The sequence below is a fragment of the Achroia grisella genome, unplaced genomic scaffold (genome assembly GCF_030625045.1).
Source record: "Achroia grisella isolate CSIRO2021 unplaced genomic scaffold, CSIRO_AGI_Agris_v1 utg1096, whole genome shotgun sequence".
NCBI classification, from domain to species: domain Eukaryota; kingdom Metazoa; phylum Arthropoda; class Insecta; order Lepidoptera; family Pyralidae; genus Achroia; species Achroia grisella.
Genome location: NW_026712575.1, coordinates 211262 through 787977, shown reverse-complemented (window position 1 = coordinate 787977; position 576716 = coordinate 211262). Strand labels below are relative to the sequence as shown.

Genomic DNA, 576716 nt, shown 5'->3' with positions numbered 1-576716 from the left:
CATAATTTTTTCAAACACTTTACTCAATACTGGTAAGATAGATATAGGCCTATAATTACCTACCACAGTTTTTTCTCCTGACTTAAAGAGTGGAGTTATTTTGCTATGTTTCATTAAATTGGGAAAAACACCATCAGAAATACATTTATTGAAAATAATTACTAAATATGGAGCAATAACATCTATAGCGGTGTTAATAACTTTAACAGACATGCCCCAATGGTCTTCAGTATTTTTTAAATTTAATTGTTTAAATGTTTTAGTAATTGTAGCAATGTCAATAAATGTAAATTTAAATGTAACCGGACAAGAAACAATATTGTCAATAAGGAATGATTTAGCTGTACTAGGAGAAGAGTCCAAAGAGGAAGTAATATCAGTTGGAATATTAGCGAAAAAATTTTCAAAAATATTGACTATTTCTTTTGTGGACGTTACTAGTTTATCATTATAATTTAACGTAAAATCGTTATATGGACTTTTAACTTTGCCAGTTTCTTTGTTAATAATATTCCACACTGTCCTTATCTTATCCTTGGACTCTTTAATTTTTTTATTTAGATAATTAGACTTTGCTACATTACATACCTTTTTAAAAGTTTTTGAGTATCTTTTTACATAATTTACGAATGTACTATCGAAACGGTATTTTTTTGAGCATATAAATCAAATATTATATTTCTACTTTTAAGAATTCCCTTTGTAGCCCATTCTGAAAATTTTGTTTTGTTAATAATACTGATAGTTTTTTTGTTAAAAGCCGTATTATATTCGTTAGAAACAATATTGAAGAAATCTGTATAAAGTTTGTTAGGTTCATTAGATGGAAGATAAAAATCTAATTTACTACGAACTGATATTTTAAATTTATTTATCTTATAACTAGTCAAGTCTCTTTTTAATAAATTAATTTTAATTTTGTTTAAGTGATTTGGAAAAATAACTATTTGACCACAGTGATCAGATTGTTTATTATTATTTTATCTAAATACTCACTGTTGCTAAATATATAAGCAAGTTTGATTGGGTTCGTGGAAGACATTACTCAAGTCAAAGGATTGAAATAAACTCATTAATTTAGTTTTTGTGGTATTATGTGATAAAATGTCAACATTGAAATCACCACACACTATAATTTTTTTGTTAATATTAAATACTCTTTTTAAAATATCCTCCATTACCTCTTCAAATAAATTATAATCACTATTTGGAGGTCTATATACACATATAACTGTGTAATTGTCTAGTTCCACACAGGAAATTTCAATACAACATTCAACAGAAAGATTGCCAATATCACTATGACTTTTATATTATTTTTCATATCATAGAACCTTCTCTATTTACTATTTTTCTATTAAAGCAGCTGACAATATTATAATTGTTTAAGCTGAACAGCATATTGGAGCTGTTCAGTTAAACATAGAACATCTATATTATTTTTTTCTAAGAACAATTGAATAATTAATTCACAGCCGAGAAAACTTTGTATGTTCTGGTGAACAATTTTCAATTCTGATATTTCCCTTTGTCTTTTTCAGCAGTTTAAATCTGCAGTCATATTTAAATTTTTGTAAATAAAAGGATTCTTACTAGAATCAATATTTATGTCAATATTTTCAGTAAGTTTAGTATTAACATTAGTACAAGTGCTACTAATTGGATTAATGCAACCCATTATATTACTTATAATGGGGTCATTTATATTATAAGCTAGTAAACTAGCTATATTTGTTATTTGTTTTTTAGGCAGATAAAATCTATCTCCAGTCATACAAAAGTTTGTAACAAATTTGTTACTATCAAAAAATAAAAAGTCATTATGACGACATGTCATATTATAAATTAAATTATTAATATAATATATGAACTTATTTTGTTCAAGTCAGAGAACGACAGTAAGGAAATGAACATAATATTATTTGACCTATGCCCAGCTCAGCAATATTAAGCAAAGAGTTTACAAGTTTAATTACATGACTTTTTTACACTAGACCGCATTATGAAGTATTTTCACATTACCAGATTCCTATACAAATCTAAGTCGGATAAATACTTGATATATTTATCCTACTTAGATTTATATAGGAACAACCTATTAACGTACAACTTCTAGACATAATAACTTTTACTCCCTATAGAGGTTGTTACCATGGTTACATTTAAAATAATTACGACGGTAATAAATATAAAGTATTTCTAATTAAAGCGAACTAAGTCATCTATACCATCATATACAATATTCTTTACATCACCTATTCACATACATTACGTGTTCCAAATTACAAACATTTCGGAAGATTAAGGTGACGTTTCTTTGATGTTGGCTCCTGCCAAACGCTAAAAACTCGTTCCTATCAAAAACGTGACGGTCCCCAACGGAAATTTTAACAGATTACCTCACGTACTGTCGCGAGGAACCCACATTAGTCCTACCATTGGTCTACGATTTGGAAGAATTCTTATTATTGTTGAAGTGAGTACGGTTCAAACGATTCACTTGACTATCGAAGAGTGTAATATTATTTTACAAGTTTTGATGTACGGAATTATGGGTTTTGTTAAATGCGGGATGCATTATCGTTTAAGTATATTGGCATAACGTTCAAATATAAATAAGTTACGTATTTTCTTGAGGTATCTTATAGGTATACGATAAATATAATTTTCTTCATTATAGGACCTTGTATGTTTAATATTTTTGTATAGCTGGCCAAAAATGAATATGTATTCTGATGAAAGTAATAATTTTTAATATATTTCTTTAATAATAAGTATATAATTTTATGTAAAATATGTATGTTGATTGTATGATAAATTAATTTATAATTTTTAGAATTCTCGAGTGATAACTGAGTGAGTTTAAATGGTACTGCTTAACATTTGTATAGCCAAAACATGCAATCCGTCATGTTATTGTGCAAAGGAACGGGGTATTTACGTGAAATATATCTAAACATAAGACTTTACTTTACCTTATGGCTCTTTGTTTATGAGAAAACGTAGGTATGCATGTATGTCCTCTACCCATTATGGTTAATATTACAGTATACACAATACAACGTATATTGTGTTATACTGTAATATTAATTATATCAAAACTTGACAATAACCTGTAATTAATTTATGTATTTATATAAACTAAAACTATTATGCGTAGTTTAATATTTTTAAATCTAAGATTAAGCAATGGGCAGAAAATTATTCCACAGGATATCAAATAGCAATTATGATTTTAGTGTACTACCGGCATGAAATAAAGCATTGTCAGGTAATAAAATCATTAAACTTAGCGTAAAATTTTATTAAGTAAAACTGGGCTTTATTAATTTATAACGGTAGCCATTACCCGCGACTAATTGTGTGATTTTTTGTTTTAGATAAAATTATAGTCTATGTCCACTTCTTGTAGACTGTGTGGTACAATCTACCTTTATGTGAAATATTAACATACGTTTACCACAGAGGTTCATTAAAAAATAGTGCGTTTAGACGTTTAGACAAAAAAGATAACGAATAGACGTTTATAGACAGAGAGATACGCGCAGCACACTTTACAATAATACTAAAGCAGTCATAATTCCCATTTATCACCCCTAATATTATATATATAATAGAACATTCTAGTATTTATCATTATAATTTTTCTTTTCATATATGGCACGATATGTATGCATAAATATTAGGGAATATTCAGTTGAATAGTTCAGCTTTGAAAGTAGAGCAAACAAACAAACTCAAAGAATAAGGAAAAACGGAGGTTCGGGATAAAGATATTCCGTAAACCGAAAACATGTAAATCTTGAATAACACACACATAGTTTTACCAAGATAATGTTTTTTCGCTATGTTTTTAAAACAGAATTCTTCATCGTCACCATTTTTCAGGTATAAATGTAGTATAATATTATGATATAGGTACTTGCGTATGCACATAGTTTATCTAAGATTTCAGTTATAACGTTTACTCCGCTTATCATAATCTATGGTCTCTCTCTACTCTCTATTAACTATCTTGAGCCATTTGCAATCAGTGCTTGTATTATTTCTAAAATTGTTCTATGCTGCTTTACTGCCGATAGTCGCGGTTTCGATCCTCGCATGGCACAAACATTTATATTTATGAGTATGATTGTTTGTATTAGTATGTAATATTATGTTATCTGTGGTATTAGTCTGGGTGTTTTCTATGTACATTATATATGTATTTACAAAAAAAAATCTAAGTATTTATATGAGTTATCTAATACCCATAACACAAGCTCTGCTTACCGTGGGACTACATGGCGCTCTGTTAATTATCCAAGGTTAGTTATTATTACTATTATTATCATTTAAAGCGCACTTTCGCACGGGTGTACATATTACTCTTCCTCTTACTCAATCTATTTCTAAAAACTGTATTGAAATCCGTTGAATTGGCTATATTTTATATTATTATATAAAGATAAAGATGGGCAAATAAAATAATCTTTTATCACTTTTGATTTCCCATTTTCATCACTTATGGAACATAACAAGTACCTGCCGCCTACAAACAAAATATAACAACAAGAACCTTATTATTTGTATATTTATTTACATATTTCTGGTACAAACGTACAATCAGTGATTCAATAAGTACTAAAATACAGCCGACTCGATTCAAACATATCAATTTTCCTCGTACCACGCACGCTCCGAAATCATTGCCATGGCGACGCCTGCGCTGTCTCTCGTCAGTTCATTAACTTTTTCACAGTTCTCACGTTTGTTTTAAGTTATAAGCGATAAATAATATTGGTACATATTCCATAAAATATTAATAATAATATGATATTGTAAAATATTCGTGATTTGGGATGCTTATTGCTGTGTTCGTTATATAAACGAGAAGTTCATATTTGTAGCACTATCTTTTAAAGTAAAATATATCATAGATTTTATAAAATTCTCCATATACCCTTGTATTTAAGATATGAAAGTATATATAAGTCTTAGTTAATGGTTACTATGTTGTCAGGAACATAATTAATAACCTTTTGAAGGCAAAAGGTTATTAATTATGTTACACTTAAACTTATATTGTTAACGAATTCAAATATCATCTTTTTCACTTTCAGAATTCAATTTTATCTAATGAAGTGCTAATTGCTCTGAGTTTAAGAGCTTAAGAGACAAAATTTTACATAATTTGTTAGTCTGGCGAAAAGGCAGATTTGATTATTTAATCATACAATAGTCTGTGGACGAAATCGAACAGAATAACGGCTCCAGAACGATTTGATAAGAAGAGTACTCTTAGTTAGTAAAGTCATAGTATATTTTGAACAATGTTTCATGATAGATATGTTTAAGAAACAAACTTACACTTATTATATGAGTAAAAATTGCAATGAAATGACAATAGAGCTCCTCGCATTCTTATAAAGAAACAGAACATGAATTCCTCAAGACTATAGAAAACTTTAATAAGCCTTAGTACTTATAATACATAAGTACTACAGTTATACGACCGTATACTACTGTCTTTGTCTTATTTTCCTTATTATTCAATATTAAACTTTTGTTTCTCTCATAAAAACATAAGATGCAAATATTTGTTGTCGCAAATGTAATCACATAATAAAATCATAGTTCCGCCGCTAGTCACCCTCGTCGCTTATGACTAGATCCCTCTCATCGCGGGCCGTAAAAAATCTTAGCAATAAATCTTTATTGCCGTGTTGTTTGGCCCGCATTATTTGTGCTGTCGCGCAATTTTCGTTTCCTTTGATGACTTCATATTTCTCGCGGGCCGCACCGAGTAATTGTCGCTATGTAGCATTTTATATTTGCCGCTATAACTTTATTATATTTGTCTTTATTTCGCTACGAAATACCGTGTCATTTATTATTTGCGAAGAAAAGAAATGAGATTTTTTTTAGTTCCATAGAAGTAGCACTATTTTTTATTTTCATTTTTTAACCTAAAACACTGGAATTTTCTTGAGATTTGTTCTTGGGACTTTCTTCAAATAATTTGTTTTAGAGATTGCAAAACTGTAGATTTGTGTTTAATAAATTGCAGAATTCAGTTATCTCCTGGTGTTGAAATCTGTATCTCAATCTATTGTAGATATAGCTGTAATAATAACAGCTATTTAGTAAAACTAGTATCCCTTCTTTAATATCGTGAATCAAATAAGATCCAGTTATTAGAAGTTACATGTTTGAGATGTTATATTTACAACCCCCGAAAAACAATGCGACGTATTTTAGAAAACATGAAATAAATACAGAACCACGAGTATACGTTAGTTAAAAAAATAAACAAGCAATGAAACCATATCCAACAGGTCAGTGACACGCCAGTAATTAGAAAAGTTCAACCCGACGCCTGCTCCTGTTTGTAAAAATGCCATCTCGCCGGGTACTCAATAAGGGAAAATTTTAATTGGATACACAATACTGTAACAAGTTAACCCGTGTTACGTAGGACGAGTTGAATAAACGGATTCCGTGTCTACCGTTAACGAGATATGTGTAAACCTCGTTTAAATTATATACAAAAATAAATCATTTAATTTCATGTTTTTCGTCCCTCCGATGTCTGTTGCGATACAAATAAATTATTATTATTTATATTCTGATGTAATTATATACTTTAGCCTAAAAATATTTTTTTTTTATTTCAGAGAATAGAATGGTGCTCATGTCTACTCTGACTGAATGTATACCACATTGACGGTGACCATTGATGTTTGATAGAATGATACATGAAGTCTGGCCAGGTAGTCTAGTAGTGACGAATAAACAAGAAATTAAGCACGATGACTACAAGGGTGAACCACGTGGAAATCGACTGTTACAAATAGATGTTACAAATAGCAATGGGGCCATTAATTCTCATAACTAACTATTCTTCAACATTTCTATATTGTCTATGTATAGATCTATACAGTAGTTACTGAATAATATTTTGTATTTGTATTATAAACACAGAGAGAGAGAGAGAGCGGATGATAAATTCTTTCACTCTTTGAAAAATATATTATTCCAGCGATAAGTATAGTATTCTCACAAAGTTATGAGTATGAGCAATTCTACTATCACTGGTAGATAACTAATATAATGAAACTGGCGCACATAGCGCTATCAGGTCCTTAGTTTAACTTTTGCTTAGTTTAACTAAGCAGAAGTTTGTATATTACGGGTACACAACAACTAAGTGACATTTTTTTTCTCATAAACGTAATAGAACTTCGTCCAGACAGACCGGGCAGACAATATAAACTATTCATGAATACAAATTATTGTATTGAGCGGGTATCGAACTCATGCCTATTGGAAAGCAATATTTGGACTCCCAGTGACGAGACTACCGAGATTGTCAAATGAATTTGCTAATTTATTTACAGTATTTATTTTTCTGTTGTATAAATTATGTAATACAATGTATAAAAACATTTAATTAAAATATATGTGGGTTTGAAACTGAAAAACGAAGGAGTCATTTTCTATCTACGCTATAATATTACAATTTATATACATCTCACATCAGCATTCTAACAACACCATAGGCAAGATTGCCAAATAGCCTACAACTTGCTATTTAATGCCAAAACAGATAGTTGTTGCCAAAATCGGTGCCAAATATTCATGTGTTTCACGCCTAATGAGTGTCGGTGATTTGGCCGTCTTCATGAAAGTACGAATATGTATGTATATATTGGAAACTGCTTCTATCGACATCGTTATGATTGTTAATTCATAAGTGTTAATGTTTATCTTTTAAATCGTTCTCATAGAACTCTAGTAATGATCATCATCATCATCATCTTATTTATATGTGTAGTTTGTTTATATTATAGTATATAGTATATATAAATATACGTCATTATAAGTATGTGTGTACTTTTACAATATATTTGTATGTATAATATTATATTAGCATTAGATTTTTAGTACTTTATATAAGGACTAGCTACTTGCCCCGGCTTCGTCCGGGTATACCATGTATTATACATATAAACTTTCCTCTTGAATCACTCTGTGTATTAAAAAAACCGCTTCAAAATACGTTACGTAGTTTTAAAGATTTAAAACTTTGTGTTACACAATATATGTAATAGTGATGGCTGGTAGATAATGCGTTTATTGTGGGCCAATTCAACAAAAATATAACAAAGTAGTACTTAATTGGTATATCAATAATTGTTTCTTGTCTAAAATATCATAAATTTATACGCATATGTATATAGACTGTTAATTAAATATACACGCATGTTCGTAATTTTTTTAATGAGTAATGGGGGCTGTCTGAAATCCAGCACTGTATAGGTGCACCTCATTGAGGTTGTACTTATATCAGTAACAGCTGAGACAGCTCCTATTGCAACTTTGTTTCTTATTTTGAATTATTTTTGCGCTTTATTTTTCTATTTCTTATTTTGTGTATTATTTGTAATTTGTTGTGTTATGTTAGCAATAAATGTCTATCTATTATATAAATATATATCTATACATATGTATATATGCAATAAATATGAAATAACAAAAAAACACTGGGATTTATATTATTAGATGTGGTACTATTTGTTTGGAAACCCATTGTTTATAGAGGTGAGAATTGTTTATTTCCTTGATGGAAATAAACAATGGGTTTCCAAACCGTTTACTATTCCAGTGACAAAAAAGGTAAAATAAGGAAGACTTGATAAGTTTGTCATTTAACAATGGGTTTCCAAACCATGTATCAAAAAACTATTTCTTTCTATAACCTTCAAAGACTTAATGATAACAAGTTGGTTAAAATTTATGTTAAAATATAAAACCTCAAAATAAAACAACTTGTTCGATCACAAACCGTGTTAGCTCTAAACCATTCAATTTATTTCTGAATTCCGCTATACCTCATAATGTATAAATATGTATAGTCGTGTCTAAGAACTCACAAAGAAATTTCATATAAATCGTTCGCGTCGAATTCTTTCCTAGTTCTCTCTATAGATATAGTAGTAGTATACATCTAAAACACGGATAAATTGGATAGGTAACAAGTTGGAAGTGCTGAGCCAGTAATGAACGGCGTACCTCACATTCCTGGCTGCGAAGACATTGTACCCAGTCACCGTTTATTGGATTTCGCTCCTCTGAACTGTTGGCACTCACTCTTGATAGCATATTGATTTTTTTAATTACTTTTTGTTTTATTGTAAATTTTTATTGGTTAATAATGATACTTGATATGATGGTTACACTTGGTAAGTCCCATTTTACAAAACAACGTAATCTGCGAGTCTATTTCCGTTTCTCAATATTATTTTGTATTGGTCTAAATATTCTGTAATGTAATGTAATATTACTTAGAACAAAACCTATATGTACGTACTAAGATATTAAAATGACAGATAAACTAAAAGTATTGAGGCTTACGTGATAATTTGTCTAGATTATTTAATCACATTCATGTAAGGACAAATACTATGTATTATTCACTGTAAATCGCGTGGATTTCACTCGCACGAAATTTATAGCCTAGCCTATTATCCGATGTATCAATCTGAAGATATGTTACTGCAAAGTTTCATCAAAATTCGTTCAACGTGTTCAACGTTCGTTTTTACGTGAAAAAGTAGCAAACATCCATACATCTAACCATCCATACTCACAAAGTTTGGCGTTTATAATATTAATAAGATGATACATTTTATTATGTAGTTAACATTTTTTTATGATACATCCATATGGTACTAAGAAACTTCCCCTCCGTCCGACGCATATCGATATCCAAAATCGAATTAACCCCAGTTGCTTTAGAAAGCAACCCTATCCTCAAGGCACTCATTATTCTGCCACCAAAAAGTGGAACCGATTAGATAGCTGTCAAGAGACCGAGCATCAGCAATTTGCTTTACTGTACGCACAAAAGTTGATTAAACTCGATTATTTTCTATCGATTAAGTTCTCAAACATTTAAACTAATAAAACGTAATTGTGATTCAAACTATTAAATGAATCTATTAGTAGCAATGACCGGGATTCAGAGACGAATTAAACTAGCCATTTGTTTTGCAGTTTCTGACCTTAACATTGTAGCGGTCTTTTCCGTATACTTACATCACTATAGAAATTGTAAGATTATTACAAATGTATATTAAATAAATTAAATAATTTTTTACCAACATATTATGCCGACCCCAAATTAAATGGGACAAGCAAGAAGCAGATGATGATAATGATGACTTCCATCAAGGTAGATTTTGTAAAAAGCCGTCTGCATAGGTGCTTTTGTCCGTCTATTTCTTTTAAAATTTATATTAATTTAATAATAATTACAAATATTCATAAAGAAATAAATTAAAATATACCTTCTTTCTTCATAATTGCAAAACAAATTAACCACTACTTACTTTCAACTAATAAAAAAAAAACCGTATCTAAACTAGACGAAAAATAATGCTATTTCTGAATGCCACTAAAGAGTTTCTACTAGCGTTCACAGTACGTTAACATGGCTGCTTAACAAGAAATGATGAGGTGTGATGATTATGAAAAATTATGATAAACAAAAGAGTGCTGTGTTATGAGAAACGCCCGCTATGCAGCGTCTGAAAACACTTTTAATCACAGTTTAATCTTGTAAATTGCGGGGTCGCTTAGTTTATTCCACTTATGACTTTTTGCTGCTGCTTTTCATACTCTTTTTCATGCGTCACGCGTATGTTGCTGACAGTATAGTGTTTACCCATAAAATCTACGTAAATTTTACGTTATTCATTGCTAGAACGGATCATTATGCAATTTTAACAATTAAACATATTTATCCCAACGAAGTTTTTTTTTTATTACAATTAAAAAATACTTATAATTTGACAAGTTACAGAAAATAACTTAATAATAATAATATTGATTATAACTATGAAGACAATGTAAAATGATTAAGGAGTAAATGTATTACGCAGTGCCACCTGCATGAGACGCAGTCTATATTACTCGCTGAAAATATACATTTCTATAACTAAGAGAAAACAATCGGTTAAATATTTTTTTGAGGTTATCAATTACAAACACATATTAAATCAAATATATTCTCTTTAATTTATTAGTACAGAATAAATAATTCAAATATATTGTTTGTTTTCACTTTGTCATATCCAAGTTACTGAATATGCGTAGTAATAAAAAATGACATCATGAAAGCCCCGACTACATATCTAATTTGTAAGAAAAAATAACAAAAGGAAACTTGAACAAAACTAAAGCCATGTAGATAAGGATATATAAAAATCCACTTTGTCGAAGTCTTTACAGTTTATGTGCTCCGACAAATACATTTTAGTTAAAAGGGGAACAAATCAAGAGTCTAAAGTGGATTTAAGCTGCAACTACATTCCAATCCCTGGGGTATCGGGTCGAGTGCCATAGTACTCAAGAAGGAACGAATGATATATTTGTTTGTATGGAAATATACTGGTAAATGTAGTATGCATAGTTTTACATTACTCGAGGTGAGTGTTCGGAGAGTTAGTTTTGTTTTAATTGTCGCAAAGTTGTATTTTCGTATTAAAAACCTATCTATCGAAGAATATCCCATCATCATCATTTTAGCCTGGAAGACGTCCACTGCTAAACAAAGGTCTCCCCCAAAAATCTCCACGACGATCGACGTCGATGACGGCGACTTTTCTTTATGTTATTTTAATTTTTATAAACAGTTTCAATCTCTCTTTGTAGTTTATTGTAGAATACTCAATTAGTATAACAACTTATATATTTGTATTTATGTAGTTGGTCAGGTAGTCGCTTTCACTGTCTCTTCGCTTAGACCTTTAAACTACCAAATGAATTTTAACGCAATTTCTAGTAATAAGTAAAAAAAGATAAATTGATTCAAAAGGAAGGTTTATATCCGTAATACATATACACTCGTACGCAGCCAGGGCAGGTAGGTAGTTTAATATAAAATTGAAATTACATTTTCGCCAAAATTAGAACATTATATAATGTAGACACCATTATTAACTCGTCACCGCGCTTCTTATGGTAATAAATTCAAATTACTTTCCTTGGAAGGCAAAAAAATCAGTCTCTATCCAAGATATTACCGCTGTAATCCGGTTCGTTACATCGCGGATAATTTGGTACAGACTGAACTAAACCCGGAGCCTCAGCCGAAGCCAAATTGCTCTAATACGCTTTGTTTTCGTGAGTTTCAGTTTTGATGGAATTACTTTTTAAACCTTTTCTTAATGTAAATTTAACCGGTTGTAATTTCAAATAAGAGATGTAGTTAGTTTCTTATATTATTATATTTTATATAAAAATATCGTATTATTAATAAATGGATTTTTCTGATTAAGAAAAAAAAAATACTGTTCTTTTTATATCAAACGCCTTATTGCTTATACCAAAATGTACCTTATCAATCTATCTAATTGTATCTTGTTTATTTAAATTTATTAATTAATTAAATTATTCTCATGTTAAAAATTGTTATGCCTATATCATCCATTAATTAGAAAAATGTCATTTTTCAAAATTAAAAGCTAGACTTGCCTTTCTTTCTTTCACATAAGTCAATTAAATTAACCACGCCGTCTTAATCATTATCCAAATACTTTTAAAATTAATACTTCTGATTAAATTTATAACTTTTAAGGAAAAAATAATATAAATAAATTTAAAAAAAAACTTTAAATGCTTGTCTTATTAAAAATGTACATTTTGAATACTGCCATTTTTCTATTTAACCGACTACATATATGATATTATATATCACTTTTGAAAGAAAGTCACTGCCTTATTTCAGAAATAAGGTTGTTAGTATAAAATTTAATAATATTTAACAAACAAATGTATACATTATATTATATTATTAATATAATACAAAAACCATACCGATAACTGGTTTTAACTTCACCACGAATTTTCAAAATGACTATAGTGCATCCGCCGCAGTATTTTGTATCTCAATTTGCATGAGACTAGTATAAATGTTATTACAGATAAGGAACTTGTTAACAATTGTTACATTACGTGACTTACTTAGTGCCCATTTTAGATAAAAAAAAATGTTGTGTTATTGTGTGGTGGCACAGTAGTTATTTTTGTATTTGAATAAATTGAAGAAAAATTTATTGTAATTTGAAAAAAAGTATAAACAATGGAGGTTTCATTGGTCAAATTATTTCAAATTCATAAGCTGAATAGTTTATTTGCTTGAACGCGTTAATTTCAGGAACTACTGATTCGAATTGAAAACTTTGGATACTCCATTTTTCGTAGATAATTTTAAGCTATATGAAATATCACTAATAGGAGCGGAGTGTTGTTGAAAAAAAATTACGAAAAACGGAAATTGTGCTTATCAATTAATTTATTCAAATAAGACTTCTTTACTATTTAGGTAATTTTTTTTATCACCATCCATATCGTCCAGTCTAGCTATTTGAGTTGAGTAGGAATACAAGAAACTCTACAACGGTATAGTTCATTTTATTTACTGAAAATATCTTAACAAATATTCATAGAAAATATTTGTATAGTAAAGATTATAGTAAATACATTGGTTCTTTGACCTTTTACTATTAAAGGTTAGATGAAATGCAAAATATTGTACGTTTTGTTTCGTACACAAATCGAAACAACTCAGAGTCGATTTAACTTTGAATTTGTATTGTTTGGTCTCCCCACGCCGGTCTATTGACGCGTCGACAACGCACAATGCATTCGAAATTTGCATACAGATACAATCGTCTATTCTGTATACTAGGTAACTTTGCTGTTATGCAATATTGTTATATGAATTGCCAACTTTATATTAGTTGTATGTATAGTTAGTTGGAAATCCTACGATAATTCTTGTTGATTCACACATATACATATATATATACATACTTTTATATACACCATATTTGAGATTTGAAATTACTATTAATAATTTATCTTCTTTATTATTTAATCCATTCACTGGTTATTTTAGTAACTATACTTCAATAAGTGACTATTACCGATTTAACCTTGGATACTTCATTCAACGCCATCTAGTACCAAGCTAAGCTGATATTGTAAAAAAATCGACGTTCAAAGCCTCTGAAATGGCCTACATGAATAAATGATTTTTGAATTTGAATTTGATTGTGTTAAGATACTGCACAACTGATAGAAATACTACGTCATGAATATTTTTTTAATCATACATAATATATGTATTTAAAAAAATGTGTTAAATACTATATACAAATATAATGAAAACACATAAATGTCTGTCGTAAATAATATTATAGGCTGTAGGAGCTAAACATAAATTTTTTTAAAAGAAAATAATTATTAGAAAAGGAAGGAGAAATATGATTTCACCCAGGAAGAAAGTCTTCCATACTCCAAATACCCCAAAGTAAACAAAGTAACACCAAACTTACTCACCTTTTGCTCAAGAACATCTCAATGTGTAGGACAGTTTACTGATCACACACTCTAGAGTGTATATTTTAATATAAATAATTATATTAATTAAATAAATATTGTTCGTGTTTAAATATAGTTAAAATACGAAGCGTCATTCTTCCAGTTCTTATTTTCAATAGTTTTTTCTTCTAAATTTGAAATTTAAATGGCCACATGTTTTTATTGGTGGCCAGTATTTTCAGACGCACTTCGGTCTAGTAAGAAAGCTGGTGATACAACCTGCTTATACAAAGAAAGTATTCGGAATACGGAAAAAGGATGATTGCCAGTTATTTAAAATTAAACAGCGCCAAAGAGGTAAAATATGCGACTGTAGCCAGGCTTACTACTTTATATCTACATTTTAATTAGTTTCATATAATTTTCAAAAGTATGACGCCATTTTACAGTGATGTTAACATTTAAATAGAGTCGACTACGTCATATGCAGTGAGTATATTCAGTGCATATCGTGAACATCGTGGTACACGCACAAAGGGTCCGTCTGAGTTAGACGTCATAAATTGGACAGACGTCGGAGTTTTCAGCGAAGTATCAAAGTACAAGTGAAAGCGATTTTTTTAAATATCTACATGAGTAAGATTTTATTAAATAGCACTCTGTTTCTTTCGTTAATACTGCCCTTTCATGTAGTATAGATAATATAACATTTTCATTATTTAGGGTTCCATGACTTTGATGAATTCTTCCAAAAAAGAGTTTCTTATACGTGTATATCTTTATTGTACAGACAACGATCAGTTACATTTCTATGTAGACTATTATTTATTTATATAACTTCATTGCACAAAATACCTTTACCTTGTAAAAGTACATATGGCGGAATTAACGCCTTACGGTATTTTCTACCAGTCAACCACAGGTTGTGCAGAGAAAAATTATAGGCGTGCTAATATAATCAATAAAAAAAATAATATGTCATAAAAAGTATATACTAAAAGTAAGTACATGTAAATACATACATAAATACATATAATATATATAAAGCTACAAATATATGTGAATAAAATATTTAATACATATATATAAATAAAAAAAAACCATATAACATACCTAATAGTCTGACAATGAAATACTGAAAACAACAAATAGAACTATTGTTCTTATTATTCATTGATATAATTTCAATCAAAAATATTTAGTACCTACACGTTATAATAATAGCAAATAATAAAAGTAATCGTAAAAAGTTTATGATTTGTACTACACTTTTCATAAAGTAGTTCTAAAGAGCTTGGAGAGAAGGTGAATAATATAATTTAATAGTTCCTAAAAAGACGAGCACTTGTAGTTTCCGTCTCCTGGTGATTATGACTATTCGCTTTTATTTTCTGTGTTTATTTTACTACTAGCTCTACCATATTTTCGCTGGCGTCGACATTCTAGTGTGCAGACAAAATTAATATTTTTGTTCATGGTAGATGTAACAATATCAAAAAATGATGATTTTTCATTTCTCGTAGTACAGAATAATATCATTACTAATTAAATTACATCCGCATTATGCTACTTTTAAATTGTAGATATATCTAGTCTGGTACTCTGTTTTGTTGGTTTCAATTATTAATTACAGATAAAAATTTTAAAAGGTAAAATTCACATGGCGACCCAAACTTCCATAAGTGTAGACCGAATGTTTTTCTTATGAGCAGAGACGCCTTTCGGAAAAAAGAATTATAATTGTTCTTGGCACGAATATTATCTGTGGTTATCATAGTTTATTGTACATTATCTATACTGAGGATAGACAAACAAGCAAACACAATTTCGGATGCATCGTCATTACCATATCCGCAGTCCTATTATATATACGGAAAACCACTTTCGCGTGGCGACTTAACGCCAATCACGGCTTTGTGACACCCAATACAGGCTGCCGGGTGGATTAATTGAATAAATTTGCATTTCATCCCGCTAACATTTCCATTTGTTTCGAATTATACGAGCTACCGTACATGTGTGTGCATTGACCTATTATTTAAACGTAATAGAGCAGACACCGCACTTGGAATGTCAAATGTCAATTGTAGCACTTTTCACTTTTGTATTTGTAGCACTGTCACTTTGCTAGCCTCTCTACGCACTTTAATTTTTATCCTGCTAATATTTACGTTTGTTTAAACTAACCTTACCTTGATACGTCAATTGTGGCACTTTTCATTGTCAGTTGCTACGCGTTTAGATTTTACCCTGTTAATATTTATATTTATTTATAACTATCTTTATCTCGCGATAAGGTTAAAGAAATATAAACTACTAGTTACACGCCCTGGGTTTAGCACAAATGTACATGTATTATGCATATAAACTTTCTTCTTGAAGCACTCTATTTACTGCTAAAATCTGCATTGAAATCCGTTGCCTGTACTGTTGACTTCATTTTGTACTATGTAAAAAAATTACCAGCTACCTGTAGCTTTCTATACATGAAATATTTTTTACATCAATTATTCTTGCATTTCAATAAAATTATGGAAAATTTCACTGTCATCATTTTCTTAACAAAATAACAATTTATTTTTATGACCAGGCGATCGCAAAAATTGATAATTCAAGCAATGTATGCATAATGCAAATAGAGTAGAATGTCTTTTTACATATATGTTTTACCTACCTACTTATCTTTGCATAGAGCGCATGCTATTTATATGCCGGATCTCCTCTATTCTCTGGCGCATAATACCTCAATATATGCGGTGCGAGACGGAAATTGATTTGTGATTATTCGACAGGACAAGCATGAAGGTGGAATTCCTTGGTTCAATGGCCTTTAGTAATTTTATGAACTTTTTATATGGGAATGAAAAGTATATTTTAAAAATTATAAATGTGGATTCAATTACAAAAGTGTCGAGGTTCGAACTCCTTGTGGTGCGAGATTGACTGTAAATCGTATTTGTACTAGTACCCTCTATGTTGGCTGTCATTCGTTAGTGAAACTTCATTATTGCATAGTATAAAACAAAGTCGCTGTCGCTGCCTGTCCCTATGTATGCTTAAATCTTTAAAACTACTCAACGGATTTTGAACGGAGTTTTTTTAATAGACAGAGTGATTCAAGAGGAAGGATTATATATACAATACATGTACACCCGTGCGACGCCGGGGCGAGTAGCTACTATTAGATAATTAGAAAAAATCTGTTGATATATTGTAATGGATCATCAATTTTCATGTTTAAATTGTTACACTTCGGTTATAATTTACTTAATGCGCATCAGCTATATATAAATCCAAATATAGAACTATATCAAGTTGTTTGACGACTCATTTGAGCTTAAGAATGGGGACGTGATTATGAATTAATTAATATAAGTTAGGACAGTTACTGTATTCAGGGCACGGACTCTGCCGACTAGTTTATTTTAGGAAGTTGTAACACGGATTTATTGTAACTTTACTAACTATCGCCGTGTCTTCATCCGCTTGTATTGGTATATGGATTGATAAAAAAAAACTTTTTAACCTATATTAGAAATAGAAATAATCTTTATTCAAATAAACTTAATATTAGCAAATTATTATTTTTTTATTTTATCACTCATTTGGACCTCAGAGACGTCACAAGAAGAACAAGTAAACTTCCGTACTGTTCATTGTCTATAGAAAGAAAGGAAACCGTTTTATTTTAACAAGATAATGATATAACACGAAGAGTAATATGTAGCTGTTATCCATAGTGATTTTGCATACATTCACGCTGTGACATTCTAGAATGCAGTAAAAATAAAAATAATATTCGCAAAGGGAATACTAAGAATACCCCAGATCTTAATTTACTGAAAAAAAATATAATTAAAAGTAATAGAAATGAAAATGAACAAATAATTAAATAGAAAATTATAACAATAACAACTACGTCTCATTATTATAAGTTTACTTCTAATGCTTCTAAATAGGTATGTCAAATTTTAAGAAGATAATTTGAGCTTTAGAAGACAAGAAATAATTTCACTTCTCTGTTTATATAAGATTACAAATGAGTAATAAATTAGTTTTTTACTCGTTACATTTCCATTTTATACGTTGTATTATTTTTAGATATTTTTTCTCACTAATATCTAAATATGTGTATGTACCTTATAAAATACAGTATTGTTCAAATAAATCGTGGTGAATCCATTCTTTTGAACAATAAACAAAGAATAAAATATTTGATTGAAGAATTTAAACAGAATCTCGAAAATATCAAGTGACACAAGTGTCATCGCTCTAGGAAAGCATATTTTTTCCAATGTAACTGATACCGTTGCTTGCCTCGCATTTCTGTCTCTTCATAAATCCACCCTCCTTTTTAATATTTTGTCACTCCCGCGGCAATTTATCTCTCGTTTTATTTACTAGTACTCTTAATGAGCTCTTTTGTCACCTTTTTAATGTTTTATTCCTTGGTGAAATGTTATATTATACACTTGCAATTTTATTTTTTACACTTTCTTATTATTATTGTGACGTCTATACCAAGTGTTTCTTACAATTTGTTTAATTTAAAGTCGTCTTGTGTTATAATGCGACGTAAATGCAATCTTATTAAAAAAATTACATCTATACTTTGTTACTTATATTATTTCTCCATATGTCTGTTAGTTACCACTTGACTCCTGGTTAGTCTGATCTGGTGTCGTGTCTAAACGAAATATGATGTTAGACATAATATATAACAAAGAAAGACCATAGTAAACTTAGGCGTAGCTGTGGTTAACAGATCGTAAGTAAATTACAATCACATATATTTTCCTTCCACCGAAAACTAGATTATAAAGCATGCTTCTTAATGTCAGAAAAATGTGACAGACAGAGGTACTAAAATAGACGAATTAGTATAATAATAATCATCTCAGGACAATTCACACAGCGCCATCTAGACCCAAGTTAAGCTAGATAAAGTATGTGTTTTGGGTTCTAAATAATTGATACAATTACATACATATTTTTTTCGTAAATACATATAAATAATACATATAAAACACCCAGACCGACACAAAAAATCATATTCAAGAATTTTTGTGCCGAGAGAGAATCGAACCCGTGACCGTTTGAAGTAAGGCGGTATGTTAACCGCTAAGCCCGCGAGGCCTTCAATATATAATAATAAAAATATGTAAAAACTATACGTTTTAGTTTTTTAATTAGAAATATAATATAATAAACAATAATCATTAGCTGAATCTAACAGGTGTGAGTAACACGAGCGTAAAATAATTTTAATTAAGGGCTCAGCTTTGGACATGTTGTAATACAAATGAATGATCTTTCTAATTACTTCATTGTGCCCGTATTTATATTGCGTCGTAGCCGCCTCTAACATTAATGTGATCAACTTGATTAACTTATGACCTTTTTTCCCGTTTCTATGTAATAATATAAATTAGAATTAGAATTAAATAGAAATATTCTAGGTTTTTGTTATTATTAATTGGATTTTTTTGTCACGTGATGAATTAATATTATCGATTTTTTTGTACGGATCATCAAGGATAATGTAGGATTCTAGTGGGAGCAGATTTTTTTAATAGGTCCAGTAGTTTCGGAACCTATTCTATGAAAATGTCTGTATATAAAATATATGTATATATATACCTTATGATCATTATGGAAACTTCGATAATGTGACACAACTGTGCTTATGCTCGGAAATTATTGACAATAAAGCAAAGTGATATATTACAGTTTTATAGATAACATTAATGTATGTGTGCTAAAATTTATATATTGCAATTTTTGTTGAATAATTTTGAAAAATTAAAAACTTTGGTTAAAAGCCACTATTTAGAACGATAAATGTATATTTTTTTAGGGTGCACTGAAAAAAAAACATTTCACACAATTTGAATTTCTCCTGTAATAATAAGTTTATGGCAATGTTATATAAATAGTAATAAGTCTTATAATAATGGGTAATATAAATTGATATACCAAACAATTTTGTTATTGACCAGATTCAAACTCGTATATGTCAAAAATTCTAAATATACTTTGTATAACACTAAGCCAAAACACTCTAATTCATAAAATAATAAGTAATAATATAATTTGATTGATACGTATATAGAAATGTAAGAGATATATTGATATTATTTATGTCTAGACAGAATAATTTTAGTACATTTGATCCCAGTGGGAAACAACTGCGGACCACTGTCTGACTTATTGACATTTCTAATGGATATAATCCTCAATTTGAGAGAGTTTCTCAGAATAATAACTGACCAAGAATCGCCAGTAGATGTACACGATAGGGTACCGTACTTACTCCATAGAGTTCTGCAGTAATGATAATATTCTTCAACTGGTTTTAGATGATAGAAATACTTTAGGTATTATATCTTTATTGCACCAAATATATCACAGGATTCAATAATACAATCAATAGAGTAATTGGGTATGAAAGGTATCGTTTCTTTATTGAAATTCAATGCATGTTTACTTCCATAGTGTAATTAAACACTGTTTTAAAATGAGTGTATTGCCTAGTGGGTTTCTACCTGAATTATACCCAAAAGGTCATGAGATCAAATCTAGTTGACACCAAGGAATAAAAAAAAACTTTGTGCGTCATTTATATTTCTAACAGACTCATTCATTCATTGGAATGAATGAAATACCAAGAACAAAGTTAAAATAATCACGAGATACAATGCCGGCGATATACTATTATTATTATTATTATATGCTTATCACCTATAACCCCGCCGGTAACTTTAGCCTTGGATTCAAATATACCCAATAAAATATGAAGGTTTACCATGACGTCGACAAATGAAGATACCTCTGACTATTCCATCAGGGATATAACATAACAGTGGTAACGGTATGTTTTGTTTTAAACTTATTTCGTGGATGTTTGCAATTATATAGTTATAATGTCTGCGAATAATTAATTATAATACGAAACGAATCTAAAATATTATTAATCATATAATACCTACTAGCTTTAGCCCGCGGCTTCGCTCCAGTTAATTTATTTCCTTTTAGGGGTGGAATTTAACAAAATCCTTTCATAGAGGATGCTTACGTCATAGTAGCTTTATGCATGCAAAGTCTCAGCCCGATCGGTTTAAAATTGAGAAGGTTTCATACAAATTTTCACCCCCTATTTTATCCCCTTGGGGGTAGAATGAATCAAAGTCCTTTCTTGGCGGATGCCTACGTCATAACATCTATCTGCATGCCAAATTTCAGCCCGATCCGTCCAATGGTTTGAGCTGTGCGTTGATAGATCACTGTGTCGGTCAGTCACCTTTGAGTTATACCTATATATTTAGATGTATATTATATATATAATTAAATATAATATAGATAAAATATTTTTATAATATGCATTGTTATATGACGAATATTCTGTTCTACCTTAAATTAATATATATTTATATATTTTATTTATATTGTCTAAATTATTCAGATTAAATGATAGATTACACAAAATTACCATAACAGAATACATTTTTAAGTAAAAACACAGTCAATCAATATCTCCCCTTCTTTCAATTAGTATCAAATGCACCTTTAATGCCCAGCCTCCGGGAAAAATCTCCGGGGTTACCTTAAACGATTTAGGGGAATCCACAACTAAATGAAATCCCTGGCCTAATAGAGGGGGATACAACGACAGACTAAATGGCGTTTTAATATATCAAACGGGATCTGAATAGTAATTATTACCATGCTATATAGTAGAATATTTGAGTTATACTTTTTATATTTAAATATATCTTGCTATCATATTATGCCAGCATATATTGTATGTATATAATTAATTACATTTTATTTAATATAAAATATTAATAATAATAAAATTATTATTAATATTTTATCCAATCAAATCCAATCCATTATTATATTTATAAATTAATTAAGAAAATATTAAAAATATAGTGTATTGAAAAATAATGTACTTTTAGGTCTAGGACTTCGAGATGGAGTCTATGTTATATGCTACAAAATGTCAATTTTAGTTCATATATTTCAGGTAATTAGGAGGACAAAATATAATTTCTTATTATCTATGATTTAGTTAAAAAATATGATTGTGTATGGACTTTCATCCCATCAGGTTCTTGACCATACAAGCACGCCTTGTTAAGAAATATCAATAATAAAGAGTTTCAGTAAAAAATGACAATTTTGGTTCATATATTTCAGGTAATTAGGAGGACAAAATATGATTTCTTATTGTCTATGATTCATTTTAAAAAATATAATTATGTATGGACTTTTATCCTATCAGGTCCTTGACCATACAAGCACGCCTTGTTAAGACATCAATTGTAAAGAGTTTCAGTAAATTTAGAAAATTATTTTATAAAGCCACCCACTACATTTGTTCATAATAATTTATGAACAATATAGATTAACGATATAATTGTTTTATTTTTTACAATCGGGTTAATATCTGAAACGAGTACATCGCAGTCTCGTCCAATTTGGCTAAACGTAATCGGATTACGGACGTGTCACCGGCCAGTGCTGAAGCCGGATTAATTATGTAAATTGATGTTGTTTCCAGTGACGACACTTGTTTTTTTTATATTTTCTTCTAAAAAGGCAAATGCACGATATTTAATTAATTTAGTGAAATACAATATTTAATCTATAGGTAGACTGTAAAACGTCATCTGCGTAGATTATCTTAGGCACATCTATTTCCGAAGCGTGTGCAAATATCTACACGCTTCAGAAGAATCACGAAGATCTATCCCGGCTTCGAACTTACACTTACGGATTACAAATATTTTAATTTTTATACTTTTCTGTATCATAATATGGATGTTATATACATATAAACCTACCTCTCGATCAATGTATCTATTGCTGAAAACTGCACAAATTCCGTTGCAATATTTAAAATATCTAAGCGTATAAACAAAGGAAACGACGTTGTTTGACACTATGTAAATATTGTGTTCATTAGGCCCTAGGTAACAATAATCTTACTAATATTATAAACTCGAAAGATTGTGAGTATGGATGGATGGATGTTTTTACTCTTTCATGAAAAATTTTAAATATAGCAATATAGAAAATCAGAACAACACATAGGCTATAATTTAAAAAGATGTTATGTATCTTATGAATTGTTTGAAATATAAATGTCAATAATTATTATGCAGACAAAGTTGCGCCAGTCAGCTAGTATTCTATACTAATATTATAAAGAGGTTATATTTTAAATTGTTATATAAAAAGATGTATAAATTCTTTTTCTATTGGAATATTACATTAACAGTAATATGGTCTGTATTTCACCCGGGCAGCGCTGCAGAATATAGCAACTTATAATATAAATAAAGGGCCTTATCACTAAAAAAGATCTTTCCTAGTTAACATAATAGCACAGCGTGGCACTGGAAGTAGGGAGTGGGCAAACCGGATAACAGAAAGTAGCATATTAGTCAGCAATAACAATAATTAAAATGACATAACTATTTAAAAAAATATTATTTATGTGTATATTACTAGAAGCAAAAAAATGCAGAAAGTTATTTTCTTTTATAACAAAAAATAAACTCCCATGACTTAAACCTTTGATATATATATAAATATATATGTATTATATATACTAACTTCCCGACTTGGCTTCGCACAGGTGCACATGTATTAAATATATATAAACCTACCTCTTGGATCACTCTTACGATTGCTAAAAACTGCATTAAAATCCGTTTCGTAGTATTGCTTAAATTAAAATTTCAAACTAATAATTTTCCAATTTCGACCACTACGCAACCACTAAATTATGTAATTACACAAAACTGATGAAAACATTCATATTTTTTTTTATATTAAAATAGTTTGTTATTTCATTTAAAATTTTCAAATTTGGAATGTTGATATTACCGGTCAGTATTTACACTGACCGGTAAGATCAACATACCAAATTTGAAAAGAAAGATTTATTTTGTGTACAGACTGTGCAAGACTTATTTTGTGTTTTGTGTGTGTGTTTTTACACACTACATTTATTCGAATTATGAACTTCATGTTTCTAAAATTTAGTTAAAAAGTTGATTTGAAAATCGAACGACGTCTACAACATTTAATTTCATTTCATTCACGTATTGGATTTTATTTGATGTGATAGTCCGTCTTAGCGTCCTCTGACCCTACAGTATTTGTTAGCCCACGCACAATAGAAAATGATTGACTTTGATCCAAATCTCTCGAGACAAGAGCGTTGCCCCCGAGCAAGGTTTGCTGTCTATGTATTCTAAATCTGAATATTTGGATCGCTTTGTAACAACTTGTTATTACTCTATCTATATCTATATCTATACAATTCGCGCACAATATTATTTGTACCTATTTTATTATAACTATTCTATCTTTAGCAACCTATAAGAGTTATTAGTCAATATTTGCAAGTCAAATCCTGTTTTATTCGACCTCTTAATGAAGGTAAGATGATTATCAAGGGTTAAGTGAGAAGAGAGGGGAGTATTATTAGTAATAGCGATTATTACATTCTATTAGTTGCCTATTGCTAACAACAATGTTTATGAATTAATCCGTAGTAACACAGGAGTAACGTGATGACATGACACCCGTGGTAATATAGAGACGGTAACCGTTTACCATCAGATACGCCATCCGGCCCGCACACATGATTACCATCTATAAAAAAAAGGACCGAGCCAGCTTGGTGTAAGTCCTTTTCAAATGTATACTAATATTATAAAGATGTAAAGTTTATAAGTTTAGATGTTCGGTGTAATCTCCCGTACCAATAATTAAACTGATTAAAAAAAAATGGTGTTGCGTAGTTCATTTATCGATGACGGCTATATTATAACATCAATAAGAGGAGTTACAATGAAAAATGTTACAAAACCAGGCAAAGTTGCGTGGCTCAGTCAGTCCATGTATATTTTGGTTGAACGCTGTTGTTCTAACAAAAATATTACGCAAAGCAAATTCAACCTTGAATTCCAGCCGGCCATAAGCCGATTACCACGCTCACCGTCATCCGGGCTTTCAATTTGGCAAGCAAATCTCTTCGCACCTCCCTACAATGAATACCTTTGTACAGCTCCAAATTAGACTCAGGATTGACACAGCCTAGTGGTAGCTTTACACTTTTTTCGGGTAAATTAGAAATCGTATGAGTGTTTTATTTTATTTTTCGTGAACGGAGGTAATCCTGCTTAATCCTGATTATATTAATTAAACGCCCACAACTTAGTACGCGTGTAGGCATTTCTGTAACATCTAATGATAGTGATGACATGATAACAATAAATTTAACATCTGTACAACGCCATTTAGTTGATGAAACTGTTGCACATAAGACAAATTTAATCCTTTTAACAACTTTCTTTAGCCTATATGGATCCATATTTGAATACATTTTTTTGCGATAATGGCGTAATTACCCTACTAACATAGAAACTGATAAACCAGCAGCTATCGCCTTGTGAGCTTTTTATGCTATTGTTAAATGTAAAAAAATGTTTTCAATTATTAACATATTTTTAATGGTACGTAACACAGACTGTCTTACAATGCATAAGACTTGCAACTCGCTCCGTCTTTTCAAGGGTGTTTATATTTTAGTTAGTTTTATTGAGGTTAGTATATTATTTCAATAAAATAAAGACTACACGTTGTAAATGTTATTCTCTATACGTAAAAGTAACATAAAATTAAAAAAAAATTATATATATTTTTATAAACTACAACCCAATCCCATTTACAACATATTATTATAACATATTAATATAACATATTACTATAATATATTAATATAACATGTTACTGATACATACTAGATAGGTATTTACAATCAATTTAGGTTATCTAACCAAACAATACTGGCTGATAATTAAACACACGTTTATTTAGGTACCGTTGCGAATTGAATATGTTACATTCAAACAATACAAAAGATAAATATAATGCTAAATTTGAGCGATGCAATATAGAATAACAGATACAGTGACAATGAAATATTTCTTTTCGATCAAAAATACTATTGCCTGTTAGACAGTGTTGAAGGAATAATTTATACCCTTGTAGTTTCGTTCTATAAAAATATTTATTCTGATAATAATAGATACTAATTTTAAATTTATTTGAAACTTTAGTAAGATACGAACTTATTTTAAATAAATTGAAAGTATTACTATCACTTATATAAAAGATTTCGTTTTTGCATCTGTAACTGCAAATAGTTATTTTTGCATGATACTGGCTTAGACCTGCTTAACTTTATCTGTATTTGCAATATTATATAGTAGCGTAATGTTCTTTAGCTTTCCTAGATAAATAAGCTATCCAACACTAAATTTAAAATTATATCAGTAGTACTGAAATTTACTTCGAACATTCAAACTCCCAAACTATATCTCTTTATAATATTAGTACAAAGAACCTAATTATATTATTTCATTTGGACTACCGTGCGAATGAAGTCGCTGGCAATACTATATAAGCCATACGGCCGGCTTATATTAAATAAAAAGGATGGCTTATAACAAAAACATAGATTTCAAACAAACGTTAACAGGCCACTTTAACTATTAAGTGTCATTACATGTTACTATTACAGGGAACACGCGATATTCCAACTTAAGTGCAACTTGCAGTATTAGCAAATAGAAATAAGCTTTTAAATGTGTTCGTTGGTACAATATCCTTTTAAAACAATTAGATTAAATTAGTAGTTGTATTTTCTATAATTTGAGGCTCCGTTATGTTTATTTGTTTAATTATTTATCCTTTAATGGTATTTAGACATGGAGACATACAAAGCAAACATTGGTTTCTAAGATTTATAAGTAATGCTACTATAGTATTTACTTTGATGTTACAAAAGCTATTTACTGATGGTAAACTAATAGTTAGAATAGTACTCGTAAATTAATAGTATTGTACATACACTGTATATACTTAGTTGAATCATTTATGTACAATATCATCTTGAAATTATCGTTACATTACTAAATTTATAAAACGTAGTGATTGCTTACTTAATATAAGAACAAAAAATATTTTATGGTAAAATTTTTCTTCTGTATCCAAACGCTTTCAAAATAGTTAAAAAATAAAATAGGGTACATTCCAAATTTGAACATCATCAAGAATCAACATTTAATGTTCTAATTTCAAATGTCATATTTTTTAATGAAATATTTAAACAACTTTAACCTATTTTTTCACGTACTTTTTTTGGCGGGATTTGTAGATTTACATAAAATATATTAAAATGGACACATTGTAAATAAATATTGTTATTTTTTATAATTCTATAAAAAATTGTATATATTGTAACGAATTTATTATATCATAATGTTTTTTGTTACCTTATGTTTTGAAAATATTCCATAGTCTATGTTTAACCTTGAAACGTAAGATTTTAATGGTAAAATATTTTTCAAATCAGTTCTGTAGTTTCATTGTAGTAATCTATTCGATACAAATAAACAAATAAATAATATTTCCTCTTTATAATATTAGTATAAATATAAGTATTTAAATACATGTTATGGAGTAAAATTTATAATATTAGCTTTAGTATAAATTTTACGTTCTTGTTTTGTTTTCAAACTCCGAACAAGCTACTGTGCGTATATTTGATAATTTAATTTCAATCTTACACTCTCTACTAAAAGACTATATTCATATAAAACGAAACGAAAATAAGGTTTGTAATTTCAAGCTGAAATACATGTTATGAGATCTCTAATTAACTGCCACACATTTGCCTCAACTAATTTAGTTCAAAATGTATAATGTAATTAACATAACTTTGAATAATAGTTCATTATATATACTGTGGAAATCAACGGCAATTAATGTCACGTGATGTTCATAATATTAATATAATATTATAAGTACTATAATAATAATATTATAATATCTTAAGAATAAAAAGTTTAGTTGTAGTTTTTAATTCATCAAATTTGTAATAAGATTAACAATTTTGACGAATTAAAAACAAATACATTAATAAATTATATTATTCTTTTCTCTTTCGAATAAAGAATCTCATTATAAAACTGATGTATAAAATTTTATTCTTTTTAATTAATTTTTTTTTTTAATTCCTTTGCTTTATTTTGGTTTTTTAATCTGGGCCTTTAAATTATTTCTGTGCTCACTTTATTTTTCAATTCAACTTCTTGAGATAAATGAATAACTATCTTTACAATTCTTCAGCGGCTAAATTACTAGGAAATATTAATAACTTAACTATAGATAAAATAACATAACTTATACTAGACTACTAAAAATACTAGTCAATGTTTTTTTTATAAATCAGTTTCTAGTTATGCAGTAAAACTCAGTGAATAATTATTTAAAGTTGAGATGGTTTATGAATTAAAACGCTTGTGTGAAGCGAGAGCGAGTTATGTGCTAGGGGTGTGACGCTGTGTGTAAAAGTTATTAATTAATCAATTAATTTTGTTTTCATGACAATCGATTAAATGTACATCTATACTCTTTGATTTTCTACTACCACAAAATTGGTGGTCCCTTAAATGATTTTTTTTTAATTCAAATTGTATAAAAGAACTTTTGAACTCCCTGGGTAAAAAAATAATGAATATCAATTAATCGACAGTTTACCATACAAGAACTCAATTACAACTTATTTTAAAAAACGAATGAAATATTACTAATACTATACAAGTTGAACTTGATTAGACAATTTTTTTTTCAATTATTAATCGACTTTTAGTTTTTTTACATGGCTACTGAGTGCAAAATATTTTCTTTAATTATTAGTAAACTTTTGCTATAATCGATTTTTTTGTCACATCCCTACTATGTGCAGCCGCACAAGAGCCACGCGCTGTCATGTTATTTGGCTAATTTCTAGGTAATGGTTCATTAAGGCCTTAATTTACGAGCGGAACAGCGCTCCGTTGTCCGCCACTTAATTTATTGAGTATATCGTTTCATAGTTTTGTGGGTCTATGCTTAGTTTTAGTTCAACAGTTTTATTTATGACAGTAAACACTTGACTGCACTAATAGCAATAAATATAATAAAAAAGTAAGCAACCGCTGTCTGTACATAGATATGTGTACATAGTTTGTTCATATACGAAAAAGATACAGGAGGAAAATTATGCACAATAACTTTTTTAATTCTTGTCTGTGCCTTCATGGATACTATTTGCTAATCTTAGAAATGGCGTAACAGATTTGGGAACAGATTTCATGAATGTGTTGTAGTAAATTCCACTTGAATTCCACAAAAGAAGTTAAAAACTATTAATATTCAAATTTCACAGAAATGAAGTATCGACCCTTTAGTTAGTCTTCAAAATTTATCGCATAATGAGCGGCACTTCTTACTGGTCAGTTCTGCGATATCGTCATCAACGTGACTATCAATAGTAGATATCAACTTCGTCTGCATCTTACTTGAAATTATTATTATATCTCGCTTACTTTACACAATATCTTTTTAAATATTATAGCCTGTGCGTTATCATGATGTATAAGCTATATTACTGTAAAGTTTCATCGAAATCCTTTCAGTAGCTTTTGTGTGAAAGAGCAACAAACATCCATCCATTGATCCGTACTCACAAACTTTCGCGTTTATGCTAGTAGTAAGGTAAGTTAATTTTGCATGTCTAGTATTTAGTATAGGACTTACTATCTGATCTAACAAAGATGAATATGACTAATAGGTATATCGATAGGTACATGAAGTAATCAATGTTACCCCTAGTCTATAAATTGATCTCATCGGGCGAGCCTTTATCGATTAAGCTACGAGCACGTATCGATGGTCCACTCGAGCTGTAGGGATGTTGAGGACTGTTAACACTAATATACGATTCGGCGAATCGCTACTCATTCATACATCCACTAGAAACAGAGTCTAGTAGATGCATCAATGCGTGATAGTCTCTTAATTTGTAGTGGGGTATCGTACTACGATACAGCTATTTAATTGCAGTTAATTACATTTTGGCATTGTGATCATTTTGTATGAAATTTATAAGCAAAAGTGTTACATATGAAAATAAGAGATTGTGCAGTCATTCGTACTGGTTACCTAGGCAATAATGAACAGCCTATAGCAAAAAGGTACAATAGGTATATATATATATATATGAATGCTTGAAAAAAATGCTGGAAATTTATTTGGCAGTGCAGACATCAAAGATATTTTGCAGACACTTAAGAGTAACCATAAACACACCATTAGGTGAGCCACAAGCTCAGTTGCTAAACCTTAAAATAGTTAATATATTTAAAAAAAATTACTAGTTACACATAATTCATTTTTTCATATCTTTATTCCGTTTACGCGCCCGACACATTTCTGTCTACCCAAAGCTTACCTGGAAGAAATTGATTATGTGATAAAACTGTCTTTTATATTTATATTAAAAAAAAACTTTTTAATTGTAGTATACTACTAGTGCAATTAATTAAAAAGTTAATGAATAAATTATTTATTCTAGTTATATATGAGTTCTATTAAAAAGTTACCTCTTAGTTTATATTTACACAAAATTTTGTAATGCTGAACATTTATTTAAAATAGTTTCTAGCTCGTTCTCCTTGTAATAAAATTAATATAAGTGCTTTTGAATAGTCATATTTTTTACTCTACTACTCATTCTGAAAGCAAATTTCAGAATGAGTAGTAGTAATAGTAGAGGTAGAACAAAAGGACTTGTATTCATTTTAACTCAATAAAAAATATTTCTATATCTATGTCTTAGTATCTGGTAATTACACTGATATAACTCACTTTTCACTTAATATTTATTCCACATAAGCTAGTTGTTTTAATTGAAACAAGAAACCAATAAAACAGCACCCGTTATAAGCAACTTTATATAAAGTCTGCAACGGTTATTATTGTTGACAACTTGAAAATTGATTTTAAAATCAATTTGTTTAATAACATACCGTAGTGCCAGCTCACAAGGATCAAAATCAATGGTTGTCAATAATACCTAATATTACTAAGCTTCTATGTTTACCGGTGCAGACAGTGAGAACATGACACTTGGTGATTAAAACTGCATAGGTCCTTCAAAGAAAATAGCTCTTTACAATCTATCATTACTGTAGAACTTTAGTTCTAATACTAGTATGAAATTACACGGAAATTCACATGACCATAATTTTATAGCTATTAGTACTTCCTTATATTCGTGTACTTTTGTCTTTAATCTAGAGAAGAGATAAAAGAATACTAAAGTATCTATTGTTTTATCAACATTTATAAATCGGTGCATTCAAGTTTATTTATTACGAGTAGTTTTTTCTCTTATACCTACTAAAAATTATTAACTTCTTATGGATGTTGAAAAACATACTGACTATACAACAAACAAATTGCAACATATTTTGACCTATTAAGTTATTTTAATATTACGTTTCATATATTTTTACTGTAAACTATTTTAAAAACAGAATCTTAATTTCGTTGTATTATTTTATAGTATTGAAGTTCTATTAAAATTTTGTGAAAAATAGATTCAGTATTTTTTTTTTATAAAAATGATATATTATATTCGTTTGTTTAAAAAAGAAGTATATTATAATATTTTTTATGTCGGAATTTATACATATTAATTCTATTGAAATACGATGTTTATTTATGTTATGCTTAGTTTGAGACTAAACGACTTTCATAGGTCCAGGATCATTAAGGTCTAAAATATCTCATTTTCATCTATCATAACTTTGCATAAACGTTTTCAATGTAGAGAACAGCTCACGTACATTTTTCAGTTACGATACCGTCCATCGGAGGGCGCATGAACACGCCCCCCAGTCATGTTGTCTGATGATCATGAATATTCAGTCCACCTGCCCCGGAGCGATTTTACCAACTCTAAGGGGGAAGGGGAAAGGGGGAGGGCGACAAAATCGCAAATTATTGTAGCTTGTGTGCACACAAAATCTACTAGTCTTGAAGTGGTGGTAAGGCTAGTGAATGGCACAGTGAGAGGTCTCAGATGGTATTTTTAGTTAAAATTTGAAGAATACGAAATATAGTAGCCATAGTCTGTTACACAAAAAAATATATTAACAAAAAAAACTAAATAAAATAGATATATATTCTATATTATAAAATACTAAGATTATACAAAAAAAAACAAATATGATTAACAAAAAAAGCAATAGTTGTTGTATTTGATTTTTTCCTGAAATTACTACCTAAATAAGATCATAGTATGAATATTACAAAAAAAAAACAACAGAATGTTTATTTTTTAAGAAGACACCTTCAACAAGTTGCAATGAAATATACTATTTATAACATAATATTCATACATTGAATTCATTCATTAAATTAATATTTAAGTTGTTAAAACAGGAAAAAATAATCTGGTTAACAGTTAAAATTATTGTTAAATTTATTAATAACGTGTGTAAATATGAATTATTTAATTATAATATGTAATATAATCTTATCTGTGATTATAACAACGAATTTTTCAAATTGATTATATAATTGTTTATACAAAAAAAGTATTATGACACTTAAAATTACAATAATCTAGCGATTTAGTGATTTCAATTTTGTGCCAAATTATAATAATAAATAGAACAAATTATTTCTTTTATACGAAAATACTATTTATTTTATATTTTTTTTAATTTGTAAAACATAGACAAAAACCGATACAAACAATCATACTCATGAATATGAATGTTTGCACCGTGCGAGGAATCCAACCCGCAACCATCGGAATTAAAACGGGTTGCTAAACCTAGCGGTCTAACAGACCACCGAGGCCGTCACAATGATAATAACATACTTGTTACATAGTTTATTTAAACGAAAGTGTTCGCCAGTGTTTAACAACTGCAAACTATACGTTGGTTCATAATAACTAGGTGTCACGTAGTCAAGTTTCCAGGTAATAGAATATTCATTTAATATCGTTTAAAAACTCCGACTTCGACTTTTGAATAATTATGGTTATAAAAAGAGATCTATAAAAGAATCATAGATTTTTTTAAATATCATAAACCTAATGTCTCTTAGTGTGTTAACCATAGGTTTATACCTACTACTATCATACCGATAAGAGTAGTACAGTATACAGTATAGTGATGTCTGTTGAAAGCATCGGAAGAGGAAGTACTTGTCTGACACTGCTTTATAAAATTACTCGAATGGAACCATCCGTGTTTGTTTTATCAAAATTAGCAGTCGTGTCTTTTCTGTATTAAATTATTTTATTGAATTAATTTACCCTATAAAAAACAAATTAAAATTTATATATTTATTTATTTATTTACACAACTATTATTACAGATCTAATAAAAATTAAAAAAAAACCTCGAAAGAAACTAAAATCTCGCTATGTACTTTCAAAACTACACTCTGCATTACAGTTAGTCTGCTTCTTATCATATTCAATCGTATTGATAATCGATACGTACAAAATATAGTCGCTTGGATACCATAAACTTTATATGAATATTACAATATTACATGAACGGTCTAAGTTTCATTTACAATCAACTATTTTAACATTCTAAGAAAATAATATAACGGCTACAAAATAACGAAACTAAACGCATTACAATAAGCTACATTTCTCTCCATTATTACAGCAAAAACAAATAATATAAGCAAAAATACCTTCGCATGGAGATTTAAAAAAATATCGCCCATTACACTGCCGTATAATATTAAAATAACACTTGGCTGCTATTCAAACGCGAACAAAACGCAGCAAAGTACAGCGTGGAACTGCAAGCCAGGAAATATGAGAAGCACTTTACGATTATTGCTTCCTTTGCGCTGCGACTTTGGTTAGTAGCTTTGTTTACTCTTCTTACAAGAGCAATACTAAGCTGGTTTGATATGGGATACGTTGTGGTAGATGTCCCGTGAGGAATGGCACACAGCAGTTAGATGTGATTTATTCCGGAAATATTCATGAATGTATGTATATTTCTTTGTTTCTTTCACTCCGTTGAAGCAAGCTAAGGTCCGAAGTCATGCTCCCTAGTCTGTAGTGCATGTACTACATAATCCTCTTTGTTTCTATTCCGGTATAATATGTTTTTATTATATTATATGCATAAATAATTGTTAATATTCCAAATTTGAAATATTAAATTATCAAATGAGTTTTGACTACGACGATAAAAAGGCTTGATAATGTCCTATTTGTACCGAATTGGTAAACGTATTTATTACTTATAGACTCGTCGAGTTATGTGCCTGGATTATAGGTTAATTAGTTCGATCAGACTTATTTCTTCCTCAATTCATAGTAAAGCGGTCTATTAGTTACAGTGATGACCTAAAACATATTGCAAGAAGCTATAGAAGAGACTACGAAGAAGCTACGTTCAGCTATGTTCGTTCGTATGTCGTCCTACTACCTCACTAAAGTATCTACTCTCATTACTAGTAGTAAAAAGCAATACGCAATGTTTTGTTTCTCTATTCCTCTCTATAAATCCTGAAGATGTCAAAGGCTAATGCTGATAATATAGTATAATCTTACTCCATTGCGAGATCGTAGATTTGTAACAACACAGTACACAGCCTTTAACACCCCCTACTTTGCATCAGGGGATTAAACAGCAATAGTTCCTGGATTTTATACTATACATAGATATATATATACACTTATGAATACAAATGTTTATTTCATACAGGGATCAAATTGTAAATATTTATCAAAAATTTAGTTTCTTTATTATTATAATAATACTTGAAGTAAAAACTTTGTACCCCTTTTAAAGGAAATTGCGCGGATGGATGAGTATCAAATTTCACACATTACACATACACGCATAGAAGTCTTTGACAATAGAACCTTAGTAATGTACAAACTAATAATTTAAATCAATTGTGGTGGTGGAATTTCGTCCAATGAGCGACCACTAGTTTCAATGAATGAGTAGATTTTTGGGAATGGATATAAAAATTTACAATAATAAAATACCAAATAATATACTGAAATTACCCTTAAATAAATTCAAAATATTAAGTCATATTTACTGAACAAATCCTAATACTCACTAAACGATTACTTGAATGACGAGCGTGCAAGGCAATAGGTATTCATGCACGGGATTTTCATTTAATGTTAGACATAAACACCTGCATAAATATACAGTGTAATTAAATGTGTCTTTAAAAAAAGAAATTTAAAATAAGAAAAGAAAAAAAAGAAATTCAATTGAGTTTCTTGCCTTCTTCTCAATTTATTCTGTATTCTAAACTCGACGATTGGGAGAAAAATATAATATAAAAATTTGACTCTCATATGCGGCTAAAATATCCTACGTGATAAATGATTTTTGAATTTTATATTTTATAAAGGCACAAGTAACGCTAACTCAAAATATAATATAACAACATATTAATACTCTTTCAGTTTATGATGCCCTAAGTTACTAAAGTACGTAGCATCATCATACTTACACTACTATCGCCAAATTAGGTTCCAAACGAGTTTACCTCGGTAATCATGAGTTAAGGGTGCTTTACAAGTCAATCTTAAACTGACTTTGCATAGATTACCGAAACTTTTAGAAAAATATTTCGAAATAGTATGTCTGAGATTGTGATGAGCTCTTTCAACCAAACAAACCAAAATATTCTTAAACAAACATTTGTTTATGTGTGTATATAGATATATACACTTATGAACAACTTGTACGGGGATAAAATCGTATATAATGGTTGTATATTTGCTGGTTCTCATTAAATGAAATGTAAGAATATATTTTGACTTATACAATGTTTTTTAAGTATTTATATATAAAAAAGATTTTGAACAATGTAATTTCGCAAATTTGGCTTCTATACTTAAAGAGATGAATGAGTGAGAGATACTTTATGCACAATGGACCCCATCTTAAAATATAAGTAGTATGACCCACTGTGTGCTGGTACTCTTTCAGTTTATGATGCCCTAACTTGCTGACTATGTAACATCATTATACTTACACCACTATCATCAAATTAGGTTCCAAACGAGTGTGCCCTCGGTAATCACGAGCGAAGTGTGCCTTACAAACAAGTCAATCTTAAACTGGGTTTGCATAGATTAGCGAAACACTCGCTTTTAGAACACATTTGCTTATGGTATAAGTGTTAAGCGTAATTATTATAATAAAATTCTCTAAAGTAGTTTCTTAAATAAAATTTACATGATTAAGGCCTAAGATTATTTATTAAAATAATTTATTCTATATCACCACAAACATGCTGCCTTCATGAATGAGGACTGCTAGCCGAAGATGGTGGCGCGTCGCTACCGTAGCTTTTGTCAGTACCATGACCATAAATATAATTTTATATTGGTATTTTAAATCACATATATGTTAGTCTATAAGGTATTTATAATAAGAGCCATATAGTAACCCTAAATAAATAAAGAAAAAAATAGTTTTGTGCAAGTCGCCTTATTAGCAGTATATATAATATGTTTCACATTGCTATTGCATATAAATATAGGTATATATTATTTTATACTGACTGACCCGACAGATATTGTTCTATCTTAGTTAATTTATTCCACTTTTCTGTGCAGTGTTCGCAATTCTTCGTTGTATAAAAACCTTCTTACTATTAAACATCATTAAAAAAGATGAGTGAAATCACTTAAGTCGTTCTCAAGTTATGGCGTGTCCAAGAGAAGTATTGTATATATATAAAGATTGTGCCATTGTAACTTGGCCACTTAAGTTCTAAACATATTTCAATCTGCCATTATAAAGAAGAAGAAGTTTTAACACTAACATCCTATAACTTGTCCAGTATACATCGCTCTTGTAGTCGTTATGCGACGAGTGGCAATCTGCATAATACGTAGACACACCGCTATAAAAATGGTAATGCAACTCAACACAGGCTTTGCTTTCAGTGCAGGGTAATAGGTCGCACGTACGTAGCTTCAGGCTGCATTACACGAGTAGATTACGAAAATCCTGCTTGAGGGATGTACTATCGAATAATTACATTTGCACTTGCGGTAAAAATGCGTTTGCAGTTACTCTCAACAAGGTATGCAAAACAGCGTGAATTTGTGCGAAAGATTGTCGAATATTTAAAAGTTTGTTGCGATCTTGTGTTGAGACAGCTTTCCGAATGAGCGGTAGATTAGAAAAAAAAGTGCTGACTATTCAAAAGTGCTTTAATCTAAGTTTATTTGAATAAATGATTTTCTATTCTATTCTAATAATATATCATCGTCATTTCATCGGCTGAACTTCAGCTGTTTTTGCTTCAAATTTAAATATATAATAATAAAATATATATTTCCTTCATCACAATTTAATAGTTTTATTATTTGTAAAGATTAGCTACAAACCGTGACTTCATACAGATATACATAACGGTGTAACGATGAACGCATCGTTCTGTTTATATTTTGTTACATTTTATTTATCATTTATTATATTTGCACCGCCAACATTTATTCTCTGCATCACCTATGGTTGACTGGTAGAAAATGCCACATGGTGTTAAGTCCGCCAAATGTACTTTACTATATTATGTATATTGTGTGCATTAAAGTTAAATAAATAAATAAAAAAATATACAATGTATTTGAAGAATGTCGTATAAGTACATGTAAATATACAATAAGTACGTATACATACATAACAAAGGTTTATTATAGAAAATTCTCGAAATTATAGGAAAAATCGTATCAATATGAGTTTTGTGGTTCAGAAGAAGTAAGCAAAGATAATACGTTTATTTCGCCCATGTCACGTTGGATTCAAAATTGTGAAAGCCATTTGTGTGTGGATATCAAAATACATTCACTACGACTCCGACGATGGACAACACCTCTGACTACTCCAGTTGTCATTATCATAAAAGTATATATTTATTCTATTTTGATTTATTTATCCATACTTAAAAATTACTTACTAATACTTATAATAAACATACACTTATAAATACTTAAAAATTGCAATTTAGCTTAATGCCAAATGGCATATTTGTATATTTCTACTCACTACATGGAGAAACTATAATATATAGATTAGGATTCCCATATCACTTTCTATAGCCGATATCAAAATGACGTGTTACACATTTATTGTACATATATAACCCACTAATAAAGGCCTAGGGGTGTTCATAAATTCTCTTAAGGCAATAAATAATGGAAAATTGCCCACCCTTGTCACGCAGTATCAAATTGCTGTAGCGCTCATGTCAGCACGGGTTGCTCGAGTATTTGCCAACATTATTGTGTATATCTGTGGATTATGTTAACAAAATGCTGGACGGCGGGATGTTGGGTACTTTAGACAATTTAATGAAATATTACGCTATTTACAACTTAAGAACGCATTTCTCATGATCTTATAATAAAAATGTTGTATCTTGCTAATCAAATATATTAGAAATTATCTGTACCCATGGATAACCTGCATGAAATTTATAACCTACATTAGTCTAATGTATAAGCTGTAATGTAATGTAATGTTTTATCAAAATCCGTTGAGTAATTTTTGCGTGAAAAGGTAACAAACACCCATCCAAACTCACAAACTTTCGTAAATTTACAAGTAATTCAAACATTTACATTATATTATTGAATACTGAGAGCTTTTTAATCTTATATAACGTAGAGTGTTTATGCCTAAGAATATTCTACTAAGAGTTGTTTCATAATATACTAGCTACCCACCCCGGCTTCGTACGGGTGTACATGTATTATACATATAAACCTTTCTATTAAATCACTCTATCTATTAAAAAAAACCGCTTCAAAATCCGTTGCGTAGTTAAAATTTAATTTTGTTTTATACTATGTAATGATTTTTGGCGATTAAAGCGGCAATACTAAGTTATTATTTATTGATTAATATATTTCGGATATCCATCCATATTGTATTAGTAAACAATTTCTAAACTATGTTAGTAAATTACAATATATATCCTTATTATTTCAATTCATATATATTTATCCACATCCACATGCAATAAGTCTGCAGCAGCGCAATATTACCATTTTTTTCTTTAATAGACATTACATCACACATTTAAATATAGAACACCATAATTTCAGTAATAACTCACATTCAGAAATAATCAATCATCAGCAAAAGTTAAAAGTCGACCAAGTTTTAAGATATCAGCAGGTCTGTGCACCGTCCATTAATCACAACGGCCGAGTTTGTTTTTGCATTTCACTTCGGACTTAATGAATCGGAAGAGGCTGTATATACAACTAAGTATTTAGTTTAACAGGGACTGAATAATTGTATTCAATGAATCTGGGTAGCGTCTGTAATGAAAATCCATTTACTGTCTACTAGTAGTAAAAATTAAATATTCCTTAATTGAAATCCTTACTCATATTATGAATGCAAAAGTAACTCTGTCTGTCTATCCGGCTTTCACGCCAAAACTACTGAACCGATTTAAATTAAATTTGGTACACAGATAGTCTAGATAATGAATGAAAGAATGTTTCAAAACAATTTAGAAACAAAAGTAGCCTATGTCCTTTCTCATTATCTAGACTATCTTACAAAAATTGTAAGATAGTCTTATCTCTTATCAGTCTTACTTACATAAATTGCGAAAACCATATTTTTTTTATTGATTGAGTTGTATGCAAGTTCGTCATTTTTTAAGCTCGAACGATGAAACTTTTTATATGACATTTGTTTAGTTAGTTTTAGTCAAGGTCACTATTTTGGACGAAGTCGCGGGCATAGTAAGTACGTTACATAGACTATTAGTATGAAGAATAGATTCATTGTTAGTTTTAAGAATGCTATAGCCACTAGCTAACAATGCACCATGCTATGTCAATCTCCACCCACAATCTAGCACAGTAATACGAGAAGATATATTAATGAATTCGCCGTATTGGGCTAACTGATCTGATTTTGTAATATAATAAAAAAGAAAAAAATATTCAAAGCTACATACAGAGCTATAGATATATATTTCTGAATTGTAGTTTAAAGAATGAAATATATATCAGACAAACTACTTGACGTAGCGGGATGGATTATTAGTAATAAATAATATCATATCGGGTCATCCTCCACATAGTATACGCGACTATTACTTCAATATCATTGATCAATAAAAAGTTAATGCTTATAACTATCAGTAATATTTTATCACAATAATCACCTACAAATGGGTAATAAAATTTATCATTTATATATACAGACTGTAATATTTTAATCTGTATTAAAGTTCGCAACTTCGCCACATTTTCGTCGTTTTTCCAACATATTTCTCCAGCTCCACTCCTACTGGTCATGCGTGATGTTATATATGCATATAGCCTATAGCCATTCTCTATGAATAGAGTATCCAAAATTAGAGATTACCCCGAACATCCAAACTCACAAACTTTACCTTTTTATATTATTAGTATAAACATATATTTTGAATAAAATATGTCCTTAACTTTAAGGCTATTCCGAACTGACAATAGTTTAGACTTAAGTGTCTGTAATAAATCTACATGAATAAAGATATTGTTTTGATTTGATTTCAATGTGAACTAAACGTTACGATCTACTACGCAAGGTTCAAAATAAATCTTTCCAAAAGTAATGTCGTCGCTTAGCACTGTCATTTGAATTCCATCTGGATACCCCGCAAAATACTTCCGATTACTACAATTTGTGTGAAAGCGATGGGCTTTATTTATATTCATTTATTTACCTTTAAATATTGGATATTTGTCGAAATTAAATTGGCCAATTAGGAATGGAGCTAATTTATTTGGTTACATTAAGGTTAATTCGAGCATCGAAAATTAAATTACTCGAGGTCATTGTTTAGATCTTTTATTAGAAATTTATTATATTACACAATTATTTATTTCGTAGAATCCAAATTATTTTCATTTAAATGATTTCATGTTATTATGAATATTCCTCGGTAATTTACATAAATATTACGAGAATAATATCAATTCTACGAAATAAATAATTGTGTAAATAATGGAAATTATTGAGAAAAAAGGAAAGTAGGTACAGTGTAGTAAATGTATAAAATGTTTATATGTAAAGTATAACAGCCCGGATTCGTAAGGAACTTTTATAAAAAAAATCTAAAACTATAAAGTTAAAAAATGAAGCCTAGTTTTATCGGCGTTACTATTGCATATTTTAACATAAAAAGTAATTATTGTGTCATAACTGTAATAGTTAGATATGACAGATTTTAGACTTTTTAGTAGATATTGGTGTCCTCCATAAAACTAAACATCCCTTGCTCTATTGTATAATTTCCGCACCGTACGTAATATAATATTTTTTGTACTATTTCATTCGTTGGATTATATTATCGAAGTTTTTATACGGATCGCTTTTTTGAAAACATTCTATCGTCTATATTCATCAGGAATAATGTAGGATTTCAATGAACAGAACAATATCAGAATTTTTAAAATAGGTCTAGTACTTCTTAAGGTCTTAGGTTTTCATAAGAGTAGTATCTATAATAAAACATTTATTTTGTACCACGATACACAAGATTGTTATTACATTAATTATTCACTTACACAATTTAAATGTTTACAAAATGTAGGTAAAGCTATTTACTAATTGCTTTATTAATAACTAGCTTTTACCCGCAGCTTTGCTCGCGTTAATTTATCCCCTTAAGGGTGGAATTTATCAAAATTCTTTCTTAGGGGATGCCTACATCATAATAGCTTTATGCATGCAAAGTCTCAGCCCGATTGGTTTAAAATTTACAAAGTTTCATACAAACTTTCATCCGCTATTTTATCCCCTTGAGGGTAGAATTAATCAAAATCCTTTCTTAGCAGATGCCTACGTCATAACATCTACCTGCATGCCAAATTTCAGCCCGATCCGTCCAGTGGTTTGGGCTATGCGTTGATAGATCACTATGTCAGTCAGTCAGTCACCTTTGATATGTATATTTAGATATATAGGTATATTTAATAATAAATTCAATTAAACTTGATACAGTATCTTGTCACAGATTACGGTACAAACATTATATTGTCTTATATAAAAACTAGCTACATACTCGCCCCGGCTTCGAACGGTATTCCCGTTTGAAACCGGGGTGAGTATTGTATGTATTATATATATATAGCCATTCTCTTGAATCACTCTACCTAATAAAAAAACCGCTTCAAAATCCGTTCGGTAATTTAAAAGATTCAAGCATACATAGGAACAGACAGCGACAGCGACTTTGTTTTATACTATGTAATGCAATACAGACTAATATTAGTGACCTTTTTATTCTGAAGTTGGCAAAACGAACGGGATGCAGGAAGGAGTCTGATTATAGAGTGAAGTGGCAATATAAGTCGAGACAAAGCGTTCCCATGGTTACCTTTATTAGATCAGAATGAAAACTTTTATGAAAAGGCAGCTACACAACTTGAATAACATTTGCTGAGGATGTAACAGTATGCAAATTTTGTAAAGCACGCAAAATGTATATTTATGTATTAATATATATAAATATATTTAATAGTAATGTCATTTTAACAATAGAGATTAAAACTTAAATTATTTAACTTAATTAAAAAAAAATGTTTACAGTATTAATAAACTAAGCACATAATGTGTGTGTAAAGTATATTTATAATGACGTGAATGGTTTGCCTCTTACTATAACAACTGGGATAAAAGTGATAAAGTGATAAATATATACATAAATGTTTAAATGTTGTATTGAAAAATCAGTACTAACGCATAAGCAATTGAATAAATAGAGTTGTTCGTAAGTATATAAATAAATACATATTTATGATAACGTAATGTTTATTTCTACTATATATAATAAATTAAAATTGTATGTGATTATACATATAAACACAATTTCTGCCCTATATATTAGGCAAATAAACTATGTACGTAGGCACCAATAAATTTAATATTGACTTCTTTGAACAGTGGTGTGCTCGATTACTTAACAGTGATATTATACAATACTACTAATACAAACCAAAGCAGTTTTTCACAACACAACCTCAAGTTTCCGTGGTGTAGCGGTTATCACATCTGCCTAACACGCAGAAGGCCCCCGGTTCGATCCCGGGCGGAAACATATATTTTTATTTGTTAATCAGTTACTTCAAAATAGCATAAATTTTATGTTGTATTTATTCCGACAAGCACTGAATATTTATATAATAATATTTACGAATGCACTAGTCAATAAAAAATAAATTTGATATTTATTTATTTCTTTATGAAATTGAATAAATTACCCCAATAAATATTGTGTAATAAGCGGAATATTAAAATTAATAAAAAGAATTAAAACCTGATATAAAGGGCAAGAAGATTGTTTAATTACTTACCATATTGCTAGCAACGTACCATACCTGTTTGATCTCCACACGGTTCACTCAGGCAATTACTGTGATAATTTCCTAGTGAATTTGCGACTATGAGCTAACTGACCTGACCTCATGTTAATCTTATCATCCTCCACTCGTGCTCAGAGAAACCGTAAGCTCAGGTAACTGCACCATACTAACAACCATAAAAAAATCTGAAAGTGATGGAAACTTTATAAATATGCACTTAAATTCTGGTGGTTAAGTCACATAGGTATTCTATCTGTTTTTTTTTGTTTGGTATAAACATGACTCACCCTATACAAACAATATATTAATTATTTATTACTGTCATTCAAACTATTTGACTGATGACCCTTGTAGATGTAGATCGTTATTTCATTGAGACGGATAGCAAATTACTTCCGTAGCTACTTTGCGAGTATTATTTATATTTAATTTCGACATGTTCCAATTTCTGATTTAATATTATACAATCACAGTATCACGATTTTTTTGTTATTAATGACAAACAAGTTGATGACCCGCTAATGGTAAGGTAAGTGTTTACCATAGCCTATATACATGAACAGCACTACAGACATCATGCTCTCGTGTGATGCCAGTGATACTATTCACGCGTTGCCATTTCAAAGGACTAGGATGTAATGCCTCTTATCCTGTATTTATCTCCCCTTAAAATAAACACAGTTTACAAAGCAATCTGCTTGGCGGCTGAAATAGATAAAGAGATGTACCCACGTAGATGACTTTCTACAAAGTTTAGACTGCTTACTGCCAGTCTTATCGCATGAAGTGAGGCACAGAGCGCCGGTGTTAGTTGTATGTATTCGGTCTTTTCATGTTCATTCTGTTTATGTACCTATTTACTTGTAATAAAATAAAGTTTTTTTTATGTTCAGTGCAATGTATCTCTAATTATATCGTGGATTACTATAATTGGCTAAGATTAGTAAAATTGTAATTGTAAATTAGTAATATAAGCTATTGTTATCCCGAAATAAAAAAAAAGTCTACTTCGATGTGCACTCTTCATTTCAAGTTGTAATGTTTATTTTAGTTATGTGCAGTAATCGATTGCACCACCATTAAAAAGTAATACAGTTATTTACAATTGTTCAAACTACTACACGAACAAGGTTATCAAACTATGATTATCCGTTATCTAGTATCGTAAACAGTTTAGCACATCGCCATACTTCCGATGATCGTAGGTATCGCTTGAAAGATTAATTATGTTAGTTTGGGTGTTTTATATGACAATAATATATTTCCAAAATAAATATATTCATATTTCTATCAGTTGCCTAGTACTCTTAGTACAAGCTTTACTTAGTTTTGTACTGAACGGCGCTGTGTTATTTGAGATTTATTCTCGATTATTATTGTCATTAATGTATATTTCTGTGAAGACCGTACCTTATCAGACAAGTTTTCCTATCATTATACAATGTTTCAGAACGACGCCTGTCGAACTGTACACACACGGGTAAGGACAACAATTTGCCGTCACAGAGACGCACTAACGAAGGCAGCGTAGTGTAAACATGTTAGTGCGCGCAAACAAGCCGTCCGCCTCTTTCAGGCGTGAGCCACTGTGCTCAACGGCTCACCCTTCGCTTCATTATCTTTACGTATTTGGATGCCGTATATGAACTATTTGATGAGTGTTTTTCACAAGTATGTTCTTTTTTATCAATACATAATTATCTAGCGGTTACAACACTACTGAATTTTCTAAACTGCGGAATAAGATTAGATGAGCACTCAACTAAGGGAATACTTTGCAGAAACTCATTTGTGTTAATTTAGAGATTGTGTTGTACCACAGATAATATAATATTACATAGTTGTATTAATTACATAAAACAAAGAGATCAGTTTATATGTGCATATTTATCGTATTTAAATACAAGAACAATAATATTTAAGTGTGTTAAAATATAAAATGCATACATTTTTTGTTAAATTTAATATAATAATACTATAACTTTTATATCTTTTAAATTTCACCTATAAAATTAAGGATTCTATCAAACCATCCACTTCTCCACAATATTTCTGCACAAATATTTCACTATTGGAAGTAAAATGATATGCTTCTCAAGATTTTATAAGTTTTCGAGTCGATACAGTTTTATTACCGCAATATGAGAATTCAGTGCTTGCTGCCCGATGAATACTAAAGAAACCTTGGATGGTACGAAATGTATTTTACTATGAAACTATGAAGTCGTATTTGAAAGTGTTATTTACTACATTTACTAGCAACACACTGTATGGTATCCGTACAGTTTATGTGACGTACGATAAGATTTTGCATGTCTTATATATAAATATAAATCTTGCGGTAATATATACAAATTAATATATTATATACAAATATAATGTAATTTAAAATAGCTGCTGTGCCATACAATATATAAAATGTTGGCTTCCCTATATTTAAATATTCTTATTTTATTACTAGCTGTACCTGCGACATCGTCCGCGTAAAATAGTACTAAATAACTTGACCAAATAACGAAAATATTTAATGACCTAACCCAATAAAATCCAAGTGATAAAATTTCATCGTTTTAGCAAAATGACGATACAGAAATCCATACAATTCAATCAACAGCCTAAAAAATAAGTTTGATGCTTTGAAAATGACGACACTTCCATTTAATTTTTCATCTCTCTTTCAACCCCTTAGAACTAAAAGTAATTTTTAAGCTTCTAGCTTTAAAAAGGGTAATACATCCATATAAGCTTACAACTACCCTTTCGGGAGGTTCCCTTTTTCACATTAAAAAGAAACTTATGTCCTTTCTCAGAGTCCAGACTAACTGAATTTCATTTAAATCAGTTCAGTAGTTTTGGCGTGTAAGTAATATTAACAAACAGAAAGACAGAAAATGAACTGATAATGCAGATCTGTGTTACTTCAGTAATGAACACTTTTACTGTGAAACTAAATAGAAAACCATTTAAGTAGATCTCAATGGGGAAGTCGAGCCAATCAATCCAGGCATTCGACCAAACTGTCTGTACATACAACCGACCAGATATTTAGACACCTAACAACCCTAACTGTGTTCGACTAGTGGTTACGGTAGAAGAAAGTAAGAGATCATGGTATACTGGTGGTCGGTCAATCACATTGTAATTGGGTGCAGAAGCAAGATACCCGTGAAATGACAACTGCCCTCTGACAAGGGTTCAATATGCATCGGAGCTTTTGACGCTCTTTATTGTTACATGTAAGTAGGTATATAATTGTTGTACTTTTATTATATGTGTGCATAGGTAAAACGAAAACTATAGAAAAGACAGAATTTGAAGTACATAAAAGAACTATAAATTCAAATATAAATTTAAAATAAAAAATATATTTCCGATTAGCCAGTTACAACAATAATCAATTCCATAATATATTTATTTATAGATATAATATATATTACTATTACACCTTAAGAACAGCCATATTAATACTTATTAAAAAAATAAGAATACATAAAATAATGGAATAAATAATAAATATTTTAAGAATGTACGGTAGAAAATAATCTCATGGTAGATTTATTAAAAAGTTAAAATATTCTAGAATTCTGATCATATCCAAAAAGAATATGATGTGAAAGGTAAAAAAGTAATCTTATTAGTATTTAGATTTTAATTAGTATTGTTCATTTACTTTTTATAAAATTGAATAATTACCTATAAATAAACAGTGATAATTGTACAATATTGTAAATGTTATTGCTGACACATGAATTTGTCATAATCGTGATCGGGTGCTGCGTACAAAGACAAATCTGCTCTGATAAGTATGACTAATTTATTTTGTTAATTGACCAACTATATATTTAGTCATTTAATTGTAATGAATTCATGCAAATTAGTTTATACTTATGTACGGTATTACTTTAGCTTATATGATTATTACTTTACTTTATACACACAAATTTTGACTTAAAAATGTGAAGTTATACAAGATTTTGTTTAAAAGAAAAACTGGCAATTTTCTTGCGTATTCTTATAGTTTTGAAACTGCAGTCTGAATTAATAGTACATTAAAAATGTGTGACAATTCTAAGGTATTAATTATAATTTAAATTTATTTCATGAAAATTATTTCTATTCTATTCTTTCACTGTTTTTTATTTCTCTAAATATAATAAACGTAATATAGCTATTAAGTGAGTCACAACACCTACAAATTAAAATTACAGATAAAAAATATTGCTCGCTAGTTAGCAATATCGATTTCTATAATTAAAACAGTAAATATTTTTAATTCAATTTCCAGTCTGCGCTCTCAGTTAATTCTCAATAGTACGGATAAGTTCACGCCTATTAGCAACATCCTGTGAACACAGATGCACGCTGCGTCGCCTCTCGTACTCTACCTTTGCACCGCTTTTCAAACCACGCAAAAATTTCAAGTAGACCGTATCACAATGTAATAACGTCTATTATTTGATAAACAATTGTTGTGGACATGCATAATAATCTTGGTATATTCCTATTACTGTCTATATACATACTAAGACCGCAGAGGTATATATACTAATATGTATCACTACCACAGTGGCTAAGTGGTCGTAAATGAAATGCAGAACTTTAGTCCAATATGACAATATTGGTCTCTATATTAACATTGTGACTATATTTATTTATTTAAATAAGACAACGTAATAATATGTAGATATATAACAATGTTGGGTCATATTATATATATCTTAAGGACTAAAATATATAAGTATAGAAAATATTACATTATAATATGATAATATTGTCATTGTGGTCACCACACTCACTATGGAAATCTGCCACATTAGCGCCGGTACACCATTTCCTTCGTCCAGTAGTCTTTCTTCATGGAGATAGACAGCATGTTGGCGAGATCCCAGGACACAAATGCTTTGAAATTCGCGTTGTGACTTGATTCCAGATGCGTAATCCTTAAATTCAGTTTAGTTTTGATCTGGATGTAGTCGACGATGTCATGTTCCTTGGTGGCCTAGTTTGGGAGGTTGGAGGAGGAGAGGGGCAGGTAAATTGCTCATATGTATTGAATTGCTTTGGAAATAACATAAAACTTATGTCCACGTATAAAATATTCTAGTAATTTAGAGCGTGGTGACTAAGGGTCATGAGTTTAAATCTTCATTATTCGTTAAAATTTTCTAACTTCTCCACAAAACATTGACACGATTTACAACTTCAAGATTGAATTATGCTTCTGACTGACTGTACAGTATAGAAACACGTCTCGCGGTCGTCAGATTTTGTACCATATCAGTTATATAAAAAAAACAGTATATTTTTTAAGGAAAAATTTATAAAAAGAAACATATCCTAATTTTTCCTGTGCTTCTATATTTACTGCCGCCCGTATCTTCATTATAATTTTAATTAATTGTTCGCTCCATTTCGCGTTACTCAACGGAGCATGCCTTACCTATATAAAATTGTTGACTTTCCGTCCGGGGTAAATCAACATCACCGCTTTCCAGGTACCAAAACTGGGTCGTCGGGTATGATACGCAAGTTGAGTAGCCCTCGGGGAAAGGTCAAATAGGAAAAGCATCTTTATATTGAAAACTTGTACCCTGTACAAAAGTAGATTGAAAAAAAATATTTGAAAATACATATTATCAGCTTTGGTAATATAGGTAATGTTGTTTTATCTTTAAACTAGAGGTTTAGCTCACCGCCTTACATTCAATTACATCGACATTTGTATGCATGACTGTGATTGTTTGTTCATTTGCTTATTCATTATTATACTATTTAAAATGTGTCCCAATGGCGAGCAATAATCGCATTGTTTGGATCTGGGTTTTTGCTATTTATGTAACTGAATATTTCCATGATTAGTATTATTTCCTTTCAGCTTGTTATACTCTTATATAATAATGTATAATGTAATGGTAGTGCATCGAATTGCGCTATCGGTTTTCGCTGGCGGAATGACAAAATGAGTGGAGGATGACAAAATGAGGATAAGCTCAGGTCAGTTCGCCCATCGTGGTATACTGACCAGGAATTTATCACGATGATTTCTAGAGCGAACTTAGAGGTCAACCTGATATTGAAAATTTTTAGCAATGGGGTCAATAATCCACTTTAGTGACAATCCCCTTCCTTTATAACCCTTGTTGTACATATATATAGTACCTATATCTAACTGTAGCTTTTCAATTTGGCCGTTATGACTTCGAAGTCACTCAACTCACGGGACATATAGCCCGAGGACCTCCAAACGCACTTTTCTCGCGAGAAACTTCTCACAAACGCAACTGAAACAGCTATAAAAATTGAACGTGTCTCGGTTATGTTCATTTTCCTACGCATAAATTACAGAAACGTTTCTTTTTAACTTCATCCCCTTTTTATTAAGTTACCCGACAAAGGTACGTTTGCAGACCTTTTATTAAAACGTTGTAAATGAAAAAGAGATTTGATATCAGTCAAGTGGAAAAGGTACGGGGCTAAATGAATTAGTTAAATTGGTATAAACAGCCCTCAAACGGGCGATTTCTTGTATATCTTTCCTATATTTTGTTGTTTGGGTCCGCAGTTGGACCGTGAAATCTTTCTTTTGTATGTACCTACCTAGCTGTAATAAATTTTGCAATTCATTTTTAATAAATATAATTAGGTGTTTTTATATTTTTTTTTATTTCATTAGAAAATAAATATTTAGAGAACGCCCAGTGGTTTTATATCCAGTTTTAGTCCAAAAGGTAGCAAGATCAAATTTGGCTGGCACCAAATAACTTTGTATGGGTGATTATCCGGTGTTATAATCACCGATAAAAAACCAAATTACATACACGTCCTCTGCCATGTTGTATTCAAAACCAAATGAAATATGAGCATGTAAAGAGCTACGTTCTTCTTTTTGTCAACAGTTGACAATGCTTGTGACTACCAAATTTAGAGTAGTAGTTGTGAAGATATAAAACATATATTGTATTGTGAGAAGTTTTTTTTATGCGATTGCAGAGCGAGAGCAGATGGCATTCCAAACCGGCGGAAGGACTTTTCGATTCAAACTTCGGCTCAGGCCGTCGTAATTTCGATCGTTTGAATTGGACGGATTTTGAAGAGTATAATCTCTAGAGACATTATCAACTGTCACTGTTATGGTGGACATGACAATTGACATGCCTCCATATCGCTGCGAATATTTGAGTCGTTTGTTTCACGGGTGAGCCTCTCTCACTGTCTATAGAATTAATTTCTGTATTATGCGTTTGTTGTATAATAAATTCTGGTCAAGTCAGACTTGCTGACGTACTCGCTAGATAGTTTTATAATAATAATAACCCTGTACTGGAATACAGCACCATCTAGTACCAAAATAAGCAAAGCTTGTTTTATTGTTACTAGTGAACTGAAACGAACACTTAAATACATTATTTCTAAATACATGCGTAATATACATAGAAATCATCCAGACTAATAGATAAAAAAACAATACACTAAACCGCTAGACTTAAAGAACGCGTTTTTGTTTTTTATTGTATAATCTGGGGATGATATAAAAAACTCAAGTTGAAGCTAGTAAATAAAATACTGCATTTCTTAGTGTAATATACGTGTGTAAATTTATAACATATCTATGTATAAAATATCTACGTAGGCATATCTTCAGTATTCATACGTATAAATTATCAGCTAACTGCACTCAGACAGAGCATAATGAAGTTATCCCCCTGTCCTGTCTGTTTAGCAAACAATTAGGTATTAATGTAGCCCCGAAGGGTGCTACCAACCCGTAATTCACCCTTAACGCCTAGGTGCAAATAGTACTACCCGCTGTAGCACATACTACGTAACATTCCTTTTATAATATAACATAAGAGTTTTAACTGCGTTTACTATATATATAAAATTTTTATGTATATAAAGTACATGCTCAGTAAAAGGAAATATATATAAAGTTATTACAAAGAGAGAGAGAGAGAGAGATCGGGTTTTTTTTTAAGCTAAGAACAATTATATGGATGGATAAGAAATTCTTTCACTATTTCAAAGGTAAATTATTTTAGAGCACTATTGACTATATACTATATTAAATAATACAAGTACACACTTACGAAGTTACAAGCACCGCGCGAGGCAGGGGCGCGCCACTAGTCCTAAATAAATGTATTGACTTGTTATATATGTATCAATTACTAAATATTCAAATGCTCTATATCTAAATAAATAAAGAAATTATATTTTTGCATATGTTTCATATGTTATTGAATAATATTTTTTTGTTGGTTACCGAGTAGAGTGAATAATAATCTTAATACCTGAATGATATGGAAAATAAACTAAAAAATATTTGTATCAGTAATTAAAGATAATAGACATATTGTCTAAATATTGTCTACATATTGTTAATTGATTGTATACAATTAACATTGTATTATTTGTCAAGGTTATTATTTCTTTATTATATTTTAAATATAAAAGGAGGTATGTCGCCAACATGTGTCTTTATGTATTTGTGTCTTTTAATTGTAGGTATACAAATACAGTGGGTATTATATTACATCTATATATTTAAAATCTACGTTTCAAACAATTAAGTTTCGAATAATTGCTACAAAATATACACGACAACACAGATAAAATGTACACACAATTAATTAAGAAAATGGATACAATAAAGCAATTGTTTTGTGTCTGTCCTCGATCTTCGCCATGCCGTAAAAGTTTCGTCCTGACAAGCCATCCGTCATACCGAAGAAGTAATTTGTTGCTGGATTTATTATTGGATAGATAATTATGTTATAAACAAGTTGTGTTTGGATGCTTTATTCACTAGCTGATCATATCTTGACCTTATTTTTCTATTTTCATAAGCTGTCATTCCGGAGGACTATGATGTCATGTGATGGAAACATGACAGTAAAATTTCCAGTTAGACCATATTATATAATTTCACTACCATATCTCACCCTGTAACAGAATAGCATACACAGCATTTGTTCAAAGTCTACTGTAGTAACTTAAAAAAAAAATTACTGAAAAGCAATTAGCTTATCTATAAATACGCTTTACTTGCTGTAAATAATGTTACGGATATGATAAATAAAACTAAATTTAAACAGATATCTGAACTGTAGGTGTTAGTACATGTAGTCGGTCATTTAATGAAACTGTTATATTTCTCAATATAAATTATAAATTTCTAAATATACCACTATTGATTACATTCAAATATAATTTTATGTACAGAATACAATAATAATTATAATAATAAAATGAAATCACCACTAGTGAAATTTAATGCCGATTTTAAAATGGAAACATCACTTCATTTAAAAACATTAGTGGGGAGCGGTGTGTTTGTTTTCGCCCCGAGGAAGCGCCTCTCAATATCGTTGTTCAAACATAGCGTAATAGAAAATAGCTTACTACCGGTCGGAAGTGAAGACACAAATACGGTTCTCGGCTGGTACCAATGTGAGCTCTATTGAAATTCGCTTCAAAAATAATCGAGCTAAAGAATTTTTCGCGTACCAGGCACGATACCTTTAGTCGCATTTACAAAGAAAACGTATAAAGCAAGACTTAACTTTAATTTGCCATTACAGTCGCATAAAAAAATACTTATAATATTATGAATAAGAAATAGAAATAATCTTTATTCAAATAAATACAATACACTTTTGAATAGTTTTTTTTATTATTATAGCATACAGTGGAAACGCAGACTCATCACAAGAAGATCTATGCAGGATATTGTGTTTTGCTCTTTTAAATAAATCTTGTTCAGCATTATATATTTAAGTTACTGAAAACCGCGAGCTCACTAGAAGAAAACTATATAAAAAATTATCTTCGCCAAGTAGATAAAGATATTCTTTATAATATAAGTGGTGTATGAAATAAATAAACAGTAACAAATAGAAGGCATTCAATAATCAACATAGAAACATAGAAACCATTATTACTCCAATCAGATAATATTGTCAGCACTATGATTTTAAAGTTTTTTCTACAAAAACATTATTATCATTTACAAACTCTTCAATTTTATAATAAATTATTTTACAATGAAATTGTTCGACAAAAATATTATTACACATTTACAAACTCTTCTATTTTGTAATAAGTTATTTTACAAAGAAAATGTTTTAAACGACATTTTAATTTTCGAATTTCGTTTTTTTTTTCAGTGAGTTTTAGAACAGACTGTCAGTTCGTTGTATAACCTTATGCTAAGTATTAATTGAAGCAGTAACTTATCTGTCACCGAACACAGTAAATAACTCTCGAATAGCTCTTTAACTGAGTTTGTACAGTTGATTCAATGATGGCTGAGTCTAAGCGCAAGTGAGTGGTGTTTGCACGCAAATAGTACTGAATACTGTGTCGTCACAGACTTATGGTTTCATTTCTATTACGGCAGGTATATTTGTTACATTTGAAAACTATAATAATAATATGAAGCGTAAAAAACAGCAAATCCTAAGAAAATGAGACAACAGTAATATAAAATAATAATAATAATAAGATATCTTATGACATTTTACAGTTAGTGAAATAGAAGTCGGTTAGTATATCCCATTGATCCTACGACGGATTTTTACTACCCGACTTTGACATCAAAAATCTCGCGGTAGTTCTAATTTATTCGATGTCAAAAAACTTATAACAATATCTCTTTACACTACGGTATAAAACACAAAGGTATAATAAATAAAAATTAGTTCAATAATAAGTAACTTAGAACCAATTAGATTAATGTTTTTGTTAAAAGCAATATTAAGTAATTTTGTTACATATCTTTTATTGTTCATTAAGAGTTCAATTAGATCATTAACAGTCAAAATAATACGAGGTTTCATGATAATATTATAATAGTTAGAATCGTTCCGAATGCGTATGCCTTACTGTGAATGTTAACCTCAATAATAAGTTTACGCAGAACATCGTTTCTCCATTCGTTTCCCCGAGAACTAGCTAACTAAGTTTTTGGTCGTCACTCTGGCTGTTTGCACAAAGTATGTCCCCATACACACATGAAGCTTTAAATTACTTTTATACTACATTTAAAGAGAATAGTGGATATAGTATTCAAGTTATAAAAATATAAATATTAAATTGAGGTTTTTATTGATATAATTGGAGTGACAAGCTGACAACACCTTACGATGGTAAGTGGTAACCATCGCCTAAATACTCATGTATTACAGATCTACTCATATATTATTAGGTGATGACCACTTAGAATAATACTTAACTATAAAATGTACTAGTTTAGTTCCTTGTCAGTTCTTGCCAGTTCTTCTTTTCTGAAGTAAGTAGCCGAACTAGAAGGTAGATAACAATAGTGATGAACAATGTAATATGCTGAATACAAGAGGCCGAAAGGTGTGTGCGCTACGATCTGGTGATTACACGAGCTGTTCTGTAAATAAAATTATTTTATGATTTCACTAATACTTCTATTAACTTTATTGGCTACAGAATTTAATTAAAAATAAGAACGATTATTTATTAATAATTTTGAGTTTGAGTTTCGAGTTTAGTAGTACTATTACATTATAAAAAAAATGGATTTCTTACTCTTTCTCCATATAAACTTCAATTATGCAAAATTTTATACTCCGGGTAAGGATTGTAAAAATTACTTTTAAATAAAATTTTAAACTTCGAACATTTTTGAACCAAACCTACTGAATTAATACTCGTATTTTTTTCATATAAAAGTTTAAATATGCTCTATTCTATTCAAACACATTTGAAAAAGAACGCGAATAAAAATACATATACCTTCCTATACAAGTTCAGTCGTTCTTTTTTTAAATTAAATTCTGTAGCCAATAAAGTTAATAGAAGTATTAGTGAAATCATAAAATAATTTTATTTACAGAACAGCTCGCGTATTCACCAGACCGTAGCGTCGTTGTCGGTTGACTTATTCCAACCACCGCGCACCGTTCAGGTTCACTTGCAAATCGATGTTCCCGGTAAACGCACTTTGTGCATTTACTCATGTAACTGCTTATATTTTTCGTTTTACATTCAAATATGGAACACTTAATTATTATTCTATGTTATCCTATATATAAAATTCTCGCGCCACAATGTTAGTTACCATACTCCTCAAACGACAACTCTCAACGAAATTTTGTGTGCATATCGAGTAGGTCGAAGAATCGGCTAATATCCGTTAATCATAAGGATCACCCTCATTAATAAGGGACCTTACACCTTACTATTTTTATTTTTTAGACTAATTTATTATTTTATATATTATTCTGATTTGGCATTGAAAAAACCAACCTTAAAATTTTCCCTTTTATGATCAACCCCTGTTTTCATAGCAATATTAGTACTTCAATTTATATGTCAAAACAATGTTTACTGGTTCAGATAGTATAGTACTAAAATCCAGTGTAACTAAACATATATGAATAAGTTCCTCTATCTACAATACAATAATGTTGAGCATAAACGCTCTGCACAGAGCTGCTAAACCATAATAAATACAACCAAATATTCTAAGTTACAGAGAAACTGAATACCTCATGTCTCCAACGCCGGAAGTAAAGATTTGTATTTGATCAAAAAAAATGTGATATTCAAATTTTGAATTCCTATTGGTGGATTCGAATTACAAACGTAATTTGATCTGTAATAACCGTATGAGTGCGATTAATTTGCATTTCAAATACTTTATGCTGTCATTATAAATTAAATTTCTTTAAATTGAACTCTATTTTAACTGTATCAAGAGATGTTTTCTATAGACAAGCTGATCATAAACTGCAGGATCATGTTGGTGTACGTAGAATGCAATTATTTGGACACAATCAACGCGGAATGATCATAACAATCGCGAGCGTTATTGGCATCGGAACGGGATCCAGTTTATCGACTTTCTGAACTGTATGATGGACACATGGAACAGCCTTATTATATACTAGTTGTGCCCGCGGTTTCACGAAATTTATAGCTTTTCTGATGTATAAGCTATATTACTGTAAAATTTCATCATTCAATTCATCTAATGTATTATATTTTGTAGTAGCTTTTACTCTAAATTTAGTCATAAAATCGTAACAAACAGATAGATAAAGAGACGTAGTTTATTAGTACATACAAGTTGTTACACCTTATTTATTTATTGGCAAATATTTTATCACTGAAATCTAGCTCCCTGCAGCAATAAATTTCTCTCAATTTGGGGCTGACGTCCGTACAGAGCCAAGTTGTAACATAAACTTATTGACAACGGCCATGACTTGTTTTCTTTGCCATCATTCACTTCTTTGTATTAATGGCAAAAGAAGTCCTGTTTACAATGCCTCAAAGTTTCTTAGAAATGTGCGTTTAAGTCATAAGTTGGAAGCGTTGCAACTTGATCGGCAACATGTTTTATTAAAAAAAAAATAGGTATCTTTTGTCATATTTTTAAATAACACCAAGATATTTTCTCTCTATAATTAACTTTATTATTTTCATAATATATTTGTATATATATATTACATCATTTTAGTTTTTTTATATTCTTCCATCTATCCAACATATATATATATGTTGGATAGATTGAAGGAAGTAAGTTGTAAGTATGTTTATTACTCTAACACGCAAAAACTACTGAATGGATGTTGATAAAACTTTACAGTAATACAGCTTATACATAAATATAACACGTTTTCGGACATGAAATCGCGTGAACTCATAATATTATATATTCTCTTAAATAAAAGGATTTGGGGTCAAAATAATATATAATTGTCTTTTAAGTACTTCATTATAGCTGATATAATTGTAAATGCACGTTAATCACTTGTTTTTGCTATTCCAGAGAGTCAAAGTTATTGTCGCAATCTATAAATGTAATAGTTGTAAGTTACAATATTACAAACTATTCTATCCATCCAGATTACAGTGCGACAATTTAGTTTTCTAAAACATATTTTAACTCACCATCAATCGCCAGGCAGAACATACATTTACGCTATCTCTCCAAAATTAAGTCAATTTTCCCCTCCTCCGTACCTACAAAAGACGGCATTCACAAACCACGTCTGGGTACTTCGTAAGACCAATATTTTCTTCGTAAAGAGGGGATGGTACGACGATAAATTCTATCCCTATTGATAGTTAGTAGCGCATTAGTTCTTCCTTTGTACTTCGGGAGCCATTGAGTTGAAAAAGTGGCTTATGGCGGTGTACGGACGCTTTATAGCTGTTCTTTATTCAAAGATGAGCCTGTATTGAAAATCTTGTTATGTAAAATATAACTGAAGAAATATAAATAAAATCTTGTACATTACTTTTTTAATATTATAGATTTTTTTTATTAAACACAAAGAAACGTTGTTTATTAGTGACAGAGTATGTACATTCTACATACTCTGTCACTAATAAACAACGGTCGGGATCAGAATATGCTTTAGGAATCGACTCCGTTGCGCAATGCCACAGATAACATAATACTACATAGTAATACACAAGCAATAAAAAACTACTCCTGAATATACATAATTATTAATATATTTTCTTTTTGTATGAAAATTTTGGTGTTTTCTCGGCATGAATTATTTATATGACTTTTAATTATTTTATTCGAATCAAAACTAAAACTTTTTTATAATAATAATATTATCAGTACGATCATTTTTCCCGTGCAAATTATAACAAAAACTCCCTTATGTATTATTCTAATATACCATCTATGTATGCAGTCAAATTCATACAGATCACATGTGGTTGAATCACAAATATCCAGAACTGTACAAACTTACAAAATTATAACAATTATTGGAAAATTATAAATTACAATAGAAATTCATCACGTACCAAACATTTCTCACTATCGATACGAGCTGTTAAATAAAAGCAATAAATAGTATAAAATAAATCTAGAATGCTTTTGCAACACGGTCCATAAATTGGCAACATTTCATTCCTTAGGAGTTTCGCATTTTCTTAGCACTTGTAGGTAATATCCATTACATATATTTCATGTTTGTAATAAATAAATATGAACCACCCATGAATAAACCACAAAGCGAAATCTAATTCCCAATAAATAAGAAGTTGTAGGTACTGTAGATACATATTTAAATTAATCTTTTTATTATTAACTATAATATAATACATATATAATATTTATGATTTCTTGATACAAGTATATAGTACCCACACTAATACTGTAAATTCAAAAGTCTAGTAGTTATTTTTTTATGTTTTAAATTTAGTTACATCTCTATTCTAAATGAGATCATAACAGAATAAATAACAGTACCTATCTACAACTATTTCTACCACAAACACGACGATATCACACAAACAGTTCCAAACAGATCACTAAAAAAACTCGTTGCTTAACAAACGTGATATATTCTATGCAAATATTCTATAAAAGTTCCGAGAACATATAAAACATCCAACAAATTGGCGGCATCATAAAAAGGGCCTGCTCCTCGTTACCCGAAATGGACCGACGAAATCGAGGCCGAAAGTCGGCCTCCATGTTCAGATATGTTCGTGTCCTAGAATATATGTATTTTATTGTTCGCACTCATGTGAAAAAGAGAAAATCTGTTGTTGATATCTTGTTGATACCTACTTGCGTAACTGTAGATATATATAATATATGATTTACAAAAGAAAATCAATCAAATGAAACCTTATCGAATATTTTTGCGTTTTGATCATTTTCGTAAATTCATATTTCTTTTTTTATATAATTGGAATAACAAACAGCCTGACGGTAAGTGGTAACCTTTACATATATACATGAACAGCACTAAAACATTATGTTATCATGTAACAACTGTGATACACTAATGCATTTCCATTCCTAAGAATACTTCAACTTCTTGATAATCGTTTACATTTAAAATTTTTCCGTATTTCTACTATTTTTCTTCTATTTTCTATTGACCTATGTTTATGTTTATGCATATATATAAAAATAAAACTACAACACAAATTCACCATGAAATTTTAACTAGAAAATAATCACAAGTGCTCTTTTTTCTTACACTTATTACTTGATTACCTATAATGTATTGACGTGTGACTGTAACTGACCTGACCTCATACTCATCCTATCACCCTTATACCTTTAGCGTAGGTAGATGATTGACGATTAGAATAGTACTATTTGATATGTTTTTGTATTATTAGATTTTATTTAATATAGATTGATGGTATAGTTCTTTTCACAGTAACGCTATATGATTTCATACATATTCCACTCAATTTTTCACTGTAAGCAGCTAAGTACAAGCATAGACTAGGCAGCACTTTACTCCGCGCCAGCCAATATGCTCCCTCCTGTCGTCACATCAAAGCAATGTACGTTTTTAATTGCCGCCCTTGCGCCTCTCGCCCTTCAGACGAGGAAAGGGTAATTTTCTAGTGCCTATTATGAATAGTAGCAAACTGCTTGAGCTATTTATTAACTTACTAGCGATTACTCGCGACTTCATCTGCATAAATTTTTATTTTCTATTTCATAAGAATTTTTACGTGAAAATAGATTGAATTATAACAACAAACATAGGCTCTATTTTATGTTAGAAAAACCCATAAAGTAGTAGTATAATCAAAATTAATTTAATTCTTTTAATTTAAGCCACTATACAAGAGAGGAGGTGCGGCAATGTGGTTTCGGGTAATCTTTTCAGTGCCTTATTTTAGTATATTTAAGCCTTATTTTATTCTCAAGTACACTTTTAGTTTTCATTTTATTGGTTAGAAGAAATATTTTTATTTAATATGGGTACTGTATATGAACTACTGATTGTGTGAAGTTTGTTATTTATAATATTAGTACAACTTTTAATGTATGAACGAGTTTCATGAATTGGGTATATCAAGTTGTAATAATAAAGATCTGTTAATTCAAAATTTCCAGAGCTCAATATAGTTTATAAAAGTATCGAATAGAGACTTGTATATTTCATTTACGTATAAAGTACGACGAGTAAGTATGAACAAACAGGAACGACTGCAGGAAAACTGCTTAAATTGCATCGAAATCGACGCACACACATAGATCTTTGTATTATGGAAGAGATATAAATATTTTCTTAAAGTTCCTACACTATTATAGCTTAATATGTAAACAACTCATAGGTAATATTCCAACTGTAGCCTAATAGAGATGAGAATACAGTATCTATCGTAATTATACTGCTTACCCTAACAATATTCTACGGTTATTCTGTGGTACTATTTTGAAACAAATTGTATGAATTTACAACGAGATGGAGTACAAAATATTTTAAAAATTAACCAAAAACAAATACATTAAATCAATAAAAAAACATAACACCCACTACCATATATTTGACACACAAACGCTACACTAATTCTACTCTGTTTTTGTTGTTAAAATATATACACATATACATTTTAGTTATTGCTAATTCAAAGAGCTTTTAGTGTTTTTTTTTTATTTTTCGAACATTAGGCGACCACTCATTGATACAAATAATATTTAAGTATGTCTATTCCGAAAAATATAATTCTTTGAACTCCACATCAGGGTTGCCAGACTTAAAATAAAGGCTGCCACAAAGAAGTAAGAAAAACTCTTATGTTGGCTAAATTTGGCTTTCTAACCTAGCATTGCACCATTGTATTGTGACGAATTTCCGTAGTTTTTTTTAATAGATGATAATGGAACTGTTCTTGCATCATTCAGTACAGATGGGTATCTGTGCTAACGGTTTATATATATGACGTGCATCAGTGGAGGATGATAAGGAAAGCATGAGGACTGGTCAGTTAGGCCATCGTGAAAAATTCACCAAGAACTAATTACGATGGTTTCCAGGAAGAACCGCTTGGAGGTCGATACTTTGAAATTCGAATGAAATTTTGAATTAACGTAGTTCAAGATTTCATTCGAATTTGTACGAGGATGATAATGTCCCCGTCAAAAATTTGTTCCTACCTGTACCAGGATCGTAGGGGTAGCATCCCTGTACACATACGCATGGTTCAACATGAGCGCCAGATGCAAATTATTTGCTTTCACAAAGCGCTCCCGACTAAAATGAACGAATATTCGGAAAATGTGTGAATGTTGCAAATGAACAATTTTGTTCAGTTTTTTTTTCACATAAAATTCGCATTTTATGCTCGAAACTTTGTTTGATTAGATGCTTGTTCGGTTGCATACAAAAATCAATTATTTGAAAAGCGAATACGTTAAATCATAAATTAGTATTTGTGAATGATTTTTACAATAAATTTTATTTTATTATAGAAATTCATTTTGTACAGCAGCCTTTGCTGGAAATTTAAATACGTATGAAAGAAAACCTACGTACCATTATTATTAAACATATGCACAAATAGTATTTAATTTATGATTCAAATTTCTCGCCATCTAGTTCTTTACCTAACTTAGGTAGAAATTAATTTATAACAAAAACAGTTTTCTTACATATTTATAATCGTCTTTCCTTCACATTTGTCTTCTTTTTAAGAGTTGTCAAAATCCTTATTAACGAAGACATTGTGTAACAATAAAAATATGGAGTCGATTACTTTAAGGAGCTGTTTATAAATGTATACAAATAGCTAAAACAAAACTCAAAAATAAACAATAAGTTATTTATAAACATCAATCCGAGACCCCTATACCTCAACGTTGAACATTAAAAAAAAATTGATAGATCAAAGTCCCCTATCCCCAAAAGCTGCAGGCTTCGTTTATGAATGAACCTTTTGATATAGCTTAAGCATTTTAACACAAAATTGGCAAACACTTTTTTTAAGAAATAAACAACATCTTTTGATGCTGCGTAAATACAATGTTATGACTGGAAAATCGTGTATCGACTTTTAAAAGTAAAAGGCTGGTGAAAATTGAATTGTTTCCCCCGCATACAGCGCCCAACCGCTTGTATAAAGCGATGCGGTTTGCGGCCTGTCGTATAAAGGTACGAGGTAATATGCTACAATACAGTTTACCGCGGTCTGAACTGAAATAAGTTCTAATGTTCAAGTTATTGTTTTATGAATACCTTTTAATATTTATAGCTTTTAATTTGCTCATGGATCTTTGTTAACAATATAGACTTTAATTATCTTATGATATTTTTTCTTCTAGTATATTGACTTTCATAGTATTTAAACTGAAAAGTGTTCTAAAGACTTCTTAACTATAATTATTTTAGGCTAATAGTATAAAAATATTAGCCTTTACTATATGTAATATATACTTGTTACGAATTTCATTCATACGAGCAAATAAATCTGTCGACCCGCTTTTATAGTAGTTTTATACGTACGTACGTACGTTTTTTATACGTAAATACTACTATATTATACACAATCGTAAAAAAATATTATACATTTGAATACTATCTTGTTTATTAATAGAAATACCTAATACGTCTTCAATAAAGATTCGCATGGGTTTCTCTTTTATACCAACTTAACGCTCAATGCTTCAATTATATGAACGAATGTTAAACAAAAATTTCTACTTGGTCGACATCAAAAGAATACTTAAACGTTTTCACGGATATTTTGACAAATTTAACGTCAACGTAACCTTAAGTCGCGGCGAATGAGAAAATATTTGTACACGAGTAATTTTTTTCCTCCGTGCCATCAAAGAGATGTTTTGTATGTGCAAATCATATCAAAAGTAATTTACGAGCACTCAAATTCATCTCGAAACTGTTACTTCGCATCTGAGGTATGTCAACGAGGGAAGTCAATTGGTTGGTCAAATATTTGGTCCTGAAAATTATTTCAACAAGGTATTTAGGTTGGTAGATACTATGTATATATATATACAGCTGTGAGATTATTATTCTTATAATGTGTACTATTAGCAAAAAAAATACAGTTTAACAAAAAATTCCCGTAAAAGTTACTTCTAATATTTTTTTTAATCGGTTAATATACTTAATAAAACAAAGAAGTTTGCGATTGCTGATCTTCTAAATGCTGGGACGCATCGCTGAATTAAGTTGCATGCACCTAAAGTCCTCCCTACTAATCGCTACTCTGCCATTTTCCGCGCATGGTACGGGAGAAGATAGAAATTAAAAATTCAACCGGGAAAATGGCTTAAAAGTATCATCTCCGTGGTATCCACTAATAAACAAGTTTAAACAAAGTTCGATAGCATCACTTAATAAGTGTACGGATACCGTGAGTGTTGTGTATTGCAATTTTCTACTTCATTTGGTAAATTTGACTAGTTTTATGAATACTTTTACTAGTTTTTAACATTGTATACTTTTATTACTAAATTACTAACAAAAATTGGTGACAAACAGGCATACGGCCTATCTGATGGTAAATTTTTACCGTAACCTAAACACGTCTGTAACACCAGGGTTTTCACATACGCGTTGCCGATTCTTAACACATGTGAGCTCTCAGATTGTTTACTGTTTCAATTGTATAAATAACAAAAACAATTACCAAATCCATAAAGGTTTGTCTTTATAATAAATACAATAAAACCAACAAAAAATGCAATACGAAACTTGTCTTAATGCAAGCAAAAAAATAGTCTTTCGCTATTTTACAAAATGATATTGCTTAAACAGTACGCTAGAAAACTTATAAGTGAAAAAAACAAATAAAAGCGTGAACACTACTAAAAAAAAGTATCAGAGCTAAAATTCCATTAGCTTTAATACCGAAATTCTCTGAGCTGACACCAAGCAATGTCCTTTTAAAACGCTTCGTTCTATTAAACACCAACATGAAGATAAGTATCAAAGCAGCGAGATGGCGATATTGCCAGCGGTTTTCATAAAGAAATTTTAATGTAATAAGCTTTCTTTGTGAGCAGGTATTCCAAAGGCTTTTAGTTTATTATCCTAGGTTATGAAACTACCGGCAGAGCGGAGCTTAAAGTGTTGTAGTGATCGGTCTAAGTTGTAAACTTATTATTTGCTAACTAACACCTTATTTCATATCCGTATTTTTTTTTAATCGATTGGTAAATTTTATAGGAAGTTTAGCAAAATATATTTGTGAAAACCGCACATGAATCTGTTTTAGGGATTAGCGCACACAAACGTGCAGACAAGAATTCTAACAATAATTGTTTAGAGCTCTATTACTTTGGTAAATTGCCTAATAACAGTTTTTCTAATTTATTTCAAAATTATAAATAAAGCAATAAGTTACATTTCATTATATGTACAGACCGCCTATTAGCACCTATTTTCTTCGCCCGTCAGTCTTATCTAAGTTTTCTACTATTTTTTACTATATTTTACTGTATCTGAGTTTCTACTATTTTTTACTTATTAAGAAAAGGAAAATTCCAATACGAACATATTTTTATTTCACCAAATTTAATAATTATTTATTGATTTATTCCAGTATTAATTCTATATAAAATCCCGATATGTAGTGACTTTTGTCTATCTTTTGATACTATATTTCAGTTAATAATATAAATTGCTATGTTCTGAATACTGACCACTCGCAATATGTTATGCCTTGTACCATAGAGAAAATCCGCGGATTTATATTTTTCTTGTAAAATGGTAAAGTGTGTGAAATTAATAATGGCGATATAATAATATTTATAGCAAGTTTATTGATTTTTAACTGAATAGGTATAAAGCTTATTAAAAATACTTAAAGGGTATTAGGATGATGTAATTTCTTACCTAAAACCTAGGTTTTAGGTACTAGTATCAACACGTAAATAATATATTTTTATGTACACTAATATTATAATGAGGTGAACTTTGTGAATTTTTTGTGAGGTTGTAGGGGATGTGTGTATCACTGGATCGTGGAACCGACTTTGAAAATTCAAATTTTAGTGTTACATAGCCAATTTATTGAGGAATGGTATAATATCATGCCATTGCCAATAGGAGCCGGGTTACAATAAATAATATTACAAAAACGGAAAATGTGAAGCAGACGAAGTGGCGCGTAATCTAGTAGAAAATAATGAGATGGTGCATCCGCCTGCGCTAACAATATAGGTACGCTGGTTAACCATCAGTAAAGGATGACAGGATGAGCAAGAAGTCAGGTCAGTTAGCCCATCGTCGTTAACGATTTAATTAACGGCCTCGGCGCTCTAGCGGTGCTTAGCATACCGCTTTACTTCCGGTGGTCGCTGGTTCGATTCATCGTATGGTGCAAACATTTGTATTCATGAATATGATTGTTTGTATCGGTCTGGCTATTTTCTGTGTATATTATGTACGCTTTTACAAAAAAAAAAATCTTTTTATCAGTTATCTAGTACCCATCACACAATCTCTGCTTACCGTGGGACTAGATGGCGCTGTGTTATTTGTCCAGGGTTATTTATTATGTCATGAAGCGGCGTGTAAATAGCCACTACATATGGTAACTTGACTGGACGTACTTATGGAAATCATCATGCTTAAGCATTACTGAATTGGCCAATAGGCTGACCTGACTTCATACTCATACATTATTTAAAATTCCATTTAAAAAAATCCACTATTATTTTTTTAATACGAATTTCTTATCCATTTCAATGTTGGTTTCTGGTAAATTAGAGAATTATTAGCAGTAATGGCGGTACTATACAATAAAAGCAGTACTTGAATAAAACAAAGGAATACCATTTTAATTGTATAAAAACAACTCAATAAAAATTATTTTATAAAGGTAGTTTATCAATAAATTCAACTCAAGAGTATTAACAATTCTGTTACATTTTAAATATTGTTGTTTAGCGCCATCTATACGTAAGATACTGTACTAACACTTCAACACTAATAGAGAACTTGTTCCTTAGACAATTTGCCACAAAGCATATCTCGATGCATATAGTTCGAGAATATTCTAATAGATGGCAGCAAAAGTCACTGTTTAAAAAAACTTTTCATTCAAGTGATATTAATTTGTTAGCATAAAATAAACATTAAAAATATTAAACAAACTTGAAGAGACGATCCGGTTTGAACAAATACGGAAATATATTTTTTATTTGTTGATTAATGACTTGTTAGTTGTATGTAGACAGATTCATATACCTAACTATTTTAATTTAAAAATCTTTAAAAAAAAACTAAAGAAAACTACAATTTTTGGTGGTAACAACTATGAACAACAACAGAGTATTTCTGCCATCATAGAAACAATTGTAGTAATCAAATAAATTTATATATTATTAATCTGCTTAATAAACAATAATAAATAAATTTATAACTCTATGTTTAGTAAATAGATTTTACGTTCACGTTATTTTATTTTTAAGTTCCATTTACTAAGCATAAAGTTCGTGCAAGTGGGAGCAATAAGTTTACAAAGTTTAAAACAGTATTGAAGACAACGTTTTTTCGCAATAGGAAGATAACGGTACGGCAGTACATAAAATTGGAAAAGACATTCTAATGAGTAGAATACTAGGTACTAATTAGAATGTCTTTTCCAATTTTATGAAGAACGACAGAATGGGAAGAAAAGTATTTCTTCCCATTCTGGCGTTCTTTTTTTTATAGGTATAATGAAGGAATTAACCGTTTATAACCAAATCTGATCAATTGCAAGTAAGAAAGTAAATGTGTTATAAGTATCTTCGATAATTATCAACCAATGAAGTGGTAAGTATTTTACAATGATTATAATTGAATATAATTTACACAACTCTATGTAAAATTAACCCAATGTCTGTTGAAATCGAAAACAATTGAATGTTTATCATCGGCCAGACAAAAGTTAGCGTTATTGTTAGCGGATCTATGAAAATTGTGAAGAACTCGTAACTTACGTATAAAAACCTAACACTATATTCAATTTTAACGTAAACAGAAAGTAATTATTATTTCTTGGCTGGCAATGGAAATAAAAAAAATAAAGTAATTAACATTCAAATTTCGAACACAAAATAATTCTAAACTTGAAAGATATCTTTTGGGCTTAACTACGGAATTATATATACTTATTTGACTAAGCTTGCGTCAGTTGTAAAAAGACTTTCTGATCTGTCGACCACAGATCAAAATGGTTTTTTTTTAATCTTTGTAATCTATTTTTTTTTCAGTAAAAGCAATTATGCGTATTTCGAATGATTTGTCCGCATATGCATTTTATTAAGTTTATTATTTTTACATATATTTCATTTTTATTTTATTCTCATAGGGGGCAACTCCTATAATTTGACTATTGTTTTTCTGTAGTTTGATAATTATTATTTAATAATTTTTAAATTATGTTCTAATAAAAAAAAATATTTGAAAATACATAAATGCTCTTAAAAATACTGTAAAGATACGCGCGCCATCTACAGTTAATGAAGTTTACTATACTGTTTAACATAAAAGACATCTTGATACAAAGGTTTTATAAAGAAGTATGGTTCAATATATACTGGTCACATAGGTAACTATTGGACATGGATTTCAAGTACATACATGGTTTTAATATTCATTGATCGTGATCAATCGTATACATGAATTAGAGACAGTAGTGTCCGCTTGTCTGTCGTCACCCTTCACATGAAGAATCCGGTTTGAACTAGTTCAGTTAAGCTGCAGTAATATAAAAAGTTAGATAATAGACTTTAATGTTTTGTTTGCATATCATTTTTCACCACTAAATTGCTCATAGTATGAAATCTTAAAATTGCAGCAAAATTAGTGCTTCCTCCCGCGTACACTTAGATTATGGAATGAACTACCTGCAGAGGTTTTCACACGACACTACAGACGGGGTTTTTTCAAGAAGGGAATATTATGGTTTCTTAAGGTAGGCAATGCGCACATAACACCCCTGGGGTTTCAGGCCACAGGCTACGGTAACCGTTTACCATCAGATGAGCCGTATGCCTGTTTGCCACCATAGTAGTATAAAAAAATGAAATGAGATTAAAAGAAAGGTGGTAGGCTGCTGGGCAATGAAATTTCCCCAGCACCGTTCCATTACCGTACAACAAGACGTAGAGAACAGCTCCACCCTGACTCTGTTGACATCCCTGCTGCTCGAACCAACGAATTTGCATCATCGTTCCTCATGCGAGCAGCTAAGGACTGGAACTCTCTCCCAGCGTCTGTCTTTCCTGCCTCTTACAACATTGAATCTTTTAAGTCAAGAATGAATAGGCACTATATCAGCTTGTGTATAACAGTTCAGACCGCATCATCACTTAACATCTTGTGAGGTTGCGTTACAACGCACTCAGATTTAAGAAATAACAAAAAACAGGATAAGACGCGTCCTAGTCCTCTGAAGTGACAACGCATGAGTGATACTCACGGTGTTCCACGATAATATAAAGTTCGTAGTGCTGGTCATGTATATAGGCGACGGTTACCACTTACCATCAAGTGGACTGTCAGTTTGTTTGCCATGCTTTGGTTGATTGTAACGGTCAATTTGTTAATCCTTGTTTTCTTTTATTCATAACTAGCTGTGCCCGCGATTTCACCCATGTTAAATTTCATTAAAAAATATAACCTATGTGTTATTCTGATGCATAAGCTATATTACTGTAAAGTTTCATCAAAATCCGTTCAGTAGTTTTTGCGTGAATGAGTAACAAACATTCATACTCAAAAACTTTCGCTTTTATAATATTATTAAGATTTAAGAGCACCGCTTTCATATCGTTTATCACGTGTTAATTATATTGTAGGTACCGTTAATTATTATAAGATATTTTATTTTAAAAAAGCTTAGTTGCTTGTTAAAGTTATCCTAAACTGGAATATACGAATATAGTTTTCCACTTTTCCAGTTATGTATTGTATCTCAAGATATCAAACACGTAGCGGATGATAGTTCATCCATATATTATTGTGAGAAATGCAAAAGTGTGTCTGCCTTTTTGTTTCCATACACGACGAAAGAGCTGAACGAATATTAATGACATTTGACAGGAAGATAAATTGTATCAGGAGGTCGGAAACGCAGACAAACTCGCAGTTAACATTTAGTGTTCTCATTTATAATATAAAAGAATATATTTTATTATAAGATTTTCTTGAAACGTTTTTCCTTTCTGCACAAATCGTGAGAAATGTTAAAATTGAACGAAACCATTGTGCCATTTATGTAAGGTCACAATAATATGGATAGATAATGATCACAACAAAAGTTACACTAAAACAACTCGTCAATGACACATTGCGAAACCTGAGGCGGAGATAAAAATTGTATTAAGTACTACGAACACAATCATTTTTCCACGTGATTTTGCGACATCACCTCTACTTAACGACGGCATTTTCTGTTCAAAGTTACTGTGTACATTTCGGAACTATCATGATTTTCTGACACGGGTCATTCGCACACTCCTTAGGAGGGTGTAGGTTGGGGCCTCAGGGCGAAACCCTATTGCCCCGGCATCATTTTCTGTGCGAAACTACTGTGTATATTTACAAGTCGAAACTGTCATGATTTTTGTTCATGATGACAAGCTTAAGATGGAGGGCGGATTACTTAAAAACTAACTAGAGTTAGGGGCATACTAGATAATAATAATTACAATAATATTTAACTTAAGAAGTACAGCCATATTTAGGGAGTAATTTTTTTTTATTTGCAAATATTGTGAAAAAACCGTGGGAGTCCAGAATGAAAGCAAAGAGATAACAGATACCTAATTGATTTTTCTCCACTCAATAACACGTAAATCTTTTTTATGGCATACGAGTCTAAGGAGTCAAAGTCAAAGTTGATGGTACACCTGATGGTAAATGATTACCGCTGCCCATCAGCACCCATAAATCCAGCTTGAAATAGCCGCACATTAAGTTATGTTCTCCATGTAGTAACGGTTCTTTATCTATTTAATATAATTCTTCTTCGTTCAATTATTTAAAAGCGATATAGAAATAAACATATCTGTAAAGTTTCTACACATGAGATAAAATATTAGCAGGATTTACATCAATCGCGCAGTACGAAGTATTTCTAGAAATTTCTACGCATTTGTCTATTTTCGCGCCAATAGCACTAAATCAAATAAGTTTACCTACTATATGAGATTGTGTTGTGAGTGACTCATGGCTACGTGTTTGTTATGGTTAATTTTTATGTCTAATTGCCTTCAACGAATTAGAGCAGTGATAGAGCCGAGAGGTGACCTTGACCGTCAAGGAACGACCGAGACGATTACGTTTCATTACAATGGCCCCTGACTTCATCGAGTGGGTGATGAATTTTACCCGACTACAGAGAAAAGTGACTAACATAAAGTGATGTATGAAAAAAATAAAACCTACGATTTTTATAGAATTGATTGATGGTAAGTAATCATAGCTGAAGACAATGTGAATAGCATTACACTATCACGTTATCATGTGATGCTCGAAGGAATAAGAATCCTGTAATATCAGCCTTATCTTCAAGCTTCTGGGTACCCGATGATGGTGAATTCATTTCGATCTCCATTGTAATATATTTATTTAATTTTTGTTAATAAACGTTATGATAATATATAATACATGCTAATGCACATAGAACATAGATTATTATATTTTTTATAAAATAACCGTTTAATTGATGTCATTTTAAGAAAAAATAGTATCATTTTTGATCTCAATAGGAATAGTTTTAGTTTATAATATCTGTACTATTTATTAATCTATTATTTTTACAATATAATATTCCTATAAGTACTAATTAATAAATAATCTCAAAACAATTCACTCAGCGCCAACTTGACCAAAGTTAAGCTAGCTAAAACTTGTGTTATGGGTAGTAGATAACTGATATAAATACATAGATGTTTTCGTAAATATATACATATTATACAAAGAAAACACCCAGACCGATACAAACAATCATACTCATGAATACAAATGTTTGTGCCGTGCGAGGAATCGAACCCGTGATCATCGGTAGTAAGGCGCTGTGCTAAACCACCGAGGCTGTCAGAAAAACTTAGGTTATGTATTTATAAAAGAAAGTAATACATAATTTGAATTTCTAATTTAAACGGACCAATACTTGGCTAATTTTAAAAATATAGAGCCAAAATGTGATTGGTTACTAAAGTTCCGGTTTTCACGCAATTGACCTAAATGTTATAAACTGACATTTGAAGTTTCTAGAGCCTTCTGCAAATTATCTAAAAAGGTTAGAGTTTTTAAACTTTCAGTTTAGCAAAGTAAGATCGGAGAATCTGTTGCAATTAACTAATTAATTTTGTAATGTTTTCTCAGAACTCAGAATTGAGGATAAAAAATGTTATATATACTAGCTGTTACAAGCGACTTCAGACAGGAACATTTTATCTACTATTTTACTCCTTTCTACTTAATTTTTTAAACGAATAATAGCCTAGATCTATCCCGTGATTTCCAATGTTTTTCATTAAGATCCAATCAACTATTCATTCATGAAAATATTATAATATAACAGATTGACATACATATTTCAAATTTATAATATTAGTATTGATTAAAACAGTAATATAAATTACATATTATCTATAAAATTTGATTTGTTTAATTAAATACTTAAAACTTGTAAACTTTGCCGAACTAGATTTTTTTTCAATCTGCATCTGTGAGTGACAACCAAAAAAGATTCTGCCAACCTTAATCACAAACCTACTTTTTTCCCTCTCCAAGAAATTATTACCGAGCCAAATATATTTGACCTTAGCGTGACTTTAACATCTAAGTACCTACATAACACGTATGACATTGCCAAAAAAACTCTAAGTAAAAACACACAAGCATTCTTTGTGTATGTCTAGCCAACGACCTTCGAAGTGATATACGACTTTTTAGCCATAAAAAATGCCGTCCGGTGAATTTACCTAACTTTTTGTTGGCGATTCTAAGAACGACGGACCTAAACCTTAGGTAATGCATTCCAGATTGGAATTATAGCTTCGATATAAAAGTTTAGATGCCATAATTTGGGTAGATAAAGATCCCGAACGACTGGTCTACGTGTTTTGCGCAGCTTTTAGTTTTTAAAATGCGTCTAATTATTTAAATATCTTTCTAAGAACTGACCTATGAAAGCAAAGTTTAAATTGAGATGGATGATGTAATCACTTCATTGAATTAAAAAGGTAAAAGTCGAAGTATTAACAGTACAAGGCCGCAATTTACCCTATTTGTATAAGTTTGTAAATATTTGTGTCTAAGTTACATGAGGCCATTTTTACGCCTGTCGTCCAGTGTCAGCGAAATCTGTAGAATGTTCGAGAGTCAAAATATAACTAGAAAAGATTATGCGTGTGGATAAAAGAAAAAGTCAAAGAAAGCATGGTATGAATATAGAATATAAGTTAGTCGGGAAAGTAGTAGTTCAAAGGGCGTGATATAATACCGAATATACAGTACTTAAATGCTCAACATTAGCAAAGCATAGATATTTTTAATTCCAATGATATGTATGCTGTTCCTGGTTAACAACAAGTGATATCTATTCCTCTCTAATGGAAGTCTTTATATTGTTATGCAGTTTTTATAGAGACAGCTTCTTAATAAAGAACTAATTATTTTCATAGTATCTACGAACAACCTTATCCTTATAAATTAAGGCGACATAATCTAAGCAAATATCTTTTTAGAATTAAATATGTAGTCTATGTCTTGAAAAATTTATAAAATTTAACTAAATCATAACAAAAGTACATCATTATTAGTTTGGCTTGTTTCAACATAAACAAAAACTATTATAGGACTATCTAATTTAAGTAAAAAACATTATTATGAGTACTTACATTTCGTTTACATTCACTATTTAGTCTTGATCTTGCACTGGAAAACAGTGTTTACATTATAAGACGTGTAAAAGCAATATTTGTTTGTTGTTATAATAAAATAAGTAGTTTCGTTTGATGGACGGTCAGCACGTACACACAATCCTTGAGATTAGTTTTTTAGTATTTATTTAATTTGATTTTAAAGAAATCATATGTAGTATTTGAACAGTGATACTTGCTAAATGATTGATATATTGTGGAAGGAATTGAAAGAAGATTTACATCCATACTGTGAAGATTCGTTACCTGTATTTCCGCACTGTCTGTCTATCTGTTTATATATGTTCTCGTAGCTATAGCCCTGTAGTTTTCTACACATATCAATCACAAACACAACACACAAATTTCAGTAGTAGTTTGAATTTCAACAGCCTTCAAAACATGTTTTGATATAACATTTTCGAGTAACAAATACTAATTAGGTATATACTCATGATAATTATAAGTATTTTTATAACCACCACAACTGACGTAAGAATGAGTTTGGTGTTATGCTCGGAACTTGATTATAAGAGTGACACTAAACAAATAAATATTAAGGAGAATTTAATTATTGAATTAAATTTAAATTAGTTTAGTTTTACAAAATATATATTTCTAGCAAAGTTGTCTATCTGGTTATCGCTTTTCTATTTATATCAGCCGTTAAGCAGATTGATTTGTAAGCTGTATAAGAATGAGATATGGTATATCAATTATTGTACAGGCTAAAGAGGTATAACATCTTAATCTTCTGGAATGACAACGTATAAGGTACAAGTTGACAACACACGGATTGTTGTTTATAGGCGCCTATTAACACTTACTATCATTGGGCAAAAAAAAAATGTGATAATAAAATCAATAGAAAGACAAATAATATTTTAAAAAAATTATCATTGGGCAGGTGGAGTTACACTTCAAGTCCGAAACGAGCATGTAAGGGCTGCCCCTCCGGAGTGATACCTATTACTATGTAATATTATGTTATCTGTGCTATTACTATGTAATATTATATTCTCTGTGCATTTACCGAAAACCTTAAAGATCTAGGTGGTATGGACATATTCTGCGTAAACTTGAAAACCAAGGTGTGAAAAATGTTGTGCCTTTCCATGGCTAAAATAAAAAGAGGACGAGGCAGAATGCCAACTACATGGATGACTAATGTTCATAGAGACATGAAGGAGCCGGATCAATCAAATGCCAATACTTACCAGCGAAATGTATGGCGCCTCAAGATTAGAAAAGCCGAGCCCGCCTAATACTTACTATCAGATTTGCTGTCAGCTTGTGTTTGTGCCATTCAAAATGAAAACGTTTTTATTTATCACTTCTACAGTTATTCTTTCCAACTTATAAGTGTAGGTAATAATAATCTACACTTTAAATACGCATAAGTTACAGTGTATTTTCACCAAATCTGTTACAATTTTTTTTTATTATTTTTGCAATCAGTAGTCTTTCACCTTCCGATGATGACCAGATCAAATACCGTGCATTGTAAACATTTCATTATTTTTTATGTATACCATCCTTTTTGTTTGTGTTAGTGTAGGTGTTTTCTGAGTATTTTTATAGATATACTTTATTGTACAGATTAATAATATAATTTAGAAATATAGTGAGCAAAGTTGGATTTAGCCCTAGAAGAAATCTCTTTAAAAAACCCAAAAAAATAGCATAGCCATCTATTGAGTGTGTAATAACTGGTAAAAAAATGACGAAAATTACTAAATAAAATACGAATTACAAATTGTACAGTCTAAAATAAAAGTAACATATATAAATAATTATATACATATACAGCTACATCAAGCAAATTAAAGACAAAATGGGAGTCGTGTCGTATCAACATTTAAAGAGTATCATGGAAGATCGTGGAAAGTGGCATGTGCTCCAACGACACAAATTATGAATGAATACATAACATATACATATATAAACATACTTCTTATATAATATATAAATGTTCTATCTATAATATATATATTATAATATAATTTAATAAAAATCAGTTAATTGGTACCCATATAGTTTCATCATTTTATAATTGTGGCACTAGATGGCGCTGTGTGATACATGAGCCATTTATTTGTAGTACAATAACAAAGATTCTTAGATACACAACACGTGTAGGGACTTTCCGTTTATACAGCGATAATAAACAATAATTTATAAAGTAAATATTAAACAAACAGATAGGTACCAAGAAGAAATTACGCGTAGGAAACAAGCTGTGAAAACTTTACAAAGCTACTATTCTCGAGCATGACATCATGACTTCGATGATAAGGAAAATTAAATTTGGACACAGACTATGTCTGTTTGTGTGAAAAAGGAAAAAACTCATAATTTAATGCACTTGATTGAGTGAGCTCGCATAGAGCATTAAGAATGGTCAATATTTTCTTAGGAGTCATAAAACGTAAAATCAATATATTATGTGCATTATCATAATAATATTATATATTACCTTGTAATTATAATGACAATCCATATACCATTTAAAATTAACAATATTATCCTCTAAAAATGTAACATAATAATAATTAAGATTTATAATTAACACAGCGCCTTCTAGTCCCACGGTAAGCAGAGTTTGTGTTATGGGTAGATACTAGACAACTGATATAAATATTATACTTAGTTTTTTTTTGTAAATACATTCATAAAAAAAATTAAAAAATAAGCAGATCGATACAAACAATCATCATACTTTTGAATACAAATGTTTGCACCGTACCAGGAATCGAATTCGCGACCACCGACGCCGTGTATTATTATGAATACGTGTATATTGAAGTTATTATGACACTCCATATTTCAAAATTGAATATTATAAAGGCGTAAGTTTGTAAGGAAAGATATTTTTACTCTATCGTGCAATACCTACTGGACGGATCTGAATGCAATTCTGTACATAGATAGATGATTACCTAGATACACGCGCAGACTTGATATATTTAGTACATACCGAATACTTTAGTATAAATAATAATAAATACTCATAAACGAAAAGTGTGTTTGTTTGTTAGTTTCAATAGTAGTAATAGTCATGAAATATACATAACATTTGTAATTCCGAAGGATAGAAGTTATATTTTATCTTGGTGAACATCATATATTAGACGATGCCGCGATGTCGAGCAGAAGGTACTTCTGGAATTTTTCCTAATTTTTTATGTAAATTATGATTAATTTCGTTTATGACTTTTATGCTTTTCATGAGATTTATACTATGATATAGGTAACTATTTAACACTTTGCAAGCAACATATTATATAGATTACTCGGTTACTTATATATCTATTTAATTATTACTACTACATTCAAACTCAATTTTAATAATTAAGTTTTCATCTCTCTATGTGTGCAATTTTTATTTAATTTTATAATTTTTGTAGAATATAAGAGCATTATATTTTTTTATAATTGAGTAATTTGACTTCGAATAAAACCAATTTCATTGTCCTTTATTATTAAACTTTAATAGTATCGGAATATGAGGATTACTCTTAGTGCCTAAAATAGAGAGATCGAATTAAATATATTAATCGGTAATAAACATTTTTGTAGTATAGAAATTGAATTAAATATGGAATCTTTATTATTTATATTATAGCCTGGATTATTGTTACGGTTCCATAAATGAAAATTCATAATTCTATATTTTACTCCACTTTGTACAGCATTATTAAGTATTTAAGATAATTATAATTTTATTAATTATCACAATAATTAATGTGCATTCATACAGTCGGCTATTGAAAGCTCGCTAAGGGCCGTTCCATGTCGTGACTGATTAACCCATAAATCCGACAATGCCTGCTTTAATACGATACCATTAACTAGTGGGTATTATCCTTGCCTCCTACAACACTAAACAACTGTAGGGCTGTCTAAACAAGTAACTGGATTGCTGAAAACATTTTTCGGTACTCCAAAGTTTGTTAAATAGTATAACTCTAAATTCATATTATATAAGGCAATGAGTTTTAATTTTTGCAGAATAATTGACAAGTAGTTATGCATTAATGTTTTTTTTAATAAGTATCGGGTATAATATACAATCGGTTGATGGAAAGAGGCAATAGTCACAGTCACAATGCTCGTATATAAAAGTACCTCAGAAGTGGTAATTCGTAATAATAACTAAGATGTCATGTCCATATTTTCACTGCTATAATGTACCCTTCAAAGCGAAGCAGCGTCACCTGTTTTAGCCGCCAACAAATCGTCTTTACATAAAGAATGAAGTAAAATATTATACAGATACCAATGTAGAAACTTTTTAAAAAACATATAGGTGATGAAGATGAAGAAAGATTGTTGCAAAGGGCGGATCATTATAAGAGGGACATCTGAGATCATTAAAAGGTCTATACTGCGGCGATCTCAGTATTAGAAAGACCATATAAACGTTAATGAAAGATTGGTTGATTGAACTGTGCAGACTGACAAATTTATCTACGGTCAACCCTGGGGTCTCGAAGAGGTGTGAAAATGACAAGTTGCCGAGCGACGTAATCACACACAAGTTCACAATTAATCTGGTACCTCATAACAAGGATCATCATACATATTCAGCTAATGTTTTCTGTCAATCACATCCATTGTTCATTTGACGCAAATTGCTCTGTGTAGGCTCTACAAGGCATAAAATTAAGACGATTATTGTATGTAGTTAAATCCACTAGCAAGGCTATGTGTGGTCGCGTCACGTTATTTAGTTCATGGGAGACCTTTACATTCGACTTTGCTGTCAGAATGTGAAGAAGTAATTTTATTATCATTAGTATAATATTCCGTATCAATATTAGTTGTACATCCTAGTCATCTCAACACTCGAAATCAAAATGTTAAGACGCTGAAAAGCTACCGTTTAGGGCACAATAAGTACTCTAGCGATATCAGACTAAACTAATTTTGTAATCTAAATAGAGAATTACATAATCAATGATAATTGACAATACAAGTTGTGTTATACACAAAAAAAAACAGTATAACTGGAAACGTTAATTATAGGTACTAGATAAGTTCAAGACTTCAAATTTATTAATAGATCATCATGAACATGCTATTATAGTAAGCCGATAGTAACTAAACTATATTCATCCTAATTGCGAAATATGAAAGATAATAAAGTACTGTAAATAAGTATTTATATATATACAAATTTCCCAATTAATATGTATATTATTATTAATTTCAATTATCAAAAAGCTTTTGAGGTTAATATCTGTTTTTAGAAGAATTATTTCGTCAAGGTTTCGCTTCTTCTAAAGTTTTTTATTTGGTTTGCTTTTGCATTGTAGGTTCATTTTTACCGCAGAATAGTTAAAATCATAGAGGCGATCTAATACATTTATGGCGCACATTAATATAAACCTACTACATGCAGATACAGTGTTATGATAGTAAAGTGTAGATGATGTGAAAACCTCTCAGCTACAAGGCCCCACGTTCGTTACTACTGACCACTGAATTGAAATTCATAGAGCTCTTGTAGGTCGAGCAATATAATAGTATTAGTTTCCTTTTATTATACACATGTGTTTATATTTCTGTAACGCATTTATGTAAGCTGTGTTTTGATTAAAATGTGAAACAAGGCAGTGTAATCAGGGGTATATCAGGGGTGCTATAAACTGCGCTAACGCTGCGGTTTACGCTGGCGGGACACCAGTGGAGGGTGACAAGATGAACATGAGGTCGGGTTAGTTAGCCCATCGTGACAAATTCGCCAGGAATTTATAACAATAGTTTCCAGCGGGACCGCGTGGAGGTCAACCTGACATTGTTAGCAATGGTCCATATCACTAACAATCCCCTTCCCCCATCTTCGTTATTCTAGGATGCAACACATGATGTAGGTTACCTATTAGTGTGCCTATCACAAGCGTTAAAAGATGAAATGGCCATGGTATTGTTCATGTACGTGTTAACACTGCCTGTTCACCAGTTCATAAAAGAAATTAAATATGGATAATTAATGACTAATTTTCGACATATTTTCCTAGTAAATACGCTATATAGAGTAAAAAATATTTGTATGTTCTGTATTGCCATAAATATATACGTAAATTTGTATGAAATGTTTATTAAATTCTTTTCTTATTTCGACGTAACTGCAATATTACCCATGTTTTAGGTGATTTTATTTACTCATGATTAAAATTTTAAATCACATATTTTTAGAGTAAAATGCCAAGAAATTTCTAAAAAGGAACAATTTACATATCCAGTAATTATAGTGTCTTATCCTCGGGTTTTAACCGATAAATAGTATTACACAGCTAGCTATGTTTTCTTGCTTCTGGCTGAAATACAAATATAGGGCATACAACTACTTATACAGATGACTTTGTACAAAGTCTACCTCGGTCATATGTACAAAGTTTTAATATTTCTATTTAATTATCTCCTCTAATACGGATCTCAGTGTTGCTAACCTTCCACGAGGCATTCGTGATTAGAGCCGCCAATCAACGCTATCGAACATAACACGAGATTTATATAGTTTGTGTTTATTATATTTTATAGGCTTTTTATGGTTTTCTTGTGTCTGATGGTATAGTCTTGGTGGTTCCTTATATGACAACTATTGAGGAATCCTAGAACAACTTCGATGACACACTTGTGATGACATATCACATACTTAATTGATTGGATTAACTCATAAACCATCCATTTTTTTTATCTAAATATAATTTAAAAAAATTAGGTTATTCTATTATTGTATTAGGTCTATTATATTTTCAATATGTATATTCGATTTTTGTTATAGTGGTATATGTTTACCGTTTTTTTTCTAATAGGATTGCTAGACATTATCTTCCGTAATTTTGTTTATTATATATTTAACATCGCGTTTCCACAAAAATATACATATGTTGCGCAGCATATTTAGCTACACACCATTTGGTGTAAATATTTGTTATGATATTTTCACACACACAAAAAATACACTTCATTATAGGTATATTTATATACCTATATATTTCTCAAGATGGCTCATATGTGTGGAAGCTATTAATATTTTTAAAAAAATCTGGATATATATAATAGTATAAAATTATTTAAGTTGTGTAAAACACGCACTGTTATTTGTTACAAGAACAATTAAATTCAAAATTTTATTGAATAACCTCATACCATATAAGCCCTTTAAATGGAGAATTAGTTGAGTTTCAAATGTCTAAAGTGATAGTAGGACCGTCGTGATCATGTGAGCTTTCAGACAAAAAATAATCACAAGAAAATTAGTCCATTTCATTTAATTTGTCATTATTTTATTCTTAACAATTTTCATTATAATTTACTACCTAAATATCAGAAATATTAAAAAAAAAATATTAATATATACTTATTTTTAGAAAAGAAAATGTCAGTTTATAGGGATAGTAACTAATTCAAATATGACCTTTTACACTCATTTTAAAAAAACAGTAATCACAGAAAAGTAGGTTAAACGAAGGAATTTTATTATATAGAAACGCAAGAAGTTACGATAGAATCCTATAATTGCTTTAGAAAATATAATGAAAGGAAACCATACAATTTCCTCATACTTGTTGACGCACAATCATTGATCAGTATTATTTGTAATAATTATTGAGTAAAATTGCTACTTTATAGTAATTTATGGAGTAATATTAAAATAATTTATTGGTTTTGATATTACCCGTTCGATCTGTAATTAATTTCTTGGTAGAAATTGATCAGATCGTAATAGTTTTCCTTAGCTATGTTGACAATAATTTACATTTTTTTATATCTATTTATTATTTATGTAATGTTGTAATCGTGTATAATGAAATAGTCACATTCATGATTAATACATACTTGGTATTCAAATTAAATAAAGTAATAAATACAATTTCAATTTTTAATTGGCTTTAAAAATAAAATACAGCATGATATATGCGACTGTTATTCTGTCTTTATCACGTGGATATTTTCGGTAATCAGTAACCGATTATAATATTAAAATGCTTTTATTTAAGAATTATTCTATACAAATAATTTTAAAATATTACAATCGTTTTTTTATAAATATAATAATTTTCGAACACTAACTGTTATCCAATAATGCGACAACTCAGACACTTTTTTGACATCCGTTTAGCCATTTAGTCGTAAATTAGTATTTATAGTATAAGTATGTATTAGTTTTTACTATTATACAAATATTATATATTTGTATAATGAATAATAATTAATTAATATTACAAAATTAAAATAAAAAATAAACAACTATATATACGCTATTTTCCAAAACAGGATTCGAATCCAATTACCGTCTACAATCATCAGTTACACGCATAACTGGCTGTTTATTCGATTTTTAATAAAATTCATACCACTCACAACAACATAAAAGTATTTTGCATTCTATAAATAACAGCTATAAAAAAATAAAACCCTGTACACACCATAAATGTTGCCACATTCATTACACAAGTATTCTGCCCATTGTATTCCCGATAATTGTCTAATCGCAGCCACTTTTCTAGTGTTAGCACTTTCAATGGCACGGAAGCTAGGCAGTGTTATTGTTACCTATTTGCATATCATTAATGCAATTCTTTGTTACCGTGATAGAAATCAAGCCCCAAGGTCGGCGTAATAACATTAATTATACCGGCATTACGTATGTCTAATAGCGGCAAGACAGATGATTATATTCATACGATTATGTTTTTGTATTGAATAATGACTTAATTTTTCATGATAAATGTTTTTTATTGTAAAATTAGGAAGTAGGTAACCGAAAAATAATGTGGTGATATTAAATAATTCTCGTCGTTGTTAGCCTATTTTTCATATAGCTGTCGTAGTAAGCAAGTAAGTGACGTCTTGTCATGCCTTCAGGTCTTATATTTTCACTGCCCATATCTCACGGTTCAACCGTAATACATCTCACAAATCTATCTCTTAACACAGAAGAATTTATACTATTAGCATACGCAGTCTACTAAGATTTAGTAGATGCTGAATATATACCGAATTTCTAGAATATTCTAGGGTTGCAGTAGTTGTATAACTTACTACTGCTAATACTACTACGTAGTAACTGATGACCCTCATATAAATAGAACCTCATATAAAAGGAATCGGAAGGGTAACAGACCATTGTCTCTTAAACAAACATAATAAGAGTTACGAAGAAGAAACAGCCCACCTGATCCTGAAATGATCCCACCTTATCACTCCGAAGATATGAGATTTTAATTCTGAAACCCAAATGCTAACTATTTTTATTTGTAACAACAAAATACAATAATTTTGCAATAGAATAGAATAGAATAGAATAGAAATCATTTATTCAAATAAACTTAATTTAAGCACTTTTGAATAGTCATAACAATTTGTTTTTTATCTACTTTCAATACCTATTTGAGTAAAACTGTAAAATAGCCCATACATCATTGCACCTGTATGTTACAATACATACTTATACAGTACCTTCTCCCAAGTAATATGCCACTGTATATGTATTTTTGCTTCTGCGTTTTTTATTATAACTAACAAAGGCCAAATTCTTATGAAACTAGCAAACAGAAGTTCGTACCATTGATATAAACAACAATAATTTAATATTTAAATATGTCAACACTCAATATATTAAGACATATATCATTATTATATTTGAATACACTTGTCTATATAAAAAACGTATCTCACTGTACATTCTCATTAATATTCATTTATACTCAAGAAATCACGGCTGTTGAATAATTTATTGACAGTTCAACTAATTTGCACGTTTGTAGGTATAATTATTTAATTAAAATATCTCGGTGAATAGATTTCAAAAATTCCTTCGTACTAACTAACTTTACAACTTGTTACAAATATGTACCTTTGTTATAAGAAAATAATATCATAAAAAACTTTATCAAGGTAGAAACAAAAGAGGTATGCATGAACGCAGCATTTGGAGTTCAATAATCTCTGCCTACCCTAATTGGAGTCAGGCGTGATTATATGTATTAATTAATATTATAAGTGTTAATTAATATTATAAAGTTTGTTTTTCACAAGTTTTAAGTTTATTACGATATTAGCGTCCTGGCTCCGGTGTCGCATGAGTATTTCGATTAATTTACACAAAAACTTGCTCAAGTATTACTAATGATAACGGGTGAAAATCTGTTCAGTAGTTTTTGAGAATATCGTGAACATACAGATGTCTGTATGTTATGCGTATGTACGCGACAGGGGACTTTCGTTTATAATATGTATAACAATAATGTAAGTATGTAATATTATATTATCTGTGATGTAAGTAATTGTAATATATTAAAGTAATAACAATGTAATATATTATTCGTTTGACAATACATTTTTTTTTATTTGACAAAACAAAATGTTTTTAAATATGGCTTCAAATGTATAACCTAAAGAAAGCTGAGAAAAATATTCCCGAAATATTGGAATAATAAATTTCGTATATTTTTAATACATCACCTACTGATGATTAATCTATACTAATATTACAAATAGGTGAAGTTTTTAAGGCTGTAGGAGTCTTTTCTGGATCTACTGAACTAATTTTGAAATTTGTTTTAGTGTTGGAGAGCATATTTGTCGAGGAAGTCTTATTATATTATACTTCTTACTATATAACATCACGTTACGACCAACAGAAGCGGAGCCGCAAGTGTTGCAAAAAGAGAGAAAATGTACATTAATTGAAGGAGCACAGGTTAGCTAGTTCACTTTTAAAATAATAGGCAGCGATGTATAGATGCTATATTTATAATTGTTATTTCATTATCATCAGTAGATAGTATACAAATAAACGCGGATTATGTTATAAATAATATTTTGATTTTGACATCATCATACCAGTATTAGCTTACTTCTTGTTAACAATAACAAGGAAATAAGTAGAAACCAACTGTAATCCCAATATAATACTAATTAGAAAACTGCATCTTAAACTTCCTACACTAATAATTACACACCGGCAAAATAATTTCAAAGCAAAAGGCCATACCAACCATTCATCATTCTCTAATAATAAAAGCCAACATATCAAGACCTGAGATAGAATGTGAATTCTCATTTTTTTTAAAGCGTTTCACATGGAGTGCGCAGGGAGGGGAAGACCAAGTTATATCGGATATTTAGTAAATGCTTCCCATATTCGCATGCCGACTAAATATCGATTTGATAATTATAATCAGCATTAATCTTTTCCTTCTAATGGACCATTAAAACGAACTATTATTGTTCTTTCCGGAAAAGGAAAAAGACTACAAGAAGATGACCTTCTGGTTGACGAAGATACATACTCATGGAAATTCTTGGCATTTCCGTCTACGCGTGAGCTTCCGATCAGCAAAAACCATTAATAAATTACGTCATATGTTGAGGGGAAGGAATGGAGTTAACAAAGTGTGAAATTGTGTAGGTGAAAGACAATAAATTTCCTGTGGCCACATTTAAAAAATATCTAAGTATATAACTACGAAATTTGAATTATTAACAAAAACCTTTAAAATATCTTAAACTTTAAATGTTTTTTTGACGAGTTTATAGTGGGTTAATAATAATAATAATAATAATAACATTACACTTGAGAGATTCATCACGGCCGGCTATAGTTATCCATCGCCGTCGAAATCGCGGTAGACTATAATTGGATCCAGTGACTCCGGGATATAGGTTTGACCTATGGATATCTTGGGGATTATAGTGAGTAAGAGTCTCACAGCACCGTTTTGCCTGCCCCGGGAAAGGCGGGTCGCCATGAGTATTATCTCCAAGTAAAAAAAGGAGATCTCTGGTACATACATTTGACTTATTCAATATGTTAAACAAACTACCAAACGCTTGACATATACGCGCATATGCGTAAAGTTATATAGATTTAGTATTTGAAAATAGAATATAAATCTTTAACATTTATGTTCATATGCAAACTAAAAATATAAATGAATTATGGTCGAATTTCAATCACGGGGCTACTATTATACACTACTATTATATGTCTAATCCTTGAGGAGTAGCACAGCCCAGTTCCAACCGTTACCAAATATTTGTGTGTCAATTTGACCAACGGTGCGATAACCTATATTAAAATCCTTATCCTATCAAAAATTCCTATCAAAGAAAATAAATTATGTTTTCACACAGGCACTGAGCGGAAATTGCAGCTACGCAAATACGCCTATGTTATTATTATGAGAATGAATGCTGGGCTTTTTAATCCGACTGAATTCTACGGTTATCTGGAGCTATGCATTCCACATATAAGATCGATAAAGGGTTATTATTAAAATTATCCGCAGAAAGCAAAGAGAGGAGATGCAAACCAATTAAAAGTAAGTAGTGCCATCGCATCCGCTCGAAACATTAATGATCGCTTGCGTGACAAAATCTAGTTTTTATTCCAGGTTTATAGAAATGGCATAAGTTATGAGATACTGGCAGATGAACGTGACTCTGTCCGCTTAGTATAAATCCTTTTTTTTTATATTATTTGCTCTAGTGTTTGACTTTTGGTTTCCCATAGAAACTTTCATCACCTATTCCACCCCTTCCCTATTCATTTTTGAGATAAAAGATAGTCAATGTTTGAAAAGTCCTTATGTTAAATTTCATTAATGTTCATTCAGCTGTTCAGGCGTGAAAAACTAAGTTTTTGGTAACTGCTTTGGTAACATAATCCTTGTATTCCAGAAATTATTGTATATTTTAAAAAAAGTATTTAATTATTTGCATATTTAGCGGCTATGTTGGGGCCGCTATTATTTGTGTTTGTAATGTTCTCTGTAGCAACAGCAGGAAAGAAAGAGGTGAATAGAAACCAGTCGTGACTATTTACATATATATAATATAAAAGTATTTACAATGGTTATATGTTGTACAAAAAAGTGATCCAATACTCTCGAATGACAAACTTGTTATTTCCTGCCCCATCGTAACTATTTTTTTTTATTAAGTATTTTACGGCCCTGGAATTCTACTTTCAGCCAAACAATTATATTCTACAAATATAAATCAACTATTAATTACATCTATAGCGTTTACTATAACTATGCAACGGTGTTGCCGCACGATGATAGTAGATTCGCCACACATATTTTACTGGTTTCCAATAACTGTATTTTTGACAAATTTAATTAACAATCATAATAACTACGTATTAACAATCTTTATAATAAGTTATATACATACTATTAGAAATAAAATTAAATATATTTTATATACCTCACCTATCTTTTGTGACTTATACCATACCTTATTTTAGTTTCCGCTGCTCGTCCCTGAGAGATACCGTTATCCAAGTGGTCGAACAGCTCAGCTTAGCCGTACTGTTCTTATAATTGCAGTTAATTCTGCGGTATTGCTTGAACAAGCTTCTTGGAGTTACTGTCCATACGAATAAATATACTGCATCAGTATTTACAAATTAAAATTGAGTAGGATTATTGGAATTATTTACAAATAAATACTACACTAGAAATTACTAAAGTGATATTTCATTCATATTTTTCTTTTATTTTAAATAACGTCGATGTATACTTTGTATAAAGTCATCTGTATGGGTTCCTCCGTCACGACTATGTTAGCTTTTGTAGTTGTTTCTTTAGCTTATATAGTAAGCTATTTGCTTAGTAGTCGTCCGAGATGATAATACAAGCATCCCATGTTGACGTAATATCCTTGTTGCTGTTGATATATATAAGTCACTATCACTACTTACTGTAAGGTAAACCATCAGCTTGTTTGTCATTCTAATTAAAACACCTCCGATTATCCTAGTTTATATGTAGCAAAAGATTCATAACATGTATGTATATGTACATATGTATTTTCACTACTATTAAATAAAAATACATATTATGCAGATAGCAAAATGATTTATTAAGAAAAATATTTTTTTTGTAATATGACATGTCATCCACCAATGCCTTTTACTATCGCACTGCCCACCTTCGACAGGGAATTCATCCCTACACGCTGGAATCAAAATATTCTCGGACAGTGCGGTTTCAGAAGAACTTCTTCTCATGTACACTTAAGTTTTGAAATTAATTACGTACCGAGGTTATCATAAGAGATTAGCATGGGTGTTTTCAAAAAGGGTATATAAGGTTTCTTAAAGGTAGGTAACGCGCACGTGACCCCCGTCCGTGACCCCGTCTCTAGGCTGCGGTTACTTTTTACCATCAGATGGAATGTATGTTTGTTTGTCACTACCGTTGTATAAAAAAATGTACTTGACATGACTTATGAATTGACATAAAATAGTCGCACTCGAATCTGTCGAATGGACTTTATACACTCGCTCGCCACTCGCAGGACACAGGTGTTCAAAGCCGTGGGAAGGCTGCCTTGTTTTTCAACTACGATTGATTCTTCTTTTTTAATTCTTCTTTCTTTTATTCTTGTCATGTAACTAACACTTTCATCTGGACTTTAAGAAGACTATGTGACTGTTTCTTACGTTAATTTATTCTCCATTAAACATATTTATAACATTGTATTAATAAGTCACTTGTCTTAACATGTTTGAAGTAGTTTTAATAAAGAGTAATGGATAACAGATTATAAGTGATGCCTATATAAAGTATGACAAGCAATTATTTATATAAATAACTGCGGCAATCACAATAATTTAATTTGTATTGAATTTAATTAATTATTTATTAATTATCTTATAAAATAAATGATATAATATCTAATTGGTATTATACAAAGAAATATAATAGGAGTAGTGTTATAGTATAAATACATAAATGCTCTTATAAACCTATGTTTTTATGGCTCTGAGTTCCTCTGTTAATTGTATATAATATTTCTCTTGTTCTGTATAAATTATATTTCACAATATAACGCCTTGTTCGTTAACGTTATTAAAATCACTTCCATTATAATAAACATGCAAGAAAAAACTGAATAAGACATGGTAATCACAAAACTGAGGTAATATTAATAAAATAAATAGGACATTTAACAGACAATGTAAATGATTGTATTATATTGTATGATATATATTATATTATGTTTATATGATATTAACATTTAATGAGAAAATAAAAAAATACTTACAATATGCTTTTGTTTACAATATACAGTAAAAAAAATCTGAAATTAATTATTTAAATATTAATCTGTATAAATTACAATAAGACGGTCTTATTGTTGAAAGCAATTTTTTAAACACAACGTCAGCGCTATAATGGTCACATATGGGTAATATACAAATAAACTACTTTATAAGAACTAATTCTCAGAATATTTTGTTGAATTTGATGATAGTAAATAAGTAGGTATAATAAATTATTCTAGTTTTGAACTTAGAGCCTGAATATTAATCTCACTAATGTTATTAACGCGAAAGTTTGTGAGTATGTATTGACAGATGGATAGATGTTTATTATTCTTTCACGCAAAAATACCTGAACGGATTTTGTTGACACTTTATAGTAATATAAGCTATATTAAGCTATATTACTATAAAGTGTCATCAAAATCCATTCACTCACTTTGTAATAATAGCTTATACATCAGAATATATATATAATATGTGCAAATGCTACAAATTTCATGCGGATGAAACTTCGTGGACAGTTAGTTATAGTATATAAATTTAAATTCAAGTTATTTAATAAAAGTAATATTACTATTTTAAGTTTAGAACAATGAAAGCGAAATCGAAAATTAATGCTTCCACTAATTACATTTAAAATACGTTTTCATTTTACAGCGCAACGTCTAAATAGAACGCGTCAATCTAAAAACGCCCCTAACTACATGTGTCCAAACGAAACACCTTTTACTTTTGCAATAACCGATTGTAATTACAAATTGATTGACACAAGCTTTGTCTTAATAAGCTCACTTGATGGTAAATTACCTCACATTGAGATTAAACGTCGGTCCTGTTGGGTCTCGTCGTATATTTACTGAATTTATCTGATTACGACAGACCGCAATGAGCAATTAAAAAGCAAAATGGCGCCTTCTCTTGAGATACTAATAGTCTTTACGCTTCATTAACGTTATTGATGGACAATTAAAATGAAACCGCAGTTAATAATAAATAGATGCATTTATTGGTACTTTTTATATAGATTGTCATCCGGCGATTTGCATGCATTTGTACCGTTATATTCTACGATGTAGTAATCGTTAGAGTTGGTACTTTATATAAGTAATCCGTCTTGAAACAATTCTATTGAATTGAATGTAATCTGAGGTATGTACTTCGTGAATGACTTCTGAAGTATATAGTTTCTTAACGACGTAAAAGTCAGCCCAGTGATTGTAATTTTTTTATACCTATAATAACTACGGTTATTAGATGTTACATGCATTGCCGTACCTGATGCCATTTAAGAGAAGTACTTTATTATGACCCTATATATAGGTTAGACAGCTATACCTCATCCTTTACACAGCTTACAAGCAAGTTGGTTAGCAATAAAATTCGGGAGACTGAGGTTACCACTGTAATAACTTAGCTTTAACTCGCTTTCTGCTATTTATTACAGTTTGATCTGTTCTCATACCTTCTGCTTTAACTCTTTCCATTCTTTGTTCTTCCTGTTACCATGTATGATAGACCAATTTTTTGTCCCTTTTACTGGAAAATTCTAATCTGTACATTTCAGATAATATAAAAGTAGTATAATATTTAGGTATATGTCATGTTCGTATTACACTAGCTGTTATATATGTATTTTGTAAAGAAAATTGAGCCGGGTGACCGACAGACAGGTGAGGTTATGCGTTTATCCACTAGCCATCAAGTCCGTCTAAAAGTTTCATTTTATGCCACATCCACGCGAATTACGTCTATCACGAGACGTGCAGCCTTATCCCAAAACCAGATTACCAAGATCTTTCTTAGACCCGTTAATTACGAGCCATCTGAACCCGCTCCACACCACCTGGCTTTGTTTTTTACTTGAGTTTTCATGGGAAATGCTCGCACCACCTGTGTATGCCCGTCAATTAATATTGTATAATTAAAACAGTTTCATACTAGTTTGTGGTAGCTTGAATGAGCCTATCTTTACTTTTTCGTATTTCAATGCGTTTTCTTTTCTTACAATTTTACAAACTACTGATATAATCTACACCAATAACAAAACAAACATACTGCGTAGATATAATGTGTGATAGCTCAGACGGTATAGTCAAAAGTATTGTCCGTTATCAACATAATGGTAAACACAACAATTGGTATGCCCACAGGATATATGAATAGAAAGTGGTGGAGGGAAAGGAGATTATTAGTTATATGGACTAGTCGACTATTGCTAATAATGTTCCATGTCATGTTGACCTCCCAACCTAGAAATGATTGTGATAAATTCCACGTTTAAATTTGCCACGATGAGCTAACTGACCTGACCTCATTCTCATCTTATCACTGTGTCTCGTTATCGCAAACGGGAGCACTATTCCATTATCATCCTATAAAAAAAACCATCCGTATCTCGCATTACTGAACTTGGTTTGATGTCAGTGTTTACTTCACCGAGATTTCAGTTAGAAAAGTAAATAATAATAATAATAATAATAATAATCATTTATTCAGCATAAAAAAGCGTAAGCGTACAGAATAGCCACGATAAAAAAGAATACTTAAAAACTGATTCATTCTCTATACACTAGAACATTTCTATATACTAGATTTTTGATTGTCTTTTTGTAACGAATAAAATTGAAAAGTACTAAATTCATTTAAAAATTTCTATCACTATTTCTTTTGTTTACTATACAATAACTAACATAAATATGTTAATAAGCTTTTGTGAATAAGGGTGTGAAATGACATGTCGTTATTGCTGCATACTGCAGAATAAATAACGCGAATGTAATATTGAATACCCATAATAAACATACAAAAGTTGGCAATATTCTATTAACGCAATGCGAATATAACAGTGTATCTGAAACCTAGGATTATTAATTCATGTATTAACGGTTTATACAAGATATGAAAGGATCGCAATTGTCTTATAGATGAAACTAATTATAAATAGGATAAGATGAAGTACGGAATATGGTCATTTAGAATTAAAGTAGAACTGCTCCTATATCTGTGTTTATGGAACTCACACAAATATGTATATTTTATATACATGTTTTATATAAAAAAGTTTATGTACTCCCATGGATTCTACAATACTCGATTCAAGGCGTAATTAGGCTACAGTATCAATATGCTTAAATACTATTTAGTTATCACCTATTACCATTACCCTTACATTCTTTAATTATCTTCTACTTTCAAATTTTTGCATTTCCTACCACATATATCACGGAGTGTTCTAAGAAATTGTTCGAATTAATACTAGTTGCTGAATTTGACTACCATTACCAGCCAGAATCTAAAATACCATCCCGATCATCTGGATACATGGCGGTCCTCCACCGTGCATTTTTACAAATACCTTTTGTCACGCCCAACCGCATAGTGGAATCTTCCAGCAATGGTATTTCGGAACCGATACGATATTGAAATCTCCAGAAAAAGAGCTATTCCTTATTACAAGGCCGGCAAAGCATTCCTGGTACTACGGGTGTTCATAGGCGGAGGTAATCACATACCGAGAGTTGAGCCGCAAGCTCTTTTGTCCCCTATGTTATAAAAAAACATATAATAAGCGTATAATAAAAAGTATATTACATTATATTTCTACGCAATTATTTATCAAACTCACTATAGCTACACATGTGCGCATAAAAACAGTTAAATGTTTAAAGTTACCATATAAGGGTGGTAATACAATATATAAAAATAAAGAAGTGTTCTAACTAGACACATAGTAGTTGCGATAAGTCAGAAAAGGTGCAACTGATGGTTATAGCTTAGGTATACCTCATTTTTCAAGTAAGAAGCAAGTATAGTTATTTTTAACTGACCGGAACTGCAGATGTGATCATATCCGGTGTCGCCGATGATTCGATTGACAGCCTCTTTTGATAGGTAAGAGTTGGAGTATAGCATTCGAGCAGAGCGATTAGCGACATAAATATATTATCTTTTAATAAATAAAGTTAACAATAAATTAATTATAATAAAATTAATATAGTATTCTAGTGATTATTAAGTTTATAAATATTTGTTTCAGGACATTCATCATTATCTGCTTATGCACATGAAAAGTCGTTCTTGTTGACTTCAGAGGTAGTGAGTTTGAGTCCAACTGACACAAAATAACTTTGTAAATCAATATACTCAACGCTATGGCATATGAAGTTCAGAGAAGGAATTCTATGTAGAATATAATAGAATAGAATATAAGTAATATTTAGAAGTTGAAACTGACTAATAAAGTAACGTGGTAAAAAATCCCTCTAATGACGGTACTTGAACAAACAACAACTGGTACCTATCGACATTGACATTGCTGTACTTCAGTTAGATCGTTACCACAGCTCGTACAACCTAGATGAAACGTCGTGAAAGGTAAATACATAACCTTATTCACCATAAAATTATTCACGCTAAGACCCGTTTATCTGTTAATAATTAATATCCATTTGTCATAAACGCTATCGCCTATCACTGTGGTCACAATCTGCAAGACCATGTATATACTAGCTAGCATCTAAGAGCAAATAAACCCCAGAATACAACTGTAATTATAAAGACTATAGCGGTTTTCCAGTGTGGCAGGCTACACCTGTCAGATATTGTAATGTTTTATGGTATGGTATAGCTTTTCATCGACGGAACTAACGGTATTATAATAACTAACCACATCCTGCGTCGTCGGTCGCGTAAATTGGCATAAAATATGTGTTTAATAACTATTACAAGTAAAATAAGACAATATTGTAAACACTTTGAAGTAACATTTTTTATGTACTCAAAAATGATTTATTATATACTCGTGTACAGTTTAATTTTAAAAAGGCAGGATGGGCACTAGTTAATTTAATTAGTAGGATTTCGAATATTTAAGTAATGTTTCAACTAATTAGTCTCTGTTTTATTTCTCAAAGAGAAAACCGATTTTAGTAGTACTACTTGTTTTTTTTAAAGTTGTCAGCCTGTTCTATAGTTATTCTCAAAGAAAAGATACATTTTAATGCCTTGCTTTTTTAAAGAAGAAAAACGTTTACAGTATATGCTTCAGCAAATATAACTACTTACTAGTAGTTATATTTACTGAAGTATACATACCTAGTAAGGTATGTATACTTCAGAATAAATTGCGCCTGTATGGCGTATGTAAATAATGCCGTATTTTTTATTTATTATTGTTAAAAATATGACAACAAAATGAAATGAAAAAACTTTATCATTTCACTCATAAAAAGAAAATGACAATTATATTAATTAATATGTGTTCCAAATATAAAATCAACCTAATTATAATATAAAGGCAACAATAGGCGGCGAAATAGCGATTTCTTCCAGGCAACCTTAGAATGGAAAGGAGTATTCAGAAGAAGAAAGAAAGAAAAAATATTTATTCAGTGCTTTTCAATAATGTTAGTATTATTATTTAGTATGGTATTAATAGATAATAATATATCTCTCGTTGTTATTATAGATAGTAGATACACTACTATTTGTAATAAATTTATAAATAAAAAAATAGAGAATCTAAAAATAATTCTTTTCACCTTACACGGAGCAAAATATAAATGTATTTTAAGATATAATTTCATCATGTTAGTCTGTCTGTCATGGTTCTCAGTGTTAACAGTGTTTGTCCAATCTGCATGTAATTTAAATGGTAAATGCCTCAAATGGTAATATCTCAATTACTGTATTAAATAAAAACTAGTTAAGCTTGTATACGGCTGGATTCCGCAGACATTTATACTGTCACATTTTTTTTAATGTAACTGTAAATGACAGCCGATCTGATGGAAAATGGCAACCAGCAACCAACATAAACAGTATCACATACATCTCGTCATAAGAGTTTTTTTTATACAATAGGGGACAAACGAGTTGGCGACTCATCTGATGGTATCTGATTACCGCCGCCATAAGCACCCACAACACCAATTGCAAGTGCGTTGTCGGACTCTTAAGAAGGAATAAGCTATCTTCTCGGAGGTACGGTAACAGTTACCTATATACATGAGCAGCATCACATGTATCATGTCAACATAAGACTTTTTGCAATAGGGGGCAAACAAGTTCGCGACTTAGCTGATGGTAAGTATTTACCGCCGTCTATGAGGACTCGCAACACCAGATGAATTGCAAGTAAGTGGCTGGTCATTTAAGCTATTTTCTTGAAGATTTCAATATTGTATAGGTTCAGAAATACAATTGCTGGAAGGAGATTCCACAAACTGGTTGGCATGACAAAACGATTCTTGAAAAACGCACGGGGAGGTCCGCCATTTATTCAGATGCTTGTACTTCGTATTTGGAAAACTAATAGGTTTTAATCTTTTTTATTTGTGAACCAAATGGATTTCTTTTCGTAAATTAACGTACGTAAATTAATTGTATGAAGCGTTGGTTAATTTACGAAACTTACTACATTAAAAAAAGGTATTAAAAATTTTAGGAATTAATCTTAATATAAGTTAAATGTTTCAAGTCAAATGTGTCAGAGTTTATATTAAAAAATATATTTTTTGAGTTAATGCGCTATTGTATTAACCGAGTATTATTTCTGAAGCATTTTAAGAATTGCAACAGTCTACCTAGATGAATATTTGTACCGTGCTGGTTCAAATACTGACACATTTGTGTCTAAACTCAATATTAATATCAACCTAATTCAGTTAAGTGGTGTTCTCATGAAAGACAATAAACGATAACAATATTGAACGTATAATAAAAAAAAATGTAGCCCTCTAATAATCTAATATCAATTAAGTATTTACTACAGTACATATAATAGCCAGGCTACTTACTAATAAAATAATATTGTTGTATAATTATTATGAATAAATGAATTTATAATAACTACTTACTACTTGTTTTCTAACCACTTATCATGACGCATACGGCCACAAATATCATATATAAGTATAGGAGTACGGAGAATTCTTTATGTTAATTTTTACTGTAAACTGTATAAAAAACCTATATTTTATATTTGGAACATTCTAAATTGATTTAATTTAAGCAATTAATTCTATCGATTAAGGACAATTTGCATTCTTATTTAATCACAAGCTAAATATTTAAAAACATCTTTATTTTCTTTTTGTAGAAACTCATGTTCTTTAATTGTCTAAAGATGTCGAATAAAAATATTAACAAGTTAATACAATATTGTATTTTATAAATTTGTATCTAATAATACAAAAGTGATATTTGAATCAAACGTCAAAAAATAATTATTTCACGCATTGCAAAACCCATTCGCAGATGAGGTAAATTTTTTATGCTTTCAAATTAATTTGCCATGCAAGGATTCTTCATTCCTGGCTAAAGAGTCTCACTATCACAATGCGAAATGGTTTGACATTTAACATTCTTCTTTTTTTATGTTGCTGTAAATAAACGAAATCTATTAACTTCTGAAATTACCAAGATTGACATCTGTAATTTGAAAAATGATACATGACAGGACATTTACAGAAACAACATAGTTCTTCGTATTGGAAAATAAGGCATACCATAGAGTCATTACAATATCCGTGGCTTATTTTATAACTATAGCGTTTATTACCACTTTCTGTCCAGTAGACTTTTTCTTCCTAACCTAACCTAACCATATATATATCTCCATACCATTTGTATAAAAAAAAACTTACAGGTCGTTTTTTGGTAATTTTGTTATTATACATTTTTTTATTGATTATAATAAATGGTATTAACGGTATACACTGGCAGGGCATCTGTGGAGGATAAATGCAAATTGAAAAAACAAATTTAGTTACAAGACACTAAATACACCTATCTAATTTAAATATTATCTACAACTAATCGTTTTACTTAACCTTCAATCCTCATTAAATGGGTGGTCCCAAAACATCTGCTCTTTAAATATTATTTTGATAGCAAAAGATCAAAACATGTTGTATTTAAAAGGATTATAAGTTAATTCCTCGATTACCTTATTATGCGGCTTATCGGCAACATGTGCCAGGAGAAATGATCTTGAGCCTGTGAGAAATGCGGCCTTGGCGGGACGTCGAACTTACACTCAATGCTACAGACTCACTTTTTTCCATGCCAAAATAAAAAAGCCTGCCAAAGAACGGGATGCTCAATTAAAATGCGCGCACGTAAACAGTGGTTTTTGATGTTGCTCTCTTAAATAAGTATTAAGTGCAGTTGAATATGCTTGACTTTTTTGTGCGACATTTTAACAGTCCTACTTACTTTTAAGTTATCGAGTAAATCTGTAAGCTGATTGGATAAATCTTTTTATGTGATTAATATAAATAAATAATAATCCCTGGACAATGAACACAGCCATATAGTCCCACGGTAAGCAGAGCTTGTGTTATGGGTACTAGACAACTGATGTAAATATTTATTACTTACTTACTTTAATACTTAGATATTTACGAACTCGAACCGGCGGCCATCGGAAGTAAAACGGTGTACTAAACCGCTATACCACCGCCGTCAGACATAAATTAGCATACAAACAGACGACTTGTTTGTAACCGTCGCGACTCCAAAGACATCACATCATAAAGTGAAGCCTATATTACCCCTCATGCGTTTCCATTTCAGATAACTATCCCATATCCTGTAAGTTATCCATATTCATTCAACCGAGACATGTAAACAAGCTGCTTAGTTCCAGATATAAATAAGCAGACGACTATGTATGCTTCGGAAAACTATTTGAAGCTGTAAAAATATTATAAATCCAAAAGTGAATTTGTTTCCCACTTTTAACTTTATAATTATGAACTTTGCACGTCGCATTAGAAATGAGTCTTTCTATCAAGGTTTTAATCATAATCACATGCGAATTCATGGATGGTAGATGAATGGAATTGGAGAATTTCCATTCATCTTTCATCCATCATATTTAAGAACAGTGAGAGATGTTGTAGAAAACTTATCTGCTTCGTCTAACTTTTTATCCGTCTTAGCAACTTCTTCTATCATTTATACTAGCTTACCCTATTTATGCATCTAGATTTTGTCCACAAATATATTTATTAAATAACTTTATTGACCAAAAAAAATAATGTCGAACTTAATGCTAGTAGCATTATCTATCAGTTAACCTATCTTCTGGTCCAATACATTATTTTTTTCGAAAACTCCTACACCATAAACATGTTAGTACATTATCATAGTGTCATTATTTAAAATTCCCCACATTTTTCCTTACTTCGAATAAATTGTTATTGTGACAAAGTAAAAATTTTATGAATTTCTGTTCGAAAACATATTATTTAAATTAAATTGACACTGCACTAAATTATAATAGGATAATTACATGTGCATTTATGTGCATTCACGATAATGATAATTTAATTTCTAATCAAAAGATAATAAACAGATGTACATACACAGTTTTAATGGAAAGGTTATTCACGTAGCATATTACAAATGGGCACTATGTATCATAAAGTACGATAAAGAACTATATTAATTATGTTGCAGCGGCGGTCGGCATGAGTGCTTTGAAAATTAGCAGACTGTACTAATAAATGTATGTAACGTAATAAGTTCTTATACAAACCTACTTACTAGAGCGTTATTACAATTTTATTTGATATTTTTTAAAAGACAATGCTATCAACTTTATTTTCGAAGACAGATTTAGCAGACTCGTACGTACTAATAAAGACTAAATTCTTATACAAACGTACTTACTACAGTTTGCCATATTCTGTTGAGTTTAAAAATTGTTTAATAAAGGCATAAAAATCTTTTTATTGCATTTAATGTGTGAAAATTCTTTGAGTATATTAATATCAGTAATACTATAAATACGTAACTGTATTTGTTTGTTTGATTTTTTTGGACCATAAAGATTGAACAGATATTAATGAATTGAAGTGAAGATTTATTATTATTCTATCTTTTTCATTTATTATTATTTTTTATATGAACGAGGAGACTATATATATATGTAGGTAAGTATAAGCTATCTTTTACCTCAAATAAAATTGACAAAGTCGTAGTTAGGTTTATATACATATATAGTTATAAATAATATGTACATTAATATTTACTTTAGTAGGTATTTTTTATTCTTAGTTTAGCACGATATTATTATTATTAATATCTATAAAATTTGTTCAAATTAAATTCGTTTTATACTCGACCCTTAACTGCATACAAACATACTCTTGAATGCAAACGTTACATACATTTGCGTCTGGGCGAACGAAAATCGAACCCGTAAATTAATCAATGAAGGAATCGGAAGTACGCTAAACTGCTGGACCACCGAAACCATCTTATTGATAGAATGCTGTATTATACTAATTAATATTATAGTACCGTTATACTATAATATTAGTTAGTAGTTGTAGTAGTTGTACTATACTAACTATACTAGTTATAAGTGTAGTACCTTAGCTTTTACATGCAACATTATGTATGCAAATCAAAACCTAAATGTCACTTGTGTAACTACTTTGAAAGGGTGATGACCTAGAGACGTAAGTACACCACAGTACCTGTTCATTGTAATTAGCTAATAATTTACTTAAAAACAATGAAGTTATAATAAACTGGCGAGTACTGGTTTCTTTAAAAGATGACTTATGTACTTCGTGATACGGTCTATTTTCTTGTCAAATATGTACAGTCGTTTTGCCGTGACAAGATAAATAGGGAAAATTATTCAGATTTCTGAATACACTAACTTTTGGAATATTATACGCTTTACGACTCATCGATACACAGGGTGAGTAAATTGACAGTTATATATTATACATAGTTCTGATGTAGATATTGTAAAAAGTATTCTTAGTACAGTAAAATTACAGGATGAAAAGAACAATCATCTTAATCCTCCAGAATGACAACGCAAGAACACCATGGCGAGCATCACTTTTTTTATTTTATAACACAGGAGACAAACGAGCATGCGGCTCACCTGATGGTAAGTGATTACCGCCGCCCATGAGCACCCGCAACACCAGGGGAATTGCAAGTACGGAATTGTAAGTACATAATAACAGTGCTATCATGTATGTATACAGACGGTTATTACTTACCATCAGATAGGCCGTAGTTCTGTTTAAATTTCGAACTATAGCATGGAGTTTCATATTAAGATTTCCTAAGTGGCGGCAATGTGCATCTGACACCCTGGTGTTTCAGACGTCCAATCATTGTGGTATTCGTTTACCGTCAGACAACCGTTGCCACTATCGTAGCATAAGAAAAACTAAAACGGCTTGCACTTGACACCAAAATACCTTCCGATGGGCCGTATATAATGTTGGCCACCATCGTAGTATAAAAACCCTTGACATCAAAATCTGGAGAAATATTCGAGTAGTTTTAACGGTGGGTAAAATCTGCAGACATAGGTACTCTGTGAAAATAGTCCTTATGGAGCAGTGGATCGAGTCCTAGATCGCCTTGTACACACAAAGCGATCTAGGACTCGATCCACTGCTCCGCTATTCTCTCTGACTTTAATATTATATGTAGGTAGTTTGTGTAAACAAAACATAGATTGTATTGCCATTAGGAATGGAGTACATACAAGTGGATTTCCGAAATTTTACAAAATGTTATTGTAATCACAACATCGTATTAAAGGTTTTCGAACAATGTCCAATACAAGACAACTCACGTAATGAGCTGCGTATAGGGCATGTCTTAGAACAATAGAGCCAAGCCTATCCTTCTAGTAGATAGCGCACGTTAATTTTTAGGGTTGTCAACACTATCCATACTAATACGATAAATGACAGTGTGTCTCTACTTTAATACCTAATACCTCAACGTATCTTAACAAATATTAATACTAGAGGACGTCTACGAATCTTGGCTATTTTTTATCTTAAAAAAGTCAGCCTACATATCTGAAAACAGCCCGTAGGTACATATGATTCATAAGTTATGAAATATTTCTTATAAATAATTCCTTTTTTAATGAAATTCTCACAATTATCAATTGCAACTGTTTTGAAATATTGTAGTACTTTATCATAGTGTTATTATTGATTATTCCTAGCATTTTTCATATTAGCATAGAAAAAATGTATATTTTTATTTACAATATTTATTCATACTACTATACCACTAGTTTATAAATTTCTATTATTTATTTCTTATTTTAATAATATCCTTCTATCTGTTTCCTTTTCTCAGTAAAACGGCTGAACGAATCTTAAAAAATTTTAACATAAATATATAGTACATAACGGGTACAGACATATGCGTTTACCTCAAAGAAAGCAAACGAAGTAGATTGTAATAATTATAGATACTTTCTTATTCATGGTTTAAATATACAGATATAAATTTAAGAAAACAGTAAATTGTAATATATTAGAGTCTGTAGTTATAAAAAATGTAATATTAACTTAGGGTAAAACTGTTCTCTGTTCTGTTCCATTATATGCCATCGTCTTTTCTCTGTAATTAAACGCCTTAAAGTAAACACATATATTTTATTCCTCTACGCAATAGAACATTCTAGTATTTCTCAAAAATAACATTTTTACATCACTGCTGCATCAAATGTTTTTAGCAGCCCTGTAAATACCAAATCTAGGTTTAATGTCACCAAGCTATTATATTCAAAGTTTGAATGGCATAGAGCGTGCCCGCAGTGCTATTGAGATACCGTCAATCACGACAAATCACGAAATTGGGTACATTCATTAACTCAACTATTATATATTATTAATTAAACTTACAATCCTCAATTGTGGATTATTGTGGCCTTAGTGGATTATTATTGCAACTTAAGGATGACAATAGTTGTGATAGTTGTGAGATTAAAATTGGATACAATGATTAACTGAATTATTTATAACTTAAGAATATTGTCATCCTTAAGTACTATTAAATTGTACTTAAGTAACTTTAGCACTACTATTGAGATACCGTCAATCACGACAAATCGTAAAATTGGGTACATTCATTAACTCAACTGTTACATTACATTATTAATTAAACTTACAATCCTCAATTGTGGATTATTGTGGCCTTAGTGGATTATTATTACAACTTAAGGATGGCAATAGTATTTGTAATTAGTGTGGAAGACTGGCGATTAATTTAAAAAGAAGCATCAGAAAAAAAGTATATTATAATTATAATAGATAACAATTTATTATACCTGGCCCACTTGGCAGTAAGGGAGTAAAGGAAAAATGTTACAATACCGCAGTGTTGCCACAATATTAATGTTGGTTTCCCACAATTAGCAAAATTATTACAGATCAATAAATAGATTCACTTAGAACAACATTTACTTAAAAGAGTTATTATAGATATTATAGACTATTAAAGTCTGCGTTCCGAATAAGTGGTAGAATAAAAAAATATGATTATTAAAAAGTGTTTATATTAAGTTGATTTGAATAAAAATTATTTCTATTTCTATTAGGCAGTGAAATTGCAACATAAACAATTCGACAGTTTCTGTGGTGCAGCGTTTTAGTACACCGCTTTACTTCCGTTAATCCCGATTCGATCCTCGCACGGTACCAACATTAGAATTTTTGTTTACATCGATCTGGCTATTTTTTATGTATATTATGTATGCATATACAAAAAAAAATACCTTTGTATTTGTATCAGTTACAAGTTCTCCTTAGTTTGGAATTAGAATTGAGTGTGAATTGTCCTGAAATATTATATTATATTATATAACATCTTAGTCTTCGGGAATGGTTAGCGTGAGTGGTATCACGGGCGTCACATAATAACGTAATGTGGTTTGCTTGTTTCTAATTACATAAAAAAACAAGCTGTAGCTAATGACGTCACATAGACAGAGATTAATAAATGTTACATCTGACCTAATTCATAAACCGATATGTTGTAATAACACCGACCGCAATTCCACAGAATGGGGTCGAGCGCGCTCAACACTTGTGGTATTGAAATGTTTAAGTGTTGGGAATGTGACTGTTCATTGTCACTTGATGGTACACTTTTCTGTGACTTGTCACTACAGATTCTAGTCCTACTGATAGGTTCTAAACTATTTATAATAATAATAAATGCTACAAAGTGTAAACAACCAGCAAAGCCTGTCAAAACGAAGCAAAATGATAATAATAATATTAAAATAAAAATCATCGCAGGCAAAATAAGGGTTACGAAAGATTTGGAATGGCCCGTCCTCAGAACTAATTACCAGCTTCACTGTGAAAAAGAAACAGTAGTAATAATACCTTTATATTATCCAACAATTTTTACGACTGTAGAATAGATCGCAATTTTTTTTTTAAATATAAAATAATCATTTTTGTTGTAAATTTTCAGAATATGTAGTGAAAGTCATCAGAGGTGAAAAATGTAACCAAGCGGTATTAACATCAGTGTCCAAAAGAGCGCCCAATAATTACAAGTACCCGTACAAGCAAGAAGACGAAACTTGTTTGATGTTCCATGGAGAAGAACAGAGCTGGTCAAACAGAAACAGTATAGTTGTAGTCCTATTTCCCTGGCATTGAGTCTACTCAACGGTGTAGTTAGTCGCTTTCCAGATCTAGACATATTTACTTGTAATTTGCTGGAGTTTCGTAGGATGGTAGTAGATTATTTAGGTAGTATGTTAAATTAAGATTAGGCTTTTTTTTCTCTTTTGTTTCCTTGTGTAATTAGTGTATATGTATGTAATTAGTGTTTACAATTGTGTGTATTTGTATATTATCTTCCTAAGTATAGTAAGGCATATTGGGAGACTGTAAAGCTCACTTAGTATGACATAAATAAATAAAGAAATAATTTATCAGTTGAGTCTATATATACATATATATATAACATACCACGTAACAATATGCTTAAGGCGACAGTATCTTTTTAGCTTAATTATAATGTAGTATGTAACATATGACAAAGGTGACTTTGATATACATTTAAAACACGAAAATGTGAATTGAGGTTCGTAAATACTTCTCTTTTTTATCATAATTAACTATAATGCTAAATTGTTGAAGACATTTTAATGTATTATCAGAAAATATGAATAAAAGAAAATTTCATTTAATTAATTATAGCAGATCTATTTCAGATTGGTTCCGTTCATTTGTTTTTAACATCAACAATCAACTTTTACTTTAAACTTTGAGTTGTTGTAATATTAAATTTAAGTAATACTATGTAATATTATTTATTTAACTTTAATGCACACAATATAATATATAGTACAGTACATTTGGCGGACTTAACACCATGCGGCATTTTCTACCAGTCAACCATTGGTGGTGCAGAGAATAAATATTGGCGGTGCAAAATGATAAACGTAACAAAATATAAAAAATATAAAAATATATATAAATATATATATATATATATATATATATACTTAAGAAATATATATATACTTATTATCTTATCTGTGGTGTATCCCAAAATTGTATTTCTTTCTTGATTTTATTTTTTTGTTAAATTTGTAAACAATTTTTTCGGCGTCATTTTTTAATAGTAAATATTAATTCTTTTACATTTTCTTCAGAATAAAGATTTTTTTTATGAAACTGGAACCACATAGTACATGAAAAATGCCACTAACATCACGTCACTAGGTATAGTGATAAGGTATAATGGGTGTTTGACGTTACCACGTCATTACCCATACCCTTCATTTGTTGCCATTCTGGAGGACCAAGATGTAATGCACCTAAATACCCTGTAATTTCTCTGCCATATCTCACCCTCCAATAGCAACACAGCTTACAAAGGAGTTTCTTTACACCTGCTTGAAATAGGTAAGTCAGAGTTACGCAGATGACTTTTTACCGAGTCTACATCTGATAATAATAAATAGTAATATAAAGTCATACAAAGGAATCCTAAAATTATATAAGTTTATATTAAAACGGATTCAATTTAAGAACGGAACAACAAAGTATTGTAAAAAATACAGTGAGAAATGTTTCGCATTGGAAAAGAACGTTTGAAAGTCAGTCTGTATGTCCCAGGGCAAAGACCTAAGTTAATTAGAGATAGGGCACGCAAAGGTCGTCAAACACTGGTGCGTATTGTTTATTTTTGAAATGCATTTATTATTGTCCGAATTCACAATTATATGCGAACAGCTTTGATTGTACCTAACAACAAATTAACGACGTCCTTTATGGTTTAGCGGTTGACACTGCCGTGCATTCTAATGGTCGCAGGTTCGCTACATACGTTAACACCCAGACGAAGCCGAACTAGCCCATTATCTTATTAATATTATAAATATGTAAGTTTGTGAGTATGAATGGATGAATGTTTGTTACTCTTTAACAAAAAACTACTAAACGGATTTTGATGAAACTGTACTGTCATATAACTTATATATCAGAATAACATAGCTATAAATAGTTATTAAAAAATCGAGTGATATAAATTGATTTCTTTCTACCGATATTATCTACCTAGAAAAAAATATAATTGTATGTATGAGTATTAGTTTAATAACCGTAGTACCTACAAGCATTACTTACTTCGTGACTAGATGGCGCTGTGCGTAATGTATGGGGTCTTTTTTACTCTATTATTATCTTCTAGACTTTCAAGGTTGAATAATATTTTACTATTCCATCCATGATTTACAAAGCCATGAAAATAACAATGAGATTTCAATCATGATACGCAATTAGTAATCAAACATACAAAACTATCATTTGGCAATAATTATTACCAAAGACTTTATTATCTAAAATGTTATGTGTAATTAGAATGTAAAACAGGCTGTCTACCCACTAGACGGAAATTAGTAACCGTCGCTTATACACATCACTCCAGACATCACGTTATCATGTCGCCCATGATAAGTTCCACCATGATAGTTTCCGCCCACTTCGTATTCAAGCATAAGATTGCCATTCCGGAGGCTAAGATTTCATGTCTCTTATATTGTAATAACACAGCCACTCATATCTCTTTAACCGAAGCATATCTTACAAAGCATCCTTCTTGGCAGCTGAAATAGGTAAGACTGAGGGGGAATAGGACTAGTAGTAATAACCGCCTGATTCACCTTCAGGGTTCCCTCTAGAAACCATCGTGATAAATTACTGGTGAATTTGCCACGATGGGCTAATTAACCTGACCTCATGCTCATCTTATCATCCTCCACTGGTGCTACGCTAGCGTATACTAGCGCAGGTAGATGAACTATTCCATTATCATTCATTAAAAAAAAATATATGTGAGACTGATGTATCCATACAGACTACCAGTTACATAGTTTTTTTAATAAAAAGGAATTTTTAAGAGATATTATATTTTTAGACATATCATGGAAGTAACAGTCCGATTTCAATCAAAAACAAGAAGTGCGGTTTCAATTCTGAGATAAGCAAATTTAGGATATCACATAAAGAAGTGTTATTTCATAACAATAATTAACAAAGAGTTTATTATCTAAAGCCCTAAACGAGTGTAACACAAATATCCTTTCACTTCGTATTTGGACAAACATTTACGCCCAACTGTCTCCCATTTTATTTGTATAAGGGGAAGACACGCTGACCTATATCCTGTGCCATACAAAGGCCCTCTTGTCTGCACACGTGCACTTGTATACAACACATACACACACACTACGTTCGAATACACTAACGCAAGTCAATACACATGTAGACATTAGGTCTTCAAAGGTGTGTTGCAATATACTATACTCCGCGCGTTATAACATGGTACATGTGACACACACATATATAACAAAAAAGTAAGTTTTGTATTCTTTTTACGACAAAATTATTAATAATATAATATGTCATCATAACATTTTTTTTATTCTATGGGGGCAAAACATTCTGCGACACACCCGATGTTAAATGATGAGGCCGCCCTGAGGATCCGCGACAGTAGAGGAATAATTTAGAGCTACTGCAAATTCATCTTGAATCGTTCTAAATTGTATTTGCATATACGATATCACCACTACATAACCTTTCTGTTATCAGTTACTTGTATATGGTATGCTCAGCTCATTACTACATACTTTAACTACATCATTTTGGCCATAATCGTCAAAAACTATGACTCTATGTGGGTAGTTCTGTCGAAATATCATCTGTCATCCACACCAAGCTATAACGCGCGGCGTGTAATAGTTCAGATGAAAGAGGCACTTAGGAATAGAACATACAATAGTATAATAGTACAGTACTAGGTAACATTCAGGGACTTCTAACATTCTACACAACATAATATTAAACACATACACACACACTACACAACTTAACGATGAAAGCATTAGTAAAACGATATGTGAAATAACTATAAATTTCCAATAAGAATATTATTTGAATAACATTTTTTATGGGAAATGAATTAAGATATATTCACTATTAGCTATAGAGTACGGCGCTGCATGTGTTTATGTTAATTTTCACTAGCGATACGCCCCAGCTTCGTACAGGTGCATTACAATTTTTTTAATTTCTCATCGCTATACTATACTGTAATGTGTATGTTTCCTACATATAAACCTACCTCTTGAATCTATCTATTGCTGAAAACTGCATTAAAATCTGTTGCGTAATTTAAAAGGTATAAGCGAACAGACAGTGGTGGCGACTTTTTTTTTGTACTATGTAAAGATAAAGACATTAACCATTATTTTTATATTATAGATAGACAGAAACCGGCCTACATCAAAAAGTGGTATTTTTAAAGGGGTACTACATAATAATTTATCTCTGGACAACTCATGGTTGACTGGTAGAAAATGCCATTAGGTGTTAAGTGCGCCATATGTACTCTTTATTTATGAATGACGTGCATTAAAGTTATTTAAATAAATAAAAAATAAATAACATAGTGGCACTTGTTATATACTTATTAATTGCAGGGTCATTTTAACCATTATTGCCAATACATAATGTAGTATATAAATATATATGTATGTAATGTCACATACATACATACGTCTTACTTCTTACAAATATTATAAACGCGAAAGTTTGTGAGTATGGATGGATGGATGTTTGTTACTTTTTCACACAAAAACTACTGAACGGATTTTGATGAGCTTATACATCAGAATATCACCTAAGCTACAAATTACAAAGATATTATGTAAATTGGTCGAAATATAAGTGTGATGCAGACGAAGTTACGCGGCTCAGTTAGTCAATAATAAATTACTGTTAACAAGTTCGTTAGACTTCATCTAATGTCCTTTAATGTCTATTTCAGAATAACGTCAACCTTATAAATAACACTAAAGCTATTAATAATATATGCCGCGAAAAGTATGTGGACCATAATCATATATCTCTGTCAATAAGAACAAGAGGTTCGACATGTGATACATAGACTGGATGTAGCAAATATTAGCTGTTAATTACTAACTAGTGCCGCGCCTTGACGTCGTCCGGGTAGTCATAACTTTGCATATACTAACATAATATATAGCCTCTGAAATAATGTACCTATCATACAGTATGAGATTTATCTAATCGATTCATTGGTTCCAGAATTTCATTTTCTCATAACAACAACCGTTCCTTCATTTCCTCGTTATTCGATATTCGTTCGTTCAATTCCTTCTTAAAGGAAAAGAGATGATCTCTTTTTCTTTAAGAAGGAATTGTTATTAACGTTCTCTGTCTGTAATGTTTTTATAAACTTCTAAAAGGAAGAACATATAAAAAATATTATATTATGGTTTTGTCTCTACCTACTGTTACTATAAGAGTAAAATAAATACAGTGAAACAGTTACACTTTATGGAACCAGCTACAGAAAAAAAAAACATATAAAAAACAATAATTTGTACATATAAAAAACAAAAAATAAAATAATTTGTAATTATTATATTATTCTAAATTACCTTTAAGCTACTGGTAAAACAACAAAAAATAGATCTTTACGATTCAGTGGTACCTTTTAAATATCAATAGCTCTAATTTTATCCATCAATATATTTATATTGAAGCCTAATCATTAATTAATATCATATCTAGTTATAACAAAAATTAATATGTTTCTACGTAAGCACGTACTTGAAGAAATAACCATTATTATCTTTAAATATTTATTGAAAACCCAAGAACTATATAAGGAATTTCATAAAATATGTGATCCACCATACCATACCTATTTATAACGATTGCATAAATCTGCTACCCACACGTGTTGCACAATTCATTGTCCAAACTATTGTGTTTCCACAAAAGGTGCTTTTTGTAGGAATTTATAAAGAAAAAAAAACAATCTCAAACAGAAGAATGCTTTTACTTTCTTCGAAGATTTTTTGTTACTATCCCAAAGATTGGGGCAGTGTTGTGGTTCATTTTGGATTAAATATATTTTAACTCTGCAGAATAATTTATAAATATTTTAATGTCATATTATATCATAACCTACGATTCTGTGTACTAAACATTACTAATAAATATTATATTAGATACAATATTCATAATATAACATTATATAATAAAATTTACACCATCTTATTAATATTACAAACGCGAAAGTTTGACAGTATGGATGGATGTTTGTTACTCTTTCACGCAAAAACTACTAAACGGATTTTGATGAAACTTTACAGTAATATAGCTTATACATAAGAATAACATATATATATGGCTATAAATTTCACGCGAGTGAAACCGCGGTAACAGATAGTTATTTATAAATGTAAATATGATATAAATGTATGTAATAATGAATTCTATATATGGATTAGATATTAATTCCCTAAAATATTCTAATATTTTTAATTAGCACCTATTATACCCATTTACTTTAAAAATTATATTGATAATTTTAAAACTTTGAAATAAAATATATCAGAGTAGCATTATTTTTAACATTAATTAAATGGGTATATTTACTTATCCAATTATTTTAAAGTAAATTAGTAGGACTAATAAATAATTATATAATAATATTTTGTTTTTATTTTTCATATTTTATTACTTACAAATCTGGGCGGTAGAGAAAAATATTTATACGTGAAATTGGACGTTCATAAGCGGCTAAAATTTCTTACATGAATAAATGATTTTTGATTTGATTTGATTATCATTAACAATATAGATTATGTTAAATGTAACAGTGAGCCACAACGAGGAACTATTCCAATAGTAAATACGTATTGCATCGTTTCGTTACCTGCACGCATTCCCACACTCCGATCTCCTACCTATATATCGTTCTCGTTCTCTCACTAGTAAGGTAAATCATCTATCTCACTTTAACATACATGAATCCACTTTCGACGTCATCTTTCACTCTCACTATCAATAACAGACCAATCAAAAATAATAGATGCGACGTCTTTTAACAAACTCTCAATTTTTTTTAATAATCTACTGACGAACTCTAGATCAACCATGAGGATAATATTATATTATTGTGATAAATCTAAAAATGGATTAATTAAAAAACGGTATTATTTACATATAGCATCGTAGGAAATTTCTCAAACAAATTTGTTACTAAAAGTTTCATGTTTGATATCAGTTATAATTTGTAATCCTTTTATTAATAATTATTAAGTTTAATTTTTATAAATAATTAATTATTACTGATATTAATTTTAGGAAATACGAGTAAAAATTAATTAACATAAAAGGAATAATTAACATAAATATTTATATGTAAAGAAAATAATTTTATTCTTTTAAGTAAGTAAATGTTAATAACAGTTTCTAATAAATAATCCTGAACTTACTCAAAAAATAGTAATTTATATGTGTTATATAAAAGTAATTTCAGTTAATCTGCATTTCCTTCATATACTATAATACATGTGACGTAAAACCGTTCAAATGGATGCGCCCGCGCACTTTCTTCAGAACGAGACAGCAACATAAACAACTGTTGAACAGAACGAGACGACAATACAAAACAATGACGATACCTGTTTTATGATCAACAATGATAATTGTATTGCAACACTTTCTTTCAGTTTTTACCGACTCGTGTTCAATTCGTTGACTCCAATTAATCGGTGAAAGAGGGAGAGTGATACAGGGGTGGCAACCATACGAGGATCCTCATAGAAATACTAGATTTTTACTCTTCATTACGAGAACATTTTCATCTTAGGTCTAGTTTATATGAGAAATAGGCTTACGAAAATCGGCTCAAGGAGCCAAATTGAGCAAATATGCAAAATTTAATTAGATTACAATTCTTTATACATGGCTAAATGTTTTAAGGTTGGCAACCCTGGAGTGATGTCACTGCGCACGCGCACACTTTCGACGCCAATGACTGATGAGCGACAGTTTTTCTCCATTTAAACTGTTATGCTTCAAATGATCCGAGTGAAAATCATTTTGTTCTACTCCTTTGTTCTTAAGCATCTAAAATTAAGCTTTCTCTCAATTAGGACTGCGAAAGTAGAAATTAATCAGACGGTAAGTAACGTAGTTCGTGTTAATGTTTTTTCGGTAATATTATTCTTCATTTAAAAGTTTTTTTATGTCCTATTTGATAAGAGTAGCAAATGAGCTGGCAGCTAAGTTATATGTTAAGGGATATGTGGCAATCGTCATAATCATTTTATACATATGGACTACATTTTCTAGAGACATCACGTGACCACTGAACGGTACTACCCTTCATACGTTACCATTCGGGAGGACTAAATTATTATTTATGTATGATAATGGAATGGTCCACCCGCCTCCCCTAACGCTATACGACATGACGTCAGGTCAGTAATTTATTATTTTCTAAATCTATTATAAAGGTTTATTGAAGAGTGGTGTCTCAGGCGTCTATAGGCTACGGTACATTTACCATCAGATGGGCCGTATGCTTGTTTACCACCATCGTAGTATAGAAAACAAATTGTAAAGGTTTTTACTTGACCATGCTAATTTTGTCAAGTTATAAAATTTATATAAGTAGGTACAAATTACATGAATAACTAAGTGATTTTCAATGACGTAGACCTTGTTCTAGCAATTAGTATGTATGTAAACGTAACGTCCGAGTAGTTATGTATGTAAACAAGCATCTGTTTTAGAATGTAATATTGCGATATCGCAACTTTTTATTAAATATTCATTAATATATAATTTGTATTAAAAAATATTCCTACATGTAGGTCGAAATTATTATGACAATTTGTAAGCGAAATTTTGTCATGAAGTCGAGAATACGAAATTTAGAATAATTTCGTTTAACATGAAATAAAATTGAAATTGAAATATATAACAAATTAAAATTTTAAACACAAAAATCAGCTATAATGGAATTAAGAATAACTTTTTTGGAGTCGCAGTAAAATGTCTTCATAATGGGCTGATGATATTATGAGCATTATGTTAAAAAAACATCTCCCAAGATGGCTGTTAAGTCAGGGGAACAAGGCTCTAGTTAGTTTAGAAAAAATTAAACGACAAGTAAAAAAGAGTGTATCACCTATTTTTTATTTGTACCTCATGATCTGCGCAGTAGGCGCGTAAAAAAGGGAAATCAGAGTAATAGTAGACGCCTCAAAAAACTTTGCAACTTCTATATTGGTGTCTGTATGTGATGCAGGGAGTTTACCTAAGTTCCACAGAGGTCAGTTAAAAAAACCGAACGGAAAGCAATCTTAAATTTCTATTGCAATTTGAACAAAAACTCTCTAAGAAAATATCCCTTGAACTATAAAACTCAAAAAAAAATCTGTCGAACAATAACACAATACCTATTTATACGTAGACACGCGTAACTTGAAAAGTAAAAAAAAGCTTATCTCTATTATATTATTAAACTACGAACGTGTGCACACAAAAACCGCGGCTCGATCTTAAATTCTTAGGGGTAAAAAATTAGAGTGAGACGGAGAAATCATATTTTTTTGTTCGTCTTTCACATAACTTTCCCCGGACATAATAGTGCCAGGTAGGTGGGACAAAAAATGTACCTTGCCATGCCATGCCCAGATCCTGCGATAGTGACATTTGTAAAGGTCATGATTGCATACAAAAATTCTCTCTCATTTCACAGTGTGATGAATGTTTGTGTTTCGCAATTGAGTTTAATTTTTGTACTAGAAGCGCAGTGTATCTTAAATATCAAACTTTATAGACCACACACTTACTTCCTGACGTTGTGTTTTTCAAGACATTCATATAACATTTTAATCTATCTAGCCCTCGTAATATAATCTGAATTTCAAACTTCTTAAAAGTCCGTTCAGCCGTTTAGTATTAAATAGGTTATAAACAGACAACTATTACGGTACAGACAGAAACACTTTCGAATTTATATTATTGGTAAGGTTTACAAACTGTCACAAGAGTTTAAATATTTAACTATTTAAATAAGTGCACATAATACAAAATATAATATTAAATACAAAAGCAAAATATATAAAATATAATGTAGTCGGAGAACCATTTTATCTTATTTATATCAGTAGTATCAATCTTTATTGTTAACTGTTACAACGTCCTGTCATCAGATAGCGTACCAGCTTGTTGGACAATTCCGATAAAATTTAACTTCTAGTCATTACAATAGATTTATTGTAAGATAAGCAGTTCTTTGTCCTCATCATCGTACTTGGTTTATTCACCTTAATACTCTCAAATGGACATCCATACTGAGCCCAGGGAAAATCATCATAGTAAATCTAAATTATTTATCTTCGACGGCCTCGGTAGTCTAGCGGTTTGGCACACCGCCTTACTCCGGATTGTCACGGGTTCGATTCCTCGTACGATATAAATATTTGTATTCATGAGTATGATTGTTGTATGGGTCTAGGTGGATTCTAAGAACATTGTGTATGTATTTACAAAAAAACAATCTAAGTATTTATGTGGTACTAGACAAGCAACCTATAACATCTCTGCTTAGCTTGGGATTTGTCCAGAAAAATATTTGTCAAAAATTTATGATGGTATGACCAGAGTGAACGCGGGCTGGGTTACTATTTCATTACCATATCTTAAAATAAAACGGTAGACGTTAGTATTATTGTGGTACAATATATTAGTATTATAAAAAAAAGATAATTGAGAGATAATTCTGATAATTCTTTCAAACACATCTGTAGTGTTAACACAATTCTTAAATTGAATAGTGCGCCATCTATAAATTCCTTCGATATTTATAGACGGTGATACAACTATATGTTTATTTCCTAAAGTATATAGGAATGTTTATATTACTTTATTTACCCGAATCATACGCCGTTCAAACGCAAGTAGAATGTGTGAAGGCCGATGAATGTCCACGGTCGTATTGATAAAGGGACGCCATTTATATACATTAGTTAGTTGATGCTGATTTTAAAATGGTTAAATTTTATATTATAATACATGCAGAATATTTATACTTTTTGTTAACCTTTGATTGTAATTATCCTAAGCATCTAGACGATTAACACGCAAAAAATTACGGAGTTGTATTTCGTTAATGGGAAATAATTGTCGTACAGGGGAGTTGATTCCATTTTGGTGTTGTACTCATTATATCACATCAAATCAAATAGTTCTATCAAAATCTACGGAGTTTGCTCTTGAAAACCATCTTGATTAATTTATATTCTTCCATAATTGAAAGAATAACAATATTAAACAATAAAATTACAAGTAGGTACTTAAAGTGTTTAATTTGTTGCAGAACTCATCATTGTCATAAAAAGTCAAGGCTGTCTAAGTAATTCTACTCAATTAATAAAGTGAAACAGGTTGCATTATAATAATGTCCGTCAGTCTATGTGTCAAAAGATAAAGTTATGAAAATCAACGAGTGGAAAGGAAAGTCGCCTCGTTGTGTCGACAGTGTTGCGCAGGCTGACCACGTGAAAGGGGATATTGTGTTATCATGCGACCTAATTCCCCTGCCTAACAAAAAATGAAAGAAGTAATTCATGGTTAATTTTAGTATGTAAGTCTTCGATTATGTACGAATTTTCAAAAAATTTGGAGAATATTTATCTTAATCTTAGATAATTGTTTGTTGATATTTATTTCTATTTCTAACATAAAAATATCTGTAATATTGTAATAAAAATTCATGGCTCCTTTATGTGATCGAGTAATAATATGGTATATTGCAATGTAATTCGTTTCCATCTGCAGGAAGTTGTAAGAGCAGTAAGTAAGAACAAAGCTTAAAAAGCGACACAAGAAAAGGAAACTCAGTAAAACCAATACCAAGCGTGACTGTAATAGACTTACCTAATGAAAATACGCATGTAGCAGTGAAATGAGGATAGTTTATTATGTTGATGGTAATGATGACATTAAAAATTCAATCATACAGAATTGAAAGTTGCGTATACAGTTTGAATGTTATGACGAAAATAATTTCATTTTCTATATGTTCTTATGTTCTTTCTATTAATCAACTTGTCTGACCTTTTGTACGTGATGTAACATAATCTTTGAATGTTAGATAGACAATGTCGTGCCAAGAACTTTCACTGTAACCATACCTTAATAAGATATTAATATTACGTTTCGTTTTAACATCTTTTACATCCGTATGTTATACATTAAACATATATCAATAGCGTTCAACAATTTCAATAATCTACTTTTCCCACTGAGGACAAAATCATAAATCATTCTCTCATGCAAAATGCAGTATTTTAATATATAAACTGGCAAATCTGTTACAGCAAATTAGAGTGGCAGTGATGAATATTTTAGTAATCTGCATCTAAATGACGGGTATGGAACTGTGTGTGTAGGTACACTTGTAAAATCTTTCGAATATTTTTAATAAAAAAGAATATGTTATTACAAATAACAATATTATTGAATCTAAAGTAGGTAATAAAGATTTATTAAAGTAAAAACTGGGACCTAAAAGATGTGCGATGATTCACACGGTATTCGTAATCTTTATAATCAAAGTTGGAGCTCTGACCCAAATCCATGCAACCGTCGAGTACTTTCATTGTGAACGCTAAACTACTCTCACACTTACGCAAAACACTAACACCAATGCAGAAACTAGCAATATGGAACTCACAAACACTTTTGAAAGGACGGACACACAAGCGCAAGTCTTTATACAGTGTACTAAACGTAGGGCTACGAACACAAACAAAGACGTTGATAGAATGCATGAAAGATATTTGCATATTTTACAATTTGCTACATTTAGGCTAAGTAGCTTGATAAATTTCGTGTTTACTGTGTGGTTGGACTGCGTAAAATATACAAGTTACACAGGATAAACTTATGTTAATAAATAATGAAATTTTAGGTCATACACAGTGAATATTTGCATTCAAATGTTTACACGCTACTACTACATCGTGTTGTGGAAGCCGTCAATGTGTTAACAGTAACAGTATTGTACTTCGGCATTAGAGCGAAAAGAGATGCGTATAACGTATCATTTAGAAACAAGGCCATTAATATAGTATGTTCTAATTTTCTAATTAGATATAGAAATTAAGAAACTATTGATATGTGAATTAGAAACCGTGAAAAGTAATATATATTTATGTAATCTGTTAGAATTGTACTTTAAATCAAGATTTCTATTAAAAATGAAACAAAATATATCTACGAAAACCAATGTTTTATGATTTCTATATTTTTATTTAATAACTTTTGATTATTAATTTTAACTACATGTTCAAGAAAGTTTTAAGTAGGTACAAGACGTAAGTACCTATTAAAAATCGAGTATTTATATAAATACATAATGTTCATGATTAAACAAGTCACTGAATAAGTGAAAGTCCAAACAATGTAATTGTAGATAAATTGTATAAGATCAAATATCACAATGACGACACAAAACCATCAAAAGACGATTAAGCAAATAAGCATAACTACAGTCGGAACATTGTCGTAAGGGTTTGTGTAATCCCATTTAGAAATATTCTGCAAACAATCTCCGTACCAGTTATCATTAGATACCGTTTCTAAATAGTAAATAACTTCGCTATCTACTCACTAGCGAACGCTTTGCAAATGAAACGAATGTAATTGTTCATGCTGTGACAAACTCAACGGTTGTGAAGACACTAAACCATTTTCCAATATTAATTAGTCTTCATTGAATTCGTGACATAAACTAATCAGACACAATAATTAAGATGCTTTAGTCACTTAGAATCGACACCGGAAGCTGCTAAAGAAATTGATTACTTCCAGCGAGCATTTGAATCAGTGTCATACAAACAGCCATAATCTCGTCAAAGCATTACGCAAACCAACGCGCTGTACTGACGTAACCGAAACGGGCTCAGCGAAAGTTGCCGCGGTAATTTCACTCTCCTCCCTATCTTTCTCCATATTATCCGTCCCTTTCTATTGTGTTGCTGTATATTTATCAACAATTCGTTCGTCTCTTTTATACATACAACTTTCTAGTATATAATCGTCTCTTTCTATTGGTTCATCATAATTATTAGGAGTTCATGTTGTTTTTACGGTTTCGCACGGGCCGGAGGCGTTGCTACTACGTAATCTATTGTGTTCTCGCTCGATTAGATCAATTCTGACGGCGCTTCGGAAAATATTAAGTATAAGATATTTGTTTTACATCTAGTGCAACTACCTTGTAACACAAAGGTAATCTAAAATCTTAGTATTTATAGTGACAATATTACCATCCATTTTCAGTACAACGTCCCAGTAAAATTATAACATTTTCTGAAAATTGAGTAAATAAACATTACAGACTTTAATAATGTATTATGACAGATATAATACTTTAAGTGTATAATATATATGTAGTATAATATATACAATAGGTAAAATACATGTAAAATTCTACTGGAATCGCTGCGTATGTTGTGATTGCTGTTCATACTTTTCTCTGCCAGTAACCACTTTTCATCAAGTAGACCATCATTTTGTTTATTTTCCAATAATTTTAATAATTAGGATATCATTCCACTTTTATGGTTTTATTTGCCATAATTTTTCTTATCTAAAATGAACACGACAAACCAAAGTCGATTCTGTAGATTTCAAATAATAATGCGGCTTATATAGATTCATGTTAGTGGGTTCTGGTAATCGTTGAGCCTGTGTGCACAAGGTTACAGTGGAAAGTAAACGCGCTGGCATACCACCAGTAGTGAAGCTTTCGTCCGGCCTGCAAGGCTACCGTACCTTAAAATCTTGCCTATCTCGCCGTTTATGTACTCAATGAAACCGGTTTTTTACTGTTTTTCTCAATTTTAGCTGTTGGTTTTAATTGCGCTGTGCAATGTTTATAAAACAAACGTCTAATACGTGATGAATATATTGTATTGGATGGTAATTGCCTCTTATATTGGTACCTACATTGTTGTGGTTTTAAATGACGTTGGAGTGTTAATATTTGTCAATATTTGTTTATCACTAAGGTATTGTTTCAGTGTCCCTTCCTTTTCGTCTCCTGTTCCAATAGGAATATTTAACAATCCTTTAATTCGTCGAAGATAAAGTAATAAAAGAGTAGTAGAATAATAGTAATAAAAATCAAATAAAATAATAAAAAATAAAATGTGTATTTTTCCCAAAAGAGCTCACAGCGAACAAAAAAAGTAACACGAATAATATAATAGATATCAAAAATATAAAAAGAATGGTAGACAAGCTGCCAGCAACACATACTATGTAATTTTATTGCCATATCTCCCTTCATATAAAAATACAAAGCAAGCTGCTTGCCGGCTGACATATATTCTAAAATAAGATTGAAATTTGTATTTAATTTTAGATGACCCGGCGATCTTCATATCATCTGTAATTTATTTAAATCACTTCACATTAAATTATAATAATATTTTAAATTATTATTCAGCTGTAATATTCTTCGAACCATATTTTTATTTTATTTATACAGTTTATTGTACCAGATATAGAAAAATATGAATCATAAGTACAAAAAATAGTCTTATCGCTAAGAAATCTCTTACAGACAACCTTTAGGTAGACATTAAAGATATAAGAAAAGACTTGGTAGCACAAATAACAACACAACTAATATATAAATAATATAATATATTTCAGTTTGAATAAATAGATATATCGAATATTCGTACCTATATAAATATTATACAAACTAAACTTCTCTATTTAAATATATAGATTAATTAATATATAATAATTATAAACAAGAATATGAACCAATAGTTATTTACTTCATTAGTGGCTAATGTGATTTCAGAGAATTTGTCAAACCAGAAACATCTACATTACCTCGTGTATTATCAAACGACATTGAGTGTAATAATTATTAATAATACGCAACTTGTACGTGAGTTTAATATTAAATATGTAAACACGAATAATAATAACTATAATCCGCACTTACTTACACACTTAATTATATTCAGAGAGTAACAGGAAAATTCTATCTTGGAACATAATTATTACGTTTTACATTTACAAACTATTCCATCATGGACTAGAATAGAATATATTTATTGTTATAAGAGAGAATATTTTTACCTACCTAGTTCCTTCCTGTATTCCTGATTATAAAGTTGCCATATTAATAATAATAATCTCAGGACAATTCACACAGCGCGATATACTCTCAAGTTAAGGTAACTAATCATATTCGTAAATGTAAATGTTTGTGTCATGCGAGGAATCGAACCCGCGAGGTTCGGAAGTAAGGCAGTGTGTTAAACCGCTAGCCCACCGTGGCCGGCAATATTATACCAGTGACTTTATAGAAAGGTTCGGACAAACCCTATTGGTCCTCCAAAACCTACTACGAACCATCTGTTTTCTAATCCACTAAATAATAATTGTGCATATTGAACAAGCTTATTTTTAGATTATATATTGGAGAATTGATATATATATAGTATTGGAGAATTGTGTGATTAATACTAATAAAAGTGAGCAATATCGCTTTGCCAGTTTTATTTTACAACATTCTTAATAAAGTCGTATTTTTTCAACAAATTATTCACTAAAATTTCCTTGATAATTCTACGGAATTGTTCAATATTCTTATTACGTAATTTTATTTCTTCAATTATTTAGTAACAGCATAAAGCAGAGTTATCGAAAATGTTATAAATGCTTACATTACATAGTGAGAGTTAATAAAAACATAGTGGCTAGTAATCCACTAGGGAATACTATCTAGACTTAGTCATGATTTCAAATCTGGCCTACACTAAAAAACTTTGTGCGTCAATCGTACATTTGTATATCTGAAGAATTCTCTGGTGAAGCAAACACCGATAACACCCAGAAATTAAACCTAGAGACGGCCGCTTTGGATTCAAATATACTGAGCAATACGTGCGTGTATTTCACGCATAAGACCTAGGATAATTGTAACAGTATATTTATGTCAAGAGTATATGAGTAATTATAGAGAGAGAGAGAATTATAGAGTCATTAATTCTATACTCAATAACAGAATCTCTAGCTACATGTTCAGTGGTAAAGGCGATAACACTCTATGTCTTTCTCCATTGCAAAAGTTACGTTTTATTTATGTAAATTTTCATACCCATTGCTTGACATATAATTAAAATATTAAACCATTAGGGCGTGAATACATGCAAGAAACGCTTCCCGTCTCATAACTACTGAGACGCTCCCAACCCATATCCAATTATATCTTATATATAAAATTCTCGTGTCACAATGTGTTAGTTAGCATACTCAAAAACTGAAACAGCTTGACCGATTTTTATGAATTTTTTATGCATATTCTCTAGGTCTGAAAATCGGCTACTATCTATTTTTCATACCCCTAAGTGATAAGGATTGTCCACCCCTAACATTATTTTTTGGGCAAAATTATTTATTTATAGTCTTTTATTATGTGTCATTAAAAAATACATACAACCCTAAATTTTCACCCTTCTTCAATTTCAACCCCTATTTTTTATAGTGTTATTAATTTATATGGCAAAACAACGTTTGCCGGGACAGCTAGTATTTACTTTAAAAAAAACTAACCTATCGCCAATACTACGGATGGCAACCACACTATATTACGCGAAGTTTGTCAATTAAAAAAACTATGTCAATAGCATCAATAAATAAATAACTTCACTTCCCTTTACAGTTAGGCAATCAATTTGCCAATTTAGAATCTATAAAAAAACATAATTAACAAATAATATCTGACATTGAGACATAAATATAGTGTTCATTAATAAAACGTGTATATTACATAATACAGGAACTTAATATTAGATATCAATATTAATCAATATATGGGTACTATTTAAATTATATATTTTATAATCCTTGTACAGTCATCTTCATAATTATATACTTAAAAAATAATTTATTCAAATTCTAAACAGGAAATTTTGTTTGAATTTCACCGTGTTGATATTAATAATATAAATATCTATGTATAAAGAGGTATCCATAAATATTTATCTCATAATCTGTAATAAAATTCGTTGTTTGTAATAAAACATATAAGAAGCTATCAAAAATGTTTCCCGCTGTTCATGTCTATCAACTGTCTAACTTTAAATGTGCTAATGGTCAGCTCTGACTTCACTCAGATGCTAACAATAGTATATATTAACATAACATATATAATAAACATATATAATAGTAATGTAATATTATTGAATTTTGCGAATTAAAATTTCGATTGAGAAAATGCGCGGTACACCTCTTTTTACTTAATTTGTAATATTAATAAAGATATTTATTTTTATACTGATAGTAAAAGTAATGTTGTAAATATTATATTGCCTCGATTTGTCAGCTTGTCATTAAACATAAGCCTCCTCCAATAAACTCCATGTTTGTCTGTCCAACGCTTTCCTTCTCCATGTTGGTCCAGCCACTGCTCTTCTATCATTCTCATCATAATAAAGATATTGGTACTATTTAAAAATAACTAAAATATTCATATTTTTTTACATAACATTTTATTCCCTTACGTAAAAGAAAATGTTGTTTTATATGTTATTGTTAAACTGAATACGTACATAAATTAATATTAGCTTTCTCTGTACTATCTTTTTATAGCGTAATAACGATATAATTATAAAGATGCCTGTACTTTAATTCATAATATTAATTGTAATTAATGTACTTTAAAATTAAATTGACTCCGATATAAAAAACATTAACATCGAGCTTTGAGCGATTGCTTTTTTTATTTAACTAACTTTAAGAATATTAGAACTGTTATTAAAAACAAATGCGCTTAAATTTTTATAACAGATATATTTCCCTCAAAGCTGTTTGTTACTGGATTGTAATTTGTGAATCCTTGACTATTTTTTTGTATTGCCGTTGTACGAAATTTCTTCGTAAGGTACGAGATTTTTGATCTGTGGTACGATGTATAAAAACGTCCTAGTATTCGCAAATCAGAAGACTATATATATACCGATCAAGTTCTTCTATCTTGAGCTCTTTGAAATAAAAATGAATAAGAATAATAATATAAAAATAAATAATAATAAGTTTTTATGGCATCAATTGTCCATTTGTTAGTCATGCTTTTTCTAATTTAAAGTTAGTATTGTAACAATTACAATGGATACAAGTATAAGGTTTTGTAGAGCCAAATTAAGCCAATAATGAGAATGTGATCTCCTTTTGAAGAGTCTTTGATTAACGGATCGTTTAGAATTCATACCTGTGTGCCACGTAATTTGGGTACAATAGAGAATAAACCATGTTGAATAACAATCATCAAAATCGGTTGATTGCCACTGCATACTGAGATTAAAAATCTTCTCCTCTCGAAGTTGTTAGGAAACGTTATGATATACGTATATAGCATAATAAGTCACGAAGTCACCTTCAAAGGACATCAAATGAGTCACAGGCAGGTCGGACCGACCTTTGTTCTTATTTTAGTGTTTAAATAACTCCGCCGGAAGTAACTAATCAGAATTCTCGGGCACTCCTTTTAGTAATTTCGTTTCGGTGCAGTTTTTTTAATTATTTCTGTTCGTAACCATTGTTTTTTGTGAGAATAATCTTGTTTAAACTGCTACGTATTGCAGTATCACAGATGGTTGCACCTCGAATATCAGATATGTAAATTTTCTTCCGACGACAGAAGAACTGTTATTATTAGACCAAGGATTATGAGTGCATTCTACCAAATACTTCATGGATATGTCGGTTTAAAGAAAAGTACACCAGAAGTGCAATTACAAATATGCAGTAATAAGTGAAGCGTAAGTACCACCGCCTAAGCGAATAATTATGTTCACTCTACAGTATCATTTTAAACATAATAGAATCAAAATTAAATCAAAACATAGACTCATATTCAAGTGATCTAGTACTGCAAAGAAAATATAGTATTGTAAACAAATTTTAAATAAAGTCATAAAAAGATTACTAATTAATATTTTTAACAAATGACAAACAAAGTTATGAATTACGAAGCAGTCCCTAATTCATTAAAGAATGAATACGATCCCTTTGCTATTTGGATCTATGCATCATAGGCGTACTTCAGCGATCAATTTTCATTGCCTGAGAAGAAAACTAAAATAAAATTATAATGTTATAAGTTAAATAATAATGTTATATGTTATAAATAAAAAAATGTTATAAATTCTAAAATTCCAACTTGGAAAACTATTTAGATTACTAGCCTATACCAAGTATTTTAGATTCTACTATTTTTATATCTTCGCTAAAATCGGATTTCAATCAAGCTCTTAAAGAAACTTTACGTGTCGTGACAAAACTAAAAATAAGATTTTCTTTCAATATTTTTGAGGTTTTCTTTTGATCAATCCATACATTGTTAGACGGCTGTTTGATGACGTGTAGGTACATATCGACCTACATGCGCGCATCCGTACAAAGAGTCAAAGTTCGAGATGCAACCTTCGCTAGGAATCCAATCAACTATCTAATGAACCGGCACGAGGAGTAAATTGCGTTGCATTATTGTTAATAACACCGATTTGTCATTGGTACGTAAAATTATATATGTAATAATATATTCTCGGCGAACCCTTTTCAATTAATATACCATAATAGTAATTACCAGTATATTAGAAACACGATGCACCATAGAAAATTGACATAGATAATAACACATTTATATAATATAGATTTTTAAAATTATATTACTTTACTCGTAAATGAAAAATATTATTGTATTAGCATTAATTTATTCACAGAAAATTAATTATGTTAGCAGAATATTGAAAGCCTAACTAAGTGGAATGAGTGAATATCAAGTATCCTAAATGCACAAAAAGCTGGAGAAGAGAAGAAGAGAAAATAGAGAAATTTCTGTGGAAATTCGTTATAATTAGCTAATGTTAATTCAATAATTATTTTAATTGTTTAAAGAAAACAGTAAGTAACAAAGAACTCCAGTGAAGTCCTCAATACCTATTATTTAAATATAGGGCGTACTCTTTTTGTATTAGGTATGGACAAAACATATACATTCCGTTACAGTTCTTCCATCTATATAAAGTTTGCTATACATCTGTTAAATCGTGCTATCAGTGTTTGCATTTTATAGGAGCGTAAAAAAACTGAACTAATAATATAATGAGGAAAGATTTTTCCATAATTAATAGGTAATCTATATGTAGACACCTACAATACCGGGAAGGATTACTAGTCACTATAAATTCAGTTCTTCAGTCATGATCTATCACGCAGTGAAACTTAATACATACCTAATTCTGTCCATACCCTGCTTATCTCTTTATAGTTCCCCTACAGATAACCTCAGTTTACTTCATACAACATGTTACTTACTTAAAATAATATCAAAGAAAATTACCCATACAACACATTTATGTTCCTCTAGAGGTAATTTCGCAAAACCGTGGCCGGGCCTATGGTCCCATAGTGTTGCAAGCGGCATTATACTAGCGGCGACTTATGAAATACTGTCACATTGTTGGAATAAACTTTAATGCTGGTGTGAAAATGACCACACATTTTAACGTGGCTTTGAAAGTCGCATAAAGTAGAGTAAACAATTCATATAAACATTTTCTATATATTGGGTAGCAGTAACAAACGAGTTATGTTAGTTTTAAAAATAACGCTCATTCTGAAATATTTTCAATAGAGTTGACAAAAGGACATAATTCTTGACATAAGACTTTACTTTTTTATATGTACTTGGTTCTACGTAAACCGACCTTTATAATTTGTATTTATTTAAAATCTGATGATTATTGTGTGATAACATATAAAGATCAAAATCGGAGCAGCAAAGATATTCATGTAATTTATAATCTTCAATAGATCAATCAGCCTGTTACAAGGAATAATTATTGTTACTTAAAAGTGCAACTATAAATAATATAGTTAGGATTCTTGTGACTGACAAATAGAAAATATTATTATACATATATACATCCCTTTTTACGGGGGTAAATCATTCAGAAATACGGGCATTAGCCAAGCGTGGATGAGTTTAAAAGAGACATGAGGATGATGAATGTGATGACGAAAGAAATTTTCTTACAATACGGCATGTGTTAAGAATTACGGCTTTTTGTAACAGTTCTATTGTGGAGTTCTTAAGACTTTTTGGTGTAATTCCTGTGAATGACACAACTATTGGTACTATATGGATGATGTACGCTTTCCATTGTATTAATATAATTATAAGTATTTTAATACGTCAAAAAACATTATTTCATTTCTTATAGTTTCAAACTACAAACAAACCATTGTAAGTACATTGGTTTTACCTCTTTGGTCCAGCAACAGTTGATAATTAAAATGATAGTAATGTTTTTTCCTTATTTCACGGGGCAACAAAATCAATTAAAAAACCATTTGGTTCACGTAAATAGACTAATTAACTGTTACGCTTTCGACAATCGGTTAAAAATACAGACTCTTAATTACGTCCCTCGTTTCTTATTATTACGTTTTTATATAGTAACAAAAATCAACTTAATTTATCTGATTCATGCATAAAAAGCACCTTAAAATTTTACTACTTTTTACTAAAATATGCTGAAATTACTTAGTTTATAACAAACTAGCGATCAACCCTGGGTTTGCATGGATGTAATGTATGCTCAGAAAAATATGTTTTTTATGATATTACATTAAAAATTATGAAATTCGTGGCTTTACTGTACCATATCTATGTTTAAAATATTAATCTTCGTATTGAATCACTCTGTCACTGAAAATTGCATTAGAATCCATTGCGTAGTTTAAGTGTTCTGTACTATATGAAAGGAACTGTATTTTGTTTTATACGATATGAAAAGAAAAAACGACGAAATCCATGCTACTTATATGTATGCAAAAGTCTGACTTATCACAACTTTTTCAAACGTAACTGCTGGACGAATCCTATTTTTTTAACTGAAGACCAAAACGACAGACATAAAATATAATTTACTCTTATGTATGTATGTATTTAGTCTTATGTACTTTCACCACCTGTAACATAAATCAATCGACTGCATAACATTTAGTACAGAAAACAGGTAGTTAGTAGTTTTGACTCAGCAATGATGAGTCAGTCAGGAGTCACCTCTTTATTCGTCGTTGTTAGCTTTGATTATCCTTTTGATAAGAAAACTACTTTTGATCATAGAGATGTTTGTTTACATACTTTTTATAACAAGAAAAAGGAATAGATGGACTGTGCGAAAGATGATATGGCAAGAAAGGAAGTAAATAAAAAGAGATGAAGACGAGGATGGATGAATGGAAGAAATAGCAAACAAGCTGCGGGCCATCTGATAACAAATAGCAACACACTTACATACATAAACTTAACTACGGACATGATGTCACCATGTAATGCCTATAGTATCCCACATGCGTAGTCATGCCAGAGTACTAAGGCGCATGCATCTGTACCAAGTAATTTCACTGACATATTGGGCCCTTCAATCAAAATGCAGATAAAAAATCAGCTAGGCGCCTGAAATAAATAAGACAATGTTGGCCATCTATAGACAAGTTTGTACAAAGTCTCAGGACAATTCGCACAGCGCCATCTAGACCCAAGTTAAGCTAGCTAAAGCTTGTGTTATGGGTACTAGATATCAGATACATAGGATTTTTTTTTGTAAATGTATATATATTATACATAAAAAACACCCAGCCCGATACAAACAATCGTACTTATGAATACAATTGTTTGTGCCGTGCGAGAAATTGAACCCGTGACCATCGGTCGTAAAGCGGCTGCATTTCTGTTAATTTTATATTACTATTATTTAAACTATATTGTATGAATATTTTTTCCTCTACTTAATTAGTTATTTCATATTCAAGTATTTATTTCATATAGCATCACCTAATATAAAACCTTTACTCTTTCACGTAGAAATTCCTAGAAATCTGTAATAAATTCTTAAAGAAATGGTTTTAGTTACTCACTGTTTAGTTAGTTAGTCAGTTTGTTCATTAGTCGATTAGTCAGTTTTTTGGGATTTAGGTATTCTCAATTGAAGTCATATTGAGAGTACCAAAATTCTGATGAATATACGAAATATGTACTGACACAGGGTTAGTCATATATTAAACTGAAAGCCAGTGATATTATTCACAGTACTGAAAAACTTTTCCATGGAAGTAAAGTGGACAAATTAAATTATTATTGAATACTTTCATGTTAACTATGCGGTCTTGTCATCTTTATTTCTTATCGACAATGGTTCAGTTTCGTGAATCTATTGTCCGGTTTTTAGCTTAGTATACCTATTATTATAAATAATCGAGTCTTAACGCGAATTATATTATTGTAAATAATGGTATTTACTTCTCTCAAAGTTCTGACTAGGATGCACTAGCTGTGCTCACGAGCTGACTGGAGTACAGCGATGTCAATGTCGGAAAATGCTTTTCTTTTATGATGAATTCTTTGTATTGGTATAGGTATATAAAATGAAACAAACCTAATATAAATATAAAAATATAAAATGAAATACATTTAGTATGAAATGAAAAATATGATAGCTACCACATTTTAAATAAAGTCAGAGATAGAGATTTTGCAGGAGTAGCAAAAGATACGTTTAATACATAATCTTAACAAAAGTGTACGAAAATGTACTCGAATACGGCCCCGGTGGTCTAGCGGTTTAGCACACCGCTTTACTTCCGATGGCCGCGGTTTCGATTCCTCACACGGTACAAACATTTATATTCATAGGTATGATCGTTTAAATCGGTCTGGATGTTTGTTTTCTATATATATCATATGTATATATACAAAAAAAGTGTATATGTATGTCAGTTGACTAATACCTATAACACAAGCTCTACTTAGCCTAGGATTATATAGCGCTGTGTGAATTATCAAAATAAAGAAGGGAGGATAGGAGGATACTATAACAGAATACGCGAAACAAGTTCTTTTCCTGGTAAAAAAAAATCTATAACCAATTTTCTCAATATACAAAACATACACTATGGTCGTCGGCAGAAATCTTAAATTCGCATGACCCTGGGCACGTCTGTACCAGGAACTAGGAAGCCGTTGGCTCTCAAAATTCACGGCGCAGATTCTTGGGCTAGTAATTTTCGGTAAGCGACGTGATGATTCGGCTTCCTTGTAAAAGTTTGTAGCACACTAAGCGTAGTTTATAATTCTTATGTATTACATGCTCAATAGATGTTAACAGAGATATCTTTCGTTTTTTATATATATAAAAGAGAGCCTATGTCTATCCTAGTGAAATTGAACTCAGTTATTAAGTTGTGATAAGTTAATAAAAAAGTGACAGTGAAAATAGTATGAATTCACAAAAAAAATTTACGTCCTTTATGAATAGTATTTTCATAAAAATGTACATGATAGAATAGAATAGAATAGAATAGAAAATCATTTATTCAAATAAACTTACATTGAAGCACTTTTGAATAGTCATTACATTTTTTTTTAATCTACCGCTCGTTCGGAAAGCTGTCTCATCACAAGAAGAACGAGCAAGAAACTTGCGTGTGTCTTTTAAATAATTTTATTATTACTTTACATTTTTAAGTTTAAGTGTGTGAATACAAACCACCAATTAGCACTAATTCAATTAAATACTCAAAAAGAAAAAATATTGAATACATAACCAACTGGTTAAACAATTAATAAGAGGAAATCAGTCATAGTGATTAGAGCAGACCAGTCCCTACAAGCAGCATCCGTTCACGAGTATGACAGATGAGCCAGCCATCACTGCGCTCGACCATATTTTAGGGAGCCCTATGACCCTGCCCACAGCGCCGCCACAAGTCTGGACATTTTAGTGAGTATGACTACTCAAAACACTAGACCACGTCAAAGCTATAACAATTGCCATCTGATAGTTATAGTATTCACATTTTACATAAGAATGCATGCGGCAATTAATACAAAAACCGCTACGCTTTCATATTTCTAAAATCAATCAATTAAATCAAGAAAGCAATGATATTCTGACCACTTGTACTTACGACTTATTTTTTAAATTACTATTTTTCAAACTTGCATGATGTTATTCTATAAAAAAGGATTAAATTGCCTTATCATGACTGGCCATAAATATTGGGCGGGCGGATTGGTATAGCATTTTATTTCGAGTTTAATTTATAGATAGATAGAATATACTTTATTTGCAACGTACAGTAAAGAAGAAGCACAAACAATATAACAAAGGACACATGTATCGTTACAATAAGGCGGCCATTACATTAGTATTAGTACAATTATAACAATTATATTATTAGTAAATACTTATAGTTACACTCCACTTTGCTCCAATCGGAGATTCTTAATTGATGAAAAGAAATTAAGACATTTCAACACAACATTGAATGTTAATTATGTTTTAATTACTAATTATACATAAAGTATTATATCATTCATAAATAAAAATATCAATCTTTATAATAATATAATCAAAAATATTATTAAAGGAAACAGCTTACAAATCACCACTTGATAAATTAAATATTTAAATATCGTTAAACCAAAAGTAGATCGCAATGATATCGACGGATGCCGACATAACTTGTCATGTTGTAGACATATTACAAAATGGTGACTGTCAATATTTATGACATAAACATCTATAGTTTGACAAGATAACATATAGTGTTTTATAAATATACAACTAATTTAGATGATATTATTTTTAACTGAAATTCAAATTCGTCTCCTGTCTCACCTATTTCTGCGGCTAAGAAAAAGTTATCTTAACTATAATACTATTCTATATACCTTCTTTCTTACGCAAATATAATATATTATATTAATATCCATCGCTCCGTCTGTATACATTTGCGAAAACTCAAAAAATACTAAACCGATGTTCATGAGATTTTTATCTATCAACCAAGTAAGTCCTAATAGAGATTTAGCGATAAAGATACGTGCGATGCTGGGGCGGGTCCCTGCATTAGTCTAATTATTAGGCCTACAATAAGATTTACTAACTAACTATAACTAAACATTGTTTGAAAAATCTCTCAGTGTATCACAGAAGAAAATCCTCTTCAATCCGCAGTTATTTTACTTGCGCACACGCACAGCCTGCCGGCGACGGCGCAGACCGTTTGAATGACAAATTTCATTGGACCTTGACGCTGAATATTTTCCTCGTGCGTGATTCAAATACGAGATACTTTTTTTTATTTATCAGTAGTTAACTTATGGAATTTGAATGCCATCGCCTAGACTGCGTGGTTATGATTGAAACGTATATCTGACAAATCTTTTTTATCTTTTCGAGTATGTAGTATGTAGTCTAATGTCACTGCCGTTTTTATCTATATAAGGGATTTATAATCAACTCTACTCTACTAGTACAAATGTTATGAGAAGCCTAAATTATTGAAACGTTATTTTGAGACTAAATAATAGATGGACTAAACGAGTAATAAAGTGGATACCAATGAAACATAAACGAAAATAAGGATGATCTACAAGACGATGGAGGGATATATGCTTTAGAGGCGATTATTGGTGAGGATATCAATTAATATGGTTTTAACAAAATTTTAAAGGAATAGAATAAAAGGCTTTCTTATTTCTATTTCATACTAGCTGTGCGCGCGGTTTCACCCGCGTGAAATTCATAGCCTATTTCTTATTCTGATGTACAAGCTATATACAGTAAAGTTTCAAAATCCGTTCAGTAGTTTTTGCGTAAAAGAGCAACAAACATCCATACTTACAAACTTTCGTTTATAATAATAATAAGATAATTTATGAGGGAAGTTATGCAGGAAGCTTACGAAAGACAGGCAAATTATATATGTAAATATAAGTTTTATTTCTCGGAAATAACTCTGTATGAAAAATACATTTATGTCCTTGGAAAGATAACCTAATTCCCACCCAATATCTACTTGGTTGCGTCTACCAATGGTCTTTATGGTCATGTAGTACATAAAAAATATGAATATCTCAAGTCAAAAGCGGTCAAGTTGCTTATAATTATTATGAACATTATTAATAATATTTCTTACTTTACATATGGAAAACATACTAAAATGGAAACGAGTTGCATGTAGATTATTCAAGCTTTTAAAAGTCGCCTGCGTTTAACGAGTACTTCCGGTTTGAATGGCGAAATACCTAATAACCTGGACAATTCATATAGGGTCATATAGTCCCAACGTAAGCAGATCTTGTGTTATATATAATATTAGGTACTATATATATAATAATATATGTATATATTTATTTGCATTCAATATATATTATATAATGTTTATTATAACTTTGTGATTGTTTTTCGATATAATTGCTCCACAACACTTTCTTTATACCTAAAGGTTAGCTGGTGGAGAATGCCATACGGCATTAAGCTCGCTTTTGTACAAGTTATATTATGCATTAAAGAATAAATAAAATAAATCAATATAAGTACTAGATAACTGATATAGATACTTTTTTTTTGTAAATACATATAATACCTGTATACTTAAAAATACTCAGACCGATAAAAACAATCATTTAGGTATACAAATGTTCGCACCGCGCGAATCAAAAATTGATTAAAATTTTAAGCTTACATTATAAACTACAAAGCGATAGAATAGAATAGAAAATTATTTATTCAAATAAACTTACATTTAAACATTTTTGAATAGTCATACTTATTTTTTTAATCTACCGCTTATTCTGGAAGCTGTCACATCACAACATAGTTTTAAATATTTTAATTACAACTTTACATGTTTAAGTTGATATATGAACTATATCAACTAACACAAATTTATTAGAGTCAAAATATTAAATAAGAATACACTACAACAGTTGTTAATCAAGTTTATATTAACCGTTAATTATTTTAAATAATTACAAAGCAAATTATCAAAAAGTTGACCCACTTCGTTGACATTGACATTATGAATATTATTTATTCAACTGTAACAGATATTCGGAAACAAACTTACACAAAGATATTTCGTTATTCAATGTATTGATTCTTTCTGGCGAGGTCAAGAATAGTAGATTATATTACAAGAGACGAAAGAATTGTCGACATGAGAACAAAACAATATTTTCACTTAGTTTTAAAATTATTTAATTCAATAAAATATTCTACAGCAAACCACTTGTATCCGAATTCATACAATATACATAAGCTGATATAAAGTTTTGCTGATACCTACCACTTTTTCTCTCTGTATCACAAGATACTTTCTGTCACCGGTATGATGAAAAATTTTTAAGATAATTTCTTCTTTCTATATCAGAAAATACATTTTGTTAAATGTGAAATGTAAGAATAATATAGGTTCATTAAATTGTATGATTATCTAATTTTAAATAGTATAAATAACATCTAATTATTAAGAAACTTATTTTACTTCACATTACACGGATAGGAAACATAAAAATATGTACAAAATTTGAGGTCACATTGTGCTTATCAATTTTGTTATCTATAAAGTTTAAACCGGAAATAGGAAACAGTGAGACCGGGCAGGAGCATGCTGAACATTATTGTATAAATAATGATGTTTATGTATTACTTATGGTATACCTACAAAAAAATCTATGAATAAAATCCATACGTTTTTCTATTTACTTGACAAGAAATTAGCCAATAACGTAAATACAGAAAAGTAATTATATTTAACTTAACGCTAAAGTTTAATGTAATTACTTAATGAGAAAATTATAATAGTAAATTTATATATATATATATATCTTATATATAAAATTCTCGTGTCACAGCTTAATGAGAAAATTATAATAGTAAATTTATGTATATATATATGTTTTATATTAGATTTTTAATAATCTAACTAGGTAATAATAAATAACAGAAGAAACAAAATATGTTTGATCACACAATTAAAAAAGAATAAACTGAAATTACCATGTAATAAATTGTATATCGATTATTGTACGATCTCTAGTTAACACTTGGGTTCTTATAGCGAATTTAACTTTCTTACATAAATGTAGCGTATATAATCTTTATTGTATTATTTAACAATATTCTCTCAATGTTTGTTTGTTTATCAGTCAAAACATTTAAAGTGATAGAATCTTATAAAATTAGTTGCACAATGGCGGATTTACTGTATGAAGGATTTTTTACAATCAACCTGAATGACTGGAAGGAATAAATGTAAAATTAAGAAAAATTACTGGATCTTAGCATGTTTTATTTATTTTTATTGAGTTTCCGATATTTCAGCAGTGTTTCAACAGCCATGGTAAAGTTACACTTATTTCTCCTAATTGGACCTAGAAATAATGACGGCAAATTTAAAGCAGTTTATACATTAATGATAACATCAATAATGTCAATATACATCTTGTAATAACACAAAGCCGAGATTAATCATACCAACATCATCTAGTACCAAGGTAAGCAGAGCTTATGTCATGGGTACTAGACAACTTATAATATAAACACATAGATTTTTTAAAAATACTTACATAATATAGATTGATAACATCCAGACTGATACAAACAATTATACTCATGAATACAGCTGTAATAAACCTAAAGGGATAAGGCTAATGTACTTTTTGTATAGCACCCTATGATGTATAATAAACTATTTGTAAATATGTAAAAAAACAAAAAAGCAATCGCATTATATATAAATTGACCGCATTATACATATAATATATGAATATTGTCTTCATTTATTGTCTGATTGTGACTAATGTACACGTTGAACATGAGTATATTATGTAATATATTGTTATACAATATTGCAGATGTGATTATGTTATCAACTATGTGGTGCTCGAGAATTCGTACGCAGGTACATTAGTAAAATGACATCTTTTGACGATAATCACAATATTAAAATGAATAAAGCATCAAAGCATTAATATTTTATTAATAACTAAATTAATAAAATTGGAAGTGTAAAGTTCAAAATATTCACGATAGACATTACGATTATTTTCAAATTTTTTTTTAGGTTATACGTTGAACCATATCTAATAATATATTCTGTGAAAATTTCATTGTAGTTCCCCCACAGGTTTGTTTCGACTGCTACGTGAAATCTTAACAGCAAATAGACAATTTTTGCTTCATTACGTTTCTATGATTTTACTATATAAAGATAAAGAATAATTCAATATGTACCTAGTATGCATAAAAATGATTGTTACTGGAGCGGAATGAATTTATAATTATTAACAAAAAAACAGAAATAATTATATGTGTATTAATCTCAATAAGGCTCACAATATAGTCGAAAGGACATATAAAAAACATTTATAAAAAGTATAATGAGCAAGAATTTTTATACTTCGTAACATAAATTTTTTCACAAGTAGGGTGAAAGTTTATTCTTACTCTCCATTCTTGCTGATGTCTTGGGTAAGAATAGCGACAACCTTTTTTCTAACATGAGGAAAATCCTCATGGAGACCCGCCTGCTCCGAATGAGGTAGCCGGGCACTGCCGTACTCTTACCGGCAGTACAAGTAATCCCCAAGCTGTTCCTTCTCTTAACCTTCTGTCAGAATTACGGGAATAACAACAGCAACAACTGTCCCTGGCCCTGTTAGAGGGAGGGGATTTTGTCTCCTTGTCTGCCTTACATGTCTTCGACAGCTCGAATGAGCAGAAGGGCAGATTTCTCGCTCTCACTTCGCTTTTTCTTTCTGCCTCATCACGACCCTACAAAACAAGAATACCTCAAATCAGGACTCCCTCGTTGCTTACCTTCCCACTTTCAACTTTTGGCAGTCAAGAATAGCGACAACTTAAGCTAACCAGGCGTGTATAGGGTATGGGTATATTACTTAAAAATTATTTTGCATACAATATCAGCACGACATTGAAAATTTACACTTGTATAAATAATTTGTAATTAAGTGTTGATAATTTAAATTGTGTTTCATAAAAATTTCCACAAATTTCGTATATAATACATAATTACATAAAGCAGTCGACAGCTGCCATACTGCATCGATTATGCTCCTGACAACCGAATATTTAATAATTTTCTGTAGTCGTAATTCGTTTATGAAAATGTATCACAGAAACTAGATAACCCTAAGTAAACTATGCAATCTGAACTACACAGCAGGGTAATATAAATATGACATGTGTAAAAAATATTACAAAATTTTGCTAAGGAGTTAAAAATGTTAGAATTTCGGATTTATACGACGTTTCAATTCAACAGCAACAAGTATAATTTTAAAAGTTACGTTAGTTAGTTAGTTTAGTAGTTACGTTATTACCATAAAATACTTAAATTGTAGCCCACTACTGGCACTAGATCTCTCACATCGAGAAAATACATTCAATTCATTCATACGTTTATTATTACTACACTAATTATATAGGAATTTACTTCGTATATTTGATGTGTAGCTACCTACCTACCACTATTATTATGACTACCTCCTAATAATGTTAGAGAGCCTGTAACTCAAACACAGTCAGTAATAAACCAGTACTTGTGCATAACAGTTGTTTCTATTACTACCGTGTCACCTTATACATATCAGTGGCGACGAGGACGATCTTACCTGCAATAAAAATTAAAAATGTCTTTTATAGGAAATTTACCTATCTTTGACTATAAAAACTGTGAGTGGTCTATTTTTAAATAGATTGACTCAGTTTTTAAAAGTGAATAATGTAAAGGAGGACAATAAATCTGCAATACTGATTACGCATTTATCAGACAACTATACCGTCTCGTGCGTAACCTAGCTTACCCTGAAGAATTGGAGGAACTGAGTTTTGTACAACTGGTGGTGTTACTCGACAGCCATTTTAAACCGAAACAATGTTCATTTGCTGACAGAGCATTTTATTAATCGCTGGGGGACTAACGACTAAGAGGATTAAAGTTACTGCGACTTCGGTGTTGCCCTGGACACAAACCTTACGGACCGGTTCGTCCTAGGCCTGGGGTCTGGCCCCGAGCGTGACAAGTTGTTTGAACAAAATGTTTCCGAGTTGAAGTTAGCTCGTTTTAGCGGAAAAGGCAGAATGTGCTAGAGATGCGAAGTTCCTATCAGACTCGGTGGCTGTAAAAGAAGAAGCCATGTATAAACTATCGCACAGCTCAATATATAAATATGGCGGCGGGATGAATTCACGAATGGCGTGTGCATCACAAGCGGGCCGCGATCAACATAAGTATTTACGCGATTTACATTGTTTAGTGTGTGCCTTTAATTACCACCATCGTTTAAAAAACCACAGCGAAGATAAGTGCCGTTATAAAAACTACAAGTGCCAAAAGTGCGGTAAAAAAGGGCATTTAAAAAAAAAATGTGTAATAAAAAAAATAAAAGTGTTTATGTAAACCAAATCGAAAACGAAAATAATGATACGGATAGTGATACCGGATGTGGCGAGTGCCATAACTTTAATTTAAGGTATGTAATTAATAATAAGCCGATCCAGATAGATTTATTATTAAGTAATAAAATGGTGACTATGGAGTTAGACTCGGGGTCGGGGGTATCAGTAATATCAAAAAATATGTACAACGATAAGTTTTTGATGCATAATCTAATTCATAGTAATATTAAAATGTGTTTGTATAATGGACATAAAATTGCGCCATTAGGGCATTTCGTGAGTGAGGCTACATTTAATAATGAAATAAAACCGTTAAAAATATTTGTAGTAGATTCAAACGGCCCACCCCTGCTGGGACGTGATTTTATGTCCTCTTTTGGTCTGATGTTGACTACAAATATTAATAAGTTCAGTCAGGATGATAATGTAAACACATTGTTGGAACGATATCCTAATTTGTGGCGAAATGAAATGGGTAGTTTTAATAAGTTTAGGGTTCAATTACAATCGAAAGAAAACGCCGTGTCAAAATTTTTTAAAGCTCGTACCATACCCTTTGCCTTAAAAGATAAGGTGGAAGCGGAATTAAATAGACTTGTAAAATTAGGTATATTAGTTCCAGTAAATAATTCTAATTATGCATCGCCTATAGTACCGGTGTTGAAGAACGACGGTACAGTGAAAATTGCCGGTGATTACTCTATTACACTCAATAAAGATTTAATAATTGATAAATATCCTTTACCGAGGATTGAGGAGGTGTTTGCAAAACTAGGTGGGGGTGAACAATACTCCAAAATTGACTTAAAAAACGCATATAATCAATTTATCTTGTCCGACGACTCACAAGTATTAACAACCATAAATACACCGAAAGGGCTATTTAAATATACGCGTCTCGTCTACGGTCTCGCTAACGCACCTGCTGTATTCCAAAAATCAATGGAAATATTGCTGTCAGGCATAGATGGTATCAGTATATGGTTAGATGACATCTGTATAACAGCTCCCACCAGAGAAAAACATTTAGAAAGGTTAGAACAAGTGTTGAGAATATTAAACGACGCAGGGTTAAGGTTACAAAAGGACAAATGTGAATTTTTAAAAAAAAATATAACATATCTAGGTTACGTAATTGATAAAACTGGTTTACGTACAAGTCCTGAAAAAGTAAAAGTTATAATGAGCCCACTTCACGAGTTGTTAAGAGATGGCGCTAGGTGGGAGTGGGGCGAGCGGCAGTGGCGCGCCGTGCGCCGCGTACGCGCTGAACTTGCATCGGAACGGGTGCTGGCGCACTTTGATCCCGAGGCGCGGCTTGTACTTACCGTAGACGCCGGGCCCACCGGTCTCGGGGCGGTATTATCGCAACTCGACACTGAGGGTCGGGAGCGCCCTCTGGCTTTCGGTTCCCGTTCACTCTCAAAAAACGAACGGAATTATAGCCAAATACAGAAAGAGGCCACTGCGATTATATTCGGTGTAAAACATTTTCATCAATACTTATATGGTAGAAGTGACCCGTTCATTCTTAAGACGGACCATCGGCCGCTGGTTTCGATATTTAATAGTAAAATAGGTATTCCGACCACGACAGCGTTACGTCTACAAAGATACGCGATTATCCTATCGGCATATAATTACACCGTTCAGTACATTAGCAGTGAAAAAAATGTGGTGGCGGATTATTTTTCCAGGGCGCCGGTTTCAGATGTAGTATGCAAAAGCGACAAAGAATTCGACGCATACAGTGCCATAAATTTTTTAGACGCGACCTCGTCGGCGGTTCGTATAACGATGTGGAACAGGCAACTAAAAATGATAAAACATTACAAACGGTGATCAAATATATGAACGTCGGTTGGCCGCGAAAAATTAAATGTAAAAGTATTACTCCATATTTTCTATGTAGAACTGATTTACAATTTGAAAATGGTGTGCTATTGCGAGGCCATAAGGTGGTTATTCCCTTATTATTGCGTGAAAGAATGTTGCAGGAGTTACACAGTACACATTTAGGTATAGTGAAAATGAAATGTAATGCGCGCGGTAGAATGTGGTGGCCAGGTATAGACAGTGATATCGAACACTGGAGCGGCGCGTGCGAACAATGCATGATTGTGCGCCCCTCACCCCCTCGCGCCCCGCCCGCGCCCTGGCCGCGGCCGCCCGCGCCCTTGTCGCATTCACATTGACTACCTGTTTATAGGGCAACGGGTATACCTAGTAGTAATCGACGCATTTTCTAAATGGCTTGAGTGTATTCATATGAATGCCGGCGTCAGTACTCAAGCACTCATAATAAAATTAAAACAGATTTTCTCAGTTACGGTATACCTAACACATTAGTTTCGGATAATGATGTTAAAATAAACTGTAAAGAATTTAAAGATTTTTGTTCCAGTAATGGTATTGAATATATTACGTCACCAATTTATCACCCATGTAGTAACGGTCAAGTGGAAAACTCTGTTCGAACTTGCAAAAAAATGTTAAAAATTATTTTAAAAGAAAATTTAAACCACTGTTATCTAAAGGAAAAATTATTGGGTTATTTGTTCGAATACAGAAATACTATACATTGCTCTACAGGTCAATCACCCGAAAATTAATGTTTGGTAGAAATTTAAGATCAAGACTTGATTTAATACTTCCTAAAGTAAGAAAAACATCTTTTAATAATAATGACGTAGTTGAAACAAACTGCAGACATTTTAAAAAGACAGGGTACTGGTACGTTGGTATAGCGCTAGGAAGGAACATATAAAGTAGGCGTAGTCGAAGAAATTATTGGGAATAGGTTATTTAAATATATATTCACAAAATACTAAATGTATTAGACACTTGGACCAAATACTACAGTATAAAGGCAAAATAAATATGGATTGTAAAAAAAAGCCGGAGAATAGTACAGCTCGTTCCGTGTACGATACGGTGTTTTCATTTTCACCACCCCTCACTGTGTCACAAACACAACAGTTGGTTGATCCCAAACCTTCTGTAGTGATGAGGGGGGAAATTTTCAAATGAAGAAAATAGGGTTCTTTGTGATGATAGTGACTGTAGGGTTACGGAACGTGTGGATGAGGATTCGACGCAACAAGAATCCGCGGCTCAAATACCGCATGCCACATCTACTTTTCAACCGGTGTCTATGCAATCATACCCGGACGTTCCAAAAGGCCCCGAAAAAAGTAGACTATACTGTATATTTTAAGTAAGTTAGTTAAGTTGGTAAGACTAGTGTAAGAATATTATTGTAATGTAAGATGTACTAAATGAGCCGTACTTAATAAATGTAAATCTCGTCAACAGGTTTCAAAATTCATTGGAAAGATTCATTCATTCACTATTATTATGACGTAATAATGTTAGAGAGCCTGTAACTCAAACACAGTCAGTAATAAACCAGTACTTGTGCATAACAGTTGTTTCTATTACTACCGTGTCACCTTATACATATCAATATTCCATCTGATACACAGCGGGATTTGATACTTGTTCTTCTTGTTTACTCTTACTATATAATATAACATAAAATAATATAATATAATATAACACAAGAGTTAACAGTCTGTTTAAAAGTAAATCTAATCTCTGCAGTGCATAGAATGAGATGCAATATGTTAATATCAATTATTTCATTACCGCCACGATACTAAGATCAAAAGCCAGGGCCGGCCTCAGCATCAATAGGGCAGGTGGGTGGACAATTACAGAGTATGCAAACATCTGTGCCCACCTGAATACCTACCACGGCAGTAATTAATGATTGTTACTTCAAAAACAATGTACGAACACTTAGCGACTTGTCCTTTTAGGTGACTGTATGTTTAGGATAAAATTTAGAGACTTTTTAAAATTGTCTTAAAAAAATATTTGGTTAATTTTTTAAATGTATTTTCATAAGACAGCCACGGTGGTCTAGCGGTTTAGCACACTGCTTTATTTCCGATGCTCCCGAGTTCGATTCCTCGCACAGAACAAACATTTGTATTCATGAGTATGATTGTTTGTATCGGCCAGGGAGTTTATAGCGTCTATGTATATTATGAATGTATTAACAAAATAAATCTAAGTATTTATATAACAGTTATCTAGTACACATAATCCAAGTTCTGCTTACCATGGGACTTGATTGCCATCAGATGTTAATTATTCAGATTTAACATTATATACGTCTCTATTCAACTCCGGCTAATTTTGTTTTATATAACTTGAAAGTATGTATTAACCATCTCCTATAGACATTAATAGTACTATAGATATAATAAAATAAATGTGTAAATCTGCTACATCTCCAACGTTGCTATACAGGACTCCTTACATCCAGGCCGCTGTATGGCACGGCAATTCCTTATTTTTAAATATTAATATTTTTATATTGGTTGCTATGGTTTTGTTATGATTCCTTCTATTGCTCTTGCTTTCATACATAGTTTGTTACGACATATATTTTTATAATATATTGTTACTTTTACATATTGCGCCTTTAATTACCACCATCGTTGGCAGCACCGCCCCAGCGCCCTATACACACTTGCCATTCCTAAGGACTGAGGATTCATGTCTCCGTACCCTAAAATAATATCTATTTCTCGGAATATAAGAATCTTGTGGCCATGACTGTCAAATAGACAGTCATTAGACCACATGAACTAGCCTACTCGTGAAATAATGATCACCAGCAATTCACTAAGCAATTATAACCCTAATTTTGTGAGAGTACCTTTGCTTCTTCCTTTAATTTGTTTCATGTATAGTTATATTTTGCTATAGAAGAAGTTCATAACAGTCTTAAATTTTTCTTTTATGTATTAACTTATATTGACAACTTGGTTTTAATATTTGTAAAATGAAATTTATTGAATTATGTACAATTGAGTACACAAAGTTATGGTGTTGTGCAAATACCGATACTTCCGTATTTCATATTGACTTCAGCCATGCGATAATTAGTATCGAATAATATTAATTAATCTTTTTATTTAATTAATAGAAAACCCTATATTACATGTAACGGATAAAAAAAGTGCGTATGTAGTATAATTAGAAAATTAGATACCAACTGATACATAATACAAGTTAGTGCTAATTTAGAGTTTTACTTTTACTTTTTCAAATTCAAAAATTATTTTATCATGTAGGGCAGATTAGCCGCTTAAAAAAATGAAATTTATTTTGATCTGTATCATCATCATTTCAGCCCGGAAGACGTCCATTGCAGAACAAATTTCTCCACAAAAAATCTCTACGACAATCGGCTCTGCGTTTTTTATGTATATAAAAGTATTAATTATTTTATAAAACTATAAAAAATAAAGAAAAAGACTCTATACTATTTTCAACAACAACATCGTAGACCGTTTGAAAACACAATAATTATGACACTTTTTTACTGTTGCACTAACAGTAAAAAAAAGTATAATTATTTTCTTCTCTCCAGATGAGGTCCACTGCTCAATAAAGGCCTCCGCTAAAAATCTCCACGAAGATCGGTCCTGCGCTGCTCGCATCCTGCGATGTCGACGAGGTCGTCGTGCCACCCTGTCGTAGCACTTCCCACGCTGCATGTTCCAATCCGCGGTCACCACTCCAGAACTTTACTCAAAATTATTATTTTGTCTACACAATTATTTTGTCCCTACGAAAATATTGTCGCCCTACATAAAAACTAGCAGGATAACATTTTGTTGAGTATACGTGGGTTACGAAATGATTAATAGAGTATGGTTTATACTAGCTTAATTACTTATTTAGATACACATTCGAATACAGAACAATAATAGTTTATTTCAAGTATAGACGTCATAAGAACGCAAGTAAATTTTCCGTCTAACCGCATTTTGTACAAGATTGAATATGGAAGTGATAATATGGTCACGTACATATACAACATGAGACATGTCGGTTCGATGGTGTAAACATATTGTCCTATTTCTGATATCATTTTGGGGCATTACGTACATATGTGTGCATTTAATAATGGTCTCGGTTTTAATGTTTACTTATATGTATTTGACGGCCTCGCTGGTCTAGCGGTTTAGCACACCGCTTCACTTACGATAGTCGCGGGTTCTAATCCTCGCACGGTGCAAACATTTCCATCAGTTGTCTAGTACTTATAACAGAAGCTCTGCTTACTATGGGATGTTATTTGTCCAGGGTTATTACATCGTAAAGTAGGTGTTTTTATTTTCAAGTTTTATTGCTCATTTCGTTAGCATATCAGTTTTCTTAGCGTTAACTCTGTTAATAAGAACAGACGCAAATTACACACACAAAACTAAAAAATATAAATAATAGCAAAAATAAAAATACTGCATATCTATGTTATGGTAGGAAACGAAATTAAACTTTATCTAATAAAATTTAATGACTTTCAGGAAAAGATTAAGTTAATATTAATCTTGTTCTTGATCTTTCACAATAAATTTCATGTTGATTGTAAAACGTCATAAAATTACGATTATTTGTTCTTGAATGACATTCATTTTTATGTGCTGAAGGCACGCTCTTTATGTTCAGATATGCGTGCAACTATATAGAAAAAAATAACAATTGAATACTTTCAACTGTTAATGATTTATAAATTGTTGCCTTGATTAGATAATCCATATAAAAAACCTACATACAAAAAAATATGCAGATTAGCCTTAATATATTTTTTCAAGAAATAAATAAAAAGAAAATGTAATATAACTTTTGATAATTCCTCAGGAATAAAAATATATAATATATATTTTTACAAATACACACACAGTATACCTTCGAAACCAATACCAACAATCATATTCATTTGTGTTCATACGCGAGGATCGAACCCCTGACCATTTAGGTTGTCTGTCACTCTACTACACTTTTGTACAAACCTCGTGCCAGTTGGATTCTTATTTTAATACAATAAATGATATAATCCATCCAAAATACCTAGTGTTATCACCGAGGACAATGTAAATTTCGCAAACCAAGCTGTTCAAATATTTATAATTTTTGAAGCAGCGTTTTTTACTACTTATTGCCCGTGACTTTGATCAGGTTTTATTTCAATTCAGAATTAAAACCATAATTTAACTGATGTTAAATTTGTCTATAGTTAAACATTTTATAGATAAATAATATTAATCTGTTGACCATAGACATTAATAATAAACAAAAGACATAGTAGTGTGTGTAATGTTTGTTTTTTTTTATGTAATGTATTTTTTATGGATATATTAAAAAAAATATTAGAATTCTTCGCTCCTCTACATAAGCTAAAAATGTGCGAAATTTCATACACCTCCATCTGCGCAGTTTTTCGTAAAAAATACTTTATACGTATTCGCTTCACGTATTATTATTACTATTACTTATACTACAGAAAAGATATAAATCTTGTGAGTTTGTATGTGGAGGACGATAATACGAATTACTCTATTAGAAGAAATTATTCACCATTATGTTACTATAAAACATTATTCTAGATGATCTAAACCAGTAAGGACAGCTATATCAATAGGTTTCAAAGATTAAGTGGATTAAGTATAGATATACAAATAAAGTAAATACATATGTTATCTATTAAATAATTGTCAAATACAAAATCAAATGGATTTCAGGCTAAATAAATACATGTAATAATATTTGATATTGTTTTACCATATTTTTACAACAACACTATTTGGGTAAATATATTTGAATATGTATATTGATTTAAAGCAAAATTACAAATTTATTATATGATTTTCTTTTAGGAGAATGGCTGGTCTGATGCTGATGTAAAAAAATGCTGAATTTGATTAATGCTTCAAAAAACCTTGGTATAAATTCGAAATCAATAACCAATGAAATTGCAAGACTGTCTAAGAATGTTATATACATTCTTGCTGAAGAAATTTCTTGTTGAAGAAAATACAATTTTTATAATATGTAAATATATAGTAACTGCAGGTTTAAATGTTTGATCAGGTTGGATTCTGTCAATTTTATTGTTTCATCAATATAATATACATATATTATTATAATAAGTGTATTGTATAACGTAGTGTATTAATAGTAGACAATATTACTATTATTAATAGGGTTTACTGACTATAATATATATATTTAAGAGATACCTCCTGATTATAACCCCTCATAGGGTAGTCAAGGAAATTATCACTGTCGAAATAGTAGAATATTTTAATCCGATGTAACACGAATTATTTTAATAAGTAAAGTAAATAATGCGATGACTGCGAACAGGGATGAATGGAAGAGAAAAACATATTACGCCGACCCCAAATAAATGGGATAAGGAAGAAGCAGATGATGATGATGATGTAACATGAAATATTTTAAAGACCTATTTAGAAGTTAATTATTTCTCTAATACGCTATTTTTACATAGAATCAAAACAACAATATACCGACATGACTATTATGTACTGTAGTCAGTACAAGTAGTACATTTGGAAACAATATACCAAGCCTGCCACCATAATCATCATCTGCTTCTTCCTTACCTCATTCATTTAGGGTCAGCTTAATAAGTTTTTCTTTTCCTTTCATCCCCATTCGCAGTCATCGTTATGTACTCACTTTTTTGCCATATCATCTTTCACACAGTCCATCCATCTCTTTTTCGGCCTTTCTCTGCCCTTATAGACATCGACATTCATATGTAATACTTTCTTTAAAGCATTCTCTTCATTCCTACATACCTGCCACCATCTCTGAGGATATTTTTTGGTTTGATATGGGTTATTTCCTTCAACGAAAAGTCAGTCAGGAATATATATAATTGAGGCTACAAGGCCACGACGCTCTCGAAGTTGATAAGGATAATTTATTTTAATATTAATGATACATACACCATAAGTAACTGGCATAAAGGGAAAATATATGATGCGATGTGTGTGGTCTGAAAACATGAAATTGTTTATACAATACATAAACACAATGTGGGCAATCTAAGTACAATATCCTTGATACGAAAATATAATATTTATTTTTTAAATTAAAAAAGAGATATTTATTTTTATTTGCGTCGTAGTTATGCCTAACTATATTAATATCTTTATTGCTTGTATTGTATGTATATGTTTGTATTCCATAATAGTTCTTCCATAACTATATAAATACATATATTTAAACTTATGTCATTAGCAGTCAGGGAAAACTATAAGAACATTTTTTATACAATTGAAATAACAAATCGTATGTTGTATCTGTCGCCTATGAACATAAACACCACCATAGACATCACGTTATCATGTAACGCCCGTGATAGATTCGATTCGACAGCTTCGGTGGTCTAACGTTTTAACACACCGCCTTACTTCATATGGTCGCGGGTTCGTTTCCTCGCACGACACAAGCATTTGTATTCATGAGTACGATTATTTGTGTCAGTCTGGATATTTTCTATGTATAATATGTGTTTGTTTACAAATATATATATCTATCTATGTATTTGTATCTTTTATGTAGTGCCTATAACACAAGTTTTAGCTAGCTTAACTAGGGTCTAGATGGCGCTGTGTGAATTGTCCTGAAATTATTATTATTATAGATGGATAGATATTTACTACCTAATTTCATCCTACAATCAAAGCACGGCTTACAAAGCAAGCTGCATTGCAGCTGAAATAGGTGAGATTAAGGTATCCACGTTGAAGACTTTTTACCATCTTCCTCGCTGAAACACACACAGAATATTTATTTACAGTATGGTAAACACCACAATTTAAGTAAATAGTGTTGAATTAATATTTCAAAGATTCCATTTACTTTTTTTCATCGCACATACACTCTAAGCTAGTAAAAGCATCATTAAAATCTGAATTGATTAACTATAAGTTACACATAATTAAACCGTTGCATCGTTATGACAATTACAAAAATATATGCAAAACATCATATTTATCTAATGAATGTCAAATTTTATTATTCAACTTTTCAAGCGTAGGACAACTTCATTGTAGACGGTAGCTCATAATGTGCTAATCACCGTTTTAATGGCTAGAATAGTTTAAAATGATTGATAGAAGCTGATTATATGCAGATTTCGCTTTGATTTGCGACCGCCCGCTATTGTAATTGTTATATTGTTTATATTTGATACCTACGTGTGTACGGTGTAGTTACTAAGGTACTGACGCGTTCTTTTGACAGTGACGAGCATTGATGGAATGGAGGAATCGGTTTGTCAGTAATAGTGACTGGTATCCCTCTCGCTAGTAACCTTTAAGACCCATCTTCTACTCTCCTAGTTTTTTTAAGGATAAGGTTTATGCAGGCGTACCTCCCTCGCTATATAATACATGTGACGTTACTCCTAATAAAGCCGGAGAGTACTTCGTGGAAGCGCAAAGTAATCAAAGAAAATGCAGCCGACCTGACTTTATTGTATTCTTCTTACTTTATCATCTTTAACTGCTGCCCATCACCGTACTGTTGCCGCAGCAAGCAGAAGCATTTTTCTAATATTATATAATATATGCTATAAGCTTTTAATATAAGTTTTTTATGTTTGGTTAAATGTAATACTAAGAAATACATCTTCAGGTACAGTTTCAAGATTAACGTACATATGTTTGTACTATTTGAGAATAGAACCCGCGACCTTCGAGTAAGTAAGTAAGTAAGTAAGACTGTGTGCTAAACCGTTAGACCGAGGCCGTCACAATAATAATCTAGGCTATATTATATTTGTTTCATCCGACTAATATTGAGAAGGGGATTGTCAACATGATTAATCTCCTGATATCATGATAAATTCCATCTTATCACTTATCACGATGGGCTAACTGACCTAACCTCATGTTTATTTTATTATCCTCCACCGCTGGCGCGGCATGATGCCCCGCCACCGTAAACCGTTAGCGCCTAATTAATAATAAATTTTTGCTACCTCAACATTACAAATCCTTGATATTCTCGACTTACTAATCAGTTTTCGAGGATGGCTCGCACTTATCAATTATGCACGGTATTGCACAATTTATTTGCCACGATAATAATCAATAGAAAACCATAAGCCTAATATGCAAATGATGCTAAAACCTATTAATGTAATGTAATCATTGTATTATGGTGCAAGTCACTAGAGCTATGCGAGAAATTATCTATAATTTTATAAGTACAATATTCTTTCTTTAGTGGGACATTTATTTTCGTAACATTTAACGTACAATCGTTCAAGAAGGGAAACTTGTAAATTTATTCCCTTAAAATGTACAAGGTTAAGTTATAACCTATTTAACGTATCGCATAGGAAGGTTAATAAATTATCTTAATATTTCGATGAAGTCCCTCATGGAAAGATGTTCAATCACATTACAAGGTATTTGGGCAGTATACGAGTATGTTAGATCAATTAGCCCATCGCGACGAATTCAGCAAGGAATTAACGTCTACGGTTTCCAGGAGGGACTGGGGGAGGTAGAACTACTAAGCTAGCGATGAGATCATTAGTCCAAATAGTCCCCAATACTAACAAATCTCACACCACCCCTCCCGATCAAATAGTACTTAGAATAATTTAAGAAAAGGATTTTCTCTTATCACTTAATACCCAACTAAAACATGATGGCAACAACTCGTTGGGGACAAACTAGAGCCTTGGTGTAATTAATTAGATTCAGACCGCCGAGTCTCTGGTATGCATAGCCTGCGATTGCTTTAGGGATGATCGATATTAAGAAAACATCGATGTCGATAACCATCTATGAGCACCGAAATATAAATCTGTACATATAAATTAAATTGGAGTATCTGTTTGTAATATTAAAATAACCGTTTGTTACTACATACATACGAATATAAATACGGTACATACATCTCTGTCTGTCTGAATATAAATACGGTACATTTTGACGGGACTAGTTTTAATAAGGAGTTAGAAAAATAAAGGAAAGTTCCATGCGAACGAAATCGCGGGAACAGCTAGCAATAAATAATGTAGAATAAGGAACGCAGGTGACGAAAAACAAGGATGTGATGATTTTTAATTCATCTGGTTAAAATCCCATTCATATCAAAAATTTTGCGATTCGACTTTTTTTAAGTCGTCAAGTTTGGTATCCTATTTCGAATTACTCTTTTGTTCAATATCATTACTGATTAAGGATCAATGTTATCGAATACATCGATGTAAATATCGATATTTATGGACGAAACATCGATGTTTTCGATCATCTCTAGAGTAAGTATACTAAATATAGACCACTTCATGCGGAATCGCTTTTATTGTTACACTAACGTTTTCCTGCAGCTTTAAAATACACTAATGCAATTGCATTTCATACATATCGAATATTTTAACCATTTATATGCAGTTTTTTTGTATTATCTTTTAACCTTACCCCTTTTGTATCCAGGTGTTTGTTTCAACAAACAAACAACACAGTATTTCATTTATATTGCATACTAATATTATAAATACGACAGTGTCTCTATTTGTATGTCTATTTGTTGTCTGTACACGACTAAGCGGATTTAAAATAAATTTGATATGACGATAGCTTATATCATAGTAATAGACTATCGTTCATCTTAAGAAGAGATAATGTTGCGAGTAATATATAGCTTATAAAAAGTATTAGAATTGAGCATGGATATGAAACGTTTCATATGAAATTACCTAATTGCCATTGAAATCCGTAAAAAAACGCTTCGCGTGGTCAAACAGTAGCGGATGGCGATTAGAGGGTAATTATAGATTTCAATAAAAATAAGTTAGTACGATCAATCCCCGCCCAGTTCATCGATGTTACGACAGCCATAGCCGAGGTTCGAATCCCTAGTGATGCCCTCAGACTAAAGTCAGGCAGGCAGGAGTTGGTCTTCAGCCGCTCCATAAGTCCTTCCGCGGGTTTGAAGTGCCATCTGCACTCGCCGCCAACAGCATTAGAGTAGTCCGAAAAGAAATATAGTTACGCAATTTAGCTTATAAAAAGATTTTTATAGAATAACCCGTTATGTATATGTGGGGATTTCCCGTATTTATTACTGCATATTGTTTTTGTGATAATTTAATACAATTATATAATTACGTCATATTAGTAAGTTGTATGAGGAAGCATCGATTTATTTAGTGAGTTTAAATATATTTTTATATAAGAAAATACAGACAAATAAACACTATACCCGAGGCGAAGTAAATAGTGTAATTTTCTGTGAATTAATTATTTCAAGTCAGTCAATTGTAGCAAACATACAAATAAAAAATAATCATTAAGTACGCACAAACGTAATCAAAGACGGGGAAGGCAACCCTTGGTCTAGCGGTTTAGCACACTACTTTACTTCCGATAGTCGCGGGTTCAATACTCACACAGTCCAAATTATATTCATGACTATGATTCTTTGTATCCATCGAAGTGTTCTCTAAGTATATAAAAAAAAACATGTAAGTATTTGTATTAGTTTTCTGGTGCTCGTAACAAAAGCTTTGCTGATATCGTTGGGATCATATGACGCTGAGTGCATTGTCCAGGATTATTATTATTATTTTAGATGTCGACATCGTAATGAACGCAACACTATATGTCCGCAGTTTGCATGAACTCATTATCATTTTATAATTCTCTTCTGGTACTCCGCCAACGAATGTCATTAATGCAGTCGGGTACACATTTATTCCATTATCATCCATAGAATAAAAAATAAAAATTTTAAGGCTATAATCAACGAGGTGGACTTAGTAAAACTTCTTCTGTGGAGTACCTCAATCTCCTTCTACTTCAAACACCAAGTGCCACCATCACCACCATCATCATAGTCTAAAAAAAATCAAACAGCTTTCTTTGTAAACTGTGTTTCGATTGTAAGTAATAGGGACAGGATATGAGATGAGAATAAGAAATGAGATCTTAGTACCCCGGAACGTAAATGCATGAGAGGTATCATTGGCATTACGTTCGTTGTACTGTTCCTATTAATGACTATATAGGTATGATTACTTACCATCAGATAGGAAGTCAGCTTGTTTGCCATTTGCCATTGCCACTACATAAAAAACAGCGGAAAATTAGAAATTATTAAATAAATGACTGTTATTACACTTCCTAATTCATTTCGGATTCTGGTCACCCATCATTGATGTCTATACCTAAATTCTATGAATAATACAAGAAAAAAAATTACGTATGCTACACAGGGCCATGTGCCTAAATTTAGTCTAATAGTTAACGCATCCCAAGGTCTTCCTTTGTTTTAATATTATGATCTACACATTTGCAAGGGAATAGTAATTAAATGTTAACTCATTAGATACGGGTTTATATATACATACCTTATATATGTTAATCTTTACTATATTATGGATGAATATACACAATAATCTACGATAATTGTATTGAGGTTCAAATATATAAATAGTGTTAGGAATAAATTGGAAAATATGTTTTTAATTGTAGTAAATCTGATGTTATAGAAGCTTCTAAAACTGCCGAAGGAGATATATTAAATTAATTTAATTTGTTTTGTATTTTACAAAATTAAAGGGTTATTGACTTTTAATATCTTACAGTTTTAACAAAATGGAGGCTATAAAATCTATCAAATTCATACTACAAGTAACTTGCTGACAAAAATAGTTCACAATAGTTGCGCATAGAATACGAGAGAATTATTAAATCGGAAGGATTATACAAATAAAACCTAGTACTAGTACTTTCCGAATAAAGTAGAGTTTTAGACAATACAATAAAAATTTCGTCTAATTCAAATTGAAACTTCAAACTGCGGAAATAATACACACGGAACATAAGTGGAGCTACCTATTTCGGATACAAGATAGCGTTGATTGATACCTCACTAATCACGGAAGATATCTTAATATAAACCATAAGCTAACGTTATTAAAGTTGAAAATTTATTTCGCCACTGACAATAACATTGGGACTGCATAGATTTGACCTTGGGTGGTGGAGGAATCGCAGCATATTAATAACATATCAAGTATGCGATCACCGTGCAGAAGACTTAGACAGCAAGGTGGAAGAAAGGGCATGGAATGTCAGCGTGTCCCAAGGTCGTCCGTCTGACATAAGCCAGCCACTTTGTATATCACTACGTGCCAAGGAAATTAAACTAGCATATTGTTCTATGTAATTCAACTGTGTCGTACCTACCATTAATTGCAGCGTAAATACCATAGACGTAGACGGACGTAGACGCCGCAATTAACTATATCTCTTCGGAACCAATTATATTATTTAAGAAATTCAGCTTACCATATTTTTTTTTCATATAAAAGTTAAATTACATACTCTTTCCGCGGTTTCACTAGTAGGAAATTTATAGCCTACTAGCTGTACCCGCGAATTTGTCCGTGTTGAATTTAACTTAATTTTTTAAATTAAAAGATTTTTTTGTCCCGTCAAAATCGGTCCAGCCATTTCAGAGATTAGCCGTACAAACAGACAGATAAACAAAAATTGTAAAAATGTTATTTTGATGTATGTACCATTTATATTCATATGCATGTAGAAAAAACGGTTATTTCAATATTAAAAACAGACACTCCAATTTTATTTATATGTATATATGTGTTATTCTAACGTATAAGCTATATTACTGTAAAGTTTCATCAAAATCCGTTCAGTAGAATTTATGTGAATGAGTAAGAACATCCATCCATGAATCTATCCATCTATACACACAAATTGTCGCGTTTATAACATTAGTACGATATTAGAAAAGCTATTCAGTCATATAAATTACAAAAAAAAATTGAAAACTACTTAATAGTAACCGACAGATGATATTTTGTAACTTTGTTTTAGTGTCATGTTTTACATACATTTATAATATGACATATTAAATGTATATAAAACTTTGCAAGTAAGCGAATTTTTAAAGAATATTTCAAACCTACATAAAATGTACTTTAGATTGCCATCTCCCGCTACTGAATAGCGTAGTAAATATTAACTTCTATATTTTTTTTATATAGCCTTTGTTCAAATTAACATTTGTACGCGAAGTAAACAGACATAGGTGCAAATAAAAATTAAGATTCCATCAACATTGCACTGACTAAGAGATGGTAAAATTATAAAATACAATACTAAAATAAATCAAATCAAATCAAAATTCAGTCAAAACTCTAGATACTTTTAATAAAGTGTATTATATTAATAATATGATAGTTTAATAGGATATTGAATGCCTTATTCTTCAATTTAATTCTAATTCTATATACCACATAAATAAATAAAATTTTTCAGAATAAATTCCAGGCAAATTGAATACTGGCTTTTACGCTTACTTGAGATAAACAATAGATACATAAAATAGACGCAGTTGCGACATCTGTTCAATTTAATATCTGTGGTAAATACACTGATGACTTCTCTAAGAAGGTAAATAGCTATGTTTAGGTGTATATGCGAGGCCGGCGTATTTCTTCTGTGAAATGTCAAGGGTTTCGTTCGTTGTTATTAAGGTACAATCAACATTTGTAATCTCGCAGCTTTGGATCTATTGTAGGGTGGGGGGAATGTAGGAAACTATTAAGAAAAACACTTATATACTTGTTATATACAAAAAGTAGGTATTATCCGCGACTTCGTTACTGTTTTGAGACAAAAGATAATATACGTCCCTCTTTGTGATATAATTTATTTTAACAACAAATTTCTTTAAGAACCGTTCCGGAGTTAGTAAAAACAAATAAACAGACAGAGAGACAGGATTTTCAGCGACCCGGGGTTAATAGGCCTACTTCGCGTAAAAGACCATATTAGCTTGTGTCATTGTGTGCGTGCACAATTGTGGATTTATATGGATTTTTTATTTATTTATTGCTATAACTTATCCGAAATTTATGAGTACAACCAATATATAGTAAGTAGGTAACGTATTGTGCCGGGAAATGTATTTAAGAGAACATTTTTTTTAATAATAAAAATGGCTGACTAAATGCAATCTGACGGCTCACCTGATGGTAGACGATAAACGTCGCCTATATACATGAATAGCATCACGTTATCATAGGACACGTGATACCACTCATGCGTTGTCATTCCAAATAACTAAGGTGTCGTACCTCTTAGTCTGTAATCGCAGTCTAATCAAACCCAGCACCGAAAGACATAGGTATGAATGATGAAATAGGTAAAACTGATGTACCCGCTGCAGATGACTTTTAACAAAGTCTGAAACTCAAAAACATTTCTGTAATACTACATAATTTTCTTTCCTATACAGTTATGAAATTTAAAAATAGACAATCAGCAAACGACCAACGATTTACGTCATATAAGGAATAATATTATAATATTATACATGAAAACATGGACCACACAAGTGTAAGACTATCTGCTATTCTTTATGACAATTAAATTATTATTTATAAATCTTTTATTGTTTAATAATTTATTAATTTCCAACAAAATATAATAAATATTATTCAATATACTGAATCGAAATAATATTCAGTTGTTAACAATTTACAAGTACCAATATTTTACTATTGGAAATATATTAATTGTGAGTGCTGACGTAGACCTAGACCGACCATAAGTCCCTTCTACCATCAACTCTTATGTTCAATATCATGCGATATCAATATTTTAATTTATATAGTAAAACACTCATGCATAAACGAAATATCTCCTTTGAAAAGTATACACTCTATTCTGAGAAGTTAAAAACCATCGCTCCCAAGAATATTCTTCAATTCTTGTCCCTCACGGGTCTAGGTAGCGAACTTTGAAAAAGGGCAAGTGCGATAGATCTATGAAGATCGCAGTATTACAGGTCTTAATATATGACAATATTCCAAAACCTCCATTAAAAAAATATGGTAAAACAACGTTTTTCGGGTCAAATGTACATATATTTTAATACAATGTGAGTAATACACGAAAATGACCACCATTTTACTTGTTTATTTTTAGTAACTCGTTTATATCAAATTTTCCCTTTATGTATAATGTTTATAAATAGAATTTAAACTTTTCGTGGTAATCTGTGTAATGCGCTAAAAATGTGTGGTATCTGGATAATTAACAGATTTGATAATGTCCATCATACTGCGGCTAACAGATTATGATGGGATTTAACATTAATCATGTAATGACTAAAATGTCAGATCTAATTACACTACGCTTTCTTCGTGGTAATAAGATCGGTACATACACAAATTAAATATCATTGCGTACGTCATCTATTGGGTTAGATAGAAACAATTATGTCCGCCAATGTGTAATTTTAATCAAGTATAAAAATAAGTGGCCTTTTTCGCATATCGCAAGAGGCAATTCAAGAGGATCTCATCTGAAAACTGGTGATATGAATCAGAGACTTCGTCATACTTAATGATTAATTTAAATGTTTATCTACAATAAGAAATTACAAAGTACGGAGACTTAACACCTTTGTTTTCCGGAATGACAGAGACAATATATTGTCAATTTACATACCTATTTTGCTTTTTTTAAATTCATCATATTTATACATATAAATTCGCCTGGAACGGGTACTTTTTAATAGACCTTTTTACAGTACATCTGATCGACTTAAGTCCGTAACGTCCATATTATTACAGGGTCCCGAGACGATAGTTGGGTGTCTGTGTGACCGTTACAAGAAAAGTTTGTGTTGCTTATCCTCATGGATAAGCAACCACACAAACACAAATCTGCAATGTGATTTATCTATCTTTTTTGATATAGGTACTTCTATTATCCATCCTTTCTAAATATTCAAACCAGTTCTAGATCCAGTTCTCCTGCAAAGATCGTTTGCCATTCGAAAAATATATACCTACGTCAGATCAATGCATATTACGACCTTAAACTGTGAATTTTGTGTAAATTCACAAGCCATGGTCAAAGGCATCCTTTATTTGAACAAACAATGAACAACATAGACTGTAATATGTTAGGTCAACAATTCAGTAGAAGATTGATATGTAGCCTTGACTAAAAAGATGAACGTTTGTTCCCAAATAGAAAAAAAATACATTAAATATTCACAATGATCCAGCAATAAACATCAAAAATTTTACTGTATAATTTATGATTAGTTCAAGAATAAATGGTTGTCTATTGTATTGGTTTTGAACAAAAGAAAACTTTGATATTTGTGTAATCGAAAACATTAGACTCATAGCCTTCAGAATGTCTGCAGTAACATAAAAGAATATACAACGGACTGTGTTCTGAACAATTGTTTGACTTGATGCCCACGGCGACCTTTTACCATCGCCTCGCTCGCCATCAACAGGGAATTCATCGCAACACGCTGGTACTTAAGTGGTCGCCGACAGTACGATTTCAGAGATGCTTCCTCCTTTCCTCCCGCATACACCTAGATTATAGAATGAACTACGTGGCAAGGTTTCCTCGAAAGGCTACAGCATAAGGTTTTTCAAGAACAATATATTAAGGTTTCTTAGTCATAAGTAAATTATCGTTTTAATTTAAAAAATCTGAAGTTATAAGATATCATAAATTTTCAGAATTTTTAATTAGCGATTTTTTTCCCGCGCTATATTTTCTTACTTAAAACATATCTTAATTATTGTATTTGAAGTTAATGTCTTTGTATTTGAAACCTATAATATTACTTCATTTTTAACAACAGGTGTTTTTTGGGACTCTATCTAAAATATGACCAGTGAGTCATATTTTTAACTCAAAGCAATATTTGAAAAATATAAATTTACTTGCTGCTGAACTATCTGGCAGTTGCACGTACAAATGTACACTCAAAGAAAAAAGTATACAATATACATCAAACGCCATTTTCTTTATTTATTTGAGCACTCAATATACCGAGAGTAGATACGATTGATCGCAGCATTCCGACATTCATTCTACAATTACGAACCATTACGTCGCTCCATATCCGCAAGGTCGCCGTCGTGTGAAGTCGGTGTCTATTAGATGCGTGTACAGACGAGGAAAGAATTCCTAAGTAATCCAACTATATCCAACAACGCATTAAGACCACATGCAGTCGTGTTTTCTATAAATAAAGATTAAATAATAATTTAGATTAGCCGACAAAATAAAACTTATCTAAGTAAAAATATAAAAAAAGCATATATTTAATTAATACGTAAGTAGGTACATAGGTATAAATTATAGTAATATTAATTTTACTTAAGTGTTAAGTTCTAGATTAATTAAAACTTCTTAGACACCTTGATCGAAATCTTGATGGAAATCTCGGTGCATTCACATATTATTGAAATCCAGCTTATTCTAGTTGCTAAAATAGCCTGAAAGCATCATGGCGCAGTAGTTTATCACCCTAAAGTACGCTCAAGAAGTAGAGAATTCAAATAGTTGACAGTTTATACCAAAACAACTATTTAAATTTATATTTCTCATCTTCCTTAAAGAAACCTGATATCAAACAATATATATAAAAGTTATAATATATCAACAATGTATATAAGTTTCAAAATATAGCCTGCAAAATGTGGGCATGTTGTGTTTTCAATAACATCAACATTTGACAATACCTCTGACTACCCCATCCGGGATTGCAGCAATAATGGTATGTTATTGAAGCACTTATTTAACGACACATATGAAATGGGTGCCCCTTGGTAACAATTTGTGTAATAATAATAATAATACACATACACACACTCTGCACTTACTTGGTTTCGGACCGTAAGTGTGAAGAAAACCAGCAAAAGCTGAGAAAAAAAAATAATAGTAATCTTTATTTGTCTCAAACAAAAACTTTTCTAAACTAAGAATTACTCAGGATTATTTTATCATATATACCAATAGACGCAGACTTGCGTGTACACATATATATCGACACAACTTACATTTACTAAGTAACTTACTTAATAAGCCACACTAATCATTATAACCTAACAACGCCGTTGTAACAAATGTAGCGTATCCGAACGCAGCGCGACAATCACAACCACATTGTGGAATTACCTTCCAGCAATGATATTTCCAAACCGATACGGTATTGAAACCTTCAAGAAAAGAGCTTACTCCTTCATAAAACGCCGGCAACACACTTGCAATTCCCCTCGTGTAGCGGGTGCTCATAGGCGGCGGTAATCATTTATCATCAGGTGAGCCACAGTTTAGTTTTAGCCCTGTGCTATTTAAAAAAATTTGCCGGCTAGAGACAAACTATCCAGGCAGAATACGGATTGAATTTTGACCATCGTAATACAAAAAATAACTCTTGTAATTCTTTGTATTAACTATCTTTAGTTTAAGGCCGTAAATTGAGTCTGGAAACTGAATTGATTTTAAAAAGTTCATAATATACTACAGAGAACAGCAAAATAACAATAATTTATAATATTGTAACAATAGCCGATATTGAGCAATTGCATGATTAAAATTCCATTCCAAAGGGCAAGTATCCACTTCTGTCAAACTGACACCGTAATCATTTACAAATCAATTTAAAATGATATTGAATCCATTATCAAGTTTTAAAATATACATATTCGTTTTATTCCAAATCACATTACTAAGTAGCTACTTACTTCAAAAATAAATAAAACATATAGGTACTATACCTATAATAATTACCCTGGATAATTAACACACAGCCATCTAATCCCACAGTAAGCAGAGCTTGTGTTATGGGTCGTAGACAACTTATGTCAGTACTAAGATATATATTTTTTTGCAAATACATACACAACATGCATAGAAAACACAGACCAATACAAACAATCATACTTATGAATACAAATGTTTGTACCGAGCGAGGAATAGAATCCGCGACCATGGGAAGAAAATCGGTGTAATATATACTGCTAGACCGCCGAGATCATCCTATAGAGACTATAACTAACACAACAAAACTTCTATAAGGATATCAACCTTATTTAATTAATTCTAATTTAAATCATACATAATAAATATATATATTTATAATACAGATGCAGATTTAATGAATTTCCTATAACATAAACTTTTTTCCGCGACTGTTGCTGTACTATAGAGCCCCGAGTGCGTCCGGCGTGAGCCATACAACTGAGAGGAAGGTCGGGAGATTTACAGCCTTTTGTGTTACGTTAGATGCGCCTGCACACTTTATATTAAATACTCAACAGAATGGTATTGCGGGTTAATCATATTCTATAATCACTATATAGATAAAGTTTCTTTTTATATTAATGAATTTGGTATGTTGCTTTCACAGAACAAAGAAGTAGAAAGTGGACAGACATGAATTGCAGACGAAATCGCATGTAACACCTAGTTAAATTTCAACATAAATAAGTATAATTTGTATAATTATTATTTATCGCTCTATTACTTATTAGAATAATATTGTAGTTGTCAATAAGTAGGCTAACACACTAAGTATTTAGATTTACGAGTACATATATAATCAGGTACTATCCGTTTTCCGCGACTTTACTTGTTTTTTAAGATAGAATAGAGTAGAAATAATCTGTTTTCAAATAAACTTAATATGAGCACTTTTAAACAGTATTTTTTTATTGTACCACTCATTTGGAACGCAGTCTCATCACAAGAAGACTAAGCAAAAAGCTTGTGTTGCTCTTTTAAATAAATATTGTTGAGAATTACATTTTAAACAATTCTGCGTGAATGCAAAAAGCGAAATAGCAAAGTTGACATAAATAAATGAATAGTCGCTTAAATAATAAAATAATATAAGTCTTAATTATTTGAGCAGACCAGTCTCGACATGCAGCATCTTCTCTGATAGATCCCCCGATCCATCAAACGGGGATCGAGATTACGATGGCCTGAGCCGAGTTTTGTACTCCAAGCGATCTTCTTAGACTATAGTAGTATCCGTCAGGCATGAGTTGGCCTTCAGCCGCTCCATAAGTCCTTCCGCGGGGTTGGTGTGCCAACTTCACTCGTCCGTGTATTGTCCGGTGAACCTGTACAGGCCAGCTGCGACCAACAGCATTAGAGTAGTACGAAAAAACATGCAGGCACCACCCGTTCACGGGTATGACGGGTGAGCCAGCCATCATTACGCTCAACCAGATTTTAAGGAGCCCAATGATCCGTCTGTTCGTAAAAAGGCCCATGTCCATACTCGTAATATAGTCTTTATTAATTCAAGTTTTATGTATGTATATGTTTAGTGAGACATTATGGAGAAATAGAGAGACAGAGGAATACACCTCTGAATTTATAATATTATGTATTATATTACAAAACTAAGCATACATTGCATTTAAAAAAATATATACAATAAAAAAATATTGAATAAAAATTTCTTTGCTACCACCTTTTTTTTTATTATAACGCAGGAGACAAACGAGCATATGGCTCACCTGATGGTAAGTGATTACCGCCGCCCATGAGAACCCGCAACACCAGGGGAATTGCAAGTACGTTGTCGGCCTTTTAAGGAATAAGCTCTTTTCTTGAACGTTTCAATATCGTGTCGGTTCGGAAATACCATTGGTGGAAGGTGATTCCACAATGTGGTTGTCCGTTGTCAGTCTATACTATGATTTTATAACTCCTATATGCTGTAATTTCACTGTTTATATCTATCTATATTTTTACACAATTACATCCCTTTAAACTGAAACACGGCGTACAAAGCAAATTGATTGGCGGTTGATATAAGTAAAACTGAGATACTCTGGCAGAAGAATTTTATTCAGAAAATAATTATCTATTTTTATACTACGATGTTGGCAATTGTAAAATGAGAATGAATTGCGCTGATCGAATCCACGACTATAAGAAATGGTACGAGTATTCAGTGAATTTTAGTGTGCACTACATTACCAAGGTCTATTATATCTATGCAATTATATAATATAAAATACCTAATTATATATGTATCATCAAATAATATGGGTTCAATATAATAATGAGACACATCACATTATTATTTCGACAAAAAAAGACAATGCATGCCCCGACCTTGGTAGCTAAGTCAAATTCTTCTCTGTGTGGGCGACCGCAAAAACTATCCTATGACATTGCAACGCCTTAATCACACACAGTTCTACATTAAACGTGAGTGTAATTTACTTAGAACTTTGTTTTAATAAGCATTTGTTCGAATGTCGGCTGGACAATTGCTTCAGCCCACGCTTCTTAGATATGGTATGGTGCTACTGAAAGAGGAAATATCTACACTATGACCGAAAGATAACCAATTTCATGAATAATATATTGCGATCTGATATTATTAATGCGAATATGAGTATGACAACTAACGTGCATATCGATTATTTATCCAATTTAATTTAAAATGTAAGACTTTTCGGGCAGAACTTAGAGGTAATAAATTAAATAAACAGTGACCAATTACATCTTACTGGTTGAGTTTAAATACCTAATTTAACAATGAAAATGTAACGTGATAATATCTATATTATTCCTTCACAGAAAACATTGTGAACAAGAGGCAAGTACAATGTATAGTTATATTTTTTCGTGAAAGTCTGGACTATTAGGCACCAGACTCTCACTGTGCTAAAGGTCATAAAAGTGTATAAGATTAGCGGTAAAAACAACGGATTTACATTAACTTCTTAATGGAAATAAATAATAACTAGTATTAATAAGAAATTTTAATGTTAACCAATATGAACGTCTACATAACGATCACTATATGTATAGGAAACAAAATGGAATACAAAACAACTCATTTACGGACAAAGATATCGCATACAACAAATAAGGTTTTCATAATTCATACTTAGAAATAACATCTACTGTCATTCCTTATTGTATAAAAAAATATCAGTCATTACAATTAATTACGTTCGTTTAATAATTATTTTCTTCCATACATGTCATCCAAATTAATTTTTTAATAAATATCCTACCTTTTTTTAGAAACGTAGACTTTTGTAATAGTTTAAAGAAAAATATGAGCAAGACTTTCTCTTTAGTCGGCATATTGCCGTTTGTACTCCTAATTATAGTACAGACATAGCTGATTTTCTTTTATGCAATTATAATGGCAAACAACGGTCCATCTGATGGTAAGCGGTAATCGTCGTCTATAGACTTGAACAGTGCCACAGATATCAAGTTATCATAATACTACTCATATATTGCGTACGACTAAAAAGAAGTCATGCCTTTTATCTAGTAATTTTACTGCATATAACCGAAATACTTGCTTATAGAGTAAGCTGCATGGTGGCTGAAATAAGTGACACTGAGGTTTGTAATCAGTATAAAAGATCTAAAGTACGTTAGGGCACAGATAACATAATATTACATAGTTAGGATATGATTTACATCCGCTGTATCTATTTGACTGGTAACTTTTTGTTGTTGTTTCTAATTATTAGAAAAAAAATTGTATGAAAGGAATTGTTTTTTTTAATGTGATAAATAAAAATGCCAGTAATAAAATATATTTAAAAAAATTACAGGTTGTCATTCAATTATTCTGTTTATTAAATGTTTTAGCTTTTACCTGAGACCCATCTTCTGACCTACTATCATCTGCTCTGACTATCATCTGACTTACTATAATCTGATATGACTATCATCATCTGGCCTATCACCTGAGATCTATTAGTAGATCCTTACGAAGCAGGTAGCTGGTATTTTATAAATGTCAATTCCTCCTTTAATAAATCCGCTCACAGTGAAGCGTATCTGCAGCGTAGGCGAGGAAATTTCGGCAGGTAGACTTATGTTAATTTTGTATACAAGATCTTTTGTGTTGATACCATCACATTGTTAAGGTCTGATGCACTTACATTTTTAAACTCATTCCGGGTTTAAAGATCGACTATACATTTGCATTATTGTATCTATTATTACATTATACGATTTTACATATGTTTACAAATAATTTGATAATGTTTGTTGATAACTCGTTTACGTCGGACGTTTTTTATATTTTTTTAATCTAACCAATCTGTGGTATTACATAAATCAAACATATATGATGTTTGATTTATGTAAAACCACAGATTGGTTTGTTACATTCCTCTATAATTTAAATATATATATGAAATCCTCAGGTATTTATATATATAGCTGAGGATCTTGATTAATACAATAATTGCTTCCGCTATTAAACAAAAAATTAAATTAACTTAATTGTTACTTAATTAAAAGTAACTGAATATTTAAATATCTGACAATAGAAATAGATAAAATTCATAAATTCCTCATCGTAAATATCCTGTTTATAAACTTAATCTGTGGAATTCAGAATATATTAATTAATATTAACTAGTAGACAAGCAAATATATTACTTAACTCACATTATTACATATCAAAGCTCATATCACTAATATTATCGATTAACCGTGAAACTATGAGGAGTGCCTCAGGGCACAACTCTGAGCCCGTTATTTTAACACGCTTTTATTTTCAAACATAAATATAATTATGTTTATGTATATATTGACATGTAACAACATAAATCAACATAATAGTAACAATTGATACATACTAGCTATAAATATTGATGTAATACACCAACTTATCAATGTAATTTAAATGTCAAAATCTAAACTTGCCTGTCAAAATAGAAATAGGTGTAATATGATTTCCACCGTTGTTTTAGTATCAAGTTGCAAAAAAATTAATGACACTTGAAGACCTCTTACTACTATATTTGTGTCATCTCTATAAACTAACACAATTGAGCAAGATTCTTACATATTATTAATTGTTACATAATAATAATGATTATTATATTCAACTTGCTAAAACGTGTATTATGGGCACTAGATAAGTGAGTCAAGTACATTATTAGATAGATATATATTTGTTGTAAATACATACATATTATATATAGAAAACACCTTATACAAACAATCATTCTCATGAATACAAATGTTCGTACCATGCGACGTATCGAACCCATGACCATCGGAAGTAAGGCGGTATGCTAAACCACAAGACCACCGAGGCCGTTAACTTCTTTCTAGAATGTTTTGTGGCTATTACTTTAAAATAAAGAGTTATTAATAACTATTGATAGTTGGTAAAATATGTATATTGAAAGTAAGTTTTACGTTACCTATTGTTTTTAATTCATGTAATTTAATTCAAATTAACGTAAACACATTCCTAATAAAAAAAACTTGAACAATAACAAAAACAACGCTTATTTATCATTCTAAAAGTTAATTGAAGAAAACAAACCAAAATTTTCAAGACCATAATACCTAACAAAATGTACGAGAGCATTGTTTTGGTCACGTTTCTTGTGCGTGCTATGTTATCTTATTTTTCCTACAAAGAAAGCTATATTTTCCATTACTTGAGTGTACATTGCTACTTCATAACTTTTAAGAATTAAACTAACGTATACAGATGAAGGAATGTATACAGTTAATAAAAATTCTTGTTAAGTTTTTGCGGGCCCCTTTTAACCGTCTGGTTTTTTGTGAATGAAAATGATCGCGGTTCTTTATGTGGATAAAACAATCCTTGGTCTGACTTGTTATTAAATGTGAATCATTTAATAATAAGTCGATACACGACTATACAGGTACTTTATTGTATATTATCAACAATTTACAACTACCTCTAAGTGACGATGCTCTCAATTACCCCTAAATTACACCAGAGGTCGTAAGTTCAAATCTGGATACGGCACCAAAGTTTTTTTTCACCCTTTACCAAGTTGAATTCAATATATGTTCCGGACGACATAATGTCTACTACCCCATCAGGAACGCGACGACATATTTTTGTGTTCTTACAACTAATATAAATCAACAGAACAACAGAAATAATATAACTTATACATATAAACGGTGTGGAAATCTGAGAATATTATTATGTTGCATCATTCATATAAATAGCGCAGTGACATGAAAAATTCAGAAAATATCTATAACAGTTTAAAGAAAAATATCTTAAGAATAACTGAACTGAAGTTCTTAAGTTAGGCTAGGCTCATTAATATTTGTAATACAAGAGGTGATGACGTGATGGTAAATCTGTTAAGATGCATTGCAAATAATAGAGCTAACTGAGCTACTCCTTACGTTTTCCATTATTATCTTTGTCAAATAAACATTAATCATTCATACTACGTACTCTTGCGATGGAATAGTAGAAGAGAATAGGCTTCTTAATCCGGTACATCATAGTTACAAATTATTACGTTATCTGCCAAATCTAGAACATTGTGTAGCTAATCAACTGACCCATCAGCCCCGGATTATTACGTGATGGGGATGGTTTTTGGCGGCCTCGGTGGCACACTGCTTAACTTCCGATCGTCCAACTCGCATTTGTATTCATGTTATATTATTTTTGTTTTTATCGGTCTGGGTGTTTATATGTATATTATTTTTTTATTTACAAAATAAATCTAAGTATTCATATCAGTTGTCTAGTATCCATAACACAAGCTCTGCTTACCATGAAACTAGATGGCGTTATGTTAATTATCCAGGGTTACTATTATTTTTACTCATGGTATGTTTTACATACAATATTACTATTTGCATTAATTATATATACATGTGTTTTATACCTGTATATACAATTTTAGAACATCTATTTGTATTTAATATAATATGACTAAATGTAATATATATTATTCCAATACATATAGTATTGGAATGATAAAGTGGCACAAGTATGAGAACTATGTATGAGTAGGTAAACGGTCATGCGGTCAGTTAATCCGATCGACTGTAGTAAGGTTGCAGCTGGAGGGCAAACATTGATTTATGTAGCCAATGAGCTATAAAACTTACACAGCTATCCATTACAGATATCTCAAGAACATCTCGCCATTATTGTTAGAAGTATCTTACTGATACAGTAGAGAAGAGAGGTAGACTTTAAACGTTGTCCGCGTGGTTATTGGTTATTGACTTGTTGATTGTTTGAGCTTTTGTCAGGTGCTTGACCCTTTTTCAAAGTTCTCTACCTAGACCCGTCAGGGACAAGAATTGAAGAATATTCTTAGGAGCAATGGTTTTTATCTCCTTATGATAGAGGATGAACTTTCCAAAGGAAATATTACGTTTGTGCATGAGTGGGCTACAACCACATAGGATATGTAGTGACGTTTGCTTTTCAGTTTAGCATCTGCAGATTTTTGTTGTGCTGAGGCCTAGGTTTGCCATACGTTTGTTAAATTTGCAATGTCTTGTGAAAGCCCAGTTTGGTAGTTAGTAAATATGATTTAAAAAGGTGAAATAAAAGTAAAATTACTGGATACGGAGGTATAATATCTTCATCACCATCATTTCAGCCTGGAAGACGTTCACTGATGAACAAAGGCCTCCCCAAAAAATCTCCACGACGATAATATCTAAGTCCACTGGAATGGCAAGGCATAAGCGGTGCTACAGTATTACCTGATGACATGATGGTATTATTACTAATCACGATATCATAATATGGTAGAGCTATGTATATTAAAGAAATCCATAACTGAACATGAGTTAATTTTTTTTTCTACTAATAAATGCACGCAACATTACTCTGTGACAATATACTATCCTAATGCTATAAGAAATTTCATAACAATTCCATCGAATTAAAGAAATTCTAACAGAGCATATATCTTTCTTGTCTAAAAAAAATACATGCAATATTAATTACTCTGCAACAATATAGCAACATTAGAATAATGTTGAAAGAATTTTGAAAATCGGCCCAGTAGTTTTTATTTTACATTTTTACAAACAAATTTACTATCTGTCCTATTTATAACGTTGAAGTACATACAGTAGGCGTATATTCTTTGTGACCTCTGTACATAGGAAGTACTCCATGAAATAAATATATATTCATGCTTTTACCAAAATATACTATGTGATTGACGTTCAGCGTCACGTGCCACGTGTTTTTAGCATTTAAATTGAATAGGAAGGACAAATCAGTTGTGTTTTTTTACATAAAATAAAATAAAAAGTTTTTTTTTATCACTTTTTGCGCAGGTTACGAAGGAACAAGGTTAAAATTAGAAATTAAAAAATCTAGTAACCGCCGAGATATTGTTTATACCTACACGAAATTATTAAAATAACTATATAACACAGTATAATAGGATAATATAGTTTTATTCCAGTACTCAAACTGCATAGTAAATTGCTTAAAACTTAGACGAAACGACGAAACTTAGACGGCTCGGTGCTCTAACGGTCTAGCACACCGGTTTTCTTCCGATGGTCGCGGATTCGATTCCTCGCATGGTGCAAACATTTGTATTTGCAAATATGATTGATCTGAGTGTTAACTATGTATATTATGTATGTATTTACAAAAAAATATATATTTATATCAGTTACTTAATTAACACATAACACAAGCTCTGCTTACCGCGGGACTAGATGGCGCTGTGTTAATTGTCCAGGGTTATTTATTTATTATTTATTTAAAAAAATGATAACATAGTTAAATACGCATCCGCCAATCCGATACCCTCATCGTTTAATGCCTTTTAAATTTAATAAAAAATCATAATACATAAACGTATAACACCATAGGTTCTTGTAATTTATAAACACATAATTTTAAATTGACTACAATTCATAAATCCTAGAACCTCGTGTTTTATTCATACGTTCACGTTCCATTATGACTATATCCTCCGCAGTCATTTTCTACAACTAATAATTATTTACAACAGGCACTGTATATAATTAGACGTGACATTAAACATTTGCCCATGTTCTGTACCCGAGATTATCAGAATTGCCTGTACTCAGAGTAACATTATAATAAGTATTCGTTAATTAATCTATCAATGAATTGCACGAGTAATTATAGGTGTTAGATATACTCGTACGATGCTAGAAGACAAAGCAAATACCGTCGCCCATAGATAATGAGTCCGCTGTAAATTAATTTAATAAAACTACACACTGACATTCATAATTACAACGTCAACATTTCATTTATAATTTTCTTAATATTAATATATTAAGAAAATTTTAAATTATATATTTAAATTCTTAATTGGATTGTCAACTTATAATTAAGTCTTTAAATTATAATTACCGATCCGTCCCGACTTCGCAAGGACGTTAAAAATTTTTCAATTTCTCGGCTTGTTGTATACTATGTCTCACATGTATTACACATATGAACCTTCGTCTAGAGACACTCTATCAATTGCTGAAAACTGCATTATTATCAGTAGCGTAATTTAAAAAATATAAGCGAATGGACAGCGGCGGTGAAAGAAGATCGCAAATAGAATAACAATATATATATATACATACATATGTGAAATTAAAAATATATGTATATTAAATATAAGTTTCTTGAATACTATAGGAAAATTGTCGATTGCCCATTCACTTACCCACCCACCTACAATCCTAAAGAAATAAACGTCATATAGTATAACACAATGCAGTCTATCTTAACCTAGCAACAACTATGTTTTGCATCTCAAACATTACGACACTGAACACCTTCTGTTCTACAGTTAGGCCCTATGTGGTAACCGAGTAACGTCCCACTTCAGCCAAGGTTTTAACTTAATCAAACAGTTCTAAACGAAAAACGACCATAACTGTACTTATCTAGGATACAAATTCAAATATTATAGCAGTTTCTTTAAGGTTTATTTTCGCATCAGCAAATGGGAATCTGATGATACTTTTTCACGTCCCTGCCAAGGTCCTACTGCGAGGTAGTGCACACATTTCACTGCCAATCATAAAATGTGTTATTTATTGGTCAAACATTGACATTCTAATTTAAACATTAGTGGCTTAGTAATTAGATTTAATTTTACTAATAATGTTTCAATTAGTATATTTTCATTGAGAAATAAGATTATTTCATTAATAGGCCTTTACGCGTTCTCTAATATATGCTGATTATACATGCTTTTCTGTAAATAAAACATATTATACTGAATAAATTAAATCCAAATACAAATTTATATATAAATTTACAAACAGAACAAATTATTATTACGTAACAAATTCATATTTTATAATAAATATTGTATCTATACAATATTATTATGAGTTTGCCGATAACATTTCCATATTGTTAAAGGCAAAAGCATGCTTTGTTGACCTCAAATTATGAAGTAGGCCTGAATTTTAATTAATTTATTGACGTCTTTATCAATAAAAATTATAATAAAAATTTTGTTTTAAATGTATATTATTTTGTGTATCTTATTACAAGGATATACATATATACAATTGACCATTAAAATTCTTCTTTAAAATTATAAACTATTTTAAAATTCGATTCAAAAACTGTACTAAGTAGGTGTTTTTAATTATTATAATTTTGCTATTTTATAATATTATATTTATATAATATAATTAAAATTTAATAAGTAAATAACGGGATGACTGCGAACAGAGATGAATGGAAGAGAAAAACATATTACGCCACCCCAAATAAATGGGATAAGGAAGAAGCAGATGATGATGATGATGATGATGATGATGAATAATTAAAATTTAATAATATGTGTTTGCTATACTATAATAATAAGACAAAGGATCTATATAATTAAGCCATCGGTAATAAAAAAAATTGGACTGGACTGATGACCCCATTGCTAGTAATGTACCAATTCAGTTTGACCACCACGCGGTTCCCCCTGGAAACCATCGTGATAAGTTCCTGGTGAATTTGTCACGATGGGCTAAGTGACCTGATCTCTTGCTCATTTTATCATCCTTCACTGGTGTACCGATAGCGTAAACCGTTCGCGCAGTCGGGAGCACTATTGCATTATCATCAATTAATAAAAATACGCTTAATGGATTGCACTAAAATAATCATGAGGTTTATTAAAACTGATTGACTGTCTGAAATTTTGCTCTCTTCATTGTAATGTATAGTATGTATAGTAACTGACCTTTCCATCTCAAATGGCTCAACAAGCTTAACCAGCTCGAATTCATGATACTAAGATAAATTAACAATATTTCTACCGTTCATTTGAGTCGGGGAAATGGGATCGTCAGCAATTGACCCTATTGCTAGGAATGTGGCCTAACAAATTCACGCGGTCACTTCTGGAATACGTGTTTGTAAACTCCTGGCTAATTGGTTTGACGAGTTGCATAAGGGGCTACGCATATGACGTCGATCTCACAAAAGTTGTATCCGTCAGGCGGGAATTGGCCTACAGTCGCTCCATAAGCCCTCCGGGTTTGGAGTGCCATCTGCACTTGCCCCCTATCATCCGGTGAAGCTGTAAAGGCCAGATGCGGCCTACAGAATTAGAGTAGTCCAAAAAAAAATGTATAACGTCGACATAGTGTGACATTGTGACAAGGGGCTGGATAGGTCCTAAATTTCATGTCAAAATCTAGTATTAACTTAACTATATTTTCATAATATTTTACAAATTTCCAAAATAGCCACACTAAGGAGGTTACATATGTGACCAGCAGTGACAAAATGGGGAGAAGTCAAAAATCTTGAAATTCTTAATTAATGATCTCTATAATTATGAGGTTGATTGAAAATAAATTTGAAGAACACCCAATTACATAGTATCCGGAACTTTACGCTCATCAATGTAATGTAATCCCGACCTTTCAGCTCGAGTGCATGATACTGAGATAATTGAACAATAGTTCTACCGTTCATTTGAGTCGGCTCCGTTCACTTTTGCGCGACTTTTTTTGGTGTACGTCCTCGCTGGCATCCGCTTAGTTCTAACCAGTATTGCCAGCACAGTTTGAGGAAACACGCTATCTGGACATCCGTAAATTATCACAAACTAACATATTTTTAGCATACCTAAATTAATCAGAACTTGTGTTATGGGTACTAATAACAGTATATAAAAACTCAGATTTCTTTTTTGTGAATACATACGTAATTTACTTAGAAAAGACCCAGACCGATAGAAATAATCCTACTTATGAATGTTTGTATAGGTTTTAGGTTTGTACCCTGCGAGGAATCGAACCCGCGACTATCACATGTAAAGCAGTGTGTTAATCCGCTAAACCACCGAGGCCGTCAATATTATATCACATATATAATAATCCAAGCATGCATTTAGTCATCAATTTCGACTCTCAATTTATTGTACGATATCCTCATATTTATTCATAAAATTGTTCTTGAATAAAATATTCTTCATAAAATAATTCAAAGTTTTCATTGATTACTTTATTTATACTGCACTTCATGAGCTAATTAGAGCAATAATTAAATCCAAGTCCACTAAAATCCACTATCCACCAGCAAATTACCCTCCAAAGACCAAATGGCGGATCTAATCTACCAGATCTAGTGGTAAAACTACAAAGATGACAACACTAGTTCAAACGTAGAGCGAATCGTGAGAATAATATAACGCCAAAATAATGATGAACCAGACAAAACACGCAACAAAAAACCGCTTAGTGTCAACTGAAATCAATCTATTGGGTCATTTATGGCGAGAAATAATACATTTTGAATCCTAAGTGGATATGACAATAAAAAATACTGTTAAATTTAAAAAAATATACCATTTGAAAAAGACAAGTATAGTATAAATTATATTTATTATTGCAGTATAAAATTATGCTTGTATAATGTAATATTATTAATTAATATACTATTTTTACTGTAAACCATTGGTTAATAAATATAGTTAGGTAAAATAGTGGTGTTTCAGGCGTCCATTAGCTATAGTAACCATCAGATGGGCTTGATTGCAACCACTGGTATATACATATTATTTTGATTTAAAACTAAACAACCGAACTGATTTTATGAAATCTATAGGAACAATCTGAAACAATTATTTTATTAAATGACAAGTTCAGAGGTTACTTGCATAAAAAAAATAACCTCTTCCTTCTATAGAAAACGATATAACATGGTATGTTATTATTACAAATCACCAAAGATTAAAATCACCGTATCGAAAGTAAATTAAAACACGTACAGGGTAATTTACGTGTAATAATTATGTAAATAATTTAAATACATTTAACCCAGTGACACTATTAACAATTCCAAATATTTTTTTGTACCACTTACACATTGAAATTGGTAATGTGATATGACTTTGTGTGGCGCGTTATTGTGTTCAGAAACCATTACATTACCAAAACTCGATTGTATAAATAGATTACTGAGTTAATGCATTTCTTACATTATTTCCGGAGAAAGGTGAGTAGTTTTTCAATTGTGTGATACACAGAATCTTGTTTAAATTATAATAAATAACAACATTCCTCCAACACTCCATTATTTATCAGTTATGGTATATTTATTATATACCAGGAATTTATCACGTATATAATTATGTCATATAATTACGTAGTGCAAGAATTAAGTATTGTTACTGAACTAACTATATATATATATATTATATCCACGCAATTATACAAGCAGACAATCTATTTATTAAAATAAAAATCAAACAAACCTAAACATTTGACGGTACAACGAACAAATTTTCATGGAAATCGTAAAAGATATACAATAGACTGTTTACCCACAAGTTAACGATTCTGTCTCAACAACAGAAACACAATTGTATACTAACGATTGCATAAAATCGAATATTTATCGGCATCAACGGAAAAAAAGTGTTCGAAGTCAAAGAAAAAAGGTCGATCTTGGTTGACATTGAAACACATGCGCTCCAGTCTTTCGGACATGAGTTCATTGTAACCTATTTGCATACGAAAAGGTACACTAACGTCTCTGACTTTGTCGGTTCTTGTATCCACTTTCGACTAAAAAGGCGAAAATAACCGGCCATAAACATTAAACAGTACCCAGAACTGTTTTTGCTCTAATAAAGTCACACTAAAAATTTATCTGTCCGACTTTTTGTCGCGTGATCCAATTTTTTTTTGTGAACTATTGTCGAAAGCGTATAACAATGGAACCATGTCGTAATGTTTTGAATAATGCTTTGTTTATGTTCGGACTACAGGGTTCTTTTAAGAAGCCGTTGTTAGTTCAGTAACAATACTTAATAATTGCACTCCGTAAATATTGCTCAAATGACACTTTCGTTTTCGTTTCTTTATTTATTTTTTTAAGGACAACGTCATAGTCATAGAACCACGTGTCTCAGTTTTGCTGATATTTGCAATGACGTTCCGTTTTATTCTCACTTTCAATATTTCATTTCATTTTACATTTATACTACAATAATAATTATTAACGTTATCTTTATTATTGTCTTTATATTTACTTTTAATTAATATCGTTTATATGAAGATTTCACATAAAAACGGCTTATAGGAATTAATGAAATTTTACAGAAGATGTGGATAAATATGAATCAATATATTGGTTAAAGAAAGTTGAGAAAATTCAACCTTCCAATTTTTGAGCCTTTCAATGGTCCTCCATTGAAGAGCAAATTTCTAAACATTTTACATAGATATCGAAACATCTAGACCGATACAATCAATCATACTCATGAATAAAAATGTTTGCATTGTACGAGGAATCGAACCCGGAAACAACGGAAGTAAAATGTTAATCAGTTAGACCAGCGTCAACTAAAATGTAACTTGATAATGTCATCTATGAATTAACAGTTCCACAGACGTTATAAAATACACGCACATGTGCCATTTTCATACAATCGACATTGCTGAAGACTTCAAATAAGAACACACAAAGGAAACCACAAAAAGTGACAAGTTAAAATTGCGTTAAACATTATATGTACATATATAAATGTAAATAAAACCTTTATTAGTCAGAAAAAAACTTGTTTTTCTAAATATGACATTTACCATAAGTTAAAATCTTTTTTTTTTATTCTATACCTACTAGATATACGTTTCATATCTTTGATATGACAAATTTAAAATTTTAATATAAATCTTAATAAATCTTTAATACAATCTTAAGAAAATTTGTGAGTATAGGTGGATGTTTGTTACTCTTTCAAGCAAAAACTATTGAACGGATTGTGATGAAACTTTGCAGTAATATAGCTTATACATCAAAATAATGCATAGGCTATAATCTTTTAACATTATAGCCTATGCTTTATATTTCGCCCAATTTACATAATATCTCAAAAGATATTATGTAAATTGGGCAAAATATAATAATAAATGTCATGTAATTGTGATGCAGACGAAGTTGCGTGGTTCAACTAGTATATAATATATTTAAAAATTGCTTTATTAAAAAAACAAATCTTTTTGTTAGTCTTAATATAGTATAATCTGTGCTTTATGTTGTTTTAATCTAATTTCCACCACCTTTATAGATAACACTGAGATTGGATATCCTGTAAGTATGTCGTAATGATGAGCATGTTCTATGATTAAAGGTTTTATGAATATTTTCATAACACAATCCTATAAGTCCTTTGAAATAACGTTTAAGTGACGTGTCCTAGAATTAACTCTTACAAAGTTTATACCTTAAGCTGATGTTTTTGAATAGACGGTGAAATATGAATCATTGTACTGCATAATTACATACTAAAATGAATGCAAATTAGTTTGGAAGTAAAAAATATGCATATTTTGTTGTTAGTCACTTATATGGAATTTAAATCCAAATATAAACCAAATACTGAGTTTCCAATTACTCCTTTTTTAATGGTGTTCCTGCCTTCGCTAACAATTTTCACTGGCGTGGCACTAGTGGAGTATGATAAGATAACTATGATGTCAGATGTCAGTTAGTCCGTCGTGGCAAATTCACCAGAAATTATCACGACGGATAAACGTTTATTCTTCTCCGTGTACTCCGTATATAGGCGACGATTTCCACTTACCATCAGTGAGCTCGTTTGCGATTAAAATTAAATAAAAAAAAATCAAGGTACATTCATTGTATCTTTATAATAGAAAGCAGATAAAAGCATAAACGAGTTATACAAACGACAATAACAAGCACGGTACGCCTTTATCAATACTATCCAAAAACGAAAGTGAAGCGTAATAAAAAATGCTATACAAAGCGTTCCGACGAAACAAGTAGCGACATAGTAAAACTTTACAATACTATATTTACTACTTTCTCCTTTTCGTCTAAATATTAGGCGTATATTGCCGTAATTATGCAATAAGACAATGGTCGGACCCTTGAAAGGGATCGGTCTGTATTGTTTTGTAAAGGCTTTGTGTTACGCAGCCGATAACGTCATAATAGCGCCACTGGTGTTAAAATAGCCTACGTGATCCTAAAATCAAGGACAATATCAGAGCTGTGGTGGGGAGTGCCCTAGATCATATATCCAATAAAATCAGAAACAATATTAGGACCGATCCCCCGTCCAACTTAAACGGGGATCGAAATTACGACGACCTGAGCCAATGTTCAGACTAAAGTCGTATCCATCAGGCGGGAGTTGGCCTTTAGCCGCTACTTAAGTCCTTTCGTGGGTTTAGAATGCCACTGCACTCGCTCCTATCGTCCAATGAAGCTGTAAAGACCAGCTGCGGCAAACAGCATCAGAGTAGTCCGAAAAAAAACAGTGGTGGGGAGAGAATGGGATCATCTCCAAAATCGCCTCGTTTATAGCGAAGTCAACACCTATTTCATAAATTGTGCACACCGAGACAATTTTGACTCCACTTAAATATAATATGCAATTTAATTTTTTTAATAAAATATTATATTATATCTAATTTATCATAGCGGTAGTATTATAACAATTTCAAAAACTTGTTAATTAGAAAGAATCAAGTTGTTGCTGAATTACTGTTTTACATACCAAATTACCAATACATTGTCGCATGCAAATTGGTTATGTTAATATTACGATATTTATATTTCCAGGTATTATAATTCATTATTTATATACTTACTTCAATATATAATATTAAAGATATAATAATATACAATACCAATAACTAGTATTAGAATAATTTACCAAGAATACCATGATTCCACACTCTGTCTGCATGAGTCCTAGGAAATTATAACAAGTTTGGTATGTAATAAAATTTTAAACTTGTTATGACGTAAAAATTATTTATATATCTAGTTAAGTATTAATAATTTACGTAAATACAGATCAAGAAATTGAAGTGAAATTTACAGGAATATATTGTTAAATAAAAAACATACAGCCGAGCTAAAGAAAATTGAAGAAAGTATAATAATAATTACGCCGTTTACTTACTTTACTTAGTTATATTTTGATATGTTTACTTTCAAATATGAATTATATTATTTATAATAAAAAATTTATACATATATATATATATATAGTTATTCTTATTTATTCCTATTTGCATGTAACCCTCCATTTTTTATTTATAACCTTTGTTAAGGTTGTCTTGCAAAAACAGCATTCAGGAATAAGTCCGCCTTATTGTATTTATACACATATGTTTAGTTTACGTATTAATTGTACCTATCTCTTACCATTATATCTTCTATCAGTAGATGGATAGATAGAATTTGCTTTATAATGCAAATAAAGTCATTTCTATCTATCTATCTACAATAATATATCTAATAAAATAATAGATGACATATTTTATTGTTACCCGTTGATTTACATCAATAGATGGCGATCGACAAATACGCGCGTACATCGACGCAACACCAAATGTAATCGGTGCCACTATTATGTTATAAATTTACAATTCGTGAATCAAAAACCTTTGTGCCCCTTTTTATTAAAATTGCGTGGATGGAGAAGTGTAAAATTTCACACACTTATAGTGTTTGCGACCGATTGGTACAAACTCTTTTAATATTTTTATTACTATTAATTTATATTTTTAGAAAATCTCTTTATCGCCATGTTATTTGATATACTTCACATTATTGTTACATTGTCTTTTCGATAGTTCGCAATTGCATATCAATATATTTATTATCATAATCTACGTGTTTTCATCATTTAGACCCATACAGTCCACAGATCCGTTACATATAGTGTATGTAGAGAAAGAGTTCAGAAGGCTAAAAAAATCCTTTAAATCAATAAAAAATCATAACACACACAAAGCATGTCTTTGACACGCATGCGTAGAAGTATAGTCTTCAACAATAGAACCTTAATAATGTTCAATTTTATAATTTAAATTAATTATGTTCGAATTTCGACCGTTGGGCGATCACTAGTAAAAATCAATTACGTAAACAACTCGACCGCAAAATTCGATTCACGTTACATTACGATGATCTATGACAAATTGTGGAATGAGTTTATCATTATTTAGAAAACTGGTCACTAATTTACCGCAAAAATGAGCTATCTATAGACTTACGGTTTAAACTCGCTTTAAAAATAATATTAACCCAATTGTGACGCACTTTGTGGCCCTTTAGCAAACAGCTCTTATAACAAAACTGATTTATGTATATGTAGCTTACGATAGTGTGGTATCTACACATTAATCAGTTAAATTATAATTATAACTGACTAATCACTAAAAACTGAAACCATTTTTCAGGGAATGTTTAGACAGTCTTTTGGCACTCATGTATACAGCGTGTTCCACTTTACATATAAATAATTAATCTTCATGTTCATTATTTATCTGTTTGTTTGTGTGGAGGTTTCACGTAAAAACTGCTAGAGGATTGCGAATGAAATATTATCAATTTTTAGATATGGAAAAAATTATTAATTTTACAAATATATTCAATACCCACCATTTCATTTATTTGACGGCCTCGGTGGTCTAGCGGTTTAGCACACCTTTTCACTTTCAATAGTCGCGGATTTGATTCCTCACAAGATACAAACATTTGTATTCACGGGTATGATTGTTTGTATTGTTCTATTAATTTTATATCTATATAAGATACAAAAAATGTGTATGCAAATTTCTAACAGTTGTCTAAGCACCCATAAGCACGCTCCGCTTAGCTTAAGACTAGACGGCACTGTGTGAATTTTCCAGGTTTAATATTACTATATTCACTTAAAAAAGGTAAGTGGCATGATATAGATATTTTTATTTATTGTTGTCATTTGATTGTTATCAATAGAATGAACAAATTAACTCGAGTATTAAGTTGCGGATACCAGCTAATTATAATATCGTGTTAACATCAAACTTACAAAACTAACCAAATCGATATTCAGATCTCCAAGAAAAGTGCTGATTCCTTCTTAAAAGACTGGCGACTGACTTGCAATTCCCCTTATGTTTCCCGTGCTCATTGGCGGCGGTAATCATTAACCATCAGTTGAATCGCAAGCTAGTTTATGCCCTAAGCCGGTGTTTCCCAATTAGGGGTACGCGTACCCCCCGGGGTACGTGAAGTTGCATCATGGGGTACGTGCGGCTATCTGTAAAACAAACATACACACACACTCACAAATATAATATTCATAATATTCGTGTGATTGCTACAATAAGGGGTACGCAAGGTTTGAGGTATTTTTTGATCTGGTACGCAGCAAAAACTATTTGGGAACCACTGTCCCAAGCTATATAAAGTGTAAATAGAAGATTTAATAATGACATGATAACAAACAAAATTAATCTGTTCAACGGTCGTAGTTTTGCTACATTTGCTTCAAAGACTTTCAGCGAAGTAGAGGCATCTCGAATGTTTATTTCATTTCACGTTGCGTACGTTATACGTTGAATAATGTCATTGCTATTTGCTTTGTCACAAACAGTGACGCAATAATGAAAATCTTCGTCTTAGATAGGTGTTTGTTTTCTACACGTATGAGATTAAATATTGCAACATGACGTTTTAACCAAACATTTCAACTGCTCGTAATAATCTTCCCTTCCTGGTTTAGATGTCTTCATGATGCGGTCAGTATGCGTCATAGTACTCCTATGTAAGTCCATATAGTGTGGTGCAATAGGATAGTTTTACGCGATTTCGGCCAGAGATTTTCAAATATACATAAATAGTATATATAAAAATAGAAGGAAACCAGAAGCTTCACTTAGCGGAATTAATGTTTATCCATTGCTAATACATACACTACAGGGATAGATAGATTGAAACAGATTAGGATAAGCGTGAAGTTAGGTTGAAGGCGAAAGTTTGTGAGTATGGAGGATTGTTTGTTACTCTTTCGCGCCAAACTACTGAACGGATTTTGATGAAACTTTACATTAATATAGATTATACATCAGAACAACATATAAGCTATAAATTTCACGAGTATTATTTAGTTCACCGAAAATTATACACAATGATTTCTCGGGGGACCGTAGTTACCTAACTTAATTGAAAATGTAGCATATAAAAATAATCTCTACAAGTATATTATATCTATTACACTTGGAGTAGTGAAATGAAAGAAGACTAACATTTAGCTATATTTATATTAGTGTATTTAATTTTATTTTATTTTATGATGATGGCAATCAAGCATTCGGCCCATCTGATGGTAAACGGTTACCGTAGCCTATGAACGCCTGAAACACCAGGGGAATCACGTGCACGTTGCCGACCCTTAAGAAACCTTAATATACCCTTCTTGAAAAACCCCATGCTGTAGTCTCGTAGGAAAACCTCGACAGGAAGTTCAAAAAATTCTATTAATTCTGTATAATTTTAAATATATATAATTTAATTATACATATATGTACATATAAAACATATATTAATGTACGTAGATATTGTTTACTTATTTATATAGTACTATGACAGTTTTTCGCCATGACTGCCCTACAACTTATTTCTACCTAGAGAATGCATATGGTATTACGCTTTTTGTTCAACAAAGAATGAAAAAAACACTGAAAAAGTTGCAATTTCTAAATATTTTCGCTTGTACCAACCTCCTCGTCAATCGACTTTCAAAATAGATCATTAACAAGTACCCGACACTGTCATGATCGCGTGGGGGTAATCGCCGCACTATGATTTGATACGCTCAAATTTGTTCGAGAGATAAAGTCGTGCTTACCGGTTCCTGGCTAGTAAACATGATTAATAGTTTATTATAGTTTACACAATGTACTTACTAATATCTATTGTGAATGTGAAAGCGAGTCTGTTTGTCTATGCAGAAATAATATATTTAAAACGAATTAACAATAGATTTTTGGTTGACTGGTAGGCAACACCGCAAGCTGTTAAGCACAATAAATGTACTTTTATATTTTGTATTGTGTTCACTGAAGTTTATTTTTAATATATACCTATAGTATTTTATAATTTATATTTATGTATAAAATAGATTCTTGGATTAAATTACAGCTATATATTATTATTAATATTATAAAAGCAAAGTTTGTTAGTGGATGGATGTTTGTTACTCTTTCATCCAAAAACTACTGACTGGATTTATTAATAGTAGGTATATATGTGTTTGTTTCTTTAGGTTAATGTAATCAACCAAAAGAAACAAACAAACAAACAAACAACTATACATTTACTTATATGGAGCTCAGTTCATGATATAGCCTTCTAAAAGTGATCGAAATTTTAAATATTAAATTACTAAAGATAAAAAACAAAAAAACACTTTAACAATCGTCAAACTTACTAGGCTCAACATAATATATGTATTATATATTTAATAAAAACTACCGGATTTCCTTCAAACAAACCACAAAGGAACTTGTTTGTATTTAATTGATACTGTTTTGACTTATCTCAATCTTCAAATCTTATTATTTAGCTATCTAGTAAATAATTTGTTATCCCTTTAATACAACAATTATCTAAAATATGAATTATTAATTAAAAAGAAACAAATGTTTAATAACCATATACTAAACATCTAAAAGAACGTTTTACTTTACCAGAAACTTTTTACAAAATAATCTGCATGGGTGTCGTATCTCATCTATTTCTAGTAAACTGCATTTTGAATGGTGGGTGAGATAGGGCAGTCAAATTACAAAATCTAGACGCAAGATATCTCGGTGCACCAGAATGGCAACGCATAAAAGCTATTATGGGCGGCACTTGATGTAATAATAACAATAAATAATAAGTCTCTTTGTTCATCTTTACATAGTATTAAACAAAGTTATCTGTTAGCTTGTATCTTTTAAATTACTCAACGGATGCAGATTATTGTAGATGATTTAATGCAGTTTTCATAAATAGAGTTATTAAAGAGAAAGGTTTATATAAGTTATAAAGGCGAGTTAAAGTATAGAACAACCCGAGAAATTCAAATTCCATGCGAAGTCGGGACGGGTCGCTAGTATATTATATAAATCTATATAAATCGGTCGCGACCTACCATGGTGTGTCTTACCTTATCATTACAGTTACATAAAAACAGGTAAATGAAATGATAAGATGGAGAACGTAAATAATAGTAAATGAATATAGAAAGAACTAACTGTCATATTGTTGGAAGTATTTTAGGGTATGTTAAATAGAAAAAAATCTGTGAGGATACTTTCTTCAATAGGCGCTATAGAAGAAAGTGTAAAAAACCAGATACAGACAAGAGCAAAGTTAACTAATTGACTTGTAAAGTTAAATTAAACCTGACATAACTATTTGTCTAAATGTAATTTAAGAAACACCATAATGAAAACTGAGCATTACGCAATATAATATACCAAATAACCTTAACCTTTTACTTCGTGATAATGATAGGTAGGTACACTAATGTTTTGGACAAGTCAGTTCAAGACGGATAGTAAAAAAATACCAGAAGTACCAGCATGACTCATAAAGTAAAAAAACTCAGAAACTTTTTAGATGATTCATTTATAGAGGACAAAATATTCCATACTTTTAATCTATATCAATACGCACAATAGATCAAGCGAGTTGACTAGTTTCAGCAATCAAAGTCTACAAGGCTATAAATTTAAAATGTGGTAAAATTATTTGAAATAATATTGTTTGGGAAAGAACAAATTGTCTATATTATCATATGTCTATATTATTTTGTCTGTATTATTAGCGGTTAAACAAATACCTTTTTTGCTCTGGTGCTCTTTCTTCTCTTCCATCTCATAAACACATTTCAGGGTTCAAGGACAACAAACACAAGAAGAAGCATAGCCTACTTCAAAACACGATATTTTAATATTGCTTAGGGGAGTTCGCACTCATTTTTCCAGCAACAAGAACTTTTGTCTGTAACGTTAAGAAATAGCCATTATCTACATTATGACCCAAGAAAATATTAAACAGAAATAATACGAATATAAAAATAAAGTTGTAATATATGAAGTACTTGAAAAATTTCAAAGTCCGAAACAACATATTGTCGGTTTGATACATTATTATTGCCAAACATGTATCGTCAACAATATTATTATCAATGTATTTTTGCAATATTGTTATTCTTATATATTATGTTTCTTCTACCTGTTCTAGATTAATCGGATACCCTAATCCAACGAGCAACGATTACGATCTCGTCCGCGTGTTACCTTTTCAACCCCTTCCAACTCTTTTTTCTCAGTAAAATGTAACCTATGTCCTTTCTCAGGGTCGAAACTATCTGTGTTTTAATTTCATTGGCGTGAAAACGAGGCAGACAGAGTTACTTTCGCAATTATAATATTAGGAAGGATTTAAAAGTGTTTTCATTATTGTAACTAAAATGCATATAAAAGTTTTATATATTATATCAATATGTCGATAAAATTTATTGTATTCTTTCTTGCCTCATGCCGTGTTCTGATGCCTCGTGTCAAACTTAGCGTCGCGTTAATTTCGTCATCCATGTCGTCTACGTAAAATATCAAAAACGTTTTTTTTTATTTGTTGTGCCAAATTATTCATAGTCAGTCAGCCAGTGAGATCAATGTTCTTTCAAGTAGCTGATAAAGATTCGCTTGAGTAATTTTATTATACCGGGGTAATTACTTTTATTACTTTACGAGTATAAAATATATAATATTCTAATTAAACAAATTATAATATTATAAATATGAAAACGCGAGTTCTTGGTGCTTTAACAGCTTAGACAATCATAATATATTTGCGATAGAGATGTACGTAGTCTATGTTTCAGTCAAATAAAATATACATTTATTTATTTATACATATACTCTTTATTGCACTAGATATATTACTGGAATCAAAATTAACAAAGTAGTAGGGCCTAATAGCTTTGTAGCAGTACTAGGGATACGTCCCAACTTCGCACGCATACATTACAAATCCTTGAATTTCTCGGATTGTTCCATATTATAACACTCATGTATTATGCATATAAACCTTCCTCTTGAGTCACTCTATCTATTCCTGAAAACTGCATTAAAATCCGTTGCGTAATTTTAAAGATATAAGCGAAGAGACAGCGGCGGGCAATTTATTTTCTACTGTGTAAAGATTTTCATACAACATAATGAATTTAAGCGTAATCTATTATCAAGTAAGATATATAATACACGAATACATATCATGCATAAATTTTATTTACTTTTACGAGAAATAGAATGTAAGTATTCATCTGAAGTATGATTTTGACTAGGTCAACAAAATGTTTATGTCAATGATACATTCCATACATTATGACGTCGTTGGTTTTATAACTAAATCACTTGTAGTGGTAGTGATGTTATTAGTAAATAGCTAGTTATTTATTTTGAAATCACCACTATTTACTCTATGATTGTACAATATACTTACAATATACTCCTTACTCATTCTCTTACAGTACACTCATAGGGACCTATTTTGGAAAAAGTATATTTTTCGAACTACTCTAATGTTGTTGCTGCAGCTGGCCTTTACATCTTGTCCGGTCGATAGAGGAAAACTGCAGATGGCCCACAAACCCACGGAAGGACTTATGGAGCGGCTGAAAGCCAACTCACGCCTGATGGATACAACTTTAGTCTGAGAGCACCGCTCAGCTCAGGCCGTCGCAATTTTTTCGATAGCCGTTTGAATTGTACGAGGGATCAATCGGAGGGGATCAGGAGAGTAGAAAAAACCTTTATATTATTATGTGTAGATATTGTTAGATATATGATGTTTTAATATGATAAAGCAAATAATACATTGTCTATTGTCATTAAGGATACAGTTTTTCTAAATAAATAACCATTTTATGGGTCCCTTACCGATATGCGACCCCTTGCCAGTTGCCTACTCTGTCTTATGGTTAATCCGGCCCTGTTCTTACTCAGTACCAATCTACTTAGGTTGAAGTTCAATGTAAATTAATTACTCACTACGCGTGACAATTCGTTCTAGTAATTACACTAACTTATCATTAAAATAGATAAATTGGTTTAGATAATTTGTTTTCACCACATGAAGAAAAAGACAATAGAGAAAATAAATAAGGTATAGGTCATATCTAATTAGATATCTCAGGGGAATATATTTTATTCAAAGTAATCTACTTAGGTATATCTCTCTCCCCTTTCTGTGTAAGTTATGTTATATATAAAAATAATATTCCTGGACAATTCACATAACGTCATCTAGTCCCAAGGTAAGCAGAGCTTGTGTTATGGTTTGTTATATTTGTTTTTAATTGAACTAGACAACTAATATAAATACATAGACATTTTTTCTGTTAATACATTCAAAATATACATAGAAAACATCCAAACCAATACAAACAATCATACTTATAAATATAAGTGCTTGTACCGTGCGAGGAATCAAAACCGCGACCATCGGAAGTAAAGCGGTGTACTAAATCGCTGTGTTATAATCAAAGGATGGCATATGATAGTGTCATTACATGATACTGTGGCATAACTAATTCCACAATTTCTAGTAATGTGCCACGTCAGGTCGACCTCTACATGCTCTGCGCTGCAGTACCTACGGTTAATTTCTGTTGAATTCCCCACGATGGTCTAATTCATCTGACTTCACCCACATTCTAATCTTCTTGACTCCATCTTCCACTGGTGTCCAACCAGCATATTCCGTTAGCTCGTAAGGGTACGCGTGTTTTTACTGAAAAAAAAATAGTAACACTTACTACTATATCTACAAATGTAACCAAGTTTTTTTTTTATTTCTTGTTTTTCTTTAATTGAATATGGCAAGTTTTCTAAGCAATAATTTGCATTTCAACGCAGTTTCTATGCACTATAATTAACTACGCATAAATATTTTATTAAGGAAATCAACAAAACAGTAACGACAAGACTAATGGTGTGGTGATACATTATAGGCTATAACCGACATCGAAATACCTATCATGATGAATACAATGAAGTAATCCAACAGACTACCAGCATGTAAATTTACACGTGATCTATTCTATCTATTATCTATAGTAACTGATCATTAAACCGTAAGGAAACGATTGGTTGTAAGTAATAATATGTAAATGCATAATATCTGGTCTTGGTGCAGTCACGGTTTAGTCTAAGGATCATTTGATCTTGGTATTTAACATGGTTTGCTAATGTCTTTGACGCATTGTGTTCTTAGAAATACTATTACTAAGCAATTGTACGTATTTCTGCAAAAGTATCTAAATGATCAAAGTCTATTTCTATAAACACGACTAATTCTATTTTTTTTTATGTAATTAGAATAGTAAAGAGGTAGACAACGTCCTCCAGCCACCTGGTGGACCAGTATCAGTAAACTTATCGCTACAGAAAATTGCCCAACCCGTCAACCCAGGACAGATTGTCCTGGCAAAATTATGATAGCCGACTCTACATAAAGTGGGATTGTGCTAAGAAAATGAATTGAAATAGTAAACGGGTAGTGGAGACATTGGAAGTTCAGTGGTAAATAGTATTTGAGAATAGAATCATATTCTTCAGTAGTAAAAAAATGTTAAATTAATATATGTATTTATATTTTGTCTAAATAATACAAAGTCAGGTGAGAGTGAATTTGCTTTATTGATTAATTATTTATTGTACTTACAATTCATAAAAATATCCATAATAGAAAAGCTTAATTACAATATTCTGTATAGAGCAAACCACTGGGTAAAAACACATAGCAGTTAATGAGCAGCAGTGAGAAAACACACTTCAGTGTTTATAAATTATTATATTTTAATAACTAAATTTAATAGATTAATAATATTTCTAGTATTAATAGTAAAATTTGTTTCTTTATACACTTATGTTAAAAATTAGCTTCATTAATTAAATGTAATCAAGAACAGCTATTGTGTACCTTAGGTAGGTAACGTAACACCTGATAGTTAGACGCCATCTCGATTTCTTGAACCTTGACTCCGCTGTATGCTAACATAATAGAAGGAAATGAATTATAATTATTCATCTACTGATTGCGATCTGTTCACTATCAGTAAAAAGTTTTGCAAGAATCCTTTCTACATGATGCAACATTTCATCGGATTTCATCGCACCAAATCCTGTTCCGTGCCGCAATTGTAACATTTTTGTAAGTCGGTTGGCTCATTTCGTGCTAAATTTGCGAAATTAAGCATATATAATACTAGCTTCTGTTCGAAAGTTCGTCCGTGTGACAAGTAGACTACGTCCTCTGTGCCAAATGTTACATTAAACAAGGTTAAGCTGTTGAAGCAAAATGCATAACAAACAAACAAATTTATTTCTGTATTAGTAATAGTATCTGTTTAGTTTTTAAATAAGTGGCATATATATTTTTTTAATATAATTATATTGAATCATCATAACACGCTTATCTCGTATATGCGTTGCAATTTCGAAGAACTAAGGTGTCATGCCTCTATATCATGCAATTGAAAAACTGGCATATCTAACCCTTCAACCAAAACACATCTTACAAAGCACTGCTTAACGCCTGAAATAGATTTGACAGCGGTAACTACGAAAAATGTTGAATATAGTCTACTTCAATAAAAGAAAGAATATAATAATTTTAATAAATAATAATTCAATTATTTTTATAATTTAATATTTAATCAATAATTTAAAATTATATAATCTAAAAATTAATAACAAATTAATAAATAAATAGAAATTATAATCTTATAAATTTAAATTTCACATTGTAAAACGCTATTAAATAATAATTATATCCGACACATCCAAATGCTTGCCGTTGCTTAACCTAGAAATCGTGTCCAATCACCAAATAGGTAAGTTTTATTTCACAAAACACCATAAAAACGACTTCAACACTTCTCAAAGCGTGATAATGAATACAATGGTCTGACTCATATTGTGAAATGGAGCAATTTTCCTTCGTTAACTGTTGACTCATAGCCCTATGTTGCGTGGAGTAAGTAATTCGGAAATTTTCAGGTAGGTATAATATTTTCAATTTATAATATTTTCGAGGGTGAATCGTAATAACTTAGTATTACAAATATTAATATTAAAGGGAAAGTGAATTTGTTTCTTTATTTATTTATTATATTTTCGAGTTTTTATAGTTTAACCAAACATCAAGAAATTTGGTATTACACATTTGGAAAGAATGAGTACCTATCAACGATGTCTACACGGAGGAAATCGTGGACAAAAGTTAGTATTTTATAAACGTTATTAGCGACGCGTAGCGAATGCAATTTATTTTAATTTCATCCACAATTATAAATAATACAAGGTTTTTACAACCACTTGATTGAAAAGTTACGATTACAATGCGGTATTAAACAAATAACCTATTTGAAATGTGAACGTACTTTTTTCTTACGTGCATCATCATGCAGGTATCACTTTTAATATTCTATTCACAATACCTATATATTTATTAGGAAATTATAGCTAATATACTGTAATATTTTTTTTTTCTAATTTAGAGGACTTATTCCCGACGATCGATTTATTCCAGAGTAGAACCAACACAATCTCATAAATTAAATAAAAAATAACTACAAATGTAAACTATGATAAAATGTAATAAAGTACTTTGTATATACTATTAATCTGTTATTAAATAGTTGCTGTTATCCACGACTAAGCACTCACTGCATAATCAATTCATATTTCAACCTTTCCACCCATTCTTGCTATTATTTTTTGACATATTTATTCTTTATCTAAACCCGTCTTCGTAACACTATCTTCTTTTTATTACGAAATTTAAGCGCGATTGACCGCAGTCTCGTCCGCATTCATTTAAATTTTCATTAAAATCCGTTCAACCGTTTCATTGTGGAGATATAACAAACAAACAGATAAACTGACACCTACAGATTTATACTATTAGTATTTGCTAATATACAAGCCTTTCCAGCTAACTCGGAAATAAGCCCATAGCAGGTGGCATCTCAACGGGCGGTAGTGTCGCAAGCGCAATTTCGAAGTCGGTACGAGTTACTTCACTCCGAGTTTGTGTAGGACCGAACCTTAAGTCGTACCACGCCTTCGGAAATCTGATAGAACACTACTTCATTTATAATACTAGTAGTTTATTTCGTAACTTATACGAATCATAGAAATTGAAGTAGAAATTGTACAGAGGGTTCTACATGGGTCTTCTCACCTCTTTTTCTCTCTCTCACCCAAGCAGCTTGCTTAGTAAAATGCATTTCCCACCTTTTAGGTGGGAAAAATCAGTGTTATTACAGGTTTTTAGAGGCATGACATTTTTGTCCTCCGGAATGGTAACACATGAGTGGTACCAGAGCGTCTGTGCTATTCGTATATGTATATTGGCAACGGTTACCACTTACCATCAGAGCTTGATTGTGATTCCAGTTATATAAAAAATCTATAATTAGTAACGGAATGAGAATTATACTACAAATATAGTACACAATGCTATTTAATTGTATACGTAATGCTATTTAATGGTATTTGTTAGAAATCGATAACAGTTTCAAGTTTCATCAACCGTTTTCTGAATTACATACAAAAATAAAACATTTCTAACACATCGAAAGCCGTTTATTATAACTACAAAATAAATTACATGGGTGAATTTTTTTATTTGGGTGAACATTGAACATGTTATTTGTGTAATCTTTTTCTATTACTACTAGGTTCTTTTACACTATATGTAATAACATATTTAGATTATTTCCGAGCGATATTATTTTAACTGTAGATATGTAATATAAACCATATATTTTTTTATTTTTTTTATTTATTTATACTCTTTATTGCACCAATTACAGAACAAAAACAAACAAAAAAAAAAAACAATTAAAATGGAAAATATACATATATATTTCCTTGGTTGCGAAATTTTGTCAAGATTTCGTTGATGTGTGATTTATACGCAGATGAATATCATACAATATGCAATAGCAAATAGAAATATTGAATACCCGATAATATCTGATGAAAACTAATAGTCCGAATAGAAAGTAAAAATCTATTTATCTCGTTCACACAGCATAAAAACAGTAATAGAAATGAAACGTTACCGAATCTGCTTATTGCATGTTGCGCCTTTCATTTAGAGAGGCGTCGCGAAAGGCGTTTTTATCATCCAGTCAATATTAAAGTTTGTGATACACTGAGCGTTTTTGTTTTAACATGAAAATTATATGAAGGTTTAGGCTAGAAAATAGTATGGTTCTTATTCTTCTATATAGAAAACAGTTGCCACCATTAAATAATTTAACAGCTTGTTTCGTATTCTCATTGCTTGTTATTAAATATCCATTACGATTTTTTGTAGCTATACAAAATTATATAGTAAAAATTAAAATGAACTGACACGTGATAATACAATATATGGAGATATGTTAATATACTCATAGTCAACATATTTTAAAAAATATATATATCAGTCTGCCACATTGCTATATGGCGACTAATTTCAATTTAAGGCAATAAAATTACATAAAATTATGCCATGTATAGCATTGGTCGCATGTCAGTAACATTGTCTAAAGTTAATACGTTCAAATCAATCAATGTATTCGAATATGCTTAAATCAAGATTTCATTCAAGACTGATTAATTTGACTCAATATAATACAGTGAGTACATGTACCGCCCAGCATAAAATAAAAGAATGGTTTTCAATTACGATAGTGACAATTTTATGGTTGGTGTGTCCGCAACTTAATAATGAATAAAAAATGTATAATTGTTCACTTAACACCTAATAGCATCCATAGTTACTTTATACTTGTTAAACGTTTCTTTCTGTTTGATAGAAATAGTTGGGATTATAAAACAGGTAAAGGGAGGGAATATACAAGTGGTAGAGCAATTAATCATTTTTTAATGCTAATGATGTATTTGATATCATTATAATTTTCAACAAAGACTTGTTAGTAAATCTTATTTCAAACATGTGTTTATGATGGCGAAATGTTGATGATTAATTAGGTAACGTAATATTCTAAGAAAAGAAATTTATATTCTATTGTAATAAAATTTCAGAACAAAATAAAATTGTTTTGGAAGTCAAACCTAATTTGAATACACAAACGTAAACTTTAACTTATACAGTCTACCAAAATGGAAGTGTCACTTGTGACGAGTACTAGCCAACAGATATAAAAATGAAAGCAGCACTGTTTGTATGCCATTTCACATACATAGACTTTTTGTTACTTTCTTTTATCCTAAGCAATTAAAATGTCTCTGTCACAAGGTTGTCATCAAGTTCCTAATATAGCTATAATATATCTGGTTATACTGAAAATTTCTTTATGTCAATTTTAGTATAGGTGCTGCATACAGCTTAAAGCCACAAGAAGATACTTCCGGTTGGTATAATCTAATATAATCATGGTACAAACTTGGAAAGAGTGTATAGTAAAAAAAACAATTATATGATTTTCATACTTTACATATTTTTTTAAGCCAAGGCTGGGATCTCTTTTCTATATTAAATATTTTTGATAGAAGATTCCGCTCTTTTAGGGTTACTTATTATCAACATTTTTGTATGAATTTTGACACATTTTAACACAAACACAATATACGGAGAAAATATACCTTATAATAATAATAATAAGATCTATTTATTACCAGCAATAGTACAATGATACAGTTACATAATTATATAAAATATTTATAATTATTGGCAATAAGAACAAATTCAGCTGTTGGTGAACTAATGTGCGCCCAGCGCTGGTTTTCAGTTTGTACCTACACGGACGTACCTCTAACCACATGTGCTCGACATCTACACCATAATGTAATCAAATAAAAATTTACTATACATAAATAAAGTTCGAGATTCTGTGACCTTATTACCTATTAATAATAGAGTAATGTTAACTATATGAACCTTACAGCTGTCGATGTATGGATACGGTCAGTTAGGTCTTCAGTTAGGTCAATTGCACTAATTCATTCTTACTCTTTCATTCTTTATTAGTGACCATTAGCGAAGATTAACAAACTAAAAATCATAGATTTCTATATTCTGCCTTACTTTTGGACATTTTGTAATATATGTATGTGTTCCGTATTCCGAGCCTCCTTAGTCTAAGCAGGTTGTATCACCGGCTTGCTTATTGAATAAAACATATAAAAACATGTGGCCACTTAAATTTCGAAAAAAGAATAAAAAAAATTGAATATAAGAACTGGAATAAAAAGGACGCTCCGTATTTTTATCTATATAAAACAAGATAATTAATGATTTATTTAATACAATATAATTGTTTTTGATGAAAATATACACTATAGAATGCGTGGCCACTAAACAGGACTACACATCGGGACGTTCCTGCAAAGGTGAGTAAGTTTGGTGTTACATTGCTTACTTTGGGGTTTTCGGAGTGTGGAAGACGTTCTTCCAGGTCGAAATCGTATTTCTGCTTCCTTTTCCTTTAATTATTTTCTTTTCAATAAATACAGTCCACTCTCTCTTTTATATATTAATTTATAAGGATTCGTAATGGTGCGAAATAGTGAAAGGCGTTATTTCTAAATTCCGTTAATTTCCGTCATAGAAGCGATGGCATTGCTGATACAAGAAAATGGTCTCGTTTCGATAAACGCCTAGATTTATATAATATATTGTTTGTTAAAATATTCACGATATGTTTTATTCATTGTATAAACAATTAAGTATAATTAAAATGCATGAGTGTTATCTATAAATGTGAAAGCCTTTGGCTTCTAATATTGTTAGTTATTTTATCAGTAGTCGTAAAATTTGTAGGCATATTATAAGTGATAAAGAAATAAATAAGGCACTACTTATTTATTTTTTAATAGCACACAAAACAGATTAGAATAAGTACGAGAATTTGTTAGGAGCGTGTAGTTTGGTACTAACTGGATTGTGATCCAACACTATGTATGCCTAAAAGTTAAATTATATAGACCCATGCAATATACAATAGATAAGGCTATATAATAAAAAGTACGCTTAATTGAAAGTAATATTAACTACATAAACTAAATATATATTATATTATATAATTATTTTTTAATAAATATTATAATAATTATAACGAGGATAATATTTTAAGAAAGGTGTTACATATGAATGTGGATGGTTATAAGGGCAAAGGAAGGCCGAAAAAGAGATGGATGAACTGTGTGAAAGATGATATGGTAAGAAAGGAAGTAAATAACGCGATGACTGCGAACAGGGATGAATGGAAGAGAAAAACATATTACGCCGACCCCAAATAAATGGGATAAGGAAGAAGCAGATGATGATATAATTATTTTTTAATATATTTAGAATGCTTTCAATCGGGTAACAAAATCGCTTGATTACCAATTCTTATATAGTTATCGATTTAAAACCAAATCAAAATTTATATCTAAATCAGTTATTAATATGGGATATTACTAATCACTTAAACATGTCAGTATTACTGCCTTTTTTATCCTTATGCTATCCAAGTTTATATAAGATAAGAACTTACAATTTAAATTTAGTGGAAATTTGTTCTTCCACTAAATTTAAACAAGACTATTATCTAGATCTATTAGTATTTTTTTTAATTAGGGGATGACCTAACATATGAATACAGCTATTGACGGCCTCGGTGGTCTAGCGGTTTTGCACACCGCCTTACTTCCGATGGTCGCGGGTTCGATTCCTCGCACGGCACAAACATTTGTATTCATGACTATGAATACAATGTTTATAAGTATAATGTTTGTATCGGTCTGGATGTTTTCTATATATAACATGTATGTATTTACAAAAAAATATATATCTATGTATTCGTATGAGTTATCTAGTACCCATAACACAAGATTTAGCTACCTTAACTTGAGGCGAACTTACTATATGGTGACGTGTGAATTGGACTGACATTTATTTTTATACATTTTAGCATCGTTATGACGAAAAATAGATATACTTTATTTCATTATTTATTTTATCGATCTTAACTGACAAGAACTAGAGACACAAAATACCTGCAAGTACAACATATATTTAAATCTATATCTGTGTCTAGAATTATCCAAATCAATTCTATTTCTAGTCACTATTAAGGTGTAACCTAAATCTGTCCAGCTACACAAGTTGCGATCGACTGACTAATGTACTCCGGGCGATATGTTGAGTTAACGCCGAGTGAATGCTTGGGAAACTATCGATCAAGTACTGAATAGAACTCAATCGATTATACTTGTACTCGATAAACGGTCACTTAAATCTGCGGTAGGAAATACTTTTCTATAATAAATCAAAGTCTCTTTGATATACGAGGAATAGGCAATATTTTTGTGTTATTTATATTTATTTATTTTAATTTAAGTACTAAAAATTTAAGATGAAGAAATAAGCGCGCTCTGAACAAATAACGTGTTTATCTCTGCAACTACAAATCGTATTATTAAAAAGCTTTTTTTTATCGTCAAATTCTTAAAGAAGGTCTGAGGTATGAAACATTCAGGTTCGCATAATGCTTACTAAGTTATACATTGCATTTTGTTTAAAACATTTATATCCATACAAATATTATAATGCCAATGTGTGTATGTCTATCCTCGTGTCTGTTCGTCTGTTAGTTTAATTTGACTTGAATTAAAATTGTATTACGAGGACATATCCGATCTTTTATTTCCGAAAAAGATCGAAGTCGCGATACATTATTAGTATGTATAAAAAAGTTACACTCAAGCACCTATTAGACAGCCTCGGTAGGCTAGCGGTTTAGCCACTTGCTTCTGATAGTCGTCGTCACAGTACAAACATTTGTATTCATAAGCATGATTGTTTATATGGCACTGAATGGTATATAAAAATATCTAAGTATTTATATCAGTTGTAAACCCGTGTGCAATACTGTAGCTCTTCTAATAAATAGATAAATAAAGAAATAAATATTTAATAAAAAAACTACACAACAAATATTCTATAAAAAAATTCAATATCCTACTGTATTATTAACCAATCACTAGTTACTATAGAGGCGTGGTCGTGTTGGTTGCTGACAACGATTGGTTACTTGTTTTGCTATTGCTACTGTGGACACGTCATAAAGATAAAAATAATATAAGTGAATTCATGCCTACTATATCGATAAAAGAATTTGTTACTAATACCTACCAACAATGATAAACATACTAACAGATGGAAAACGGTAACGGTCACCTATAGACAAATCAAATCAAAAATAGTTTATTTCTGTAGAATATTTTAGCCGCTTATAAACATATTTTTTTTTTTGTATTACTTCTTTTTACCTATCGTTTAGTTCAGAATACATATTCAATTGAAAAGAACTGGCAATAAACTCAACTGATATTTTTTAGACATGAATAGAACCAATGAAAATCTGAATTTAAATTAACGTATTACGATTCAAAATTTAATTTAATCATACTATCATAAACAGCGACGCCTGACCTTGATTCTTTTAGTGTTAGATAACACTAAAAGAATTTTCAAATAGAATCACCTCGGACCGGAAATTACCCCGAACATCCAAACTCACAAACATTACCTCAAAATATTAGTATAGATGTAGGTATCCACCTAGCACCACAAAAACCAGAATCCCATTCATTGTTTACTTGTTATTTATTAGAATGACTTGTAAAAACAAAAATCATCCGTAAAAGTACATATCATGTAGCACAATCGCCTCATTTATGACTGTCTGTCATTTGATTCTCATTAGAAGGATACCAAAATAACACACAAGAAAAAAAGATTACATACATAAATAGTATTTAATTATTTACGTATGTATTTTTTATATCTAAAAAGTGTAAAATCTATATAATATAATAAGTAAATTAAAATCAAGTTAATTCGGATTGTGTAGACAAAGTAGCAAAGTGGAAGCTAGTCCAATATTATTTGTAATATATAAATATCCAAGAACAGATATATTGTCAATGCTTCATAACAATGCGTCCATATTACAATGTCTGTCTATTATGTTGCTTAATATAATTAAATAACATTGCTAGGAGTGTCAAAGGGAGCTGTCAATAGAAATAACATAAAAATGGATCGTGCAAAAACAAGTGTGCGTGAATAAGGTTATATAAAATATATTATAAAAAGACTAAATGGTTGAACTTAATATTTGACGTCAAGATAGAATGTATCACGAGAATGTATTTTTAAATATTTTCATATTTATTAGCGCGTAATATTTCAGGAAATGTAGACAATTCTATTAATAATGAAAAATCACAAAATTATTTTAAATCTATAATCTATTTATATATAGTATAGTGCAATATACTATATGTGACGAAGGTCGTGTAAATAAATGCATATGTTAAACATATAAATCTTTCGGAAGAAATTCTCGAAAAAGTAGTGAAAACCTTATGAAAATACGTTGATAAAAGTAAACGGAAGGATTATTCTTCTCGAGGGAAACCAGTGCTGTGAAATTCGTCTAATTTACAATCAGATGAGGCTAACAAGTCATGAAAAACAAAGGAAATCCATTACAACAATAGAAGTAAGCAGAGCAAGCAAGACAAGCAATAGCTAGAAAAACAGTGACTGTTTTATACCATTTAGATAACCCACATATTACTCCTATGTGACATTAAATATGTTTGACATATCCTTTCATTTGACATACAATGTTTACGAGTAGGTATGTTAAATATACCTAATGTGACAAGGCTGCGACATGAGTTTATTAATGTAGTCATATTAAAGCATCGATACACGTCCCTAAAATCAGAAGCGATATCGGATCAGTAGTGAAGAGCGCCCTAGATTGCTTAAAGGATCGAAGGTGTGGGCAAATTATATTCATTATTATTTCCCCTGACGATGCGTCTGCCACCGTTTGTGGCCGTGTGTAGAAACTATTACATTACATATACGATAAGTCAGATTGTAATGAATTCATATATCAGGATGCAGTTATCTGAAAATTAATTTATTAGAGCCATTGTTGTTGTAATATCGTGATTAGGCACTTTTTTAGACATGCAAAATAATGATATCATTATACCTAATCTAACGCTTACATAATCGAAGTTGTGACCTTAAGCCGTGATGCATGACTTCCCTTGTCTCGAAAGGTATAACTTAGTTCCCACATTACGTACAATGTCACAAAAAAAACTGACAATTTGGGCAACATGTGGTCACCATGCAAGGTTAGGCGGGCCTCAATGTTATTGTGATAGATAGACTTTTAGATGTGGAACAAAAATGATGAAATCATCTGGAGTGACGTAAGTGCAAGCAACTTGGAAGATTATTGAACAATTTTTTATTACAATTACAGAAATCAATACATTGAAATATAGTCACTTATAGAGACTTGAGTTTGGTTAGATGTTTGATTGATCTACGAAACGGCTGAAATTTATTACACGTAACTTAAAATTTGAATAGGATAAATATATGGCATGGAGAAATTCAGTAATAGTTTACTTAATTGGTCCGAAATACTAATATTATAAATACGAGAGTCTATATTTTCTTTTTGTTAACTTTTCACTACTAAGATTCTTACAGGCGAATCTTAATAAAATATGTCGTGAAAATAAATAGTGTCACTGGGATTAGGCTGACTTTTTGTTACAAAAAAAAATATATATATATTTTATAGAATTTAAAGAATTTTTTCATTCGTACATGTAAAATAGATTTTATTTTATATGCACGAATTTATAGTTTCATTCGTACATGACGTAAATTAGCATTTTTTGCATGGCTTATGTGGTATATGCAATGCAAAAAAATGCTAATTTACGTTTATATAAAAAATGGTGTGTGAGTGTTTGATGAATGTTATACTTTATTTCAATAATTAGTTAAGAAAGAACTACATAGGTTACTTCATCACTCACGCGTTGGACAAACATAACTTCATCATAATTGGTTAGGTTGTTTGATTTAGATATTTTGTCTTCGACTACAAATACCAGTTTACTTGACTAATAGGCTTCATGTAATTACATATAATCTATCAATCACCTATTGCCTAAATATTTCGGTCGTTAGATACAAGCTCTGAAAAATATATATTTCCGCTAATACGACTCTCTTTTAAATAAAAATGAGAATATACGCCCGTCTTTTGTTATTATTAATAATATAAGAACACACATTTTTGTTCTTTATATAATTATATATACACATTAGGAAAATTGCTACTAGAAGATGATACCATCTGTATTGAATGGCGTTCGTTATAATCCCCAGGAGACCGTTTCTATTTTACTGGTATTCGGACGTCTTCATCTGCCATGACCTGATGTGCCACTGTTCTTTAACTCGTCTAGATTAATTGCTAGTCAGTGGGTAGCCTTAATTTATGTGTATTTGTTGCCGCGCAGTCTGAGACTACACGTGTCTGTGGAAGAATGCCTTGTAGGTATGGTTAAGGTCCCGCGTGTAGTGATTATTTACACGCCACTTCATCATAATTACAAAAAAAGACATAAAATTCTCTTTTCTATTAACACAGACATTGTGTTACTTACGTTCCAAAACTCTAATTAAGGCCTACCTTTTTTATGTTGATTGAAATCATTAAATTCACGGCCAGTCAGTCATATTAGCTATGATAATATACAAAATATTTCAACATATATTTATATTCACTAAATAATATACTACGCACACATCAGCACTCGCAGTAAAACAATTTAAAAGTAATAAATGCGTATTAGACGCGAAATGGCCCGTAAATGGCACCCGACTCCATAAAATTGCGCAATTTTATTTCACTTTGTAAATACAAAACAATAATTTTAAAAACCACAATGTGTCACGTTTTTTATATGTTTATTATTACGTTATAACTTTAATAGTTCATTGCATTCACGCAAAACATCGTTTAAAAATATACAAGAAAGTGTTATTGCCAAGCGTACCTGTGTGATTATTTGCAGACATGTATTAATTAATTTGTTTGGAAAGGAATAATAAAATACTCACTAATATTGCCTGTATTCCGGGAGAATTGTGTCTTTTATAATGGATGATAATGGAATGCACCGACTTGCGCTAACAATATATCAGTAGAGGATGATAAGATGAGTATAAGGTCAGGTCATTTAGCCCATTCTGGTAAATTCTCCAGAAATTTAACATGATGGTTTCCAGGAGAAACCGCATGGACGTCAACCTGACGTGGTGCATTGCTAGCAATGACGTTGTTAATTGACGTTACTATCAATGCTCTTCCCCCACATCGGGAGTAATTTCGTTAATGAGGACTGTAGACAACATTGCTAGCAATAGACCTCTCCGCTATTTCAAGAAACCAACATGACTGATTCCTAGGGCATAGGAACACTACCGTAGACTGGTGCAAAATACATTACGCTCCCACTAATTATTTATATATATATTAGCTTAATAGAATGGTAGGCTTGAAAACAGTTTTCTGAAACTACTATCTAGGTGACAAGACAGTAAGTAGGATCAAAACATGATCATAAATTTACGTTTATAAAGCGAAGTCCTTGATAAAAATGTTTGTAATTTTGAGTTTGTATAATAAATTTATCATGTGAACTAATTCTATAGCTTGCACAGATGTTGGATATACAAAAATCTAGCTGTGCTCGTGGTTTCACATGCATAAAATTATCTGTGTACTATTCTGATGTATAAGCTATATTATTAGAATACTTCATTGATAACTATTTAGTAGCTTTTGTGTGAAACATCCATCTACGCATTTAATGCGGAAGTTTGTTTATATGGATAAATTTTATAATATAAGTAAGATTAAATATAATAAATATAATAATAATCTCACACAGTGACATCTAGACCCAAGTGAAGCTAGCTAAAACTTGTGTTATGAGTAGTAAAACATAGAAAACACCCAGACCAATACAAACAATCATACTCATGAATACAAATGTTTATGCCGTGTCAGGAATCGAACCCGCGACCATCCATGTGCTGAACCGCTATACCACCGAAGCCGTCGATTGTAGTATATTTATCGAAAAATAGTAGAGTTAATAAAATTATATTTGAGGTTTGGAATATAACATATAAAGTGACACCATTTCTTAAATTAAATTAAATTAATGAATGACAATACTACAAGTGATACTTATCAATAACGGATATTGTTTACTGTTTACACCCAATACGTTTACCACGGTACAGATCGACTCAGTTCCCACAGAGAGCGTGCGATAAAACTCGACTTAACAAAATAAATATTCAACAGTTTGTGACTATAAACAATCTGCGCGCACTTGTTCCTGGCTCTTGTAGGGTTGGCAAAACAACTCGCATTTATTATTATAGCAAACCAGTCCTACCTAGTTAATTTTTTTTATACCACATAAGTGGTAAATAAGCATACGGCCCATCTGATAATATCGTAATGAATGAGTAGAGGGACTCATAAGTAATGGGAATTAATGAAATTTCAAGTCCGAAAGTTAACAACCGCAACAAAAACTTTTTTACACATTATTTACTCCTTGACAGTATAATAATTAATAGATATACACACTATAGAGGAAATATTAATGACACTAATAATGTCTAAGAAGTAAGTATTACTTATCTACATTAATTTACTTCTAATTAATTTTAAATTGTGACTTTTTACAACTGTGAAAGTAAGTTTGTTCGTTTGTATCGCTTCAGACCATGCAGTCATTGTGATAAGCATAACTATACTCATCCGTAGTATGTGGGCTGGACAAACATATAGGTAATTTTGTATCTCAGTCAATAAAGGTCTAATATTAAATATTATTATTATAAAGTTCATTTATTATTAAAAAAATCGTACTAAGATAAACATCTTTTTATATTTTATTAATTCTTTCAAATCATACGAAAATGTTTGTTTGTTTGTAACACTTAAAATAACTAACGATACAACGAAGATCGTTAAAAAATAACTTGTACAATGGCGGACTTATCCCAAATGAGGGATTTCTTCCAGTCAACCTTTAAATGACTGAAAGTCATACGAAAGAAGAAGACAAAGTTGTATAAAATAATAATTACGAACGTCGATGAATAATACGAGAAAGAGTCCCCTGAAAAGATATGAATATATATATAAATATATATATAATATTCCATGAAAATGATATGCATTGAATAACAAAGAACAGTTTAAAAGGTACTTAAAACAGAGTCTTCAGCAAATTTGCATTTACATATTTACGAGTATGTGTTTGTAATGATACTACACGCAAAATTTTGAAAGTATATCTTGTAATATTTATTTTATAATTACGCGTAAATTAAATTTAATAATGACTGTTAATTAATTTCATTCAAGCTACTAATGGCCTTTATTATAAATACCTTAATGATTAACTATATACATATGACATAATAATAAATTGCCGCTATGGTCAATACACTGACGACGGAAATCGACCACGGTAGCGCCAATACACACCCCCTTGCTGCAATTTGGTATAGACCCGGGCCACAAATGCCGTGAAACTTACGTTGTGACTCGATTCCAGCTGCATAACTCTCATGTGACACTAAGGGTGAGATACTCCTAGTTAGGGTTGTTAGGGAGCTCCGTAACCGTAACCCAAACTATCGGATATCCGATATAAAAAAATATTCGTAATCGTAACCGAATCCGAAATAAAAGTTTCGGATAATATCGGATAGGGGTGGAGCCTAATAGAGACACGATATGTAACCATTTTATGAGCTATTTGTATTTTACTTTAGATATTCCTTAAAAAATAATATCCGTAACCGAAATTATCCGAAACTAACGGATAATCCGAAATAATTTCATATCCGCATCCGTATCCGTACCCAGTATAATAATCATTTCTATATTCGAAACCTATCCGTATCCGAAATTTCATATCCATAACATCCCTGCTCCTAGTCCGTGTGTAGTCGACATGTCAAGTAGTATAAAACTGCTATAAGTATTATGATATAATATACATATATGTTTTTTGCACTTGTAACTTGCTAATTTAGTATTTTTGCTGGTTTTTTTTATCAAAGTAGTTACATTTATTTTACAAAACTTAGCTTATTTTTATTGATGGACTTGTATTGAATAAAACAGAAATGAATACTACAATAGCCAAGTTAACTATTTATATAGAATAAATTAACACTGCAGGTGATTAATTTTCATTATTATCTTACTCTATTTATATCGGAAAATAAAATAATAATTAGAAATATACGTAGGATTACTTCATGATTTGTGAGACCACTTCCTGTTTACAAGTGCCAATCAGGTCGCTAATGAGGTTTCTAAATACATCAAATTTAATAAAAATAGTTTTTCCTGTTAAATGGAATTTGTTATTTCCTTTTACGTATCCATTCTCTAATTATTGAAAAAAGTTACCTTTAAATTAAATTGTTACAGCTTTATCAGTCACAATTAATGATAGACACAATTTTATAATAAAAATAACATATTTAAGAAATAATAATTAAATTAGTCACATGACCATTTATGGTTCTTTGCATATCAATGCAAAATTAATTTTATGACAATTATAATATTTCATATAAGGTATGCGTTATTAAAAACATATATCCAGGAAAACTATCAGTGAAATAGCAATTAATAAACAATGAAATTGTACATAATTCATGCAAAGGTGTGTTACACATACGATTTTGTCTTTAACATATATTATCTACATCTGTCTGTCGTTATACTATAATTTAAGGGTTGACACAGTATCTTCTTCTTTTACTGAATCCAATTTGTCGCCATATTTGTGTAGATAAGTTTTTAATCAATCTATTTAACTCTTCCTTCGTTTACTCCTAAAGTACTCTGGATGGGTGATGGAAACTTAGAATTATTTATAGAGTTGAATAAAGGTATTCTGATTATAAAATTTGTATATTACTAAATGTCTTTGATATAAATAAAACAATAAAGTACTTTTTTAGGGATAATTGTATCATGCAACGCGTCAAAGACCTACCTATTTAATATTCTCTTATCTGAGTTGCTATTAATATACAATGTCGCCTGCTACCGGAAAAATAATTTTGATCTTTAAATCTTGCCTTTATACATCTCCAAATATACTAAAAGAGTTATAAAAATATGCTCACTTAAAAAAATACACGAATCTGAAGTCATATTGATTTTGCTATTTGCCGTAGCGACTTTGGGTACATGGAGCCCGGAAGCGAAATTGGTTTTGACAAGTATTTCAGCGCGGCTCATCGAGGTTACTGTGACCCGACAGCTGGTAGTTACATTGCCCAGAGGTTAACTAAGGCCATTCAAAGAGGCAACGCTGCCAATATCTTGGGTACGATGCCTCTATGTGCCGCGTTGGATTACAATGATTGTTTTGTTTCTGAAATGTTAATATATGTAATTATTTTTTATAATATATTAATTTTGTTTAACAAATCTTTCCACTTTATATTATTAGTATATATCTATAATAATAATAATAAAAAGTATTAAATAATATTTTTTTGCTATCGCTCTTATATGTATATCTATGCATTACTATTGTAACAGGGACACGCTACGCTCGGAGGTTGCTCATACAATTAATTATTTTCACAGCTTCCACTACTGTTTAGTTGTTTGTTTCATAATATTAAATAGAAATAAACATGTTCGTTATATACATTCTATTTCATTTATACTTAGATATTATTTTTATTTTTAGTTCTTTCTTAGAAATTATGGTTTTTACTTTTGTATTGCTGTTCTTGCAAATACCTGATGACATACGTTACAGTAACACGAGCAGTAGCGATCGATCCTTCGTCCAATTCAAACGGAAATCGAAATTACGATGGCCTGAGCTGAGGTTCGAACCCCTAGCTGTGCCCTTAAACTAAAGTCGTATGCGTCAGAGTTGGCGTTCAGCCGCTCCATAAGTCCTTCTGGGGGTTTGGAGTGTCATCTACACTCGCCCTCTATCCTCCAGTAAAGCTGTAAAGGCCAATTGTAGGGTAGTCTGAAAATAAAACGATCAGTAGAGGATTATCTAGTGTCTACTTAGGTATATTCACTATATGTACATATAGGTATATATCTATATGTATAAGTTGGCATCATTATAATTAGCGTAAAGCATAGTTAGTACATCTATATGTACTTAAGATGTACTAACTATGCTTTACGTAATTATAATGATGCCGACTTATAGGTATAGGTATTACAAAATTAACTCTGACTTTTAAATTCTAATTTAGATAGGTAAAATAGTGCTATTAACACGTTGACGGACAGTAGGAACAAGCGAAGTTCGAAAATTGACACTATATGTTTTTGTGATTTTTAGAATGTTAGAAGTATAGTTTTACTCTTTCTGCTTAAATAAACTTATATATTATATATTATATTATATATATAATATATATTTATCATTTACATTATCATTATTTAACAGGTGAAATATGAACTTCAACCTAAAAAGATGTTTTCAAAACACGACACTATGCTTCTACGTATACGCCAGTAAGTGCACATTTGTGTTGCTATAGCCGTAGTGTCTAAAAACGACCGTTCGTTCTGGACGGCTATAGCAGTCATGCCACATTGTGAACTTCGCTTTGACGGCTATAGCCGCAATTGTCCGTCAACGTGTTAATAGTACTGTAGGTAACTGACAAAATTATAGCGACTATTTCTATCGTCGAGGCGGTATTTAAGATACTTTTTATCTTTTAAGTATATATTTGTATTTACTTGGTGTTTACATACATGTGTATATTACATAGCTGTTTCCTATTTTATTTTACCCCCTTAAGGGTATTTTTTACAAACTTTGAATGTTATATTGATTTATATTTAATCAACAGCCTAAAATATAAGTTTCAAGCTACTAGCTTTAAAAATTATGATAATAATAATCTCAAGAAAATTCACACAGCGCCATCTAGACCCAAGTTAAGCTAACTGAAGCTTGTGTTATGGGTACTAGATAACGGGTACAAATATATATATAGATATTTTTTTTATTTCTTAAATACATACATATTATACATAGAAAAGACCCAGACCAATACAAACAATTGTACTCATGAATACAAATGTTTGTGTCGTACAAGGAATCGAACCTGCGACCATCGGACGTAAAGCGGTGTGCTAGACCGCTAGACCACCGAGATACTTCCATACAACCTTTCATCTCCCCTTTGAACACTTTACAACCCTTTTTTCGCACTAAAAAGCCTATGTCCTTTCTCAGGGTATAGACTATCTGTGTATCCAATTCCATTTAATTCGGTTCAATAGTTTTGGCGTGAAACCACGATAAACAGACAGATTTCTTTCGAATTTACAATGTTAGTAAGGATTGTTGTATAATTTCTTTAATACCTGAAGTAAAAGTCGTTCTGACTTTGAAATTAGATACAGTCATCTAATCGAATCTAATTTAGGTACTTATACATATTGAAGAGGATTTGCCATCAATGAGCAACAGTAATTTTACATGGCAAGTTGCCATTGACTAATAAAAATGTTGAAAACAAAGTACCTGTGCAATGTGTTTTTACTCCATTATCTACTGCCTTACTACAGTGTTTACTATTATGTTATCTTAGTAATGATAAGATTATTATAATAAAATATTGTGAAAGTAACGCGGGCCGTGTCACATTTATATTTTACGGTTGACGATAATGTACCTGAAATATTGTATTATTTTGGTGATAGATAAAAATGACTGATAAGAACAAATTTGATACATATACAGGGTGGAATTGATATGCGATCTCCTCTAATTAAAGTCCAGTTTTTTTTATAGATGGATTTTTTTTTATTAGTGATATTTGAATGGTGCACCCGCCTGCGATAACGGTTTACGCTGGCAGGGCACCATTGGAGAATGATAAGATGACCATGAGGTCAGGTCAATTAGCCCATGGCGACAATTAGGATTAGGCTCTGTGTGAATTGTTTTCAGATATTAAACTACTATTAAATCAATACTTTACAGTTTTAGCTAAGAAAAAATGACAAAAAACTTTATCTTTTTAAATGAGATACCTACATGATTTTAATATATATATAGATGTATAAATTAAATTAGATTACATTATTATGCCAAAAATATAATATAACTAGCTACTCGCCCCAGCTTCGCTCGGGTGTACATGTATTATACATATAAACCTTCCTCTGGAATCACTCTATCTATTAAAAAACCGCTTCAAAAATCTAGATTTAATGTAAGCATTCATAGGGACGGACAGACAGCGACTGCGACTTTGTTTTATACTATGTAATGATGATAATAAATAAGACTCCTATTGGCATTCATACATTATCTATTAGCTGTGCAGGCAGTTTCACCCGCGTGAAATTTATGTGTTATTCTGATGTATAAGCTATATTACTCTAAAATTTCATCACAATCCGTTCAGTAGTTTTTGCGTGAAGGAGTAATAAACATCCATCCGTACTCACTAACTATTGCGTTTATAATATTAATAAGATAATATCCCTGAACAATTCACACAGCAACATCTAGTTCCAAGGTAAGCAGAGCTTGTGTTATGATTATTAGACAATTGATGTAAATACTTAGATACATTTTTTTAATAAATGACTTTCGATAATATAAGGGTATTTTATTTTATTTTCAGTTATGCAGCATTTCGCTTGCCGGATATCCCGCGGGAGTTAGATAATTAGTCTTTTGCTCGCTGATAATAACCAATAGGTACCTAAATATTATGCATTGTTTAAATTAATAATAGTAATTCAATCTAGTACTAATATTATACGTATATAAATATAGACGGCCTCAGTGGTTTAGCGGTATAGGGCACCGCTTTTCTTCCGATTATCGCGGGTTCGATTCCTCGCATGGTGCAAACATTTGTATGCATGAGTATGATTGCTTGTATCGGTCTGGGTGTTTTATATGTATATTATGTTTGTATTTACAAAAATATAAGTTGTCTAGTATACATAACACAAGCTCTGCTTACCGTGTTAATTACCCAGGGTTTAAATTATTATATTATAATTATTTATAATATACTAGCTACTCGCCCCGACTTAGCACGGGTGTACGTGTATTATGTATATAAACTTTCACCTTATATCACTCTATCTATTAAAAAAACTCTTCAAAATCTGTTGCGTAGTTTTAAAGATTTAAGCGTACATAGGGACGGACAGACAGCGACATTGACTTTGTTTTATACTATGTAATGAAGTACTAAATGTACAAGTTTTATTAATAATTTACACCTTGTATACATTAAATATAATATAAATTATAAAATATAAATATACCTCTTGTTATCACTAAATGTTAGATAATATCTGTTTGTACTTTTCCATAAATTGATTTTATTGATAGATGAATTAAATACTACTTCGTTTTTGTAGATATGGAAAGATAATATTTAGTGTTCAGTTGATATAATCTAGTACCGTTTAAAATCTCTGTATAAATCTAGCACAGTTTAGCATAGCTGTTGTTTTAGTAGGTGAAATATATATTTTTTATCAATAAAAAAATTTTTGTGATGATCAGCTTCTACCTTATCCCATTTATTTGGGGTCGGCGCATTATCTTTATCTTTTCCATTCATCCCTGTTCGCTGACATCGCGTTATTATATCTCCTTTGTAAAGTATACTCCTCTATCCTGAGGAGATAAAAATCATCGCTCCTAAGAATGTCCTTCAATTCTAGAGCCTGACGGGTCTAAGTAGCGAACTGTGAAAAAAGGAGAGCACAATAGCATGCAGGTCGCAGTGTTACAGGCCTTAGCACGTGACAATAGTCCAATACCCTGAATAAAAAAAAATATCGTCTATTACTAAACTCGATGTATAAGACCTAAGTGAGTGTAGGTAACGCAAGTTACAAGTAACTCCCACGGTTCAGCAAGTACGGCCGCCTTGTTGGGGCCTTGGGGTACATGACTTCTACACCTGTGAAAAATGGCGCCCGCGAAAATGTGACGCCAACAAAAACTGGCATCTCAATAAAAAAGCAACAAAAAAAGAAACAATTTCGACAGCATGAAATATTCAAAGATGGCCGTCCAGCACAATAGGTGGCGTGCGACCAGTGACTGTATTAGCCGAACTTTTAGTGTGAATGTCACTTTTCCTGTGATCCTCAAGCGTGTTGTACTGGTTGTGTGTACGTCTAAAACCGGTCACATAATAGTTGTATAGAAAAAATGGTCGGTGAGATCAGCTTTACGACCTTGAAATCGCGTCGGTCGCTGCGCACAACTTGAATTGGTCAGTGTTAATTTATTTATTATTTTCTTTTTGTAAACACTGTATATTAGCCATATTTACATAAATTATATCGAAACTTCAAACAGTAAGAACTATCGATATAGCAAAATTTTTTTAGATATTTTATCGTTAATATTTTTTAATCTTATACATATAACTTAACACTTATAGACATATAAAATAAAAGTACGCAATAAATTATTGAATTTTTTTCTACTTCACAAAAGCAGAAAAAGTCACAGTATTTTAAATAGCAACCAATTTTTGAGCCTGTCCTAATAATTAATGTAAAAGTAATGGTTAGTTAGGTTAGGCGCAAAAGGTGTTATCTTTAATGCAAGAAGCTTGCTTCATTTAACAGATAAATAAATAAGATTAGTTAACATTTTATACAATTCATTCTATTCATTGTAAATGGTTTATAATAATTATTAATTACACTTTAATGTAATTCAGTTCTTACATAATACTATGGCATTATTCTATTATTCTGCTATTGCAGTTAACGGACCAATTCAAAACGGTCCTACGACAAACGCAGTGAGAATGAAATTCGCGATAGCGACTCGTCTCGTTTCCTGCTTCGACCATACAACATACATACAAGCCATACAAAAACACTAATTAGCCAACTTTAATACTAGTACTTCACTCAGTAAATGTCTAATAAAGTCATAAACAATATGGGGTTATGGGGTTCTATATCTATAATATTTTTTTGTTCATTCTTCTTCTTCTATAAGTTCGTTCGATTGTCGATACAAGCTGTATAAAAACACTAATTAGCCAACTTTAATGCTGGTACTTCACTCAGTGAACTAATAAAGTCATAAACAGTATGGGGCTATGGGGTTCTTTATCTATGATATAATTTGTTTTTTTTTTGTTAATTCTTCTTCTTTAAGTTCGTTGGATTGTCGAATTCCATATGGTATAGTCTTTTTTACAATTATAACAGCTTGGTGACTTTAAAAATATTCTAGTGCTATGTGCTCGTCATCACCACAGCTAGTGGTTGCGCGTTTACAGCTTGACCGGTCGGAAATGGGTGCGCGTGCTGACACAAATCTGCACAGACTATCCCAGATGAGTTTATACAAAGTAGACTGAAGTTAATTTTATCAGGACCAGTTTATAGTAGATTACATATTTAGTATTTTTTTGTAACTTAATAAAAAAAAACCTAAAAATATATTTATATATTGGAGTTAATTTTATCAGAAGAATGATTACTTATTTAGTATATTTATAAGTTCCAGGGGCCGCGTGGAGGTCGACATGGTTCATTGTTGGATACTAGTCCTTACAAATTCACCTCTCCTCCATCGTGAATATTATTCACTTCCATTCTGGTGATAGCGTCGTGACCAAGTGATTCATACCCGACCCACAAGAATGACCTCATTCTTGACGGTTATGATAGTACACTTTTTATTTTATACCTACTATCACTCGTTGTCATGGGGTATTACATTTGTGGAATGATTTTTCAGAATCGATTAAACACGTGCTCTTACGTTTATACCAAGAATACTGGAGCGAGATGAATACATTCTTTTTTAAGAAAGAACCAGAAATGATTATATTCAAAGATTCGTCTCAGAAGGGCTCAGAATAAAAGTAAAGTCACCTTTAAAAAAATCGGTATTGAAATGATATAAAGATTTTGAAAAAAGAAGACGTTTTTTATTTTAAAAAGTTGCCAGCAACTAATTTACCTAAAATTACTTACTCTTTTTACATTTATATTGTTTAATTGTTTTGAATTTTTTATTAATTGTGATGAATAATTTAGGCGATAAATAATAAAAAATAGAGATATTAAAATATTATAAATAAATTACCCAGACCGATACAAACAATCATACTCATGAATATACATAAATGTTTGCACCCGCGACCATCGGCAGTAAAGCGGTGTGCTTAACCGCCAGACCACCGAGGCCTTCTATATATATATTTAAATTAGGAATAAGACATAAATATATAATAACTAATTACTAATTTGAAAAATATGTTTTTTAAGGTTTTATAATAACTCGATAATTTTACCCTACAAGGGATATGGCGTGATGATAAACAGTTAAAAAATATCTTTGTTTTCATCACGTATCAGTATTCACATCTGGCAACCTTATATTTCACGCCATCATCGGACATCTGTTTCTTCTACCTACTTATGAATGATGTAAGCATCTAAACAACATTTTGTTACTACAGAGATCATTTACGATGTGTCCTAATTTACAACCGACTTTGTAAAATATGGTACGATTTTCTTTGGATAGTTGGCTGATTCCAAATGAAGACCATGCACACGAAGAGGCCTACTAAAATTGGAGTGATGACACTATTGTTAGCAATATACCATGTTAGGTTGACCTCCACGCGGTTTCACCTGGAAACCATCATGATAAATTCCTGGTTAAATTTTCAAAATGTGCTTTAATGGACGATAATTGAATGGTAGTCAGATCAGTCATCTGACTACCATTCAATTATCGTCCATTAAAGAAAAATACTACATTCTGTGCAATCGAAATCTAAGTCTTAGTCTGTGGTTGCGTATAGTACGCTGCTATATTTTTTCTCTGCAATTGTATGAAACAATTAATATAACTAAAAGATTGGAGGTTAAATCCTTTCGAAAAACGTTTATCCGTTCAAAAATGGATATACTATCATATGTTGAAAGTCTCATAACAAGTATAGAAATATTCCAGCTGACCTTCCAGGAGAAAATTGCCGAAAAAAAGTGCCAGCAGAAGGCGACATTTCTGAAGGAACTAAAATAAAACTTGACGCAAAGATATATTAAACAGACAGACACAGTTTCGGATTTATAATATTAGTATGGATAAACAAAAAAGCTTAATCGATTTAAACTATATATGGTCGTTTAAATTTTAGATGTAATCTGTTGAAAAAATATGGCACAAGGCCATCATGCTATGTTTAATGATATGCAAATTTGATCCTAAAACTAAAATAATATGAGAATTCCAATTTTGTAATGGCATATACTTTGTTTTATATCTAATATTTCCGTAGATAAGCCAGAATGAATGTTGAATATAAATATGCAAAATATTCATATTTAATCAACTTTTGAACAATGAATTGGATAAGAAATCATATTATTATCAAATTTTTTTAACGATTACTAGAGTAATACCAAACAAGACAATAAGGCTAAATGCTAGTTAGATATATATATGCTATAATGCTATTTAGACCATCATAACAAACATGTTATGTTTGTCTAAATTCTAACTCTTCGTTTAGGCTTAGTGTCTTTTTAGTTAGCTAGGTAGATTCTGTACAAAATGGTCTACTATGGTTTCATGTAACCTACGGCTAAACACCTCGATTTTGTTTGTTGCAGTTTTCAGGATCCAGACGGTTTAATCCTGAATAACAAGGCAACGCATGGCATTCTTAATGTTATTTGTTATATGACAATTACCTTGCTTTCTATCGGATAAACCGTCATCGTGATCTAGTCCCGAAGTAAGTCTTTTTGATAATATTTCTATATATATATTTTTAATTAAAATAAATCGCTTTCTTTTGAGGTTAGTAGGTTCGATTCTTGCGTGATAGAAATTTGTATTCATGAGTATAATAAGGATGATTGTGTTTATTGGTCTGGGTGTTTTCTATGTATATCATGTATATATTAAGTTGTTTACTACACATAACACAAACTGAGTTTAGCTTGGGACTAGATGGCGCTGTGTATATTGTCCAGGGTTATTATTATTATTAATTGGCTGTGCCTGTGGTTTCACCCGTATGGAATTTGTAGCCTATGTGTTACTCTGATGTTTAAGCTATATTACTGTAAAGTTTCATCAAAATCAAAACATCCATCTATACTCACAAACTTTCGCGTTAATAGGATAAAATTGTCAATTGAAAAATTATATAGGTACAAAGCTTTATTGACGTATTTAGTTTAGAAATTATGATTAATATAAATAACATTTATGTATGGAAAAGCATGTAGAGAGGATACTATTATCACTATCGTAATCCTGAGTCACGTTTGCGTTGCAGTCACCAACGTGACAGTATGCGGATACCTATTTGTAAACATTGGATACACTATTAATGGTTTAAAAAACAACACATTAGTGACCTCAGTGGTCTTGCGGTTTAGTATAGCACTTTACTTCTGATGGTTGCGAGTTCGATTCCTCGCACGGTACTAACATTTCTATTCATGAGTATAAATGTATCTGTGTAGGTATTTTCTATGTATATTATGTTAGTATTTACAAAAAATCTAGGCATTTATATCAGTTTCACACAAGTTCTGCTTAGCTTGGGTCTAGTTTATGCTAAGATATTATTATTATTATTAACAATTCTTCTTAAAAATATATATGTAGACTCTAAAAATATATATTCATACTGTGACAAGAATAGTTCTATAGATAATCTCCCAAATTTGAATTTTAAAAACTATATTTATTATAAACATGTTCCACTATTATTTGAAAAAAATACGAGCTGAGTTTCTTGTCAGTTCTTCTCATCTCGATATCATATATTCATATCATAAGAGTCTGTAATAAGAATAAAGATTAATTTGAATTTGAAAAAAAAAATGTCTGCCTATCTATTTATTACTTAAGAATCAAATAGGGGATAAAAAATATGCAGACAAAGATACGGGTAAAAGGTAATATTATACACCAACTCAATACGTTGCTCACTAAGTTCCATTTGAGACTAGCTTTCCAGTTACGTAATACCGAGTAAATTAACAGAACCAAGTGTTCTTACACTTATGTAACCTGACAGATAAGCTATCGTTACTTTATCTATAACTTTACAGACATATTACACCATATTCATGGTCATCAGAAACACCCAAAACATACTATCTTTCGGCACCTATTACATGATCAGTCAATGCCTTAAGTCACGAACACTTTGTCTACTTTCATAAATAGTGGAGTCATTTTGACTTTTTCGAAAAAATTATACCTAGTACTGGCATACATTTTTCGGGAAAAATCAAAGCACATACACCTATCGTGTAATACTGATAGAGCTACCTATATATATATATACCTTTGATATTTTTTCTTTTATTGGGGAGTCAGGGACAAGAATTGAAGGATATTCCTAGAAGCGATGGTTTTTATCTCCTCAGGACAGAGTGTAATCTCTACAAAACAGATATTTCGTATATGCATCAGTGAGCTACAACCACAGGTTGTGTAGCAGCGTATCCAATTCAGCTTAGCAAAATCTTCAGATTTTTGTTGTGCACAGGCCGGTTTGCAAATATAAGTAAATAAATAAAAATTAATAGAATAGAATAGAATAGAAAATCATTTATTCAAATAAACTTAGTTTAATCACTGTTGAATAGACAACAATTTTTTTTTAAATCTACCGCTCATTTGGAAAGCTGTCTCAACAAAGATGAAAAAGCAAGAAACTTGTGTGTTGCTCTTTTAAATAATCCTTGTAAGTTCACATTTTATAAGTCAAAACGTGTGAATACAAACTACCAACCAGCAAATATAAAAACACAATTTAAATTTAGTGATAAATATAAAACGACACAATAAGACTTAATATTTTATCAATGTCGTAGTCTGGACATTTTAGTGAGCATGACTACTCATTCCACTCGATTCGATTCCGTAAAGGCGACGGATGAAAGACGACTGCATGCAACTGAAATGAGAATGTTGAGGTGGATGTGTGGTGTGACAAGAATGGATAAGATAAAGAATGAATACATTAGAGGAAGTATGAAAGTGGCACCGGTGTCAGAGAGGTTGAAGAGTAATCGTCTATCATGGTATGGACATGTAATGCGTAGGAACGAGGATAATATTTTAAGAAAGATGTTACAAATGAATGTGGATGGTTATAAGGGCAGAGGAAGGCCAAAAAAGAGATGGATGGACTGTGTGAAAGATGATATGGTAAGAAAGGAAGTAAATGACGCGATGACTGCGAACAGGGATGAATGGAAGCGAAAAACATATTACGCCGACCCCAAATAAATGGGATAAGGATGAAGCAGATGATGATGACTACTCATTCCACTCGACCTCGTCATAACTACATAAATTTATCATATGGTAGTTACAGTATTCGCACTTTACATAAGGATACAAGCGGCAATTAATTCAAAAGTCGCTACGCGATCATATTTCAAGAAAGCAGTATGAAAAAGAAATTATAACGTTGTTCGCTAAAAAACTTATTCTTGCTAGATATTGCTATGAATTCATCTATCCTATAATAGGCTTTTTTATATAATATTTAAATATAATGTTTAATATTTTTTATAAAACATAATGTTTAATATAAATTTTGAATTGCCTCTCTGTCAGATTTATAGTAGATTCTGGCAATTTATTATAGGTAATATCTTACTCAATTACCATAAAATTAATTACCAACTTTGCTTCTACATTGCTTCTTGCGATAAGACCGCCTTTTGTACTTCCATATCTCTTTTCTGTATAATTCTTATGTATTAATTCTATTGGTGCAATAAAGAGTTTATAAATAAATAAATAACTTTATGTAGACGAAATTTAGGTAAAATTAGCATATTTTTATTACGTAAGTTTCTACTTGAACAGTCCTTAAGTTTTTTGAAACTATCTAAGTTTTTCCTTGTATACATAATATTTTCATAAATGTACTGTGAAGCAACGGTGAGGATATTTGATTCTTTAAAGCATTGACATAATGACTCTCTCGAACCCATACCATAAAAGTAACTTATGGGTCTCTTTTGTAAAATAAATGTAGTATTTTCATCGGCAGCTTTACCCCACAGCAGTATGCCATATGACATAATGCTATGAAAAAAACTAAAATATACAAGTTTTGCCTTCGCCACGTCTGTTAATTGCCTTATTCTTCTAATTGCATAAGCAGCAGAACTGAGTCTACTGGCTAATTTTGAAATATGCCCCCATATGGGCCCCCATTGTAACTTCGAGTCCACTGTTACTCCTAAAAAAACTGTATCATTAACAAAATTTATTATTTCATCATTAAGCAATAGCTGCGTATTTATTTGTCTTGCATTAGGAAGCGTGAATTTAATACACTTAGTTTTGTTGGAATTGAATAATAGGTTATTCCATGTGAACCAATTTAATATAGCAGAGATAGTATAATTTACATCGTCTAATTGATTACTTTGGCGACCCATTTTAAACACTAATGAAGTAACATCCGCAAATAACACTATATCTGCAACTTTCTCTACCATGTAGGGAAGGTCATTTATATAAATTAAGAAGAGAAATGGGCCTAAGATTGAATCTTGGGGAACGCCCATTTTAATATTCGTTCCCTTAGACTTTACACCATCAATATCTACAGTTTGCACCCTATCCTCTAAATAAGTTTTCATTAGATTTAGATTAGAATAAATATTTCAAACTAATAAATGAATTAACTAAAAATGGCTATGTGGTTATATTATGTATATGAGGTTTTAATATATCGCCAGGTGACAATGTAATAGAGTTTTTACGAAGACAATTTACTAATAAATTAAATAATTGGCGACTACACAAATGTTTCTACTCCTTAAATTAATTTTTAAATACCTAATTATGTGTTTATATTTTTCATAAGGTATTAATTTTTATAAATTTGAAATTAAATATTTACAGAATGAAACAAAACTTTAATATATTACTAATAAATTATATTTATTGATTGATTTGATTAATATGTCTGTCTGTGTTGTCTCACTGTTCGCTTTCGAAAGCTTATTGGCAGGATGCTTTAGCGACTAGCGTATAATTCAAGAATAGGTCGCCGTATCGCACACTTAACAAGAAAAAGAAGAGGCCTATTACATGTCTTAAATGTAGAAAATCTGGACATAAGATTCCCAAATGACCGCTTAGAAAGAAGGCAAACGTGTCAAAAATTTAATAGAACATTGAAGATACAACAGTCTGGTGTTAGGAATAATTTAATAATATATATTGTTATTTTGAGTTGTTTAATAAATATAACTTATATTGCGGAAAATTTAAAGACAACCGTACAGAAAAACTGATAACCTTCTTTTTTTAAATCAATCAATATCAAAGTAACAAGCCTTTTTAATTTAGTTCAGTGATGATTGATTTCTATCTATATACAGGTTGGGTCCCTTATCGGCATCGGTAGTGTATGTGTTTAGCACACTATCTTTCGTCCAATGGTCGCGAGTTCGATTCCCGCACAATACAAACGTTTGTAGACATGAATATAATTGTTTATGTCGGCCTCTGTTCTCTATGTATATATTTACAGAAAAATGTATATAAGTATTTCTATATACAAATGATTCCAGGCTAGTTGGGACTATTTTTGCTAAACTGTTTAGCACATATTAATTCCCGTTCGTCTTATAATATATAAAAATATTCATGTGCTTTGCGAATTCTATAATATGTTAATATATAATAAGTTGGAGCTAAACGTAAGGTAAAACAATAACTACAAAATTTAGACTATGATGCTACTAAACTAATTTTGAGTAATATTACCTGTAAGCAATAACAATAACTCAATACAAATGTTAACAGTGTACAAATTTATTTGAAGTTTATGGGTTATGGAATAAAAAAAAATATATAGTTGTAGTATATTAAATTTTAATGTAATATTATTGATCTGGAATGTTTTTATCAAAGCAAATTAAAATATCTTCATTCGTCTAGGTCTACTGCAAGCTCTTATGATATGTCAAATCTACTCTACTAGCTCATCTGTAATAGTTATTAACATTTGGCAATTATTTTATGGACTCCAGCGATACAGGTTCGCCTAGTGCGGGAACTTTGTAAAATTTGTATGTTTCATAAATAAATAAATATATTCATAGTACATTTACATTATTCACTACACAGTTGCCATCTCACACAGCGCGATGATCATACTCAGATGAACGTGATCCAGTAATATCTGGTTTGCATTTCCCGGACATTTATCGCGCATTTCTAACTACTTTTCAACTTTATGAACATTACACATAAGGCAATTGGAATTTATTGTGGTTCTCTTTGTATTATTGTTAACATTATTGTACTTAATTAACTTTGTAAATGATAGCGCCTAGTTATATTGTAAGTTCATATCGCTCCGCGTGACTACGAACCAGTAAGTACATTGAGCGTATGGCATTTTATAATAGGAAACTAGTTGCCAATGTAATAAATCCTTAATTGGTTAGAAAATATGTTGTACCGTTTATTATTTTATGTTATAGAACATAATTTTATTTGTACTACTATCAAAGACAGTTTTTGTTAAGCTACTTAAAAATGAAGTTCTCATTCTTTATTGAACATGCTTCTATATTAATCGATTTAGATATATATATGAATAATATAATCAAAACATAAACACATTGTTTCTTAATTAATAATTATAATAATAACAGTAAGTACACACACACACACACACACGCAAACATGCAGACAGGCATACACACTCTGCACGTACTTGGTTTTGGCCCGTAAGTATGGTATACGCCACAAATTGTAAAAACCAGCAAAGGCTGAGAAAATGAGATGACTATAATAACAATATTTTATTTATTCATTACATTCTTATATTTACGGAACTTTTAGAACAGTAAACATCTTGTAAATAGAATTACATAAGAGATAGAACTGAATATGTAAGGATAGCCTGTGTTACAGTATAATTGTTTTTATTTGAAAGGTGCTTCACATCAATTAATCAAATCAAATTTCAATTTCAATTAATTTTTTTTTATTTGTTTTACTATACATATTATATTATAATTCTTAATCATCTATTATAAAAACGCAGTAATACAAAAACACTAACATTACATGACTATAAAAATTTCTACAAAACATAGAATATTACAATGTACACATAAAAACGATTTCAACATTTCGCATTCATATATCACGTTTTCCGGTTGCGCAACATCCAAATCTCGTCTGGGTGATAGCTAGTTTGATTCCCGGGCGGGGTTATCAATAGTTTTGTAACAACGCGCCAATCAAGGTTGTGACACAGTTTTCTTTGTTCTATATTTTTTTATCGCACAAAAATGGAGTATGGGCGCGTCTATTAGCTATCGTGTGATTACTATGGCAACATAATTCTTCGACGAAATAATAATTCACACGTACTGTATTTTTTTTAATATATTGTCGTTTTTATTCATCTCGTTTTATATAATTGGAATGACACACTGACTGTTTACGTGAAAAGCGCCACGAGACGCGCTACGTCATCACGAGAAGTCCGTTGGTACTCCTTATGCTTTGCCCACGGCGTAAGTGGTCACGCCTTTATACCTTGTAACCTCACTGCCATACTTGAGCCTTTTACTGAAACACATAGCTCAAAGCAAATCTGCTTGGCGGCTGAAATAGATGAGACAGGGCGGAAAGGGGATTTTTAGTAATCTGACAACCCCAATGTACTAAACTTACAATGTACCAAGTCAGGTTGACGTTCACGCGGAACCTGGAAACTATCGTGATAAGTTCCTGGTAAAGTTACGTTACGCTAACTAGCTTGACCTCATGCTCATCTTATCATCTCCTCCACTGGGGACCTGCCAGCGGAAACCGTTAGCACAGGCGGATGAACCATACCATTATTATCCATAAAAAAATTGGTGAAACAGAAGTACCACGACTTTGTAAAGCATACACCTGAGTACGTGATATTATTTATATTTTTACACTAAATAAATTGAATAATTTAATACCACTTGCATTCTGTCCATTAATAATAAAAAACAACGTTTATTAATGTAACTTACTATGAATTTTAAAAATCGAATAAGTATGTTTTCTGTTTCTTCATTACGAACTAAAAATAAAATCCTTCCTATTTTTATTTTTATCGCAGTTATTAGGGATGAATGGCCTAAGTATTCGTGATGTGTGACTGTGACCACTTACCAATAAGGGACCACCCGCCTCGTTGGTTATACACATATTGATATATTATATCTAATTTGGTTTCCCTTATATTTCCAATAATTTTTACTCGATTTTCCGTATACTGGTTGTTTGTGTTTATGAAAAAGCATCTTTAACCTATGAAATATTGTAACTGAAAAATAATTTAACTTGTAATAAATATTACTACTCTGTATAGTTGTAAGTACAATAATTCTTCTAGTAACTTCTTCGTTTGAGAAGAAATGGGTTCTGTTTTAAATAGTGTTTTAATTTATTATTGTAACTAAAACAATGACATATAATTTATAACATATAAGTGCAACCAAAACTATCTTCGATTTATACATGATACTTGTGAAATAATTACAAAACCTACAACTTAAAAAAAACAGAACACGCATAAAAATCTCATATATGAAGAAAATGAAAAATAGGTCGTACTCTGTAAATATATAGAACCGTAGCGGGAATCAATGTCAAATACATCAATATTTCACCTTGGAAGCAGTTTTCACAACATTGCTATTGAATATTTCATTATTGTATTTGAATAGAAAATTTGTTATTCGCCCCTCGGACAGAATTTCGTGTTTTGACGGCATTGATGTTTACATAAATATATAAATAACATTAGTACCGTCACGTGTTACGATATGTGAACGCATTTGTACTTTGTCGTAATAGAAAATTTTATGTGTCGTAGAAATTTCTTTAACTACCACCTAAAAAATTACACCGACACAGTAATAACACATGGATGTAGAATATTATTTCTATTCGCAAATAAATATTTCTATAAGTTGTTATTTCGTTACTTCAGTATACAATTAATTTATCTATTTTATACAACAATGTTAAGTCAAAGCAAGTAATTGTTTGACATAATATCCACAGCTACCTTTTACCATCCTGCTCGCCATCGACAGGGATTTCAACCCCACATTCTGGAACTCAAGTGGTCTCAAACAGTGCTGTTTTAGAAAAGCTTCCTCCTCCCTTCCTCCTTCCGCGTACACTTAGATTGTGGAAACAAATACATGCCGAGGTTTTCTCGAGAGACTCATGACATGGAATTTTTCCAAAAGAGTAATAAACTACAACATGGTGTTTTAAAGACATGGTAAATTATAGTTTCTTAAGGGTCGGCAACGCGCATATGACTCCACTGGTGTTTCATGTCCATAGACTACGGTAACCGTTTACCATCAAATGCGCCTTGTTTGCCTACGTAGTATAAAAAAGTATATAATAATAAAGAAATGTAAATCTATAAAAAGATTTTTTACTATTTCTATAATATTGGCCTTTATAGCTTCACCGTGTAAAAATAGGGGCGAATGCCACTGCAAATCCGTAGAATTTGTGGAGAGGCCACACTCCTATCTGAGGGATACTATTTTAGTTTCATGACACCACTAGAGATAAGATCCGAAACGACACCAACTACTACTCTAACCAAAAGTTCTGCGAAGTTGCTGATGTGCAGAACAAGTGCAGCATCAAGAACAAAACATATATTCGGAATGGAAAAAGATCTCAATACCATTTTTATTTACTCATAACTTTCTACGTTTAGTACCTATTTATACCAATATTACACGTTCAGTCTGGACCAGACTACACGACGTTTTTTGAGAGGTAATGTCGCTTTATAATAGCCGTGTTATTTTGATTTTTATTCCACATAAAGATATAATAATAGTAAAAAGAATGCATATCCAACCCTTTTTAGTTGAGAGGGAATTGTATATGATTCTGCTGGTCTCATTGTTGACCATATTTAATATAAGTATAGCAAGCGAAGTGGACAGGAATAGCTAGACGTTAATAAAGATGTAATTAAGATTAGTTGGAACATTTACCCACTTAACGAGTTATCCAAAGACCAATTATAAGAAATTAGGTAACCTACATTAGAGAGAGAGTTGACGCCGATAAACTGATTAAGCTAAGGGTTATCACTAATTAAACTATTGGTCCATTTTCGAGTAGGTATGTTATGTTTTTCTACAAAGAATAGTATATGAACGTTAGATTATTTACTAGATTTGTTAAATGGATTGTCCATTCTAAGCCAAAGAAGATAATAAGCCAAGTAAAATTGGGAAAAACAATCTATGCTACGAACATAAATGAAAAAACTAAATAAGAAAAAAAAAATGTGTCGAACACATGACCTTTGGAGTCTATAAAGTAAGGTCCGTAAACCACTAGATTACGAGTCGCTTGTTAGTTTTAAATATATAAATAAAATAAGTATGTACTTATGTCGATACATTCATCAAAGTATCTGTTTCGTATGATAACTTTCTAATTACCTTTATTCAATGCTACCAATCATGCTATAGTGCCCTGCCAGTATATCGTTAACTCTAGCTGGTGTACCATTCCATACTAATTAATGAAAAGGGTCCCATTCTGATAAGAAAACAAATGACCATGCTATTCTATATTCATACATAGGATCAACTATTTATCCTAAATGCCACTGAACGCTGCGACATAGACTAGCCAATTATTAAACAATGTCGGGCAATCGTATAATAGAACGAATAAAATATTCATATCGTCAACCAGTGGATGCACATGCGTGGGGTCGGCCACGTGCGTCGTACCGACATTCGATACACAAGCCGACGTTTCTAGTGTTACGTAATACAATGCTTACTTTCAATGTCGCCTCACCGCTGTCCAAGCTATCTTTAGTAGAATGTAATATGCATATTAAATTGTTATTCTTTTAGTGGATAATAATGGAATGTTGCATCCGTCAGCTTTATCGGAATACTCTGGTGCACAATGGAGGATGATAAGATGAGCATGATGTCACGTCATAAAGACTATTGTGATAAATTCGCAGAGGAAATAACCACGTTCCTTCCCGTGGAAGTCGACCTGACATGAAGATAGCGATGGGGTACCAGTTACCCATTGAGTTAGCAACTCCTCCTCCTTAACATGTACGCACGTATGACATCTTGGTTCTCTGGAATGGCATATGAGTTGTCATTCCAGAGAGTGTGTAGGTGTCACCACGATGATCTTTTACCATCATGTAGTTGTCGACCAGGTTGATTGCCATTCCAATTATTTAAATAAGAACATTAAGACAATTTACGTGAGTCTAAGATTGCGATTGATAAAACATTTGCAGTCACAAACATGTGCATAGTTGAGAAAGTATTCAAGTCCGAAATTTGCTTATTTAACTTAAAAAGCAGTCGAAATGAAAGTGAATGCATACTTTCTACGACCCACGAGTACGACCTAACCCAAGCACTTGCTTTTCTTCACCGAGTTGTGTAACACTCAATGTTGTAAACTAATCTTCCTACTGCGGAATATCATTATAGCTTACATTGTTGTTAGGGGACCATACATAGATTACGTCAGACGTTAAGGGGAGGGGGGAGGGTCCACAATGAGTGACATTATATTACAAAAATATATATTTAGGTATGCACATTAGATTAGTATATATTAGTCCTACCTACCTACTACCTAGACAAAACAACCTCCGCTCAGTTTGTGACTAGATGGTTCAAACTCTAATACGAAATACTAAAATGTTTTTTCAGAGCAGATTGTCAACCTACTTTCAACTATGTCATCCAACATTTCTTAATTTATCAACTAAATCAGTGTGATAGGCAACAAAGAAAAATGGTGGGTAAACACATGAATGGACATGACATAAGCATGCCTTTTAGTTTCGCCATATTGTGCTGAAAATAAGGTTCACTTTGGTCAACACGACATTACTTTCTATACAATGGTAGTACTAGTTGCAATTCTGATCATGTTCATTTAGACCATTGTTGATATAATAGGTACCGCTCTTGATGAACAGTGGCGATACCAAAGCTAGCTAGCTAGTTCTTTGACATTTCGCGTATTTATTTATCTACACCCTATTTAATCAACTAAGAATTTATGATCCTACAATTCACTGTCGGGCGCACAGATGTGCACCTACTTTTTTAATTAAATAATTAATCGACAAGTGAAACTACAATCGTTCTTTCACTAGAAACTTGTTATTTGCGTTAATGATTATTTGTCCTAATTTAAAAAATTTGTTTCACTTACAACCTGCTAAAACATTAGCAAATAAGCAATTACCTATCACAAATATTTTCACTTTAAAGAAAGTTGGTATTTATCATTTATTATTGATCATTATCGATTGCTATCGTTTCAAATTAGTTAGGTAAATCGATTGTGGAAACATGACATTAAAAAATAAGTGACTGCAGAAACTACGCAATAAGGCTACGTTACGGATTCGTGCAGATTCAACGCACGCGGCGGCGGCGGGGCGTCGCGACGCGTCAGCCGCGGGAAGATTGCGGGGCTCGGATCAGCATGCGCGGGAGTGGCGGGATGCGACCTTGGCGAGGAGCGTGGAATGAATCACCGCAGCGAAAGTGGGAGAAATGTGCCGCTGCGCCCCGCGCCCGCCGCTCACTTTTACTTTCCAGTGTGGCGCAACCGACGACGGCGCCGCGGCCGCGCGCGCCACTCGCCCGGCGCCCGGCCCGCAGCGCCGTCGCGCCGATGCCCAAACGCGCTCTGAAAGCAAAACACCCGCGCCTGTGACTGTGCCCGGATTACAGTGCTATTACAGTGCATCCCAGGATTGAGTTTAAGTGTTCGCGGCGAAAGTCGAAACCGGGTCGCCGATAACGTTGTGCAACTAGCGCGCGGAACTCGCGCGCGGCCTCGCACTCTCCCGGAGGAAGCGTGTCGCAAGCGGGGAAGTGGCGCAAGCGCCGGGAAGCCGCAGCGTGTGCCACTGCGTGCACACACACCCTGGATTGTCCTGGTGATAGTGACGGATTCTCTTCTAACCTTGTCTCTTGGTAAGATATAATAGTGACTCTATGTTTTGTTCATTTTTACTTATAGCACTAGGTTCAGGAAAAATTCGTGGAGTATTATGTAAATGGCATCTAATAAGAACGAATTAGTCACTCAAAAACGATGAAACAACATTTTCCTGTGGAAATTTGGTCATCAGGAATCGCAGCGAATGTGATCAAATATCAGCGTCTTACACAAAGAGTAAAATTGCCGTCACCGGCGAGAGAACTTCGGCTCGAGTGTCGGAAACGCAATAAATAAAGAAGTGAAATATCCAAGGACAATACAACTTTCAAGTGATTTCGCGCGCGGCCGACAATAAAAACTTCGTAACGCCTGCGCAACCTCTCGGTCTCACTTTCGACGTCTGCATCGAGGCTCACTCACCGAGCCGCGCTTTCAATGACTGTTACAAAACCTTCGGCATGTCGAATTTTCTTTCGAAAGTTATTTGATAGATATCCATTCGATAAGAAATTTCGTTGGGATGATGAAATCGTATTGTTCAAATTATGATTTCTATTATGTACTGATTCCATGTCATAATAAAATGTTATAGTTGACATTAACGCCCTAAACTGTTTCATTGTCGAGCCGTTCACAACTTTACTTGGAAACCTTGCAGACTCCGTGACCACAGCTATACGGTCATTGAGTTGAAGCCATTACAAGCAGCACGTTTCAAGCAACTGTCATCATTAAGTACAACTGAAAGGAACATGGCCCAAGGCTAGTTAAATAACGAATTTTCGTTTATTATTAATAAATGGCAGCCACGGTCGATCGTGACGGATCCAATGACGGTAGATGCGGATGCATAACGCCGTGTTTCAATTGCTCGCTCGAAAAACACTTTCACGCGAGCAATAGCATTAATATGCGTAATTAAGATAGCCGAAACAAATCAAAATAGCACACGATATCGTATCGATGATATAATTGTTGCCAACTAAAGAATTTTATTAGACCAATCCAGCGTTTTGATTCGTAAATTGAAGCAATCTCAATAAAAATATCCATTACAGACGTTTATTAAAAACAATCTACACAATAAAAAGGTCTACGAATAGTATAGTCCTTCACAATCCTAACATATAGATATAAATTTATATAAGAAATAATAAGTAACGATTTAAAAACAACATCTTTCCTAACGTTCATAGTTTTACAAATAATTTAAACCATCCCTTTTAAACATAATCTCTCATTAATTAGTTTTTATGTAATAAAATCTGTATTGAAATCAATTCTGCCCTTTATTAAAGTATGATACACTCTATTTTTGTCTAAAGCCTCTAAATATCTGAAATTGGGGTTTAATATATAAATAATGAGAGACAGTCTAAATAATACAAAGAAGATTGCCACATACACCCACATTTCAACATGTGAAATCAACCTGTACTTTTTTCCGTCTCTTTATCTTTGCACAAGTCAAAGTTTTATCAAGATAACAGACATCCATCATGCGATTACACAAGTATCTGCAGTTTGAAACTTTCATTACGAAGTTAGTGGGTGTGTCGCTAAATGTCAGGACAAAGATTTATGATAAAGATAGCGATTAGCCAGTGACAAAAGTACAATGCATACGTTAAGAACTTTCACTCGAAGAAATGTTAAGGCGAAAGTTTATGTAAGTACAGCGAACAATATCGGTGACTTCACTCTTGTTTCGTAGATGAATGGATACGAAGTATTTTTTTGGAGAAAATCGAACTGAACACCTGGGTTATGTCGTATAAATATTTATAAGATTTATAAGACTATCACTCATTGCGGAGAGTGGCAAAAAGAAAGCTTGTTCCAAAGAAAATACACATAACTAAGTGAAATATTCTAAGATTCTGTATTAAGTACCTAGTATTATTGCACATCGATTATTAAGTTATTAGACAGGGTCTTTGTTTTTATGTTATTATGCTAAATATATTACATGACAGACATTTTAAAATTTCCAAATTCGACACCTGCACGTTAATTAATTTATGTTATAATATTGTATTTATATTTTAAATACATCCAGAATATTAGTCATTAATGTATATTGCCCTAAAATAATACAGGGATTAAATAATTACAGTAATCAATATTACGATTAATTGCAAAATATTTTAGTTACTTTAAACTATTCATTTTTGTTCTTTTCCTTACATTCGATTTCTGTCGTCATGGTTTCCATCATCAGTCTTAGAGATAAAATATGAGAATAAAAATTTGACACTCTACAATTTCCGTACAATTTCTATCAAATGTTACAATGTAATAGATAGTTAGACCTTGAATCGTTATTGACAGTGTAAAACTCTTCAACAGTACTTAGTAACTAAATGACTAGAAGAAGCATAGTTAGGAAGACAATGAGGCTTGGCTGCTGAAAATTCTAACCAAAATTAAATTTGCCTGAGTTGAAGTTGTAACATTGCTTTCTACAAAACACGCCCGTGCAAAACACACATGCTTTTACTAAAAAAACCTTTCCATATACCAAGACCTATTTTAATACAGTTCATTAAATTAGTCACATTTTATCAGACATTTCATATCATGTCGTCAAACCTGACGTGTATATTTTTTTCAGAACTGTAAATACTAATGACTAACAACTATGCTAAATAAAGTTAATTGGACTATCATTAATCTGTGGAAGAACAGTAGTAATTATACTAATAATAATACAAAAATTCCTTATTTGGTAAAAACGTGATTTTGTGTTATTAGTTATTGATACTATTAATATGTAATGTTTTTATTATTAAATTTAATAGGTTGATTAATCTGTGTAAAAAATTTATTATCGCCTGACTTGATTGGCAAAGTATGCGGAAAAAATAGATAGCTATCGCATTAAAATAGATCCTGTCTATCAAGTACTTAGATCAGAGTGCAGATTGCACAACAGTCCGAGACGTTAAATATTCAATTAAGAGCAGATTATAAAAAATAAAGCATGATAGTAAATATTGCGGCTTTTAGAACGGAAAAAAATAGCATAAAAATTAGATACATTACTAACATTTTAATTTTTATTAATCAAACTATATAAATCTCCGTTATAGACGTGATATTTAATTAAATTTCATTTTAAAGTATGAGATCTGTGGTACTTGTTGGAACTGAACTCTCATTTATACTCATTTAAGTGTAACTATATCAAGGCTTTTTAAAGTTTTAATTTAAGAACAATAAAATGTGTCATTCCTTTAGGTACTTTCATACAGTCAGTATCTAATGTTAAATAGCGCTGCGTACTAGTTGATAGACATTTAGCACTGAATAGTCTATTGTTTTGCAATACATGCGAAAATGCGTCGGTATCAAACAGTCTTGCTCTATGACACCATCTGTATAATGTAAATAGCAGTGTATCATATATAAGCAATTTCTTGATTCTTCCTTTGTTATATACATGTATAAACAAAACAAATAGTAGGTATGTCAGTAGAGTGGAATTTTAATGTTTGCGAGCATGGAGTTCCCTGAAAATTCAATTTGGCAATTTAAATGTGCACTTAATGATAGTAATAATAAACACAAAACAGACAAAGATTATTTTTCTATGTGACGTAATCAGGAAAGACAACTCAGTTATAATTGTTTCTTTTTATATACCTCACACATAAATTTGTCTAATAATATGCCGCCTAACAGCGTCGTAATATAATAGTTATTAATTTTGAACACATCACGCATATTAATTTGAATGTGATATGACCACTGCTGAGTCTAATTTTTGTGACAATTATACAAATTCATAAAGTCTATATTATTCATGAAAAAATTAAAATAATATATCATAAAATAGAACTACCCTCATTGATATATAAATACAGCTTTATACAAAAGACTTATAAAGAATATGTTTTTTTCTAAATATTTTAAACTACACAATGTTTCCATCCATGTTTTGAAAGTTCCTTCAATATTTTTTTCGAAACGATTCACTATACGCAAGATACTCAGTAAAGGTTAGATGAACAAAATGTGGGAACCTCTCACTTTACAAAATAAAGTTTCAATAACAAACACGAAATTAAATTAAGAGTCAGAGATGCAATTAAAACGATTCTCACAGCAGCTGATCTGTTAAATTTACGTAATGCGTATAACATCTTTGGATGAAATTCGCAAGTTATCCAACCCGAGCATTCATTAGACAATGAGATTAAGGAAATGAAAGTGAAATGCTATTACATTATGGAAACGGAACGAGTCGCGCTAGCGAGTTAAATGTTATTTTACTATGTAACCGATTTCTTTTATGTTCTATTTTTATTATGAATGTATTTTATTTTTATTCGAGCAATATGTTTTTAAGTTATTTATAATTTTTTGTTTTAATTAAACAAATATTTTTGCCGGTCATTAGACCAATATTATTAGGTGGTTAATGTTATGAAATATTTACTTAATGATGACTAAATCAGCACATTTTGACTTATACAAAGTAATTTTTTTTTAAATATTCAACCTAATATGTAATAATGTTAAATCTCATTAGGCACTTATAACAACATGCGTACTACGTCGATGAAGAAATAGATCATTATAGTACCCACTAATGACCTAGTTTCCAACATTATCTTAAACTGCTTCAGCAGCAGAAATTGCGCAACAATTTCCATTTCTCACCAACCACCCACGCTAAATACGTGTCAAATTGCTAATATCATTATCAACTTTCGTTGCATCATCGTCACAGTAATTACAATGTTTGTCCGTGCAGCCACTGCTTGTTTTAACAATAAAGCTGTCTGTTTCGCTCATTAACTCTTGACTAGGCCAATGTATATCTTAAACCAATGAGTACACCGTATTTGATAGCTAACAATACTTTAGCAGAGAATCGTGACGATTGAGAATAAACATTTTATATGAAACCATCGTATAAACTGTTGGAACCGCCAAGTAGGTAACAGCAGCGTAGGCGATGGCGGTACACATTGCAACGTGCCGATTCATATCCAAGGTCTTTCCTTGTGGAAGAGAACGGAGTTTCCTGTGACCGCCTATCTCTCAGCTCACACCGACAATCGCACGTGCACACACACGTCTCCACGTGTCTGTATTCTTTGTGTTCAATCTTTCCTAGCTACTGTTATGGCATCTTCTTTTTGTAGCGTCCGTCCACGAGCATTTGAAGTTTGAGGCTCTGAACGTTTCATTATATAGGCAACGGCGATGCGCGCGCCTCGCGTTAGTGTGTCACTAGAGCCGACCGACGCGAGAGGTGGCCTGCAAGGACTGTAGCGCGCCGCCAACCTTTTTTTCTGTGCGTGCGATGTTTTCACTTTCGTCATTTTGACCGGGCCAGTTTCATTTAACGTCGCTCGCGCACAGACGTGCCTAGGATCGGACGTTGTGATTATCCTGTGATCGCTGGTGCTTCGGATTGTTTGTTTTTGTATTATATTTTTGTGCGCAACATGGCTGTGATATAGTGCTAATATGTTCGACAGCAATATCTTTCTAAATTTTTACAATGAGATTGCTAATAGAAGTGCACTACAATTGGCAAGGTAAGGCTGTTTGTTTACTATTGACTTTGTTAGTTGTAGGGATGGACACAAAATCAGCGTGGGTGGCACGTTATACCTTAAGTAAGTCCGGTGGGATGGTCGGCACAACCTTGTGTCTAATGAACGCACTATTCGCGTTTCATCCGCCTCTCGCCTTCGCCTCTGGGCCTCGCTCGACGAAGAGGTTAATAGGTTCACATTAGATGGTAGTTTGCGAAATCGACTATGCTCAGCGTATGAACTGCGCCCGCGCCGCTTTTCCATGCTTCGTTTCGCGCGCATTCTAACCAAAATATAAACACTGAATTAATAATTTTCATATTGGTCTATAACCACGTACAATATAATTATATTTAATATTTGTAATAATCGATACGGTTGTACCTGATTATTTCTAAAACCTCTTTGTATTATTATCAAATTACTAATAGCCGCCCTTAAATAAATTGTTATCAGAAATTATGAAAATAGGCTTCCTCGAGAAATACAATTTCGAAATTTACAGAGTTTATTATTTTATTCACAACGGTAATATTGAAGTTCGAAATAAATAAAACGAAATGTTTTTTAAATATCCTAACTTCTGTATGTATCCCACATTATGTTAATTACAAATGTTAGAAAATTGAGCAGTATCTAATAAGACGCGTAGTTCCTAAAAATACAACTAACTAGACAAGTTAAAAAAATGAAATCTAGTTAATTCTTTAATAAATCCGATAATATAAATAATAATATAACGTTATATAAATACACTCAATCATTCTGTATAGATTTCAATGATATTACAGATAGAGAACATCTTAAATCGACACATAATTGTGGAAATAAATAAGATTTTATTACCGCAGGTGAAACTGTGTGATACAACTAATATAAAATATTTACTAAGCAATGTCAGTTCGTTGGATATGCCTACTATATACTATCTCGAAATATAATAACAGATAATTGTGTCAATGAAGCGCCAGTATTGGCACGAGTAAGAATAAATTAAAGGGCACTACACCAGACCAAAGTTTTTAAAATAATCATTACAACCACGCTACTATTTATGAATATGATAATTAATTTAATCAGTACAATTATGCACAATTACACGATAAAAGATGCAGAAATAATTGATTAGTAATTGAACACGATTTAAAATAATATAATATCAATAATTGATGTTATTGATATGAAAATAAAATCGTTACTGATTTTATTGCCGTCATTGTGCAAGTTACGTACGGGGAAATGAAACAGCACTTTTATACGTGAATAATATTTATTATGTTTTTGTACGAAAGAATATACTAGACGACCGCTGTTGATTAACAACTCCAAATGTGTTTACGATGGAATATAAACTCTTGAGATAAGATTTTGATTTTTTAACTATTGATAAAAATAAACCGGTGTCTACTTTATCTGTCCTTTATTATCTTTTCAGTTAAAACTTCACTTCACTATCTAATCCAATAAGTATTATTTCTTATTTGTCTTGTAAGCTAAAAGCCATGCTGCTAATTTTCCTTACAACGTTCTGTTTTAAATGAGGCCAAATTTTATAGATGTTATAAATGTAAAAGTTTATAAAATGTTTCATCGATGTTTATTACTCAGTCAACGGATTATGTAAATAAATAGAATATATCCTAAATTGAGGATACATTCGGCATCCATAATAATCCCGCAAATTTTTTTGATTAGATTCAATTTCAATTTTCAATTTCAATTTGTTGCTTGTGGTATATGTAGTATGCTTCAGTACTTCTGTAATAACTATTAGTGAAATTTAAGTGGAAAAATACGTAGTACTTAATATAATTTATTTTTGTAATTTACACAGAACTAAATAATAATATTATATGACTATGAAACACTGTATTATTCAAATAGATTGAAGAATTTTCTAAATTACCATTGAATAATTAACTCTGTAGTAATTCCCGCGGATAATCATACTCTAATAAAATTTTATATCTATATACAAATCTAGAACTAAGTGTAGTCAAATTGAAAATGTAAGTGTGTATTATCAATAAATATAAATTATATATACTATAGTCTCAGAATTATTATTGGCTGAACAACGTCACTATCTAATAATACACATTTTTATGGCTTGCTTCAAATTCCAAATAAATATAATAATAAAATATTTCTAGTAAATCTCTCTAAATCTGTCTAGTATACCTAAAACACTCCATTTTAGTGATAATAAATATTGCCAAAGTAGTATTAACATCTATCTAAGAACGTTGCACTGAACTGTTTATTTATTTATTTGCTTCCCTAATCTAACGCGCACTAATAACGCAGAACTAATATTCTAATTCGCATAGACAAAACAAACTGTGTCATTTTTAGTTGCGTATTTACCATTATTATCACTTACACGTGGTACGGAACTAGTTCTCCCCTATTCTGTTCAAACAACTTGATTAATTCCTAATTATTAATTAAATACATTCCTTTGTTTCTCTACTATTTGTAGCTTATACTAGCAGTTTATTTTGAATCAAAGCATAATGTATTACACATTAAAAAATATATACGTAAAAAATATTGTTGTATAAAAGCGCTATTTCACATTTGTAGAAACCTATTAAACCAAAATAGTAAAGTACTTTTTAAAGTAGACAGAAATTTAGTAAAGGCACTTATTAGAATATCAATTATATTATACGATAACACGGAATGTTATATTTCGTTTAAGCTTGGATTTTACGGAGATTTTTTATTGTCACTTCAAAAAAACGGATAGAAACATAACAATCAAATTGCAATAATTTATATTTCTTCTACTTACATGTTATGTATGTCTTTCCGTCCATCATTCCTATTCATGTGTAATCCATTTTGCAATCGCTTGCTGGCATTTGATCGAGCTAAAATTGTGCATAGAAGTCGGATATCATAATGCAATATTATTATGTTTATGTATAGAATTTCAAATACATTAACAATTGTATCCGATTTAAGGATACTGCTACAAAATATATTCTAAATTTCTTGACAAACAGACCCTAAGAAGTTAATTAAAAACAAAAGTAGCTTCTTAAGTAAGCATTTAAACATACTACCTGCATAAGACGAATTTAGAGTTGGTCATATTTTAGCGATACATACCTATAAAATCGATAGTTATATTATATTGCTATATATATATATATATACTTAACATATACAGTATATCCTTAGGAACAATCGAAAATAACCACTTTACATATTATTCTTACTAAATACCTTTTAACAGTTGGTTAACGTTCCGCAAAACTAGGTTTACAACTTTGGAACACAAACATTCCTAAATTTCCAAATGCATGAACTAAACGCTCAGGACGGTTTTGTAATTTGCATTGCTCCTTACTAACTCGACATTATTTTTCTACGAAATACAAATTTGATATGTAAACCGAGTATTAAAACGTGTTCCGTGTTTATTGAATGGATTGCTTCATGTCCTGCGTGTTTTGACATTGAACTGGATTAAAAAAATATTATCAGAAGCTCAACAGTTGTATCTACTATGTCGATGCGTTGGCTTCAGTAGAGAGGTGCCATTAACATCTTTTCCTTAATTTTAATTGTTATTTAATCGTATTTTAATACATCCTTGCTACTTATGTGATGTTCACTGTCTGGCTATTAACACACTTAATAACTTCCAATTCAATTAAGCGTCAGTAGATTCTGCGGTTTCTTCAATAATATTTCTTGTTTTTATTTTATATTAAACAATCTTGCAAAAGGTTAACTACCTTATATGAAAATATGGAGCTGCTACTTTTGATTTCAACAAAAAAAAATATCTCAAGGTTGAGATGACCTTGCTATTTTAGAAGTGTCATAAACATGTATAGAAAGGCCGGTAACAACAAGCGGTTGGTAGCGAGCAGCGACAGGACAAAGAAACGTTTGCGTTTTGTAACAATAAAATTTAGTATGGTTACTGTCAAAATTACTCCAAGCCCTTTCTTGTTCCCGTTCACGGTACAAATTACCGAAGGACGTTCGAACTGGGTCACTTCGGAAATAGTTTATTGTTATCGGCTAGTCGGCGCACACGCAATACTCGTACTTACACGCACGCAGTTCATGTACAATTTTCAAATGTTCACGCACACCAACGTATCCCCGATTCATTTAGGGTTCATCCTTTATGGCTCACCGAATTCCTCGCACTGGTTTACCTTCAGATCGCTAGGAATCATTCCACAATCGATGGGTGCGGTGTATCGTTTGAAGACTTCCGCTTTCGTACACAAATCAAACCCAAACTTTCTTAAGGCCGACGAGTCAATAAAATTAAAAAGTCGTCGGATTTAATATTTTCATAACATAAATTGAATGTCCTTACGAGTTTCAAAGGCCAAATGTTTTGGTCTATTAGTTTTATTACGTAGTTACCCTTGCAACGAATCATATTCAAACTACGCTTTCGATAGACCCTTCCGTTATTCTAGTACGTTCTACCATGAGAACGTAACTTGCAAGGTTTTTTTTGAATTGTTATATGGTTGGTAGGTATCTTCTATGATATAAAACTTCCATATATATAGATATATGACGTAGGTATGTCCATAATGTAGCAAATGCTTCAAAACCTACACCATTCATTTTTAGTTCGAACATACCATCGGATTACCTTCGAAACCTTGACCAAGCCAATAAATTAATTATAGTCAGTTGTCATGCTGCGTAATAAAATTCTCATCTATGAATTGTGTTCGTTAGCGATTTTATAGGCGATTCGATTGCTGACAAGTTGTAAAATAAGTTAGAGGCCTCAAGGCTTGCAAACAATAATGTACACAGGCGGACTGGCAAACCGCCACACAATGACGGATTGTGAGACCAATAGTAAATAGATAACGCATAGAACTACCAATTTGGTCTAGCTAGCACATTTACAGACATACAAATCTGTGTTCACGTCCGGTGTAGGGCGCTAATGTGAGTGTGGGACGGTACACTCACACTATCGCAGGTTTCCCGCACACCCCCACTCTCTGTTGCGCACGCGCACGTGTGTCATATCGTATACACACAATGTAACGTAGGGTACGTGAAACACTAAAACAGAATCATGAACGAAAGCGCACGCTTTACGCCTGAAAATTATATTTTTAGCAAAATGCTACGTGTAGGTCAGTTACTGTTGTGACTGAAAGTTTGATAAGGCCTAGAATTTCAGAATAAGACTTTCGCAACGATATTTTTGCATCTAAATAATGAACGTCTAATGGTCTTGATATTTTAAAGAGGACGTTCACAATTGGACTATATTTTTTGTAATATTTTCCAACCGCATGTTGACCTGTTACTTAGTAACTAATTACGAAATTGTAGTATTAGTATGAATTTTATAGATTAAGCGCAGACGTACTGTGTTCAAATTATATTAATAATAACTGTTACCCACGAATTCATGTGCTATGTATATAAACATATTTTTTTATGCCAGATTAATTTTTAGATAAAAAGTGTCGCTATCAATCCTCGATACGATCCATTTTCACATCAATTTTCAAGACCAGTTCAGTTGTTGTCAAAAACTAACAAACGGATAGAAACACTTTCTAATTTATGAATCCTAGCATGAATTTTAATATACTACTAACAACTATTAGGTTAATATAGAGACTTAATAAAAACAAGAGCAGTACTTAGTGAGCAATATATTTAATTTCCATTATAATAATTTACCTATCACAACATTGAACAGTGAAACAAATGAAATATAACTCAAATGACTCAAGTGTTTTTTAAGGAAAAATGCAAAACAATTGAAAGTTATTTTCAAATGAAATTTGAACAGATGCGTGGAAATAAATAGTATTAAATAATAAATGAATCACGATACGATTTTAGATTATCAAAGCATGATTCAATTTCACCGAGACACCAATTTTAGTGAAATGCTCACCGTGTATCATCGTCTATTTTTATCAGTGTACGCAATATAAACCTTTTTATAATTCAGGATTATGTACTTAAATGTTTTTGAAACAAAGTCGGAAACTTCCTGTAAGTATTAAGAATTTCACAATAAATTATTGTTATTATAAATTATTATTATATATTAGTTTTAAATTAATAGAGAAGTAATTAAATCTCTGTTCAGTGGAAATTGTAAATTTCAAATAACCGAAAATAAGTTTTCAGAGAAATTCGGGGCATCTAAAATTAGAATATTTATGATATTTTTAATCTTAGAATTTGAGCAGATTTATATCTATCTTCTAGAAATTTAGGAAGTTAATAATTTATGTAAATATTTTTATTATATTAAATATTATTTTCGCATTCCCTGTTTATTGAAGTTTTGAATGGGCGGGAGAATAAAAAAATACTATTCCACCACGAGCATTATACGACGTTTGCCACTCACCATAAGGTGGACTGTCAGTTTGTTTGCCATTCTAATTACATAAATAAATTGTTCATGAATGAAATCATAGTAATTTCACCGTAAAATTACTATCTTTGATTGAACCAACCAATAAACATAATCAATGTTTATTGATTGGTTTCTTTTTCTTTAATCTACGTCGAAGAACTAGTCACGGAGTACAATTTTCTTGTTTTATGTTCTTATTAACAAAATACTAACACTTGTAAGAGTTTCCTTCTAATTAGCATAAATTGCGAATCTCTAATAAGTAATAAGAATTTCACAGCAAGTAAAGAGAGAGCAGATTTTGTTATGAGTAAACTCCGAAACTAAGGAACCAATTTGAATAATTCTTACAGTGTGTGAAAGGTACATTCTTTTAGAGTCGTATAGGCTGTTAATATATAAAATTATTTAACATAAAGTAATGACCACTCGAGCGAAGCCAGGGCGAATTAGTTTAATCGTAATCGAGAGAATATGTGAATTAGTGAGTTTCATAATTAACACTTCTTTTTATAAAAAAAAAAAAGATAAACATTGACAAATATTTTATAAAAAAATATTTTTTTTTTTTTACTTTATTTCATATTTTTATGGCTGAACAACTTAAGTATACTAATTAACATAATTAATTCTGTCCTTTCGGAATAAATGTAACAATTTTATTCAAAATGTTTTTATGGAAACAAGTTCTCTGCTTCATGCATCCATTACTCAGATTTTGTAATAAGCATCGATTACTTTTAATGTTTTTTTAATTTGTAACATGTACAAAAATGTCATTTGACATTCTCTACCAACTGTAACTGTACCTATATGATTGTATAGCAGCATTGTGCAAAATGATGTTTATCTGAATAAAAATAAGTACCTACTACAAACGTACTTCTCAATCGCGAGAACAATCCCACGTTTTATTTAATTAAGGGACTTATTTATTAAGGAATATGTCTAACAATTACCATTATTATATCGCAAGTGTATATTTATTTAATTATTTCAAATAATACTTATCTGTTACATGTATCTTTATTCTCATTGAAGTTGCCAAAATTAAAACCACATAACAAATAGTAGGGGGAAGGGATTGTTAGTAATCTGGACTAATTACTGCATCAATAGCAATGTACCAAGTCAGGTTGACTTCCATGCAGTTACCCTACCCCTTGAAGTCATTGTAATAAATTTCTAGTGAATTTATCTCAATGGGCCAACTGAGCTGACCGCATACCCATATTATCGTCTTCCACTGGTGCCCCGCCAGCGTAAACCGTTAGCGCAGGCGGGTGCTTCATTCCATTATCATTCAATAGAAAAACGTTATAACTATAGCAATACTAGCTATTACCCGCCACTTCGTTTAATTTTTTAAGATATAGCCTATCTCCGTCCTCATGATATAAAGTATCTGCAAGTCAAATTGCATTTGCCGTACAGCCGTTAGTCGTGAAAAGGTAACAAACAAACATACAAACAGACCTACTTTCATAAGATAACATTACTGTGGATAGTGTTAGTAATACACAGTCGGAAAAATATATCTGTATCGTATAATTTTTTCGAAATTTTGATAAAAACTCCGTAGACATTTGCGACACCATTTTATTGATGTTCACGGAAGCAAATTAATGATACTCAGAATCAACAGGGCGTAAATCCATCCACTTTATCTATCGTATGGCACCCGTACATGAATTTATATTTATTTAGCTGATAACCCAGAAATTGGGACAGAGATTGTGTTGTGGTTTGCGAACCTACTAACTTGTAATGTTAACTTATTTACGCTCATACTAATCTTATCTATCTACATCTACACTATAATTTAATTGAATGTTCAATCTATCTGATTATTCAAAACACAAAGTAAAAGAAAGCGTAATTTTACTTTACCTGAATAGCACTAAGAAATTTTTTTTAAAAGAAAAGAGTAATATAATTAGGTAATAGTCGCCGAAAACAACTAGTTGCATAATACATAGCTATGTCATTAAAAAAATCATAATAAGAAGACACTAAAGATAAAAAACAATATAAGGCCAAAATATCGCGTAATACATTTTGAAAATAACAAACCAATTTATTAAGAACCTCCCCTTCTCTAAACTCGGGTGTAAACATGGATAAGTAAAGGTGTGTTTACATTTGTGAATTTTGATGCGTTAATATTAATAATTACCATTAAGAGGCCTAGTTTTTCTGTACTAAAGTAACTAGCCGAACTAGAAGGTAGGGTTCGTGATAAAAAAAATATGTGCAAAATGTGTGTCACCCACACATATATTTTTTTATGTCATAGTCTACCTCTAGCAGATACTATGCTGAGTCGTCATCAAAAGGTTATAAGAATTTATTTATAACTTAAAGCTACCCGCCTCGGTTTTGCACTAAACGTTCTCTTGAATCACTCTATCTATTAATCTCTTACTCGATCTAAGCGAACAGACAAGAGACTTCATTTTATATAAAGATACGTAAATATGTACGTCTAATCGCTTTAGAAGAAATCTTTGTAGTGTAGATTCTATATGAATTTTATTATTCTTCAGAAATTTTATTATCCATATGTTTTTGCTAAAAGATAATAAACTCGTATTATATTATCATTTCTCCTTGTGGTTTCGTGTTTTCGTTTGTCAAATATTTACCTAATTTTTTTTAGTAAAACACTCACACGCAGATAAAAAAAGTAATGTCAGCCGGCTATAAAGTGATGTAATAATATAACAAGATTGCTTTTATGGTCGTTAAATTATTCTTACAAATAATATTGGCACTCAGTAATATTTGTAGGTACATTTTACACATCCGTATTTGTCTTATAAGATATTTTGATTTTTTTTGTATTTAAAGTATCATAATTATGACTATAAATATTTAGATTATGTAGCGCTGAGCACCACTGTAAGAACATATTGTTGCAGTATTACAAGAATATGTAAGATTTTTTACATTTATTCATAGAAATTAATTTCATACTTTTGTACCTTGTAAGAATAACACGTCATTTGTCCTATGTATAATATTTATATATTTACAGAAAAAAAACTCTATGTATTTGTATTAGTTATATAGTACCCATAACACAAGCTTTAGCTAGCTTAACTTGGGTCTAGATGGCGCTATGTGAATTGTAATTATTATTATTATTATTTGTAATAGCTTAAAATTGGAACTTAACAAAAAGGCCAGTGGTACAAAGTACTACAGTGTAACATATTATTGCTTCTGATTGTACAAATTTCTCATGCGACTTTCAAGCGACATTGACATATTAAGTTAGCAATAAATCCTACATTTCCAAATAAGAATTATGAGTTCCTCATAAATAAACCAGAAAAATGAATCTGTAAATAAATATTTGTAATATTCGTATTCTTTTCAAATAATTGTTTACAATCGTAAACAATTATTTGAAAAGAATACGAACTGAGTTTCTTGTCAGTTCTTCTTATCTCGAAATTATTCCGAACTGACGATAGATTTGACATATCATAAGAGTCTGTAATGGACCTACATGAATAGAGATAGTTTGATTCTGATTTAGAAATTTTATAACGATTCTTAAAACGCAAAAATGTCTAATTGACCACTTACTATTACTTATTATTAAACCGCACCATTTAAGACTGAAAGTGATCTTAGTTTACATTACTTCACATCGTCTATAATTATATTTATTACCGTTTTCTAAAGGATAATGAAAGACAAAATAATAATATAGAAATGAATCAGTCTGCCTACTTTAACTGCCGCCACTTTGTCCGGGTGATCACAATGAATCATAACTGCTTCATCACTAACATTTCAAATTTCATGATCATAGATTGAGCTTCTCTATGCCATTAAAGGATAGAAACTCGGCTTCACATTTATAATATTGTTAGATCGAATTTGAAAAAATGTGTTACAACAAACATTGTATTCATTTCCAATTCATTCCTGTCGGTAAAATTAGCATTTTTAACGTCTATATTATACAGATCTATTAAAGAATTTAAATGAAGTACAAAAATAAAATTCTATAGTCATATAAATACATATAATAATAACTCCACAACTTTTCGAATCTTTGTAATATTATAAACGCGAAAGTTTTTGAGTATGGATGGATGGATATTTGTTATTCTTCACATGAACGGCTGTTGATGAAACTTTGCAGTAATATTGCTTTACATCAGAATAATACTTAGGCTAGAAATTTAAATGAAGTACAAAAATAAAATTAATTATGATACAAATATAATAAGAACGTCTTTTCAAATAAATATGTATATTATAATTATTGTCGGTGTGAGTAAATACAAAAACAGTAGGTAAATTAGAAAGTGCATTACAAAAGGCGGTCTTATCGCTTTATGCGATCTCTTACAAACATCCTCCAGATAATTCATTAGAGTTACTCACGTGTTATATTTAACTCTAATTTAAAATGTGCAATATTTCTTTTAGTTGTCAAATAATTTGAATATATTTTGCTTTTCCTTCGGAAAGAGTTTCGATTCAGTTTTGATCAGTAAAAAAATATCTAATTACCAATAACATAGGTACAATATATTTTTTGTACAACATAAGGAACTAATGGACGCATTTGCATGTTTTTAACAATCAATGACCGCCATATTTATCTTCTAATCGGCTGCAGATAACACATGAGAAGAAAGCGTCATAGAATCAATTTATTTTGTGACATCCGAGGGCCTGCATTCGCCTTTATATGATAACTTAACACTTACAGTGGATGAAATGTGGACCGCCATTTTTGTTACTGAAAAAAGTACCATATTAACCTTTCTTCGGAAGCCGGTAAAGAATATGTAAAATGGCGTCTTCAATAGAACTCTTGCTAATTCTCACAGTAGCGTCACAGTATTTTCCAATGTGTTTTATTTGCACACTTACGTGATGTTTTCAATCATTTGTTTTCCGTAAACCTTGAACCGGCTCTAAACTAAAGCTAAAAACATTAAGCCAAGCCCATTTTAGGCAAAACTGTGCTGATATTTAGAAACAGGTGTGAACTCTTAGAAATTCAGACGTATTTATTCATTCCTCATCAAGTTAATTATTTAAACTACTGGATACGTGTCACTCAAATGTTTCATATAATAAGAAATATATATATATATATATATATATATATATATATATATATATATATATATATATATATATGTCGCTTAGTATCTCTAAGTGATAGTATAAGTACAAAATATTGCTATGTTTTTTTAAATCTTTACTAAATACCTACTGAGTTTATTAGAACAGATAACATAATGTGTATACCACATATACATACACATACTAAAGAAGTTGCCTTGTTTCTATCTATTAGTTTACATTATTGACCTATGTATAAAGCTAATTGACGCTTTATATTAAATTTTATTCATATATTTCTATATTTAGTACCAATCCGGACAAAATATGCATACATTAATACAAGAGTAAACCCTAGGAATTATAAATAAGATTCATCGAAATCGAATGGATTTGAATATATTGCGTAACGCAAAGAAATTTATCATTCAATTGAGAAAGTACTTCTTTTTGCAATTTATTAAAATATAAGAACTCCACTTTCAATGTTAAAATTTACTCTACAAAAGATAACGACCAAGTACTACTAAAAGTAAGAAAAGTGTGTCATTTTCTTTATTAAATATAACAAATTAACAACAAAAAGTTGTAAGCAATACAAAATGACCTAAAAATATATACTGGCGTCAAATAAACCACAAGATGCTTAAATCAAAATTACCGAAATCACGTAACAGTAAAAGCGAGGAAATCAAAACTGACTCGCTGTTAGTTACGTCGCCATTACGTAAAGCCTTTCGCGCACTTTCACTGTCAGCAAAATTTAGCGTTCACAGTTATGCAACTACCTACACGAAATGGTAGTCGGCTAAATTTCATCATTTCGAACGAGAAGATCACTTCGCTTGGATTATATATGGATGCAAGCTCAGTGGTGACGACATACTTAATATGACGTCATCGACTACTACTACCTTTATAGTTTTGCTTTATAATGCTTTAGAATTGTAAATAAGACACAATTGAAAGTAATGACTAGTTAATTAAAATATCTATTGATTTTCTTTCATTTGTTTTTCTTCTTATTTATAACCATAGTAGGTAATATTTATTGTATGATTATATATAAAGATAAATATCAAAAAATGTTCATAAAAGTCATGTGACATTTTGCTGGATGTCATTTTTCTAATAGGGATACTGTGGAAATAAATATAATTATGAATACGGAATCGTATGTTACAATATTAAAAATCACTTTTATTTAATTAGATACCTAATTAAATTAAACTGTGTCATAGCCACTCTAGATATTATTATAGTATTTGATTTTTACCTAATACTGGAGTCTATATGAGGTAACTTTCTAAAAACTGCTTGAGTGACCTTGAAATAAAACGCTATTACAAAACCGCGGGCCGCTCGCTGGCGCTGCCTCCCCCCTCTATGCAGCGTGCCGCGGATCTACGCACGCCCCACCAATACAGGCGCGCGCGCATCCTACCTCTGTGTGCGCCAGCCACTACCACATGCACTGCTCCCACAAACACAAACACAAACACTTGTATCTGTGTGAGTCAACTAGTTGAATGTAGAAAGGAGTGGTGAAAAATCTAGTTCGACCCGTAAGCCTTTCAATGCAATTGGAGAATTAAACAGTTCTTTCCCCGCGTGATATCATCCAATAGAAACAGGAATTAAGAATGATGAATTCTATTAAACTACCGTATGTATGAGTCACATCCAAAGTACATTGTGGTCTACATTAGCGTCAACATCTACAATAACTAAGGAAAAATTTTAGCTATCACTATTCTTTCCCATTTTCCTATTAGTCATTTGAATTATTCAATCGCGATTTACCTTCAGCTTTAACAAAACATGTTAAAATTCTGTCAGTTTTGAAATCAGCTTCCAAATATGTGAAATCCTTGAACGTGGGTATGTAGGTCATGACCAGGTTCTAATATGTCTCGTAGTTGTTTATTACTATTAGCATAGAGTTCTGTGCGCGCGCGCCGATACGTTGCGCAACACTGTTGACTTTCATCCTGAAGGTCAAGTGCCATCCTATTTCAAAACGGACCTTGGTCGAGTCTAGTTTGCCTCGAACTGGTCACAGAGAGCAGTCGAGTAAACGGAAGAGATTGATTTCATAAGATATTAATTAAATAGAGGTGTGTTCTGTTCAATTGTTCCACTAAACACAATGGGCAAATTATGCTAACAACTTTTTTGCCTTACGTTTTTTTTTAAACCTAATAAAAACTGCGCCAACTTATTAATAAAGGCGCTAATACAAGCATACGTTTGGTTCAAAGTACCAACAGATCCCAAGGTCAACTAATTTTGCGGCGTGAGAACCGCCTTTATAAACGACTTAATTCATCGTAATTTGCTATAATAACACCAAGAGATATTCAAATGACTGTCGACAATCAAATCCGACCTTTTCTTATACACGTTCATTTATAAATATTCATCCAACTGCCACAGTGATCGCAAAATGTCGAACACGAACTCAATTTGTTTCCGAACCTAAAATGTTGCGAAAATATAGAAATATGCTAGAGGCGTTTCGTTAGATTTGATATCTCTCGCCATGAAAATGCCATAAGAAGGAAATCTTCACCCAAATAGGTAAACTCGCAGTTCACAATTCTTATTCTAGGATATCACGATATCACGACAATTGTTTATTCTAAATGTTGTATTGTCTTTATGATTCGCTTACGAAAGCTAAATGAATATTTCAGTCGGTTTTGAAAATGTAGGAAGTACTATATTTAAGTACTAACCATAATTTACACTCTTGTATGCTTAGTACATACATATGGATGTTAAATTCAAATACAAGATCGCTAACGACAGTTAAGACAAAGTTTTAGTACGGTTGATAGGCAACTATGACTCTGTACAACAAATAAAGTAGGCAGTGAAATGATTGCACTGTACACTCGTAATGACTCGTATAATGTTACGATTCATTGTTGATAATCTAGACCAGTGACTTTAGATGTTTATGAAGTGTATTTACGGAGTTCTTTGCAGTAACAGTTAACAAATATCTGGCACAAGGGATCGATCGTCAATCAAACGCAAGGTGAGAGTGGGTAGCTATTTTAGCATCATCGAAGGTAAAACCCATTTGCGCTTTCGGCCCAAGACTCTCTCATGCAAGGGTACAATGCCATTTATAAATAAGTACAACTGTCAGTTGCCAACGAAGCGAAAAGTTTATGCATAATCTAAAGATACCAACTATTAATGTAAGTGGGACGTTAGAATTATGAATAGAAAATTCTTACTTGTACTATTTAATAAAGAACTGACTGACTACTTTGCCTAAAAAACTAAGCAATATTGTACTCTGAATAATAAATATTATATACAAATAATAGAAATACCGTTAAATGCTTATAAAATCACACTTATCATTAAATTATCATAATGGCAATGATCTCATTTGACTCAGCGGCATTGATTAAACTGACCAATTTCGTTAGTTCCTTGTTTTAATAACGTAAAAGAAAATAATTATCGATAAGCTTATCGATCCAGACGTAAAATTCCTACAACGTTAGTTTTAGCTGGTATATTCGTATATTAACTGGTGATTTAATATATGTCCAATTATAGTATTTCATTGAGCTGAAGAATCCGGAAATCTTTTACAGGAAATTTAGTCAATATGTTTAAAAATGTCAACGTAACCGATGGGTCACAAATGGTTAAATTGGCCGTGGCTCTTATGAATGAGCTGGCATTTGTTGTGGAGTTGGTGTTACATAACGGATGGTTGTTCGGTACGTTGTGCTGTGTTCGATGCGGCATATAGCACAGTCAGTTCTGGGCTAAACATTTCGTTCGAAGGCCATTTAGTACAAAGCGTGTGCGGCGTATCGCTCGCCACGCGTGCCCCGCGGTTTCCTGTTTGACAACTATCGACTTCACTTACATCACTATCGCTTTCTGTCATGCTTTGCGCGGCTGTTAGATGCTTGTAAAGGGGTCTGCCCTGTTGCTAAGTACCTTTGTAAATGCGTTTGTCATTGAAAATATGTACTGCCGGTATTATTATTACAACTTCCCAATATCACAACTGAGAAGTCTTCCTTATTATTAAAATATTTAAATTGGTCGTTTTTGTTATGTCATTATAAAATCATTCGGCGCTAATTTAAGCATTAACATTTCATAATTGATTAGCGTGAAGTATTGTCGATACTATAGAAATTTCAACAAGCATTGACGAGCTGTAAAATATCAACAGACAATTTAATTTGATCAATCATTTCGTAAATAGAGCAGAAAACCATTCACCATATAATGTAAATGCGACTCATGAGATTTTCTGCAATTGTGGCCAATAGGGCCGATGGCGATTGGCCTATGTCAATCAGAATTAGAACGCATCAGAGCATGCTGAGATCTAGTTTTATCAGTCTGACAAAATAATTGTTAGATTGTCAGGCAAATAAATCTATCTATCTATTTTTTGTCTAATAGTAGATTAGTCATTAACATTTTACTTAATAAAAGAAATGAAATAGCTTTTATTAACTACATGAGTTATCAAAATATTGTCATAATAATTATCTACCTACTGTTAACTGTTACCAGAGTGTCATTTCAATACCGAAATTTATCGTTGCGAATTATATAACTGAATATATATACAATAACACATCTGAGTAATCATGAAAGCAACTTAAATAAATGTATATTTGAATAATAGTATGATATGTAAATAAGAAACAGAAAATCAATAAAAAGATACACGTGCCTCTTATGAACAAATAATGCCTTCAAAAGTATAATATATTACAAAGAATAATAATGATCCTTGGAGCTTGTATAAAAGTAAATATATTGTTACGAATACAATAATCACTTACCACATTTTGAAATGGCAAACAACTTCAGAAACACTCGCCGAAAAATTAGAATGCTTTTGAGAAAAACAAAGATATGCCTGCAATGTGCTGGAAAAATTTGAATAACTAAGTATGAAAAATTATTACTTACAATAAATCAATGTTATTAAATATAAGCAAGTTCATCGTGGAGATGACTCCACGATGAACTTGCTTATATTTAATAATAATTTAAATGAGAAGGAGAAGGAGGACGATGACGTCCTCCTTCTCCTTCTCATAGTTTATATAATAATAGAATTTTATTATATAATGTATTATAATTTATAACAAATAAATGCTTTGTACGTAAATAAATTTGCAAAAAAGCATACGGTCCACTGCTATTGCTTATTTCACAATCGCTTAGTCGATCAACATCGTTATACAGTGTAGAAATTAATTTGACATAGACATTTTCGTAACTTTCAGTTATTTTGAAATAAGCAGGGAAAGTTGGAACTTTTTTCCCAATCCTACGCTCCAGTAGTCCAACAGAGGTAGTGTCTTGTACAATTTCTATGCTTGCAACACCGACATCGCGAAATATTTCGTAAACACGATTTATAAACCTTTTAGCCATTTAGCCTTTATAGTTTCCAACTTTAGGTCTAATTATTTATCTTCTAGGTAATATTTTGTTACAAGTTAAGAACGTTTAAACTCGTAGTCATCGACCTTTACGTTATCTATATTTTTTTTAATCAGAGAAATTTCGGTATTTCCGAATATTTGCTTAAATATCAGTACTTTTTAAGAGTTTTTTTTTACAGTCAAGTAAAAAGTTAATCACCCAGTAAGATTCTGAAGTTAAAATTAAACAATAATTAAAATTTTAGCACCTTAGCTTAAAAACAAAATATATGCCTAGTTGGTAGTAGATTATTTAGAAATTCTATAATTATTAAATCACTTAAATACAATATCACAAAGTCAATCGCTGCTGACAATTGGTAAACAACTAATCATTACCAGTTTTTCTTTTACATTAATTTCCAACAGATCATAGTCGACGTTGTTAACATGACCAAATATAGATGTTGATAATTAAATTGTTCACTTCGCTTTTATAATTATGTTTGGTAGCATTCACTACTAGTATTACAGCGCTATGGTTGTCATAAAAACCATTAACGACCACAATCTTGAATCGGAATGAATCGAGTACACTAATGTAGTCTACCTACCATTCTAGGCCGGTACGTGCTTAATTACTGTGGGCAGAATTATGTAAGTTAGTCGGTCGTATTTCTTTTATGATCCAACCTTGAAACGTACACTTGATTCTTGGACTGATTGAGATATTTTTATTATATATGGTTCCTCATGTGTAAACAATGAGAGTCGGTTTCCTGATTGTCTATTTCCAGTTTTGATACTCTTAATAATATTATACAGTTGAAAGAAACATGTTTTGGACTTCATAATAAAATAAGCAATTTAATGTACCTAATTAAACAAAAATATATTTTGTCAATAGATACCAATAAATGTAAAAATAATTCATCGCATCCAAAAAAAAAATAAGAGACGTCAGAATTTTTAGATGTATGTAAATTTTAGAGCAGTGATAATTTTAGTAGTATGTATTAGAGAATTTGTTATAATAATTTTCCAGAGAATAATTTCCACTGCACTGATACCTATATGCCATTGTATTTTAAATAGTAGATGTAAAATATCAGCTTTTGAATTGTAAATTAAAACACTTTCGTAATGTTTCATTTTTGCGGTATTCCGCTTTATACTTTATATTCGATACAATGTATAGCATAGTTTATTAGGCAATCAAAACGAAAAAGAGTTTGGATTAAAATTTTTATGAATATGTTTCCTAGAATAACGATAGAAACGATTTCGTTGAAAGGAAACTTAGGAACAAGCAACATAAGCTACCATTTTAAATGAGCTGGTTAAATCAAAGAACTATAAGAAAAATTATAGGAATCGTTATAAATATACAACAACAACTAAAGAGATTGATGGAAATTCGTGGAAAATGGCAAGAGCTCCACCAACAAGAGCGCGGCATTTCAATTATAATGTTAGAGTTATTTTCTTACTACTTCTAATGACTCTAGGTGATCACTCCACCCAAATCGATTACATTTTTAAGAATTATCTCATTAATGTTTTTTTTTTAAATGTCAAGAATGTTCGGTTGCTGTTTGTATTAAAATGTGGTTTTTTGCTTTCATTCAGCCTTAATCACATTTTCAAAGCGATTGCCAAACCGATTTGCCTTCGTTTGCTACCAAAACAGTCAGTAAAAGGTAAAGAGAATGTATACTCTACATTTCCGGAATTTTGTTTACAGAAAAGTGTTAATGAAAGCAAGTTTATATATATAAAACCAAGGCCAGCCTTCTGGATTCATTGAAAAAAAGAATCATTTTCCTCGTTTAAGTTTAGTATATGCTGCTAGATCATTCTATCGGTCTCTGCGCGACATCTATGGGCTACTTTGGAAAAGGGCGCTGTTGCTATTAAATGATCTATAGCACGGTAAGGTAAAACGTAACTCTGCTCGTTGATAGGCAACATTAGAGAAAGTACAGTAACGTGCATCAAGATGGCGTTATTAGCAGTTTATTTCTATATTTTGCTTATCATGACACAGTGATTATGTTAATCTTCCCTTAATAATATTTAGTAGTACATTGACCCTATAAGTATATATTTTGTTAACGACTCAGACAAATTTGTATTTTTGTATTGTATAAATATTTTTTTTATTTTTACCACCACTGCAATTATTTGTATAGTATAATCTAATTTCCAGTTTTTTGTCTTAAGGGCATTTATCTCAGAGAGAACAAAGAGGTATAACTATTCAGCCTTCCTCAAAACGTTTCCTTCACTTATTATTATATTATATGATAACTAGCATTTTCGAAAATTCATGCAAACACCCAAGGCAGGCAGCACGCAAACCATCAGGTCAATAAATATGTAAAATAAGTATTGTATGTACTGAAAACACAAAATTGTAAGATTTATTATCGAAAGACAACCCTACAGAAGCAGTTTGATGCAAAACATGTGAACTGCAACGTTTCGAATGGTTTCACACGGACAATGGCGGGTGAGCCTGCCGCGCACCGCTGCCTCTGCACCGCCTACACGATAACAGGCTGTTCTATTATTGTGCACTAACAACCCGCCCAGATTTGTCTCCTCTTTGTGAATCTTTACTTAAAAAAACGCCCTTGTGAGAATATCCCATAATGTAGCTTTCTATAGGTCAAAGAACTATAAAAATCGGTTAGGTATTTTTTAATTTATTTTCTAGATAACAAAAAAATCACATATTATTTTAAATATATATCATTGTAAGTAGGCAATTGTGGATTGAATTAATAAATTTAATCGGTATAATTATTATAAAAAATAGAGTTTTAATTAAATCTATAAATATTTATCTCCTCATTACAGCGTATGTAACAAATCAAATTTAATGATCCATTGTAATAATCTCATCACCACATAAATGGTAATCCAAAACATTATCTTGGATAAATTCGGCAACTTACAAATTTTTTACTGCGTTCGCTATATATGGCATGCAATTATTTAACATGCGACCTTCAATTAGTTGAGATCGGCCCACATTCATCGCCCAAGGAAAACTATACATCACGTTCCCCACAGATAATCTCATTGCTTTTTTTGTAACAACTACATAGAACAATATTTATTATACGTATGACTTCACGTTTCCCGCGCTCAAGGAAATGATAACTCTTTGTTCTGACTACTTTTTCATTAAGACACATTAGCTTCATAAAAACTGGCCACCTAATGTTAATATGATTTAGAAACAACGCGATTAAGTGAGACCACTTCCTTGACCTAATAAAAAGCAGCTCTACAGAAATCATTGTAATGAAAATGAAAAAAGACTTTGTATCTCTAATACTACTGTATTAGATCATTTCAAATGTCTCATGTATAAAATTAGAACAAACAATGGACTGAAATCATTACAAAATCGTGACAAAATTTTGAATATCTGAGGTATGTTTTGCGCGAATAATCCATGACTACTAAGATCACGACTGTTAAATCTCGCATTGCACTTTTATATTGCGATTTCTGCAATTAAATATGACTTTTTGGTGAAACAGTGCAACAATAGAACAGTTGCGGACAACAATGGGCGGTATTCTGACGATTGTGACCCCTACCGTTGCTAAATACAGTCACAATGAGAGAAGCGCCTGTTGATCGTCTTTTAAACGATCTTGCACTTCTATCGCAACTCTAATAACACGTTGCGATGGATTATCAGGCCAAGGTTCGATTGCAACAGGCTTTCTAACACCTGCGAATAGGACTTCTGCATCTGTTTTTGGCAGTCCAAGTACGCGTTGACTTAACATTCATTTAAATTCTTCTCACCTTTTAACCTTTTTAATTTGGTTAGGAAATTTTAAAACTTGAATTGTTTGGATAGTGCTATTGTTTTTGATGTTTTAATTTGATCCAAGTAATTTTATAGTAGTGATATTGAAACGTTTCGTAACAGTTGACTAGGTGCAACCTTGCCTTCTTTTATACCAGCGGCATCGAAGTAAACTAATGAACCGAAAACATTATGCGCGGGGCCTAGGCATGATTTCACTTATTTGTGGTGCGAATTATCGTACGTCACGCATCATCATAACATAATTTAACATCTCCATTGAGATAATATCATTGAACAAAAAATATAAGTCGATCTGAATATCTGATAATTGCTTCTGTTAATTGGTGTGTTTTTATTGCAATAAATTTTATTATCAAATTCAGTACTTACTTCCTTATTATATCAGCATCGTAGACAATAAGTTGGTAAAACTTGATTATCTACGTAATTTGTTTTATAACTATACTACTATCTGCCTACAAAGTTAATCGTTTTTATTTTGTTTTGTCTAAAACAATATGATTATTATAAAAATAAAATTATTATTTAAAAAAATGTTATTTGCATACGTAAGCAATCTAATTAATTATGTAAGTCTTAAATGTCCCAATTAACATTTTCTACACTTTAAATATTTATGTCATGCACACTCACGGATACAGCAATGACCTTAACTATAATTATATTAAGACTACCAATTTCTGAAAATAAAAACATAAATTGAACATATCCTGTACTGTACATTTATTATTTCTATCTGTTTTAAAATTCATCTTGAATGGTTTAGAATATCGACTTTAATTTATTTACTAAAATTATATACATTCATATAAATTTTAAACTCATATAAGTGATCTACTAGTAGTAGATTACCAGATTATAGTGAAGTTAATTCTTGGATATAGTATTAAAGTTACAAAATGTAATTATGTTTTAAAGGTTTTAAATAGTTTTAATAGTCACCGACAAGGAACTGTCAGGTATTCCACCTATTTTTCTTGAAAATCTTAAAACCAACTTCTAATTATGTAGAAAATAAAATTGGAGTTCTTTGTCAGGACAGTAATAATACTTATTATTCTTGTGAATCCTGGGGTCGTATATTAAACAGATAATTATTCTAAGTAGAAGTTAAAATTCTAATTCTATTCCACTCATTTATTGTTCTTGTTTGTATGATGATGATGAGTGAAATATTTTTTTTTTCCAGTGCTGGAATGATGGGCGAGGGCCTGCTGACGCTCACGTACGGCAAGCACCACGCCTGCATCTTGAACGAGGTGGGGGCTGCGTGGCGTGGCGCCAGGTACTCTGACCTGGTGTTGGTTTGTGACGACGCCGTGCCTCTGGCTGCCCACCGCATCGTCATGGCTGCTGCTAGCCCACTAATCAGGTAAATAAACCATATTTTTATTAATTTAGCAATAAATTATGATAAAATAGGCAGACTTAATGCTATAGGCATTCTCTACCTGTCTACCTTCACGAAATCCAGAAATACTTGATGGCGATCTTTGAATATAAAAAATTACATATATACAAATATTGGACTAAACTAGAAATAGAATACACATTACACACACATACAATATATACATACAATGTATAATATATATACACATACTCTTAATATGGAGGAATACACATCCCGTAACGCTGTCCGCGTGAAGTCAAAACTGTTCTCTTTTATGTTAAACAAGTTGTGTATCAAATTTTATTCTAGGATTCATTAATCTAAATTTATTGATGGGAATAATGACGATTTGAAATTGTCAAAGGGATATATCACATCATAATATTAAGATAGATAAAGACTGAGGGAAAAAATTAAAACATTTTCGAAATCGGCATTATGTATCAAATTTAATAATTATATTTCCAAACTTTTATCTTATCCATATCCTAATGCACCATCATGCAAGGAGATATAGAAACTCCTTTCTACCTTTTAAAGATATGATATACACGGTTAATAAGTATTCCTAAGAAATAAAATATTGTGCTATTTGTCTTAATTTTTTATTACTTTAAAATTTGTAATGAACATTCAAAATAGCAAAATTATTCACAAATATATTATCTATTGTTTAATTAGATTTGAATACATTAGATGCTTATAAGTATATAGCATATCCTAGAAGTAACATTAATTGAAGGTTTACTGGTTAATCACTATTCTAATTCACCTTAAGCACGTAAAGCAACAAATCTACATCTATTTATTTTGCAGTATCAGAAATTACTGTTTTCCAAAGACCTTCTTTAAGCTTACGTAAAATATTTACGTTGTGAAATACAATATTTATGTTTTTGTTTTTCAGAAAAATACTTGATGACACTCCATCTGTCGAGAACCCAGTCACTATTCACATGTCGGGTATCAGCAGCACACTAATGAGGCATCTTCTCGTTTTTCTATACAGTGGTCAAGCATATATCGAGGTAAATCATTTTCGAAAATTCTAATATTTCTATACATTTACTGACTGCCTCGGTAGTCTAGCGATTTAGCACCTTACTTTAAATGGTCGCGGGTTCGATTGCTTACACAGTATTTGTATTCATGTGTATGATTATTTGTAGCGGTCTCGGTATTTTTTATGTACAAAAGAAATATATATGTATTTATATCAGTAGTACCCATAATACAAGCACTGGTTAGCTTGGGATTAGATAGTGCTGTATAAATTATCCTGAAATATTGTTATTATTTTTTATACTGAGCTTCCAATGACCCAAATTAATCATTAATATTTTTATTCCAGTCTGGTGAAATTGATGATATGCAAGAACTTTTTGAGCTTCTAGAAATAAAATCAGATGTGTGGAAATCTACAAAAGAACGACAACAGGCCGAGGAAAGAAACAGATCTTGTGAGCGATTAAAAGCAAAAAGTCTCAAAACAGACATTAACAGCAACGAAAGCAGTAAACACGACGCCCCTTCAGGGTCGTCACATTCAGAAAGTGATAGAGTAACACCTGGTGCAGGATACAGTAAAGAAAAAGATCGAGAATCAGAAGCTATGAGCATAAAGAAAGAAAATATGTCAACTAGCAGTAATGATGAAAGAGACGATGACGATCAAGATGGAGAAAACAAAGAATGCGGCAGATTAACGGCACGGCGAAGAAGTTCGTCAAATCCTGTCAATTTGTCTGTAACAAGGAATTCAGAGAACACCGGTAGTGAACACGACGACTCGCAGGATGTTGATGTGGAAACAGTCGCAGCAAAGGTAATTTAGTCATATAAACGTACTATTTAAATGCTTAATTCACTTGTCTTTATACTTCAATCAAAGAGGGAAAACGATTTTTCCCATCGATTTTTGGTTATGAGCAGTCATATAACTTCAGTTTGAGCGTGCAATATGATATTATTCCTGGTTGGTATCATAAAACTATCAGGAAGCTATATTTTAAATTAATATAGTGAAAATATACATCTTGAGTTTATTCTTAAATCATAATTATTTCGTTAGGCTTGAGAATATTCATCATAAGTAATTATATAAAACTTTTCAGAATATTGAGAGGAGAAGATCAACATCTTCCAGTCAAGACGATCAGCCCCGGGAAACTGTATATAGAAGACAACTACTCAGTGATCGACTAGGTCGAACAATAGAGAGACCTAAAAGGAAATCACATTATCTTGAACCGCCAGAACTAGATCTTCGAACCGCTGTCAAATTAGAAGATTACGCACATTTAAAACCACCTGATCAAGATTTAATGTCACTTGTTCAAACATCGCCAGAAAACTATGTGGTTACACCTCATCGGAAAAGACGACCCGGCTTCCACAATTCTCCTTCACAAAATCCTCCGTTTGTATCATATCCCCCAAGTTACCTAGAAGAAATAGCACATTTACGATATCAGCACGGTTCAGCAGGAGTAGCAGCAGTAGCAGCAACCGCAAGACTTGGAGCTCTGCATCCACTTAGTACATCAGCGCCACCATACTTACCTGAAAGAAGTGCAACTCCGCCTACAGCCACACATGAGGATGCTCTCAAATATCGACCTCCCAGTGCGGGTTCATGGGGGCCATGGCTGTGCCAACCACAAATGGGAGGAGATGAAGCCCCTTCAACAGAACATGATCAAGGGTCCAGCAAGCAAGCGCCAGTACGTGAATATCGTTGCGAGTACTGTGGCAAACAATTTGGTATGTCGTGGAATCTCAAAACACATCTCCGAGTTCACACAGGTGAGAAACCATTTGCCTGTCGACTCTGTGTTGCAATGTTCAAACAGAAAGCACACTTACTGAAGCACTTGTGCTCAGTCCATCGTAATGTAATATCTTCCAGCGAAAACGACGGACGTACTAATACGCCCGGTCGATTTAATTGCTGTTTCTGCCAACTCACCTTCGAAGCATTACCGGAGCTCATCAGACATTTGTCGGGGCCCCACAACAGTTTACTACTAAGCAAAAATCTACACGAATGACGCTTGCCCACATGACGCTATTCAATGCGTAAAAATGGACTATGAAATTTCTTCTCTCGATTCGAGAGTTCAATTGTGATATGTGTTTAAGAAGGATATTAGGTTAAGGTTTAATTATAAGTTATGTAATATCGCAGAGCGATACTCAAAGTGAGTGAGGCATTCGCAGCATTATACTGTGGATGTATTGTTGATGACTAATTTAAAATCACATGTTTGCCGAATGGGTCCAAATTATTATAATTTGTTTAAAAATTATAATCCGGGACCAATACCTTCCAAGATAGTATTTATTTGAAAGCTGTATTTCATTAGGGTAAATAATATTTAAAAGCCACCGACACATTAATTCCTTAAGTATAGAAAATAGACACGATTGTCAATGAAAAGTTGCGAAAGATGTAGAGCCTAAACTAAGAATGTCACTTAAACTACCTCCTAATTTAAATCAGTAACTTGATGAAACTTCAGTGACATCGATATGGTTTGTTTGACATTGACTGTAGATTTTCTTCAATGAAACTATTCGGTCAATAATTCTAGTCAGGTACGGAACAAAGAGTTATATCAAATATATGTAATTCGCGTTTCTGTTTTTCATTTTATTAAAGCAATTATAAACTATAACGCTACCTAATTTTCTTCACTGATTCCTCAAAATATTTTTAAAATATAGTAAAAATTAATTAAAAGTGATGCGTATTGTTTACGTTTCTTAAATATCTCGTTGTCTTATTTTTTATTTATTGCATGGGTTTAAAAAAGTTTAAAAGTTCTTAATTAGGTATTTAAAAGTACTCGAATACTCGATACGAAAATGAGTATAATTACTTTGTTCCATTTCAATAAATCAGATTTGACATTTCGCAGCTTTTTAACGACATTTACAATCTCAATATTAGGTTTTATCATTTATGTAACTTCTAAAATAGATAAAAATGTGTTCGTAATATTATATTTTTGTAATTATTATGCCTTTATATACTTCATTCGTTCGTACCGATTATTTGCAATGTGGTTGAACACCAAAGATTTGTAAAGCATTGAAAATATTTTGGTGTACAATTAAGAGAAATTAAAGGGACCTGAAATGATTATGATTTGTTAAACTTAACGTATGTAGGTACCAATTTTTATAATCTCATCTCTGTAGTTAATAACTACATACTAACTTTGGTATTTCTGTAACCATTTCCATATTTCCACTAAAAACTGTTGTATAAGTACTTGAATATCTTTCTATTTTTCGATTAATTTACTATTTTAATGTTAATTAAAAACTTATCAGGCATTGTATTCAGATGAATATTTCTAGAGACTTGCTGTATTTTAGCTGTGCTAAATAAACCTATTAAAAGTACATTCGAAATAGTTTTTTCTCGAACACGTTATTGTGGCCAGTTATATTAAAACTATTGTTATAAAGAAGGCTGGATATTAAAAGTATCTTTTAAGGTTTCTAATAAAGTGTCTGATATTAAATTATTAGTTATTGTAAAATTTATTCCAACTAATCTTGATTTTTTTTTAATTGGAACAAGTTTTATATATTGTCTGTAATACTCACTTTGTACAAAAAGTACTATTGCAAAATACGTATGTTTCATAAAACAGGCATTGTTAGTAACAAGATGTAATTCCATTATATTTACGATAGATACCTGTAATAATGCAATTCTTGCTTATAAATTGTGTGTACCACAATTAAAACTAAAGTTACCAACGAGAAGTTCAAAACATAGAGTAAACGATAAATTTGTCGAATTGCTTTAATGATTTTCATTCGAACGTTACCTTTCGTTATACCTGATGTTTTTTTTTCTTATTGTTTTGTTTTGTGTCAAATATTGACATTTCGTAATTGGGGAACAATTTAATCTTAAGAATTGTGATTTTGTGGTATCATAGATTATTTTATGTGATAAATGTCTGTTTTTATTATAAGTAGGCACGTCGAGGACGCCGTCTTCCATTGCGTTTTCCATACTTCCAACACAATCGTATTGATGTAAATAAAGTTAGACTTAAGTGAACTGTGCATGACAAAACAATCGTCCATAATTCTTGTGCTTACATGAATGAGAGAGTGTTTTATGTTGTATAATGAACAAACTGTACATTTTACTGTCTAATAATCTTCTGTAGTTATTGTAAAGCTTGTGATATGCCAGAAAAGCGAAATTGCCTACAAATAAAGAAAAATATCAATGCAAATTCAATGTATGTTTATAAAAATTATGTATAAGTTCAAAGAACGTTTTCTCGATTTATTACATTTAAGCGAATATACATTTTATCGGGTACTTAAACGAGATTTTATATATGTTATATAGTCTAAACATTTGTAATAATTGCAATCTTACAACTATTCAACACGACCTAATAATAGTAACCAATAATTATAGTTCCGTAAATATAAATAATACAAATAATAATTGAATAACGATTTCAACTCGCATCTCTAAATAAATTCAAGGTTTTTTGCAAACAGAATGTACACTTTTGGTCCTTTTTGTGAGTAATGTTTTGGAGAATCCGAGAGGGAGGGGATGATGATTGAGATGGGATAGATTGCTATTTTTTAAAGTAAATGAAAACGCGTCGGAACCAAAAAGCCACTGGATATACACGAGTATTTTAAATAAATAGTTGATATTTTTATCACTTCTAAAAAAAGCAACTTGTAATAATTCGAGAAAAATTCAAAATACAAAACCAATTCGATGCAAGTTTTCTAAATATTATTATCTAAAACATGACGTTGTTAAAAGTTAATGTAAATAAATAATAAATAGTTTTAAGGTTAATGATGAAAAAAAAAGCTTAACTTAATATTGTTGAACTTGAATATTGATTTTTCTCTGTTAATTGTAAATTAAAAGTATTTTATAAGATTTCACATAGTGTACAATTTTTTGTAGATAGAACATTAACATTCTGTAAAAATGTGTTCTTACTGTAGTAAATTAAATAACGAGAATATTTTAGTTACACACTTCGCTGTCATTTATTTCGTTGACCTGAATTTGTTCACTTCGTTCAGACTCTGGGAGAACAGTAGCGTACCAATCTATACAAATATGAAGAGTTTGTATGTTTGTATGTTCTGATTATTATCTCTGATATTACTGATCCGAGTTTGAAAACTCCTTTAGTGTTAGATTGTCCATTTACCGGGGAAGGCTATAGGCTATTGTCATTATTATAACATTGATCTACTACCGATATAAGCTGTAGCAGAAATTAGGAAAATATCACACAGATGATGTTGCGCTGGTCAGTTTGTTTTAATTTATAGTGATTGCCACTATAAATTAATGATAATAATTTGATGTAGCAGAGGTAGATCTACCACTGTAGAGTTATATATATAATATTACAAACTAATAAACGAAAAATTCCTATGCGGTCGAAGTACATGCGAGAGGTATATCAGCGAAATCTTCCAATGATCTTCTAAAAGATCTCTTGGCTTGTCTAGAACTACGCTAAGTTCTATACTAGAATGTGAATCTATAGCTGCACAAGCAGGCTGCTATCAGATTTAGCTGGGCAGGGGGAGAAACACGAGCGGTGAAGGTGAGTGTTGACGTATACTACACCCGGTTCACGTGACGGCGTAAATGTACATAGAGATAGCATATTAAATTGTAGTTTTTTTATTAATATACATAACCAAAAACAGTTTTCATTATATTACACGATTGAGCCTTCATCTGAAAGCAGTCTCGTCTGGATCGTGACGCCGGCTTTAAAGAAAAAAACAGTGATATAGATTATATATGTAGAGTTTCCTGCATACCAACTTACTATATTACAAAAATAACCTATGACACCGCAAACGTTATTTAGTACTATAAATTAAAATTTCTATTAAAAATAGGGGTTGGTGATAGAAGGGTGAGAATTTAGAGTTGTATGTATTTTTTAAAGCCATTAACTAATAATAATAAAATTATGTTAGGAGTGGACAATCCTTATCATTTAAAAGTATGAAAAATAGATGTTGGGCAATTCTCAATACACAAACAATTTCATAAAAATCAATCAAGCAATCAATTTAAGGAGTATGGTAAGTAACATTGTGACAGGAGAATATTATATATAAGATCGTACTCCCATCAATCGACTATCTGGGCCGAAAACGTTACATCATTGAGTAAAATCCGTCAAAAAATAGATACTAAACAGTTAATTGGCCGATACAATACAAGTATTATGTATATGCATGGTTGCCCACTGAAGCCCTACGTTATAACACGAATTATAACAGCGAAGCATTTCAAGTCACTGTTACCTACACACGCAGACGGGTAAGTTGTATACCTATGTAATACTTTCCACCGTTATAATCATAGACATGTAATAAAATGTAAACGAGTAATCTATGTGGATTAAATATGCTACAATAAAAAAAAAATCTATTCGTAACTATATAGTACACGCTAATCTAGTAAGTAGACTGCAATTATCGATTTATTTTATTACAATACATTGACTACTATCTCTATCACCATCAAGAACTGCTACAGATAGTATCCAATATTTAAAAAAAACACCATATTAGAGTAGATTTGCTTTCAAACGTAAATTACGGTAACATTATCTGAACTTGTAACTTTTCGTCTGAGTCCTTGTTTTTTTTTCATATTTTTTTTCTTCCTTTTTTAGTGGCAGTAGATGATATTCCATTGTCAAGTTATTAAATAGGTATTTATGTATGGTTTATATATATATATATATATATATATGTAGTGTATGTATGCTAGTTATTCATATATGTATATTTGTATGGGTATCGTTCAATATATTTGCACCGCCAACAATTACTCCCTGCACCACCCATGGTTGACAAGTAGATAATGCCGCATGTTGTTAAGTCCGTCATATGTACTTTAAAATTATGTGCATTAAAATTTAAATAAATAAATATTTAAAATTAAATCCAATCAATTTTCCTTACCTAAAAGAAATGTGGCACAACTCTATAGCTCTTACCCTATAAGAGCAATCTTAATAGACGACACTTTTTAGCTTATAGCGGGGAAAGCTGTGAATTATTCAAGAGTCTGTTTGAGTAAAACAAACCAAAAAAAATCTAGTGTTTATAACTTCAAATTAACAGTTTTTCAATACATGAACTATGAAAGAATATGCAGTACTTACACAGTAACAGTTAGTCCTCAATAAATTCATAACTGTGACAACGAAACTTTCATAATTATTGATAAAACAACAAATGTTCCTTCATATTTGTGGTTCACTTGTAAAAACATGTAGAATAGGTAGTAGATACATGTTCTTTTTTGAGGGACATAAAATTTCTATACTAAAAGGAGAGCAGCGAAACTTTCTGCTTACTTATTCGCACATTACAAATATTTATATTCATGAATAGAAATGTTTGTATTGTCTGAATGTTTTCTATGTATATTGTGTCTGTATTTACAAAAAAAAATCGAAGTATTTACATCAGTGTAGACAAAGTAGCGAATAACAGCAATTTACTTATAAATATTGTTCATATGTACCTCTGTGTTTGTGTCTAGCATATAAGAACGAGAAGAACAAGTTCTCGGTTAGCGTAAGTAATTAAAAAATAATAACCACGCCGCAGTCACTTGGCCAGTCTCCTCACACATAACAGACGGCAAACAGAAAAGACTAGAGAAGCAGCATTTCTATTTCAGATATAAATTTATTAGACTTTGTAAATTGTGTATATATAAATATAGCTTTAGTTCATTACATAGTATAAAACAACGTGCTTGTCTCCGGTTCTACTAATTTAAATTGAAAATATCTTGTATTATATAGCCAATATATAGAGGAAGGCTCGACTATAACATCATGCTTAACTTATAGGAGCAACAACAAAAAATACAAAAAACGGAGAAGTTTTTATTCCTTTTGAGAACACTGTCCGTCACCCACCGTCAACTATTTATTATATATATGCTATTTTAATAATTACCACAACAAGATAAATCAAACACACAGCGTCATCTAGTCCTAAACTAAACAAAACTTATGGGTACTAAACAACTGATAGAAAGACATAAATACATTTCTTTTGATAGCCTAATACCCGAATATCATTTATGTGTTTTGTAATTATAAATGGTTATTCATATATAGATTCATACAAATAGAAAAATACTGTACGTGACGTAGTTCCTCATAATTTAGATTGTATTTTTTTAATACATTTTCTTGACTATGTTCTCAGTTGTTTTCTGTTTGTCATGTAATGAACATAGTATTTACTAATAGCAATAAATCACCTTGTTACATAGAAAAGTAAAATTATAGTCCACAAATATCTAAGAAAATATAAAAATCGTGAAGAGTAGTCAGTATTTATTTTATTCAGTCGTAATTTATTATTTAACTAAAATTCTGGTAATTCTAACTGGTTTGTGTAGAAGTTGCATATATACAGACTCTTTCACTTTCTTTCATACTTCATTCACATAATAATAAGTACATTACGTATCTATATATCATTACGTACATTAATAATAAGATATATGTATTATCCAATTTCAGTTGATGAAATTATTATTATTATATATACACAGCTTAACTAATAAAACAATGAAATATTTTCTAACCGATATTCATAATTGAAATCTTTATAATATCACCTGCCTATTATTAATTAAATAAGAACTTCAAAAATAGATACACGTATAATTAGATGTAGACATACATACAAAGTAAATTGCAAAAACGAACTAGACATGCAGTATAGTATCCATACACGGCACCAGGTTATAAAAATAGAAAATAAAAATGACTAGCTCGGACCAGGGATGCCAACCGTACGGGGATCCTAGTACAATTACGAATTTTTAGCGATATGAAGTAGGATATTTTCGTCCTCATATAAACTTGTACGAGATTTTGACCTATGATAATAAACCAAATTACTAGGATTACGAGATTAGGTTAAGCGGGGATACAAGATTTTAGCAGATTTTTTATTTCTTCGTACGATGCTAAGTTTTTTAAGGTTGGCAACCCTAGCAGGTACCGTGGAACCGGTAGGCTGGCAGATGGGTCTTGCATCTTTTTACTTTACCATTTGTGGCGAATCTCTTGGGAACATTCCAACGACGCTTTTGTGCTAATAATTAGCGAACTAGATGTAGGCATTTTAACGATGGTTTTGGACATTGCCACTTTCTTCTCTTTGGTGTTATACTAGACCTCATGTGAAGTGCTAAAATTAATAAAAAAATATTGCGTATAAACTAAATTTGTTTTTAGTAATATTCGTAAAAGTGGGTTTGCATGAAGTTAGTTTAATTTATTTCGAATCTACCACTCATATATTACTATACTATACAACTATGTATTTAAGTTACTGTCTAACGGAAACTTGATAGGGAGTGTTATAATAAAAAAAATAAGAGATACATAATCTCACTCTCTCTCTAACTCCGACTACTAGACGACCCAGAGGCCTAAACCGGTGCCTCTATATCCTGTATGTATCCTTAATTTTGATGATCACTATAAACAATTTTTACCAATTCATCTTCTAAATGCAATAAGTTAATTACAAGACAATATATGCAGTTACTGATAAAAAACTAGTCTGAGTATGAGATTCTAAACACTAAGGTGACGTAAAAGCACAAAGTAAAACCTGCGATGTCATTGAAATAAAATCACTATATATATTAAGGCAGCGGTGAATATTATTGCTCTGTCACTACATTAAGATGGTCCAAAATATTATAAATTTAAAGCCAAGTTAATAGAGATCTCATATACAAATGCGGTAAACCCAATACAGAATAAATTCTTAATATAAGTGTTCTACCTTCTCATTTCACTAATAAATTGTGTTACTATTTCATAATTAGTAGGGGACTTGAATATCTTACGGAAAACGAAAACGTTGTGGTTGTCGTATTTCGTAACAATATGTTTGTACCTCATCCGGAAGTTTTCTTCTGGGTGAATGCCGCGTCTATTACAACGTCTCACTTATAAAGTCGAAATAATTATAGAGAAAGATGATAATGTTATGCTACTAATAAAAAAATATTATAAGCCACAAAGACACAACGCAACTTTTTATAACCAATTAATTTTATTTCAGTTAGATATTGACTATCACAATAATTTTATAAAATTTGAATATGCTTTTATAAATTTAACGCGGTAATTATGTTTACATTCATTCTCGTTATTGTATTGTATTAAAGATATGTATTAACCGTGATTGAACGGTTGAACCGGTTGAACGCAGCAGAAATATCAATTAAATATGAAACTTAGTAAGATCATATCCTGTCGTTTCTTTAGTATTACGTGTTAATGAAATTACTCAAATCAAAATATTTTTTATGATATATATTGGCAAGTGTTTATAAGTATTTTTAGCCAAGAAACCTGACGGGAAACTTGACTCTTAAATTTATAGAGTGTAGATATAGTTTTACAGATTAATACTAAAATTGAATTAACAGAACAAACAAAAAGAAAATTATTGTAAATTATTTTCTCAAACAATGTTTATGTATAGATCGTACTGATTGGCAGGAGAATATTGGTTTATTGTGCGATCTTTGTCCTATAACAGCAACAAAATAAAAATGAAAATTCAACGGTCTTGGGAGACCAAGTCCCAACGTATCGAAACGAAAGCAAACAAAGAAACACTAACGCACACACGCACATTACCTAACAAGAACTGCGAAATTCATTGCTCGGTGTACTGTGGCTGCAATAAATCAGCCTAGGTTTACTAGATAAGGAGATCCATTAGATGCGTCTTCAAGTTTAAGACCGGTTCCAGAGTGTGCTGCGAGGGTTTATAAGCGGGTGTCTGGACAACGGTAGGCATTCCTGTGTCGTCAGCCCTGGACATCCGAGCCTTCACTATGTGGCAGATATTCGTGTTGGCCCTTCTCGGTTCTGCGGCTGCGCAGATTCCGTCTCTAGGATGGTGTCCAGATTTTCAGGTAATTTAATTATATGTTACTGTTTTTCTTCTATTTTTATTTTAATATGATTTATTTCACTTTGTTTTCGTATATTTAATATTGTAATAATAGACTAAATGAAAGTTTCTATATTTGTTAACAATCGTACTTAAATAGCTGAACTGATGACGTATGAAATTTGGTTTACAAATAAATCATATCTTACATTATACTATTATGTATAGGATACTTTTATCTGAAATAACGTTAGCAGCACCACGGGATTTAGCTATCACGTCCATAAATAAATTACTATACTAAAGTTACTTTAATTAAAAAGTTTTCTCATTTAATTCTCTTTATATATTATCTATTTAAAAATTACATTATCCTCAACTTCGATAATTTTAATTGTCCAGGACCTGGGGAGGCATCTATAAATTATTATCAGTTTATGCTTAAATTCTTAGAGACATTAAATAACACTACTCATATATAACAAACTCATAACTGTTCATTGTTTTTTATAAAAATATTTTCGGTGGTAAAAGAAATATTTAAATTTCTAATTTTTTTCTAATTACTTTCTTCTGCCCCTGCCAATTTTACAGAGTACAGATTTAATTAGAAACTATTGTCTCTTTTATAATGTTAAATGCAATAGTAAAACTTAGTTGATTGAAGACAACAAAAAACTGTTGTTTGGTTTTAAAAATATTCGTCAACTGATTAAACCTTTTTAACTTTTCCATAAAAAATTCCTTTTCGTTTTAGTTATTTTCTTAATTGGAGAGAAAATGACAAAAATGTATTATTTAAACTAATGAGGACAATATTAGATTTCATTAATAAAGAGGTAATATCATAAAAAAATTAACACACAACAACTTTAAGAAAAAAGATCTAAACGGTTCACATTATTGAAAGCAAAATTAATCTTATTTTCCTTTCAACTTTGAAGCGGTATCAATACATTATACTCTACCGCCATGTTCGACGTTATTCATTAAAAGTAAAATATACATATTTTTTTAAATACAGAATTGTACACGCAAAAAGCTTAACTATACATCTATAACGCAAATTTAATGAAGAAGCACACTTAATTGATAAGAAGTTACGAAGATAAAAAAAGTAGCTTGAACTCGCTATCTAAATTAATGTTAGGCATTGAAAGTAAAATTAATCAGCTTCAATATAGATCAGTTCAATCGATCTCACGGCTATATCTCAACCTTGACCTTAGATCTACAATTACATCGGATTGTAAATCTTATATAACATATCGCAGACAACAGGACCGGTCGGGTGCCGCGGTCATTAACACTCATTGGGCCGACTTTCATTTTCAGTTATCGCCTTTGGCATCAAGTTTTCTATTACACGATTCTCAGTCATTGCCTTACTGTATATTGACCGTGGTTATGCCTGCTGTGAATCTTCCGATCAAATAAAAAAAGAATTTATATAGTTTCAATTTATCATTTTTTTCTAAGTATATCGTCATATTTACAGTGTAAATTTAATTGTCAAGAATTAATAAATGACTCGGTTTTTACTGTTTAAAAATCATACAATATTCTACAATTTTATGTATTTATATGAATACATAAAGTTTAGAGTTAATACCTACTAGAATTTCGAGAAATTTATATTTAGTGAATACACCTAGGTTGCTTTTAAAGTAAACTATTTTGATATTTACAAGAATCTAAACTTTTGTGACGGCCTTGGTGGTGTAGAGGTTTAGCACAACTTCTAATGGGCGCTGGTTTGATTCCTCGTACGGTGTAAACGTTTGTATTTATGAGTACGATTGTGTGTGTCGGTCTAAGTATTTTCTATATGTATATTATGTACGTATTTACAAAAAATATATATATCTAAGTATATAGTCGGCAGTCTAGTACCCATACCACAAGCTCTGCTTACTATGGGATTAGATGACGCTGTATTAATTGTACCGGCTTATTCATTTATCTAAATTATTATATTTAAGCGACGGTTTTTTTCCATACAGCCAATGGCTAACTTCAGCATGAACCGCTTCCTCGGAACGTGGTATGAAGCCGAGCGATACTTCACCGTCAGCGAGCTGGCTAGCCGCTGTGTCACCACCAACTACGTGAGCACCCCCGAAGGCAGGATACTGGTCGCCAACGAAATCATTAATTACTTGTTAGTATTCTTGTCCTAAACTAATATTATGAACAGGAAAGACTTGATTTTTTTGTTTGTAATGCACGAACTAAAAACTTATCGATTTAAACCTAAAGGTCATCAGAGAGTAAAATGTGTATTTTATACTCGAATTGCCTACAATCATTGCCAATATGATATAGTGCAATACAGTACAGGTACTTTTTCCAATCGTTAATCACATGATAGAAAACATCGATCACAAAGCATTAGAGCCTTCACACATTTATCAAATGCAGCAATCGAACGAGTACAACAATCGTCTCACTGAACCTAATAATGCGTGAGCTCACTTACTCTTCTTACATTATCTTACAGAACCTCTCTCATAGATACATGTAATTTCCAGTGTCCCTTGATTTCATGCTCGTACCGAACACAATTTGTGACGGCCCTCTGTGGCCTAGCAGTTTAACACATCTTACTGTACTGTATTATATTATTGTATGTGTACTGTATTCGTCTGGGTATATTCTATGCATACTTATTATGTATTTACAATAAAAAAATGTGTTTAAGTATTTATAGTATATCAGTTGTATAGTACCCATAAAACAAGCTCTGCTTACCTTCAGACTAGATGGCCCTGTATGAATTTTCCAGGGTTATTATTATTAACTATATTAATACTATTATTATTATTATTATATCTTATAATGACAAGTCAGATTTGACGTCAAGGGCCTGTATACTGTAATTAACTGATTTAACTTATAATTTGTTTAAAATATGTTATTATTATGCAAATACTATATCTAATCATAAGTTATTAATTTCTTGTTTTCGAACCATGCCAATACTGTTGGCCGCAGCTGGCCCAGTCATTAGTCCTGAGATACAAATACTCTTATATACTTTACCTATTACTGAACATAAAAATAAAGCATTAACATTTCCTATAGCAGTTGGCTGTATAGACCTGATTTAAGGACAATAAAATATGCCGCATACGTAGTCACTTTAATATTATTATATTTCTCTAAAAAATAATTATTACAAAATTTTATATACTATATAATAATATAATTTCATTACGTTTTGATTGAATTTGTAAATTGTTTTCTTGGAAAATGTAGCAATTATTATCTTCAGGACTGGGGTGAAACGGGTGATGGAAGGCAGTCTTCAAATGATCGGCCGCGAAGGCGAAGGTCGTATCATGGTGAAGTACTCTTCCCTACCTCTGCCATATGACTACGAGTACAGTATTTTGGACACAGACTATGACAGCTTTGCAGTCATGTGGTCTTGCAGCGGTTTGGGACCAGTTCATACTCGTAAGTTTATATATTACATTTTAAAGTCTGCGTAACGGTTGATTGCTATAAACTAAAAAAGTACAGCGCATAAGTAAGAAAGTAATTTTTGCTAAATTGAAAACGAAATGTACATTCTATGTGATTGTATTCCACTACGCCGAAGAAAAAAACATCGCATCCAAGATTATCATTAAATTCCTACCTTTGAAGGTAGTGAACTATAAAGTCTGTGAACATAATAAATATCTGAAGATACAGTGTCACATACTGGTAATTAATAATAGCCCAAGAAATCCAATGAAAAAGGTTGAATGCTTAAATAATTACAGTACTGAAACTTGGCAATATGTAAACATTTAACCGAATTTAGAAAAAAAAGTAAATACTATCTGTATCGATTTTTCAAACCTGAGCTATTCTGAATTGAACTTCATCTTATAGTCTAAACCGTTAATTGCGGATAAGCTGTTAATATCAGGAAACTTCTTAATTTCGACAAGAAGTATATTAGTATGCGAATATCAAATGAGTACTTGTTAATAAATTTTGGACCAAATAATTGCTAGACTACATATAGATTTAACCTAAAATACTAATATTTAATACTTATACCATTTTTCATCGTCGGAAAAAATCCTTGTATACTTGTGAAACTAATAATTAGATTAAGCGGAGTATTTAACAGAATTTCAATTACTTGATCCATAGTCAAAACATTGTCTTGATGCACCTATAAATGATATAGTTACTATTCTTTGCCCATCATTTTATAATATAGACATACTGAAATAATATGAAGAAAAATTTTGTTAACAGAAAGTGCATGGTTATTAACACGTGATAGACTGGCGGCTGCGAATATAATGCAGAGGGCATACGCTGTTCTCGACAAGTATAAGATCTCCAGAGCTTTCTTCGTAAAGACCAGTCAGGCCGACTGCACTGTGTTGCCCGACCCTGCCGCTAGTCCCATATCAGGAAAGAACTCAGGATTAGTCAACGAAGCTGCAAAAGAACTCGATGAAATTGAAATACCCGCATCTGAACCTGTTAAGGTAACGCAATCTTTAATCTAAATATTTAAGTTTAAATATGAAATGAGTAATGATAGTGAAGTGACTTGTAATTTCGCAACCTAACCTAACCGAAAGGGAAAAAACTAAAGTATCAGGCCTGTCAATTAAAACATATAATGGCCTGTTAAAAAAAAACATATAATTATATTTATTATATAATTTTATTTGTTTTCTTCTGTTCGTGTGTGTGTGACTGAACTCTTGCTAAACAGTACTAGAGTTCCAAATTTGTTTAAAAATATGCCACCGATACGAATATACCACGTTCAGGCTGAACATAATTTAGCACATGCTAGTTAAATATAATTTTTACTTAATGAGCTTTTCTTAATTAATAATAATTGAATAATGCACCCGCCTGCGGCACTGCGTCTAACGGTTAACGCTGGCGAGGCACCAGTGGAAACTGATTAGATGGCTATGAGGTCGGGACAGTAAGCCCATCGTAGCGTATTCATCAGTCCATATTGCTAACAATCCCCTTCATCCTCGTGATGTGAGTTTAATATTAATCATTATTTTTCAGGCAAGCGAAATTCCACAAAACAAATTGCCGGTCAAAGCATCCGAACCAGAGGTAAAGGCACAACAGGTTCCCGAAATTATTTTATCCGAATCAGAAAAGATCGAAGCAGAGAAGGAGAAATCAGCGGGCCCTGTAGTAGAGGTACAGCCGAAGGTGGCCGAGAAACTGAAAGAAAAAGAACCAGTGAAAGCTAAACAATCCTGATTATTTTGCCTCATCAGGAATTAGACGTAGTCTTTAATTGTGATCAGCCGTGTGACGCTTCTCTAACACGATAGGGCTACATTACCAAATAAGTACATACAATCGAAACTCGATATTCGGACAATCGATTTCATTTGAGTATCGAATAGTTATAGTCGCAATAGTCACTACATTTGTAACGAAAGGGGAATCAGTTTGAAAATAAATGATAAATAAGATAATATACGTGTTTCATTGCGTCAAATTCTGAATGTACATTCACCTTAAGTATCTATCTAGGTATATAAATAACATAGTAAAGTTACTGTGTCTATAAAAATATAATACTATTAAGATTGTGAGTTGTGAGCGATTTGTGAAAATTCTTTTAGTGTTGGAATGCTCATGTATCTAGGAAAGCTATAAGGTTATATAACATCACGTTACATCCAGTGGGAGATAGACGTGCGATGAAAAAGGTAATAAATAATATTTCGAAAAGCATATACACACCTGTATCTTTTTGTTTCTTCTACCTTCTTCAAAATATTCTTCTTCATAGCTTAAAACATTTCGACATCTTGCTGTATCTACTGTGGCTTATGGCACTTGTACAAATAGAAACCTACCAAAATAAAAAAATCTATACTCAATTGTAGGTATGTTTATTTAAATTAAAATATAGGTAAGTACTATTATTGTCATTATTTATTCATTCCAAAAGCAAAAAAGAATACCTGACAGTAATCTGCGTTTAGCCCTTTTGTTTCGATGACAGTGTCGGTAAGTAGTTAAGTACTTACAGCGCTCAGTAGCATTCATTATAGGGCGATATATTCCACAAAAAAGAAATAATTTAATTTATATTTTCTATACTTAATAACATAACAATACTTAAATATGTATTATATGCTGTGTTTCAATTTTATTAGCAATTAAAATAAAAGGATAAGCATATAGCCCTCTAAAATGCGTCTATCAGAAAGATAAAATCGATATGCCCGTGAGGTGAGTTATCTTTCTAAACTTAATTTCAAAAATACAGAAAAAAACAAATCATCACAACTGCTATCCCAGTCAATCGACGTCATGATAAACGCAACACATTAGCTGGGTATAATTGAATCCAACGTGGCCGGACTACTCCTCGATAAAGATGTTATAGTTTTTAAATTATACAAAAAATAATTATTTTAAATAATTACTAATAATAATAATTGCTATACTTATTAATAATTAATAAAAAAATAGTCATTATTGAAATAGTACACAACAAAAGAATTGGGTCTGATTGTGTTGGTCAGGCTGTTACTGAGCACCCACTCCCGGCCGCTATCCCACTACTGCCCGATACGGGGACTTTTGGCTGCTGGGTTTCCCCTCTGGCCCGGTTCGCCCCTCCTTAGTGAACCTGCACCCCCCAGACTCCTCCGGGGGGTCCATATTAATACCGGGCTTAGTGTGGACGTCCAGTCAACATGAGCCACTCAGCACCAGGACTCCCGACCTCAAACCATCCTCCAGTTCCAACCTCCGAGTAGCCGGATTACAGGAGACGCCACGCTCCCGGTGAAGTAATCGAGTAAAATTAAGAATCACTAGCCAGTTAAAAGTAGTGCGTTCAAATATTATTAAAATTATAATATTTTTATTATTGTTATTTGATATACTTTCTCCTTTGTTTCTATATTTAATCAATTTTGTCGAATATTATTACAAAAATAACAATATAAATGAAAATTATACGAAATAATTTAAAAAGCAGCATGCGCGCCATCTCTTATAAACTAATGTAACTAGATAGGACGAGTTATGGATCTCGTGACTAGCCGCTGTTATAGAGGGCGTTCTTCACTATTTCATTCCGACTCCTCAAATGTATTTTAAATGAAAACAATAGCTGTTTTTAAATCTCTTCAACATTACTTTTTATGCAGCTACGTGAAACAATAATAAAAGTTAGTTAATAATATTTATTAATTAGTATTCCTAATATGAAATATTCAACAAAAACTTTGTCGTTTTGCATTTAAGTGTAAATTAGACATATTATATCAAAGTTACCTTTCTAGTGAGTAACTTTTTTCTAGAGAAAATGATTGAATGATGAACCCCTGTACTAATTGCTATAATTGAATAGGCTGGTTGGACACCTACCAGAAAATGATGATGAAAAGATGATGTATGTGATGTACTGAATAACTTTAATGACAATGAAAAATTTTGCTACAATTTTATTTAATAAAGCCAAATTAGTTAAATAATACTTATGTATATAATGTGACCTAAAGTTAGGTCACACTATATAGGCATTTTTACGTTTTCTCTAGATTTTGAAAGGTAATTAATTAACATTAAAATTAAAGCTCACATAATCACGGTTAGTTTGTGTACAAATAAAATAAACAGGGAAGTAGCGAAAATCTTAAACTCACATTATTTATGTCCAGCTTCTCCAATTTTTATTAGAGAATAAAATTTAGATATGACACTCGTTTTTTCTTTAAAGTTCGAAGTAAGACAAGTAAGATTTCTTTTTTTTTTTATTGATGACAGATGTCAATCGCTTGACAACTTTTACGGCTCTGGACCCCCGTGATTACATATTGTACTTAACCTAAAGTAAAAATATGATATAGGAAGGAAAAACGTATATATTATCTTATCTATGCTTATATATAGATTGGACAAAATTATTCATCCCGGTATATAATTATATAAATTAAATTAAAACAATGACAAATAAAAAAATACCTGAATTAAAAATATGTTATATTTTTCATATTTTATATAAATTAAATAACACATCGAACTTGTACAAACACCGTTAAATCTTAAAATGTGTGATCTGCAGTAGCTGTAAATTTTTTTTATCAATTTTGATTTTAATATATCTATATGAATACTAATATTACAAAGAGGTAAAGTTTGTGACTTAAGATTATCAGAGTAATTTCCGGTACTACTGATGCAATATTAAAAATATGTTATATTATATTATCTGTGTTAAGGGTAAACAGTTTAGGTATATACCATATGATGTCAATAAGAGAATAGGTAAATGTGACGCAGATGAATTTGCGCGGGAAAGCTATTATAAGAAAAATGATAAATTGATACAAATAAAAATAAATCTAAATTTATTATACAATGTTCACTGTTACACAACTTTTTTAAAAAACCTTACAAACATATTAAAAGAAAAGTTATTAATATAAGTTTTTACCTTTTCGTAGGATTATCCATGTGTAGGGGAAAGCTCATCGGCAAAGTTTATAAGAGAATACCCGTGTGAAGTCTGTTTAGTTTGATATAGTTCTACTCTAGAGTCGACGTTAGACCGGTCAGTGACTACACGGTTATCGAGATCTTGTATAAAAGTATTAAATTTACAAATAAACACCACACAGCCACTTCCTGAACATACGATATTCAAGGTGAGTTCATAATTTTATTTAAGGCCAGTTACATTCGATTCTTTGGTTCTTTTCAAATATTTAAAATTATTAATTTAATATATGAGATATATTTATTTTTCATATTTTTAGTTATAATTAAAAGTAAGTATCTATGAAGTTTAGAAATTTAAAGCTAACTGTATAATATTAAAATTGCAATACATACATTTATTTTCAGATATATGGTGTTTTTTAGGTTTTTAAGTTTTAAAAATAGACGAGTATTTTTACATGTATTCTAAATCGAGACAAATCTATAAAACCTTACAGAACGTTTATTTTAATATTCAGCTACTTATAAATTAAATGTAAGATCTTTGTAAATTTACTTTGTTGTGATAAAAAGGATTATATTCATTTAATATATTTTTTATTTAGTAAAAATATTATTGCAGAGTGCTCCGATTTTGATGGTTCCTATTTTATTACAAAGCATGCGTAATGTAACCTATCGGTATAACTGTTTACCTATAAATCACCATTATGATTATATTATATAATACATACAACTATACAGTTCCATTGCAGACATGGTTTGTGCTTAAAAGAGTCCGAATTAAACATTAATCTTTTAGCAACAAAATGGATAGACATAATACTTATTATTAAATACTAATACTATAAATGCAAATATGTCTGTTAATCTATCTGTCTGTTTCTTTGTTACCTTTTCGCCTTTATACGGCTGAACGGTTCTAAATGAAATTATATTCTATTTATATATAGGCTACCGTATTTATTAAAAACAGACGTAATCGCGGAAAAAATACTTATAACTAATATCTTAATTTAAATAATTAAGTATTACTGCATATATATTTATACAGCAAGGTCACATAAGCTCGTCAATTTGACGTTTAACTCATTTTAACCAAATTTTTATTGTATAATATAAACACATGAAGGTCGAGGTTCCGCCTAAATTAATTATTTATTTTATTTAATAATAGTTATTTAGTTTGTATACGTTATTATTAAATTATATAATAAATCCCTAAGAACTCATAACATACTCAAGTGGTTACATTTATATTCCATGTTATCTGAAACATTACTGTCATACCAAATTGCATCTAAGTCATAACTTCTAATCTTCAACATGCCATACTAAATTAGTCTGTGAAATAGTTTAAAAGATGGAAATGTATGTACAATAGGTAGGAAATAGGCTAGGTACTGCGAAATGACAAATACACACAAATTCTAACCTGCATGTCTAAACAATCTAGGATGAATGCTTTCAATTACATCACGGAACAATTAGATGGCTTTCTGTCGAGGTCCTGGGAGATAAGCATGAGCTAAAATACTTTAGCGATCCCAAAGTATTTTAGCTCATGCTTATCTTCTTGAAAGCGCCTGAATCTTATTAGGTTCAGACGATAGAACACTGTATTTAATTGTACTGCCTATAATACGGGGTTACTTAGTTTAAATTGTTTAAATAAAGTTTATACTTCTTATTTAGCTTTATTTATATTTCTTATCTCAGCCTCAAAATTTTTTTTAATTGTTCAATTGAACAGAGTATATCTCTGTTCGATTGATCAATTTAGAAAAATGTATCAGTGCTACTGCTAGGTAGCACAAGAATCCTGGAGACTGACAAACAATAATATTTTCTATATTGAAGTGTTATAACGTCGAGAATATGAACCGGGGTTTCAAAAGCTAATATTCCTACTTAAATATACAAATTGCCTTTTCAATTCTATTATCTGTCACTATCCCTTATAGCTGGCAGCTTTACATATTATCGACAATAGCAGCAGGCCAGTTTCCCGTTAGACGATACCGTAAAAGCCGGACCTAGTAAGGATACTTGTCCCAGTTTTCTTTGCTATGCAATTTCCCTCTCTTGTATTTACGAGTTATGCTCATTAACGGTATGTTCACCTCGTCTCGGTCAGTTATTACCTCTTCACTTTATAAAGTCGATGCACTCAAGATCTTATTCGAAATGACTTGAACATCTTGAACATATACCTCGTTTTCATTTGTGCAAAACGTACATAAATAATAATGCATTATATAAGTTGCATAGAATATTTTTTCCATGCTACGATACATTTCTTATAGAAACCGTTTATATTTATATTCTACCAGTAATCCGCCCCGGCTTCGCACGGACCCAATATTTGTTAACGAATTTTTAAGAGATGGATTCATATCATGTTTATTGTTTTTATATTTGGCAATATAGCATTATTTTAGAAGAAATTTGATTACCATAAAAAGGATTATAGTGAGTTAACCATATGTTCGTCGCACTTTTTTTTAGAACTTTTAAAGTAGAACAATTCTGACAAACATACATATTTCTTATTTTAACCGTTTACCCAACGCACGCAGCGGAGGCACTGAAAAGAAATATTTTTTGTCACATTTTTCATCGCTAATATACCTTTCAAACAGTGAAAGAATTTTTTAAATCGGATTAGCAGAACTGGAGGTTACCCTGAACAATCAAACATATAAACTTTATCTCTTTATAATATTAATATAGAAGTATAGATTGTCATACATAAGCATTATATAATTAATTAAGTAAGAGGGGCTTTGTCTTTAAGACTAATGATAGAAGGGGGCATATAGCGCATTTTATGATGTTTATGGTACTGATCAAACAAACGATAGATACACTTTATGTCTTTAGGCAGAAGTGCAGCCATACTACCTTTATCAGATGAACTACCCAATTAGATTGTTCGACATTCTAGTAGTGTGGTAAAAAATATTAAAGCATTGACTTCCATCGTGTCATGATCTTAAAAACAATAATTTTCATTTCAGATGTCCATATTGCGGGCTATTGCGGTGTTCCTATGCGGGTTACGGCTATGCAGATCACAATTGGCTTTCCCAGGAAACTGTCCAGATATTAGCGCGATGGTGGACTTTGATCCTACTCGGGTAATATATTTTAATCAATATGTTGCTATACATTGCTGCACTGAAATCATCACATACTTTGGTTTCTTTAAAACACTCGTAAGAATAAATTACGTTTGCGCAATTTGGGAATGTGTTAGTGTTATAGGGGTCCTAGGACCATACATATCTCCTTATTGTTATAGGGGCCTAAACCATACAATAATAATGAAAACCATTCGCCTGTAAGCAACGCTAAAATGCCAGCTTATAATAACACTATTGGTGCTTTAAATAAAGCATCTTTATAACTGAAAGACATATTAATACTCCACAGAATAAATATATAAGACAATAATGTTCACATAGATGATAATATAAAACTCTTTTACAATAAGCGGTAAGAGAGATACAGAAATAAATTATATAAATTTTTCTTATTAATATTTACAGTACACGGGAAAATGGTATGAAGCTGAGAAGTATTTCTTCTTATTTGAGTTCGGGGGCAAATGTGTGACGGCCAATTTTGAAACCAAGGACGATGGAATTATGACAGTAACCAACAAACAGCTAAGTAGTTTGTATGTATTTACTGATATTTATATTAACTTCGTTGTACACTTCATGTATTTATTTACTTCACATCAGTCAAAAAAATATAATATGTATAGCTGTATAGAATTTAATTTATGAAACCTACGTAAAAATTGTACTTCCGTTGTGTTCTAGAAGCAATTTAGAAATGTAACATTTCTTATAAAATTATTTATAGTCGTAAATTTAGAAACCGATAATTCAACAACAATCTTTACTAATACTTCTAAGATACTTATCTATGAAAAAAAGTGTAACAGGTACATTGTTTACTCTTTATATATGTAAATCAATCGATCACAAGTCAGGTAAACAAAATCGTAAGCCGAAACTTGTTGTATTTCCTAAAGATATAATATTATGTGACAGAATGAGATTTTTGATAAAAACAATGTTTTTGAAGTTAGGTTAAGTTGGTTGCATCCACTTATTTTACTTTAGGCGAAATTAAAGGTAAAACAAATAATGTACTTATTTCCTCCACCGGCTTATTGAAACTATATATTGTTTTCCAAATTCCAGCACGGGCATACAATCAGAGATTGACGGCGAAGCTACCCAGATAAGCCGATCAGACGAGGGCAAGTTGTCCGTTCGTTTTCCCTCACTACCCGTCAACGTTGCGGCACCATATTGGGTCGTAGATACTGACTACGATAACTATTCTATTATTTGGAGTTGCAATGACTTCGGACTCTTCCATACTCGTAAGTGTTATTTTAGAATTACAGTTTTCTTTATTACATTCTGGCTCTTTAACCAATACCTTTATATAGTGTACGTATATCATACGTACGTCATACGGACTTGATAACACAACAAACTTACCTGTATATTAAAGTGAATTACGGTGTATATTAAGGCTTTATTGATTATCGTTCTGCTTATCGCATGTTTGAATTAATTTTAGAGTGTCTAAATAATAATAAAGTCACAAATATATAGCAATTGCATGCCCATTTTAATTTGTATTTTGACATAATCTTTATCTGAATATATACAATAATCATCTGCCGATTGATCTTATGGTTATCTGATAAGTTTAACTGGAGCATTATGAAGACAATTAATAAGTTATTTATTTAAGAAACTGATTGCACACTTAGCCATTACCTATATATATATAGGTCATATTATTATGTCTAGATAATTCAGTCAAAAAATATGAAATTTTCAGGTAACTCATGGATATTGACCAGAGAAAGAAATCCACCGCTATCAGTAATGGAGAAAGTCTACAAATCACTGGATAAGAACAATATTAACCGCTCTTATTTCCTCAGAACAGATCAGTCTAATTGCGTGGAGGATGATAAGTAAAATCATAAAATGATCATGAATTAATCAGCTACATATATTGAAACATTTTCGTATTTAGAACTGTTGTTATTTCTAATAGCTTAGAATTTTTATCAATCTATTTGAAATAACAACAGACAAATCCAAAATGAAAATGCTATGTACGATTTTTATAAGAAATGAACCCTAGTACTTAATATTTTCATGCATTTATTATTGTTAAGGAGATACGAGCTTCCATTTTCATGACCAATATTTTTAATTAAATGCTTATGAAAATGGACGCGTCGTACTGTAAGATTTAAACATTTTATAATATCATAGTATATAATGTAAATTCTATGAATATACTATTATTGATGTTGAAGTGTCTTCATTAACTAAAATTATGAGTAATTAAGACATAATCAAACAACAGACTCAAGAGCGAACAATTCAAAATCATTTAATAACATTAAACCGTAATACATTTATCTACAACTTAAATAAATTAAAGCCTTATACAAAACATGCTCTCCGCTTGAACTGATAACTCGCGGAACGTGTTGATTTTTTGATATATTTTCATGGAAGTATTTGTCACGTTTCAGCCAATCAATTTAGCATTGACTATTTACATTTCTCATAGCTTTATGTTTGTATTGCCTAAGTGGGTGCACTATCATCGGAATGCCAACTTTTCCTCTTCTCTCCTGTTGCTTCATCATAGGTAGGAGGAGGTGGTGGTAAATTCGCACTCTTGGTCTTTGTTGGTAATTTAGCTGGTTGTGCCAGACGTTCTTCTTCAGCTTCCTCTGGTATAGAGTCCCGTCGACGACTGTCGTACTCTGATAACACTGGTTGCGATATATTGTTGCGTTGTGCCAAACCCATCAAAGTTACATGTTGATACAAGCTAGTTTTGGAGCATATAAACAAAATATTATATGATTATATATTAGACTGAGCTTGCTGTGATAGAAAAAAAAAAATATATATTAATAATCTAACCCAATAAAAAACGTTTCATTTGAGTTAATGGTTATTAAATGTCATTTAATTATAACACATTCAAGAATTGTAAATTTGTGCAGCATTTTAGTTTTTACCAAAATTCATTTTTGCGGTTTATTTTTCTTAGTTTCTTGCGGTTCGGTTCATATTTTTCGTAACTCCATGCCGTATGTGTACATAAAAAAAGTAACTGTCTCAAAAGTGCTTCAATTTAAATTTATTTGAATAAATAGAATTTGTTTTCTATTCTATTCTAATTAAACAAAGTTACATGTTGATACAAGCAAGAAATGTTCGTTTACTATCAAGACAATAGTTTTTTTAGTAAACATATAAACAAAATATTATATGATTATATATTAGATGTTTGATGACCGACAACTTGAAAATTTTTGCAATTGGTGCATCTGATAATGAAAAATTTATAGAAATTAATTTAATGTATTATCACATTCATATTTATTTTTCATGGGGTTCATAAAATAAATTAATCAACAGCATTTAATAATATTAGTTTTTGCCGACAACTTGAAAATTTTTGCAATTGGTGCATCTGATAATGAAAAATGTTAGAAATGTATTATCACATTCATATTTATTTTTCATGGGGTTCATAAAATAAATTAATCAACAGCATTTAATTAGTTTTGCCCTGAAAAATGTTGTGGATGGAAAATTATGAAACACTTGGTGAAAGCATATTTATTAGCCTGCAAGTAACTTTTTTTAAATCAACCTTTGTTACAAAAGATTTTTTTACAGACAGATGTTATAAACCTGTCATCATGTTTACGTCTTCATACATAATCGGTGTTATAAATTTGCATCAATACGTCACGGTAGTGATACGTGCGTATCTCACGGTAGTATGATAAATACGCAAACAACGAAATCATAATATGATTTAAACAAGGTCCTATGATATTTATAGCAGTGAGTATTTGTCATAAAAATAAATATTTATTAAATTTAATTAATGTCACATGTCTAAAATATTATATCATTTTCTGTTAAAGTTTTTAAGCAGATACCTACATCTAGTTTACTTAGGTAGACTAAAAAGATGTGTGTATGGGTACCTCAGCCTCTTATATATCAGGCTACAAGCAATTTGCTTTATTAGAGTACGTAGATTAGACAGTGAAATTACAGGTTTAGAGGAGACATCTTAATCTTCCAGAATGGCAACGCATGAGTGGCATCACAGGCGTTACATGATAACTTGTTAAACGTGGTGCTGTTTATGAATATAGGAGACGATTATCGCTATACACATAAAAAAAAGAGAATTTTGTCAGTTTTTCTCAACACGTGAGTACTCCGAACTGACTGTAGATTTGACATATCATATAAGCCTATGTATCATATAGACCTAATAAAGATATTTTGATTTTTATTCTAAAATATTGTAATCATTATTCCTTAGACGGAGTTGAGATACCGTGTAGGGGAATTAAGCCATTTCTCATTATTTCCTGTTGTGTTGCATATTTATCCCAGATCACCATGGTAAGTCTTTTCATACATCCAAGATACATAAAATATAGTATTTCAAAGTAGTATGTCAAATTATTTTCATTGTTCAAATATATGCTAATAATGATTTACTTGTGAAAGTATTACCCTCTGATTCACATTCACATACAAAATTGAAATGTCGCTCGGAACCAAACAATTGGAATACATAGGCAATGGTGTTGTATATACAATCTTTTTGATTAAACTCCTTGATTGTATGCTCACGCTGTGCTCGTTAGTCTTAATTGTTATATATTTTTTTAAGTATCAATAATTACGATTATTTTAAGATCTCTAACTACTTCCCATTTCGAAGTTTTTACATTATGGTGTACCTTGTAATGCGTAGGCCTTTGAGAACTCGACAGTACAGGATTTGAAATGTGGCTCTTGGTGTTCTGATGACTGATCTCCAATGCTGAACGGAGGAGGTCGACCTTAGAGGCGGATCCTTCATAATTGCTTCCTCGACGCTGACTGTTACTACCGCTTCGGCTTCTACAATGCTCATTTATATCACCTTGCGAAAACTGAAATGGGAAAGATATAATTTTTTATAATCTTTACATTTCAATAATTTAACAAAAATGCCAATTATTTAATAAACTAAATCCATATTTTAAATTTTGATTTCTTTATAACAAAGGTTCCGTTAATAGAATACTGGAAGATGACTTACTCTTGACCGTGAACCTCTAGGTAGAGAGTGGAGTGATCCCAGTGGATTGTACCGTGTAATCATATGCAACCTCTCCAAAGAGATCATCGTTTCTGCGTCCTTGCGTAATGGCTCTCCATTTAATTTGTCGCCATCGCCGCTTTCTGCATTTAATATGTATTTAATAAATTTAGCTGGTATGTATACAGAATTGTGTATAGAGGTGTACCTAAATCGCTGTATAGGTCTATATGTATATGTATATAAGGTACATAATAGGTCCGTTAAGATTCTACCATGCCGTCAACGTCTAATCTAGTATTATAGGTTTAGTCAAAAATTATTGAATGCTCTTTAGAATATATAAATTCAATTTTATAAATACTATCACTGTGACACACCTTTCTCTATACTCTGTGGCAGATTTAACAATAGACCTAGACAAAATCTAAGAACCAAACAAAAGAAGAAGTATACTATAGAATCACATACCTGTGTCCTGGTCGCAGGAATCTTCAACACCAGTCACATTTATATTCCTAAGCCAGAAATAATGCAGTAGACCGTAAAGAATCCCTCCAAGGAACGCAATAAGGCCCATATACCGGAATGCCTCTCTGGTGCCAAGAGATGCTATCAGAAGACCACCTCCAAAACTTCCACTACCTCTACCTGTAAATAAAATAAAGATATTTTAAACGTTGATATCTGTCTTCATCGTGAGGATGTCAATACTTAGTATGCCTGTATTTGGCACTATTTGAACCAAAGACACAGGCAGAGAGTTCACCAAGTTCACCCGAGGTATCACTGGTAGGCTACCACTATCGCTCGGGTGAACTTGGTTTATTGCCGATACTTCCATAAACGGATAATCAGTTAGACGTAAAATTATATACAAAGATTTTGAACAGATAATATTTAAGTTGGAGAAGGAAACCTCATTCAATGTCACTCTCTATTGTACTTGATTAATTATTTACACTTTATGAATGTGTGATAAATGTAACATTATTAATGCGTATCTATTAATTACAATGTTACAATACCAGAAATAGATTTTACAAAGGACAACATTCTAATCCAATGATCTTGGCCTTAAATCTCTCCTATCATGTTGAGTTAATGTTGTCTACAAATATGATTGTTCATGTATTAATATTCCTACGCGTGCTTTAATTGGGTAGAGTAAAACAATGAAATACTAGGTTTAGACAGATCTCGCCATCATTAGTATAACCATACAAATACGCCCGTTGCTCGTTCTTTTAAGTATATTCCTTTTTGTAGCAAGTGATCTATTTGCTAGAAGACTATTTGTTCGACGGACCTACATCTTGTTTACAGGCCCTATTATCTACATCTCATTGGTCCTCCCATATTTAAATAATCTCTGTTTTTATTAACTGTATATAATTAAGACATTGCCTTTTAGTCCCAAACTAAACAGATCTTGTAACTTAACCATGACCAGTGCAACGTTTATCACAGAATTTACAGAATACATTCCAACTCTACTTTTATTTTCTACCATAATTCCTAAATCTATTGTCATTCGCTACCAAATTACTATTACTGAGATTTTGTCTGTCTCATAATTAATTCACTTATTTTGATATGACGTAAATGTTATCTGTAATGTACAATTCATTTGTAAACAGTAGCTAAAGACAGTATAAAATTTAATTCTATTTATATAAAGTCGACGTGGCCTAGTCATATCGAAGTAGCACTCGCCTATATGTATATACTAAATTGAAAACGTAGACAACGCGAATTTAATATCAAGAGGTCTTGTAAAACTTCTCACGGGGCTAATTTCTGAAATCGTTTTCGTATGATTTCATAGAATCCTAACAAAGAAAAGGACCTACAGCCGTCTTTTACCATCACAAATTTACATTTAACAAATATTTGTGACGTTATTTATATTAATTATACAATAAAAAAATTGAATAATACAAACTGACGTACCTAAATTTTTTTCAAATGCTTTTGTAAGAAATTTACCTTAGTTTGTATAATAACCGTCAAGCAGCTTTCTTTCTAATGCCAGATGATCATTTTGCTGTTCATGTATATATCATAGTATATAGTTTCCTGTTTTGCTGTTACCACTTACCATCAGGTGGACCATCAGTTTCATTGCCATTCTAGATTCTACAACCGTCGTTATCCGTTCTGTAGTATTACAATCGTCCATCAGCATTCTTTTTAATGCCTGATGGTTATTATGCTGCTCATGTATATAGTTTCCTGCTTTGCTATTTCCACTTACCATCAGATGGATCGCTATACTAGTTACATAAAAAACACAAACCGAGACTGAAATGTGCCATTCCCAATACGCCTATTAGAGTCGCTAGAAGACTTTTGGGAGCCAACATAGCGCAGTACGTAGCAGCTGCTACCCACATCAAATGCACTGACAGCGATTCCATGGCTTCAAATGGAAAACACCACCATGAATTTCTGGAATTTAAATTAAATAGATATATTAATACATGTTGAAGATTAAACCTCTTTGTTAAAACTTTTTTATAGCCATTTATTTTTAAATGTTCCTGTCACTGTTCTCCTTTTATTTTTTCATTGTAATTGATCTTTAAACAATATATGGTATACAAATTACTTTCTGTTAACCACAATTGCCTACTTTTATAAATAATAAATTAAACAAAATAGTTGTTATCGTCGACCACAATATTTTCTGGTTGGTTATTGAGGTACACATTTGGAAAAATTTCCGTAACTGTCTGTTTGGTTCAATGTTAACAACATTGGACAATTTAAGGATAAAAGTCGTGATTATGTACTAATCTACTACATAAGATATAGGTACTGTGAAAAGAAAATATGAACGTAGTATAAATAAATAAAACATATAACAAATATATCCTAAATATAATGTATTGTAATATTAGTTAGATACTAATAGTAGTCTTTTTTTAGAGAAAACTCCGTAAAACAAAGAAACAGAGCAAATCTACTTATCAGCTGTAATAGGATTTCAGTTATTGACATTACTAATACTACAAATACCAGATAGACGCGAAGTATAAATACAAAATTTGTAATTTCGGTTTGAATTTATAACAGTAATTAAATAGAAAAAGGAATAATGAACTGAAAATAAAAGATACGACACGGATAAAATTTTGTATTGTTTGTAATAATTTATTTCTTTATTTTAAACTGACAACGCTAAGTAAGGCTTAATTAATAATTATATTGATTGTTTAATTGACAAAAAAACTGAATTAAGGGTTATTGATATAACGTCATCACTTCATATCTTTGGCGCTCTTTGTGTGATGCCACTTGCCACCAGATCAACTATCAGTTTGTTTGACATTATAATTACATAAAATAAACAAAGTCAAAAATGTATACATATTATGCCAATATTATAGAGAAAGCAGTAAAATATAGTATAAAAATAGAAACATAGACAGAAACGCAGATCTTGTCATCCGTATTGTGATACCTGAACGAAACGTGTCTTGTTATTTATATTACCGTAGTATTCTCGAGAGTAACTAAGATCTCGCCCACACGTCGTTGTGCTCATAAACTTGACAATGCTTTATTGTCGTAAATACATTACTGCTTCAAATGGTATTTAAATTGTAAAGGACGTTTCAACGGATACGTACAAAGCTATACACTTTTCTTATATAGCTGGCATTGCCAACATACTGATGTTCGTATGTTATTCAAAGTGAGAAATGTTGCCTATAATTCTATTGCATTGAAAAAACCCAGATATGTCAAAACGAAATCTATAAGATATATGGTACCCAAGGTTGTCATTTCTAAAGATCGAAGAATTCGATGCCATATCTCGTTTTCAAGAATACAGTTTACAAAGCAAACTGCTCGGCTCCAAAAAAGGTGAGAGGTACATGGACGTATTTATTTCAATTCTGGCTTTTTAAATTAGACGCGTTTATTAAGTATATTACCATGTACCGACGACTTCATGCAAAGTGGAAAAGTCTTTGTTTTATAACATGGCGTTTGTTCTCTTATTTTGCTATAAGATACTGTAAAGAATTCAATTTAATACAGGAAGTTCTTTCAAAAAATTCTTGATATCGATATAATGTTCTGCGAATGGAGATATCACAATAGAGGATGAGTCAGTCACTTTAGTTCTATTTTCCTACTTAGATATAGACAAATGTTAGATAAATTCAGCAACAGATCATGCAAATTACACTTATTGTCAACACTAATAAAGATCTTATCTTTATCTTTTATTGTTTCTATTTACCTAAGTCATTCATTACATGATTATTGAGATTAATAACTGTTTGTACTAATATATCTGTATCTGTGGTGCAAAGTTTATTCATAAGAAACGGTTTCAGAGGAGCTTCCTCCCGCGTACACTTAGATTGCGGAATGAACTACCTGCCCAGGTTTTCTCACTAGACTACAACATGAAGTTTGTAAAAACGTGAAACAACATGAAGTAGGGTATATTAAGGTTTCTTAAGTGTCAGTAGCGCACGTGACACCTCTGGTATTTCTGGCGTCTATAGGCAACGGTAACCGTTTACCATCAGATGGGCCGTGTGCTTGTTTGCCACCTACGTAGTATAAAAAAAAATATTGGCGATTATTATGTAATAAAACTTTTATAATTTATACCCATTTAAGAAAATTGTACGGCTTTGAATGCAGTGGATGTCTTCCAGGCTGAAATGATGATGATGATGTAGGCTTTGAATTATTTTTAAAACAAAGTTTACATTCAAAGATTTCTAATAACTTACTACAATCAGAACATTTTTTTCAAAGACATTTTTGTCTATTTATTAGAATCTTGTTATTCTTAACTAGATAGTTAAGTATGTTAATAGCCTTTTAAATAAGAGTTAAAGGAACAAAAAATCTTGTTGTCCTACGTTGTCGAACTCTTAATACATAAATTATTAAAGAAAAACTCACTCAATAAACGAGTATCCGACAAGACGAGCAGCGTGGGAGAAGAACGCGACAATGATAACGTTCACGTGGCCTATGCGGGCGGTGATGGCATCAGCTCCGTACAGAAACGGGATGCTACTCAATGTGCCCACAGTCACGGTTATACCTGAATGTGAGATCAAGATAATACAGTTGATACATCGGAAACAGAAATGCTTGGAAAAAATATGTTTAAAAGATTATATAGGTAAACGTACTAAACTCGTAATAAAATGGGTTGTGTTCATGAAATAATGGATATTTCCAGATTTTATTATATATATACACAATTATTTTAATACAATAATATAAGTAAATACGTCTACTGCATAAATAGACTCATTAAATAATTTATTATAGTTGTTCATTTTTTATATGTACAGTTGTAAATATCATATTGTATAAATAAATTTCTTACCCAATAAAAAATTTGGTGCTCCTAACTCCTTCAAATATATAAATAAGTAAGATTCAATGAATCCCCAAAAGTTTCCCAAAGCGAAGAGGAAAAAGATGAAAATAATAATATGTGGCATCTTTATTATGTTCACTAAATCTCGTAGCAAATTATCCGCCGGTAGCTTGGCGCCTAGAGGCATAACAGCGACCGTAATTGCTGATATCAGAAGCAACACATCGTAAGTATAAAATGCAGCTGAATAATCGGTGTAACCTGCAATCGACGACTTGATGTAAACATCTACTAACACATTATTGACAAAGAAGATAACGATTACAAGATGATACTTACCAACTTGTTTACTCCTCATATCTATGAGCATACCCGTAATAGGTGAAAATATAGCCATTCCAATACTAGAAAAAAGGCGTTCTCTACCAAAATCACCGCCATATTTTTGTATCATAGTCAAGGCAATGGGATCCATAATTGTAACACCAGCAGACAACATTATAGTACCCATGAATCGTAAGAAAAAATAAATATAGAAAGTCTTATCGTCGCTTTCCTTATAATCCGGTGGGCATATATCGGGCCCGCCTCTTCTGTAAAATTCCAATGATAATTTACCTTAGATATCATAGTTTATGTAAACTATTTAGATAAGCAATAAGTTGACAAATGAAAATGTGTTTTTGTTTTTAACAGAATCTTATCCTACCTGAAGTCACATTTTTGAACCATACAATCAGCAGACAATATTTCTAGACGTAGCTGAGAGAGCTTAGTCATGTTATGCACCATGACAAGACCTCCACACCTCAAGTCTTCCTTATCCAATGCCGTTATATTTACTCCTTGCGCTATTAAAAGTTTCTCGCCGAATCTAGATCTAAAATCTGTCACTTGGTCATCGTCATCCTAAAACAAAAGTTTTTACTTTTAACTACCACGATTCAAAAGTATAATTACTTTCGTATAATTAATATATTCCAGTTGACAATCTTTTACATAATAGATAATAGCCCTGCAAATTTTCTTTTATAGTAGGTAGATACCACCACCTCATCTTGCATTTTCTGTGCTTTTCCTTCATTCGTAGAATTATTATTCAATTGTTACTTTTAGATATAAAAAATGTCTGTGGCATTATTCTCTTTTACTTAACTAATATTTTTTCTCAATATACCGAGATTATTTAAATCTAGATATGCTGTCCTATATATCAATTAAGTTTTCTATTAGTCTCTCCCAAATGGTGCTTTCATTTAATAAACTTTTCACAAATTAAAAAAACACTTACACGTTCCATTTCAATGCCAAGTTGTTCTTTAGGTTCACCTAAATCGTCATGTACTTCTATAAGAAAGAATGCTGCGTCATTGTAATCTTCATCTTCAGTCACATTTTGATGACTGAAAAAAATATTACTTGTACTTGTTATTATAATTACTGAGTTGTATGTTTTATGTTTATGATAATTATTATCAAATATTTTGTAAAGAGTGAAAAGTGAAAGAAACTAACTAATTACTATACTAAAATTCAGTGAAACTTGGTTGTCGATTTAAATTAAAATTAAATTTAAGTGTTTCCATACTTCGATCCTGATTAAGCCATCTCTTAGTACTTAGTAATTCTGTCACACAAAGTACATCCGCAGTAAGTCGAGAGAAAAAGATTTGCAAAATATATATTTAATAATATCAATGTATTAGTATAATTATAAATAATGTATAATTTATTCTGAAGAAATATTATTCGACAAACTATTGTTCTGAACTCACTACGGATTTATAATGTACGGTGAAGACGTCAGAGAGAGACAAGATTCTACAAACTCTGTTCATCTGTTCATCTGCATTATTCATATCATTTGCATATTTTTTTATTGATGTAATCTCGACACAATCATGTGACCTATCCAGGATTCAGATAAACATTGATATCCTCAATTATTATATTAAAATCCAAGGTCAGAATAATTCACTCTAATTTTCATAAAATAAAATTTATTTTGTTCAAACAAACAAACTCAAAGGGGATAAGAGAAATTATTTTTATTAAAAAAATACCTGCTATTCGATAAATTTGGTGGTTGAATTTTATGACTAATGTGGAAGTCCAGATCATCTTTATCGTCCGCAGGATCACTAGCTGGGCTTTCTGTGGGTCTAAATAAATGGCAATGGTCCACACACCGATCCAACACAAAGTCTACAGTCTCGTCTTCATCAGGACATTCTCTGCTAGGGCAAGGACTCCACCATATCTATATGAAATAGAACGATAAAATGTTGTATTGTAACAAAATGACGAATTGTTCAGATTGTCTAATTATCAAATGATGTACAAATTATAATTATCTCAAAATATCCAAAACATCAATAGTAACACTATTACTATTGTTGTTTTAATTCTTTGGAATTAACATGTTTATATTAAGTTCTCTTTGTATTAAGTTTTTAAAGAATTAAATAAAGTAAATGATAAATTGTCATGAAATATGGATAAATGTCCTTTAATTCCTTTAACTAATTCAGATATATGGACTCAGGTTATGACACGGGTTAATTCGCTCAGAGGCCGGATGAAGATGATTTGCTTAAATTCTTAGAGTAGTTTGGTTTGTCTCGTGACTAAATAACGAGCAGCAAATCGTTAGGGGACATTTTCGAAACAAATCTTTATATAAACAGAGTACCTCAACACTATTGGTGATTGGATGTCGCATAACGTATGCCGACGGCATCACACCTGGCGTTTCCTGATGCGGGATCAGGAGCAATGAATGGTGGAACGCGGCATTTAGAATCAAAGCGGTAATTACAACAGGCTTGTACTCCCCGAAACGATCCACTAGAAATCCTAAAATGAACAGATTCTAGTAAACACAGTTCATCAAATATATTCACTCAGATAAATTCTGCTTACCTGTTATCGGGGGACTTAAGAAAGTAGTAAATGGCAAAGCTAAATACACAAAAGAAATCTCAGGCACTGTAAGTCCTATGCTTTGCATGTGTATAGTCAAGTATGGCAAAAGAGAAGCGGTGGCTCCATACATCACAAAAAGAGTCACTTTTAACATAATCAGGTTTGGATTGATGCGCAGCCAAACCATGATTCGGCCTATCTTGCCCAACTCCTCTTCACTTTCCGCCTCCATCATGTCTTCCTCGTTATATTTTTTCGCATCGTCGTTTAGCTTTGCCATACCTCGAACACTACTCACATTTTCATACCGATACAGTTGTTAGCTCGTGGACTATATCTTATCGACTGACGCTCTGTAGAAAACTCTGTCGGTTGTAAATGTGACAAGTGTTTACTTAGGTTCGATCTTTAGAGGATTAGGTTGATAGTATAAAGTCAATATTTTTTAGGTTCCGTGCTCGGAGCTACCGGGAGATCCAATGAGGGTCCCATGCTCCCGAGCGACTGAGGCGGGAGCGGACAGCGGCGGACGTGGCAGCGGTACAGCAATTTACAAATAATAGCAAATTACCTTCGTTTAAGAAGTGTCACAGCGATTGGTGGGGATGTTGGCTAAATCGGTTGGCGATCCAGAGACCTTGTAGGTAATAGCAGGGGTCGAGGCGCTCCTTGATATGCGCCTTTAGTTCCCGAAGTGAAGGCGCACGTTGCGAATTTGACGCAATCTCCTGGCACTACACTGGTTTGTGAGTGAGTACAGTTTATTTTTTATTTCTCATACATTCTTATTAAATACAATAGAACTTAGAATATATGGTATTGTAGGTATAGGTCCCATATGAAAATTAAAAATAATATTATATATTTTCCCCACGGAATATAAAGTAGTGTATACTTACTTCATTTTATTCTAACAGTTTTATAGTCATGGAACATGATTATACTCGATATACATTATATTAATATTTTTAGAAGTAGGAATATATTGTAGACTAGTTGTACCTGCGACTTCGTCAGTGTGGAAATTAACTTCATTTTTCTAAAATAAAAATAGCCTAAATTACTCCTTTTTACATCAGCTACCTACCAAAAAAGTCCCGTCAAAATCGGTCCAGCCATTTCAGAGATTAGCCGGAACAAACAGACAGACAGACAAACAAAAATTGAAAAAAGTGTTATTTTGGTGTATGTACCGTATTTATATTTATATGCATGTAGTAAAAAACGGGTATTTCAATATTACAAACAAACACTCCCATTTTATTTATATTTATAGATGTTAACTGATGTACCTACTTCCAATACGGACTGAATTTGATAATAAATACTTTAGAAACATATATTATTTATTTAATTAAATCTGCCACTGAGAATGTATTGCAGACGACATACAACAAGATTTATATCTCATAAAAAGTCATTCTATTTATTTTGGATTTCCATCCTGCTTGATCCTATTGCTGGTCCTGAAAATGAAATCTCGTATCATGCAGAGAGCTAGTAATCCGACTACAAAATAGTAGTATTGAGGGCAACAAAATAGTAGATAATATTTTATTATAGGGCACCGTATAAAACATCCTAAGATGACCTCAACCTCTCCTTGTAAAATAAATATTGACTGCATTAATAAAGAATACTATGTACTGGGCAATATAGCTATTAGGAGGTAAGTACTGAATCGTATTAGGTAGCAGTTCCAACAACAGATTTCTGTGCTGATACAAGAACATACAGGTATCGGTGACATGGATCAATAAATTATTATTATAAATGACTATTTGTATCGCCCACGGCTACTAGGTTATGTTGTGTATTTACTTTTTTGTTTCAAATAACTTAATAGCAGTAATAACAAAGTAATAATTATACTTAAAGTACAATAGATTGTTGTATGAATACAAGAATAAAAAAGAATAAGCGCCATCTATTGAGGAGTAGTTATGACTAATAAATATAACGGCGAATGCGCCATCTTGTGTCCAATAACAATGTTGTACTACTACCAGAATTAAAACATAATTTGTTTCAATTTCAATTGTACGTCTAAAATAGTAGTTTTAGAAATGTAATTGAAAAAATTTTGATTGATGAGTTTTCTGAATAAAAATGAATCCCTGTTTAAATTATGATAAAACCTTTAGATTTAGAAATATAAGGCCCCTAAAGAAATAAATGATCAGTAAACTTCACTGTTGAATAACTTCCAAGTTATTCAAAATTTTGTAGTTTTAGTTATGTATATGTATATGAACCTATTTAATTTATATGTTATATAAATATGGTTAACTAATCCATATAAAATGTAGTAAAAATATTATTAAATAATAACAATAAAATACCATCATAGTTAATATACGTGTCATATATGCTGCACTGTATATTAAAATATAATTTTAAGTTAATATTCTATTAAAACTATATGTTTTGCACATATTACGACTTATTTACGTTGTGTATGGCATAATACAAAAACTGAAAAATTTGCAATGTTAAAAACGACGTTGGCGCCATCATCAGTACAAAGCTAGAACTGTACGATGTTGCTATTTGTATGCAAAACACAATTTCTGAACAGTTAATTTGCAAAACTATATTTTATTTTATTTTACTAATAATGCAAACTATAACATTATTATTTAAACTTTTTTTTATATTTGTTTATTATAAAATTATTAATAAATTCGGAGCACTTCACTGCCATCTAGCGACCATAGATGTCGACTCAAGAATAGACGTCTAGAATGTCTATACTCTTCTGCAAATTGTCAACCATAATGCATTGCGCATAAATGGCCGCCATGTTGCTGCCGTCTGAAAGATGTTCGCAATTGTGTGTGTTTACTAATGAATTTTAAGAACTTAAATACTAAAATTACTGTGTTTGTGAAATTGTGAGTGTACAATGCTTTTATATTTTATATATTGTTGTGTTTAAAAGTCTGTCAGATGTCTCTGAAGCCAATAAACAGTGAAATTTTCTTTAGATAGTCATACAATTCGGACGGCATAATGGCTGACAATCTGATTCAAAAGTCACATAAAACTAGTGAGAAAAACAAGTATAACAACGTTGTCCATCGTACTACGAGCGAATCTCTTCGCCTGAACGAGTCGGAGAAGGGAGTGACTCACCCCACGAGCCTACAAGCCACACATAACCCAAGGAAAATATCTTCGTTTCAGATCACCAGTGTGACGGTTGGTTCACGAGTGAGCACTGATGCTGGAGAAGATTCGGCCGACGATCTAGATGAATCTCACACCGATGACATCTCAAGAGTGACCGATATCGAGAATGAGACACCAAGTTACTCCGAGGACACCTTTTCGAAAGACGATGTGTTTTACAACGCCTCGAGTGCATCATTAGGTTGTGCACCCGTCATCCCGACCAGTTCCCAATACGGGCTTGCGATCGTCGGCCAGGATAATAGCACCAACCAATTAGGAGGAGCAGTGCCAAATAGTAATAGTTCTGAAGTGAGTGACATGCACGTCAGTGTTACTAACGCCGGCGCAGGCAGTATCATTAATCTCATAGGAAATGCTAAACCCCAAGAAGGTATGAAAGAAATACAAGAACATGTTAGGAATGAACGATTTAAAGTTGTTAAAATCGAAAGCACAGAACCGTTTCGTAGGGGTCGATGGATGTGTATGGATTACTTGGATCACACTACTACTCAACAAAATGCACCAATTACGTTAAACAACAATTTAGATGTGACGGATACTAATGCGCTGCAGGCTCCCGACAGTGGTGTTGTGATTAATGATAGCCAACATGATGATATGTGTAATGATCTGACAAATAAGGGGCCTAAGGATCTTCAAGGAAATGCACCCACCATACAACAACTGGAACAGGCTATTCAGAAACAGTTCCCAATGGCTTCACCTGGACAGTCGCTAACTCAGCCTGTGAATGCAGTGCAACAACAGATGCCTGGAAACCAACCTGTCTCTGTGCAGTCACCACCTTTAGAGCTGCCTCAACAGATGTCAAATCAGACCCACACTCAGCAGGTGGCACAGCAACATCCACAGAGTATGACTCATATTACAATGCAGAATCCACCTCAAAATCATCCTCAGGCACCCCAGCAGCAACAAGTTCAACAAATACCACAAAGTTTTCCACAGCACCAATTGCAACAAGTTATTGCACAGTCACAGGGCATTGCTATGCAGCAGATACCAATGCATCAACAAATACCACAACAGATGCAACAAATTCAGAATCAACAAATGCAACAGATGAACCAACATATTCCTCAAGCACAGATAACTAATATGCAACAAATCCAGCAACAAATTCCTCAAATGCAGCCCATGCCAAATCAAGGTCAGATACCCCAAGTTGCTAATCAACAACCACAAATGCAACAGATGCAAATCCAACAAATGCAGGGTCAACCCAACCCTCAACAGATGCATATGCAACAAGCTCAAATTCCGAATATGGGTCAAAGTCACCACTTGCAAGGGCAACAGGCTATGGGAGCCCAGCAAGCACAACTTCAACAAATACAGGCTTTACAGAGTCAGCAAATACCAAATCATATACAACAGATGCAGATGCCTGCTCAATTGACTGGACCTAATCAACAAATACCACAGATGCCTACTCAAATGCATCAAATTCCTACACAACCACAGCAGACAGTGGTGCCAGGTATGCATCCTCAATTACCACAACAGGGCCTGCCAACTGTTCAGACTCAGTACAATCAGGCTGTCAATCAACAACCAAATACACAGCCGATGATTACTGCTAGTATGCCCACATCTCAGCAGCCTATAGTGCAGACTCAACATAATGTTCCTCAGTATCATACACAGCAACCACAGATGAGCCAGCAGGGCCAAACCTTGCCTCAAGAGGTGCTTACGAGTATTGTTACATCACAGCAAGGTGCAACTCTACCTACAAATCTACAGACTATGGCGTCCCAGCCACAGGGCTCTACATTACCTGCGAATCTCCAGAGCCTTAACCAGCAACAAGCTCCAACTGTTCACTCTATGGCCCAACAACAGGGTACTGTGCCACAAGGAAACATACAAATGATGACTGCGGCGCCTCAGAATATGCAGATGACTCTAGACGGGAATCAGCCTAGTTTGCAGATACCCGCCTCAGATCAAATATACATGCAGCCCACAAATGTCGGCCAACAAATGCCTGTTGGGCAGCATATGGCGCAGCAGAATATGTTACCACAGCAAGTAAGTGGACAAGGTCAGATGGGCGGCGTGCAGTATGTGCCTAATCAGCCCGTGTCGCAGGTGTCAATGGCGCATCAGAACATTCCTATGTCGATGCAGCAAAACATGCCAGTTGGCATGGGTGGTGCAGTTCATGCTAATGTTGTGCAGTCTCAGACCAGCATGGGACTAGGTTATGGCGGAGTGGTGCCAGTCATGTCTCAGAGTAGTGTGGCACCTGTGGAAGCAACTGTGTCAGGTACTAATTCACCAGTGGTTTCTTTGCCTGTTAGCTCTACAGCATATGTGGCTAACACGGCACAACCTGGACATGACAATCAAGGCTTTGGTAGCCCAGTGAGTGCGGTAGTGTCTCACGCTATAAGTAGCGCAGTGATGAGCAGTGTTAATGTGAGTGCATGTGAAAGTGGTGCTACGGAAGTGCCTGCTGAGAATCTGCAGGCTGGTGATACTAGTGATGGGAAGGAGGAGTCACAGCCTGCTCCACAACCTGAAGATGAAAGGTCAGTCATTTACAGTTATACTTTATCAATTAAGGTATGTTTTAAAATAATTAAATCAATCCAAAGAGCTGTGGTGATATATGTCATGGTAATAGGAATACCTTATTATTAGGATCATAACATATTGACAACCATATTGTATATGCATAAATTAAAATTCTGTAATGTGTAAGGTAGCTGATTTTTTCCTTTTTTATTCTTTTATTAAAACATTTATATACTGCAGCAGTTTTCTTTTTTATGGTGAGTGTGACAGGAGTACATGGGAATTTATTTAAATTTTTACTTTATTTTTGGTTAATTTAATATTTTATCAATCACAAAATGAAAAATACACAAAAGAGATAAACCTTGACTCAATACAAAAGTGTAGGTAGGTACATTATAATTATAGTTTCTTGTTACTTATAAAATAATTAGTATACTTCTGATAATAAAGATTAGGGGAGCCCCACAATGTTTAAAAAATGTTTGCCTGTTTACTCATTTCCTGCACTTATAATTTTAAAAGCTAGATTATGTGTTTATTACATATCTATGTGCATTTGAATTCTGCAACTTCTTTTTTTAATTTAATAAGTAATAAATATAATAGACAACTATAGTTATTAAAGAAGAGCCTTGCATTTGTGTATCCTAGTTTATAACATATTTGTATTACTTGTTACAAATAAATGACTACCATTTTTTAACTACATATTTTTTTGTTACTCTGTAGGGTAAACTCTGTAAGGTCCCATGTATTTAGAAATGATACTGTAATCTCTTGTAGGTATGGTGATATCTATATATATATACAGTATGGTGAATCTATATTAGTGATATCTATATTCCAGGAATTGATACTATTGCTTAATCAAACTGAAAATGAATAACATATTTTTATTTCCTTTACTAGAGGGTAAAAATTTAGTAACTTTTTTATATTCATTATTAAAGATAATTAAGTACCTATGTAATTTGCAATTTTTATAGTGCATACTGGCAAAGGCTGGTAAATTTTATTTTTATGTCAATATTAGAATCCTCTATGAAATAATATGCAATAAGAGACAGTCTTATGTGGGCTGTTGGTGATAATCTAATACATCTTTTGCTAAGGGATAAGAGTTGTTAATTTTTTTAATTCATTAGGGTAAACTCTGGTAACTGTTGACTGGTTATTCAAGATTATAGATTCATAAATTGAACATAATTATTAATATAGTGTAGGTATTGAAGTTAAACCCATACATTGAGCCTCTACAATAGATCCTTCATATTTTTTTATATCAGCATTTAGCATATGTCACAACAGCATAACATTTCCTGGTTAATTATGAATATGATATGAAAAAGGAAGCACAGTAAATTTCGGATTCGATATCACAAATAAAAAGGAACATCATTATTTCTTCCTCCATCTTTCATATATTGTAGCATAATTTATAAAATAATGCTAAGAGTATTTGTATATTATTGCTAGTAGATGAGTATAATATTAATATTGTCTTTATCACATTATGTACATGTAGATGTTTTATAAATAACTTTGCAGTATTTTTCGTTTAGAATTACTATTAAATTACTTACATTATTGTTTTGCCTTTACTTATTTCTACATGTTTTTATAATTATATAATTAGTAGGTTTAAACATTTTTTACATTTGTATTACTTTCTATTGCCAAAAAAAACTTCTTTAGTATAAGGAAAACGTGTGCCAAATTGCTCATTCCATAGCCTGACTATTCGCTAAGCGAAACTTGTCTGAAATCATATTACACGTGACCATTACGGGTGGTAGGGTGGGTTTTTGAAATTTACAAACAAGAAAGTTATAACCCATTGTTATATCGAATACGTACCACATGTACAAAGTCGAGCCGACATTTATTATATTTGTATCTAGAATAGCCTCTGTTCACATGAAATATATTATTTTCCATAATATAGCATATATTGTGGAAAATAATGTATTTCATGTGTTTAAGAAAAATAAACTTTGTTATTTTTGATGCAAATTTTGTGCTGTTACAAAACCAAGGCCTAAAAGCTTAGGCTTGTAGGTCATCAACATTTTTTTTATGTGTTATAATTATTTGTACAATATATTATATGATAGGTATGCTTTTATTAATTATGAACTGGTTTAGTTTCCGATATTAAGCAACTTAGGAATGCGTTTGTAACAATCGAAATAATTCTCTGTCAGTTCTAAGTATTTTCACTTAGCAACAGTATACGAATAGTTACATTTGCTGGTAGTTCCTAACCGGTGCAGTGTCTATTTGCAAAAATAACACATCCGTAGACAATGGTGGTTGTTTTCTTCGCTTCCCGAGGTTCGTACTGCCGTCCGGAATCCGACGTTCCTTTGATGCTGTTTATTTGCGCCTCGTCCTGCGACATAAATAGGTGGTTGACACGTACGGTGCATGGTGCGCGTAGGTATGCCGGCGGCAGTGACTCACGCGCAAGTCACAACGCACCCGATCTACGGCCTGGCTAAAAAAGCGACGGGCCGCCGTTCTTTTTCGTCTGGCAAAACGTTCCGCTCCTTTTTACAAAGTAAGGCTTAGGACACACGATGCAGCCCCAATTGCTAACAATTCCAAATCCTAATATTTTCAGCTAGTGTTTTGAAATGAAGATTTTAGATGCACATTGTCTGAAGACAATTTTAACATTTAACTTTTTTTGATTACGACAAAAACTACTTTACTTTTAGTTAGATACTCGTCTGTTTCTTTAGTATTCACTGATTCTACAGAATCTTTAGGAATAGAAGTATAAAATTATTATAAATTGTTATTCTATTCACCATATATATTATTATTAATTTTTTATTCCATTATTGAAATGATTTGTTAAGCAAAAATATCCCAATATATGATGATTTAAAATATGTGACCATATAAAATTATTAGATTTATACTAATGATAATAATGTTTGAGATTATTATCATTATCAACATATTATGTTTTAAACAACGAAAGAATATTGTTTCAGTTGCGTTTCATCATCTTACCCTAATTTAACGTTGACAATTTTCTGTATCATTGTCGCTGTCACATTATTCCTTTATTCACAACTGCATTTACCGTAATTATCCTCTTGCCTAATTCTGTATTCATTTGTCGAAATGATAATTGTGATTTCATTTACTTACCTAAATTATTTTAACTAACTACGATAAAGTAGGCGGGTCTATGTACGTCTTCATTAACCAATAGGTTTTTAGCTATTGTCTTAATGCATCATCAAATCTGTTAGGATACCTAAGTATTGCGTGTTAGTGCTAATTTGTTCGTGTATTTCGTTTGGCACTTATCTCAAGTAGTTAAGCTGATGATGAAAGCCATTGCACTCGATACCAGTTAAGAGTTGAGGGATAATACTGCGATTTGTTAACAGTAACTACTTGATATTTAGGTGATACGAAATAGGTTAGGTGTTGGATAATTTCCACCGACATTGGTCGTCGCTGTATGTGATCACATATTTACGGCCTCGGTGGTCTAGCGGTTTACACACCGGTTTACTTCCGATGGTCGCGGGTTCGATTTCTCGCACGGTGCAAACATTTGGATTCATGAATATGATTGTTCGTATCGGCATGGGTGTTTTCTATGTATATATTTAAAGAAAAAATATTAAGTATTTAAATCAGTTGTCTACCCATAACACATGCTCTGCTTACCGTGATCTACGCTGTGGTAATTGTTCAGAGTTATTGATTTATTTATATATTTATTTTGACCATAAGTATATGGTGATACATGTTCTTCAGATACCTAGTATAGGCACCAATTCTCGACATTTTTATTTATTTATTTAATTAACACAATATTTGTATTTTAGCATTAAATTTACATGCTCAAATGACTTCGTTACCCTGCATATTATGTCAATGTTTTGTGAAGTATTAAATACTAATAATGAATGCAGTTATAGTAACAATTGAATACAGTTTTTTTTTATAACAAAATATATTTAGGTTTAGGTTTACTTAATAATGACTTTGTTAATGACAATTCTAAATACTTCCTCATTATTATATCTTGGACCGCAACAGACGTCTAGACTGGCGCCAGAAGTTCGACGTCACCGACGTCGCTGGTAACCGAGTCGAGGTCTGAAGGCCACGAAACATGAACCTTCCATTCCCTACTGATCGTCTAACATGCATCAGTATTCAGTATTCACCAATGATTCTCTGTATGGGGCTTTTTCATCCAACACAGCCATGTGTAATTTATGTAATCTATATTAGTTGAATCGCATTCAAAAATCATTCAATGAGGTAGTCATTGATTCGTCATTCTTCCATTTCAATAGTAATATTTCATATTATAAATGCGAAAGTGTTTCTTTGTAAACTTCACAACTAGACAGTTGAACGGGTCTTAATGAAATTTGACGTGAAGATTGCATTGTGAATACGAACGTAGGCTATAGTGGAATATCTAAAAAAATGCAATCTGAAAGGGGATAACAGTTTGTACAGACGAAGTTGTGGGTTATAAATGCGAATTGTATCTGTCTCTTTGTTGTCGTCTGACGACTAGACGGCTGAACGGATATTCGAAATTTGACGTAAATATAGATTATATCCGTGGCGCTTATATAGGATATCATTCATTTAAAAAAACTAATAAACTTGTGGGCAAAATCTATAGTGTTTTATATACCTAATCCCATTTAACATCTTACTGCTAGGGATGATTCTCCTATAATGAGAAGAATTTAAACTACCGTTACAAATTTTTTGTTATTGTGTGTTAAAATACAGCAAAATTATCTTAAAATTAATTTTGCCAGAACTGTATAAGAATTTCGATGATTATTTTTCACTTAGACTCTCCCCGTGTTGCGTTTAATTAAATACAAATATTGTCTTAAGTGCCGTTTTTATGTGAATGTATCATTTCGGTTACTACTATATTACATTATCATTGATTAAATATACAGTTTTTTAATAACAAGATTTGTGAATCTTATCTGATCGAGTTCTATTATAGTTGGGCACCGTACTTACCTCAAGAGTACTAGTGTACTAGTATTGTATGTATGTATGTAATATATGAACAGACTATCTGTGGCTTGTGACTTTGTCTGCTTTTGACATAAATTATACCACATGTAAAGATTTTATCTATCTATCTTATCTGTCAGTTCTCGTGATACATTCATCTGTTTAATCATGAAAATACAAGTATAGATATACAAAGACATACTAATTCATAGTATTAGTATAGATGATCTACCTAATTATTTTAAGATGGCAGTTTCACATTCCTCGCATAAATTGCATGTTTATAACTTAAAATAGCGAACTGAGATAAGAATGTCCATTTCAATAACTCATTAAAGATATCATTAAAACAATGTAGATCGCGTGCTCTCGGATTTATTAACAATGCAAACATCTTAATCCTAGATCAAATCTTTTGTCACATAGTTGATGAGTCGGTGCATGCGCATTTTCTAGCGGCGGATGCATTGTATTGGCGTGCCTGTATCGGTGAAAGTGGATGTACGGAATACCGTTCAGTCGATGTTTTTACGTCGATTTTTTGTTGTAATAAAATAAATTGTCACATTTTAAATTGTGATCAATATGTGTAGTTACGTTGATCTATGTACATGTTATTATTTGTTTTACTTAACCGAGGTAGTTTAGTGTGAAAAATATATACTTAGGCTATTTTAGTCGCTAAGCGCTTCTTTTTATATGTAACTAGCTGTTCCCCGCGTCAATTATTTTTTTTTATTAACATAAGTAAATAGGATTTCTAAAATAAAGGTAGGCTAAATTACTCCTTATAACATAAACAATCAACGAGTAGAAGTCCCATAAAAATAGGGCCAACCGTTTCAGTGATTAGTAAGTACCAAACAGAAATTTTTTTTTATATTTTTTTTTTATGTATCTACCTTTATGCACTTTAATAATTGTCTTTAGTGAAATATCTTAAATTACAAGAGCTGTATTGTAAACAGACACTTCAATTTTATTTAATTACAAACAAGGTGTCTGCACATCTGATAGTACGTCGCATGTATACATGAACAGCATCACATCATGTCATACCACTCATGAGTTGCCATTCCGTAGTACTAAAATATCATAAAATTTAGTCACCTTATCTCGACCCTTCAACTGAAACAACTTACAAAGCAAGGTATGTGAATGTGATGTAAATATGTGAGTCTGAGGACGCAGATGACTTTTTACAAAGTCCACTTCACAATTTTTATAAAAAACGTTTTGTTATTTTTATTTCATGATGTGTTATTGTCGTGGAACTGTATTATTTTTACTAATAAGTAAGTACTTGTTACATATTATGTAAGGTGTTACTTTGAAAATTTTTATTGCGATCCGATCAGCCGTTTAGTCGTAAAAATGCATCAAACAGACAGACATCCGGGTAGACACTTTCGCATTAATAATATTAGTATGTACCTATTTGTCATATACGTTGTTAATATTGTGTTATTTGTTTCTTAAATGACCATTTAAGAAATAATAAACTAAATAGTGTCCAGTATTAAAACTAAAAATGTAAAAATGCCACCTTTCAAATAAAATTCCGAATAAATATTTGAATTAGCCGTTACACGCGACTTCGTCTGCTATATTTTAGATAAAGTATTGTCTATTTTCATTAAAATCAATTCAGCAGTTTAGTAGTGAAAAGTAGTAGACAGATAGATGCACTTTCGAATTTACAATATTGGTATGGACAATTTAATAAAAAATCGTTCCACGATACTTTATTATTCGTGCATTCACTTCCTTCAAATGAAAGCCAAAAAGAGATTGTAATGTGCCTATTAAGTACAATCGAAGTATTTTTTTAAATAAATAAATAGTCACTATAAAAGAACATTTAATATAAGGCTTTATACAACAAGCGGGCGTGATAGTCACAAAAAACCCAACTGTTATTAGAGCCTATTTGCACTTGAATTTTTTTTGCCTATAAACCGGTATGAAAAAATATCATAGATAATAGTCATTCAGTGTATAATATAAACTGTCTGTATTTGTGCGTAATTATAAAGAGGTAGAACAATTATATATTATATATATAAAAAATGTATATTTTTTTACACGGTGCAAATTCCTTTGTATAGATGGAATATACGGGGAGAAATTTACAAAGCAAATACTATTTTTTTAATATTAATATATTAATCTTAAGACAAATCACACAACGTTATCTAGCCAAGTTAAGTCAGCTAGTGTCAGCTAGAGCTAGTAGCGAGCTTGTGTTATGGGTACTAGACAACTGATACAAATACATATATATTTTTTTTTCCTAAATACACAATATTATACATAGAAAACACCCAGACCGATATAAATAATCATACTCATGAATACAAATGGTTGTACCGTGCGAGAATTGGAACTCGCGACCATCGGAAGTAAGGCGGTATGCTAAACTACTAGATCATCGAGGCCGTCAACAGCCAATGTAACAGTCTAATAAATCTAAAATGTTCACAAATTCGTAAAAGACTAAACTGTTCTTTAACAGTCGGTCCAAAAAGGAAGTTCAGCAAAGGTTTTTATGATAAAACAATATGAAAATTCCTCGCATACGTTGCTACGACAATTTTATTTGTTCTGCTAACTGCTTCAAAGCCAATTTCCACGTTCCGTTCTGACGTCACATTAGAGGGAGTAGAATATTTTCATGAATTGATATTATGTACGCCATTGCACTCAACATACGCAAATCAACGCGATAACAGGTTATGAAGTCACTGAAAGAATCACCATAAATTTTTCCATTACTTTATATAAGTGTTTTGTCATTTCATTAGTCGCGCCAAAAACATCAATAAGATGGAAACTGATTGGTAGTCACCTGATAGCTATGGGCGTGACGATATTGAATATCAAACGGATGTAAGTAATGAAATCAAGTATAATAATGGCACATTGTATTCTGCCTGTCTGTCTACACTAGTATAATTAGCGAAATATAAATTCAAATGTAAACATAATTCTTCCAACTATAAAGTTACGTTTAGTTACGTATAATACGAATTAATTATAATTATGTGAATTAGTTACAGATCTCATTTGTTTAATTATCGTAAATGTGAAAACTAAATTAGGAAGGTGTTATTATGTCTATGCATACCCACTGACGTAAAATATGAACGTGCGCTTTTTTGCACAACAGAGCGAGATCAACGTACATACATGTGCTTTAATTAGAACGAGAGGCAATCAGTGTTGTTCCCAGTCTATCATAATCACGCATGTCATGCTTGTTGTCAAACAAACAGCTGTAGGTTGACGATGCGTGACGATGCGGCGCCTAGCAAGGACGTCGAGGGCTCGAAAAAAACGCGAACGGCCCGCCGGCCGTCTGACGTTGTTCACAGACATCTCGCGCGCGCAGAAAAACATTGTTTTTACTCCATATACTCTAAGTAGCATTATTGATCATATACGCCGATATTATAAGACTACGACGCAATATCTACACTTCATTGGGTCACTTGTATAGACACCTTAATTGTATATGGTATAAGGTTTAAAACAGTTTGTGGGTTATATAAAAAGTTGATACCTGTATCCGCGTTTTTAAATTTCTATTAATAACGTCCTGTGTCATATCAGTTTGTAATGTCCACTTTAAGTAATTTGTATATATTTTTTTATTTTTAAGTACTGGAAGCAATGTAATGCAGCGGAATAAGTATGTTATAGATTAGATGGTACACGTTAAATTAATACGTATTTTATTTCTTAGGTATATAATGCTTCGATCGAATTTGGCACGTCGCTTCATCGCTTGATTTGATAATGACTATTGAAAGAATATGATCATGTTGCTTATCTATATTTGTTCACATTGATAAAAGTGTGTTGCCATTGTATATATTATTTTATCCCTTATACAAAGACGGCTACATCTAAACAAAGACCTTTGAATAAATATTATGCACTTTGTATAATAAAATTTGGGATATAACACAAACATTACACTTCCTATTTAGGTGTAACATGTTAACCTAACAATACTCAACGGCTTGTTTCGTGCAAATAATTATCTATTTAGTCCAGAGGCCATTGATTTAAAGGATCTCACGAACATTCTTTGAATATTTAAATAATAAGCCAATTACTTCACGTTTCGACCTTCTTACTTGTAAAGGTTTATGTTTGAGACTCACGTGTAATCGTGTAACCTAGTATTTTTTATTTACAATAGGTATTATTATGAACTAGTAACCAGGTCCCTATCGCACGGGAGTAGAAATGAAGTATACATGCTAAAACATTTTAGGAAGTTGAAACCTAATCTGTCAATACTATCTTATTTGTTACTTTTCCTTTTTCACCTTTTTCTACGATTATTCAAACATATTTCATACAAACCTTGCCTTTACGACAAACATTTCATACAAAATTGCAAACAAGAAGAACTAATAAAAAAAGTACGGATGTGATGCGCATATATTTGGTAATTAAATTTTATTTATGTATACATAGATATTACTCATATAATAAGACTTGAAAGAAATCTTAAATTAATGTTATAGAATCCATAATTGGGTAATAAATAATTACAACCACTTATATTTTTATTATACACCGTTTTACAAGGATGTTCCGAGATACCTGTTACATGACGTGAGTGCTTGTTTCTATAGATTAATTGCCTACAAACCTGACACACCCATGCGAAGATCTCCTCGTATACATTTTATCAGTACTATGTTATTTACAAATAAATCGATACATCAAATATTTAATCGATTCGAGCATAATTGTCTATAAATACTGCTAATATTAATTTTGTCCTATCTTTATTGCTAATTTGCATTACACACATGCGACAGAAAAATATTTTGCACAAGGGACTTATTTATATCTCGCTGGCATTAAAAATAGCATCCGTTTGTAAATGTGAACCCAGGCAATGTTATCACACAGTTCCCTGCTGCGCTCGGGGATGGTCGAGGTTCAATAATCCAATAATAGTGGAATATTGTTGACCGTAACAACTGCGTATTTTAACTGACCTTAACACTTGCCATAGTGGTTCTAATAATACTCCTTTATCTTGCTTTATATAAACCTGTCATACCCTTGAAATTGTATTATCAGTTATGTATTTCTTAGCTCAAAGTGTTTTATGACATTGGAGTATAATTATTTTTAGAAAACAGGACGTACATTATCAAATATACCCAGTTTGGATGAGATAAATAGTAATGATAATTTTATTGCGTCTGTTTCCTGTAATTTGTCCTTTAGTATTTGGATATTCAAATCCACGTGAACGTTTCTACCGATTTCACACGAGTCAGGTGCTTATGTCTAGATATATCTGGCAGGCATAAGGAGCCTCTGCTTCTAACACTTAATATTATCTTTGACGTAGAAATTCTGTCTAAATCTACAAATCAAGACACAGAGCGACAGTACTTGATGTAATACATTCAACACCCACTTCCCATTTGGCACATGCCTGCCAATTTTAAAAATTATTCTGCAAGAAAACTTGTTCTCCAGTGGATTTAGGTAAAATACGTTACATTGGCGATCCACCAGCTCTTACATTGTACGCTTGAGTAATTACTTAGATTTCGAAATTTACAAACGGTTCATTTCATTTTAAAAAGTATGTAAAAGTACCTATTATCTACAGCAAAGTTTGAGATAGTGATTTGTTCTTCTGGGTGCTACTGTGAAGTGATGAAACAACTAACGTGTGTAACTAACTAACTTTACTTCTCTATATACATAAAAAGTCTATATATTTATTAAAGTTCCTCAACAAAGTCTGAAACGTAAAATAGGTAAATATCTGACGTATAATTTTTAAATAGCATAGCAAATTAAATTCTGTTGTTATAAAAAATACTAAATTACAGAATGTAGGGTCACCTTATATACTGGTCACGAAACGATAATTACTAATATAGCTGGACCTCAAACGATTACCTGTGATTCCGTCAAATAAAGACTCGTTGAAAAAGTTTTCGTAAATTCTATTAAATATTACGTTTTTAATGGATTTTTTCACCAGATCAGCTTTATTTCAAGTGCGTAAATTAACAAGTACAGACTGATAATGTTTCATTATTATTGAAAGGCGTAGGAGTCAGATAAGGTTCGCTAGCCGAGTGCAATTCTAGTAAACTATCGATATAGTACTCGCTTTCGATAAAAGCTTCTCGGTTTGTTGACCCACATCGACATTGATTTAGAGTCACTGACATTAATAAAATAAACCCAGTTTAAATAATTTTACCCTGTCCTATTGCCAAGTGGTTTACTTTGTAGAAATTGCAAGTTATTTTAGTTTAATGTGTAAAATATGCCAGTGGAATTACAAGGTACGTATATATTAACATAGGCAAATATGGCATTCCATATTCATCCATTAATAAAACCATCGCACCTGGAATTTTGCTCCTACTCCGAAAATTGAATTAATCAAGATCTGACGTGACTTGATAGTAGTGGTATCCTAAATACTAACAGTTCCCTACACTTTTCATCATTTTTTTGGAAACTGCGTCACTTGACGATGTGATTTCCGTTGTTTTAATTTGTCACATGTAAAGTAGCACAGACGGATGCACCATTCCATCTTATAAAATTCTCGTGTCACAATGTTATTCCTCTGAAACGGCTTGACTGATTTTTATGAAATTTTATATGCATATTCAGTAGGTCTGAGAAACGACTACTTTCTATTTTTAATACCCCTTGTCCACCCCTAACATTATTTTTTAATTTTATGGGCAAAATTTATTTATTTATATTTTTTTGTTATGTGTCATTAAAAATACATACAACTCTAAATTTTCACCCTTCTATCACCAATCCCTATTTTTTTATATGCCGGGACAGCTAGTATTCATATAAATAAAATAAGTACGTACAAAAAAAATATTGCAATACTACTAGAGCTACTAATGAGCAGCGCAAGTTATAATAATGCTACGAACAATATATGAAAATATGGAGTTTCTTAAAATAACGAATTTGATATGATTTTTTTTACACCTTTGTTACCTGGTACCTGCCAAAGGAACCACGATCCAGGTTTCATGTTTGGGGATCGTTCTTACCTGTGTTGGGGACACACATACAAGAACTTTCACGTTTACTAAAATGACGTATGTCTGGCAGTCGTGGGCTCTTGGGCTATACGTCAAGATGTGAATATAACGTATAAACCATACGTGACACATAGTGCAGTCGTATTTAATAGGTACCTAATTCGCTTGCAATAATTGTATTCGTATTACAGCCGCCCATGCTAGAACGAATTGGTGAACTGGCGCTTGTCGGCAATGTACCTTAGAATGGCACCGTGCCAGTCCTAATGAGTCCTTCATACACCATGCACATGCCAGAGAATACCCATAAAACTCTTATTGCGTTTTAGACGATTAGATTTAATGTTAAAGGGCAAAACTACTATAATTTAGGCATGACGAATGAATGTCGAAACGAAATTAAATTTATGTAAAAATAAGTCTTTATCATTTTGTTCTTCTTGTCCAACAAACTTGTAATTAATTTGACGGGAGGATATCTATAGTAATGTTATAAAGAAATAGAGATAGCTGATTCTTTTATGAAGAAAGTAATCTTGGAAGCTTTATTTAAGAAATTCTTTCATTATTTGAAAGATACATTATTCTAGAGTGACGTATGTCTAAAATATGTTAATAACATGTATATGTGTTACAAACATTTCCAAAGTTACGAGAAACCGGGCAGAGCTGCGGCTGGCCATTAGTTTTATCTTACTTATATTGTAAATGCGGAAGTTTATGAGTGTGTATGAATGGATAAAAATAAGAATACAGTAATATAATTTATACATTAGAATAACACAGACTATAAATTTCACGCGGGTGAAACCGCGGGCAAATCTAGTATAGTATAGATTTATTCTCGCTGAAAACAATTTTCTCTCAAGCAATCTTATCCTTTCCAATAACATATATTTCTTATAACAAGTGTCTCTTTATTTTTATATTCCTCTTTGAAATATAAACGTGGGAATATCAATGCATCTAATAAGTGAATATTTTTCAATTCAAACGCTTTATTGCCCGTTTGTATAAAGTACCAAAGGAACATGCAATAAATTGTGCTTGTAAAGTTACGTGCTAGTTTACGAACGGCGTCTCTGGATTTATGGTTATGTTGAGGTGTTGGGGAAACTGCTCTGCCGATATTACATGTGACCCAGTCGCTTGAGGCAGCTAGACTCCCGGTAAATGCGCCAAGTTCATTGGCATCAACGCCATCGACCACTCACGCAGTTTCCTTGAGCACCGGTCAAGCCTAATAACTGACACGATATTGTTCTTAGTAAATAGAAAGTAGTTAGTTTCGCCATTGATGTCTATTTCCAACGAACGAACGGTGAACAGCAAATAGAAGATTATCAAAAAGTGTTAGTAATGCCGTGTACCGGTGGACAGTAAATTCGATTCACACATAAATGATTGTTTCTTGTCAAGATTCTAATAATACGTATATATTTATTTAATTTTGAGAAAGAAACAAAAATATTTTATTCAGTGCAATGTAGAAATACAATGTAAACAACAAACGGAAAAAAAGAGCAAATAAAATGTACATATAATTAAACTTAATTTACCATAATTAAAAATAAACATAAAATAATAATTTTTTACATCCACAAATGCACTGAAATTATCAGCTTTAATGTATGTCCTAGGTTATATATATTTACAAGTTTAAATTGAACATTTATTTTTCTCTACTTTACTATACTTAAATTATTTATGAGCTAGCGTAAAGATCTTTGGATATTAATTCATATTAATAGTAAGTGATACAATAGGCATCATGATTATTGAAAGATTTTTGAAGAAATGAGCTTAATTAGAATGCATTTAGCCCAATCTACGAATCGCCAAGCTACTCTTCACTGTTATAAAAGTACTTTTTATATAAAATATATTGTATTCATATTACAAAAGCGAAAGTATGACTTTTATTCTGTCCGTCTGTCTGTCTGTCTATTTGTTATCTTTTCATGGCTAAAACTGAACGGATAAACGAATAATAATAAAATTCTATACTAAGATATATTGTATCAAGAGGACGGACTTAGGCTATCTATTATCTCAAAAAGTAGTGTGGAAGGGGGTGAAATAGGATAAAAGTTTGTGCAGACAAAGCCTTCCCTGAAGAGCTATCTGAGTGAAAAATGCTATAAAACCCATCAAATAATCTGAAATTCTTAGGAAAGTACTCACATACGCATATATGCCACGTCTTTATTTTGCAATGAGATTGAACTAACAAGATTATAAACAAGAAGCTATAGTGACTGTGCCAAACAAAAAAAACAGCAATACCTAAAACATCTTTTCTAAATGAAAACAAACATTTTTTAGACGTTCCAAGCGTATTTAGACGGTACATTCTATCCGGGCATCTGTTCAAAAATTACAACGGAAGTAAACACCAAAGATACCTCCTCTCACTTACTTTTAATGCTTTAAAAGGAAATTGTAAGAAAGCTCCTTGGTTCTGAGTATAACTGATATATATACTGGGACTACAAGAATTACAATACTGTATTAGTCTATGGTCAACTGGCTGTAACAATAATGTATGAAAGTTGACAAATGGATAGGCGAAGTCTAAAGTTGGAGTTGAGTATGGCCAATATTATTATTGGACACATGTAAAATTAAATATGTATGCTTTATATCTTTGTACAGACTTGACTTGCAATCATAATCTTATATACAATAAGACACGGCGTATGTCATTACTTAGTTGCAATTTTATCGATGGTTGACCTTAAGGAATTTGCAATAAATGCGCTGAACTAAAACGGGTTTATTTGTTTGTTCCTTCCTGTTACAAATGACTGTTCTATAATAACTTTATCAATGAGAAACAGAGTAGCAACTGCAATCTCGATACGGCACACCTTATTAACTGGGCTGTTACGATCCCATCCTATTTGCAATCAATAGACATTTACATATAAACTGCGGCGTTGCCAGTTGCAACTTGCAAGCGACCGCATCCATGCTTGGATGACCTTTTTATATTCTTGTATTGCAATTTTGTTCGCATTAGACGAGATTTCAATTTGTTTTTTGTAGTAACTGCTATAGGCAAGACTGCTTACTATCCGCGACTTCGTTTGCTTCTTTTAAGACTATGTTTGTTTTTGGGATTTATTAAAAGGACAAATATAGCTATGTAAGATCTATCTTAATAAATTTCATTACAGTTGTTCAGTCATTTAGCCATGACAGGTAACAGATAGAAAGACAGACACACTTTCCAATTAATATTAGTGTGGATTTAACCCACTGGGATATTAACGACTATAAGAGAAGTAGAGTATATGCATAGCATCCATCTTAATAACAATAATAATATTTATGCACAAAAACATGTATTAATTGATAGTTTCGAAGTAAGTACATCCAGTGACCCGAAAAGTAAATTCCGAATGCTGTACCTCTACCACCATATATTGCTACAGTTGGTATAAAATAAAAATTGAACTACAGTTAATAAAATCATTTCGTTAAATATGTATTGTGCACATTTTAGAAAAAAAAAGCCTTTTGCTTTCATGTCTTTGATAGCTTTCTTTAAACTTGGGGCCTCTATACATCCGACTATCGAGGTTGCTAATAGAAAGCACTTATTCAAGCGAGCAGTCGACTTGCAAAACTATAAAATACTCATCCTAATCGGTTTTTATCTTTACTATTCCTTATTGCAAACGAAATGTTAATTGACTTCAAACGACCCCCGGCACACGTAAACATTTTGTTTATAAATATACAATAGTCCCCATCGATTAGTTTAAGGTTCATTCCATAAACGAACAAACCACCAAGGTCACGGTACCGCACCAGTTGGTACCACGCAAATTTCTTTGCCCTGTACGTAGCATATACCTCAGTTGTCTTTCAGCTCTTTTATTTTGATCGATAGAAGGAATATCACTATTTTTATAGCATTTGATATTGTTCCACAAAAAATGTGACGGTGAGAACAAAATTTATGTAGGAATTATCAATAGTGCTATTTTATTGTTCACAGAATAATAGTTAGTTTATTATTCTGTGAACCATAAAATAGCACTATTTATTTTCTTAATAAAATAAAGTTTTTTAAATTTGTCGTTATCCTTATTTTAACTGCGCTACAAAACTGCAAAGTATATTTCACAGGCACTCTCCCTTATCGTATACAAAGAGAACCGAGACAAGAGACGATAAGATGATGAAGAAATCGTTATGGTCATACTTAACAATTTTCATACTACAAAGCATCAAAATTTTGTGGCAAACACTAGGTGTTTTCTTTTAAAAGAAACTCAGATGATTCTTAAGTTTTTTAGAATATATAATACAACTAGCTTTTGTCCGCGGTTTCGCTCGTGGTAAATTATCCCCTTAGGGGTGGAATTTATCAAAATCCTTTCTTAGGGGATGCCTATATCATAGAAGCTTTATGCATGCAAAGTCTCAGCCCGATTGGTTTAAAATTGACAAAGTTTCATACGAACTTTAATCCCCTATTTTATACCCTTGGGGGTAGAATTAATCAACATCCTTTCTTACCGGATGCCTACGTCATAACATCTACCTGCATGCCAAATTTCAGCCCGATCCGTCCAGTGGTTTGGGCTGTGCGTTGATAGATCACTACGTCAGTCACCTTTGAGTTATATATATTTAGATTGGGTCTATTCAAAAATATTAATTTCTAGTTCGTGTTTTAATACTGCCTGAATAATTTAATAGTTTAGTTCTTTAATAATCCGACAGGTAAAAAATGTTTCGTCGTACAAAGATTAAAATCTAATTACAATAAAAGTACCTAACCACTTTCGTTTCTGTCTGACGAGCGTTCACTTGGGTAACTTGTTTCTATTTGAACTATACTCTATACATAGTATTATAGAATTGAGTCGATCATTTCAGATCAGAGAAGTTGTACTAAAAATATCCAATTTCATCTAGGCGAAAGAATGCGATTTACAGCCATAGCTTTAAAAAATACAAAATTTCACTTCCAATCGTCACAAGAGTTTGTTGAACCAACTCATCTCGGCGAAAAGAAAATTTAACGTGAAGTGTATATTATGTATGTCATTGTATAAATAAAGAAAAACAAGATGAATTAAGATTAACTCGATCTTTATGTTTTTTGGAGGTGATTGAAAAAAAAACTGATATTTGCTCGATGGAATGGCCTTTGTTCACCATAGAAACCATTTACAGAGAACGTCCACCAGCCATACGAAACTCTATAGCACTGAGATATATTAGAGAGTTCTTTATAATCTAAATACTATAAAGTTATATCAATAGTTCTAGCGATTAAAAAGTATATTTTGATCTACAAAATTTCACTTCCAATCGTCACAAGAGTTTGTTGAACCAACTCAGGAGCAAATCCTATGCGATATTTTCGCAGCATCTTTCGAGTTAAATTTTTACGAAAAGTTGTGAAAATTTAACGTGAAGTGTATATTATGTATGTCATTGTATAAATAAAGAAAAACAAGATGAATTAAGATTAACTCGATCTTTATGTTTTTTGGAGGTGATTGAAAAAAAAATTTTCCTGTGAAATAATTATTTTCCAAATTATCTCATATTTGCTCGATGGAATGGCCTTTGTTCACCATAGAAACCATTTACAACAAGAGAACGTATAGTTCCTATACTATCCTACTATATTTGTTCCTTGGAGAAAGTTCTTCATTTGGATCCAGTCATTGAATTACGGGTTACGAAACTCTATAGCACTGAGAGTTACAGCATATTCTGTCAGATACTTATTGTATGAAAATAATTTTTAACTTTTCAAGCATCGAAGTGACAAAGTATACGTTAAATATATGGGTATGATTGGTGGAGAACTATTATCAGATCGAGAACTCGCGTAATTCCATATGAATGTTTTTTTCGTTTTATTCTGATGTGATTATAATAAAACTCCCAAATCGTAAAATGATCACCTGTAGATCTACTGTCATTTCATGGCTACATCAAATTTTGTATCGGAAATAGTTTTCGAAATGTAATTAAGCACAAGGCAGTTCAGAGACGAATTTATTTTTATTCCTGTTGCAAATGTGCGCTTTTTAACAATTTTTCAAGGTAAGAAGTCTTGACCTATATATTGGAATGCGTTTGAAACATTCATAAGTTTGCAAGCGTGTTTTAACCTGCGACAAATATTGGTATATTCAATGAGTTCTCCACACGTCTCCATCTATTTTAGTCACGTTTAATCTTATTGCAATTTAAATGTTATAGCGTAGGTACGTATGTAAGTTGAGTCCAATCATAACAACACCTGTCTTGTAATGTTCTTGTTCAGTGGTGCAGCTGTCCACTTCAAGCAGTCTGAACAAATGTTAGATTAATTTAATTTAAATACCTATTTGGTATACTACTAATTGTGATAAATATCTCATTTAAGTAAAGATTACACACAATACGTTTTTTTACGGACTGTGGTGAATGAAACAACAATATAAATCCAAAAATAAATCCAAGTTATGGCGTTAGGTTGCCCAATTTTGGAGTCAAATATTTCCAGCAAAATATGGGCATATTAAGTGTTGCTTTGCGTTCAAATTTTTTATGTTATACTATTAGAAGGGTTCTTCTTTATGAAATTTTATTCAGCAATAAGATAAAATATATCAATAATATAATTCTATACAACAAAACTTTTTTTTAAATCACCATAGTAATGAAACTCGCATCCGCTTTTAATGTTTCTTGAAATTAGCGCGGTCATGCCAACATCGGCGCGCCGGAAACTTCGTAGAAAGGTCAAGTTTGTTACGTTAATTATATTTTCAAAAGAATTGATCTATATTGTTACGACGGTGATACAAATATAAAATATTTTAAGTTAAATACCTTTGCAATTGTACAAACGCCATGTAAAATCGAGACAGTGTATTTGGTTAGTCTTTTTATTAATGTAAAAAAGAAAACGAACCATCAGGACACCTGATAGGATGTGGCTACCGTCGCTCATGCACACTTGTGTACGAGGTGAATCGGTAGTGAATTTCCGCATGTTTAAACAATCATAGGCACACTTTAAAACAGCCATATAGTAGTTCTATATGTAAATAATTGAGTATGTGTATTCTAACGTTGTTACCACAGCTTTTTGTCTCCAGAAAGCTATATCTGGAGAATAAAGCACAAAAATATAGGTGAATAAGATGAAAACTTCGGAATAATATCAAAACTGCTGGTCATAAATGAATGAATCCATACCAATATTATAAGTTCCAAAGTGTGTCTTATATATGTCTGTTTGTTATTGTACCTTTACAACGACTAAAAGAATTTGATGAAATTTGACGTGATGTACAGTTGAGCTTTTATATAAAAAATACATACAAACTCGTGGATAACATTTAATTATCTAGTGGCATATAAACATATAATACTTAGATAGTTTTGAATACTCTATCGCTGTCTCTTTCGATGTGAAGTCGGACGGACGTGTGTGCTATCGATCTAGACAGAAAAGTTGATTGAGTGAAGCGAAATTAACGACGTGTCAATGAAAACTACACCTGCAATATAATTGCATGCCTTATCACGAAACAGAATTTGCTAGTAGTGAATATTCTTTGTTGTAATTAAATAGAAGTCTAAAACCTCGCTTTACACAACTCTTTGTGTATTCCGTCGATAAAAATGTACTAGTTTTAATTTGGCAGGTTTGTCTTTGTGTCTTTCTATTAGATTACATTTAAAGCATTATCGAAAAATTCACTAGTCTTATGTTTTCGCAAATCTCATATCAACTAATATTAAGTTTACCTTTACTGCTATTGCTGAAGAATAAAAATTCTATATATCGTGTTAGTATAATAGTAATAATAAAAAAATCGGGCTATATTCTCTCTTGTATTTATAATAATATCTATATCAACCTAAAAACAACATATCCTGAATAAAAGTTCCTGACTGATTGTCAACTCATAGCAATTGTGGCTAGAGATATGTATTTTCGAATTTTAGCTGGCGTATTTCATGAATTATAATAAAAGTGATGAATATATATATATGATATATATTTAAGTACCTATATTGTCTCATATCGTACCTGCGAATTGTTAAACTTGTTATTTTTAACAGTAGACAGAGTGAACTTGTAGGTCAGCGTCGGCGCCAAGATTTAACATTATTAAGACATAAATATGTGTTATCTTAACTAGCTGACACAGATAATAAAATAACGGATAACATTACATTTTTTAGATATACTCAATCGATAGTGAAATGTTTATTGACGTGACAATATCTACAGTAATTAGATTCGAAGTATATTTGGGGGTAAAATATGAAATTGTCGATTTGTACTGAAGAATGATTTTTTCTAAGATAACATTTTTATTTAATAATGTTGCACATTTTTTAATAGAAGAATCTTATATGAAACCTGTGAAAAAAAATTCTCAAAAACATCACACCATGAAGATTTTATGTCAATTTAAAGTATCTATTACCATAATATTTCAGGACAATCCACACAGCATCATCTAGTCGCAAGCTAATCTTATGTTATGGTTACTAGACAACTAATATAAATACATATATATGCTCTTTTATTAAATACATACCTACTTAATTTGTATAGAAAACACCCAGACCAGATACTTAATTTATATATAAACAATCATACTCATGAATACAAATGTGTGTACCGTGCGAGGAATAGAACCCGCGACCATCGGACGTAAAGCAATGTGCTATACCGCTAGACCACCGAGGTCGTTGATATACTGCTATAGACAGTAGAACGGCAATTTCATACTTTAACTCCTATTACTTATGTTTTTGTATAATAGCAGGCATTGCATTATGTACCTAACGGCAGATGGTTAAATACTAGATGACGTTTAGGTATTGTTGTACGTTGAAGCAGTAGATATGGACAATTGTTTGACTGTTTGACTATGTCGTCGATTTTTTTACAATGCGATACTTTTTGTTGTATTCGCTACAAGTGGTGCGCGTGACTACGTCCACGTGGACATTTTGTAGACGCTATCTATTGGACTCCAGTCAATAGAAAATAACAGGTAAACCATATACACAACTCCATGTATTATTTAATTTACTAATTAACTATAGCAGACGGTGTATTTAAAAAGCAAATTTTAAATATGTTATAGTTACTGCTATCTGTGAAAGATAAACATTATATATATCATGTTATTATAATAGTAATAATACCAATAGTTCTGAATAAGTTCCTGAAATACTAATTTACCTTTTGTTATTTCTCTACGATTTTTAGCCTATATTTTGACAACATTCTGTGAAAATTTCGTTCTACTTCCTGGAGGAAGTATAACGAAGTCCTTTTTACGATAAACTGTATGTTACTGTATTTCGTCATATTAGTGGTTCTTGTTGTTTATTTGTAGAAATTCATACTCCGCTGAAAAAATAATTTTCTTTAATTCTAAACTAATTCTAGCAATTGCGTGTTTTAGAATATGCGCGGTAGATGTTATCTTCTGTTTGAAAGTCTTTATGATGCACTTCGTGGAGGTCGTGCATAAGACTGATTCGTGTCGTACCTACTTAGCGTGATCCTTCTTCAGTAGTTATTCCCGAGTCAGTAAAGCTCTATTCACGGCAGTGTGCACAATCCTTTTACTAAGTGCTTGGCAGCATGAGAAAAATATAACGTAAGGTGTATTGTAATTTATTTCGGATTGAAATTTAAATTGCTCATATTTTTTAATGATTTTTAGTGGTATTTTTGAAGTGTTCAATTTGATGGTTTCGAAATTGGTCGTTTAAATATACGCCAGACATATAAGGCTACAATTATAACCAATTAATATGAAACCTATTCTTTTAAACTATTTAATTATTTTATATAGTGTTCGTTAGATAAAATGATATGCCAAGAATGTGTATTAGATAAATATGTCGATTAAAGAATTACAGAATATATTGCTCTATTAGTACACATAAGTACATCGTATTAATAAATATGACTTCGTTCTATTATATAAAGCACTAGATTACTTTGAAACAGAGCTCTACTTCTGGTTCTCTATAACGTTATAGAATAAAAATAAAGATTAGAACAAAAAAATTACCTATTTTAGTGCACCATATGCATGCTTATTATTATCATATAAAACAAAGTCGCTGTCGCTGTGCGTCCATCCCTATGTATGCTTAAATCTTTAAAACTACGCAACGGACTTTTGAACCGATTTTGTTTAATAGTGGAATGATTCTAGAGATAGTTTTAGATATATATCTCACACATGTACACCCGGGCGAAGCCGGGGCGAGTAGCTAGTATATAATAAAAGGCTTAATGTACTTTTTAAATTGTTTGTTTGTCTATTGTTATTTTATAGTTCCCTGTGTATTCATTAAAAATTCGTAAGTAATAAGAAAAGGTTTGTATGAATGAACATTTTTGGAATATCCACTGGAATAATCGATAATATGAATATTTTCGTACGTAAAGTTGAATAAAAAGCATTCCTTCATTCAGAGGTAGTGCACCTGTACAAAACCAAGATATGTCGCTAGTTCATAACGTAAAAAGTAAAACATCAAACAATAATTTTTCTTTTAAATTGGGAACATCGCACGAAAGAAATATATTCTCGTTTTCCATTTCCATTATGTCAAGAGAAAACATTTTAATTAACAGAAGAAAAACTTTCAATTAGCTGTTGATATGATTATTAATAGGTTTATTTTTCATGTAGAGGTTTCATGTTCTAATAAAAACGCTCGTTTTTGTGTCGCCAATGAAAATAATTTTCTGTCTATAAAATAATAATAATAATAATTTTCTGTCTGTCCTATAAAAGCTGCTAGTATACTTGGTTATAGACTACCAAGTATACTAGCAGCTTTTATAGGACCGATCCAACATTTTATGATGCTTTCATAGCGACGATGATTGTTCTTGGAACACGCTCTCTCACCGCATTTCTTTTGTCTAGTGATGGCGCAAAATGAACTGTAATTTCCTGTCCGAATTCTCTAATTCGCATCGACCGCTGAATGACGGCTCGTTTATCATTTGTTAATTTTTTTAGGTTGGGCCCAATCCTGCATCATACATTCGCTTTCATGATTCATTAAAATGAACACATATTCATAAGACTGTCTATAAACACTTTACAATCACTTTATTCATAATCGTTTAGCGCCGCAGAAGATAAATGTTGAGAATTTAAAAAAGATCGATAAATAAATCGTTATGTAACGACTTTGTATCGATTAATTATTATTGGTATTACACGTTTATGATTACAGGGCAGGCCTAAGAAACTTTACTGGTCATCGACCTCCCAGCCAAATCTATGACTTTCTAATGAGATTAAAGTAACTCTGCGCGAGCGCAAGATGACGCGCAGTTGGAATGCAGCCGCTGCGCCGGGCAGATAATTGCAACGGTTGACGTCTAATTTTATTATGTGCGGTGCAAATAACTCAAATTCCTAATGCCGGGCATGTTCTTGATCTTTATATAGAGTTTAATTGACGTAAAATTAAAGAAGCTGCAAAGACGTCTCTCTATTATAGATCGTGTTGTGGAAATCAACAAGACTAATATATAAAAACATTAAAGTTCTCGTTGTCCGTTAATGTCACTGATTCATTGAATCGTTTTACTGAACGTGTGCAATTATGTTCTTGTAGAGCTAGAGATCGCAAGGGCAGACGGGCTTTCACCATCTTGTCTCGCGAATCTTATGACGCTTATTGAAAATTGTTCCTCCTGCTTTCTGTTAAGGTGGTATTTCGGTTGCTGTCATTAGGCTTCCTAACTGTCTGCGGCTGTCGCGCGGAGGAGTTATTGATTTGGCTCTCAATTTAACATGCCTTTGTACATTATGCTTTATGCTCTCGTGACATGGTCTATTTGTGCTCGCAATCAGGTCTAGAGCGTGCAGTTACTAGGAACGGTATACCGATGTCGTAGACTAAAGAGGATTAACCCCAATTCCTCAGATTGGTTTCACTATCCCATATGACATTTAAACCTTTCTGATTACATGAAATTATCCATTCAATATATTTACTTTTAAGCCACAAAACTCCCAACTAGGAAATATATAAAACGGTAGAAGATATTCATTGCATTGTAGACGTAAATAAAAGATAAATTTGTATTAAAAATTTTGGACTAAAACCGATTCTGCTTGTAGGGAGTATGTAGTATCGTAAGATATGGTTTGACCTGTATCGATGTCAGCAATAATTTTTGTTTTCTTGATGCAGATTCCTAGTACGATAATACTAGGTATAAGGTACGATATGCCTGGCATTATCATTTTATGATAAGAGACCCTAAATAAAATTAAGATAAAACATACATGAAAGTAGTCTCAGAGGTCAGGGTCTCCCAGTCAATCGAGCCCTGTGTATTATAAATAAACCGTCTGTTTATGGAGCAGCGTCCCAATAAGTGCATCTCTGACATCATGCATGATGTATCGCTTAAGTCGTTTTGTACCGTCCCGGTCTCTGTATAAATTTGAATAATGTTTCTTTTTTATACGTTATTTATTGGTTCAAAAGTGATAGCTTTCGTATAATATTTGCCAGTGTGTATTTTACAATGGTTCTCATTACTCTCAGTGTGCATGAAAGAATTTTTTTGTGCATTTTATCTAGAGAATTAATCCAAATATATTTCGTGAAAGTTTTTCTTTACATTCGAGTAACCTATTTTCATCTGTGCTAAAAATACATATTAAATTTTGTAAAAATAATTAGATTAAATTATAGAAAAGTATAAATTTAGGAGCAATATGTAACTTGATTTAAATCTACCTGCAGAAAAAAAAGGTATTTGTTATAGGTTGCTATTGTAATAATCCTCTATCGCAAATTTTTTGCATGTATCCTCAAAAGGATTTACTAAAAAAATGCAACTAAATGCCTTAGATTGAGGACCATACCATTTCTGAGAAATTATATTATTATCACTTACTTGGTTATCAATAGGTTCTGATCGAGGGCGAACTAATGTATCACTTCGGATACGGATGTTTATTTATCGTAGTTTTGACAGGTCGGAATTGTATATTTCCGGCGCCTCCAATGTTGTATCTGTAAAACATTCTACGTATTCGATTTTATCGTGAAGCTTTAAATAGCTTTTATCTCGTCCACACTGAGGTCAGTGGGCGCTACGCCGGCGTATTCCATCATTAACCACTAAGTAATATGAGTCTGACTTAATTATTTTTTATATTTCGATTTTCGGTAAAAAAAAAAATATTTAATTGGTTAAATTAGTTATTAGTACAACACTTCTAAAGTTAAATATTGATCTTTAATATTATATGGGAAAGAGCTCTGGAATGTCACATTTTATATTATTTTGATGTAATATTTTAATTTATAATTTAATACTGTGGTAATGGAAATTACATGAAAATTAATTTACGAAATATTTTTCCTAATAAATTACTAATAGAGATAGTATGAAATTGATGATATAAAAATGATATTTTGTTTTAAATAGACTTTAAAGTGAAGGTGCCTCAGTCGACTTTATTAAACACATACTACATATATTTCCAAGAAAAGTACGCATTTATTTTCAGTGGTTATGTATGCAATGCAGTTTAAACCAATGTTGGTCATTTTTTATAATGTAGTTAATGTTGTTTTATTTTAAAACTATATTTATTTTACTTTTAACTCTATCAAGAAATGCATCTTTATACAAAAAAAATTACGTCTGATTTCTACATCCGTTTTGTCCTACACATCCGCCGCTTAGTCACAATGATTTAAAATATCTTATTTCAATGTTTATTTTATCAAATGTTACTTGCAATTTATAGCTCTGTAAAGGAAACGAAGTCAAGATTTTATCGTTGTCGTTACCCACGTTCATATTGAGTGCTCATCTGGAGTGTCCTAGGAAATGCAATAAATGTTGAATATAAACATTATATTATTTCCTTAAAAACCTGACATTGAGATGTATTCAAATTACAAAGAAAATTAATTGAATATTTTTGTCGCTATTAACTCCTGTGAACTTGGCACACGATATTTAAAAATCTAATTTTTTTTAGAGTTTGATATCCTTTTGGAATAGAGTTCTAGAGTTCTTTATAAACAATTGAAATAGCTATTTCTGTATTTTTAAGGAAGTAGATTTTGTTAAAGGTTGTCTGCGTGGGTTTGTACAGTTGTCTTACCTATTTCAACCGCCAAGCAAGATTGCTTTGTAGGATGTGTTTATGTTAAAGAGTTATAAGTGTAATTTTACAGGATATGAACGCACATCTTAATCTTCTGGAATGATAACGTGATGTCGTAGTTCATGTTTATAGGCGACGGTCATCAATTCATAGGCCGTCACCTAGTTTGCCATTCCAATTATATAAAAAAATCCATTAGATGTATTGATATGAATTATTAAGTGTTCATTGGTTTATTTAGATGCGATAGATGCGACGTTCCGTTTACATAGTAAGTAATCTGTGGTTCCGTTAAAATATTGCAAGCCGTATGCAACTCGCTCGAGATATTTGCATATTCCACGCAATTGCCGTGGTTGAAAACCCGTTTAGATTGGTCTCTAGAACCGGGACGCACTGAAAGTATCTTGGTATTTGTACATTGGTGTAATTGGCATTTCTCATCTTGTAGTCTGACCAATAATAGTAATAGATAGACAAGAAAGATAATAGCAAGAAATACAATAAATAATATAACTATTACTGCCGACTTCGGCGTGTAGAGGATTAGAAGCAAGGCGATGTACGCCTTGCTTTCAATAGTTACGGGTTCAATTCCTCGTTTTCTCCATGACGCAAATATTTGTATCGCTACAAACAATTGATAGGCTGTTCATGTTTGTAAATTCATAATTATTTTATAGTACATGTGTGAAATTGACTTTTATTTTTTTTTTCTTAATTGTTCATTCTTTAAGTTATTTTTAAAACAAGATTACATATGGTATACATGTTAACTCTGTAATTGGTGGACTTTAAAATATCACATATACCAATAGAAATGTCTTCAATAAAATCAATGTGGATATAGTTAAGATTTTTTATTTGGGAATCGATACAGAAATTGTATTGTTACTGATAAATTTAAATAATGCATGAAAAAACCTGTTATACGATTAGTTATACTTTCAATTTCATAGTTAGTTTATTTATTTTTTGTGACTGAAACTTTCTCTTTCAGAATTCATCTCGCTTTACGTTTTTATTTTTAATTTTACTTTCAGTTTGTTAATGATTGGATTATAGGTTCTTCAAGTCTTCGAGTTTACTTTCAATTAAAACTAATGTATATAAATATGTCAATTTTTTGTTTTCTGTTTTATGGCCTCTGCGGCGTAATGGTTTGGCACACCACCTTACCCCCGATTCGGGTTCGATGTATGTTTTTATTGGTCTTGTTGTTTTCTATATAACAAAAATAAGTCTATTTAAGTATTCCTGTCAGTTGTCTAGTACCCATAATTCAGTTTCTACTTAGCTTGGAACTAGGTCATGCTTTTGTGATCAGCCCATAGTTATTATTATTATATATTTTATCATAATAAGTATTAATTGCGGCGTTATCCATATTGCCATTATATTCTACGCAGTTATTACGTGTTGTCTTGTTATTTCTGGCAGTTTAATGAGCTTGCAGTGTACTGGCCCGCTGCGCAGTTAATAGATAATGTAATCTGTTGTGGTAATGTTGATTTAATACACGTTAGTGTTGCTATTGTAATTAATGAAATGTACCAGCCAATGTAGGTACCAGCCCTTTGATATCAATTCTTATCTGTTCTTTTGCTCTGAAATTTAAAGGTTATTAAGATATGTTGATACCGTTATATGTGATACTCAGTATTTCCTTTTGAATTTAAAAAATAGAAGGGTATCTATATGTCTATCATGTTTATTATCTAATAATAGACTTTATTTGCAATTTGGGCATTGGAATTGGATGGATTGCCTACATTTGTTCTCGTTATACAAGTTTAGTCGTAAAGTGGTAACAAACAAAGAGACATTACAACAGTCAGAATTCGGTTTTACTTTATTTTAAATGAAATAATAGTAATAACAATTTATAGATAGGTACGCATAGGTAAATATAAATCATAAACGTCCTTTTATGTCCATTATATATTATAACAATATACATAGCTCATGGATATTGTATTATATAACATAACATATGTAATAAAATTTTACACCTTTTTGCTTACCATTTCAAATTTTAACTCCCATTTCATATTCGTCAGAAAGCAAACCGCACGCCGGAAAGTATATACCGCAAGAGCGCAGGCAGGAATCTACTTGCTATTTACTAACGGTGGACAGATGGTTGTTGCTATAACGCCACACGCCAACAGTTATACCAATTTCCCATACAAAACACCCAAATGCAAGAACTTACTTGATAAATTAAAAAAAGGCGTAATACGGAATATATTACGTAGAAAAATTTCATCTTCCAATCGCTGGATAAATTCTAAACCTATCTCTCAGCTATCCATCAAATTTAATGGATTTTAATAAAAGTGCTTGGGAAATTTGCAATCTTGTCGGCTCGAGTTATTAGCATGTTTTAATATAAATCTAATAATATGTAAGAATTTATAATTTTAGAGTCTTAATGGCCTCAAAGTAGAGGATTCGATTCTGCTAAATTAATGATATAAATTAATGTGTGTAAAACGAAGTTAGTAGAATAAATAAAATAATAAGTATTCGATTTGGCAACAATATGGCAATTTCTTTCACTCTCACATGTACTTTCTATATTTTATAGTAAAGAACTAATTATTCTGTTCTTCACATTCACTTATTCGTGTGACTTTTCTTTATCTATACTAGCAAGTCCCGCAATAGTTACTCTATGAATTAAACTGATTAAATACCATCCCTGGCGGCATGCCAGTCCGCAGTCGTATAAACATTGCAAATATAAAGAAAACGTCATTATGTAAGTTGGCTGAGATAAACTATTTAATGAGATACTATATACTCGATCTAAAGGCTATTATTTAATGCGTATCGATATGAAATATATTTCTAAACATAGCCTAAGGCCTACATGATAATTAATAACCGTAATATTATCCACCTAAATCAGGTGACGTATTTATTAAATAGGAAATCTTACGGAGTCTCGAGATACATGCAGGCGTTTGATGAATGGCACTTGGCACAGAATGCAATGAATCAATGTCCTGCGATATTGTTTATGAATCAACTATATCGAAATTTATAGTTTGTATCGTCATTGATTTCCAGCCTTTGAATCATTCAGACAACCATATCAGATCTTTTCTAATCGTCGTTGATTTATCGTATGCGAAATTTTGCCTACAATTCTATATTCAATCGAAATTGGAAACGCGTTCAATGCTAACCTTAGGTGTGACGTTTTCCAATTCCTGTAGGAGAGAATTTAAATTTTTAAACCCAAATGGAATCTCAAATGTAAGCATTTCACGTCCTGTTGTAGCATTTTATAAAGTTTTTAGATGTCTTGAAACAAATCTTGTAAATATTCTATCAGTAATTATGATATGTATTCGTAAAGACAATTTAGTAATTTATGTTCAAAATGAACTTTACATGAAGGTCAATGAATTTCATTATAATCAATAGGTATGAAAGATGGGATGTTTGAAAAATTCTCTTGATCTTTCCCTTCTTTTTATCATCTCCGAACATATATCACATATGCGTACATTGAAATTAAACGTGGGTGTATCGACTATCGACCTTAGTAAAATTCAACAAAGAAAGTTCTGGAAGTGCGAGATTTATTCCTGGAATGAAACATAATTTACTCAATTTCCCTACTCAAATAATCTTGTAGAGGCATCTCAAGTGCGACTCATACCCTCCCCCTAAGTTAGTCATGTCCCTAATGTACTTACATATGTTACAAATCAATTTATTTTCAGAAAATGACTTTGTAGGAATTATTTAGGATTTATCATTAATACTTATTACAGTTCCGAAAGCTGCTTGCTTAGTTCTGTAATACTTTGGGTGTATGTAAATAAAACGAATATCGTCTGCAGACATAGCCTAGTTTTCTGTCCGTTTAATTTGAGTGATAGTGTATTCCGGAATAAAAATAGATAACATATTATTATTCAGATCTATTTTTACAAAGCTGTCACGAGTTTAATCTGACAGCGCGTGGGCTTAGTGCTCATGTACTGGAATATTGCAAGTTACTTATTAGAATTTCTTTCCTCTACGGCTACTTAATTCGTTTTGCGTATACGACCAACCACATTGTTCACAGTCGTATTCGGAATGTAAACTTGTGGAATCTACACACTGCCATTCAGAATCCGCGTCGTGAATGCTCAACAAGTTTACCATACGAATATTTCAAAAGTTACTCGCGAAGGCTGTTTTGCGTGTCGAGACATGTCGTCGCAATAATTATTATACCTACTTATTTTACTGTCGGAGACAGGTGGCGCCCTGTACATTGACACTGCGGCCTTGGGTCCTTGACGCCATGTCAATGGTACGCTATGTGTGTATGGTGTTATTGCCTACAGCATTTTTTCATCAAGTATATATCATTCTTAATTATCATGATCAACTATTATTAATATATGTCTGCGAACACGGTCGTTCTGTACTTTTTCAGAACAAGAATGCTGTTTAACTACTTGTTTTATTGAATTATTTATCAATTTATTTGATGTTTTAAATTTAGTTTGTCCTTCTACATTAGTATCGTACTTAAATACCTGTAGTATTAAACTAAACATTTGGACAAACGTTTGTCAATATAATAATTTTTTGATTAAAAATTAACGCGTAGAAACGAATACATTATATCGTACTTAAATACCTGTGTTAAATTAAACATTTGGACAAATGTTTGTCAATATATTATACTCTCGAAACTGACAAATCAAGTTCTTATTTAATCTTAAAAAGTAACTAAGTCGTCTGCTTTTTATTACTTTAACCGTATTATGCCTCGTTCTTTTTTTAATCTATTGTAAATAAATATTTACATAGACTAACTAAATTATGTAATAATTTTTTCTAACGTTATCCAACGCGAAAAATGCCAACTATCTGTATATTCTACTAAAAACAATAGTCCACGGGTGGTGATAACATATTTACCGCCACACGAAACTTTCCACAATAGTTTTAACGAACCTTTTTGTCTACTCCATTTCCATGATTAATTAACAAGCCATGAATTACCAACACGTTAACAGGTACGAACTATATTTAACTAGATGTTAGCCCTAAATTTGTCTCCTTTTATAAATGAAAGTCTAGTAATACGTCCTCATGACACAATGTATTTTCATGCCAAATTTCTTTAAGATCCGTTTAGCCGTTTAGTCGTGAAAAAGTAACAAACAGACATACAAACTTTCGGATTATAATACTTATTAGTAGTAAGGTAACAAAATTTAAGTTGTATAAATTCTATACATTAAATCTGTCTGTACCAGTTGTTTTAAGTGAAGAGCATTGTTTTAATTATAATTACGCGTTTTCAACAATAGATGATGATGACAGCATGCTGGCCCAATTGGCCGATCACTAGAATGACGTCATCGGTGTCTGCGCCTCGTCTGCGGCCGCTTCTCGGAACGGTTGGCCACACTGCCTTCCTGCTGCTCACGCCCCCATTACAACTATGAATGAACTCTCTATATGTATATTGGTCTCGTTAAACTAATGGAGCGACGACAATGTAAAAATTATTGAAACAGTCACCCTAATTGGCTTTTCACTCGATGACGTCATTGCCGTCTGTCTCTCGTCTGCCGCCATGCTTTCCACCACTGATCCACTAAACTAATGTATGAATAGGTTTCACTACTTCTGTGTCATTGAACTTTGGACTGCTTACATTCAATGTAGGTGTGCCGAAAAGTGAATAGGACAGGCACGGCAATAATGTACAACTTATTTTGACCTGTTGAAGTCTTGTCGGCGATGTACCAATCGATTGCGGAATTTACACTATGGTATAGTTTACGATTATAATAAAAGTGTAGTGATTTTTGTAAAATATTTCTTAGAATGTAATAAGATAAATATTGTACAAATAATTCCAGAAATGCTAAGCAATTCAAAGGTTTTAAATAAGTTTTCAGCGTTTTCGCTCGTAATGTTTGCATGCAATCTCTTTTTTAATAACTGCATAATAGTTCCCTCGATATTTCTGTAGTACGTATTATTAAATCTACACTAACGTTATAAATTCAAACTATGTTGGTCAGTTACTCTTACACGTACAAACGACTGAACGGATATTAATGAAATGTGATATGTATCCCGTATGTGTCGTTAGGAAGGACGTAGGCTTTCTTTTATTTATAAAAAGTAGACGAAGTGGCCAGTCACAGTTAGTCTATTTTATTTTCTTTTTCCGTTAAAGTGTAGCATAATTATTTTTAAAATTTAAACCCCTGTACAAGTTTTATTAGGTGCAATTCTAAACCTCCGTATAAGGTCACTGTTAGTATTCGCCAAATGTTCGTTGGCCAGGAAACGGTAAACCGTTTACCTCACATTGCGTTAGCTTATTGTGTTTACAATGTATTGTTCAGCGGGTGACTGTTTGCATTTAAAATTGCAAGCACTTACATGTCCAGGCGCAGTTTCCGTTTCAATTTTTTACCGCCTGCAGAAAGAAGGAAATGTTTCGTTGCTTTTAATGAATAGTTTTTCATTTGATAGGGTTTACTCCTATATTGATAATTTTGTTAGTAGTCTTGTTTTCTGTATGCAGCACTGAATATACTTGTGACGGCATATTTACCAGCAGGTTATAGTTGTCACAATCTTTCTTATTTGAAGAGAGACTTGTGCTCAACAACTAATAACGATAATATGTTGTCATGATAATGATGATGAAATATAGTTAATGGATTTAAAGTTTATTTTCATAAGGAGCTACTGAGGATTCATCATTTTTATGGTAACAGCATGCATTTGACTAACTCCTCATCGACATTTCGAGACGATGTACAATGAAGCTAAACGCCGAAGCTGAGAAAAATATTAGGTCTCAAAAATCAATGTAGGTGGTGTCGCACTGCAGATGCCTACTTTTAGCTGGCTAGGTAACAGGAGAAAGACTCGACCTATTTCCCAGGATTCCAAACAAAAATAATATATTTTTATGACTACACTCGTGTTGCAAGTATTACATTTTATTATTTATATTTCGTTGATCTGGACGTTTACTCATGACACCATTCTTCTGAGAGTTCTTTTCAAAAAGATTATTTACAATAACACTTTTTTTCAAAGTTATACCCCAGACATTTTCCACATGGATAAGTAAGAAAATAATTATCGAAATCAAACTAATCTAAAATGTTAACCCCTTGTTATCTCCTTAGTAAACGAAATTTTGGCAGACGAACTTGCCTAGTGTTACTTGTTCAGACAGGGGATTTTCGATATTTTAAATATGTTAGACATAATATGCACTATTTGAATACTGTCATTTCTTTAAAAAAAACCTGAAGTTAACCTAGCTGAATTGTTTCCTAAGGATCGTGAAAAATTTACTTGCATAAGCGACCGAAAGCGTCCTATATAAATAATTGGTTTTTGAACTGCATCCCTTTATATAACGAGTTGAAAATGTATATTTACAATTTTTTTTTATAGCAAGCAACTTCAACTCAAGACATTACGCACCAATACCCTCATACGATTATGTAACATTAAATTACCTATACTTGTCATAATAATTTCATTACTTTCGTTTACAAATGTAATTGTACATTTTCTCTCATTTAAATACGAAATTGTTGGACACTTTTAAAACTAATAAATTCTCTCAATCGAGGCGTGTCATAACGATATTCAGTGCGCCCATCGCCGTCCATAATTCCGAATGAATGGTTTATTACAGTATTAATTTAGAGCCGTACAGAGATCGGATCTCACCGTCAGCCAGAGGCGATGGGCGCTGTTGTCTTCAATTAACCCAGTTCTGTTCGGCCATTGTGCACAGTCTGCTCGGTGTCTGCTTTCTTCCACTGCCCCGTAATGAGTATAAGTAATGTGAGTGTTGGCAGGAAGGCTTTGTTTAGGTGTTACTAGAGCTCTCTACGCAGACGCTGTGAGTAGACCACTATTATTTTTCAATGTTAGTAGTTGGCCAATGTAAGAGTACTCTTTAAAATCTAAAGAAATATTGACAGATAACATATATTTTATACCTATAATAAATAATAATTTAATTAAGATTATAATTCACAAGCATATCAGACCAATATCAATGCATAGTTAGTTTAGTCATCTTTTAAAAGTAAAGACCTGTACCGCAGTGAGAACATGTAGGTTTGCTACAGATATAATGTATAATAAGTCTTAGGAATTGGCAAGGCAACATATAATATGTTGGATCATTCCAGTATTACTTAGGACGAAGTTGTAAAATCGGCAGATACTGCTTTCCATTAGGTGTACTCACTAACTTTATTGATGCTATAGTCAAATGACTCCACTATTCCATTTAGTGTAGGACACGATTTATGTTTGTAAAATAGCCCTGGACAAACATGTACAGCATATAACTAGCGTCATCCTAAAATAAGCAAAACTTGTATTCACCAGTAGGCAACTGACAGATGTGTCTTAGGTGCATATGGACATTTTTGATGATAAAAAAATTATGTCTCTACATTTTACCAGAGATAGGTATTTGAATAGTATAATAATAATTAATATATATATAATATTTAATATTATCAATTACCATTTAAAAAAACTCTTCAATATGCCCTTTGTATTTGTTTGTTTGACCTTAACCTCAATAAAACTATTAATAGCGTTTGGCTTCATTTTGCCAAATATATCATAAATCAAATCAATTGTACGTCGCCATTCCGTTAATTATTTATTATAATTCTTTATATTGTAGTATACCATTTTCGGACTAAACTTTGTTTGGGGTAATCTTTTGAATAACATTCTTCGTGTCTACAGCAGTTTATCGTCAGAAAATATCTCCAATAATAGTCCACCAAACTTTGATCGCAAAAGTGACTTATGTTGCATGATTTACTACATTCTCTGCGTTTACGTGTACGTCCTTTTATGTCATAAATTTTACCATTTATATTCGTAAAAATAGCATCTATCAGAATAAAAATATAGGTGATGTCACTATGTATAAAAGTTTAATGCTTAGAGTCAGAATAAATACCATTGCGGTAGGCAATTAGTAACCACTAACATTATTTCAGAATGTTTACCTATGTATGTTGAAAAAATCTATTAACCCTATCAACTAACCCTTTGATATTGAATTATATTGCACTATATTAATGTCTTTAAATAAGTATTACGAAAACAGTAGTATAATTAACAGGAAGCGATTGGGCTTCACTTTCTAACTCTTAGTGGATCTAACCAAAGAATTTTCTAGATATTTATTATTGTCATCGTTGTGAGTTTGTCCACTTGACTGATGCCCAACTTGAAGCTAAGATTGAACAGGCTATACTACTGTTCCGTTTGCACTTATCGTCCGGGTTTACCACTTTACATATTGCATTTATTACTCATTATCATGCCTTACTATGGCATCTAACTACCACACAATAGCATACCATATTGGTGAACTATTTTCTCTGACAGAATGCCATGAATATTGCAAATTGACATTAGTAGCGGGGTTATATGGGCACTATATTTCGTTTTTAAGAAATTAATAATAATATACTATATTTATTTGTCCTAATTATTAATTTTTGCACACTTGTGGTAAATTTTTGATAGTTTCATTCATGGAATTATTTTATTAAGGAAAACATAATTCCATTTGTTCTATTTTTATACCATCTACTTTTCCTCCTGGCAATTGCATATTTATTTAAATATACTTAACTACATAAATTAATTGCATTTTTTTTAGTACGCAATAAGTTTGCAATTGTTTCATCAAAATCTTAAAAAAAAAATTGTTTAACTCCATCTTGAGTTGCTTCTTATTTTCATTATAGTTTTATGGATACAAATTTAAATTATGAGTACAATATACTCCAGCTACCGACCTATTTGGCAAACAAGGTCTATGGAACAAAACGCTTCCATTATAACTTGTGCACGTCGAACCGTGTTTTTATATAAACACAATTAAATATTTTCGTGTTATTTATATTATTTAGATACATTTCATCATACACATTAATTAGAAGACTTACGTTATGTCCAAACTGTCTATTAATATCAACATGCCTGATGTCTTAGAAAGCTACGCGGTAATCTACAAACCGAGTAAAACATAATATCTGTCATAATCAGAATTATGTTGGATTTTATCGTACATTAATGAAATAGCTTTGTAATTTGCATGTTTGTTTGTTAAAGCTACACTAGTATTATTACATTAATGTTTAATACCATCAATCATAGCGGTCTTTTCTACAACTACAACGCATTACAATCTACAATTAAAGGCATTAAGTTTTCTCTCTTGAGCTTAGAGATCTACTAACAAAATAAATTCGATGTTTTGCCCGAAAGCTCGAAGCTTTCTGTTACTAATTTAATTTAATTTCACCTCACTTAGTATGTTCAACGTTGAATGTTTAGTTTAATTTGATTTTGACAAAATAAGTAAAATTAATTTCATAATCGGAATAACCTCTTTGAAGGCTGCCCTTTTTTCACCTTTAAGAGATTATTATTGGTGATAGTTGTTACTCTTCTGTCTAGGTACAGTTTTCGCTATTATGTACTACTTCTATCGGGAAGCGATAAAGTATGTTAACCATTGCAGTTTCTAATCCTATAGCCATAACTTAATTATGTTTTATATTATATTTTAACCTATAAAAGTTATTACAACATCTAACATTCATTATACTTATAATTTATTATCGATGCCTATTTATATTATATATATTGGCAAGGATATTGTTTCATTTACTTCCGTGCAAGGGAATACCACCACTAAAATTATAAAAAACATAACATTCTGTAAGAAATTTTAGTCATGACTACCAAGTTTTAAAGATGTTTAATGACTAAGTATCTCTTGTAGGTATACTCAAAGATTATGATGATCAATTTCATAGAATGAGTTGCTATTGTGACTATGCGCGACGGGATGCTATAGTAAAACAAAAGTTGGCAATATTAAGCGCATGCGCTCTTTTATCATGTGCGTGGCTCACAGCGTGTTAGTGGCGTCTACTGGCGCCAACGCATCTTTCTGTTACGTCCTGTACTCATGAGGATATTATTATTCTTCTATAGTGTTCCTGAAAACTAAACGCTTATATTAATTAATTCAACTTTTACTATTATATTATTTTCGTGGTTGTTCACTCTTTAATATGAATAGACGTACACAAATGACGTATGTCAGTAAGAATTCATCACACATCAGTCATCCATGGAATTCGAGTGTATATGCAAGGCTTGGCAAGTTAAAATAATTATAATAGCCCATTGACGTAAAAGGACATGTACAGGCAAAGTACTCGTAATTTAATAAATTGCTGTTGTTTTACCTAAACATTCATATTACTATATTAGTGAGGTAGGTGGTGACTGACTAGCGAACCTATAACAGTCCAATCTAAAATAGATTATTTTACGACAAACGTCACTTTAATTAAACGCCTGTGATCTTGGCACGCAGTCGCATTAAATTACGTTTCGTAATTTAGTATCAGAATGTTATATGATTAAAAAAAGTGAAGAATCAAGAAGAAATGCAATTCTTAGATTGTGCGATTTCTTAAGCGTTCTCTCCGTTTTTCGATATCTAAACAAGCGAGAATGAATTGGATGATGATATGACGACGAAGGTTGAAATATCAATGAAAACTAATGCTGCCTGACAAGTGGAATCCTCCATCTTACACACCCACTTAGTGGCTTCGTGCACTAACGGCGTGTAAAATTGCCAGGCGTAAGGAAAAATGGATTTGTAGTCGGCAAAGTGTACCTAACCTGTGGTATTGCAGCCGGCCATAGACTACATACAGTGACGGCTTACCGTCAGGCGAGCCAGTATACTTACCACCACGGCATAAAACTAAATGCTACAAGGAAATCAATACTTTTTCCATTTCGTTACCCACAATCAGTATGTAGGGATGGGTTCTGTTTTCGTTATTTTGAAAATGCAATATTAAATATATTGTTCTAGTCATCGTCTCCCAAATGAATGTATTCGTAGACAGGTTCTATATTTTCCCTATCGGTACGGGTATTAACCCTTCAAGTTTTATTTGATATTGACCACTACCAGACCAGACATTCCATTGGCCATACCCGTTTATCTACACACATCAACTAATTATTGCGGTACCTAATTGATATGCTATTTTTTCACACATTTTAGTGTATTCACGAATATCCAATACGACAGACAGTCAAGATTTTACTTAAACATTACTGTATAAATAAACGGCTCGATTCCGAGGTCAATATTTTTCACGCTCAATAGTCTGGCGCTTTTTGTGAGCTTGGATCAACATCTATTTGATTAGATCTTATAAATATTTTACTACGATATTTATAGGATACTCAAATTGCTTAGGTTTCCTTGCATAGATGTTTTATGAATCACAAACATTTTGTTAGATAATACTTCATTTAGCAATAGAGATACGCCGGCTTAAATAGTGAAAGGTTAAATAAGAATGATTACTATTTAGCGTCTGGTCTTTACTCTCTATTTATCATAACTTTCATTTTACTTGACTGGATAGATTAATATGATGTTAGGTGTAGTTACTTCTTTATATAACACAACATCAATCCTAATAGTACTGATTAATTTTAATTATGTTGTAACTGTATTATGATAATTTTGTTGAAAAAGTATTATAACTTATTGTCTTAAATTTGCAGTATGAAAATTGCTTTTACAATCAAACTATGTCTTTATTTAAATTGTCTACTTTATATAATATGTATTTTACTTTATTAAATTTGACTGAATAGTTCCTACCTAAGTTTAGTAAGTGCCACTTGTGGATACTTCATTGTAAACGCCCTTACACAGGTTATCGTCCATTTCAGTTATACCAAGTAAGCGTTCGAATACCACAGTGTCTCGGGTAACTGGAAGTGGTTTTCTATGTAGTAAATGTAAATACTTATCGCAGGTATGTACCACTACCACATATTTATAGTGCGGCCCGGTACCACAGAAACCAGTTCTTTGCGTGCCTAGACCGTCTAGAATTCTTAACTTTGTTATGCAAAAAAATTCAGGTTTGGATTATTTTTAACGTATTTGCAATTCCACTTGTACAGCTCAATTGGAAATAAAACGAAATCGCTTTATTAAAACCAAGATAATTTTCAGCGTTCACAATATGACACGATACATTGTTCTAATTGATAGAATGTTTGCAGGCATTCAAACTGAATTTGTAAATCAAGTTTGAACCTATCAGGTACGTTAACGAATTGAAAATGTCTTCCATGTTAATGAATGTACAGCCTAGTGATAGATTCTATTTTCTTTGTTCCTTTATTATGGTAGCCCTGTAAATGAAAACCACACGTAAAATTAAAAAATAATAAAAATAGAAATATTCTTGCATAAAATATAATTTACTTACAGTTTTTAATAGTCAAAAATATATTATACGACTATTAAAAACTGTAAGTAAATTATATTTTTTTTAGAAGTAACAAAAATTAAAATTAGTCATCAGTCTAATTTTAATTTTTGTTACTTCTAATGTAATATTTAGTTTGGATCTAGTAATACTCAGTAAACATATTCGTGGCCTAAATTATCTTTGTAATCGTTTCGCAAACTGCATCGTAAACATACAATATATTTTTTGCCGAAATTTCGCATCTACTTGCGTGACATTGTATGACGGACAGGGGATGTACGATTTCGCCTCGTAATTATTTCCTGCACTTCAAGTTTTTAATGGCCAGTCAAATAGTTTGGCAAGTTTGATTGATTTCTATTTTGTATATGTGTTATACTTCATATTGGCCCAACGATCATATAGATGTGTATTCGCAACTTATATTCATTATAATAACATAAACTTTACTGAAATCAAATAGACGTAATTTTTAAAATTACTTTTTAACGTATTTCTTATTCACCTCTCTAATAATATATATTTATTTTTAAAGAAAACATTAAACTTATTTAATTAATTAATGTAAGTTAGTGGGTAACATATATTCACTTATAAAGATATATTTGTATAGCGAAACTTATCATAATTTCTTATTTAGTCTTTACAGACATACAAAGATGATGAATCCTCAATAAACGAGGTGCATAATATCAATAACCTTGATACCTATTAACCTCGTTTTGTCTGTCTGACTCATTGTATTTTGTCAATTCATTTTAACCGCCATCAAAAAAGGTGGTTCTTATTTTGATTGTTTTTTTATTGCTAATATAAACTACATTTTCGCAAAGGTAACCAGTTGGAAATGATTAACATATATATTTCAGGTATTAATTATGCTAAATAATTATTCGTAGCATCCTCAATTGTCTCATTAAATTCATAATATAGGTATCTATAATATTCATTATTTAAGAAACTAGCAGCGTTTGCAATCGATATCATAGAAGATTCTCGAGACAGGATGTCTTGATTAGCGAGACGGTTTTTACGGCAAAAATCTTGTTTCCTCAGATATACCTATTCTATAATGTGATGTTAACATTCCACACTCATCTCCGAAGTTATGCGTTTTATTATGGTGACGTGTCCACGAATTATGTAATTACTCAGAAGGTCAATGTAAAACCCAAGGCCGATTGTGGGTGATATTAAACCTGTTCAAGTGGCTAGATGGACGTGGACATTCTTCAAGCAATTGACTACCTCACTATTATGTTGTTTAGGAAAAAGGGAACGACTTCCTTCCCATAATAGTGCTTTTGTAGCCTCGTGGATGTGTAATGGCAGGTACATTGTTACAGCCATAAATCATATTTAACAATTCCGTTTTACATCACATTTGAAGCGTAATCTTGTAGAACAATGAGCGAAGATAAATGGCAAAACATATACGTCCAAATTGTTGTAAAGGGAATATGCAGGAACAACTTGGAAAATTGTATTCGTTTAAGAATACTATGTACGTGTGAATGGAGTAAAAGGATAATGTTCGGAAGCAGTAAATGCTTTCTGCTCGTGATTTTTATCTACCAACCCGTAGATAAAAAACACCAACAGAAAGCAGAGTAGACAATGAATAACTACTTTTTTAATCACTCACTGGTTTGTTTGACTTTTTCTGGTGTTTTTTAAAAACAAATTTCATTAATATCAGCGATTCAATCATTTAATCGTTTAATGTTAACAGACAGACAGACACGCTTTCGCATTATGGATTTCCTTGAAAGCACAATTGATTAGTATTGCCTGACTAATAGACATTTTTGTAACATGAAGTGTTTCCAGACTAAGCTAGGTGCGTCGATGGGGCGTTGCCGAGTCTAGTTCAACAATGACTTATCGCATTTAATAATTTGTTATTACATCATTAGGGGTCAATTACGGTACGTGACAGAGAGGGATGGGGCCCTTAAAGTGTGACAAGGGACAAGGGCCACTAATTTCGCGACGTCACATTTCCAAATTTGAATTGTTACACAAAATAATTCATACTTCAAAATATGTGACATTGCAATAGGGATGCGGAGGGGAGTCTTATATATGTGACTAATTGTGACAAGGACAGGGGAGTGTTTTTGTGATGTAACATGTAATGTCCCTTACCGGTTTTAGTAATTTATTATTATACGTCATTACTAGATAACGATAATATACTACTACATATGTATATAAATAGTGCGGTTCATTCACATTGCGGTATGAAGTATGAACGTAATTTATAGCGCACTTGGTAATGTTACGTTTGTTATAAGTTTAATTGAAGATTCAATGTTATTCTGCTTTTATACACTTTGTATATGTGTCGACTTTTCTTATCAATGGATGATGGTGATCCTGAATAAGTGACGGCTGGTGGATGTTAGGGATGGATGAAAGGATGAGATGAAATTGAATGCCCATTGCTATTTGTGTTACGTATACATCAGAATATAAATAGAAAATAAAGTTAATCTTAATTTTATTACAATGTAAACACATTTTACAGTTTTAAATATATTAGGAATAATTTTTTATCTGCGGATTGCTCTGCAATTTTTGGGATAAAAAATAAGCTATGGTACGTCCCCGTGATATAATCTATTTTCAGAAGTTCAGTCGTGAAAAGGTAATAAACAGACAGACGGATATTTAGCATTTCTGATATTAGTATGGATGTAAACATCATATGTATCACCGCTTTATAAAACCCAATCTTAAATAATATTTGTGCCTTTTTGTGAAAATGTACTTCCATTCGTCTATTAGCAGTCTTATGGCGGAATAAACATCAAAGTATTCAAACATATTTATTTTACGGGTCCTGTAAACACACAGCTTTCAGTTTCAAAGTATTTATTTTCCAATAAACGCCTTAAATCTTGAAACAATTTTATGGCAGAGAAATAAACTGTTTTTTTTTTATTCTCGAAATGTAATCATTGTATGAGCTGCGCGCCACCTACGAGTCTTACTAATATTATAAACGTGAAAGTTTATAATATTAGTAAGACTCGTAGGTGGACTCTATACCTGGTTCATACCCAAGCGGAGAAAGCAAAGCTAATATCCGAGGGATATGGAATGGACGAGGAGTCTAAAGTGCTGACGATTCATGAGGCCCAGGGACTGACATCGGAGAGGGTTATTATCATCAATACTAGAAGTAAACCCTTGGAAGTGCATGGCAGCTACTCTCATGCCGTGGTAGCCATCACCAGGCACACAGGCGACTGCGTATATTATACGAGAAATCGAGAAGACGCAGTTGCTCGTTTTATACAAGAGCGACTCACTCGGACATTCATGAGTACTCACTGCAGATGGCGATTAAAAATAGAGACAGGGCGATTGTTGATGCGCTGATTGCGCTAAAATAATCAGCACATAGAAAACCAGAACAGCTGATGCATCGTCGGGGCGCTTTGGACTGGAAAGGCCGGAACATGCTCGCTAAAAGTATAAATAAAAAAAAAAAAAGAAAGAGAGAAGGAGAAAAGAAGGAAGAAAGGAAAAAAGGGGAAAGGGAAGTGAAAAAGGGAAAATAAAAAAAAAATTGCCGAATTACGACAAAAAGTGAACTGTGAAATTAAACAATCAATAATTAAACAAAACCTGGACTATAACAAATAGTGAACTTTGAAAATAGTGTTAAAATAAGAATTCATATAATTGTATAAGCAGTGTAAGAATTCATAATGTGTATTGTTACATTATGAATTCTTACATTGCACAATGCAAAAACTGTGAAATTAGTAGTAGTGTAAGATTTATATAATTGTATATGCATATTGATAAATCTAATCTTCCAAATAAAGATGGGTGACACTGCATGTTGTCAACTCAATTGGCCAGCGGTGGTTCTGGGCCATAAGGTCTGCCTCGGTGTCACTGTTAGGCAAATTGTAACATCTCGGCTGGAGTTGTACAAAAATGAGTAAATTAAAAAAGGCACGGACGAATATGTCTGTGGAAAAATGTATTTAAATATAAAAAAAAAAAAAAAACGTGAAAGTTTGTGACTATGGATAGATATTTGTTACTCTTTCACGCAAAAACTACTGAACGGATTTTCATGAAACCTTACAGTAATACATACAGTGATATGGCTTATACATACATGCATAGGCTATAAATTGCAAACGGCTAAAACCGCGGGCACAGCTAGTATAAAATATAGTAATACTTTTGACTTGAAGTAATTTGCAGTTCAAGCAAAACCAAACTAATCATATAATATATAATGTAATCAACACAATATACGTCAATCGTCATTTCCTTAGGGGCGAAAGGTATTGTTAGTAATGTGGACTGATGATCTTATTGCTAGCAATGTACCATGTCAGGTTGACCTCCAGGCGGTTCCCCCTGGAAACCATCGTGATAAATTCTTGGTGAATTTCCCACGATGGGCTAACTGACCTGATCTCATGTTTATCTTGTCATCCTCCACTGGTGCCCCGGCAGCGTAAACCTTTAGTGCTGGCGGGTGCACCATTCCATTATCATGTATTAAAAAATTGGCATTTCCAAAGTAAAGTTTATTATATGTTGCGGTTTCACTGTAAAAGTGAAGTAAGAACTCACAAGGATGATGATTTACAATTCGAAAACTTTGAATCAAATAACGATACTGCAAACTACAACTCGTAGTTTCTCTGGAAAGTGTCTATGTGGCAGACTAAGGAATAATAATCGAGTTGCACTTACACGACGGCGGTGTATCATTAGCGTTGGCTCACATTAATCAGAGCAACACATTTATTGTAAGAACGATACTTTCAGGCCCTTGATTATGTATAGTAGTAACCAATACTCCCATTAGAAACTGATGGAAATAGTTGTGATTATTATGCCCTATTACATAGTACCAGTTGCGAATAGTACAAATGGATTTGTGATTGATACATATTGAAAAGTGTTCTGTTTTGAATGAATATATTTCTCTACTATACATGCATGACTTAAAATATGTATTATAATATATTGCAGTTACATATTTCATATACCCATATGAGCAATATAGGAAATTAAGCAACTTAAACGTAAATTTGATAAATGACTAATATTAAATATTATTAATTTAGGGATTTTCCCTGTCGCCACGGTTCTAATCAAGAAACAATTAACACACTAGCTATTATTCGCGATTCAGTGTACATTTAAATTTCATTCTGCTATTTCACCCGGCTCCTGAATATTTTTTTGACATAAAATTCAGATTGTACCGTTTCATCTTTGTAATATTAAATATGGACCATATGAACCACCAGGACTGACAAACGGTTATCAATAAATGTCGGTCCATGTGAACCGGTCCTTATTGGCGATTACTGTCCAGCAAACTCTACTCTAGTTTATCCCCGTAATTACTCTTAACCAAAGAGCCATCCAGACATGTTTACATTAGTTTAATGTTTCATAAGTCACCTTGATGATATACAAATTGCTTACATGTTAAAAGTGAAATATTTATAGACATGTAAACATGTATAAATTAACGTAGTATTTTGCTGAACCGCAAGTTCATAGGTTATATTATATCGTCTAAAATGTTCTTTCAGTGTGTGTGAGAAAAACAATATCAAATACATACATTGTAATGAAATCTTTTTTGCTATACATAATTTAAGATAATACTCTAATACCTTGATATACCTTTATATACTAATATTATACAACTGAGTTTATATAGTTGAACTGCTTATGATGAAAACTTAGAAACAACTGGTTTTGTATTGAAATTTTCTTTTATTATTGCTTAGCATATTTATTGACAAAGGCTATGGGCTATATTCTTACTTTATCACAAATAGAAACAAAGTCACAATGAAAAATGTTGCAAAAGTGGGGACAAATATTCCTATTAATAACGCCCCACAACCCTCTTAATCTTATCTGACATAGAGTAAGTTAATCTACTAATCATTTTGGGAAATTTCCGGATAGGTATACGCTTTAACAATGGACAACAGTACTCATAACAATTAACTTATTTTTCCAGTAGGCACTATTTAATCTGTGTACATGTCTTGAAAACAAATCATAGCAAAACTTCCAAATTTATTTCCCGACATTAACCTTGATCGAGGTAGCTGAACTTGTAATTTATAATGCCATAGCCTAAGTATTCAAAGAGTCATTGGAAATGATTGTCAGTAGTAGACAAAATAAAGGTATGACTAATCATTCATCTAGTACACAAACAGTTTCATTGAAGAGACAGTCGTTGGTCCAACAGTGGCCGTTAACCTAATTTGTTTACCGTAATAAATGTCTGAGAACTCATTTTGGTATCCTAAAAGGGGTTTGCACACCTTTTATTCGCAATTGGGTGAAAATTCCTACAAAATGCAATTGAGCATCGGTAGAAAGTCATAGATATGTCTATATTAGCATTTAAATTGGAAAAATATAAATGCTAAGGTATCTAATATATTCTATGGCAATGATAAAAATGAAATAAAAAAATTATAAAGTATTTAAAGTATTTAAGAGGAAGAAAGCAAAATAAAGCGCTCATCGCAAGATGAACACAACTTGAAATCTTAATTTACTAAATGTTATTTTTAATAAACATTTTTTTTTGTTTTCATTGAATTAATATTCCATAAAATTAACATTAATGCTTGTTACTCCATGTTTAATATTTTGATTATGAAAGTTTGTAATGAGTAAAGTAAAGGAACTATTCCTTCAGCCACTTGAAGAATTCTGTAATCTCTATACTTATTTTTATTTAAATTACCAGTAACTATATTGTGTATGTACTGTACTGTATTTCACGCGGCTAGCGTCACGAGAATTGGCTAGTTAAGTCGTAGAAGAAACGGCCACTTAAGTCATAGAATGGATCTCTTTGTGTTTTTGTAAACTAACTGGATGATTGTGATGAAGTGATTACGAAGACCTTACAAAGTTTGCATCCCTACTGTTCACTTTGAACTTCTTCCTCTGTAGGTGCCATCTCCTATCGGAGATTGACGATCATTATGCAATATGTGGTAAATGGCATTAAACGGCTTAATTAGTATTGTAGGACACAATATCACGTGACAAAACTAAGTAGTAACAATGATGCTAATTGTTTGAATTCTTTTGAGTTCTTACTAGATTAAATCGATGTATATTTTACGTCTTACCTCCGTATTTTAGTTCCAAATTTGTATTAATGTAGTTAAAATTAAGGTAGTCATAATTTTCAATTATATTTTTTCATATGATATAATTTAAGATAATATGAACATTTTTGTTATTACGCTACAAATTTATTAATATGAATCTAACGTCGGCCTTAAGCGTAACTTATCAAAAAGTGTCCACATCGAGTTTGAAGTTGCTAAATGCTAATGAAGACATAAAAAATACTAAATAGTTGAATGGAAAACTTCCCTTTTGAAGTCAATGGAAAATAAAACAAAAGGTATAGACAGGTATACCCATGTATGTACATACATTGTTTTTCGTGTATGTATTCATAACGGCAAACCATTCGCTAAAACTCGATAAATCACTGCTTCTCAAACTACTGAAGAACGACTGATACCCAGAACGCGATGGGCATATCAATGTTACACTTCTTGATACGAAATATATTTTCTCTGATGTTAGAAAAACGGTCGGTTGTTAAAATCGAATAATGTAATATTTATAATAATGTTTGGCAAAATTTATACTTATGGATAACTATAACATTGCACATGTTATAGTTATCCATAAGTTCTTATTTGTCTAATTCATAGAACTTAACTTTTTTTTGTCAATAACAGTTAATTTGAATATATTGAAAATATTTTGTTATTTTTTATGTTTCTATTCATTTAAAAATCAAGAAATAACTGGTTTTATTTCCTACTAATTAAAGTCTTTTTTATTTGAAAAAAATTCATTGTTTGTATTTTTTTTCCTTTAACGCGTTTAGTGTTGTTCCTGTTTATAATAAAAAAGTTAATAAGTCTTGGTTGTCGCACTCATTAATTATAGAAAACAATAAATATAATAGGAAAAATTAATGAAACAAAAGGCATTGTATGAATATATCATAAAAATACTTATGATTCGGAGACAGATGACCAAATCGTTATATCGGTGAAGTCTGTGTAAAAATATCATTGACAAACACTGTACCAAGTGAAACTGACCAACTTTTCGTCTGTTACAGGTACTATGACAGTCAGCGACGCACGCCACCGTGAGTCACAACTCAGTCACACACACACACACACACACACACACACACATACACACACACGCCGATAAAATGACGCTTATCGACCAACCGTTCCGATCCGGTGACGATTTGTTTTTTGTATTGAATGACACGAGACATTTCAAAGAAATGCTCCACACTGATTTATGGGAGTGACATAATATTTTTAATCTTAAACATGACATTGTTAAAAATGTAGTCGCCATACCTGTGTATAGACTTTTTTTTAGCAGTGATATTTATGTGTGTTTAGTTTATATTTTCTTTTAATCGATACGTTATAAACTCGCATTTTTACAATAATCTTTTAGCCTACGTTACATAATGGTTTTTTACATTATATTTTGCATATCTTTTTAAAGTATAATTTTTACTACTATATTCAACAGCAAATAAGGGTAAGTCATCTTATCAAAGTCAATCATGTAAATCTGTCTTAATGAGTGAGATACCACAAGTTTAAATTGGGGAATAGGGTTCGTCAGTAAGCGTCATTTTAGTACACAATCAAATTTCATGTTATGATGACATCATCATTGTAGTAAGGTCTGCTTCCTACTTGTATGTACTATCTGTTAAATATGTCAGTCCATCACGTTTACACTTAATAATATATTTATATAAATATATAATAACAGAGTTACTACAACATTTTCTCAGCTATCCGTTGAACGGGAGAATATACAGACAGCACCTGTAGAAATCCTAAATTTATTTTCAGCTACAATAAATGAATTTGGCATTTATGGCAATAATAATAAAGATCATCTTTACATAATATAAAATAAAGTCGCTTCCGCTGTCTGTTCGCTTAAGTATTTTAAACTGCGCAACGGATTTTTAAGCAGTTTTAGCAATAGATACAGTGATCCAAGAGGAACGTTTATATGTATAATACATGTTCACCCGTGCGCCCCGGGGCGGGTAGCTAGTAAGTTATAAAATTAAAATTAGCATGTTATCTGGACGACTGTAAGTCTGTAAGAACTGTCAGTCTGTAAAGAGTGCAGCGGGTGTATTCTTGAAGTGAAATGGAAATTCAAATGTGGCTTCCAGTTATGCACTTTTTCGTGTACATGAACGATGATATGAGAGACTCAGAATGAGAACATCGGTATGAATTCAAGTCGAAGAGTTTACCTAAAATATAGTTTTTAGGTTAGCAACGAGAGAAGAAAATGCCAACAACCTCTATCTTTACTATGTTATCTGCCTCCTGCCAAATAATTACCTTATATCACGTACATACAGTTTATTATTGCACCACATTAATGCAGACTTTACTACGATTGATGCGTCAATCTATTTTTTTCCATTCAAGGTTGCAAATCGATTGCAATAACAGCATTTTGCCAATTCGACATACTTATCGAATAATTATAACACGAAACGTGTTATATTTTTTTAACGACAAAAAATTACATGCGCCAACACTAAATAGCGAGCAGGTTAGTTTTCTTTTTTGCAGCACATTGTATTTTTTTATTTTTAACACTAAAAATTAATTAAATACCTGCAGTTGAATATTTAGAATGATTATGAAGAAATGTTTACAACACAATTACTCTGGATACTCTGTGGTAGAGATGTTAATGTTCTTAAAAATATATATTTAAAATTAGAAACTTCATAATCTTTCTACTAACTTAACTTTTTGTTACTATACCTTTAATATATATATATATATATATATATATATGTAGGAATATTATTAGGTATTAAGTTTATAAAAGGTTATGAATTTTAAATTTATTAGTACTGTTCAACATAACTTTTTAACTGTAATATTTGAATAACTAAATATATAAATCTCAAAGAGCATTAAGTTAAGTTTCATAGTTTCATATTATTGGCGAGGTAAATGATGATTATAGTATTGTCCACATTGATGAATATGTATATGATTTGCTACAAAATTTGACATTCCTATTATATCTCCTATATATAATAAGGAGTTACTACTCTAGATTATGGATAATCCAGATCCTTTACACTCCGTAAAAGAAAGTTAAAAATTACTCTATATTGTACTTATTCATTTATAACGCCATCTAACGACAGAAAGTTTTGTTGAATAGTACTTGGGTGCGATAGTAATGCTATCACTTTGCTCGGGCTGAAGTCATCGGAAGCAGCAGATCGTCCTCAAGGGTTCGAAGTTCCAGATTTGATGGCAAGGCTATTAATTTGTGATTCATATGTTTTCAAAATTGTTTCTGAAAATTGGTAGAAAAGGCAGTATTATAATGAGTTCTCACAAACATCATTGACTTTAGCAAAATCTCATTAAAATATTAATGTGAAAATTTTCTACCATTTTCTTTTTTAACCTATGTAATCTATACCATTTCATTTTTACTCAATTATCATCGCTACTAAGTCCAGTATTCAATTAACAAAAATTGCAGTTTATCTGGATAATTTCAATTACAGCGCCATCTATGAACGAGTAGCTGTACAAGTTTCTACATACTATTTAATCTTTAACACATAAAAAAATACAAACGATTAGGCATAAATTTTAATTATGTTTATTTGTCCAATGCAATGTTCAAAACTAATGAATTGAATATTAATTATTAATTTTATTACTTTAACAAATAATTCTTAAATTATGATCAATTTTTTTATGAAATATGACAGAAACAATGTACATATTATTTATTATTATCAAAAATTAATTCAGTTTACTTCAAAGGTAAAATTACTTTAAATTTAGCATATGAATGCTTGTTCATAAGTGTACATCTTTTACACCATGACCGACATGAGCCCGGATAGCTCAGTCGGTAGAGCATTGGACTTTTAATCCAAGGGTCCAGGGTTCAAGTCCCTGTTCGGGCGGCCAAACTTTTTGCAATTAGATTTTTAATATATTTTCGATATTTATATTTAATTTTTTTACAAATAGATACATTGTATTAATATTTTATTACATAATTATTTCTGTAAGAAGTTATTACAAAGTATAACAAGGATTAATAGAAAATTAAAAATAAAGATTACTTGTTTTTTAGAATTACAGATATCGCTTGGTGTAATTTCTCTTTCTTTTTTCATCATAATAGTCAGGGAGTAAAAATAGTAAATTATAAAAAAGTATATATTATTTCTTCTTTCATATCGTACCGTTTATATATTTTTGTAATAGGAATACATATATAAATAATTCTTTTTAAACCTTATCGTGTATATTTTTCTTTATTATTCTCGTTATTTTACAACCGAATATTCAGTAGCGCCACCTAGTAAGTAGTAAATGTAATTCTTGTAATTGATAACTGTAAAGGAATTATCTCTTACATTTACGAGTGCTACTACTGTCTACTAGCTACTTAGCGTTTACTGCGGTAGTCGCTAGATGGCGCTGAAATTTATAATTCAATTCACGAATTACTTCACAGATGGCACTAGTTGTATTATTAAGAAACCATTATTTAAATTTAAAAGATAATGCGAATTGCTTGAGGAAGTAATTTTTATCTATGTTTTCTAAGTTTCAGTCTTTTTGAACTGGTGTTGCATAATTCCTTAACTTAGCCACATACAATATTCTAAGAATAAAAAGGACTAATGACATACACAAGGTCATAATAAAATTGCATTAAGTTAAATTAGAAATTTTCGAGGACTGGAATTTATATCACTTACTTTAAAAGTTATTTCCCCCTTTTTTTAAATTAAAAATAAATGAGTGTAGTTATGTAATGTAATAAAATCAAAACTTCTTTTTTTATTTAGTTCCGTTAGAGTCACCTAATTTTTCACTTTCACACTTTTTGAAATAAGTGTAATTTATTCATTTAGTTTATTTTATTTATTCTTCATAGTAGAAATAATTCGATTATACATATGGTTGTGTAATTACTGGGTACGGAGGCATGGCGTCTTAGTTGTCCCTAATGGCAACACATAGGGATAGCACGAGGGCCACATGATGGTTTGATGATGACGTTTACCACTTACATTACAGAACGTCATCTGCTTGTTCCTCTTTTTACCTAAGTGGAATATTAAACAACATCGCCGTGCCTTGCGACTCCAGAGAACTAATAAGCCGGGCCTCTTATCCTGTAATTTCATTGCTCTATTTCTGCCTTCAGCTGAAACACATCTTACAAAGCTAGCTGATGAATTAGGAGAGACTAATATTGCAGAAGAGGGAGATCAATGACGAATATAAGGAGATGAGAGCAAATAAAGGCCACCTTATGTTCGCGAAAGTTTTACTCATTTATAAAGTATTGTAATTATTATGAAAAAACATAGACAATAATAAAAATATATGAAATAATTTCTACAAGTTGACCTCAGCTAGCATTCCAGTAACTTAAAAATTATCCATTAAAATAGTGACAATATAATTACTGTACCTACATAAGATACACCTAATAGTGGATAGAATACATAATACGTATAGTAAGTATTTCTTACTCAACAAATTAAAATTATTCTGATGCCATGCCATTAAACACGTGACTAGTCACGTTGTATTAACATTGTACCTAAACATAGTTGTGTATTGTTGTTATACTGTTGCTATTTACCTACTTACATTAATATATATAGTTACAGATAACATGCATTGATTATCAAGTTTTCTTGTACAAGTTAAGTTCTTTGTTTTATTTTTTCTTAGATGATAATGGAATGGTGCATCCGCCTGTTCTAACGGTTGACGCTGTCGAGGCATAAGATGAGCATGAGGTCAGGACAGGTTGCTCATCGTTAATTAAACACGATGGTTTCCAGGGTAAACACGATATTTACCATAATTTGTTAATGAGCTCCCGAAATTTGGACGCTATTACAAATTATACGTTAGAGAGATAAAAGAAATATTAGGTTAGTGAGACGGCAGAAAACTTGAAAGAAATACCTTTTTCGCATGGCAAACGTACTGATGGTAGATTAAGACTCTTCCACTCATACGGAGACATTTGGCTAGATATATGACCATAATAATCGATTGTCATAATATTAATGCAAATGTCTCAAATTTAATAATCTCAACGATACTAATATCGGTTCATTTACAACAGAAATCTACAGGAATATCCTAACCAGAGACATTTATGAAAAAAAAAGTATAAAAAGGTACATTGTACTGTATTCTTATCATTGATTATAAAGTGCGATATTTCAAGCAGCTGCTTTGAAACTTAAAGTAAACTGAATAATATTTATCTATACTACATGCTTACTCATTGTATCTAACCCAATGTTCAAGTTCAATGTTGTTATAATATTGTACGTTAACGCCTGTCCGAAATGGTATAGTCCGAGAAATTTTTAACTGTTGACGTCGGGATGGCCTAAAAGGTTACTATGACTGGATCCTATTACCAATACTAACTAACTTAACTAGCATGTTAAGTACAAATTCACGCGGTTCTCCCTGAATACCGTGAGGGTTAATTTCTAGAAATCGTTTGCTTCGTCATTTTTTTAAATTCTTCTGAACACAGAATGGTATAAGTGGCGGTTTTAATACTTGATGACATTTCTACCAGTCAACCATCACTGTAAACAGAGAATATAAGTCACTGCAATTTAATAGTAGCTTTGTCTGTCTATCGGAACGGGCTGGATTGCCTTAAGATATGTTCTAAAAAATTATGAACAGTATTGTGAAAAGATGTATGGACGTCTTTTCTTCTTACATGTCCCATAAAGGTTGCGTGAAATTACGATACGATAAATAAATACTGAGGTTATATAATATACCCGTATAGGTATTAAATTCACACAACGTTAAACCTTAAAGTCCACATTTGAAACTCTAAATGGATCTGAAGATAAACAAACGCTTCTCAGTATGTCACCGCCAAAAATAGAACGCGATAACCATGGCCGCACTCGTGATGTATGGTGGTTTGTGAATTTGGGAATATGCTAAATAGAGTCGTAGAGCACTTGAGCAATAGATAAGTGTTTTGTTTTACATATCTAAACCTGGATTCGATTGGGTACTACCTGTAATATATGTTATATTCCACGGTTTTCACTGCGATGGTAATGTAATAATATTCATGCAACCAGATTAATGAAAAAAAGCTGCTTCGCAATCTTATTTTCTGGTTCGTATTTGTGGTGGGCTTGTACAAAGTTGTCCATCTCGGATCATTTTACCGTAATCTTTTCAACCTTCAACTCAAAACACAACTTACACAGCAAACTGATGCTGTCTAGTTGTTTTCGAGTTGATAGATGAGTTATGGAAATTAAATTATAGGATACAGAGACATGAGACGTTAGTCCTCTTATATTCTTGAATGCAAATATTTGTAAATGAATGCAATAAATACATAAATGTACATGTAAATGTAAATCTTTTATAATGCCGTAAAGGGTATCATAGAATGAATGTCAACTATTCCAATTAATTGGTAATCGACTATAACCAGACAGAATAAATAACCAGACTTTTGTTTCTACTATTAAATCCAATCAGTCAGACGAATGAAAAATGTACTAAACGATATACTAATATAATGTATAAGAATAAAATGTCCTGACAAAACTAGACAGCCCATACCGCTAACTAGGTACGTGTGAAGAAACTTGATATTTAGCAAGACATATAATTGAAAGTTAGGTGTAATTGTAACTGTATATTACCATATTATATTGCCTAATAGAGCTATATATACCTGAAATACACGTCCACAAAAATGTATAATTATTATGTAGATTACTCCACTCGTCTAAAAGTATTAAGCAAACCATACCTGATTATATTTTGTATGAGTACAGTTTAAGAATGAAACTGTATACTAGGTATTGACTACAGTTTTGTCTATACCAATTTTCCAAACAATATAATAAAAAATTTACAAATTTTATCTCAGTTTTTAGAAAATTAATCACTTGGATACCATACTTTTCATTTGTTTGTAATAATTTATATAACTACAAACATTCAGCATCAGTTATAATCATTGACCTTTCAAAATTATCTATTCTCTTACTTCATTCCTCGTCTTCGGTTCCACTCCAGTTGTCAATTTGTTCAATAATAATATAAATCGTTAATTTTTTTTCTGCCTTTTCCGTACAAACTCAACTTTGTCACGGTTTGTTTGTATATAGATACGGTTTTTTTATTAACGAAACCTACCATAAAGTGACTCGGCTCCGTAAACATGTTTTGCTCGCATTTTATAATATTATGGGTTTATTATGGTAATAAGTTCTAGCTAGGTATTTGTTTACGTTTTTTGTTGGTCCGATTTAATTTATTTGAAGGCCGCGTCCGACTATTTGCATTTGCTGTCGATTTCTGTATATAGAAAAAAAAGTAAACAGCGTGGCATGTTCAAAAGGTTCGGTGTTTGCAAAATGTACACGTGATCTGCATACAGCTAATGAATATTATATCCTCTCAACTTTCTATAACTAATATGATTTAGTAGAGGCGATTTACAGTATAAAAATCTTAAGATAAGTCAGTATAATAAAAGATTAAGCAGGTAGGTAGGAAATCAGTGCAAATTTGTAGATTGTTTACCTTACATTATATTCATTTCGGTTGGCAGGCGTTTGACACGCGTCATAGTATCATAACGCCAGTCATCTGGATGTTGCCTAAGGCTGAAACTAGTACAACATTCGATTGAAACAGAACAGTGATTTTATTTATAGGAAACTAGGTGCCTTTTCCATTAATCTCATTTACAACTTGACTAAAAGCTTTATTGCTAGTGTCACAGAATATGAAATAAATAAGTAGAATGCGACACCTATACTTCAGTAAAGGTAGAAAATATTGCATATTTAGGACTTAAATCAGTTCTGTGTATATAATTAACATTTTCCCACAAACCATTGTTTTCTTGAATACAATATGTCTACTTAAATAACCTATGTTTATCTAATTTGTATGCCTGTCATTGACACTGTTGCATAACGCAACGATCATAATCCCTCTTCCTCTCTGACCCCCTTTTCTGTAAGTCATATAATATCAGATGTATTGTATCCCTATACAGATTATTACCGCCCCTAATCAAAAGAGGTCTAATAGGTCTAGAGTGATCTACTGACAGGTTATAAGGGTCTACCTTTATTGATAGGTTTAATTATATCAATATATTAATTTACGAAATATATTATTGTTTAATAAATTGGAAATATATATCATATGTCTCATAATTAATATTTCATTAGAATCGTTATTCGTATATCTAGTAGTAATTTCTAGTAGGAATTTTATAAATATGATATACGGATTATAATTATAAATCGAATATATTGTTTTTTTATGTTCATAGAATATCTATATACTATTAACCACATGGCTAACCACTGTCGCATATAAACGACGACGTTGTCATGTAACCCCTGTGATACCATTAATGTGTTGCTATCCCTTAGGACTAAGATGTTATTCCTATTCCTATAATTTCACTACCTTATCTCACTCACCAACTTAAGCATAACTCCAAAAGCAAGTTGTCTGGCAGCTGAAATAAACAAGGAATACCCGGGGATATATTAGGCATCAACAGTTTAATACGTCAACAGAGCGTAACTTGAAACTATAATCAAAACCGCATTTCTTGATCATATATTAAATCGGTGCAATCATGAAAACTTGTGATATGTTACCGATTCATTAATTGCACATAAACGGGTAACACGTTACGTGTTACACACAAGTTACACAGTAAATTACTCGTAATGTACGAAGCATAATGCAAATAAATGAGCAATTAAAATAATATGACTGTGAAATTGGGACAGAGATAAGTAGAGCACTGCTTACCGTTCACCACCCGGAATGATGGCTACGAAACCTCAAACAGTAGGTACACACAATACAATAACCCTTAATTTTAGTTTTTTTACGAATAAGATAAACCCTGAGGTGATGAAATTAATATGGAAACCTTACGGAAAGAAAATATTAATTACAAAAATACCCACGAAAATAATTGTAAAATTTACGAAAATATTGCTGATTTATTGATTAGTGAACTCGATCACAATATAATGTTTGAGTTTCAAAATAAACGATCTAATGATTTTACTAATTCTTTTGCTAATTATTTAAAGGCAGTCAATGTAATTCGTATTCATTTATAATGTATAATCCTGTGCAGATTTACATGAAAATGTTGTATGTGTAATGTAAACTTAGAACTGATTTATTTAAAAGAACAACGCGCAAGTTTCTTTCTCGTTCTTATTATAATTTTACATGTTACATTTAAACGTAAAATAAGTATATTTTATACAATCATAACCAATATATTTCAATACCCAACAAAAAGTGATTGGACAGCTTTCCGAATGAGCGGTAGATTAAAAAAAGTGATGACTATTCAAAAGGGCTTCTAAGTTTATTCTAATAAAAGATTTTCTATTCTATTATATTCTATGACGTTTGTTTCTACTATTTGGTATTAGATAATATTGAAAATACATTTATTGAGTGTCGGAGAAAAAACAAATGCATATGTACCACTGAACATTTTGTCTCGTTAGCACACTTCAAAAGAAGACGTTTCCTTTTTGAACAGAAATACGCTGTCGATGAGTTTAGAAAATAGATTTCAGTTTGGAATAGTGACGCTTTCTCGTAATTTAAAAGGGATCGTAGAAGGATTTGTTTCACGCTTAATGTGATATCGTCTTAAACAGTTTCCGTTCTTGGAAATTCTCTGTTTTTATTTTTTTTTATAATTCATTTGTCACTCCGCAATACGACCGTATTTCAAATTATTTTAAGTAAATTTATCAGTGTAATTTTAAATAATTCAGGAATATAAAAACTATAAACTTATTTTAACATAATTTTACTACTCAATATTGTCATTATGTGTCCAGGATTTATGTACGCGTAACTAACAAATGAACAAAAACAAACAAACTGACTATTTTCTTGTTATTTACAATATTTACACAAGTTTTTTACTGGGACGCCATGAACTGTTGTTATTTACGTGCAATATATAAAAAAATACTTCTCCAATGATATGTAATTACGTTTTCGTAACAACCAATAAAATTGTTTATGCACTTTATAGGTTCAATAACAACTACGACCCCGGCATTTATAATTGTAATAAAAATCATCAAAACGCCATAGAAAGTTTACCTTTGACTTTAAAAACACGTCGAATCAGAGCTGCGTAAACGATTTGAATATCATTTCCACGGTTACAGTGAAAGTAAATTGAATAAAATTCAATTTACTTGCTCAACCGACTTGTTTTCTCTTGTCTACAATTTATTTATTAGTTCTTGCTTGAAATAATTATTTTCTACTACTTCTCTGTGAAAGAACCTTCAATGTTCTGAAATACTTTTTATAATGAATAAAAATATAACTAGAAAAATATGGGTTTTTAATAATTGTATAGAATTATTATTAATAATCTTTATTGCACTTGAAATGACATATAAAGAACATAAGTTATAAAGTACGATGGTAGAAAAAGTTGTCTTATCGCTTAAGCAATATCTTCCAGACAACCTTTTGGTAAAAAAGAAAAGACAGAAGGTAAGGTAGGAATGAATGAAAATTAAATTAGTAAGTTAAAATAATAGATTTCAGTTACCAAAGTAATAATACTTAAACAAAGATAGAAATATAGTTTTTTTTTATAGACTGTTATTAGTACACGTCGGCGCATGGTCGTCTTTTCTTCATCATATCCTTGACATCTCGAAATCCAGAAAATCGTGTGTAAAAGCTGCACAATCAAAAAAATAAAATAACTCTTCAAAGTTTTTGAATGATATTTCCTAATATAATAAAAATCGTAATTTGTTTGAGTAATACGTATTTCTGATGTATAAGTCAATATATTAAACACTGTATTAAAGATTAAACAATATCTGTCTTTTCTTAAATATAAATAATATGTTTCAATATATAATATTTTTAATTAATACTTGATATAAACTGCAGCCGGAAATTGTGACATTACAAATAGTAGAGTTGGCCTTTGGTCGCCAGTTGTATAATTAAATGCATTTTATAGATTAGTTTTGTAATTAAATAAATAATGAAATAATGTTACAGAGTACAATTTTCGAAGCAGCTTTTGACGAGGTGAACACGAGTAATTATTTACATTTGAAATGCAAAATATCTACCTAGTTACCCACTTACTTACGGCTTGTAAATATTTAATACCTATACATTGTTTATAAGGATTTATGTAAATATCAATCAAGAAATTGGTAAAACGAACTTCAAATCATAACTTGAAATGTTTTATCAAAGCTAAACTATTGACATTTAAACAAGTAGGGAAAAAGTTACTTATGATACTACACTACTTCATTTGCGATTGAATAAATCTAATGATTTTTGAGTATATTAATGATCCCCATTTTGCATGCTTACATTTAGTACTTCAATTGCTATAGTAGCTAATTTAAGGCAAACGACGCACAGTAATTAATCCCTAAATCTCCTTAAACATAAACAAGCCAACAGATAACTTTAACGAACGAACGAACCTAAGAGAATACTACTAAGGAGGGTTTTTAGGTATTAATTACTACGAAAACACCAGATTAAAACGTACTCTATAACTTCACCAGAAAGTAACTGCAAAGATACCTTCTGCAATATATTTGATTCTTATTATTCTTTTTCTTCATAAATTTCATTCATATTGTTAATCAATTTATACTAATTATTAAGTATTTATTTTGGTATCATTGGCCGAATGTTTATTAATTAAATACATAATTAATGATGTTTTTTTTATACCTTTTTCCTCTTTTAATAAGGCTTGCTGGCTTTCCTTATTTGTCTGTTTGGTCTAAAGCCTGCTCATTTATTGTCATAGTATTAATAGTATATTAACGTATCTATAGGACGTATGTTTCATTAGTGTATTATTTCTTTATTATTTCTGTACTATCAATCTTATTATATGGGATTAATACGTTTTGCTTTATTTATTAAGGCAAGAAGCTTTTTCATGTTCACAGATACCGACTTTATGTTCCATCGCTCGTATATCATATGTTCAGAGTTGGTATGAGTAGAGCTGTAAATTCAAGCAATAAATCATATTATTTTTAATTGTCATTATCATCACAACAAGTTATATATCACAGACCACCAAACGACCCTGATCTCTCCTTCAAAGAGTCGGATTAAGTCTACTTTATCCATATTGACTAGTGGTTTGTACATTCGTAATGTCCTTGTCTAAAACTGATGTTATTATGGTTTATTGCCGTCATATACTCAGCATTATAATCAGGATCACACTTCTTTTACCTACGGATCTTTTAAGCAATCGATACAAATTCCTTTAAAAATCTTCTGTAGAAAAGTTCTGAAGTAATGACAATTTTGAATGATTATTCCGCATAGCATATCCGTTGAAGATACCTAAATACAATTTACTTAAACTTAGGACAGGAAAATGTATTATGTTTACTATCAAATTGTATTACTTAATGTATGTAATATGCAGTAATAGTTGATGTAATTACTTAGTAATACAAGTATGTTAATATGATAGCAGTAGGCATAATATGTTTGTTAATCTCACTCAGCACATATGTAATTGACCAAGTCTCATACTTCATTCTCGTAATGTACAGTAATTTGTATGTAATAGTCTTTTTAAATAAATATTGTGCTTATTACACCTACATACCAGATATAAAACAATTACTATTCAGTAGTCATTGAAAACAATCGCGACACAATTGAATTGAATGTCTATCAAAAACGTACTTGCCAAGTTGTTCAGGGTCATTCTAGGAATAAGTGGGTACCAATTTGCTAATCCGACCATTTGACCATTTCATTGCAGCGTAAATTTAGTAAATAGCTTAGTCAGAAAAACTAATTTGTAAGCATGCAACCATATAATAATTATAGTCCTCGATGAATTTAATTCTAATATTTTGTAAAATTTCCTTAAAAATTACAAACGAAATATAGAGTATCCTTATTGTATTATTTTATTATCCTTGGCTACTTTAAATATTTGGTTGTTTTTCCCCTAATATGACTTCAATAATATTTGCCCTGTCTAACGTATGATGAAACAGTCGTTAAACAAGATAAAGAATAATATATTGCCTATCCAGCTGTCTTGCACTGCCCTACAAGACTTAACCTCAAAAAACATCCGCAATGTAAATCACCTGTTACGATTTTCAATACACTAATTACTGTAGAGTAATTTAGTAATTAGTTACGTAAAGTCAATTTTTATATTACGCATATATAATATATAATTGGAAAGAATGCTTTTCATAACAATCGGTCCCCTTTCGGTACACGGAACTGTAGTGATGTTCCGCGTTCTTTGATTGACACAGAATACATAGTTTTTTTAATCGTTAACTATGACGTAATTTTGGCTAATTTTGGCGCACTCGCCAGAGTTAATGGTGACGCTGTCTGTACACTGGTTGAAAACAATAGGATGAGAATAAAGTTCGATCTGTTGTGACAAATTCACCAGAAAGTAACTACAATCATTTCCAGGATACTTGTTCTGGTGTCAATGTGACAGTATTTTGCTAGCTATGGTGCCCAGTAGTTTCTATTACAAACTATTCTCACCTCTCTTACAAATATCAGTAATTCCTAGTTGGTTTGGTTTCTTGAATATTTTTTTTATTTATTGTATGTAGAGTACCAATTTATAGAATTAAGTTAGACCAATCCCATTATTGAGTTCGTTCTAGTATCCAACTGATACAGCAGCAATAGAATAAAAGGATATTTAGACCTTGAATAATGTCTTACGAAGACAGCGCAAACAAGTATTCAATTTGCAGTTAAGTGTATTTAATTGTCTTCTAGTTGTACTGAACTATTGTAGCTCTATTGTTTTATTGTTATTTTTTAGAATATTTAATTGTATTGGAAAATTTGTGTAATGGCATAGCAACTATTGTATCTTGTATAGAATATAATTAAGATGGAATTAGATTTGCACTTTCAAATATCAGGCATTAGCTTCTGTCCTTACTCCCAATTCTTGCTTCAATCTCATCTTATCTTCTACTCCATTCGTCACATTCCATGTAGCATTTAAGGCACTAGTTGTGCACCTTGTTCCGCCAGTTCTGGACCTATAAATGTATATATTAAGAATTTCTTAAAAAAAAAATGTAATAGTAATATGCAATATTGAATTTTTCATATTACTTCTGCTGGATTATTATTTCAGCATGTAATTACTACTAAAGACTGGATGTATGGATTGTGTGAAAGATGATTTGAATAAAAAGAGAGTATGCTCAGATATAACGGCCGATAGAGATCAGTGGAAGAGGATGACATACTGCGTCGACCACTAATAATGGGCTAAACGCAAGGCAATGATGATGAAATGGGACTGAGGAATTAATATTATTATTATTAATAAATGGTTTACTATCTATCAAGCTTATTAGTAATCATTATTATTAATAAGCCTACACCACTATAGCGATCTGTATTTACTATTTTGTCCTATAAAGCTGGTAACTTTATGGATCGCAAACTAGAATGTTAGTGTTGGCTGTTTGTTGTTTGTTTGTTTTATGGTTTGGCGTCCATACAGCCGCCGACTGTTCGTTAGCCGCGATAATGCGGTGCAGGTGGTAGGCGAATTTAAACAAAATAGACGCAGACTAGACCGTTCTAAATAAGTACCTAGTGACTTAAAAAAATAACAAGTAATTTAATAAAATAATAGACATTTTATTATTATAAACATAGATGGTAGTCTAAAAAGTAACCATTGTATCGTATTATAAAACGGAAATAATGGATGTCGTAAATGTTTCCTCCCAAGGGCTTTAATTGCCCTTCCTTAATCTGCTTTTAACCCCGTTACAAGGAAGTGATAATTCACTTACAGTAGGTGTAATAAGAGTAAATGTTAATATATGTTATTCACAGTAATTAGTTATTGAATATTTTGATGTATTTTTAAATGAATTCCTGTTTATTATAAGAAGTTTTTTTTATAAAATCTTCAGGCAGCAGTAGATAGAAACAGACACGTTTATTATTTTTTACTTATTATATTTTTTATACAATTAAGAAAACATAAACAAGCAAAAACTTGCCAGGGAACAAACTTATCGACTATTTTATTACTCAAGGATTTTAAAACTGTATACAATGTATATTTACTAATTGTAGTGTCCACATGTGTTGTTATTACATATCATAAAACATATTTTTTCCAACCCTTGTTTCACGTTAGGGTGTGATTAAGGTCAGGCGAATGCGCAGGGTGATATCATCGTGTATGACGTGATGCCGCATGTCGTGGGGTAAACAAGACAAATTTTTAATCCGTTTGTTTGTACGCTGTTCTATAATGTTAGAATTATATGCGATTCGTCTGATGGATTTAACTGATTTAAGACATCATTTTGTATGAAAACTAAGCATTGTTTGTGAAGGACTTGTCTGTTACGAAAGCTATTTATTATAAGGTAATCTTTTCCTTACTAAAATGCTATCTCAAATCAATAATTAATTGTAACTCGAAACTTTTTTATACAAATATATGTACCTATGTAAAAAATTGAAATCTAGATTTAGTGGGAGTAAATTGAGTTCTTTAAACCGTCTTTGGTATTAAATCACAAAAAAGGTGGTATGAGGTAAGTTTGTCGTTAAACTAGTAAACAGTAGATGAAGTTGAAAGTATTCCTTAAACTTCATCTACTGTTTTAGTAGTGCATAGCGTAATAAAATGTGGTGAGCTGTGACAAGGACGAGGGGAGAGGTCAAAGAAACCACGAAGTAATAGATTGGCTATCGTGTTGTATTCTTATATAATATGAAGTATAAGACAAAAGTGTTGACGTAAATAGACAAAAAAATATGTTTTACATAATTAATTGATTTATGTAAATTTTTAGTACAAAAAATACTTATTAGATTATTTTCACCAATCAACGATTGAATTGATTATGCGTAATTGATTTTCAAAATTTTCAGTACAAAAAATATTTACATTAAGTACAACTGGCAATGATTGATTGCGATTTTATTTGAAAACTAGTTTATATGTATTACTGACGAAAAGTCATATAACATCTTAGGACGCAGTTCACTTATATTTTGGAAAGGTGAAGTGTATTAATGTTGTTGTTGTTATGTCTATTGATAATGGTTTATTTTACATGTCCACATTTCGCTAGGTATATTTCAATACAATAGAATAGAATAGAAAATCATTTATTCAAATAAACTTAATTTAAGCACTTTGGAATGGTCATAACAATTTGTTTTTTATCTACCTCTCGTTCGGAAAGCTTTCACAAGAAGAACGAGCAAGAAACTTGTGTGTTGCTCTTTTAAATAATCCTTGTAAGTTTACATTTACAAGTCAAAACGTGTGAATACAAACTACCAACCAGCACAATTTTTTTTGGGGCAAATTTACAATAAGATTAAATCAGTCGTAGTGATAAGAGCAGACCAGTCCCTACAAGCAGCACTCCTTTACGAGTATGACGGGTGTCGCATGGGATTAGCCTACCGCTCAATCTCGGATATTTCTATATTTTGTACCGGTGTTTCTTGTTTTGTTGATTATGTGTCTTCACTGGAGTCAGTCAGAAATATAAATTGACATACAATATTGTTTTTGTTGTTTGGCCAGATTTGAACTGTCTTTCTTCTGTGTATTTCTTCTCTGGTCGTATCTTCTCTTCTCGTCTGGTCTTCAGAGTAATGAATTACTATGCCATAACGCTCTCAATAAAGAAAAGTGACGTATATTCAGATGTGTTCGTTTTCTTTGTGTTGTATCTGTATTGGTTGTCATGAGGACATAGTTGCTTATATGTATTATTTATGTTAAAAGTTGCAATATCATTTATTATAAATAATTTATTGACATGGTGTAAGACAATAAATATAGGTTCTATTGCCTTATAGCATAATTATAAATGGAAATAAGAATTACTGCAATCATTATAATTGTGTTTCTAAGTGATAAATTGAAAGGTAACAATATTATGACATACATAAATTAATTCTAATTCTACTCGTAATACCAAGCATCCTGCTATAAGAAGCATTTTTTGTCTGAAATGCAAACGGTCACATAATAGGAATATAAAATTAAAATGGTACCTAAATTATGTATTATTAAATGTAACTTGTAATGTACAAGCCCATATTAAATATGATAAAGAACATACCTTCAGCTATCTTAGGAACTAATTTAGTTAATTAATGAAATTTAAGAGGCTTTGAATAATTTGAACCAATACTCAAAATTTTGAATTATAATAATAATAATTTCAGGACAATTCACACAGCGTTATCTAGATCCAAGTTAAGCTAGCTAAAGCTTGTATTATGGGTACTAGATTACTGATACAAATACATAGTTTTTTTTTTTGTAAATACATACATATTATACATAGAAAATACCCAGACCGATACAAACAATCATACTCATGAATACAAATGTTTGTGCCGTGCGAGGAATCGAACCCGCGATCATCGGACTTAAAGCGGTGTGCTAGACCGCTAGACCACCGAGGTCGTCGACTTGGAGAATTGGTCGTTGAATTGGAGATATAATTCTCATTATTTATAGAAAATAACGACTTTGTTAATATTTCTCTATACATTGTTATCCATTTATTTCCGTTTACCATCACGACGTTGTTAATTTTGGCATAACTGTATTAGTTGACACTAAGCAGCTTAACTGTTATGCCTGCAAGTAAATAATTTGCAGGTAACTGCTAAATATGACGTGTGCTAAACACTTGAAATGTTTGATTTTGTATTAAACATGATAGCTTAACAATTTGGAAACGCCACATTAAAATACGTAAATCGTACTTATATTGTAAATACGAAACTTTATCTGCCCGATTCTTTACTACATTGCGATTAATCAGCAAAACGGCGCCTAATTTGACGTGAAGATTCACTTCCCACAAAAATTAAGGACTTTAAAATTTTTCCAATTTTATGGGTGATTTCCAACAGGCTCTATATCAGTGAAAAATGGTCGCACAGAAAATAAAAAATAAAGGGCTTGAAAATTAAGTTATCAGGTTAATCGGGTATTTTTAAGAGCTCTGATTCTCATGCAATCCTGAATTTTTACATTATGGTTTTTACTCTATGGAAAATTTTTTTTGAGCTACGCCAATGCAAGATACTTTTTTCAAGACCCCGAAACGACCATTTCTCTCTGAGATATCGAATTTTGAGTGCAAAAGGATCCTTTTTCATTCAACTACCGATATCTCTGTTCACATGCAACCACTGGAAAAACTTAGAATTTGCGTCTGTATGGCAATATACCAATTAAGATCCACTTCACTTCATATTACCCCAAAATTTGATTAAATAAATTTGCTACTTATTTAATCTCTCCTGACTGTACTGCATTTTTTAAAATAAATTTCATATATATAAACTATATGAAATTTATCATTATTTTCTTTATTCAATTATTCACCGTTATTGTTAGCCTTAAATAAAGAACACAGTATAATACATCTAAACTTTCTCTTTCTCGTTAAACCTAGTCGAAAAAACAGCATTTGATATTTTGTTATTTATATAACAGGTAGAATATTTTTAGAAATTCAACCTCCAAATTGAAGTGCAAAGGTGGTATGGAGAAACAAAATATTGTGTGGGTGTGCCGATTGAAATGAAACTTTATGTGAATATTCAGCAAGCAAACAAATAAACAGATTCCTACGCAAGTGAAATACAGACTGATACAAATTTTATAAAGAAATCAGATTTAAATAGAAAGTAAAATCTAAAATAAGATAAACCATGATTATTTTGTTTCCAGTATTGGCCGAGCTAGAGGTCACAATAACATAATAAATAATGACGTAATTTCTATACCAGTAGTAGTCGACGGTTACCACTTACCATCAGGTAGACTGTCAGCTATTTTTCCATTCTACTAATCAAATGCCTTGCCTAATTGATTTAATGCACATTTCTTTTTTTTATAATAGTAATTATTAAATTCGAATGACAAAAAACTTACATCCTACTCGACAGAAGTAGTGAAGTCACAATCGTCACTAATAGCCATGAACAACACAACACAGACATGTTCGACGACCTCGGTGGTCTAGTGATCTAGCACACCGCTTTACGTCCGATGGTCGCGGGTTCGATTCCTCGCACGGCACAAACATTTGCATTCATGAGAATGATTGTTCGTATCGGTCTGGATGTTTTCTATGTATAATATGTATGTATTTACGAAAAAAAAAAAATCTATGTATTTGTATCAGTTATCTAGTACCCATAACACAAGATTTAGCTAGCTTAACTTGGGTGTAGATGGCGCTGTGTGAATTGTACTGAGATTGTGTACTATTACTGTGATTATGTCGTCATTTGACGATCGTGCTTGCCATTCCTGACAACTCAGATATGCTCTATGATTTCACTGCCGTATTTTTTTCTTCTTCTGCATAAAAAGTAGCAGCGTTAAAGTCTGATATCATTCTAGAACGCAAGTTTACAAAGTAATTCATTGAGGTTTAATAATTTTACATCACATTAATCGTTACTTTGATTGATCACGTCATTTTAATCGATTCTTAACTGTTAGCACCGATATAAATACCCGCTCAAGCAAAAGATTTATCGTCAGACATTCCCAACTGGTAGTTACGAAGTATGTCTCACTCTGAGACGATTATCGTGTAACTTGACTACAGTAACGCCACTTGACAATTACGGTTTAAGTGGAGTGGTTGCACTCTTAAATAATGCAAATAATGTTGCTTTAGATATGGTTCTATGCAACTGAAATGTTTACAGCTTAATGGAATATTATAAATTAATTTTGTGTTTTTATGAACGCTAAAGCTTTGTGGCCACTCGTTCATTTAAATTTGATTATTTAAATTGACCCTGATTTAAATCCATATCATATCATATAATGTAATGCAATGTTGACTCTATTCTTCTCTATTCTCCGCATTTAGCCTTCAAAGTATCATGAATTCAAATCTAGTCGTCACAAAGATAGTAAACTACAATATAAACACTAACAATAAGCCATAATTAATGAAATTTATTAAAGAGAGAAGGGGTAAATTTGCCTCCGTCACGTTACATTCATACATACAAGTAGTAAAAAATATACTAGCTTCTGCCCAACTACTTCTTTCTAGATATCATTACTTACTCCTTCATTAACCATTTTGTATAACAAAATCTCAGAGATTTTTAAAAAGTAGCCTATGTCATGATAATTGATTCATCCTTGAAGAGTAAAAACAAATAAACTTACTTTCGCATTTATTACTAGTAAGTATTGAAGCAGCATTTCTTTTTCTTTCATTCTTTCAAATTATAATTAGCACGAAACTGTTTCTCCCACGCGTGTTATTCACACGTTAAAGTTGGCGGCTCTAACATTGTTGGAGGAGGTAGGGATTATTAGAAGTATACTATGTAAGGTCGACCTTCACGCAGACTTCCCAGGAAAACATCGTGGTTAATTTCTTGTGAGTTCGTCACAAAGGCTAACCGACCGGACTTTATTCTCCTCCTATGCACCAATGCTCCTCCAGCTTTAGTTCAGTTAGCGCAGGCAGGTACAACATTTCAGATCTTATTAATATTATAAATGCGAAAAATTTGTTACTCTTTCAGGCAAAAACTACTGAACGGATTTTGATGAAACTTTACAGTAATATAGCTTTTACATCAGAATAACATAGACTGTAAATTTCACATAAGTGAAACTGCGGGCACAGGTGGTACCTATACAATAAAGTAGTAAGTTGATTGAAATTGAATATTAACACACTCGCAATCAAGTGTGTATTTTCATCAACCAGTTAATATTTTCTCAAAATTGTTGTGTGCATTTAGTTATGTTATTGTACGATGTATTTATTCTATTGATGACTTTGGTTATTTACATAATAAAATTCCCCTAAATTTGTTCATTCGATCAACGTACATAGATGCCAATGCTTTTATGCAAAAATAAAATGGCTATTTTCATATAAGACATGACAAGCGTTCCGATAGTAGGTGCTCATTCTACCTTATAATTAGCGTGCCCAAATATTTATTTATAGGCATTACCCGTCATTTATTATTATACAGATATTTAAAGAAAGACAATGAACTCCACTTCTGGAGAAAATCATGGAATTATGTTTGTACATTGTCATTTTCCATCATTCATTTATTGGTATTGCTATAGAATAATTTATTTATAAGTACATTTAAAATATTATATATTCGGATATTGTTACTATGTTATTAAAATAGTAGTTCAATTTGTTACTGCTATATTTATTTACTACTTTTATTTAATTTTTCAATAAAATAAATCTGATATTATGCTTACGGGATATTTTGTAATGTGTGCTTTTCATAAATTTATATCGTAAACATGGCAAGTTAAATGATTTATGTAAGAGGCCGTCAGACTGAGTATGACCTTAACATTTAAAATTTGCAGCTGGGTATCATGTAATCGGACAATTAAACTCTACAAACATTACATAATTGGTACAAAATTAGTAATTGTAAACATTACAAAACTAGGCATTTCATTTTATAATGGTAACAATTGCATCTAGAATATTGTTATTTCAAAAAATCTTTCAACATTTAAACTATTTTTAATGTTGTGAAAGTGAAATTGCATATAATATATTACATTATATGCCTGGATTGCTCTTAATCGTTGTGAACTAAGTAAATATTTCGTTTATCTATGCTATTTACATAAAAAAATAAACAGCCTACATTAAACTGATTCATACGCCGGATACGTTATCTCCATGGAAAAATATGTACACGCTGTTGTGGATATTTTATGTAAATACATTATTAAATATTTTATACTCTAATGAGTCCAAAATGTTTTTTTTATTGGCTTGACAGATTAACTACTTCAATACTACTACGTACTTTAGATATTTTGCAATCGTAGAAAGTTCTAATTTTGTAATCATCTAATATTGGATTCGAGTCGACATCATGCATCGAATTTAATCAAATTCGATGCATGATGTCGAGTTTGAAAAATACAATAATACCTAAAACAGCAGTAATGCAAATTATCTGTATATATGCACTGTGGCACTTTCGCAAAACGCCGTAAAAATACCGAATGCGTTTCTCTATAGTTATGCATAGAATTTGATATGTAAAATAGATTTAATATCTTTACAATCATACACGATTATTTTTTAAATTTAACTCTAAATAACTCCGCAAGCTCTAAATAGCATTCTGCTTAGAGAATATTATTCGTAATGAGTTTTATACTAATTACCTGAATTAATAACTGCTCCCACAGTTTTTTATGTTTAACTCAATAAACAGCTTAAAAAAAAATATTATTGGAACATGGAACGCCATTGGTTCTATCTTGCCATAACTATTATTTATTTATTTTCTCATAAGAATTAACAGACGTCAATCAAGTATTTCCAATAACATAAAAATATATCTAATACAAAAAAAAAACATGCGGTCGTTGACCCTCTAATGGGGCCGCGATGACGCCCCATCAATCATTATTTTCTGTACCCGGAAGCACGAAAGTTCGATGTACGACCTTTCTAATGCCGACCTTGGTGTCGAATTTCAGAGGGTGGCAATGAGGGGTGACTGGGGCATAGGGGAACCTATATGATTGTTGATATGTATATCACTTCCAAATGCTAACTGGAACAAGCTAGCTTTGCTTAATCTTTTAAAAACAATTTAGGTGATTATATTACTGCCATCTGTTTCTGTCTTATTTCTTCACTACTATACGGCTGATCTGATCTCAATGACATATGACGTGATTGTGATTGTTCCACTTTGACGGACATATTTAACTTTTACGTCAAAGAAGCAGACGGAGTCACGGATAACAGATTGTATTTTGTATCTCTAAATTCGTATTAAATGAACTAACTGTGTTTCCAAAAATCATTTATACAGTATCATGTAAATCAACCACTACCTACTTTTTTTGGGTTTATTCGTCTGTATATTTTCATTATTTTATGTTGATAATGAATTAATAAACTTTATTTTTTGGCTGTAAGGTCTAAGATCACCAAAATCTCATTTTAAAATCATTACTTGCAAAAGAATGCATTTAAAATACCCATCACAGAATGTTAAAAAAGTGTTGATAAATCATTCCAGTGTCAGCAATGAATAATTTTGGTGAGGCAGCGTGAAAATCGCAATATTACTTTCATTGTCTTCGTAACATAGAATCTTATTACAAAACAGTTCCGGAGGTGTAACATATTAGTGCACAGATAAACAAATGACATGTATCTATGTCTTTTGGACGTCCATAGTGGTACGCGTATTGTCTTTGGACTTCCTTCAGGTGGACTGTAGATTATTTTCAATTCAAAGTTAATTAAAATTGCACTGTTTAACATTTTGTATTACTTAAACAGTAGGAGGATATAAAAATGTAACTAAGTATTTGTTATAGGTAAATCACATTTCGTCAAAAACAGCTTAAATTAACAAAATCTTTCTTTTAGTGACTTTCAGTGATTTTGGTCAGTTATAAATGCTGATTCCCACAAATTGATGTATTGATTTTTTGTCGTCATAGCTTATTTAAATGTTATTAAAACTTCTACGCTCGAAAGTAAATAATAGATTAGACACGCACAACCGCCTCATGGCCGCCCCCTTCGAGATTCAATGCTCGTCCTTGATGCTTCATCAAGTATCAACTTACTAATGCAATTATTAGTGTTTAGTTACCGTGTAAGCACGCATCTAATCCTCGCTTTTTTAAACCTATGTGTTAACTCCAGTTCAGTAATCAACAATTCGCCGTTAGTTAACATGTAATTATATTTCTCGAGACTGGAACGAATAGTGGTCATAATGTAGTTGTTATCCATCGTTCATTACTACTAATAGTACATTAGTGCTGATTATGAACAAACTATGATATTTTCGTTATTACGCAATCTTACTATAATATTTTCTAACATGCCGACAATCTATTTCCGATGTTTGCGTCTATCTTTGTATAGAGATTGGTTTAATGCGAATAAGTTGTTAGCGATCTCACTAAATGTTTGTTAATGACCACTCATCCCGATGTACCATTTAGAAATTCGTATATTTATTTAGGTGAAAGTAAAAATATTGTAAAATAGCTGTTACCTACGATTTTGTCAGCTTTTTGAAGCAGCTGACTTGTAATGAAAAGTCAAATACACACTTATAATAATAATATGAATTTTCCTATGCCTAATATATTGCATAGATATTGGGTTAACTAATGTTAGGTAAACACAGCGATATTAATTATTATTCTCTTAAATAAAAACACAGTTTACGGAGCAGACAGTTTGGCGACATAAATAAGAGACTGAGTTCTCACGCATTACAAAATCGTCCTATTTTGTACAAAATCTAACTCGGTAAGATCATAATAATAGATGATACATTAGAATTGCACAATACTTACAACTCAGACATCAGTGATTACGCGCTGGAAAGAATTTCCTCGTATACGGACAGAAATTTGTTCCCGTATGTAAGCTTTTTATCTCCTTGATAGTTGTTGTGACACATTCAGGGAGACCATAACTGCAATATATTAAAGGATTGCGTTGTTTATCGACTCGATCCCGGCGCACTGTTTGGTCTGAATTCGTCATAAGTTAAATTTGTACTATGTGGGTGGCACCAATGTTGACTGCTTCCAAACTATTCGGTTTATACTTTGTTATAACGTTGCGAGTCGTAAATTGTTGAAATGGTTTAATTAAAGCTTTACAATTGCGCGTATTATTCATTTGATCATTCAATCTCCTTTATTGCATACTATTACTCTAATACAAACAATTGTAAATTTAGCAAGTGTTTTCGTTCATATAAAACAATTAGTACCAATTCTGATAAAATATTTTTATAGGTAAACACTAATCAACTGAATATAAGTAACTCCTTTAAGTTTAGATGAAAATACCAGGTAGCATATAAGTAATATATCGAATGAAGAGTAGGTACATCTGTTGACAGTCAAAGTTAGAAATAATACTTACAAATAATTGTATTTGGCATAGAAATTTCGCTGAATTCAAAATATGAAATTGTGATTACGAACTACATCTTAATCGCCGCTTCATCTATAAAAGGTAGCTTACGTCCGACATCTATCGATCACGTAAAGATTTATTAAGATCCATCGTTTTAGTAGTGAAGAGATAACTAACAATGCAATCAGACACACACTTTCGCTGCTATAACATTAGTATGGATTTACGACCTGTTTACTTACGAGGTTTGTGTCGCGGGTTATCAAGACACGCGCATTGAAACAATCTGATGTCTAGACCCAAGTGTCAACGTCTCAGTGCCAAGTTGACCTTCCCAGTCACCTTTCATTACACACAGCTATAGCACTTCTAAATAGGTATGGAACATGACGAAATTAGCAGTGGCCATTGCAATTGTAGGACGTAATAATTTTCAGCTTCAAAAATAATTTATTCACATACGCCGTTTTAATTAATTTTGTTAACTTTATTTACTTATTAGGGTGTCTATGTCTAAAATTAACCTTGAAGTGTTTTATTAAAAATTTATGACCCATTTCCATAAAGGTTTTAATATTTTTTTCTAAAAAATATTTAGGAACAACCAGTTTGTCTTTAAATCTAATAGGCTGTTTTTGACCGTATTGATTCTATGTTTATTTTTCAACTCTCAAAGGTAATGGTTCCTTTACACTTTGTATATTAGTCTTACCTAGTGTTTTACACTGGTTAAAGATCCATTCTTTATACGTCATCGTAAAAACCTGAATGAAAATAAATTTACAAACTTCGATCAGAATTAGGGTTACCACTTCGAAATTTTATTTCTTAACAGAACGGATACTCCTTAAAAGTTGGGACATGAAATGAACTCAAATGACGTCTTATAGGTATTATTGACTTATAAATTATCCCCCCCCGACATTTTAAATAAAATGCAGGTCTGTCTTATATTTAAAGAATTTATTGCATTATAAATATTGCTTCCTGTACCAATAAATTAAAAAATCTGATTAAAGTCCGGACATGTCCGGATAAATATAATGGACGAATGGTAACCCTAATTAAAGATAAATGTTATCTTGCTAATTTTGCTCCGTTTACATCCAGTAAGCAGTAATCTTGAAACGTTCCGGGGTTATGTTTGATTTTTATCGTAAACAAACCGTTAGGCTTGCTACAGCTTACAAAGAATACCAAAATCTGTATTTAATTCTATAAACAACACTTCAAATGAAAGTTCAAAATAAAAAGCGGTAACGGTGAAAAAAATTTGCCACAAATAGCGCTGTTACGTGAAATTCATCGTTTTAATGTATAGTTTAAAATGAATATTTGTAACGCAATATTTAAACTGTATAGCGGATTTCAATTAAATTTAGCATACTGATGAAATTTTATCTACATAAACACAGAATACCTTTTAATTCACCTGAGAATACAAGCAGGATATCAACTGAAAGATACTGTACATATAAGTACAATTTATATTAAGCGACTGTACGGATCTAAAGGAAATTGACAACCAGAATAACGATTCCGAAACTTATATAAATTCTGATCCTTACGTAGGTAAACTCGCAGCTTATAACTAGTTTTTTATATTATTATATGATGTAGTAATACTATTGCTGAAGATTAGGACAATTCAATATAATCAATAACATATAAAATTACACCGTTAATCTTTCTAAAATAAATAAATTGTATCTAAGAACAGCAGCCTAAAGCAATGGGTTCAAGGAACTGGTTTGAAGATATATATATCCACAGATAAAATATACGAGACCATTTCCAAATAAGTGTTGTAGGCATTTGTAAAAGTATTTAGGAATTTGACCTATTATTTTACTTCCTAAGTATCCGTCGTCGTCTGTGACAGAAGTCCATGCTTGTCATATATGTCTATTCTTTACCGTATGTGGAATTGATTATGCTAAGTGGTAATAAGGTCAACTTTCATTGGTCGGTTGCACTGTTCGCTAACGTCGGTCAAGGTGAGTACGGCGCCTGACTGGAGCCGATGAAAATAAACAAACGTTTGTGAATAATTTCCCGAATCTGCTTACTGTCCGGATGCTGTCACAGGTGGAGGTTGAACGTATGTTTTGTTAAGGACGTCTTTGTCATTATTTAAACATGACTAATGTTTGTAATCGTTAATTTGTATGTGTTGATTTACATTTATTATGACATAAATGTGTTAATAGTAAATAGGAAAATGTAATAAAAAACATAAAGAGGTTTTGAAAACTGTACATGGTTATTTAATATTTAGAGGTCGAACGCGACTGATATTGTTGTCAAGCAATTTGCTAACGTTATATTTCCGTGATGAGGGTGAGACATAGTTATTAAGTTATTGGGTAGTATGTCTCTAGGTATTCATGTTATAGTGATTGGTAATACATAGTTTTGAACAGTTGTCGGTTCTTTCCGTCAGCCTGAAAAACTTGTTTTTAGTCATTTTAAATAACTTCATATTAAGGCCTGTACACTATAGACAGGAAGAATTTAGTACCGAATATAACACTAAATCTCATTAAATCAAACCATATATATGACATAGTACCTATCTATATTGACGTGACTTATAATCGTTGCCGATAGTGATACCTAGTTGATGATTTAAATAAAAATCAAAATAATTGCCTATAATAGAACGGACTTTGAATAGCGTGATGATAATAATCTACATGAATAGTTTACGTAGGTATACCTACTATATTATCTGCCCGGGTCAACGCAGTCGTGTCGTTAATACATGTTATTACCTATTAAATTCTGTGTTTACATTATTTTAATTAGTTGCGTTCGCAGTTTATTTTGTACAGTTTTTTTTTTATTTGCATTCTATATGGTTGCAATTAAGCTAATCGCTTTTGCAGTTCTACACAGTTTTGAGTAACCTTAAATGGAAAAAGGCAAAATATTTGTTACTATGTAGTTGCAGAATTCGTGCAGAAGTAAGCAATGTGGTAATCTAGGACATGATTCGTCTGTATACTATATTTAATTCAAAACCTAACTCATTTCTACGTGTATTAATAACAATGATCATCAATATCCATCCATCGTAACGTTAACCATTTGAGAATCTATAAGACGAATTTTCTTTATTATTTTTCATCCAATCCACGTCCTTTGTTGACTAAAGAATATAAACTTAATTTCCAATGTTGTAAAGTTGATTTTTAATTCATCCTGTTTGCTAATGTTATCGCTCGCACGCGCTATAAACGACGTGTTGTGATGTATAACCTAAGTTCTAGGTTATTGAAGGATATCATTGTTGGCTTAACGGCTAAGATTACACAATCGCATCGTTTGACGGTTGTGGAAGGTTATCTCTCGCTACACTCGCTGCACGACTACGTGTTACTCGCCTGTTAAGTTGACCGCTTTGTTATGGTATTTCACGTTTCTGATATTTGGTTGCTACCTAGCTTAATAACCATAGTTTGAACTATTGCCTAGACAGACAACAAAAGTAATGGGTTATTATTGTCTCGAATCTAGTAATTATTATGTCACAACTACAAATAACTGTTTCAAGTTGTATTCAAAACATTTCAACACTTACGACAGATATGTTTCATATGCCTATTTTCATATGCCTTATGAATAAAGCACAAACATTGTTGTTGGCATAATAAGATATGCAGTTTTGAATTCCTTTATGTTCATTTACAAAGTTGTCGCATTTTTCGTTCAGATTAATTACTGTTTAAACAAGGCGTTGACATTATTAATGTTGTACATTACCTCACAGGCAAGAAATACAGTCACAATAATTAGCGTTAATCAATTTCACGCTCACGGAAAATACATTGCTAATTGCTTTCAAGATCCAGATGATCTATCTCCCCATTTGGTGGGCTGCCAGTTCGAGTTTGCAAAGCGGATTCTAGTGGTTATTTGCTAGCAAAACGGAATGCCCACAACGTCTGTTGATGTAGTTTTACATTTATTGGAGATCCTAGAATAGAATGCGCGCGAGATTTAGTATTCTAACAACGGTCGAAAAATAAACTGTTTAAACAGTGTTTCGTTTAACTTTGTTCACGGTTTTTCCTAAGTTTTTAGTTTCGAGTATTCTGGCACTTATGGCGTTCAAGTATATTAATTTTTATAATATTTTCCAATGCAACTTCAACTCTAATTCATTATGGTTAATGTCAGAAAAAGGTTCAGCTATTTTCTAACAAAGAAACCGTGTTCTAATTAATTTGCAAGTAAGGTAGTTAATTCTGTCGATTATAAAAATAATCGTCATAATAGGTACAATATTGACAATAACGTTTGAATACTAAGCAGAGTCCTTGTAAATAGCTACTTTATTTTAATAAGAGATGAAATAATAAATACAGATCTGTTTCTCAATATTTTTTTTATTAATATTAATTAATATTTAAACTAAAATCATTGTAGACATACTTATATTATAACGTTTAATAATAAATATACGTATAAATATTAATCTAAGAAGTTACTAGATATTATAGATTTTTGCAAATTAAAGAAGATTGCATTGCTGGTTATGGATATGTTAGTCTACCTATCGAGAGAAGAACTACACTGCATATATCTGAATGAATGAAAACTAAACGCCTCAACAATATCTAGGCAATTACTAAAATAGGTACTTGCCTTAAACAAACTGCCAACAAGCGCTGTTTGTTTATAGCAAACTCCCCCCCACCTACACTGAACTACACTTGTTGTTTTTATCAATTCTCGAAACGTTTGTGGATATTAAATTTATGTGCAAACACCAAATCGGGTTTGATTCGTAGCCCTGTATGATTGGGCTAAAATTGTTGTACCGCAATTGTTAATCCCCCATAAGGATTAATTAATTAAATGCTGTATATAAATTTTCTCATGGTACTCTAATTAATTAACATTTTTGCAGAATAATTTTTATTTAAAATATTTGTTAGGTAGCTAGGTATATGATGTCTTCACCCATACAGAATTTATTTTTATGACTCGAATTTTAATCAATATGTTTTAATTCTATTTTGTTATTATAGTGATATTGTGAAACTTTTGTTGTTTAACAAAGTTTTATATAAACATGCTTGAAGTAGCCAATAATGTCCAATAAGTATAAATGCCAGTGATAAAAGAAAAATATATAAAAGACTTAATTAGTATTTATATGTTAAATAAAATATTCATAATAGGCACAATTTGTTCTTCTTTTCTTTTTAGTAATTTAAACTATACACATGAATTATTAAAAATAAAAAGTCTAAAGAATTGTGTCTTAGAGATATTAAATTTTATTAAAAGTATTGATGTTATCACCCTCACCTTCAATCGACCTTGCTTAGACCTAGTAAAATAGATTACAAGTGCAGTTAGTACGTGTCGATGTTTTAACTAACAGTAAATTAAATATTGTATATAATAATTTGGAGGCTGGCTTGATGTACCGTTTCCTAGGTTTACTAAGCTTGTCACAAACAGTCGTACATAGTTGTGGTTCTTTAATACGTAGTCTATGTTGTAGAATCGATAGGGGAATTGCAGAGAAACCTGTATAATATACAAAACCTGTGCTATTAGAAATAATTTACTTAAATTTATAAAAAAAAATACAAAAAAGTGGACGACCCACACCTGATGGAAACTAGAAACAATTCCATATAGGAATGAATAGCATCACTCGATGCCCGTCGTCTCGACAGAATGGTTTTATTGTTCCGTAACCCTTACATCTTTACATAGTATAAAAGAAAGTCGCCACCGATGTCTGTACGCAACTGATTTTATTACAGTTTTCAGTAATAGATTGAGTGAGGAAGGTTAATATGTCATGATTGTTATAATATAGAACGAGCCGAGAAATTCAAAGATTTGTAATGTATCCGTGAGAAGCCGAGACCAGTCGATAGTAGTTTATAAAGATAGCGGCAATTCCACTTGAATGAAATTATGGATTTTAGTTTTGTTATCATAGATACCGTACTTATTAGTTTAAATATGATTTTCAAAGCATCAAATATATTTGATATCTTTTCACTTTAAATTGTAATATAAATACATGTCAGGTCTTGAGAACCAGTTACTTGGCTAGAAAACCAAAGAATTCTCTAGAAACAACTTTAATTATTGTCGTACATTATTGTGTCGGAAATACTTTCAAGCTTATTAAAGTGCTTTATTAATTTAAAGTACTTAATTTAATGTCTGGTTTATAATTACACTTGTAGCCTTTCTTCGTTTCACACCCACTGTGTGACCTTTATTTTTATGCAAGAACTAGATAGCGGCGTTACTAGATAGAAGTGTTACTAGTATGAAAATCGTGTACTTTTGTTTCCTTAATGGATTTTTATATATAAACTATATTCAATACCTAAGTACATAAATTTAAAACTTATATAAGACGTTGCATTGATAATTAATTAATAGATATATATTTTTTATTATTTGTTATAATTAATAGTGGTTTAGTATCACAATACTATAAAACTGTTGTATCAGTTTAAGCTATTTTACCAACTCTATTGAATCTGAGTTATAATAATAGGTACCTAGTAATTATGACAAAAGTATACTCGTTGATATATAGCTAATAGTCTGTCAATATAATCCATCAATCTTATGTATAAATTATGTATGTATGTGATCACAACATACTTTTTCACTATAATTGTCATATTTTTTTCCTTAGATACATATAGTAAACCTATATTTATAGCGTCAATATTTACAGGCAAGTTAATGCTTCTAAATTATGCCTTGTCTGATTCACTATGCTAGTACTTGTAAAGATTAGTACTATCACAGATAACATAATATTACATAGTACTATACAATTCGTATACCACAGTTTAAATCATTTCATATTAAAATAGAGTATACCGAGATAGTACTGTGTAAAAGTTGATATTGTAGGTATTTCTGTAGCACCTACTGCAGCAGCTCAGTAGTAGGTTGCATTATTGCATTATGAGATGTTTAATTTGAAGGGTGAGGTAAGGCAGTAAAAATACAGGGTGTGAAGGCATGAAATCCTGAATAGCAATGTATGATTGGTAATATCGACGTCATTTGATACTGTTAATGTATGTACTAGAGGAGTACCATCTGATTATCCGTCACCTTATATGTAATTTCAGTTATTTAAAAAAAATGTTCAACTCCACAAAAATACACCATCAGTTGCAAGTTGCAACAAATTGCAATAGGAAGTATAATTTGTTTCTTTGAATCTAAAAGTAATTGTTGATAACATCCTCTACTGCAAATTCCTACTTCCTGTTCATATCCAATGACGCCACCGCCTGCACCGATGTTTATATGAAAACAAAACGGATATTAAATTGTTTAAAGTCGGAAATATGGCGTTGTTATTATACGTCCTATATTGACACGGAAACTGGTACTGACCTCTAAATACATTTATGTGGTAAACGATTTGCATTAATTTCATTTGTATTATGAAATGTCATGATGTCTTATTTAAAGAGCACAAGTTTCAAGGTCTTATGTCCTATTATTTATAAGTACACAAAAGAATATGAGACATTAATTTTCTCATATGCTTTTGTGTATTTATAAATATGGATACTGATGTTCAACTTTCATAAGTTTGTTGAATTTTCATCATTAATCATATTTATAAGAACAGCTACTTTGCCTTAAATCAATTTTGGTTACCACTTAATGTCAGTAGTAACACAGTTATTTTATTAAAAACAATATTTTTCTGTAACCATTACTATTGGGCAGTAGTGTATCAGTTTAGTGACTTGAAATTAAATGTCTTGTAATTACTGGATTTATAAACGATAACAAACGTAGCGTAACACGTAACGTATTATTATGATACAAGTAGTATGTAAGCTGTCGCACTAGAAATATGAAAGTTCTGAATGTCGTATTTATTAATTAAAAATTTTAAAAACAAGTAAAAGACTAATACTTACATTCATAATACGTACAAACGATATCATAGGCTTTTATTTACCTTTACAACAGTTAAAATGTTAGCAATCGTATATACATATATAGAAATTAGTCCATTAAACGAATGCAAAACTTGTATACGACAATTAGCTATTGTAGTGTCTCCTCGTTAACAATAAACAACCTTGGTGGTGGCGACACATTGGCTGTGCTAGCTGCCGACGTCTGTAGTTGACGTATTCAGTCCATTCATACTCTTGTTGCGTACAGCGCGACATATTTCTAGTTCGTTGACGTAGAGGGACCGCCTAATTGCCCGTTCTCGCCCACTCTTGGCTGCGTGACTGATTCCCAGAACGACTTCCTTCTAACACTCCATCTTCCTCAACACCGTGATTGGCATATGAATCACCGTCATCTTCAATTACCTGCACTGTGGAAGGATTGACTGATTTATTTTGTTGTTAACTGCCGTCTAAATGGCTTCTATTGTCGGCCATCACTTTAATTAACTAGAGACACGTGAATTATCTCTGAGTGATCAACTCAACCGATAAATTATCTTTAAATTTATTTTATTTAAGACTACAATAATACCGGAATGCTTGCTTGCCATATGTATCCATAATATTGACACACCCGATGATTTGCCACTAACTGAATATCACTGCTTACGTATCTTCACCCCGCTGAGAATGCTCTGCTTCGCTCCGCTGTCTGTAGTTCCGAGTATATAAGCGAAAGGCGAATCCGTAACATAATAAACATCGGCCTTACAATAATCCAGTACTTAAATAGTTGGCGCGATATCATCGATGTAAATAGGAGAGATTAGATTAGCAAAATCAGTGCCATTGCTATATCGATCCTAGGTCTCGTTACTAAGCAAATGGCTTATCTGCTCCAACATTTATACTATAGCTGATTAGTGCCCCTGTAGCACAGTAGACATTAAAATGTTCATTCATGCTTATATATCCTATGTTAGTATCCTATTTTCAATGTATACTGGTATGATGGTCTGTGTGATAGCATTTCAAGTTGGAGCAGCTATGCCAGGGTTATGAATGCTCGACGCTAGGGCAATGGTGACATGGTGGTGTGTCGGCAGCATCAGCGGGTTGGCGTTGGCGCTCGGCGGCAGCGGCGCCGGCAGTCCGAGTGGTGGCCCTGACACCAGGGAGCAGACCGCGACGTCGTCTCGCGCAGCATCACCCCCACCTTCCGAGAGGCAGCAACACAACAGGTAGCATTCCACGCTCGGAACGTTTGGCTTCTGTGGCAATGGCTGTGTTTTGTTATTTCTGACCTGAAATGCTAACTTTATTTGTACTACTATAATTTCAAACTATTTAAAACAGAGTCATTTTATTCATAGAATGTACTATAAAGCTAGCATTTCATTATCACGCTGTGGTGTTGGTAATTACATCTGTTAATGTTATTTTGTATATGTAAAAGTGGATTCAAAATTTCAAAATTACTCGTTATTTAGAACGCCATACAAAAACGTTCCTGGTATGTGTGCATGCTTGCCTGCTAAGTGTTTTTGTTTCGTTGTGTTTTGGTGGTGTTACAGATTTGTTTATATGTTCTATGTCATTCGCTTGTACATATTGTTATACGCTATTCAGTTTATGTAAAAAATGTGTCTGAAAATAAGACTTGTTAGCGTATTTAAGAAGGCTATATGGGTTTACGATCTTTTCTGTATTACTAAACGTACTGTAGTCAACGTGTTAACGTTTATGAATTATTCAAAGTGGTAATCAGGCATAATGCCTTGTTTTTAGTATGTAGTTTCAAAGTTGTTCGGTCTAAGACTGCCAAATAGCCTACTAAAGATATTTACGTATAATATTACGGACTAAGTAATATTGTACAATAACATTAGGAGCATTGTGAAAGCTTTAGTTAATAAATTAAATATATATATATATATATATATATATATATATATATTCATCTAGTCTATTACGAAATAGCATCGTATAACAAGAAATGTATGCAATTAGAAATCTAGCTATTGTATATTAATAATTAAAAATCTGCTTGCAGAGGATAAATTTTATATACAGTGCACCGTATTTAGGTAGGTTTTCATATTAGATTTTATCAGAGGTATATCTTAAAATTACGTCATCTATATTCAATAATGCTTCCATGTTTACGTTTGTTGCGTTGTTAAAATAATAAAGATTTAATATCATATACAGTCATGTTATATAGAATAGACCGACTACTTGGATTTGTGGTGATGTCGCACTTCAAAACTATATTTTAGACCTAATTTTACGTTTTGCATGAATCTTGGATATGGGTTACTCTATTTATTCATTGTGTTTATTGGTCTAAACTTTCAGGAAATCAATTTATTTTTATACAACTGGGAATAGCAAACAAGTTATTACCACCTGATGGTATATGATTACTCTAGCTTTCTTGAGATAATTAAGGCTAAAACATATACTGTGATGCTACTTCGGACGTTTAGTAATAATATGTTATATCATTTTCTCGTGAAGATATTTCCCTATCTTGTCCCTTAGCACTGAATAATACACGACCTGAAAAAACCTTGTTTTAGGACATGGAATTGGTGATTCCAAATTGTATAGAAATTAATAACCGCCATGTTGCATTGCACCAAGAACATCATAAAACACCGCATGACTATCGTTCCATTGACACCTTGCATTCTAATTAAAATGTAGCAAACATTCAAGATCATCAGATGATGAATAGCTCAAATAAGTGACTTTGTATAAATTTTCCTCTGATCATGACAATTATAATAACGTAATTTTTCTTTACAATTTCTCGTGCGACAAACATAGTAAAACAAGTTATATTAAGAGATATTTATTCACTCAAGTTCTGTAAACTTCATAATTTATATATTTTCATTGTCAAAATTTAACAGAAGATCAAGCACGAAATTAGAAAATAGCTATTATGATTTTTTGATAAAAAAAATGCTAAATATATCTACTTTCGCAATTCTTCCCATATACCGATCGTTTATGGAGACTCTAAATAAAATGTTTCTTTTGATATTGTTGAATTAAAAATTAGCTATTACTAAATAGATTTACATACTTATTTACGTCTCCATGCCACATGACTGAGTAAATAAGTACTTCTATACGTGTGTATGCAAACGAGAAAGCAATAGACAAAAAACAAAGCCTGTTCGCTTTAATCATAATGTATCAGAGACGTACCGAAGGGTAGAGCAATGTAATAATGTTATTTCTGCTTGTTAATGTAGTAACAAGTTGGCAAGGTTTGCTTCACCTGATGGAAACTAAATAGTCATTATTGAACATAAGCAGCATTTTATATAACAGACAATCTAATAGACATTTTATGGAACTACCTGTTACCTGCGAATATATTCAATATTTCACCCACTTCCAGTTCATTTCTTGAGTTAAAAGAAAGTCCATGTGTCCCTATAATAAATCTCCGTAGGTCACAGTGCTACAGGTCTAAAAACACCTTGCAATGGCACAAACCGCCTCAATAAAAAAAAGTCTGTCCATAGTTTTACTACAATCTACTTTATGTCAAATTTCAGACGATCCGTTTTATTAGTCGTGAAACAGAAACAAACGGATAGATAGATATACTATCGATTTTTTATGCTATAGCATAAAAAAACGTACAGTTTAAACAGTACAGTAAAAAAATATTACGTCTCCATAACAAATTTCATCGCCATATGTACCTACAAAACCAAAGTAAAAACGCAAGCACAATTAAAGAAGGCAACAAAGGCTTCTAGTGATGATAATCGCAATAAATAAACATAGAGTCGGACCGACAGATAGCCCGCGACTTCTTTCTTGAAATAAAATATAAACTGTTCGGTTACATGATACAATCTGTCTTTATTTGAAATTTCATTAAAATCCGTTCAATCGTTTAATTGTAAAAAGGTAACAGAGAGGCAGACACTATCACATTTCTAATAATACTATAAATATTATATTTCACATACACTTACATTACGACGTTCCGCAACCTTATTTGCTACAACAATACGTACAAAATAAACAGATGTATTTCATTACAATTGAGCAGACCTTAGTCCATCACTGTACTTAGCTTAATTTGACCATACACTCAAATTGGAGGCTTACGTCATGCTCTCAGAATAGAACGCGGTTGCTTTCAATAGGGAGTTATAGTAATTTTTTGCGCGGCGGTTATTGACTTACGTTTAGATGTCATAGCAAGGGCGCAAACATGATAATCTGTAATTGATTGATTTGTTATCGTTGTTAGTAAGTACTGGATCTGTTTGTATGATGACAATTACAGGTTTTGTATCGATTATATTGAAATTAAGGTACAGTAATCAGCATATATATTACTTTTATTTAAATTCTGTTACTAGTTATATTCTGAAAGTGTTTGTAATAGTCTGAACCTAGTATTCACGTAACTGTACTTGTAATATGTTACATATTCATCTTTTGCTGAGTCAGTAAAGATTATTTTGTGCCTTAAGATTCTATTGCCTTGATTCTTGTAGTATTTTGTAAGAACTCTGTTCTGCAAAGTTAATTCAGAACTAGTAAATATATACGGAGTATACCTACAGAAAAAATCTAGTAATTTATTTTTCGATATTATTATTAATATTTTAAAATATTACCTATAATTTAAACAGTAACATGTTTTGTATGTCTCAAAATTATAACCATATGCCGACTGTACACAATCAATTATATTCAATCCAACACCAGTGATAATATTTTTCCGTTCATCTACAGCACCTATACATGTTTAATACAATTTAATAAGCAGATTTATGAATTTTTTTTATGCTAACATAAATATCGTATCAAATTAATACTACAAAATGCATAGTTTTTTTTTCTGACTTGGTACAAAAACGATCATTAGGTTTTTATAAAGCTTATATATTTTCCTATATACATTGTACAAACAAGCCACAAAGAGTAGAGAATATGTAGTTCTGTATAAATAGAAACTACTGTTTTTAAGTGTTAAAAACTTAAAATGCTTAAAAATTTTCGTAATTTATTCAAGTTTCATACTGGGCATCAAGCAAAGTGCTCACTTAGTGGCGATTACCGCGAGCAGAGAACCTACTCGACAGCCGCGCGTATACGCGATGAATACGCGTGCCTATTATTCTTTCTTGAAGGCACTTGGAAATAATTGGCAACATTAAAAAAGGATTTTCGTGGTGCACGAGTGAAATATATAAACCTTTAATCATCGAGTCGCATTCGCTACAAAAAATTATGAAATATCGTTAACAATTTGAAACATACAATTTTGCATAAGATTTGTTTCGGGCAGAGGAATTTTAATCTAAACTCCGCCAAAAAGAATGGACCAATTTCTGCGTAGCGACCAGTATAAGTATTAGTATATATAAGTAGTAGAAGTGGTCAAAATATTATTTTTACATGTCACAATTTGCCTAAATCTAAAATACGACAATTTTTTTGGCTTTCTCATTGAAACTATTAAAATAACTTACGCTCTAAACTACTTATTCTTCGACAATCAACTTTTTTTAATGTGATATTTAGAATAGATTTAATGAAATTATCTTGTTTCACAATTTGGTTTTGTTTTAGGTAGTTAAGCATATTACATGATACTTTAATTAAACAGGTGCATATGCTTTCAAAAAACCCTGAAACTTTTAAATAAACGACAATATCCCAATTTAGGTTCAAAATATTTTAAAATAATATCAAAGGTCAACTACCTTACTACTATCTTAAAAATTAATCGTTTCGAAATGCAGTTACTGTTGTCAAATATATTTATATCTTATCTAGTAGTATAGTAAAATTGTATGAGTATAAAGAAGTTTAGATACAAGAAATAAAATTTTAAATTGTGTATGTCTATTTTTATATAATAAAGAGAAAATAGCAGGAAGGGTCTCAATGAAAAATTATAATGGACTAGTAGTTTTATCAAAATCAACCACGAATTTGAATATTTTTTTTTACTTTTTATATATTACCGAGGAAAGTTTGTTAAAACCAATACGAACAGCTATATGTAGTCATTAATATATGTGCATGTATATGTAGTCATTTCTGTAAATGCATGTGATTAGATACAGGAATATCCGAACTGACGGTAGATTTGACATATCATAAGAGTCTGTAATAGACCTACATGAATAAAGATATTGTGAATTTGAATCGATTAATTATTCAAATCTTCTATAGATTTTTACGCACTATATGAAATATATTTTTTTCAATTAGTAAACACATCTACCTCAGTACCTTGTCTCATTAGCCAGTCAACAAGTCAGTAAAATCACTAGTACTTAGAAATTAACACATAACTTAGGCATTATTCATTGTAATTCGTATACAGAGTTCTTTTATTATACTGGACCCGCAGAGTATTGCGAAATGCCTAGTAAATAAGAACACATTTTCATAACAATACTTATCTTATCACACTATTAACACTATTCGTGGTAAGGTAACTATAAACGTCACAAACATTATAATACATATTATTATAATATGAGTTTTTAACTAAAATTTTGTTCACGTGACCGCACTGTAATTATCTTTTGACCGACGTAAAAAGTAACCTTTATCCTCATCTATCCTAAATTTTATTTGCCAAATTTTAATATTATCATGAAATTTAGTTGAGTGATCTAGACATCAATATCAATAGTACATTATAATATTAATAATAATTCTTAGAAAACAGTTCATATGCAGCATTACCTGAACTGTCTGCGCTGTTAAATTATTTGTTCCGTGTTGGGTCCCTTACCTAGAACTGCGTTCTCACTTCCTTTATGTCTGCCAACCATTCAGTTGTTAGCGAGCGTGTTATTTCTGGAAATTGAAATCTCTATGCAGCGCCTAATTTAATTTGGGTTTACACTTTTGCCGGACCCTAAAATATTTACTCGTCATAATCTCCCGCGGCGCATTCACTCAATATCTAATTATTAATCTATTGTTTGTCAATCAAAATCATTTCTTTGCATTGTAAAAACTCACCTTCACTGATTGAATTCTTATATGTCTAGTATGTAATGTCTCACTGGTTTATATATAGCAATCAGTTTAAATTACTTTACCTTTGTATTTAGCTTGTAAAAGTATAAGACTCCCATATTCTCTCTTGATCCATCCTAGTAGTTGCATATGTGTAATTATTATTAAAAACTTATTGTTATATATCTGCATCGACTTCATTGTCATGGTACATCAACATAGCTTTGGACTATTTCTAATTTTGTCTGACTGCATTTTATAAATTTCTCTAGCGCGTTGATACCTGTCAGTCAATCAGTCAAGTTTGACTTTCATAATTGTATTATTGTAATTATATGAATTACAATAAATTTTATCTGACTCTGATATCAGAGTCAGATAAAATTTACAACTTTATATGTTTAAAATCAATGACATCAGCCAATCGATATTGATACAATAATTGTTAATGGCAATAAATGATTTTCCATTTAAATAAATAGTATGGAATAAATCAGGAAAAATAGTATGGAACCAATACTTAGTAAAGTCTTACTTGAAATGGTAATTGAAATCAATGGAGAATTGCAGAGACTCCCAAAACCTGAATTTACCAACTTACCGACCGTTTCGAATTCGGTTGAAAAGCATTTCATGAAATGCTAATGATATTTGACATTGCATTAATAATATAATATCCGAGTTCAATTCACATTAATTTAAATTTAATTTTGACTTAACCTTGTTCCAAGTTCATTAGCCACTACTACCGACAGTTAAATTGGACCAAATATCGCTCAAGTAATTTTATCTCTGCCTGTGAGCACAGACGCGTAAACAATACTGTAAATTATCATCTAAACAACAAAAAGGTGAATGTGTAAATTACTTGTAATAGCAAATAAAATTCACTATTTTATGGCAACTGTCGCCTAAACAGCCAATATGAACACTATGATGACCATAGATAACATGTTTAGCAATAGATTAACATTGACGTGGTCAGTATCACATACCCGTATTAAGAGGTTTTGTACCTTAAGTAGTAGATAGCAATTTCACTGCTGTAACTTGAGTAGCTTGCAAACAAGCTACTTGAAAGCAAGATTACCGTCTGATACCGAAGAACTACTGTACACTATTAAATTTAAGGATAAATGAATTTCAATTCCTCTCTAGTATCGAGCGAATTTGTTTTTATAATAAGGATGTGGGTCCACAGAAATGTCTATTTAATCATCTTAAAGGTCTAATTGCTAAACATATTAAGTGATTTGCAATGTAAAGGCCCGTAAAGAGGTTCTGTAGCGAGATCCGTTATAATCTGCTTAGCAACGACCAACCACGAGTGGGTTCGATGGCCGGCGAAAGCTTCGAACTCAATGTGGCGACCTCATGGATTCGCAATTCATCATTTTCTACAATCACTGACATTGTTAAACGCACATATTTAAAAGTACCAGTTTGCATTACGTCATTGCTAAAAATCTTTATTTATTGCCGTTTCATAATAAATTGGATACCCTGACCCGAATATATATCCCTAATTGACAGACATGCAAACAGTGATATATTACAAATACAATCCATCACCGATTCTGTTTATCGCCAGTACGTCCATAAAAACAACCAGGGGAACACACACAAACGAACGAATACAACAAAATCCGTCTGTAGAACAGGAGGAAAACTCCAAAGGAACTGCCCTCTCTCTAAGGAGGGATCTAATCCCAATAGAATTTATGATTGTTAAGTATGTGTATGTATGTATAATGTAGTAGGAGTATGTGTAATGAAATTTTCTGATTGAGAAGTTCGTATAAATTTTAAACAAATAATTACATAATTTCTACCCGAGATACAGTTGAATTAAAGATAAAGGCTTCATTAACGAATATGTAAAATACACAAATTTTCATTAGTAATTTAAGAGAGAACAAAAAGATCTACTTTGGAATCTTCATTAATTTTTTTTATACTTTTCGTATCAAACCATGAACCGCAACTAGCTACTGTCAATCATTTTATTAGAGTAACCATTCAACATTTTCTTTTTTTTTTCTTATGGTCTGCACATCTTTCCTAGATACAAACTCGACGATCTCGAAACCCAGATATATCTCTCTTCATCCGTGTCAAGTTTCATTCACCTGAGCCTAGTGATGGCCTAAATATGCCATAGCTATTAGCTACATAATTCAATCACGTATTTCGAATTCTCATTCGGAGTTCATGCAAAAAATTTTGTACGTTCCCATTAATATTTTCAACTCGTCATGTATCTTGTTTCTCATTAATTATAGTGGTTACAGTTATTATTTAGCCCCAGCTATGAATAACGTACATCTAAGTATGGAAGATCATCCGTGAGAGTTATATTAATGTAGAAGTATCTAATTATTTAAATTATTTTTTACAAACCAAGAAAAAATATATCGCAATTTTATTTTACATAAAATTGAAAGACTTTTAATTCATTACAATAATATAAAAAGTTATTTTTATTACTAATAATATCATTACAATAAAGTTGTAAGAGTAATGGTTTTGCCTATAACCTATTAGTTTTTAGAAAACTGTTCTCGAATTGTCTTTTGTTGACAACGGTCAAGTGAAAATGGTGAGCAGGGAATATTTTGCGGTCTAATGGCTACATCCTTGTCCTTAGCAACAACGAACTAACGTCACCGCACATGACATTGAAAAGTATCCCAAGTGGTTGTAATCTCAACCACGGGATGCGTCGAAGCACCCAACCGTGCAAGGACTCGAGATTACGTCATATGCATTCATATTTAAACAACTTTGTGCCTTTATCGTAGGTGACAACGTCCTAAATTAAATGATTTCTTAACATAAGGCTTCAAATAAGCCTTACATTGTAGCTTGGTAACTGCATCATCATGGTACCAAGCCATGTTATCGTAAAGACAAATTGGGTATATAATATACAGCATTTATTTGATAATACGGACGGAAAATGAGATGAGGACATATCCAATAATAATGATTTGTAAGCAATGAGTCTTATAGGAAAACATCGTGTAGAAATCATCCAGTTTAAAACGAGGTACCTTTGAAGGGCTGATTTGATGACAGTATTACAATAGTTATTGAAAAAGTACGGAAAATCAAACCTTTAAAAAAAATTGTTACCGTAAAATCGCGCCTTTCATTCAGAATTTGTCCGCCTTGTGGAAGGATAGGCTGCGTTTTCTTCATTAGGTACACCTTATTAAAGCCTTGACTAGCAGTTAGTTTCATATAAATATTTATTCGTAAATACTTTAGTGAAATCCAGCTTGCTGTAAGCAGTAGAAACAATGATGACTTCATTCTGCTTGTTTGTCGGAGTCAACATCGAACACCGCCCACGTGTATCAAACATTATACAACTTAGTTGTAAAGAGATTAGCATGTTACGGCTCTGGATTCAAGCAAACAACCATTGAGCCTTTCTAAACATATTGAGTCATACTTGTCACTACCTAGCTCTGGTACGTTGTTAATAGTCAGCTTTTTCTAAATAATTGCATTTCTAGTTTCAGTATCTTGTTGCATTTACTTAATTGCAAGTAAAAAGTGTAATTAACACTGTCTTATTACTTTGACAACAGTGATTTTTCTTCAGGTCTTTCAGAGATAACATGTCTCGCTGTTTTATGACATTGTCTGATATTTTAATTATTTCTAGGAAGTTATCATTTTCTCAGGCAAGTTAATACAGAATTAATTAATTTTATATATGTAACGTTTTTTATCAGGCATAGTTCTTCTGAGCTCATTTCTTCAGTAGGATTCAAATTTTACACAAGTAGTTTAAATAAAATTAAGTTGATATGGAAATTTATATTACGGTTCTTAATCATGCATTAATCCCTGACTGATACACTGATAGACCATGACCTGGATTACCAATATTCGATGCTTTTTATCTCACTTATACAATCCCTTGGATAATTTACTACCAAATTCCATGCGATATCGTGCGTAGTACGAGTAAGTACATCTAGTTGCTCAATATCTGTTGACAATATGGATGTCTCAAAAGTCGTGTTGTTAAAATCGTGACATAAATGAGATACTGTATATAATATGTGTAATTATTTATAACCACAATAAAGTACAAGTACCTATATGCATGTATTTTGTAAATTATTCATGTACAGAAACTATATCTTACCTATTGTACAGGACTGTATAAATTTAAAAGGAAACCAAGAACGAGGGAGCAAAATACAACACCCGTGTAGTCGCAAATTCTTACTGACTAATGTCATACAAAAAAAGAAATGTAAAAAACGTAGATATGATAAAATCCAAAACAAATTATTACATGGTTTTAAAGTGGATACGGTAATTGCTGGCATTGCTAAAGTCCTTAATATTATAAAACCATGATGTATGGTACCATGTGCGTCATAACGTGTTCTCAAGCTGTATTAAGCTGAATATTTTTTATTTAAATATTTTGAAACAAAACAAACAAATCTCCGAAAATTACTAATAAGTATAATATGTATTAGTTGAAAACCCCTGTATAAAACTAACTGGTTAGTAGTTTACATAAAGTTCACTCTAACTTGACCCATATTATAGTCATTCTGTTTCCGATTGTCTTGTAACAAGCTTGATGTCCAAAAGGTAGTCTTCAAATTTATTATCTGTGTAATATGCTATCTATATAATATGCAGATCAGCAGTGGTTGTTCTTGTTGCTCTTGGCTGCCGATTACATTAAAATTGACAACAGAGCGTACCTCAAAAATATTTTACTAAAAAAAAATGTAGTGCTATCTATATCATCAGCAGATTGTAAGAAATTAAAGTTATTGATTCTATTGATTCGGCTCGAAATTACCTCAATATTGATATTCCAACTGACAACAGATAATTCCTCAAAAATGATTATGATTTGCGTAGTGATATTCCTGTCTATAACAACGATTTTCTTCATATCTTCTTTTTTACAAAGTGGTTCTGATCTTATCTAGTTTAGGTTCCATACAATGGACGGCTTGATTGTCAAAACAATAAAATCCTATTACATATATGTAAAAGAGCAATCAATCAACGAAACTGAAATGTATGTCAACTGAAATTATTTTTTAAAATGAATTTATAGATTGTGGCAGATAATTCGCAGCATGTTTTATTTCATGCTCAATATTATTTAGACCCGTTATACACAAAATGGGGCCGCGACTTTGTAGGCAGTGCCAAAGATTCGCGTTCCATTTGCCAAGTATTCACAATCATGTTTGCCGAACATCGGTATGCGTATAAGAGCGACTTCATACCTCGTCTGAATTATTCAGCGTAAGCATGACATTAACTGCAAAATTGGAGTACGTTGACAAGTTTTTTTGGTTTTAAAATTTTGATATTTTTCATGATCTTTTGTTATTATTGTTATTTTGCTGCTTAACGTTTAATCTTTCTTATGAAATTATGAAATTTAATGAAATATCATTTACCCACTGATGATTCTTCACTGGAAAACTCTGTTACATAAATGTATAAAATATGCGTAACTCTTGACACTTGTTGGAAAATAACCCACTGGTTATTACAATCGAACGCTTTATTGAGATTGACAGCACTGTATGACTCGTGGTTGGGTTCCAAGTGTTTTAATTGGCCATGTGATAACATTGACCACTACGCAAATAGGACTGAGCAATTAACATTCAAATTAGTAGAAGTACATTTATTTACATATTGATATAAGTAAACAAGGGAGAATGGTTCTGAAGTCTCTATCATGAGAGTGGACGAAACAAGAGGTAACTGTTCAGTTATTGATTTAATAAATACTCTTATAAAAAAAATCTATTTTGAAGAGATAGTTTGAAATAAAGAAAGCAAAAAAAAATATGTAGATGGACTAATGTAGAGATATTAGTGAACTGCATAAATATAACTTGTATATACTATTACATTTTATTTATTTCTCCTCACAGACATGGATGACAAAAAATACATGTAGTATTTTTTGCAAAATTACTCTGACAAACAATTGTTCTGAGAAGCTAGTGTCTGAGATAGGTATAACCTGTAAAACAGATCACCAGGCCGCCAAATATTTAATAACCAAAATAACCAAATAAACTACAATCATATGATGTTTAGAATTATACAAAAAGTACATGTTGTATTGTATAGGGTTGAAAGTACATGATAGTGAAAAGAGAATGGCAGAATAAATATCATTAACTTTACAATGGTTAAAATACTTAATGTGATATTTAAATTTATGACTATACACGGTCAGCTATTTTACTATCTCCAAATTTAGACTACTGCTACCGCTCTCAAATGACATCATCCATTAACATATTAATCTATCGAACATAAAAAACGGCACATAATTATGCACAGCTCATGCTAATAAAATTGTACATTGAATAATATTGAGTTTGTAGGCTAACGCACATAAGAAATGATGTCTCTCACCGTTATCTGTCAGTGGGTTTTATATCTGATTGACGGTGCCTCGCTAACGGTTCTATGTACACAATGGTGGTCTGGCTGTGTAGCCTAAGGGTGGTACAGTTAGGTGGAGTGGTTGAGGAATAGTGAGAGGTTGACAGAACTCATGATTGAATACAACAAAATCTTTATTGATGAGTGAGATTTTAGAGCCATTCATGTAGAACAGTTTCGAACTTCCGTTTGATATTAGTTTTAGTCAAGACTTACTTTTTTACCTATATATGACCATGTAAAAAGATCAAGATACCTTCACCTCCTTTTCTCGCAACTTTCTTGACTAGATTTTCGTTCGTGATCTAATGCTCAGACTCAAAAAGAACTTACGAGTAAAATCTTGACAGAAATATAGAAAAAATTGTGTTAGTATTAGTAGTAGTAGTTTAATGGACAAGAATTTTAAAGCACTATTATTGGTTTATGCCGGATGCTTGTCAAGTTACAGCAAAACAAATCTTGATTTTTCAGTAGCAACATCAGTCGATAAAATGTAGGACACCTATAAATGTCATTGTGGTTATTGCTATTCTTTTTTTTTATATAAATAGCTTTAATTTGTTAAACGTAACTCTTCTCGAGTATCTATGCGAATCGCAACTCACATTATATGGAAATTTTCTTTTTGTAATGCAATAAAAATGTAGCACTGATAGTGTCTTGCATACGATTTACAATTTTAAATACGTAAATTGGAATTCCCTTCTTTTATTTCCAAACATTTTGTAATATGTAGGTATATATTTTAAATATCATGTGTCAAGACAGTGATACTGTAGTTTACTTTGTAAATAATGCTATATAGAATAACAGATCAGTCACGGTACGAATGTGTTTACATATTTATATCTTATTGGTTCATAGATAAGGTGCGAAAACATGCCGATACAAAGTTTTCACACGACAGCGATGTATAACTGCAGGGCAGTTCCTGAACATAAATAAACAACATATTTACGTTATCAACACTCCATGATTAGAGGCATTCTCCACAACAGGACGTCATGTAAACAACGAAATACGTAAACCCATGTATGAAATGTTTTATTACAATGAAAAACGTAGTAAAATCAAAGGTGTTTGACGAAGAATCATACACAAATTAGTAATAAAGAATATTAGGCCAGTAGACGACAATCCTATCCAATCCAATCAATTAAGTACTACGTAAGCACTCTTTAAATCGGTAGTAATTTAACTAATCTACGTACTTCGACAACATGTCAACCGTATACCGTCTTCTTAAAATTGCAACTCGTTTACGATCAGAATAACTTCTTGACTAGTTGTTAGATATACACAATATGTTATGATGTATATCTAATAAAAGTCTGCACCAATTCTGGTTTCAATTTACTAATTCTTAAAATAGCTCTCATAAAATATTTTTAACACATCAGAGTCAAATATATAAAAATGTCTACCATTATAGCAAAACAGGTTGATTAATGGTTAGTTTGTAATTGTTATGGAATTTCTTGTTAATTAACAACTCACTGATTAATCACTGGCATTCGTTTTGTAAGAACCCATACAGTAATTCGAAGACACAGCGTACACTATCTAATATCTATCTGCAGTTTAGAAGTCCGGCGTACGATATCCGGTTATGTTCCGTCATAATCTACGAGAGAGTCGCAATGTCTACCAGTTACAACTTTGATAACCAACGCAGGAACTAATTTATCATTTAAACCTCGGTGATTCCCTTCCGTTCTAACGTCTTTTTATCTGACAGCCAGTAGATTAAATTTTATACACGTATGTAAGCTAGTTGTTGTTTTTTATTGCTCATATCGGCCTATAAATGGCTGAATGGGTTTTAATAACTCAGTTATCAGATTTTAATCTAAAATGGTGGTCTTTGATCTTTCTATACGTGTTGTGTAATTTAGCGTTTCACGTGTAAATCTCTAAAATGATTATTATAAATATGTCAGGAGTAATTAACGCAAGAGCTTTACGATGTCGTAGAAAATAAAGTTATAGCTCTTATATGTGGTTGTTTTGTACATTATAGCAAAGGCACGGGTAAAGCGAGTCATTAAAGTCGGTAAAGTTGTACTATTACTTCTTTTCATTATAATAAATAACATAATCGCTGAAGAATTTTCTTTCCATATCCCATATCATTTGGACCTGGCGTAATTTGTTTTCATTTCGATTTATATCTATTCGAAGTAATCTCAGTATTAGCGCCCTTTCTAAATTATTACCAAGTATATAGTAATATATACCAGAAGTCCAACATAAAGTAGGTGCATTAGTATAGATGTGACTACAAAATTGCGATAACATAGTGCCTTTGCGGCAGCATGAGACAAAATGTGATTTATGCGTTTGTAATCGCGCGTGCGCCGGCTAACTGTTGTATAACGAAGTGTCTCAATAACCACCACGTTGCGATGTTGCATAGCACAAGCGGAAAACTTGCGATTGTTAATAGCCGGGGTACATACACTGCGCACGAGCTTGAGAGGTCCGCTTGCGAGATTCTAAACAGATAATAATTGTACCTCGTAGTGCGGCTATTGGCTCACCAGAGCGCTAATCGGGTCCGAAGCAGTAAATAAAACGGTCATGCTCGCTACCTCCCATCATGCTCAATGAATTCGACATTAGTTGTGTAGTGGTTGGATGTAGTTGTAATTTACGGCCAAATGTGCCTACATAACAAACGTCATTATTAACATTTTTATTGTACTTATTTGAGAGCGTTGTGGGCTAGTGGTTCAGTAATTGAAATAGAAATATCTTTATTCAAAAAAACTTAATATAAGCATTTTTTAATAGTATTTTATTGTATAGTATATAGTATTATTTGTATCACTCATTCGGAAATCAAACTCTTCAGAAGAAGAACGAGTAAGAAATTCGTGTGGGTTTTGAACAACTGTTGTTTAACTTTATATTTTTAAGATTTTGAGTGAATCCAGTCAATAGACCAGTCAAACAATAGTAAAATTAGAATATTATAGAGCTTAAGTAATTTAAAAACTTGTGCTAATTTGTTTTAAGTGACTCTCTGATGATGGAAACGACAGAAGGCACCTAAACAAAATTGAGCCGAGACACACGGTAGATTCCCCTTACCACGTTGAATGCATTAAGTGAATTTATCAAAGACACATTTGTCACGAAATCAATAAATGTAACAATGTGTTGATCTATTCTTAAGATCTGGAATTATTGCCTTGGTATATTACTTTATATTTAACTTGTTGATTTAATGATTCACTCGTATAAATTATATAAGCGTATTGGCTCGTTCAATCTGTTACTTGCTGTCAAATCTGTCGTTAGCATGCTATAATATTAATGATTACTCAATGTCACTTGGTTTGTGGTTTTGATATGGTCGCGTCCGATATATGTAAATTCTTTGTCTCTTTATGTGACTGACAAACAAGCTGGACCATGTATAAAGATTTGATTATAATGACATTATAACTAGATTTATTTATTTTCTAACTGGGAACTGGTAACATTTCACATGTTATTGAACCCTTTAACAATTGTATAGAACATGATTATAAAGGTGTCGGATGGTATTATATCATAATCCCTATGAATAGCAAAATGATATGGACCACTAGCATATATATGATGACAGTCTTCCGGCAATAATTTCCATTTCCCATCAGGTGAATCGTAATTCTTTAATATCTGTCTTATAAAAGAATAGAATAATCCTAAAATAAATGTATCTATTATTTTACAATATTGAAATTTACTGTATTTTTCATATTTTTTACTATATTTATACTAGATTATTTGCAATGAGTGTCATACTTGAGACTACTATAATTATGTGGTAACATCATCGATCTTCGTCATCGATTACGACTGACTTTTCAAAAAACTAGTGGTTTGCGTAGGTTGTTAATTTGATGTGTAGATTTGCCTTCCGTATGTTTTTGTATACAATCTGCGCCGAGGTGCAAAACTCAAGACGGCTTCTACCTACGTCTCTCCTTATTTTTATTTTTTTGCAATAATAGCAAGTCTATGAGTCCCTTATGCGTTCGCCACGATTGGCTTTTTTTTAGGGTTTTCTTGTCGTTGGTTAATTTAGGTATTTTTATGAACTATTTTTAGTAATTATTTACAGTTTAATTAATCATACTTTTTGGTATTTTCTTTTTATACGAAAATATAATCTGCTACCCTACAACGATACATCTCTAAACAGATACACACAGAGACATCGTAGTCACTAAACATATTCATCTAGTAAATTTTTAACTAAATGAGTTGCGAACAGTAAAGCATAATTGAAAAATTGCCAACTTTTAGCAGACATTTTAAGATTTAAAGTTTCTATTTTTAACAGTTTTTTGAGTCACAACATTTCGTCGAGAAACCTAATTCTGTGTATTAATGTTTCAGTTAGTATCACGCCTTTAGAATTAGATCTTGACATTCAGATCATACTGTAGACTTGTTTTTACAACCGTGAAATGTGAGGGCTGGTCATTGGCCATGTATAATATACACGATAGTGATCGCACCAATGTTCGAAACAAATATTTGATTAACACTTATGAATATTTAGTAGCGCTAGTCTCAAGTTGTGATATGATCGTTTATCTTGGTGTTGGCTTGTCATTTAAAACGTTAGACTTAATATTTTGAAAGTTTTGTTTGACAGAAAGAGACAGTAACGAGGTACTTTTAAGTGGACAAATAGATTACATATGTATATAGCGTTATGGATGAAAACATTCCATTATATACTCTGTGGTCTCAAAAAGAACTTGTTCATTATTTTAAGTGGATGATGGCGCTAGTCTGCTTCAAGGTTTTGTATATAAATAAAATAAATCCTAATAATTATAAACGCGAAAGCTTCTGACTATGGATGGATGATAGATTTGGAATTATATTTGATAGACAGATAGATCATGTTCTACATTAAGGCGGGCAACGTCGCGTGTCACAACTAGTAATGAATAATTATGAATGTCTCTAAAAACAATGTTTATTTTCGAACTTGCGTAAGATTGAACCGGATAGACAGAAGATATTAATGTTATATACAAGCTAAATCCAGTTGGTCAGTAATAAAACAAGACACAAACATTCGTCGAAAATGTCCCGAGATGAAAAAGTGGGTAATTGTTGAAACCATATATTTCTTTGTAATTGGCAGGGAGATATTATTACGAATCGTTCAGCGGGTCGCGTTTGGCAGGTCGCCGAATTGCTATAGTTATTCCGATCCTAAATAGTAATTTTAAAAAATGTGTGTATTGAAATGTTTAGTTAGTTAGTTCAAATTCGCCTATTTTTGCCGCCAGTAGCTTGGTTTTGTAAGTTATGTTTGGGTTTAATAAGACTATTATTATACGGGGTATGAAGGATAAGGAGATCTCAAATGTCATTCTCGAGAACTAATTAACAATAACAACATATAAGAGGTAACACGGGCATGAGTATTCATTTTGTGATATCAGTGATGCTGTCCGTGTATATAAACAATGGCTACCACTTATGTCAGCTAAGCCGTTGACTTATTTATCATTTTAGTGACATAAAACGTATAATACATTACCATATATCAATTTACAGTAAATAAAGTAATGTCTTTAAAATCCAAGATAAATAAAATATAGGATGAAAATGTTAAACCGTGCCCAGTGGAATGTGTTCACGAAAACCAGTTTGTTGACAACACATTACGATTAAATCCCTTAATACATGTCATATATGTTACCAATGTACCTACATACCACATTTATTTACATCAGATATTCGGTATTTGCCATCCACGTGTCAACTGCGTGCCTACAGAAGATTTTATTAATAAGTTGTACACATACATATTAAACGTGGCCAAGCAGAAAATCTTCCACGGATTAATTTTCAATCTGGTGATAATTATAATGTGTATGTGCGTGACTTATTTTTAAATATTCTTTGCAATGTATATATTTACAAACAAAATATCATCACTACTTTTAGACGTTCACAAGAAGATTTAATAAATCCCGTAGAGACGGAAAAAACAGACTAGGCGTCACCTAATATATACCTAAAAAGTAATAAGTTCATTATTCATCCTAGCTTTAGGAGGCATTCCCGAAGTGAGAATCGAACATCATCCGTTTGTTGCATCGTGGGCCAAGCATTTAATTATATTATGTTATTGAAAGCGTCATTGAATAAAATTTCCATATTTTATTATAACAGTGTGTTTTTAATTTTCTAAGATATTTATCTGATATTAATTCAGAATTATTTAAATTTTAAATCAGTGTCTCACTTTGTGTCTATTTCTGTTTCAGGTAAGGCAATGTCTTCTAAACGGGTGACATCTTTAACCAGACGGAGGTATGTCAGCTAGATAATCTGTCAGAAGTGTTTTTGGCTTCAAATGTCTTTGTGACATTCATTCGAGTCTGAATACTGTAGATTAAAGAAACTTTATAATAATACAGATCTGCCAAAATATACTTCTTAACGTTTGGCGAAATGTTTAAAAGCCTCAGAATCTTTAACAATAGGTACAAACAAATTGTTCATTTGTGAACTTTTATTTTTCTGGTTTATCTCAATGGAGATAACAAAACAGTCAACTACCTCCATATTTTGATCTGGTTCAAACGTGACTGAACATATTAAAATTTATTTTCAGTGATGAGTAAGTCTCCTTTGTAGACTGGCGTTAATATATTTGGCCGTTAACGAAATGCCTGTTATCCGTCAAACTCATCCACACTTTTGTCTTGCCTTCACTTTGTTTAAATAATGTGAACCTGTCCTCAACGAAATGAACAAACAGCCGGTCATCCACCTCATCAGTTACTTAATGTCTAGTATATTGCTCATACAAAAGCAAATATTTGTATGATGCTCGTATGATTTTAAATTTCAGGAAAACCGCAACCGATTTCGATCGTCATGTGTATTAGTTAGAACGTGGTTGTTAGTCATGATTTATTTAATTGTAGTATACGAGTACGTCATGAAATGGCGTCATACATACTTTTGAATATGATGCCTATATTTGTAAGTCTGTTTTACTTAGGCCTGACCTCAACAACAATCTGCAGATTTTGCCAAGCTGACCAAGCCATATCCTATGTGGTGTAGCTTACTCACGCATAAACGACATATCTCCGTCGGAATGTATAGACTATCTGAGGAGATACAAACCATCGCGCCTAAGAATATACTTCCATTCTTGTCTCTGACGGGTCTTGATGGTGAACTTTGACAAAGGGCGAGAACAATAGATCTATGCATGTCGAAGTAAAGTAAAAAAGTCTGCTTTCTTTAGTAACTTGTTATTTCATGTAAGCACATCCATTCTACTCCAAAGTAAATTATATATTACTTGCTTCTGGCCGCAAAATATGTACGTGATAATAATTGAAAAAAAAAAGTTGCCTATGAGCAAGCGTAACAAGCACACAAACTTACATTTACGTTTATAGTATCTGTTAAGAGTCACAACAACGTATACGCAGTTACACTGAGCATATATGCCAAATGATCTGAATAATAAAAGGCGAAACTATTGGTAATACATGAAAGATTTCCATAGCCAAATTTAAATCACACATTTGCTAGTCAGGTAGAGGGAAGTATGTTGAATATGAATCGAGTTTCAGATCTGAAATAGATTGTTTACGCCATGTCCGGGCACCAAGCCAACAGTCACCTGAGCTACTATAATGTTTTGGCACGTTATTAAATTTTTATCAACCGCAGTTGATTCATGTTTGCCTGGCAAATTGGATACCGTCTAGAGAAATTGGTTTTTCGACGATATAGATAGTGTTTTATTGGCAAATGATCTTACAAAGATATGCAATGTTATGATGTTAATGTATACATTCAAATAATGTAGGTTTTTTGTTCGCAATGGTCAACAAGGGTGTGGTATTACTATCGAAACGACAATTAATAAACAGTCAGTTAACAGAAACTGGTAACTATCATTTCGCACCACAGATAAAAATATACGCAAATAATACGTAGTACCTCCCAAAGACTATAGCCATATGTCATTTTTAATATTCCAAATTGGAATGCAGTTTAAAATCACATCCCATTATAAACTTCTCTTAAATCTTCGCACTTAAAATTAGAGGTATAGGTACTATAGTGTACACCAATATTGCTCTATCAATCCGTCGTACTATATGATTACCCTTTTTCTAGATTCCACGTACCGGTCATAAAAACGCTCCTAAAGAAAAACGACCACTGAATACAAGATATTGTAATGTAATCATAATATCTATATACGTTCTGCTCTGCTGCTGCTATAGTTATCTATTCTTGAAATTTCATTACGTTGCTCATATTATTATTATTGCAACAATATATTTTAAATTAACCTAACACGTAATTAAAAAATTAAGAATAAAATAATCGAGTCTTACTTAGTTAAGCTTGAGTGGCATCCTGTTATTATTAATCTAATATAATCCTAGTGTTCCTAATGTCACGTAAAAAAAACGTGATAATTTGTCTCATGGTACCCGTTTATGAGTATAAACAATGTTTACTTAAACTGATAGATGATGGAAGTATGATGTGTTATTATTGAACAGTAAATACATACATACATTAAAGCCACTGTGCTAATATTATGTTTTTATATTAATGTTATTTGCCTATTTCATGTTGTGATAGTAATTACAAACCAAACTTTGTACAATACTTGTAGTAGTCATAATAAATGTATTATAAAAATATTGAAATAATAGACTTCTTATTCGAATTAGTAAAAATATATATTGGCATTATAATCGGAAACCTCATTACCGTTGGAGATCAAACCAGAATGTAGTTATTTTGGTGATAGGCATTCTAGTGGAGATTTAAATGTTAACACCTCTGTGAGTAGTTTGACGTGCCCAAGTGTGACGTTATTACAATGTAAACAGTTCACCAAAGCCTCTGCCTATCTCATACGGGATAAAGTCAGTAAACATGTTTATAATTTTTTAAATTTTAATTAACATTTGTATATGACTCAAACCTACTATATATATATATCTTGATGATTTCATGATGGCTAATGAAGTTATGTTATTTTCGTAAATAAGCTATTTTAAATTTTCAATTAAGTATTTGGAAGACAATAAAATATTCAAAGAGAGATTACGAGATTTTAATATTATATATCGCGACTCCACTAACTTTAAAACCATACAAGCACAGGAAGAAGTGGAAGAACTGTTATTTTATTCTGATACATTTTACTCTAGAAACAGAAATATAAATAGAAAACGAACGAACGAACTTAATATGATTGATGTTGACATCCAAATCAAATTTAATTTCAAATATAAATTTTATAATTTGTATTATTTTTAATTTATTTAATTATCATATTGTTTCCGTCATGAAAAGACAGTAATATACCTGTATATTTTTAAATACATTAATTGCATAACATATTATAATTAATATCCAAAATCAATATCAGAAATGAAAAGATGATAATTGTAATTATCAAGGCCTCGCTAAATAGAAATATCGAGTTTGGTTGGCTATAAACGATAATGCTATAACTGGTTAGTCGTACTTTTAATACGAATTTTAAACCATTTAACGTGTGAATGTAAATTTTCATCAGTGTGTCCATTTATATTATAGTCATAATATAAATGGACACACTGATGAAAATTATGTGTAAGAATATTTACATTGTTTCCATTTAGGTACAACATAATATTTTGAAGAATATAGACAAGTTAATTTAATTCTCAGGAATAGCAACGATTGTCACTATTATATGATATATAGATATCACGGTGATATGATACGATCAAAACATAGGGTTTGACCGTATCACCATGATTGCCACTGTTTTGCTACGATGTTACTTGCTATTAAAATCTTATAAAAATATACTCGTCCAATGCTTTTGTTATGCTTTGGCTCTTTATTTCCTTATCAATTATGTATAAGCTAGTTTGATAGTGATTACAATGATATGACATTTAGATAGAGGAAATACTGAAAAAGGGATAAGGACTGTACGTTTATTTCAATGCTTCATCTTTCCACAGTTACTTTTATTTTGCTTCAATGCCTGTGTGAGGTATTGACTATATTGACAATAATTTCTAAGCAACTAAAAACTAGACCAAATATTTGTTTATTTTCGGATAATTATGTGTGCCAACACAATTTCTGGAACTAGGTACGTACTTTTAAAGTTAATCAATTCAGATTTCTGGAATATCGGCTCCAACTGTGCAAATCTTGTGTTGTAAACGCATCATATTTACTTAGTATGATATCGACTAAATTGACAAATAGTGCCGTTTATATTTTTCATAAAAAAGTATTTTGCAGTAATTTTACATATACCATATACTTTATATATATTTGATATTGATTAATTCACAACTTAATTACTTGCATTTAATTATGTTGACATGAATTTTTGTGTCTGCATATAGACCTAGATTTTCATATCGCTTGAAGCTGGGCAATTGATTATACTCAAGATGACATTATTATTATCAGCTATATCAACATAGAAACTTCTATTTGTAACGATAATATCAGTAGCAACATGATATATTCAATCTTTACCAGTGCATATCTTCCTAGAACCAGTTTATAGATATTTACCCGAGATTGTTTGCTCTTTCAGATACCGATAAGATTCGGAGAATGACGCAAATTGTTTAACAGGAATTACCTACTCGTATATGCGCAACCACCTAGTGATTCATAGACTGGAAAAAAAGTAAAAATCCAGGTGCGGTAAATCAAGGGCAATCTCTGTTGATGCGTTATTTTTGTGAGAAATAACTTTAATACAATTTCTTTTCCTTTTCTAAACGCAGCTTTTCGATGGAATAAAACGAATTTAATAAAATATTATCATTTATATACAAATAGTGGTGTCCAATATACACATTAGTGTAAAAAAATCAATTCTATACAGTACAATTCTCCATCAATCCAACCATGCCGACCAGTGAAAAATATTTATCTATGAAAAGGTGGTGATGCAGTGCAACAAAATAAAGTTAACTTTTCTGTTTAACAACATTTCTTTTAATAAGTCAGAATAAAAGGAACTTTATCACTCACTACATTAATTAATATTATATTCTTGATTGAACTATTATTAAATATTGTAAAGCAATGGCATGAGTAGAATCCACCAAAAGTTACTGCTATTCTAACATGACTTTAAACTTAGTCATAGATATAATGCAAATAGTGACGAATATCCCTCTATGTATTTCAATATAAATATGTTATCATCATCCTCCTTAGGCCTTTTTACTAAGGGCTTAAACGATTTGCCTGTTTCGGAGTTTTGTGGAAACGTAACAAATATAATTTTTATAATATTGAAGAATTTATGAAATCATCTACTCAGTTATTGTATTTGATATGTTATAATACCACTTTTTATACTTGTGTATTTTCTTTCCATCATACGCGTGAACTGCGTGTTATTGTTGAACATGGATTATCCATAAAAGTAAGTAGGTGTAAGCAAAATAAACAGAAAAACTGAGACTCCGGCTCTTGTATATTTTTTCGTTGTGGCATGTACACAACACGTGAAAAATATTTTTATTTAAACTTACATCTCTTTAGAAATAACATTATAAGATCTACATGTATGCAAATTTATAATATTTGAACACGTAACAAACAATAGTGTAGAACTTAATTATAATTATTTGCGCTCTCAGCTTACGGAATTTTTGTCTCTAGAGTACAAATTTCTCTGTTGTACCGCCGGTAACGTAATTTCTGTGTTCTATTTTCTACATAGTACCAAAATGGGGAAGTTTTTATTTCGACTGAATTTTTTTTGTATACTGTACACCATATCTACCAAATCTCTAGGGTTTTCCATAATCTATATTGTGCTCGATGGGATTTAGTCCTTTAATGATTATTTGTTTATTGCCACGATTACATTCAGTCATTATTTATGAAATGAATTAAATAGAAAACGTACGAAAATGCTCGTACAATTACGAGATATTTCATCTTGGGTACGAAGATATTTTCATTATTGTATAAGCTTATACGAGATTTTGATCTACTGAAATCTGTTAAAATACTAAATCAAAACCAACATTTATTTGGTATCATAATTTGTATGGTACATTCATTTGATGTGTACTTTAATATCATTATAGAAATCTTGGATTCATAGGTACATTCTCAAAACAGTTTCAAGATGCTACCAGTGTAGGTAAACTGCCATATAATTTGCATTACTATTTATAAACATTGACTAAGTATAGCAATTACTTTAGAAACAATGAAACGGCCTTTGAACAGTATCTTACGCAACGTATGGCATGTCGGCTTGTTAATAGATAAATCAGAAAAACTGAAAATATAAAGAAACAATGACATGTTTTTTGCAGTGATGTTATGTTTTCTTTCAGTTAACATTGGAAAAAAACAAATTAAAATCAAAATACAAATACTATTTAAATATATTGAAAACAGTCATCGAAATAGTTCTTTTATCATTCTTGTTTTGTTATTTTTGTATTCATTGGCAACTTTTACATTGATTATTAATTCAATATTGTTGAATATGATATTACATGCATCTGGTTACCCGTCCTATCGGAACTTTCCAAATATGTGTATTCTAGGTCTATTGTGTGTTCATTGAGCTACAATACCATGTTTCATGACGGTAGGGATCCTGCGATAATCACGGTTGTACGTTGTTACAATAAACATTTATTGATATTGTTTAAAAATATTTCGACTTTTCTTTAATTTGCAATGAGATGGTGCTAAAATTAATAACAGGTACATACAACTTTTTACTTATTACAGGTACATACAACTTCGTTTTTCACAACGATTATTTGATTCTATAGTCAATGGCCGGAACTACATTTAGCTTTTTATTAAAAGGAAATACATAATTTTAAATATTAGGAAGTATGTCTACTTATCATTTTATTTAATTTAATTTCTGTATATCTTGTATCGTAAAGAGGTTTGTTTCCACAACAGCGCCTTGTTGACATGCCTACTTTAATTTACTCATAAATAATGAAATAATAAAATCTGCAATTTTAATCTCAATTCATCTAATATGCAGATGACGTGACTTTAAATACTAAACAATCGATAACATTATCTAAAGAACTTCTCCTTGACGTCAGATCATAATTTATTATTGAGTTGTTATTCAATAAAATTGAGTTGTATAACTAGAAAAAAATCAATATTTATCACTCATAATTAACACGGTGTATTATATAGAATAGGTTACATATCACAACATGTACTGATAACCTACATATGGACCACGAGTTGTTTACTTCACCGCGCCTAATTGTCTAAATACGGTTAATTTAGCTCTATTACTACGTGGCCACAAACATTATCTAGTTCTTAAAGTACCAAACTTAAATCCATAACTGTATTGAAAGGTAAAACGATATCGGTTTTGTGGTCTGTTACAGTATTATTTCATAAACTACTAATGTTATGATTTAAATTTAATGTATAATTTTAGAAATTGTTCGGAAACGAGTATTTTATACATATTTTTATTTTATTTCTTAAAAGGTTCAGCCATCAATTTACATACTAGTAAAACCCGAAACCGATTATCTAAAAAAGTAAATCAGTTTCGTCTAGTTTATGTATGTGTACTATAAAACGCATTACATATATTTTTGTGCATTCATATGCCATTCCCTTAAATCCAAATTTAGATAATTACAGTTGTTAGAAGCAAGTACTAAGATTACAGGAAGAAAAATTGATCGTTTCAACTATTGACAGTTTTTGAGAACTAACCAAAAACCGTCCGTATTTAGTTTAAATAGCATCTACCTGTAGCTAGATATATCATTCATAGACATTACATTATTTTGTTAGACTCTCAATGTGGCGAGGCCGGCTCTCAATTTGCCGGTTTTATTTATACGCAAAAGGGACGGTCCATATAATATAGACTGGTACTGTCATGGATATAAATAAAACCACAGACTCAAAATATACAGTGTCGCTAATGCCAGGTGTTATGGCTCTTGTGTCAGAGTTTATAGCCAACTGAGCTCTTATAGTCTTTTTGGACCGAGAGATAACATACGCCAGAAATGTTAGAAACAAAATGTTTACCATTAACCTGTCAAGAGTCAGTTTGATGTGTGGGGGCAGGAGGATTATTAGTAATGGGGACTTTCATGTATTTGAAACCATCATAGTTAATTCCTAACTGATCTGGCTATATCTAATATATATTCCTCAGGTGTCTCGTATACCATTTGCGCAGACGATGATCATCGTTCCATTATCATATATCATACTTTAAAAAAGTATGCTGGTTCATGCTCAAATAATTAACACTTTTATTCATTACAACTGACAATTACGAGTGAAAAAGTCCAATGTGCCCTTACGAATAGCTAATTATTTTGTTTACAACTTCAAATACTGTACAGGTTACGTAACCGATAAATGTTATATTTGTGTCGTCAATTATTTTGTCACGGTTTAGTTTATTCTATGTCTCCTTTGTTTGTGTGTGTTTTGAGATAAAAAGGTTTTATTTTATAATCCGCTCTAAATCTGAAATGTCAGACGTTCCTCTGTAAATGTTTGTCTTTTTAAAATTGGAACTCTGCAATCATTGCGCAATTCAATACTACGTCTTAAGATATGTTTTCTACTAAAAGGTTTATTGCATTTAGGATATTATAAATTATATAGAATCGTTAAGTACTTTTATTTTATATATTTATTTAGATACAATGAGGCAGCTGGTTTATCCGGCACATATACTCGTACTAAAAATTAAAATAGTTACAATAGAAAATAAATAATTATATTGCATAGTATATATATTAAATTCAAAAAGTTTCTATACAACAGTTACTCCTATCTTGTATTTTAGCTTATGTGAGTTCAAAATAATTCACGATGGGAAAGAAAATTAGTCTAGAATATTCCTCAGGTACTAGATAAAAAATCTAATATTATAGTTCTTATAAATATATTAATAAATTGTTCTTTGAATAAAATCCCATGCAATATAAATATAAAATTGTTTTTGTATACCAAAAAAAATCACACAGCTCCGGAGGTTCGTATAAGTGCTCTTAAAAAACGGTGTGTAGGCCGATGTCATGTCATTCTTTTTTAAACCGGTCCCAGATTATTTTTATACACTGACTCGGTTTGTCTTGTAATAAAAATTGTCTAGCTCAAAATATACGTTATATGAGTTGACAATATTTTCCTCAGGGTAATAAAAGATATTATCGTGTTATGAATAAATATAAATTCTGCTGTAAACCAGTTTGAACCAGTTGTGTTAGATCACTTTCTTTCAAATCAGAAATTTAGGTACATTGTATTTTTTTATTTTATTGCGGTAAGTTGACGATAGACTGAATATCTAACCAATGGTTCTATGTATACTAGCGTCACTCTCCGGTTTTGGACGGATTTAATTATTAAAAATCTTTTATTTTGAAGATAACATAATACTGCCCATATTACTTAATTATGATTGAAGGCTTCGGTGGTTTAACAACTTAGTACACCACACTGGGATTGTCATATTCCTATGATTGTATTGGTCTGGTTATTTTTATTTATATTATGTTACATACATAATGTATAATGTAGTTCTTATAAATAACACAAGCTCTGCTTAGCTTGAGAATTTTTTATCAAATGCTGCTAACTTGTTTAAATTCCTTAAAGGCCTCGTACCTTCTTAAACATGTAGGGTTTCTAAACAATTGCTAACAACTTAATGCCTTGTATTAAGGTATTAACAATATACTTACTTAATCCAACTCTTACTTGCAAAATATCGTTTATGTTATAAAAAACAAGTAGACGAATCACATTTAATCCAAAGAATTAAAAAAAATCTATCGACGCCCATCTTCAAAAACAACAGTAATGAGCTGATTTTTAAGACCTTAAATTTTGGATACATTCTTATATGAGTTGTAAAAAGTATGCAAGCAATTACATATAAGTATGTAAAATTAATCTATCCAAAATTTTAAATGTCTAGTATTCCAAATGTATTTTGGGTGTCAATTTTTTTCTATTCTTTAAAAAGCAACTATAGTGTAACCTCCCTAAGCGCATTTTGCTGTGCTTCAATTTTTGTTTCAGATGATGTCATTATTGCCTGACTTATGATCTCACTCCCAAAGTCACATTATTTTAAGCTTTTGTCATGTCATTACAGTTCACCTGAAAGCCACGTGTTTATATGTGTGATAATATCATCCAGCAGTAGAGGGATTGTTAGTAATGTGTTACTCTTCATATGTTGTATTTTTAAAAACTACATAAATTGTCCTACTTCCGTATCCCGTAAATAATTTCACTGCCATATGCACAGTTCAAGTACAGATGTGATATATATTAAAAATAAAACAAAATCGCATATTTTGTAAGCAAAATTTACGTAATAGATTATATTGGTCAGCAACTTAAATAAGGACATTAATCTGTTTTTTTCGTAACTAGAACATTTATAAAACGTGTCTGATATCATAAATTATAATCAAGTTCAAACAACTTGCGGAAATGTGGTTTTATTTTCTTAATAACCATTAGTATAGATCACCTATACATTACTACGTAAGTTGCTTATTTTTAGCCGTGACATCAGAATTCAAAGCGAAGAAAGCTTACGGGTATAACTTGAAATTATTTAAAACGAGTTTAGCGCCGCTATAAGCGAATGCAAACTGCCAATCGGACGACCGTGGTTGCATCACGCCATGCCACTGAATCACCAGTGACGAACATAAATTCTAATGATGTCACTTATACCGTCAATATTTCGTACTTTATCAGGATATAACATAAACTTATTACCGTTGCCGTATAAAGACAAGAACTTTCAGGTCATACACGGGTGCGTATGCTACTTTCACAACTTCTAAAATATCCCCAGTGTTTATGCGTATCTTATGACATCGAGGTATTAGCATTCAACAGTCGCCGCCCTGTCTGCCAGGTCCCAACCCAACGCCACATGCAATTTGCAACGCGTACAGTTTCACTGCCTGCGCACGCGACGATAATAACAAGATTAGCTATAAATGCTACATACGTGCATGTACAGACAATAAATATCTATAGATACTGTAATACATAGATAACTTGTGACAAAATGATTGGTCCTAAGCAATCTGTTCGATTTGAGTATTAATAAACTATATAATTTAAAGGATTATTCGGATGCAAGTGAGTAAACTATGTTTGCAAAAAACAAAATTCTATAAAACTTCACTATCCACGATATATCCATATTGCTAAGCTGTTGTGTGCGTAGTTAATTACATTTTAATACATTATTACATATTCTACCATTGATTATCTCTTGTCTTGCGTGAATCTAATACATAGATATTATGTTGCTTATCAGATAAATGCAATAGAGCCGAAAATATTAAGGGTGACATAGACGGAGAGGTCGACGAGACGAAATCAGGCAGTCGTGACTAAGTTGCTAAATATAGTGTTACGTTACAAACAAGCTATTGCTTACTAGTGATATATAGAGTAATAATATACCAATTGAGTTGTCTTGTCAGTTCTTCTAAATTGAAGCAGTCAGCTAGAGTGTACTACAGAGTTATAAAAATTGTGTTAAATATTCTGTTAGTATAATTATTATTAGTTATAATGCAATTGCAATTGCAAAAAATGTGTTTTATATATATTTATTATTATTATTATTTATTATTAATATCACAAAAATTTGCATCACATAACATTCTTACATTTGTAAAATAAAAATAAATACACTTTTATATAAAACTATATACATATGTGTAGTTGGTAATGAACAAGTGCATCTTAATATAATACTACTCATGATTCAGAACGCAACAGTTTACTAAGTACCTACTTATTTACAATATTAACACGAATTCACGTTACATAGGCCTTTTATGTGGGCACCTGCAGCAAATGTTAATATTGAGTTATCATAGGTGGTTTTTAAACGGATGTTATATAGAATTTATTTACGCATTATGTATCTATACTTCACAAGGTTTTCACAACACAAGACTATGGAGAATTCATCAGTTAGCACAAAGACAAGTAAATAGTACAAAATTTGTTTTATAATAGATGGATGTAAAAATGGTACTTAGCGGACATTATTATAAAGTATTATTATATCTATCCCAAGACTACAATAGACACAATCCTATACAAGTACGTGAAACGAGATTAGCTATAATTATTATGTTAGAATATCATGTAAGAATCAAATCATTGGTTTAAATTTATTAGTGCCACTAGCATCTAAACTAGGCCGTGCCTGTGTCTTAGATGCCAGTTCTCCCAATGACATTTATATATATTTTCTTAAATTCGTGAATCAACTTAGTAATTACTAGTGTACCATATATATAGTATTATGTATACTAGTGTATATATACACACACATATATCAAACTTATGACAAAGAATGTTAAATCCAAAATTAGTGGTTTTTCCAACGTACACATTACTACCAACAATATCAACTTATTGTGGGTAGTACTAATATTGTGTGTACAGTGAATGAACATAAAGTAAATCACTACTATGACTGTGGACTTGCGAAATTATTCCTTGATGAATATTAATTAATGATTCACGGTACATATAATAAAATTAGTCTGTTAATACAAATACTAATATACATGTCCCTTTGGTATTTATTTACAACCTACTAACTACTCAACACCCAACCCTACCCAACAATATTACTAACTACTCGCCCCGGCTTCGAACGGGTATACACGTATTACATATATAAACCTTCCTCATGAATCACTCTATCTACTAAAATAAACCGCTTCAAAATCCGTTGCGTAGTTTTAAAGATTTAAACTTACATAGGAACGGACAGACGGCGCCAGCGACTTTGTTTTATACTACGTAATGATGAATAAGTACATTTTCCTTCAAATACAGTTTACAAAAACTGACTTCTTAAATTATTTTTATCAAAATTTGCGATATAGTAAATTGTTTAATATTAACAAAACTAAGTTTTCTATTTCTATATCATTAGACTAGAGAATCTGCTCGCATGTATGATAGTTACCTTACATTCACGTACATGTGTATCAATGTATAATAATGTATTAATTTGTTAAAACAAAGTACCTACCACCAGTAACTTGCAGGCAACATAATTATCAGGCGTGCCAGACATGGCCATGTTTATCTGGCAACCTAATTGGAATATGAATTTCATAATATGTATATTTGTAAATATTGATTTTATCTTCCACGCGCTCGTTTATTTATTATAGGGTATATTACAATTGTTATTGTTCATCGATCAGCAGTTATTGTCTCATATCGCCCACAGTTATATTCGTGATAGGTAATATGTACGATGTAAACACTTCTAATTTGTGTAAAACTTAAATTACCAGCCTTATTATTACTTATATATTTTTCTAAATTAAATTGAATACTTTATCTAACTAGGTACTGAATATATTGTAGAAAAGTTACGCAGCTTGTAACTGTTAAAATACATTGCAAGTTTGTGTAAAATTATTAAAATTCTATGCCAGCAATAAAATCGAATTAAAAGATTTATTTAAATTATCTCGGGAAACTGTATGAAAAAAATATTTGTCAACAGTCATCATAAAATTACGTTTTATATACTCGCTACGTCACGCGATGCGCACACTGTTTTTATATCCGCGCCATGCTCTGATGCAATCGTTCTCGCTTGCTCACGTTTTTCGTTAATCCGTCTATCCTACTCTAGAGCTGGCGGCGACAAGCCGTCTGGTGCTTACGGACGGCCATTGCTTCGCAAACAAAACCCTAGGTCACGGGCACTGGACACATTTTCCTACTACGTCTAGAGATCGGTTTTAGCGGTAGATTCGACAAGCACTAAATTGTTTAGACACAACAAAATGTCAGTCAACGTCGACCAATCAAATATCTTTGCTTTTTGCTCATAAATATTTCAAACTTGTCATAGTTCCAATCCAAACTCCAAGAATATCCAAACTTACAATATGTGAACGGACACTCCTAGTGCCCTTCACTATATTTTCCACAAATCGTTTATTTCTAAGGTGAGGTAGTCCCACCGCTCTGACTGCCAAAACTGCCACAAGGTCAATGCGATTTTAACACGACAAGCGTAGCTTTTCAGAAAAATAAGGAGACCATGAAATTGTTTGGGACAATTACGAATTGTTTGTCCTTACGCCTAATAATATAGTAATCTGATACCTTGAATTCCTGATAGTACAACATGCCAAAGAATACATTAGCAATTCTTTTAAACACTCATCTCGCTGATGTAAGGTAAAAAATGAGATACAGAAGATCCGAATGTGAGAACGGCGAAATTAATATTTAATTACATACAAAGATACCTAAGCGCGTTGCGCCAAGAATAATTTAGGAACCGGTTTACTTCAATAGCGTTTATTAAATGGTATATGAGCGCTTATATAATATGCTAATTATTTTGCGTCTTACACCCATGTACCGTTTTCTACACGATTAATCATTCATGTAAATTAATACAAGAAAGTACCTACCACATGTATTGATTGACTCCTTGAGAATATTTTATTACTAGTTTAGATCACAAATAAAAAATATCGTTTATTTATTTACCGCTGTTTTATATCGTAAAAAAGGAATATCTATCCAGCTTCATCTAAAGTGTAATGACTTGCGTTGCACATATCTCTTTTCATAAACCTATGGCAATCAATATATTTTTAAAACATCAACGATCCTTACAAAAGTACAACTTTGGAATTAATTTTAGTGAGCATAGGACACCACATCGATTTCCGACTACACCAACACATTGCGGTGGTCTTTTATACTTTGTTCGGCTCCATTTTTATGGGTTCTTTTAAATAAAGTACACACGCAGGTTGGTTTATTGCTTCTGTTTTATAGTTTATCGTTATTGCTGTTCTATCTGTTACTGATTGATTGATATTGTTTCTGTAACACCGCGACGTTTTCCCCCTTTAGGACATTAACCATATTTGCTGTTTCTTTCGTTTATTACTAATATGTATAAATAAAATTGGAGTGTCTGTTTGTAATACTGAAATAACCGTTTTTTACTGCATGCATATGAATATAAATACGGAAAATACACCAAAAAAAACACTTTTTAAAATTTTTGTCTGTCTGTCGTTCTGTTTGTTCCGGCTAATCTCTGAAACGGCTGAACCGATTTTAACAGGACTTTTTTTGGCAGGTAACTGATGTAATAGGGAGTTAGTTAGACTACTTTTATTTTAGAAAAATAAAGTATAATTCCACGCTGGCGAAGTCGCGGGTACAGCTAGTAATAAATAATAGTCTTGACCAGCAAAATTACTATTTATATATTGTAATCATCATGTTCACAACATTAGGAGCACAGAACAGCATCAGCACTATGTGTCAATAACAAAAGGTGTCACAGCGTTATTGGAATATACTTGTCTTTTAAATTGCAATATTGACATCTTCTACATTTTATGTATGACCGCATGACTTTTCTTTATCTACTGTATTTGCATTCTTATTTCTTGATTCTATTATATTAGAATAAAGATATTTTTAGAGTCTTTGTTAAACAAATGTGTCAGCTATACCTATAGTAGTATACAGTACAGTAGAAATAGCATAATTTCAAAATTATATTTAAATAGTTACTTTTAGTCAGCAATATTAAATTTTTCCCACGTCAAAAGTATCCTTACAATATTGAGATGTTTTACGTAAGTAGTTTCTTTAAAAAATTCAGGCCAAATAATAAATTATAAATAGTTATGGCATGCCCAAATAACTACATGTAATAAAAATTTATTCATACGTTACGCTTTATTTTTTTAATTTCTCATAATCATCTACTGCGCAGTGTTATGTGTTTATTATTTAAGCCTTTTATTTTCTTCAATTGGCGACACCTGAACACATAGCTGGGCTACATAAATTATGTTCAATGCAAACGAAGCATTGTAAGTACCATCTGTCGAGCACGAACAAAAAGCAATTCATCTCACATTAACGCTACGAAGCACGGGCAAAAAAGGATGACATCATTTGCTCATTTTGGCTGAAGTACATGGTCTTTGAATCCAGTAACGACCGGTTTGCTTGGCAGCAAATCGATACCAATTTTAATCTACTGAAATTACAGTTAAATTTACAACTACATCGACCTGAATGTCAATGTTGGCTAATAGTGATCGTCAAATGGTATATTAAATACGATAAATGAAATTACACTAAAGTATAATGAAGAACAGATATTTATGTCAAAATACAGCTATAATAGAGGGCTAGTTTTTGTCAATGCTATAATAATAGTGTATACTATATTTTTCGATATGTACCTATTATGTAAAGTGATGAATTAAATTTTCCGCATGTGTAACTTAATACTACTACATTCCATTCTATTACAATGATTTTAAGTCACGTTTTCAATTAATGCGATCGCTGCAATTTTTTTATTAATAATGTAAATGAAAATATATTTTTGAAACATTTAATTCTATAGTGCAATATATACCTGTATTTGCAAGTTGTAAAGAAGATTTAACCTTACATAAAATATAGTTTAGTGGCTTAATCAGAGATGTCTTATCGAAGTTATTGCCATATATAATGCTCTTTTTGTGACCTCCATGCTTTTCGCTTTGAAAACTTTATCATAACTGAGAAATTGATATTCTTAGCTCACGCACAACATTCACAAAATCCTGTGACTTTTTGTCCAATGTTTTTATCTACTCTTCGTGTACAACGATGGAACGAAACAGAATAAACAGGTCTGTTTTTGTAAGAAATTTTTCATGGCGAAGATTCGGTTTTAATCCGACGTCACGGTTTGATGGAAGCGTTTTAAATTACAGCCTACGGTTAGTTTTCTTTTTTATGAAAATTATGACCTTCGCATGAGAATGTTTTTTTTTTTATTAAGTATTCTTAATTCATTCATTTTATTGTATGTATATTTAGATATCTGTTGTTGTTTTTAAACTTTGTTTTATGACTTTAGAAGTAATGAGAAACTTACTAGCAGAATTATTCTATATTACTGACAACAACAGTAATACCGTTATTATGTCACCAATCGGACTGTTTGTTCCACAAGCAAAGGATGTTAATTGCTAAACTTACCCCGACAAAAGGTGTCCATTAGATGTTCTTTTGATTCTCTATTGTTGTACTTAAGTTACACGTATGTCGAAATATCTCTTCATATAAGTCATAACGTATATATCATTGTTAAGCATAAGGTCATTTTTCGTGAAATCTAGATTTAAGACGAATTTAGTAGCTACTATGATTTTCATTTAGAACTTGAGTATACTCACACCTCATTACAGTAAATTTGCATATAGAGAGGATTCTCGTTTCGAGCCCTTCTTTCACTGACCCTCGGGAATAATAGGCATTCTCTTATATACACGCGTCACTCGCTCTCGAGTTTAATTTAAAATTATTTAGACTAATAGAGTGATAAACAAATTAATATAGCGGTGCTCTATTTGTAATTATGTATTTATGAAATATATTTTATACATTATCTCGATTTAATGTGATGGTGCAGACAGAGGTTACCTTGGTTATGTTTAGAATTTTGCAATGCATGTATAGAGAACATGACAGTCAAATTCCGGTCTGACCCTAAAACCTATGATATATTTTCGGCCTTGTTCAACCTCTTAAAAATGGGGAGAAGGTGATTATTAGTAAAGTAGTAGTAAATAAATAAATAAAAAGTAAAAAACTAGTCTTCGTTGCTGCTACCGTTCCATATCTGGTCAGGTTATTGGAAACTGAGGAGGAATCGAATTATAGTTTACGGTGTACTAATTGATATAATGTTATATCGTTTTGTCATCTTCCACTGATCCCCAACTTATAATTTTAGCTCAGACAGGATCACCTGTTGAACCACCATTCAATCAATATTCATAAAAAACTTTATTTCTATTGATATACAAAAATGTAGTTACTGTAACTGTAAGTTATGTGATTAGTTATTGCTTATTGAAGCAGATGATGATAGCCTATTTTGAGCTATAAGAATGGATCATTTAACACAATGCGTGCAAAACTGATCGCGATATAATCAATGAACCGGCGATTGTTGCGAGGAATCTATCGTCAGCGCCCGTAGCATTGACCTTCAAAATTCTGAGCACACTCGGGTGTCGAGCAATGTATGTATGCCTATTGTAGAGCCTCGATACAATATTTTAATATTCGCGTCGGTTAGCGATAACCCATCTCTTTTTGTCCGGTGTAGTTTGGCATAATAACAATACGCGTTCTAACTTCGGCGATGATGTCAGCTCTTGTTTAATGGCCGCCAGATCGCCTGCAGCTTTTCACGAGCGTAAACATCATATTTTTTTATTCTTGTTTTAGTATAAGTTAATCACTATGTATTAACTTCGATGCGTAAACCGCGAATTGTTTATGATCATATACAATAATTAGCCCCATTTCCTGTGCGGCATATCGAATACTAGTTGTTTACATATTGAAATAGCTACCTATATAGAAATCGCGTAACAGAACCGGTTATTTTGCAATTCGGCACGCATTTGTATGCAGTCATGTCCATAAACAACTACGCGCGTCTTAAAAATCTTCGAAGCCGATTATTACTATAATGGCCTCCCATCAGTGTTATTTGGAGAATGAACATCATCAAAGTCATAAAGAAATTAATGGTATTGCCCGTAGCAAACATACAATCAGCTGATTTAAAAATATTAATAGTCTCAGGATTTTGGCAAATCATAGTTGTATTACGGATTTACTAATATGCTTAACTTAAATGTTCGTAAGATGTAATATTTATATGTCTAAACAGTATATCGCTACATACATGTTCCTATTAAGTAATATTTGGTATTAATTAGAATTGATATTTATTAGGTTATTAAGGAAACGTGTGGTCATCAGTTTCTCCAGTCGTCAGTGGGCATAATATTGTTTTATAACTTCCCATTGTAATTGCTTAATAAGTATGCATACGATTTCTAATAATCGTTCCTCGCTGTAAATTACATTGTTAACATCTGTTAACCTTCTTATCATTTTCACCATACATTGTATTTCATAATATCCAGTTGAGATTGATTTCCAATATCAATTGTATCTGAGTTTTGTAAATTTCCGCCCAATCATTGGTAACAAATGGATTTATTTCAAGAGTTATATGTAACCCCGGATTGTTAATAATGTATTCGACCTTTAGGTCTCATTTGTAAAGTGCGATGAGGCTGTCATATTTTATTTTAACATGTCTCTTACAAATGTCTTTATCAGTGGTAGACTGGTAAAGTAGGTGAGACTAAGATATTCACACTGAAAGTGAATGTGGATACCTCAGTATTTCAGCTGCCAAATAGCTTGCATTGTAAGCTGTAAGAAACAGCTTAAAAAGCGATTAGGAAATGAAACTACTGCATATTAGCATGGCATCGCAACAAAGGAATATCACAGATTACATGTTAATAATATCTGTAATGCTGTTTATATTGTGCGTATATAGGTACTGTTTACCATCAGGTAAGCCGTCAGCTAGTTTACCATTCCAATTAGATAAAAAAATTAGTAAAAGACTAAGATTTATATACTCAGCCTTGACAGAGTATCAGTAATTAGTTTGTTTGTTATTTTTAATTGGAACACAATATTTTAAATGTTTCATATTCTCAAGTCGATAATATTCTGTCAATCATTGACTACACAACAAGATGTCGTATCTTGTTGGGTTTTATTTTGAGTTTTCCTTTCTTGCTTGTGCTATTTATCGAGTCGTTTATTACGATATCCGATATAACGTTTGTGAACTTTACAAGCAAAACACTAAATTGCTTTGAATACGCGAGTGATTTAGCTGACCCGTGCGACTTCGTCTGTATCACACTTATCATTATATGTCGCTGAATTTACTAAATATATTTTTATATTATAGCCTATATGTTATTCTGTTGTATAAGCTATGTTATTGTAAAGTTTCATCTAAATTCGTTCATTAGTTTTTCCGTGAAAGAGAATGAATATCCATCCATACTCATAAACTTTCGCATTTATAATATTAGTAAGATATATAAATTGTAATAATGCTAAAAGTTGGATATCGGGGGATTGACATAATACTTGTTGCTATATATTTTTTTAATCTTTAGATTTGTCTGGCAATCAAGCTGGCGGTTATTCGTAAATGTCTACTGAACACAAAACCGTAACACGGATATCACGGATGGATACTGTTATAACGGATGTACTGAGCTTTTTCATGCCCGAACACTTATTTATTCTTCTTTAGTATGCAGTATTGTCACGGCCATAACTAACTAATTATGATTGCAAAGTAAACTCCATGACCATAATAATAATGAACATCATTTTCGTCCCAGTATTTCCATATACCATTTCGACTTCCACGAATCTGGTTATTTGCCCCAGTCCTGTCTTATCATTGAAGCATGAGTCCTAACTGGGTACTTTAAAGCAGTACAATCTCCTTTCAGATCCTTCTGTCTCTCATTACAAGACTTAATTTTTTGGAGACTGATGGATGAATTAACGGTCCATTGTAGATGCTAAAGACCTTTCTTTATTAGATATTTGTTCTGTCTATGTACGTGAACCTAATGTGCATCTACTTATCACAGTTTCTATTTGATAACGGAGCTTTTGTAGTCGGAGAATGGTTGGAGCGAATGACATTGGTTTAGTGTAAAATGAAAGTTGTGTTGGCAAGCCGCTGCTAACATTTTGTTTTATGTTTAGTTTAATTAAAGTTCTTTTGCTTCAGCTTACGAGAGCGAAGGTCACCAGATTCAATTTTTGAGAATGAGTTTGCAATTTATTTTGAGGCTGTGTTTTCAATACAGGAGGTTTTTTAGTCTCTTTTTATTTTGAACAGACTTCTTATATTAAGAGGTTCATATTATCCCTCGTGTGTATGTTACAATATATTTAGTTGTGTTGATTTTTATGTTTTTTGACAAAAATTTTTTAGGGTCGTGTACAGAAATCGTTTGGATTTTATATCAAATTTATTTCCCAATACTCGTAAGAATTTTGGTATTTATGTTATTGTTCAATTTTATTTTTTATAAATAATAATAATTTTAATTGTTCATTTGCGAAATGCTCCAAACAAAAAGAAGACAGACAATAAGATTAAATTATTATGTCTGTTTATTAATCTGGTCAACTAATACGTTATTGTCTAGATTGACTATCTATTTCGAGAGATCTAAATCTAAAATGATATGTCTCATTGTTTAATCAAATAGATGCAACAAAAGACAAATTTATAACCCTGAGTTACAAATAAGTAAATTGACATTTAAAACGTTTGTATAAATACGAGTAACAGCATTAATAATAATTACTAATATACGAAACATCACCTCCAGTAATACTTGTTATTTTTTTTTTATTGAATATTAGCTGTCTCCCACAGCTTCCCCACGCAAACGCTTCCCTACCATGGAATATTCCGAAAACCATTTCTTAGTAAGTGTGTTGTCAAAAACAGAAACAGAAATTTACAATTCATGTTCTATAATAAATCTACTATGGTAATATCATATATTACCAATAATTGTTTCACACAAGGTTCTCGAGAATCTGTTTTCTTCATCAGACAAACATTCTTATGTATGTGTTCATGGTAGGTCTATTTAGGGTTCTTTATTTTGTTTAAAGATTGTCACTATACTGTTATTTTTAAAAGTATTCGGAAATTTAATAAACTTATTACATTTTCTATCGAAAACGCTTTAACGAAATGCGGCTTAATGACTGAAGAAAATGTGTCAGTGCAGTCATAGACAAAATCGTCGGCATGAAACATAGTAAGTGGAAAAATGTATTAATTTCCCTTACATAATAATGACGTATATATATATATATATATATATATATATATATAATATATATATATATATATATATATATATAAATATCCCCTTGGGCACTTTGTGGCTCAGACGTGCCGTATAGGTAGTTTTTTGTTGATCCATTTTCACTTGTTGATCCGGAGGCCTTTTGTTGATCTAATGCCAGCTGACCATATATAAATGTTGATCCGTTTTGAGCCACAACTGTCACGACGAGTAATAATAATAATTAAGCGATTTATACACGATTTTATACAAATCCACCTTTTTGGCATACGAGCAGTTCTTGATCCAATTCAAACGGGCCAATCAGGGTGCAGCATTTGCCAAGGGCTTCCTCATTGGCACGTTTGGGCTACTACATTATGGCTACAGTAACTTAATAATGTCTAGCTAGTATTTCAAGAATAATAGTCTATCTAATCTAAATATTTATAGAAATCAGTCTGGAGTAACGTGACTCCAGATCAAACCTCAATACTTATTATTTTTTGGACGGGAATCTTTTCTTTTGTAACAAAGTTACTGAGCGAATAAAGAGAAGACGCAACGGCGGATCCAGGAGGGAGCGTCATGGAGGACATGGGAGTCATGGGGGCGTCATGACTCTCCCCCCCTTAGCCCAGGACTTAGGTAGACCACTAATTGAACTAAAAAATAATGAAACAGCAAATTTTTTTGCACGATCGGAGTGTTGGTGCAGTAGTATTAATTATAATTAAACATTGTTACTTAAAACATAACAGTTAAAGTACTATAACACTAAAAGCAAAATAGGTATTTTCAAAATACTTTTTCAAAATAAATTACCCTTTGAGTTTTTGTCCAAACCTCAGATATTTTATTTATTTTAGGTATATCAATCATTACATAGTATAGTATAAAACAAAGTCGCTGTCGCATCTAACAAGTACATAAATAAAGAAACAAGACTTTTTGGCTCTGAATATATTTCAAAAATCAATTACTTGTGTTAATCAATTTATATACTCGTTCTTATTTCATAGTACTTGTTTTGATCCGAATATATACAGATACCGTAACGGTCTATTAATTATGAATTTATTATACCTAACCTAGATATTTTATTTTGACGAAACTCCGTGTAGTAGTAGTATCCGATAAGGGTATGCGAACCCTAAGTATTATTTCAAAATGACCAGTAATTTCGAAGAAATAAGCCTTTGAATTTTAAATCAACTTACCAAACGGACGCTCAAGGTTCGATTCCCGCCACCGATTTTTTTTTGTTATTTTTTTTTTTGTCTTTATTCTAATTTTAAATTAACTATTTTAATAATTAAATGAATTTAATCGAACAAAACGTTGTTAAGTATTCAATTAATTTTAATTTACATTACCTATTGTACTTTCTAAATTGTAAAGCAGCTAACAATTATAGTAAGATCTTATAAATAACTAACACAACAAGTAAAACATTTTAAATGTATTTTCTTTATTATTACAAATATTTTTTATGCATAATATAATAGTTAATATCTAATAAATACATAATGATCTGATAATCAAATTATAAGTACAGTCTCAAATTGAAAGTAAGAAAAACAGAAAATATAGAGAGAACTATAGGGATATAACAGAAAGATGTGAAAAATGGAGAAGGACAGTAAAAAAGTTACAAATTTAAATAATGTTGCCGCAATTTCTGTTTAAATGAATTTATTACATTATTATATATATTAGGCATATGACTAGCCTTATGACTGTTACTTTTTTTTTAATCTATACATCTATACATGTAAATAAAATTGGAGTGTCTGTTTGTAATATTGAAATAACCGTTTTTACTACTTGCATATGAATATAAATCCGGTACATACACCAAAATAACATATTTTACAAGTTTTGTCTGTCTGTCTGTCTGTTTGTTCCGGCTAATCTCTGAAATAGCTGGACCGATTTTGACGGGACTTTTTTTGGCAAGTAGCTGATGTAATAAGGAGTAACTTACGCTACTGTTATTTTAGAAAAATAAAATAAAATTTCACGCGGACGAAGTCGCTGGGGCCAGCTAGTCTATAGATATACCGAGATTTAATATTTAAGTTGCTATTATGTTGTTGACAAAATTTTACTGTAATGTTACTATTACGTTATCCTACACAATTTGTATTATTTTGGATGAATAAATAAATAAATAAATAATAATCTATACATCTATACATATAAATAAAATTGGAGTGTCTGTTTGTAATAGTGAAATAACCGTTTTTTACTACATGCATATGAATATATATAAGGTACATATACCAAAATAACAATTTTTATAATTTTAGTCTGTCTGTCTGTCGGTCTGTTTGTTCCGGCTAATCTCTGAAATGGCTGGACCGATTTTGACGGTACTTCTTTTTAGCAGGTAGCTGATTTATAAGGAGTAACTTAGGTTACTTTTATTTTAGAAAAATAAAGTTTAATTCCACGCGGACGAAGTCGCGGGAACAGCTTGTTTTTAATAAAAACATCTTTTTTGTGGTACTTGAGAATGTTGAAGCCTGTTGTTTGTAATATTGAAATAACCGTTTTTTACTACTTGCATATGAATATAAATACGGTACATACACCAAAATAACATATTTTACAATTTTTGTCCGTCTGTCTGTTTGTTCCGGCTAATCTCTGAAATGGCTGGACCGATTTTGACGGGACTTTTTTTGGCAGGTAGCTGATGTAATAAGGCTACTACCTAGTAACTTAGGCTACTTTTATTTTAGAAAAATAAAGTTAAAAACCACGTGGACGAAGTCGCGGGAACAGCTACTGTATAATATATTAGAGATACCTACGTGTTTTTTTATTGATGACTAGCTGTACACGGGATTTCGTCCGTGTGGAATTTAACTTTATTTTTCTAAAATATAAGAAGTTAAATTCCACGCGGTACAGCTAGTTGTCGGTAGTCTAGCGATTTAGCTAGCACACTGCTTTGATTCCTGCTTGGTGGTCGAGGGTTCGATTCCTCGCACGCTGCAAACATTTGTATTCATGAGTAGGATTGTTTGTAACGGTCTGGGTGTTTTCTATGTATAGATAATATATATGTATTTACGAAAAAAATCTTTGTATTTATATCAGTTGTCTAGTACCCATAACATAATCTTCAGCTAGCTTAACTTGGGTCTAGATGAAGCTGTGTGAATTGTCCTGAGATTACTATTATTACTATAATAAATCTTTTCAAATCAGCCGATGTTTATTTTTGCCATAATACGTGCTGTTACCATGTGATAATATTACGTACGTACTTATTAAACTATTAACTTATTATTAAATTATTAACTATTTATACTGTTTTAAATGTGATGCGTTCATTATTTATATTTCCTTTGAATTAAAGACAAATGTATATATATATACATTTATATAAACTTGCACACTTAGTTGATCCAGCCACGATCCGTAGATATTGCTGATTCCACTGTCTCTCTCTTTCTATCACTATCTTTGTATTCTAATATGCGATGTTGCCGTTCCGGCATGGTCTCGGCCGGAACGGCAACATCGCATATGTTGCGCGTTGTTGCCAAATGTATTCGTCGATAGTAGTAGATACCTATACGCGATATATATTTTTTCAACAATTTCCTGCAATAGTGAATCCGTATCGGCAATTTTTTTTAAATGCACAAAGATTTTTTGGCTCTGAATATATTTAAAAATCATTTACTTGTGTGTTGATGAATTTATATACTAGTACATGAAGTACCTAATACTTGTTTTGATTTGAATAGGTAGCGATATTATGAATTTATTATACGTAATCTAAAGATTTTGACGAAATAAAAGTAATTAGTTATCTGTTAACCTTGACTTCATGCTGGCACCAGTATTATCAGATGATGAACATACTCTTCGAAAACTTACAGCAGAAATATCGTGTTTGGACTCATTAGATAGGTCTCGATGAATAGAGTTTAAAAAACTTAAAATAAATGGTAAATTAGAAATAATGTATAAATACCCCTTACGTAAAATTCAACCACTTTAAACTTAATAATAATAATAATTAGAAAAAGAGAAAAGCTATACATGTACTGAAAGTAATTGATGTCTTCCACACAATATTTTCACTATTAAACAACTCTGTTTGTTCAGTAAAAGTGTAAATACACTGGTAACCTTTAATCATATTTTATATGCAAACATTACATATACAAACCCTAAAGTTTTATTTCAGAATAGCCAGTAGTTTTGAAGAAATAAGTCTTTGAAATTGTACGTGTAACTTATATATATACTAGTTTTTTCACCATAACAAACAACACCAATATGGCCTAGTTAGTAGTTTACCTGTGTACCAATTAATAATAATAGTAATCTCAGGACAATTCACACAGCTTTATCTAGACCCAAGTTAAGCTAGCTGAAGATTATGTTATGGGTACTAGACAACTGATATAAATACAAAGATTTTTTTCGTAAATACATATATATTATCTATACATAGAAAACACCCAGACCGTTACAAACAATCCTACTCACGAATACAAATGTTTGCAGCGTGCGAGGAATCGAACCCTCGACCACCAAGCAGGAATCAAAGCAGTGTGCTAGCTAAATCGCTAGACTACCGACAACTAGCTGTACCGCGTGGAATTTAACTTCTTATATTTTAGAAAAATAAAGTTAAATTCCACACGGACGAAATCCCGTGTACAGCTAGTCATCAATAAAAAAACACGTAGGTATCTCTAATATATTATACAGTAGCTGTTCCCGCGACTTCGTCCACATGGTTTTTAACTTTATTTTTCTAAAATAAAAGTAGCCTAAGTTACTAGGTAGTAGCCTTATTACATCAGCTACCTGCCAAAAAAAGTCCCGTCAAAATCGGTCCAGCCATTTCAGAGATTAGCCGGAACAAACAGACAGACGGACAAAAATTGTAAAATATGTTATTTTGGTGTATTATGTACCGTATTTATATTCATATGCAAGTAGTAAAAAACGGTTATTTCAATATTACAAACAACAGGCTTCAACATTCTCAAGTACCACAAAAAAGATGTTTTTATTAAAAACAAGCTGTTCCCGCGACTTCGTCCGCGTGGAATTAAACTTTATTTTTCTAAAATAAAAGTAACCTAAGTTACTCCTTATAAATCAGCTACCTGCTAAAAAGAAGTACCGTCAAAATCGGTCCAGCCATTTCAGAGATTAGCCGGAACAAACAGACCGACAGACAGACAGACTAAAATTATAAAAATTGTTATTTTGGTATATGTACCTTATATATATTCATATGCATGTAGTAAAAAACGGTTATTTCAATATTACAAACAGACACTCCAATTTTATTTATATGTATAGATGTATAGATTATTATTTATTTATTTATTTATTTATCCAAAATAATACAAATTGTGTAGGATAACGTAATAGTAACATTACAGTAAAATTTTGTCAACAACATAATAGCAACTTAAATATTAAATCTCGGTATATCTATAGACTAGCTGGCCCCAGCGACTTCGTCCGCGTGAAATTTTATTTTATTTTTCTAAAATAACAGTAGCGTAAGTTACTCCTTATTACATCAGCTACTTGCCAAAAAAAGTCCCGTCAAAATCGGTCCAGCTATTTCAGAGATTAGCCGGAACAAACAGACAGACAGACAGACAAAACTTGTAAAATATGTTATTTTGGTGTATGTACCGGATTTATATTCATATGCAAGTAGTAAAAACGGTTATTTCAATATTACAAACAGACACTCCAATTTTATTTACATGTATAGATGTATAGATTATAAAAAAGTAACAGTCATAAGGCTAGTCGTATGCCTAATATATATAATAATGTAATAAATTCATTTAAACAGAAATTGCGGGAATATTATTTAAATTTGTAACTTTTTTACTGTCCTTCTCCTTTTTTAACATCTTTCTGTTATATCCCTATAGTTCTCTCTATATTTTCTGTTTTTCTTACTTTCAATTTGAGACTGTACTTATAATTTGATTATCGGGTCATTATGTATTTATTTATACATTTATGGGTTATATATTTATGTATGTATATTGTTATTTTTTTATAGAAATGTATATTTTGCTTTGTATTTATATATCTTTTTTTGACATTTCTTATTTATATTAGTGCACCGCCAATAATCTTTCGCTGCACCACTCATGGTTGCCTGGTAAATAACGCGGCAAGATATTAAGTCCGCCACATGTACAAATTTTTTTGTGCATTAAAGTTAAATAAATAAAAAAAATACAATACTGTTTAATGAAAATGCGTATTGTCTAGTGCTTTGAGATGTATCAAAATAAGGTCAACAAAAAAGTCCGTGATGGTATATGTCTATCTCTCAAGGATAACCAACAATAACCATTTTTTATCTTTTACATTTTACGGGAATTTTTTTTATCGTATGTTTCCCTTAAAATCATGTAAACTATGCTATTATGTCATAATCTAAAGAAATAATAATATTTTATAGTGAAATATCCACTATAAAATAGTAATGTAAGTAGCAATGTAATTCGTTACGCGCGAATCAGCTGTTATAAGGTCAAAGGTCGGTGCACCCCGCGTATTTGATAAATAGTGCTTCTCTGGATGTCTTTAAGAGAAAATGGCAGTATGTACGTGTATATGTACAAGTCCTTAAGTGTTAAGTTTTTCAAATGTACAATAAAGAATAAATATTTTTAAGTACAGTACTTACGTACATTAATATAATACCTACTTTTTACTTGTATCTATTGTCATCAAAATTAAATTATAAGTTCTTAACTTGACCACGACTATGTGACCCTCTCTTGGCGCCAAAACGAGTGAAAAAATGAACAGCATACGACGACGACGCATACCTATAGAGTGGAGCAACTGCTTATTCAGTTTTATTCAACTATTTAGTCCCTCCACCGTTACAATGAATGGAGGCGGATATTACAATGTATGTAGCATTGCGAATATAAAATATCTAGATTAGGTATAATAAATTCATAATTGATAGACCGTTACGGTATCAGAGCCAAAAAGTCTTCTTTCTTTATTTATGTACTGTTAGATGCGACATCGACTTTGTTTTATACTACACTATGTAATGATTGATATACCTATGTAAAATAAATAAAATATCTGAGGTTTGGACAAAAATTCAAAAGGTACTTTATTTTGAAAAAGTATTTTGAAAATACCTATTTTGCATTTAGTATTTGAAATACAAAACTATTTTTGTTTTTAGAGTGACATTTCTATGAATTCACTGTCGATAGCGAGCGGTGCGATGGAAAAAGATAACCGTTTATAAAAATATAATAAATAGCGCTGGACAATTAACACAGACTGATACTGAACTGATATAAATAGATATTTTTATCTTGTAAATACATATATAATATACATATAAAACACCCAGACCGATGAAATCAATCGATGACCGATGAGTACATATGTTTGCACCGTGCGAGAAATCGAACCCGCGACCATCGGATGTAAAGCGGTGTGACCACCGAGGCAGTCGAAATACATAAATAATCTTATGAATTTAATTTATTCTAATTTGTTTGTGTGCGCGGGGTGCGGTGTACGGTGCTCCCCCTGCCTCCACCGTTGCTGGAGCTTGCATGTATGGAGCATTGCGAATATAAAATATCTAGATTAGTAAATTCATAATTGATAGACCGTTACGGTATCTATATATATTCGGATTAAAATAAGTATCGCAGTAAGGACCAGTATATAAAGTGATCAACACAATTAATTGATTTTTGAAATATATATACGGAGCCAAAAAGTCTTTGTGTATTCAAAAAATATCTAATTTGTTTGTGTGCGCGGGGTGCGGTGTACGGTGCTCCCCCCTGCAATGGTGGAGTTACTATGTATGGAGCATTGCGAATATAAAATATCTACATTAGTAAATTAATAAATTCATAATTGATAGACCGTTACGGTATCTATATATATTCGGATGAAAATAAGTATCGCAGTAAGGACGAGTATATAAAGTGATCAACATAATTAATTGATTTTTGAAATATATTCAGAGCCAAAAAGTCTTTGTGTATACCAAAAATTTAGCCGTTCGGAGCCAGTCATGCACGAATTATTAGTAAAAAATGTGTCGAGTATATCGTACTATCGACGAATATATATGGCCACATCGCAAAATAGAATGCGACGTTGCCATACCGCCTGAGATATACGCGATAGGTGTGAAGTTATTCAGTGCAAAAGGTGGAATCAGCAAGTGTTTCGCTTGTGGCGTGATCAACAAAGTGCCCAAAGAGGTGTTTATATATATATATGTAACTAACGATAATTTTTATATTATTATTAAATAATAATAATATAAGAATTATCGTTAGTTATATAAAAAAATATTACTTGTAGTACAGAACAAAAATTTTGATTAGTATATATAACTAATCAAAATTTTTGTGTGTTAATTAGTGTTTGTTCTATACTTATTGAATATTTTTGACTTAAGTATGACAAGCTATTACTATGTCTATTTCTCTTATTTGTTACTAGAATTTTGTACTCCAGACTATTTTGGGTGTTGACTGTGTGTTGACGTGATTGACACATCAGTGTTTGCAGTTTTAACGATGGTTGTTCGAGTTTACGTCACTGTGACAACATGTAAACTTATGTAGCTTCTGTAGTTACCTGGATGGTTGTAATCACTACATACTGTTTCCATTGTTTCAATCGACTGGCAAATGGAGAAGGGTCTTAATTCTTAATTATTAATCGGCAATTTCTCAACACTGTGCGGAGTTCTCTGAATCTTTTTGCAGAAAGTATAGTGTTTGCTTACGTCTACATTTTCTCTATTCGTCTAAAAATTTGGCTTTTGGCCATCACTTGAACCACATTCGAAGCGAAACATTGTTGCTATGAGGGCGGTTTTCAAAAGCATCATGCCATTAACCGTTTCCTCATAGCGATTGAAATTACTTCGAGCACGTGTGAACAGCGTCAATGCGACGATTCATTAACCATTCTCACGTCGGTACATTATGTAAAGGTACTTACTTTGTAAGCATCTACATATGTGCGGTTTGTATGTGGGATAATGATGTTTGTCTTTCTGGAAGTATAACATTTGTTTTTACATTGCATTTGATATTACGCAATTTATATTAATAAATGTGATTATATTTGATTTCATATAATAAAATATCTGATTATTTTATTATAAATATGTATATATATGGGATAATAGAATTTGTCTTCCATGAGGCTACTACGATTATAGAAGTATAAGTGTGTGTGAACATACCAAATACCATAGTAGTATTTATGAAACTAAGAAAATAATTTCAATAAATGGTACTTTTAACTTCACTTTGTAATAGTGTATTTTATTTTTTTCAGGTACATGTCATTCACTCTTTATGACTGCAAGGCGCCATGAAGGTATTCATAAAGTATAAAGTAATTGGACATTTTACTTTCCTGGCCGATATTATATAATATTTAACCGTTAATACGGACGATAACCATAATGATTGCTTGTAAAACCCCATCGATTTAATAATCCACGACGATTACTTTACGACGCAAGCATAGTAGTTTTACACGGTTTTGCAACTAGAAACGTGAGCACTGCGATGAAATTCGTTCATTTTGAAGAAATCGGGGTTTATTGGTCTCTCGGACTCGTTTATTTTAATTGCAGCTTCCTGTCGCGTTAGGTTTTAAGTTACACCTTTATGGATGTTGACACACATTTTCGCTATATAGAATTCTTAGAAAAACTTAAAAGCGTTTATTTTTTCTTGATAATAAACTGTTCGAGCGACAACGCTCAGTATTCTATCACTTGAAGCGATGGTTGTTTTGCGCGATACAGATGCATGGCGATCAAAGGCCGGCTCGCAGTTGTTTCTCGAATTGACGTGGTAATTAATTGGTAGGATTTCAGAGGGCCCGGTCATGCCCTTTTTGCGGCGATAATGACGCGTGGTTGTCTCGTCTATCTTTCATCGTGACAAATAATGTTACTAGCTTTGCAGTATTGTTAGTGTAAATACGAATCGTATTTAATAAAGCGTTTTAATTATTAGTAAATTATAGTATTTGTCAAACTAATGCTATAAATTTCTCTCATAGAAACACTATCTGTCCCACATTAAAATTATACAATGGAATGTTTCTGAATTTCGACAATTAGTTTGATTTCGATTGCGGGTTTTACAACTTAAAAAAAATCCTATGTCATAATAGGTTTTTTCATACTAGAATCGAAGTAACTAGCTTAAGCTTGATATGACTGAACATAATACGTTATTTTTAAATAGTAGTTTCCTTATGGAATCAAATACATTATGATCTACGACAAAAAGACAATAAACAGTAACTTGCGCCCAAAATAAGATACTGTATACTGTCCTTTTCATTTAACTTGATTAAAAAGTTAGATATTCCCGTGGTTGAATTTTCTGTCTAAATCTTTTATTGTTGTAGTTATAATGTCACCGCTTATTGTCCCACATGCTGTGTATATTTCTAAAAGGAATTGATTACAATAGCTCCTTCTGGGTTTATCCCGTACAGTAATTAACAACGACAACCTTGTCTTTTGGCAAATTGCAACAGCGTTTCTTTGAATCACTACTTTTTCCTTTTGGCACCGTTATGACAATTCAAAAGATCAAATGTTCACTTCACAACAACATCCTCGTCTCAATTGAAGAGTCACTAATCACGAACATTAATCTACTACAAAGGTCCAACTTAGTCATTAGCCTGAAATAGCGAATGCAACTGTTGCAAATTGTAACTAATGACGGCAATGTCTTTGGGCGATACGAGCGCATCCACATGATTGATTGCGAACGGACGTAACTGCCTTCTAACATGACAGGTATATTTAAGGACCGACTGCAAACATCTACTTACCTTATTGTTTTGGCTTTACTTATTCCCCAAAGAACCGAGCTGGTAAACCGGATGAAACTGCCTTAGGAGATAAGATAATAGACCCGCTTTCAACAGAAGCCTTTGTGATTGATAGGATGGTTGAAAACATGAGTGCAAAACAGTGCAACCGTTGATCTTTTCTTATTATTTAGTCCAATGATCTATGAATTATAAAATATGGTCCAAGACTATAACGTTTATTATCCCATTCATGCTTTTGTATATGGGCATATAAAAAATCGAAGCAAAGTTTCCTAATGTACTGAAACGTTTATTCACAAAATAAAAATATTTACATAAAAAATATTTATATATAAGTACGTTATGTAGTACAAGGTTATCTGCGCAAAGTAATACTCATTGTATATTTCTTTCACGCCCTCCGTAATTTCGTAGAATCATAAGAGGCAATAATAGATACTAAGAAAACCGAGACCCACTGCATAGTTTTAATTGTAATAACATATTGTCGTGGGAATCTCACCCACATACTGGCAAGTCTTTGACTGGCATTCTTCATGTTACTTAAATGTTGATGTAAAGGTAAACTTATATCATCGTATATCGTACCGTACGTAACACGGTAATGCACAACAATAATACAATACTAACAACTACTGCCAGCGACATCGACCACGTGAATATCATTGACCGGATTAAAAATTGGCATTTATCTCTTTATTATTATTTTTATTTATTATTATTTATATCTATCTCCATTTCAAATACTATTTACGAGTAGTTAAGCTGTCATGGCAAGAAAACGCAACAAACAAACAAAGTCACTTTCTCATTTATAACTACCTACTCTTTAAGCGAAGAAAATATTTTTAGAAGCACAAGCCTAATACACCTTTGTGTTATTTAGTACCTGCCATTTTTATAAAATAACTTTTTCAGTTGAAATTCTGCTGTTCGAAATATGTAATTTTGTGGAGTCAAACAATGAATAAATTGTAATTTGCCTGTCATTATGAAAACATACACAAGGGTCGCTTGACCAAGAATAGACTGGTTGGGTAGTCTAAAATTGACGTTAAGTTTATGATTGGAATTGATTAAAAGACAGAAATAGCTGATTCGGCAAACCCATCTTAGCAACCAACTGTTTAATTAATAGTTCAATGAAGTTTCAACCTAAGAATAATATTGTTCTTATGTAATTTTGATCATTCTTATCTAATTAATGCCGCTGACTCGATGTACATATTTTGAATTTGTTTATTTGTAGCCAGTGTCGATGGCAACACTTTGATCTTTACACTAATGACAGCAAGAATTCAAAGGTATCCATAAATTGAGTTCAACAGAGGCTTGGCATAATTGCATAGAGCCTGAAGCCATCGACCCACCGAAGTACTAGTGCTACGTACTTAGCAAATTACGTATGAAATAACTTCTAGAAAACTGTCAAGTCACCATTTGGTGTAAGACAAGTGTGCTGCAATCGCGTTCTGCTCGTAATGAGAATCATGATGGATGCTTGCGCCATAGATCAGACAGAACGCGTGCGCCGCGAGCCGATAGCGGGAAATTGTAACTTGCGTAAATATTGTCGGCCACTGGTCTTAAGATTGGAGTTAGCTGATCGAAATCGCACTAAAATACCTCGGCGTAATGTAACACTCGCTACTGCTGACTTTGTATTAACATTTCCTTTAGTGTCTTGTAAATGTTTTCAAAGTAAATGCTGTGACATAATTATATTATAATATAATTATGTCATTCATTTCATACTTATATATTACCTAGCTTTTGCCCGCGATTTTGTCCACGTGACCATTATTGACCTAATCATCATCTGTAACCGTCGAGAATGTACATGAAGAGCACTAGGAAGATTACGTTGTCATACCTGTGATGTAGTATCATGATTTGTTATTCTTGAGGACTATAATATCATTCTTCTTATCCATCTCACAGCCATGCCTTTCAACCAAAACACTAACTCTAATACACCTATTTTGATTAAAGATTGAGGGACTCATGCAGACGATTTTTTTTAGTCTACCTCGGTACTACTCCGGGTAGATAAGTGCCTATATCATAAATTATGGTTACGTGCGGAAGTATCGATCGCAGTCCAGAGTACTCAGGGGACTATTTCATAGAAATATCAATTAGGTCACAACGTATCAATAGAATGATGCACGCGACCTGAGACAATGACTGCCGATGATTGCTGCATACAACTATGTAATTTTCTCATGTCACGAATGCAGCCACAACGCGTGCATTCACTAACAAAACTTACGTTACTAACCAGTCTCATTATCAGTATAACAAACTAGTTTTTGTAATTATACCGCCGTTACAAATAATATATAGGTAAACGTTGCGATTATTGGATGGAATTGAAAATTCCATGTAACTTGTGCGCTATGAAACAAAGACATTTGGTATTTTTTTTTGTTGCATATTTGTCATGATATTAAGTTGCATTGTTTATTATATGTTCAATATCAATTATTGTATTCGGATGTTTATCAGTATCTAATAAAAAGTGTGTTTATTATTATAGACCTATACAAGACTTGTATAATATGACACCTTTTTGTTTTACTCAATCTTGTATACAATATACAAATATACAAAGAAAACTCTGATCTGACCCTTGCGACCGCAAGGGTCAGATCAGAGTTTTCTTTAAACTTCAAGTCGCGCTCTTGATTCGCTAATTTGTTGAGTCGAGTCAACCTCTATAATGCAACAGGCCTTCTCATGTGCCAAATTGTCAAATTCTGTTAAATCAAATGCTAAGTCATATCGCACGTATATAATTTTACTTCTAGTAATTATAAATATTAATTTGTTTTATTTTATTGTTGGTTTGTTTGTCTCCATACTCGGAATCGACGAATCAGTCTGGATCGTTTTCTCGGAAATTATACGACCCGTCGTCCTTTGCATTCGACAAAAAGATCATCAAGAAGATGACGTGGTGACATTTCGCGGATTACATGCTACTTGTAATTGTCTTATAAGTGATATAAATTAATCCTGTCATGATTAAGCGAGTCAAGAAACCAGTCGGGCGTTATAGAATTTATATAGCGGAAATCAATGAAATTAAAATATTATTGCCAGGATGTAATCCGCACTACACACCAGTTTCCGTATATGGTTAGGAAGAGAGGTCTAACCTCAATAGCCTCATTTCTACATAGACGCACTGCTATTTTGTTCATCGTCACTCTAATATTATAACTACAGGATTTAATCATTTTAATTTTCCACTAAATTCATCGAGTTGTCCAAACAAAATAGAATTAGTGTATAAAGAAATTACAAGTTAGAACTTTTAGATGATAGATTCTCCTTAAAAGCTTCTGCGGCTATAGACACCATACAGGCAAGAACTATGTGAGAGACGTGCCGACATTTCTACACATTTTCTGTCGATAATTTCTCAACCTTTTTCACTACATCATCTTTTTACCTTACATTACTACATACTACCCTGTTATTTATGAAACAAACATTAACAGACCTTAATAATTTTAAACTTTCGTCTTTAAATATTAAATTTAAACATAAATACAATCTTAGTTTTAGTTATAATTTTGAACTCTTGTTAGAAGACTTTTCTTTCTTTAGTAGCTTGCTTGACTTTACATAAAATTAGATCCTATTTAATGAGAAAATTAAAGCGCTCCTTTAATATCGTCGCATCATTACCGTTTAACAGTTTAACCTAAAGCCATGTAGCAACAATAGATCAACGAACCGCGGGTCGACGTACTCGACACTTGGTGCGAAGAAATTCGATATGTCTTTGATGTCCACCAAGTGCGTTTTCCAGGTCATAGAAGTTGTTCATTAGTAGCATTCCATCTACCACTTGTGGGCATGGCAAAAAGCGATTTGCGTCATTTCTCCGCCTCTCGGATGGTTGGTGGGAGATTTTTTTCATGATCACTTGTCGGAACGGTGTGTCCGCCGGTCCGTCGCGCGGACATTGACCGTACTTACTATTTAGGGTGTTCTGTTTGTCTGTTGATGGACTGTGGAGTGTAGTACCCACTGGACACATGGCTAATGGGGTTGGTCTTAATTTATTGCTATATTTTCATGGACACTCCTCTATTGGCTCCTGTAACATTTTTATATAATAGTTTAAATAATTTAAAATATTTATTACCTTCTCTATTTTCTTTTACATTTGATTATTAAAATTATTGTGACTGTAAGTATGACATGACAAATGGTCATGACAGAATTACCTTTTGAGTTTCAAGTTTTGCTTGAAACTTTTAGTCTAGTCTGCCGTGCGTGCGGAAAACTTTTAACTATTGGCTTGTACATTAGAGAAGTTTTTCACTTAGCCTGACAGTTTTAACGATGACTATTTGCTTTTATATACATTATTATTATTAACAAAATATTTTGTATGGTTTTGTTATCATTACGTAAAAAAAATATATATTTTTAATACTCATATCTATTCTTTCTTACCTGATGATAACCAGATCATTAAATGATAGAAAAACTTTTATTGGACCAGCGGTTCAATGACTTCCGAAGAAATTTGGAACTTCCTCGCTATTAATTTATGGCTATCAGAGTTTACAGTACGTAAATCAAGGTGTGCAGGCTATGCGTGATGACTATACATATAGATATCATGGTGAGCGGATATCGGGCGGGCGGCGTGCACGCGGCGCGAGCGCGCCCAGTCAGAGTGCCGCCGCGCCGCTAGACACACGCGCGACCTGCACGTGCAAGCAGTTACGCACGACAACTCAGTTCATCACAGAACTTTACACTTTGACTTCCAAATTCTTAACTTTTAGAAATCTCACGATGTCCGTTTGCATGTACCTCGTCTGTCCTTGGTTCCTACTCGTGATCTACCTGGGTTTTCTCATGCTGGACGTGTGAGCCGGCATCGTCCTTAGTGTTCGCGTGGCTCAAAGAGCGCAGGCGCGACGTTGCGATCAATACATCGTCGTAGTTCTCTAGTAGCGGACGGTGTAAGCCGTGCGACGCGCGAGCGAACACGCGGGTTTGGCGCGCTCCGGCGACGGTGCGAGCGGGTGCCGCGTGCCGGGAGCGCCGGTGGTGTTATGCGGGGCGGGCGCTGGCACCGCCGTGCCTACTGCTGAGCCAGCTTAGCGGCCGTCACGATCGCTCCGCACGCGTCAGGCACGCGGCCGCGCGGCGCGCCCGCCATGAGCGCGGCTACGCCGGAGGTGCGCGGCCCGCCAGCCGATGCCTCCTCGCCGGCTGTAGCACTGCCCAGGATCAAGCCAGACCTCGGCCTCAATGATGCGACACTATTTGCAGTATATTGCTTCATTAAAAATTTTATCGGGTAAGTCGTCCTTGTCCATAGGCCTATTAGATGATCCAGCAAGAGCTCTTACCCTTCAAATTAAAGAATTTACGTATAAAGAAGATAGGTAAATTACTATGTGTACGTATCTTATTATTAATAACAATAGTAGTCTGTTATTGTTTCTAAAAGTTAACTCAATTGTAACATAATTTCACAAAATTTGTCTCAATAATATTACTTCCATTTTGTCTACTAGTACATGAAATAAAGAATAACATTATGTGTAATTTAATACATATGAAACACAAAATCCAAGTAAATGTTTAAAAGATTTCTTGTTAGGTTAACCATTCGGTAATTCAGCATCCAAATACTTATAATCAATTCAATGGTCAATTTAATATCAGATCATAAGTCACAAGGCCATTATGAGCGACCCTCACCTTTAATAAGTTCATTAAAAAGTTATAATTTATTAATATTAATAACACCATTCTATTATGGAATATATTTTATAATACAACTATCAGTAATAAGACATAAAGTAATAATACGTAATAAACTCAATATTTCCAACTTTCCCATATCATCAAAATAAACATTCCTAATAATTTATTCATATTCGCATATTGTACTTTATCTTTAGTATTTATTTATTTACTGTAGGTATTGTTTGATACAAAACACTTAACCTTGACAGAACGGCTGTTGATTATATCACACATGTTAATGATCAGTTAGTAACAAGTCAACATGAATATGTTAATCATTTCTTACCTTTGATAATGATGAATGACCACTTCAGTATGTGTAATAAATTCCTTGACCCTAATATCTATAATATAGGATTTCGTTTATTTTGAATTGATCAATTTATATTTAAAGTCACTTTAAATGCAAACAACGCTTTCATTTTTAATTCAAGCCATTTAAATTTCAACCTTGACGCAAAACACGCTCCCATGTTTACCACTGTTATCGTAGTCCGATAACAACTGGAAACTACTCCTATATTTGATGTTCACGAGTAACTCTGTAATTAGCGCGGTTTCACCTAATTATTAACAGGAAGTCTTACACAGTATAGAACTTAGAGAAAGTCTTCGCCTAGAAAGGCACGCTTTGTTTCTGTGCAGATCTTGATCCTTGCTACTTGTAAAATAAGCACCCAGTTCATTAAATGCAACAGATTACTCGATGCGGTCTTGTTCTTAACTCTTTCTAGGACTTGAGAATTTCCACTTGACAATCATTGGCGTTGAGCCACCATGCAAATGCAATGATAATTAACATAGTGAGTGTAGTTTTCAATTTGCATAACTAAACAGACTGACGTTCTATTTACCGCCAATTTGATCGAGTGCGTTTATACTCGGCACGTGTCCGTTGTTGCTATGAAGTCTCGTTTTTCTTTTTGTTGCAGCCATTCACGTGCGTCTTTACGTTTCCATGGTGCGATCTCAGTGTAAGCTAGTTAAGTAGGTCTTTGCTGCCGAACGTTTGTAGCAGTACATATCGTATGCGCAATACATTACTAAACTGCTTTAATTAAAAAATTACAAATGTTGGGAATATCCAGTTTAAGTTTATAAACTTATTATCAAAATTAGCAATATACAAGATAAGATAATGCAGTTTAGTGATAAGTGTGCTATATTTATTAGTTATTGGTTGACCTGGTGAACTTCGTATCATTAACAATATATATTATTATTATTGCAGTATATATACTTTTCTTCAGTGAACATCAGTTTTAATCAACACTCAAATTCTAGTTTATTTATGTAATTGATATATACTGATACGAACTATATATACTATCCTATATAAAGGAAAAAATCTGTTTAAGAAGAAATTACAGTTTTTTTATATCGTTCTTAACGGTTAACTGATATGTTCACCTGGCTTCGTGGTGAACGTATGTGGCACATTTATGAAAATAAATGCGTATGCCTGTTTGCCACCATAGTAGTATAAAAAAAAACATTATTCCTTATGAACAATAATATACACATATATAAGATTATAATGTGATCTTAATCTATAAATCGTTAAAAATCACAAATAATATTTATTGCAATAGTATCACTGAATATCTTCATCAGGCCATCCTGGAAAGTATTCAGAAGTAGCGATTCATAATTACTAATTTTTAATTATTCGTTTAGCTGAACATTTTCCAAGTATTTCTGTAAAGTAATCCGTGTGCGTGAATAAAATTGTCATTTCGATTTTCAAATTGAGCACAACTAACGTACTGCAACAGATTAATGCTTAACAATTTACTGCTGATTCTAAATGCAATGTAAACTGCTACGCTTTGTTGCAACGGGCATCATCACTTTCACAAGAAGAAAAGGGAAAGTCTACGTGGCGCCTGGCCCGCTCCCTTGCGGTCAGATTAGATTTGCCTATCGGCCAGCACTAATTCCTCTTGTTTCATTCTCACTGCACTAATGACTGAATAACTTGTCGATTTCACCAGTTACAACGTAATTTTACAAAATGTCCTTTCTGTGCTTTATTTTTGTTTTACTTATGAAATACCGGCGAATTTCACAAACAACAAATTGCATAACATTCATCATGCACATTTGTAGCCACTTATATAATGAAGATTGTATCTACTGCACGTTTGTTGATTTGATCTCTTTAATCAATCTCCGCTTGGGATGCTGTATGCCATTACGCACTTGTCATATTTCTGTGATCGTAACGTAATATCGGTCACATCGTTTCATTTGTATTAGTATGTCCTTTCTCTTTTTGCCTCTGTTATTTTTATTATTGCCTATGTTATTACTTCATAACAGGAAAATTAATATAAAAAACCATATCAAATCACCCGACTAGCGGTATATTGTTTATTGTCTTGTCTTTTTGTATTTGACTTACGGCCTCATTTATATTCTAGTCTCGCATTAATTTCTTTGCCACAAGAAATCTGTGTAGCTTGTTGGATCAGATTTAAGTAGTTTTCATGTTTCATTAACTTTCTTGTCTTTTTTCTTTGAACGTTTATTTTTAGTTAATGCTTCTTTTGTATGACGTTGATTGCAATTTTTAAAATACACAACATATGTAAGAAATTTGTTTGTGGACACCCCACTACATACTCTATACTTCTTTTCTCTACATATAAAAAAGTGTGATGAGACGAAACCTTTCTGTTTGTATATAAAGTTTTCATATAAAAACGACTAGATTAGTTAGGATGAAACTTTACCAGAATGTTTTCTTGAATACACATCAGCATATAGGCCATGTGTTGTACCAACAAAATTGAGATGAAAGAAACCCATTCACGTTACACTACTGGGCATTGGGACTATCCCTATAAAAGGATCTATTTTGAGTTTTCCTTCTCTATATAACACCGGTATCGTATTCATTCTCATAATCGCAACAGCGAAGAAAAAGTATTTTACACCTATAAACAAAATTAATTACAACATAAGTACATATATATTCCGTCATAAATGCTTCTCGTTGTTCATCGAACTTGTTGAAAGAACTTTTACTGTACTAGAATTTGACATTAAAAGAATAGTCAACACGTCCAAATTTCTAGCATTTCTCCATAGTAACAGCTACTTTACTGGAATGTGAATAAATTAAATTTCTATCTATTAGTCTGTCATATTCGCATTAGTGCGTATTGATATGGTGTATATAGTGCGTAAACAAACGTACATGTTAGTTAGTATACGTAACTTCACGCTATTGCATAATCAACTTTAACAGTATTCAGACTGCATGGATGTACTGCGTTATATCATTTTATTAGTACCATTAGACTCCATAATGTTGCTCACAATTTTATAATAAAATGACATGCATTTCGCTATGTATAATACGATGTAGTAATCGGTTTTGTTGCATTACCTTCCTCAATTTTCGAAATATTTTGAACTGACATGATAAACTAGGAAATTCCTAATTCGATTATCGTTTCTGTTACATACTAATTTTGTTGATTCTAATTCTATTGTATTGTTTTTTTCATTGAAAACTTTAATTTAGTGTTAGTTCCGTTTGTAGTATGTATTTAAGCAATTATTTATTTTCTTATATTATTCCCTTCTCGTTACCTTGTACTACGTGAATTTGTCTTAAATATGTTTAAACTAGTAACTCAGTATGTCTTTATGGAAGTAACATTTATAAATCAACATTTTTTCATCATTTTAACTAACATGCACTCTCACTTCAACTCGTACAAGGGTGCCCCCTTAAGCAATCATTCTTTTATTTACTAGCCTACTAACCACCAAACCCCTCATATGGTTAAGTCTAAATATTTAACTGTTTGTGTATAGGATGGAAATAAATAAACTAGACTGTAACCTCGACAAAATATTGTTAACCATACCATCCCGCTGACCACACAAAACTAATGTTCATATACTATTAGCTGGTGAGCTGATTTGCCCAATTTATGAATGTATTCAAATTACATGTCATGATTTGTTTGCGACAATCTTGCTTTTGGTCTACTTAATAGTTTCTATTATATATATTATTTAATTTCTTATCTGTTATTTGTAAATTAAGAGATAAATAGTAAATATATGAGTACATGATTCCCGGTAATGAAATATTAAATCTAATTTCTAGAAATCTACTTGAATCTGATGATGGAATTCGTAGGTGGAAGTTTGTTTCATTAGTCCCAACAAGTTGACTTATGCAGGGTTATCAGGTTTTGAAGGTCAGCGCATTGTAGATGTACATCTTGCTTAAAATCAAGTAAATATTGAATATTTATGTATTTATTTGATCAGACTATTTATTTGTATCCTGAAATAGGAGAAAGTGAATAATGCATGCCAGTAGGTAATCGATACACGTGCGCTTACCTGTTGCATGATTGAAAGTGATACTTCTTTCAAAATTGTTAGATCAGCTAATAGGTGATAAAACTTACCTAATATACTGAAAACTTCATATCGTTTTCTTCTAAAATATGAGCATAATGGCTGATACGTTTGTTATAATGTTCTGGTTACGTAAATAAGATTTTTTTATACTTTCCTGGAATATAAAAAAGATTGGTATTGTTTATTCGTTACATCAAATATATGTCTGGGTACAATTTCAAAGCAAATTAAGCGAATGAAGTTTGACTATTAGCTTGGGATCTCATCTCGCATATTGATTGACGCGTTGCCTTGACGTGCTACCATGGCGCCAGCGGCGCCACCCTACTAAAGCGCCCCTTTCACGCAAGGACGTCGCGTCGGGACTAGGGACGCGCGCATACTCACCAGTTTGATAGTCCCTCAGTGTGTGCACTTCCACTGCCAAGGGAGGACGCTTTCATTTATCTTTCACACAAAACAATCCCGCCAAAGTGTAAATAAGTGATCAATTGAATTAAAAACAGTAGCATTTACCCTGGAGAACACATTGAAGCTACATTTGTAAGTACCACCTTTTGTTGAAACCGTATACTTGCAACAAACTAATGTAGGTCACGCTTCCGCGTCCTAACTACGGAAGGTCTTTTATTTATGAATGGGTGTGTTGTTTTTGTGCCACAGTTTTGCCTTCTAGCAATAACGCTCCCCTGTTATTGATTTATTTTATTATTTTTAACCAGTATTTGACAAGATACAACTTAATTTACATGAATTTTTTTCAAACATTTTTAACCGTTGTCAAGATGTTATATCATTATTGTACATGTATACGTTCATATAAGTTTAATTATTTCTATGTTATCATACTTTTTCATATGTGGATATCAACATGGTAGCGGTGCAGGAATTAGGGCAGTGCCTAGGCACTGGCCTAATTCCTGACGTTTCTGTGTTCAAGTAATGTTGTGTGTATATGTACAACGTTTCTAATTTTTTTATTATACTTGTTAATAATGCCCACTTACGCACTTGCTTATTATTCGATAACTTATTTATACATTTATCTGATGTATATTATTGATCTTCATTAACTGTGTTGTAGAAGAAATGAGTATAAAATTAAAAAATATTTAATTCATAAATATTTTTTAATGCAATTTTGCATTACATTTATGCTTTTTTGTTTGTTTATTAGTTGATGAAATGCTTATTACTATTATGCTGAGATGGTGTACATTACGTTTCATTAGATATTTAATAAAAGATGTTCATTTAGTTCTTTAAACATCTAACCGATATACATATTTTTCTCAATTATATTTCTTTGCATTCTAGTTTTCAGAAGGAATATTTTTTTCGTTGCATTCTTCAATAAAATATGTCCTTTTATCGCCGAGTTGCGAAAGAAAAGTAAAAGGGCTGTAACGAAATTGCTTCTTCACGATTACAATTATTAATGAAACGTTTGTTCAAATTGAATGACTGGGGATTTTCTATATTTCTTAATAATTGTAATTAAGCCCATGCTAGGAAGTTATTTCACAGGTTTTTGCTTCCTCTTCTCTGTTCGCAATTGTGTTGTAATCGGAAGCATATCAGTGTGCGTTTGTTTCTTACACTCGGATAATGGCGATATGAACACATTTGGCTTCCGAAAGGGAAAGTTAGCTGTCACAGGACTCGATCTGATTGTCTTATCTGTAGATCAGTTTAATTGCTGTCATTGGTGGTTAGTTAGAAAATAATTATTGACTATTGACAACACAGTAATGAATTTACACATTAGAGTAAAATTATTCACATTTGTGTGAAAAGTTCTTGCATGTGCATTTGAATATTCTACAGCTTGTTTAACCCTTATTCATAACGTTAATATGCAGTATTCGAAAGTCTAAAAGGAATTACGGCTATTTTGGTAGCTAATTGACACTGCATACCAAAAGATATGGTAAAAATAAAATTTAAACATAGGATTGGAAAATCTAATTTTTATTGATTTGTTAACTTAATTTTTATATGTATCATATTATTATATAAAAGATGTACATAATTTTACTATAATATACAAATTTATACACAATTTTAGTTGCATTCATGATTAATTTTAATGCAGATCACATGCATGTTTATTTCAAAACGTTCATTGCTCTTTTGTTACTCAAAATTACAGTGTGGTGTATTCGATATTCCCCGGTTTCGAGGCAGCTGTCGCCCCCTCCAAATATAATTTTATTTATACCCACAGTCATAAAAATGCTACAAACGGTCACTTTCGAACCCGAGAGAAGGACGAACTTTATTGCCGAAAACCAGATCGACCGTATATAGACGACTTTTGATGATGAAAGTTGTTGCGTGAATATGGTTATATTTATACACTTTATAACATATGTCAAATTGAACTGTTGACGTTCTATAACATTATATTGCTTATGGTATTAGTTAGAAAATCATTATTGACTATTGACAACACAGGACTTTTTCTTAAGGAAAATTTTTTTTTATCTACTAGTAGTCTATTATCATATTAATCTTATATTATTCTTAAATCACTTATAATACTCTTATTAGGGAACTGTTACTGTTGATTGTTATTTTTAACCTTTTCTTTTTTATATATACAATTATCGTGTATAGGTTTGTTGCTCCGTCATAATTTATTTTTATGCCTTTTTTTAATTTTATCTCTCAATTTTTAGTGAAAGAACTGTTATTTCCCTCACCGTTGATTATGTTGTAGTTGTGCGTTCGGTCGGCCACACTTCCTGTGGCTGCGTCAGGTGGTGCTATTTCTACCTCTCCGTGAACCGGTACGCTCACAATTCACGTTCAAAGTCGATTATTTTTAATGCATGAACGAAAATCTTGTTTTTTCAGTGGAATATATTTCAAGGGTGTTCGCTCTATTTTATATCCTGCAATTCCAATAACTATTTATATACTCCTCGAACTGACTACATAAGACCTGCTATCGTAAATGTGCAAATACTATCTGGCATGTCCTTGGACCAATTCAGCTTCTGAAAGCAATAAGAGCGTTCTACTTAGCTCAACTCTTCGTTTTGAAATGGAACAATGCTCGCATGACCTTATTTCTTCCCTTAACCATTGTGATGTTTAGAAACGTCGACCTATATTTGTAAGTGTTTATTACGCTGCAATTAATGAATACGGTTTGCAATTCTTAACTATAAAATCTTTTCATTCATTGACTAAATCATTATCTATAGCTTTTTTTTATTATAAGTTTTTTCGTGATCAAATGTAGTATTATATTTTCATAGCCTGCTTTCTATTGGATCTATAATTCGTAGTTAGCAGCATGCGTACCATGCGTATACATTCTATCCTAAATATAAACATGAAATTCATTTTGTCTCGCATACAACACCTTGCGCACTCATCGGGCACTTATAAAAAGCAGCGGCGAGGTCAAAGCGGCGTTCGCGGCTCGACAGTGCGGAGCCCGCACGCGCCCTGTGACGACGCTTCTCTATCGATATCGATGTTTTATTTATTATCACGTACAGCAGTGACGTCACACATCGATGCAACAACTGAGCCAATGGCTCTTGGCAAGTTGAGGCCAATTGATTGAAGTGTATTCTTCATAACTGTATTAGGAACGGTGGTGTAAAGTTGTGTCCGCATGGTGCAAAAGTTGATGGCTGAGCTGAAGGTGCTCATAGGGAAGCGAGCGCCGGCCGGGGTGCCGCCCCCCGCGTCCGTCTCGCCCCCTCAGCAGCAATACACTCGCAAGGATTTAAAAGCGAATCTTCATAGGCATATGAGTATTGTACTCGACAGGTTAGTAGGGTCATATAGATACGGATTTGTGGATTTTTTTTGTTCAGTGGAAAACAATATTTTACATTGTTTTTATGACTTGCTGTTTCAAGATTTACTTTGTTTTGCTTCTGCAATATATACTAGGTGTATACAGTAAATAAACTACTGCGAATAGAACAAAGTTAGTACGCTTTTACCTATCAGTTTGTTTAAAAGCTATATAATATTCTTAAGGTCATGTTTTTATAAACATTTAACAACGGCTTTACATCACCACTGTGATAAATAAAGAAGATAGTTATACAACAAAGTTGTGGAAACCTTGATCCCATGAACCACGATATGATAATGATTCCTTGTTTTATTTTTAATTAAACACCATCAATAAAATATAAACAATTTTAATCTGTATTTGATAACAGTATTATTTTGATGAGTAGACATATCTCGCTTAGGTTATTTCTTTAGTTCTGATGGTATATACAATAATACCTAACAAGTTCTAAAATCACAGATATTATTTATATTATTATAATATTTTGCAAATGCCAATATTCTAGTCAAATGAAATCCGACAATTAATAGATTTCGATTTATTGAAATTATAAAACGTCAAATAACTAGTATTTACATAATATTCAATCTCAAATACAGATAGAATAACAATTTCCATAGCGATAAGTGATATTATTACATACGTGAGCAATTTCTTTAGTTTTAGAATGTGACCATTCAAATTCAATTTTTCTTCTCATATAATTAGGAATAAGTTAGCCAATCGTGATGGTATAGTATCTATGTAATACTATGAATTGATGTTAACAGCTATGTACTCGCGGTTCTGTTCCTAGTTTATTACGAAGTTACCCATAGCCATATAATGTAAATATTTTACAGTCCAAGGTCGAACGCATTCGGTATTTAGCTAAATGTTATACTTTAGCCTGAAACATGTAATGCGTGAAATTTTATTTGAAATTGTCACGGTTCCTGCGTTAACAGTCAAAGAAAAGTGCGTCGTTTTTGTTTATTCAAATAATGATTTTATAAATATTTGCGTTAATCGATTATATTTATCATCAATATATAGTTGCACTATAATGGTTTCCCTGCAATGAGCAATATAATAACACACCTAGTTCTGAAACGACTGTAATTTAAAAGAGAATGCCGGATGGTTGTGGAATATTCTTTGTTAACTCCAATTAGTGAAACGGTCAATTTAACCTATTTGCGGTCACTTGTATAATGTAAATCTACCGCAGACCTAAGTTTAGTTATGGTAAGTTTCATATATGTAAAAATGGTATACAAAATCTTATACAATATATTTCCTTTAATATGAGGCAATATCCGAGTGTGCTCGTTCTTCTCTTACTATTCATGTTTTTTTTTTGTTATTATTAACATATTTAGAGCATTCCGTGCTTAAATGATAAATTCAAGACCATCTTTTTGTGCTTGACTATTTGTAAAAAATTGTATGTTGTTCTTACTTAACATCTAAACTGAAATTAGAAAAGAAAATATCACCGTTATAGCTTTTGCATTGTTTAAACCCATATTAATTACTGATTTTCCACGCAATTTCGGTTGAAACTTATTGCCATACTTAGTGTCACTAAGTCCTATATTTGTATTTTTATCGTTACAAGTTACTATCAATAGCAAGTTATAAATTGTTACATAACCTGCCATTGTTACCAAAGGATTCTTGCATTTGTGCCTACGCCACTCGAAACGTAGATATGGTTAAACACTTGAGACGTAACATTCGAGGTTTTACCTCATATGTTACGACCACTAACCTCTTATACAACATTTCTGTAATTTTAAACATGTGTTAGTTAATAGACGGCTTTTTTCAAAACTCGGAATCTTAGAGTTCTACAGTTTGCTTAATTGTATGGTGTTAGGTAGCCAAATTAATTATACACTGTTGGATTTTTAAAATTATTATTGGCTTTTATTATTTATAAACTATTGTTATATTAAATATATTATGTCCTTAAAACATTATTTCATTAACCTAATTCACACCATTACGAATATTTCCATAAATTAAAATTAAAATGGAAGAAAAGAATCTTAAGACACTATATAAGCCTGAATGATAAAAGTTAGGTAGTATCTAGCAATGCTCTGTGTTATCCTTTATTTTAGTTATTAAAATAAAAATTAAGTAAGTAACTAAAATATATAAGACACAGTACATCATGAACATACAACACTTCTGCATACGTACATACAAACACAAAAATAACACATTAATCAATCAAAGTGAATAAGATTGCAAGATTGTGGGAAGTAGTAGCAGCTCCATCGCCAAGAGAATGGTCTTAAATTATGAAGGAATTAATTAAATCAGCTAATATTCCAATCTCTTATTGATACAAAAGAGTATACTTTCAACATAAATTTCGTTAATTTCTTGAGTATTGTCACAATAATCTATTACATATTTTACTAAAACTACTCGGACTTTTTCCGACTACTCTAATAATGTATGGTCTTTAAAAACATTGCAAGGGATGATGGAAGAGACTCACTTACAATAATGATTTATCAATTGATCAAATCACATACTTTTACCAATAGGTTACACAAAAAACCCTTTGAGTACCCCGAGTAGTAGAATTTCGAATGCAGGGCCACTCGAAATTCGATTATTTTTACATGGAAATAGTTAAAATTTACTATTATCTACATGTTATATATTTCTTAGGTTACCACAAAGGTTTCGATTGGTGAGTTTGCCTAATGTACTATCGCAGGGAGGTAATAAAGTCTATAGCAATAATGTGATTGTAATCAGGTCACAGTATAGTGCAGTCGATATTTTTAATGCATGCAAGGCGGCGTCATCTAAAAATCAATAACAACACATACTATAATCTAGTCGTTGTCCGTGTCCTCATATAATATTCATGTACGCTTCGGTTTTCACGACCGTTCATGACAATTTTATTATACGGTTGAGGTTTTAGAGATTTTGCTTCGCCTGAATAAATTTTACCATTGTTTTACTCCAAAAGTAATGAGGTAACTAGTTTGTTCTCATAAACAAGAGCCGTAACATCTTAATCCACGAAAGTGGCATCTCCTAAAGGGACATAGGACCTATCAAGTATTGTTCATATGAATAGAGAATGATTACTCTAATCATTGATATGGTTTATTTTACCCTTATTGTCGGAGTTTTAAAGTATAAATTTGATACTAAATTTACAAATGTTTTCTAACAATACCTATTATTTACGACGACAAAGCTGACCGGCCCATAACATTCTTTGCCGTACACTCAGTTTTCACGCCAAATTCTTTACAGATTAGCAGTTATTTAGATTATATACATACATACTACCTTCTGCGTCTTCCTAACATGTCCAAGGTTACATGAACCAAATAATATGAATAATAATCTACGTTCTTCCAACATGTTACGTTTATATCAAATTTTTTGTTTGAATTTAAGCCAATTTGATCTTCCATTTTTTTATCTGCATGAGTGTTTGATGACATCACTTTCGTAGTCACAGGTGCATCTTTAGTGTTTAGTAGTTTAGCCGTGATAACGTATTAGACAAAATCACTTTCGCATTTATAATATTTATAAACGTCATAACCATTTCTTTATAGCTTCGTGGTGTTCTGATTATCATTTGATTAAACTTAATATATACAGTATATTTGTACAAAAACATGGCGTCGCACATAATAAAGAATTTACAATATTAGCAATATCAGGTCACACTCTATGCGGTCTCTCTGGAACCCGTCGCGGTTGATTACTGGTGAATTCGCCCTGATGGCATTAGTGGAGAGTAAGGATCTGCATCCTTATCCTCCACTAGTGCCCCGCCAGCATACACCGTCAGTGCAATACACCACAGTATTATTATTAAAAAAAAATAACAAGTAACTAAAATTTTGATTTTTATATGTAGTTTGTGTAATTGTAAAGGTATGTGATTTTTATACCTACTATTTATGAATATTGAAAATGCTAGTTTTTAAATGTAAAATGAAATCACTGTTCACATGTTTTGTAAAATACATTAAATCAGTGATTTGTTATCAGTATTCAGTCTAGTCATTTAAACTGAACATACACATTTAATCACACCTTCAGCGTACAAAGTCCGACTTGCTTATATTTCGTGTTACTATACTAATTTTATATAGGTGAATATCATGGAGTAATAATATTTATTTAAATTAGAATGTTTATTTATATATTTATGAGGTGACAAACAAACGAATGTTGAATGAAACTTTTTACCTTCAGATTATATGACGTCTTACTTCCGATGGTCGCGGGTTCGATTCCACGTATACATATATAGTACATACATATGTACTATATAAACAATGGTACTCATACACATGTATGAGTACGATTGTTTTTATTGCTCTATGTATATTATGTATGTGATTCGAGCGGGAACGCTACAACTAATTATTGACAATAATAATGTAATATCTGTATATTTCCCAAGAGGGCTTACACAGAAGTCAATTCCAATATTTATAAAAAGAAAAAATTATTTACAAAACAAATATTTATGTATTTGTTTAGTACCTACCCATAATATAAGTTCTGTTTAGCTTAGGAGTGTTGACTATCTGAATTGTTCGTGGTTTTTAATATCTATTGAGTTCAATGATTTTAATCAGTCAACATTTGCTAGCAAAACATTAAATTTTCTATATTTGGATATCCATATAAAAAATTGTTTAGCACCCCTAGTCACGAGCTTGTTATTTTAACAATAGAGTCGTTAAGTATAAGAGTTCTCGATAGAGATATTTACCATGATAGGTATGGGATATTTATTTGACTAAATTACTGGGCTAATCCCTGGGCTGAGGATAAAAATAATAATTTTCGAAATTAGTGTTTAATGAAATTGAAATAAAAGTTGTTTTCATGAATATGACTATCGATGTCGTCTAAATACTAACCCATGATTGAGATTGTTTACTGTTATGATAATTAGCGTATCTCCAACGACATGATATGTGTCCATCGCAACGACAGTGGCGGCCAATATCGCGCTATTTACAGTGATGCAAGTCGAAATGTGTCGAACTCTTGGCAGCAGCCTTGTTTATGTCACCGTTACTTGTGCCACTGATCATAGTGCGGTACTGATCGATTTGAACGGTCGCTTCCTTGTGTGTTCGGGAACGGAAGTATTAGGAGATTGCCATTTGTGCAGTTCATCATCTATTACACATTTTATTTAATTCGGAAAGGTTGGAAAATGCTGAGCAATCAAGAAAAAATATTATTTCGTGAGATACATTCATGCTCCAGTGTAAAGCTTGATCAAGCTCCTAGCCTTTAGCGTTGTTAGAGAGAATGTAGCACAAATTCTTTAGATACTTTATAAAAATATATTTTCGCGACAAATGTCATATGATTAATAGCTTTGGTCATTTTACGACGTGGTTAGCGTATAATTAAGTGCTCAAAAATAAGAAAGATTCCAGGGCGACAGAAACAGCGACCTTGTAACCGATTTATTAACTATCTAAATTTTGCTCGCGAGCTTGCGTTAAATGATTTGTTTATGTGAGCTTATCATTGCTTATCGAACCTATTGATAAAGGTTGGTACAGTAATGCGTCTTAATGATACACTTTGGAATTCAGTCTTACATAGCAATAAACATTTTTAAATTGGATTCTATGTAAATTTAGTTTACATAGAATCCAATTAAATAGTATACTTTGAATTCATTCATTTTCAAATTACGTTGAGAGAGTATCATTTGGACTAAAAGCGTCAGTAGTTTAGTTCTATTTTAAATATAAACATATCGTCACCGAGCTCGTAATGTGTGACAAAGTATTGTCATACTCGTGAGAATTTCGTAGGAATATCCCTACAGGATTATTTATAATGATCTGCCACCTGGATCGATTCCAGCGGAATGCCGGAATAGTTCTCGCGTCATGTTAAGCCGCGACATCTCGACACCTTGAATAATGCAATGTACCTATTTGTCGTATTGTTCACCGCAAACATATCGATATCTTCATTAATGTTCGGATTACGGCGGGCGGCGGGGGTGATTTGTACCATTGACCGCAGTCGTATACGCTGAACCGCCCGCGCACAACCGCCCCGAGGCCAACGCGAAGCCGTGTTATGCTATACATTGTGGGTCAATACACCTTGTTCGCGTGTATACCTTATCGCCCTTATTATCGTATAAAACCTATTTTGTCCGTCTATTGATCGAAATTTTCTTTAGTCTGAATAGCGCCTTGAATTTTTCGTGCGTCGAACGAGAACGGTCGCGCGTGTATCAGCCGTCGGATGACATCAGTTAAGCCACCACGTCCGCTGGAAACAATACGCGCTCAGTGTCCGCGGCGTGGTCGGCTCGGACGCACGAGGGGCTCAATGGAAGAGGGACGGTGTCCGACTTGCGAGGCCTTGGGCCGGCGCAGCTTGTCGAGCAAGCTTCTGCAGGTGGCAACGGCGCAGGCGCACATGAAAACATGCTCCAGCGTCGCATCCTCACCTGATCGAGCACTTGATTCGGATTTGGCATCTCGTGCGCTAGCAGCGAAGCGCCGTAAATCGATAGCCAGTTTTAAATTAACCCTAGCATCTGAAGCACAATCGAAACAGACATCGGCAGAACAACCTCGATCACCTTTTGCTCGCAGAAACACATGGTGTTCGTAAGTTCACGTTTTTTGACAATATAACATAAAACTATTCTCTTTGACAGTTGGTTGACAACTACATTATTTCACTCACATTTCTCCACGGATTATCAACACTGAAAATGTTTACGCTTAATAAAACATTATATTTGCTATATTTATCATGTTTGTCTGCATTATCATTTTCATGTCATATCGTACCCGTTCTTATCATACTCCTTACGTGATTATTACTAAGATTCATGTTCAAGTGTTTTCATAAAGCAAACATTCAATTGGAATTCAATAAGAACTTTACTACGTTACACGTATACATCATATTTATCCAGATTTTCTTTTGTGGTAATGGCAAACTGAAAAGAACTCTATTTGTTTACTTATATACCCTTCACTTGATTCAGAATTGTTTCCAACGACATTAATTGGTACAACCTTGGTTATATCGGATGATAGATACAGTCACGCGTATTTCAAATTATACTCAATATAATCTTGCGTTAAATTTATTGCTATATCTCATAAGGTGTCGTAATACATTTAATGGCTGGTAATATACATAGTAGCATAAGTAACATTCTTAAAAATCTTCTACGACAAATTACTGTCTGTTTATTTACGCAACTATATTTTTTTTTATGAGTAGATACATATAAGCCTGTTACATTAAGAGCTTGTTTAAGTATTTTTTTGAAGAAATACTTGCTATAACGGCAGTGTATATTTACACTACAATATACATACGCAAAGAATATCTTTTAACTTGTATATTACTTTATTATCAGACTAGTATTTCGCTCACCCTTAGTTCGCACGCAATAAATTAGTACATGCTTTTATAGTACTTTTATGTAAGGCGTGTACAAACACATATACAGACTAACAAAAATCTACAGACTAGTTTTTGGACTTTCGTAACAAAAAATCCTCTACATAAATTTTTACAGCATTGACTTGTTACAGTTTTATTCAATGTATAGATATTCAAATCATGTCTAAACCATTTACGGACTCTGTGAACAATGGAGCAAGAATCCATTAGAATCTGACGGAAATTCCAATTTATACAACTTAAATCCATTAGGGCAACAACGAGATGGATATGATTCAAGTTTTTGTCACTTGGATTCCTCATTTTTATTTACCATACTAACAAAAAGATATAATGTATATAGTTTATATTAAATCACCTTGTATTAAAATTATCAATACTGATATTATAAATGTAAAACTTTGTCAGGTTGTTAGCTTTTCACGACTAAACGGGTGAACAGATCATAATGGAATTCTATAGTTTTACGATGACAAACATAACCTATCTTTTATGGAAAAAGAAAATTATGTCGCGGAAAGGCAGTAATGTATATGTTCTTTGTGATATATACTTAGCTATTTCAACATCTAAACTGCTGATAAGAATACAGTAGTTATATGTTGATGGGCATTTCAATTAAATTGTTTAGTGTCATCCTTAAGATAGGTCGTTTGTTCTCCATTTTAATTGTGTTGCAGCACTGTGCATTATTACTTATAAGATATCTCCATTATATGGAGATACTTCTCATATAATTACGCCATTGTATGTTGCAAAAACAATAATTGTCTGCGTCATGTTTGTCATAGGTATAATAAAAATGATACTGTCGTTCTCGGACAGGACGTAATGTCAAATACTGGACATCTATGAACATAATCTCCAATTATAATTCTTTGTATTTGTTGTTCGTTTGTATCAATGTCCTAACTATTGGTCAAATACTTTGAAACAGAGTTGTCACACACGAACGTAGACCTTTTGGTTCGAATATTAATTTAAAAATGGTAATGATTAAACTTCAGAAACCTGTTTGATTACAATAGTTAGTATGTATATTTACACAATGTATTTTATATTATTAATACGTAACAATCAAGAATAATACATAATTTCTGCATCATACAATAATTTATTATTAAATATGAATAGAAACTAAAATAGGAGTAGTCATTATATATCTGTGGTACTGGTCAAAAGTATTTAAGTTGGGCTTCATAATGGACACATAGCCTGGCATTTAACATTGCATATACAACACTACTATCTAGTTATTTAGAAATAATCGACATTATTAGTATACACTCTCTCCACTGGGCTAAATATCAATCGATTCGTAAACTTAGTTATAAATGGAGTCTCCTGTCTTCCAGCTACGATTCCTGCAAACCATATGTTTATACATATATATTTTTATACATATTTTTAATGGTAATAATATTCTTACAATGTTAATTTTGTACTTTTTTATGTAATACACAATGACAGCGTCAAGGTCGATGAGCATCAGGTTTATTCTATTTGAAATATAAACAACCCGTAAATTAATATTCATCGTATTAATTCTGCTAATTAAAACGACAATACCAGTATCATATGACAGAGTAATTGTTACAAGAATTCAAACGCGCTATTTTACTACTAAATACTCCAAGAATAAACACTTCTTATTTTAAACAAATTTAAATTCCAACTGTGAAATTTCCTATCTACTTAAATGCTTAAAATCATGTAACAATTTCATAATGTATGTGTTTTGTAAGACGAATCGTCATGTCAAAATAAATCTTGCAAAATGCGCGGCTAAAGAATCCGCAGTGTTCATGTGAGTTTATACCGTATGACGTGCCTTGAATGGTCGCCAAGCCTTACTACTCACAGGTTACTGCGACCTTCGTAACACAACCGACGATTTGGTGGATTATAAACACATCGACTCACCATCATTTATCTGTTACACTTGTACTGCTTGCATCTTTAGTATGATCTAGAGTATGTGAATTTGTGTGCATTTGAATGAATATTCAAGATTTGCTGTTCTCTACAATTAATGGAAGCGTGACCAAGTAAAATATTTTTAAGGAAAGCTTGTACTTAAATGACAAGTGCTTATAGCACTTGTATATATTATAATCTTTCTAAGCAACTATTTACAGTACCAAATATGTAAACCAGTCTTTTGAAAAGTGTGATAGTAAAATACAGAAACATTTTACTCTCACACCTTTCAAAGAAGTTAAATAGGAATCTTTTCTTAGCAAAAAAGCAGAGATTACATAAATTTTTGAGTAGTTTGTTTGAGTTATCTTCTTAATAAACGATTGGTTTTCCTTGTACTGATTTACAATTATTAATTGCCTCTCTTCTGCTATTGTTCAGGAATACACGTAAGTTTTTATATTAATTAATTTAGTTGTGTAATTTATATAGTCGTATGTATATTATTTGGCCCTGTTATGTATTAGAAATATAGTTAAAAAAAAATTCTACCTGCACCCAATAATTCAATAGTTCCGATGCACGTAGATATGTTTACTGAAACGCTTCTGTTATTGTTATTAACTGCGACTATTGCGCGAAACTTGAGCCCTGCAAAACAATATGCGGAAACATCTGCATTTGTAATGACTTTTGCAATTGTTTGATGACACCCGTCTAGCCGGCTCTTTGATAATGCCTCAATGAAATTGACTCGTTTTAGACTCACGTGTTTGTACCAAGGGTTACATTGTACAATTTTATTCTTCTATGTAGGCATTGAAATTATTATCATTGTATATTGTATTAATTTGTTAACATTGTACTCTTACGGTGAATCATTTTCATTTTAGAAGCCTTTGATAATATTCTTTATAGTTTAAAATTTTTATGTTCCGTATATGCCTACGAGTATTTAATATAAATATGAGCACACTTCTATTATTTAGTTTGTTACACAGTATCGGACTCGACACTTTCATAATAATTAAGCTCTTAATTAGTTTAAAAATATATATATTTTCGTGTATTGTTCTTACGTTATATTTTTTATTACTTTTAAAGTATTTAAAATTAGACTCGTTTTAAATGTAAAAGTTGCTATAATTATAACATCAACTCGATTTTTAAGCAACTGTATTACTGCACACCTAATTTTTTTGCACTTATTTATATAATTTCAGTCTAACACGTACAAAAAGCAGATCGAATCTGGACAGCCTTGAACCTAAGCGACCGTACCATTTAAATTAACTGCCTCAGCATTAGATGCAAGGCGCGGCGGCTCATAGATTCATTCTCGTTTTGAAGTACAACGGGTGTGTCGCAAAAGCGTTGCCTAGGTATTTTGAGGCGCCATCGTAGCCCGTAGTAGGTAGAGTCGTGCGCGCGCCACTTGCTCCGGTCCCTCTCTCCCCCCTCTCCACTTTGCTGCGACCGGCCCCGGTCCCAGTTTACCGCAACGCGTCGATCCGGTTGCCCGCGCGCCACCAAACGTTTTTAAACATTAAATCTACCTCAAAAACACCACAAAAGTATCATAAATAAAAAACCTCAAAAACGGCTCCATTAAACCCAACAACTGGGACTCGAAAGTCCCGCCCAGTGCAAACTTTAAGCCAAGTGGGAGCCATGCAGACTAAACTGATAAGTGCAAATTATACATCCATCATGAACAAGCAAGATCTACTAAGGGAAGTCGTAGTCAAATACATCGACTACTTCTACCCAGTGTAAGTACTCCTTGCCTTTAGTCTTCAAAGCCTCAGCTATTGACGCATTGCAGACCTTGTAATGTATCATAAGCTCACTTGGCTGTATTTTCTAGGCGTTATTTATTTGAAGGTTCTCACGGTGCTCAGCTAATTACCAAGCCGGTAAGTCGGTGAAGGTTCTACAGCAACGTGGCCGGCTGCAGCCAGACAAACCGTTTCGATTGGTTGACGTCAGCGCCGCCTATTGAACCAATGTGTTTGTTTCGTCCGACTACAGTATCGATCCAGTGCACTAACTATACATAGTTTTTAAAAAAATCTATTGTCACGTTGACTTGGCAGATTAGGATAGAACATTGTGCTTTCATTCACCACATTTACAAATGTTTTGCATGAACCTAGTGTTATTTTTAGTCGTTCCCAGGATCTTTCGATGAGTAATTGTTATATTTCTGACCATTCTCGGTCCATAATCGTTCCTTCCAAATACGAAAGACATCGCAAATATGAATGGATTTAAATTACTTAAAACGTTTCGTTCCAAAACATTTTGTCGATTCATAAAATTAATAAAGTATGAACTGTTTAAAATTAAGTCATTCATAACCGCGGTATGGTTTCGTGAAATTCTAGGGAAAGCTACAATTGCGTGACCGTTTCGCGTGACTACTGGATACAATGTTCCCCCTGTGTCCTACTAATATCCTTTGTGTCAAATTAATTTTATTGTTCACGTCCTTGCTCTTTACCTCACTTGACCATTTCATTCTTTACATAAATTCGTATTTCACCAAATTTTAATCTCGATATCTCGAGAGAGGTAAAAGTAATGAAAATTAGTAACACGTGATGTACACAACCATCGGTTATATTCTTCAATGCACCATGCTATTTTCTTCGGTAATTGAAAGTTGAATGCGGCATTATGAAACATAGTAACGAGATGTAACAACTGCTATTGAGCCAATGGCGCCACCGCTTTGTCGACACTACACTTCAGCGTCGATTTCCCTTCAATGACCTTCGTTCGCTATACAATAACATGTTCTCACTACAACCTCATGATACTCATGGTAACTCTACGCTGTTACAATTTGTATAGATAATTTTGTTATAAAAATGTTCTTATTATACACAAGACATACGTCATGTTTATGAAGGCATTAATAATTAAAGTGTTTGCAACAATCACAATAATAATCATCGCGCGGCTAATAAAAGCCACAATTCATTTGACAAGCTATTTGATGCAATATTAACTGTCTCGTAGAATGTTCCACTTACAATTAATGTTTATTGTTGGTGTCCCAAAGTGCCACTTAAGTTTCGTTTCAGTCCATGACTAACACATTAAATTTTCATGCGGCTCGCATAACTTTACCACGACCTTTGTTTTCTAGGTGGTATTGTTTTACAATTACAACGCAATTCGTAAAAGCATGATTCACCGTGCCCTTTGTTATTATCATGATGACAACAATTTACAACACTTTCACTGATACATGAAAAACAATTAAAAATTATGTGATTGGTATCACGCACACAGCTATTTTCTAATGTATAAGCTTGCGGAATATTTTCATTTTCACACCCAAATTGAATGAATATATTGGAAATTCTTTTGTTCGCTTGGTTTTTGTAAAATAACACTAAATAAATAATCAACAATGTTATCCATTTACCTTCACCATGTTATTGATGTGAAAATGTCGAAAACATGTCTATTATTTCGGAGTCTTTACTTACTCCTAACCATAATATTATTTTAAATAATTAATATGTTATATATGACAGCAAAAAAGCTATTTAACAGATTTAGTAAAGCAATTTTGTAACAACATACTTAGCAGATGCTATTTTAATAGCGCCGTTAATTACGTTGTGAGAATGAGCATGTATATAATTATAACGACTCTATTGTATATATTGTTTAGTGAAAAAATCTATTCGCCTTTAGAATACGACAATAATTCTTACGTCTTTGTTTAGAGATGTCTACTTGCTAAAGCAATACAGCAAGGTAATCAACACGTATGCACGTGCATGAAGACAAAACGGATATCTCTTTGTTTGATGTTCATATTTACTTAACATCTTTCTTTTACATTTTTATTTGTTCGGCATCTTCAAACGTCTACATAGCCAAATTTTACATTTAAATGTTCATGGAAGCCAATAACATTTATGTTCTTAATTCTAAAACCACGTTTCTTTCTATATTAGTAAATATTTTGCTGCTAGGAATGTTTTCTAGTATGTTTTGATAGTGGTTTACTCTGTACTATTCGCAACTGTTTACTATAGATATTAGGCGTGAAAGTCTTCTTGCAATGTCGCCCAACAGTGCGGCGAACCTAAAATAATAAAGACTTGTGATGCTTCATTTCGTACTTAATTAGTACCGTTTAGTCGTGGTCTTCACAGTGAAACATTGAGTGGTACACAAATACTTTCTCTACTTCTCACTGAATTTTGTTCACCTGTGTTTCTACTTTTTCATGTGCCTCGTTACTGCCTGCAATTTTGTCAACTCCAAACTTGCGTAATCGTTGACAGAATACTTAAACTTGTTTTTGTCGAGTTCCGCTTAGAGAAAGCCGCTTTTTATCTTTATTTTATTGTTGGAATTGGAATTAGCTTTCAAAGGTTGTCACTCAACTGAAAATTTACAACTACAGTTACTATATGTTATATTACATCCTATGTCTAATTTACATTCTAAAATACAACGGAATACGTTATAGGGATTTTGTACTCTGGTATTGGGGTTTATTCTTGTAACTCATGGTGTAAATATATCATAATAGAATTTATCAAACAAATCTTACGCTACATCTTTTTGAGCGCCAGTGTTTGACAGAATATATTCAGATCGTTGACGTGACGTGATATCTTTGCAGTAGAAAGTCTCCTATGTAGATCTATGACCGTGCATCGTGCTACATACATACGACAGGTCGATTACATGAGCAAGACTGGATCATAATAGATAATTTCGATGAAACGGTAGCATTTAAAATAACGCCAAGTCCGGTTTTATCAAGTAGTATGGAATATATTTCTGAAGATACGCTATAAAACATGTTTCCTAAATATATGCTCTTTATATATTTTATTACGTATTATATACATATGTTATGAAAGCCAAAGCCAGTTTGTTTTTTACATGTTTTACGCTATATCAGTTTAACTAACGATCGTCATGCATTAAAATTTGGAGAAGGACGTAGGCTTAATGCCGATCTGTATTAATCACTGGAAAGAAGTTGCGGTTAGACGTCATAATTATAATCAACCTAAAACAAAGTTTACCATTTTAACGTATGACAGCTTTAAGATACTGATTTTGTAGATGATTTACTAACACGTCACTGTAGCAATAATTAACAAATGATTGACAACAATTGATTATGTTTTATGTTCATAAAATTTCTTAAATTCTTCTGAATACACGTTGTCTTTTTTAAACAACGTTCGAAATTTAAGTGCAATTTAAGCGATGATGTAAAATAAACATGTACTGTTATTTCATGCACTTTTAGTATTCCTACATCATAATGCGCTCTAGATGGTGTTTGACGAAAATCTTACACATGATAAAGGCCTGAAAGGGTCATCGACCTTTATTTGTTGCGTGCTTGCTTTGTTGGTTTAATTCCTTAACTGGGACATGGCGCAGAGAAAAATTTTCATAAATATTTTACGGTATGACTATATAAGCATAAAGAAGTACATTCTAAATATTTATATATTTTGAGTGGTTAATATTAATGATTAAGTAATTATTATTCATTATATAATGAAAATTATAGGTATTATCATTTTATAAATTATATATTATTAATTGCACTAACTGGATTATGAAGGCGTTTATGTTATACATGTATATTATAATTATTCAAACATAACTAAAGAAATTTACGAATTTAATTCGGGACAGGTAACTGCGTATGCATATGCATGCATTGCCACAAACATTAAAGTAGTCCACAGTAGGCAAGCAACATGTTTCCGGTTGCTTTCAACGTCGAGACAGTAATGAACGTCAATGTCGAGGGAAGATAGGAAAATGAATATGATATGACTTTATTATATCGACTTGTATTGGATACGGTGGCTATTGTTACCCATTTCAACTACAATTATGTAGAGAAGTGGGGTACAGGAACCCTATCGTACCGTTAACATGCTCCATTGTTCGCCAGTTTTGTTACAATTGCGGCCGCTTCATCGGTCGTGTTACTGGTTTGGCAATATTTATACACAATACTCCTACATTAACATAATAATCCGTCCCTCAAACGGAAGCTTTTCTCAAAATTACTGGTTCATACACATCATAGCCATTAGTGACACAATTTGGTGTGTTTAAACACGATTGTATGAATTCACACCGCCTTTCCAATTTTCTACGGTCGACAAAATATCGTTTATTTGCTGAATTTTGTCGCATTTCTTTTACACATTTCCGATAAGCTGATTCATTACGCATTCCTCAATGCCAATAAATAGGTAATTTTGTTTACGCGGAATGTTAAATTAAATTGTTAACACTAAATGTATTTTGTTTACTAATTCAACTCACTGTTGCGCTGAATAGTTATTTCATATTTGAAATATTTTATACTCGACATTAATGTAATTATGAAACTAGCGAACATCTGCGACTAGTTCATGTGATACCTGTTAAATCTATAGGATTATGGACTCCTAATCATAGAGATTTTTTAAATATATCATTGTCTGTTAAACCGGTCATTGCGTTTTGTGTCTAATTATTTGTAATTAATTAATTATTAACTATCTAGCTAATTGCATTAATTTTTCTTTGTTACAGCGCATCGGGTACAAGCGCGGTGGCGATCGACAACAAGATCGAGCAAGCTATGGTGAGTAAAAAACTCCATTCTCTTAAGCATATTTATACACAAAATAAAATTATAAATTTAGATTTTATGTAGAGAGAGAGATATTTATATAAGGCATTATACAAGACAAATATAGGATACAAACGGAAATTAAGATAAAAGAGGAAAACGAAGTTTATAGGGATATCAAAACTACATCAATACTTTCATAAAATTGACATTAATGTTTTCTGACCTATCGACTGATCAAAGATACAATTCTGAAAGTCAAGATCGTATATTTATTATGTGTAAGGAGTATTTTTAGTTTTCTTTTTTTGTTTCCCAATGACGAAACTGTTTATTTTATGTTAGTGTTTTTGTAGTCAACGATTAAGTGTGAATATAATGGAAAATTATGAACACAAGTAAATGACTCTACTAGGCATTTTATTTTAATCACATCAGAATGCGTACGTGACTTGTAAGCTAAACTGTGCTTTGTTGTTGCCGCGAACCATTATCATAATTGACCATAAATAGAGGAAATCGTTTGCTATAAAGGTATTAGAAACATCGCTGACGACAGTCTTGTAATCACCAATTATTCCACAATCCGGGCCAGTGTGCTAAAGTTGGGAATGGATAATAGTTAACATGGTTTATTCCTAATGATGTGTGTATCTCAACGAGGTCCGTGGATGTGTATTGATGGAAAAACCATTAATACACCAAATCGTCGGTATAAGTCGAATAGAATTAGTGATGTACAATATGCAGAAATACAACACATAAAACAAATGCATATCGCTGTAGAACACAGAGAACTGTCTGTTGAAATTATTAAAAAATCTTTGCAAATCTGGCTGAATACACAATAATGTATTCCGCCAGATTTGTAAAGATTTCTTTGTTTTGCAACAGATTATCTGTTAAAAATGACAAATGTTTATTTATTTGAATTATTTATTTCAAATTCAAGCTTCTAATATGTTATTTTTTAAAACGAACTTAGTTGACGAAGATTTATGTTGCACCTATGTAACAAAACTGTTAGACCTACAATGAGATTCATTGATATTTAAAATAGACGAGATCTGTCACTGCACCACGGCCCGCCGTAATAAATGTTGCAAGAATATATCTCTGCATCTTTTGTATTGTTACTAAAAATAAAAGTAATATGTGAGCAGATCTAGAGTTTTCCAAATCAGGTACAATTTTAACCACGTTTGCCGTCTATGGCAAGGGTCACATCTGATCTCTACTATATGGGAATGTTCGTGTCAGTCAATGTAGAACACTGAAGAGATCCAGCCGTGTCAGTTGGTCATTGTGATTCCGTGTGTGCTCAATGCGCAGTATTCTAGGAATTTCACATAGCATTTGAAAGGAACATTCCATGTGAATTAATATCTTGCAATGATTTTTTATTGAAGATTGAAGCGTTGTGGCCTATTGGTTTACTACCCCGATTATATACTACTTGCAATCAAAAAGACCATGTTCAAATTAGGCCGACATCAAAAGAACTTTGTCTTATATCTCTCGGATAGTAATTAGACGGCTTCGGTGGTTTAGGTGATCGCGGATTCGATTCCTCGCACGATGCAAATATTTGTGTTCATGAGTGATTGCTTGTATGGAGCCGAGTGTTTTCTATGTATATTATGTGTCGATTTACAAAAAAAAGAATCTATTTTCTACCCATATTGCTTAACTTGGGACTAGACGGCACTGTATGAAGTGTTCTTACAAGATTTTTTTTGTATTATTTCTAATATTTAGTTAAACAAGAATAATAATGATCGGCGTGCAGAAAAGAAAAGTTACCAAAATGTTGTATATGACCAAATGCTTTTGACTTTGATAAAACATTGAACCCCAATAAAAGTTGATAACAGCTCTCATAACATTGACGAAGTAATACAACCAGCCGATAAAAGTAATAATGCCATGCATTACTAATCTAGAATGTAATATATAAGCTGTATGTCACGGTTAAGTAATAGTATAAGTTTGGTTCTTAATTTAATTCAATATAACGCGGTAGTTGCGTAAATACATACAATTTCCTTAAAGGCCATCCGTGTTTATAATAATATAAATATCATCTATTTATTTGCATAAAAGCTGTAATTATCAAAAACAAAATAAAGCCCATTTTGAAGTTTGGAATCGCAGTAAATAAATCTTTTGAAAGAGTTTCTATGAAAATATTGGTTCAGTATATAAGTGTTAAATTGTTATGGAATTGATTGTAAATTTTATAATAATAATGACCTAGGACAAACCACAGGGTATTATCGACTCCTAAATTAAGTAAAATTTTTGCGATGGTTGTACAAATATAGTGTAAAACAGTTAAAAAAAGATAAATATGTTAATGGTAGCATTACACACAGTAATGCTACGTATATAGAATTTTTAATTAAATCATAATATTATATTTTTATTAGAAATTAAATAATCTTTAAATACATTAATATTAAAATAGTTTCTCAACAATGATTACTAAACAACTGATAGAAATAGTTTAATGTCTGCTTTTTTTTGTGACATACATAATACATAGAATATTTGGGACCAAATGTTTCAAAAAGAACACAAATATTTGTATCAAGGCGCATTGCTAAACTAATTGACTCGATCGTCGTTTAAATATTTTTATTTACTATTAGATTAACAAGTACATGCATGTAATAAATCACTATAGTATTAAGGGTTTTTCAAGAACGATATCTTAAGATTTCTTACGGGTCGGCAACACGCACATAACACCCTTGGTGTCTGTCAGGCGTTCATGGGCTACGGTAACCATTCATCATCAGATAGGCCGTATGCATGTTTACCACCATAGTAGTATAAATAAAAACAGGCGATATGATCATCTACATAACGCCGTTATTTAATTCCAATCGATGTCACTGTAGAGTTTCTAACGACTTCCTCTTTTTAACGATCAGGAAACACGTCCCTATTCGCCTTCAAGCATGTATAAAATATTCTCGTAATTTTTGTTATTGACCTTCACATAAATTAATTTTATATTAATATTGTTTGCAAACAACTGATAACTGAATTGAATAATAATATTTAAACAATATATTGAATTGATATTGTAAATTATAGTTTTAGTACCGCAGCAGCAGTGTTTTTATTACCTAATAACATTTTTAACACTTGTGTAAATATATCTAAATACAGACAGTTATTTATTGCATAGATCGTTCAATTTAACGTACTGAGATACCACCAAACTAGTATATTTCAATACACATTCCCCTATTGTAAACCAAATGCACCTATTATGTATTCGTTTTAGCATAGCACAGTGTGTAAAATAGTAACATTGTATGTAGTACTGATTTCATTTATGTGCTGAACTGACATGGCTGTTCTATTACATACAAATAGGTTTCCAGTCTTCAACTAATAACAATAATATACGATATACTGTGAAATAAAGCGTATTAAAAAGAAATTGTGCAAATAATCGTACAAGAAAATAATTTGAAATAGAAAAAAATATAATGTATTAAATTAGAAGTCTTACTAATATTATAAACGCGAAAGTTTATGAGTATGAATGGATGTTTGTTGCTCTTTCACACAAAAACTACTAAACGGATTTTGATGAAATTTTACAGTAACATAGCTTATACATCAGTATAACATGTAGGCTATAAATTTCACACGGATGTAACCGCTGGCACAGCTAGAAATAAATAAATTCTTAAGAAGTTGTTTATTTAAAATTCTGCATGCTTCAAAGTTTTCCTATATGTATAAATCCAAACGTTAACATTTTCTATGCTTTTCTCGTGTGCCTAGCTGGTAGTTTGATCGTTATTGCACTATTGGGTTCGTCTCAAATCGTCTATAATTAGCTACCGCAGATGGCCTCAAGCGATTGACCCCAATCCGGCCCTGTTGCCCACAACATCGCGCCGTCTTATTTTTATCACTCCCTTTCCTTCACGCTCGTGTGCTTCTCCTGCCTTTATAAGGGTCTAGCTGATGCCTGCAACTTTGTCAACGTAATATTAATAGTCGGAGTACAATATTTGTCGAATGTGTATCTAGGTCGCTTACTTGAGGTATAATTAATTCCCCATACTAACTTTCATCTCCTGTTTCACTTCATCATGTTTTGTTTTTAGGACAAGAAGTAACATATATCCTTCGTCATGGTAAGCTAAACAGAAAGACACACTTTCGCGTTTATAATATTGATATGGATTATGGTATATTTTGATATAATTACATTATCAGCCATATAATAATAGTAATAACACATTTATCTACATTATCGCTATATACATATATTTTTTCCGTTAATAATCCACTGGTTATTTTCAGTTCATTCATCTTTATCAGTGGTTTTTTTATCAAACTGATTGCTTTAATACTAGTTTTATGTTTTATTTCCACTTGGACTTAGTTTTCAATTAGTCAATTCTATATTGGTAACAGTAATTGTATCAATCTGTGTGCAGACATTGAGTCTGATTATTGGAAATATTTCTTATCACTCTGACTTTACCGAGGAACGTACCGATTTGATAATCTAATCTTATTAGATAATCAAATTTGATAGATTTATTAAAGAGATAATGGCGGTAGCCTTATGTTGCATAATGGAAGTGATCAATTATTTTGTTGTAATTCTCGGGGCATGGGCGATATTTATACTTTCTGAATCATTACTACACTATCTAGACTCACATTTGTCTCAATCTGTCTGTATTCAAAACTGTTTAGTCGTTTTAGTGTTTCTTAATCCAGCGTCAACAAAATGGTTGTAAAACCAGTATTGAAGCTGGTTTACCTTGATACGATCTATTTTACGTACAAACTTGATTATATAAACCTACTTTTGTGATAAACTAGCAACGTAAGTACCTCTGCGTTGCACGTGTGTACTATATATGTAACGGAGGTCGTATATCATATGCATGTATTATACATATAAATATTTTCTAATGACATTCTAAAACTGTAGTGAAAACCATATCAAAATCCTTTGCATCGTGTCGTAGAAATATACTAAGAAACATTCAAACGACAAACAGCGACCTTTTTAAAGTATTAGAAATATATAATGTATATTTTTATGTTGTATTATTACCATAAAAACAAGCTATAACACGAAAACAAATTATATAGAACTACATTTGTGAAGACCAGATATCAAACGAAACTGGATATATCTTGTTATAACATCATTATTAAGCAACTGAATGACGTATTCAGAATATTAATTATAATATACGTACATAAATTTACAAAAGAAGCCTCTCAAAATAACAGTATAATAATAGATATGGCTTCGCAAATAATTTAATCGAGACTTTTACATGTACAATGTTGACCATGAATTTAAAATATGGTAATTTAATTCGACGATACACTGTCTGAACTTGAGTGTCATATTTTTTTTATACAATGATGATCAAAAATTTAATATTTATGCCAATTATAACTTGATAATATATTTGATAATTAAAATGACCATTATTTATATCACGAATGATTGTTATTCAATTTGTAGATAAAATTTATTAAACAAGCAATAATCATTGTATAACGTTAAAGAATAATACTTTTGAAGCATACTTTTTAAAGAATAATACTTTTTATATATAAGCATAGAATTAAGATTATCATTATTAATTATTTAATATATTTCACTACTTTGTGGTCAACTGAACAAATTATACATTAATGATTCATACCCACGTAGAGACACGTCACCAATTTAATTTAATATCGTCTCATCTCGTGTTCATAGAGTTTTAAATAAATCGCCTTGGTGTTTGAGATAGTTTTGTAATATCCACCTCCGCAGTTGAGGCGTTACATCACAGCCGCTGTGTTTACCAGGGTAGTGCCCAATCAATGTACAACAACCGGAGCTCACACTACTGACCCGATTTCTTGCATCTGTCCGAACATAAATTTCTTTCATAGCGTTTAACAGTTTCGTTGAAACCGTTTCTTTAAACACTGTTGACTGATAACTAGAAAGCAGTGAGGAAACGTTGTTTTGTTTATTCCTACAAATAATAGTTATTGTTTTTATAAATACATTTTACAGAGATTTCTATTACTGTTGATTTTGCTTGTGCAATTGTTTTGTTCCATGTAAATACTTATGCTAATTCCCTCATTGCACGTGATTTGCATGAGTCAAGCTTGACCCGCAGGGCTCCAATAATAGACACGGAAGGAAAGCTAACCCGTGGAGACACGTGCTCTCCTGATTATACGACCAATTCGTGTATAACCGACACGGAGTAAGGGCTAAAAGACGTTAGGAGGTCGCACGAATTGGTTGGGCGCCACCATTCGGAATCTCGCTGCAAATAATTTGCAACTGTGAACAACTTGGAGAGCGCACGCGCTAGATCCAAATCTCAGCACGACGCCATTGCGGACTAGGTACACTTAATGTTTTCTAGGAAATTAAACCTATGTAGTACCCCGAGTAATGAAGCCGTCACGTTCGTTATATTGATCCAATTGTTCGAATAAAACATAAATCAATTAAATTTCTCAATCATTGCTATTCCAAAAATAACTATACCATAATATTGTAGTTGTTAATCGAATGATCTTAAATTTGTTTGTACTAAAACCTAATACATTTGACTACAGAATATTAGCAGTTGTGTGGGAAGAGAAATAATCCTCTACCAATGTAATTCCTTTTTTAATACTACTCTGCATCCATAGTATGTACAAACTATTGATCCAAAATAGTGTTCGAATAATGTCCATGTATTTTAATTCGATAGCTTTAAAATTTATAGAAAAAAAGCAAAGTTCGTCACATTGAAAAATTATTGGAGTTGTCACGCACGAAGCCCATAATCAGTTTCTATAATAATAATAGTAATAGTAATATGAGTATGCTATGACTAAAACTACTAAATAGGGTCCATGCAATATTCACGCACTCATTAGTTAATTATTACAACTTGGATATTATTTAATTCTATTCTATCCTATATATATACATAATTTCTACACTTTACATCAAAGTATTAGGTTATAGTATAATACTTGAAGTTTGTTAATTTATAAAGATTCATAAAATAACATTATTTCATATACATGATCATGATTGACTAACTGATATGAAGTTACCAGTATCCTTGCTTCTACACATTATTGACTTTAGTATATAGAAGGATCATTCATCTTGTAGTTCTGTCATGTCATATGTTTATGTCAAAATAGTGATTGGTTAAGCCGTTACGGAGTGAAAGCGTAACTAACAAACAAATTCACTTTCGCATTCAGTTAGGACGTCTCTGATTTCAATAATATTAAATATTTTAAAATTTAACACAGCCTTTATCAATAGTGGTCGACTGTATTTGTTGTTGAATAGCAAACAAAATTGAATAACAAGATAACCCGCGGAAATATACTAAGTGCTTAAGTAATCGCCTGATTTATCTATCGGAGTGTACTCAATCGCACTAATCGCGTACCCAATACGAGGAGATCGAATAAATTGAGTTTTAAGTAAACATGTTTGGGTGCGACGCCTTGATACGGTGTAGATTTGTTTGTTGTTTACATTATTTGTTTAAACTTTGGTACAAGGGTAGTATTGATGATGTCGGCATTCTCTAACAGTCAATCTCTGGTAGTGGAAAAATACTCAAAAGCCATTAAGTTTTGCATATACTTAGAAATATACAAGTATATAAGATATACGAACATGTTTTATGTAATTTTATTGTACTATTATTGCAGTTATACCTGTTGGCAACCAACCGCCACAAAAGCTTTTAATATTTTTAAATTAATATTTTTTTAAAGTTTTTTACTGTATTATTCTCTCATTATCTTTTAGATAGTTCGCAACTGTATTTAAATATATTTTACTGTATATAACATATACGTGCTTTCATCGTTTAGTGTCTAAATGATGAAAGCACGTATATATCTACAGTCCACCGATCCATTACAATACCATCTAAAACAAAATAATACTTAGGTATCTTCAACGTGTAGATCATACCTACATGTAATTTATTGTATTATCAGTATATATTTTTCTACTCAAGCCTGTCAACATTACATTTACAACTCAATGACGCTGTTGTCATAAATTGTATTTGTTTTAAATACAAAATCTCTGATGTTTTCGTCTGTAAGCAGTTACGTTGAAAAGGTTAAGTAATGATAAGATAAAATTTACTCAGAATTTACTTTATTCACCCTAATAAATACTATAATGCTACACTGTTATCTAAAAAGTTTATTTACTTGCAAGAAGATTTTTAATCAGACTTTAGTAGTTGTAGTTAATATCTTCTTATTTATTTACAACATATGTTTTTATAGTACTGGAATGACTAAACAAATGATGATATAGACATGAAAGGAATTTTGAACGTTTATATTTTTATTTTTTTAAAACTAGGATCATGACAATTAACCATACTGTCGATGTGATAGCCGACTCCTAAGAAATCTTAATATACCTTCCTTAAAAAATCCAATCTTGTCGTTACTGGGTCCCATGTCTGGTGATAATTCTTATAAATAATTTCGTCAGCCTTTTTTTACACGTGGAAAATCTTTCAAATATTATGTACCTACCGGATATATATACGTTTTTACCCAGTAAAAACCACCCACCACGAGCCGCCATTGTCAGAGTTAAGAGTCGCGATAGCATTCTACAAATGCAAATAATTTAATTGGCTATCTCAATGTTTTATTTGGAACACAGTTTGCGATACCAGCTGTGTTTGTGGCAGATAGTGGTGAGACATCCGATGAGTTGTTTATTTCTGTATCTACTAAAAGGATCAAGGCGCTTTTTATATAATAATCCTTAATAATCTGGATACGACTATCTAATCTAATAAGTAGAAGATTAGCAACGTTCCGGTTGTATACTTTATATTATAAGTATTAGACAGTATTAATATTGTGAGTTTGGGTTTATGTGGAATTTTATATTAACTTTACAGTTAAATAAGAAAAAGATTGTATTTTAAAAAATTATCACCCACCAACAAATATAGCAATACATCTTTTCGATTAATTACTCGCAACTTTATTGCTGTTTTTTTTTTATTATATAACCTTTTTTGTATTAAATGAAGTATCCAATTAATAATTTAATGTTTACATAGAGCAAAAAATTAACTAGTAAAGTAGGTAGGGAGTAAATTTATTTAAACGTATAGCTGTGTAGTCAACTCTCTCTTTGTCACCATATATGGTTGAGACTTATGAGCGGTGTTTGTGATGTCATTAGTATAATTGTAGGAATGACGTGATATCTCTCATCGTATGAGCTATATTGCAGCCATGAAACCACAACTAGTAGAATGTCTACCGCAATACATAAACGGACTGAATATTATTATGGAATTGTTGCAATAATACACATTTTACAATTATAATTTAATAAAATGGAAAGTCATTGTATCCCTAACAGAAAATCAGTTACATAAACTATTATGTAAACATGATGATAAGAGTATAAGCAGGGGAAAGAGGTAACAATGGGTGGGTTTATCACTGAAAAGCAATCTCTTAATAATTGGACAGTCTTAATATTAATCTAAGTGTATTATTATCGTATTAAGTTAAGAATCTTAGGGAATAATAATTTAAAAAATCTAGTACTTATTAAAAATAGTACCAATCATGAACTGTACAAATTCTAAGAAAAGACACGTATTCAAAGATATTTAATTATTATAAAAAGTCGCTATAATATTTTTTATGAATTAATCGTTGTTAGAATAAAGCCTAGCAAACTCTTGCTGATTTAGAGTTTCTATAATAATCACCCACCCACTGTGACTGTTCAGGTGACATCACTGTGGGTCCGGCTTTTGACCTTACGCTCGACTAAGTTTGTTTTGTTTTTGAAGTTATCACCCCGACCTACCGATAATTTTAATAGTTGTTATTTTATAACAACGTCAGTACCGTCTCGTTTAAATTATCACGGCTTTTAATGTTATTATATTATATAAATTTAATTACATTATAGGAAGTGACATCATCGCAATTTCAATATCAGGACAATATTAGAGAATAATAAGTGTGTTTACATTGTATTTTAAAATCGATTAATTTAAATATGCCTAACTTACAGTTATTTATGTTTTTATCTATACAATGATATGATAGGCAGCGGTATTTGTGAAGCATTATGTTAAAATCTAGATGTAGATAAATTAGAACGTCACTAATTTAGCGGAGTAATGAAATCACTAACTTAGGGGTCATTCTTACTTACTTATTTACTATGGAGGAGGGAGGTAGTCACCAAACTGTCACAAGGGGACGGGAGGAGTCCTAAATTTCACTGTCACGTTTCAAAATCTTATATATTTAAGAAGTAAAACTACATTTGATTACACAACTACACACAACTACTACAACACTAAATTTGATTTTACTTTGACAAGGACGGAGGACAATAGTCTTCAAAATCGTATGTCGTAATTTATGGATTGCCCCTTATGCAGAAACGGGGTTGTAAGTGACTCATGGCCGATTGTGGCCACAACCTGCTTCTGTATTCAATGCTGGAAAACTACAATATACCTATGATTAATAATACACATAAATAGAAATATTTTAAACAAGAGAATATTAATTCAACATATTTTGTAAATTGTATCACCATTATAAATAGGATACAGTATGTTTTCCAACATAAGTTACTCGCATCTGTACAAATATAATGCGAGGCTCTATCAAAAATATAAAAGGTATTATAAGCATAATGTTGTTTAAACAAACGTGAATATAAATTGCGATGTATACAAAATCATCGATAATATTAGCACAAGATTTAATTAGGTGACGGTTAGAATTTTCTATCAGGTAGGTCAAGACAACAATAACAATCTCATATTGTTACAATTCCAAGTCCAAGTGATATACTTACAATTTTTTTTTTTGTTGTAACAAGACTTCAACTTAAGCAATGTTCTTTCATTTTTACACGTCACAATTTGCCATGTTGGTTTTTTTTTATTAAATGGTAGCAGGCAAAATCATTCGATAAAAAGTGCTATTTAAAAATATCATATATAACATGTACTCAAAATTAAAGCTAATCAAATTAGAGTAAGTAATACCTGTGTAGGAATTTTCATTCCACAATTTCAAGTCATTTATGTATTTTCTAAACTGGTCGGCAAAGATGCAAAACTTGATGTGAACGATTCCTTCCTAGACAGAAACGAAAACCGTCAGACAGGTCTAACGTGTGTACGACTCTTTAGAAGAACACTGGTACCGCGCCATAAATATACACAAATCGTTGAACTTCTTGGTTTTGTAGGATATAGGTGTAAATTGTCTTAATCTATGTGGAATCTGTATATGCAGTATTTAGATGTCATTGAATTTTTTTTCCTATTGAACTGGTAGCAATCTTTTTGTCTAAATAAATTCTGATGTATTTCTAATTATGTTACGGGAAGTCACTACAGAAATAAAAAGTTCTATGTGTTAAATACAAGACGTTGTGTACCAAACGCCTCAACTACCTGGATCATAAAATTTACTGTAGTATTACTACAATTATAAAAGAAACAAGAAAAAGATTCTAATATAAATACACTGGATATGGAAAATAAAATGGTGGACCATTTAAAAGTCATTGCTAATATACATACTTGCAATTATCTCTAATTGCAAGAAATTAGTAGTAAACAATTTATTAGAAATAATACAAGTTATTTAATACTTTATGACAATGTCATAAACATAACAACCGTAAAAACAAACTGTTATTTAACTACCTGATCACTTACAAACGTTTACAAGGCACATGTGGAGGTGATGTCATATTATTTTAACTCTTAATTAATTTTGTTGTCGGCACATTGTTTTGAATCATTGTTTTACACATTCAATGATATACAGTAACTTGTTTGTTATGTGACCGCTTGAATTGCTAATCAAGTTTTTGTCATGTTTTCGTCCATTTGTACCTACTTTTTCATGTTTTTTAGTATTATTTATATCCTAACACACATATGTATCAGGATAACCGATAAACATGTATATTTATATCGCTTTAATAGTTTTAATCTTTCTAGATTATAATCTTTTCTGCTTTACGTTGTATTGCAAACATTTTTGAGATTAAATTTGATATGTTCAAGTGTGCGTCTTGAAGCATAAATATACCTACGTAAGATACTGATATTTCGTATTTTGCCGTAAATTTTGATAAGCATTTTTCATATAAGTACTTGAAGTTGTGATTATACTGCATCTATTCATTGAATCAGCACTTAATTTATTTCCAATAGTAATAGTCACTTCTAATGGGCACATTAGTTTATTTGCTTTAATGATATAATTAATTATATCTCAAATGTCTGGGTCAACATCTGTTTTAAGAAGTAGCAAGAAGTAGTAAAATAGCGATCAAATATAAGGTATAAGGCATTCATTACCTGGAGAATTATAACCGGATTGCTACAGTATAGTCAATCAGCTCTATGATGTTAATAACGTTTTGTTTGCAATTCTCATTATTGAGTCGTCTGCCCATACTAAATAAGTACATCGTGTCTGATAAATACACGTGGCATGATTATCGTCGATATTTGTCTGGTTATCTTTAAAATTATAATACTATATTTCATTATATGCCCTTGGTCGATTTATATCGCTTATTACAGTATTTTCGAAAAGTTCAGTGCACTGATAATGAAAACGTTGCACCTTTTGTCGGTCATATTCGTAATGCGAACATTTGGCGCCACTCGACGTTATATTTCGGACTTGCAATGTCCGCGTTGACTTTAGTTTTTTTTATCCACAGCTCATATATAAACACACAGCAGATTTGCACATTCCCATTATCTATTCGTTTCCCAATTGTCATCTTCAAATATATACTCTGAGCACTTAATAAGTGTGTACATAGTGTTTTACAGGATGTTTTTCTGCAAGAATTTTACAGTAGTTTTTATTTATACATATTTGCTTTTCATCTTATCGCAACTTTGACATGTTTGTGTTCTGTATATTTATCTAATTACCCACTGACATAAAAAAATGTTTGCACGCATGACATGCACAGTTTAATTTACAACCACCATTAGTGTCATAATTTTATGGAACTGTTGCTGTATAATTATGAAAATATTTAGAAATAGAATAGAAATAGAAATAATCTTTATTCAAATAAACTTAATATAAGCACTTTTGAATAGTCAAGTTCTTTGATTCTACCGCTCATTCGGAATGCAGACTCATGACAAGAAGAACGAGCAAGAAACTTGTGTCTTGCTCTTTTAAAAAAATATTGATTTACTTATATTTTGCAAAGAACTCTACAATTAAAAATATTAACAGTCAATAAGCCTATTGGCGCACCCGTCAATCTACAGTGGGTGACGCAGGCGTCAACATCATTTAACAAGATCCAGTACGAACCAGAACTGTTTAAACGCATCACAAATTCCATTGCTAGAAGGTCGGGACTCCCACGTAAAACATTAATAAAATCTTATTAAGCGTCCAGGTCTAATTATAACTTCAGACAAAACTCAACGGAACATTCCACTTTTAGAGTCCTAAGTGTATCCTTTGACTCATTTGAAAATTGAAAATACAAAATGTTCAAATGTTTCTGAATATATGCTCACTTCTGTAGGCGTGACAAAATATATAGATTATTTTTTGTAGATCTACATTTTGTACTATTCTACCAGGTATCTAGACTGATGTTGTAACTGAAAATTTAAGGGGATATTTAATATTTTGTTACATCTGTACCTACTTCTATATACTTCTATGTCGTACCTACTTCAAAATACCTCGCATTTAAAATTTTTATATAACACTAATAAACCTTAATTGATCATGGTAAACATTGAGTGGCCGAAACATCGCAACGGGGCATCGCGATACAACTACATACTTCTAATTTTAGCCTTCGTGGACTTTGAATTGTAATGTTTCAAAGATACGTGTTTTGTATTTCGAGGCCATGCTTTATTTGGATGTTTTTCTATAGATGTTAGTGATGTTGCTCTTATTTCAAAAATCTATCTAACTTTTGCTGAACTTCTTAGAACTGTAACAACACTGCACGTTGCAGGTTCTCTCGGTAGACTTTTTATTTGTTCCAATTTAACGGAGAGTACATCAATTAATACACACGTATCCGCATGCTTTGTGCCGCTGAAACTATCATATATAAAGCAATTATGTACACTCTTTCGAAATACCGAGAATGTTAGCAATTGGCGCAATTGCATCGTTTTCTTTTCTTAATGATAATCGATGTATATAATTAGTTAACAGTAATTATTACGAGTAGAAATCCTACCATTTGCATACCAAATGTTGTTTATCTATATTCCTAGACGTACTGATATTTTATTTTATTCCTCTTGACAGCTATGTTTTAAAGTATTTTGCTAAACATTAACGATAAAGCAAGAGTTCTGTTATCGATGTAGGTTGTGTTGTTGAGTTCAGGGTGCATGTACGGACCGCGTGGCAATGACGTGTGCGCCGCCATTTTAAATAGGCCGCGTGCGCGCGCAGACCATCAGTCGCCTTCTTGGTCGCGCAAACGCTACTTGTTCCTCGTAGCTGATAATTATCACTAGTCTCGCTTTACTTGTCGTCGGTTACGTACATACTATTTGTTAGTGATCCTGAAATACTTGTACCGTGCACAAAATGATCGACGTCGTGCAACAATCGAGAGATGGGTGTCTCTACGAGATCAGACAAAAGGGACAGAAAGATCCTTGCTACGTGGTCGTGCCCGACACTAATGTACGCTTTATATTTTATAATATTTATTACGAATTATTTAAAAGTAATATTAGTATATTTTTTACCGTCTAGTATTTAAATCATTCAATTATATATTTTCTATCATTTGTTGTGCGGTTTTGAAGTATATTTATTAAATTCATAATTTAATATTTCTGTTCCTTAATTTCCCAGTAGTGTTTCAATACCTTCTCCTTATTTTTATTATTCAATTACAACAGTAAAGTCTAACATAATTTTTTTATTGTTGCAGGATCTGGTTAAGAGCCACTTGATGTTCGCGGTGCGCGAAGAAGTGGAAGTATTAAAGGAGCGCATCGCCGAACTGATGGAGAGGATCAACCAGCTTGAAGTGGAGAACACATTCCTGCGCGCACATGCCACCCAGGACACACTGTCGCAACTGCCAGCGGCGGGCACCAAGCCGCCGCCGCAGCCACAGGGCCCACAGCCCCCGGTCTCGTAGAGCCCTGGGCTGGCGCACCTGATCATGACCGCCGGCCCCAGCCGGCCTCGAGGTCCAAGGCCTCCCCCCTCGGCGCGCGATCCTGGCCGCTGCGCGCTGCATGCGGGACCCACGGAGTCACTTTGGCTGTGCTATGTTAATTCGTAGGTTAACAAGGAATGAGTGTAAGTACAGTGGTCGAGCGCCGAGGGATGCCGCGACCGCGATCGCTGCCCTGCCGCGACCGCGTCTCGCCGTACGATGTAAATCACACAAGTGTCTAGTTAGCGCATCGCCAATCGCGCGGGCCCGTCCACTCATATATAATTCGTCGGGACGGACCCCGCAGACGATGAGCCTTCTATAATTATGCTTCTCTGAATCATAGACGCATATTTTTCTGTTATTAATATTTAGGGTGCAGAATTTCGTGCTAACTGCCATGCTTTTGCTAGACATCTCAGCAACGAGTCTTTAGTGTTTCAATGTATGTCATCTATATTTTTATTCTGTTATCGTTTAGGTGTATATGCTATCCATATTATTATTCCATATAAGATATCTTGTAAGACGTGTGGTGTATAATGAATGTAATAAAATAGTTGAAGACAATATTTTGTGTATTGAACAATGACTGTGTGTTAATTTATTTCTATATTTTTTTATATATCTAATTTAAGTTATTTATCAAGTTTTATAGCTGTGTTATTGTTAAATTGAAAGCGTTCCTGGTCAGTCGGAGTTTAATGATCTGTCGATTGCAAAGTTCTGAATGTGTTGTGTGCCGTTTTCGTTTAGTTTATATTTTTAATTACGCGTTACACTTTATTATGATAAATGTTGAAATGTATTCAATCTGCAGTTAATGTTTAACGTTTACTGAGGAATTAATTAATAGATTATGATCGTTGTGAGATTTAGAACTCGTGCGATTGCTGGCTTTAGTGGGTTTTGCACGCTGAAATGAAAAAAAAAATACATTTCTATTCCAGCCCTAAGTATATCAGCTGTATCACTAATAGACGTTATAGCAATTTAACATTGTATTTTTTAATAATTAAATTGTTTGTATATAGTACAAGTTGTAATAGATTCGTAAATAGGGAATGATGTACATAAATAATGAAAGAATGTGATGGAGGGATCCTATCCCTTGGTCTGTATAGACAAGAAGGCAGAAAAGGCAAGAGATATATCTAAAATATATAAATTAAATATTTGCTGTATTTAATACTAGCTTCACTGTAATATTTAGAGAACCGAACAAAGAATCGCTGGTGACAATGTGTGGAATGGAAAGTGTAAGGCTGAGTGGTTTAGGAGCAGTTGAATGCCAAAGTAAGGATGGACCGTCCCAGCAGTTCTAGTGTGACTATTTTACCTATAGAATAATATTTTGTACAACGCTATGTGTATAGATGAAGTTAGGTCATCGTGATTATTGTGAATATACAGTAATTAGCTCCTACAAGCATTACCCTAATATAGATATGAATTATATGATACTGAATGTGTAAATATATACAGAGAATGTCCATTGTAGCTTATGTTGAACAGAAAGGTTCCTCATATCCAATAAATACAAAACTTTAAATACGTTGTCTTTGTTATTGTGGCCTACATTACCCGTATCCTACATCCTTCAATCCTAAATATAGATGTACAAATTTATTATTTCCTGAAACAGGTAAGTACTCACTGAAATTATAGTAACACCTATTAAACTGGTGTATTTTTTTTAAATACTTAGGCAAAAGTATGTTGCCACTAGCACGCAGTTATATCTGCCTACCCAATTATGAATCTCGTGTGACAATAGAAATGAGCTACAATTCTTTTAATGGCATTAAATGCTACAAAATAGGAATTATTTAATTTGTTTACCAGAGGCAGTCAGTTTTACCTATTCAGACCAACAGCTTGGTTTGTAAGCTATTTCAGTTGGGTAGTAAAAATCCAGGATACGGAGCGACATCTTTAATCTCTAAAATGGTAGTGCTTTTATGTACCTATATAAGCAACGATTAGCGCTTATCAACATAAAAAGTTAAATTCATAATGGGACAGTTAAACTCTACGGTTATTGCTTCTATATAAACGGGATTGTTAGAAAATTCCCATGTCCTTTTGACAACTACGTGGTACCTTGTGAAAATGGTTGATTCTTGTTGAATCCACCACGATGATCAAACTGACTTGACTTTATATAATTTCCTTAAGATGTCCCGTTAGGATACTTATATAATTAATGCAGGCTGGTTTATAGTGCATTACATATTCACCTATCCAAAAAATCTGTTATATTATTTTATAGTAGCAAACTATTAAAACACAAATTAGAAACCGGTACGAAGGTCCTCGTAGTGTTGGCAACCCTTGTTGGCAATGGTTTTGGTGATCTATAAGATCAATCCTATTAACAATTCGCGATACCATTGCCATCTATTGGTCTTTAGTGATAATTCTAATTCAGTCATGCTAAAATAACTCTACAGCGCCATCTGGTGATAATATATAAGTAAGCTTAAGCAACCAGTACTAAAAGTAAATTATGCTTTATGCTACAATTATTTAGAAAGGGATTGAATAGGATTATAACTGATTCAATCACGAATTTTGATTCACCTTTCTTAGTAATTCAAAATAATTACGGTTTGAATGGTGTTTTTACTTTAAAACCTAATTCAAGAACATAATTATCTCACACGTAGATGATGTTGCTAGTAGAAATATACACTATCAAAGATATAGAACATAAAGTATGAACACATAATTGTGGTGAAAGATGGACTTAATAATCCTTGAAATTCAATTTTCACACTTTTTTATAAACAAAGGTTTGTGGTTCTGGATTGAATGGATATTCCTTCTAATTCCATACCAATCAGTCAATGTACAGTCTCTGACTACATAATATTTGTTGACATAAATTTGCCTGAGTTAAAAGAAGCTAATCTAATGGTGCCAAAATGCCAAGTAGCCGTTACAATGAGATTAAGAGATGTTGATAAAGTTGACATGGAACTTTTTACGGAATAATCCTTTTAAAATATAATTTTTAGTAAACATCTAAGTGTTACGGATACAACAAGTCAATTATCAAGATACGAACCAATTTTATTTAGTAAATAGAAGACCCTAACCAGAGTGTTTCGGACTATACAATAACAATTAATCGAATAATTTAGTAGATAAGTTAAGTTTAGTTTAATTGTTCGGTTAAACATTTAGCAAAAGCATGATATTGAATCTGCTAAACACTGACTGACAGATAGTGTCAATTACAGTCCTTCCGTTGTCAATGTCAGTACATAGATATAATAGGCCAACTAATACGAATTTACTCTGTGAAGCCAACTAAACAGTACTAAATATTTTTATTTAGTAGTTGAAAATGGATAATAATATGAGCTTAAAAGAAATACAAACTAAATTGTTACTTTGGGAAGGTTCAGACAATGCTTTAGCACCACTTACTTCTGAGCAAAGAGAAGCTATACTTGATTTAGAAGCACTTATACTCGGTGGAACAAATGACACCGACGAAGTTTGTATCAATTACTATATTATATTACTTATAATTTATAGAAAAACACTGGAAATTCCTTTTATCCATTAAATCTAAACTCCTTATTACCTTCTAGTTTTTTTTATTTAAATCACTGATGATGTTATCATGAAATAAAATAACTAGTAAAAAAGAGGAAATACTAATAATTGTAGAATTATGAAGGCCTTTAGCTAAATAAATTGGCACAGCTGTAATATTTCTTTTTGCTCTAGGAAAAACCTCAGACTAAAGTGGATAATGATATAATAAAAGATATAGTTCCCTCGGTGGACACAACATATGACTTTCTGGAATGGTACGAGAGCCTATATGAAAGTACTGTAAAGGCTGATGATAAACCATATGAAACATATTATAAACAGTTGGAAGAAAGGAAAAATGAATGCATTTCTTTAACTGATCAGGTATGTTGCAATGACATTACATATTATAAATTATTAGATATAATTATTAAATGTTTATTTAAGTTGTTTTTTTATTTATGAATCACCTGAGTCATTACCAATTCATATATATCACAGTCATATCAGTGTAGTATCACTTTTATATTGCCATATCGAAGAACTAAGATATACATCTATATCCTGTAATTTCACTGCAGGTATTTTTTTGTTTTCCAATATGAATATTGAATGGTGCACCAGTCTGCGCTAACAGTATATGCTATACCCTGCTAGCATTAGTAATGTGGACTAATAACACCATTGGTAGCTATGAACCATGTCACGTTAATGTTGATCACAACACATCAAATTTATCACAATTGGTTAATGGATATATTGAATCTATATTTTGTTTATATGTTAAGTTATTAAATTGAGAAAATTTAACAAACACTGATCTGTATTAGAACTGAAGAACATATAAAATAAATACTTGTATATAATTTATAAATTAATTTTTTTTTAAATGCAGTGTATTACTTTTTATCTTTTAAAATAGTGTGATGTACCTCTAACAAATAATGTTGATCACTTTCCTTTCAGATAGATGCAACAATGGCAGATTTGAAAAAACTATCTGAACAATATGAGTTAGTCTCAAACAAAACAAATGCATTACACACAATGAGTGAACAACTGTTGGCTGATCAAAATAAATTATCCAGCATTGGTAAGTATTAAAAGTAAAATATTTTGCCACTCATCATTACGTCAAATTATAATAGTCCAATTGATGATAAGTCTCATACAAAGTATTTGGAGCTATTAACACTCGTCAAGTGGCTTGTTATATGGGTATGCTTTTTCGATTAGTATTACGTTAATATAGAAATTAAAGAAACTAAATAAAGTAGATAAATATTATACACTCTTAATTTGTAATAGTTGGTATTTAGTTATTCTAATTTTGAATAAGTTATTATATATTTATAAGGTTTTTATATTATTGTCACAATTATAAAATAGTATGATGTTTTTTCCTAATACTTATTATTTCTTTATTGCCATAAATTATTATGGACATCCTATGTAGGTTGTCTGTAAAAGATTGATTTTTTTTAATTTTTTATGCCCAATAAAGATATATTATTATTATATTTTGTAGGGGAGGACATAAAAAATAAGCTACATTATTTCACCCAAGTGGAACATTTGTCTCAGAGACTGAGCAGCCCAACATTGTCTGTGAATAGTGAAACATTCTTTATTGTTCTTGCCAAGATTGATGAATGCTTGGATTATATGAGGAATAATGTAAGTACTTGAATAATTTGTAATTTTTACATCAGAAATTAATACTTGTATAATAACCATAATGTCACATCAGGAATTGTAAACACTCTTCTCTCTGACATTATATAATAAGCTAATAAAGAATCCACACGCACAACGGCCCGAATGTGAGGCTAATTGCGGAGAATGGAGTCCAACATACAAGCTAATAAAGATATATTTTTAGAGGTTTAGAAACCATTAGATTTTTCGCATTTTACAAACATTTATATTCGAGAGTATGATTATTTGTATTTGTCTGCATATTGTCTATCATTTAAAAAAATGTATTGAAGTATTTGTAATGCTTTGTCGTTTAGTTTCATAGTCAAAATATAAAATAGCATGACAAAATTGAACATATAACAGTAAAATTTCTGTATTCTCACAGTTTTATATATCAAAAGATGACAAATACCACTTTTAAGTTGCCAGTTTTATATAGGTATATCATAATATAAAAACTAATGAACTGATTATACATTAAATGTGTTTGTACTACTGAATTAATTATACATTTGTTAATTATATAATAATGTAATTACAGAACTCCTTCAAGGAATCACATACCTACATAGTTAAGTACAGGCATCTCCAGAACCGTGCGATATCACTCATCCGATCCTACGTTAATCATGTGCTGAATCATGCTACGGAACAAGTACTAGCTCCCGCAGACGAGGACCAGACGGACCAAGAGACCATTGACACGGCATATGCAGTTTACTTTGGGAAGTTTCAAGCTGCTGCACCCAAGTTGAAGTTGGTCATAAGCGAAATCGAAAAAAGGGCTGAAGTTAATGCTGAGTATGCATTTTATTTCTGGTGATAGAATAAGATTACTTTATGTACATCAAATATGTTCTGATTATATTTTTTACTTTAAGTGAAATAACAGAGTAAGGTCTCATGACATTAGTCATTATCCAAAATGGCAATGCATCCACATTTATGTACTGGTTACGACTTTTCATTGAGTGGACCATCAACTTGTTTATGATTTTACATTTCAGGTATGCATTAAACAGTGTTAAGAATTCTAAATTATATTAATTTGCAGTTATGTAGGGACCATATAACAGTTACAATTGCAGTTTATATCACATCACTTACTAAATGGTTCATATATAATACAATTTAATTTGAATGCCTTGCAATTGAGAATTGGTAATAACATTGTTACATGATTAGGGCCGCGGTCGATATTTATTTTATTTAGTACAGTAGCCACGTGGCATTAGAGCAAGCGTGTGGCAGTGTACCGCACGTCGGTCGACATTCCATCTTATTACTGTAGCCACTTGGTATTATAGACCGTGCACGTGACAATGTACCGATCTTTTCAGATTCATAAAAATGTATTATACGTACTTAATAAAAGTAACTATGCTATGAAGACCTTCGGTAGTCATACACACATCCATACATATAAATAAAACTGGAGTGTCTGTAATATTGTAATAACCGTTTTTACTACATGCATATGAACTATGAAATGTCATTTTTTTCAATTTTTGTCTGTCTGTTTGTTCCGGTTAATCTCTAAGCTAAATGGCTGGACCTTTTTTGACGGGACTTTTATTGGCTGATAGCTGAGGCAGTTTGCGGGTGCAGCTAGGTTTGTAGTTTTTTTCTATTTACTACTCTAGCCATGTGGCGTAGGACAGTTAACCATGGTGAGTGTCTGCGCAGATACTTGGCGGTGTTATCGGAGATTCAGCGCGCGTACAGCAGCGAACGCGCGCGCGTGGCGGGTGGAGCTGCGGCCGCGGCGCTGGCGGCGGCTGCCCGCGCGCACGTGCGCGACCACTGCGGGCTGGCGCGCGCCGCGTGCTCGCTGCTCGCGCACGCGTGCCGGGACGAGTGCGCGCTCTACGATCACTTCTTCCGACAGCCCTCGCCCGCGCTCGAGTACGTAGCTTTGCTGCTTTTATGTGGTTGATATGGCAAATGTAAAATTGTTATTTATTTTTATTTATTGTACCAGATATATTACAGGGATATAATTATATAGGGTAAAAAGTTAATTATAAGATAAAAAAGACGACCTTATCGCTTATGATATGTTTTTCCAGACAAACTTTAGTACACGCTTTGTTTCTTGGTCCTGGATTGGATTTCTAGCATTATGCAAATATTTGGTATTCATGAATATAATTGTCTGTATCGGTCTGAGTTTTTTTAGACATCTATTATGTATATATTTACAAAAAATGTATTTAAGTATTTCTGTCAGTCCAGTACCTGTAACACAAGCTTTGCTTAGGAGTGGATGCCGCTGTGTGAGGATGGTGCACTAGTGAAAGATGATGAGCATGTAATCAATCCAGTTAGTTAGCCTTCGTTGCGAATTATTAAATAGAAAAATTTGAGATGTCAATATATGCTTGGAAAACATGGGGGTAATTTTTTTTTATAAAATTTGTCGGAATATAATGTTGAAAGTATGGAATAATTTTTAAGTAGTAAGTTTTAAATAATCTGTTATTCTAAGCTGTTTTTCATCTACTTTAATAGAACTGGACATCTAGATAATCTTATATAAGTAGTCTAGTAAATTATCATTTCAAAGAAATGATACACAAGTTAATTATGTTTTCAGAGAGTATCTACAATCGCTGTGTAACGGACTGTACGAGACGCTACGACCGCATATCATACACATTAACCACTTGGAAACACTCGCTGAACTGTGCGTTATATTGCGAGTGGAAGTTATCGAAGAGCAAGTCAATAGTGATCGTAAGTTCATTTATATTAACTTGTTCGACAATTCTTCCCATGGCTATCGTTTACCAAAGCACCGCTCGCCATCAACAGGGAATTCATCCCATATACTGGACCCTAAGTGGTCTAGAACAGTGTGGTTTTAGAGGAGTTACCTCCCGCAAACATTTAGTTCGTGGATTGAATTACATGCCGAGGTTTTCTCAAGAGACTACAGCATAGAGTTTTTCAAGAAACCATAATGTACCCTACATTATGGTTTCTTGAGAGGTATCAACTTGATATAATAGTGGTGGCACTATTTATATAGTCGAGAATCGCCATTATCAAGTGGGTCTTCCAATTACATAAAAAAAAAGAAACAGAGTTTCTATTAGACCACCCATTGAAAAGCTTTCACTCTATACTAACAAAGTATACATGTATGTACGTGTACAGAGCGCGGATCACTTCGCGCACTGGGAGCGGCGGCGCGGGCACTATTACAGGACGCACAAGAACGGCTCGTGTTTCGTGCACACGTGCATCTACGCACCGACGTACTGCACTACCGGCCCGCACCTGGGGACCTCGCCTACCCCGACAAGCTCGAGATGATGGAGGTTACATCTTATCCTTTCATAAAAAAATTTACCATATCCTAGAGACCTAGATTAGTGTATCCCAACCTTTAATGAACCACCACCTTAGCCTTTCTAAAATTCTTATGTAATATACATAATTAGTAACATTAATGAAATGAATTGTTCACTTAAGAAACTTAAATATTAGGTTTTAGGAAGACATCACTAGGAAATTACACTACACTACTACAAAAGAAAAATAACGCTGTTCGAGCTGTTTTCTGGATGTGGATGTTATTTGTTTTATTATGGTTTTGAAAAAATGAACGTATGGTTTGAAAAAAAGACTTGAAAAAATTAGATAACAATCAAAATCAAAAATATATCTATGTTCGAAAACAGTATTTTTTTTTACAAAGTTTAATAAATACAAATATATACTTTACTCTACTAATAAAATTATATAAATATAGTTTCTAATTAACAGCAAATCGCCATGTCTCTCCAAGATCAAAGTCTTAAGCGCAGCGATTCTCGCAACTCTATGACATCTGATATTTCTGCGACCTCCCAAGAAGTCGCTAATATAAATGTCGATGCCCAGCGCAGGCCCCAAGCCTCGCCAGCAGACCTTCACGGCATGTGGTATCCAGCAGTGAGAAGAACATTAGCAGCACTTTCTAGACTATACAGATGTCTCGAAAAGAAAGTATTCCAAGGACTTGCTCAGGAGGCGATTTCACTCTGCGTACAAAGTATTAACAACGCTGCGCAGCAAATCTCTGCAACCAGAACTAACATTGACGGGGAGTTATTCCAAATAAAACATTTATTAATATTGAGAGAACAAATAGCACCATTCCAAGTGGATTTCGTAATTAAAGAGACTGTGTTAGATTTTAGCAATGTTAAAAATGCAGCATATGGATTGATACAGAAGCCTAAACAAATATTTTCGTTGAATAGCAATAACGCATTACTAGAATTTCTATTAGAAGGTACTCCAATGGTGAAGGAGCACCTCTTGGACTCTAGAAAGGAGGTTGATAGACAGTTGAAGGCTTGCTGCGAATTATTTATTAAAGATGCCACGGAAATATTAGCAGGATCATTGATCACATATATTGAAAAGGTAATTTTGATTATTGCATAGGTCTATAGTTATAACTATAGACCTATGCAATAATCAAAATAAAATTGTAAATATTAATAATATTTCTCTTATTGGATCTGAATTTTTCAACTTATTTGGAATATAGAAAATTATCATTTCAATTTATTTTTGCGTTTCGCATTATATACCATTGGTCTTACATACTTTTTTCACTTGTAAGAATTAAATTTTAATTGTAAGAATTGAATTTATAAAAAAAAAAATATTTTTATTTTCTAGGCTCAAGTATTCACTCCAATTGAACAGTTAAAATCACAACCATGGGCGACGCCGGAAGAAACTGCAACAGTCGTGAAGGAAGCCCAAAAAAGGATCAAGACGCACCTCGCTCCTTTACAACGCTCTATGCAACTGTATTTAGCTAATAAGGAAACAGAATGTATTCTGTTTAGGCCTATAAGGGTAAATATAAGGTTTTCTTATTCTTATTAGTATAATCTTTGTTTACCAACGTAAACCTTATATAAAGTCGTCTGTCTGAAATAAGACAGTGAAATTATAGGATTTGGAGTAATGACATTTTAGCCATGAGTGGTGACACATACGGTAAATGATGACTTAATGATAATGGAGTGGTGGACCTGCGGTGTGTTGTGATAACAGATGATGATAGGATAATGCTACGTAGCATGAAGCCATTTTTTTTTTTATTTTAGTCATTTAATTCGGATAGCCATCCATATTATGTTAGTAAGCAACTTAGAAATAGAAATAGAAATAGAAAATCATTTATTCAAATAAACTTAATTTAAGCACTTTTGAATAGTCATAACAATTTGTTTTTTATCTACCACTCGTTCGGAAAGCTGTCTCATCACAAGAAGAACGAGCAAGAAACTTGTGTGTTGCTCTTTTAAATAATCCTTGTAAGTTTACATTTACAAGTCGAAACGTGTGAATACAAACTACCAACAAACACTAATTTTTTGGGTCAAATATAATCATGCAATAAGATTAAATCAGTCGTAGTGATAAGAGCAGACCAGTCCCTACAAGCAGCACTCGTTCACGAGTATGACGGATGAGCCAGCCATCACTGCGCTCGACCATATTTTAGGGAGCCCATTGACCCGGCCCACCACGCCGCCACATGTCTGGACATTTTAGTGAGCATGACTACTCATTCCACACGACCTCGTCACAGCTACAACGATACTAGTAAATTAAAATATATATCCTTATAATTCTAATTCACAGCTCATCCTCTGATAAATTAATTACGATAGAATACTATGTATATAATATTACTATGCCATCGTAACGAATTTATCATGAAGTAACTATGGTCTATACTAGATAATAATAACCAAGGCCCTCCCAGGGTAACATCATAGTTAGTGGAGGCAGACCTAAAAATGGTATATTACTTGCAGTGGGGCCACTAACTATTCCCTCCCCCCAGTATACCAGTAGTACGTAGCTTGGCACTTTCATATATTATATACCTACACCTTCGATTGTTTACAATCAGTGGTTTGGGTCCACTACGGACCCAAACCACTGATTGTAAACAATCGAAGGGTGCAATTCCAATAACAAACCCACGACTCACAAAACGTCTATTAAACCTAAATAGGCAAAACCTTAAAATAATGATAGGGACAATAACGGGCCACTGTCCCTTAAACAAACATCTGTACACAATCGGTGCTACGGACAGTCCCCTTTATCGAGGCTGCTTTGAAGCCGAAAAAACGGCCGCTCACGTAATCCTGGTGTGCGCAGCAGTGGCCATACAACGAACACAAATCCTCGGAACGGTGAGGTCGCTCCGCGAAGCCTGTGAAGACGCCAGGAGTCTTTTGCGCTTCTCGGAGGAGCTTGGTCGGCTACTTTAGTAGTCTCGACTCTACATGCACAACGGCCCAAATGAGAGACCATACTGGTGAGTCGCAAAAAGATCCTTATTAATTTTTGTTTATTATTTACAGAATAATGTTGTTGGCTACTTCGTGCAGATCGAGCAAACTCTGACTAACGCAGGCTACAGTTATGAAGACACCCTCATAGTTGCCTGCCCAACCCACGAGCAAGTTTCTGTCTTCATATCTTCTGCCAGTTTGATTAGTCACAGTGAGCCAGTATTGCCATTCGGCAAAAAGAGGAAAACCAGTACAGTGCGCAAGCCGAGTGTTGCCATGGTGCAGGAGAAGGAAGAAAAACCTGCAACTGCAACTGCAACAGCGCAGTTGCAGGTTAGCACTAGTTCTGTTGCTAATGTGTAAAATTTCCAAATGCAAAATATCTTTAATAAAAATTACGTTACAGCACTATGTTCTGCAAATAAATTGTTTATTTATTATTTATTTAAGTTCAATTGTACTACAGATTTTTTTTTATTAAATATTTATATTACATGTTAGTAATTGTGAATTTATTTATTTTATAATGACTTCAATAAAAAACATTATTTTTATATAATTTAGATAACCCAATAAATTGATGCTCTATCTGATGGGATGTAAGGAGTAATATTTTTAAAAGAATCAATATTATTTTGGTGACAGTAGCCAACCAGTATTATTAGGCGGGTTGCATGTCAGTGTCGGCGTTACATAATAATTTGTACTAAACAAGGAAAAATTATTGATAACTGTAGTTTACCTCCATTGAAATATATTTTCTAGGAATTTGGCTTGAATGATATAAAGATTCTGGAAAATAATTTGGTTGAAAAAACCAAAGAATAATGATAGAAAATGTTATATATATATTTATAAATTAAAAATGTATAAACAATGAGGTTTAACAACATTAATAGCGATGTTACTGTAGGCTATTTATTCTTCAGCAAGAATTACGGTTTTATAATTAATTCAAAACAATACTGCTTTATGACAAAATGTATATTTTTTTTAAAAGTGGAATGGGAGGCAGGTAGGCAAATCAATGTTTATTATTGTCTACATAATTGTATGACAATTCTTCAGTAGCAGTGATATACATTTATATTCACTAATTTACTGTAATTTATGTAGTTTTACAATATGTTTGTACTTGCTTACAGAAATTAAAGCAGGTTATAACAAAAATAAAACTGATACAAAAACAAATTGTTTTATTTACATACACATTTTATTTACTTATTCTCCTATAGTAAATACATGTTAATCACCAAGACGTTTTGTTTTAATTTAATAAAACAACAGACATTGGGTGAGCATTTTAATGTGTTTTCTTGATCTTATTTGATTTAAATAACAATTCTAAAAATACACTACTACATTTTATGCTCGGAGCCAGTACATTCCACCACGGATTCTAGTGTAGTCGGGCAGACCTTCTGTAGGACCTACGGCCGCGATAGCAGGGCAACGGTCATATAGATATTTATAGCAAACATCACGGACATTTTGTACAGTAACTGCATCAATACGGGCATCTAATTCATGAATAGGGATGCGGCGGTTATAGCACAGGATCTGACGGCCAATATCTTCACAGACTGGTGTGGTGCCATCAAGTTGGAGAAGCATATTGGTTTTCAACAAGTTCTTTGCACGCTCTACTTCTCCTTCAGTGACAGATGTGCATAACTTCATCCATTCATTTTGAATATTGTACAAAATATATTCTAGTTGAAGGGGTTCAGCAACGAAATAAATACCCCATAAACCAGTGTCCTTGTAGCATGTATTGAAGGATTGGAAACTGTGGCAAAGGCCTTCAGAAGCAGCAGCACGAGCCAAAGTAGAAGCATTGTTGCCACCACCACCCTGAGACCTGTCCCACGCTCCGATTAAGGTGTTGGCTACCATCAGAGGGATGTTATCAGCATCAGTCCATCCAGCACCTTCTACAGCAATGGCAACATGTGCCAGTGGCATTGAGTCATCTCTGACACGAATTTCCGAGCCTGTATAACGGCAAGGGGTCAATTCTATTCCAGAACTTGTGTTCTTTAATCCACTGAAATGCTTATTGGCAAGTTCAACCAATCTTTCATGTTCAACTCCACCTGCACCAGAGAGGACAATGCGACCAGGTTGATAGTGAGATTTAATGTATGTCTGGAGGTCAGACTTAGAGATCTTTTTAATGTTCTTGGTGGGTCCAAGTATGGTCTGACCTAGTGGTGTGCCCTGGAAGGCTGTGGCGTGGAGATGGTCGAATACAACCTCTTGAAGGTTGCTCTCGACATCCTGCATTTCTCGTAGGATGACACCTCGTTCTCGTTCGATTTCGGGTTCAGCGAGAGATGAATTCTGAATAATATCAGCAAGGATTTCAACAGCGACTGGTACGTCGTTCGCGAGACATTTAGCGTAGAATACGGTTTGTTCGCGAGAAGTGTAAGCGTTCAAATGAGCACCTTTATTTTCAACGAGTAGTTCCAAGTCAGTTTGTGACCTTTTGCTGGTACCTTTGAAAGCCATATGCTCGAGAAAATGAGCGACCCCATTATTCTTAGTTGTTTCATATCTGGAGCCAGCATCGATCCACAGACCTACGGTGGCAGTAGGGGCACCGGAATCTTCCGAGGCAACGCGGATACCATTATCAAGAACTGTGAGCTTTGTCGGCGGAACATTGACTAACGCCTGCTTATATCCAACGGCGGTGGCTAAACATCGTACCTGATTGCCCGGATTTGAGACTAATCTCAAAGTTGTCGCCACTTTCAGCATTTTCTTGAAATCCTTGTAATCAAATTTAAGTTAAAAACTATGGATTTACGTAATATATGGGCAATAGTTGGTTCAGGCTGTCAAAATGAAAATTTATGGTGGATTGATTAATATTAAAATGTTGCCATTTGCTTATGTTGGCCAGATTAAATCATAGACAATTAAGGTTAATTATCATCGCGATAAATATTAATCTGAGTTAACCATTAGTATATGACTTTGACAGTGACCAACATAGCCCGAAGAATTGCAAAAGTGAAGTGGCAATGGACAGGGCACATAGCTCTTAGGACAGATGGTCGTTGGGGCAGTAATGTCCTCGAGTGGCGACCGCGATCGTAGTGGAGATCCTTGGGAGTGGCCTTTGTTCAGCAGTGGACGACTTCCGGGCTGAGATGATGATATTTACTTTACTCGTTAGAGTTAACCTAACAATACCTTGAATCTTGAATCTTGAATGCTGTTAGTACTTTTTGTAATCATAAAACAAATAGTAAAATGAAAATAGCCTTTATTTCATTAGGTAGTTACTATTCTCATAGAAAAGCAAGAGTTAACAGCCATATTAATTTTTGGTTCATATTAAGTATATATATATTTTTTAGTTGATTTATAATATGTATTATTGTAAAACTTACTATCGATCTATCAATATAATTTACAACTTGTGCTCCTAAGACGTAATTTAGAAACAAATTAAAAAAAAGTTCGTTTCGTTATCCATTCATTTAGTTTTCATTCAATAAAAGTAGTTCATTCGTTCATTTGCATACATTTCAATCATTCTCATTCATTAATTTCTTAAAATTCCTTGTATTCACACGTTATTTCGTGGGATTATTTTATGAGCAATATGATAAGTGGAGACTGTTTTTTATTAAATTTAGTAAACGAATTCTGGGAAAGTGTGTGCCGGTAGATATAAGCTTAATTACGGTCTCGCAAGATGTGTAAAGAAGTTTCGTCTGTGATCTAGTTTAAACGTCATGACTACAATGAAAAATCCTAATTCATCGTCTTCTAAGCTTGCTCTGCTCAGCCATATAAAATACGAGCACCTGGTAGCTGGTATATCAGGTGGCGTGACATCCACTTTAATTTTGCACCCTCTGGATTTGATAAAAATTAGATTTGCTGGTAAGTGTCTACTGTATTCTAAGCCCATGTGAATCTGTTCTTAGCATGTTACGAGGTTAACCTATCGATCGCTCATATGACTTTTGGCGAAAATTCTGACCATTCGTTTATGTAACATAAATTGATCGTATGATCTCGCGCGATCTCACAGATTTGACCTTGAACTTCATTTTACAGTGAAAGTACAGTGATCAGCCTCTTTGTTTACATTACTCTCATGGAACTCCCTTTGTTACAGTCACTTTAGAGTCTAAATAGTTATTAGTTGTTTAGTAAAAGAAACAATAATTGATTGACAACTATAATACCTGATAAAGTAGTAGGAGGTACTGTCAACTGTTAATGTTCTAGAATGCATCCTATGTTATGCCCACATTTGACTGAGAATTCAATTGGCAGATGGCACAGCTACCTATTAATTTATTTTGTTTTTCGGCAGAGGGTTGGTAATTTTTAATAGACTAAGTTATATAGTTTGACATTCACGAGATCATATCTTATTCACAATTTCTCCTTCAAAACATCCCCCTGTTAATTTCTTTATTTTTAGTTTTAGTTTTGTCTGTTTTACAATATAGAATATGTATATACTGGTATTTGGTGTAAATATTTATATTATTGAATTAAATGCCTTCACAGAGCAGTAGTGAAATAAACACTTATATATTGCTCTACATGTATTACAGTCACATGTCTGACTACTTTGCTGTTACCTTTAAACATAAACATGTTATTCTAGTTAGTAAATTTGTTATGTACATTTGAATGAGTCATACTAAATATAGGCCTAACTGAAAAACATGATAGAAATCTATTAATATTATCAATAAAGAAACAGTGATTGAATCCAAACATAGTACTTATGACCAATATTACAATACTATTAAGTATACATTAAGACCTAGCTTAACACTTTCGGTTTAGTGCTCCTTTATTTCAAACTGGGGATTCGGAACATAACAGAAAGACATTAAGGAAATAGTTCTAGAAACAGCAGCTAGTCTTTCTAATATTGAGCTCAAAGAATTAACTGAGCAAGAAGAAAAAAAATATTGTTAGTCGTGACTCCAAAGAAAAGGAAGATAGTCTTTTTTAACACTGTTTTGTTCCCATGTTAAGCAGGGTGTTATTGTATACTAATCTTGAAATAGTGTTTAGTGCTTGATTGCCACCATTGTAGTATAAAAAAAAACAAATATCTACATTCAAGGTGTAACTGTAAGGTGGGAATATTTTTTAGACATGTTCGTAAATAACTATTCATACACCATTGTGTGAATAGTATAAAGGTGAATGTACTTTGCATTACATTGCATTACAATTTTTTATTGTCTTCATTTAATTTTACCCCATGACAAAGGTTGAGTATTATTCCTGACAGCTTCTTTAGAGGGGTAGATAGATGATATATGCAATAATTAAATTTATTATTTATACACATAAATAACACATATACATATACATATATCATTTTAATACACATAAATTACATATATATGTATATACAAATATTTTCTTATATTAATTTTTATTTACGACCTAGTAGTTTTGTATATATTGATTAGATTTTTATTTTATATGTATCTTAATACTATAATGGTAATGCGTAAATATGTTTGCATGTTAAAGTTTGGTACCATAATATTTTAATTAATCCATTATTTTGGTATATATGTATAGAAGGTAACATACTGATGGATGTAAGCTATTTTTTTATCCCTACCAATCATGATTATATAACAAAGTTATACCCAAAAACTAGTTTACATTAATTTTACAATCATCAATAGAAATACCAACATTCTTGATTGAAAGTTGAAATATTTTAATACCTTTGTTTCTCTGAATGTCAATGAATAAATGAGATGGCTTTGACATCATTGTTGGCAATTACTGTGCAACACAGTCATATTCTATTTTGAGCTTTATGACATATACAACAAAGATATTATTTTGCACACCATGTGTTAATTTATGTTGCATTTTTATTTTAAATAGTATCCTTACATGTGTGAGAGTGTTAAATATTTTCAGTGGAATAAATTTCAAAGTAAAATGTCAATATAGAAAATCATCCCGAGTGTTTTCAGTCAGTAAACACCGACCATTATTAAAATTAGCCTGATTACAATTCTACACGTGCTTAATTTTTTTGATATTTTTAATTAAACTGCGACACTACACATCCACGTGGAGGTCGATCTGACAGGATGCATTGTTAGTAATGAAACCAATTATAGTCTTTATTACTAGCATTAGTCAAGGGAGAAATTGTTATTAAAGGGGACTAGTGGTTCCATTGCTGCAATATGTCCTTATTTCATGTTATTATTTCATGGTATATTGAGATAGAAATTTATGACGTCAATGAAAGGCTGCAAGGTCCTATATCTTACTAATATAAACGCGAAAAATCGCGAGGAATGATGGATAGATGATTGGATGGATTATTGTTACCCTTTCACGCGATAATTACTGAACAGATTTTTTCCGAACAGTTCATCCCAACACGCTGGAACTTAAGTGGTCTCGGATAGTGCGGTTTTAGAGGAGCTTTTTCCCGCGTACACTTAGATTGCGGAATGAACTACCTGCCAAGGTTTTCTCGAGAGACTACAGTAAGGGTTTTTTAAAGAAGGGTATTTTAAGGTTTCTTAAGGGTCGGCACGGACATGTAACGTTAACCGTTTACCATTAGATGGGCTGTATTGGGCCGTTTGCCACCCATGTATAGTCTAATTTATACTTTATAATGACACAAAGGTCATACATTTCTTGCGGGTGAAATTGATGGCACAGCTTGTGAATAAGTATTTTTTTTACTTAATTTCATTGATGAACATTCGTTTCAGACATGAAAGGGTAACAAATAGACAGGGTTTCCCACTTATAATATTAGTATGGATTTACCCTAAGTTTGACTCACGCTAGCCCAATTTTATATAGTATTGCACTATGACTTGTAGATTATATCAAACTGGTAACCACAAAGTAGTAATGTTAGCATTGTGTTGCAGTAAACGACGGCAGGACCGCTACAGTACCTAGATACGATGGCCTTGGCAGCGCTTTCGTAACCATAGTCAAGAAGGAGGGAGTAAAAGGACTCTACAGAGGCGTCACTCCCAACGTTTGGGGCTCCGGGTCAGCTTGGGGATTTTATTTCCTTTTGTGAGTGTTAAAACTGAATGAAATTTTTTGCATGCTTATTTTGGTCTTAAAACAATTATATATTTGTATTAGTATCATATTTGCTGAATAACTTATAAGGTCGAAAAGACGTCATGATGAAAGCTACACGTGGTGCTACATAGTATTATACATACATATTTTGCTGGATCTATTTGAATCTAATGTGACAGTGGGCAAACCTACCACTGTAATCTCTCGGTTTAACTTTTGGTTTTGTTATCGGTGTTTCCTATACCGGAGAGTAAGAAATATAAATTGACAAACAAGATATTGTTTTCTAGTATCGCCCAGATTTGAACTCACGATCTTTTGGGTGTAAGTCGCGTCGACGTTCTCCTTATATCTCGTTGTATCTAGTTATATACTCATACTCGTATAAATTATTTTACAATTGTACTTGCAGCCCGTACAACTTGGTTTGTTCTACATATGTATGTATTGTAAAGGAGCTGCATGTAATCAAGTCTCGGAACATTATTGCTAATTGAAATTTCACTTTGATCGGTTTTCATTCGGATTGTAGGTATAGAGAAGAATCTGCTTTATCTGGATTACTGTGCATAAATAATGCTATTTAAATATCAGATAAAGTTGAATATTATAAATGTGTACAGTAAAATCATTTATCTGCCGATAATTTTATATATATTTCGTGACCTTGCTCTTAAAGATAAACGTTATAAAAAAACTACTGAGAAGCTTGATTTTATATATTTTATATCAGAAACTAGCTGTGCCCGCGGTATCATCCGCATGAAATGTGTAGCCTATGTGTTATTCTTATGTATGAGCTAAAGTATATTATTGTAAAGTTTCATCAAATTCCTTTCAGTAGTTTTTGCGTGAAAGAGTAAAAGAAATTCATCCATACTATTTATCTACTCACAAACCTTCGCTTTTAAATATTAGCAAAAGGGTAAGATTAATTGTGAAATACAAATGTAATATTTTAACAGTAGGACTGTATATTTTAATATATGTATCTACTTATATAAAAAATGAATATTCAAAAAGATGTTCAAAATTGTACGCAAATACGAATCCATAATAAAAACATTAGTAACACTGTCTAAATAGAAAGCTCTTTTTTATCCTTTGAAGTTGATGGAAAATAAATACACACATAAAATTTTAGGAATTGAATAAATTTACTTTGTTTTTTTTTGTTTACTTATGTGTGTGAAAGACTGAAAGAATAATGAATAATAAATATTTGTAGATTTTTTTCATATTTTATATATATGTAGAACATTTATTGACTACTTTTGGTTGGTTGGATATATGTAATTTAAAGGCATTATAACTGATGTAATAAAATGAATACCTCATCTTTTTTGTTAATTGTTGCACATCGAAACACGGAAGGGAAACAAAACGCATTTCTAAAAGTCATCTTCACTCATATATGACCTTAATTATTACGTAGAAGTATGCAGATAATGCCAAAAACTAAAGGACAGACATCTATATTTAAATATCTGTGATACCTGTTTTAGATATCTGCACGATTGTTATTTTTGTAATTAAAAAATCATAAACATTGGATTTCTTCCATTAAATAATATAAGAATGGTTCTATATATTTAATGACTACTTGTTTGTTTGAAATAGACAATTTCTAGCGTGATAGAATTGATTTTTGATACCAAAAATTATGATTCAATTTTCTTTCCGAATAAAACAAAAGAATCATCAACCTTATAAATATAGACGAAAACAGCGTCTAACATAAATTAGAATGATAAAATTTAGAATATGATAGGTGTATAATTTATACACCTATCATATTAATATAATAATATTCGTTTATACAGTATAAATGAATATTATTATATTATATGTATAAATAAATATAAATATTAATAATTTATTATAAAAATATATTTGTTTTGTTTGCGTGCCCTAACAGGGTCCATACTGATCTAAAATTGTATACATCTGTAACTGTAAACATAATGGAATCCAGTAGTATTCGTAAGCATAAATCTCAGTTAAAATTCGTTCTTAAAAAAAGAAATAATAAGTAATAGAAATAAAGAGGCCCGCTTTACACGAATCGTAACAATTTTACTTTATACTCGTATAACCCGACGATAAAAATATACTAGTTCATTAACACCAAGCTCTCAGTACGAGAGGCCTATTAAACTCGGTGGATTAACAAAGCAAATCAACAATAAACAAAGAAAGCATTATGATTCATATAATAACGACTTTTAAATCCTGCAGATCATAAAAGGAACTTCTATTGAAAAAATATCAACTATTTTTTTTAGACAATGCTGTTGGATACATTGGCCTTTACAGCTTCGTCGGATGAAAATAGGAGCGAGTGCAGATGTTACTTTAAACTCGCATAAGGACTTAGGGCCTCCTGTCTGGTGTATACGAGTTTAGTCTAGAGTTAGTAGAGTCAGACCGTTCTAATTTAGATCCTTGTTGCAATCCTTACTAATATTATAAATGCGAAAGTAACTCTGTCTGTCTGTCTGTCTGTCTGTCTCGCTTTCACGCCAAAACTACTGAACCGATTTATATGAAATTTAGTACGCAGATAGTCTAGACGCAGAGGAAGGACATAGGCTACTTTTTAATGCGTAAAAAGGGTTGTAAGGGATTCAAAATGGAAATACAAGGTTATCTTTATGCGGTTGAATCCTTATTCGTCATCTTTTCATTTCACTAGCTAACAACAAATCAACACATCGCGTGCGTTTGCGCCATTCGCCATCTTTTCATTTCACTAGCTAACAACCAATCAACACATCGCGTGCATTTTGCGCCAATAAGGTATCCATCACAGAGAACAAAACCACAGATAACATAATGTAAAACGAAAGATCTTGCCGGAAACATGACGTTGACGTTTAGTAAAAATATTGTTTTTTGACACTTTTTTATGATAAAATCGTATATCGTGTGTATGTGTTTTTTCTTTAAACCTGAAATTGGCCGATTGCGAGACAAATTTGGCGATATTTTTTATTAATTTGTTTTACGGCTCTGGATACAAGCCCAGTTTAGCCCAACTTAAAGTTTTACAATATGAATTACAAAAATTAAAGTCAATGTCCAATGTTAAATAATAATAAATGTCAAATGTTGTTTCCCTGTTCTGACAAACTTAAAAAAAAACTTAATAACAATCACAATTTCTTCACATTTTATTATTTACATTTTTTAAAGAATGTTGTGGTGTGGCAATATCCGAAATTAAATTATTTACCCATTTTTGTAGGTTATACAGAAATAATGTGTGGGTGTTTATTTAAAAAGCATTAACACAAAATTAATAAAGTTACCTATACTTTAATAAATATATGGTTGTTGTATCAAAATAGAATTTTCTTATTTTTCACTAAAATAAAAACTAACTGTCTTTTTTATAAAATAAATGACCTTTTCATTGTGCCATATATTATGGAACTATTTAAATTATTTAGCTGATTGTAAGAAACAAAATGTTGGTTTGTAGATTAATACTGTAAAATTATTATTTGTACGGAAACGATAAAAATATATTTTTGTGCTGCGACAAAAACTAATATTATAAATGTGAAAGTAACTCTGTCTGTCTGTCTCGCTTTCACGCCAAAACTACTGAACCGATTTGAATGAAATTTGGTATACAGATAGTCTAGACCCTGAGAACGGACATAGGCTACTTTTTAATGCGAAAAAAGGGTTGTAAGGGGTTAAAAGGGGGATGAAAGATTGTATGGAAGAATCGTAATTTTTGAAGCTTGAAACTTATTTTTGAGACTGTTGATTAAATATAAATAAAAATGACATTCAATGTTTGTAAAAAATTACCCTTAAGGGGGTAAAATAAAATAGGGGATGCAAGTTTTTATGTAAATTCGTCATTTTTGAAGCTAGAAGCTTAAACTTATTGTTGAGACTGTTGATTAAATATAATTACATATGACATTCATTGTTTGTAAAAAAATTACCCTTAAGGGGGTAAAATAAAATAGGGGATACAAGTTTTTATGTAAACACGTCATTTTTGAAGCTAGAAGCTTGAATCTCATTGTTGAGACTGTTGATTAAATATAAATACATATGACATTCATTGTTTGTAAAAAAATTACCCTTAAGGGGGTAAAATAAAATAGGGGATGCAAGTTTTTATGTAAACACGTCATTTTTGAAGCTAGAAGCTTGAATCTTATTGTTGAGACTGTTGATTAAATATAAATACATATGACATTTATTGTTTGTAAAAAAATACCCTTAAGGGGGTAAAATAAAATAGGGGATGCAAGTTTTTATGTAAAATCGTCATTTTTGAAACTAGAACGATGAAATTATTTTCATTGGTTCTTTTGGGATAGATTTTTAAATACCCTACTAATGTTATAACTGTGAAAGTAACTCTGTTTGTCTTTCTGTCAGTCTTACGCTCCAAAACAAAATAAAAATTTAAATGAAATTTGGTACACAATTAGTTTACACCCGGACAAAGAATATAGGGTACTTTTGAATGTGAAAAAAGGATTGTAAGGGAGTTGCAATGGTACGCTGTATGGAAGAATCGTCATTTTTTAAAACTAGAAGTTTGAGACTCATTTTTAGGCTGTTGTTTAAATATCAATAAATATGACATTCAATGTTTGTAAAATTTTTACTCTTAGGGGGAGGGGGGTAGTAAAATAAAATAGGGAATGAAAGTTATTGTGGAAATTTGCTGTTTGTGTGGTTGTGGAAGCTAGAACGATTAAACTTTTTTCTTTGTCTTTTTAGAGTTAGTTTATTAAATACCTTACTGATATTATTAATGTGAAAGTAACTTTGTCTGTTTGTCTCGCTTACAGGCCAAAAATACTGAACCGATTTAAATTGAAATTTGAAACAGACATAGATAGACTAGATCCTGAGAAAGGACATAGGTTACTTTTTAATGTGAAAAAGGGTTGCAAGAGGATTGAAAGGGTAGATCCAAGGTTATATAGATGTATCGTTATGTTTAAAGCTAGAAGCTTGAAATTTATTTTTTAGCCTATTGATTAAATATTTATTTTTACTTTTTATCATTTTGGAAGCTAAAACGATGAAACTTATTTATTTGACTTATATTGTGTTAATTGTGTTAAATATTTTTTCATTATTTACGCGGACGAAGTCGCGGGTACAGCTAGTAGGATATAGGATGGAACGGAAGCGTATTTCAATAAATCTATCTGCATTCGTTTTAGGTTCTTCGTTGTAGTTCTCTCACTGCGATGTATAAGTTTACGATAATTGTCCAACTTTCTTTGTATTAGAATGGACTTTATTGATAGCATTGCATTAACCTATTAGTGCCGCTTACTAATTAGGGCTACGTAATAATTATGTATCTTAATCAACTCATTAAAATGTAGGTACTTTTACAATTATAATCCACGTATGTATTGCAACTACATATGTTCTGGACGTTTTATTACGAATATTGTAGATTGTCATTTCGATGTTGTATGTATAACGCGTCATCTAGCTTAGAAGACGAGAAATCAAGAACGAAGTGACATGTATGTTTGTTTGTTTAGGGTTTTTTTTTGCTGCCGGCCTACCTAGTGGAAACGTCTAATGCCTAGCCCATTCAGTAACAATGTTGTAACCGTATCCAAGTTACGGGATATGTTGATTTCGTACACAACATGTTTGATACCCAAACATAATTTGCGGCAATGTGTTTCTGAGTAATCGCATATTACACCCACATTGTCATGAGCAACATGGCGTCATCGTAGACCCAAACGTGTCAATTGCACGTAAACGGCTCGTATTTAACTACTATTTCCAAATGATAAATTGTATTATCAATAATTATACAGGATTCGTTAAATAAAACTTATTTTGTAGATATTCGTGATCGCGACATCGTACGCGTGTAGATTTGTAGAACGCTATTGATGGGTATTTTTGAGATACCATCTATTAATTTATTAATGAAAATATACATATTTAGCAAATATTATTGACGATCCCAGAAAGCTTTTCTGCTTCTAGAAGTAGCTTAGCTGCCTCTAGTATTCTTGGCACTACACGCACAATAAACCAAATGTGAGACTAAATACGGAAAACTCACTCCAACGTCCAACGTTCAATGCAATACAACTTCTTTTTTTACTATTACACCGGTCGATTGCAGGCGAGTCCAGATGGCACTCCAAACTCGCGGAAGGACTTATGGAGTGGTTGAAGGTTAACTCCCGCCGGACGGATACGACTTTCGCAAGGGGAAAAATACTGTTTGGAATTCTTATAACATATGCCGCATCTGTTAATAAAAATATACGATATTCATCTATTTAATATATTACATAAAAAATGGTTTAATATCAATTTAAAACATTAGTTATTCATTAAGGTTCTCATGAAAAGATCGTTAAAAATTTAATTTGGATGATAATTTAATATATATATTGCTTTGCCTTGAATGGTTAGTAGACTAACGAATAACTGAATTTTCAGTTTATATCAGTTTTCAGGCCATCATATTTTGATTTTTTTTTAAAGACGAGTAGACAATGTACTTTTTTATTCAACCGATATTTAGCTGAAAGTAGTATGTCTTTGCTTTTTGTTAGTACTTTTTATTAGTTAAGTTTTTTTCCAGTTGGTCACGGTGCAATTATATTAACAAAATGATGTCAATGTTATTGATAAATCGATTTCTCCTATCCACTAATATTATAGTGGCAGTTTGTAGAACTGTTTGAATTCATTAGGAATAGACTACAATGGTTTTATTAATTGATAATACTAGAATGGTTTAACCTAGCGGGGCACCAGTGGAGGATGATAAGATGGACATAAGCCCATCGTGACAAATTCACCAGAAATTTATCACGATGTTTTCCAGGGGGAACCGCGTGGAGCTCTACCTGACATGGTACTTTGCTAGCCATGGATTCATTAGTCAATATAACTAACAATCGTTTTACCCCTTGACGGAACAGAAGGTTGAAGAAATAGGGTTAGACTATTAACAATGGAACTATTAGTCCTCACAGCTTTTCATCATCTCTCTGATCACCGTACCATTGTAACTTTGACTGTTAAATTTGACTTCCATGATACAGGCATAACCTAGTCTGGAGTCATAGATAAAATGTTACTTAAGTTAAGTTTTCCGAAATAAATTTTATTCTTATTCTATTCCTAGCTTAGCTTGCGATTTGATGGCGCTTTGAATTGTCCTGAGAAAAGAATATAATATTATAGAAGAGATTAATAATTATTTTTGTTTAATTTCAGCTATAACGCAATAAAAACATGGATTCAGGGGGGGAACGCTCGTACCCCTCTAGGGCCGGGGCTCCACATGTTGGCGGCCGCCGAAGCTGGGGTTCTGTCCCTAGTTATGACGAATCCCATCTGGGTAGTGAAGACTCGACTGTGCTTGCAGTACAGCGAGGAGCATCTGGCCGAGCACAAGAGATATAAGGGCATGGTTGACGGCTTGTCCAAGATCTACAGGACAGAGGGAATCAGAGGTCTTTATAGGGTGAGTAAAAGAAATGTATTAGTAGCCCTAAAGGATTTTTTTTTATGATAATGGAATGGTGCACCCGCCTGCGCTAACGGTTTACGCTGGCGGGGCACCAGTGGAGGATGATAAGATGAGCGTGAGGTCAGGTCAGTTTGCCCATCGTGACAAATTCACCAGGAATTTATCATGATGGTTTCCAGGGGGAACCGCGTGGAGGTCAACCCGACATGGACATTACTAGATACATAGGTTAAATTGCACTCGGTACCCCGGTCTCCGATCGATCCCCCGTCCAACTCAAACGGTGATCGAAATTACGACAGGGTGAACTGAGGTTCGAACCCCTAGCAGTGCACTCAAACTGAAGTCGTATCCTTCAGACGGGATTTTACTTTCAACCCCTCCATAAATCCTTCCGCGGATTTGTAGTGCCATCTGCACTCACCTCCTATCGTCCGGTGAAGCTGTAAAGGCCAGCTGCGCCCAACAGCATTAGAGTATTTGAAGAAAAAGCAAAAACTTATATTAAATTGTTTTGTTTGAGTGATGATGTAATAGTTATTCTACTTGAGCTATTTCTTTATTTCGCCACTAAACGATGAGATGAAGGTGTAATCTTGTTGTAAATACATATATAATATATATTATTACATGCAGATGACAAACAATCATACTCATAAATACAAATGTTTGTACTATGTGCGGAATGGAACCCGCGACCATCGGTCGTAAAGCTGTGTGCTAATCCGCTAGGCCACCGGGGCTGTCAAATATAGATGTATAACAAATGCGAACGGTGATCTAAATAATAGGTTAATGCTAGTAAACTTTGCCTCCTACACGTGTTACTATAATATTATGGAAAATTTAAATCGTAAAGCATTGATTTACATACCTATTTTCAATAACAATGTTTGTTTTGCTTGCTCAGTTCTTGTTAATATCGAACATGATAATGAGTGTGTATATCATAATCTCGTAGTAACTAAAACAAGCCAGTAACTAGGATTATTATTATCGTGTCTTTTTATCTATCTATACGATAGGGTTCTCACAAGATAGACTATGTGCCAAATGTCTAAGCTCTAGCTTCATCTAATTATTTATATTTTAATAAGTAAAGTAAATACTTTGTAGCCCTTTTTGCAAAATGCATGGTCGATCGATGGTGACGATTATGAAATTTCGCACAATTATAGTTTATATAGTAGGCAGAAAGCTTATATTTTGTTTTAAATTATGCATAAAAATTACATAAAATACAAAAAAAACATTACACACACCCATTTATTGTAAATTACTGACGAATTCGTTACGATAGTCCTATTAATCTTATTTGATGCTCATCCTATCATATTTCATATAAGTTATATGTAAGTGCCGGAATCGCAGTGTTGACATCTAACTTGGATAGTACATAATCTATCTCATTATGACAACTAAATCCAAGATCTGTAAGGTATCCGTATCCTTTCACTTTCTTATTACGAGTATAATAGGTACATAGCACACTTAGAACTGGAAATGTTTTAAATTAGACTTTAGTGCTAAAACTTTAGGGTGGATTTTCCAAAATCTGTAATTTTTTAGTTACTCCAGTATCGAACTAGATGTGCAAAATGTCAGTTTCGTCAGCATTACATACAACACTCTGGTTATTGGCAATTATTTAGGCGTATAATAAACTGCTTGTGAGCGTCTATTACCAACTACGAATTCTTTTGAATTACTTGTCGATTATAAAAAAAACAACATTATTTTGAAACGATAAAAAGATATTTTCTAGATGTAACAAGAATTAATCGTAGAATATTTTGCACATGCAAATAAAAATATCTATATTTTGTCTCTAAACCACTTTTTAATGATAGAATTCAATTGTTCGCCAAAAGTCAAAACACTTATCCTTTCCAGAGTACTAAGGTGTAATGCCTGTTTACCCTGTAATTTCACTACCATATCTCATCTGAAATAAAGATTACAAAGATTAAAAGAAATGATGAACTGACGACTTTGTACAAAGTCTATTTCAGTAAAGTAGAGATGTTAAGACTGATGGTGAACACACTAAATGCTATAGTAATATTCTTGAATCTGCAAGACGAAGATGCATTCATTTATTGAGAATGTAAATTATATTATCTTACTAATATTATAAACTTGAAAGATTGCGAGTATGGATGGACAGATGGATGTTTGTTACTCTGTCACGCAAAACCCACTAAACTGTTTTTGATAAAACTAATATTATTATTATTCATCACAATAACACGTAGTCTATAATTTAAAAAGTTATGTATATTTGGCGACACATAATTGTAAATGTCAAGTAAGTGTGCTGCAGACGAACTTGCGCGGGTCAGCTAGTGTTTCATAAATTTATTTTTAACAGCCAATATCACCTTAGTCTGACGCACAGGTATTAAAATATTAATTAGTATGAATATACCTAAACGTGAATATATCTAAATCGTTGTTATACCTAATTATGTAATATGGAAATCTTCCAACGATTTATGTAATAGTGTCATTATTTATATATCTGAGGAGGGAAGGGGATGTTAGTAATGGTGATTAGTGATCCCTAGTTATGTACCACGTCAGATCGAGCTCCACGGCGGTCCCCAAGGTCCAATGGTCAGAATCAGAACCATTGTGGTCTAGCTGTTTAGCACACCGCCTTACTTCCGGTGGTCGCAGGTTCGATTCCTCGCACGGCACAAACATTGTATTCATGAGTATGATTGTTTGTATCGTACTCGTGGGTGTTTTCTATGAATAATAATAATGTTAAAATAAAAAATAAAATTATTATTCCTAGTGCTTTCTTCCTCCCCTGTCCTCACGTGCGTATACCTTATCATTATTATTAATAAGAAAAAAACATATTCAATGGGAGAATGGCAGGAAGTTGAAAATGATAATGTTTGGCAATAAGAATTCAAGTTGGAGTTACACTAGAAATAATAATAAACAAGTTTATTATTAATATTATAAATACAAATCTAAATGTCTTTATTACTTAAATAAATAGGCATTATTTTTGAGATTTGGAGAATAAAACTGAAATAATAACTACATGCTATACGTTTACAAGGAAACAATTAAATTACTCACGCCACACGTGCGAAATTAGACTAAGGTCATGCCGAGATCATTGCTATAAAACATGAAACTATTACAGATTTATATACTTTAATGGCATTATAATGTCGTATAATTATAATATACATATATTAATATAATGTATAATAAATTGTATAATTTGCCATTGTGGCAACGATGAGTATAATTAAATAATTATTTATTAGAACTTGCTTCTGTGCGCTAATATTAGTCGCTTGACATGCATATCATTATATTATGAAAATTGCGCGAACAGAGAAGTATGAAATTTCGTACACTTATAGTTTATATAGAGGCGTGCAGTAAAAATATGCATAAAAATACATTAACTAAAAAAAAACATTACATTGACGTATATACTCTTGTATATTGTTAAAATTTGTGGTCAAATTGAGAATAGATTAGTATTGTTTCTCATGAATATTATTTCTCTATAGTCTTTGAGGTCTTCTAAGGTCTTATTAATGTTCAAACTTATAATTTAAATTAATTGTGGTCTAATTTCGACCACCAGGCGACCACTAGTATTAGACCAATAGTATTAACCTTACCTACTCTTCCCTGTCGGACGTCCTAAAATACTAAATAAATGACAGTTGAGAAAAGAAAATAAACGCAAAAAGGAAACTTTATACCGTAGATAGTATAGAAAAGTGGTACAGGAAAAATATTTTATTAAAAGTACTAATTTTTTTTTTAATTTTGTTGCAAATGAAAATAATATAAAAAAAATTAGAATATAATATTGCGCTGTACATTTTTTTTAAATATGTACTCTAAGTAATGTATTGGGTACTTTGAAATGAGAAATAGAAACATGTAGTGTGGATTGTAAATAAAACATTCTAAAAAGATATACCCTAGACATTGGGTTCATGATCAAAAATCAGTTTAGTAGGTAAATCGTCTTCTAAAGATAGCCCACGGAAAGTTTTAACTATTAGCGAAAGCGGTGCCAAGTCACCGTTGTTTCGCATGCTCATTTATTTCTATAGATTATAGGGATTGGACGTATACTGTTAGACGCCTGTTATACAGTAGGTTTCGCTGACTTTTAAAAATAATTATTGAAATATAGCATATCTTTTTTCGTTCTGTTCTAATACCTACTGCAGCTGGCCCTACAGCTCCACTGAACAACAAACTGATAAGTGCAGATGGCACTCTAAATCCACTGATGGACTTATGGAATAGCTGAAGGCCAGCTCTTGTCTCATGGATACGACTTAAGTCTGGACACCACTGGGCGTTCAAATCTCGATCGCATCTTCGATATGTATCGTCGTGATTTCGATCTCCGTTTGAATTGGACGCGGAATCGCTCGGAGAGGAATAGCCACAATATGTATAGTTGGTTCTGTACGATGAAATTACTATCTAGCTTTATTGAATGGACACAATTGGAGCGCATTTTAAACATATTTTTATTAATCCGATGAATTTTATGCTCGCCTTTGATGCTCTGTTATATAACTAGAATTACGTTTAAAACGTAATTAAGTATATTTTTCAATCTTCCTACCAATCTAACTCTAAGTTTCTTATCCTAGCGTTCTACTGGTACAGATGTGTAACGGTTAATATTAATAATGTCTTATGTAACATTAGACTCTACAAATTTATCGGAGTTAATAATTCAGTTTGTAATATGGCCTTATTACATTTTAGTCCGAATATTCTGATTTGTAATTTCGCAGTACGCCCCTTTTTCATCACACTACCCCTTCGCGTGTACATTATTATTGCATCTTTGTATTTGAGACTGTTGTGATTGTGAGTGTTATCATGTCAACATTGTGGTAGATCAACTGTGGTCAGGGACGATTATACAAATGATAACAATATTTTTAGTTTTACATGTATGTTTGCTGTATTCATATTGTAGTTTGATTTTAGCTTTCAAAACAAAACGTAATCACCATTCTATTATCAACTAAATCAGAAACGATGTAATTCTACTCTGTTTTGTGATACATGTTATTCGGGACATGACGAACGCATATGGCAATATTTGTTGTGCACGGGATTTTAATTTAATGTTAGAGAGACACCTATATTAGAACAATGTAAATAAAATGTAATGTAATTAAATTATGTAATGTAACAATGTATGTAAGTTAAACTGAACTGGACGTTAGGAAAAAAATTAAGAGAAAAAACTTTACGTTCATATGTGGCTATAAGGTCCCACTACCATGAATAATTGTTTAGTCATTTTCATTTTATTCAATGCGAATTATAAGTGTTTAACAAATCCTGATAAATGATTGCTTTTAGGTCACGGGGACAACGCCGCTAACAAGTACTTACTATTTACTTTTATATACTGGTGATCCAGTTCAACCTAGTTGATCCACTTTGATTTTCATTACTTTAAAAGTGCATAGAAAAATGTACTGTATAATAATATACATCGGATCATTTATTGTTATCATTCATATGACATTTTGCAGATGTCCAAACCAGCGGAACGTTTTTAATGACTGTGGAAAATTCATTCGGAGTTATGAACTGAATATTTGTTTCTATGTTAATACATATTTGTGTTTCGATAACAATGTTATTGTCCATTATTGTAACTGCTTTAGTCCAGTTCGATGATAACTTTATTAAGTATTGGTCCAGAGATTGGCCGAGTTCGTGAGATAAAGCGGCATAGAATGCAACCTACTAAATTATTACGTCAGCCCTGCATTCTTTATGTTCAGATTTTTTATTTGGAACACTATTATCTAAATTGGATATTTAATATTAGCTATATTAACGCCGTACATATTCGCGTGAGGCGCGAAAGCGGAAGGGGGAGGGGGTCGGTAAAAATTACGCCAAGTCACAAGGGTGGTCATCACGTGTATTTATTTTTCCGTCAAACGCGCGATCGCTAAATCATAAAGCGGCGTAGCTGTAGGTAAGTCTTGACTTTTATAGAATAAAATTTGTAGGTATTTTAATAATCTTTGTAAGTACTAAAAGTATACTTGATTTTAGGTAACGCATGGAGGGGGGGGGGGGGGGTGTAATGCATAAGAAGAGTAATTATTGAGCATTATTATGCACCCAAAGTGAAGTTAATAGTAATCATGTCATCCGGATAACGTATAATCTAGATGTTTTGTTTTCTTACTGCTGTGTCTTTATGTCGGGATTAATAGCCGGTTTATTACGTCGTGGAGAGAAATGTCCTTGTCGTGTTATTTTTGTATTGATAAGTAATATCGATTCACTTGCAGTGTTTTAATTACAAAATTACATACCTAACAGTAAAAACGACATAATTCGTTTTTCAGTAGGCACGTTTTTCCTTATCTTTACGTAGCTATGCCTAATAAAACTGGACACTCGTGCCTCTCTGTTTGCATAGTAATTTACCCAGTATCAATACGCCTTCAAATGATGGCTATAGTTTTCTATCGGTCCAATCATAGAACAGAATACTGGCAACAGAGAAGTCTGTGAGTCGAATATTTAGTTTTTCGTGCATTTTTATTACTTACATCTTATTAAAATTTCTTTTAAAAATAAAATTATACCCGATATTAATATTTATTTTATTACTAAATTCTGCTAACGAGGTAACATGCAGACATCTGCATGACCTTCGTTAAGGGAAATAATAAAACATTTTTAGTAGAAACTGAGGATATAATTTTTTTATTCCAATTGCAGTGTTTCCCAAATTCTGAAAACGTAATAAATAATGTCACTTTGCTATTGATTATACTACTCGTAATTTCAATTTGGGTTAGTTACAGAAAGGAACGGATTAGTCCTATCGATAGGGAGCTGAATTGAGTCGCCCATAATATATTTTTTTACATAGTAGTAATATATATAGTGATTCAAGAGGACGGTTTTTATGTATAATACCTATGCGAAGCCGGGGCGGCTAGCTAGTTTAATATAAATCTAAGATTTCTTCTTTGCATCCCAACTTCTTGAAAGTAAATCTGTTCAAGTCCACTTCTGTGCGATTTGCCTAATCGAGCCTCTGTTATCTTATCACTGGTGAAAGAATAATGATTTTCTTTTATTTCAATTTTCACCTGTTACGATTTATAATAATACCTATTTTTTTTAATTTATTGTTTATAATATAATAAATTGCCGTAATGTAGGGTTGTTTTATCAATTTATAAACCAAAGTTTTGGAAAGGGTCTCTTTTAATGATAATTTTATTTTATTTTAGTATTTGAAGTCCAGTGGCATAGTTTACTCAATTTTAATATTATGTAAGCGAGTAATTTTGATAGGCTTATCAGAAATGATGATGATATTGTATAATCAGACACTTTGCAATTATCTTAATCGTCATATTTTTCCATAATTTATATTTTTTTACAATTTAAATGGCAAAGCAATTGATGGATAATATGTATATTTTTATAATATACGTAGTAAACACCTAGGCCAATACAAACAATCATACTCATGAATACAAATATTTGTATGCGAAAAATCGAACCATCGGAATTAATGCTATGCTTAACCGCTGGACCACCGAGGCTGTTCAATATTTATAAATATAATCTTTTTATGGAAAAAAGATTTTAAACACGCGTTTTAGTTTGAGACGAAATGTCATTGGGTAGTATGACTTTTTATAAATATATATTTATTAATGTTTATATGTTCCAGGGGTTTGTGCCCGGCATGTTTGGAGTATCACACGGTGCCCTGCAGTTCATGACATACGAGGAAATGAAGAATCGTTACAATCAATACAGGAATTTGCCAATTGATATCAAATTGGTAAGTTATTATAAATATATTTTAATGTTACATCGATGGCTAATAAATCCTTATTTTTTGGTCTCTACCGTCGGACTATCAGAGTATTATTGTTTATATTTTTCTCTAGTGCTTTATATTTATATTATGTTTGAATTAAAAACATGATAAAAATATTTTAATCAGTTGTCTCGTACTTATAGTACATGCACTGTTTTGTTTAGGCTATATGAATTGTACTATAAATTGTGTTTATTCATATTTTGGTCTGATGATCCGGCGATGGAAACACCTAACAGAGTAATCCGTAAGACGATGTTGTGTTTTAATATTTATGGGAATTTTAATCTTCTCAATTGATTCTGTATAGAGAACTGGACTGTAGGGAATAAAAAATGTTAAATATTCATTTATGCATTGATTAGAACATTTTATTTCAATTTGATTTGATTTTAGAAATTTTGCGTTTACCGTGACATTAACAGTTGACAAAGCACTTGACTATCTAATTTGGGATAACAATTATGACGGTATTGACTTATGAAAATGTATATGTAATTTTACAGACGTCAGTGGAATATCTAACGTTCGCCGCGATATCTAAACTGATCGCCGCCGGCGCCACCTACCCTTACCAAGTGGTGAGGGCGCGTCTCCAAGACCACCACCGCAGCTACGACGGCGCCTGGCACTGCATCCGGGAGACCTGGAGGTACGAACGAATCAGAGGCTTTTACAAAGGCCTAACGCCCTATCTCCTACATGTAACGCCTAACATATGCCTAGTTATGCTCATATGGGAGAAGTTCACGAACAACGATTGAATCCACCGTATCTGATGGGAAAGTGCACGACTATTTATTTTGTCTATGTATGTATTAATTTTTAATTCGATTTTGACAGCTGTCACTCACAGGGTTTTATTTTGACAACTTCTGTGTGAAGAGGTAAGGCATAGTGTGTAAGCACGAATTTTTATTGTATCCGTTTAACGTATTCTTAATTTGAAAATGCATTTTTTATTGTAATTTACTTTTCTTTGTTTATAATATTTTTGACATCTTTATTTATATTGTATTCGATTTGTACACTGTATACGAATTCAGAATTAGTTTTGACAGGTTTTTGGATTGTTATAAATATGTTTTAAAATATTGAATATAATTACTTAAATATTCATGTAATTTAATGGATGTTGTACGTCGACTATTTTCGAACGATTATGAAACCTCTTTAGTGTTAAGCAAGTTACTGTATACATTGTTTATGGTTACTCTATACATTGTGAACCTGTCTCACGACATATGTTGTTGTTTTTATTTATATTATATATTCGCCATAATTCGTAATCTCTTGTAAATGGTAGTAGTACTCTTTCCCATCAGATCGTGACTGAATTTATTTAACAAAAGCTGGCAAGCATTACAGCGATGTTGCCATGCGTAGCACAATTTAGTTTTAATTTGAAAATTTTGTGATAATAGTTATGTACTTATATGTTTCGTGTTTTATTAAATCTCCTTCTAAAAAAGACGGTTTTTTTCATTGATAACGTTACATGTGTGGTGAGACGTCGTTAGGTTGTTTACGAGGTAGAATATTTCAACTTGTCTAAATTAGAAACGCGTAAAGTTATGTCCGCATCGATGTATCGAATAAAACAATCGAATAGTGAATGATTGGTGTCACGCTGCCGTGTTCTGCCAAGTTTGCTTATGCGGTTGTTTCGTTAGATATTCGTTGCGGATTTGCGTATAGTAAAGTATAGATGTTCTCGTTATTTAAATTTTAGATGTATACAAGTTTAAAGCGGTTCTACCTCAAATTCCTAATTTTAGACTATATCTCCGCCTTTGCTTTAGGTAGTAAAGTCATAATTTCTTAACGAATAAAAATAACACAAAAATAAAAAAAAAATACTCTTTCAATCACTCCATTTCATGCTCTGTCACATAAAAATTAGTACAATTTATCAATAAACTATAATTTATAATGTCACGAATGTAGTAATTCATTATAATATAAAAAACATGATATTTATTGACCGTATCACATACAAGGTATATCACAATTGTTAATTTAAATATATAAAATAAGTTCTAGAAAAATTGGGTTCTAATTAATTAGGAAATGTAGGTTTGTATTTAATACTGCGCGGGCGCATCCGATGACGTTCTGGTTTAATTGGCGCTTTTCTATCACTAATAACTATAATATATTGTTATTATATATATATATATATATATATATATATATATATATATATATATACTGTTGTACAAGATCTCTACTATAGATGATGAAAAAAAAACGTATTTCATAACTTGTCTTGTCGGCTAAAATAGCCACTTTGGGTGATTTATTATGGAATTCTAAAATTATTAACATTTGCCTTATATCTGTCATATATTGAAATATGATCCTATAGTTTTTTTAAAAAACGATAACAGTGACGTTGTTATGTTGGAGCAAAGGAAGTTTGACAGTTGAGTATCTGCTCAGGTTACCTTGGATAGCTTTGTACAGAAAAAAGGAAATTTGTAATCTTTTTGTCTTAAATTCACTGTGAGGCAATTTACATCTTATATGATAAATAAGAAAAGCTAAATAAGAGTGCCATTTTCGTGAGTCTCATAGAAAACAATTCAATTGCATGAAATATAATTGTTGTCCTAATATAATTTACTGATCATTCAAAGTGACCATTTTACCTATTCCACCATTCACCATTATATATGTGATAAAATGTAAACTAAAACAATAAAACGTAATAATATGTTTGAAATATTAATCAGATATTTTATGATATGCTATTATTATCCTAGATTGTTGGGGCAGATAATTAACATTAGAAAATTGTAGTAGACTTTTGTTATAAACAAAAGTGTAGCGTGTGGGTCGATTGAAAACGCACCAAAAAATATTTGTGATTGAAAAAGGCGTTATTGATTTCTTTGCGCTGTCACAGCGATATTTATTGATATCATACAACAGCTCCGATAATGTACTATCGAATAAAATAATTTCTTTTTTTGACGCCAATTTGGCACAATCGTAGGGAAAAATCCACCTTAAGAACGGATCTTTAAAGTCGATTTCCAAAAAAGCAATAACAGGAAAGAAATAATGGAAAATCGATTTTAAGTTTAAACCGTTAAGGTCTATTATGTTAAATAATAAGCGTGCAATAAGTCGTCACAAATCATGGTTATAGTTATATTTATATATTAATTGATATTAAGATTGCTAATTGTTTTTTTTTTTTGTAAAAGCTAATTTCTAATGGCAAATTCACTGCCTTCTAAAATGCCTGTAATTGAATTTTTTATTATTATTTTAAAATTTACTTCTTTGAGTAAACAGTACAAATTTTTCAAATAATATTTATTTTCTTTATTGTAATTAATATTTGTTGTGTCACTAATAAATTTCAACAATTTTTGTATCTTTAAACAACTGCCGTTGAAAACGGTCCAGTGTGTTAATATTAAAATCATGGTGCAAGATGTCTATTAAACTCGGTTGGTTATTATCAAATCCTGTTATGATTCGTATACTGTAAAGCAATGTTATTAGACCTTGTGTTAGGAGGATATTTATTTTGTTTATTGACACGCTGTATTGAGCTGACTGTACGAGATCTCTTTTAGAGATAAGTCCTCCTTTGTTTAATCTAATAAATTTACCTAAACAATGTATTTAAACATTTTCTACTATTCAACCTTCTGTATGAACAAATGTGGTATTAAATGAAATAAATAACAAATTTTGATATAATAGGTAGTGATTACCGGAGCTGTTGTTGTGTACTTTAGTGTTTATAGTTTTATTCAGTGGCTGGCCACAATATCAATTAGTGAAATATTATAATTATATTTTTATAATAATTGCTAAAGTTCCACTATTTCCACTCTCTTTCAATTTGTGTAATCAATAAATGATAACAAATTGACTATATAAATGTTGTTTTTTTTCTATCAAATACTATATAGTTATTGTAGGAACCTTTCATGAATTGAAATTAAAATTATGTAAGTAACTAAAGAAATTTGAACGTAAATGTATTATTGATTCGTCTCGCTATATACTGGCGTAAATATTTACGTGACTTTTATTCTAATATAAATAATTTAAACAGTCTAGACTTTTGTACTTGTATTTACTAAACTTCTTTAATAATATCATTGAAATAAAGTTGCGTATATTGTATGTATCATCTATGATTGAGCAAAAGAGCATAGACATCAAATGTTTTATCACGAAATTATGGTACATTCTATTTTTAAAATATAAAAAGAAAACGGTAAGTAAATTGTTCATTACATATACTATTTCAATGCTAAATATACGAATTCCTGTTATTTCCAGGCACGAACGCTGGCAGGGTTTCTACAAGGGTCTGAAGCCAAATCTGGTGCGGGTGGTTCCGGCCACTATGGTCACGTTCTTGACATACGAAAACGTTTCGCATTACTTGTTGAAACGGGAGCAGGAAATAAAGCTGCCTTCCTAGTAAACGGGATTAGGGCAGTGTTTGAAATATTAAGTTAATGATAGGAACGCACTTTATACGATAGTAAAGGTAAATTGCATTGCCCATAGAGTAGATACGTTTTTTTAAGAAACTATTGGACATTGCCTTATTATGAGTTCAAACAAAATTGAAACTATGTCTCAACATGGAATTAATGTAAAATGAAAGTACTGGCACAGTTAATATAAAATATATTTTGTTCAGTGACAACGTTGACCGTGTCCTTAACCTATTTTTAATGCTGGCCATTTTTTACATATTGTGCATAAATCGTGTGTTTAAAAAATACCATTTTAATTAAGTGTACACAAAAAATAATATTTAAGTAAATATTGAAGGATTCTCGTAATTCTTTCAGTTATGTGTAGGGAACATATCAAACTATCCGAATAAAAATATGTTACTGTAATGTACTGACGCTATGCAGTTTTCGCGCCATTAATGTGTTGCTATACCGACGCAGTACAATAGTTAAACACTATACGCTTTAGAAATTAGTATTCACAGAGTAATTATAAACTACGTTTTATAAGAGTTGACACTGCTCTTATGAAAATTGAAGCTATGTATCACCTGTAATGGATCTAAAAAAGAAGGTCGGACAGTTTAATACAAAAATTCGTTTGTCCTAAATGAGGCGGCTTGTAATGCCGATAGACTCTATTGAATTTTGCATGCGAATAATGTTTTGAAATATGTCGTACCGTCGTATAATAATCGGTACCATAGTTCATCATACAAAATATTTTGTTCTAAGCTAATGTGTCCATAATGAAAATATGTCCTAGTTTATTTTTTCTGTTAGTTATTATTTTGCAAAGTTAAGCAAAGGAATCTGCCCATTTAGTCTAATGTATATATCTAAAAATTCAGCATCTTGCACAAACATTTTTGTTAAGATATTTCATGAGTAAGTTTGTTCTGACGTGTATATTATTCCTTCATACGTCACCTATATTAAGAAGTCGTTTTAAATTAATAAGTAACGATACGGATAAACCAAATCGATATTTGATGTGATTGCGGATCGGTTTTTACTCTACTCTGTATTCATCAAACCGTAACGTCTGATAAACATATTTCTCTAGCTCTCCTTTATTTATCTGTCACTTGCCGATTTTTAACTAGTTTTAACATGAAGGAACGACACGAATATCTCATAACATCTAAGGCTTGTAGGTTTTTTTTTTTAATATGAAGTGTATGTAACTACTGTTAGTGGTATAATGTCTCTAGTTGCTTGAAAAGAACCATTACAAAAATATATATGATTTTTTTTAAATATACGACTACGGATTATGCACTGAATGAAAATAGGTTTATATAGTATTTCAGATCTGTGGAACTTGTAGAAAAAAATAATTAAGACTATATTTTTCAGGTGTCTCTAGGTACAAAATATTTTGATATGAAAGTGTGATACCGTTTTTTAGTAACGGTTATTTGCTTATACAAACGGTTATAATTAACTTTGCAAGTTTTGTCGTTGTGTAAGAAACCCAAAATATTTTTTGTGTAATACTCGTTGTTTCTTGTTTAAAATCGTTACATACAGGCTGTGGTAGGTACACAGGTTTAATTTTGGTCCAATTCTTATAAGAGCGGTGCCATCTCTTATAAATGTAATGTTAATTACTCTGTGCATTTTTGTTGTTCAAATGAAATTAGTAAAAAATATTTAATTTCATTTGTAAATTTTAATGATGAAATATTGCATTGAAATTTTTAATTACCTGATGTTGTTTCATAAATACTCAGGAATAGTAATTTATAAAGGTCACAAAGTATTTTATAATATTTAGGGCGTGTGCCATCATCGATGCGACGTATGGCGTAAACCAGTTGATGTTTATTTAATGCATGATAAAATGATAGGGTTCACCCGCCTACGCTAACGGTTTACGCCGACGGGGCACTAGTGGAGGATGTTAGGATGAATATGAGGTCAGGTAAGTTAACCCTTTAGAATTTGGTTTCTAGAGGAAACCGCGTTAACGTCAACCTGACATGGTAGGTAGCAATGCGGTTATGAGTCCACATTACTAACAATTCTCTTCGCCCCATTCAGTTGATGTTGCAAATAGCGCCGGACAAATAGCTTGAGCTTTATTACACTCGGAGTTATTGTTGCTACTACATCAACATAAATAAACCATAATATATTTTGTAATAAGTGTAAATTTGACGGTATGAAGTTTATAGTTCATGATAATGAAATGTAATGCACCATTCCAATATGATGTATAAAAGAAAACCGTCTATACAAATTATATAGGTTGGTGGATCGACAGTGAAGGATGATAAGGTGGACATGAGACTTCATGTGAGAGAGGTGACTTTCAGGTGAGAGAAACAATCATGGTTCCAGGGGAATCACGTGGAACTCGCCGTGACAAGAAGGTGGCTAGCAATGAGGTCATAATCCCTGTTACTAAGCTCTTTCATTTTGCATAACGTGATGTATATATGGTTACAGTTAGCTAAATTATTGTCGTATGAAATAAAGGCCGTGCCCAGCTGTGGGATATAAACTGTTATGATGAGGTGACATAAAATTAAAATTGTAGAGTTAATATATTTAGTGAACTCGTCACGTGTTTTTATAACTAATAATAATAATCTCAGGACAATTCACACAGCGCCATCTAGACCCAAGTTAAGCTAGCTCAAGCTTGTGTTATGGGTACTAGATAACTGATACAAATACATAGTTTTTTTTTTTTTCGTAAATACATATTATACATAGAAAACACCCAGGCCAATACATTCAATCATACTCATGAATACAAATGTTTGTACCGTGCGAAGAATCGAACCCGCGACCATCGGTCGTAAAGCGGTGTGCTAGACTGCTAGACCGAGGCCGTCAATTTAAATATAGAAGGCGCAAAAATGCAACCATCGTATATCAATCTTTTTCGTAACAGTGAGTCCCTTTTTAAAAGAAGTTCCTGTTCATGAGAATTAAAATTTACAAATAGGTAGATAAGTTAATTGAAATAGTTTTACGTGTATTCTTAAATTATTTGTCCCTTGTGATAAATTAGCTAATATTCCAATGTTTATGTTGTATTGCATGTTTCTGTTTTAGTTTGTAAGTTTTATAATTATTAGGATACGAGGAGATTTTAATTGAGTAATATTGCTTTTGTTGCCAAATGTAATATTAATGTAATGGAATTGCAAATTATAATCCAACTGTTGTAACATGGTGTAGATTACAGGCATAGAAAACAACAAAGTTATCAAGTTCAACTATATATTATCTATTGTTTTGAGTGCATTTAATGTTTTGTAAATAAGTAAGTATAGGTTACCAGGCTTGATCGTATTTAACAAAACAATTGTGAAAAGATGACAATTGTGACTTGTTTGATTTTAGCTCTAAACTGTCACTAAATAGAGCTTACTTTCTATGAGTACAAATTGCTAAAATATAAGCTGTCACGCGCACCATGTTACAATGCGCGGAATATAAATGCAATATTTAAATAATAAAATATGTCAATATTGGCTGTGCATGCACCCAGTTCCTTACTGTAGTTTTAACTTTACGACGAATGAAATGAAGATACAAATATTTAATTATATGTCTTATTAAAGAGGTGAATTACGATAGTACGGAGTGACAGCAATACTGAAAACCTATTGACGTTGGCCCTTAGCTCTTTATGACACTGAGAACTTACGTGCAAAAGTAAATAGTGTGTGTTTCTTTTTTATTTATGTTAATCCAGAGGACGACTGTAAAAAAGTCGTCGTGGGTAACTCAGCCTCACCTATTTCAGCTGCCAAGCTAGTCGCTTTGGAAGCTGTGTTCGGTTGTAGGGTCACATAAGGCAGTGAAATTATAGGATAAGAAGTATGACATCGTAGTTCTCTAGAATGGTAACGTATATAATGTCAATGAGTGGTACCATGGTTATATCATCATAATGTGATTTCCATAAAATCACATTCTAAATATACTATATACTCGATCTTAAGGATCCTATATATGATGATCACCACTTATCTACCATTAAGCAGGACATTAGGTTCTTTGTTATTAAAGAAGAATATAGTAAGGCAACGGTAGAATCATATTAAAGCGATATCAGAATATGCTTAAATTAATTTTATTTAAAGAAAGTATATTTCTGTATATTCACAATTTATCGATAAACAAGTAATTCATTATATTACGATGTTATCTCAAAGAGATCTCTGTCAGCTGAATGATTAAAGAGATGTTTGTTACAACTTTTGTGTATATTGTAAGGTACAACCGAAAACGTTTTCACACTTGGGCCACTATGCGTGTTCTAACACTTGGCTTGTATAACCAGCCAAGAGCGAACTCAGAAACATAAGTTATGTTTATGTATGTTTTCACGTTGATGAGTTGTGTTTAATGTTTAAATATTAGATTAATCGCAAATAGCTTAATTTCTGCAAAAATTGCAAGATAAGCGATTTGAAACATCACCATAAATTGTTATTTCGTATTTTAGTAGTTAAACTATATGTGTAGTAGTTAAAAATGGTAAATAAAATTGCATATAATGCTAATGTTGTTTTATTTCGGAATAACCATAAGTCGTTAATAAGTTGCCGTCCACAACTTAATGGCCGTATGACACCAGCAGTGTGCGCTAGAGACGACATAATGCTTTATCTCTTTCCCACATATACTACATCACCGAACGTCATTATTACCCAGTCATAATACGGGAAGTGATAGAAATTAAAAATTAACACTCAAGGATATGGCATAAAATTCAATCGTGTTGAAAGATAGATAAGTTTGAAATTAAATCGGTGCATTAGTGTATTTATTCCGCGAGGTCTGTACAATACAACGTAGTTCACATTGCTGTGCTTCAGTCAGGTGTAGTGCTACCTATTCAAAACGCCAAGGGAGGTAAATACCACATTTTATTTACTATAAAATTATTCGTGTTAAATTTCGATTCATTATATCGATAATAGATACAAATGCATGAAACATACTACAAAACTTACTTGACAATTAACTAATTTACTAATTCCATGATACTGTTTATATATATATAGGGGACACTTGCTACTTACCATCGGGTGGAACAATACTGACATTCCAGTGGTAAAATTACATTATGATGGATTAAAGAAAAAAAGTGTTATAATACTAATTACTCCACCGCTTTTCGTATCGTAACAAACCAAATCCGGCTGTTTTACAGAATAAATATTATTGATAAATCAGAAGCACTAGGTATTTGCCGATATATAACTTTGTGCCAAGCCTATCAAATACTAAAAAAAACTTAAATTAGGTCAAATAGATTAGATTAGCAATAACCAGGGAAAATAACTAAGTGGTCTATCTTGACTAGGATTTAAGTGATAAATAGTCCTTCAGTGATGAAGTTATACATAGACAATCTATGCAATTGCACAATAAATAGTAATAGAATATTATATTGTCTGTGGTAATAGCAAATAATGTTAGGTACATATTTGATGACTAGAACATTTTTTTTGCCACTTATTCTCTACATTTTTTAACACTAACTTGTCTAGTTTGAGTAGCTTCTTTGGTTGAGCGAAACTGACAAGTAACAACCGCATGTATTTTATAATAATGTTTTACATTAATTTTTATTCTTAACCCCGCCTACCCGTTGTACAGAGGTAACCATAATCTATTGAATGAATACCATCATTGACATGATAAAATTGATAAGAATAAATCTTTAAATAGGCTAAAAATATGTTTTCGTAGCTAATTAGAAGTTTCTTATTCAAAAATTCGTCTTATTTATCTGCATATTATTTTAGCCTTCGATCCATTGGATTCTTGTTATACCCAATAGCGTGGTACCTACATACCCCACCAGTTGTGCTAACTAAACGGCTCTAACGATTTACAGAGTTATTGTTTATGAAAGTACTTTAAAAAATTACGTATATATAGGTATATTTAACAATTTTCATAAACTCTCACTCGTCCATGCAGACCCTGTAAAATAGGTCGGTAAGTATAATTACTGAAATAATTTATTTCTCTATGTAAGTATCTATAGTGAAGTATAGTAAGTAAACTGATAAATATTAATCAAGAATCATGTGAAATCTTAGAAAAATCATTGGTAGGTAGCCTAAGTTAACAATTATTTTATTCTTAGCATCCATTATCTTTACGAGGGCAAACAGTGAAGTGTCAATAAGAACAGTTTTACTTTATTCTGTACAACTGATAAGTAAACTTGTGTCCTGACCGTTATTTAAATACAAGTGTAATAATAATAAGTTACATTAAATAGTGTTTGAAAAAATAAAACTATGTAGGATATATATTTTCATGCCAATTTTTTCCCACCTTTATCATCGCGTCTTATTCTTTTAATGCAGAATATTAAAAAAAACATTGTTTAGTAGAATAGGATATAATTATCAATGATAATCGGCATCAGATTTAAATATTGTGTATTATATTGGATTATACGTAAGTAGTTAGGCTAATAACATTATTAAAACATTATAAATAGATAATGATAAAGAGCTTGAGCAAAAACAATGTTCAGGAACATTTGTTGCAACAGGAGAAATTGAATGAGGCAAAGACCAAATCAAAATACAGCGGCAACATGGCAGCTAATAGAAACGGACGATGGCTTACACAGGTGGGTGACAATGACATAATTATCATACTTAGTTTACAATAAAGTAGATAACTAAATACGCGTATATTATAATACAAGTTGTGTGTAATTAAAGGGAAATATGCGAAATATTGTTTTCAGTTTTAAATAAAACACAGATTAAGGCTGTATACTCTTGGTACGTTGCATTAAGTATGAGTAAGTAAATTATAAATTATGCTAAATACTATATTTTGTATCCATATGGAAGTATTAAATGTAGTAGGTAGACATATGGAAGTATTAAATGTAGTGAGCGGTCTTTTTGTGTATAATTAAAAGGAAATGTGCGAAATGTTGTTTTCTGTCTTAAATAATACACAGATTAAGGCTGTATACTTTTGGTACGTTGCACTAAGTAAGTAAGTAAATTATAAGTTGCGCTAAACACTGTATTGTGTATCTAATAGACATATGGAACTATTAAGCAACTATGGTCTATAGTTCTGCCTTGTAACTGTTAGGTACTTACAACTAAGAATTATGAATCCGGAGCACACTCGCAAACTCATAACTATAGTACCTATGTTATCAATACCTGTCATAATAAAGAGACTATACGAGATAGAGGATCTTGGTCATGGCTCCCACGTCTGCATTACGTAGTTCAGTAAGATATAATAAAAAAGGTCAAGTGTGAGCCGAACTAAAAAGGCGAGATTTTTTTTATTTACAATGGAATTTCTTTCATATGATAGTAATAAAGAAAGACTCCTTGCAAATTGCAAAGATGGTCGTCTCACGGTCGCATCACAATATCGTGTTTTAGTTCGAAACCGTGAAAGGAAATTTAATGTGTATTTTAATATTTATATCTTAGATAATTTTGATTTGATTTAGATGGTTATTAATTGATAATTTGTGGTACAAAGTCTTATATATTATTATTATATTTACCTGTTTACTCGTTTTAGATTGTCATGACAATATTAACATTATAATTAAAATATGAAATAACAATTTTTACATTTTTTGGCGTACATATTGGATTTATTTCTTTAGCATAAGTGTACTGGAACTGTTAGATAAATATTCGATTTTAATTCAGGTGACATTATTAAAACACTTATACACTTAATTTTTTTAAAACAAAGCAATATATATTTTATGCGCATGTGCAATATATATATATATATTATATATATGACTGTCCAGGGTTAGTCCTTGGACAGTCATACATACAAACAATAAACATTCTTTTCAACGGCCGACTTACATGCAGAAATCTGCTAAACTCTTATCAGTTCTGTACTGATAAGCGGTGATACTAATGTATCAAACATATATGTATTCTGATAGTATATCGACATTGACGAAATGTAAAGCACTATGGTGTTGTTGTAGAATAGAAAAATAACCTACAATTAACTTTGTTTTTAATTTGTACTACATCGAGTGAAAACAAATAGATCAGTATTTATTTCGAATTTAGAACGTTTTTAAATCAAGTGTGAATAGACAAGATTATGATTGTGCTTAATTTTTGTTACTGATTGTGTTGCTATATAAAAAATGATGGCAGAGGAGGCTTTGGAAGCCGAATTGAGTGGCCATATTAATGTAAGTTATCATCCTAATTTTAATATCAAATAGACTAATTGAACTATTTTATCTAATCTATCAATAATAGTCCAGTATCTTCTCAAGTGTGAGTTTCCCAGAGTCTCCCTATTAGACTGCTTAATATACCTATATAGAATATAATTTTGAACTTGCCGTTTAGTAGGCATTGGCGTAGGTATTATGTTCTCTTCCTATAGGGGCCTTTATATTTTAGTGACGAAAAGGCAGTGGTGACACGAATTCTTGATTCGTCAACACAAGGATGCCTACATTTTTTTTATTTTACTTATTTCTTTTCAAATATTTTGGATTAACAGATAAAGTGTTTTTACATAGTTTACGCTATGGAATCTCGCTATCTACCTGTTTAAAATATTGTTAAGTTGGTAAAGTTTAGTTGATAACAATTTTCTTAATAAGCTCGTAAGATATTTTTGTTCTTACTTCAAGTTCTGTACTGTAAATAAAATAATAGTTCAATAATATACCAGTATATATACAGATGTAGGGATTATTACTCTAATAAACGGTGGGCTCCATTATTGATGCTTCCTGTATGCACGGTACTACAAGACATCTCGTCGGTTTTCATTACAATCATTTAATAGACCTTTGAATTGATGGCACAAATGTCGTACCTACGCGGAATTAGTTCTAAAGGGTACTAAGAGTTGGTATCGAAGCCCATGATAGTAATAATACTGTTTATAAAACTGAACAACTTTCCCGAAGAAGAAAGTGGACAATTGTAAATATATAATAGGTTAGCCTTCAAATAATAAATGATAGATCGTGATCAGTTTAGTATGAAGATTTCGAAATTTATTTTCAGATTTCCACTTAGTTTCTTGGTGAAAGATGTATATTTACTTAATGAATATATGTTCCTAGAGGAATGATAAACCATAAGCATGTGTGAGATCACATTTATTTAGAGCGGAATCCTGACCGTTGCTATTGCATGCGTTTCGACTGTACTACAATACTATTTATTTATTACTAGCTTTTGCTCGCGGCTTCGCTCTTGTTAATTTATCCCCTTAGGGGTGGAATTTAACAAAATAAGGATTTTGATAAATTCCACCCCTAAGGGGATGTCTACGTCATAGTAGCTTTATGCATGCAGTCTCAGCCCGAGCGGTTTAATATTGACAAAGTTTCATACAAACTTTCATCTCCTATTTTATCCCCTTGGGGGTAGTATTAATCAAAATCCTTTCTTAACAGATGCCTACGTCTGCATGCCAAATTTCAGCCCGATCCGTCCAGTGGTTTGGGCTGTGCGTTGATAGATCACTATGTCAGTCACCTTTGAGTTATATATATTTAGATATCGGTGATCGAATTCTGAACGTTATTGAGTTTCATCCATATTGCGACACGTGTTTTGTCTCTCAATGATACATCATGAGGCATTCAAAAGAGTATCTTACTTCTTACTAATATCTATAATAAACGCGAAAGTATATGAGTATTGATGTATGCATGGATGTTTGTTACTCGTTCACTCAAAAACTACTGATCGGATTTAGATGAAATTTTACAATAATATAGTACATCAGAATAATACATAGGCTATAAATTCCATGCGGAGTTTAGACAGGCAAAATTTTTTTAAAAGATTATAATTGCAACTAAGATATAATTAGGAAATACTTAACACGGTAGAGAAAGAAATTTAATACGTAAAATTTAACATTCATAAGCGGCTAAAACGTCCTATGAATATATTATTTATGATTTGATTTGATAATAATTTTTGTAATGTCATATTTTTAACAAAGGCTACCTATTAATAGGTATCTAATGGATTTTTAATTAAACGACAAGTTGTTAACAACAATCTTAGGAAAAGTTTAAATTTTAATTGTTTTTACCTCGAATCAGATAGTAATTATGAGTTGGCAATGTCAATGTTGCAATTCTTTACAACTATTATATCAGACAGGGTGTATCTCGGTTTGCTAGTTAGTAGTAAAGAAAGAATGTATATTTTTTACACGTAGGTCTTTCCTTTTGCGCATATACAAACTAGCGACTCTTGCATCAGATGAGTGTGATATGATGTGTATGTAACGGAAGTGGTAAGTATACATAAATAGAGACAGATATAGGAGAATACCAACATACCCAATACATATAAATTATTTAATAATATATCCACTACTGTGTATTGTAGGTACACAAGTTGGCTCCACTTTCTCAGGCATACAGATGTATTCTATAAAAAAAACTCGTATGCTACGCCTCTATACTCTGTAATTTCCCTGCCACATCACACCCTTCAACTGAAAGAAACTCACACAGCTAGTTGCTTGGCGGTAGAAATATTGAGGTATTCACGCGAATAACTTTGTACAAAGTGTAAAGATGATGTTGTGCTAATGTAGATAGTGCCGGTTGGTGGTCGATATCAAAACAAGTTTGTATGGTTTCGCTTCCGTTCGAAGATTCCATACAAATGCTATTTGTTTAAGAAGCGATAGTAATCATGCTGAGTAGAGACTTACGGTTCATAGCCCGAACATTCGAATCATAGGGTCAATGAATAATGAATTAGTACGTACTGTTTGTTTTAATACATATCATCACTAGCTATTATTCATTGTAGTACAATCATTCAAGCGGAGGTATAAAATGAAGATTGTGAAGTAAAGATTTCTGAGAGTTTAATATGAAAAATATATAAATAATGAAAATATGATATCGGTACAATAGCTATTTATAATAGAAGAAATAGAGGTCTAGGTTATAATAATATAGCTATTAAAAAATAGAGGTTGTTAGTAGATGCGTGAAAATTTAGAGTTGTATGTATTATTTAAATCGAAACATAAAATATGTGTATTAAAAAAATTTAGGGGATCTACACTTATCACACAAGGGTATAAAATATAGATAACCTATTCTCAGACCTACCGAATACATACATAAGATTCCATCAAAATCGATTAAGCCGTTTCGGTGAAGTATGCAACTAACACTGTGACTAAATACAAATATCTGTATTATTATCTAAAAACTCTGTTTTCAAATTTCAACAATTATTACTCTTATACAGATGTCGACCTAGTTTAGATTCCAGGTTCTTACAAGCAATAAATATTGTTTTAAATGAAAGTACGACTATAAATTATATTGTAAGGATCGTTGAGAGTGGTAAATAATAATGATTCCTATATAAATTTATATGTTTAATTTTTCGGGTAAATATTAAGAGCAGTTATCAAGAACGATTGGACTTATTGCATTAAAACAATGCATTTGTGCTTTATGGAATAAATTTATTTATCCTATTTTAATAATTGATAAGGTTTTTACTAACTTTTATATAAATTTATACCTATTACCTACATTTGTTAAAATTGTACGTTTAGTTCCATGTAAACTAAACTGTACTAACCTTATTTTTTGTCAAGGTATCTAGTTTCACTTGTGTTTAAATAGATTAACTGCTATCTATTCATTATGTCTGACTAGGCTATCGGATGTCTTCATGGATTTTAAAAGACCAAATCCTATTAGTCACACTTTGTAACACACAGTTTAGCTTTAGTTTTCTACCATTACGCACATCTTAGACAAAAATACTTATATATAATAATGTTAAAAGAACTCAAAATAATAAAGAATAAGACTTTACTAGTTTTTTAACATGTATTGGGTAAGTGACAAAATATTATAATTTATATTAGTTATCAAAGCTGTACAAACAAAGACTTCGCGGTTATATCTAAATGATAAGTTAGGGTTAAACGGGTCTCAAATTAATCTATATAAAAATAACATACATTAGTCAACTCATTAACTACAACAAATCAACATTATGTTATCACATCATTTTTGGTCATCGATAACCCGGAAAATACCTACTAATTAGTTGCGTACCTAGCTTGTACCTAAGTGAATACACCTTGACGTAACTTTATCCGAGTTTAGTCGCTGATCAGGAGCAAGGCCACGCTGCCCTTACGTGGTTTAGACGGTGAGCTCTCCGCAGTCGACGCGCTGCTCTCGACCCACCACCATGCCAGACGAGGAGCCCCCCTTACCTCCCCCTTCCCCGACAACCCCGCGCTCCGGGCCTTCGCGCCTTCGACGAACTCTACACACGCTGCGCTCGCCGTTCCGCTCCGGCTCGCCCTTCCACATTGGCTCGATCAAGCGTACTGGTTCTACTAAGTCTTGCGCATCAGACGGCGACATTACGTGCGACGAACGCACGATGCGTAAACGTAATAAAAAACATCGCGACACGGCCAGCGATGCCTCTCACAGTACGAATGGTTCGCCTAAGGCCGATAAAAAGAAAAAAGACGGTGGAAGTCTCTTACGTAGGATGGGTAGTTTAGGTAAAAGACGAGCAGAGTCGACACCACCTCCATCACCATTTAGAACAGTGGAGTCTACTACAGGAAATCAGCTACCTTCCGAAAAAGAAGAATCTCCTACAAATGATTCTTCTCCTGAAAAAGAGAACTTAACACCTTCGCAAAATCTATCATTAAAGACATCAGAGGTAACGCCGAAGTCCTCGCCTGAATTAACACCAGAGCCTACCCCAGAACCGGCCAGTCCGATTGCAGTAGAACATCCAGTCGCGACACGACTTTTCACAAAAGCAGCTTGGAAAAGAAACAGTGAAACCGAGATGGAAAAACCTGTGGAAGAACCGAGTCCTGAAAGCGCTTTGCGGCGGCGAATTGCGTTTGTCGCACAGGCATCCGCCTGTTTATCTGAGGATCACGACGACGGAGAGAGGGGTGAGGGCGAAGTGGGGTCACTGGAAGAAGCGGTGGCACTGGCCCGCGTGCGGCTCGCCGCGCCAGCGCCGCCCTCGCCGTCACATTCACGCGACAACGACACCGAAGAGGAGGGGTGTACGGACGCGATGCCGGCGTACGGAGACCTCATCGGTCCGGAGAATAAAGCTGGGAGCATCGAATCGCCGGTGAGTGTTGTGCCAGTTTGGGCGCGTGCGCGGCACTCGCAGGCAGCCTCAGTGGGCAAAGGCTCTTCGTGCGATGCGCGCGCGCCATGACCTTCGAGGAGGCGGGTGATGAGTGCTACCTAACGGTGTGCGAGTGTTGCGGTTTCAGCGCGGAGACGTCCGTGTTGGTCTCAGTACGTTTTATTTCCCAATAGTTTTCAGCGGCTACTATCGACGATGGCCTTCGTGAGTACGCTACGATATGCAAGTTCGCTTGCCCGTGGTCTTGCTTCGTATTGCACTGCATTGTGACTTTAACATAACTTTGTTTACTCAAGTGCACGATACTTAACAATTTGTGAATCGTAACGATGATAGGTACTTGAGGCATCTAGGTGGAGTACGATGTTTCTTTTATTGTTCGTGAATGAATATTATTTGAAATATGAATAGTAAACTTTATAATATCCAAACTTAAATACATTACACTATAAAATATAGAGAATTTAATATTGGATCATATCTGTTACAGAGAACTTTTTTCAATTAAATATAAGTTTTCATTATAGAGCTGTAGGGGGCATATTTTAATGAACTCTCGAAAAATGAAAGTAAGAGATTGTTATTTTTGCTTCTTGTTATTAAGTTATTTTTGATCTAAGTAAAATTTACACGTGATGTGGTGCCCTTATATTGGATTAATTAATGAAGTATTTCAATTCTGATGTTGACATAACTTGTTAATGACCACCTAATGATAGTGACTCAGTAATAGACACAGCAATGTAGGAACAACAACAGCGGTCATTTCCTCTGATGTGTAAAATTAAACCATGCAACAGATTTTGATAATATATTTATCATTATTGTTTTTTTATATTCTATATAAAAGGTTTATTCATACGACTTTAATGCATACAATAAAACAGATTGAAGTACATCTACATTTAGCGGATTTTATAAAATTATATGTGGTATAGAAAAAAATTTCCGCGGTGCAAATAAAAAATGAAATATTTTAAAGTATCTAAATAATATACGAAGGCAATATACATAATTAAATAAATTCATTTTAAGGGCCATGTCTGTACAAGTTGGTAGTATTCTCTAAAAGTACGCCCAATTCATAATTATAATCTCAGAACAATTCACACAGCGCCATCTAAATCCAAGTTAAGTTAGATAAAGCTTGTGTTATGGGTACTAGATAACTGATACAAATACATAGATATATATTTTTTTCGTAAATACATACATATCATACATATAAAACGCCCAGATCGACAAAACAATCATACTCATGAATATAAATGTTTGTGCACTGCGAGCAATCGAACCTGATACCATCAGTAGTAAGGCGGTATATTAAACCACTAGACCATCGAGGTCGTCAATTTTAATTAGACCTCATTCGCAGGTGTATCGTTACTTCATATCATATATGTCATTAACTTCGTCTAAATTAGATAAACAACATATTGTGGAATATTTACGTAAAATTTATATGTAAACAAAAAAACTCGTTTGCCCCTTTTTCTTATAAATAAATATCGATTAACCGGCAACCTGACATGATATTCTCAAAAAGCTGTTTTTGTTTTCGTGTTATTTAATTATCAGATCTCTCGTACAGTGAACTATCACAGATCTATAAAAGAGAAGCAGCGGTTATTACGATGCAATTGATATGATACTAACATCTAATCGGAATGAAATAAGTAACAGACACAAACACGCAAAATATACATAGGTAAATTACAATACTATTGATAAGATATTTGTCATATATGTATTGAATAACTGATATATCTATATATTTTAGTCACCCCTAATAATCCACAATAATAAAAAGTATCCACCATAATCCCTATCTGTATCTTTGTATTTGTATTTTATTTTTAGTAATTTGTTGTTATAGCTTAATGTTTTTTATAAAAATAGCAGTCAGGTAAAAAATACAGACAAAGTTGGTTAACAAATAGTAAATAGCGTACAAATATACACTCTCAAATATATACAGTAATAAAACCTTTTCTTGTGAAGTACCTACTTAATATGTTATAAAAATATCAGTGTTTTGTCATTTGTTTATTTATCTGCATGCTGTGTCACGTGTGATTCATAGTGTTTATATATTATTGGAATGGTAAATAATCCCATATACTTCACTCGATGGTAAATAGTGACTGTGGCTATACCAATAGAATAGAATAGAATATATCTTTATTGCTAACTATGTGGGTACATCATCAACAGTTACACCCCATCGTGTATGCAACAATACAGTATTACACATACAATATATCTTGACACCACTTAATTCGGGAATGTATATTAAATCAGTACATTATAATTTATTTATTTATATTTTCAGACATTTATGACCATGATCATAGCATTTATCTTAAAACAAATGTTGTTTATATTCCTATAATACTAATCTATAATATTGTCGGAATATAAACAATTGTTTTAAATATTATTTACATATTTGTTTATAATAAATCATATTATAATCATTAATAACATTTTAACTATCATTACGATAAAATTTATAATAAGGGTAGTTAAAATGATAATAGATAGAAATATATGAAATTAACTATTAATATTTAATTATTTTTATAAAACTAGCGACCGTCCCGGATGTGTACAGTTTATTCTATACTATAATACGCTTGTATTAAATAATAAATAATCAAAGAACCTTTCTATTGAATCACTCTAACATTATATTGCTGAAAATTGCATTAAAATCCGTTGCGTAATTTAATAAATATAAACGAACAGTTAGCGGTGGCGACTTTGTTTTATACTATGTAAGGAGAATACAAAATAATTAAAATAAAATCACACAACATTTTTCTTTTAATTATAGTTATTTTGTCTACCACCAGATGTCTTTCGAGAACAGTAATAGTGTAGTGAAGTCCACTACTGGATATCTGGTATGGACAATCCTGCATTCCTACATACAGTAATGTTTAGTACGCTATTGCATGAAATCTTGCTGACCAGTGACGCAGTTCTTTTGTGCAAATAATCTTATCAATAACAATACTCACTACAATGATAGATATAACATTATCATTTCCTCTGACTATTCTTTCCTATACCTTTATTTTCATGATTAATTAAATTATCTATTCGTAATTTATTTGTGTCATATATTATCATACATAACATAGAGTTAAATAGAAAAATAAATGTGACAGCATTGTAGACGTAAACGTATATTTAATTATTATTATATATTTAGTTTATGTAAAAATGTATAAATTAAATGAAAAACGGAAATCTAAAAATTTCGGAAATTTTTACATTTACGTTTAAATTGGGTCGCTTTTGTTTTACGTAATAAAGATATACAGAATATTTTTCCAAATGGGCAAGTATTCATTAAATTTATTTATAAAATACCTATGTAATATAAAGATTTAGTTCGTTGTAAAGGACTTGTAGAAAATTGGCGATGGGAAACTCCGGGTTGTATTAAAACGTATGATTAATATATATACTATATATGTATCGTCACGTCTAAGGTTTTTTCCGGCTTGATTGACATCTCAGGTTATATGCAGAATAATCCAATACAAAAAGAGCAGTTATTGAGTCCCGAGATTTAAATAGTATGAAAATTTAAAAACATATTTTTAATTTTCGAACGCGCGAATTACTATAGATTTATTTTTGGCGGGAATGATAACTCTTTTGAATTATAACTCGGTTTCACAATAAATGTTTATAATCCTTTTCTTAATATAATACGTTATCGGGAACATATGATATGTCTTGTATATTTTTACTTACATTTAATTAGAACCTATTATTAACAATACATTAATGAAAATGATATCCTTCTCCCCCTTGATAGTATTTAGCTTGTTTACATGCGTGTATCCCACGTGACCTCGACCATAGAGAGTTCCGACCATCGACAATGTTAGAAAGTCAAAGGTATATCACATTTGTGAATGATCATTCGCGGTCTTGTCACTTCGGTTATGTCTGAGGCCGCCATTCGTGTATATCTGAAACTTGATACAGATATCACGTTAGTTAGCTAGACTTTACCGCAGTTTCGCGGTTCCAACGGTTGTGCAATGTGAATTCTAGTGTTATTAATTGCGGTTCATTATGTCCTGATTAATTATAATCAGTTTATTAATCGGGATATGCTATTGATATTTTTATTATATACTAGCTGTACCCGCGACTTTGTCCGCGTGGAAGTTAACTTTATTTTTTAAAACATTTTTTTTTAAGATAACAGTAGCCTAAGTTAGTCTTTATTACATCAGCTACCAGCCAAAAAAAGTCCCGACAAAATCGGTCCAGCTATTTCATCATATATTAGCCGGAAAAAACAGACAGACAAAAATTGTAAAAAATGTTATTTTGGTGTATGTGCCGTAATTATATTCGTATGCATGTAGTAAAAAAACGGTTATTTCAATATTACAAACAGACACTCCAACTTTATTTAAAGATTTAAGATTCTACACTGAATGAAATGAATTAAGGTTCATTATTTACTCATTAATAAGACTATAAATGACAGGGGAAAGGGTATTTTCAGTAATAAGGACGTACCATGTGTTGACCTCCATGCGGTTTCTAAATTATCTTAAAAATCCATGTAATTTCTAATAATGATATATATATATAACACTATGGGATATCTAATCTTATTTCGTGCTCCTTCTATCCATCTGCCACTAAACTATACTAGAGTAATTCAATGAATATTATTAGGTACTAAACCGTACACGAGATTTTTATCACTTTTCATGAAAAGCCATATTAAAAAAATCGTATAAGGTTTGTGTTTGTTTTATTTGTGAAAATAGTTAACTTTGTGAAAATAGGAAGTTTATGATTCATTATATCTTGCACTAACAACTATGAGCAGGTGTTAATCCAAGATACGCATTATTTAAGCCACAAATTAAATTCAAACCTACCTAATTCAATACACTTTCACTTTTTTAGTATCAGTACAATAAGTAATAAATAGTATATTAACGAGTAGTATACGTGCAACACTGCTAGCAAGATAAACATTTTTTTTGTATATAGAGAATAACTAACTAGCTGGGCCTACTATTTCACCCCCGTGAAAATAGCCTATGTGTTATTCTGATGTAAAAACTATATTATTGTAGTTTCATTAAAATCTATTGCGTGAAAGGGTATAGAACATCCATCCATCCACGCTTAAAAACTTCCGGATTTATAATATTCATAAGATGGTAATTGTGCACTTAGGTTAGTTACTCACTGGCATTATTTTTAGGTATCATAGAAAGTCAATATCCGCGGCCTCTTAGTGTCTCAATGCTCTTTTTTGTTGCCAGTCGATATTGTCGCTGACAAGACTAGATGGAATTTGTCGATACTTTTTGCTTTGTTATTTATATACAACTAGCGGACCAGCCAGTAGGCTCTTGGCTGATCCAAATAAGTTTTCTAACCACCCAGAAAACAATATAAATATCTATAGATTTTTTTATATAAATCGGTCCTGCCGTTTAGAAGGAATTAGGTGACAAACATGCGTACAGAAGAAGTATATTATTAAAATAAATTATGAAAGTATTATTTGAATCGGCTGCGGTATCGAGACATTCTAATGTCTCGAAACATTACAATGTTTTATCCTTTAGGCTCAAGCTATAGAACAGTAGTAGATAAATTATTTCTATTTTACGGAATCAGCAAGTAAATATTCAAATAAGTTGAAAGTTATGACTATATAATAATATATTCGAACACAATAATGACGGAATTAACACACTACGGAAATACATCAAAGTATTATATTCTAACTCTTACAATGATTAAAAGGATTGCCAACATTAAAACATTTAACTTCGTACGAAGAAGAAAAAATCTAGTATATTGTCTTTATTTAGTTCTCTAGCCACGTACACCATTTTGATTAATTCTCGTAGCTGAAAATCCCGTAAATGGTCGTACGAGGCTGAAAATCTCCTTCTACCGAAGGACAAAAATCTCTTATCTGTACGAGAATTCTAATAAGGTTGGTATCCCTGATACCAAATGACACTATCGACCTTTGTTTGGCAATAGAGTAAAGTCTGCAATTTAGAGTACTCTTTAGAAATATCAATTTTTTGCTTGAAAATATTATTACTTACAAGCAGCACAATTTAGGCACCGCTATTTTGTACAGTTTCTGAAGCATGACGAAAGCGTACAATATTTTAAAGCATAATTTCGTACACAAAAACTTACTTTCACTGTTCTACACCAGAAACCACAATATTCACCTATTTACTAAGTGAATTAAGATAGTAAACATGAGCCGGTAGGCGCTATAAACTAGGTTTACTTCGGCCGCTTTAACATGGTGCATTCTTGATAACACTTTAGTATTTACGAGTGGTGCTCACTACTTCATATGCATGTATATTTTTCAATTGATGGTACCTATTTAATATTTTAACCCATAACCCACAGGGAATTCATCCCCACACGCTAGAACCTAATTGCTCTTGGACAGTGCGGTTTCAGAGGAGTTTACTCCCGCGTACACTTAGATCGTGAAATAAACTGCCTGCTGAGGTTTTCTCACAAGACTACAGCATGGGGTTCTTCAGGAGGGATATATTATATATATATATATTCTTTAGGGTCAGCAACGTGCACGTGGAACTTCTGGTGTCTCAGGCATATAGGCCTATGGACATAGGCTACGGTAACCATTTACCATCAGATGGGCCGTATGTTTGTTTGCCACCATGGTAGTATAAAAAAAAATAGATGACAGTTGACTACATCTCACATATATACATCAAATATGTCGTATTCAGTCATATTCAGAGTGATATGTGTATTATATTAATGATGTTAAAATTATTCAAGTTATTGAATAATCTTTGAAGTTAATCTTTTAACTTGTTGAAATTATTCTCCTTTAGTGACTATTTATCTCAACTTCTTTCAAACATTGACTTATTTTACCTTAACAACATATTCTGTGAAAATGGCATCTTTATTCCTGCACCCATTTTTACATAAAACCTCTACTCATATACAAATAGACTAATTTAGCCTAGTCATCATAATTTAACGATTTTATTATACTGTAAATAAACATTACAGCAAAAAAAATAGTTTATTAAAAATCATATATATACCAATTTTACTTGTTGTATCGTTTAGTCCTTTTTTTTAAATAATGTTTTCGGAATTTGTAAAAGATTTATTAATAACAATAATATTAATTATTAAATAATTGAATTAATGTTATTGTTATAACCAGTATATTATGAATACATAATATACTGGTTTCTAAAGCAATAACAGAGGAAAGATTATTAGTACTACTAATAAAAGTAGTAGTAGTTATATATAAACAAATATGTATAAAAAAATAGGCATCGCTACAATATATATATATATATAACATAGTACCCGTGCTAAATATAGTAAACCTTCGTAAATGATCATGATTAAGTTACTTGTATGTGCTTATTTTTTTTTTATTATTCCACCAGCATCATTTTATAATAAACGGAGTTGTTTACATTATATAGCAAATTGTAAGACAGTACAATGACTTTAACAGTTGCCTCCTGAGACTGCAGTGTGACTCAACAGTTACCTACATATACGACATTTATTTCATAATAAATAAAAAAAGAACAATACACATTAAGAAAAGTCCCCAACTTATCAATAAAAAAAACTTCAATTTACAGACAAATATAAAAATCAACCTTAGTGTATATTGCAATTTAGGTTGATAATCAAACATGCCAGCGATCTTCAGAATAAGGCGGTATGTTTAATCAAAAGACCATCTAATGATTACATGGGTTGTTTTTGAGCATAGAAAAAGTATTATTGCAAATTCTAGTCATTCTATAGTTCTGAGCATGCTTCATGGTTTGGTTTTTTCATTCGTTCTGGTAATCCATAGTAGATCCTGTCATTTCCAATAAATATATTATGGAATAAACCAGTTTATTGATTACATACATTAAGTAGTGCGAATGACAAATACTTGTCTGTTATCAGGTGCCCGATAAGAATGTTTGTTCTACTTTAACTCACTTCATAAATAAACGGTGATCGGACGAAGTCGATAGTGTAATCTTGTCTTCTGGCTGTGTAATTTGAATTCTTTAGTGTGTATACTGTATTAAAAACATAACTTGTGGTCTATGAAATTTATATATTATTATTTTAAAAAGTTCACGTTCGATATTTGAATTGATAAAGACGATGTGCGCGAGGCGTTGAGCGTTTAGTTAGTGCGATGTGGGACATCTTAATCGGAAATAATCCATACAGTACGAGCGATTTACTTTTTTGGACATATTTTTGTGTTTCTTGACAAACCTGGAACTGAGATCTTCGTTTTTTAATGAAGATGTCTCCGAAGCATAAGCCAAATAATATTGACGTGAGTATTTTTATTGTAAAAAGATACTTCAAGTTACAAAACCACGTGAATATTTTTTTAGTAAAATGTGTTAAAACTTGGAGTTAAAAACTTATTTGGAGTTATTTTTACGTCAGACAATTTAGATTTAGGTGATTTTATAAAATATATTACTATTTAATGTTAAACGTTACGACTATTTAAAGCTTAGTACCCATTAATTAAAATCCATACCGGTCCACATTTCATCACTGAATACAGCTATTTTCACGTACCCATTTAACCGGAACACATTACCATATTCTATATAGGTTAGACGCCATGATCATATCTAATATTTTCACCTACATATATGTGTATTTTTTAATGCATTTTAATGAAATAGTATTTGCGCTGACGGTATACTCTGTAAAATGGTCTTCAATTTATTCAGTGCTTGCTCTAATGGTTTACGCTCGTCGTATAAGGAGTTTATTTGACACATGTGAATTTTTTACACTTTGGTGTTAATTTGTGTTCAGTCTTATCTAGGCGTTTCTACATTTTAATTAGGGACTCTATGTAATGTTGCAATCCGGGGTTTTCATAAATTGATGAACTTTTAATTATTTTAGATCACTTGTAAAGTTGTTATCACTATCCCGTCAAGCGAGCGCGTCTATACTTCCATTTTATGCATGCTGGTTAGCAAAAACAATTTGTGAATGTATTTTTTTATAATAGCGTTTTTGTCGCAATAATGGATTTCAGTATTTTCATCAACGGAGAGTTAGTAAAATATAAGGTTACATTTGAACTAGCGACCTTTCAATATATGAAAGGGTAGTAAACTATTAGGTCACGATGCTCCCTTAATTAATAATTATTTAATGTAATATATAAAATTGTTGTATCACAGTATTTGTAACGAAACTTCTCCAAAACGGATTGACCGATTCTTATACAATTTTGTGTGTATATTCAGTAGATCTGAGAATAGGATGTAAACTATTTCATACCAAGTGATGAGAGTGGTTTAACACAAAAATATTTTATTCTTTGGACAATTTTTTAAATGACAATATTTTATGATTAGACATTAAAAAATTCACACTTCATACATCAACCTCTATTTTTATAATAATGTAAATAGCAATACGACTTTTATTAGATTCGCTAGTAATAGTTATAATATTCAAGCATACTCGATCCGTGACAGCTGGTCATTGAGCGTGTATAGTAGCTCTATTCAAATGGTCATCTAATTATACCTCCCTCATAATCTACAGAGTTCTAGAACTATCTATTAATATTCTCATTGCCATCAATTGTCAATTGTCTTCGTTAATTGCACTGTTTGATCTTAGATAATTATTCCCATGTAATGTAACGATATGGATACGTATCAGATCTACTTTGTCCCAGTATTTTATATGTTTATCTGCTTTATTGATAATTAAAATATAGTATAAAAGGTGGAGTTAATGATATAGCATTCTCTTAATTATTTTATTTAATTCATGAAGGCATTATTCTTATTTAAGCTCCATTATAGTATATAGGTTTTGTACAAAGTCATCTGCGTGGATACCTTAGTCTCCTATCTCGGCCACCAGATAGCTTGCTTTGTAATATGTATTTTGATTAAAGGTTGAGATAACGTAGTAATATTATAAGGTAAGAAGACATGAAATATTACAGTTCTCCGGAATAGCAAAGCTTGAGCACATTGTTACATGATATCGTGATACCCTGATGCCATGCTAATCATGCTAATCACTCATCATATAAATTGTATCACTCGGATGTATATAGCTCATCGTATATCTCGAAAAAAAGGAGATAAAGCCGCAGGTAATAAAAAACAAAGTTAGACTGTATTACAAGGACATGTTATATCTGAAAAAATAGGAAGGGTATGCATGTTTATGCAAACAAACTTGCGGGTTAGAGGTTGTATTTAAATAATTTTACTAGCTGTTTCTGCAACTTTGTCCGTTTAGAATTGTGATCTTGGATAGCAAATATTAATAACCTAACCCAAAAATGCCAAAGAAAAAAAAAATTCGTTTCATTCTAGCTTCAAATATGACGAATTTTCATACCAACCTTCATACCCTATATTATTTTATCTCCTTACAGATAAAATTTTTACGCTAATATATTCATTTATATTTATTTGATCAAAAGCCTAAAAAATAGGTTTCAGGCTTCTAGTTTTAAAAATGACGATACTTCTATATAATCTTTTACCTTCCATTTCAACCCCTTATAAACCCTTTTCTGGCATTAAAAAGTAGCCTGTGTCCTTTCTCAGAGTCTAACTAGATTAACTGTGTACCAAATTTAATTAAAACGGTTCAGTAGTTTTGGCGTGAAAGCGACAGAAAGACAGAGGTACTTCCGCATTTATAATATTAGTAAGGATGTTTTTTGTTGCAGTCTCATGCGTCTACCAGCGCCGAAAGACGAGAGCACCTGTACAAGATTCTAGTAATCGGCGAACTGGGCACTGGGAAGACGTCCATCATCAAGAGATACGTGCACCAGTTCTTCAGCCAGCACTACAGAGCCACCATAGGAGTAGACTTCGCACTCAAAGTTCTAAATTGGGACGCTAATACAATAATCCGACTGCAGTTATGGGATATTGCAGGTAATTTAAATATATCTATGAAACAGCAGTAATGTTATAAACTTCTCGTGTCACAATGTTAGTTACTACAAAAATAGATTTTTTTTAATTTTATATGCATGTTCAGCAGGTGCTGATTTTCGGCTACTATCTATTTTTCTTAGCCTTAAGTGATAAGGATTGTCCACCCCTAACTTTTTTCTTTTCTTTTTTTGACAATTTTTTACATTTTTATGAATTTCACCCTTCTATCACGAACTACTATTTTTTAATAGCGATATTAATTTATATGGCAAAACAGCGTGTGCTAGGACAGCTAGTTTATAAAATGCTTTATTTACATTTTGTTTATATAAACGTAAGTCCTTGGTTTGCATGGTTGAATTGATTCTGATGAAATTTCATATCTTGTAACGTATATACTTTATATCTTATGAACTCATTAGGGATGAATGAAATGGAACGAGCAAAGTTATCAATTTTATTTATCAACTAACAGTGCCCGCGGTTTTACCCTCGTGAAATTTATAACCTATGTGTTATTCTGATGTATAAGATATATGTAAAGTACGTGAAAAGTTTCGTCAAAATCTGTTCTGTAGATTCTGCAAGAAAAACATCTCCATCCATCTCTCATTGTTGTATCGGTCTTGGTGTTTTAACTAGACCTAAATGGGCCGTACTTTGTTTTTAAAAAAGTACAGACATATATCTTGAATTCTTTTAATTTATTAAAAGATACATATATTCTTTGTACATCTTTATATACCTGTGTATTATATACTCCGTATACTATTATCTTAATCTTGAACGTCTTTATATCGTAGAATATTCTTACATTGTCACTTACACTTTTCTGGTTTCAATATGTTGTGACAATACTATTTTTATACTCAATACAAATATTTACAATATATACACTGACTGTCTGTTTGTTACTAAACGGATGTACATACTAATCTTGATGTTTGACATGCCAATAGATTGATTGACATCACGAGAATGGATATAAGATATTTACTTTTATTTCAAAAAACGGTACTATATTGCGGCTAACAGCAAGTAATTTATAAGGAATACTAAAAATATTAAGTAAAAATAAATTTCTTCTGCTGGAAATGATATCTAGACAGTTTCACGGTCTCTTTAACATGAAACGATTTACATGAAGCATTTAACCCTCGGTCAGTAATAGGGCTAGACCAATGTTATGTGGTCTCTATGATAATATAATAAATTGTATTGTAAGTAGTTTTATGTATACTTTACGTAATATATGACGTCACTGTTTGCTGTCTATAATGTATATGTCCATCTCATGTCGCAAATTATAACTAATTGTTTCTTTAATGATTTAGAAATTAATAATAATGTATACTAATATTATAAAAAGGCTGGGCCTTTTTTATTAAAATAATCAAATTAAATTAAAAAAATAAATTACTAAAATAAGAGTAGCTTACGTTGCTCCTTATGAGATTAGATAACTGTGAATAATAATCCTGTCATAATCGGTACAGCCCTTTCAGAGATTATTAATAACAAACAGACAGACATTCTTTCTTTCTTTTTCTTTGATATTTTAATTGAGCCGTACTCATAATAGAAACTCCTTTAGTATATTTGCCAGTTATTTATATTGTTTATAAATTTTTATCATCCATCTGTCACTGGGTAGTAAAATGGACGAGTTAAGTAAAACTTTCGCTGCGTTATTTTTCTTACTGACGGTGGTGTTCAGTTTTATATTTCTATCGTTACTTATCATGATTCAACATTAATTTGCAGAGTAAAGGTAATTTCTAAATGAACATTCATTTTGTACAACGTGGAGTTAGAAGTAAGATGATTGTGGACCACCTGATAGGAAATTGTGATGAATATGGAGCAGTGTGTAGGGTTTCCTGCGTGCTGTATTTTACTATCAATTTTTAGATCACATAGAGGTCGACTTAACATGGTTTATTGATTAAAATGGGACCCACTTGTTCCCATTTACTAATAATCCCCTTCACCTAAGCCCATTCTCTACGATCTTTAAGTTCTCTAAGATACTTATTTTTATTTTTGAAGTTTCACGTTTAATTTTTTGGCAAATATACGCATTTCCTCGACGATTCGACTAGGTTGCACTGGCCATGGAGAACCTAACTTAGCTCTTCAGCTGAGATAGGTTCTCTGTAACACTTTAGTAAACCACTTCAACACTTTCTGAAAAGAATAAATAAATAAAAGTATAATAATCTTGTTACAGGGCAAGAGCGTTTTGGAAACATGACCCGTGTGTACTACAAGGAGGCTGTGGGGGCATTCATAGTATTTGACGTGTCACGAGTGCTCACATTCGATGCAATCTTCAAGTGGAAGAACGATTTGGACTCTAAAGTACAGCTGCCTGATGGCTCGCCAATACCGTGCATATTACTGGGCAATAAGGTTTGTTATTTCTCAACATCTTTCCTTCATTTTTGATATACTTGTAAAATTGTGGTTTTCCATTAGATTTTAAATGTATTGTATGTACAACACACCGTTTTACTTTATATGATCGTGGGTTCAATTCCTCGCACGATGCAAACATTTGTATTCATGAGTGAATGGCCTTTTCCGTGAGATGAGAATTTTGATTGTGTAAATAAAATCGGAGATTCCTCGCTAGTTTTTTAATTAATGTCAATTATTACAATAGATACGTATAATTATGCCTAATCCTATCGTTAGCTAATTTGAATCACAAAGTATAACCAACGTTTTGTCTCTGGCCCGCTGAAATCCTGTTGTTGCAGTGTTGCGGTCTTATCAATTGTTATATTAATGCATTGTATCAATTGTCTGTCTAGTACTCATAACAGAAGCACAACTCACATAGCGCCATCTAGACTTAACTTAGGTATAGTCTAAATGGCGCTGTGTATTGTTCTGGGTGAGTGTTGTTAATATTTTTATTGTTATTAACCTAGAACAACACACAGCGTCAATTGATATAGTGTTTTTTTTAAATATCATCGTTATTAATAAATATTTTTATTCAGTTTATTTGTATTGCTTATAGGGATAGAACAGTACCGTACCTACTGATTTTACAAACGGTTTTTCATTCTTTAATCATGTCAGTTCGGAATAAAAAGTTATCATTATTAGTATTTCAGTATTTTTATGTATATATTCAGTTTCTGTTTTAAAAACAAAAGCTACTTCAATCGGCATTAAATGTATTAATACGCCCTATAAATTATGATTTGAATAATGAGTAGATTCTAATAATAAGTAGGTACAATAGATGAATGCTCCTTTCATTTTGATCCTCAACTGATCGTCTTTTGTTTTACAGTGCGATCAACAAAAGGAGGGCATAGTAAACTCACCGACAAAGATGGACGAGTTCTGCAGGGAGAAGGGCTTCGCAGGCTGGTTCGAAACTTCGGCCAAGGAGAACATTAATATAGAAGAGGCGGCGCGCTCATTAGTTAATAAGGTATGTTTCTGTATAATTTGAACGGAAAAGAAGCTGACGGCTCACCTAATGGTAAGTGGTAACCGTCGCCTATATACGTGAACAGCAGAACGTGAATATCTCTTATGCGTTGCCATTCCGGAAGAATAAGGTTTCATGCCTCCGTATCGTTTTATTTCATATTGTTGTAATTTTCATATATAGTCTTTATTCCCCTTAAATACATTTTTAAATGTGTTAATTAGAAATAATGTTTACAAAGGAGGTTTTATCTCTAAAAGAGATCTCTTCCAAAACCCAATATAGCGTGGCATAGGAAGTGTTGAGTGCGTCGAAATGTTCATAATAATAATTTAATAAAACATAAATATAAAATATCCAAAGTACAATCACAAATACTATATACATAAAGATACAATTTATTATTAACATTTTTAACTTAGAATAATAATTGTTAAACCAATTGTGATGATCAAATGATCAAAAAGACCAAAAATCTAAAACTATTAAAAAATTAATACATTTAGTTTTTTTTATAGTTGTAGACGTTTATAGTATCTCTGGTAAAAACTCAGGCAGACTATATAAAGTTGAGGAAACTGTCTACCTGTATGGCCACGTATGTCTCACCTGTTTGAAAGTACTAGTAGTAGAAACAACATGGTATGGAGGTAAGGTATGACACCTTATGCCTCCAGAATGACAACTCATGACTGTATTACGGGCGTCAGATTGATAAAACAATGTGATTTCCATAGTGCTGTAATATACGAGTAGAGGCGGCGCGACAGTTATTCCTTTCCATCTAGTGGTCATCTAGATTTATATAAGTTAGGTAAAAAATGTTATGAATACTAAAATATACGAACTCTTAAAACGAGTAGTTAAAACCATTGTCAACTGTCGACGCCATTTTTGTTTTTTTTGTTATCCTTTTAGGATCGGCAAATGTTTAGAGCCCATACAGCCGTTGTCTGTCGTATTATTTTTTTCCTTCAAATATGTTCTGTAGAAATTCTTCTGTATCTACTGTAGAATTAATATTTTCCTCATAAATTGGTTCATAAGTTTTTTTATTTTTCAACAGAATACGAATAGTGCACGTAACTTGTTAATTAGAACTAAATGTTGTAAATGAAATTGCTTATAATCGAGCGATTGCGAGTTGAGCCGTGATTTTGTCACAATTGAATGCAACGAATAATAACTATAAAAAAATATACTCATAATAATACACCTATTATGTTGTTCTAGATTCTTCTTAACGACAAACTACTTCAAAACAACGATAGTAAAGACGGTGAGAGATTCTCGCTTGAACACAAGATAGCGAACGGCGAGAACAACCGAGATGGCAACACCAAATCATGTTCCTGCTGACCAATATATTACCATATATTATCCAGTAAGAGTGTTAGGGTCCACACAGTTTGACAAAATGTATACAGACTGGGGTCTTAATTATGTAACACTGTTACTAACAATACACATGGAAAACAGATCGATATTTACAATATTGTAATATTATTTTATTTATGAATAATATTAAATAGCCTCTAACTAACCCATTTTGTAATAACAGTCGTGAATATTTATTGTTATTATCCAAAGGTCCCAATTGAAAGAGTGTTACGTTTCTCTGTGAATCGCTATATTTATTTTCTGGGCAAAGTAGCTATCAGCACTCAAGTCACTTACCCTCGGAGCGCGCTTCCATAGTCGTAAAAAACAATTTGTCTTCTGGGCTCCATGACCCTAGCGTCTTTACGGCAAATGATAAAAACCAATAAGATCCTTCCAGTTTCGAATACTTGATTTATATATTTTAAAGTTATGCATGGATTTCATAGAATCGTTAAACTTAAGGTTTTCTAACTGTCTTATATCACAATTTAGAATTGTTACTAACAACGTTACATAATTAAGACCTAGGTATCAATCAATAAAAGTTCCAATATGTAGATATTTATTAATAACATAATTATATGTAGGCATGTGTATATTTAATGACTTATCGATATTTTTTTATGTTTCTTTTATTATTATCTTCACCAAATCACAAAAACTTATATAAAAATAATAAATAGAAAAAAATTCTTTGGACATAAACAAAATAAACTTTTGAGAGTGTCTGTTTTGTCTTATTTGTTAAGACAATGATCAAATAATATAAAAATGTACTGGAATTGAAACGTGCGTTTAAATTACAGAAAATAAATATTACTTAATTGTCGTATACACTATGCAAAATTTTATAATCTGTAGAATATATAGAGTATGTGGTCGTATTTTTTATCTGTAACATTGACTTGATGCAATAATACAATTATATAATTGAAAATGATATGAAATGTTTCGGTTATGAATATGTCACATATTCATAACCGAATCTAATATATTTCTGAGATTTTTGACAAATAAAAAAAGTACTGTATAGTTTAACATTACGTATATGTACATATATATATATATAGTTTTCTGTTCAACACATGATTTATATATTATTGTTTTATTAACAATTTTCCTTTTATTGTTAAATTAAAATTTATGTAATTTCTGTTAAGATATTGAGTTCTGTTAAAGAGACAACTGCTTAGGCCAGTTGACAGTGTGCTGAGACAGCAGACAGTCAACAGGCCTAATAATAAAGTAAACTTTATCAATGCTTAGATGTAGAATTAGAAAGAAATATCTGATGTTTGATGAAAAACGTGCACTTTAGATTTTAAAATGTTTTTTAAAATAAATATTCAAAATCTAAATCAAAATATCTTTATTGATGTAGGTCTTTTAAAGAATCTTATGATATGTCAAATCTGCCGTCAGTTCGGAATGTTTTCGAATTGAGAAGAACTGCAAAAACTCAGCTCGTATTCCTTTAAAATAAGCTTGTACATGTTTTGGATATTTCGAAATTGGAATAATTGTGACACGTTATTGATATAGGTATATTGACTAGTTACTAACATGACAGGGTAATAAATAAACAAATAGCAGTAAATATTATATGTATGATTAACTCTCTGACTGATAAAGGAGGACAGTATGAAATCTGTTTTTTAAAGACACATTCAAATGCAAAGATATTCAAAGTAAAAATTTTAGTATAAAAATACAAGTATAAAAATCTTCATTTCTAATATTACAAATCCATTTTAATCATCAATAGTAATCCAATTAGACCGTTTTGTTACATTCTCTCAAATTAATTTTGTAACTGCTGTAATGACAGTGATAAAATAGAAAATAAATTTATAAATTAAACGATATTATATAGACGTTCTATTGGTTAGAACTTTAGTTCAATAGGGTCTCAACATTTATTGTGACTGTGTATCTAATTTATATCGTAGTTGTAGAAGAATGCACGTTAATGCACTTTTAATTGAATAATAAATATATTTTAAATATACATCTCTAATAGTTCACAAAATATTTTCAACCAGCAATCTCTAATATGGTTATAACTAATACAAAAGTACAATTAGGTTCCTATAAAAATTTCATGTAATTGTTAACGACATGCTGTGGGTATTGATTTGTTATTTTTTAATTACTATAATATTGTTTTATCTAGAACATATTTTTTTGGAACAGAACAAAATAGTGTATTTATACTTCTATATTGACTATGGTAAGATATAATACCGTTTTTTAAATTTTAATATAGATTCCTACGAACAATAACTAAAGGATCTTTGTTTTAAAGTGTATTATTGTTTTTATTTTACATTAAACTTTCCAGGAAGTTGTCTAGTGCCATCTACGGCTGAAGTCATAATTAAAAAAATACGTAATTGTAATATTGTATGATAGGTACTATTGTAATAATTTATAATAAGTATTATCTACTTACTGTATGAGTGTGAAATGCTATTGTAGATTTAAAATATACCTATACTTATATAGTAAATTTACTGATTTTTATTTTACAACTAGTTGCACCCGCGACTTCGTCTGCATGAAATTTAACTATTTTCTAAAATAAAAGTAGCCTAAGTTACTTTTTATTACATCAGCTACCTGCAAATAAAAGTCCCGTCAAAATCGGAGTCCAGCCATTTCAAAGATTAGCCGGAACAAAAGGCAGACAAACAAAAATTGTAAAAAAAAATATATTGGTGTATGTACTGTATTTACATTCATATACATGTAGTAAAAAACGATTATTTCAATTACAAACAGACATTCCAATTTTATTTATATGTACAGATGTATAGATTAAAAAAGTAAGGTACCTAAAAGAGCAACACGCAAGTTTCTTACTCGTTCTTCTTTCCGAATGAGCGCTAGACAAAAAAATAAGTAATACTATTCCAAAATGTTTCAACACTTTTGAATAATCATATATAAATAATTAATATAATATATACCTAACTAATTTTGGAATGACGTATGTTGATTTATAATGGAGTTTATAAGATAAATTCATAATTCACTATTTGAGAAAATTTTACTACTGCCATCTCTTGGATTTTTAAAAAATAAAAAATAATGAATATGAAATGGTTCTCTATAGCTACTTCGTTAACGGCATATGATAGCGGGGTACTAGTGGAAGATAATGAACTTCGTGTACACAGAAGAATAATGCAGAAATAGATAGATAGAAATAATGTAAAATCTGAAACTACTAAATCAGTAGCTATTATTCTTTTTTTTTATACTACTATGGTGGCAAACGAGCATACGGCACATTTAATAGTAAACCTTTACCGTAGTTTATAAATGCCTGAAATACCAAGGGTGAATCATGCGAGATGCCGACCCTTAAGAAATTTTAATATACCTGCTTGTATATATATATCTTCATTATAATAAAATATTGGGTTAAAACAACAACGGACTGTAATCACCTCAGTAAAAAGACTTCGATAACGCTCTATACACAACAATTTCTTTGTAAATTATTAATAAAATAACTTAGTTACATAGTTAATACTCTATAATGCGGCTGTATTTGTTGGCTTTTAGAGCTTCACTGAAAACTGGTGTACCAGTTACGAAAACAGCTTGAAATAGTTTTTACTTGAACCAGTAGAAAATTAGGATCGAATGTTGTCATGTTATTAAATTAGCGAATCGTAGCGAAATCACTAGTAATTTACTGCTATTAGGTCCAGGAGGAACCGCTTTTTTTCCTATAGTGTTGGCCGTTGTTGGCCTTTACACGTTCATTGGACGAAAAAGACAATAAAGGGCACTCCAAACGGAGCGGCTAAAGATCAACTTTTGACGGACGGAATAACTTAAGTCTAAGAGTACCGTTTAAACTTCGGCTCAGACTGTTGTGATTTTGGATTTCCGTTTGAATGGGACAAGGGATCGATCAGAGGGAACTGCATGCTAAAGAAGCGCCAGGATTGGACTACAAGTTTCTGTTATTAAGGACTTTCTCCCCCTCCTGATCACCCCATCTAAAACAGCAGTTTTGCGAGCAAAAAATATATAAATATAATATAAAATAAATGTATATCGTGTTTTATCTTGTATATATACATATGACGTATTTATTAAGACTATGTGTACTAGCCCTTAGATTGTACGTTTCAAATTATTTCATAATAGGAAACACTACGAAATCTCACAGCAAACTAACAAGACGCAATTATCATTTATTATATTGATATAATGATTAAGTACATTATCATAATGTCGTTGTACTATTAATTTAGATTCGTACCAGTTCTTTGAGAATCTTGTGTTGTTGAATTATAATGTTTTAATTTTTTATTTTAATTATTTCAGATTTTTTTTTCTGTGAATTTTAATGGCGCTAATAAGGGTAAGTGACTGTGTTTACACTTTATATATTTAAAACAAATATCACGATAGGATTTTGGATTTTGTAATTATAATAGTATAGATACAAATTAGCTTTTAAATGACTACAGCAATATTGACCACATTGTGCCAATCGTAAACCCCTCGCGTATGACCATTCCTGAGGATGTTATCCCTACATACCATGCCATTTAATTACCATAGCGTATAGTACAATACTGGTAATAAGTAATAATAAGCAACCAAATAAAAGTAATAATCAACCAAAAAATTACAATTGGAAATTTACTCTAAAGCTTTAAAGTCTAGTTTCAAAATTTTGTTATTTTAGATTGTTCTTTTTATATATTTTATCGAATTTGGTGTAATATTACGGAAGCCTACTCATTACTAAATGGATTTATATTATTCTTATGATATATTATTCTAATGATGACTAGTTTAGACGCGAAAGACGTGTCGCAATATCGGTGTAGATTCTATAACGGTCAGAATTTGATCACCATGATCGTAACGCTTCCAGTAGCAATGGTCAAGTTTCCGCACTGAATATTTGTGATCTCACACATGCTAAGGGTAGTGGAATTAAAAAAAGTAATATAAATGTATGGCCTTTAAATCTGTAATAATCTCTAGCCTTTGTTAAGTTTTGATTACAAATGTCTGAAAGATCTTAATGAAATTTGACATGGATTGTGTCACCACAACGTCGTCGTATCTTAATAAAAGCAGTAGAAGTTGCAGGTAACAGCTAGTATAAAATAGAAAATACTGTAAGATTATTAATTAAAAAAAATTACAGACAGTTCAAGAGAAAAATTATGATGCGATTAGATTCGATGGACTTACAGTTTGGACACCTGAAGAGAAATCGTGGTGGAGGCGAAAACAGAAAAAACCTAAATGTTTTATATTAAATAATGGTATGTCTACACTAGTATTAAGAGGAATGATAATAATAATAATAATAATAATATAAACTACACCAATAAAGCTTTGTTACTGTATAATTTTTCAATTGACGTGCCTTTTAATTATAATGATAATAATCCTGGATAATTTACACAGCGCCATCTAGTCTCTAGCTGACCAAAGTTTGTGTTATGTGTACTAAACAACTGGTATAAATACTTGAATCATTTTTCTAAATACATACACAGAAGAGAGAGCACAAAAAATACTTGGCCTATTTGAAAACTGTGTCTGAGAATATAGCAAATCTTCTAGACCTACACTACCATATATAGATACATATATTTATTATAAGACATGTAAATAAAACGATATCATGTAAAGAAAACATATTAAAGAACTTCTTTAATAGTCAAATTGAATCATTTAATTTAATGTGCATTACTCATAATTCTAGAGTAAGTACTTTATTATCTGTATATGTACCACCAATTGTCAACTGGGTATAATAATTAAACAAAAACGACTCTAATAGGTACCTTTACCTACTTATAACCACTAAATCAACTTTATAATGCATTTTAATAATTACTTCTAAATTAAGAATGTAGCTAAGGTAGCTTTATTACAGACGAAGCATTTTTATGACTAAAGTGGTATATATTCTGTGGACTAAAATGTTATAACAGACGTATTAAGATGTCATTTACCTTTTTACGATTTCTGTTTTTTTTTTGCGTTTTTAAAACAGAATCAACAGAGGTAAATAAATACAACAAAATGACAATTGTTAATAATATTTATTATTTACCTTTTATTTAGTTTCAGGATGTATAAAGAATGGCGAATTTGCGGCAGTCATTGGACCGAGGTGAGTATACGGTTTTCTTAAAATACATGTAAATACAGTTAATTAACAATTTAAATAGTCATTCAGGGACGTCTCCCTCGACTGTTATACTTTTCATGTAATTACTAGTAATGCCGTTTTCTAACACTAGTAACGCCAATTCAAATCAATCACAATAAGTCTAGGGGTAGACAATCGTATAAAAAGTTCTGGACCTCCATATTCCGATATAGTAATATTATTCTCATTTTTATTTTTATTCAAGGGATTAGCAACATTATCTCTACTTCATTAACCTGTCAACTTCAGCTTTAATTTCTTCATCGCTCAAATCTGTCCTTAAATTTCCCCCATACCTGCATAGTCTAATTTTTTTTATCTCTTTATTTATTCGTATTGAAATCCTAAATTTGTATTGTGAATTCCCCATCTGGCTCCACAGCCTGTCGTTATTCCCCCGCGTGATATATCTCTATAGCATCTTACATTATTACAAAACTCCTTAATGGTTATAATAGACTTTTTTGTGATTTCAGCGGTGCTGGGAAGACGACATTTCTAGTAGCTTTAGGTGGGAAATGCACCCTTCCATCAAAGGGGAAGGTGACCGTTAAAGGCCGTAATGTTACCGAGCTGCAGGGTGTGGTCGAAATTGTCCCCCAGTTTGAAGTGTTCATGAACAATTTGAGCGTAATGGAGCATTTAATCTTTATGGTTAGTAACTCTATATAACGCTTTATATAGAACATCATTTTCTTTATGACAGCGAAATTTTCAGGAGTCAACAACCGTGAATTTCCCCGTTCGCTTCTTATAGTCATTCCGCTGAAAATGGCTTAGAAGAGTAACAATTTAGAATTTTATATTGAGAATATTATGAATTAAAAAAACAGGACCTGGACCTTTGAAAATATTTTGCGTCGTTAAGAACAAAATACATATTCTTTAAGCACGACATATTTATAAGCAAAACATTTAAAAGATTTTATTGTCTTGTAAATATTTCCATCAGTTAAAACAAATGAATTTGATAATTTGTACCAGTCCCTAATAAAAAATATAATTAGTCCTAATTGTAATGAGTTAGTTCAAATTAATACACACTTACTTGAACTAACAGAGGATTAGTATACAATCCACAGGATTTACTTTACATTAAACAAGTTTTTTTTTAATGGATGATAATGGAATGATGCATCTTCTTGCGGTTTACGCTGGAGCAGGTTGATAGAATGAGCGTGAGGTCAGGTTATTTAGCCCATCATGACAAAATAACCACAAATTTATCATGATAGTTCTATGAGGTCAGGGCTGAAATAGTACATTTTTAGCAATCAGGTCATCAGTTTCATCACCACATTTCTAACAAACGCTGTTACCCCTGTTATACAAGTTGGTAATAAGTTTCTCATGATTAGTAACAGATTAGGTATAGTGATTCTCATTGAATAAGTGTTGTTACAGATAGAAATGAAACTGGGTAGCTCTAAGAACCCTTCGAATAAATTCATTCTACATTCATTGATGACGGAACTAAAACTGTATGCTCATAAAGAAACTTTAATTCAATCATTGTCTGGTGGAGAGAGACGTGTTCTATCCATTGCTACGTCGGTAAGATATATTAGTATTAGTAATAGTTAGTATTTATTTATTAGAAATTATTTATTAACTTACAATAATTTCAAACCACATACATCTCAACTGACTATAAAAATTATTCTGTTTTCAACTGTCTCAACAGATTTTGATGCTTCCTAAAATGTTAAATGAAAATTAAACTTACGTATTGCATCAAAATCACAGATTACAGAATCAAAATTATTTCTATTATTTCTTAGCCTTAATGATATTTTAGTTAATTATTTGTTTTACAGTTGTTATCTAATCCGGAAATATTAATTTGTGACGAGCCTACAACTGGCTTAGACAGCTATAATGCAACATTAGTCATTGAAATGCTAAAAAAAATGTCTATGGCGGGGAAGATCGTTATATGCTCTGTGCATCAGCCGTCGAGCGACTTATTTAAAGAGTTTAATACAATATTATTAATGGCAGAAGGTCGATTATTATTTCATGGATCCCACGAGGACTGTAATGAGGTATTTGCGAGGTAAAACTACTATTTTTAAATGACAAAACTAAAAATTAATATTAAGATGATTCTCTTATATTGATATTTTTATGTAATTGGATGATTATACATGTGTTACAATAGCAAGTGGTAACCGTCGCGTATATAGGTATAAGAACAGCACCACGATTATCACGTCATCATGTGACGCGTCTGGTACCGTTCATGCGTTACCATTCCGGAGGCCGGATTTCCGGATTCCGGAAGATTCCGGAGGTATCATGCCTCTTTGTACTATAATTACAATCTACAGTTTTGTGACGACTAGGCATAGGCGGCAGGCAATATACATAGATTTCCAAATATGAAATCTTACTAATATTATGTAATAATATGTTATCTGTGCTAATATTATTATAAACGCAGAAGTTTGTGAGTAAGGATGAATAGACGGATGTGTGTTAGTCTTTCATGCAAAAAATACTGTATTTTGATGATACTTTACTACTAATGTAGCTTATACATCATAATAACACAGACTATAAATTAAGCGCCGGTGAAACCGCGAAATTATCCTCGACTAGTGCCCCGCCAGCGTAAATCGTTAGCCCAACAGCACTATTCCATAATCATCCATAAAAAAAATACGGTCCCATAATTGCTGTTAGTTTACCTACCTACTGACTGATTATTGAACGATTATGGAATGCAATGCTTAAATAAATAAAATATCTAATGATATGAGTATATGACGTGGCTTTATTTATCATATTGGATTAAAATTTTGTTTTTCTAATTAATTTTTATTGGTACTTTAATGTCTAGTGTTAACCTCCATTGCCCCGAGAATTACAATCCAGCGGAATACTACATCAAGACGGTGTCTAATTTAAATAATTACCGTTATGAAGAAATCATGGAATCTTTCCGAGACCGGTCGAGTCGAAACGATGATCCAGATCGTATATCTAATGCATTGACGCATATGTGAGTATTTATAACGAAACTAATGATTCAAGTAAGGGTTTATTGACACTGGTTATAATTGAAAGGTCCAAAGTAAATTCCATGTAGAATATTTGGAAAATATAGAGTTTTAGAGATTATGTTGATCGTTATGTGTATGGCAAATGAAGTGATATTGCAACAGCCGCAAATAATCGTATCTATCAGATGGCTCATCTGTTTGTTGGTCCTTCAATCCTTCATCCTTGTCGTCGTTGTCATTTTTTTTAAATTCATAAATTCAAAAAAATAATTTACCATTATCTATGTATATTACCAAAAATACTAAGTTCCAAACAAATATATATATTTTGTTAGAGAATATTACCCTGTATGCCTTTGTTTTTTGCCTATTCCGTATTTTAAAGATACAAACTAATTTTGGTATATAGTAAGGAAATTTCTAACTACATTCTACTGCACTGATTTGAGAAGTTGTGTTTGAAATGTACTCATATTGCAGAGTGATATTTGCTATATGCTATGTTAATACAAAACTAATAATAGCGAAGATGGAACGGGTAACTAGTGACTGATTGATGTCGATAATATTCTGTTTCAGTTATAAGAGGCGTTGGCTTAAACAAGTTTATTTATTGTTATGGAGATCTACGATAACATTAAAAAGAAGTATACGTACCCATATTTTTCAACTGTTCATTACTTTGGTAAGTATATTTACGAGTATTATAGTAATTTATATATTATTATGCTTAGTAATACTAGTTTCTTCTGAGATTGTGTATACGTTTTATTAATCTATATCATTCTTGAAAAAATCAGCTTTAAAAAAGAATCAATTCAGATTTTGTGAAGATATACTAAAACTTGTTTAGCTGTTGATAGACAATTTTTATTTGTCATAAATACAAACGAACTAAGAACATCCTTATATTTAAACCTAGTGAATTCAATCATTATCAAAATTAAAAAGACAGTTTTACAAAATAATTTTGTATGAAAATATCAGTTCTATGAATATGAATGTATGAAACTAAATGTTTCTTATACATTATATTGAGCTTATACTTATTATATAGAGCTTGTTTATAAATAAGACATTGGTATATTATAAAATTGCTTTCCTAATTAGATGATATCCTCGATGGTGATAGGAACTTGCTTCGCTGGTGTATCAGGAACTACTCCACGTGGCACTCAGGACATTCAAGGATTACTCTGGCTTCTGACAAGCGAGTTATCATTTATCTTAGCGTACAGCACTCTAAACGTCTTCAATACAGAGCTCGCGCTGTTTAAGAGAGAAGTTGGAATGTATGACTGTTCGGCGTACATTGTCGCTACATTTTTGTGTTTTGTAAGTTAATATACTAGTTATTTACCTATTCATATTGTCAGAGGAAGACTTTGTACAAAGTCTTTGTAATTGTGCTGCTAGTAGTCCGAGTAGGAAGCTGTTTTCCAGTCGAAGCGTAATATTGCAGTGAAATTACAGGGTAAGGAGACGTTACATCTTAGTTGTCTAGAATAGCAACGCATGCGTTATACTTTGGGCTACGGTTATTAATTACCATTCAGTAGCCCAATCCAATTATACAGAAAATCCTACTTATTATAAAAAAGTGTCAAAAAACAACATTTTCACTAAACGTCAACGTCATGTTTCCGGCAAGATCTTTCGTTTTACATTATGTTATCTGTGGTTTTGTTCTCTGTGATGGATACCTTATTGTCGCAAACGCACGCGATGAGTTGATTGGTTGTTAGCTAGTGAAATGAAAAGATGGCGAATGGCGCAAACGCACGCGATGTGTTGATTGGTTGTTAGCTAGTGAAATGAAAAGATGACCAATAAGGATTCAACCACATAAAGATAACCTTGTATTTCCATTTTGAACCCCTTACAACCCATTTTACGCATTAAAAAGTAACCTATGTCCTTCCTCTGCGTCTAGACTATCTGCGTACTAAATTTCATTTAAATCGGTTCAGTAGTTTTGGCATGAAAGCGAGACAGACAGACAGACAGACAGACAGAGTTACTTTCGCATTTATAATATTAGTAAGGAAGTAAGGATAAGGATAAGGATGGCCAGAAGAAAGAACTAACGGAACACTAGTGTCCCGAGTTACCTTAAAGTTTGGAAGATCAAATTTAACCTACATCTAAAACATTATGATTCTATTTCTGATTAACTAAGAAATAAGTAAAAAGTAGAATCAGTCCAATTGTGTTTAAGCACCATAAAAATTTTGTACGGATTTATATATTTCTTATGCCACAGATACCCCGCTGCGTAATATGGCCATTGACACTGGTCATTCTGGCGACGACAACAGTGCAGCTACCTAATCATCTGATCACAGTATTAAAGTTCATTATAGCATTATTCTTCACAGGATTGTCTTCTGTTGCTTTCGGTAGGATCTTTAAACATTTATTTTATATATAGAATATCTTAATATTTACCAATGAATCTCTCTCTTTACAATGTCTGCTCGAACTAGATAGTCTATCGTTTTATTAAATTTCCTTGTTTGTCAGTCATTTTATTTATCTTTAGTGTCATAATTTATTTAAGACAAATGGATTTAACTTCTGTTTTAATTAGAAATAACAACATAATAATTAGACTGTTACTCATAGGATTTAGGTTCATACAGAAGAGATGCAATGATATATGCAATATCAATATTCGATAGTTATACACGACACATATGAATCGTATACTATATTAAAATTATGGCCTATTTTCACCAGTATTAAAGCTAATATTATGAAAGTAACGTAACAATGGATGATGTTAAAAGTCATTTTATATTACGACAAATAGCGATTTAATTGGATTTCATATTATTTCGTATGAATTTCATACATCAGAGGAGTACATACATCATAGAATAGGTACTTACTTTGAAATATGTTTTCTGCGCTAACTGTATAGTATAAATTTAATAAACAGATTCTTTCAAGGTCTTGGAATGGGAGCGTTCTTTATTTCAACTGGGTTGATGGATGACGTCATGGCATCCGTAGATTTGCCGTTGCTGCTAACGTCAGGAGTGTTCCTCCGGCTGACCTCCATGCCAACTTGGTTGTATCCATTAAAATACCTCTCTCATTTCTATTACGGGATGGACGCATTGAGTAATATATATTGGAGACAGATAGATTATATTGGTAAGTCAATTCATTCATTTTTTTTGTTTACATGGAATGGAATGGTAAATAAGCTGATCGGCCCTTTAATGATAAGCAGTTTCTATCTTGTATACATGAATAACTCTACAAATATCACGTTATCATGATAGCCGTGTTACCTCTCACGTTGTTTACTCATATGTTGCCATTCCAGAGGACAATAAATGTCATGTCTAACCTGCAACACAGCTTACAAAGCATGCCGCTTGGCGGCTGAAATAGGTGAGACTGCGGTAATCACGCGGACGACGTTAGGTAAGAACCTAATCTACCTGGGGTAAACATTACATCAGTCCATTAAAGTATATCAGAGTATTGTAGTCGACCTCAGTGGTCTAGCGGTTTAGCATACCGCCTTGCTTCCGAAGGTCGCGGGTTCGATTCCTTGAACGATACAAATATGCTGTATGCAATGTATGATTGCTGTATCGGTCTAGGTGTTTTCTATGTATATTATGTATGTATTTACAAAACAATGTATCTATGTTTTGATATCACTTGTCCAGTATCTATAACACAAGCTCTACTTAGCTAGGGATTACATCTGTGAATTATCTTGACATACTATATATAGCTGGACATAAGTTTAATCAAATCTAGTAATATACTGTGTTGTACAATTATTACCCGGATTGTCAAGCCATAGAGAAGTGTCGTAACCTTTTAGTACCAGTATGTAATATTATGTTATCTGTGGTACCAGTAAGTTTGCATGGGAATTAGGAAACTAGACGGAGGACTTGAATATACCTTCAGATTCGTCTCTCACTGTTTAGCTTATAATCAACGTGACTATGAGGTGATAATACAAGTAGATATTGATTATTGTTCGAAAGCAATTTTCCCCATTATGGTCGAAACTCCCAAAAGACTTTTCTTTGTTAACATTCTTACAGATCAAATGAGTTTTACTAATTAGGTCAATCTTAGATATAATCAGTCAATGGTATTACTTTTTCTAGATAAAATAAACATTAATTTAGGCACATTTTTTTAGATTGTCCGTCAAACTCAACTGACCCTTGTATCAAAGATGGCGTATCGGCTTTAATTTACATGGGATACTCTAAAAATTATATAGTACAAGATATTTCGGGTCTATTCTTGGTTCTATCAATATGGAGTACATTGGCATATTATGGATTGAAACGAGAAGAAAATAAAGGATACGCGTATTAAAAATATTTTATTTGTAATATAATAAAAAAATTTTTTTTTTAATAAAAATATTAAATAATGTTTTATTGTACTTATTACTACACCTATATTATACGCATATACATGACAATTGAGCAATGCTTGTAAATAAGTCTATATAAATAAAGATTATTTATATTCTAGTTAATCGTACCGTAGAAAACTACGATATACAAACATTTCGTATGTTTGTAAATAAATCATTCTTCTTTTTTAAAATAACTACATTGATTTATCAGTCAATATAGTTATTACAATTGCTGAAGTTTTAAATATTAACGGTTATTAATAAACAGGAGTTCCTTTACTCCTTCTAATAATCATAACAAACGCAATAATATTACCTACAACATACATAACTAACAAACAAACACAATCTCTCCAAAAATTCTCCTTGTCATAACCAAATCTTGTTAGAACGTCCTCTCCAGTTCTTATGCAAGGCATCTCTTGAAATCTCACGTCATCTACACTAACGCATCTAATATTTCTTATAGAATCCCATTGTAGTATAGATATACTCTCTACGCCATAGTAAAATCCTGAAATGAATTTGAGCCAGGAGAAGTAAGGTGATACACTTGCTAAGTTAAGGTATATACCAGCGAATAATAAACCTATTAAGTCGTAAGGTACTGCTATCAAAGCAGCAGTTTCCAAATTGTCGAAGACAGCCGATAGAAATGATCCTGGAATGATAAATTGCGCAGTTTTGTGATAGTCTTGTCAATAAACTCTAATGTTAATAGTTACTTATGGAAGATTTAGTACTCTATCTAAATGCAGTGGATGTTGGAATTCTACAAGCTACAGAAGGGAAAAGAAATGTAAAGCAGTCGCTAGTCATAAATAAGGCATTTTTAATGTTCATGCATGTCTATTACATTATTAGTATTAGTTTTAATCTTATTTTGTCTTCTCTGAAATTATTAATAAAAAGTAAAAACTAGTATTGATCAATTGTACTATGATAATATGGAATATACTACTATATTTTAAGTAGATACTTATCGGTATATTAAAGTAAAATGTACCTTAATATACAGACTTAACTATTACTACTCTATAAATTACTATACATGGCAAGGATTTGTCCGCTTGCTTAAAATAGTAGGTACTTACTCCTTATAAACCTAATAGTAGAATAAGGTTCCTTCATTCATCACCAAAGCACAAATATGTTGTTATTTAAGAAGACCATTGCAACAACAAAGGCAACAATATGCATTGCTGTTAAAGGCGAGAAACTTTACGAAATGCCATTCAGAACAGTCGTGTGCAGATAGATTATTAGATCTTCTTTAAACTATATGAATAAATTCAACTGTATGAATACCTAATAAACCGGTGTACCTTTACTTCTTCTAACGACCATTATAAACGCGATCAAATGTGCTATACAATACATGGCCACTAAACAACAACAGTTTCGCCAAAAATTCGATTGGTCATAAGCATATCTTTTTAAAACTTCAGGACCGGTTCTGATACAGGGCATGCCGGGGATGTTAACGCATTTTATAGATGTAATAGAATCCCACTGGAGAATCGAGATGGACTCGACGCCGTAATAGAAGCCGGAGAGGAAACGCAACCAGGACACAGCGGGGTAAGCGCTCGCAATGTTTAAATAGATGCCGGAAAACATGGTGCCAACCAATTCAAAGGGTACAGAGAACAGCGCTGCGGTCTCCATTTTGTCGAATACAGATGATAGGAATGAGCCTGCAATACAAGGTAATTAGCAATAAAGCAAAGTATTTGTAAACAGGTAAAAATCTTGCCATCCAAAAAGACATTTAATGTCTTTTTAGTTTTTAATCAGATACAAATATTTATTCCTTTGCTTTTATAAATTAGTTAAGTTATACAATAAGGTATAACGGGGATAGCGGGTTTGAGTTTAAATGAATTGCTTTACGTCAAGTTACATGTTGTATGCAAAAGGTAAAGTTATACTAACTACGGGGTTTATCCAAGTAAATCATGCTTTAAATAGATAAAAAAATATAAACCAAGAAGTACTTACAATTAGTACATAAAATGAAATAATCGACTTACCATAAGCATTTGCAAAATTAGCACACAAAATGCAAACAAAGGTAAATCCAAGCCAGCCGTAAAAGCCGCCATGCAATCCTGCGACGCCAAAAATTAGCGAGGCATAAAGTATCGGCTCAATAATTGCTCTGGGAATCTGAAATTAAAATGTTATTAAATACTTACGACACATATCGGCTTTAATGGCTTGTTAATTATATGCAATTTTCTGATTGATCATATGGAAATGTGTCAAAATGTTTTCCAAAATTTTGAACTAATCTAATTTTAATCTAGATTTTATGAAGGATTCCATCAATCAATTTGTGACAATGATTCATTCTAATGTTGCAAAGATGATAAGTGAATTCAACTCTATTAACTGTTGCTGAGTTACCTACAATGTGTCCAAAGTTATATTTTAAGCATTGAATAATTTATATAATATACTCACCCAAAATATCATCTTTGATAGATAATAAGGTAGCGGCGAGTATAACCCACTGGCAGTCTCTCGTAGCAGTATTGGAACCTCACTTGGAAAGGTGATAAAGACTGCATAGATGAAGAGGAATATCGTCTCCGTAATGGTGAGGTATAAAAGACCCTGGACGTTTTGAATGTCCCTTTGGTCTAGTTCATCGAAATGCCCCATGTACGGTATTGAAATTATTAGTCCGACGAACTGTAGGAGAATCCTTTGATTACTCATCATAAGTCGTTTGATAAAAAAGTTATGCAAAATTATCTTTACTATTTATATAAACATCTATCTACTATTTCTATAAATATCAATGTAAGAAATATACTAAAGAACAAGAAAGTTTCATGACAATAAAAATATATTTTTACCATTAGAAGTAAGAACTCTGCTATCCATATTGTGCTGTTATGTTTTATAGATTGTACATTTCTCCACAGTAACCAATAAAATTGTACGAAATAATTCACTTTGACTCTGAAACATATGATAAGAAATCATGTCACCAGAGTATGCAAAAAGTGATGTAATATGTAATGTAATGAGTACTGATTTTAATTCTAACACTACTTACAGAGTTAGGTAACGTTCAAAGACGTCATTCTGAAACATATAATTACAAAGGTTATTGTATTGTTGAATTTTAAGTTTGGCTTTCTATTGTATTGTATACCTTATGTATTGTATGTTATCAATAAGAAATTCATTCCTTTATATTATATTATTTGCAGTCAATGTGATAATTATAAAGATCGAGATTTAGGTACTCATACGTAGATTTCGGTAGTCATTTAGAAAGAAAGAATTCTTCACAAGAAAGTTTTCATTCATTCTTATTATATATCATCATTACATTTTTAAAGATTTACTCGATGACACTAAAATCTACGAAAGGTTCTGTATCATAAGTACATTTTTTTTCTTCTTTAAAAAGAATGCATGTTTCAAAATATCAATAACTTTTCGGATTCATCGGATTTTTAATCCAATTTTTAAATCATAATAGACATATACTATTGTTATATTTGGAACTGTCTTCTATTGGACTAGATGGATTTGGCGGATTAGGATTGAGAAATTTTTAAATAAACGAATGTCGGCTGTTCCGACCTTACCTTTCCATTAACATCTCCATTGAAATACTCAGCCTCATCTTGTACTTCGTCCACTGTGTTTTCTATATCAGCTGCTATCTCTGAACGTTGGTATTCATCACATATGCGACGAATCCTTTCTCGACTTTCTATCTCTTTGTCGAGTTGCACGCCAAGTAGCGTCACGTAATATTCCGCGGGGTTGAAGCCTACGGGGCATTTGTAGTTTAATCTGTAGAGAAGACAGATAAATTTAAACACACTATAGAGTGTCATATGACTATTACGTTTTTAGAGGGTTACATTGCAAAAGTATTCATTAGACTTTTAAAAAAAGTATAGAAATGGACAGATAGATAGAATATACTTTATAAAAGTAAACAATATATTAAAGAACACATCTATAATTTAATTTAAAAAAAAAACAGATGCTTTTAACATCTATGAAACTAAGATATTCTTAAAATAAATTGTAAATACTCTACTACGTAGAGTTTTGTCACATTATTTTACGTTATGAAAGCACTTTAATTTTATTAACTATTGATTTGGTTAAAGGTATTAAGAAATATATATTCAAACATAACATTAGATCATAGACTAGAATGAGATACTTACGATCCAAAGAAATGCGCAGCCTGATCTATAGTCCCATGGAAAGCTGTTCTACCATTAGCTAATAATACAACTTGATGGAACAGCTCAAACACTCCCGAAGCGGGTTGGTGGACTGAACAGATCACCAGTTTTCCACCAATTGCTAGCTTCCTAAGTCTTGATACTACAGCACTGGCAGCCCAACTGTCCAATCCTGTTGTTGGCTCATCGCAGAAAAGTATTGGGGGATCGTTTAGAAGCTGTAATATTATTTGGAAATTGATTCCTTGCAATTGTTGTATTTATACTATTTCTAAAACAGTACCATTTTTAAATATTTGAATTTTAAGGTTCTATAGTAATAACTATATAGATACGTATATTATTTACTAGTGTATCTATGTGTGTGTGTGTGTGTGTATATATATAAAATATATAGTTGTATGTCTAATTTTATTTTATTTATTATGCGAGTAAAAAATATTATTTATGTTAATGTCCAGAAGCACTGGGTTCGCAGCAGTGCAGTGATGTCCAGTGTTTCTGGAGCGGCTAATCTTAATATTCTTATTTTAAATTAATGTAATATAAAATAATAAACAAATATTAATTTTCTGCAAGTCCATAATATTTAAATTGACAAGTAAGAACCCTAGCCTATATACATGAACAGCACTAAGGAAATCACGTTATTTTGTGACATCCGTGATTTTACTCATGAGTTGCCATTCCAGTGGACCAAGATATTCCTTATCCTATAATTTCTTTGTTGGATCGTGACGTGAAGTTGTCCTAGTAATGTACTAAGTTTTTTTGTTAATAGTTTACTAAAGTCATCAGCGTGGGTACTTGAATCCCACTTAATTGAATTGCCAAGCGCCTCGCTTTCTTAGTAGGTACCTGGTACAAACAACTTTTGGTGCATATGTTCAATATGTTGAATGATTACATGATGTTGGCTTATTACCTGAACGGCTAACGCTACCCGTTTTCGTTCTCCTCCGGACAGTGCCTTCAATTGCGTCCGAGTACAATTCATCACGCCCAGTTCACTCAGCAACTGTTTTATACGGCTTGCTCTTATCGCTTTCGATGATCGCTTATCCATCATTAATCGTGCCTGATAGAGAAATACGATGTCATTATAATTGAAAACAAACAAAACAACAAATCAAAATTGTTTATGATATATAATATTGATGGCCTCGGTAGTTTAGCATTTTACCACACCGCGTTACATATGATGCGGGTTCGATTCCTCGGACGGTACAGGTAGGTAAGTATGATTGTTTGTATCAGTCTAGGTGTTTTCTATGTATATTATGTATGTAGTTACAAAAAAATGTATCTATGTATTTATAACAGTAACATAAGCTCGGCTTACCTTAGGACTAGGATGGCGCTGTGTGAATGGTGTTAAATATTATTATTATAACATTATTGAAAAATAAAAATTATTTCATCATTAGAACTCTATATACATACTATACTAAAACTTCAGTAATGTAGCCAAAAGTGTTAAAAAATGTCTACTCGTGTGATGCCGGAACTATGAAATATATTTTTTCTTTTTATAATATCTCTCACCATAAACTCCATATGTTCAGTCACTGTCAGATATTCTATGGCTAGATCTTCCTGTGGCACGAAGCCGGATATACGAGCGATCAGGTCCGCACCCGCCAACCTTCCATTCAGCATCAGATATCCAGTAAGGGCACTTTTATCGCGGCGACTTATCGCAGCTAGCAAAGTAGTCTTTCCTGCACCGCTAGTTAAAAAAAATATAAAATTATTGTAGACCTAGGGTGTAGTCACAGGAATGGTACAAAACTAAAAATTGAAGGTCACTATCGGATAAAGTGGTTATAGCCATTAACAGACATGAAAAGTCAATGGGAATTAGTTTTACTTTCATAACCAATTAGACAGCTTTATCTCAAGGACATAAGTAAGTTAATTTAAGTTTTGTGATCATAGCAGTAGTATACCAAATTGAAAACAAACCTTGAACCCATTAACGCTACCAAATTTCCGGATGAAACCGTCCCACTCACTGTAACATAAACAAAATTATATTCGCCTTATAAGATACTAGCTACTCACCCCGGCTTCACCAGGGTTTACATGTATTGTACATATAAACCTTCCTCTTGAATCACTCTATCTATTAAAAAAAACCGGATCAAAATCCGTTGCGTAGTTTTAAAGATTTAAGCATACATAGGGACGGACAGGCAGCGACAGCGACTTTGTTTTATAAAACAAAGTATAATATTATTAATTGTAATTTAATTATTCATCATTACATAGTATACTATGTAATGATGAATAATTAAATTACAATAATAATATTATAATTACTGTAAAATAAATTAGTAGGTTTATGTGGCACATTGGCAGAAAAACCAGATTGGGAAAGAAGCGCTAGATTTCAATATTACAAAAAATATGTATTCATGTGAGACTATTTAGTAGAAACACAAGTCAAGTTTCTGTATTAATGTTTTTTTCCAACCGTCCAGTTCAGATTCCAGACAAAAATGATTTTGTGTTGATTCTCTTTGTACAATTGATAGTGCTTACTCTACTGTATATTTAATATTTTGACTCTAATGAGTTTGTGCTATTTAGTAATTTTATTCACACATATTTTCACTTCAAATGTAAAGATGAATATTGTTCTTAGATTAAAAGACATTAAAAATGTGACTATTGAAAAGAGTTTAAATTTAAATTTATTTGAACAAAGTTTATTTCTATTCAATAGTTTCTCTTGTGTATATTTTACAGATTTTTAATATTACCACAGATAACATAATATTACATACAGATACCCCATCCCATACAAGAAAATGGTTCCTTCCTAACTCGGGCTATTCTTCGGGCTATTTTATTTCGCCACCGTAGCCGCTAGATGTCGCTAGATCTGAAGCAGTTCGGATTACTAGTGGGTGCTTAGTAACAAAGCATGAAAATAGATGGCAGTCAATTCAGTCTACATGACATCTGTTTTGCAAAGATATGTATATAATAGATATGTAGGTAACTGTATCGTGTACCTCATTAGGGACGATTCAAGATTCAATGTAAATGTGTAGGTATAATATCATTAGCCGACACTCTGCAGATATGGCTTATGTGCCAATGTATATACCTATTATGTTATGGTTTATTTTACATTCCATGCCTATTTTTTTGATATGTTGTAACGCGTCTGCGCTATACGTATAGCCTGATTTTGATACGTTTATACTCGTACGTATCAAAATCGGGCTATACGATTTTTTATTTCAATCGTTATATGTATGAGACTGATTTTAGCTACAATTAATTTACTGGTATATACCTCATGTATTCTACGATGTACCCCTCTTTTAACTAATGAGAATTCCGCTATATCTTATATATAAATTTTGTATCACGGTGTTAGTTGCCATATTTCTCCCACATTTTGATGAAATATGATATGTATACTTGCCAGGTCTGAGGTAGGGTTGTTATCTATTTTTTATACCCCTAAGTCATAGGGGTGGCCTACCCCGAAAAAATATTTTTTTGTATTATGGACAATTTTTTATTTATTTATAATGTTACATTGAAAATACATACACGCCTATATTTTCACCCGTCTTTCACCAACCCCTATTTTTAATAGCGATATTCTTACAAATATTATAAATGCTAAAAACTCAGTCTGTCTGTTTGTCTCGCTTTCACGCCAAAACTACTAAACTGATTTAATTGAAATTTGGTAGACAGATAATGTAGACCCTGAGAAAGGCTACTTTTTAATGCGAAAAAGTATTGAAAGGGGAAATGAAAGGCTATATGAGGATATCGTAATTTTTAAAGTCAGATCTTGTAAGATTAAGTGAACAGGGTCGGTCTAGGTTTTTCATTATTAGAAATGTGTAACGGGGTAACACGTTATTTAGTGCGATATTGTGTATATTACAATAAAATTTAACGAGAAAATATTATAATGATGTCACTGGGACACTCATTGCCTTACTACTATATCGTCCGTTAAACACGAGAGGCGCGCTCCTATTGGTTAATAGATGAGGTAGACGAGTCTCACGGCGCCGCAGCGTAAGTACTTACTATACATACGTAGTATACATATGGGTGTTACAAATGTTTTTATTACGAGTAATATTACTCTGTTATCTAAGCAAGTAATGTGTGCTTATTTTGAACTTGATAACATTCTGAATTACTCGTATATCTTTCAATATCTTTAGCGGTATAAACCAGGTTATGTACTACTACTAGTATTGTTAGTGAGGGATAAAGTTGATGAACAAAAATAAAACAGTATTCGTATTAAAAATATATTCATCTAATATTTTTGGCATTATTTTTAAGTTTCTTCCAAATACAAGGGGTCTGACATGGGGTGTTATGTACCTACATTAAAAGATACTTTTTGAAATGTATGAAATGTATGAAAGAAATGTATGTACCTACATTAAAAGATAATTTTTGACATGTATGAAATGTATGTACCAACATTAAAATATAATTTTTGAAATGTATGAAAGTAATGTATGTACCTACATTAGAAGATAATTTTTGACATGTATGAAATGTATGTACCTACATTAAAATATAATTTTTGAAATGTATGAGATGTATGAAAGAAATGTATGGACCTACATTAGAAGATAATTTTTGACATGTATGAAATGTATGTACCTACATAAAAAGTTCATTTTTGAAATGTATGAAATGTATGAAAGAAATGTATGTACCTACATTAGAAGATAATTTTTGACATGTATGAAATGTATGTACCTACATTAAAATATAATTTTTGAAATGTATGAGATGTATGAAAGAAATGTATGTACCTACATAAAAAGTTCATTTTTGAAATGTATGAAATGTATGAAAGAAATGTATGTACCTACATTAAAAGATAATTTTTGACATGTATGAAGTGTATGAAAGAAATGTGTGTACCTACATTAAAATATAATTTTTGAAATGTATGCACCGTACAATAACAATACACGTTAAACATCATACCACAGAGTCATACGCAAGTTAAAAACAAACTGCTATGATATTAATGAGAAAGGTAAATCAACTTTATGGTATTCGAGTTAGGGTTGATTTCTCTCTTTTTTTTAAATACTATTTTAATCTTACCAGTTGCCAGTATTCGAAGACAGCTACGATTCGTACTCGATATTTTAAATTATTATGTAATCGATTTTTCAGTACAAATGTAAATAACCAACGACACTAATAATGTACTACTATAGAAATAGAAATAGAAATAGAAATAATCTTTATTCAAATAAACTCATTACAAGCACTTTTGAATAGTCATATTTTGATTCTACCACTCATTCGGAATGCAGATTCATCACAAGAAGAATGAGAAAGAAACTTGTGTGTTGCTCTTTTTAATAGATGTTTTTTTATATAAATAATTACAGTGTAACAAGTAAGAGGCATGCGATAATCAACATAGAAATAGCTACGCACTCATTATTAGTGTAATCAGATAATATTGTCAGTGCTATGTATTTAAATTTTTTCTACAAAAACATTAACATTCTTTGAAACGGAACACTGCTATAATACAAAATAATGAAAATTTACTGTTCACAACGACTCATTAAAAGCATCATCGAGTAATGCGCTGTAATAAAATCCTGTTATCGATTATTAAAAAAAATCGATAATACATGTATTTATTTTTAATATGACAACACTTCATACATAAGTATTATATGAAATAGTATTACTTGCTTGTTCGGCTATTTTTAAATTACTTAAATTTTTTTTATATGTTTAATTTACAATAATAATATATTTAGTGCTTATTATTGGAAAATATAAAAAAGACATTTAATTAGGCCGATACAAATGACGACAATGCCATCTATGAAAGCATTTTGAAAACATTGAGCCCCGTATTAGCACTGATTAAAGTGTAATTAAGTACTGGAAAATAACAAAATGAGTAAATATATGAAATTACTTTTCTAAACGCATTATTTCATTTTAACATGTATATATAACTTTTTAAAAATTGATTAAACATTTTTGAAAACACAGTTTTGTTTTTTAAAACGTTTGCAAAACTATGAAGAATTCCATCGATACCAATCACGCCATCTATATGCAACTTTTAGCAATAATAATGGCTACTTCCTCATTGAGTGCCACTGATATTACTGTAGTAACAGTAATGTTAAAAATTTTCTAAAATGTACACATAATGTATAAGTGTTAATACTGTGATCAACATGTGACCTAGTAGAAAACATGATTAATACAAAATACCAGTTTGTAAGTATCTTATTGTGAAATCGTACCATTTTCCCAAACATCGCTAATGACTTTGAAATTGTATTGATATTAGTTGATTAATTAATGTTGTACCGCTTATATAAAATGTTTTTATGATTGTTATAAACCGTTATTCCACTGTTAGGTACGGGTATTTAGAGTCCTCGACGCATTTACTTTTTTGTAATGCTGTTGCCAGGAAGGTGAAACGAAGAACTTATAGAATGACTGAAAGCCAACTCCTGGCTGTCGGATACGATATCAGCCTGAAGACACCGCTAGGGGTTCAAACCTACGCTCCCCCGTCCCATTCCAACGGGAATCGTAATTACGACTTCCTAATTTCGATTCCTGTTGGAATGGGACGGGGGACCGATCGAAGAAAACGTAGTTCTTTTTAGTAGTCTTAAATTCTTTTTTTATGTAGACCCTCATAAAAGGAGATTATTGTGGTAACAGTATGACAGTAATAACAGATATAAAAATTGAATATTATCTAAATTCAATTAGAATGTACCTATTCTGTAATGTTCGCTATATCTTAGTCAATTTTATTTTAGGGTTTTATTTTTAATTCATAGATATTGCTATGATTAATATCGTTTTAAACTGTTTTTACGGTTGTTTACTAATTAATTGTAAATATTATTTATTATGATAATTTTAATTGCAAGCTCCTAATTTTTTATATTAATAGACTGTAAATGTGTTAGTCACGAGTCGATACGTCGACTGAAAAATAATATACTCATGTCAAATGTTTCGTTCATGCAATACACATGTCATGATTGTTTGTTTTTATAATTAAAACAACTTTTGTAAACAACTTACCACCGTGCAGTACTTTAATATCTTCATAGGTCGGTGACCTCCATATACTGGTCTGATGTTTCTTCCTTCTGTACACCGATAAGTCTTTCCACGAGAGCGTGAGATTTTGAGGGTGGTCCACGTAGCTGCCCAATTCATCGTCTTCCCAGTCCACCACGCGGCCTGTCAGGAGGTTGCGAGTGGGCAGCTTCAAATCGGTCGTTTTCATTTTTGTACCGTGGATTTAAGTCATTTGGTACTGGAACAAAATTGCTGCTATGAGTATTTTAACATGACAACTCGAAAACATTAGGATTGTTAATAAAAAAAAATTACATTAATGAAATATTTTCATTGTTTTTGATAACCGAAAGCCTCTGGGTGTCCTTGTGATTTGTAAAATTTCATTAGAAGACTATCTTTTTTTTAATATTATGTTTTAGCGTATGCGTAGCGTTTATTCGTTTGTAAAAAATAAATTAAAAATAAAATTAAAGATTTATAAATATCTTTTAACTACAGATGGCTACATTATCTGTGAGAAACATAAGCTGAATTCCAGGCGAGCAGCACAGCGGGACATAGCTAGTTTAAGATACAACAGAAAATTATCATGAACTAACTTAAAATCTGAATTTTATATGCGGTAGACAAGTGATGTTAGTTTTTTTTTATAAAAACAAACATCGAAAACCGTTACACGAAAGGTCGACATAGTCGACGTAGCTGTATTCGAAATTTCTAGAATGTAATCCCAGTTGATTAGGCGTTGAGATATCAGTCAGTTAGTTTAATATAAGTATGTGTAGATGGTGTAAATAATTATTCTAATAAAGTACAATGTAATGTACGGAATTTTAGTGAACTTACTAAGTTATAGTACGAGGCGAGACGCTGTAACAATGCCCTGATAAAAACTTCCGGATGAAGTCGAAACAATTGTCGTCAAAGACGAAAACATAGTAAGTTCATTAGTTAAAATACTAGTGGCCCAAAATACCATTGCACGGGTATTTAAAAAAATCAAATATACACTTCGTTATTGATGTTCTCTATAATGCTGTAGTACATTACTTTGGTCCACAGGATTTTTTTTACACATTGGTTTTGTTTCAAACATTAGATTTATCGAATTCGCACGTTTTTTTAATTCTATCTGGTATGTTCATTAGGGTTAATGTAGGATTCTAATTTTCTAAACGCTTTAGTAGTTCCGGAGCTTATACAATGCAAATAAACAATCAAATCTTTTCTGTTCATAATATAAATTACTGCATTATAAACTAGTTGCCCCGCGCAACTTCGTCTCCTTCACCTCCATCTGTATCGCCCAATTTACATATTTTTTTTAATTATAGCCTTATGTATAATATATATTCTGATGTATAAGCTATATTACTGTAAAGTTTCATCAAAATCCGTTCAGTGGTTTTGGAGTGAAAGAGTAACAAACATACATCCATACTCACAAACTTTCGCATTTATAGTAGTAATAAGATTAGAAAATTAGTGCATAAATTAACATAAGTTTTTAAATAATTATCTAATATATAAATTTCTCGTATCACAGGTTTCGTGTTTATATGTATATGTATGTTTATACTCCTACGAAACGGCTTGACCGATTTTGATGAAATTATATACATGTTTCGAAAACGATAAATATTATTATTATTTTTTTTAATTATATGGCAATAAAATACATACAACTTTAAATTTTCACTCTTTTATCAACCCCAATTTTTTAATAGCGATATTAATTTATATGGCAAAATAATGTTTGCCGGGTCACCTAGTTATTATATATACCTAGGTATATATAATAACTAGCCAGTTATTATTAATAAGTAAGTATCGCACGAGGTTAGACCACTTTCCCCCCTTGTGATGCTTGAGTACAGCGCCCCGTACAGTATTGGGTTACAGCATTGCCGTCGCTGCCCGGTGAGCGCGGTCACATTCCCGTTGCTCTTGGTATTAGGTTTTATTTCCAAATAGAAGGTTTTATTTGCATGTATAAGTTTTATTCAATGATCGTTAGTTCTACTTTCAACGTGATATAAGTTTATCCACTTTTAAAAGAGCAACACGCATGTTTTTTGCATATTCTTCTTGCGACGAGTTTACATTACGAATGAGTGGTGGAATCAACAAAATAGGACTATTCAAAATTACTTATATTAAGTTTTAGTAGTAGTTTATTTGAATAAAGATTATGGATATTTTTGTTTTTAGATTATTGATTATTTATTTATATTTATAAATACAAGGAAAGATGTATACGTCTGTCTATATCTCTGCTTACTTCTTCTAAACCATGTAAAGAATTTTGACCCGGTTTTCACTGCCGGTTTGAGAACTACTTCTTGTAGGTTTATATGTATAAATTAGAATACTTATATATATTATATACAATGAGTACATCCGTGCGAAGTCGAAGAGGATTAGTACATAATAAATATTAAATAACATAGCAAGAATTCACAAATAACCACAGGACTGGTAATAATTTCAGAATACAATGCAATTACGATATTTCTTTATTTACTACGAAAGGAGCACTTTCCAATCATTATTAGCTTAGGCTGAATTTAAGATCAGTGTAGATTATAAGAACACGTAAAAATACGCATAAAATTATTATATATTTTTTTTTCAATTATCTAACATTATAAATACACATAAAATTGTTATATTTTGTTAACATAGTATACAACCAAACATTGCGTGTAATATGAGATAGGGAAACTTACCAGATTTGATTCACTGAAAATCTTGTTATAACATCACAATATTCCTTTATTGAGCAGTATAATCCACAATGTTAGTAAATATATAATATAGAAATACTGATAATTAGTTTAATATTAATTTGTTGAGCTTCACGAAGGTAAACGTGTTCATATTTATTAGGGCGCGACGTGCAAGCAGAGTTACGTTCAAATTCGGACTGGTTAACTATTCTATTTGTTTCTTCGACAGACTAGGAAAGTATTGTAAGATGTATCAATTAATTAACGGTTCATAATATTATATATAAATACCATTCAGGAAATATACATTCAAATAATTATAGGTATTCTGTTTTAATACCAGAGATTATTAAAACTTTTGCTATATGGCATAAATCGTCTATACATGATTACTTTTTATTGTTTTACTGAAGATACGTTTTCCTTTAGAAAATAATTAACTCAAGTTAAGAATTGCCTTCCAGCCTTTTGCCTCAACTACCAAAAATGCGAGCAAATTTAACGAGGTTAACTTCAACAACTATGAATTTGAAAAAAAATAAACGCACTTTTGAATATTTATTAATTGTATTCTGAAACTACCGTTACATTCTTAATCTGGTTTCACCTGAGAATAATAGAAAACAAATTATCGATTAATACTACGCTCCATCCAACTTAACGTTGCCATTAAAATCAGCCAGTACTTACATCGAAGTAAATTAATACAGCTATCAAATATAAATTAAATATGTTTAAAACAAATAGTACACTACTTAATCTTATTCAGACACACTATTTCTTACTGCACATTATTTATATGTTTTATCGCAAACTAAACGTACAACAGAATAAAAAAATTTAAATTATCAAAAATTTCATCGATCGAATAATTTTCCAATACGAACTGCATTCAAATAGGTCATTACAGCATTCAATTAACAACAAAACTGCCTGGCGTCTTGTCACTTGCATTTCGCTCTTCAATTGTTTTTAAATGTGGAAGCCAATTATATTAGACGTTGAGTGCATCGTTTGCAACAAATCGTTGCAAAAAATTAACCACGATCCCAAAGAGGTAAGAAAGAAGATGGGCAAGATAATTAACAGGCGGTCCAGGACGCCGAACTGGTCTATAGACGAGAAACAGTACCTACTTGAGTTAATTAAGCAACGTAAGGATGCAGTTGTTACAAAGAACAACAATGGACCTAATTATTCTGAAGAAAAGGATGTCGCCTGGAATGAAATTCTCAGAGAACTAGCATCGAGATTCGGTAATAAGTTTTCAACTAGTTCGATAAAGAAGGTAAAGACTCAGTGGCAAAACATGAAGAGGATTGCTCGGGAAGAGATCGCTTCGGTCGGTCCGGCAGTGGAGAAGTTTACTCGACAATCGTTAGAAGTCTGTAATATTCTTGACCTGGTGCAAGACGGTGTTTTAAAGGATGAGAGTTTGAATGATACGACGTTAACCACTAATGTCGTAATTAAGGCCGAACGTATTGACGAGTAAGTTTTGTCACATTATTGTGTGATAGTACATACGTAAACTAGTTGGCTTTAGTATATGTATTTCCATTCATATTTTTATTTTATGGTATTGTATATTGTTTATTATTAAGAAGTGTTCCTTTATATAATTATTAACCGGGTCTTAACACGAATAATTTTATGGGAAATAAAGGTATTTACCTCTCTCGACGTTTCGACTAGGTTGCACTAGCCGTGGTCACGAGCTGACTGAGTAACAGCGATGTCGATTATTCGTGTTAAGACCCGATTAATAATTTAAATAATGTATATTAAACACGAAAGTTTAAAATTAACTAAGTGTTCCTTTGCAATGATAGAATGACGTTTCGCCTGCTGTAACATGTACTGCTAGGCTCTGGTCGAAAGTATGTGGATTAAGTCAATCTCTAAAAGTCGATCATTGTTAATGAGGATCCCATTGCTAACAATGTATTTAATTTAAAGACCTAATTCTTCAGGTGGATTTCAAAGCGACTCGCGATTTTTTTATACCTACTACAATGGTGACAAACGAGCGGCCTATTAGATGGTAAATTTTTCTTGAATTCATCACGCTGCGTTAATTGACATGATTTTATATTTATCTTTCATCCTTCTCTAGTGCCCTTCCATTGACCTTTAGCGAAAGAGAGTAAAAAATAAATAAAGAAGGCAAGTAAATTTCAGTATTGAACTTCTATCTATCAAATATATAAAATTCTCGTCTCACAGTGCTTGCAACAAAATTCCTCATTATCCCTTAGTGATAAGGATTGCCTATCACAACTTTTTTCTTATTTTATGGACACAATTTTTTAATTAAGAATACACCCGAAATTTATCCACTCTTCTACCATCAAAGTCCCATATTTTGTAATAAAGATATTAATTTATATGTCAAAATTATTATCGGGATTTTCAGTGAAATTAACCAGGCTAGCTGTAGTGGAACAAACACCTTCTCGACCATCGACAATCAACAGAATTCAATGACAATTGAACTTGGCTCACTGAGATCCTCATCTACCGAACAAATATCTGAGACCAACGACTACGACTCTCATGATGAAAGGATCGATACTGTCGATGTTATTTCTGGCAAGAAGAATGCTTCATGTATGACGGACGCCCCTTATCCTGAGGAGAAATTAAATAACAATCCATTTGAAACAGAGTTCAAAGAATTTCTCAGGTATATATATATTTACATTTTAGTTATTATAAAAAAATCTAGCTGTACAAATACAAAAAAAAACGGTTTGTTCGGATGCAAACAAATATTATTTGGCATTTTATTCTGTCTCTGTATAATAATTTTTCATTCAATTCCATTCAATATGCAAATATTTTTAGGTTGTTTTTATAACATTCTTATGGAAAGTATAAATGTAGGAAGTGTTTTTGGATTAGTCGATTTTCTTTAGTATTACTTCAAAATTGGCTGTATTACAGCAAATTGAATAGCGTGTATTCCAGTATACCTAGTAATCTTATAACAATATATATATGAACAGAATACTTTTAATTATTCATTTCGAGCTATTTTTTAATTTCGAATGTTTTCTGAGTAGTATTGTTCTGTTTGTACAATATCTACACATACTATTATTTTGTATGTTACTAGATTCCTAAAAACAGTGCATTTTCTGAGATTAGATACATACAGATAAAAGACATTATAAATGAACCGCATTCGCAATATTGCTCAGATTGTTTTATTAGGCGTTAAATTTAATATTAGTTAGTTTATTACAAGTTAAATTAAGAAACTTCGGTTTTATTTTCATTGTAATAATATGATACAAGAACATATTAATAGTCATAAAGGGTTATACGAGAGCACACGATGACGTGACCACATGTGAAATCAGTCAAACATGTAGGTGCCTCAACATATGAAAAGAGCGTGAAAATTAACCAATTAATCTTTCTGTTCTTTTCTCTTATCGTCACCTATGAAAATTAAGAACAGTGTATGTATATGCAGGTATACAGCAGTTGAAAAGAAATTAAAAATGGATTCGTTACAAGAGGAACGTTTCGTAGTAAAAGCTATGAGGGAGACAGCCGAATTAAATAAAATTACTGCAGAACAGCGTCTAAAACATGTATTATGGGTGAAGCGACAGGAAATGGCGTAAGTACCAGTATGTGTATAAAATAATACCCATTTACACAGTATAAGGATTTTGTTTATAAACCGATTGAAATACGTAACACTAATTTGTATAAATGGGATTGACATGTTAGTTCTGTCAGTCAAATATTTTTATAATTCTGTAAGTCAATGCTGTCATTCAAATTTGGCTTGTCAAATTTGTTGAGAAATTTCTATAATTTCTAAATTGTAGTGGATTCGCGTGCTTACAATATTTTCTTTAGTTTATTTAAATCAGTATTTTAACGATGAGTTTTATTGCTAGAACTAGGACATCGCTATTGCCTGCTATCTCTAATATGAGGTAAGTGGGAATTTATTACCGGCTCATGGAGTTGAGGTTACGCAATACACTCATTCTTTTTGAAGTGCATGCCATCGCCATCGCATGCAAATATTGGTTTTCATAGTTTATTTTTGTCAACTACGGCATCTTATTAGAATATACGAAGATATTTTTATAGGCAATGACGTTTTATAACTTGTATTTGTATTTTTGGCATTGTCGTCCGCCATGGTTAGAAGAGACATTTTTCTGACATTTAACCATTTAACATTATCCCGGTATTTTCATAAGTTTAGACTAGGTCTATATCAATTATCTGTGGAATCTGTTTCAAATAATAAACCCGTTTAATTGCAAAGGTATCTGTAATGATTTATTCTGTTCCATCTAGAAGTACCTTCTTAATTACAAATGTTTTCATTGAACAAACAATAACTTGTGGTTAAATATTGTGAAATATCAATAAATAACAACTGGCTTCTTAAAATTTTAAAACATTAAGAAATGTTATTAGTAATGAAAGGACCATAGTTTTATCACCAAGTCTTGTTTTTTTTTAATAAACATAGCATGTTGGCATTCACCTTGTTATACATTGAACTATGATTATATATTTCTCTAACTAGGTAAAACATTACATCATTTATACACAAGATATCAACATCAATGAGTCATCTTGTCTTGACACATTATCACAGCCATGTTTTTTTCATAGATGATTTAATCTGTTTACATCTCAGTACTTATTGCGCATATAGATTTTTTCTTTTAATGACTTGCTTATGGTCACATATATAAATAATGTCAGTATGTGCTTATTATTTGTATTAAAATAATGTGTTAATATATGATATTTGAATTGTTTTCTGTGGGTGACAGAGAGTTGTTTTTTGAGAGAGTTGTGAATCAAAGTTGATATAATATTCATAATTGTCAATTTCCTATAATCAATTATATTGTTAATTTGTTACGGTGAGTCTTTATGGTGTAGGGTCTTGCATATTTACTACTTAACTGTGATATACATAATATATTGATAGTGTGTTACCAGGAATTAACTTTTTAATAATAATCTTTTTATATAACAAAATATATTCTCTGAATTACTAGACTGATATATAGACTTTATGGTCTACATATAGCTAAATTTAAAGTTTTATTTTTAACTCTTGAGTTACTCTTTACTTTATTTCCCATAATTTTGTACATAATAATTCTCTGGTCTACAGATTCCCTATATAATTTATACTAATATTGTAAACATGAATTTATTATGTAGAACAAATTTATCTATGAATCTCGGGTCCTAAGTGAAAAATTATATGTAACACACATAATTTTTCAAGCTCAGTTATTGAGGAAGTATAGGTACAGGCTATACATCAAATTTTATAACTTATAAGGGGTGACCATAAATTAATAATTGATGCAAAAGTGCAGGATGTTTGTTTCACTTGAGAGAAGACACATTTATTTGTGTTTGTATTTTTAGAATGTATTCCGGCGAGCCTGGATCTGGAGCTGGCAAGGGTGGTGGCGGTGGTGGCTCCATTCGTGAGGCTGGTGGATCATTTGGCAAGATGGAGGCAGCTAGGGAAGATGAATACTTTTACAAGAAGGTTGATTTGGCATTTGTATATTTATACTTATTAATGAGTTATACTTGCATAAGCAGTTCATGGTTAATAAAATAGTGTATTATTTGAAAGGAAGAATTATCTTTCACTTATGCTTAGTAATAAACACTAAGTTTGATTTGTTGATTGGTAAGAAGTTGACTTGTCTTGTCCAAAAATTGAAAACTGATGAGAAGTTATCTTGTTATTTTATGCAAATATTATTTATGACTGATACTGTGCAGATTTTGTTTAGTAGTGTCTACTTTCTACTGAAGAAAATTATTAGAAATCTTAGCTATATGTCAAATAGAAATATTTTTGTATAATTTGCCTGACAACAAAGTGTTAATTATATGCCATGGTGTTTTAACTTGCACATACTTACTTTTAAAATTATTTATTTCAGCAAAAGGAACAAATCCAGAGCCTAAGAGGTCATTTGAGCAAAGAAATTGCTTTCCATCAGGAGCAGATAAAACGCCATGAGGATGCGATCAGGAGACACAAAGAGCAGATGACCGACATTGAGAAGAAATAAAGGATGTTTTACATGAAGTAATATCTCCTTTCGGCATAAAATTTAAGCTACACATATAAGTAACATCGGTAACTTAGTCTGAATATATAATTAAAATGTACTTGATGTTTTAAGTTTGAAATTTGTTTTGTTACTGAGGCCGTTACTTACTGTTTTTATTTTGTTTAGTTATTAGTTTGAAGTTTGAACAATATATTATTTACGAAATAGTGTTTGTTTGTTGTTTTGAGAAATATCACCTAATTTCAGAATGAAATTATTGGAAAAATGTAGTCAACTTTCTTGTTTATTATTTTGGTAATAGCGACATCTAGCGGTTGCGAGAGAGATCACTGAATAAATTTGAATCTGCTAGCAATATAAGTTGTTTCAAAAAAGATATGGAGTGCAGTCAAAGGGTATCTGGGTGTGGTTCTTATCTTTTTATATTAACTGATCTATGATTATTGTTATTAATTCAAATTTTAGACACTTTTATGTTTTTAAATAGATTTAGAATATTTAAACAGTTGTATAGTTTTCCGTAAATTTTAATTTTCGATTTTGTTTATTACTGGTAAATTGTGAGTAAAATAAATATAAATAGTGATATAATTGCCGCTGCCACATTTAAATCTATAGTTAACGACTTGTTTTGACGCATGTTTAATGAAATATCATACGGTCGTCGCCCCAGCAAATAATAACTCTGGCCGGCCCGCGTCCAATTTTAGAACAAGTTCATTCCTTTGTACGTAGGGACGTCTTGTACCGGTCGATCAAATATTAGGGTGTTTTTGTGAGCGTATTTTACGCTTTAGCGTAACTGCGAGAGGCGTATTTTATTAGTGTGGATGACATGAAGTAGCTAGATCCAGCGACAATCGGGCGGCCGACGACCGAACGCTTGATAAAATTGAAGTTAGGTACAGAATGAACGAGCGGGCGCGCGCCCCCAGCGTACTGAATCGAGCTCCAAGCGGCATTCAGTTTACTACAATCGCCCGACGACCCCGTATGTCGTTTTACGAGTTGTTGTGCCCCGTGTGTATGGTGTTAGTGGAATAACATAACAGCAAATAGTTTTGTGCTGTGTTAATAGTGCTATTGTGCAATATTGCTGGTGCGACGGCTCCCGTTCGCTTGTTGTGATGCATTTGAGGATATACCTATGGCTGTCTTGTGTAGCCCTCGCAGGATATGTACGAGCGACAGAGGTAAGGGGACCCGTCTTAAATGCGGCATTCGCCCGGCTTTTTGTACTGTTGGAAGATGGTATTATAAGCACGGCTAAGAATTCTATATCGGTTGCATTTCGACAACATACAATTGCAGTGTACTTGCGTAATTTTCAATGTCAACAATGAGTAATCTGTCTGGTGTCTAAGTAGTTTTTTATGGAAATTGAGAAATTATGAGACAACAACATGGTTAAAGTCTACTTGTTGTAGTCTAAAATGAAGTTTATATGACACTACGTCACTTTCAAGTCCTTGAATACGCAGTAGATAATCGTCAGGTAAACAATTGTTATCATTGTCCATTCCCATCGATTTGTAGTCTTATTTTTGTTTCTGTATTGGCTCATATCGTGTGCGTAGAGTAGGTAAACACGAGTATCTATTGAATGAGAGCATGGCATGGCGGTATCGCCCACGTTTTTGGGAGAAAGTTGATCTGGTATTGGAACAAGCGTATGTAACTGATGGCATTGAACGTTCCTGTGTCCCGCTGTACTCATATTTTTATGCAAAAGTACAATTAAATACCTATTCAACATGGGTTTCTTTTATAAACTTTAATCAAATAATACTTAAACTTGGGTACACATACAGTTTTCCAACACAATACTAATTGCAAGTAATATACCTGTTATTTTATTACCTTAACTTGAACTATTAAACCGTATTCAACTTGGACTTTGACCTAGATTTCTATCTTAACATTATTATAATAACAGCCGAACACAGATTTTTAGAATTTTATTAGATACTAGATGTATTTGAATTATTCTATATCTATAATAAACATATTTTCTAATGCATCTATAAATTATAAGTACTTTTTGATTTACTTGTATCCAATTAAGTAATAAACATGCTTAAATCCAGCCGATTTTAATTAAATGTTCAAATCATTAAATGTTTTAATTAAAGTCATGGGCATACATACTATAATATTTTCGAACACATAACACTATGCATTGAATTTAAAAAAATAACATTTTTTTATTTGACGCAGTCATAGTGTAGTGATTATTCTGTTAAACTGTAATATCGAAAGTAATTACTAGTAAATATAAGATCTTTTAAATTTCACTGTTCTGCAAAATAAGCACTCGTTATACGCATATTCAAAGTAAGGGTTTGTTCAAAAGATTACCCAATAGGTCCTTAATTTAGCATCTACATCGAGTCCTACCTACGTACTAATTTCTTGCCTTCTACTTACACCTACAGAGATGGTGAAACGATAGTTTTATAGTCCCCGTACGTACGTAGGACGAACCACGCAAGGAGTTACTATATTCCATAAGCGAGTCACTAAATACTTGCCTTGATGTTAAATCTAGTCTTGCATTAAAATCCTGGCTGAAAAACTAAGTTTTTTTGATGACAAAAGAATGACAAACAGGGCCGTCAGCGCGTCAGTCCTACGGACTGTCAGTAGTTACATACCTGGCTATATGACACTATTTCCCCATATTTTATGTTACATAGAACATGAGGAACATTATTGGTTTTTGAGAATATGAGTGACCGCCGCGGCGTTTGTTCTAAGTAATGACTTAGTCATTCATTTAAGTAACAACTTACTATCAGATGGGCTGTATGATTGATTGCCACCATCGTGATATAAAAAATATTTCGAAAGTATTGTCTATGATCTAAGGGATTTAAGGCTAAGTGCATAGTGATTATTTGTTCAGTTAAGTGAACGTGACTGCATCTACAATATATACATTTAGGCATATCTTCAGTCGATGCATCTGGAACCAGTGATATATACTTCTGATGGAGCTCTTCCTTCACCTTTTTTCATGTAATTGTCAAGGTAAACAAGATGAGAACGCATTTAATGGTAAATGGTAACCGTCGCTTTAAAATATGTACAGACCCACGGACATTACGTTACCGAGTGATGCCAGTATATCATTAATTCCTTGCCGTTCCGTAGGATTATGATATTATGCCACCAAATTTTGTAATTTCACTGCCTTATCCATTCAACCGAAAGCGTTTACAAAGCTAGCTGCTTTACGGCTGAAATAGGTGACTCTGGTGCCCACGCAGTGGACTGCGTGTTTACAAAGTTTTCTTCAAAAATGTTCTTATTATAATCTTCAAAACCACCCACATTAACTTTTCTGATCCTTTCCTAAAATACACAAATTTTCTTATTGTCTATACTTACCAAACTTTGATGTTGGCAAATACACTAACGTGCCAAGCCATTTAAAAACAAAAAAAGATTCTCAGTAGTACTTAGATTTTTTATTAATGAAAGTTTTGGTAATATTATGTAATATTCTTTTATTTATTATACCTACTATAGTTTCTTCCTATGCAAACGAATTCTATGCCGCCTTAACTACATTGTATAAAACCCTATGCTATGTCTAAGTACAATTAGTTATTAAAATTATATTATGTAATATTAATATGATTCATTAAAAAAGAATAGTTTTGTAATTATTGTATTTAATGAGTAATGATACCTAATTCGTATAATGCAAATCCTTTATCAAAATTTTAAATAATTTAAAGTACAATAATATGTGATTGTGTTGAAAAATGTATTATCTCTTCTTGTTCATCTTACGATAGTCACTAATCTTATCAAACAATACTTTTCGTCCAATAAATAGATCGTGTTTCTAAGGACATCATAAGGGGGAAGGGGATTGTTAGTAATGGGGACTAGTGGCCCTATTGCTAGCACATTGCTATGTGTATGTATCATGTCAGGCCAATCTTCACGAGACAAGTCCTCGAAATCATAGTGGATCATGCTCGATGACTTGCTGCTTATCCTAGTATTTTACGCAGCTAGCGCTAGTGGATACATCATTCCATTACCAACTGTTAAAAAATCCTATGATTCATTAAGTAATGTAGTGCTTCCTTTATTTATTTATTGTAATAAAATAATATTTCAAAAATTCGTAGTCAGAAATTCTAAAATACAGAATTTGTTTAAATTTTAGTATTATCCTATTATCCCATTTCGTTTCCATTTTGTTAGTGGTGCTCGGTAATGAGGACTGACTACTAGGTCCTGCAGTCACCGATAGAAGTCACAGACGCAACTAAGAATATACGTGTATATTAGAACAAAATACTGAACAATGCGTCAATCAGTAAAGAATATAAACAGACTTCGTATAAAATAATTGGAATATAAATATAGAAAGGGGTCGTGCCAGTAAGCAGCCCTCATCCAAGGAATCCTTAACAAATAGAAAAAAAAAACGTACAATTAAATAAATAGAGAATTAGTTTGTTCTTAATTACTACCGAATTCTTGAACTATCTATATCTTATCTATTGTAACTGTTATCTGTTAATTTAAAAAATAAATAATATAAATATTTTTGAATTAAACGTGTGAATAAGTGCTTATTTATATACAGGTATCGATAAAAACATTATGATTGCTTACATATTTTGTATTTGAAAATATTAAATGCTTTTTGCCATTGAAATTCAAATATTTCAGCGATGGTTTACTGTGTATATAATTACTTGATATTAAGTTAAAAAAATTCAAAATATTTTATTCGTGTATCTATTACAGACTCTTATGATATGTCAAGTCTACCGTCAGTTCGGAATGATTTCGAGATGAG

The 576716-nt window shown here is 31.7% G+C and overlaps 12 protein-coding genes, 2 non-coding genes and 1 pseudogene across 23 annotated transcripts; 12 read left to right on the top strand and 3 right to left on the bottom strand.

Annotated features, from left to right (window-relative positions):
• The first annotated feature begins 43349 nt into the window (after positions 1 to 43349).
• Positions 43350 to 43422, top strand: Trnav-aac (transfer RNA valine (anticodon AAC)). Its single transcript has one exon. It is a non-coding gene; the product is annotated as a tRNA-Val (tRNA).
• Positions 43423 to 135168: 91746 nt separating this feature from the next.
• Positions 135169 to 138132, top strand: LOC131849103 (uncharacterized protein K02A2.6-like; annotated as a pseudogene).
• An 83554-nt stretch (positions 138133 to 221686) lies between these two features.
• Positions 221687 to 253205, top strand: LOC131848925 (transcription factor Ken 1). Of its 2 annotated transcripts, none has more exons than XM_059198895.1 (5): positions 221687 to 221813; positions 249296 to 249478; positions 250407 to 250527; positions 250851 to 251324; positions 251614 to 253205. In XM_059198895.1, exons 2-5 carry the CDS (start codon positions 249303 to 249305, stop codon positions 252547 to 252549), a joined length of 1707 nt encoding a protein of 568 aa, XP_059054878.1. In that variant the 5' UTR covers positions 221687 to 221813; positions 249296 to 249302; the 3' UTR covers positions 252550 to 253205. The 2 variants fall into 2 exon arrangements, with proteins under 2 accessions (XP_059054878.1, XP_059054871.1); XM_059198888.1 differs by lacking the exon at positions 221687 to 221813 and adding an exon at positions 227014 to 227333.
• Positions 253206 to 261386: 8181 nt separating this feature from the next.
• LOC131849049 (apolipoprotein D-like) lies at positions 261387 to 266973 on the top strand. Its single transcript, XM_059199039.1, has 5 exons — positions 261387 to 261527; positions 263509 to 263666; positions 264780 to 264964; positions 265763 to 266001; positions 266549 to 266973. Exons 1-5 carry the CDS (start codon positions 261447 to 261449, stop codon positions 266750 to 266752), a joined length of 867 nt encoding a protein of 288 aa, XP_059055022.1. The 5' UTR covers positions 261387 to 261446; the 3' UTR covers positions 266753 to 266973.
• Positions 266974 to 270048: 3075 nt separating this feature from the next.
• On the top strand, positions 270049 to 275318 carry LOC131849059 (apolipoprotein D-like). The gene is made up of 5 exons (XM_059199049.1): positions 270049 to 270168; positions 272983 to 273102; positions 273514 to 273644; positions 274180 to 274364; positions 274835 to 275318. The coding sequence occupies exons 2-5, from the start codon at positions 272983 to 272985 to the stop codon at positions 274975 to 274977; spliced, it is 579 nt and encodes a 192-aa protein (XP_059055032.1). The 5' UTR covers positions 270049 to 270168; the 3' UTR covers positions 274978 to 275318.
• Positions 275319 to 275406: 88 nt separating this feature from the next.
• Positions 275407 to 286925, bottom strand: LOC131849069 (uncharacterized). Its single transcript, XM_059199058.1, has 13 exons — positions 286434 to 286925; positions 286204 to 286367; positions 285575 to 285771; positions 284803 to 284914; positions 284221 to 284420; positions 283851 to 284104; positions 283518 to 283772; positions 283082 to 283226; positions 280446 to 280597; positions 278618 to 278797; positions 278147 to 278289; positions 277784 to 277997; positions 275407 to 275825 (listed from the first exon to the last, which is right to left on the bottom strand). Exons 1-13 carry the CDS (start codon positions 286714 to 286716, stop codon positions 275602 to 275604), a joined length of 2523 nt encoding a protein of 840 aa, XP_059055041.1. The 5' UTR covers positions 286717 to 286925; the 3' UTR covers positions 275407 to 275601.
• A 2294-nt stretch (positions 286926 to 289219) lies between these two features.
• On the top strand, positions 289220 to 472102 carry LOC131849033 (protein bunched, class 2/F/G isoform-like). Of its 2 annotated transcripts, XM_059199019.1 has the most exons (4): positions 289220 to 292171; positions 374093 to 374227; positions 455241 to 455292; positions 470315 to 472102. In XM_059199019.1, the coding sequence occupies exons 1-4, from the start codon at positions 289449 to 289451 to the stop codon at positions 470525 to 470527; spliced, it is 3123 nt and encodes a 1040-aa protein (XP_059055002.1). In that variant the 5' UTR covers positions 289220 to 289448; the 3' UTR covers positions 470528 to 472102. The 2 variants fall into 2 exon arrangements, with proteins under 2 accessions (XP_059055002.1, XP_059055011.1); XM_059199028.1 differs by lacking the exon at positions 374093 to 374227.
• On the top strand, positions 342825 to 342897 carry Trnak-uuu (transfer RNA lysine (anticodon UUU)). Its single transcript has one exon. It is a non-coding gene; the product is annotated as a tRNA-Lys (tRNA).
• A 1724-nt stretch (positions 472103 to 473826) lies between the features above and the next one.
• Positions 473827 to 482945, top strand: LOC131848909 (conserved oligomeric Golgi complex subunit 3). Of its 2 annotated transcripts, XM_059198868.1 has the most exons (11): positions 473827 to 474053; positions 474290 to 474481; positions 475064 to 475190; positions 475626 to 475774; positions 476340 to 476599; positions 477485 to 477703; positions 478395 to 478534; positions 478958 to 479121; positions 479570 to 480214; positions 480476 to 480658; positions 482188 to 482945. In XM_059198868.1, the coding sequence occupies exons 1-11, from the start codon at positions 473901 to 473903 to the stop codon at positions 482479 to 482481; spliced, it is 2526 nt and encodes an 841-aa protein (XP_059054851.1). In that variant the 5' UTR covers positions 473827 to 473900; the 3' UTR covers positions 482482 to 482945. The 2 variants fall into 2 exon arrangements, with proteins under 2 accessions (XP_059054851.1, XP_059054859.1); XM_059198876.1 differs by lacking the exon at positions 473827 to 474053 and having other exon boundaries at positions 474417 to 474481; positions 475068 to 475190.
• Positions 482946 to 483294: 349 nt separating this feature from the next.
• Positions 483295 to 484990, bottom strand: LOC131848990 (mitochondrial-processing peptidase subunit beta). The gene has a single exon (XM_059198965.1). The coding sequence runs from the start codon at positions 484882 to 484884 to the stop codon at positions 483484 to 483486; it is 1401 nt and encodes a 466-aa protein (XP_059054948.1). The 5' UTR covers positions 484885 to 484990; the 3' UTR covers positions 483295 to 483483.
• A 673-nt stretch (positions 484991 to 485663) lies between these two features.
• On the top strand, positions 485664 to 509362 carry LOC131848852 (mitochondrial folate transporter/carrier). The gene is made up of 6 exons (XM_059198803.1): positions 485664 to 486021; positions 489039 to 489192; positions 496459 to 496708; positions 504456 to 504569; positions 505115 to 505260; positions 508917 to 509362. The coding sequence occupies exons 1-6, from the start codon at positions 485871 to 485873 to the stop codon at positions 509059 to 509061; spliced, it is 960 nt and encodes a 319-aa protein (XP_059054786.1). The 5' UTR covers positions 485664 to 485870; the 3' UTR covers positions 509062 to 509362.
• A 5940-nt stretch (positions 509363 to 515302) lies between these two features.
• LOC131848862 (ras-related protein Rab-32) lies at positions 515303 to 539071 on the top strand. Of its 6 annotated transcripts, none has more exons than XM_059198818.1 (5): positions 515303 to 515729; positions 533075 to 533288; positions 535522 to 535703; positions 536599 to 536742; positions 537976 to 539071. In XM_059198818.1, the coding sequence occupies exons 1-5, from the start codon at positions 515598 to 515600 to the stop codon at positions 538099 to 538101; spliced, it is 798 nt and encodes a 265-aa protein (XP_059054801.1). In that variant the 5' UTR covers positions 515303 to 515597; the 3' UTR covers positions 538102 to 539071. The 6 variants fall into 6 exon arrangements, with proteins under 6 accessions (XP_059054801.1, XP_059054817.1, XP_059054796.1 ...); XM_059198834.1 differs by lacking the exon at positions 515303 to 515729 and adding an exon at positions 517082 to 517307; XM_059198813.1 differs by lacking the exon at positions 515303 to 515729 and adding an exon at positions 521338 to 522261.
• A 3356-nt stretch (positions 539072 to 542427) lies between these two features.
• Positions 542428 to 551691, top strand: LOC131848999 (protein brown-like). Its single transcript, XM_059198973.1, has 12 exons — positions 542428 to 542506; positions 543308 to 543428; positions 544240 to 544288; positions 544804 to 544981; positions 545732 to 545881; positions 546145 to 546383; positions 547170 to 547331; positions 547912 to 548017; positions 548443 to 548667; positions 549596 to 549731; positions 550285 to 550491; positions 551510 to 551691. Exons 1-12 carry the CDS (start codon positions 542492 to 542494, stop codon positions 551689 to 551691), a joined length of 1770 nt encoding a protein of 589 aa, XP_059054956.1. The 5' UTR covers positions 542428 to 542491.
• Positions 551692 to 551777: 86 nt separating this feature from the next.
• Positions 551778 to 563271, bottom strand: LOC131848950 (protein scarlet-like). Of its 2 annotated transcripts, none has more exons than XM_059198916.1 (11): positions 563062 to 563271; positions 557929 to 557977; positions 557509 to 557692; positions 556889 to 557041; positions 555943 to 556181; positions 555346 to 555556; positions 554805 to 554833; positions 554602 to 554707; positions 554204 to 554434; positions 553771 to 553906; positions 551778 to 552398 (listed from the first exon to the last, which is right to left on the bottom strand). In XM_059198916.1, the coding sequence occupies exons 1-11, from the start codon at positions 563267 to 563269 to the stop codon at positions 551995 to 551997; spliced, it is 1950 nt and encodes a 649-aa protein (XP_059054899.1). In that variant the 5' UTR covers positions 563270 to 563271; the 3' UTR covers positions 551778 to 551994. The 2 variants fall into 2 exon arrangements, with proteins under 2 accessions (XP_059054899.1, XP_059054908.1); XM_059198925.1 differs by lacking the exon at positions 551778 to 552398 and adding an exon at positions 553046 to 553434.
• Positions 563272 to 566769: 3498 nt separating this feature from the next.
• Positions 566770 to 572097, top strand: LOC131848972 (uncharacterized). Its single transcript, XM_059198949.1, has 5 exons — positions 566770 to 567284; positions 568210 to 568479; positions 569275 to 569424; positions 571224 to 571350; positions 571757 to 572097. The coding sequence occupies exons 1-5, from the start codon at positions 566770 to 566772 to the stop codon at positions 571886 to 571888; spliced, it is 1194 nt and encodes a 397-aa protein (XP_059054932.1). The 3' UTR covers positions 571889 to 572097.
• The last annotated feature ends 4619 nt before the right edge of the window (positions 572098 to 576716 follow it).

Excerpts from the sequence above, each read along its gene's own strand:
- LOC131849069 (XM_059199058.1), bottom strand. The coding sequence starts at position 286,716 with ATGGCAAAGCTAAACGACGATGCGAAAAAATATAACGAGGAAGACATG. Across the intron at positions 286,368-286,433 it reads CTTAAGTCCCCCGATAACAG|GATTTCTAGTGGATCGTTTC; the intron begins GTAAGCAGAATT and ends TGTTCATTTTAG. Across the intron at positions 280,598-283,081 it reads GTCGGATACTCGTTTATTGA|AAATTCATGGTGGTGTTTTC; the intron begins GTGAGTTTTTCT and ends TTTAAATTCCAG.
- LOC131848852 (XM_059198803.1), top strand. The coding sequence starts at position 485,871 with ATGACTACAATGAAAAATCCTAATTCATCGTCTTCTAAGCTTGCTCTG. Across the intron at positions 486,022-489,038 it reads GATAAAAATTAGATTTGCTG|TAAACGACGGCAGGACCGCT; the intron begins GTAAGTGTCTAC and ends ATTGTGTTGCAG. Across the intron at positions 489,193-496,458 it reads TGGGGATTTTATTTCCTTTT|CTATAACGCAATAAAAACAT; the intron begins GTGAGTGTTAAA and ends GTTTAATTTCAG.
- LOC131848925 (XM_059198888.1), top strand. The coding sequence starts at position 227,263 with ATGTTCGACAGCAATATCTTTCTAAATTTTTACAATGAGATTGCTAAT. Across the intron at positions 227,334-249,295 it reads AGTGCACTACAATTGGCAAG|TGCTGGAATGATGGGCGAGG; the intron begins GTAAGGCTGTTT and ends TTTTTTTTCCAG. Across the intron at positions 250,528-250,850 it reads GTGGTCAAGCATATATCGAG|TCTGGTGAAATTGATGATAT; the intron begins GTAAATCATTTT and ends TTTTTATTCCAG.
- LOC131848909 (XM_059198868.1), top strand. The coding sequence starts at position 473,901 with ATGGATAATAATATGAGCTTAAAAGAAATACAAACTAAATTGTTACTT. Across the intron at positions 476,600-477,484 it reads AGGGCTGAAGTTAATGCTGA|ATACTTGGCGGTGTTATCGG; the intron begins GTATGCATTTTA and ends GTGTCTGCGCAG. Across the intron at positions 480,215-480,475 it reads TGATCACATATATTGAAAAG|GCTCAAGTATTCACTCCAAT; the intron begins GTAATTTTGATT and ends TTTATTTTCTAG.
- LOC131848990 (XM_059198965.1), bottom strand. The coding sequence starts at position 484,884 with ATGCTGAAAGTGGCGACAACTTTGAGATTAGTCTCAAATCCGGGCAAT.
- LOC131848862 (XM_059198813.1), top strand. The coding sequence starts at position 521,338 with ATGCCAGACGAGGAGCCCCCCTTACCTCCCCCTTCCCCGACAACCCCG. Across the intron at positions 522,262-533,074 it reads CTGGGAGCATCGAATCGCCG|TCTCATGCGTCTACCAGCGC; the intron begins GTGAGTGTTGTG and ends TTTTTGTTGCAG. Across the intron at positions 533,289-535,521 it reads GCAGTTATGGGATATTGCAG|GGCAAGAGCGTTTTGGAAAC; the intron begins GTAATTTAAATA and ends ATCTTGTTACAG.
- LOC131849049 (XM_059199039.1), top strand. The coding sequence starts at position 261,447 with ATGTGGCAGATATTCGTGTTGGCCCTTCTCGGTTCTGCGGCTGCGCAG. Across the intron at positions 261,528-263,508 it reads GATGGTGTCCAGATTTTCAG|CCAATGGCTAACTTCAGCAT; the intron begins GTAATTTAATTA and ends TTTTCCATACAG. Across the intron at positions 266,002-266,548 it reads CCGCATCTGAACCTGTTAAG|GCAAGCGAAATTCCACAAAA; the intron begins GTAACGCAATCT and ends ATTATTTTTCAG.
- LOC131849059 (XM_059199049.1), top strand. The coding sequence starts at position 272,983 with ATGTCCATATTGCGGGCTATTGCGGTGTTCCTATGCGGGTTACGGCTA. Across the intron at positions 273,103-273,513 it reads TGGACTTTGATCCTACTCGG|TACACGGGAAAATGGTATGA; the intron begins GTAATATATTTT and ends TAATATTTACAG. Across the intron at positions 273,645-274,179 it reads AACAAACAGCTAAGTAGTTT|CACGGGCATACAATCAGAGA; the intron begins GTATGTATTTAC and ends TCCAAATTCCAG.
- LOC131848972 (XM_059198949.1), top strand. The coding sequence starts at position 566,770 with ATGTGGAAGCCAATTATATTAGACGTTGAGTGCATCGTTTGCAACAAA. Across the intron at positions 568,480-569,274 it reads GAGTTCAAAGAATTTCTCAG|GTATACAGCAGTTGAAAAGA; the intron begins GTATATATATAT and ends ATGTATATGCAG. Across the intron at positions 571,351-571,756 it reads ATGAATACTTTTACAAGAAG|CAAAAGGAACAAATCCAGAG; the intron begins GTTGATTTGGCA and ends TATTTATTTCAG.
- LOC131848950 (XM_059198916.1), bottom strand. The coding sequence starts at position 563,269 with ATGAAAACGACCGATTTGAAGCTGCCCACTCGCAACCTCCTGACAGGC. Across the intron at positions 554,708-554,804 it reads TTTGAACGTTACCTAACTCT|AGTCAAAGTGAATTATTTCG; the intron begins GTAAGTAGTGTT and ends CATATGTTTCAG. Across the intron at positions 554,435-554,601 it reads CAGAGTTCTTACTTCTAATG|TTCGTCGGACTAATAATTTC; the intron begins GTAAAAATATAT and ends ATTCTCCTACAG.
- LOC131848999 (XM_059198973.1), top strand. Across the intron at positions 544,289-544,803 it reads GCGGCAGTCATTGGACCGAG|CGGTGCTGGGAAGACGACAT; the intron begins GTGAGTATACGG and ends TTGTGATTTCAG. Across the intron at positions 548,018-548,442 it reads TTCAACTGTTCATTACTTTG|ATGATATCCTCGATGGTGAT; the intron begins GTAAGTATATTT and ends TTTCCTAATTAG.
- LOC131849033 (XM_059199019.1), top strand. The coding sequence starts at position 289,449 with ATGGCTGACAATCTGATTCAAAAGTCACATAAAACTAGTGAGAAAAAC. Across the intron at positions 292,172-374,092 it reads CCACAACCTGAAGATGAAAG|CATCAGCGGGTTGGCGTTGG; the intron begins GTCAGTCATTTA and ends GTGTGTCGGCAG. Across the intron at positions 374,228-455,240 it reads GAGAGGCAGCAACACAACAG|CGCATCGGGTACAAGCGCGG; the intron begins GTAGCATTCCAC and ends TCTTTGTTACAG.